This window comes from Triturus cristatus, chromosome 4_1 (genome assembly GCF_964204655.1).
Source record: "Triturus cristatus chromosome 4_1, aTriCri1.1, whole genome shotgun sequence".
Classification (NCBI taxonomy): domain Eukaryota; kingdom Metazoa; phylum Chordata; class Amphibia; order Caudata; family Salamandridae; genus Triturus; species Triturus cristatus.
This window is the reverse complement of record NC_140585.1, coordinates 750693319-751270034: the sequence shown is the minus strand read 5'-3', so window position 1 is coordinate 751270034 and position 576716 is coordinate 750693319. Positions and strand designations below refer to the sequence as shown.

Here is a 576716-nt window from a genome sequence, read left to right as displayed (position 1 = left end):
TCAACCCAATGCAGTGTGGGTTTCATGCAGGGCATAGCACGGAGTTGGCCCTGATCAAGGCCACTGAGGAGGTTAGAGCAGCGGTTGATCAGGGAGGGGTGGCTGTCCTGATCCTTCTGGATCTGTCCGCGGCCTTCGATACGGTCCATCACCTTGTGTTGATGGACCGTTTGTCGAAGGTAGGGGTGGAAGGGAGGGCCTGGCACCTCCTGAAATCTTTCTTGGCGGACAGAATCCAAACAGTTGAGATGGGGCAGGACAAATCCAAGCCGTTTACCCTCCCATGCGGGGTGCCTTAGGGATCCTCCTTGAGCCCCACGGTTTTCAATGTCTATGTCAGTCCGTTGGCGGCACTGATAAGGTCCTTCGGGCTGCAATTAACATCTTATGCAGACGACACACAAATTGTGTCCATTCAACGAGGGACCAAAGACATGATGGCCGCGAGATATCATGACTGTCTGAAAGGTATTTCAGGCTGGATGGCCTTTAATTGCCTGAAATTGAATGCAGGCAAGACCGAGGTCAATATATTTGGGAACAATCCCCACATCTGGTCTCCTGACATGTGGCCTGAGGTTATGGAATATCTACCAGCTCCCACAGACAAAGCCCAAAAATTGGGTGTGATCTTGGATCATAAACTCGATTTTGGGAACCAGGTCAGCGGTGTGGTATCTACCTGCTTCTATCTCCTTACGATATTGAGAAAAATTAAATTTCTCCTTCCAGTAGTTTCAGGACATCAGTCTCAGCCCTCATTTTGTCCCGCCTTGATTACTGCAACAGTCTGTAACTGAACTTGAAAAAAAAACTTCTGGTCAGACTACAGACAGTACAAAATGCAGCGGCGAGACTTCTAAGTGGGATACCTAGGTTTGCCTCTGCTCGAGATGGTCTCCGGCAACTGCACTGGCTACCAGTTACAAAACGATCCCAATTCATGGCACTTTGCATGGTTTTTGAGGCACTGAGTAGCAATGGCCCGGAATTTCTGACTAGCTGCTTTGAATGGTATGTTCCGGGTAGAGCGCTGCGCTCCACCGATGGAAGACTAGTAGCCATCCCCCGAATAAAGGAGGCCAGTTGGGGAGGCAAAGGTCAAGGCTATTGTGCAGCGAAAGCCTGGAACAGCTTGCCAGCGCATCTAAGGAAGGCCTCTGAGCTCCTTTCCTTCAGAAAGGGGCTGAAGACTTGGTTATTCACGGTTTAGGCACCCCTGCTTACAGTGATCAGTGTGTAGCGCCAGGACACCCATGGGTAGAAGTGCGCTTTATAAGCTTCGATAACATAATATAACATAACAACATGCTTGAAAGGAGTTTGCAGCATGTACAATGTGCATAGCAAAGCACAAGACGCAGGCCCTCATTCCCAGCTGAGGGTTACATCTTGATCCCAGTCAAACCTCTTTTGCAAAGAGGTCGAAGTTTGGTGTTGTGTGATAAAGATCTCACCTTTGATGTTTTCCTGTGACAGATTTAGGCAAGTCAACCCTGTTAAAAGAAAACCCAGGCATAAAAGCGAAGCATGCAGAATTTGTTCTTATGACCCACATCTAAGTTCAAAATTCAGAATAGGAGGCATTTCCCATATACATTAAATACCTAATTGTATTTATTGGGTGTGATAAATACCCAACTCTTTCAGCAGCGGCTCCTCCACTTAGGTGGAGGAACGTCACCCCACATGAAAAATAAAATGATAATAACATAACGAACGTTATTAGGATTTTATTTTTATAGTTCTGGCACAGTTTTGATTAAGGGACGGGGCTGGGCTGTCATCCAGCAGGGAAAGGAGTGGTATGTGTACTTAAGTTTGCATGACGATTTGGCTGGCCAAATCGTCATGTGCACTTTGCATGTTCTCCACCCAGGCTACATTACAGCCTGGGTGGAGAACTTGCCCAGGCTCCCACTGCCAGTCTGAGCACCGAGCCACGGCGCTCAAACCAATTACGATGATTGCAGCATCGTGATTGGCTAGGGGAGCCTGGGTGCTTCCTGTTTCTGCCTCATCTCAGAAAGAAGAACGGAGGAGAGCCTGCGACGGCCAGGTAAGAGCTTTTTTCTTTTTTTAAAGACCCCCCCCCCCCTGCTTGCCCCCCTCTTCCCCGACCCTCTCACCACCCCAGCCCCATAGTAGTCGCCACTATACTCTATTAATCACAACACATCAATAGTGCCTAAGCCCATGATTACCAACTGGAGGTTAAATTCCAGTCCAGGTGCGCACAGACGTTTTTCAGGGGGATTGGAATTTTGAATTATGTGATAATTATCACACTCCACAGCACTCCCTTGATAAACTGTGTAGGTGAGACATGCTGAAAATTATTGGGGTGAAAGGTTTGGATAATAGGGAAAAACGTCTGCAATTTGGTCTATTAAATATATATTCTGGTGTTGTATCTATTTTCAAAAAGAGAATATTGTAAAAACTGATATTTACCAAACCGGTTAAACACCAAAGCCTGGGGTAATCCCATTTACTGGGCCTGGTAAAGACCCTGCCCCATTGCACACAGACCTAAAGAGGAAAACCAAACATCCAAGTGTTATGAAGGGGGGCCAGTCATACAACTATTAGACTAATCACACTAACATTAACAGGCTGCAATGCACAGTATGATGGGTGCTGTACACGTAGCGAACAGTCATAATGTCAATAAACATTTTAATAAGGATAAGGCTTTACAGGCAAGGAGCACACAGAGGTTGAACAGGGATATATTTAACCCCTTGCTGATATGAGAGTATGTGAGGGGTCCATGTAGGGGTAACAATAGCATTCACTGCTGAGACGAAGAAGTGTGTGCATGGCTGAGAGTGTGAGGAGGCAAGCCCCCGCCTGGGTTGCTTACCCCGTTTCTAGACCGTGCCTGGCTGACACCGACACGAAATCCCATCAAAAGAGCATTCTAGGATAGATATGGCGATAGACAGACTTGGCTTATGTATAGGTCTTTGTTTTACTGTTGGGGGATTTGGAGGGCCTATTTTTGGAATACATACGATTCAGCTGTGAAAGGTCAGAGTGGCAGCTGCGCAGCTTTATACAGCGCCTCCGTTTTCTAACAAAGAGATCCGCGCGCTGCTGCCACACTGTCTGATTTTACAGGCCTGCCAAGACTTCTTCAGCTGCACCCAAACTTATTTTCATATTGTGAAACCAAAAAGCCTATTGTGAATACTTATCCTGAGGTCGAGCCCGAGTTGTTTCAGCCCCTTGCTCAAACCATCGAAAGGATCAAAAGGCTTTGCCAAAAGGTGACATTTTGTCACGATATAAAGTAAATAAATAACAGCCGTTTTGTGAAATCCTAGCTGTGTTGACACAGGGGACAAAAAGCCTTTGCACAACTTTTCAAGTGAAATGTCATCATCACAGAAGATAGCAACATAACAGATTTACATTTGCATTCAATCTCTGGTTGGAGCAAATCAACACTGGGCTTACTCCTAGGGTAAGATAAAAGATGCATTGCACTAAACCAGGCTTCTCCAACGAGAAGCTGCTGGTTGCTCTCTAGCTACCTGTAAGTAGTTCGCCTTTGTGCAACTCAGCCTACTAAATTAGAATCTTTTGTTTGGTTGAATTAATGTATGCATACCAAAATTAAAATGCGTGTATTTTCAGCACTCCTAAGCTCTTTGGAGAAAAATGGTTGAGATCTCAACTGCATTTCCAGTTGAATTTTCAATTCAATCATTTCCACCACTGAGTTGAGTAACAATAAACATGTTATTTCAGTGCCAAGATACACTTAAAGGTGAATGTATGCTTTAAAAATGCTTGTTATGTTATGTTATATTTAAAGCTGATATTTGGTACATAATGTGGCCTTGGGAAGACTTACTATTACATTGGTGCCAAGGATACTTCAGCTATGGACATTAGATAGAGGCAATCCAAATTGACGAAAGCCATTTTTAGGTCTTGCCTGAAATATCGTATGCAGTGTTGCTTGCAAGACATTTTGTTTACTTACACAGGGCTTAGAGGCCGCCCATTATTTACCATTGGTAGGCTTCATTGTCAGTCTACTTTCCTTGATTGTCTTTGATCAGTGTGTGCTGGCTTCACTTATTCTTCATATATTTGTCCCTCCCCAGGATCATGGCCCAAGTACTTGTGTCCTTCCACTACTCCCTTTTCAGAGCGACTTTTTTTCCATGTTTAGTCTATGGCGCTAAATGAGTGTTCATTGTTAGAAATTGGATTATCGGTTGAAGCCCCCAGTCAGGGAACAGCCACAATGTATGTCAGGGTGAACCACAAAAGTCACAAAATTAACCTTTGCTTAACCACCTGGTAGCTTGGTAAAAAGCAGTCAGGCTTAACTTAGTGGCAATGTGTAAAGTATTTATGCAGCACTCAAATAGCAATAAAATGAAAACACAACACAAGAAAAATCCCAACCCAATTTAGATAGAGTAAATGTTAATAAATAAACTAAAACAAGTGAAAATAGCTACTAAAAGCAGAAAGCACTACTCACGGTCATTTAGTCACGCTAGACTGGGGCAAAGTCACAGACTGACCGCTATGGAGAGTGGGTCGGATGCAGGGACCAGGCTAGTCCTACTGAAAAGTTTCCTTCACAAGTCTGGTGCCAAGAATTTTGTTTGCATTGAAGGAGACTGCGAGGAGGAAGGTTCCGGCACAAAGAGCAGGTTGAGTATTGCAGATGGTCATTGCTATAGCACAAAGATTTGTTCATTTCGGAAACTCCGTGCTGGCAGTCATTGCAAGCTGTTGTTGCTGTAGTACAAGGTGCAGTTTTTCCATTGCCCATCATCGTGGATGGTCACCATGAGTGCGAAGAGCACATCTCACCTTAGCTTTGAGTCGGCAGCCGTCGCGGGCAGCAGTGTTTCAGCGTGTATCGGCCACTTTGTGGTTGGAAGGAGCCCAAAGTCCAGTACTGTCACCTTTTTCTTAGGAGGAACTTTCACTGATCCCAGCCGAGGGTCCAGGAGCGGGGGGCACCTCTTGGAGATCAGAACTCACTCTGGCAGAAGACAGCAACAGGGTTCAGGCAGGTTCAGGCAGATCCAACTGAGGGTGAACAAAGCGAACACGAGGAGATGATGGACGGAGCGCTTAAACTTTTCAAACACTCACCTTCCAGTCACTGATCTGGATTGAATCCATCATTGTTCTTTAGCTCACTTTGCTAACCCAGTTCAGACACAGCTATATGTAAATCAGTCTTGACCCTGTGCCTCATGGGAACAGTCCAGCCCGAACTACCAAGCCATGTCTTCCCTGGACCGGAAACAAGCATCCTGGGTCTGGTTTTGGGCTAACAGCCATCATCAGCCAGGCTAGCTTGAATCAAGTGGCAAAATGAGCAAGGGACCCACGCCAGGGCATACCCTGCCAACTGAGGGCGAACAAAGCAAACACGAGGAGATGATGGATGGAGCGCTTAAACTTTTCAAACACTCACCCCCCAGTCACAGATCTGGGTTGAATCCATCATTGTTCTTTAGCGCTCTTTTTCTCACCCCAGTTCAGACACAACGATATGTAAATCAGTCTTGACCCTGTGCCTCATGGGAACAGTCCCGCCTCAACGGCCAAGCCATGTCTTTCCTGGACCAGAAACAAGCCGCCTGGGACCGGTTTTGGACTAACAGCCCTCATCAGCAAGGCTAGCTTGAATCCAGTGGCAGAGTGAGCAAGGGACCCACGCCAGGGCATACCCTGCCAACTGAGGGCGAACAAAGCAAACACGAGGAGATGATGGACGGAGCGCTTAAACTTTTCAAACACTCAACCCCCAGTCTGGGTTGAATCCATCATTGTTCTTTAGTGCTCTTTTTCTCACCCCAGTTCAGACACAACAATATGTAAATCAGTCTTGACCCTGTGCCTCATGGGAACAGTCCAGCCTGAATGGCCAAGCCATGTCTTTCCTGGACCAGAAACAAGCCGCCTGGGACCGGTTTTGGACTAACAGCCCTCATCAGCCAGGCTAGCTTGAATCCAGTGGCAAAGTGAGCAAGGGACCCACGTCTGGGCATACACTGCCAACTTAGGGCAAACAAAGCAAACACGAGGACATGATGGACGGAGCGTGAAACTTTTCAAACACTCACCCCCAGTCACAGATCCGGGCTGAATCCATCATCGTTCTTTAGCTCACTTTGCCACCCCAGTTCAGACACAGCTATATGTAAATCAGTCTTGACCCTGTTCCTCACGGGAACAGTTCAGTCCGAGCTGCCAAGCCATGTCTTCCCTGGACCGGAAACAATCATCCTGGGACGGGTTTCAGGCTAACAGCCCTCATCAGTCAGGCTAGCTTGAATCCCGTGGCAAAGTGAGCCAGCGACCCACGTCTGAGCATACCCTGCCAACTTAGGGCAAATAAAGTAAACACGAGGACATGATGGACGGAGCGTGAAACTTTTCAAACACTCTTCAAACACTCACCCCCAGTCACGCTGAATCCATCATCGTTCTTTAGCTCACTTTGCCACCCCAGTTCAAAAACAGCTATATGCAAGTCAGTCTTGACCCTGTGCCTCATGGGAACAGTCCAGCCCAAACTGCCAAGCCATGACTTCCCTGGACCGGAAACAAGCATCCTAGGTCCGGTTTCGGGCTAACAGCCCTCATCAGCCAGGCTAGCTTGAATCAAGTGGCAAAATGAGCAAGGGACCCACGCCTGGCCATACCTTGCCAACTGAGGGCGAACAAAGCAAATACGAGCACATGATGGACGGAGCGTTTAAACTTTTCAAACACTCACCCCCCAGTTACAGATCTGGGTTGGATCCATCATTGTTCTTTAGCTCTCATTGTCACCCCAGTTCAGACACAGTGATATGTAAATCAGTCTTGACCCTGTGCCTCATGGGAACAGTCCAGCCCGAACTGCCAGGCCATGTCTTCCCTGGACCGTAAACAAGCATCCTTGGACCGGTTTCGGGATAACAGCCCTCATCAGCTAGGCTAGCTTGAATCCAGCGGCAAAGTGAGCAAGGAACCCACGTCTGGGCATAGCCTGCCAACTAAGGGTGAATAAAGCAAAAACGAGGTGATGATAGACGGAGCACTGAAACTTTTTAAACACTCACTCCCCAGTCACAGATCTGGGTTGAATCCATCATCGTTCTTTAGCTCACTTTGCCACCCCATTTCAGACATAGCTATATGCAAATCAGTCTTGACCATGTGCCTTATGGGAACAGTCCAGCCCGAACTGTCAAGCCATGTCTTCCTTGGATCAGAATCAAGCATCCTGGGACCGGTTTGGGCAAAAATCCCTCATCAGCCAGGCAAGCTTGAATCAAGTGGCAACGTGAGCAAGAGACCCACGTCTGGCCATACCCTGCCAACTTAGGGCGAATAAAGTAAACATGAGGACATGATGGACGGAGCGCTGAAACTTTTCAAACACTCACCTCCAGTCACAGATCTGGGTTGAATCCATCATCATTCTTTAGCTCACTTTGCCTCCCCAGTTTACACAGTTATATGCAAATCAGTCTTGACCCTGTGCCTCATGGGAACAGTTCAGGCCGAACTGCCAAGCCATGTCTTACCTGGACTGTAAACAAGCCTCCTGGGACCGGTTTCGGGCTAACAGCCCTTATCATCCAGGCTAGCTTGAATCCAGTGGCAAAGTGAGGAAGGGACCCACGTCTGGGCATAACCTGCCAACTTAGGGCAATCAAAGCAAACACGAGGAGATGATAGACAGAGCGCTAAAACTTTTTAAACACTCATTCCCCAGTCACAGATCTGGGCTGAATCCATCATCGTTCTTTCTCTCACTTTGCCACCCTAGTTCAAAAACAGCTATATGTAAATCAGTCTTGACCCTGTGCCTCATGGGAACAGTTCAGGCCGAACTGCCAAGCCATGTCTTACCTGCACCGTAAACAAGCCCCCTGGGACCGGTTTCCGGCTAACAGCCCTTATCAGCCAGGCTAGCTTGAATCCAGTGGGAAAGTGAGCAAGGGACCCACGTCTGGGCAAACCCTGCCAACGTAGGGTGAACAAAGCAAACAAGAGGAGATGATAGACGGAGGGCTGTAACTTTTCAAACACTCACTCCCCTGTCACAGATCTGGGCTGAATCCATCATCGTTCTTTAGCTCACTTTGCCACCCCAGTTTAGACACAGCTATATGCAAATCAGTCTTGACCCTGTGCCTCAAGGGAACAGCCCAGCCTGAACTGCCTAGCTATGTCTTCCCTGGACCAGAAACAAGCCGCCTGGGACCGGTTTCGGACTAACAGCCCTCATAAGCCAGGCTAGCTTGAATCCAGTGGGAAACTGAGCAAGGGACCCACATCTGGGTATACCCTCCCAATGTAGGGCGAACAAAGCAAACATGAGGAGATGATAAGCGGAGTGCTGACACTTTTTAAACACTCACTCCCCTGTCACAGATCTGGGCTGAATCCATCATCGTTCTTTAGCTCACTTTGCCACCCCAGTTCAGACACAGCTATATGTATATCAGTCTTGACCCTGTGCCTCATGGGAACAGTCCAGCCCGAACTGCCAAGCCATGTCTTCCCTGGACCGGAAACAAGCATCCTGGGTCCGGTTTCGGGCTAACAGCCCTCATCAGCAAGGCAAGCTTGAATCAAGTGGCAAAATGAGCAGGGGACACTTGTCTGGGCATACTCTGCCAACTGAGGGCGAACAAAGTGAACACGAGGAGATGATGGACGGAGCGCTTAAACTTTTCAAACACCTTCCAGTCACAGATCTGGATTGAATCCATAATTGTTCTTTAGCTCTCTTTGCCACCTCAGTTCAGACACAGCTATATGGTAAATCAGTCTTGACCCTGTCCCTCATGGGAACAGTTCAGCCCGAACCGCCAAGCCATGTCTTCCCTGGACCGGAAACAAGCCTCCTGGGACTGGTGTTGGGCTAACAGCCCTTATCATCCAGGCTAGCTTGAATCCAGTGGCAAAGTGAGCAAGGGACCCACATCTGGGCATACCCTGCCAACGTAGGGCGAACAAAGCAAACACGAGGAGATGATAGATGGAGCGCTGGAACCTTTTAAACACTCACTCCCCTGTCACAGATCTGTGCTGAATCCATCATCGTTCTTTAGCTCACTTTGCCACCCCAGTTCAGACACAGCTCTATGTATATCAGTCTTGACCCTGTGCCTCATGGGAACAGTCCAGCCTGAACTGCCAAGCCATGACTTCCCTGGACCAGAAACAAGCATCCTGGGTCCGGTTTCGGGCTAACAACCCTCATCAGCCAGGTTAGCTTGAATCAAGTGGCAAAATGAGCAAGAGACCCACGTCTGGGCATGCCCTGCCAACTTAGTGCGAATAAAGCAAACACGAGTAGATGATAGACGGAGCGCTGAAACTTTTTAAACACTCACTCCCCAGTCACAGATCTGGGTTGAATCCATCATCGTTCTTTAGCTCACTTTGCCACCCCAGTTTGGACACAGATATATGCAAATCCGTCTTGAGCGTGTGCCTCATGGGAACAGTCCAGCCCGAACTGCAAAGCCATGTCTTCCCTGGACCGGAAACAAGCATCCTGGGACTGGTTTCGGGCTTACAGCTATCATCAGCCAGGCTAGCTTGAATCAAGTGGCAAACTGAGCAAGGGACCCACGTCTGGGCATACCCGGCCAACTTAGGGCGAACAAAGCAAAGACGAGGAGATGATAGACAGAGCGCTGAAACTTTTCAAACACTCACCCCCAGCCACAGATCTGGGTTGAATCCACCATCAGTCTTTAGCTCACTTTGCCACCCCAGTTCAGACACAGCGATATGTAAATCAGTCTTGACCCTGTGCCTCATGGGAAAAGTCCAGCCCGAACTGCCAAGCCATGTCTTCACTGGACCGTAAACAAGCCGCCTGGGACCAGTTTCGTGCTAACAGCCCTTATCTGCCAGGCTAGCTTGAATCCAGTGGCAAAGTGAGCAAGAGACCCATGTTTGGGCATAACCTTCCAACTTAGGGCGAACAAAGCAAACACGAGGAGATGATAGACAGAGTGCTGAAACTTTTTAAACACTCATTCCTCAGTCACTGGTCTGGGCTGAATCCATCATTGTTCTTTAGCTCTCTTTGCCACCCCAGGTCAGACACAGTGATATGTAAATCAGTCTTGACCCTGTGCCTCAAGGGAACAGCCCAGCCTGAACAGCCAAGCCATGTCTTTCCTGGACAGGAAACAAGACGCCTGGGACCGGTTTCGGGCTAAGAGCCCTCATCAGCAAGGCTAGCTTGAATCAAGTGGCAAACTGAGCAAGGGACCCACGTCTGGGCATACCCGGCCAACTTAGGGCGAACAAAGCAAAGACGAGGAGATGATAGACAGAGCGCTGAAACTTTTCAAACACTCACCCCCAGCCACAGATCTGGGTTGAATCCACCATCATTCTTTAGCTCACTTTGCCACCCCAGTTCAGACACAGCTATATGTAAATCCGTCTTGAGCGTGTGCCTCATGGGAACAGTCCAGCACGAACTGCAAAGCCATGTCTTCCCTGGACGGGAAACAAGCATCCTGGGACTGGTTTTGGACTTACAGCTATCATCAGCCAGGCTAGCTTGAATCAAGAGGCAAACTGAGCAAGGGACCCACGTCTGGGCATACCCGGCCAACTTAGGGCGAACAAAGCAAAGACGAGGAGATGATGGACGGAGCGCTTAAGCTTTTCAAACACCTTCCAGTCACAGATCTGGATTGAATCCATCATTGTTCTTTAGTTCTCTTTGCCACCCCAGTTCAGACACAGCTATATGTAAATCAGTCTTGACCCTGTGCCTCACGGGAACAGTTCAGCCCACACTGCCAACATGTCTTTCCTCGACCGTCAACAAGCATCCTGGGACCGGTTTCGGACTAACAGCCATCATCAGCCAGGCTAGCTTGAATCCAGTGGCAAAGTGAGCAAGAGACCCATGTTTGGGCATAACCTTCCAACTTAGGGCGAACAAAGCAAACACGAGGAGATGATAGACAGAGCGCTGAAACTTTTTAAACACTCATTCCTCAGTCACAGGTCTGGGCTGAATCCATCATTGTTCTTTAGCTCTCTTTGCCACCCCAGTTCAGACACAGCTATATGTAAATCCGTCTTGAGCGTGTGCCTCATGGGAACAGTCCAGCCCGAACTGCAAAGCCATGTCTTCCCTGGACGGGAAACAAGCATCCTGGGACTGGTTTTGGACTTACAGCTATCATCAGCCAGGCTAGCTTGAATCAAGAGGCAAACTGAGCAAGGGACCCACGTCTGGGCATACCCGGCAAACTTAGGGCGAACAAAGCAAAGACGAGGAGATGATGGACGGAGCGCTTAAGCTTTTCAAACACCTTCCAGTCACAGATCTGGATTGAATCCATCATTGTTCTTTAGTTCTCTTTGCCACCCCAGTTCAGACAAAGCTATATGTAAATCAGTCTTGACCCTGTGCCTCACGGGAACAGTTCAGCCCACACTGCCAACATGTCTTTCCTCGACCGTCAACAAGCATCCTGGGACCGGTTTCGGGCTAACAGCCATCATCAGCCAGGCTAGCTTGAATCCAGTGGCAAAGTGAGCAAGAGACCCATGTTTGGGCATAACCTTCCAAATTAGGGCGAACAAAGCAAACACGAGGAGATGATAGACAGAGCGCTGAAACTTTTTAAACACTCATTCCTCAGTCACAGGTCTGGGCTGAATCCATCATTGTTCTTTAGCTCTCTTTGCCACCCCAGTTCAGACACAGTGATATGTAAATCAGTCTTTACCCTGTGCCTCAAGGGAACAGCCCAGCCTGAACAGCCAAGCCATGTCTTCCCTGGACTGGAAACAAGACGCCTGGGACCGGTTTTGGGCTAACAGCCCTCATCAGCAAGGCTAGCTTGAATCAAGTGGCAAAGTGAGAAAGGGACCCACATCTGGGCATACCCGGCCAACTTAGGATGAACAAAGCAAAGACGAGGAGATGATAGACAGAGCGCTGAAACTTTTCAAACACTCACCCCCAGCCACAGATCTGGGTTTAATCCACCATCATTCTTTAGCTCACTTTGCCACCCCAGTTCAGACACATCTATATGTAAATCAGTCTTGGCCCTGTGCCTCATGGCAACAATTCAGCCCGAACTGCCAAGCCATGTCTTCCCTGGACCGTAAACAAGCATCCTGGGACAGGTTTCGGGCTAACAGCCCTCATCAGCCAGGCTAGCTTGAATTCAGTGGCAAGGTGAGCAAGGGACCCACGTCTGGGCATGCTCTACCAACTTAGTGCGAATAAAGCAAACACGAGGAGATGATAGACGGAGCGCTGAAACTTTTTAAACACTCGCTCCCCAGTCACAGATCTGGGTTGAATCCATCATCGTTCTTTAGCTCACTTTGCCACCCCAGTTCAGACACAGATATATGCAGATCAGTCTTGACCGTGTGCCTCATGAGAACAGTCCAGCCCGAACAGCAAAGCCATGTCTTCCCTGGAATGGAAACAAGCATCCTGGGACAGGTTTCGGGCTTACAGCCATCATCAGCCAGGCTAGATTGAATCAAGTGGCAAAGTGAGCAAGGGACCCGCGTCTGGGCATACCCTGCCACCTTAGGGCGAACAAAGCAAAGACGAGGAGATGATAGACGGAGCGCTGAAACTTTTTAAACACTCATTCCCCAGTCACAGATCTGGGCTGAATCCATCATTGTTCTTTAGCTCTCTTTGCCACGCTAGTTCAGACACAGTGATATGTAAATCAGTCTTGACCCTGTGCCTCAAGGGAACAGCCCAGCCTGAACAGCCAAGCCATGTCTTCCCTGGACCGGAAACAAGACGCCTGGGACCGGTTTCGGGCTAACAGCCCGCATCAGCAAGGCTAGCTTGAATCAAGTGGCAAAATGAGCAGGTGACCCTTGCCTGGGAATACCCTGCCAACTGAGGGTGAACAAAGTGAACACGAGGAGATGATGGACAGAGCGCTTAAACTTTTCAAACACCTTCCAGTCACAGATCTGGATTGAATCCATCATTGTTCTTTAGTTCTCTTTGCCACCCCAGTTCAGACACAGCTATATGTAAATCAGTCTTGACCCTGTGCCTCATGGGAACAGTTCAGCCCACACTGCCAACATGTCTTCCCTCGACCATCAACAAGCATCCTGGGACCGGTTTCAGGATAACAGCCATCATCAGCCAGGCTATCTTGAATCCAGTGGCAAAGTGAGCAAGGGAACCATGTCTGGGCATAGCCTGCCAACTTAGTGCGAATAAAGAAACACAAGGAGATGATAGACAGAGCGCTGAAACGTTTCAATACTCACCACCAGCCACAGATCTGGGTTGAATCCATCATCGTTCTTTAGCTCACTTTGCCACCCCAGTTCAGACACAGCTATATGTAAATCAGTCTTGACCCTGTGCCTCATGGGAACAATTCAGCCCGAACTGCCAAGCCATGTCTTCCCTGGACCGTAAACAAGCATCCTGGGACCGGTTTCGGGCTAACAGCCCTCATCAACCAGGCTAGCTTGAATCCAGGGGCAAGGTGAGCAAGGGACCCACGTCTGGGCATGCCCTACCAACTTAGTGCGAATAAAGCAAACATGAGGAGATGATAGACGGAGCGCTGAAACTTTTTAAACACTCGCTCCCCAGTCACAGATCTGGGTTGAATCCATCATCGTTCTTTCGCTCACTTTGCCACCCCAGTTCAGAAACAGCTATATGTAAATCAGTCTTGACCCTGTGCCTCATGGGAACAATTCAGCCCGAACTGCCAAGCCATGTCTTCCCTGGACCGTAAACAAGCATCCTGGGACCGGTTTCGGGCTAACAGCCCTCATCAGCCAGGCTAGCTTGAATTCAGTGGCAAAGTGAAGAAGGGACCCACGTCTGGGCATAACCTGCCAACTTAGGGCGAACAAAGCAAACACGAGGAGATTATAGACAGAGCGCTGAAACTTTTTAAACATTCATTCCCCAGTCACAGATCTGGGCTGAATCCATCATCGTTCTTTCGCTCACTTTGCCACCCCAGTTAAAAAACAGCTATATGTAAATCAGTCTTGACCCTGTGCCTCATGGGAACAGTTCAGGCCGAACTGCCAAGCCATGTCTTACCTGACCGTAAACAAGCCCCCTGGGACCGGTTTCGGGCTAACAGCCCTTATCAGCCAGGCTAGCTTGAATCCAGTGGGAAAGTGAGCAAGGGACCCACGTCTGGGCATACCCTGCCAACGTAGGGCGAACAAAGCAAACACGAGAAGATGACAGACGGAGCGCTGAAACTTTTTAAACACTCACTCCCCTGTCACAGATCTGGGCTGAATCCATCATCGTTCTTTAGCTCACTTTGCCACCCCAGTTCAGACACAGCTCTATGTATATCAGTCTTGACCCTGTGCCTCATGGGAACAGTCCAGACCGAACTGCCGAGCCATGTCTTCCCTGGACCGAAAACAGGCATCCTGGGTCCGGTTTCGGGCTAACAGCCCTCATCTGCCAGGCTAGCTTGAATCAAGTGGCAAAATGAGGAGGGGACCCACGCCTGGGCATACCCTGCCAACTGAGGGCGAACAAAGTGAACATGAGGAGATGATGGACTGAGCGCTTAAACTTTTCAAACACCTTCCAGTCACAGATGTGGATTGAATCCATCATTGTTCTTTAGCTCTCTTTGCCACCCCAGTTCAGACACAGCTTTATGTAAATCAGTCTTGACCCAGTGCCTCATGGGAACAGTTCAGCCCGAACTGCCAAGCCATGTCTTCCCTGGACCGTAAACAAGCATCCTGGGACCGGTTTCGGGTTAACAGCCCTCATCAGCCAGACTAGCTTGAATCCAGTGGCAAGGTGAGCAAGGGACCCACTTCTGGGCATACCCTGCCAACTTAGTGCGAATAAAGCAAACATGAGGAGATGATAGACGGAGCGCTGAAACTCTTTACACACTCACTCCTCTGTCACAGATCTGGGTTGAACCCATCATCGTTCTTTACCTCACTTTGCCACCCCAGTTCGGACACAGATATATGCAAATCAATCTTGACGTGTGCCTCATGGGAACAGTCCAACCCGAACTGCCAAGCCATGTCTTCCCTGGACTGGAAACAAGCATACTGGGACGGGTTTCTGGCTTACAGCCATCATCAGCCAGGCTAGCTTGAATCAAGTGGCAAAGTGAGCAAGGGACCCACGTCTGGGCATACCCTGCCAACTTAGGGTGAACAGAGCAAACACGAGGAAATGATAGACAGAGAGCTGAAACTTTTCAAACACTCACCCACAGTCACAGATCTGGGTTGAATCCATCATCGTTCTTTGACTAACTTTGCCACCCCAGTTCAGACACACCTAAATGCAAATCAGTCTTGACCCTGTGCCTCATGGGAACAGTCCAGCCGGAACTGCCAAGTCATATCTTCCCTAGACCAGAAACAAGCCGCCTGGGACCGGTTTCGGGCTAACAGCCCTCATCAGCCAGGCTAGCTTGAATCCAGTGGCAAAGTGAGCAAAGGACTCACGTCTGGGCATACCATGCCAACTTAGAGCGAACAAAGCAAACACAAGGAGATGTTAGACGGAGCGCTGAAACTTTTTAAACACTCATTCCCCAGTCACAGATATGGGCTGAATCCATCATCGTTCTTTCGCTCACTTTTCCACCCCAGTTCAGAAACAGCTATATGTAAATCAGTCTTGACCCTGTGCCTCATGGGAACAGTTCAGGCCGAACTGCCAAGCCATGTCTTACCTGGACCGTAAACAAGCCTCCTGGGACCGGTTTCGGGCTAACTGCCCTTATCAGCCAGGCTAGCTTTAATCCAGTGGAAAAGTGAGAAAGGGACCCACGTCTGGGCATGACCTGTCAACTTAGGGCGAACAAAGCAAACACGAGGAGATGATGGACAGAGCGCTGAAACTTTTTAAACACTCACCCCCAGTCATAGATCTGGGTTGAATCCATCATCGTTCTTTAGCTCACTTTGCCACCCCAGTTCAGACACAGCCATATGCAAATCAGTCTTGACCCTGTGCCTCATGGGAACAGTCCAGCCCGAAATGACACGCCATGTCTTCCCTGGACCAGAAACAATCATCCTGGGACGGGTTTCAGGCTAACAGCCCTCATCAGTAAGGCTAGCTTGAATCCCGTGGCAAAGTGAGCAAGGGACCCACGTCTGGGCATTGCCTGCCAACTTAGGGCGAACAAAGCAAACACGAGAAGATGATAACTAGAGTGCTGAAACTTTTCAAACACTCACTTCCCAGTCACAGACCTGGGTTGAATCCATCATCGTTCTTTAACTCACTTTTCCACCCCAGTTCCGACGCAGCTATATGCAAATCAGTGTTGACCCTGTTCCTCATGGGAACAGTCCAGCCTGAACTGTCAAGCCATGTCTTCCTTGGACCAGAATCAAGCATCCTGGCACAGGTTTGGGCAAAAAGCCCTCATCAGTCAGGCAAGGTTGAATCAAGTGGCAACGTGAGCAAGGGACCCGCATCTGGGCATAACCTGTCAACTTAGGGCGAACAAAGTAAACACGAAGACATGATGGACGGAGCTCTGAATCTTGTCAAACACACACCCCCAGTCACAGATCTGGGTTGGACCCATCATCGTTCTTTAGCTCTCTTTGCCACCCCAGTTCAGACACAGCGATATGTAAATCAGTCTTGACCCTGTGCCTCATGGGAATAGTCCAGCCCGAACTGCCAAGCCATGACTTCCCTGGACCATAAAGAAGCATCCTGGACCGGTTTCAGGCTAACAGCACTCATCAGCAAGGCTAGCTTGAATCCAGTGGCAAAGTGAGCAAGGGACCCACGTCTGGGCATACCCTGCCAACTTAGGGCGAATAAAGCAAACACGAGGAGAAGATAGACGGGGCGCTGAAACTTTTTAAACACTCACTCCCCAGTCACAGATCTGGGCTGAATCCATCATCATTCTTTCGCTCACTTTGCCACCCCAGTTCAGAAACAGCTATATGTAAATCAGTCTTGACCCTGTGCCTCATGGGAACAGTTCAGGCGGAACTGCCAAGCCATGTCTTCCCTGGACCGTAAACAAGCCTCCTGGGACCGGTTTCGGGCTAACATTCCTCATCAGTCAGGTTAGCTTGAATCCCGTGGCAAAGTGAGCAAGGGACCCACGTCTGGGCATACCATGCCAACTTAGGGCGAACAAAGCAAACACGAGGAGATGATAGCTGGAGCGCTGAAACTTTTCAAACACTCACTCCCCAGTCACAGATCTGGGTTGAATCCATCATCGTTCTTTAGCTTACTTTGCCACCCCAGTTCAGACACAGCTATATGCAAATCAGTCTTGACCGTGTGCCTCATGGGAACAGTCCAGCCCGAACTGCCAAGCCATGTCTTCCCTGGATCGGAAACAAGCATTCTGGGACCGGTTTCGGGCTTACAGCCCTCATCAGCCAGGCTAGCTTGAATCAAATGGCAAAATGAGCAAGGGACCCACGCCTGGGCATACCCTACCAAATGAGGGTGAACAAAGAAAACACGAGGAGATGATGGACAGAGCGCTTAAACTTTTCAAACACTGACCACCCAGTCACAGATCTGGATTGAATCCATCATTGTTCTTTAGCTCTCTTTGCCACCCCAGTTCAAACACAGCTATATGTAAATCAGTCTTGACCCTGTGCCTCATGGGAACAGTTCATCCCGAACTGCCAAGCCATGTCTTCCCTGGACTGGAAACAAGCCTCCTGGGACCGGTTTCGGGCTAACAGCCCTTATCAGCCAGGGTAGCTTGAATCAGGTGGCAACGTGAGCAAGGGACCTACGTCTGGGCATACCCTGCCAACTTAGGGTGAACGAAGTAAACATGAGGAGATGATGGACGGAGTGCTGACACTTTTCAAACACTCACCCCCAGTCACAGATCTGGGTTGAATCCATCATTGTTCTTTAGCTCTCATTGCTACCCCAGTTCAGACACAGCGAAATGTAAATCAGTCTTGACCCTGTGCCTCATGAGAAGAGTCCAGGCCGAACTGCCAAGCCATGTCTTCCCTGGACCTGAAACAAGCATCCTGGGCCCGGTTTCGGGCTTACAGCCCTCATCAGCCAGGCTAGCTTGAATCAAATGGCAAAATAAGCAAGGGACCCACGCATGGGCATACCCTACCAAATGAGGGCGAACAAAGAAAACACGAGGAGATGATGGACGGAGCGCTTAAACTTTTCAAACACTGACCCCCCAGTCACAGATCTGGATTGAATCCATCATTGTTCTTTAGCTCTCTTTGCCACCCCAGTTCAAACACAGCTATATGTAAATCAGTCTTGACCCTTTGCCTCATGGGAACAGTTCTTCCCGAACTGCCAAGCCATGTCTTGCCTGGACTGGAAACAAGCATCCTGGGACCGGTTTCGGGCTTTCAGCCATCATCAGCCAGGCTAGCTTGAAACCAGTGGCAAAGTGAGCAAGGGACCCACGTCTGGGCAAACCCTGCCAACTTAGGGCGAACAGAGCAAACACGAGGAGATGATAGACAGAGCAATGAAACTTTTCAAACACACCCCCAGCCACAGATCTGGGTTGAATCCATCATCGTTCTTTAGCTCACTTTGCCACCCCAGTTCAGACACAGCGATGTGTAAATCAGTCTTGACCCTGTGCCTCATGGGAACAGTCCAGCCCGAACTGCCAAGCCATGTCTTCCCTGGACCAGAAACAAGCCGCCTGGGACCGGTTTCGGGCTAACAGCCCTCATCAGCCAGGCTAGTTTGAATCCAGTGGCAAAGTGAGCAAAGGACCCACGTCTGGGCATACCCTGCCAACTTAGGGCGAACAAAGCAAACACAAGGAGATGATAGACGGAGAGCTGAAACTTTTTAAACACTCATTCCCCAGTCACAGATCTGGGCTGAATCCATCATCGTTCTTTCGCTCACTTTGCCACCCCAGTTCAGAAAAAGCTATATGTAAATCAGTCTTGATCCTGTGCCTCATGGGAGCAGTTCAGGCCGAACTGCCAAGCCATGTCTTACCTGGACCGTACATAAGCCTCCTGGGACCGGTTTCGGGCTAACAGCCCTTATCAGCCAGGCTAGCTTGAATCAAGTGGCAAAGTGAGGAAGGGACCCACGTCTGGGCATAACCTGCCAACTTAGGGCGAACAAAGCAAACACAAGGAGATGATAGACGGAGAGCTGAAACTTTTTAAACACTCATTCCCCAGTCACAGATCTGGGCTGAATCCATCATCGTTCTTTCGCTCACTTTGCCACCCCAGTTCAGAAAAAGCTATATGTAAATCAGTCTTGACCCTGTGCCTCATGGGAACAGTTCAGGCCGAACTGTCAAGTCATGCCTTAAACAAGCCCCCTGGGACCGGTTTCCGGCTAACAGCCCTTATCAGCCAGGCTTGCTTGAATCCAGTGGGAAAGTGAGCAAGGGACCCACATCTGGGCATACCCTGCCAACGTAGGGCGAACAAAGCAAACACGAGGATATGATAGACGGAGCGCTGAAACTTTTTAAACACTTACCAGTCACAGATCTGGATTGAATCCATCATTATTCTTTAGCTCTCTTTGCCACCACAGTTCAGACACAGATATATGTAAATCAGTCTTGACCCAGTGCCTCATGGGAACAGTTCAGCCCGAACTACCAAGCCATGTCTTTCCTGGACCGTAAACAAGCATCCTGGGACCGGTTTCGGGCTAACAGCCCTCATCAGCCAGGGTAGCTTGAATCCAGTGGCAAAGTGAGCAAGGGACCCACGTCTGGGCATAGCCTGCCAACTTAGTGCGAATAAAGCAAACACGAGGAGATGATAGACGGAGCGCTGAAACTTTTTACACACTCACTCCCCTGTAACAGATCTGGGTTGAATCCATCATCGTTCTTTACCTCACTTTGCCACTCCAGTTCGGACACAGATATATGTAAATCAATCTTGACCATGTGCCTCATGGGAACAGTCCAACCCGAACTGGCAAGCCATGTCTTCCCTGGACTGGAAACATGCATACTGGGACCGGTTTCGGGCTTACAGCCATCATCAGCAAGGCTAGCTTGAATCAAGTGGCAAAGTGAGCAAGGGACCCACGTCTGGGCATACCCTGCCAACGTAGGGCGAACAGAGCAAACATGAGGAGACGATAGACAGAGAGCTGAAACTTTTCAAACACTCACCCCCAGTCACAGATCTGGGTTGAATCCATCATCGCTCTTTAGCTCACTTTGCCACCCCAGTTAAGACACAGCTAAATGCAAATCAGTCTTGACCCTGTGCCTCATGGGAACAGTCCAGCCCGAACTGCCAAGCCATGACTTCCCTGGACCATAAAGAAGCATCCTGGACCGGTTTCAGGCTAACAGCCCTCAACAGCAAGGCTAGCTTGAATCCAGTGGCAAAGTGAGCAAGGGACCCACGTCTGGGCATACCCTGCCAACTTAGGGTGAATAAAGCAAACACGAGGAGATGATAGACGGGGCGCTGAAACTTTTTAAACACTCACTCCCCAGTCACAGATCTGGGCTGAATCCATCATCGTTCTTTCGCTCACTTTGCCACCCCAGTTCAGAAACAGCTATATGTAAATCAGTCTTGACCCTGTGCCTCATGGGAACAGTTCAGGTGGAACTGCCAAGCCATGTCTTCCCTGGACCGTAAACAAGCCTCCTGGGACCGGTTTCGGGCTAACAGCCCTCATCAGTCAGGCTAGCTTGAATCCCATGGCAAAGTGAGCAAGGGACCCACGTCTGGGCATACCATGCCAACTTAGGGCGAACAAAGCAAACACGAGGAGATGATAGCTCGAGCGCTGAAACTTTTCAAACACTCACTCCCCAGTCACAGATCTGGGTTGAATCCATCATCGTTCTGTAGCTTACTTTGCCACCCCAGTTCAGACACAGCTATATGCAAATCAGTCTTGACCATGTGCCTCATGGGAACAGTCCAGCCCGAACTGCCAAGCCATGAACATGGTTAGCCAAGTCATCTTCCCCACTATCTTGGAACTCCTCAACAGCTCCATACTAAAGGGCGTAGTGCCCCCAACCTGGAAACAGGCGATGGTGAGAGCACTACTCAAAAAACCTACCCTCAACCCGAATGACCCAAATAACTATCGTCCCATCTCCCTGCTACCCTGGACAGCCAAAATTTTGGAGAAACATATTAACATTCACCCCACTAAATTCCTTGAAGAGAACCGGCTACTGGATTCCACCCAGACCGGATTCCGTCCCAAACACGGCACAGAAACAGCCCTCTTAGCCGTGACGGAGGAATCCAGGAGGATCCTGGACCAAGGGGGATCAGTGGCAGTGGTCCTCCTGGACTTAAGCGCCGCGTTCGACACTGTCTGCCACAAAACCCTTCTTTGCCGGCTATCCCATCTGGGACTCGCCGGGGCCGCCCTTAACTGGCTAAGCTCCTTTTTGAGCGGAAGGACTTTCCAGGTCTTCGACGGCGACTCCTGCTCCACCAGTAGATCCCTGGATTGTGGGGTACCCCAGGGCTCCTCCCTAAGCCCCACGCTGTTCAATGTGTACATGAGACCGCTGGCTGAGGTTGTCCGCCAATATGGTATCAAAATCATTTCATATGCGGACGACACCCAGCTGGTGGTCTCCCTGGCACAGAAGAACAGCGGGCCCCCTCGGGACAACCTAGCGGCCTGCATGGAAGAGGTGAGGAAATAGATGACAGCATCCTCATTAAAATTAAACGGGGATAAAACCGAGGTCATGCTCCTCGGCCCCTCCACCCTCACTGACTTTGACCGGCTATGGCCCCCTAGTTTAGGCCCACCACCTACCCCGAAGGAGAATATCAAAAGCCTGGGAGTGTGGCTCGACAACTCACTCACTCTGAACACCCAGGCCACCAAAACTTCAGCAACTTGTTTCGGTATCATCCGGATGCTGAAGAAAATTCTGCCTCTCCTACATTTCGAAGCCCAACAGGTGGTTATTCAGGGCCTCATCCAGTCCCGGATAGACTTCAACAACGCTCTCTATCTGGGAGCCCCTGAATACGTGCTGCAAAAACTACAGCGAATCCAGAACTGTGCTGCACGTACGCTACTTAAGATACCGAGAAGAGAATCTGCCAAAACGGGAATTCGATCACTCCATTGGCTCCCGGTGAGGGAAAGAATAAAATACAAAACCCTATGCATATCCCATCAAGCATTTCACAGAGCAAACCCAGAGATCAATCATTCTCTTCTCACTCCCTACCTCCCCGGGAAACTACTGCGCTCAACTAACGCATTTCTAGCCACAGTACCTAGAATTAAGAGGTCAAGAGCAGGAGGCAGGGCCTTCACCCTCAACGCCGCCAAATTATGGAACTCACTTCCCCTATCCCTTAGATCCAATCCCAACCTCCCTTCCTTCCGCAAGGAATTAAAAACGTTCTTGTTCAGGAACTAATTCCCCACTTGTCTCCCTTAGCTAGTCCCTCAGTGAACCGGTTTTTCTACTCAGCGCTTGGACGCCTTAGGGCAGCAGTCGCGCTTTATAAATCCCCTTTCATTTCATTTCATTTCATTTCATGTCTTCCCTGGATCGGAAACAAGCATTCTGGGACCGGTTTCGGGCTTACAGCCCTCATCAGCCAGGCTAGCTTGAATCAAATGGCAAAATGAGCAAGGGACCCACGCCTGGGCATACCCTACCAAATGAGGGTGAACGAAGAAAACACGAGGAAATGATGGACGGAGCGCTTAAACTTTTCAAACACTGACCACCCAGTCACAGATCTGGATTGAATCCATCATTGTTCTTTAGCTCTCTTTGCCACCCCAGTTCAAACACAGCTATATGTAAATCAGTCTTGACCCTGTGCCTCATAGGAACAGTTCATCCCGAACTGCCAAGCCATGTCTTCCCTGGACCTGAAACAAGCATCCTGGGCCCGGTTTCGGGCTTACAGCCCTCATCAGCCATGCTAGCTTGAATCAAATGGCAAAATGAGCAAGGGACCCACGCCTGGGCATACCCTACCAAATGAGGGCGAACAAAGAAAACACGAGGAGATGATGGACGGAGCGCTTAAACTTTTCAAACACTGACCCCCCAGTCACAGATCTGGATTGAATCCATCATTGTTCTTAGCTCTCTTTGCCACCCCAGTTCAAACACAGCTATATGTAAATCAGTCTTGACGCTTTGCCTCATGGGAACAGTTCTTCCCGAACTGCCAAGCCATGTCTTGCCTGGACTGGAAACAAGCATCCTGGAACCGGTTTCGGGCTTTCAGCCATCATCAGCCAGGCTAGCTTGAAACCAGTGGCAAAGTGAGCAAAGGACCCACGTCTGGGCATACCCTGCCAACTTAGGGAGAACAAAGCAAACACAAGGAGATGATAGACGGAGAGCTGAAACTTTTTAAACACTCATTCCCCAGTCACAGATCTGGGCTGAATCCATCATCGTTCTTTAGCTCACTTTGCCACCCCAGTTCAGACACAGCGATGTGTAAATCAGTCTTGACCCTGTGCCTCATGGGAACAGTCCAGCCCAAACTGCCAAGCCATGTCTTCCCTGGACCAGAAACAAGCCGCCTGGGACCGGTTTTGGGCTAACAGCCCTCATCAGCCAGGCTAGTTTGAATCCATTGACAAAGTGAGCAAAGGACCCACGTCTGGGCATACCCTGCCAACTTAGGGAGAACAAAGCAAACACAAGGAGATGATAGACGGAGAGCTGAAACTTTTTAAACACTCATTCCCCAGTCACAGTTCTGGGCTGAATCCATCATCGTTCTTTCGCTCACTTTGCCACCCCAGTTCAGAAAAAGCTATATGTAAATCAGTCTTGACCCTGTGCCTCATGGGAGCAGTTCAGGCCGAACTGCCAAGCCATGTCTTACCTGGACCGTACACAAGCCTCCTGGGACCGGTTTCGGGCTAACAGCCCTTATCAGCCAGGCTAGCTTGAATCAAGTGGCAAAGTGAGGAAGGGACCCACGTCTGGGCATAACCTGCCAACTTAGGGCGAACAAAGCAAACACGAGGAGATGATAGACAGAGTGCTGAAACTTTTTAAACACTCATTCCCCAGTCACAGATCTGGGCTGAATCCATCATCGTTCTTTCGCTCACTTTGCCACCCCAGTTCAATAACAGCTATATGTAAATCAGTCTTGACCCTGTGCCTCATGGGAACAGTTCAGGCCGAACTGTCAAGTCATGCCTTAAACAAGCCCCCTGGGACCGGTTTCCGGCTAACAGCCCTTATCAGCCAGGCTTGCTTGAATCCAGTGGGAAAGTGAGCAAGGGACCCACGTCTGGGCATACCCTGCCAACGTAGGGCGAACAAAGCAAACACGAGGATATGATAGACGGAGCGCTATAACTTTGTAAACACTTACCAGTCACAGATCTGGATTGAATCCATCATCATTCTTTAGCTCTCTTTGCCACCACAGTTCAGACACAGATATATGTAAATCAGTCTTGACCCAGTGCCTCATGGGAACAGTTCAGCCCGAACTGCCAAGCCATGTCTTTCCTGGACCGTAAACAAGCATCCTGGGACCGGTTTCGGGTTAACAGCCCTCATCAGCCAGGCTAGCTTGAATCCAGTGGCAAGGTGAGCAAGGGACCCACGTCTGGGCATACCCTGCCAACTTAGTGCGAATAAAGCAAACACGAGGAGATGATAGACGGAGCGCTGAAACTTTTTACACACTCACTCCCCTGTCACAGATCTGGGTTGAATCCATCATCGTTCTTTACCTCACTTTGCCACCCCAGTTCGGACACAGATATATGTAAATCAATCTTGACCATGTGCCTCATGGGAACAGTCCAACCCGAACTGGCAAGCCATGTCTTCCCTGGACTGGAAACAAGCATACTGGGACCGGTTTCGGGCTTACAGCCATCATCAGCAAGGCTAGCTTGAATCAAGTGGCAAAGTGAGCAAGGGACCCACGTCTGGGCATACCCTGCCAACGTAGGGCGAACAGAGCAAACACGAGGAGATGATAGACAGAGAGCTGAAACTTTTCAAACACTCACCCCCAGTCACAGATCTGGGTTGAATCCATCATCGCTCTTTAACTCACTTTGCCACCCCAGTTCAGACACAGCTAAGTGCAAATCAGTCTTGACCCTGTGCCTCATGGGAACAGTCCAGCCCGAACTGCCAAGTCATGTCTTTCCTGGACCAGAAACAAGCCGCCTGAGACCGGTTTCGGGCTAACAGCCTTCATCAGCCAGGCTAGCTTGAATCCAGTGGCAAAGTGAGCAAAGGACCCACGTCTGGGCATACCCTGCCAACTTAGGACGAACAAAGCAAACACAAGGAGATGTTAGACAGAGCGCTGAAACGTTTTAAACACTCATTCCCCAGTCACAGATCTGGGCTGAATCCATCATCGTTCTTTCGCTCACTTTGCCACCTCAGTTCAGAAACAGCTATATGTAAATCAGTCTTGACCCTGTGCCTCATTGGAACAGTTCAGGCCGAACTGCCAAGCCATGTCTTACCTGGACCGTAAACAAGCCTCCTGGGACCGGTTTCGGGCTAACAGCCCTTATCAGCCAGGCTAGCTTTAATCCAGTGGGAAAGTGAGCAAGGGACCCACGTCTGGGCATAACCTGTCAACTTAGGGCGAACATAGCAAACACGAGGACATGATGGACAGAGGGCTGAAACCTTTTAAACACTCACCCCCCAGTCACAGATCTGGGTTGAATCCATCATCGTTCTTTAGCTGACTTTGCCACCCCAGATCAAACACAGCCATATGCAAATCAGTCTTGACACTGTGCCTCTTGGGAACAGTCCAGCCCGAACTGACACGCCATGTCTTCCCTGGACCGGAAACAATCATCCTGGGACAGGTTTCAGGCTAACAGCCCTCATCAGTCTGGCTAGCTTGAATCCCGTGGCAATGTGAGCAAGGGACCCACGTCTCGGCATAGCCTGCCAACTTAGGCGAACAAAGCAAACACGAGGAGATGATAGCTGGAGCGCTGAATCTTTTCAAACACTCACTTCCCAGTCACAGACCTGGGTTGAATCCATCATCGTTCTTTAGCTCACTTTGCCACCCCAGTTCAGACACAGCGATATGTAAATCAGTCTTGACCCTGTGCCTCATGGGAACAGTCCGGCCGAACTGCCAAGCCATGTCTTCACTGGACCGTAAACAAGCCGCCTGGGACCAGTTTCGTGCTAACAGCCCTTATCAGCCAGGCTAGCTTGAATCCAGTGGCAAAGTGAGCAAGAGACCCATGTTTGGGCATAACCTTCCAACTTAGGGCGAACAAAGCAAACACGAGGAGATGATAGACAGAGCACTGAAACCTTTTAAACACTCATTCCTCAGTCGCAGGTCTGGGCTGAATCCATCATTGTTCTTTAGCTCTCTTTGCCACCCCAGTTCAGACACAGTGATATGTAAATCAGTCTTGACCCTGTGAATCAAGGGAACAGCCCAGCCTGAACAGCCAAGCCATGTCTTCCCTGGACTGGAAACAAGACGCCTGGGACCGGTTTCGGGCTAACAGCCCTCATCAGCAAGGCTAGCTTGAATCAAGTGGCAAAATGAGCAGGTGACCCTTGCCTGGGCATGCCCTGCCAACTGAGGGCGAACAAAGTGAGCATGAGCAGATGATGGACTGAGCGCTTAAAATTTTCAAACACCTTCCAGTCACAGATGTGGATTGAATCCATCATTGTTCTTTAGCTCTCTTTGCCACCCCAGTTCAGACACAGCTATATGTAAATCAGTCTTGACCCTGTGCCTCATGGGAACAATTCAGCCCGAACTGCCAAGCCATGTCTTCCCTGGACCGTAAACAAGCATCCTGGGACCGGTTTCGGGCTAACAGCCCTCATCAACCAGGCTAGCTTGAATCCAGGGGCAAGGTGAGCAAGGGACCCACGTCTGGGCATGCCCTACCAACTTAGTGCGAATAAAGCAAACATGAGGAGATGATAGACGGAGCGCTGAAACTTTTTAAACACTCGCTCCCCAGTCACAGATCTGGGTTGAATCCATCATCGTTCTTTCGCTCACTTTGCCACCCCAGTTCAGAAACAGCTATATGTAAATCAGTCTTGACCCTGTGCCTCATTGGAACAGTTCAGGCCGAACTGCCAAGCCATGTCTTACCTGGACCGTAAACAAGCCTCCTGGGACCGGTTTCGGGCTAACAGCCCTTATCAGCCAGGCTAGCTTTAATCCATTGGGAAAGTGAGCAAGGGACCCACGTCTGGGCATAACCTGTCAACTTAGGGCGAACATAGCAAACACGAGGACATGATGGACAGAGGGCTGAAACCTTTTAAACACTCACCCCCCAGTCACAGATCTGGGTTGAATCCATCATCGTTCTTTAGCTGACTTTGCCACCCCAGATCAAACACAGCCATATGCAAATCAGTCTTGACACTGTGCCTCTTGGGAACAGTCCAGCCCGAACTGACACGCCATGTCTTCCCTGGACCGTAAACAATCATCCTGGGACAGGTTTCAGGCTAACAGCCCTCATCAGTCTGGCTAGCTTGAATCCCGTGGCAATGTGAGCAAGGGACCCACGTCTCGGCATAGCCTGCCAACTTAGGCGAACAAAGCAAACACGAGGAGAGGATAGCTGGAGCGCTGAAACTTTTCAAATACTCACTTCCCAGTCACAGACCTGGGTTGAATCCATCATCGTTCTTTAGCTCACTTTGCCACCCCAGTTCAGACACAGCGATATGTAAATCAGTCTTGACCCTGTGCCTCATGGGAACAGTCCGGCCGAACTGCCAAGCCATGTCTTCACTGGACCGTAAACAAGCCGCCTGGGACCAGTTTCGTGCTAACAGCCCTTATCAGCCAGGCTAGCTTGAATCCAGTGGCAAAGTGAGCAAGAGACCCATGTTTGGGCATAACCTTCCAACTTAGGGCGAACAAAGCAAACACGAGGAGATGATAGACAGAGCACTGAAACCTTTTAAACACTCATTCCTCAGTCGCAGGTCTGGGCTGAATCCATCATTGTTCTTTAGCTCTCTTTGCCACCCCAGTTCAGACACAGTGATATGTAAATCAGTCTTGACCCTGTGAATCAAGGGAACAGCCCAGCCTGAACAGCCAAGCCATGTCTTCCCTGGACTGGAAACAAGCCCGAACTGCAAAGCCATGTCTTCCCTGGAACGGAAACAAGCATCCTGGGACCGGTTTCGGGCTTACAGCCATCATCAGCCAGGCTAGCTTGAATCAAGTGGCAAAGTGATCAAGGGACCCGCGTCTGGGCATACCCTGCCAACTTAGGGCGAACAAAGCAAAGACAAGGAGATGTAAATGTAAATGTAAATGTGCAGATATTTATATAGCGCAAATCACCAACTGGTCTCTAAGCGCTTGCTTAGGGAACCCGTCCTGGTATTCCCCTGTGAGATACCTCAGCAGGGCATCCACAAGGTGAAAGCCAGGCATCCCGCCACGAGGGGCCATTGTGGAGATTAAGCAAGCTATTGCCCAGAGTCGCAGAGTGTGAACCCATGAATCGAGTATGCACTGGAGCGAGAATTATCGAGTCCATGGACAATTTATGGACTCAAGACCCAGCCGAGCCGGGAATTGAACCCTGGTCCCTGGCTGACCTCTGCTTCCAGGTCTGCCTACTCTGACCAGTGAGCCACACTTCTCCAAACACTCATTCCCCAGTCACAGATCTGGGCTGAATCCATCATTGTTCTTTAGCTCTCTTTGCCACCCTAGTTTGGACACAGTGATATGTAAATCAGTCTTGACCCTGTGCCTCAAGGGAACAGCCCAGCCTGAACAGCTAAGCCATGTCTTCCCTGAACCAGAAACAAGCCTCCTGGGACCGGTTTCAGGCTAACAGCCCTTATCAGCCAGGCTTGCTTGAATCCAGAGGCAAAGTGAGGAAGGGACCCACGTCTGGGCATAACCTGACAACTTAGGGCGAACACAGCAAACATGAGGAGATGATAGACAGAGCGCTGAAACTTTTTAAACACTCATTCCCCAGTCACAGATCTGGGCTGAATCCATCATCGTTCTTTCTCTCACTTTGCCACCCCAGTTCAAAAACAGCTATATGTAAAACAGTCTTGAACATGTGCCTCATGGGAAAAGTTCAGGCCGAACTGCCAAGCCATGTCTTACCTGACCGTAAACAAGCCCCCTGGGACCGGTTTCCGGCTAACAGCCCTTATCAGCCAGGCTAGCTTGAATCCAGTGGCAAGGTGAGCAAGGGACCCACGTCTGGGCATACCCTGCCAACGTAGGGCGAACAAAGCAAACACGAGGAGATGATAGACGGAGCGCTGAAACGTTTTACACACTCACTCCCCTGTCACAGATCTGGGTTGAATCCATCATCGTTCTTTACCTCACTTTGCCACCCCAGTTCGGACACAGATATATGTAAATCAATCTTGACCATGTGCCTCATGGAAACAGTCCAACCCGAACTGCCAAGCCATGTCTTCCCTGGACTGGAAACAAGCATACTGGGAACGGTTTCAGGCTTACAGCCATCATCAGCCAGGCTAGCTTGAATCAAGTGGCAAAGTGAGCAAGGGACCCACGTCTGGGCATAACCTGCCAACTTAGGGCGAACAAAGCAAACATGAGGAGATGATAGACAGAGCGCTGAAACTTTTTAAACACTCATTCCCCAGTCACAGATCTGGGCTGAATCCATCATCGTTCTTTCGTTCACTTTGCCACCCCAGTTCAAAAACAGCTATATGTAAATCAGTCTTGACCCTGTGCCTCATGGGAACAGTTCAGGCCGAACTGCCAAGCCATGTCTTACCTGACCGTAAACAAGCCCCCTGGGACCGGTTTCCGGCTAACAGCCCTTATCAGCCAGGCTAGCTTGAATCCAGTGGGAAAGTGAGCAAGGGACCCACGTCTGGGCATACCCTGCCAACGTAGGGCGAACAAGGCAAACACGAGAAGATGATAGACGGAGCGCTGAAACTTTTTAAACACTCACTCCCCTGTCACAGATCTGGGCTGAATCCATCATCGTTCTTTAGCTCACTTTGCCACCCCAGTTCAGACACAGCTCTATGTATATCAGTCTTGACCCTTTGCCTCATGGGAACAGTGCAGACCGAACTGCCGAGCCATGTCTTCCCTGGACCGGAAACAGGCATCCTGGGTCCGGTTTCGGGCTAACAGCCCTCATCTGCCAGGCTAGCTTGAATCAAGTGGCAAAATGAGGAGGGGACCCACGCCTGGGCATACCCTGCCAACTGAGGGCGAACAAAGTGAACATGAGGAGATGATGGACTGAGCGCTTAAACTTTTCAAACACCTTCCAGTCACAGATCTGGATTGAATCCATCATTGTTCTTTAGCTCTCTTTGCCACCCCAGTTCAGACACAGCTTTATGTAAATCAGTCTTGACCCAGTGCCTCATGGGAACAGTCCAGCCCGAACTGCCAAGCCATGACTTCCCTGGACCATAAAGAAGCATCCTGGACCGGTTTCAGGCTAACAGCCCTCATCAGCAAGGCTAGCTTGAATCCAGTGACAAAGTGAGCATGGGACCCACGTCTGGGCATACCCTGCCAACTTAGGGCGAATAAAGCAAACACGAGGAGATAATAGACGGGGCGCTGAAACTTTTTAACCACTCACGCCCCAGTCACAGATCTGGGCTGAATCCATCATCGTTCTTTCGCTCACTTTGCCACCCCAGTTCAGAAACAGCTATATGTAAATCAGTCTTGACCCTGTGCCTCATGGGAACAGTTCAGGCGGAACTGCCAAGCCATGAATTCCCTGGACCGTAAACAAGCCTCCTGGGACCGGTTTTGGGCTAACAGCCCTCATCAGTCAGGCTAGCTTGAATCCCGTGGCAAAGTGAGCAAGGGACCCACGTCTGGGCATACCATGCCAACTTAGGGCAAACAAAGCAAACACGAGGAGATGATAGCTGGAGCGCTGAAACTTTTCAAACACTCACTCCCCAGTCAAGATCTGGGTTGAATCCATCCTCGCTCTTTAGCTTACTTTGCCACCCCAGTTCAGACACAGCTATATGCAAATCAGTCTTGACCGTGTGCCTCATGGGAACAGTCCAGCCCGAACTGCCAAGCCATGTCTTCCCTGGATCGGAAACAAGCATTCTGGGACCGGTTTCGGGCTTACAGCCCTCATCAGCCAGGCTAGCTTGAATCAAATGGCAAAATGAGCAAGGGACCCACGCCTGGGCATACCCTACCAAATGAGGGTGAACAAAGAAAACACGAGGAGATGATGGACGGAGCGCTTAAACTTTTCAAACACTGACCACCCAGTCACAGATCTGGATTGAATCCATCATTGTTCTTTAGCTCTCTTTGCCACCCCAGTTCAAACCCAGCTATATGTAAATCAGTCTTGACCCTGTGCCTCATGGGAACAGTTCATCCCGAACTGCCGAGCCATGTCTTCCCTGGACCGGAAAGAGGCATCCTGGGTCCGGTTTCGGGCTAACAGCCCTTATCAGCCAGGGTAGCTTGAATCAGGTGGCAACGTGAGCAAGGGACCTACGTCTGGGCATACCCTGCCAACTTAGGGTGAACAAAGTAAACATGAGGAGATGATGGACGGAGTGCTGAAACTTTTCAAACACTCACCCCCAGTCACAGATCTGGGTTGAATCCATCATTGTTCTTTAGCTCTCATTGCTACCCCAGTTCCGACACAGCGATATGTAAATCAGTCTTGACCCTGTGCCTCATGGGAACAGTCCAGACCGAACTGCCGAGCCATGTCTTCCCTGGACCGGAAAGAGGCATCCTGGGTCCGGTTTCGGGCTAACAGCCCTCATCTGCCAGGCTAGCTTGAATCAAGTGGCAAAATGAGGAGGGGACCCACGCCTGGGCATACCCTGCCAACTGAGGGCGAACAAAGTGAACATGAGGAGATGATGGACTGAGCGCTTAAACTTTTCAAACACCTTCCAGTCACAGATCTGGATTGAATCCATCATTGTTCTTTAGCTCTCTTTGCCACGCCAGTTCAGACACAGCTTTATGTAAAACAGTCTTGACCCAGTGCCTCATGGGAACAGTTCAGCCCGAACTGCCAAGCCATGTCTTCCCTGGACCATAAACAAGCATCCTGGGACCGGTTTCGGGTTAACAGCCCTCATCAGCCAGGCTGGCTTGAATCCAGTGGCAAGGTGAGCAAGGGACCCACGTCTGGGGATACCCTGCCAACTTAGGACGAACAAAGCAAACACAAGGAGATGTTAGACAGAGCGCTGAAACATTTTAAACACTCATTACCCAGTCACAGATCTGGGCTGAATCCATCATTGTTCTTTAGCTCTCTTTGCCACCCTAGTTCAGACACAGTGATATGTAAATCAGTCTTGACCCTGTGCCTCAAGGGAACAGCCAAGCCTGAACAGCCAAGCCATGTCTTCCCTGGACCGGAAACAAGACGCCTGGGACCGGTTTCGGGCTAAAAGCCCTCATCAGCAAGGCTGGCTAGCTTGAATCAAGTGGCAAAATGAGCAGGTGACCCTTGCCTGGGAATACCCTGCCAACTGAGGGTGAACAAAGTGAACACGAGGAGATGATGGACGGAGCGCTTAAACTTTTCAAACACCTTCCAGTCACAGATCTGGATTGAATCCATCATTGTTCTTTAGCTTTCTTTGCCACCCCAGTTCAGACACAGCTATATGTAAATCAGCCTTGACCCTGTGCCTCGTGGGAACAGTTCAGCCCAAACTGCCAACATGTCTTCCCTGGACCATCAACAAGCATCCTGGGACCGGTTTCAGGCTAACAGCCATCATCAGCCAGGCTAGCTTGAATCCAGTGGCAAAGTGAGCAAGGGACCCATGTCTGGGCATAGCCTGCCAACTTAGTGCGAATAAAGAAACACAAGGAGATGATAGACAGAGCGCTGAAACTTTTCAATACTTACCCCCAGCCACAGATCTGGGTTGAATCCATCATCGTTCTTTAGCTCAATTTGCCACCCCAGTTCAGACACAGCGATATGTAAATCAGTCTTGACCCTGTGCCTCATGGGAACAGTCCAGCCCGAACTGCCGAGCCATGTCTTCCCTGGACCGGAAAGAGGCATCCTGGGTCCGGTTTCGGGCTAACAGCCCTCATCTGCCAGGCTAGCTTGAATCAAGTGGCAAAATGAGGAGGGGACCCACGCCTGGGCATACCCTGCCAACTGAGGGCGAACAAAGTGAACATGAGGAGATGATGGACTGAGCGCTTAAACTTTTCAAACACCTTCCAGTCACAGATCTGGATTGAATCCATCATTGTTCTTTAGCTCTCTTTGCCACGCCAGTTCAGACACAGCTTTATGTAAAACAGTCTTGACCCAGTGCCTCATGGGAACAGTTCAGCCCGAACTGCCAAGCCATGTCTTCCCTGGACCATAAACAAGCATCCTGGGACCGGTTTCGGGTTAACAGCCCTCATCAGCCAGGCTGGCTTGAATCCAGTGGCAAGGTGAGCAAGGGACCCACGTCTGGGGATACCCTGCCAACTTAGGACGAACAAAGCAAACACAAGGAGATGTTAGACAGAGCGCTGAAACATTTTAAACACTCATTACCCAGTCACAGATCTGGGCTGAATCCATCATTGTTCTTTAGCTCTCTTTGCCACCCTAGTTCAGACACAGTGATATGTAAATCAGTCTTGACCCTGTGCCTCAAGGGAACAGCCCAGCCTGAACAGCCAAGCCATGTCTTCCCTGGACCGGAAACAAGACGCCTGGGACCGGTTTCGGGCTAAAAGCCCTCATCAGCAAGGCTGGCTAGCTTGAATCAAGTGGCAAAATGAGCAGGTGACCCTTGCCTGGGAATACCCTGCCAACTGAGGGTGAACAAAGTGAACACGAGGAGATGATGGACGGAGCGCTTAAACTTTTCAAACACCTTCCAGTCACAGATCTGGATTGAATCCATCATTGTTCTTTAGCTTTCTTTGCCACCCCAGTTCAGACACAGCTATATGTAAATCAGCCTTGACCCTGTGCCTCGTGGGAACAGTTCAGCCCAAACTGCCAACATGTCTTCCCTGGACCATCAACAAGCATCCTGGGACCGGTTTCAGGCTAACAGCCATCATCAGCCAGGCTAGCTTGAATCCAGTGGCAAAGTGAGCAAGGGACCCATGTCTGGGCATAGCCTGCCAACTTAGTGCGAATAAAGAAACACAAGGAGATGATAGACAGAGCGCTGAAACTTTTCAATACTTACCCCCAGCCACAGATCTGGGTTGAATCCATCATCGTTCTTTAGCTCAATTTGTCACCCCAGTTCAGACACAGCGATATGTAAATCAGTCTTGACCCTGTGCCTCATGGGAACAGTCCAGCCCGAACTGCCAAGCCATGTCTTCCCTGGACCAGAAACAAGCCTCCTGGGACCGATTTCGGGCTAACAGCCCTTATCAGCCAGGCTAGCTTGAATCCAGTGGCAAAGTGAGGAAGGGACCCACGTCTGGCCATAACCTGCCAACTTAGGGCGAACAAAGCAAACATGAGGAGATGATAGACAGAGCGCTGAAACTTTTTAAACACTCATTCCCCAGTCACAGATCTGGGCTGAATCCATCATCGTTCTTTCGTTCACTTTGCCACCCCAGTTCAAAAACAGCTATATGTAAATCAGTCTTGACCCTGTGCCTCATGGGAACAGTTCAGGCCGAACTGCCAAGCCATGTCTTACCTGACCGTAAACAATCCCCCTGGGACCGGTTTCCGGCTAACAGCCCTTATCAGCCAGGCTAGCTTGAATCCAGTGGGAAAGTGAGCAAGGGACCCACGTCTGGGCATACCCTGCCAACGTAGGGCGAACAAAGCAAACACGAGAAGATGATAGACGGAGCGCTGAAACTTTTTAAACACTCACTCCCCTGTCACAGATCTGGGCTGAATCCATCATCGTTCTTTAGCTCACTTTGCCACCCCAGTTCAGACACAGCTCTATGTATATCAGTCTTGACCCTTTGCCTCATGGGAACAGTGCAGACCGAACTGCCGAGCCATGTCTTCCCTGGACCGGAAACAGGCATCCTGGGTCCGGTTTCGGGCTAACAGCCCTCATCTGCCAGGCTAGCTTGAATCAAGTGGCAAAATGAGGAGGGGACCCACGCCTGGGCATACCCTGCCAACTGAGGGCGAACAAACTGAACATGAGGAGATGATGGACTGAGCGCTTAAACTTTTCAAACACCTTCCAGTCACAGATCTGGATTGAATCCATCATTGTTCTTTAGCTCTCTTTGCCACCCCAGTTCAGACACAGCTTTATGTAAATCAGTCTTGACCCAGTGCCTCATGGGAACAGTCCAGCCCGAACTGCCAAGCCATGACTTCCCTGGACCATAAAGAAGCATCCTGGACCGGTTTCAGGCTAACAGCCCTCATCAGCAAGGCTAGCTTGAATCCAGTGACAAAGTGAGCATGGGACCCACGTCTGGGCATACCCTGCCAACTTAGGGCGAATAAAGCAAACACGAGGAGATAATAGACGGGGCGCTGAAACTTTTTAAACACTCACTCCCCAGTCACAGATCTGGGTTGAATCCATCATCGTTCTTTAGCTCACTTTGCCACCCCAGTTTGGACACAGATATATGCAAATCCGTCTTGACCGTGTGCCTCATGGGAACAGTCCAGCCCGAACTGCAAAGCCATGTCTTCCCTGGACCGGAAACAAGCATCCTGGGACTGGTTTCGGGCTTACAGCTATCATCAGCCAGGCTAGCTTGAATCAAGTGGCAAACTGAGCAAGGGACCCACGTCTGGGCATACCCTGCCAACTTAGGGCGAATAAAGCAAACACGAGGAGATAATAGACGGGGCGCTGAAACTTTTTAACCACTCACTCCCCAGTCACAGATCTGGGCTGAATCCATCATCGTTCTTTCGCTCACTTTGCCACCCCAGTTCAGAAACAGCTATATGTAAATCAGTCTTGACCCTGTGCCTCATGGGAACAGTTCAGGCGGAACTGCCAAGCCATGAATTCCCTGGACCGTAAACAAGCCTCCTGGGACCGGTTTCGGGCTAACAGCCCTCATCAGTCAGGCTAGCTTGAATCCCGTGGCAAAGTGAGCAAGGGACCCACGTCTGGGCATACCATGCCAACTTAGGGCAAACAAAGCAAACACGAGGAGATGATAGCTGGAGCGCTGAAACTTTTCAAATACTCACTCCCCAGTCAAGATCTGGGTTGAATCCATCATCGTTCTTTAGCTTACTTTGCCACCCCAGTTCAGACACAGCTATATGCAAATCAGTCTTGACCGTGTGCCTCATGGGAACAGTCCAGCCCGAACTGCCAAGCCATGTCTTCCCTGGATCGGAAACAAGCATTCTGGGACCGGTTTCGGGCTTACAGCCCTCATCAGCCAGGCTAGCTTGAATCAAATGGCAAAATGAGCAAGGGACCCACGCCTGGGCATACCCTACCAAATGAGGGTGAACAAAGAAAACACGAGGAGGTGATGGACGGAGCGCTTAAACTTTTCAAACACTGACCACCCAGTCACAGATCTGGATTGAATCCATCATTGTTCTTTAGCTCTCTTTGCCACCCCAGTTCAAACCCAGCTATATGTAAATCAGTCTTGACCCTGTGCCTCATGGGAACAGTTCATCCCGAACTGCCGAGCCATGTCTTCCCTGGACCGGAAAGAGGCATCCTGGGTCCGGTTTCGGGCTAACAGCCCTTATCAGCCAGGGTAGCTTGAATCAGGTGGCAACGTGAGCAAGGGACCTACGTCTGGGCATACCCTGCCAACTTAGGGTGAACAAAGTAAACATGAGGAGATGATGGACGGAGTGCTGAAACTTTTCAAACACTCACCCCCAGTCACAGATCTGGGTTGAATCCATCATTGTTCTTTAGCTCTCATTGCTACCCCAGTTCCGACACAGCGATATGTAAATCAGTCTTGACCCTGTGCCTCATGGGAACAGTCCAGACCGAACTGCCGAGCCATGTCTTCCCTGGACCGGAAAGAGGCATCCTGGGTCCGGTTTCGGGCTAACAGCCCTCATCTGCCAGGCTAGCTTGCATCAAGTGGCAAAATGAGGAGGGGACCCACGCCTGGGCATACCCTGCCAACTGAGGGCGAACAAAGTGAACATGAGGAGATGATGGACTGAGCGCTTAAACTTTTCAAACACCTTCCAGTCACAGATCTGGATTGAATCCATCATTGTTCTTTAGCTCTCTTTGCCACCCCAGTTCAGACACAGCTTTATGTAAATCAGTCTTGACCCAGTGCCTCATGGGAACAGTTCAGCCCGAACTGCCAAGCCATGTCTTCCCTGGACCATAAACAAGCATCCTGGGACCGGTTTCGGGTTAACAGCCCTCATCAGCCAGGCTGGCTTGAATCCAGTGGCAAGGTGAGCAAGGGACCCACGTCTGGGCATACCCTGCCAACTTAGGGCGAATAAAGCAAACACGAGGAGATAATAGACGGGGCGCTGAAACTTTTTAACCACTCACTCCCCAGTCACAGATCTGGGCTGAAACCATCATCGTTCTTTCGCTCACTTTGCCACCCCAGTTCGGACACAGATATATGCAAATCAATCTTGACCGTGTGCCTCATGGGAACAGTCCAACCCGAACTGCCAAGCCATGTCTTCCCTGGACTGGAAACAAGCATACTGGGACCGGTTTCTGGCTTACAGCCATCATCAGCCAGGCTAGCTTGAATCAAGTGGCAAAGTGAGCAAGGGACCCACGTCTGGGCATACCCTGCCAACTTAGGGCGAATAAAGCAAACACGAGGAGATAATAGACGGGGCGCTGAAACTTTTTAACCACTCACTCCCCAGTCACAGATCTGGGCTGAAACCATCCTCGTTCTTTCGCTCACTTTGCCACCCCAGTTCAGAAACAGCTATATGTAAATCAGTCTTGACCCTGTGCCTCATGGGAACAGTTCAGGCGGAACTGCCAAGCCATGTCTTCCCTGGACCGTAAACAAGCCTCCTGGGACCGGTTTCGGGCTAACAGCCCTCATCAGTCAGGCTAGCTTGAATCCCGTGGCAAAGTGAGCAAGGGACCCACGTCTGGGCATACCATGCCAACGTAGGGCGAACAAAGCAAAAACGCGGAGATGATAGACGGAGCACTGAAACTTTCTAAACACTTACCAGTCACAGATCTGGATTGAATCCATCATCATTCTTTAGCTTACTTTGCCACCCCAGTTCAGACACAGATATATGTAAATCAGTCTTGACACAGTGCCTCATGGGAACAGTCCAACCCGAACTGCCAAGCCATGTCTTCCCTGGACTGGAAACAAGCATACTGGGACCGGTTTCGGGCTAACAGCCATCATCAGCCAGGCTAGCTTGAATCCAGTGGCAAAGTGAGCAAGGGACCCATGTCTGGGCATAGCCTGCCAACTTAGTGCGAATAAAGAAACACAAGGAGATGATAGACAGAGCGCTGAATATTTTCAATACTCAGCCCCAGCCACAGATCTGGGTTGAATCCATCATCGTTCTTTAGCTCACTTAGCCACCCCAGTTCAGACACAGCGATATGTAAATCAGTCTTGACCCTGTGCCTCATGGGAACAGTTCAGGCCGAACTGCCAAGCCATGTCTTACCTGGACCGTAAACAAGCCTCCTGGGACCGGTTTCGGGCTAACAGCCCTTATCAGCCAGGCTAGCTTGAATCCAGTGGGACAATGTGAGCAAGGGACCCTCGTCTGGGCATAACCTGTCAACTTAGGGTGAACAAAGCAAACACGAGGACATGATGGACGGAGCGCTGAAACCTTTTAAACACTCACCCCCAGTCACAGATCTGGGTTGAATCCATCATCGTTCTTTAGCTGACTTTGCCACCCCAGATCAAACACAGCCATATGCAAATCAGTCTTGACACTGTGCCTCTTGGGAACAGTCCAACCCGAACTGACAAGCCATGCCTTCCCTGGACCGGAAACAATCATCCTGGGACGGGTTTCAGGCTAACAGCCCTCATCAGTCTGGCTAGCTTGAATCCCGTGGCAAAGTGAGCAAGGGAACCACGTCTGGGCATAGCCTGCCAACTTAGGGCGAACAAAGCAAACACGAGGAGATGATAGCTGGAGCGCTGAAACTTTTACACACTCACTCCCCTGTCACAGATCTGGGTTGAATCCATCATCGTTCTTTACCTCACGTTGCCACCCCAGTTCAGACACAGATATGTGTAAATCAATCTTGACCGTGTGCCTCATGGGAACAGTCCAACCCGAACTGCCAAGCCATGTCTTCCCTGGACTGGAAACAAGCATACTGGGACCGGTTTCGGGCTTACAGCCATCATCAGCCAGGCTAGCTTGAATCAAGTGGCAAAGTGAGCAAGGGACCCACGTCTGGGCATACCCTGCCAACTTAGGGCGAACAGAGCAAACACGAGGAGATGATAGACAGAGAGCTGAATCTTTTCAAACACTCACCCACAGTCACAGATCTGGGTTGAATCCATCATCGTTCTTTAGCTCACTTTGCCACCCCAGTTCAGACACAGCTAAATGCAAATCAGTCTTGACCCTGTGCCTCATGGGAACAGTCCAGCCCGAACTGCCAAGTCATGTCTTCCCTGGACCAGAAACAAGCCGCCTGGGACCGGTTTCGGGCTAACAGCCTTCATCAGCCAGGCTAGCTTGAATCCAGTGGCAAAGTGAGCAAAGGACCCACGTCTGGGCATACCCTGCCAACTTACGGCGAACAAAGCAAACACAAGGAGATGTTAGACAGAGCGCTGAAACATTTTAAACACTCATTCCCCAGTCACAGATCTGGGCTGAATCCATCATCGTTCTTTCGCTCACTTTGCCACCCCAGTTCAGAAACAGCTATATGTAAATCAGTCTTGACCCTGTGCCTCATGCGAACAGTTCAGCCCGAACTGCCAAGCCATGTCTTACCTGGACCGTAAACAAGCCTCCTGGGACCGGTTTCGGGCTAACAGCCCTTATCAGCCAGGCTAGCTTTAATCCAGTGGGAAAGTGAGCAAGGGACCCACGTCTGGGCATAACCTGTCAACTTAGGGCGAACAAAGCAAACAAACACGAGGACATGATGGACAGAGCGCTAAAACTTTTTAAACACTCACCCCCCCTTCACAGATCTGGGTTGAATCCATCATCGTTCTTTAGCTGACTTTGCCACCCCAGATCAAACACAGCCATATGCAAATCAGTCTTGACACTGTGCCTCTTGGGAACAGTCCAGCCCGAACTGACACGCCATGTCTTCCCTGGACGGGAAACAATCATCCGGGGACTGGTTTCAGGCTAACAGCCCTCATCAGTCTGGCTAGCTTGAATGCCGTGGCAAAGTGAGCAAGGGACCCACGTCTGGGCATAGCCTGCCAACTTAGGGCAAACAAAGCAAACACGAGGAAATGATAGCTGGAGCGCTGAAACTTTTCAAACACTCACTTCCCAGTCACAGACCTGGGTTGAATCCATCATCGTTCTTTAACTCACTTTGCCACCCAAGTTCCGACACAGCTATATGCAAATCAGTGTTGACCCTGTGCCTCATGGGAACAGTCCAGCCTGAACTGTCAAGCCATGTCTTCCTTGGACCAGAATCAAGCATCCTGGCACAGGTTTGGGCAAAATGCCCTCATCAGTCAGGCAAGCTTGAATCAAGTGGCAACGTGAGCAGGGGACCCACGCCTGGGCATACCCTGCCAACTGAGGGCGAACAAAGCAAACACGAGGAGATGATGGACGGAGCGCTGAAACTTTTCAAACACTCACTCCCAAGTCACAGATCTGGGTTGAATCAATTATCGTTCTTTAGCTCACTATGCCTCCCCAGTTCAGACGAAGCTATATGCAAATCACTCTTGACCGTGTGCCTCATGGGAACAGTTCATCCCGAACTGCCAAGCCATGTCTTCCCTGGACTGGAAACAAGCATTCTGGGACCGGTTTCGGGCTTACAGCCCTCATCAGCCAGGCTAGCTTGAATCAGGTGGCAACGTGAGCAAGGGACCTACGTCTGGGCATACCCTGCCAACTTAGGGTGAACAAAGTAAACATGAGGAGATGATGGACGGAGTGCTGAAACTTTTCAAACACTCACCCCCAGTCACAGATCTGGGTTGGATCCATCATTGTTCTTTAGCTCTCATTGCTACCCCAGTTCAGACACAGCGATATGTAAATCAGTCTTGACCCTGTGCCTCATGGGAAGAGTTCAGGGCGAACTGCCAAGCCATGTCTTCCCTGGACCTGAAACAAGCATCCTGGTACCGGTTTCGGGCTAATAGCCCTCATCAGCCAGGCTAGCTTGAATCAAATGGCAAAATGAGCAAGGGACCCACGCCTGGGCATACCCTACCAAATGAGGGCGAACAAAGAAAACACGAGGAGATGATGGACGGAGTGCTTAAACTTTTCAAACACTGACCCCCCAGTCACAGATCTGGATTGAATCCATCATTGTTCTTTAGCTCTCTTTGCCACCCCAGTTCAAACACAGCTATATGTAAATCAGTCTTGACCCTGTGCCTCATGGGAACAGTTCTTCCCGAACTGCCAAGCCATGTCTTCCCTGGACTGGAAACAAGCCTCCTGGGACCGGTTTCGGGCTTTCAGCCATCATCAGCCAGGCTAGCTTGAATCCAGTGGCAAAGTGAGCAAGGGACCCACGTCTGGGCAAACCCTGCCAACTTAGGGCGAACAGAGCAAACACGAGGAGATGATAGACAGAGCAATGAAACTTTTCAAACACACCCCCAGCCACAGATCTGGGTTGAATCCATCATCGTTCTTTAGCTCACTTTGCCACCCCAGTTCAGACACAGCGATGTGTAAATCAGTCTTGACCCTGTGCCTCATGGGAACAGTCCAGCCCGAACTGCCAAGCCATGTCTTCCCTGGACCAGAAACAAGCCGCCTGGGACCGGTTTCGGGCTAACAGCCCTCATCAGCCAGGCTAGTTTGAATCCAGTGGCAAAGTGAGCAAAGGACCCATGTCTGGGCATAGCCTGCCAACTTAGGGCGAACAAAGCAAACACAAGGAGATGATAGACGGAGAGCTGAAACTTTTTAAACACTCAGTCACAGATCTGGGCTGAATCCGTCATCGATCTTTCGCTCACTTTGCCACCCCAGTTCAGAAAAAGCTATATGTCAATCAGTCTTGGCCCTGTGCCTCATGGGAGCAGTTCAGGCAGAACTGCCAAGCCATGTCTTACCTGGACCGTAAAGAAGCCTCCTGGGACCGGTTTCGGGCTAACAGCCCTTATCAGCCAGGCTAGCTTGAATCCAGTGGCAAAGTGAGGAAGGGACCCACGTCTGGGCATAACTTGCCAACTTAGGGCGAACAAAGCAAACACGAGGAGATGATAGCCAGAGTGCTGAAACTTTTTAAACACTCATTCCCCAGTCACAGATCTGGGCTGAATCCATCATCGTTCTTTCGCTCACTTTGCCACCCCAGTTCAATAACAGCTATATGTAAATCAGTCTTGACCCTGTGCCTCATGGGAACAGTTCAGGCCGAACTGCCAAGCCATGTCTTACCTGGACCTTAAACAAGCCCCCTGGGACCGGTTTCCGGCTAACAGCCCTTATCAGCCAGGCTAGCTTGAATCCAGTGGGAAAGTGAGCAAGGGACCCACGTCTGGGCATACCCTGCCAACGTAGGGCGAACAAAGCAAACACGAGGAGATGATAGACGGAGCGCTAAACTTTTTAAACACTTACCAGTCACAGATCTGGATTGAATCCATCATTGTTCTTTAGCTCTCTTTGCCACCCCAGTTCAGACACATATATATGTAAATCAGTCTTGACCCAGTGCCTCATGGGAACAGTTCAGCCCGAACTGCCAAGCCATGTCTTTCCTGGACCGTAAACAAGCATCCTGGGACCGGTTTCGGGTTAACAGCCCTCATCAGCCAGGCTAGCTTGAATCCAGTGGCAAGGTGAAATGAAATGAAATGAAATGAAAAGAGGAATTTAATAAAGCGCACTGCGGCCAAAGCGGCTTCCTGGCGCTGGGGGCTCAAACATGCTCACAGAGAAAACCCAAAAGGACTAGCCGGGAAAAGCCTGGGAAAAAAGAAAAGTTTTGAGGGCCTTGCGGAAGTGACGGTAGATGGGGATGGAGCGGATAGCAAGAGGAAGGCTATTCCAAAGCCGAGGGGCCAGAACCGAGAAGCGAGTGCCCCCGGTACGAGTTTTACGAAAGCGGGGAATGTGAAGCAAAGACAATGATGAGGAACGAAGAGTGCGAGCGGGGGCATGAGAGGTGATAAGGGAGTTAATGAACAGTGGGGCAGAACGATGGTGGGCCAGGAAGGCCAGGCAGGCAAGTTTAAAAGAAGATCTAAAATGTACTGGGAGCCAGTGGAGAGACCTATGGGCCGGAGTGATGTGAGAGCATTTGGGTAAGTGAAGAATAAGTCGGGCCGCCTGATTTTGGATGGCCTGAAGACGGCGGGCTTCATAGGCCGGGATGCCAACATACAGGCCATTCCCATAGTCAAGGCGGGAGATGATTAAAGCGATGACTATAGTTTTGAGAGCATCAACCGAAAAAAAACGAGAGATCTTGCGAATGATACGAAGGGAAAGGAAACATGAAGAAACAACAGAACTAATTTGTGAGTGCATAGACAGGTCTTGGCTGATCTTGATGCCCAAAGTCCGGACAGAAGAGACGGGTACCGGGGGAGGACCAAAAGAAAGAGGCCAATGAACAGGGGACCAAGGGTTGGAAGGACCACCGGTGAGGACAAGCTCCGTTTTATCCGGATTGAGCTTCAAATGATTGGAGCTCATCCACTGCGAAATAAAAACTAGAGTAGAGCAGAATTTGGGAAGGGAAAGAGAAGGGGATGAAAGATCGAAAACAAGCTGGAGGTCATCAGCGTAGTTATACACAGAAACCCCCAGCTCGAGAAGAGAAGAGACAAGAGGGCGGATATAAAGATTGAAAAGAAGAGGGGAAAGAGAAGAGCCCTGCGGCACCCCACAGGTGGCTGAACCAGGGGGAGCTGAAAATCCGGAAAGATGAACCGCTTGCGTCCTGCCTAAGAGGAAGGACGCGATCCAAGAAAGGGCAGCGCCCTGAATGCCCACTGCGCTGACACGGTCGAGAAGAATGGCATGATCGACCGTGTCAAACGCAGCGGACAGGTCGAGGAGAACCAGGGCCTGGGGGAGACTGCTATCAGCTTTCCCCTTAAGTTCATCCATGACTGCCAGCACCACGCCCTCTGTAGAGTGGCCAGGGCGGAAACCCGCCTGGTGGGAGGCCAAAAGACGATTCTCCTCGAGATAGGTGGATAAGCAAGTAGTGACGTAGCTTTCAAGGATCTTCCCAAGATAGGGAAGCAGAGAAATGGGCCTGAAATTAGATAACAAAGAGGGGTCAAGACTAGGTTTTTTAAGAATAGGAAGAACGATAGCAGATTTGAATGAGGAGGGGACAGTAGCCAAAGTAAGAGAAGCATTAAGAAGAGCAAGAGGGGGAGCAGGGCAGCTAGAAAAAAGAGTTCTAAGGATGCGAGCAGGAGCGCAGTCCGCAGGAGAACCGGACTTAACTTTGGCAAGCAGATCCAAAAAAAGCTGAGAGGAAATGGGCTGAAAGTAATTAAAAGAAGAAGAGGGTGAAGAAGAAGAGGCAGAGAGTTCAGGTTGGGGCGCAGGAGGAATGTTGGCCTTAATAGTAAGGATCTTATCAATAAAGTAATCATTGAGTGAGGAACATAAAGATTGGGAAGGAACCAAAGATGTGCAAGTGCGGCCAGAAGTGGCAAGACTATGAACTAAGGAAAAATTTTCACGCGATTTGTTGGCAGAGAAGGTAACTCTCTCAGTGAAGTATTTGGTCTTGGCCGCTAAAATAGCACTTGTGTATTCGTTCAAGAGGGTTTTATATTTGAGCCGGAGAGTGGGACAGTAATTCCGTCTCCACTGACGTTCAGAGCACCTGAGACCCAGTTTAAGAGTTTTTAGTTCACAAGTAAACCATTTGTGGGCATCATAAGGTCGAACACGCGTAACCCTCTTGAGGGGGGCGGCCTGATCACAAGAGGAGGAGAGCCAAACAGTAATGGCGTCAGCCTGATCTTCCAAGGGCAAGTTAGTGAGGTCAGGAGCGGATAGGGCCAGAGAAGATGAGAGAGAATTAAGATCAATCTGGTTCCAGCTGCGTGCCAAGATGGTTTTAGAAGGAGGAGCTTTCTCGGCAGAGCCCAGATGGATGGAGAAAGAGATCATAGAGTGATCCGACCAGACACAGGGAAGAATGGAAATGGATGAAATGTTGCAACATGAAGACCAGATTTGATCCAGAGTATGACCCTGTGTGTGAGTGGGGGCCAAAACATGAGAGGAAAAATTGAGGCACTTGAGAGTGGCAGTGAAATCTTTGGATGATGAATCCTCCCTGGGATCACCTGGCCAATAGTTAAAATCCCCGAGTAGCAGCAACGAAGAATTGTTGACTACCAGGGTGGCCAGGAGGTCCAACAGGGTGGACACAAAAAGCGGCATGGCTTGAGGGGGGCGATACAGAAGAACAACTGTAAGAGGAGAGGGTAGATTAAGGGAGCGGGCCACCAAGAAGTCTACATTAAGTATAGGGGGGTGAGCGAGGAGTTGAAATTTCAAGGAGGATCGAATTATCATGGCCACACCCCCACCTATCTTACCGTCCGGGCGATCAGCTCGGAGGGCATAATAGGTGTCAGGCAGAATAGCTAAGAGATCAGGAAGAGAGTCAGAAGAGAACCAGGTTTCTGTGAGAAATAGAAAATCTGGAGAGTCAGTGTGGAGAAGAGTGGAAAGTGCCGTATGATTTTTGGCCGCAGAGCGAGTATTGAGCAGAATAGCAGAGGCTGGAGGGAGACTAAGAGAGGAGCGGGAAGCAGGAGGAATACAGGGCAAGGGAAGGGAGGAGGTACTACCATCAGAGAGGGAACAAGGAAGAGGGCGGGCATAAATACCCAAAGCGTCTAGGTGGAGCCGTAGAGAAGGAGAAAGTGGAAAAGTAGTGGAATGAGCAGACAGTTGAGCCGAAGTATACACCATACGGGAGGCAAGGTCTATGGCCCCTGGTCCCGGCCCGTCGCGGACGGGCGCAGACGGGCTTAACTTAGGCGCAACTTCGGCGCGCCTTCGTCGCGCCCGTCCGCTGGGCCGCCGGGGCCAACTGGCCAAAATGTAGGGACACATATGGGGAGTGGCAGGGGGGGAGGGGCCAGAAAGCTGCACCGCTAGCCCAGCGCCGCGCAAGATGGATGCCTCGCCCGTCTCCGCTCCGAGCAACAGCCCGGCTGAAGGAGGCGATCAGCGGCCGGCGCTCTGGGGGGCGAGCAGGAAGCAGCAGGAGTGGCGTTGCGCAATGGACCAGAGCGCGGCTAGAGGACACCAAAGATCGTGTCACCAGGTAAGCTTAAAAGTTTAAAAATGCAGCGTTGCTCCCGGCGAAGCCTCGGGAGATCTGTAGCAGGCGTGAGACAGGGCGCGATGACCACGGGCGCCTGGAAGTACTTGTCGGGGGGGAGGGGCCAGAAAGCTGCACCGCTAGCCCAGCGCCGCCCAAGATGGATGCCTCGCCCGTCTCCGCTCCGAGCAACAGCCCGGCTGAAGGAGGCGATCAGCGGCCGGCGCTCTGGGGGGCGAGCAAGAAGCAGCAGGAGTGGCGTTGCGCAATGGACCAGAGCGCGGCTAGAGGACACCAAAGATCGTGTCACCAGGTAAGCTTAAAAGTTTAAAAATGCAGCGTTGCTCCCGGCGAAGCCTCGGGAGATCTGTAGCAGGCGTGAGCAAGGGACCCACGTCTGGGCATACCCAGCCAACTTAGTGCGAATAAAGCAAACACGAGGAGATGATAGACGGAGCGCTGAAACGTTTTACACACTCACTCCCCTGTCACAGATCTGGGTTGAATCCATCATCGTTCTTTACCTCACTTTGCCACCCCAGTTCGGACACAGATATATGTAAATCAATCTTGACCATGTGCCTCATGGGAACAGTCCAACCCGAACTGCCAAGCCATGTCTTCCCTGGACTGGAAACAAGCATACTGGCACCGGTTTCGGGCTTACAGCCATCATCAGCCAGGCTAGCTTGAATCAAGTGGCAAAGTGAGCAAGGGACCCACGTCTGGGCATACCCTGCCAACTTAGGGCGAACAGAGCAAACACGAGGAGATGATAGACAGAGAGCTGAAACTTTTGAAACACTCACCCCCAGTCACAGATCTGGGTTGAATCCATCATCGCTCTTTAGCTCACTTTGCCACCCCAGTTCAGACACAGCTAAATGCAAATCAGTCTTGACCCTGTGCCTCATGGGAACAGTCCAGCCCGAACTGCCAAGTCATGTCTTCCCAGGACCAGAAACAAGCCGCCTGGGACCGGTTTCGGGCTAACAGCCTTCATCAGCCAGGCTAGCTTGAATCCAGTGGCAAAGTGAGCAAAGGACCCACGTCTGGGCATACCCTGCCAACTTAGGACGAACAAAGCAAACACAAGGAGATGTTAGACAGAGCGCTGAAACGTTTTAAACACTCATTACCCAGTCACAGATCTGGGCTGAATCCATCATTGTTCTTTAGCTCTCTTTGCCACCCTAGTTCAGACACAGTGATATGTAAATCAGTCTTGACCCTGTGCCTCAAGGGAACAGCTCAGCCTGAACAGCCAAGCCATGTATTCCCTGGACCGGAAACAAGACGCCTGGGACTGGTTTCGGGCTAACAGCCCTCATCAGCAAGGCTAGCTTGAATCAAGTGGCAAAATGAGCAGGTGACCCTTGCCTGGGAATACCCTGCCAACTGAGGGTGAACAAAGTGAACACGAGGAGATGATGGACGGAGCGCTTAAACTTTTCAAACACCTTCCAGTCACAGATCTGGATTGAATCCATCATTGTTCTTTAGCTCTCTTTGCCACCCCAGTTCAGACACAGCTATATGTAAATCAGTCTTGACCCTCTGCCTCATGGGAACAGTTCAGCCCACACTGCCAACATGTCTTCCCTGGACCGTCAACAAGCATCCTGGGACCGGTTTCGGGCTAACAGCCATCATCAGCCAGGCTAGCTTGAATCCAGTGGCAAAGTGAGCAAGGGACCCATGTCTGGGCATAGCCTGCCAACTTAGTGCGAATAAAGAAACACAAGGAGATCATAGACAGAGCGCTGAATATTTTCAATACTCACCCCCAGCCACAGATCTGGGTTGAATCCATCATCGTTCTTTAGCTCACTTTGCCACCCCAGTTCAGACACAGCGATATGTAAATCAGTCTTGACCCTGTGCCTCATGGGAACAGTTCAGGCCGAACTGCCAAGCCATGTCTTACCTGGACCGTAAACAAGCCTCCTGGGACCGGTTTCGGGCTAACAGCCCTTATCAGCTAGGCTAGCTTTAATCCAGTGGGACAATGTGAGCAAGGGACCCACGTCTGGGCATAACCTGTCAACTTAGGGCGAACAAAGCAAACACGAGGACATGATGGACAAAGCGCTGAAACCTTTTAAACACTCACCCCCCAGTCACAGATCTGGGTTGAATCCATCATCGTTCTTTAGCTGACTTTGCCACCCCAGATCAAACACAGCCATATGCAAATCAGTCTTGACACTGTGCCTCTTGGGAACAGTCCAACTCGAACTGACACGCCATGTCTTCCCTGGACCGGAAACAATCATCCTGGGACGGGTTTCAGGCTAACAGCCCTCATCAGTCTGGCTAGCTTGAATCCCGTGGCAAAGTGAGCAAGGGACCCACGTCTGGGCATAGCCTGCCAACTTAGGGCGAACAAAGCAAACACGAGGAGATGATAGCTGGAGCGCTGAAACTTTTACACACTCACTCCCCTGTCACAGATCTGGGTTGAATCCATCATCGTTCTTTACCTCACGTTGCCACCCCAGTTCGGACACAGATATGTGTAAATCAATCTTGACTGTGTGCCTCATGGGAACAGTCCAACCCGAACTGCCAAGCCATGTCTTCCCTGGACTGGAAACAAGCATACTGGGACCGGTTTCGGGCTTACAGCCATCATCAGCCAGACTAGCTTGAATCAAGTGTCAAAGTGAGCAAGGGACCCATGTCTGGGCATACCCTGCCACCTTAGTGCGAATAAAGCAAACACGAGGAGATGATAGACAGAGCGCTGAAACTTTTTAAACACTCACTCCCCTGTCACAGATCTGGGCTGAATCCATCATCGTTCTTTAGCTCACTTTGCCACCCCAGTTCAGACACAGCTCTATGTATATCAGTTTTGACCCTGGGGCTCATGTGAACAGTCCAGCCCGAACTGCAAAGCAATGTCTTCCCTGGACCGGAAACAGGCATCCTGGGTCCGGTTTCGGGCTAACAGCCCTCATCAGCCAGGCTAGCTTGAATCAAGTGGCAAAATGAGCAGGGGACCCACGCCTGGGCATACCCTGCCAACTGAGGGCGAACAAAGTGAACATGAGGAGATGATGGACTGAGCGCTTAAACTTTTCAAACACCTACCAGTCACAGATCTGGATTGAATCCATCATTGTTCTTTAGCTCTCTTTGCCACCCCAGGTCAGACACAGATATATGTAAATCAGTCTTGACAAAGTGCCTCATGGGAACAGTTCAGCCCGAACTGCCAAGCCATGTCTTTCCTGGACCGTAAACAAGCATCCTGGGACCGGTTTCGGGTTAACAGCCCTCATCAGCCAGGCTAGCTTGAATCCAGTGGCAAGGTGAGCAAGGGACCCACGTCCGGGCATACCCTGCCAACTTAGTGCGAATAAAGCAAACACGAGGAGATGATAGACGGAGCGCTGAAACTTTTACACACTCACTCCCCTGTCACAGATCTGGGTTGAATCCATCATCGTTTTTTACCTCACGTTGCCACCCCAGTTCGGACACAGATATGTGTAAATCGGTCTTGACCGTGTGCCTCATGGGAACAGTCCAACCCGAACTGCCAAGCCATGTCTTCCCTGGACTGGAAACAAGCATATTGGGACCGGTTTCGGGCTTACAGCCATCATCAGCCAGGCTAGCTTGAATCAAGTGGCAAAGTAAGCAAGGGACCCACGTCTGGGCATACCCTGCCAACTTAGGGCGAACAGAGCAAACACGAGGAGATGATAGACAGAGAGCTGAAACTTTTCAAACACTCACCCACAGTCACAGATCTGGGTTGAATCCATCATCGTTCTTTAGCTCACTTTGCCACCCCAGTTCAGACACAGCTAAATGCAAATCAGTCTTGACCCTGTGCCTCATGGGAACAGTCCAGCCCGAACTGCCAAGTCATGTCTTCCCTGGACCAGAAACAAGCCGCCTGGGACCGGTTTCGGGCTAACAGCCTTCATCAGCCAGGCTAGCTTGAATCCAGTGGCAAAGTGAGCAAAGGACCCACGTCTGGGCATACCCTGCCAACTTACGGCGAAACAAGCAAACACAAGGAGATGTTAGACAGAGCGCTGAAATGTTTTAAACACTCATTCCCCAGTCACAGATCTGGGCTGAATCCATCATCGTTCTTTCGCTCACTTTGCCACCCCAGTTCAGAAACAGCTATATGTAAATCAGTCTTGACCCTGTGCCTCATGCGAACAGTTCAGGCCGAACTGCCAAGCCATGTCTTACCTGGACCGTAAACAAGCTTCCTGGGACCGGTTTCGGGCTAACAGCCCTTATCAGCCAGGCTAGCTTTAATCCAGTGGGAAAGTGAGCAAGGGACCCACGTCTGGGCATAACCTGTCAACTTAGGGCGAACAAAGCAAACACGAGGACATGATGGACAGAGCGCTAAAACTTTTTAAACACTCACCCCCCAGTCACAGATCTGGGTTGAATCCATCATCGTTCTTTAGCTGACTTTGCCACCCCAGATCAAACACAGCCATATGCAAATCAGTCTTGACACTGTGCCTCTTGGGAACAGTCCAGCCCGAACTGACACGCCATGTCTTCCCTGGACGGGAAACAATCATCCGGGGACGGGTTTCAGGCTAACAGCCCTCATCAGTCTGGCTAGCTTGAATGCCGTGGCAAAGTGAGCAAGGGACCCACGTCTGGGCATAGCCTGCCAACTTAGGGTGAACAAAGCAAACACGAGGAGATGATAGCTGGAGCGCTGAAACTTTTCAAACACTCACTTCCCAGTCACAGACCTGGGTTGAATCCATCATCGTTCTTTAACTCACTTTGCCACCCCAGTTCCGACGCAGCTATATGCAAATCAGTGTTGACCCTGTGCCTCATGTGAACAGTCCAGCCTGAACTGTCAAGCCATGTCTTCCTTGGACCAGAATCAAGCATCCTGGCACAGGTTTGGGCAAAAAGCCCTCATCAGTCAGGCAAGCTTGAATCAAGTGGCAACGTGAGCAGGGGACCCACGCCTGGGCATACCCTGCCAACTGAGGGCAAACAAAGTGAACATGAGGAGATGATGGACTGAGCGCTTAAACTTTTCAAACACCTACCAGTCACAGATCTGGATTGAATCCATCATTGTTCTTTAGCTCTCTTTGCCACCCCAGGTCAGACACAGATATATGTAAATCAGTCTTGACAAAGTGCCTCATGGGAACAGTTCAGCCCGAACTGCCAAGCCATGTCTTTCCTGGACCGTAAACAAGCATCCTGGGACCGGTTTCGGGTTAACAGCCCTCATCAGCCAGGCTAGCTTGAATCCAGTGGCAAGGTGAGCAAGGGACCCACGTCCGGGCATACCCTGCCAACTTAGTGCGAATAAAGCAAACACGAGGAGATGATAGACGGAGCGCTGAAACTTTTACACACTCACTCCCCTGTCACAGATCTGGGTTGAATCCATCATCGTTTTTTACCTCACGTTGCCACCCCAGTTCGGACACAGATATGTGTAAATCAATCTTGACCGTGTGCCTCATGGGAACAGTCCAACCCGAACTGCCAAGCCATGTCTTCCCTGGACTGGAAACAAGCATATTGGGACCGGTTTCGGGCTTACAGCCATCATCAGCCAGGCTAGCTTGAATCAAGTGGCAAAGTGAGCAAGGGACCCACGTCTGGGCATACCCTGCCAACTTAGGGCGAACAGAGCAAACACGAGGAGATGATAGACAGAGAGCTGAAACTTTTCAAACACTCACCCACAGTCCCAGATCTGGGTTGAATCCATCATCGTTCTTTAGCTCACTTTGCCACCCCAGTTCAGACACAGCTAAATGCAAATCAGTCTTGACCCTGTGCCTCATGGGAACAGTCCAGCCCGAACTGCCAAGTCATGTCTTCCCTGGACCAGAAACAAGCCGCCTGGGACCGGTTTCGGGCTAACAGCCTTCATCAGCCAGGCTAGCTTGAATCCAGTGGCAAAGTGAGCAAAGGACCCACGTCTGGGCATACCCTGCCAACTTACGGCGAAACAAGCAAACACAAGGAGATGTTAGACAGAGCGCTGAAATGTTTTAAACACTCATTCCCCAGTCACAGATCTGGGCTGAATCCATCATCGTTCTTTCGCTCACTTTGCCACCCCAGTTCAGAAACAGCTATATGTAAATCAGTCTTGACCCTGTGCCTCATGCGAACAGTTCAGGCCGAACTGCCAAGCCATGTCTTACCTGGACCGTAAACAAGCTTCCTGGGACCGGTTTCGGGCTAACAGCCCTTATCAGCCAGGCTAGCTTTAATCCAGTGGGAAAGTGAGCAAGGGACCCACGTCTGGGCATAACCTGTCAACTTAGGGCGAACAAAGCAAACACGAGGACATGATGGACAGAGCGCTAAAACTTTTTAAACACTCACCCCCCAGTCACAGATCTGGGTTGAATCCATCATCGTTCTTTAGCTGACTTTGCCACCCCAGATCAAACACAGCCATATGCAAATCAGTCTTGACACTGTGCCTCTTGGGAACAGTCCAGCCCGAACTGACACGCCATGTCTTCCCTGGACGGGAAACAATCATCCGGGGACGGGTTTCAGGCTAACAGCCCTCATCAGTCTGGCTAGCTTGAATGCCGTGGCAAAGTGAGCAAGGGACCCACGTCTGGGCATAGCCTGCCAACTTAGGGCGAACAAAGCAAACACGAGGAGATGATAGCTGGAGCGCTGAAACTTTTCAAACACTCACTTCCCAGTCACAGACCTGGGTTGAATCCATCATCGTTCTTTAACTCACTTTGCCACCCCAGTTCCGACGCAGCTCTATGCAAATCAGTTTTGACCCTGTGCCTCGTGTGAACAGTCCAGCCTGAACTGTCAAGCCATGTCTTCCTTGGACCAGAATCAAGCATCCTGGCACAGGTTTGGACAAAAAGCCCTCATCAGTCAGGCAAGCTTGAATCAAGTGGCAACGTGAGCAGGGGACCCACGCCTGGGCATACCCTGCCAACTGAGGGCGAACAAAGCGAACACGAGGAGATGATGGACGGAGCGCTGAAACTTTTCAAACACTCACTCCCAAGTCACAGATCTGGGTTGAATCAATTATCGTTCTTTAGCTCACTATGCCTCCCCAGTTCAGACACAGCTATATGCAAATCACTCTTGACCGTGTGCCTCATGGGAACAGTCCAGCTCGAACTGCCAAGCCATGTCTTCCCTGGATCGGAAACAAGCATTCTGGGACCGGTTTCGGGCTTACAGCCCTCATCAGCCAGGCTAGCTTGAATCAAATTGCGAAATGAGCAAGGGACCCACGTCTGGGCATAACTTGCCAACTTAGGGCGAACAAAGCAAACACGAGGAGATGATAGCCAGAGTGCTGAAACTTTTTAAACACTCATTCCCCAGTCACAGATCTGGGCTGAATCTATCATCGTTCTTTCGCTCACTTTGCCACCCCAGTTCAATAACAGCTATATGTAAATCAGTCTTGACCCTGTGCCTCATGGGAACAGTTCAGGCCGAACTGCCAAGCCATGTCTTACCTGGACCTTAAACAAGCCTCCTGGGACCGGTTTCGGGCTAATAGCCCTTATCAGCCAGGCTAGCTTGAATCACGTGGCAACGTGAGCAAGGGACCTACGTCTGGGCATACCCTGCCAACTTAGGGTGAACAAAGTAAACATGAGGAGATGATGGACGGAGTGCTGAAACTTTTCAAACACTCACCCCCAGTCACAGATCTGGGTTGGATCCATCATTGTTCTTTAGCTCTCATTGCTACCCCAGTTCAGACACAGCGATATGTAAATCAGTCTTGACCCTGTGCCTCATGGGAAGAGTCCAGGGCGAACTGCCAAGCCATGTCTTCCCTGGACCTGAAACAAGCATCCTGGGACCGGTTTCGGGCTAATAGCCCTCATCAGCCAGGCTAGCTTGAATCAAATGGCAAAATGAGCAAGGGACCCACGCCTGGGCATACCCTACCAAATGAGGGCGAACAAAGAAAACACGAGGAGATGATGGACGGAGCGCTTAAACTTTTCAAACACTGACCCCCCAGTCACAGATCTGGATTGAATCCATCATTGTTCTTTAGCTCTCTTTGCCACCCCAGTTCAAACACAGCTATATGTATATCAGTCTTGACCCTGTGCCTCATGGGAACAGTTCTTCCCGAACTGCCAAGCCATGTCTTCCCTGGACTGGAAACAAGCCTCCTGGGACAGGTTTCGGGCTTTCAGCCATCATCAGCCAGGCTAGCTTGAATCTAGTGGCAAAGTGAGCAAGGGACCCACGTCTGGGCAAACCCTGCCAACTTAGGGCGAACAGAGCAAACACGAGGAGATGATAGACAGAGCAATGAAACTTTTCAAACACACCCCCAGCCACAGATCTGGGTTGAATCCATCATCGTTCTTTAGCTCACTTTGCCACCCCAGTTCAGACACAGCGATGTGTAAATCAGTCTTGACCCTGTGCCACATGGGAACAGTCCAGCCCGAACTGCCAAGCCATGTCTTCCCTGGACCAGAAACAAGCCGCCTGGGACCGGTTTCGGGCTAACAGCCCTCATCAGCCAGGCTAGTTTGAATCCAGTGGCAAAGTGAGCAAAGGACCCACGTCTGGGCATAGCCTGCCAACTTAGGGCGAACAAAGCAAACACAAGGAGATGATAGACGGAGAGCTGAAACTTTTTAAACACTCAGTCACAGATCTGGGCAGAATCCATCATCGATCTTTCGCTCACTTTGCCACCCCAGTTCAGAAAGAGCTATATGTCAATCAGTCTTGTCCCTGTGCCTCATGGGAGCAGTTCAGGCAGAACTGCCAAGCCATGTCTTACCTGGACCGTAAACAAGCCTCCTGGGACCGGTTTCGGGCTAACAGCCCTTATCAGCCAGGCTAGCTTGAATCCAGTGGCAAAGTGAGGAAGGGACCCACGTCTGGGCATAACTTGCTAACTTAGGGCGAACAAAGCAAACACGAGGAGATGATAGCCAGAGTGCTGAAACTTTTTAAACACTCATTCCCCAGTCACAGATCTGGGCTGAATCCATCATCGTTCTTTCGCTCACTTTGCCACCCCAGTTCAATAACAGCTATATGTAAATCAGTCTTGACCCTGTGCCTCATGGGAACAGTTCAGGCCGAACTGCCAAGCCATGTCTTACCTGGACCTTAAACAAGCCCCCTGGGACCGGTTTCCGGCTAACAGCCCTTATCAGCCAGGGTAGCTTGAATCAGGTGGCAACGTGAGCAAGGGACCTACGTCTGGGCATACCCTGCCAACTTAGGGTGAACAAAGTAAACATGAGGAGATGATGGACGGAGTGCTGAAACTTTTCAAACACTCACCCCCAGTCACAGATCTGGGTTGGATCCATCATTGTTCTTTAGCTCTCATTGCTACCCCAGTTCAGACACAGCGATATGTAAATCAGTCTTGACCCTGTGCCTCATGGGAAGAGTCCAGGGCGAACTGCCAAGCCATGTCTTCCCTGGACCTGAAACAAGCATCCTGGGACCGGTTTCGGGCTAATAGCCCTCATCAGCCAGGCTAGCTTGAATCAAATGGCAAAATGAGCAAGGGACCCACGCCTGGGCATACCCTACCAAATGAGGGCGAACAAAGAAAACACGAGGAGATGATGGACGGAGCGCTTAAACTTTTCATACACTGACCCCCCAGTCACAGATCTGGATTGAATCCATCATTGTTCTTTAGCTCTCTTTGCCACCCCAGTTCAAACACAGCTACATGTAAATCAGTCTTGACCCTGTGCCTCATGGGAACAGTTCTTCCCGAACTGCCAAGCCATGTCTTCCCTGGACTGGAAACAAGCCTCCTGGGACAGGTTTCGGGCTTTCAGCCATCATCAGCCAGGCTAGCTTGAATCCAGTGGCAAAGTGAGCAAGGGACCCACGTCTGGGCAAACCCTGCCAACTTAGGGCGAACAGAGCAAACACGAGGAGATGATAGACAGAGCAATGAAACTTTTCAAACACACCCCCAGCCACAGATCTGGGTTGAATCCATCATCGTTCTTTAGCTCACTTTGCCACCCCAGTTCAGACACAGCGATGTGTAAATCAGTCTTGACCCTGTGCCTCATGGGAACAGTCCAGCCCGAACTGCCAAGCCATGTCTTCCCTGGACCAGAAACAAGCCGCCTGGGACCGGTTTCGGGCTAACAGCCCTCATCAGCCAGGCTAGTCTGAATCCAGTGGCAAAGTGAGCAAAGGACCCACGTCTGGGCATAGCCTGCCAACTTAGGGCGAACAAAGCAAACACAAGGAGATGATAGACGGAGAGCTGAAACTTTTTAAACACTCAGTCACAGATCTGGGCTGAATCCATCATCGATCTTTCGCTCACTTTGCCACCCCAGTTCAGAAAAAGCTATATGTCAATCAGTCTTGGCCCTGTGCCTCATGGGAGCAGTTCAGGCAGAACTGCCAAGCCATGTCTTACCTGGACCGTAAACAAGCCTCCTGGGACCGGTTTCGGGCTAACAGCCCTTATCAGCCAGGCTAGCTTGAATCCAGTGGCAAAGTGAGGAAGGGACCCACGTCTGGGCATAACTTGCCAACTTAGGGCGAACAAAGCAAACACGAGGAGATGATAGCCAGAGTGCTGAAACTTTTTAAACACTCATTCCCCAGTCACAGATCTGGGCTGAATCCATCATCGTTCTTTCGCTCACTTTGCCACCCCAGTTCAATAACAGCTATATGTAAATCAGTCTTGACCCTGTGCCTCATGGGAACAGTTCAGGCCGAACTGCCAAGCCATGTCTTACCTGGACCTTAAACAAGCCCCCTGGGACCGGTTTCCGGCTAACAGCCCTTATCAGCCAGGCTAGCTTGAATCCAGTGGGAAAGTGAGCAAGGGACCCACGTCTGGGCATACCTTGCCAACGTAGGGCAAACAAAGCAAACACGAGGAGATGATAGACGGAGCGCTAAACTTTTTAAACACTTACCAGTCACAGATCTGGATTGAATCCATCATTGTTCTTTAGCTCTCTTTGACACCCCAGTTCAAACACAGATATATGTAGATCAGTCTTGACCCAGTGCCTCATGGGAACAGTTCAGCCCGAACTGCCAAGCCATGTCTTTCCTGGACCGTAAACAAGCATCCTGGGACCGGTTTCGGGTTAACAGCCCTCATTAGCCAGGCTAGCTTGAATCCAGTGGCAAGGTGAGCAAGGGACCCACGTCTGGGCATACCCAGCCAACTTAGGGGGAATAAAGCAAACACGAGGAGATGATAGACGGAGCGCTGAAACGTTTTACACACTCACTCCCCTGTCACAGATCTGGGTTGAATCCATCATCGTTCTTTACCTCACTTTGCCACCCCAGTTCGGACACAGATATATGTAAATCAATCTTGACCATGTGCCTCATGGGAACAGTCCAACCCGAACTGCCAAGCCATGTCTTCCCTAGACTGGAAACAAGCATACTGGCACCGGTTTCGGGCTTACAGCCATCATCAGCCAGGCTAGCTTGAATCAAGTGGCAAAGTGAGCAAGGGACCCACGTCTGGGCATACCCTGCCAACTTAGGGCGAACAGAGCAAACACGAGGAGATGATAGTCAGAGAGCTGAAACTTTTGAAACACTCACCCCCAGTCACAGATCTGGGTTGAATCCATCATCGCTCTTTAGCTCACTTTGCCATCCCAGTTCAGACACAGCTAAATGCAAATCAGTCTTGACCCTGTGCCTCATGGGAACAGTCCAGCCCGAACTGCCAAGTCATGTCTTCCCAGGACCAGAAACAAGCCGCCTGGGACCGGTTTCGGGCTAACAGCCTTCATCAGCCAGGCTAGCTTGAATCCAGTGGCAAAGTGAGCAAAGGACCCACGTCTGGGCATACCCTGCCAACTTAGGACGAACAAAACAAACACAAGGAGATGTTAGACAGAGCGCTGAAACGTTTTAAACACTCATTACCCAGTCACAGATCTGGGCTGAATCCATCATTGTTCTTTAGCTCTCTTTGCCACCCTAGTTCAGACACAGTGATATGTAAATCAGTCTTGACCCTGTGCCTCAAGGGAACAGCCCAGCCTGAACAGCCAACCCATGTCTTCCCTGGACCGGAAACAAGACGCCTGGGACCGGTTTCGGGCTAACAGCCCTCATCAGCAAGGCTAGCTTGAATCAAGTGGCAAAATGAGCAGGTGACCCTTGCCTGGGAATACCCTGCCAACTGAGGGTGAACAAAGTGAACACGAGGAGATGATGGACGGAGCGCTTAAACTTTTCAAACACCTTCCAGTCACAGATCTGGATTGAATCCATCATTGTTCTTTAGCTCTCTTTGCCACCCCAGTTCAGACAAAGCTATATGTAAATCAGTCTTGACCCTGTGCCTCATGGGAACAGTTCAGCCCACACTGCCAACATGTCTTCCCTGGACCGTCAACAAGCATCCTGGGAACGGTTTCGGGCTAACAGCCATCATCAGCCAGGCTAGCTTGAATCCAGTGGCAAAGTGAGCAAGGGACCCATGTCTGGGCATAGCCTGCCAACTTAGTCCGAATAAAGAAACACAAGGAGATCATAGACAGAGCGCTGAATATTTTCAATACTCACCCCCAGCCACAGATCTGGGTTGAATCCATCATCGTTCTTTAGCTCACTTTGCCACCCCAGTTCAGACACAGCGATATGTAAATCAGTCTTGACCCTGTGCCTCATGGGAACAGTTCAGGCCGAACTGCCAAGCCATGTCTTACCTGGACCGTAAACAAGCCTCCTGGGACCGGTTTCGGGCTAACAGCCCTTATCAGCTAGGCTAGCTTTAATCCAGTGGGACAATGTGAGCAAGGGACCCATGTCTGGGCATAACCTGTCAACTTAGGGCGAACAAAGCAAACACGAGGACATGATGGACAGAGCGCTGAAACCTTTTAAACACTCACCCCCCAGTCACAGATCTGGGTTGAATCCATCATCGTTCTTTAGCTGACTTTGCCACCCCAGATCAAACACAGCCATATGCAAATCAGTCTTGACACTGTGCCTCTTGGGAACAGTCCAACCCGAACTGACACGCCATGTCTTCCCTGGACCGGAAACAATCATCCTGGGACGGGTTTCAGGCTAACAGCCCTCATTAGTCTGGCTAGCTTGAATCCCGTGGTAAAGTGAGCAAGGGACCCACGTCTGGGCATAGCCTGCCAACTTAGGGCGAACAAAGCAAACACGAGGAGATGATAGCTGGAGCGCTGAAACTTTTACACACTCACTCCCCTGTCACAGATCTGGGTTGAATCCATCATCGTTCTTTACCTCACGTTGCCACCCCAGTTCGGACACAGATATGTGTAAATCAATCTTGACTGTGTGCCTCATGGGAACAGTCCAACCCGAACTGCCAAGCCATGTCTTCCCTGGACTGGAAACAAGCATACTGGGACCGGTTTCGGGCTTACAGCCATCATCAGCCAGGCTAGCTTGAATCAAGTGGCAAAGTGAGCAAGGGACCCATGTCTGGGCATACCCTGCCAACTTAGTGCGAATAAAGCAAACACGAGGAGATGATAGACAGAGTGCTGAAACTTTTTAAACACTCACTCCCCTGTCACAGATCTGGGCTGAATCCATCATCGTTCTTTAGCTCACTTTGCCACCCCAGTTCAGACACAGCTCTATGTATATCAGTTTTGACCCTGGGGCTCATGTGAACAGTCCAGCCCGAACTGCAAAGCAATGTCTTCCCTGGACCGGAAACAGGCATCCTGGGTCCGGTTTCGGGCTAACAGCCTTCATCAGCCAGGCTAGCTTGTATCCAGTGGCAAAGTGAGCAAAGGACCCACGTCTGGGCATACCCTGCCAACTTACGGCGAACAAAGCAAACACAAGGAGATGTTAGACAGAGCGCTGAAACGTTTTAAACACTCATTCCCCAGTCACAGATCTGGGCTGAATCCATCATCGTTCTTTCGCTCACTTTGCCACCCCAGTTCAGAAACAGCTATATGTAAATCAGTCTTGACCCTGTGCCTCATGCGAACAGTTCAGGCCGAACTGCCAAGCCATGTCTTACCTGGACCGTAAACAAGCCTCCTGGGACCGGTTTCGGGCTAACAGCCCTTATCAGCCAGGCTAGCTTTAATCCAGTGGGAAAGTGAGCAGGGGACCCACGCCTGGGCATAGCCTGCCAACTGAGGGCGAACAAAGTGAACATGAGGAGATGATGGACGGAGCGCTTAAACTTTTCAAACACCTTCCAGTCACAGATCTGGATTGAATACATCATTGTTCTTTAGCTCTCTTTGCCACCCCAGTTCAGACACAGCTATATGTAAATCAGTCTTGACCCTGTGCCTCATGGGAACAGTTCAGCCCGAACTGCCAAGCCATGTCTTTCCTGGACCGTAAACAAGCATCCTGGGACCGGTTTCGGGTTAACAGCCTTCATCAGCCAGGCTAGCTTGTATCCAGTGGCAAAGTGAGCAAAGGACCCTCGTCTGGGCATACCCTGCCAACTTACGGCGAACAAAGCAAACACAAGGAGATGTTAGACAGAGCGCTGAAACGTTTTAAACACTCATTCCCCAGTCACAGATCTGGGCTGAATCCATCATCGTTCTTTCGCTCACTTTGCCACCCCAGTTCAGAAACAGCTATATGTAAATCAGTCTTGACCCTGTGCCTCATGGGAACAGTTCAGGCCGAACTGCCAAGCCATGTCTTACCTGGACCGTAAACAAGCCTCCTGGGACCGGTTTCGGGCTAACAGCCCTTATCAGCCAGGCTAGCTTTAATCCAGTGGGAAAGTGAGCAAGGGACCCACGTCTGGGCATAACCTGTCAACTTAGGGCGAACAAAGCAAATACGAGGACATGATGGACAGAGCGCTAAAACTTTTTAAACACTCACCCCCCAGTCACAGATCTGGGTTGAATCCATCATCGTTCTTTAGCTGACTTTGCCACCCCAGATCAAACACAGCCATATGCAAATCAGTCTTGACACTGTGCCTCTTGGGAACAGTCCAGCCCGAACTGACACGCCATGTCTTCCCTGGACCGGAAACAATCATCCGGGGACGGGTTTCAGGCTAACAGCCCTCATCAGTCTGGCTAGCTTGAATCCCGTGGCAAAGTGAGCAAGGGACCCACGTCTGGGCATAGCCTGCCAACTTAGGGCGAACAAAGCAAACACGAGGAGATGATAGCTGGAGCGCTGAAACTTTTCAAACACTCACTTCCCAGTCACAGACCTGGGTTGAATCCATCATCGTTCTTTAACTCACTTTGCCACCCCAGTTCCGACGCAGCTATATACAAATCAGTGTTGACCCTGTGCCTCATGGGAACAGTCCAGCCTGAACTGTCAAGCCATGTCTTCCTTGGACCAGAATCAAGCATCCTGGCACAGGTTTGGGCAAAAAGCTCTCATCAGTCAGGCAAGCTTGAATCAAGTGGCAACGTGAGCAGGGGACCCACGCCTGGGCATACCCTGCCAACTGAGGGCGAACAAAGCGAACACGAGGAGATGATGGACGGAGCGCTGAAACTTTTCAAACACTCACTCCCAAGTCACAGATCTGGGTTGAATCAATTATCGTTCTTTAGCTCACTATGCCTCCCCAGTTCAGACACAGCTATATGCAAATCACTCTTGACCGTGTGCCTCATGGGAACAGTCCAGCTCGAACTGCCAAGCCATGTCTTCCCTGGATCGGAAACAAGAATTCTGGGACCGGTTTCGGGCTTACAGCCCTCATCAGCCAGGCTAGCTTGAATCAAATGGCAAAATGAGCAAGGGACCCACGCCTGGGTATTCCCTACCAAATGAGGGTGAACAAAGAAAACACGAGGAGATGATGGACGGAGCGCTTAAACTTTTCAAACACTGACCACCCAGTCACAGATCTGGATTGAATCCATCATTGTTCTTTACCTCTCTTTGCCACCCCAGTTCAAACCCAGCTATATGTAAATCAGTCTTGACCCTGTGCCTCATGGGAACAGTTCATCCCGAACTGCCAAGCCATGTCTTCCCTGGACTGGAAACAAGCCTCCTGGGACCGGTTTCGGGCTAATAGCCCTTATCAGCCAGGGTAGCTTGAATCAGGTGGCAACGTGAGCAAGGGACCTACGTCTGGGCATACCCTGCAAACTTAGGGTGAACAAAGTAAACATGAGGAGATGATGGACGGAGTGCTGAAACTTTTCAAACACTCACCCCCAGTCACAGATCTGGGTTGGATCCATCATTGTTCTTTAGCTCTCATTGCTACCCCAGTTCAGACACAGCGATATGTAAATCAGTCTTGACCCTGTGCCTCATGGGAAGAGTCCAGGGCGAACTGCCAAGCCATGTCTTCCCTGGACCTGAAACAAGCATCCTGGGACCGGTTTCGGGCTAATAGCCCTCATCAGCCAGGCTAGCTTGAATCAAATGTCAAAATGAGCAAGGGACCCACGCCTGGGCATACCCTACCAAATGAGGGCGAACAAAGAAAACACGAGGAGATTATGGACGGAGCACTTAAACTTTTCAAACACTGACCCCCCAGTCACAGATCTGGATTGAATCCATCATTGTTCTTTAGCTCTCTTTGCCACCCCAGTTCAAACACAGCTATATGTAAATCAGTCTTGACCCTGTGCCTCATGGGAACAGTTCTGTAGCGATTATCCACGGAGACAGGCATGGCCGAGATTTCCCTCACGCGTATCAGGCCCTTCCAACCAAAAGAAAAGGACGGGAGCAGTGCACAACACACACACGCACTACAACTCCCATAACACCGCGGGGCAGGGCCGGGAAAAGAGCGGGAACCAGTAAAGAACCCGCCCCTATATAAGCTCCACCTCGAAACAAGGTGAGTGCTTGACAATCCGACCGGAACCTGAAGACTGCATCGAGGCTTCGTTGTGGTCTACCTTCGCCTAGGATTCCCAGAGGACCGCGGACGCTTGCCTTCCCACTAAGAGCCGCCACCGAACATTTGTCACCATTGGAACCTCAGCCTACCGCGGACGCTTGCCTTCCCGCTAGGACCAGCCGCAATTCCTGACATCGACACACACGCCCCTGCAGCAGCGCGGACGCTTTCCTTCCCGCTGGAGCTGTAGGAAGCGTGACCAAGGTATTCCGAAGGCGGACGCTTTCCTACCCGCTTCGGTGTACGTAACCATCCCAAGCTTTACTCGCTGACGCAGACTCGACTACAGCCAACGGTGACAGGTAAGGGGCGCTAAGTGCGTGCTAAACAACGCCCTTGTCAGACGCTCACATACCTGTTACTCTGCCTAGCTCCCATACAAAGCGGAGTGCACGCTGTTCATTTTCACATTGTTACGAAGCCCTCGTATTTCCAAAGTTACATTACCTTGACTCTCATCCCAGACACTTGTGGCGCTTAGCAGCCACGGGGAGGAGTGGAACCCACTACGCCATAGCGTACCCACACGACAGACTTGTGAGTAGTAGGATCCACCACTACTGATACCGTACTGTCTTGGTCATGTTCATTCCCTACAAGATACTTATGCTTATGTTTTAATTCCTCCGCAGTTACTCCCAGCCGTGTGGAATGGGAACCTTCGCCCGACACTCACATCCGCTATTCCTGATTTGCTATCTCTTCCCTGTTCCCCCACGGTGCTTCCTTCCATACCAGTGACCATCCCTGGGTGGGAGGCAGTATCAGGGCGAATAGGGAGGCCTCTCTCCGCTGCTGTCGTCCCTGCTGGCTGTTTTCACAGGTTAGTGGCTCGCCTATTTACCTTGTGCTGCTGACAACCCGACAAGTTCTTCCCGAACTGCCAAGCCATGTCTTCCCCTGGACTGGAAACAAGCATCCTGGGACCGGTTTCGGGCTTTCAGCCATCCTCAGCCAGGCTAGCTTGAATCCAGTGGCAAAGTGAGCAAGGGACCCACGTCTGGGCAAACCCTGCCAACTTAGGGCGAACAGAGCAAACACGAGGAGATGATAGACAGAGCAATGAAACTTTTCAAACACACCCCCAGCCACAGATCTGGGTTGAATCCATCATCGTTCTTTAGCTCACTTTGCCACCCCAGTTCAGACACAGCGATGTGTAAATCAGTCTTGACCCTGTGCCTCATGGGAACAGTCCAGCCCGAACTGCCAAGCCATGTCTTACCTGGACCGTAAACAAGCCTCCTGGGACTGGTTTCGGGCTAACAGCCCTTATCAGCCAGGCTAGCTTGAATCCAGTGGCAAAGTGAGGAAGGGACCTACGTCTGGGCATAACCTGCCAACTTAGGGCGAACAAAGCAAACACGAGGAGATGATAGCCAGAGTGCTGAAACTTTTTAAACACTCATTCCCCAGTCACAGATCTGGGCTGAATCCATCATCGTTCTTTCGCTCACTTTGCCACCCCAGTTCAATAACAGCTATATGTAAATCAGTCTTGACCCTGTGCCTCATGGGAACAGTTCAGGCCGAACTGCCAAGCCATGTCTTACCTGGACCTTAAACAAGCCCCTTGGGACCGGTTTCCGGCTAACAGCCCTTATCAGCCAGGCTAGCTTGAATCCAGTGGGAAAGTGAGCAAGGGACCCACGTCTGGGCATACCCTGCCAACGTAGGGCGAACAAAGCAAACACGAGGAGATGATAGACGGAGCGCTAAACTTTTTAAACACTTACCAGTCACAGATCTAGATTGATTCCATCATTGTTCTTTAGCTCTCTTTGCCACCCCAGTTCAGACACAGATATATGTAAATCAGTCTTGACCCAGTGCCTCATGGGAACAGTTCAGCCCGAACTGCCAAGCCATGTCTTTCCTGGACCGTAAACAAGCATCCTGGGACCGGTTTCAGGTTAACAGCCCTCATCAGCCAGGCTAGCTTGAATCCAGTGGCAAGGTGAGCAAGGGACCCACGTCTGGGCATACCCAGCCAACTTAGTGCGAATAAAGCAAACACGAGGAGATGATAGACGGAGCGCTGAAACGTTTTACACACTCACTCCCCTGTCACAGATCTGGGTTGAATCCATCATCGTTCTTTACCTCACTTTGCCACCCCAGTTCGGACACAGATATATGTAAATCAATCCTGGCCATGTGCCTCATGGGAACAGTCCAACCCGAACTGCCAAGCCATGTCTTCCCTGGACTGGAAACAAGCATACTGGGACCGGTTTCGGGCTTACAGCCATCATCAGCCAGGCTAGCTTGAATCAAGTGGCAAAGTGAGCAAGGGACCCACATCTGGGCATACCCTGCCAACTTAGGGCGAACAGAGCAAACACGAGGAGATGATAGACAGAGAGCTGAAACTTTTGAAACACTCACCCCCAGTCACAGATCTGGGTTGAATCCATCATCGCTCTTTAGCTCACTTTGCCACCCCAGTTCAGACACAGCTAAATGCAAATCAGTCTTGACCCTGTGCCTCATGGGAACAGTCCAGCCCGAACTGCCAAGTCATGTCTTCCCAGGACCAGAAACAAGCCGCCTGGGACCGGTTTCGGGCTAACAGCCTTCATCAGCCAGGCTAGCTTGAATCCAGTGGCAAAGTGAGCAAAGGACCCACGTCTGGGCATACCCTGCCAACTTAGGACGAACAAAGCAAACACAAGGAGATGTTAGACAGAGCGCTGAAACGTTTTAAACACTCATTACCCAGTCACAGATCTGGGCTGAATCCATCATTGTTCTTTAGCTCTCTTTGCCACCCTAGTTCAGACACAGTGATATGTAAATCAGTCTTGACCCTGTGCCTCAAGGGAACAGTCCAGCCTGAACAGCCAAGCCATGTCTTCCCTGGACCGTCAACAAGCATCCTGGGACCGGTTTCGGGCTAACAGCCATCATCAGCCAGGCTAGCTTGAATCCAGTGGCAAAGTGAGCAAGGTACCCATGTCTGGGCATAGCCTGCCAACTTAGTGCGAATAAAGAAACACAAGGAGATGATAGACAGAGCGCTGAATATTTTCAATACTCACCCCCAGCCACAGATCTGGGTTGAATCCATCATCGTTCTTTAGCTCACTTTGCCACCCCAGTTCAGACACAGCGATATGTAAATCAGTCTTGACCCTGTGCCTCATGGGAACAGTTCAGGCCGAACTGCCAAGCCATGTCTTACCTGGACCGTAAACAAGCCTCCTGGGACCGGTTTCGAGCTAACAGCCCTTATCAGCCAGGCTAGCTTTAATCCAGTGGGACAATGTGAGCAAGGGACCCACGTCTGGGCATAACCTGTCAACTTAGGGCGAACAAAGCAAACACGAGGACATGATGGACAGAGCGCTGAAACCTTTTAAACACTCACCCCCCAGTCACAGATCTGGGTTGAATCCATCATCGTTCTTTAGCTGACTTTGCCACCCCAGATCAAACACAGCCATATGCAAATCAGTCTTGACACTGTGCCTCTTGGGAACAGTCCAACCCGAACTGACACGCCATGTCTTCCCTGGACCGGAAACAATCATCCTGGGACGGGTTTCTGGCTAACAGCCCTCATCATTCTGGCTAGCTTGAATCCCGTGGCAAAGTGAGCAAGGGACCCACGTCTGGGCATAGCCTGCCAACTTAGGGCGAACAAAGCAAACACGAGGAGATGATAGCTGGAGCGCTGAAACTTTTACACACTCACTCCCCTGTCACAGATCTGGGTTGAATCCATCATCGTTCTTTACCTCACGTTGCCACCCCAGTTCGGACACAGATATGTGTAAATCAATCTTGACTGTGTGCCTCATGGGAACAGTCCAACCCGAACTGCCAAGCCATGTCTTCCCTGGACTGGAAACAAGCATACTGGGACCGGTTTCGGGCTTACAGCCATCATCAGCCAGACTAGCTTGAATCAAGTGTCAAAGTGAGCAAGGGACCCATGTCTGGGCATACCCTGCCACCTTAGTGCGAATAAAGCAAACACGAGGAGATGATAGACAGAGCGCTGAAACTTTTTAAACACTCACTCCCCTGTCACAGATCTGGGCTGAATCCATCATCGTTCTTTAGCTCACTTTGCCACCCCAGTTCAGACACAGCTCTATGTATATCAGTTTTGACCCTGGGGCTCATGTGAACAGTCCAGCCCGAACTGCAAAGCAATGTCTTCCCTGGACCGGAAACAGGCATCCTGGGTCCGGTTTCGGGCTAACAGCCCTCATCAGCCAGGCTAGCTTGAATCAAGTGGCAAAATGAGCAGGGGACCCACGCCTGGGCATACCCTGCCAACTGAGGGCGAACAAAGTGAACATGAGGAGATGATGGACTGAGCGCTTAAACTTTTCAAACACCTACCAGTCACAGATCTGGATTGAATCCATCATTGTTCTTTAGCTCTCTTTGCCACCCCAGGTCAGACACAGATATATGTAAATCAGTCTTGACAAAGTGCCTCATGGGAACAGTTCAGCCCGAACTGCCAAGCCATGTCTTTCCTGGACCGTAAACAAGCATCCTGGGACCGGTTTCGGGTTAACAGCCCTCATCAGCCAGGCTAGCTTGAATCCAGTGGCAAGGTGAGCAAGGGACCCACGTCCGGGCATACCCTGCCAACTTAGTGCGAATAAAGCAAACACGAGGAGATGATAGACGGAGCGCTGAAACTTTTACACACTCACTCCCCTGTCACAGATCTGGGTTGAATCCATCATCGTTTTTTACCTCACGTTGCCACCCCAGTTCGGACACAGATATGTGTAAATCGGTCTTGACCGTGTGCCTCATGGGAACAGTCCAACCCGAACTGCCAAGCCATGTCTTCCCTGGACTGGAAACAAGCATATTGGGACCGGTTTCGGGCTTACAGCCATCATCAGCCAGGCTAGCTTGAATCAAGTGGCAAAGTAAGCAAGGGACCCACGTCTGGGCATACCCTGCCAACTTAGGGCGAACAGAGCAAACACGAGGAGATGATAGACAGAGAGCTGAAACTTTTCAAACACTCACCCACAGTCACAGATCTGGGTTGAATCCATCATCGTTCTTTAGCTCACTTTGCCACCCCAGTTCAGACACAGCTAAATGCAAATCAGTCTTGACCCTGTGCCTCATGGGAACAGTCCAGCCCGAACTGCCAAGTCATGTCTTCCCTGGACCAGAAACAAGCCGCCTGGGACCGGTTTCGGGCTAACAGCCTTCATCAGCCAGGCTAGCTTGAATCCAGTGGCAAAGTGAGCAAAGGACCCACGTCTGGGCATACCCTGCCAACTTACGGCGAAACAAGCAAACACAAGGAGATGTTAGACAGAGCGCTGAAATGTTTTAAACACTCATTCCCCAGTCACAGATCTGGGCTGAATCCATCATCGTTCTTTCGCTCACTTTGCCACCCCAGTTCAGAAACAGCTATATGTAAATCAGTCTTGACCCTGTGCCTCATGCGAACAGTTCAGGCCGAACTGCCAAGCCATGTCTTACCTGGACCGTAAACAAGCTTCCTGGGACCGGTTTCGGGCTAACAGCCCTTATCAGCCAGGCTAGCTTTAATCCAGTGGGAAAGTGAGCAAGGGACCCACGTCTGGGCATAACCTGTCAACTTAGGGCGAACAAAGCAAACACGAGGACATGATGGACAGAGCGCTAAAACTTTTTAAACACTCACCCCCCAGTCACAGATCTGGGTTGAATCCATCATCGTTCTTTAGCTGACTTTGCCACCCCAGATCAAACACAGCCATATGCAAATCAGTCTTGACACTGTGCCTCTTGGGAACAGTCCAGCCCGAACTGACACGCCATGTCTTCCCTGGACGGGAAACAATCATCCGGGGATGGGTTTCAGGCTAACAGCCCTCATCAGTCTGGCTAGCTTGAATGCCGTGGCAAAGTGAGCAAGGGACCCACGTCTGGGCATAGCCTGCCAACTTAGGGTGAACAAAGCAAACACGAGGAGATGATAGCTGGAGCGCTGAAACTTTTCAAACACTCACTTCCCAGTCACAGACCTGGGTTGAATCCATCATCGTTCTTTAACTCACTTTGCCACCCCAGTTCCGACGCAGCTATATGCAAATCAGTGTTGACCCTGTGCCTCATGTGAACAGTCCAGCCTGAACTGTCAAGCCATGTCTTCCTTGGACCAGAATCAAGCATCCTGGCACAGGTTTGGGCAAAAAGCCCTCATCAGTCAGGCAAGCTTGAATCAAGTGGCAACGTGAGCAGGGGACCCACGCCTGGGCATACCCTGCCAACTGAGGGCAAACAAAGTGAACATGAGGAGATGATGGACTGAGCGCTTAAACTTTTCAAACACCTACCAGTCACAGATCTGGATTGAATCCATCATTGTTCTTTAGCTCTCTTTGCCACCCCAGGTCAGACACAGATATATGTAAATCAGTCTTGACAAAGTGCCTCATGGGAACAGTTCAGCCCGAACTGCCAAGCCATGTCTTTCCTGGACCGTAAACAAGCATCCTGGGACCGGTTTCGGGTTAACAGCCCTCATCAGCCAGGCTAGCTTGAATCCAGTGGCAAGGTGAGCAAGGGACCCACGTCCGGGCATACCCTGCCAACTTAGTGCGAATAAAGCAAACACGAGGAGATGATAGACGGAGCGCTGAAACTTTTACACACTCACTCCCCTGTCACAGATCTGGGTTGAATCCATCATCGTTTTTTACCTCACGTTGCCACCCCAGTTCGGACACAGATATGTGTAAATCAATCTTGACCGTGTGCCTCATGGGAACAGTCCAACCCGAACTGCCAAGCCATGTCTTCCCTGGACTGGAAACAAGCATATTGGGACCGGTTTCGGGCTTACAGCCATCATCAGCCAGGCTAGCTTGAATCAAGTGGCAAAGTGAGCAAGGGACCCACGTCTGGGCATACCCTGCCAACTTAGGGCGAACAGAGCAAACACGAGGAGATGATAGACAGAGAGCTGAAACTTTTCAAACACTCACCCACAGTCCCAGATCTGGGTTGAATCCATCATCGTTCTTTAGCTCACTTTGCCACCCCAGTTCAGACACAGCTAAATGCAAATCAGTCTTGACCCTGTGCCTCATGGGAACAGTCCAGCCCGAACTGCCAAGTCATGTCTTCCCTGGACCAGAAACAAGCCGCCTGGGACCGGTTTCGGGCTAACAGCCTTCATCAGCCAGGCTAGCTTGAATCCAGTGGCAAAGTGAGCAAAGGACCCACGTCTGGGCATACCCTGCCAACTTACGGCGAAACAAGCAAACACAAGGAGATGTTAGACAGAGCGCTGAAATGTTTTAAACACTCATTCCCCAGTCACAGATCTGGGCTGAATCCATCATCGTTCTTTCGCTCACTTTGCCACCCCAGTTCAGAAACAGCTATATGTAAATCAGTCTTGACCCTGTGCCTCATGCGAACAGTTCAGGCCGAACTGCCAAGCCATGTCTTACCTGGACCGTAAACAAGCTTCCTGGGACCGGTTTCGGGCTAACAGCCCTTATCAGCCAGGCTAGCTTTAATCCAGTGGGAAAGTGAGCAAGGGACCCACGTCTGGGCATAACCTGTCAACTTAGGGCGAACAAAGCAAACACGAGGACATGATGGACAGAGCGCTAAAACTTTTTAAACACTCACCCCCCAGTCACAGATCTGGGTTGAATCCATCATCGTTCTTTAGCTGACTTTGCCACCCCAGATCAAACACAGCCATATGCAAATCAGTCTTGACACTGTGCCTCTTGGGAACAGTCCAGCCCGAACTGACACGCCATGTCTTCCCTGGACGGGAAACAATCATCCGGGGATGGGTTTCAGGCTAACAGCCCTCATCAGTCTGGCTAGCTTGAATGCCGTGGCAAAGTGAGCAAGGGACCCACGTCTGGGCATAGCCTGCCAACTTAGGGTGAACAAAGCAAACACGAGGAGATGATAGCTGGAGCGCTGAAACTTTTCAAACACTCACTTCCCAGTCACAGACCTGGGTTGAATCCATCATCGTTCTTTAACTCACTTTGCCACCCCAGTTCCGACGCAGCTATATGCAAATCAGTGTTGACCCTGTGCCTCATGTGAACAGTCCAGCCTGAACTGTCAAGCCATGTCTTCCTTGGACCAGAATCAAGCATCCTGGCACAGGTTTGGGCAAAAAGCCCTCATCAGTCAGGCAAGCTTGAATCAAGTGGCAACGTGAGCAGGGGACCCACGCCTGGGCATACCCTGCCAACTGAGGGCAAACAAAGTGAACATGAGGAGATGATGGACTGAGCGCTTAAACTTTTCAAACACCTACCAGTCACAGATCTGGATTGAATCCATCATTGTTCTTTAGCTCTCTTTGCCACCCCAGGTCAGACACAGATATATGTAAATCAGTCTTGACAAAGTGCCTCATGGGAACAGTTCAGCCCGAACTGCCAAGCCATGTCTTTCCTGGACCGTAAACAAGCATCCTGGGACCGGTTTCGGGTTAACAGCCCTCATCAGCCAGGCTAGCTTGAATCCAGTGGCAAGGTGAGCAAGGGACCCACGTCCGGGCATACCCTGCCAACTTAGTGCGAATAAAGCAAACACGAGGAGATGATAGACGGAGCGCTGAAACTTTTACACACTCACTCCCCTGTCACAGATCTGGGTTGAATCCATCATCGTTTTTTACCTCACGTTGCCACCCCAGTTCGGACACAGATATGTGTAAATCAATCTTGACCGTGTGCCTCATGGGAACAGTCCAACCCGAACTGCCAAGCCATGTCTTCCCTGGACTGGAAACAAGCATATTGGGACCGGTTTCGGGCTTACAGCCATCATCAGCCAGGCTAGCTTGAATCAAGTGGCAAAGTGAGCAAGGGACCCACGTCTGGGCATACCCTGCCAACTTAGGGCGAACAGAGCAAACACGAGGAGATGATAGACAGAGAGCTGAAACTTTTCAAACACTCACCCACAGTCCCAGATCTGGGTTGAATCCATCATCGTTCTTTAGCTCACTTTGCCACCCCAGTTCAGACACAGCTAAATGCAAATCAGTCTTGACCCTGTGCCTCATGGGAACAGTCCAGCCCGAACTGCCCAGTCATGTCTTCCCTGGACCAGAAACAAGCCGCCTGGGACCGGTTTCGGGCTAACAGCCTTCATCAGCCAGGCTAGCTTGAATCCAGTGGCAAAGTGAGCAAAGGACCCACGTCTGGGCATACCCTGCCAACTTACGGCGAAACAAGCAAACACAAGGAGATGTTAGACAGAGCGCTGAAATGTTTTAAACACTCATTCCCCAGTCACAGATCTGGGCTGAATCCATCATCGTTCTTTCGCTCACTTTGCCACCCCAGTTCAGAAACAGCTATATGTAAATCAGTCTTGACCCTGTGCCTCATGCGAACAGTTCAGGCCGAACTGCCAAGCCATGTCTTACCTGGACCGTAAACAAGCTTCCTGGGACCGGTTTCGGGCTAACAGCCCTTATCAGCCAGGCTAGCTTTAATCCAGTGGGAAAGTGAGCAAGGGACCCACGTCTGGGCATAACCTGTCAACTTAGGGCGAACAAAGCAAACACGAGGACATGATGGACAGAGCGCTAAAACTTTTTAAACACTCACCCCCCAGTCACAGATCTGGGTTGAATCCATCATCGTTCTTTAGCTGACTTTGCCACCCCAGATCAAACACAGCCATATGCAAATCAGTCTTGACACTGTGCCTCTTGGGACCAGTCCAGCCTGAACTGTCAAGCCATGTCTTCCTTGGACCAGAATCAAGCATCCTGGCACAGGTTTGGGCAAAAAGCCCTCATCAGTCAGGCAAGCTTGAATCAAGTGGCAACGTGAGCAGGGGACCCACGCCTGGGCATACCCTGCCAACTGAGGGCGAACAAAGCGAACACGAGGAGATGATGGACGGAGCGCTGAAACTTTTCAAACACTCACTCCCAAGTCACAGATCTGGGTTGAATCAATTATCGTTCTTTAGCTCACTATGCCTCCCCAGTTCAGACACAGCTATATGCAAATCACTCTTGACCGTGTGCCTCATGGGAACAGTCCAGCTCGAACTGCCAAGCCATGTCTTCCCTGGATCGGAAACAAGCATTCTGGGACCGGTTTCGGGCTTACAGCCCTCATCAGCCAGGCTAGCTTGAATCAAATTGCGAAATGAGCAAGGGACCCACGTCTGGGCATAACTTGCCAACTTAGGGCGAACAAAGCAAACACGAGGAGATGATAGCCAGAGTGCTGAAACTTTTTAAACACTCATTCCCCAGTCACAGATCTGGGCTGAATCCATCATCGTTCTTTCGCTCACTTTGCCACCCCAGTTCAATAACAGCTATATGTAAATCAGTCTTGACCCTGTGCCTCATGGGAACAGTTCAGGCCGAACTGCCAAGCCATGTCTTACCTGGACCTTAAACAAGCCTCCTGGGACCGGTTTCGGGCTAATAGCCCTTATCAGCCAGGCTAGCTTGAATCACGTGGCAACGTGAGCAAGGGACCTACGTCTGGGCATACCCTGCCAACTTAGGGTGAACAAAGTAAACATGAGGAGATGATGGACGGAGTGCTGAAACTTTTCAAACACTCACCCCCAGTCACAGATCTGGGTTGGATCCATCATTGTTCTTTAGCTCTCATTGCTACCCCAGTTCAGACACAGCGATATGTAAATCAGTCTTGACCCTGTGCCTCATGGGAAGAGTCCAGGGCGAACTGCCAAGCCATGTCTTCCCTGGACCTGAAACAAGCATCCTGGGACCGGTTTCGGGCTAATAGCCCTCATCAGCCAGGCTAGCTTGAATCAAATGGCAAAATGAGCAAGGGACCCACGCCTGGGCATACCCTACCAAATGAGGGCGAACAAAGAAAACACGAGGAGATGATGGACGGAGCGCTTAAACTTTTCAAACACTGACCCCCCAGTCACAGATCTGGATTGAATCCATCATTGTTCTTTAGCTCTCTTTGCCACCCCAGTTCAAACACAGCTATATGTAAATCAGTCTTGACCCTGTGCCTCATGGGAACAGTTCTTCCCGAACTGCCAAGCCATGTCTTCCCTGGACTGGAAACAAGCCTCCTGGGACAGGTTTCGGGCTTTCAGCCATCATCAGCCAGGCTAGCTTGAATCTAGTGGCAAAGTGAGCAAGGGACCCACGTCTGGGCAAACCCTGCCAACTTAGGGCGAACAGAGCAAACACGAGGAGATGATAGACAGAGCAATGAAACTTTTCAAACACACCCCCAGCCACAGATCTGGGTTGAATCCATCATCGTTCTTTAGCTCACTTTGCCACCCCAGTTCAGACACAGCGATGTGTAAATCAGTCTTGACCCTGTGCCTCATGGGAACAGTCCAGCCCGAACTGCCAAGCCATGTCTTCCCTGGACCAGAAACAAGCCGCCTGGGACCGGTTTCGGGCTAACAGCCCTCATCAGCCAGGCTAGTTTGAATCCAGTGGCAAAGTGAGCAAAGGACCCACGTCTGGGCATAGCCTGCCAACTTAGGGCGAACAAAGCAAACACAAGGAGATGATAGACGGAGAGCTGAAACTTTTTAAACACTCAGTCACAGATCTGGGCAGAATCCATCATCGATCTTTCGCTCACTTTGCCACCCCAGTTCAGAAAGAGCTATATGTCAATCAGTCTTGGCCCTGTGCCTCATGGGAGCAGTTCAGGCAGAACTGCCAAGCCATGTCTTACCTGGACCGTAAACAAGCCTCCTGGGACCGGTTTCGGGCTAACAGCCCTTATCAGCCAGGCTAGCTTGAATCCAGTGGCAAAGTGAGGAAGGGACCCACGTCTGGGCATAACTTGCTAACTTAGGGCGAACAAAGCAAACACGAGGAGATGATAGCCAGAGTGCTGAAACTTTTTAAACACTCATTCCCCAGTCACAGATCTGGGCTGAATCCATCATCGTTCTTTCGCTCACTTTGCCACCCCAGTTCAATAACAGCTATATGTAAATCAGTCTTGACCCTGTGCCTCATGGGAACAGTTCAGGCCGAACTGCCAAGCCATGTCTTACCTGGACCTTAAACAAGCCCCCTGGGACCGGTTTCCGGCTAACAGCCCTTATCAGCCAGGGTAGCTTGAATCAGGTGGCAACGTGAGCAAGGGACCTACGTCTGGGCATACCCTGCCAACTTAGGGTGAACAAAGTAAACATGAGGAGATGATGGACGGAGTGCTGAAACTTTTCAAACACTCACCCCCAGTCACAGATCTGGGTTGGATCCATCATTGTTCTTTAGCTCTCATTGCTACCCCAGTTCAGACACAGCGATATGTAAATCAGTCTTGACCCTGTGCCTCATGGGAAGAGTCCAGGGCGAACTGCCAAGCCATGTCTTCCCTGGACCTGAAACAAGCATCCTGGGACCGGTTTCGGGCTAATAGCCCTCATCAGCCAGGCTAGCTTGAATCAAATGGCAAAATGAGCAAGGGACCCACGCCTGGGCATACCCTACCAAATGAGGGCGAACAAAGAAAACACGAGGAGATGATGGACGGAGCGCTTAAACTTTTCATACACTGACCCCCCAGTCACAGATCTGGATTGAATCCATCATTGTTCTTTAGCTCTCTTTGCCACCCCAGTTCAAACACAGCTACATGTAAATCAGTCTTGACCCTGTGCCTCATGGGAACAGTTCTTCCCGAACTGCCAAGCCATGTCTTCCCTGGACTGGAAACAAGCCTCCTGGGACAGGTTTCGGGCTTTCAGCCATCATCAGCCAGGCTAGCTTGAATCCAGTGGCAAAGTGAGCAAGGGACCCACGTCTGGGCAAACCCTGCCAACTTAGGGCGAACAGAGCAAACACGAGGAGATGATAGACAGAGCAATGAAACTTTTCAAACACACCCCCAGCCACAGATCTGGGTTGAATCCATCATCGTTCTTTAGCTCACTTTGCCACCCCAGTTCAGACACAGCGATGTGTAAATCAGTCTTGACCCTGTGCCTCATGGGAACAGTCCAGCCCGAACTGCCAAGCCATGTCTTCCCTGGACCAGAAACAAGCCGCCTGGGACCGGTTTCGGGCTAACAGCCCTCATCAGCCAGGCTAGTCTGAATCCAGTGGCAAAGTGAGCAAAGGACCCACGTCTGGGCATAGCCTGCCAACTTAGGGCGAACAAAGCAAACACAAGGAGATGATAGACGGAGAGCTGAAACTTTTTAAACACTCAGTCACAGATCTGGGCTGAATCCATCATCGATCTTTCGCTCACTTTGCCACCCCAGTTCAGAAAAAGCTATATGTCAATCAGTCTTGGCCCTGTGCCTCATGGGAGCAGTTCAGGCAGAACTGCCAAGCCATGTCTTACCTGGACCGTAAACAAGCCTCCTGGGACCGGTTTCGGGCTAACAGCCCTTATCAGCCAGGCTAGCTTGAATCCAGTGGCAAAGTGAGGAAGGGACCCACGTCTGGGCATAACTTGCCAACTTAGGGCGAACAAAGCAAACACGAGGAGATGATAGCCAGAGTGCTGAAACTTTTTAAACACTCATTCCCCAGTCACAGATCTGGGCTGAATCCATCATCGTTCTTTCGCTCACTTTGCCACCCCAGTTCAATAACAGCTATATGTAAATCAGTCTTGACCCTGTGCCTCATGGGAACAGTTCAGGCCGAACTGCCAAGCCATGTCTTACCTGGACCTTAAACAAGCCCCCTGGGACCGGTTTCCGGCTAACAGCCCTTATCAGCCAGGCTAGCTTGAATCCAGTGGGAAAGTGAGCAAGGGACCCACGTCTGGGCATACCTTGCCAACGTAGGGCAAACAAAGCAAACACGAGGAGATGATAGACGGAGCGCTAAACTTTTTAAACACTTACCAGTCACAGATCTGGATTGAATCCATCATTGTTCTTTAGCTCTCTTTGACACCCCAGTTCAAACACAGATATATGTAGATCAGTCTTGACCCAGTGCCTCATGGGAACAGTTCAGCCCGAACTGCCAAGCCATGTCTTTCCTGGACCGTAAACAAGCATCCTGGGACCGGTTTCGGGTTAACAGCCCTCATTAGCCAGGCTAGCTTGAATCCAGTGGCAAGGTGAGCAAGGGACCCACGTCTGGGCATACCCAGCCAACTTAGTGCGAATAAAGCAAACACGAGGAGATGATAGACGGAGCGCTGAAACGTTTTACACACTCACTCCCCTGTCACAGATCTGGGTTGAATCCATCATCGTTCTTTACCTCACTTTGCCACCCCAGTTCGGACACAGATATATGTAAATCAATCTTGACCATGTGCCTCATGGGAACAGTCCAACCCGAACTGCCAAGCCATGTCTTCCCTAGACTGGAAACAAGCATACTGGCACCGGTTTCGGGCTTACAGCCATCATCAGCCAGGCTAGCTTGAATCAAGTGGCAAAGTGAGCAAGGGACCCACGTCTGGGCATACCCTGCCAACTTAGGGCGAACAGAGCAAACACGAGGAGATGATAGACAGAGAGCTGAAACTTTTGAAACACTCACCCCCAGTCACAGATCTGGGTTGAATCCATCATCGCTCTTTAGCTCACTTTGCCATCCCAGTTCAGACACAGCTAAATGCAAATCAGTCTTGACCCTGTGCCTCATGGGAACAGTCCAGCCCGAACTGCCAAGTCATGTCTTCCCAGGACCAGAAACAAGCCGCCTGGGACCGGTTTCGGGCTAACAGCCTTCATCAGCCAGGCTAGCTTGAATCCAGTGGCAAAGTGAGCAAAGGACCCACGTCTGGGCATATCCTGCCAACTTAGGACGAACAAAACAAACACAAGGAGATGTTAGACAGAGCGCTGAAACGTTTTAAACACTCATTACCCAGTCACAGATCTGGGCTGAATCCATCATTGTTCTTTAGCTCTCTTTGCCACCCTAGTTCAGACACAGTGATATGTAAATCAGTCTTGACCCTGTGCCTCAAGGGAACAGCCCAGCCTGAACAGCCAACCCATGTCTTCCCTGGACCGGAAACAAGACGCCTGGGACCGGTTTCGGGCTAACAGCCCTCATCAGCAAGGCTAGCTTGAATCAAGTGGCAAAATGAGCAGGTGACCCTTGCCTGGGAATACCCTGCCAACTGAGGGTGAACAAAGTGAACACGAGGAGATGATGGACGGAGCGCTTAAACTTTTCAAACACCTTCCAGTCACAGATCTGGATTGAATCCATCATTGTTCTTTAGCTCTCTTTGCCACCCCAGTTCAGACAAAGCTATATGTAAATCAGTCTTGACCCTGTGCCTCATGGGAACAGTTCAGCCCACACTGCCAACATGTCTTCCCTGGACCGTCAACAAGCATCCTGGGAACGGTTTCGGGCTAACAGCCATCATCAGCCAGGCTAGCTTGAATCCAGTGGCAAAGTGAGCAAGGGACCCATGTCTGGGCATAGCCTGCCAACTTAGTCCGAATAAAGAAACACAAGGAGATCATAGACAGAGCGCTGAATATTTTCAATACTCACCCCCAGCCACAGATCTGGGTTGAATCCATCATCGTTCTTTAGCTCACTTTGCCACCCCAGTTCAGACACAGCGATATGTAAATCAGTCTTGACCCTGTGCCTCATGGGAACAGTTCAGGCCGAACTGCCAAGCCATGTCTTACCTGGACCGTAAACAAGCCTCCTGGGACCGGTTTCGGGCTAACAGCCCTTATCAGCTAGGCTAGCTTTAATCCAGTGGGACAATGTGAGCAAGGGACCCATGTCTGGGCATAACCTGTCAACTTAGGGCGAACAAAGCAAACACGAGGACATGATGGACAGAGCGCTGAAACCTTTTAAACACTCACCCCCCAGTCACAGATCTGGGTTGAATCCATCATCGTTCTTTAGCTGACTTTGCCACCCCAGATCAAACACAGCCATATGCAAATCAGTCTTGACACTGTGCCTCTTGGGAACAGTCCAACCCGAACTGACACGCCATGTCTTCCCTGGACCGGAAACAATCATCCTGGGACGGGTTTCAGGCTAACAGCCCTCATTAGTCTGGCTAGCTTGAATCCCGTAGTAAAGTGAGCAAGGGACCCACGTCTGGGCATAGCCTGCCAACTTAGGGCGAACAAAGCAAACACGAGGAGATGATAGCTGGAGCGCTGAAACTTTTACACACTCACTCCCCTGTCACAGATCTGGGTTGAATCCATCATCGTTCTTTACCTCACGTTGCCACCCCAGTTCGGACACAGATATGTGTAAATCAATCTTGACTGTGTGCCTCATGGGAACAGTCCAACCCGAACTGCCAAGCCATGTCTTCCCTGGACTGGAAACAAGCATACTGGGACCGGTTTCGGGCTTACAGCCATCATCAGCCAGGCTAGCTTGAATCAAGTGGCAAAGTGAGCAAGGGACCCATGTCTGGGCATACCCTGCCAACTTAGTGCGAATAAAGCAAACACGAGGAGATGATAGACAGAGCGCTGAAACTTTTTAAACACTCACTCCCCTGTCACAGATCTGGGCTGAATCCATCATCGTTCTTTAGCTCACTTTGCCACCCCAGTTCAGACACAGCTCTATGTATATCAGTTTTGACCCTGGGGCTCATGTGAACAGTCCAGCCCGAACTGCAAAGCAATGTCTTCCCTGGACCGGAAACAGGCATCCTGGGTCCGGTTTCGGGCTAACAGCCTTCATCAGCCAGGCTAGCTTGTATCCAGTGGCAAAGTGAGCAAAGGACCCACGTCTGGGCATACCCTGCCAACTTACGGCGAACAAAGCAAACACAAGGAGATGTTAGACAGAGCGCTGAAACGTTTTAAACACTCATTCCCCAGTCACAGATCTGGGCTGAATCCATCATCGTTCTTTCGCTCACTTTGCCACCCCAGTTCAGAAACAGCTATATGTAAATCAGTCTTGACCCTGTGCCTCATGCGAACAGTTCAGGCCGAACTGCCAAGCCATGTCTTACCTGGACCGTAAACAAGCCTCCTGGGACCGGTTTCGGGCTAACAGCCCTTATCAGCCAGGCTAGCTTTAATCCAGTGGGAAAGTGAGCAGGGGACCCACGCCTGGGCATAGCCTGCCAACTGAGGGCGAACAAAGTGAACATGAGGAGATGATGGACGGAGCGCTTAAACTTTTCAAACACCTTCCAGTCACAGATCTGGATTGAATACATCATTGTTCTTTAGCTCTCTTTGCCACCCCAGTTCAGACACAGCTATATGTAAATCAGTCTTGACCCTGTGCCTCATGGGAACAGTTCAGCCCGAACTGCCAAGCCATGTCTTTCCTGGACCGTAAACAAGCATCCTGGGACCGGTTTCGGGTTAACAGCCTTCATCAGCCAGGCTAGCTTGTATCCAGTGGCAAAGTGAGCAAAGGACCCTCGTCTGGGCATACCCTGCCAACTTACGGCGAACAAAGCAAACACAAGGAGATGTTAGACAGAGCGCTGAAACGTTTTAAACACTCATTCCCCAGTCACAGATCTGGGCTGAATCCATCATCGTTCTTTCGCTCACTTTGCCACCCCAGTTCAGAAACAGCTATATGTAAATCAGTCTTGACCCTGTGCCTCATGGGAACAGTTCAGGCCGAACTGCCAAGCCATGTCTTACCTGGACCGTAAACAAGCCTCCTGGGACCGGTTTCGGGCTAACAGCCCTTATCAGCCAGGCTAGCTTTAATCCAGTGGGAAAGTGAGCAAGGGACCCACGTCTGGGCATAACCTGTCAACTTAGGGCGAACAAAGCAAACACGAGGACATGATGGACAGGGCGCTAAAACTTTTTAAACACTCACCCCCCAGTCACAGATCTGGGTTGAATCCATCATCGTTCTTTAGCTGACTTTGCCACCCCAGATCAAACACAGCCATATGCAAATCAGTCTTGACACTGTGCCTCTTGGGAACAGTCCAGCCCGAACTGACACGCCATGTCTTCCCTGGACCGGAAACAATCATCCGGGGACGGGTTTCAGGCTAACAGCCCTCATCAGTCTGGCTAGCTTGAATCCCGTGGCAAAGTGAGCAAGGGACCCACGTCTGGGCATAGCCTGCCAACTTAGGGCGAACAAAGCAAACACGAGGAGATGATAGCTGGAGCGCTGAAACTTTTCAAACACTCACTTCCCAGTCACAGACCTGGGTTGAATCCATCATCGTTCTTTAACTCACTTTGCCACCCCAGTTCCGACGCAGCTATATACAAATCAGTGTTGACCCTGTGCCTCATGGGAACAGTCCAGCCTGAACTGTCAAGCCATGTCTTCCTTGGACCAGAATCAAGCATCCTGGCACAGGTTTGGGCAAAAAGCTCTCATCAGTCAGGCAAGCTTGAATCAAGTGGCAACGTGAGCAGGGGACCCACGCCTGGGCATACCCTGCCAACTGAGGGCGAACAAAGCGAACACGAGGAGATGATGGACGGAGCGCTGAAACTTTTCAAACACTCACTCCCAAGTCACAGATCTGGGTTGAATCAATTATCGTTCTTTAGCTCACTATGCCTCCCCAGTTCAGACACAGCTATATGCAAATCACTCTTGACCGTGTGCCTCATGGGAACAGTCCAGCTCGAACTGCCAAGCCATGTCTTCCCTGGATCGGAAACAAGAATTCTGGGACCGGTTTCGGGCTTACAGCCCTCATCAGCCAGGCTAGCTTGAATCAAATGGCAAAATGAGCAAGGGACCCACGCCTGGGTATTCCCTACCAAATGAGGGTGAACAAAGAAAACACGAGGAGATGATGGACGGAGCGCTTAAACTTTTCAAACACTGACCACCCAGTCACAGATCTGGATTGAATCCATCATTGTTCTTTACCTCTCTTTGCCACCCCAGTTCAAACCCAGCTATATGTAAATCAGTCTTGACCCTGTGCCTCATGGGAACAGTTCATCCCGAACTGCCAAGCCATGTCTTCCCTGGACTGGAAACAAGCCTCCTGGGACCGGTTTCGGGCTAATAGCCCTTATCAGCCAGGGTAGCTTGAATCAGGTGGCAACGTGAGCAAGGGACCTACGTCTGGGCATACCCTGCAAACTTAGGGTGAACAAAGTAAACATGAGGAGATGATGGACGGAGTGCTGAAACTTTTCAAACACTCACCCCCAGTCACAGATCTGGGTTGGATCCATCATTGTTCTTTAGCTCTCATTGCTACCCCAGTTCAGACACAGCGATATGTAAATCAGTCTTGACCCTGTGCCTCATGGGAAGAGTCCAGGGCGAACTGCCAAGCCATGTCTTCCCTGGACCTGAAACAAGCATCCTGGGACCGGTTTCGGGCTAATAGCCCTCATCAGCCAGGCTAGCTTGAATCAAATGTCAAAATGAGCAAGGGACCCACGCCTGGGCATACCCTACCAAATGAGGGCAAACAAAGAAAACACGAGGAGATTATGGACGGAGCGCTTAAACTTTTCAAACACTGACCCCCCAGTCACAGATCTGGATTGAATCCATCATTGTTCTTTAGCTCTCTTTGCCACCCCAGTTCAAACACAGCTATATGTAAATCAGTCTTGACCCTGTGCCTCATGGGAACAGTTCTGTAGCGATTATCCACGGAGACAGGCATGGCCGAGATTTCCCTCACGCGTATCAGGCCCTTCCAACCAAAAGAAAAGGACGGGAGCAGTGCACAACACACACACGCACTACAACTCCCATAACACCGCGGGGCAGGGCCGGGAAAAGAGCGGGAACCAGTAAAGAACCCGCCCCTATATAAGCTCCACCTCGAAACAAGGTGAGTGCTTGACAATCCGACCGGAACCTGAAGACTGCATCGAGGCTTCGTTGTGGTCTACCTTCGCCTAGGATTCCCAGAGGACCGCGGACGCTTGCCTTCCCACTAAGAGCCGCCACCGAACATTTGTCACCATTGGAACCTCAGCCTACCGCGGACGCTTGCCTTCCCGCTAGGACCAGCCGCAATTCCTGACATCGACACACACGCCCCTGCAGCAGCGCGGACGCTTTCCTTCCCGCTGGAGCTGTAGGAAGCGTGACCAAGGTATTCCGAAGGCGGACGCTTTCCTACCCGCTTCGGTGTACGTAACCATCCCAAGCTTTACTCGCTGACGCAGACTCGACTACAGCCAACGGTGACAGGTAAGGGGCGCTAAGTGCGTGCTAAACAACGCCCTTGTCAGACGCTCACATACCTGTTACTCTGCCTAGCTCCCATACAAAGCGGAGTGCACGCTGTTCATTTTCACATTGTTACGAAGCCCTCGTATTTCCAAAGTTACATTACCTTGACTCTCATCCCAGACACTTGTGGCGCTTAGCAGCCACGGGGAGGAGTGGAACCCACTACGCCATAGCGTACCCACACGACAGACTTGTGAGTAGTAGGATCCACCACTACTGATACCGTACTGTCTTGGTCATGTTCATTCCCTACAAGATACTTATGCTTATGTTTTAATTCCTCCGCAGTTACTCCCAGCCGTGTGGAATGGGAACCTTCGCCCGACACTCACATCCGCTATTCCTGATTTGCTATCTCTTCCCTGTTCCCCCACGGTGCTTCCTTCCATACCAGTGACCATCCCTGGGTGGGAGGCAGTATCAGGGCGAATAGGGAGGCCTCTCTCCGCTGCTGTCGTCCCTGCTGGCTGTTTTCACAGGTTAGTGGCTCGCCTATTTACCTTGTGCTGCTGACAACCCGACAAGTTCTTCCCGAACTGCCAAGCCATGTCTTCCCTGGACTGGAAACAAGCATCCTGGGACCGGTTTCGGGCTTTCAGCCATCCTCAGCCAGGCTAGCTTGAATCCAGTGGCAAAGTGAGCAAGGGACCCACGTCTGGGCAAACCCTGCCAACTTAGGGCGAACAGAGCAAACACGAGGAGATGATAGACAGAGCAATGAAACTTTTCAAACACACCCCCAGCCACAGATCTGGGTTGAATCCATCATCGTTCTTTAGCTCACTTTGCCACCCCAGTTCAGACACAGCGATGTGTAAATCAGTCTTGACCCTGTGCCTCATGGGAACAGTCCAGCCCGAACTGCCAAGCCATGTCTTACCTGGACCGTAAACAAGCCTCCTGGGACTGGTTTCGGGCTAACAGCCCTTATCAGCCAGGCTAGCTTGAATCCAGTGGCAAAGTGAGGAAGGGACCTACGTCTGGGCATAGCCTGCCAACTTAGGGCGAACAAAGCAAACACGAGGAGATGATAGCCAGAGTGCTGAAACTTTTTAAACACTCATTCCCCAGTCACAGATCTGGGCTGAATCCATCATCGTTCTTTCGCTCACTTTGCCACCCCAGTTCAATAACAGCTATATGTAAATCAGTCTTGACCCTGTGCCTCATGGGAACAGTTCAGGCCGAACTGCCAAGCCATGTCTTACCTGGACCTTAAACAAGCCCCTTGGGACCGGTTTCCGGCTAACAGCCCTTATCAGCCAGGCTAGCTTGAATCCAGTGGGAAAGTGAGCAAGGGACCCACGTCTGGGCATACCCTGCCAACGTAGGGCGAACAAAGCAAACACGAGGAGATGATAGACGGAGCGCTAAACTTTTTAAACACTTACCAGTCACAGATCTAGATTGATTCCATCATTGTTCTTTAGCTCTCTTTGCCACCCCAGTTCAGACACAGATATATGTAAATCAGTCTTGACCCAGTGCCTCATGGGAACAGTTCAGCCCGAACTGCCAAGCCATGTCTTTCCTGGACCGTAAACAAGCATCCTGGGACCGGTTTCAGGTTAACAGCCCTCATCAGCCAGGCTAGCTTGAATCCAGTGGCAAGGTGAGCAAGGGACCCACGTCTGGGCATACCCAGCCAACTTAGTGCGAATAAAGCAAACACGAGGAGATGATAGACGGAGCGCTGAAACGTTTTACACACTCACTCCCCTGTCACAGATCTGGGTGGAATCCATCATCGTTCTTTACCTCGCTTTGCCACCCCAGTTCGGACACAGATATATGTAAATCAATCCTGGCCATGTGCCTCATGGGAACAGTCCAACCCGAACTGCCAAGCCATGTCTTCCCTGGACTGGAAACAAGCATACTGGGACCGGTTTCGGGCTTACAGCCATCATCAGCCAGGCTAGCTTGAATCAAGTGGCAAAGTGAGCAAGGGACCCACATCTGGGCATACCCTGCCAACTTAGGGCGAACAGAGCAAACACGAGGAGATGATAGACAGAGAGCTGAAACTTTTGAAACACTCACCCCCAGTCACAGATCTGGGTTGAATCCATCATCGCTCTTTAGCTCACTTTGCCACCCCAGTTCAGACACAGCTAAATGCAAATCAGTCTTGACCCTGTGCCTCATGGGAACAGTCCAGCCCGAACTGCCAAGTCATGTCTTCCCAGGACCAGAAACAAGCCGCCTGGGACCGGTTTCGGGCTAACAGCCTTCATCAGCCAGGCTAGCTTGAATCCAGTGGCAAAGTGAGCAAAGGACCCACGTCTGGGCATACCCTGCCAACTTAGGACGAACAAAGCAAACACAAGGAGATGTTAGACAGAGCGCTGAAACGTTTTAAACACTCATTACCCAGTCACAGATCTGGGCTGAATCCATCATTGTTCTTTAGCTCTCTTTGCCACCCTAGTTCAGACACAGTGATATGTAAATCAGTCTTGACCCTGTGCCTCAAGGGAACAGTCCAGCCTGAACAGCCAAGCCATGTCTTCCCTGGACCGTCAACAAGCATCCTGGGACCGGTTTCGGGCTAACAGCCATCATCAGCCAGGCTAGCTTGAATCCAGTGGCAAAGTGAGCAAGGTACCCATGTCTGGGCATAGCCTGCCAACTTAGTACGAATAAAGAAACACAAGGAGATGATAGACAGAGCGCTGAATATTTTCAATACTCACCCCCAGCCACAGATCTGGGTTGAATCCATCATCGTTCTTTAGCTCACTTTGCCACCCCAGTTCAGACACAGCGATATGTAAATCAGTCTTGACCCTGTGCCTCATGGGAACAGTTCAGGCCGAACTGCCAAGCCATGTCTTACCTGGACCGTAAACAAGCCTCCTGGGACCGGTTTCGAGCTAACAGCCCTTATCAGCCAGGCTAGCTTTAATCCAGTGGGACAATGTGAGCAAGGGACCCACGTCTGGGCATAACCTGTCAACTTAGGGCGAACAAAGCAAACACGAGGACATGATGGACAGAGCGCTGAAACCTTTTAAACACTCACCCCCCAGTCACAGATCTGGGTTGAATCCATCATCGTTCTTTAGCTGACTTTGCCACCCCAGATCAAACACAGCCATATGCAAATCAGTCTTGACACTGTGCCTCTTGGGAACAGTCCAACCCGAACTGACACGCCATGTCTTCCCTGGACCGGAAACAATCATCCTGGGACGGGTTTCTGGCTAACAGCCCTCATCATTCTGGCTAGCTTGAATCCCGTGGCAAAGTGAGCAAGGGACCCACATCTGGGCATAGCCTGCCAACTTAGGGCGAACAAAGCAAACACGAGGAGATGATAGCTGGAGCGCTGAAACTTTTACACACTCACTCCCCTGTCACAGATCTGGGTTGAATCCATCATCGTTCTTTACCTCACGCTGCCACCCCAGTTTGGACACAGATATGTGTAAATCAATCTTGACCGTGTGCCTCATGGGAACAGTCCAACCCGAACTGCCAAGCCATGTCTTCCCTGGACTGGAAACAAGCATACTGGGACCGATTTCGGGCTTACAGCCATTATCAGCCAGGCTAGCTTGAATCAAGTGGCAAAGTGAGCAAGGGACCCATGTCTGGGCATACCCTGCCAACTTAGTGCGAATAAAGCAAGCACGAGGAGATGATAGACAGAGCGCTGAAACTTTTTAAACACTCACTCCCCTGTCACAGATCTGGGCTGAATCCATCATCGTTCTTTAGCTCACTTTGCCACCCCAGTTCAGACACAGCTCTATGTATATCAGTTTTGACCCTGGGGCTCATGTAAACAGTCCAGCCCGAACTGCAAAGCAATGTCTTCCCTGGACCGAAAACAGGCATCCTGGGTCCGGTTTCGGGCTAACAGCCCTCATCAGCCAGGCTAGCTTGAATCAAGTGGCAAAATGAGCAGGGGACCCACGTCTGGGCATACCCTGCCAACTGAGGGCGAACAAAGTGAACATGAGGAGATGATGGACTGAGCGCTTAAACTTTTCAAACACCTACCAGTCACAGATCTGGATTGAATCCATCATTGTTCTTTAGCTCTCTTTGCCACCCCAGTTCAGACACAGATATATGTAAATCAGTCTTGACCCAGTGCCTCATGGGAACAGTTCAGCCCGAACTGCCAAGCCATGTCTTTCCTGGACCGTAAACAAGCATCCTGGGACCGGTTTCGGGTTAACAGCCCTCATCAGCCAGGCTAGCTTGAATCCAGTGGCAAGGTGAGCAAGGGACCCTCGTCTGGGCATACCCTGCCAACTTAGTGCGAATAAAGCAAACACGAGGAGATGATAGACAGAGCACTGAAACTTTTACACACTCACTCCCCTGTCACAGATCTGGGTTGAATCCATCATTGTTCTTTACCTCACGTTGCCACCCCAGTTCGGACACAGATATGTGTAAAACAATCTTGACCGTGTGCCTCATGGGAACAGTCCAACCCGAACTGCCAAGCCATGTCTTCCCTGGACTGGAAACAAGCATATTGGGACCGGTTTCGGGCTTACAGCCATCATCAGCCAGGCTAGCTTGAATCAAGTGGCAAAGTGAGCAAGGGACCCACGTCTGGGCATACCCTGCCAACTTAGGGCGAACAGAGCAAACACGAGGAGATGATAGACAGAGAGCTGAAACTTTTCAAACACTCACCCCCAGTCACAGATCTGGGTTGAATCCATCATCGTTCTTTAGCTTACTTTGCCACCCCAGTTCAGACACATCTAAATGCAAATCAGTCTTGACCCTGTGCCTCATGGGAACAGTCCAGCCCAAACTCCCAAGTCATGTCTTCCCTGGACCAGAAACAAGCCGCCTGAGACCGGTTTCGGGCTAACAGCCTTCATCAGCCAGGCTAGCTTGAATCCAGTGGCAAAGTGAGCAAAGGACCCACGTCTGGGCATACCCTGCCAACTTAGGGCGAACAAAGCAAACACAAGGAGATGTTAGACAGAGCGCTGAAACGTTTTAAACACTCATTCCCCAGTCACAGATCTGGGCTGAATCCATCATCGTTCTTTCGCTCACTTTGCCACCCCAGTTCAGAAACAGCTATATGTAAATCAGTCTTGACCCTGTGCCTCATGGGAACAATTCAGGCCGAACTACCAAGCCATGTCTTACCTGGACCGTAAACAAGCCTCCTGGGACCGGTTTCGGGCTAACAGCCCTTATCAGCCAGGCTAGCTTTAATCCAGTGGGAAAGTGAGCAAGGGACCCACGTCTGGGCATAACCTGTCAACTTAGGGCGAACAAAGCAAACACGAGTACATGATGGACAGAGTGCTAAAACTTTTTAAACACTCACCCCCCAGTCACAGATCTGGGTTGAATCCATCATCGTTCTTTAGCTGACTTTGCACCCCAGATCAAACACAGCCATATGCAAATCCGTCTTGACACTGTGCCTCTTGGGAACAGTCCAGCCCGAACTGACACGCCATGTCTTCCCTGGACCGGAAACAATCATCCGGGGACGGGTTTCAGGCTAACAGCCCTCATCAGTCTGGCTAGCTTGAATCTCGTGGCAAAGTGAGCAAGGGACCCACGTCTGGGCATAGCCTGCCAACTTAGGGCGAACAAAGCACACACGAGGAGATGATAGCTGGAGCACTGAAACTTTTCAAACACTCACTTCCCAGTCACAGACCTGGGTTGAATCCATCATCGTTCTTTAACTCACTTTGCCACCGCAGTTCCGACGCAGCTATATGCAAATCAGTGTAGACCCTGTGCCTCATGGGAACAGTCCAGCCTGAACTGTCAAGCCATGTCTTCCTTGGACCAGAATCAAGCATCCTGGCACAGGTTTGGGCAAAAAGCCCTCATCAGTCAGGCAAGCTTGAATCAAGTGGCAACGTGAGCAAGGGACCCACATCTGGGCATACCCTGTCAACTTAGGGCGAACAAAGTAAACACGAGGACATGATGGACGGAGATCTGAATCTTGTCAAACACTCACCCCCAGTCACAGATCTGGGTTGAACCCATCATCGTTCTTTAGCTCTCTTTGCCACCCCAGTTCAGACACAGCGATATGTACATCAGTCTTGACCCTGTGCCTCATGGGAACAGTCCAGCCCGAACTGTCAAGCCATGTCTTCCCTGGACCATAAACAAGCATCCTGAGACCGGTTTCAGGCTAACAGCCCTCATCAGCAATGCTAGCGTGAATCCAGTGGCAAAGTGAGCAAGGGACCCACGTCTGGGCATACCCTGCCAAAGTAGGGTGAACAAAGCAAACACGAGGAGATGATAGACGGAGTGCTGAAACTTTTTAACCACTCACTCCCCTGTCACAGATCTGGGCTGAATCCATCATCGTTCTTTAGCTCGCTTTGCCACCCCAGTTCAGACACAGCTCTTTGTATATCATTCTTGACCCTGTGCCTCATGGGAACAGTCCAGCCCGAACAGCCAAGCCATGTCTTCCCTGGTCCGGAAAAAAGCATCCTGTGTCCGGTTTCGGGCTAAAAACCCTCATCAGCCAGGCTACCTTGAATCAAGTGGCAAAATGAGCAGGGGACCCACGCCTGGGCATACCCTGCCAACTGAGGGCGAACAAAGCGAACACGAGGAGATGATGGACGGAGCAGTGAAACTTTTCAAACACTCACTCCCAAGTCACAGATCTGGGTTGAATCAATTATCGTTCTTTAGCTCACTATGCCTCCCCAGTTCAGACACAGCTATATGCAAATCACTCATGACCGTGTGCCTCATGGGAACAGTCCAGCTCGAACTGCCAAGCCATATCTTCCCTGGACCGCAAACAAGCATTCTGGGACCGGTTTCGGACTTACAGCCCTCATCAGCCAGGCTAGCTTGAATCAAATGGCAAAATGAGCGAGGGACCCGCGCCTGGGCATACCCTACCAAATGAGGGCGAACAAAGAAAACACGAGGAGATGATGGACGGAGCGCTTAAACTTTCCAAACACTGACCCCCCAGTCACAGATCTCGGTTGAATCCATCATTGTTCTTTAGCTCACTTTGCCACCCCAGTTCAGACACAGATATATGTTAATCAGTCTTGACCCAGTGCCTCATGGGAACAGTTCAGCCCGAACTGCCAAGCCATGTCTTCCCTGGACCGTAAACAAGCATCCTGGGACCGGTTTCGGGTTAACAGCCCTCATCAGCCAGGCTAGCTTGAATCCAGTGGCAAGGTGAGCAAGGGACCCACGTCTGGGCAAACCCTGCCAACTTAGTGCGAATAAAGCAAACACAAGGAGATGATAGCTGGAGCGCTGAAACTTTTTACACACTCACTCCCCTGTCACAGAACTGGGTTGAATCCATCATCGTTCTTTACCTCACTTTGCCACCCCAGTTCGGACACAGATATATGTAAATCAATCTTGACCGTGTGCCTCATGGGAACAGTCCAACCCGAACTGCCAAGCCATGTCTTCCCTGGACTGGAAACAAGCATACTGGGACCGGTTTCGGGCTTACAGCCATCATCAGCCAGGCTAGCTTGAATCAAGTGGCAAAGTGAACAGGGGACCCATGTCTGGGCATACCCTGCCAACTTACGGCGAACAGAGCAAACACAAAGAGATGATAGACAGAGAGCTGAAACTTTTCAAACACTCACCCCCAGTCACAGATCTGGGTTGAATCCTTCATCGTTCTTTAGCTCACTTTACCACCCCAGTTCAGACACAGCTAAATGCAAATCAGTATTGACCCTGTGCCTCATGGGAACAGTTCAGCCCGAACTGCCAAGTCATGTCTTCCCTGGACCAGAAACAAGCCGCCTGGGACCGGTTTCGGGCTAACAGCCTTCATCAGCCAGGCTAGCTTGAATCCAGTGGCAAAGTGAGCAAAGGACCCACGTCTGGGCATACCCTGCCAACTTAGGCCGAACAAAGCAAACACAAGGAGATGTTAGACGGAGCGCTGAAACTTTTTAAACACTCATTCCCCAGTCACAGATCTGGGCTGAATCCATCATCGTTCTTTTGCTCACTTTGCCACCCCAGTTCAGACACAGATATATGTTAATCAGTCTTGACCCAGTGCCTCATGGGAACAGTTCAGCCCGAACTGCCAAGCCATGTCTTCCCTGGACCGTAAACAAGCATCCTGGGACCGGTTTCGGGTTAACAGCCCTCATCAGCCAGGCTAGCTTGAATCCAGTGGCAAGGTGAGCAAGGGACCCACGTCTGGGCAAACCCTGCCAACTTAGTGCGAATAAAGCAAACACAAGGAGATGATAGCTGGAGCGCTGAAACTTTTTACACACTCACTCCCCTGTCACAGAACTGGGTTGAATCCATCATCGTTCTTTACCTCACTTTGCCACCCCAGTTCGGACACAGATATATGTAAATCAATCTTGACCGTGTGCCTCATGGGAACAGTCCAACCCGAACTGCCAAGCCATGTCTTCCCTGGACTGAAAACAAGCTTACTGGGATCGGTTTCGGGCTTACAGCCATCATCAGCCAGGCTAGCTTGAATCAAGTGGCAAAGTGAAGAACAAGGGACCCATGTCTGGGCATACCCTGCCAACTTACGGCGAACAGAGCAAACACAAAGAGATGATAGACAGAGAGCTGAAACTTTTCAAACACTCACCCCCAGTCACAGATCTGGGTTGAATCCTTCATCGTTCTTTAGCTCACTTTACCACCCCAGTTCAGACACAGCTAAATGCAAATCAGTCTTGACCCTGTGCCTCATGGGAACAGTCCAGCCCGAACTGCCAAGTCATGTCTTCCCTGGACCAGAAACAAGCCGCCTGGGACCGGTTTCGGGCTAACAGCCTTCATCAGCCAGGCTAGCTTGAATCCAGTGGCAAAGTGAGCAAAGGACCCACGTCGGGGCATACCCTGCCAACTTAGGCCGAACAAAGCAAACACAAGGAGATGTTAGACGGAGCGCTGAAACTTTTTAAACACTCATTCCCCAGTCACAGATCTGGGCTGAATCCATCATCGTTCTTTGCTCACTTTGCCACCCCAGTTCAGAAACAGCTATATGTAAATCAGTCTTGACCCTGTGCCTCATGGGAACAGTTCAGGCCGAACTGCCAAGCCATGTCTTACCTGGACCGTAAACAAGCCCCCTGGGACCGGTTTCGGGCTAACAGCCCTTATCAGCCAGGCTAGCTTTAATCCAGTGGGAAAGTGAGCAAGGGACCCACGTCTGGTCATAACCTGTCAACTTAGGGCGAACAAAGCAAACACGAGGACATGATGGACAGAGCGCTGAAAATTTTTAAACACTCACCACCCAGTCACAGATCTGGGTTGAATCCATCACCGTTCTTTAGCTGACTTTGCCACCCCAGATCAAACACAGCCATATGCAAATCAGTCTTGACCCTGTGCCTCTTGGGAACAGTCCAGCCCGAACTGACACGCCATGTCTTCCCTGGACCGGAAACAATCATCCTGGGACGGATTTCAGGCTAACAGCCCCCATCAGTCAGGCTAGTTTGAATCCCGTGGCAAAGTGAGCAAGGGACCCACGTCTGGGCATAGCCTGCGAACTTAGGGCGAACAAAGCAAACACGAGGAGAGGATAGCTGGAGCGCTGAAACTTTTCAAACACTCACTTCCCAGTCACAGACCTGGGTTGAATCCATCATCGTTCTTTAACTCACTTTGCCACCCCAGTTCCGACGCAGCTATATGCAAATCAGTGGGACCATAAACAGGCATCCTGGGACCGGTTTCAGGCTAACAGCCCTCATCAGCAAGGCTAGCTTGAAACCAGTGGCAAAGTGAGCAAGGGACCCACGTCTGGGCATACCCTGCCAACGTAGGGTGAACAAAGCAAACACGAGGAGATGATAGATGGAGCGCTGAAACTTTTTAACCACTCACTCCCCTGTCACAGATCTGGGCTGAATCCATCATCGTTCTTTAGCTCACTTTGCCACCCCTGTTCAGACACAGCTCTATGTATATCATTCTTGACCCTGTGCCTCATGGGAACAGTCCAGCCCGAACTGCCAAGCCATGTCTTCCCTGGACCGGAAACAATCATCCTGGGACGGATTTCAGGCTAACAGCCCTCATCAGCAAGGCTAGCTTGAATCCAGTGGCAAAGTGAGCAAGGGACCCACGTGTGGGCATAGCCTGCCAACGTAGGGCGAACAAAGCAAACACGAGGAGATGATAGACGGAGCTTTGAAACTTTTTAACCACTCACTCCCCTGTCACAGATCTGGGCTGAATCCATCATCGTTCTTTAGCTCACTTTGCCACCCCAGTTCAGATACAGCTCTATGTATATCATTCTTGACCCTGTGCCTCATGGGAACAGTCCAGCCCGAACTGCCAAGCCATGTCTTCCCTGGACCGGAAACAAGCATCCTGGGTCCGGTTTCGGGCTAACAACCCTCATCAGCCAGGCTAGCTTGAATCAAGTGGCAAAATGAGCAGGGGACCCATGCCTGGGCATACCCTGCCAACTGAGGGCGAACAAAGCGCGAACAAAGCAAACACGAGGAGATGATGGACGGAGCGCTTATCCTTTTCAAACACTCACCTTCCAGTCACAGATCTGGATTGAATCCATCATTGTTCTTTAGCTCTCCTTGCCACCCCAGTTCAGACACAGCTATATGTAAATCAGTCTTGACACTGTCCCTCATGGGAACAGTTCATCCCGAACCACCAAGCCATGTCTTCCCAGGGCCGGAAACAAGCCTCCTGGGACTGGTGTCGGGCTAACAGCCCTTATCAGCCAGGCTAGCTTGAATTCAGTGGCAAAGTTAGCAAGGGACCCACGTCTGGGCATACGCTGCCAACTTAGGGCAAACAAGGCAAACACGAGGAGATGATGGACAGAGCGTTGATACTCTTTAAACACTCATCCCCCAGTCACAGATCTGGGTTGAATCCATCATTGTTCTTTAGCTCTCTTTGCCACCCCAGTTCAGACACAGCTATATGTAAATCAGTCTTGACCCTGTGCCTCATGGGAACAGTTCAGCCCGAACCGCCAAGCCATGTCTTCCTGGGAACGAAAACAAGCCTCCTGGGACCGGTGTCGGGCTAACAGCCCTTATCAGCCAGGCTAGCTTGAATCCAGTGGCAAAGTGAGCAAGGGACCCACGTCTGGGCATACCCTGCCAACTTAGGGCGAACAAGGCAAATACGAGGAGATGATGGACGGAGCGCTGATACTTTTTAAACACTCATCCCCCAGTCACAGATCTGGGTTGAATCCATCATCGTTCTTTAGCTGACTTTGCCACCCCAGTTCAAACACAGCCATATGGAAATCAGTCTTGACCCTGTGCCTCATGGGAACAGTCCAGCCCGAACTGACAAGCCATGTCTTCCCTGCACCGAAAACAAGCATCCTGGGACAGGTTTCGGGCTAACAGCCCTTATCAGCCAGGCTAGCTTGAATTCAGTGGCAAAGTGAGCAAGGGACCCACGTCTGGGCATACGCTGCCAACTTAGGGCAAACAAGGCAAACACGAGGAGATGATGGACAGAGCGTTGATACTCTTTAAACACTCATCCCCCAGTCACAGATCTGGGTTGAATCCATCATTGTTCTTTAGCTCTCTTTGCCACCCCAGTTCAGACACAGCTATATGTAAATCAGTCTTGACCCTGTGCCTCATGGGAACAGTTCAGCCCGAACCGCCAAGCCATGTTGTCTTCCCGGGAACGGAAACAAGCCTCCTAGGACCGGTGTCGGTCTAACAGCCCTTATCAGCCAGGCTAGCTTGAATCCAGTGGCAAAGTGAGCAAGGGACCCACGTCTGGGCATACCCTGCCAACTTAGGGCGAACAAGGCAAACACGAGGAGATGATGGACGGAGCGCTGATACTTTTTAAACACTCATCCCCCAGTCACAGATCTGGGTTGAATCTATCATCGTTCTTTAGCTGACTTTGCCACCCCAGTTCAAACACAGCCATATGCAAATCAGTCTTGACCCTGTGCCTCATGGGAACAGTCCAGCCCGAACTGACAAGCCATGTCTTCCCTGCACCGAAAACAAGCATCCTGGGACAGGTTTCGTGCTAACAGCCCTCATCAGTCAGGCTAGCTTGAATCCAGTGGCAAAGTGAGCAAGGGAGCCACGTCTAGGCATACCCTGCCAACTTAGGGCGAACAAAGCAAACACGAGGAGATGATAGACGGAGCGCTGAATCTTTTCAAACACTCACCCCCCAGTCACAGATCTGGGTTGAATCCATCATCGTTCTTTAGCTCACTTTGCCATCCCAGTTCAGACACAGCTATATGCAAATCAGTCTTGACCCTGTGCCTCATGGGAACAGTCCAGCCCGAACTGCCAAGTCATGTCTTCCCTGGACCAGAATCAAGCATCTTGGAACTGGTTTTGGGCGAACAGCCCTCATCAGCCAGGCAAGCTTGAATCAAGTGGCAAAGTGAGCAAATGAGTCTACGCCCTGGCGCAGTGTAAGTGGTGCAGCTATGTGCTGAGTGATATTTTACACACTCCAGTGTCTCAAACACTTATGATAACACCTTGCACTTAGCAAGTGGTAAGTGTGTGCACACACAATGCCATGCTATGTGGTGGCTAGAATATGGATACCTGGCAATGTGCAGTGCTTTCAAATTCACACAGCCTCGGTGGGGTTCACTTTTTGTAGTCGGTCTCGGTTTAATTATGAACTAGTAGGTGTACAGAACTTGGATCTGTGTATGCAAATGATTGAAGAGAAATCTTTAACAGGCTTTCTGACATCAACGTTGTCTACGTAAAAGCAAAAATAGTGAAGCCATTCCCATAGTTTTATTTTATTTTTTTGTCCTTTTTTTATTAACATTTCTTAAATGCAGCATACAGCGTACATGCAGTATATTCACATTTCTGAGGGTTCCGTTAACATTGGTATACATAAACACCTGTATCATCTTTCCACTTTTAGTGCATTTACTGCTTGGTAGAAAGTCTGCCCCATGTATACGGGATAACATAACAGACCAGCTTTGTGCCAAAATAGTGTTGTATTCCCTATTGTCTCTGCTCGTTGCCTCCTAGCCCTAAATCCCGGGGGTATGCACTTTGTCGCGGGAGGGGTCGTGTGCGTTTGGGGATGTTTGTTTCTTGTTTTGTATCCTCTGGCTTGCATTGTCTAATCAGTAGAGGTAGGGGGGTCCGGTTTGTCGACAGTCGCCTCCGGGTGTAGAAACAAATATGCGCGCAATGGGTCCCAAATATCCCTTGGTCTAGAGGCTGTGGGCAGTAATTCTGCATATATTAATGTCTGCTCCTGCCAGAGGAGGAGATCTCTGATCCAGTCCTTAAATTTATGTGCCCTCCCTCTGCCCCATTTGCGTGCTACTCTTCGCTTAGCCAGTAAGAGGCCCAGTGCTATGTATTTTCGATGTTTTGAGGGTATGTCTGCTGTGTAACCTAAGAGAGCCACTACAGGCGTTTGCATGATTTTGGTCGTGATCATGTGTCCTAGCATCTCTATAACATTCCTCCAGTATAGACTAATCTCTGCGCACTCCCATGGCAGATGCACGAAGCCTGCTTTCTCTTGTACGCACCTTTCACAAGCATCACTATCGCGTAGTTTGAACTTAAATAGCTTAGAAGAGTCCTTGGAGGTATTGATAATGAATAATTTGCAGCCGGTTATTAGCCGATATCTTGCCCGTCTGATCGCAGCAATAGCTCCATTTTCTTTCGTCAAGGGGTTCCCCTATCTCTTGCTCCCACTGCTCTCTAGCGGTCCACGCATGTGCGTGTGTTTCTTTCTGTGTGTTATGGTATATTAGGGATACTACATGAGTGGAGTTTGCATTCTGGAGGAGGCTATGCAGTGGGCTCATTGTGGGAGGGTTCGCCGCGGATAGGCAGGGGTTACAGCTTTTACACTCTGTCTTTATCTGACATACATGAATAAGTCCATCAGCTCAGGCACCCTATCTGCAAAAAACTGTTCTTTAGTGCGGAACGTGCCGCCTATGTAAAGGTCGTCCCACGTCACTGTATCCATCTTATTGAGGAGTTGGCGACATTGCAACTCCCGTGTGACCTCCAGAGCAGGGTGGCGAATCGCTGGCAGCAGCGGTGAATACAGCATTTCTATATTCAGTCACTTTGTGATTTTCCTCCATGCACTCACAGTACACTTCACAGTGGTGGAGCTCGCTTAACTCGTCATAGTTTGCGTAGCTATGAATCCAGATAGTGGGGTTAGCTGCATGTTAAATTGTTCTACTGCCAGGTGCGGTATGAAGGGGGGTGGATTGAACCAGTATGTCGCATAATGTGCTTGCGCGCTCAGATACCATTCAAATTCGGGGGCTTCAAAACCCCCCTGTGCGTATGTCAGCATCAGTGTTTCCCACTTCAGTCTGGGTTGCCTCCCACCCTATGTAAGACGTATCATCTGAGTTTTAAGGGTTTTTAAAAAGGCTGACCCCAGTGGATGAGGGATATTAATAAATAAATATAGTGACTTGGGTAAGATTACCATCTTCATTAGGGAGATTCTTCCTGCCATGGATAAGGGTAGCACTATCCATTTTCCCACCGACTCCGTGATGTGCTCCATCGCTTTCCCGTAGTTAGCACGTAGGAGCTCTGGGCCATCTCTGGTTATTGTTATTCCCAGATAACTAACTTCGCTGGGGCACCATTCTATGGGGTAGTCTAGGAGATAAGGGCGCACGGAATCAGTTAGCGGGAACATTTGAGATTCCCCCAGTTTATTTTAATCCCTGATAGCTAACCAAATGCGATAAACTCCCTCAAGATTGGATTAAGGCTAGTCTGGAGTTCTCGCACATATAGCGTAATGTCATCCGCATATAATGAAATTAGTATGTGCCGAGTGGGGTATTCCAGAGTCCATTCGCAGTGTAATTGTCTAAGACTGGCCGCTAAGGGCTCAACGGCCAAGGCGAATAACAGTGGTGACAGCGGGCACCCCTGACGAGTGCCGCTCGTGATGTCAAACCAGGGCGAGCTGGCACCATTTATTACTACCTTCACACGTGGTCGTGTATAAAGCAGCCGTATCCAGGCCAGGGAGCAATCCGGCATCCCCACCCGCTGTAATATACCGAATAGGTAGTCCCACTCCACCGAGTCAAACTCCCTGGTCGCGTCTAGGAATACCGCAACCGCCTCGAGGTCCGGGTCTATATCTTGCTTTGCGGCAAACAGATTTCATAAGTTATGAGATGTAGCGCGGCCTGGCACAAAACTTGCCTGGTCGGGCAGCACTAGCGCCTTCATGAGTAGACTCAGTCGGTTCACAATTATTTTAGCCAATATTTTCGTGTCGCAGTTCATCATAGAAAGAGACATGTATGAGTCCCACCTATCTGCTGGCTTCCCAGGTTTGAGTATTGAGATTATGGTGGCCTCTCTCGTGGTGAGCGGCAGCTCTCCTAATTCCAAGGCCTCATTGTATACCTTTTTGAGTATTGGGGCTAAGTGCTCTACAAATGTTTAAAAAAGTAGGCGGGAAGGCCATCAGGCCCAGGAGCCTTGCCCGACCAAAGCTACATTATGGCGGCCCTGATTTCGTCCAATTCGAACTCAGCAGATAAGAATTCTCTCTGCGAGTCCCCCAGCCATCCCAGGCTGACTGGCTCTAGGTATTGTTGTAGGGATATCGGCTGTTGTCATGCCGACGTGTATAGTGTGGCGTAGAAGGTCTGAAATGTTTGTCAAATATCTGATGTAGTTTTGGCACTCTTGCCCTCTGGGGTCTGTATCTCCAGTACGTAACTAGAGAATATGGGCTTTCGTATTTGCTTGTCTGGCGCTCTCCCTGGCCTTTCACCCTCCCCATAGCGGTAGGCTTTAAAATATCTCCCTCGGAATCCATACTCTCTATCTGCTTCTTCCTGATATTCTGTTATCTTGTCCCTGAGCTTGATGTATTTCTGTGAGGATGGGGAGCAGGTTATGTCAGTTTCGATTAGTTTTAGTTCTGTCTCTAGTCGGGTGAGCATTTGCCGCAGGTCTCCAAGCACCCGCCTCCCTTGGCAATGCTAATTCCTCTAACAGTTACCTTGAACACCCCCCACAACGTCGTCACACACTCAACTGATCCTAGATTTCGTTAAAAAAATTCCTGTTTTTCCTGATCCATTTCAGCTCGGAACGCCGTATCCAAGAGCATGGTGGGTTTCAGGCGCCAGTTTATGTAGGAGGTATGCGTTGTTGGTGGCGATATACTTATGAGTACAAGGGAATGGTCGGAGTTGGTGCGTGCTACGTGTTCCACCCTGGTTAACCATGTACTAAGTCCCCTAGTGACTACCCAGTAATCTAAACGCAACCAAGTCTTGTGAGCTGCAGTGTGACACGTGCCTTCTCTTCTCTCCGGGTACAAATGTCTCCAGGCATCCAGCAGACCCCAGTCCTTCATGATGTCACCCATTTGACGCTGGGATCAGGTATAGTGGTGCGGCTGTGGTTTGGACCTATCTAGTGTAGGATTAAAGGTAATATTGAAATATTTCCCCCAAAACACATGTGCAGATCCGATATCTACAATTTCCCCCCAAAATGTAGCAAAGAACATAGGGTCATCAGTGTTAGGGTCATAACAGCTGACTAGAGTCACAGAATGGGAGGCAAGCACCCTCCATGTCAGGCTAAAATGGCCCTGCGGGTCTGATAGCATGCCCGCAGGCACATATGGAGTGTTTTTATGGACTAATGTGGCCATGCCTCGTGAATAGGATGCAAAGCAGCTGTATCCTGCCCATCTGGCAGCGAACCTGTGTGGCCTCTTAGGGTCCAGATGAGTTTCCTGGAGCATCGCAATCTGGGTTGAGTGTCTATCCAGGTATGCTATTATTTGCCTGCGCTTTTGTGGTTCATCCAGCCCTCTAATATTCAAAGACAATAAGGGTATCAGAGGGGCTGTACCTGGGTTATTCATCTTATCGGAATGTCCTGTTGCGTGTTCTCTGTCTAGGAGATATGCATATGTCTCTGTCTTTCGTGCGGCGGAATGGCCTGGTGGTGTTACACAGTATGTCTGTATGCTCATGTTGCCCGCTGTAAGGGAACTCTATGATAAATATTGTGCCATGCTGCAGGGTACTTGAACAAAGACCTTTCCCTTTTCCACCTCCTCCCACATCAACACCCCAAACTTGTAGTGAAAGTCATTCCTACCCACCCTACCAAAAAGGTCAGCACTTAAGAACATTTTCAATACCAACTGAACTTCAACAACAATATGCCAGCCTATGTAAACCAGGGGTAGTAGGGGAGGGAAAGGAAGGATAGCAGTGAAGAAACGAGGAAGGGAAAATGAGGGGGAGAAGGAGCTCAGAATGTATTATTTCGGAGGGAAGGGGGAGGGTAAATGAAGGAATAGAGGGGAAAAAAGGGGGGGAGTAGACTCTGTTCCTCAGGGGGAGGAGGGGGAAACATGTAAATAATAAGGGTCAAGGGTGGACTGTCTCCTGGGGGTCTGCAACAATAGGTATAGGAAGGGGAGGTAAAGAAACTGTTGCTATGACTAGGGGCTCACCCTGTGAGGGATCGTCAGAGGGCGCGTCTGCCCACTGTCTCCTCTCTACGGCCCGGGGGTCAGAGGTAGCGGGGTGCCCTGGATTGAGGAAAACATGCTCACTGATTTCCATTAGTAATGCTAGTCAATCGTGTATATTATATTATTTGTTCTATGACCATGCAGAACTCATTCAGTTTTTGACCAGTTTAGTAAGTGACATGCTCTCATTCTTCAGCGCCGGACTCTTGTACTCACATCACATCTCTTTTTAGACACAGACAGTCATTATCAGAGAGCTGGGTGGATGATCGGGTCTGTGGATCATCAGTTTCATGGATCGGTTTCAGTTTCATCGGTTTTCGTAGGTAGTCCTCCACCTGCTGGGGATCAGTGTAGAAGTACTGTTTCCCCTGATTAGTGACTCGCAGGTGTGCAGGGTACAGCATCGCGTAATCTATATGTGCTTGCATCAGCTTCTGCTTCACCAATGCGAATTTCTTTCTGGCCTCTTGGACAGCGATAGTAAAGTCTGGGCATGGTGCAAGAGTGTGACCGTCATAGATTAAAGGTGATTTTGTCCTCGCCAGTCTCAGAGCCGTATCTCGATCTCTGTAATTAAGAAGTTTTGAAATAATAGGCCTGGCTGACGTCCCGGGGGGTTGGGCCCCAGGGATCGGTGTGCTCTCTCCACCTCCAGCTGCGCCGAGAAAGCCTCCGGGCCGAAGAGGCCACAAAGCATCTTCTCAACATATGCCTCCATTTTGCCGGTATTGGCACTCTCCGGTACTCCCAGAACGCAGATGTAGATGGGTCAGGAGCGTGCCTCGGGGTCTTTATTCTTGGCCGCTATAACCTTTAGTAGCTTGTCCATTTGTGCCAGCTGCTTGTCCTTAGAGGTCGCTGCATCCTCCAGATCTGAGATTCTGTGCTCTGTCTCTTCAATACATACGTCGTGTTTTTCTAGTTTCTGGGCCATAAAATCAAGTCGGTTGCACAGTGTCCATTTTAGATTCCATGGAGGTCAAATTGTGCTTCATGGTAACAAGAAGTGATTTAAGTTATCCTCTTCAGGTTGCGACAGTATGCTGCCCTAAGGGCAGTTGCTCAGATTCACACTGATGTCTCGGCGTCCTGCGGGTCTTGAAGGGCAGTTTCGACTGTTTTGGGTCTGTTTTGCCCATCGTTTGTAGCTGCGGCCTATCAGCGCTCTCCTGGAGAAAGCTCAGTGGATATGAAGCCCGTCGCAGGGGCACTCCAACAGTGTGCAATCCGAGGGGAGCCACCTGCATCTCTAATATCACTACCACAATGTCGCTCGTGCTCAGCGCTCTTGAAAATGACCTTGGGTAGTTATTGAATCTCTTCCGTATTGGGCCTCCTTGTGAGTGAGGGGTGGGGTTCCAGAATTATCCTCTCACCCAACACACAGTGCTGCTGTGTCAGGGGTTTGTCCTCAGCCAGTGCTTCCGCCACCGTTTTTGTGGCCTTCTGTGGTACTGAAAGGCCTCTATCTGTATGGGCAATCGTGCAAGGGTGGAGGCCTTGTGTCAGTTCTCTCGGTCTCTGGTTGGTTTCAGGGCCCGCTGAGGTCTGCATTCAGTGGCGATGCGAGCCACTATTCCTCTTCGGTGCGATCAGGCGGCACAGATATCTGATCTCCTCTGATCAGCACTCACCTCCGACAGCAGGCTCTCCTGGACCAGCAGTACTGACGGATAGGTGAGTGTAGTGGTGTCCGTGTTACAATTTTTTTGGGTCCTACGAAATCGCGTTGTGGGCTGTCCTCGTAGATAGTGACTGAATGTGGATAATCTCCAGTCACTAGCACCACAGTTATATTTTCAATCTTCATAAATATAACAGACACTGTTTCTGTATGTAGTGTTTGTTGGTTTTAGCTTTTGCTTTCTCACACTCTAGGGTGACTAGTGAACTATGTTTAGATACCAGGTGGTCACAGTGGTCCTTATATTATCATCATTATTTTTAGAGACGTTGTGTTGTCCTTGCACCTTCTACCTCTGATTGGGGGAGAAGGGTTGCTTTAGTATTAGTCCTCTGACACATAGCTCTCTTTGTTATACTCATTGGGATGGATACCGAGTACTGTTATATGTCCATTATGAAGTTTCTCATGTGGGAACCCCTTCCCTTTTATTCAAATTGATAGCTTTACATACCGAGTTGGTCTCCCACGGTCGATGTAAGTCGTTACTTCAACTACTAGATGATTGGGTGATTTCGAGTTTCTATCCATTTAGACTCACACTCTACAAATTTCAACTTTTTTGTAGAGCGGTGCTCCCTTCCTGAGCGGTTGCCAGGTAGAGGTGAGGTCCTGTACCCAGCTTTGGCGGGTAAGGTGTTGACTTTTTCTTAATTACTTTTTGTGTGGATCCTTTTCTGTGCATACTCACATTGCTGATACATATTTGTATATACCTGATGTGTGTTATTTCTCCTTCGTTACAGGTATCAGCATTTTCTGAATAAAAAGCAGACGTGATATATTACGGAAAACAATCAGAGGCATTGTACAGCTATTAAAAAGTGTGGTTCAAAAACCTGACAGAACCAGAGCTATAAATGTATTGTGTTTGTTTGTTATTGTATTGTGATTTTGATTTATATTTGACACATTTGTGTGTTATTGCAGGTTTAATGTTGTTGTGGCTTCAGTGTATGTTAATCATTGTAATTGTTATATTGAAATTTTGTGATAAAAAAGATTTTTATCTGAATAAGATTATGAAAAGATAAAAAAAAGATAAAAAAATTCAGACCAGACTGTTTAAGTCTTCTGGCCCCTGGTATGAATGTGAGTCTTGAATAAGTATCGGTATAGCCATTTTTTGTGGTTTTTCTTAGTATATTGGTCCGGTCTTACTGATTAAGGGCCAAACCCTTTCTTGTTATTACACACTGTTTGTCTGTAGCATTAGAGTTGTTTGTGGTTACATTGACTTGCTGTACAGGCAGATATTGGTGTCGAGGGGAGCATGCCGTTTTTGGGTTTGCAACAAAAGTGACAGGCAACTTCACTTGGTTTTCGCAATATTTGTTATTGTTTACGATCTTGAGTGCTTGTTTTGTAACTCGAAGATTTCATGAACTTTTACCTCGTCAAACGTGAGTAATTGTCAACTCAATGCATATTCTTTTTAAAACTGTTTGACTTTTGTCATGTTTCTTGGTACACGTTGCACGGATATTTTTTATGCAATTTGAGTTTCGTGTTCGCTATGGGTTATTTGTGTAGTGCCTTTCGGGAGATTACGTGGTGTCAGTGCAATTAGTCTCTCAAACACCTGGGCACCAATATCATGGCAATTGCCACACCAATGATAGTAATGCCCAGGTGCCTAGCTTTAAGAGGGATGTTTGGGGTGCAGCACCCCCCAAATGAAAACGTTCTTGGCATGGTTCTTGCACCCATGTGAGTACTCTTTAAATGTATGCACTTTTACTACTTTTTGGAATTCACAAACGTTGACAGTAGTAGGCATATAAAGCTGTGCCAGTCTCAGCCAAAACCAAAAGTTGATGGGATTTTTTCTTGCAAAGAGTCTAACCACTAGCAATCGCTCAGGGCAGCGCTCCTACCTATCATTTTTCACAGTTAAAATAGCTTGCTTCATTCCAGTTGTATGTGCTGGGGGTTACAGGTAATGAGTGCTGGCACTCATTTTTGGAGGAGAAAGAAGGAGGAATAGACATAGTGGCCAAGTGGGAAAAAAACTTGTTAAAGTGAGATAAAGAGATAGGAAATGTGGGGTGGTTGAAGAAAGAAGTATGAAGTAGAATCAAAGGCAAGCATTCAGCATTGCCAGAGCGGTTGCCTACAAAATCTCTGAGTCCTTCACATATGTTTTAATAAATTGAGCAATGTCATCCAGCTTGCATTTTATTCTCTCTACAGGTAATTGACAAGTATATTTTAATTTACATGTGTAATTTAATTTGGAATATGATGTTAACAGTGTTGAGATAACCTTGTTATCCTGTTTGAAGTGTAGACAGTCCATGGTACTAATGGGCAAACTAAGGCTGGTGGCAATTTAAGATACAGTTGGCCTGGGCTGGTAATAGAATGTTTGATACCAGAGCCAAAGTGGCATTTTTCCTCCACTCTTTTGCATGTCTAAGAGAAAAATGGAGCAATACTATTTGCTTTTACAACACCAAATGCAATCTGGAGCTTGGACATATGCTGCATCTGTTTCAAAGTTCACCTGTCACCAGTGAATGGTTAGTGTAGATATGAAAACATCCTGCCCATACCTATCTTACACCTCAGGTCACCACTGTCAGCTTATTTGCTCCTCAAAACATCTTGCATTAGCTAGAATGTTCTTACCACCAAGACAGGCTCGCACCCAGCCATCAAATTCTTTATCTCTGATGACATTTGTTTCCACCACTGTCAAGGCGTTGTCATGCTAGAAACGCAGCTGTTCATGATTGAGAAAATCTGCCAACACACCATATAGAACAACTCTCTCACACTTTGTAACTCTTTGGCCCGCTCAAGAAGGTCCAGACCCCTCTCATATCAACTTCAGGAATGAACATTGCCCTTCAGGCAACATCCCTGTGGCCTTTGTCACTCACGCAGGCCAGCTGCTTCACGCCAGCAGCCCAAGCCTATTTTGCTTCCTACCCACCTAGCTGCCTGTATTATCACACGTCTAATGTCACAACACTTACCAGATGAGCCAGTGCTGATTGCTATGCACGCCATTACTAGGCTAGCTTATGCTGATTGCTATACAGGCCCTTACCCGATGAGCCCATTTTGATACTATGCAGGTTCTTGCTGTCGGCAGACCATTGCATATCCGCAGTTCTCATCCTGATTCTTCTGCGGGATCCTTTATTATAGTTCTACCACTGGGACACTGTAAAAGGGCTATAATTGTGTGCATTCACTAACATGCATCCCCTCCTGAATTCCAGCCCCCCTCAACTATACCCAGCAAAGCACCCCACATATAATTAAAATTACTTCGAAGTCATACCAAACCCTGTGGTAGAGAGCTAAGCTGTCATTCAAGGCTGGGTTGACACTTTACAACTATTCAAAACAAAATGATGAATAAATAAATGTATTTGATGTCTAAAGTCACTGATGATAAATGATGCAAGACATATCTTGGCATTCCATATAGGAACCTGCAAGTGGTGTAGCTATTGAAAGTGCAGCATGTGCACTGAAACCTGGAACAGAATTTGAGGGCCCACTGCAGCACAATTATAACGTTTCTATACTATCATGCATACGTGAACAATGACCGAGTTCCATTAAAGAAATCCGTTTGGCAATCATATATGACTAATTTAGTGCCTAAAAGTCAGTAACTATCGATCAATGAAAAAATAATTTATAACAAAATCAAAAATCAGTAGGCCTTGAAATAACAGAAGAGACAGGAGACATATTTGGTCAAAGTTAAGTCTTCCCAGAACATGTATCACAAGGAATGGTGACATTTGATATCAACGGTGAATATGTAGTGCAGGCAGCACAGTTGTAAGTGAAATAGTGGGAACAGGACCATATATAGTGCAGAGTAAGAACAACCAATGGTTTCAACATAAAAAAACAACAGTGATATCAAACCATGTGTATGTTCTATTCTCTCTAAAAAGCAGCCAGACCCATATGGCATTAGTTTGACGGGGTCATCTTCAGAATGAGTAAGCTAGAAAAGTGTAAAGAGTTGCCATTCTCTTAGGAAAGAGACATAAATAGACTGTCTTTTTATAGAATTTGTAAAAAAATATTATTTTTATGAGGTGGAGCATGCCAGCCCAAAAATATCTGAGGCTTAGCAATTCGGTTCATGAGTGAACACTCAGGGTCTTATTACAATGTCGGGCAGACTTAAGTCCGATCGACACAGTCTCAGTCCTGGGACCGTCCGACCTCTGGGCTGCGGTCCCGACCGTCTAATTAGGATGCGACCGAACACTGTTTGGTCGCATTCCTACATTTCCCTAAGGGAGCATGCATTACGGCCGTAATACATTCTTCCATAGGGAAATAAGAGGTGCTGTTCATCTTTCACCCCTTGGCAGGCACCTCAAGGAGACCGCACACCAAAGGGGCCCTGCTGGGTGCCCCCAAACACGATTTCCGACATGGGGGCAGATTTACAAGAATTGGCGCTTCTCTTCATATCAGCAGAGATGCGCCAGTTAATTTGCGTCACACAAAAAAACCCTTGCGCCACCATGGATGCACCATAGCGCAAGGATTGATAGATGCGTGATGCATCTATTGGCGTAAAGGCAACGCATTGCTGGAGTCGTGTAGCAAGCACGACGCAACTCCAGCAATGATTGGGAATGCCTATTCTATTTCTATTATTCTGCGTCACTCCTTACGCCTGCTTCAAGCAGGCGTAAGGTTTTGACGCAGTGGCATCGTAAAAGTGACTCCCTGAAATCTTGTAGATTTCACTGCATCACTTTTACGAACTTTCCTATATCGGAACGCCCACCCTGCATACATTATACCTGACGTAGGTATAATGTAGCGCAGGGCTTTACAACGTGACTCATCTCGCTAGATGCGTCACGCTGTAAATATGTTGCAACGTGGCACATTGTTTACGACACAGCTGCGTCACAAAAGTGATGCAACGGCGGCGTAAAGTTGTCGCATGGGGCTTGTAAATCTGCCCCATGGTTTCCATGTCAGACAGGTAGGCATGGAAACCATGCCGGAAATAGTGCATCATAATCCCAAAGGCAGAAAGGCCCGCCCTTTGGGATTACAAACCAGTTCCGACTGGCCAAAGGGCTCATGAGCCCATCAGAAGCTAGCCGGAATGACCGGCCTGTTTAGTGTCTGACCGCCAGCATTGTAATGCGGTGGTCGGAAAGTAAACCAAGCGGCCGATTACTATGCAGCCCAGAACCTTTTCTGGCAGAATCGTAATCGGCCCCTAAATTGTAATTGTATTGTAAATTGTATTTTTATGGTACTTACTAGCCCTGACAAGGCATTGAAGCGCTTTGCGGCGAGATGCACGCTATTCCGGTACTCAAGAGACACAAACCAAAGTACTCTCCATTGATTTTCCCAGTGGAGTTTTTCTACGGCAACCTCCGGAAGAATTGTGCACAGGACTTTCATATATGTTGGTATATTGGGATTGAGGTGCAGAAATAGGTGTCAGCCGTAGCTATTGTTTGCATATTACTCTCCATTGATAGCAGACACCTTTTGATACACTATACATTTCTGCATAAGATTTATTACACACCCAACAGCTGTATAAACTAGGGTCTTTAGACAAGACTCGAAATGCAGCCGACATTCAGTTGGTAATGCCGGCTTCATACACTCGATCAGTACTAAACATGGCAGCCCGGCTCATAACAGATATTAAATGGTATGAACACATCACTCCTGCACTCAAGACCCTCAACTGGCTTCCCATCAAAGGAAGATGCAATCACAAGACTGCCTGTATCACCCACAAAGCCATTCACTCACACATCCCTGACTATTTAGATAACAAACTCACAAAAGCAAGAAGAACCAGATCACTGAGAAGCTCCAACACATTTCTTCTCGTTCCTCTCAAACTAAAAAAGAAACCAACCCAGGCTCGCTCTTTTTCTGGTAACGCTCCCAGCATAAGGAACTCTCTCCCAAGGGACCCACGATGCAACCCCTCCTTCACTGGCTTCAAAAGAGACCTGAAACACCATCTCCTCAACAAATACTAGAACACATGAGCAATTCTTGAACTCGATTCTATCAGTCTCTCTTGCTTAGATCTGACCCCTTTGAACAGTTGGCTGTTTTCTTTGTTTGTCTCTTTTGCTTAGAAGGTCGTTCTCTCTCTGTTTGTATTCTGGCACATTGCCTAATATTTTTTTTTCATGTGTATATATTATTGTTTGTATTTGAAACTAAGATTGTTGCGCGTCATATACTTAGTGACTGGGTTATTGCCTTGTTCTGATTATGTAAAGCGCTCTGGTACCTTTGGATCTAGCTTGCGCTATATAAAACCTATAAATAAATAAATACACCTAGCATGAATATGCCCAGCAATTCAAATGTGCCGCTCACTAATATTCTAGGAACTCAACCAGTCATATGGCCGATAGGGTCATTGTCATCATTGCTAGGTTAGCATGAGCTCTGCTGCCATGATGCTGCTTTTTGCGCACATTACTACATGACTATAGTTTGCGAGACTCTGTTTATGCCTTTCACATGAGAACTGTCTGCTTTGTGTGTTCTTGGTCTGTTCCTGGAGTTTAGTTTGAACACGTCGAGCAAGGTCGATAAACAATACCCCTTGTTATTCTGTTCTGGTCAGTCTCTAGCAACTAGACAAAACATGCTAATACAGTTGCGACTGCTGAAGACTTGTGCTTCGATATTATGGGAATGCATGTTTGGTTAACACACACTCGGAGGGGGACCTTTCCAGGGAGAAGAGCCATGCTGTTCGTATGATGTAGATATACCATCTAGGCACTAAGGTATGAGGTCTGCTGACAAAGCCCAGAGATCTTCTATTATACAATAATACTTCTTCTTATCAAGGGGAGGGTGGTTCGGCCGTATAGTCCTTTATCCACTGTCTATATAAGATGACCTCTTCCTTTATAATATATGGACTTGCTACAATGCTAACTGTTTTAGGTTTATGCGTTATGCTGCTGGTAGTGGATCGTATACTGCGTTATAGAGCACAATAGTTAAAATAAACATTTTACACTATAACAGTGTCTCTGTCAATTCTTATTGTGGACAAGCACGAGTGAGTGAATGAAAGGGTACGTCTTGCTACTGCGATTCCTGAGAGAGTCGGGAGTGTTGTGTTCTGAGTGTCTAATCATTAGTATCTTCGTGATTGGTTAGGAGAGAGAGTGAGACACTATAGCTAGTCGGAAGGCTTAGCCCCTAAACACCGAGGTTCCGTATTCCTGTGCATAGTTCTGTGTATGTGCAGAAACCCGGCAACACACCAAAATGACTAACACCCCTACTCAAATATCCATCCAAAGCACTGGGATACGTTAAGCCTACGCCATATTCCACATTTAAATTTTCTAAACTAGCACTGTTTCTCGCGAAGAGACAAGAAGCGATTAGCTGGGGGGGTGGAGTGGTAGAAAAACGTTTTATTCTGTTATGAAAACTAGGAACACTTGACCTCACTACAACCTCCTTCATCCAGACTAGGGTTATATGGGCACCCATACAAACTTATTTGCTATATCCACATAAATTAGTTTCACCGCAACAATCTGACTACAATGCCCAAAATGCACCGAGCCCAACAATATCATAGGTCGATGACGAGTAATCTTTTCAACAGCCACACTGGATGTGACACCTACAACAATTGACAATGTCTGCTACATTGAGGTGCCAAAGGGATGTTATCAACGTTGCACTTGGGCGATAGCTGTACAATGTCAATTATACATATTTGCAGCATTCTGTGTTTTGTATCGAAAATGGTAAATAAAGTACTAGAAAAAATACCAATTGGTGCGCCCTGAACTCGGCATGACAACTGAGAATATTAATGCAAAAAACATCTGTGATATACAACATAACGTAGGCGAAAACCCCATAGCTAAGAATGTATGTGCAATACCATTGGCATAGAGATGCCATACAGAGTAGATATGTATTTTAAAAAGGGGTTAATAAAAAAAAGGTTGCTCAAGAAACATAGTAAAAATTTGATTGAGCCCTGTGGAGAAAACCATCACATTACGCAACTGAACAAAGAAAACACAAAGAGATGATGGATGGAGCAATGAAACTTTACAGACACTCACCCCCAGTCACAGATCTGGGTTAAATCCATCATGGTTCTTTACCAACCCAGTTCAGACCCAGCTATATGCAAATCAGTCAGCGCTCCGTCCATCATCTCCTTCTGTTTGCTTTGTTCAGCCTAAGTTGGCAGGGAATGCCCAGATGTGGGTCCCTTGCTCACTTTGCCACTGGATTCAAGCTAGCCTGGCTGATGAGGGGTATTACCCCGAAACCGGTCCCAGGATGCTTGTTTCGGTTCAGGGAAGACCTGGCTTGGCAATTCGGGCTGGACTGTTCCCATGAGGCACAGGGTCAAGACTGATTTGCATTTAGCTGGGTCTGAACTGAGGTGGTGAAGTGAGCTAAAGAACATTGATGGATTTAACCCAGACTGGGAGTGAGTGTCTGAAAAGTTTCAGCGCTCTGCCGTCCATCATCTTGTGTTTGCTATAAAACAATTACTGTCTGCAATTTAGTTTTGCTATTGTTGGTGAGATTCTTGCAAGTAAAAGACTGCCTCTGCTCTGTGAGCTTCTGGCTTTGTAACACTGTGTGATATGTGCTGCCTATGTGACACCCTCTGCTTCTATGAGACACTGTGGGTAAGCAACTGTTTGTCTTTCTCAATATTTTTTCTCTGTGAGTTTCATTTTCTGATTCAGACTCTACAGGTCTGTGGGTCTGTCAGCATTTACAAGGTCCTGATTGTTATACTTGGTGTAACACTGAGGGGCATATTTATGAGAGGCATCCATATTTACAAATTGATGCATATAGCTAAATGCATCATTTGTGGTAGGTCTGCGTCAGAATTTGTCCACGCCAGAACTGGCTGTGTCACACAAAGAATAATATATTCAAGGAAGGCGTTCCCTCGTAAATTGCACTGTGAAACCGATGCTGTGTTATTTATGGTTTTGTCAATATGTGACGCATCGTCAAGCGCCGAGGAGAGCCTTAAATGCATCAAAATTCCTGTGCATCGGTAACCCAAGCTTAAGAAATGATGCATTGGCTCTGTTACATAAACACAAACCACACAAAACACACTTACAATCTCCATCATTCCATGGAGGTACTCATTTTGCAGCTGGGAGTTGGGAGAAGACCATCACCACCACCCACACCACGTACGTAGGAGAAGGGAGTGCATTTTTCGTCAGCGGGCTTTACTCATTGAGCTCAGGGAGGATAAGGTCATCACATACTACAGACTCAGGAAAGAGTCCATAATAGAACTGCTGAACCAGATAGCACCAAGGCTTCAGCCACCAACTGCCAGGCCCACCAGTATCAAGCAGATGGCTGTCCTCCGCATGCTGGCATCTGGTTCATTCTAGATCACAACTGCCAGAGTGGCTCGACTATCGCAGCCAACTTTTTCTGCCTTCCTACCCTCTGTCCTGGATGCCATCATCCTCCTAACACCCCAGGACCTCCTCTTCCCCAAGACACAACAACAGCAGATGGACACCTAGCAAGGTTTCTATGTCATTGCTGGATTCTCATATGTGCTAAGAGCCATTGATTGCACACATGTGCACCTGGTACCCCACTACCCCCCACAGAGACATCACACCTGCACTGGAACCGGATACACACATATTCTATCAACGTCCAGGCTATTGTGGACCATCAGGGTCAGGGGATGTTCACTAATGTGCTGGCAAAATACCTAGGAGTGCGCATGATGCCTACATCTTCAGGCACTGCATCATCAACAGGCGCTTCATGAATGGGCGCTATGGGAATCGCCTATTTGTTGGTAAGTAAATCTGAAGCGCATAACAGAACTAATAGCAGTAACAAATATATGACAAATTAGCCATCTCTGTATTTTGTTGACAGAGATAGGGACTTATGTATGAGGGGTGTGCCTCATACATGCTCCATGCATTATGGTACACGTGATGAACAAATTCCCAAGTCACACATGTTAAGATTCGCAGAGCCACTTTCTCTGCCAATGAATGTCGTAAAGGCATTGAGCAATGCAACATTGGGCAAAATGCAGTGGACCATCCCAGTGTGCAAGTGAGGAGTTCCATTGGCGTTCTGGGGGTGCCAACATGCAACTTCCATGGTTCATGACGCATGTCATGTATCTCATACCAGATCAACTTTGAAATGTTACAAATCAAATGGTCTCCCCAGGTGATGTATAACAAGGAAAACAACTGAAGTCATCAAGTCTCTCCTGCTACCTATGTGTGTGGGATTCTGTGGCATACATACATATACGGTCAGCACTCTCAGGCCCTTATTTTTGGGATGTTGGCATAGGGCCATGCAGCAAGTCAGCTTGCTGTACTGCCCTACTCCAAAGTGAAGGGGCAGGAATGAAGCGTATTTAAGCAATACTTTGCATTCCTGACCTTTCTCTCTGCACCGGCACTATTTGGGCTGTCTAGTGCCAATGCAGCCACCCTTATATAATGGTACAAGGGTGCCTGTGTTGTATGCCCGTGTAGTCTGAAATCTGAGGAAAGTGTGGTATAGCTTAAATACCATGCACTAATGCCCTTTCTCAGTGACGCAGTGCAGTGCAGACAGGTGACTTGCTGCACTGCGCAGTGCCACTTTACCAAATATCTGGACCACAGTATAATGTGCATATAGTGGGAACAACGCACTGCAGCTTGTAGACAATGATGTCCCACACTGTCATTCATTTACTCATCGGTCAATGGCAGTAGCGACAGAACATCAGTGAGTAGCAATGTGTCAGTTCACTCTGTGTGGATGGATAGAACTACATCAACTGGCCAGGGTAACAAATCAGTAATGAAAACCATGTGGCATAACATACAAACCAACATGAGTACAAAGGCAACACAAGAGATATGTCTGAGATCAGTGTCTCCTCCATGGCGTACCAACTATTGGTATCACTCAAAGGTTAACATGGTGAGTGGTGTGAGAACAACTACTGTGGACATGAGCAAGTGTGTCACACATGGCAGTAAAAATCTATGCTGATCAAAGTTATCGGAGCAACACAGGAAGAGGTATGTGAAAAGGCAATGTGTGGCAAGCCATGGAAGTGTAGGCCCCAGACATGTGTGAATGTCAATACTGGATAGCATTGTGACACCAACAGTAAAACTATATGAACACATATGTCTCAGCAATACTGACACTGTATGTACACACATAAACATAGCTTGACTGCCGCATTTACTGATTGAACCAATGTGATGGCTCATCTGTTCTGTGGACTAAGTAGACCAAATTAAAAGTATATGAATCCAGCATATAGAAACTTACTAAGTCTAACACAATGCAGCCAAATATGTCATACATTTGTCATTGACATAAAACATAGAATAAATTCCAACCTGGATAAGGCACCACAGTGTACTCAGGTTAACAACCCCAATATGCAATAGCAAAGTCAATGAGTTGAAAAGGAACTCATACAAGTACACAATCCCCTACAAGTTACAGTCGTATGCATACATTTAAAAAAACAGCCTAGTGTGTTGACTTTTGGACTAGACAGCTCCTTATAACAACATCAGTGTGTCCCACATAAAGATGGGCCACATTGCAATAAATATGTGTCCATCAAAGTACACCAGGACAAATTATCTGGGGGAAAAGTACAGTTGATTGCTGCCAAGAAATAGCATAACAATCCTTGTGACATGTTTGAACTGCACCAAGTGTATGCACCAAAATCACATGGTAGAGGAAGTAAACTATGAAACGGCTGTGCCCCTGTCAGGTAGGCCAGACATTAAATCTGTGTCTCAACATGGACATATGTATGTGTGAGTTTCATACATGTTGGCAGAGTCACAACCTACCTAGGGAGGACCACATAAACAAATATTTGATCAATAAACTGTCACTTCACACATGTAGTGAGTGCCCATAACATTGACTGCCTGACTATCATCATCAAAATCCTTTATTCGATATTTAGAAAATATCATAAAAGTACAATGGTACAGTTAAAAACATTACAATACAAATCATTTTATACTGACAAAAAAAGAAAAAAGGGGGGCCATTTGCATCAGAATGTTCAAAGTAACCCTCTTGGGCGTCTCAATCTTCGTGCAACTCTAATAAAATTCATAATACAAGCTAACGTCAATGGATTCCCAGCCTTTTGTAAATATAAGAGAGCAACCTTTGCATGTCTAAAATTCATTTGTTTTAAAATCCTTACTAAAAAACGACGTCTGGGCACTGAATAAAAAGGGCAAAGAAGTACAAAATGAAGGGTATCCTGCGGAGACCTATTGTCGCAGCCACAGGTACCCTTCTGCTCAACTGTGGCCGTAAAACCAAATGGGTCAGCCAAAAGATGATGTAAAAGGTTGAGCCTAAAACGGGTAATTAAAAATCTGTCTTGTGCATTATATAGCAAAGCGAGGTAGGGTTCCATACCTTCTACTGATTTAACTAGATTGAAAGTGCGAACAGTAGGCTTACTTTCTTCTGAGGCGGCTCTACGGGCAGACTCCTTTGACAGAAAAAGTTTTTTAATACGGGTTTTATCCGCAGCGGTTATTGTCGTAGGGTCAATAAAAAGATTCTTACAATCTAATCCGGACAGGACACCCTTAACGTAGCTCAGCCATGGGATATCCATCCCCTTATCTCTACCCATACAGTCACTAATTATCTGCCTACTCAGACCCGCCTCACTATTGGTCCATATTCTCAACCAGGCCATAAGTGGTCTGACTTTAATCAAGTCCTCTATGTACACCCTTCCCAACTCAGCATGTGTGATGTAGACTGACGTACTTTGTGGGATTTGTAAAATTTTCCTAAAGAATTTGTTTTCCTCAGTTTGAATTAGTTGGGGGTTCGCAAAACCCCACACTTCTGCCCCATAAATTATTTTGGGACAACAAACTGAACCATACAGATGCATGACCTGTTCAGGTGACCACCTGCCCAACCTATGTCCATAGCTCATTATAGCCCCCGTGGAGGCCACTACTGCCTGACTAACATTTCTAAATACTCATCACAGTAAGCAACTGGAGAAACATGAACGTTAGGATGTTGAAGTGTACGAAGAGACATGTGTAAACCTGTGGCCAACTGAACAAGTAACACATTTTGTGAATTACCATGAGAAATTTGTTTGTGTAATTCAGTACACATAACACACATGGACATGGATGTACCTGAAACTGTCAGATTACAACAATGCAGTACTTCAGTCAATCAGTCATGGGCTTGTTAAGCGCAACTACTCACCCGATAGGGTCTCAAGGTGCTGTGGGGGTGGGGTTGGGGGCGCAGCTCCCAGAAGATCACAGCAATTCGCCGAAGAGCCAAGTCTTGAGTGTAGGAGAGTAGGATCTGCTTCTTATGGTTACCCCCACTTTTTGCTACTGTTTCACTGTTTTTCGACTTTAGTCTGGCTGAGACCCTGCTATTCAGGACCCCAGCCTAGCTGCTTCCTCTCTAAATGGACTCCATGTACTTTAGGTACACTCCGAATTGGATTCTGGGGTACCCTTATAAGACCCTAGTATATGGTATACTATGTACCCAGGGCCTAGGTACCCCAGAGGCCTAATTGGGGGCTGCAGCATGTATTACGCCACCCGTAGGAAGGCATTCAAAATGACACAACAGGTCTGCTACTGCAGCCTGTGCAAGGTGGTGTATGCACCCCTTACTGAGATATAGGTTCCCTATATCTCTCCATATCACTGCACATATAAACCTATCAGTCACCCCTATGGCAGGCCTTATCAATCCTAAAGGCAGGGTGCTGGGTTTTATGTGAGAGGGAGCCCATGCATGAGCAGAGCCCCTCTGCAGCCTTCGGAACCGTAATTCCGGGGTTGTTTGTGATGCAGCCAGACCATATACTCTTAAGTGCATTATAACCTTGCGGTAAATGCTAACTTTGGAATGGCTGCATGGAAACATGTCGTGTTTGGTTTCAAACACCTTGGAATCATAACCTCACACCAGTAACTGGTGTGGGAGGTATGATCCTACCCTACTATAGGTAGAAATATGACAGCACTGGTATACCCGGTACCAGCTTTGCAAACCCTGGCATCACAAAATGGATGCTGCTAGTCACAGACACGAGTCTGCCCTCCTGCTGCTGGACGAAACTCCGACAGGGGAGGCCTGGACAATAGGTTTCCTTGTCACAGGGAGGTGTAACCACCTCCCAGACAGGCTTTAGTGTATTGAGTCTGGGTGGGTGCTCTCCAAAAGTGCTTTGATGTCTGCACTGGGGGCACATTTGGTGTCCCTGTGCGTAGCCCAGCTCAAACCGGTTGCAGGGGCACTCAGCCCCTGCTCTGGCGCGAAACTGGACAAAGAACATGTGTGTAGCCAACTCTCTGTCCTGACCCTCCCATAGGTGGGTCCCCAGAGCTTGTCCCACCCCTTCCTTGGGTATAAAGTAGGAACCCCTGACTACAGGACTTTAGATTTACCTGGACGAAACTCTGCTGCAGAATCCCAGAACTTCTACTATCTACACAACGTTGGATGACTGAAGAATCTCCCTTGGAGTAAAGGAGTTACTCCCCTGCAAGGCAGGCACCAAAGATGCATCTGTCCGGTTTGCATCGACGCTGCTCCCAAAGGACACCGATGATTTTGCAGCACAGGAGGTGGGTTTCCAAGCTTCCTCAAACCCGATCCGTGCTCTCAGCATACCTGAGTTCCAAAGCCCTCGTGGGGACCGTGCAACCCGAACCCCTGGACACCGCAACCATTTGCAGCAGCATATGCTTCATGGCAATCCCTGAGGCGGTGCTTTGGGCTACTTGTAGTCCAGACCCTGAGCAGTGATTCCACCGAAGATTGCTGGCCTACACTCCTCGAGTGACCCGTAGGCTGATATCTAGTGATTCCTCTCAATATCCCTTCGCGATCCCTTGTCTGTCAACTTGTGGGTCCCTGAGAAGGGTACTTTGACTTTCAACGGGCTTACCTGGTTGCTCCAGACGTACCCTGACCCTCCTTCGCTTGGGGAGTCCACAGGACCTTGCTGGTCCACACCAAAGCCATTTTTCTCTCACCGCGTGGGTTGCAGTTGCCAAGGCTTCCGAGTGGTTGTAAGAGCAAGATTGTTTTTTTTGTGTTTGTTTAGGAAAAAATGTCAGTCAGGCAACAGAACCATTTGTTCGTAGAGTTTTAAAGGTGCAATCAGGCTGTCTCTCAATCACTCTCATGGATAGAGTGATTGCACCTTTAAAAAACTACTAACAAATGGTTCTGTTGCCTGACTGGAATTTTTTCCTAAACAAACACATAAAAACAATCTTGCTCTTACAACCACTCTGCAGTTTGTTTACCTATTAGGAGGTTAGGGGTTTTCCCCTTGCCAAGAGCAAGTACCACAACGTAGTCTTTACTCAATATACGTTTAGTAAGGGATCAGTACCTTTTACCCCTTATCTTACAAAGTTGCCAAGGCCTGTTGGTCAACAATCCAGAAACTGACCCCCCAGCACTCGACATCCTTCGTGGGACAGCTCGCCTGCGAACTGTGGTCGTCGTCGACGCCTCCTGGTCCCCGTGGCAGTGGAGTCAAGCTTCACCTCTTCGCACCTGAAACACCCGACATCGGTGGGCATTCGCCTATCGTGCCCCTGGTCACTGGCAAGTGACCCAGACTCTGTCCCCTCTGCTTTCAGGTTCTTCGCATCTTCGATCCAGGCTTGGATCACCCCGGACACTTCTCCTTTTCACGGCAGCAGCACTATGCAGCAGATCGCCATTGAAATCAACGACGATTCCCAACACCATTTGACATCTATGCACCCGGCTTCCCTGGGTGAGGTAACACGAGTACGCCGGTGCTCCCATGGGTGCTGGTCCTAGAACCCTCTAAGTCTAAAAGGGTTTGCTCAAAGTCCTTATTCTTTTAAATTCCAACCACGACTTTCCCACTGAATTGTACGGGGTTTGCGGCTGTGTTCTCATACTACACACGTCCCCCGTGGGTCTCCTGTGTCACTACCTTGGGTGGTTCCTTGGGGTCCCAGCGATTCTACCTGCTCTAGGCACTGTGTCTAGTTAAGTCGTGGTTCTTATACCACTTTCTTAATATATGGTTTGGTCTCCACCTGGGACCCATTGTATATTGTGCTATTTACTGTCGTTTAATAACTGTGTTATTGTGTGCCTTGCTCTCTAACTTCATAAAGAGGTTGGTAGAGAGTGTTTAGAAATGAATACATATATTTTATATATATACCTTGTGTGGTTCTCCTTTCATTTAGTTATTCAAGAGGTTATAATCTGGTAAACCAAGGTGCTTTACACTCCTTCAAGACTTAGCCTGAAGGCTGCTCTCCATAGCTACCACTAGGATAGCTTTCAATAAAGGTTGTCTTAAACCTAATCATCAATAAGGGTTGTTTGGACTGGTGCAAGGTGCCCACTATAACTAGTGAACAGCATATACCAGGCCAACGTCTCACATTGGTGTGCAGCGGTTGGATTCAAGCTTGCTATTGCCTTACCAGAAAATCTCTTTGAGTGACTAACTGAAAACCACTATAAATCAAGTTTAGAATACAGTAAGTTCTAGTGAACTTAGAGTTGTGTGTCAAGGGCTTAGCACACCCTTTCTACAACTCAAGAGAGTTTAGTAGTTCCCACTAGGTTAGGTAGGTGCAACACCTCACTACACTAGTATGTCTTCAAGAGCAGAAGCCAGTGGCTCCTTGCTGGCTAAGTATGACCACCTCTCATTTCAGGAATTGAGAAACATGTGTGCATCTAGGAAATTGAAGACATTGAAGAACCCTAGGACTCAACGCCTCATTGAGGCCTTGCTTTTAGATGACCTCAGAAAGACCCCAGGGTCTGATGAGGCAGGCAAGTTGGGTGGGGCAGCAGAAGATGACAGGACTGGAAGGGGACACATCCAGGACCTGGACTCTTAAGCTGACCAGGAGGATCAAGAGGATTCTAACCTGGACAACCCAATCCTTCCTGGAGGAGAAGGTGAAGAAGAAGTTATTAATGGCCCTCTCTTTACTCCACCTGGAAGGGTTAACAGTTTACCAAGAAGGTCTAGATCTCCTTCTCAGGAATCTAATCATTCTGGTAAGTCTGTAGGGACCTCTGTTTCAAATAGGAACACTACCTCTCATAGGAGGGAGTCCTCTTATGACAGGAAGTGCAGACTGCTTGACTTAGAGAGAGCAAAGCTCAGAATCAAGAAAGAGCAGCTGGCCCTAGACAGGGATTCCCTGGAGCTCCAGAGAGCTTCTGTAGTGAAGACTGCTATTTATATACGTACAATGCTAAGTTAGCACAACCGCGTTAGATGTTAGAAAGCCATCTTGCCACTTTTGCTGCTTTTGCACACAACACTGTAGTTACATGTTATTAATAAAGAAATGCTTGCTCGCCTCTGCTTCACATGAGAACTGTCTGTTGTTCACATCCCTAACAGTGAGCTGCGACCTTGGTCTGAACATTGTGTAAAGAAACAGTCTGGGTCGCTAGACGGTGCATGTTGTTGGGTTCAGGTTGATCGGCCCACTATTTAGCCATAACACGCACGCAGCTGCAAATACCTGAAAGTCGAGTGCTTTTAATATTGCAGGCTGCATGCTTTAGACACATTCGGAAGAAGAGCTTTCCCAGGAGCAGAGTCTACCTGATCCTGTGATGTGATTCTACTAAGCGGATCTTTACGGTATGGGGTTCCCCATTTAAGCCTAGAGACCCTCTATTAGTATAATAATAATATTAGTTTACTAGCGAAAGGAAGGTGGCTGTCATCCACTGTCATTGTATTATGATTTCTCCTTTCATTTTCTATGGTATTGTAACTATGCTGATGGTTTTGATCTTAATCATTTGTCTGCTTATGTTAGCCAAAGTACTGCATCTTAGGACACGAGGTTTATAAAATAAACTCTTTAAACGTTACCGTGTCTCTGTTTACTCTTGTTGTGGACTGATATGAGAATAATTACGAACAAGTATTTCTGATTCCCACCATTCCTGAGAAATACACTAAGTCGCTTGTTCTGGGTTGTCTATACATTGGGACCGCCGAGATAAAACTCGGATAACGAATGGGACACTGATGCTGGTCGGATAAGGGGTTCTGGGTTCTGAGGTGAGTTTTTGGTACACCACAATTCACTGAGGTCCTGGTTTTCTGTGCATAGTTCTGTGCATAAGCAGAATCCCTGCAACATGGCGCACCTAACATTTGGTCGATTGATTTGAAACGCCTTAGTAGTGCTTATATTAGTCCACGACTCCCTCACTCTTGTTTCCGGATAACGGGAGTGACGGGTTTAACCTACCTGTTTCTCGACTAATAGGTTCTTTCAAGCTTGATCATTAAAAAGGTTTCTTCTGAACCCTAGTGCTACTGTTAAAATCGTTGTTACTCTATTGTGTGTCCTTATGGCGGTTGACATTGCTGCACATAGTCGTGCACCTCTGCGCCGTCATTTGACGACGTATGGGGTGCCGGATGATGGGATGGCTGTTATTTTTGTGGTGAGCGCTGATGCGTCCTACCCTTATGAGTTGTTTTACTCTTGGGTGACTTTTCCGGCGGTGGATGCAGACGATGATACGTTTCATTCCTTTACTCCCACGCAGCTACCTGCAGTCTATACCCCGTATAGAACACAAGAAATTCCTATTTCTGCCTGGCAGCATAACATTTGGTTTAATGGCGCCCTTCCCCATGCGGTTGCACCGGCTAGAATGGGCCCGTTGTCGATTGCAGGGGCCACATGGCCGGTGCTGGCCGGATTTACGCCTCATCAACCGCTATCTCACGGTGGCGGTGGCTGAGTTGCGAGTACTACACATTGCCCTGATTACAGTGCATAGGGCTTTGGTGCAGTACGTGTCACGCAACGTGCAGGTGGGGGCACCTGCTGTTGCGGGACAACCAACGGACCACCACGCGGTGGTTATTAGTCCTGTTATGGTTAATTCGGTGATGGGCAAGCGCCCCCAAAATAAGGATGATTTGCCTTATTGGCTTGCTGAGAAATTTGACCAACTGGAGGTGGTTTTTCCGCATACCACTCCTGTGGAGAAACACAGGATTCTCACCATTAGTTTGCCGAAAGACTTGGTCCCCGATATGGCCGATTGTGCAAACTGGGGCAAGGTCTTTGCCGCGACCTACTCGAAGTGCTTCGGCACTCCGTCTATGTCTATACTACCCTCCATCATTAAACGTGTTCAAGAGAATCACGGTGCGGAGGCTGCTGGTGAATTGGGAATGAGGCTTGTCGGGGTGTTCGATGTCGTTGTTTCCATGGTAATGGGCAACCTCAAAGGCGATGCCATGCAGTTCTAAGTGGCTAATAAGCTGGACCGTGTGGACGAACTCGATAGGCCTAAGGAGTTCGCTAAAATAATCGCGGAAGCCTATAGGACCATAGGCCGCAGTGCCTTAGGTGTTAAACCAACTGTAATAATTCCTGATATAGTACAGCAAACTAAGGTGAGCTCGTCTGGTAAAGACGAACGCCCAAATTTTCCTAAACAAAATTGGCGGCCAAAGAAACATGGGAAGCAGCAACAGATTGCCAGTTTGAGGAACATTTTCTGTATCATACATCGAACCCCTTCCAGAGACCTATTTGCCTCTGGAAGAGGTATATTGACGATGTTTTGTGCATTTGGAAAGGGAATAAGAACAACCTCCTGGAATTTTTGAATTGGCTCAACAGTCTCGACCCGTGTCTAAAATTCACTTGGACATTCAGTAATGAATGTGCGGTATATTTAGATCTTGACATTAAGGTACAGGGTAATGCCTTGAACACAATGGTTCATCAAAAGGGGCCAGATAGGAACTCACTCCTACACTATCATTCATATAATCCGAGAGCCTTACGGGACAACTTGCCGGTAGGCCAATTTTTTAGGTACAGGCGCAATTGCTCCACTGTGGAGACTTTTGCTCAACAAGCAGATGACCTCTCTAGCAAATTGATACAAAGAGCATGCCCCAAAAAAAATATTAATAGAGCGTGTAAAAGAGCACGTAATACACCACGGGAGGCGCTCTTAGAAGGGAATAAAAGAGAGACAAGTGATTGCCTTACGGTGGTTATGACTTTTGACCCTTTGGCCTCTAAGATTAGGCAACTAATGAGGAGACACTGTTCATTGCTGTCCACTGCAGATTTTAAAATGCCACAACCTAGATTTGCATTTAGGCGTGCCGCGAATTTAAAGGACAAGCTAGTGCACACGCGACCACAAGTTAAACAAAGATCTTCATCAATGCCGGCTGGACATTACCCTTGTGGTGGGTGTTCAGTCTGAAAGCTGACGGAGAAGACAAACTGTGTTAATCTTAATAGTGGTAAAAAATGGCATTTGAATACATTTTCAAATTGTAATACAACGAATGTGATTTATAGACTTACCTGTCAGTGTGGGCTACAGTACATAGGTCTAACTACCAGAAAAATAAAGGTACGGATCCAAGAGCATTTGAGTACCATCAAAGCCGGCAAACTCACCACACGCCTGGTACAACACTTGTGTGAATCCAAACATGATCTGCAAGCCCTGAAATGGGTTGTCCTGGAGAGGGTGTTGGCTAGCAATGATAGTATAGAGAAAGTGCTGGCCACCAGAGAAGCTCGTTGGATTTTTACTGAGAAGGCGGATCTACAGGCCTGAATGCTCATATTGAGTGGAATAAAGTTAGCAGATAGTAACATCACATCATTGATCCCATAGGGTATATGACCTGACGGGTGCTGATTAAAGAAAGGATTATGAGTAGCGCAGTAGTGTAAGATGAGAATTGCTAAATTCCCTCTTCAAATGAGTGTAGATTTTGTGGGAAATAAATGATTGATGTCCGTCGAGTATTTGCAGGAACTCGTTGTCTATTGTGAAGGGAGAGTCCCTTGTAATGACATAAACTGATCCAGTTCCAAATGATCTGTTTACACAGTTTTGAGGAACATGTATGTGAATCCTGTGTATTGCCTTTAAATTGTTTTGTTGTGTTGGATTATTAAACAATTGAACATCTGACTTAGAGCTTCTTGTGAGCGATAGTGGCTGTTCCAAGATGGCCGCCGCTGTCGTTGTAGATTCGAGTTAGTCCCAACACTGGCCCCTTAATATGTGAGGCGGAAGCAGGGTGGCGTGGTACAGAGAGATAACATTAGAGGCTGTGAAGCGGATTTGAATTGAGGCGGTGACGAGATACGGATCGCTCCGGTACTGGTTGCGGTGAGATTTCTTAAACTCCGGTACAAAGGTTGCGAAACGCTGTGGGGGCATTATGGTGTGCCGGGCATTGTCACGTGTAATTGCGGTGAACATTTGCGCTGCCGTAACTAGGTATGGTTGGGACAGGACGATTGAAATTACGTGATTGGGTCAGTCCCAGTCGGGTGCATGTTGAGCAATCCTGTGCTGGCTGGTGATTAAAATGGATACGTGACCAAAACACTGCCGCTGTTTGAATATAGCGGGTGTTTATTGAGATATGTAAAATGAGATTTGAGGATATGTAGTGAGTACATGCTTGTGGAAATTACTAATTAGAATATGCATTGGTACTTGATGAGAAGTTGCAAACCTCTTTTCCACAGGTGGAACACGCGCTAGTTTCAGCGCACTTCTGAAAATCGGGGAAAAGAATATTTAATACAACCCCGGTTGGTATGGTGAAGGCTGGTATGAGCACCCTCGGCCTTTACATGGTAAATACACTCATTGGAATGAATATTTGGTGTAGACGTGATTAGAAGCATAAATGGTTGGTCCATATTTTTATTGAGGATTGAATAGAAAATTGCCATTCTATTTCTCTCCTTTCCTGCTTTTTTTATATAGCCCTTCTGCAACACAAAAGTATATGTCCAGTGAGGCGAGTGATTGAAACCCTATGCCCTGATGAAATTGCCACAATAAGGATAAAATGGCAATGAAACATGTTGGCCTTCCTTACAAAGGTTAGCGACATATAGTGCTTTTATTTTGAGTGAACTCACTGGTTTGAATAAAGAGGGTGACCTATAGTGAGTCTTCAACTCAATTTTAATATTGCTCGGAACACTTGTTCTCTGCAATACACTGGGTTTTTCTTTCTCTCTTTCTGTTTATGGGGACAGCAAAGTTTCTTTTTGAATTTCTTTTCTTTGTTTGCCTACCTTTTCTTCACTGGACACTAGTTTTCTGATCCTTGTGAGTTGGCAACCAATGATGATCAAACGTGGGCATACCAGCGAGAACCAGCTGGCAGCCTTCCTGGTGTTGCATACGTGAGGTGCCTTCTCACTATTCACTTTTCACTTCTCACATCTATTTCTCTGATTACTTGTGTGAGTTGTGGTGATCTACTTTGTGTGGAAAATATTGTTAGGTAATGGAGGGCAGCGTTGCAGCTCTTTTTAACTGAAATTTAAGAGGCCCAGGACTTCACTAATTTGGACGTGTTGCCAGAGGTAGGGGGAAATAGGTATTCCCAATAGTAGTGGAGGTCCTTGAGTTCAAAAGTGATTCCTCTTGATGCCAAGCCATTATTGGTTTTGATAGAAGTAGCAACAGAAACAGGGGTCTCGTCCTGCCTCACCCGTACAGTCGTTTAGTGAACGCACATATGATCTGCGCGATCGATCTAGTATTAAGTCATCTGATAGGTTTCAGGTTTCTGAACAACGTTCTCCTCGTTCTTCACAGGAAACATCGGCTTCACAGTCCGGTGGCGGAGACCGTGGGAAAGGACGGGGTGCCCAAGGTCGTGAGCAACCCCGTCAGACTGACGGCAAAGGCAAGCAGGACGAGTTTGCACGTCAACGACCCCCGTTTCAGAAGAAGAAAGTTGCTGCGCTAACAGCGAGGTATGCCACAGATAGTGAGGACACAGCTTCAGAACCTGACATAGGCACTAACGCTGCTCGACAGCGCGGCGGAAGATACAGTAGTGCGACAAGCACTGCGTCCATATCTGGTGGCGACAGCAACTGATACGTTCATTACTGTAGAAACTGCTGACACTAGAGTGGCTCCCCCTGACAGACTGTATAATATAGTCCTTTTAATTGAAGGTGACATACAACACACGATTCAAGGGATTTTTTTGAATAATCTGACCTCTTCGTACGATATTCTATTGGCAGAGGCAGAATGGCCCCCGGCTTTCATTTTGGATGCTCCTAGAGGGGAGGAGGTGATCCTCCTGTCCTTTGCGCACACAGTGCCAAAGGACCAAGCTAAAAAGTTCACCGAGGAGTGGGCTCTGGTGCTAGCACCTGCTTTGTATCGTAATCAGGTAGGCTGGGATAAATTGTCCCCCAGCCATGAGATTCCGTTGCGGTCCACGCCCCAGCCACAACCCCAATATCCCATGCGTCGCGAAGCAAGACCTCACGTCGCGGCTATCCTTGAACAATTGGAATATCAAGGTGTTATTGAAACATGTCTGTCACCGATTAATAATCCTTTATTCACTGTGACGAAGCCTGATGGGTCGTACCGCCTGGTTTTGGATTACCGGTATTTAAACTCTCATTGCCGGACATGCGCAGTACAGAATACCCACAGTTTGGCTCTCGTCGATAGTCTTGTGAGAAAACGGTTTAAAACCACACTTGACATTTCCAACGGCTTTTACAGCCATAACCTGTCCTCTCTTAGTAGTGAATAGACAGCATTTACCTTGGGCGGCAAACAAAAACATTTCAAAAGATTACCGATGGGCTATGAGAACAGCCCTGGTGTCTTTGCCGCTCGTGTGGTCTCTCTGTTAGAGAGCATTGACCCTGATGCGTACTCGTATGTGGATGATATTTATCTCACAGATGACGAGTTGTGGCCGCATCTGTGTCGCGTTGATGGCATTATTGTTTTGTTTGCAGACTTCGGTTACAAATTCAACTTTGCGAAGTCTCACATTGCGGAATATAGTGTTGTTTTTGGGATACGAACTCAACAATGAAGGTCGAGGATTGGCTCCGCACTTCCTAGAGAAATGCGCATGCCTACGTGCTCCTACGACACTGAAGAAATTACAATCTTTGCTAGGCTTTCTGAATTTCAGTCGCACGTACATTCCTGATTATGCCCAGCGTATCAAGCCGCTTTATGCCTTGGTACAACCTACTTTTTCCAAATCATGCTGGCTGCCGGAGCATTCAGCTATATTGCAATCTTTGCACGCTGACCTTCTTGCTTCAAAATACTTACTGACGCGTGATAACCACACTAACCTGGTCATAAGAAGTGTGCCAGGTGCAGTGGGTTTCACGTACTTAACATTCAATGAGGGCGACACCGTCCACATTGCCTACAAATCACACCTGTACACTTCGGCTGAACTGTGATTTTCCACTGTCGAGAAAGTTTTGACGGCAGTGCAGATGGCGATTCTGAAAGAACGAGCGCTATCGCAAGGGAAACGCATGTTGGTGGTCACACCATATCCTGCCCTTGAGGCGGTGACCAAAGCGAGTGTACCAAATTCTAAAGCTTTGCATCCACGGTGGATACAATGGGCCACTTCCTTGACATCGCCCGACGTCACATATATCTTTGACGCAGCACTACAGACTCAGGAGTTCTTACAGTATGAATTTGTTCATCCAGCTCCTCTGTCCTTGCGCCTGCTCGAGGATTACCATTGTGTCATTTACACTGACGGTTCTGCGCAACCGGCGACTGGATCGAAGCATGCCAATTCAGCAGCCTGAGCAATTGTGGTCGGTGCTTTCATGAATGGTGAATTCCAATCTGATGTCGTGCATACGCAATCATTGGGTGATTGTACCGCACAGTTGGCGGAGCTTCGTGCTCTGGTGCTTGCACTGGAGTTTGCTGATCCTCGAGTCACTACTCGTATAGTAAGTGACTCGTTTTATTGTGTTCAATCTTACAACGACAATCTACATTTTTGGTCTCAAAGTGAATATCGTGATTCCAAAGGTAGCACAATTAAGCATAAAACGCTTTGGGTTCGAGTGGCAGAACTTAAAGAACATCTGCCTCTCGTGAATGTTATTCACACTCTTGGTCACCAACGAGTTGGTGTCCATGCTGTCGGCAACAGCCTAGCTGACGAGGCAGCAAAAACAGCAGTGGCGACATACTTAGTAGCAGCAGTTACAAGATCACAAAGTAAGATCGATGATGACATCTTGGCAGCTATTGCTGCTACAGAGAAGGGAACAAATTACCCGAGAGGTTTCCCTTCTTGTTACCATTATCGCTTAAGTCCTGATAACGTCCCGTTAGTGAGGATTAACGACGTTGGTGACAGATTGATTCCCAACGCGGACTGCAGACCATCTTTGATATTAGCGGCTCACGAGGGCATGGCGTCTGCCCATTCCGGCGTTGCAGCTACTGTATCTCTGTTACAACGTTACTGGTGGTGCGGTTTATAGAAAAAAGGTTGCGCTTATGTTCTTAATTGTGACATTTGCCAGCAGATAAAACCTTCAACTGCGGCGCGCCCACCTCAGACTCAGTTGTACATATCTAATAAACCACTAGGGTGTGTTAACTTAGATCATTGCAGTCCATTCACCTCTGATACTGCGTACAAGTACATCCTGGTTGCAGTGGATTCGTGCACACGTTTTCTGTGGGTATGGCCACAAAGGAGTGCTGATGCCCGTACTTTCATCAGGGATTTGCGTGTCTTTGTTGGAAGTTTTTCATGTGGTACCTTTCATTCTGATCAGGGCCCTGCGTTCGCCTCTAAGGGTGTACAATGAAGCCATGAGAAATTTGGGGGTCCAAGTCAAATTTTCGTCTCCCTACCGACCTGAGGGTAATAGTGTGGTGGAGCGAATGAACCGTGACTTAAAGCAATCTTTGACAGCTAGGGTTTTAGGTACTGGCCGGAACTGGCTAGCCCACTTGTATAACGTACAACGTGCACTTAATAATCTCCCTAGAAGGTCTCTGGGTGGGCGGACCCCATACATGATGCTCTTTGGCATACAAATGTTTGTCCCGGGCCTTGATAGTCTGGACATGGCGGCGTCAGCCCACCCTTTGACGTAGATGATCACTGTGCTGTATTGCAGAATCTACAAGAAGCCAGAGACAGTCTAGCGAAGGAACACGTGCCCTCCACATCTGATGCTGCACTTCAGATTCCGGTAGTCGGCTGGCTACCTCGAGTTGGTGATCTGGTCCGTGAGAAGGTGGAGAACAAGAAGGAGTTCGGCCCCTCTTATCGTGCACTAGTTCCGGTGCTTGGAGTACAGGGTACTCGTACAGTCATTTTACCTCCACTTCCTGGTCGCAAGGATAACAGGTACATCTCTATTGACAATGTCAAGCTACAGCGAGTGGCCGATTCTTCTTAGTATGACTCCAGCGGTTTCTTGCCCTGCGATGCTGTGAAATTCTGTTTTGGCCCCAGCTTCTACCACCTTGCCTGATGTTGCCGTCAAGATGCATACAGTTACTGGTCCTTTGTTGCCACCGACAGCTGGTGGTCTACCTGAAGATATTGAGTATGCTTATCCTGCGGATGTCCCGGTGCCTGTTTTACAATCCACCACAGTTAACCAGTCGCGCTACTCCTTTGACACTAATTCAATGACTTCCATTGCCCCATCAAAAGTTTCAATTTTTGCTGCCTGGTTTAAAAGACATTTTTTAATTCCCCCTTGGACTTACATTTGGCTGGTGCTCATATGTATTTTTCTGTTTATGTCCATTGGATTTGTGGTAGTGTTTTTTAGACTTATAAATGGACACTACCTGAAAGAAAGATCTACAATTAGACTAATTGATGGAACTTTGGCTCCCCACTCCTCATCACATATCATGAAAAGGGACCAGACTTTTGTGAACATTACTGCCTGGCCTGTACTGGATGGGATCGCTTGGGATGCTGTTAAATTTCAAATTCATGGTCCCACTGAAGTAATCAATGTGCCAAATGTATTTCGTGTTTCTATGGGTGATGTAGTTAAGCAAAACATCCGCTCGGATGATTGGGATGTTCAAGCCATAGAAGCACTGTTTTCTGATTTGATATATTATGCTGCGTTTGATGCTGAGGATTTGTATTTAGATACTGCTGATTATGATGAGCAGTTTTGCTATCAACATTATGACAATCATTTCCTACACAAAGCTTCTGACTTCAGTGTGTCGAATCCGGCCTCCTTTTATTTTAAGGTTGCACCTGAGTCTGCCTCTAATTTTAGACTAACACGCACTAAATTGTTGTATTCCAAGTCCTTTATGGACGAGTTGGCAATCGGAGGTTATGATCTGTGGAAAGCTACTATCGATCTAAAATCGGTTTGGGGTTCTAAACCGTGGCAGGTACAGGGAACAGAAGCTTTGCATCGTGCCTGCCTCATCCCGAACCACATGTTATTTTTGAATTCGTTAATTTTTCAGACCACCTGTTTTGGATTGGCTACTTCTAAAAAATTTAATTCTCCCACCACTCCGGGTTGGGTGCTTATCCTAATTGGGATAATCATACGGATCTGTCCCTTGCTACGTTGCAGTCATACATTTCCAACACATCCTTCAATATTTCCAAATGGAATCCAGAAGGGTGGTTAATATGGCAAACGAGCTCAGATTCCTGTCAACATCGGTTTCTGGATTTGACTCCGGGGTATACACAAGTTTGTGTAGACCCCCGTTTTGAATCTTCTCACACTGTAACTACCTACTCAGTAGGGAAGTTATGCCATCTTGGCTGCAACATTCCACCTTAGCATCTGTTAAACTTCATTTATCACAATTGAACGACAAAATAGATTTGAATGATTTTGTTAAAGGTCCTGCGGTTGGCAGGTCCAAAAGATGTGTATATGCTGTTTACAACAAAGTTTGGAAGCTATCACAGATTGAAGCTGCATCCAGATTACGAGCTATTGATCAAGCCAATATGGAGAAAGTCTGTTGTTCACATCCCTAACAGTGAGCTACGACCTTGGTCTGAACATTGTGTAAAGAAACAGTCTGGGTCACTAGACGGTGCATGTTGTTGGGTTCAGGTTGATCAGCCCACTATTTAGCCATAACACGCACGCAGCTGCAAATACCTGAAAGTCGAGTGCTTTTAATATTGCAGGCTGCATGCTTTAGACACATTCGGAAGAAGAGCTTTCCCAGGAGCAGAGTCTACCTGATCCTGTGATGTGATTCTACTAAGTGGATCTTTACGGTATGGGGTTCCCCATTTAAGCCTAGAGTCCCTCTATTAGTATAAGAATAATAATATTAGTTTACTAGCGAAAGGAAGGTGGCTGTCATCCACTGTCATTTTATTATGATTTCTCCTTTCATTTTCTATGGTATGGTAACTATGCTGATGGTTTTGATCTTAATCATTTGTCTGCTTATGTTAACCAAAGTACTGCATCTTAGGACACGAGGTTTATAAAATAAACTCTTTAAACTTTACCGTGTCTCTGTTTACTCTTGTTGTGGACTGATATGAGAATAATTACGAACAGGTATTTCTGATTCCCACCATTCCTGAGAAATACACTAAGTCGCTTGTTCTGGGTTGTCTATACATTGGGACCGCCGAGATAAAACTCGGATAACGAATGGGACACTGATGCTGGTCGGATAAGGGGTTCTGGGTTCTGAGGTGAGTTTTTGGTACACCACAATTCACTGAGGTCCTGGTTTCCTGTGCATAGTTCTGTGCATAAGCAGAATCCCTGCAACTTGGCGCACCTAACGTTTGGTCGATTGATTTGAAACGCCTTAGTAGTGCTTATATTAGTCCACGACTCCCTCACTCTTGTTTCCGGATAACGGGAGTGACGGGTTTAACCTACCTGTTTCTCGACTAATAGGTTCTTTCAAGCTTGATCATTAAAAAGGTTTCTTCTGAACCCTAGTGCTACTGTTAAAATCGTTGTTACTCTATTGTGTGTCCTTATGGCGGTTGACATTGCTGCACATAGTCGTGCACCTCTGCGCCGTCATTTGACGACGTATGGGGTGCCGGATGATGGGATGGCTGTTATTTTTGTGGTGAGCGCTGATGCGTCCTACCCTTATGAGTTGTTTTACTCTTGGGTGACTTTTCCGGCGGTGGATGCAGACAATGATACGTTTCATTCCTTTACTCCCACGCAGCTACCTGCAGTCTATACCCCGTATAGAACACAAGAAATTCCTATTTCTGCCTGGCAGCATAACATTTGGTTTAATGGCGCCCTTCCCCATGCGGTTGCACCGGCTAGAATGGGCCCGTTGTCGATTGCAGGGGCCACATGGCCGGTGCTGGCCGGATTTACGCCTCATCCCCGCTATCTCACGGTGGCGGTGGCTGAGTTGCGAGTACTACACACTGCCCTGATTACAGTGCATAGGGCTTTGGTGCAGTATGTGTCACGCAACGTGCAGGTGGGGACACCTGCTGTTGCGGGACAACCAACGGACCACCACGCGGTGGTTATTAGTCCTGTTATGGTTAATTCGGTGATGGGCAAGCGCCCCCAAAATAAGGATGATTTGCCTTATTGGCTTGCTGAGAAATTTGACCAACTGGAGGCGGTTTTTCCGCATACCACTCCTGTGGAGAAACACAGGATTCTCACCATTAGTTTGATGAAAGACTTGGTCCCCGATATGGCCGATTGTGCAAACTGGGGCAAGGTCTTTGCCGCGACCTACTCAAAGTGCTTCGGCACTCCGTCTATGTCTGTACTACCCTCCGTCATTAAACGTGTTCAAGAGAATCACGGTGCAGAGGCTGCTGTTGAATTGGGAATGAGGCTTCTTGGGGTGTTCGATGTGGTGGCTTCCATGGTAATGGGCAACCTCAAAGGCGATGCCATGCAGTTCCAAGTGGCTAATAAGCTGGACCGCGTGGACGAACTCGACAGGCCTAAGGAGTTCGCTAAAATAATCGCAGAAGCCTATAGGACCATAGGCCGCAGTGCCTTAGGTGTTAAACCAACTGTAATAATTCCTGATATAGTACAGCAAACTAAGGTGAGCTCATCTGGTAAAGACGAACGCCCAAATTTTCCTAAACAAAATTGGCGGGCAAAGAAACAGGGGAAGCAGCAACAGAAACAGGGGTCTCGTCCTGCCTCACCCGTACAGTCGTCTAGTGAACGCACATAGGATCTGCGCGATCGATCTAGTATTAAGTCACCCGATAGGTTTCAGGTTTTCTGAACAACGTTCTCCTCGTTCTTCACAGGAAACATCGGCTTCACAGTCCGGTGGCGGAGACCGTGGGAAAGGACGGGGTGCCCAAAGTCGTGAGCAACCCCGTCAGACTGACGGCAAAGGCAAGCAGGACGAGTCTGCAAGTCAACGACCCCCGTTTCAGAAGAAGAAAGTTGCTGCGCTAACAGCGAGGTATGCCACAGATAGTGCGGACGCAGCTTCAGAACCTGACATGGGCACTAACGCTGCTCGACAGCGCGGCGGAAGTTACAGTAGTGCGACAAGCACTGCGTCCATATCTGGTGGCGACAGCAACTGATACGTTCATTACTGTAGAAACTGCTGACACTAGAGTGGCTCCCCCTGACAGACTGTATAATATAGTCCTTTTAATTGAAGGTGACATACAATGCACGAATCAAGGGATTTTTTGGGATAATCTGACATCTTCGTACGATATTCTATTGGCAGAGGCAGACTGGCCCCCGGCTTTCATTTTGGATGCTCCTAGAGGGGAGGAGGTGATCCTCCCGTCCTTTGCGCACACAGTGCCAAAGGACCAAGCTAAAAAGTTTGCCGAGGAGTGGGCTCTGGTGCTAGAACCTGCTTTGTATCGTAATCAGGTAGGCTGGGATAAATTGTCCCCCAGCTATGAGATTCCGTTGCGGTCCACGCCCCAGCCACAACCCCAATATCCCATGCGTCGCAAAGCAAGACCTCACGTCGCGGCTATCCTTGAACAATTGGAATATCAAGGTGTTATTGAAACATGTGTGTCACCGATTAATAATCCTTTATTCACTGTGACGAAGCCGGATAGGTCGTACCGCCTGGTTTTGGATTACCGGCATTTAAACTCTCATTGCCGGACATGCGCAGTACAGAATACCCACAGTTCGGCTCTCGTCGATAGTCTCGTGAGAAAACGGTTTAAAACCACACTTGACATTTCCAACGGCTTTTACAGCCATAACCTGTGCTCTCTTAGTAGTGAATGGACAGCATTTACCTCGGGCGGCAAACAAAAACATTTCAAAAGATTACCGATGGGCTATAAGAACAGCCCTGGTGTCTTTGCCGCTCGTGTGGTCTCTCTGTTAGAGAGCATTGACCCTGATGCGTACTCGTATGTGGATGATATTTATCTCACAGATGACGAGTTGTGGCCGCATCTGTGTCGCGTTGATCGCATTATTGTTTTGCTTGAAGACTTCGGTTACAAATTCAACTTTGCGACGTCTCATATTGCGGAATATACAGTGTTGTTTTTGGGATACGAACTCAACAATGAAGGTCGAGGATTGGCTCCGCACTTCCTAGAGAAATGCACATGCCTACGTGCTCCTACGACACTGAAGAAATTACAATCTTTGCTGGGCTTTCTGAATTTCGGTCGCACGTACATTCCTGATTATGCCCAGCGTATCAAGCCGCTTTATGCCTTGGTACAACCTACTTTTTCCAAATCATGCTGGCTGCCGGAGCATTCAGCTATATTGCAATCTTTGCAAGCTGACCTTCTTGCTTCAAAATACTTACTGATGCGTGATAACCACACTAACCTGGTCATAAGAATTGTGCCAGGCGCAGTGGGTTTCACGTACTTAACGTTCAATGAGGGCGACACCGTCCCCATTGCCTACAAATCGCACCTGTACAGTTCGGCTGAACTGTGATTTTCCGCCGTCGAGAAAGTTTTGACGGCAGTGCAGATGGCGATTCTGAAAGAATGAGCGCTATCGCAAGGGAAACGCATGTTGGTGGTCACACCATATCCTGCCCTTGAGGCGGTGACGAAAGCGAGTGTACCAAATTCTAAAGCTTTGCATCCACGGTGGATACAATGGGCCACTTCCTTGACATCGCCCGACGTCACATATATCTTTGACGCAGCACTACAGACTCAGGAGTTCTTACAGTATGAATTCGTTCATCCAGCTCCTCTGTCCTTGCGCCTGCTCGAGGATTACCATTGTGTCATTTACACTGACGGTTCTGCGAAACCGGCGACTGGATCGAAGCATGCCTATTCAGCGGCCTGCGCAATTGTGGTCGGTGCTTTCATGAATGGTGAATTCCAATCTGATGTCGTGCATACAATGGGCCCGATTCACAGAACTAACTTAAGACAAAATCCTAAACTTACTACCATTTTGGTATTCACAGAAGGCACTTACTCATTTTGGTATTCACAGAAGGCACTTACTCATTTCGGTATTCACAGAAGTTAGGAGTCCTAACTTTAGGACTCCTAAATGCCTTCTGTGAATACCGAAAGTCTTAAAATTAGGATTTTTCTCAGTTTAGTAGTAGTATAGTTAGGACTCCTAACTTTAGGACTCCTAAATGCCTTCTGTGAATACCGAAAGTCTTAAAATTAGGATTTTTCTCAATTTAGTAGTCCTAAATCTAAACTTAGGACTACTAAATTGAGAAAAATCCTAATTTTAAGACTTTCGGTATTCACAGAAGGCATTTAGGAGTCCTAAAGTTAGGAGTCCTAACTATACTACTACTAAACTGAGAAAAATCCTAATTTTAAGACTTTCGGTATTCACAGAAGGCATTGAGGAGTCCTAAAGTTAGGAGTCCTAACTATACTACTACTAAACTGAGAAAAATCCTAATTTTAAGACTTTCGGTATTCACAGAAGGCATTTAGGAGTCCTAAAGTTAGGACTCCTAACTTCTGTGAATACCGAAATGAGTAAGTGCCTTCTGTGAATACCAAAATGAGTAAGTGCCTTCTGTGAATACCAAAATGGTGGTAAGTTTAGGATTTTGTCTTAAGTTAGTTCTGTGAATCGGGCCCGTAGTCATTGGGTGATTGTACCGCACAGTTGGCGGAGCTTCGTGCTCTGGTGCTTGCACTGGAGTTTGCTGATCCTCGAGTCACTACTCTTATAGTAAGTGACTTGTTTTATTGTGTTCAATCTTACAACGACAATCTACATTTTTGGTCTCAAAATGAATATCGTGATTCAAAATGTAGCACAATTAAGCATAAAACGCTTTGGGTTCCCTACCAGAGTGGGATGACATCCACAAATGGATAACTGCACTTGAGAGGGCCTGTAAAGTACAGAGGGTCCCTCAGGAGCAGTGGGCAGCAATCGTGTGTCTCTCCTTTGCAGACAAAGGTAGAGACAAGCTCCTCACTGTTAGAGAAGAGGGTGCTGACAATTACAAAGTCTTGAAGAGTGCACTGATTGATGGGTTTTGCCGAACCACTGAACAATATAGTTTAAAGTTCAGAGACACCCAAAAGGCACAGACTCAAGACTGGGTTGACTTTGTAGATTGTGCTACTAAGGCTTTGGAAGGCTGGTTACTTGGCAGTAAAGTGTGTGATTTTAAAGGATTGTACAATTTGATTATGAGGGAGCAGATCCTTAATAATTGTCAAAATCAGATGTTGCATCAGTACCTGGTGGACTCTGATCTGACCTCTCCCCAAGAATTGGGCCAGAAGGCAGACAAATGGGTCAGAACCCGCGTGAGGCAGAAGGTTCAGAACCAAGGTGGTGACTCCAAGAAGCAATATTCTAAGAACTCTGATAAGGGTGGGGAGATGGGTAAAGACCAGAAGTTTTCTCAAGGGCCACAAAAATCTGCATCTGGTAGGGAGTCCCAATCTAACAAAGGAAAATGCCAAAAGAAACCATGGTGTAAAATCTGTAAACAGAAAACCCATTGGACTAGTGATTGTACCAAGTCCAAAGACTCAACTCCAGCCACCATTGGCCCTAAGGCAACTGTTCCCCCCAGTGCAGCTCCAAGTGGTGGTACTCAGAATAAGGGCGTAGTAGGGTTAACCCTGGGATCTGAGATGGACTCTGGCATAGTCAGAGTTACTACTCAGGCTGTACTGATCTGTGATGGAGGCATGGATATGGCCTCCTTATTCGTCAGTCCCAGTAATCTAGGCAAATAGAGACAGCAGCCTTTGATAAATGGAAAAGAGGCTTTGGCATTCAGGGACACAGGAGCAAGTGTCACAATGGTGACAAACGATCTTGTGGCTCCTGAGCAAATCATTCTTGGGGAAATGTACCAAGTGACCAATGCTAGCAATGTCAGGACGTACCATTCCTTGGCAGTTGTTAATTTCTCCTGGGGAGGGGTAACTGGCCTTAAGAATGTTGTGGTAAGTGCAGACCTCCCTGTTGAATGCTTGCTTGGCAATGATTTAGAAACTTCAGCTTGGGCTGAAGTGGAACTTAGGACCCATGCAGAAATGTTTGGAATCCCTGCACATGTGTTTGCTATGACCAGGTCACAGGCAAAAATGTCAAAAGCTGAACAGGCCCTGGATTCTGGAAGAATGGACCAGGTGCCTCCCAAGAAAAGGAGCAGTAGGGGTAAGCCAGTGTCTTCCCCCTGACTCAGAAAGCAGATCAGTCTCTTGAGGGAGATGATCTCAGTCCTGAAGAAGGAACTGTTCCAGAATAGCTTGAACCTGACCAGGTTGAGTTCTTGGGGACAAGGGGCCCTTCCAGGGTAGATCTGAGCCAGGAGCAGCTGAGCTCTTAAACCCCTCAGAAAGCAAGCTGCTGATGAGGCTGCTGGGAATGCTCGTGGAACCCATAAGATATATTGGGATGATGGACTCCTGTACTCAGAGTGTAGAGACCCCAAGCCTGGTGCCACCAGGAGGTTGGTAATACCTCTGAGGTTCAGGGGCTTCCTATTAACACTAGCCCATGATATTCCCTTAGCAGGTCACCTGGGCCAAAACAAGACCTGGGATAGAATTGTCCCTCACTTTCATTGGCCCCACATGCCTTAAGACACCAAGGAGTTTTGTTGCTCCCGTGTCACCTGTCAAGCCAGTGGTAAGGCAGGTGGTACAACAAAGGCCCCCCTGATACCACTACCTATGGTGGGGTTCCCTTTGAGAGGTTTGGGATTGACATAGTTGGTCCCATGGATCCTCAAACAGCATCTGGGTGCAGATTCATACTGGTGGTGGTGGACCATGCCATTAGGTATCCAGAGGCTATTCCCCTTAGGATCACCACAGCACCTGTGGTGGCAAGGACCCTACTTGGAATCTTTTCCAGAGTGGGTTTCCCTAAGGAGGTAGTATCAGACAGAGATACAAACTTCATGTCTAATTACTTGACTGCTATGTGGAAGGCGTGTAGTGTGAATTACAAATTCACCACCCCTTATCACCCACAATGCAATGGGTTGGTTGAAAGGTTCAACCAAACCCTCAAGGGCATGATCAAAGGTCTCCCAGAAAAGCTAAGGCACAGATGGGACATACTTTTGCCCTGCCTTCTCTTTGCCTACAGAGGATCCACAAAAGGGGGTTGGTTACAGCCCATTTGAGCTTCTGTTTTGACATTGAGTGAGGGGTCCAATACTTCTAGTGAAGGAGGGATGGGAGTTACCTCTCAAACCCCCTAAACAGGATATTGTGGACTATGTACTTGGTCTCCGCTCCAGGATGGCTGAGTACATGAAGAAGGCAACTAAAAACCTTGAGGCTAGCTAGGAATTACAAAAGGCCTGGCATGACCATAAGGCGGTGCTGACTGTTTACCAGCTAGGGCAGAAAGTATGGGTGTTGGAGCCTTTGGCCCCAGCAGCCCTCCAAGATTAAGTGGAGTGGCCCCCATACCATAATTGAACAAAAGGGAGAAGTTACCTACTTGGTAGACCAAGTAGGTAACATACAATGCACGAATCAAGGGATTTTTTGGGATAATCTGACATCTTCGTACGATATTCTATTGGCAGAGGCAGACTGGCCCCCGGCTTTCATTTTGGATGCTCCTAGAGGGGAGGAGGTGATCCTCCCGTCCTTTGCGCACACAGTGCCAAAGGACCAAGCTAAAAAGTTTGCCGAGGAGTGGGCTCTGGTGCTAGAACCTGCTTTGTATCGTAATCAGGTAGGCTGGGATAAATTGTCCCCCAGCTATGAGATTCCGTTGCGGTCCACGCCCCAGCCACAACCCCAATATCCCATGCGTCGCAAAGCAAGACCTCACGTCGCGGCTATCCTTGAACAATTGGAATATCAAGGTGTTATTGAAACATGTGTGTCACCGATTAATAATCCTTTATTCACTGTGACGAAGCCGGATAGGTCGTACCGCCTGGTTTTGGATTACCGGCATTTAAACTCTCATTGCCGGACATGCGCAGTACAGAATACCCACAGTTCGGCTCTCGTCGATAGTCTCGTGAGAAAACGGTTTAAAACCACACTTGACATTTCCAACGGCTTTTACAGCCATAACCTGTGCTCTCTTAGTAGTGAATGGACAGCATTTACCTCGGGCGGCAAACAAAAACATTTCAAAAGATTACCGATGGGCTATAAGAACAGCCCTGGTGTCTTTGCCGCTCGTGTGGTCTCTCTGTTAGAGAGCATTGACCCTGATGCGTACTCGTATGTGGATGATATTTATCTCACAGATGACGAGTTGTGGCCGCATCTGTGTCGCGTTGATCGCATTATTGTTTTGCTTGAAGACTTCGGTTACAAATTCAACTTTGCGACGTCTCATATTGCGGAATATACAGTGTTGTTTTTGGGATACGAACTCAACAATGAAGGTCGAGGATTGGCTCCGCACTTCCTAGAGAAATGCACATGCCTACGTGCTCCTACGACACTGAAGAAATTACAATCTTTGCTGGGCTTTCTGAATTTCGGTCGCACGTACATTCCTGATTATGCCCAGCGTATCAAGCCGCTTTATGCCTTGGTACAACCTACTTTTTCCAAATCATGCTGGCTGCCGGAGCATTCAGCTATATTGCAATCTTTGCAAGCTGACCTTCTTGCTTCAAAATACTTACTGATGCGTGATAACCACACTAACCTGGTCATAAGAATTGTGCCAGGCGCAGTGGGTTTCACGTACTTAACGTTCAATGAGGGCGACACCGTCCCCATTGCCTACAAATCGCACCTGTACAGTTCGGCTGAACTGTGATTTTCCGCCGTCGAGAAAGTTTTGACGGCAGTGCAGATGGCGATTCTGAAAGAATGAGCGCTATCGCAAGGGAAACGCATGTTGGTGGTCACACCATATCCTGCCCTTGAGGCGGTGACGAAAGCGAGTGTACCAAATTCTAAAGCTTTGCATCCACGGTGGATACAATGGGCCACTTCCTTGACATCGCCCGACGTCACATATATCTTTGACGCAGCACTACAGACTCAGGAGTTCTTACAGTATGAATTCGTTCATCCAGCTCCTCTGTCCTTGCGCCTGCTCGAGGATTACCATTGTGTCATTTACACTGACGGTTCTGCGAAACCGGCGACTGGATCGAAGCATGCCTATTCAGCGGCCTGCGCAATTGTGGTCGGTGCTTTCATGAATGGTGAATTCCAATCTGATGTCGTGCATACAATGGGCCCGATTCACAGAACTAACTTAAGACAAAATCCTAAACTTACTACCATTTTGGTATTCACAGAAGGCACTTACTCATTTTGGTATTCACAGAAGGCACTTACTCATTTCGGTATTCACAGAAGTTAGGAGTCCTAACTTTAGGACTCCTAAATGCCTTCTGTGAATACCGAAAGTCTTAAAATTAGGATTTTTCTCAGTTTAGTAGTAGTATAGTTAGGACTCCTAACTTTAGGACTCCTAAATGCCTTCTGTGAATACCGAAAGTCTTAAAATTAGGATTTTTCTCAATTTAGTAGTCCTAAATCTAAACTTAGGACTACTAAATTGAGAAAAATCCTAATTTTAAGACTTTCGGTATTCACAGAAGGCATTTAGGAGTCCTAAAGTTAGGAGTCCTAACTATACTACTACTAAACTGAGAAAAATCCTAATTTTAAGACTTTCGGTATTCACAGAAGGCATTGAGGAGTCCTAAAGTTAGGAGTCCTAACTATACTACTACTAAACTGAGAAAAATCCTAATTTTAAGACTTTCGGTATTCACAGAAGGCATTTAGGAGTCCTAAAGTTAGGACTCCTAACTTCTGTGAATACCGAAATGAGTAAGTGCCTTCTGTGAATACCAAAATGAGTAAGTGCCTTCTGTGAATACCAAAATGGTGGTAAGTTTAGGATTTTGTCTTAAGTTAGTTCTGTGAATCGGGCCCGTAGTCATTGGGTGATTGTACCGCACAGTTGGCGGAGCTTCGTGCTCTGGTGCTTGCACTGGAGTTTGCTGATCCTCGAGTCACTACTCTTATAGTAAGTGACTTGTTTTATTGTGTTCAATCTTACAACGACAATCTACATTTTTGGTCTCAAAATGAATATCGTGATTCAAAATGTAGCACAATTAAGCATAAAACGCTTTGGGTTCCCTACCAGAGTGGGATGACATCCACAAATGGATAACTGCACTTGAGAGGGCCTGTAAAGTACAGAGGGTCCCTCAGGAGCAGTGGGCAGCAATCGTGTGTCTCTCCTTTGCAGACAAAGGTAGAGACAAGCTCCTCACTGTTAGAGAAGAGGGTGCTGACAATTACAAAGTCTTGAAGAGTGCACTGATTGATGGGTTTTGCCGAACCACTGAACAATATAGTTTAAAGTTCAGAGACACCCAAAAGGCACAGACTCAAGACTGGGTTGACTTTGTAGATTGTGCTACTAAGGCTTTGGAAGGCTGGTTACTTGGCAGTAAAGTGTGTGATTTTAAAGGATTGTACAATTTGATTATGAGGGAGCAGATCCTTAATAATTGTCAAAATCAGATGTTGCATCAGTACCTGGTGGACTCTGATCTGACCTCTCCCCAAGAATTGGGCCAGAAGGCAGACAAATGGGTCAGAACCCGCGTGAGGCAGAAGGTTCAGAACCAAGGTGGTGACTCCAAGAAGCAATATTCTAAGAACTCTGATAAGGGTGGGGAGATGGGTAAAGACCAGAAGTTTTCTCAAGGGCCACAAAAATCTGCATCTGGTAGGGAGTCCCAATCTAACAAAGGAAAATGCCAAAAGAAACCATGGTGTAAAATCTGTAAACAGAAAACCCATTGGACTAGTGATTGTACCAAGTCCAAAGACTCAACTCCAGCCACCATTGGCCCTAAGGCAACTGTTCCCCCCAGTGCAGCTCCAAGTGGTGGTACTCAGAATAAGGGCGTAGTAGGGTTAACCCTGGGATCTGAGATGGACTCTGGCATAGTCAGAGTTACTACTCAGGCTGTACTGATCTGTGATGGAGGCATGGATATGGCCTCCTTATTCGTCAGTCCCAGTAATCTAGGCAAATAGAGACAGCAGCCTTTGATAAATGGAAAAGAGGCTTTGGCATTCAGGGACACAGGAGCAAGTGTCACAATGGTGACAAACGATCTTGTGGCTCCTGAGCAAATCATTCTTGGGGAAATGTACCAAGTGACCAATGCTAGCAATGTCAGGACGTACCATTCCTTGGCAGTTGTTAATTTCTCCTGGGGAGGGGTAACTGGCCTTAAGAATGTTGTGGTAAGTGCAGACCTCCCTGTTGAATGCTTGCTTGGCAATGATTTAGAAACTTCAGCTTGGGCTGAAGTGGAACTTAGGACCCATGCAGAAATGTTTGGAATCCCTGCACATGTGTTTGCTATGACCAGGTCACAGGCAAAAATGTCAAAAGCTGAACAGGCCCTGGATTCTGGAAGAATGGACCAGGTGCCTCCCAAGAAAAGGAGCAGTAGGGGTAAGCCAGTGTCTTCCCCCTGACTCAGAAAGCAGATCAGTCTCTTGAGGGAGATGATCTCAGTCCTGAAGAAGGAACTGTTCCAGAATAGCTTGAACCTGACCAGGTTGAGTTCTTGGGGACAAGGGGCCCTTCCAGGGTAGATCTGAGCCAGGAGCAGCTGAGCTCTTAAACCCCTCAGAAAGCAAGCTGCTGATGAGGCTGCTGGGAATGCTCGTGGAACCCATAAGATATATTGGGATGATGGACTCCTGTACTCAGAGTGTAGAGACCCCAAGCCTGGTGCCACCAGGAGGTTGGTAATACCTCTGAGGTTCAGGGGCTTCCTATTAACACTAGCCCATGATATTCCCTTAGCAGGTCACCTGGGCCAAAACAAGACCTGGGATAGAATTGTCCCTCACTTTCATTGGCCCCACATGCCTTAAGACACCAAGGAGTTTTGTTGCTCCCGTGTCACCTGTCAAGCCAGTGGTAAGGCAGGTGGTACAACAAAGGCCCCCCTGATACCACTACCTATGGTGGGGTTCCCTTTGAGAGGTTTGGGATTGACATAGTTGGTCCCATGGATCCTCAAACAGCATCTGGGTGCAGATTCATACTGGTGGTGGTGGACCATGCCATTAGGTATCCAGAGGCTATTCCCCTTAGGATCACCACAGCACCTGTGGTGGCAAGGACCCTACTTGGAATCTTTTCCAGAGTGGGTTTCCCTAAGGAGGTAGTATCAGACAGAGATACAAACTTCATGTCTAATTACTTGACTGCTATGTGGAAGGCGTGTAGTGTGAATTACAAATTCACCACCCCTTATCACCCACAATGCAATGGGTTGGTTGAAAGGTTCAACCAAACCCTCAAGGGCATGATCAAAGGTCTCCCAGAAAAGCTAAGGCACAGATGGGACATACTTTTGCCCTGCCTTCTCTTTGCCTACAGAGGATCCACAAAAGGGGGTTGGTTACAGCCCATTTGAGCTTCTGTTTTGACATTGAGTGAGGGGTCCAATACTTCTAGTGAAGGAGGGATGGGAGTTACCTCTCAAACCCCCTAAACAGGATATTGTGGACTATGTACTTGGTCTCCGCTCCAGGATGGCTGAGTACATGAAGAAGGCAACTAAAAACCTTGAGGCTAGCTAGGAATTACAAAAGGCCTGGCATGACCATAAGGCGGTGCTGACTGTTTACCAGCTAGGGCAGAAAGTATGGGTGTTGGAGCCTTTGGCCCCAGCAGCCCTCCAAGATTAAGTGGAGTGGCCCCCATACCATAATTGAACAAAAGGGAGAAGTTACCTACTTGGTAGACCAAGTAGGTAACATACAATGCACGAATCAAGGGATTTTTTGGGATAATCTGACATCTTCGTACGATATTCTATTGGCAGAGGCAGACTGGCCCCCGGCTTTCATTTTGGATGCTCCTAGAGGGGAGGAGGTGATCCTCCCGTCCTTTGCGCACACAGTGCCAAAGGACCAAGCTAAAAAGTTTGCCGAGGAGTGGGCTCTGGTGCTAGAACCTGCTTTGTATCGTAATCAGGTAGGCTGGGATAAATTGTCCCCCAGCTATGAGATTCCGTTGCGGTCCACGCCCCAGCCACAACCCCAATATCCCATGCGTCGCAAAGCAAGACCTCACGTCGCGGCTATCCTTGAACAATTGGAATATCAAGGTGTTATTGAAACATGTGTGTCACCGATTAATAATCCTTTATTCACTGTGACGAAGCCGGATAGGTCGTACCGCCTGGTTTTGGATTACCGGCATTTAAACTCTCATTGCCGGACATGCGCAGTACAGAATACCCACAGTTCGGCTCTCGTCGATAGTCTCGTGAGAAAACGGTTTAAAACCACACTTGACATTTCCAACGGCTTTTACAGCCATAACCTGTGCTCTCTTAGTAGTGAATGGACAGCATTTACCTCGGGCGGCAAACAAAAACATTTCAAAAGATTACCGATGGGCTATAAGAACAGCCCTGGTGTCTTTGCCGCTCGTGTGGTCTCTCTGTTAGAGAGCATTGACCCTGATGCGTACTCGTATGTGGATGATATTTATCTCACAGATGACGAGTTGTGGCCGCATCTGTGTCGCGTTGATCGCATTATTGTTTTGCTTGAAGACTTCGGTTACAAATTCAACTTTGCGACGTCTCATATTGCGGAATATACAGTGTTGTTTTTGGGATACGAACTCAACAATGAAGGTCGAGGATTGGCTCCGCACTTCCTAGAGAAATGCACATGCCTACGTGCTCCTACGACACTGAAGAAATTACAATCTTTGCTGGGCTTTCTGAATTTCGGTCGCACGTACATTCCTGATTATGCCCAGCGTATCAAGCCGCTTTATGCCTTGGTACAACCTACTTTTTCCAAATCATGCTGGCTGCCGGAGCATTCAGCTATATTGCAATCTTTGCAAGCTGACCTTCTTGCTTCAAAATACTTACTGATGCGTGATAACCACACTAACCTGGTCATAAGAATTGTGCCAGGCGCAGTGGGTTTCACGTACTTAACGTTCAATGAGGGCGACACCGTCCCCATTGCCTACAAATCGCACCTGTACAGTTCGGCTGAACTGTGATTTTCCGCCGTCGAGAAAGTTTTGACGGCAGTGCAGATGGCGATTCTGAAAGAATGAGCGCTATCGCAAGGGAAACGCATGTTGGTGGTCACACCATATCCTGCCCTTGAGGCGGTGACGAAAGCGAGTGTACCAAATTCTAAAGCTTTGCATCCACGGTGGATACAATGGGCCACTTCCTTGACATCGCCCGACGTCACATATATCTTTGACGCAGCACTACAGACTCAGGAGTTCTTACAGTATGAATTCGTTCATCCAGCTCCTCTGTCCTTGCGCCTGCTCGAGGATTACCATTGTGTCATTTACACTGACGGTTCTGCGAAACCGGCGACTGGATCGAAGCATGCCTATTCAGCGGCCTGCGCAATTGTGGTCGGTGCTTTCATGAATGGTGAATTCCAATCTGATGTCGTGCATACAATGGGCCCGATTCACAGAACTAACTTAAGACAAAATCCTAAACTTACTACCATTTTGGTATTCACAGAAGGCACTTACTCATTTTGGTATTCACAGAAGGCACTTACTCATTTCGGTATTCACAGAAGTTAGGAGTCCTAACTTTAGGACTCCTAAATGCCTTCTGTGAATACCGAAAGTCTTAAAATTAGGATTTTTCTCAGTTTAGTAGTAGTATAGTTAGGACTCCTAACTTTAGGACTCCTAAATGCCTTCTGTGAATACCGAAAGTCTTAAAATTAGGATTTTTCTCAATTTAGTAGTCCTAAATCTAAACTTAGGACTACTAAATTGAGAAAAATCCTAATTTTAAGACTTTCGGTATTCACAGAAGGCATTTAGGAGTCCTAAAGTTAGGAGTCCTAACTATACTACTACTAAACTGAGAAAAATCCTAATTTTAAGACTTTCGGTATTCACAGAAGGCATTGAGGAGTCCTAAAGTTAGGAGTCCTAACTATACTACTACTAAACTGAGAAAAATCCTAATTTTAAGACTTTCGGTATTCACAGAAGGCATTTAGGAGTCCTAAAGTTAGGACTCCTAACTTCTGTGAATACCGAAATGAGTAAGTGCCTTCTGTGAATACCAAAATGAGTAAGTGCCTTCTGTGAATACCAAAATGGTGGTAAGTTTAGGATTTTGTCTTAAGTTAGTTCTGTGAATCGGGCCCGTAGTCATTGGGTGATTGTACCGCACAGTTGGCGGAGCTTCGTGCTCTGGTGCTTGCACTGGAGTTTGCTGATCCTCGAGTCACTACTCTTATAGTAAGTGACTTGTTTTATTGTGTTCAATCTTACAACGACAATCTACATTTTTGGTCTCAAAATGAATATCGTGATTCAAAATGTAGCACAATTAAGCATAAAACGCTTTGGGTTCCCTACCAGAGTGGGATGACATCCACAAATGGATAACTGCACTTGAGAGGGCCTGTAAAGTACAGAGGGTCCCTCAGGAGCAGTGGGCAGCAATCGTGTGTCTCTCCTTTGCAGACAAAGGTAGAGACAAGCTCCTCACTGTTAGAGAAGAGGGTGCTGACAATTACAAAGTCTTGAAGAGTGCACTGATTGATGGGTTTTGCCGAACCACTGAACAATATAGTTTAAAGTTCAGAGACACCCAAAAGGCACAGACTCAAGACTGGGTTGACTTTGTAGATTGTGCTACTAAGGCTTTGGAAGGCTGGTTACTTGGCAGTAAAGTGTGTGATTTTAAAGGATTGTACAATTTGATTATGAGGGAGCAGATCCTTAATAATTGTCAAAATCAGATGTTGCATCAGTACCTGGTGGACTCTGATCTGACCTCTCCCCAAGAATTGGGCCAGAAGGCAGACAAATGGGTCAGAACCCGCGTGAGGCAGAAGGTTCAGAACCAAGGTGGTGACTCCAAGAAGCAATATTCTAAGAACTCTGATAAGGGTGGGGAGATGGGTAAAGACCAGAAGTTTTCTCAAGGGCCACAAAAATCTGCATCTGGTAGGGAGTCCCAATCTAACAAAGGAAAATGCCAAAAGAAACCATGGTGTAAAATCTGTAAACAGAAAACCCATTGGACTAGTGATTGTACCAAGTCCAAAGACTCAACTCCAGCCACCATTGGCCCTAAGGCAACTGTTCCCCCCAGTGCAGCTCCAAGTGGTGGTACTCAGAATAAGGGCGTAGTAGGGTTAACCCTGGGATCTGAGATGGACTCTGGCATAGTCAGAGTTACTACTCAGGCTGTACTGATCTGTGATGGAGGCATGGATATGGCCTCCTTATTCGTCAGTCCCAGTAATCTAGGCAAATAGAGACAGCAGCCTTTGATAAATGGAAAAGAGGCTTTGGCATTCAGGGACACAGGAGCAAGTGTCACAATGGTGACAAACGATCTTGTGGCTCCTGAGCAAATCATTCTTGGGGAAATGTACCAAGTGACCAATGCTAGCAATGTCAGGACGTACCATTCCTTGGCAGTTGTTAATTTCTCCTGGGGAGGGGTAACTGGCCTTAAGAATGTTGTGGTAAGTGCAGACCTCCCTGTTGAATGCTTGCTTGGCAATGATTTAGAAACTTCAGCTTGGGCTGAAGTGGAACTTAGGACCCATGCAGAAATGTTTGGAATCCCTGCACATGTGTTTGCTATGACCAGGTCACAGGCAAAAATGTCAAAAGCTGAACAGGCCCTGGATTCTGGAAGAATGGACCAGGTGCCTCCCAAGAAAAGGAGCAGTAGGGGTAAGCCAGTGTCTTCCCCCTGACTCAGAAAGCAGATCAGTCTCTTGAGGGAGATGATCTCAGTCCTGAAGAAGGAACTGTTCCAGAATAGCTTGAACCTGACCAGGTTGAGTTCTTGGGGACAAGGGGCCCTTCCAGGGTAGATCTGAGCCAGGAGCAGCTGAGCTCTTAAACCCCTCAGAAAGCAAGCTGCTGATGAGGCTGCTGGGAATGCTCGTGGAACCCATAAGATATATTGGGATGATGGACTCCTGTACTCAGAGTGTAGAGACCCCAAGCCTGGTGCCACCAGGAGGTTGGTAATACCTCTGAGGTTCAGGGGCTTCCTATTAACACTAGCCCATGATATTCCCTTAGCAGGTCACCTGGGCCAAAACAAGACCTGGGATAGAATTGTCCCTCACTTTCATTGGCCCCACATGCCTTAAGACACCAAGGAGTTTTGTTGCTCCCGTGTCACCTGTCAAGCCAGTGGTAAGGCAGGTGGTACAACAAAGGCCCCCCTGATACCACTACCTATGGTGGGGTTCCCTTTGAGAGGTTTGGGATTGACATAGTTGGTCCCATGGATCCTCAAACAGCATCTGGGTGCAGATTCATACTGGTGGTGGTGGACCATGCCATTAGGTATCCAGAGGCTATTCCCCTTAGGATCACCACAGCACCTGTGGTGGCAAGGACCCTACTTGGAATCTTTTCCAGAGTGGGTTTCCCTAAGGAGGTAGTATCAGACAGAGATACAAACTTCATGTCTAATTACTTGACTGCTATGTGGAAGGCGTGTAGTGTGAATTACAAATTCACCACCCCTTATCACCCACAATGCAATGGGTTGGTTGAAAGGTTCAACCAAACCCTCAAGGGCATGATCAAAGGTCTCCCAGAAAAGCTAAGGCACAGATGGGACATACTTTTGCCCTGCCTTCTCTTTGCCTACAGAGGATCCACAAAAGGGGGTTGGTTACAGCCCATTTGAGCTTCTGTTTTGACATTCAGTGAGGGGTCCAATACTTCTAGTGAAGGAGGGATGGGAGTTACCTCTCAAACCCCCTAAACAGGATATTGTGGACTATGTACTTGGTCTCCGCTCCAGGATGGCTGAGTACATGAAGAAGGCAACTAAAAACCTTGAGGCTAGCTAGGAATTACAAAAGGCCTGGCATGACCATAAGGCGGTGCTGACTGTTTACCAGCTAGGGCAGAAAGTATGGGTGTTGGAGCCTTTGGCCCCAGCAGCCCTCCAAGATTAAGTGGAGTGGCCCCCATACCATAATTGAACAAAAGGGAGAAGTTACCTACTTGGTAGACCTTGGAACTCCCAGGAGTCTCCCAGGATGCTCCATGTCAATAGGCTCAAACCATATGTTGACAGGGCTGACATGGGTTTGCTCATGGCTACTGATGAGGGACAGGAGGAAGAGAGTGACCCACTCCCTGACCTGCTCTCTCAGAACCCTCTCAGAACTCTGATGATGGATCAGTAGATGGTGTAGCCTTGGCAGGCAGCCTCACTGTCCAGTTATAAACTGACTGCAGAAAAGTTCTCAGCCAGTTTAGACAAATGTTTTCACTGACTCCAAGTCAGACTACCTGGTGCACTCATGAAGTGGACACTGGGGACAGTCTGCCTGTTAAAAATAAGATTTACAGGCAACCTGACCATGTCAGGGACTGTATCAGGGCTGAAGTCCAGAAGATGTTGGAATTGGTAGTTATTGAACCCTCAGATAGCCCTTGGGCTAGTCCAGTAGTCTTAGTGCCCAAACCTCACACCAAAGATGGCGAGAGATGAGGTTTTGTGTAGACTACAGGGGTCTCAATGCAGTCACTAGGACTGATGCCCGTCCAATCCCTAGGGCAGATGAGCTGATAGACACTTTGGCCTCAGACAAGTTTCGTAGCACATTTGACCTGACAGCTGGCTACTGGCAGATCGGACTAGCTGATGATGCAAATCCAAAGACAGCATTTTCTAACCCTAGTGGGCAGTGCCACTTTGTGGTGATGCCCTTTGATTTGAAAAATGCACCTGCCACTTTTCAAAGGTTGGTGAATAAAGTCCTGACAGGCCTGGAAGCCTATAGTGCAGCATATCTAGATGATATTGCTGTATTTAGCTCCACCTGGGAGGATCACCTGGTCCACCTAAGAAATGTTTTGGAGGTCCTGCAAAAAGCAGGCCTAACTATCAAGGCCACTAAGCGCCAGCTAGGGCAGAGTCAGGTTGTGTACCTGGGCCACCATGTGGGTGGAGGCCAGGTTCAACCATTGCAGAGCAAAATCCAGACCATAATGGACTGGGTTGCTCCAACCACCCAGACTCAGGTCAGAGCTTTCTTGGGCCTGACTGGGTACTATAGAAAATTTGTCAAAGGTGATGGATCCACTATTGGGCCTCCCAGCTGTCTGCCATTAACCATGCTACGTACGCTCCTGGTTCGAACCCGGCATATGAGATGGATAAATTCCTGCTTCCCGGCGGTAACTATAACAGAGCGCTTTACTCTCGATCTGCCGGGAGGACCCTCACGGGCCCTACTAGGATTGCGGTACGTGTGTGGAAGGCGGCGAATGTAGCTGTGGGCTGGAGTGAGCGTTTAACGTGTGCTACTCCTTTTTTCGCCTCAGAGCGCTTGGGAAACCTCTGGACAACGAAAGGCTTTGAGCACTGGGATACGATCGGCATTAGCAGAGTGGGGGACCTATGGGTTAAAGGCGCGGTTAAATCCTTCGCGGCGCTTCAGAGCGAGTACGAGCTTAGTGAAAGGGAGTTCTTCCGCTATGCCCAGGTTCGGCACGCCCTACTCTCGGTCTTTGGGGAGGGGACCACGGTCCCTGTTTCTTCGCCTCTCGAGGACCGTATACTCGACGGACACGTCCCCGACAGTACTATCTCCCTGATTTATAAAAAACTAATAAATAATCCGGCTGATCTCTTGGTGCGTCTTCGGGAGGCGTGGACGGGAGATGGGGTTGAGTTGGACGACGAGGACTGGCAGTCTGCGCTGTCATCCCCTAAGGAGGTTGCCATCCCGGCCCGTCTCCGTCTGGTCCAGCTTAAGATTCTCCATCGTGTCTATGTGACGGGTCCCCGTTTGGTCACGAAGGGGTTTTCTGACGACGGGCTCTGTAAGCGTGGCTGCGGGCTCAGTGCCACCTTTCTCCACATCCTCTGGGAGTGCCGCGAGGTGGCGGAATATTGGCGCCAGGTGCATGATGTTATGAAACGAGTCACTGGGGTCGCTCTGCTGCCGGAGGTGCGCCGATGTGTTCTGAATGTGTGGGAGCCCAATGACTATAATGCGGCCCAGGCTCGGTGGGCGGCCCTTGGGAACATGATCGCAAAGAGAGATATTGCGCAGCTTTGGGGTTCCCAACGGCCTCCCACCTTGTCCGTATGGAAGGAGAACATGGACTGGTGCATGTTCAGGGAGAAGACGGTGTATGTGGCTCGTGGTAAACCGGGGGCGTGGGGTAGAATCTGGGGTCAGTGGAATGTGTATCGAGGGCCTATCTGTTCTCCCCCCCTGGTGGATACGTCTGAGGTTGCCTTGTCCCCCTGATCCTTGAGGGTTCCTTGCTTAATTTGTTCATCTGTGTGTAGATTTGGTTTTCCCGTGGCCCCCCCCCCTCCCTCTCAGACCCCCCTTTTTTATTGACCGCCCTAGGGTGGTCGGGTGTGGAGTTCCTCTGCTGTGGTTAGACGCCCCTTCAATGTTTTTCGCCTTGCTTTTTGTTAGGTCTCGTGAGCCAAAGGCTCGAAGAGACATTTTATATGTGGGTTTTTCAAAGTGCTACCCAGTCTTTTGGCTGGCCTAAACCTTGAGTGCACGAGATCACATGCACGTGCACAGCTGCTCCTCTGCTCATTGCATTCCCCCCTCCCTTCTCACCCAGCCCTTTGATGCTCTGCTCGTATCTCCCTCCTCCCTGGGCGTGAAGGGAGACAGTCAGAGCCATCCTGCTTGATTAATGGCTTTGCATTCCCATGTGTTCCCGTAGTAAACATGTTATATTTTGATTTCCCTCTACCCTGACTCAGGGTTCTTTGGGCTCAAACGTCAGCATTTCTAGAATGTAAACCTCTTGTTGGCTGCGCTCTGGCAGCTCGGACTCTCGCACCTTTAAATTACATTTTGCCAGCGTAGCTCATGTGGAATCAGATTACGAAAGCGAGACTTGGCGCTGCCTGATGTCTGTGTAAATAGAAAGAAGAGATGAGTTTCTGTCCATTGATCATTTGCACGGAAATTAAAATACCCGTTTCTGCCGAATAGTTCAGTGTCTGCCTTGACACACCAGCTCTTCCGTCTTGTTAAAGATGTGCTGTTGACGAAAGAGATGCAGGGCCTTTCAAGATCGCTTTCGTTTTGAAACAGATGTAGATTTTTTGGACTGAGCTCACATACGGGGTACCTCACGCCACCCTTGCCCCAGCAACTCGGACACTGGGGTCCCACTGCAAAAGGAAGCACTGAGACCGGGGAGAGCTTATTCCTGACATACCGACCTCACGTCTGGAACAGTAAGTTACACGAATGCAGCTAATACGTGTCTCTTACTAACAGCCCCCCCCCGTGTCTTTCCTTCAAGGGGATGCCCGTGGGTGGGGCAGCCACACCGACGAGGAACTAGCCTGGCAGCAGGGGTCACTGCCCTTCACAGGGGTTGAAATGAACAGCTGGAAACGGCGGCACGTTTGTCATCAATGCAATTCAGCGCCAGCTCTACGATGTGTGTCTGAAAAGTTGGCGCCACAGTGCACGTCTTTGTATATCATGCTCTCAAAATAATTCCGGTATTGACCTATGTTTAGCTTCATTGACGTTATCTGTCTAGTGCTTCGTACCACGATGCAAGGTGTCTAAGCGCCTTCATGAATCCTTGAGGGAGTTGGAGTGCCTCCCTTCTTTTCAAAGTTGACAGTATTTAGTGCAATTTCGTTATTATTTGCAACGACTCAAGGACGGAAATGCGTAGAAATGGCTGTAAAATTACTCTTAATGAAAAGAAACGTTGGTCGCACTATCTTTTCTACTTTTAAAGGACAGGATGAAAAAAGCCAATTAAAATATTTCTTGTACTAACCATGGTGTTTTATAATATTCCATACATTCATTTAGAAATATTGGGTCCTTTTAGCATGAGTTCGTATGTATAATGCATGCCTGTAACTGATTCGCCTCTAAGCAATTTTTAAGAATGTGCATTTTGCGTCTTAATGGAGAGCACAGGTATCGGAAGCCCTTCGCTGTAGTGACAGCTCATAGCAGCCATATAGCTATCATGTTTGGGCAACATTTGTTTTGCTCCGTGCTTCAGTTATTTAGGTGTATTCTTCTAATAAAGTAATTCTCACATAGGATTACCAGGACGACTGGCTTTAGAATGCCTACATTTACATTTTGATACATGTAATTTTGCTTTCCTAATGAAAATGCAGCAACTTAATTAGCAAACAACTGAATTTACAAATTACGGCACTGAGGAAAAAGACCCAGGATAAACACGGAAACCAAATTAAACCTACAGTCTCGGAGCACGCAAAGGGGCAGTTCATATCGGGCCTTGCTCCTTTCTATGAGGTTCTGACAGCAGCACAAACACAACACTTGGCATGTCACAAGAGCTAACACAACCAATAGTGCTGCGTTCCAAGGTCTAGGAATTATTTATTTCCACGGTGCCCCGTTATCTGTAATATTCTCTATCAAGGGTGTTGAGTTGACGGCATGAACATGAGCACGGTGTGCACCCGTCGTCAGTAGGGCAGGGTGGAGCCCTGCTGATGCCATGTGTGACCCTGGGCAGGTCAGTGAAGCGTCTGTGATTTGAGCTGTTACTTAGCTAAGCTATAAAAGAGCCCATTAGCATAACTGTTAAAATCGCTATCAGTGCTAGCACTAGCATATGTGCTTTCTTTAACATTGTCTCACCAATCCGTGAATTGCCAAAAATTCCCCGGCTGTGGTTCTTCCTACAGACTCAGAGATTGGTGTCTCGTTCCCAAGATGACTTATTTGTTTCACATTGCAAGCCATATGTATTTATGTTTAAGAAAACAAAAGGGTGGGAGTGTTTCAATAATTTAGGTCTTGATAAAAGGTGAATTATGTGGAATAAAACAGCACATTTTGTTTAGTGTATATTATCTAATAATTTCTTCTTTTTTAACAGTGCCTGGCCTAAGTGATAAAATATTATTATATTAACACATTTTTTTTGAGAGGCAATATGGTTTTATATTTAAATGTTTTATTTTGTTTACAATGGCTACATCCTTCTCTATCTTTATGTCTATACCATACTGCTCTCACCCCTATCTATTCACCATGCCTCACAATTACAGTACACAAAAATGCTCGAAAAACACAAAATTCCACCCCACATAATTCCACAGATAGCAATTCCAATACAACCCACATAATTCCAATCCAAACCAAAACACATGGGTTTGGATTGGGTGATTGGGTGAAAAACATTGTCATTTACAACGCCACTAGCTCTAACTCTCGCAAATGCGAGACCTTTTGCATTGCAAATGCTTGGTTTTTAAGCTGCATTCTTTTCCTTCCCGTTCGGACTGGTTTGACCTACTAAGTCGGTGATTAAGTATCCCCTCATGCTAACTTGTGGATCCCGGCTGTGACACAAGTCCACCTTCACCAGCCCCCCTTGGATGACTTCAAAACGTAAGTTATTGTATATTGTTTTCAGGACATTTTTTTTTACACAGTCTCTAAATTATTTATACATGTGTCCTCCTTTGGGCTGTCTTTTCTTTCAGCGTTTTGGGACATTGAGACTGCACCAGTAAAATTAAACGTGCACTAGAAATCTTTCTAAGCATCGTGGCACTTCTTTATAGCTTTTGCCTGCGCCACACATCTTCATGGTGTTTAGAAGATAAGTGTGCCAATTACGGTTTCGGAACCCGTCTTTTTCCCAAAATACCTCGCTCTCTAAAAAATGCATTTTCCCTTCTTTCTTTTTGAATTATCTTGCTATAGCACATACAACAAATAATTTTTCACTAAGGTGGTTTTTCCACACCAGCAAAAGGCGGTGGTATAATGTAGCATGTGTTCTACTGAAAATAGGCAGGCAGGGCCACCATTAATTACAAATACGTAAGACACCACATAAATCCAATCCACACCACAAAATTCCACATCAAGCCACAAAATTCAACAGCACACCACATAATTAAACTACAGTACATACCACTCCACAACCCAACCATATCACATAATTACACTTCGTGACACAATCCCACTCCGCATAATTCCAGTACACTCACAAGTCACAACCACATAATTACTATCCACATAATTCCACTGCACACTATGACACACAATTTTCACACAAATACACTGCATACCACACAATTCACCCTAAATTCCACAAATAACAATTCCAATTCAACACACATAATTCCACTACAATCCACATACATCCAATCCACTCCAAACCAAAACACATACATAAAAGCCATTGCCATTTACAATGCCAATAGCTCTAACTCTAGCAAATGCGAGACCTATTGCATTGCAAATGCTTGTTTTTCTTTACTTTTGTTGATATTTATGTAAAAAAGGGTATATCTTGACGTCCCTTATGTGCAGTCTGATCTCCTGTAATTTAGCGGAGCCCCTGTGGGCCAGTCAATGTTTTTTGAACTGCTTGATCATTTCTGAATACTAGCGGCCGGCCCAGGAGGTTGTAGGCCCGTGCTTGTACCCTTTTTCTCTGCACAATAAAAATTTTTTAACAAAAAATATTTTAAAAAAAAAAAAAAAAAAAGGTGATGGATCCATAGTGACCCCTTTGAATGACTTAACTTCTAAAAAAATGCCAAAGAAAGTTCAGTGGACAGTCAGCTGTCAAAAGGCATTTGATGACCTGAAGCAGGCCAAGTGCACTGTTCCCATGCTGCAAAGTCCTAACTACTCCAAAGAATTCATTGTTCAAACAGATGCATCTGAGTTGGGGGTAGGGGCTGTGTTATCACAATCCAATGATGAAGGTCAGGATCAGCCAGTAGCTTTTATTAGCAGAAGCCTGACCCCCAGAGAGAAACGTTAGTCAACTATTGAGAGGGAGGCCTTTGCTGTGGTTTGGGCTCTGAAGAAGTTGAGGCCATACTTATTTGGCACTCACTTCAATGTTCAGACAGACCATAAGCCCCTCTTATGGCTAAAACAGATGAAGGGTGAAAACCCCAAACTGTTAAGGTGGTCCATTTCCCTACAGGGGGTGGACTATACAGTGGAACATAGAGCTGGGAGTAACCATGCCAATGCAGATGGACTCTACAGATATTGCCACTTAGAACATGAAGACTCAACTGGTCAAGGTTAGTTTAAGTCCTTACGTTTGGGGGGGTTGTGTAGGAGAGTAAGATCTGCTTCTTATGGTTACCCCCACTTTTTGCTGATGTTTCACTGTTTTTCAACTTTAGTCTGGCTGGGACCCTGCTATTCAGGGGCCCAGCCTAGCTGCTTCCTCTCTAAATGGATTCCATGTACTTTAGGTACACTACAGATTGGATTCTGGAGTACCCTTATAAGTCCCTAGTATATGGTATACTATGTACCCAGGGCCTAGGTACCCCAGAGGCCTACCAGGGGCTGCAGCATGTATTATGCCACCCCTGGGAAGCCTTCCAATATGACACAACAGGTCTGCTACTGCAGCCTGTGTAAGGTTGTGTATGCACCCCTTACTGAGATATAGGTTCCCTATATCTCTCCATATCACTGCACATATAAACCTATCAGTCACCCCTATGGCAGACCTTATCAATCCTGAAGGCAGGGTGCTGGGTTTTATGTGAGAGGGTGCCCATGCATGAGCAGAGCCCCTCTGCAGCCTTCGAACCTTAATTCTGGGGTTGTGATGCAGCCAGACCATATACTCTTAAGTGCATTATAACCTTGCGGTAAATGCTAACTTTGGGATGGCTGCATGGAAACATATTGTGTTTGGTGTCAAACACCTTGGAATCATACCCCCACACCAGTAACTGGTTTGGGAGGTATGATTCCACCCTACTAGAGAGAGCAATATGACAGCAACGGTATACCCGGTACCAGCTTTACAAGCCCTGGCATCACAAAATGGATGCTGCCAGCCACAGACACGAGTCTGCCCTCCTGCTGCTGGACGAAACTCCGGCAGGGTAGGCCACCTCCCAGACAAGCTTTAGTGTATTGGGGCTGGGTGGGTGCACTCCAAGAGTGCTTTGATGTCTGCACTGGGGGCACATTTGGTGTCCCTGTGCATAGTCCAGCTCAAACCGGTTGTAGGGGCACTCAGCCCCTGCTCTGGTGTGAAACTGGACAAAGGACATGGGTGTAGCCACCCCTCTGTCCTGACCCTCCCATAGGTGGGTACCCAGAGTTCGTCCCACCCCTTCCTTGGGTATAAAGTAGGAACCCCAGACTACAGGACTTTAGATTTACCTGGACGAAACTCTGCTACAGAATCCCAGAACTTCTACTATCTACACAAAGTTGGATGACCGAAGAATCTCCCTTGGAGTAAAGGAGTTACTCCCCTGCAAGACAGGCACCAAAGACGCATCTGTCCGGTTTGCATCGACGCTATTCCCGAAGGACATCGATGATTTGGCAACACAGGAGGTGGGTTTCCATGCTTCCCCGAGGCCAATCAGTCCTCTCAGCAAACCTGAGATCCAAAGCCCTCGTGGGGACCGTGCAACCCAAACCCCTGGACACAGCGACCATTTGCAGCAGCATATGCTTCTTGGCAATCCCTGAGGCTGTGCTTTGGGCTACTTGTAGTCCAGACCCCGCACAGTGATTCCACCGAAGATTGCTGGCTTACACTCCTCGAGTGACCCGTGGGCTGGTATCTAGTGAATCCCCTCGAGGTCCCTTCGCGATCCCTTGTCCGTCGACTTGTGGTTCCCTGAGAAGGATACTTTGACTTTCAACGGGCTTACCTGGTTGCTGCAGACGTGCCCTGACTCTCCATCACTTGGGGAGTCCACAGGACTTTGCTGGTCCACACCGAAGCCATTTTCTCTCACCATGTGGGTTGCTGTTGCCAAGGCTTGTTGGTCTCCAATCCCAAAACTGACCCCCCAGCACTCGACTTCCTTCATGGGACAGCTCGCCTGCGGACTGTGGTCATCGTCAACGGCTCCTGGTCCCTGTGGCAGTGGAGTCAAGCTTCACGTCTTCGCACCTGAAACACCCGACATCGGTGGGCATTCGCCTATCGTGCCCCTGGTCACTGGCAAGTGACCCAGACTCTGTCCCCTCTGCTTTCAGGTTATTCACATCTTCGATCCAGGCTTGGATCACCCCGGACACTTCTCCTTTCCACAGCAGCAGCACTTTTCAGCAGATCGCCATTGAAATCAACGACGATTCCCGATACCATTTGACATCTATGCACCCGGCTTCCCTGGGTGAGGTAACACAAGTACTCCGGTGCTCCCGTGGGTGCTGGCCCTAGAACCCTCTAAGTCTAAAAGGGTTTGCTCAAAGTCCTCTCCTAAGTGTCCTTATTCTTTAGAATTCCAACCGCGACTTTCCCATTGAATTGTACGGGGCTCGCGGCTGTGTTCTCACACTACACACGTCCTCCGTGGGTCTCCTGTGTCACTACCCTGGGTGGTTCCTTGGGGTTCCAGCGATTCTACGTGCTCTAGGCACTGTGTCTAGTCAAGTTGTGGTTCTTATACCACTTTCTTAATATATGGTTTCGTCTCCCCCTACGGCCCATTCTATAGTGTGCTATTTTCTGTCGTTTAATAACTGTGTTATTGTGTGGCTTTCTCTCTAACTTCATAAAGAGGTTAGTAGAGAGTGTTTAGAAATAAATACATGTATTTTATATATATACCTTGTGTGGTCTTTTATTTAGTTATTCAAAAGGTTATAATCTGGTAAACCAAGCTGCTTTACACTCCTTCAAGACTTAACCTGAAGGCTGCTCTCCATAGCTACCACTAGGATAGCTTTCAATAAAGGTTGACTGAAACCTAATCATCAATAAGGGTTGTTTAGACTGGTGCAAGGTGCCCACTATAACTAGTGGACAGCATACACCAGGCCAACTTCTCACATTGAGGTCATTTATGAACTTGAAGAGTGTTAGCGTCTGTCGGAGGTGGAGAGGGAGGGTGTTCCATGCCTTGGCCGCAAGGAAGGAAAAGGAACAACCTCCTGTTCTTGATGTGCGGCACTGCGGCAAGGGAGAACTGGCCTGAGTGGAGGGATCTTTGGGTTGCGTGGACTAAGAGGTGGTGATTCAGGAAGGCAGGTCCGGTGTTGTGGAGGGCTTTGTGGGCGTGGGTGAAAAGCCTGAAGGTGATTGTCTTCTCGACGGGGAGCCAATGTAGTGTCCTTACCTGACAGCCCGCATTGCCCACTTCGCAGAGACTTTAGTGACCCAGCTCCTTGTACCCTACCTTTCTGCCTGTGAAATGAATTCCAACAAAGAAGATGGGGTGAAGGCTAGGAGAAGGGCCTGATTGGACGTCATCTTTGTCCTGGGATATTTGTCAAATCTAAAAAAACAAGGAGAGGATCATGAGCTGGTCCGTTAGTGTTAGATGTGCCCACCTTCGGTGTGCTGGCTCGAAGTGCGGTTAGTCTCCCACCCTCCTGCAATTAACTATGTCAGTTGTGATGTTAGTTGAGTAGTTGTTGTGACTGCTAGGTCTCTGGATGGGACGCTGGCTGTGTAGCTTGTATATGTACATCTAATGAATGAAACAAAACATGTGTGTTTACACCCAAGCTTTTTGCTCACATAACCCCCAAGATCAGTGTTCAATATTAGCCGGCGGCCAGGCGGCTTCAAAGCATGTAGGTTCAGGCCTTCTGTGTGATTCTATGATGTGCAGGGTGTTGCCTCAAGAATATTCTCGAGGCAAAGTGGTTGCCGGACGCTTGGGTGTGGTTTATATAGATAAACGATGCCCAAGATGGCCACCGAGAGTTGCAGAGGCATAAAGAGCTGTACGCAGGGGAGGTGGGGATAAGCCAGAGAGGTGGGGGTCTCGGAATCCAGTGGACCTGAGGCAACCAAAGAGCTCTGTGCGTGGAGAGCCAGATCGAGCTGCAATGCGGGGAGAGCTGTAGAAGCGTGAGTACAGCTCTGCAGGGGGGTGTGAGGAGATTTGTGCAAACGGAGATGAAAACAAGTGCGCAGGGGAGGCGGATAGAGACCGGTACAGGGGTAGGTAGGAGGAATGTTTAGCAAGGCATCCTGTGTAAAGGAGGCAGAGAGATTAAATGAGACGTGCATGGTAAGGGTGCAAACGAGCTGTCCAGGCAAAATGAGGCAGATCTGTGCACTGGGAGGTAATAAAAGGGGTATGCAGGAGAGGCGAAGGGAAGAGAGCTTTTCTGGAGGGGAAGACTGACGGTGTGTGAGGAGGCAGAGGTAGACAGTGAAAGAACCGGACAGGGGACGGAGACCTGTCCAGAGGTAGGCAGCAGGGCCGGCCTTTAGCATGGGGAGCTGGGCCCACGCCCAGGGCGCTGCCCTTCAGAGGGGTGCAGGAGTTGTCTGCATATTCTGCCTGCGACCTAGCTCCAAACTTTTAGGAAGCTGCAGGTACCCTATAATCATTTTGTTTGGTTTGCTTCTCGTGGAACCCATTAACCCTCTCCGCCTCCTATTACCCCTCCAAAGTTTTTGATACACAGATAATTAAAGAGACGTGAGAGCGCAAAATTGGGTTTCGCCTGGGGTGCTATCTCAGTAAAGGAAGGCTGTGGTAGGCAGAGACAGTCGAGCAACGCACAGACAGTGAACACTGTGCATAAAGAGACAGAGAATAACATTTACCGGGCCATAAAAGTAACCAAGAGAAAAGGTTGCCTGTGGTGAGTCATATATAAATGGCAACTGCTATCATTAGCCTTTATTACGGACTGGCCACCTGCAGTTCATGCACAATAGTGGTCGCACACATTATCGACGAGGTAAGGCCACTTTTAGATTTGGTGGTTTTAAGTGAAAGTTCAGATCAAAGACATCATTCAAAGGCAGTGTCGCTTTAAATGTGACAATATCGCCTCCATAGAGACTGGCAGTGCCTCGCGGGCCGCGGGGGCCTGGCAGCATCGCTTTGATTCCTCTGTGTGGTGCTGAATTTAGCACATCAGAGATGCTCTCATCGGCCACATGAGATGCTGCAGAGATTCCTTTCCAAAGCCCTGGGAACAGTGGGGTCAGGCGACAGATGTGAGGGCTCCTGGCCTCGGAGGCGGGGCAGGGGCTGCCTGATTGATGTCCCGGTGCCGTATATAAAGTGCACTGATTGAGCAGCCCCGGTGCTGTCACGCTGATCTGCATCTCCCCACTGTCCCTCAGGGCCGGGCCGCGAGCCACTCTCTTCTTCTGAAGGGTCACTGCTCTTTGGGAATATGCCCGAACCCACCGAGAAAACAGGTGAGCCTGTTATCGGGGACTTTCCGTTATCAGTGCACGCTCTGCCGCGCATCACTGCCTCTTGCTGGGTCTGGCTCTGTACGGTGTGTGTGTGGAGACCTCTGAGCTCGGTGTCCAGGTGTGCGGGGGCACAGGCAGGTCTTAGTTTCTTCTCTTGAGACAGGAGAGTCGGGATTGGAGGGGCTCAGGTGAGCACTGACTGGTTTTCTAGTGGTGGGGAACTTTGGGGGCTGTGGTAAAAGTGGGTCTGAAGGGTGTAGCTCTCAGGTTGTTTGGTGTACTGGTGGGTTGAGTCATTTCTGAAAGTGGATTGGTTGCAGCTGAGGTATAAGTGGTTTTAAGTCATTTTCTGTAGGTGGTAGGCTCAGTTTGGGCAACAGGTGCAAGCTTGTGCATTTGGGATACTGGTGATTTTGAGGTGTTTTCAGAAGACGGGTAGCTTGGGATATCGAAACAGGTCTACCTTGTGCTGTTTTGTGAATGTAGGTTGGTTGATGTTTTGAGTACGTTCAGTTGTATGTAGCTCAATGTATTGAACTCGCTAAGTTAGACATTTGCCCTTTCCTCCGTCCTTTCTCTTGCTGAAGATCGTTCCCCTTGAAGCTCCTACAAGTGTCACCAGAGACTATAAAATATAAAGAACACACATATAAGCACAACCACAGCCACATCCGCTAGATCCAGTGCCATGAAATGCAGTGGCATAGCATAAGTTCACATGCCATGATATACCATAACATTGCATGCATATTGCATGAAAACATTGAAAAGCATGCGCAGCATAGCATAGCTTACGTTATATGTTATTTTACATTATACCATAATGAGGCACAGTCCAACTTAACATAGAACAACGTATCATAAGGCATGACATAGTTTGGGATCTTGTAGGATAACTTAACATAGCATATCAGAGGATAAGATTGCATATTAAAACAAATACATTTGTTATTTTAAATTAAGTAGATAAAATAGCATTGCGTCATTGATGCATTAGTTTCACAATTTATTAAATCAGAGGTTGGCCCAACATATTGGAATATTTTGTTTTGTTTTTATTAAATTAGCACAGTTAATTAAAACCATTGCAATAAAATGTAATTGTAGCATTGTTACCACATTAAAAGCAAAGCGAAGCAAACCATCAAATTCATACACATATTTCTGATGAGGCAGTCTTGTAATTACTGTTGGAATCACGTTACAGGCTTCAGAAACCAAGGATAAAATGATTTGGTGCAGAGACACTAGGGCAAAGTGCAAAAATAGTCTTTGATAAGTTTTTGGGGTGGAGGAGTCGGTTGGGCAGGGGCATGGGCAGGTGAGGGAGAAAGCAGGTTGTCCAAGAGTCTCACATATTTTTCGGACATTTTGGAATATTTGCGTGCCTAATTTTACAATTGTTGTAAAAGTATGCCCTCGTAGCCCTCTAGAATTTAGTGCTTGTTTGGTGAAATATTTATCTGCATTTTTACTTACTGGTGGACATCTGTTAAATGCCCAAGTTCAGGCGTTGATCTGCTGACCAGTGGGTTACAGATTCAAATTTAGGAAAAGTTGCCTCAGCCTTTAATCCTACATGTTTTCACAAAACGGTGTACCGTTAAAGTGGGTAACATCTAACATGTATTTTTAAACAGAAAATGTGCATTTGTAAAGGCATGTTCTACTTGGGCCATCTTTGCGCTCAAAAACAGATGTTTATTGTTAACTAAATGGTACTCATTTTATTAACCTTTGAATGTCGAAATTCTGAGTGACCCCTAAGAGATTTAAAGCTGTGACCTTGATGTCAAAAATGGATTCCTGATGTGGTTGTATTAGACCAAGAGTTACTAGACCACCTGGCATCTCTTAATCGCCAGTAGACCTTACAGTTTGAGATGTGACCAGTGTAATTGATCACTAATACTTTCCTTAAACGGCAGTCATTGATACTGCTGATGGGTCTCTCCTGCCAGCCCTCCACACCCACTTACCACATGCTCCTTCTCTGGAGACAGACGCTTAGACACTTCTAAAGCGCTCAAAGTGCTGGCAGATAAAGGACTGAAGCACAAGGAGATAATGTAATCTCCACAGGACCACAGAGAAGGTCAGGCAAGAAAGCGACCCGGGTCTCCTGCTCCCACTGCCAACAACTTGCCTACTAGAATCCATCTAAGAGTGACCCAGTCTCCCTGGGGACAATTCCGTATTGTGACTCAGAATTCTCTTTATGAAATAAATGAAACATGCCAAACAACTGGGCAAAATTGTTTCATCAACTGTAATTATCTCATCATCAATTACAAATCATTGATTTCTACTCATCACAGAAAACACATTTAAGGGAAATGAATTCCTTGCATGCACTGGTGAATGATATGGAAGATCCTGAGGAAGGAACCTCTTGCAATAGACTGCATGTCACGGTGAAGGCTGGCTTTGGATGATCCTGTGCTCCTGGGCACCTTCCAGCTGTTGCAGCTTTCCATCCAGGTGTAGGATCTGATGGCTTTGGCCCTTCTATATTTGAGCGGATTGCTGAATTCCACCATTGATCCTAAATCTTTCCAACACACCGAGCCCTCTGCTATGACTGCCACAGCCAGCACTTTGTAAAGTTTAGGTTGTGTTGGTAAAGTGAGGGGAGCACCTATAGAAACTGCACCTACCTCCCTCCAAGCCGCTGACGTGCCTGATACAGTGTGTTTTTTTTAATCAATACAAAGTAAAGGAAAAACTGCAGTATGATTCAACAGCAAACCTAGGTGCAGAATCCTAATGTGGGATCAGTTCTGCAGTTCAAGGGGGATCAGCTCTCAGCTCACAGCTGTTGAATGTTTTTTTCTTCAACAATGGTTGGGGCAAGGGCTATAAACTTCAATAGTTGAATACATTTTACCCTTTATGGTAGGCAACATTTGCCCAATTCCCTCAGTTCTACTGGCTATGATTAGCTTCCCTATATAAACTATCTTGAGTTTTATCTATAAACACAGCCTGATGACGCATTGGGAAGGGGTTCTATAAAGAAATAAAGACAAATAAAAAGTCTTTTTTACTAATTCAGTTGATGCAGCCTGTTAATTTCTAGTACCAAGGCTACATTTTCATATTTCCTGAGTGCATGCGATCTGTGCTCTTGTTGCTCCTATGCTGCTGGCACACAATGCTCCATGGGCTGCATACCCATAAATAGCCGCGCCACATGCACTTATTAATACATGATCCTAATCCGGGCTATGAGAGCAAGAGCCGACACCTTTCTGAAGCATCTCGGTCCTAGGCAGCTGGTTCATGTCCTTGCTGACCGGCCTGCCATGCAGCCCAGGAGTCCCAATTAAAGAGGTGTCTCCACAGTGGTTGCAACACGCTGTGCAGGCGTATTTTGGTCATTAATTAAAATCAAATCATGGCCAGACTAAAAGACGCGAGGGAAAGAAGCTGTTTGAGGCACTCATTCCAACTGTGTCTCAGTTCTGTCTGCACTTAATGATCTTTAATCTTTCCATCAAGCAAATTATGATAGCTGACACATGTAGTTTTAGTCACTCACCAAATTCTTGTACAACAAACAGGTAATGAAACTGGGCGGTGACAAAATACGAAGTAGCTCCCATTGGAAAACAAACTTTGCAAAAGTGGAGCTCTTGAACTCCATCAAGTCCTTCAGAACATCCTGGAATCCCAGACAAGCATATGGTCAGTGTATCACTTTTACATTACTCTGTACAAGTACCGCCCGGAAACGTTCTCCATTGGTTGGTCATACCTGGACAATTCCATCACACAGCATTTAGGCATTTTCCAATTTGTTTTTATCTATGTATCTGAATAACAGCTTTCTGGAAAAATCCATGACGACTTGGCACACTTCTAACTTCATTCATCAAGACTGCTCACTGCCAGAAACGAATTCCTTGCATGCGCTGGTCAATGATATGGAAGATCCTACGGAAGGAACCTTTTGGCCCATCTTGGTATCAGAATGCCTTTTCAGTCATTCACTATGATACTGATCTATCAATGCAACTATTAACCCCAAAAGGGCCTGAAACGTCCCTTAGATATACCACCTCAGCACGGGGGATCGGACAGCTGGGGCATAAAGTAGATTTCAAAATACTGCATATCATCCACATTGCTGGTGGTCTGATTGACGTTTGCAAACAGATCTTCTAACCATGCACTAACGATCTAAAATTCCTAATTGCTAGATCCCTCTAATTGTCAAAATACGACTCCCAGGGAAGTGTGCAGCTGATGGACCAAAATGCAAATTCATTTTGAGATCACATTCCACACCTGTCAGTTTTCACCCTGCATTGGTTGCTGGAATATTGGCGGACGCCAGTAGGTAGTTATAGCTAGAACCTTGTTTCTATTCAAAAAGCGTTTTTTTTTTTACCAGTATCTTTGATAGCGATTGACGAATCTTCGCGAAATTTGCAAAACTAATGACGCACTCACTTCAGCTGCAGCGCTCAAAATTTCAGGGTGATTCGTCAAGCGAGGGCCGAAAAAAATGGGGGGTCCTAAAATGCTTTTTCTCCATGTTAATTTACATAGGAAACTTTAGACAAAGCTACATCCAGAACTGCTGAACAGAATTACACCAAATTTGGCAAAAAAAATGTAGCAGTTGGTTCAGAAATCACTCTTTTTGTTCAATGGTGTAAATCCGTTCTGTAGTTCCCGAGACATTTCAACATTTCTCAGATACACAGATATGGCCGCGGATAATCCACGAACCCTCCCGATCTCAAGCCTGCGATCTGATTGGCTGCCAACAGTTCCAATCAGCAACTGTTGGCAGCCAACCGAGTCAGAAGGAAAAAGATTAATAAACAAAAAACATTAAGAAAAGGGGACAGGGTAGAAACACCCTGACCCCCTAGGCCTGCTTAGGGGGTCTCACAGGGACCCCCATCGCCCCAAAAAAGCAAATAGACACCTCCCCGGGGCTATGTTCATTAACTGCAAGGAGCCACGCAGGAACCCCGCATCCCCTGGGACTGCCACCTCCCCGGGGATTTATTTTTTAAATGATTGCACGGGGGGCTCCTGCCCCCACACGAAGCTCCGGGGACCGCCACCTTCCCAGGATTGATTATGTTAAATACGGAGGGGCCACGCGGCCCCCTGCAGCCCCGGGAAAGGCCACCTCCTGGGCTTTATTTTTTTAAATGATTGCGTGGAGGGGGGGCTCCTGCCACCCCAATACAGCCCTGGGGACTGCCACCTCCCCGGGATTTATTATATTAAATGCGGGGGGGCCACACGCGCCCCCCGCAGCCCGCCACCTCCCCGGGGCTATATTGAAAAGATGCGTGGGGGGGCTTCAGCCCCCCATGGAGCTCCGGCGACCACCACCTCCCCAGGGCTTCAATACTGTTGAAGGGAGACCGCGCAGCTCCACTCGTAGAGTCGTAAATGGTCACGGAGACCGAAACCCCACAGGGCCGGCTCCAGCAATGTCCTGCGGTGCCCACCCCAGGGACATTGCAGTTAGCTATGGGGTGGCAGGAGCACTGCTCCCAACATCCCATAGCAAACACGTTTTCCACTTTAAACAAGTGACAGCATTTTGCTCTCACTTGTTCAAAGAGGAGCACATTGCTTTTTCCCCCCAAGGAGCTTCATGTCAGCAGCTCCCTGGGGTAAAAGGTCATGCCAACACCCGCCTCCTGCGAGAGCCGGCTGGGACCGCGGGGCCTTCAGGCTCCCCCTGTGGTCTCCGACCATCTGGCCATGCCCTGGGGGATGGGGTCCTTGGGGTCGAAATCGGCCTGGGGAGGGGGGCCGCTCGGCCACATCCCTTGAATTTTGTTTTGTTTAAGTGGCCTGGCCCTGGGGGATGGGGTCCCTGGGGCCAAAAATGACTTGAGGTACCCAGAGCTAGTCAGAGATTTGTTGGACAATCGATACGAGGAAAGAGTCCCTGGGTCCTGTATTAGGATGTTACCTCTGCATTTCTTTTATAGAAGTAGAGCTCCGCCTAAGGGTACTAGTTGGCTGGGGTCAGGGACAGTAGTTGGAAGAAGGGAGGAGGCTCACGGCTTTCAATCAAACAGATTTGCCCCCCTTTCAAGCCTATCTCCCCTGGATGAGCAAGACTGACTGACGACACCAGGCAACGGGGAGCAGGAGACAGACATAGACACCTTTAGTAATCATGTAGAATCGCCTCCCTTAATGGTACCTGATTTGGCTCAGGGGACCCCCGACCCAGATGTAGCAGTTGGTGATGTAGGCATGTTGGGTAGAGAAGCTGGATCCGGGAGACCTCATACTAATTGTTTATTGAGGGGCTCCACCCCAAGGCACTCGCCCGGTGCACTAAAAGGACAAGACTCAGACCATAACGATTTGAGGTTGATCTCCTGGAATACTGCCGGTTTGGCATCTAAAATTCATAATTCGGACTGGCTAGATTTTATTAAGAAATACCATGTTATTTGCCTCCAGGAGACATGGGAAACAAGTAACAACGCCTCATTCATTGAAGGTTACAAGCAATTCTTTGTTGCAGCCAGGAAATCAACTATGGGCCGTGCCATGGGAGGGCTAATTATGTATGTGGCATTGGCACTGAATGGGAGGTGGGTAGATCTAGAATGGGATTCAAGTTGCCTACAGGGAGTGAGACTCATAACCAAGGGTATAAAGATAATTTTTATAAATTTTTACAATGCAGGACAATCTATGCTAAATTTGGTTGAACTGGAAGAGAGGCTGACTAGTTTAAATGAATCAAGGGATGCTGGCACCCAATTAATTCTTATGGGGGATTTTAATTGCCATCAGTGCCCACACCTGAAATGGGAAGATGGGATGTGGGATGCCTGTCCCACTATTAGTGGATGGCATCCGGAACACTCCAGTGAGGGCCTGGCATTAAGTAGAATTCTCGGCAAGTTTGCTTTAACCCACACGATGGATATGATTAGGAATGGGACACCTAACTCATTGATCCCTTCCTTTAAGGGGAGAGGAAGGGATTCAATTATAGATTATTTTTTTATATCCACCGTGTTTGAAAGTAGGGTAGCCCATTTGGAGATAGTGCCAAGCGTGTTCAGTGATCATAACCCTTTGGTTTTGTCATTAGTGGACATACTTGGTACCAAGGTGGCTGTAGTATCTACTGTGGGTGAATACAGAGCCAGGGACCAGGGGAGAAGAATCAAATGGAGCAACATTGATGGCGATGAACTCACAGAGCTCTCCTCAACAATGCTGAGAATCACATCTGGAGGTGTTTAGATCCCAAGATAGAGGGGACGGACCTAATTGTAGCATTCGAAGGCACTGCTCAGCACATCGATAGTCTCTTAAGAAGTAAACCCAAGCCTAAGGGTGACTTTTGTCCCAGGTGGTTCGATAAGAACTGCTCAAAGGCCCATAGGGACCTGAAGTTGGCATTAACCAAGGTCCCTAAGGACAAAGGTGAGATAGCCGCTTGCAGGAGTAGCTACAAAAAGGCGACCAAGTCACGGAAAACAGCCCTACAAAATGAAGCATGGGTTTCTCTAAGAGAGGCTGCCGAGCTTAAAGACATGAGCAGTTTCTGGAGGGTAATAAACGCCCCTTGTTTTCAACCCCTGGATAAACCACAATTGACCTCCCATATTTTACCAGAGGCGTGGGAGGCACACTTTTCCAGATTGTATAATCGTGGGGCACCTGAGGCACAGTTATCACCAGTAAACGGTTGCCCCATTAGTGCCTGGACACCCATTATGGTGGATGAGGTTCATTTGGGCATAGAAGGCCTAGTAGTGAGGAAGGCGCCAGGGCCAGATGGGATACCCCCTGATCTATTTAAAAGCCAGATAGATCTTTGGGCCCCCATTTTAACTAGGGTTTATAACACAGCTATGGAGGTGGGTATGCCGAGATCATGGTCTACGGCCGTCATTGTGCCCACATTTAAGAAGGGTAATAAAAATGACCCTCAATGTTATCGCCCAATATCCCTAATAGATGTAACGGCGAAAGTCTTGGGAAGAGTCATTCTAAATCGTCTAATGATATGGGCTGACGAAAACAATATTATCACTGACGTACAGTATGGCTTCCGAAAAGGGCGCTCCACAACTGATCAATGCCTTAACCTTTACCACCTGGTGGCAAAGTATACTGTGGCCAGGGAGGGGACAGTTTACCTGGCATTCATGGATCTCTCAGCGGCCTTCGACTGTGTGAACAGAAGAAGGCTGTGGGAGATCCTGAGTGCCATGGGCGTGGATCCTGGATTGATCCACGCCCTGCGTATGCTTCATCAAAACACCACGGCACGGGTCAGGTATACAAATGAGGGCGACGTCACTGAGGAATTTCAGTGTAAGGGCGGGGTGAGACAAGGATGTATCCTGGCACCCTTCCTATTTACGCTTTATATCAATGGGCTAGACAAGGCGCTCGGAGCCCTGGAGGCAGATTGCCCCAGCATAGGGAAGAGAGGAATACCCGTCCTCCTTTACGCAGATGATGCGGTCCTCCTGGCGCGCACTGGCAGGAGCCTGCAGGCCCTCATTGGGGGATTTGTCAGCTTTATGGCACACCTCGATTTAGTCCCTAACCTCACAAAATCTTTCATTATGGAAGTAGGAAAAACCCCACACAAGAATTGTGTTTTCACCATAGGCACACACAAACTGGAGAAGGTGAAACATTTTAACTACTTGGGTATGGTTTTTGACAAAGACTTAAATTTTAAACCCCTTGTAAGTCATAAATGTACCCAACAACTTGGTGCCGAGGGGTCAATTATGAATTATGCACGCAGACTGGGTCGCTGGTCACCCAACGAAATTGTACATTTATATAGTCTTGTCTGCTGCGCCAAAACCCTGTATGGAAGTGAGGTGTGGGGTTTTACAAATGGGAGAAAAATTCAGATTGAGGAAGATAAGTTCTTGAGGAGACTTTTGCAAGTCCCTCAAAGCATCCCCTCTTTCATAGTCCACGAAGAGCTGGGTATCCCCTATATTAGCGATAGGGCATGCCTCAAACCCATCATCTGTTGGATTAAAATCTGGATAAACCCTGAGGCAAGCCTTAGCAGACAAATTTTGGAGGACTGTGTGAAGGGGGACAAGGGGCTGCAAATACCCTGGCTCAAATACGTAAAGGACACACTGACTAGTTTGGGCCATGCTAATCTTTTTGATGACCCCTCCATAATAGGAACGAGAGACAAAGAGGCCATAAAGGCAGACTTCTCACTATATGTAGCTAACGTTAGAGAGGAAAGGGAAGGGCGGAAATCTACCGTAAGAGAACACCAGCTTACAAAAAATTGTGCGGGGATGGAATTCTATCTGTCCAATATACATAACAGACATGACAGATTCCTGATAACAAGATTCAGATTAAATCTCCTGCACCACATTTTATCAGTTCCAGCTGGTTACACGAGTGATATTAGCAAAAAAGGGTGTTGCGGCTGCGATCAACGATCTCCGCAAGACACCATCCACTTTGTTCTCATATGTCCATTTTACGACCTTCCCAGAAAGCGGTTTCTAAAAAACATCTTGAAACGCGCGGGAATTAGACAGGCTAAAGTGGCCCTCTTGTTTCTCAAACTCTCTGCTGACCCATTTGTATTATTTAGCACTGTGCACTTTTTGCGACTGGCAGTTAGATTAAGAAATACCAGAGGAGAGGACTAACTACTAGGACTGTTACCTTGTTATTATGATTATAAAGTATCCTCTCTGCCATAGACAATCATTAATAGGCACAAGAAGGCTGCCGACAAATGAACCTTAGCACTTAATTGTCCTGCTTTTTATGATCTCGCATTTTGGGATTTTATGTATTGATGATTTTAGGGTATTATGTATATTTGATTGTGGTTTTTAACAAAAGTATGTTGACTTGATGATGTGCATCTTTTATGGTTATTTGTAAATATCCGAATAAAGATATTTGATTTGATTTGATTTGACTTGAGAATTGGTCAAGGGAAGGGAGGCCACACAGCCCCCCTTCCTAAAATAAAAAATAAAAAGGAAGCCGGCTACTCGCCGGAGGCCTCGCTCCTTTTGTCAACTACTCTGGTTGGGGGATAAAGTCCCCTTGGCTGCTGGAGGTCCTTAGGGGCCAACTACCTCTCCTGTTACCTCCAGTACGTCCCACACAGTGGGATTGCTAAGAGGTCTCCGGAGGCCACGCCCCCTTTCTCCACCACTCTCCAAACGCGCCTCCTGGTGCACTACTGGTGTTCAAGTCCACTTTACTCCTGAGGGCCAAGAAGCCCTGCTGGTACCTTCCGTACATCCTACGCAGAGGAATTCCTGAGAGCTGGTTGGAGGCCCAGCCCCCTTTCGCCACCACTCTGCAAACACGACTGCTTGTTAAAAAAACATAGAAATTCACTGAAAAAACCACAGGTTTCAGGGACGTTATAGTTAGAAATTAGTATTTAAAAAACCTTAGAAACTCACTGAAAAAAACACAGGTTGCTATAACGTCTCTGCAACCTTTGTTTTCTTCTGTGAATTTCTAAGGTTTTTTTAAATGCTAATTTCTAACTATAATGTCCCTGAAACCTGTGGTTTTTTTCAGTGAATATATATATACAGGAAGTGGCCGAAACGCGTAATGGGCAACACTCTGTATATGGAATAATAAAACTAAAATAACTGAGCACCGCAAATCAAGGAAACCGTACTTGTATGTGTGTGGAGTGCACAGAGGAATCTATCGATAGGAATCTATATATAATATAATTTTTTATATATAGATATATATATAGATAGATATATATATAGATGGATAGATAGATATATCAAAAGAATACCCTTTCAGGCATAGAGTGTTGCATAAATTATGCAAAAAAGAAGCAGAGGAATCTGGGTAGTACTCAAGTTTAGGTGGAAAGCAGCTCCTGTATGGAGCACTCTCAACACCAGTGACACTCTAGATCTGCTCACCTCAAATGTCTGCTTTTCTATCAAAATCTTTAAGCATAGGATTAGCACAGTGCCATCCACGCCGAGATAGAAAGGGACAAAGTCTTTTGCCATTTCTACAGCAAAGTCTTTAAGCATAGGACTAGCACAGTGCTGTCCATGCCGAGCTGTAAAATGACAAAAGCCATTTACCACTCCAGGCACAGTATTACAGCTTTGAATTGGTAAAATACCAACCAAGCCAACCTGAAATGAGTAAAAGCAACCCCTGACACAGTGTTTTGCTCTACTTAGAGCTCTTCAGAGAGGTATAGTTTTGTCCAGACACAAGGAAGCACCCAGTATAAGTCAAAAGAATACCCTTTCAGGGGTTGCTTTTACTCATTTCAGGTTGGCTGCAGTGATATGTGTATGCCGAGCCAGGATTTGTAACTGGCAAACCTTGGGACTGGAGTCTGTACCTCCCTCATTGGCCGATTGCTTCTACGGCCCTCGCACGACTTTCACTTAGATCATCAACCGACCACTTGACATAAGGAACGCTTGTTAAATAAGAAGTTCCTGACGCTTACTGGCTGTCATCCACCACCCTTGTCCTGAAGAAGACCCGCTATGACTAATAAATAGCGCCTTATCAGGGTCGAAACGTCGACGAAAACATGCGGTTCAGCCATTCGCAAGTCTCTTGGCTCGAATTAACAAGCAACGGTGCTGTTCGCCAGAGACATTTTCCTTCTTTATCCTGACCACCTTTAGTTTATTCTTGTTAAAATTGTAGATAATCTCACCTTGTACATATGAAATGCACTGCACATTCACTGAGCACTCAATATCACTTTATTTCATGTCACCTGTAAATTTACTCACTTTGACAGCCGTTCCATTCTTTGTAAATACTTTTGAAAGCATCCAATCTTATAAAATAATAATCTTGCAAACAACTACTAGCCAGTGTTTTTGTCTTTGTGTTCAAACTGCATTCAATACGCGTACTATTCTCTTAAAAAAGCAGTTTAATATCATTATTTGATTTTGTAAAATCTGTTTATCTGTCTATTTTTTCTTCTTGTATAAAGTAATTATTCCGACCTGACAGAACCACTGTAGCTTTCTGTATATGTACCCAGGTTCTGAGGGACACAGGGTTACCCCATTGTGGTTATACTCCTATAGTATTGAGGCATCATACTGGATGTAGCCTAAAAGCCCCTGCCTCCTCCTGCAAGTTCTCCTATAAGTGCTGTTAACACCATTTGAGGGGCTTTACATCAGAGATGAAACTACCCACAGAGTTATCAGTGAGAACTCAGACGTAAATGTGCCAGGGCAGACCTTAGGCAAGGCCAGGCTAATATTTCCTGCTCTATCAAAGGAACCATTGAAGAATGTTTGGGTGAGGTGCAAACCCAAGCAGGCACAGAGCATGCCTCTACAAGTAAAAGCACATTTGCAGTATTCCATTTCTTATTTATAAATTTGTCTGTTTAGGTTTTGGAGGAGATTTTGTTCTTAAAGATTGACACCTGCACGTGGTGCTTCTTGTAAAAGACAAAAAGACAAAGTGGCAAAATCTTGTAAAAGATATAAAATCTCTGTTCCTTTTGTGATGAAATTATAAAGCGCTCTTTCCCAAGCACCTTTCGGGATCCTCAGGAAGCCTGGCATCCTCTATCTGTGATGTGTTTGGCCGTTCAGATTAATATGATCTAAACATGATAATGTTTTTTAAAATTAGTACGGGCACAACAAATTAAAGATATAGGTTTTGTGTTTTCCCATTACTCGGTTTTAAGGCATGGAGTGCCAAAGAAGCCCTCCTTCTTTAACGGGGGTCTACAGGGAACGTACTATTTTGATGTGCGCAAAAATGTCTTTAGTTCACACACAGCTTTCTCCTCATTTATATTTTGGGTGGTTGGGTGTTGGTTTGCTTTTGGGAATGTGCCTATGATGAAATAGTGAGCAAATTGGTGAGTACTTCCCAACTGCTCCCAGGCTGTTGCTTACGGGAGGCACTTCCTAAACACATCACACTTTTTTGACTGAACACCACTTTGGGAGGTCGGACCCATTTTAACTTTTACAAAAGATACACATGGAGGGTCTTTGAATAGACATCAAACCCTGTTGCACTGAAAAGATAAAACGTGGGCCATCCCAAAAATATTTGATATTCATGTGTAATGTGCAACAAGAGCTTTGTCTGTTGATAGTATTTAGTGTGGGGTGGGGGGGTGTTGATAGTATTTAGTGGGGGGGGGGGCTTTGTTTGCCTGTTGTCCCTTCAAAGCTCCTCTTTGGTAAAATATTTTTTTAAATCCTGTATCCGTGCCAAGCCCGCCGAGTTGGGCTGGGCTGACCATGTTTGGGGAAACACGTGCCGCACTCAGTGCCTGTGAAATAATCCTCAGCATGGCATTCCGGGATGTCAGTATGTAGAATTAAATATTCACATTACGTTTACACTCTGGAACTGGTGTTCATAATCACTCACTGTCACTGTGGAACACCACAACTAAAACAGAAGGAGCGTTCAAGCAGGTCAGATGGGACTTGGAAGTACGTGGTGGCCAATGGTATCGGGAAAGTGGAGAACATCACACAGAGGATGAGAACTGCTCACCGAAACCCTTCTCTCCAGTTTAAATGTCTCGATTTTGCTTTCTTGTGAAAATAAATCAACGAACAAGGGTTGATACATACCATCGGGGTTTCCTGGCCAGGCAAGTTCACTCTCTGGCGCCCATTAAGAGGTGTTGGAGAATGGGACCCGGGGGGACCGCGGCGCGAGCCGGGTGTCCCCCTGGGAAGGTTCGCGCGATGGTACAGACCACGCAGCGAATCACGTGTTAGGTAGGGGGCGGGGCTTAGGTTTTTCACCGTTGGGAAGGTTTTAGGCGGGAAACGATCGCTGAGGCAGGGAGACGGTCGTTTTTTGTGACCCTCCCTCCCACCCTCTTTTTTCTGTATAAATAAAAAAAATAAAAAAAAAAATAAGTAAAAAAAAAAAAAAAAAAAAATATATGTATATAAAAAAAATAAAAAAAACTAATTAAAAAAAAAAAAAAACTAATAAAAATAAATATATATATATATATATAATATATATTGATGAATTTTTTGATCTTAAGTCACGTTTAGGACAGGTGACATTTTGTTTCTGTTCATGTGTTTTTCTTTCATGCGGTTTTTTGAGGGTTTGGATAGTCTGGAGCGGGCTTATCCTTCCCTCTGGGGCGGGGGGAGGGTGGAGGAAAAGCTGGACAGGTAAACCAAAATGGTCAAAAAGGAAATGATGCCATTGGGGCAGTACATGGGGTAATTTATGGTAAATTTTGGTTGGGGTATTTTTGGAATAGTTTGTGGCAAAAATGTTTGGGAAGCAATTTGATAATATTTACATTGTATCAATAAGTGGGTCTTAGTTACCTGTCCTAATAAAGTGACCTTTTTTGCTAAGTCAAAATTTGGTGTGGTCTGTCTTATTGCGCGAAGCCAATGAGGTATGACTGCACCTGGAATTGCGGAACCGTGGCTACAGTATTAACGAGGGGTGGTCCTATGCACCGTTAGGAGAATGGGCAATAACTCTAGGAATCAGGGTCTCCGCAACGTTTTGAGCACACACCAAGCACTTTTTCCCCAGATATATTCCATTAAGTTTTCACGGGCGACGTGTCAGTGAGAAAATCTGCAAGTGCAGGTTAGTTGCACAGCTCCTGAATCTTTAGCTTTTGCTGCACAACACATAATAACAATTCGGGTAGAAACTCGAGCTTCACTGAAAGGGATGCAGTTAAGGAAGGCATTCAACTTGTGATTGGGAACAGCTTAGGATGTATTGAATATGCTGCCAAATAATGGATTCATCTACATCATATTCTTATTGGATCATCATCATTTTAATACTCGAGTTTCCTTTCGAATCAGGATATACGATACAACGTGTGAAAGGGGACTACGTAGCAACATAATTTGCATTCACGCAAAAGCGTTCAACAGCCAAGCTGCAACCAAAAACGAGAAGATGATCGTTCACACCTTGCAACGAATTTGAGTGTGATGAACTGGGAGACAGACCGTATTTCATCAGTGACTGGATCGAAACAATGTCTTTGGGTGCTCTGAAAACGGACCAAACACATATTGTGCTCCTTGCGCATTTTTAAAAAATCTGAATACAAAAACTGGCACACCCCCCTCACTGCTCCCATGGTACAGCCACGCGCCCACTGGATGCTGGCTCGCGCTCAGCTGTCCACGCTCATTTGTCGTTGCTAACGTAATGTTCCATACAGCGACCCGCCCTGGAAGTCAGAAAGCCCATCAGAGCCTGTCAGTCACCTCTCGTGTGGGGGCTCTCTTGAATGCTGGCTGCATAACTCTTGGCGGCTGTCAAATGTTTGAAGCCAGACGCAGAGTTAAGCCATTTATGGGGACTCTGCTGGTTGACGTCTCTCCTCGATGGAATGACAGCTGAGGGGTTTTGCCCTCAGAGGAGGGCAGCTTGTAAATTAAAGCCTTGTTACTCCCTGTAGGCCACCGTGGTGATGGACTTCAGATTTCCCTCGAGTAAATTCTGTAAGAATTATATAGGGTTAGTAATAAAAACAGTTTAGGAAATACAGTAAAAAGTTTGCACCCAAATTGTGCCAAGATTAGACCACGAGAAACTAAGTGATATTGAGATCAAAAAAAATTAAAAATGCAAATCTGCGCAACTGGGTGAGAATATAAAATATCACTGAATGTTTGTGGTGCGCCCGTCCTCTACATATTTAAGGCTCAAAGGTTGGGCACGCAGAGAGCAATAAGTGGCAAACATGAAGGAAGAGCAAACAAATAAATGAAAATAGTTAAATTCTGTGCTTCCACCACGGGACACTGCTAAGAGAGGATATAGGTGTGTTATAAAGAATATATTCCATTGTCCAAGATGTGGACGGATGGATTTTTAATTGGGGTGATCGCCTCACTCCAGGTCAATATGGACACTTTCTTCAGTCCTGACATTTTCACATACAAATCATTGATTTCAGGTGTGTTAGTCTCATTAGTTCAAGGGAAGCAAAACAAGAATGCAACACCCAAAATGCACTAGGCTATAAGGCATAAGACCAGAACTGGAAAAAGTGTGTTTAATGTCATAGAAGGAGGTGGTATTCTACACAAGTCAAGTTAAATGTAAATGCACATATAGTAAAGACTCTCAAATATGTATTGTCAATAAGCAATCATTCACAAAAATGTACCTCACTATTAGTAGTCGCCTCAATGTACAGGGTAGAAGAAAACCTTAGAATTTTGTGTGAAAATGAAATAAACTTGCACTGTAGCCTTTGCGTATGCTGGTGTGAAAACCCAGTTCTCTTGAATTCCTTTCTGTAAAATCTTCAGTGGAAATACAAAGTATTGACTTGTTCTAGCATTTACAGACTGTGTTTTACTTGAGGAGTTGCCGTAGTGTTGATGTTCTCAGCGTTCAAGAGCATTGTCCTTCAGCGGGGATCAGTCATTTGGCAACACAACATCTTCTGGACAGCTATTCCCCTAACATAAACATGCAGATGAATTACTCCAAAACATACTTTTTGGAGACGGTCATTAATTAGGCTAGTCGCAACACGTCCAGCAGTCGGATGATTCAGGGTATGGGAGATGGACAGTTGGGGTTCTGGCCAAATTTCCAGAAGAGATCCGTTCTTGGCATATCTTGCATCGCATTCACCTGGCAGCCAAAGACAGCCATCTGTCCTGTCCAATCAGCCAGCTCTGCCAGCAGATGTTGTTGTGATCACTCACAGAGTATTTACAGCCTCGCTTAGTGAAGTGACTCGTTGACATAAATATGTTCACCTAACTAGGTGGATACAAAGTACTTCTCTGTGCCGTCTTGCTATTTCTAGGACTGTCTGATACCCTACAGACTTTTTCCTCCACTGCTAAGACATTATGTCTAAAGCAAAGGAACTCCCTACCTGTGGAAGTGCCAGTGCAGAAGTGTGTAATAATCCATACTACTGCCCGACAGTAGAAGGTACAGAAAGAAAAACTGGGTAGGAGAGTTCTTTCTCAGAGCAGACTACTGCATCCCTCCTGCCACTATGCACTAATAGAGGGCATGGCGATGTAAAGCCAAAAAAGAATGTTGTGCTGACATCAGAACACTGCAAACGGAAGCCACTGCAGGAATAAGGGTAGCCAGATAAAGGGGAATATGCTGAATAAATAATTCTGGATGCCTTATTCACCCCTAACTCAATAACTTAATGTCTGTCCGTTTCAAGCACCTGGGGAGGCCTTAGGCAGTGCAAGCAGTTGTCTTAATGAGGTAATACTAGGTGCTTTGTGAAACACCAGCAGAAGTACTGGTGAGTAGAATATAATGTACACAAAGAACGTTTCCAGTGAGTAATTGAAGCTTCAGTGGTCAGAGGTCTGCCGGCCATCTGGAGCACATGGACAGCTGTCGCTCTACAGCGAAGGACCATTGGTATTTTCTTAATGGAAGAAGAGACGGTGTTGGTACTCCCTCCTCTTGATAAGCACCAATGCTAGCAATTGCTTAAGAAAGCATGGGAACTGAAAGGGAGGGCGCAAGTGGTGCGGCAGCTGAAGTTCTTTTGGAAGTCATCAGGTCCATGCCATATGGTTGAAGTTTGTGGCAGGCACAAGGACCTGCAATTTAAAGGAACCTCAATGGGAAGCTAGAGAAGGCCTTGCACAAAGAGGATATATGTTTGTCAGTCTTCTTCTCTGACAGCAGGCAACTGAGTTTACTGTGTGAGCCAGTCAACTTTTCTTTCTGATTCTCTAGGGGTAAACTGCTTCTGCACAAGAGAATATTCACCGCTGTGATGCAACTATGTCCTTTGGCACATTTTACCATGTGAGATAGGAGGTTTGGTTATGGTCCAGTGTGGGAGAGTCATGTTTGACCACGGCACTAACATAAGGACCAGACAGCTTTTTCAGGGGCAGTATGAAGCCTTGGCTTTTGCTATGCAATCATGTGTTGTCAATGAAGGAAGGTAGACTCGGACACGACACTTGAAGAGGGCGACCATACAGGTAATGCGCTCTGAATGCAGGGAAAATGTTTTCTCTGGCTGGAAACAACTGCGTTGTTGACAATGGCTAAGGATGATCAAATAGGAATGCAGCCAGCTGCCCTCTACACGTTTGGTTGCAAGCATGGGAAGGGACGGCTCCACTAAATATTACATCATCATCTTAGAAAGCAAACTGTCCAATTGGGAAAGGGGGTATCAGATGGGAAGCTACAGAGCTGAACAGTGGGTGGTGCAATTCTGGGCAGGCGCCCCTGTGGTTCCTTCTCTCTCAGCGATAGCGTCATCTGAAAGATGCGCTCCGGGCCTTCACACATACATTTCAAGGCTGTGGATGCTTGGCCTAGTTTTCTGGGGCTGCTACCCTGGTTTCAACAAGAGCTACAGCTGTCAGTGTGACGGCATAGAGGCTCCAGTGTGAGATCACATACCCCAGATCAGCTTCACTGGGCTTTATAGATATCATTCTGGAACAGCTATCACTGTGCATATCACTGTGCACCAGATATAAAAACTCTTTCCAGCTCTTTAATCTGAACTCATTTATTGAGGAGGGAGAGGACGTCAGTCTTTGATCAATCAGTACCACGTCTGGTTGTCACCATGAGGACATGGAGAGGAGGAACTTGGCCCTTTTCTGCAGCCCCCTGAAGTCCTGCTTCCTCTAGTGCTTGGAGCTGCCAACAACACTTTGAAGGATAACATTTGCGGCAATTAAGTATTTTCTTGTGACCAGTTCCAGGTGTCATACGCGGTCACCGTACATCAAGTCCTGTGGTCTAGCCTCCTACATATGGGCAAGGGAGACTACGAGATTTTCAGGTCACAGTCTAAGGCCAGTACCCCAGAAAATATTTAAGAGCTTTCAAACATTTAGCCCTAAATGTAATCTTCTTCTGTGGGTGATTTAAATGCCACTTTCCAGCAGAACGTTCTTTCTGCGTGAGTTCAACTCTTAAGTTCACCCCAGCGTCAGTTAATAAATTCTATGTTTTTAGGAAGTTCTTTGTAAGGTACGAGAACTGGTATTTATTGCAGCCCTGGACGGATCCCTTATTTAACCTTATCACACCAGGATCTGTCTCCAATACATTCAAAGTACAACATGCCAAGAACATTTCTAGAGCATACTTACAAAACAAGATTCCATTCCATGACCCAACACCACATTCTTGCACGGGCACGAAGCTCTTTATTACTTAACTGTGATGTTTTTTCACTGACTCCTAATTCATCCGTAGCCCGACCATATCTACATCTAACAGAAGGACAGTACTACTACTATTACAGTACTACAGCTATGAATCAACTACTTCTTTCTGACAATTTCTTTCTGTATATCTGTGGTGGTACCTGCCAAATCTATCCATCCATCCATCGTTGTCTAGTTCTTATTTGTTTTAAACTATTGGCAGATTGTGCCCGATACAAGTGTTAACCAACAACAATAATAAACAATTCCTCTGTCTATCTAGTTATCTGTTTTGTTCTGCCTGTTGTCGGCCTTGGAACCTACCCATGCATCTGTTAATCCATAGATTACTTTTACTACTCAGTAGCCTGATAAACAAATGGATCCATTTTGTCCTCAATCTCTTACAGATACTGGGCCCAATATAAGTACTTTCTGGATGCAAATACTGGTTGCAATTCATGACTAGTATTTTTGCAACTCAAGTATGTTTTTTGTGAGCTAATACGGCGGTTTGCACAAAAATGATTTGGAGAAGTTCACAATGCAAACTACCTTATGAATATTCATGAGATAGGTCTCCAATTGCTACTCACTCCAATTGGAGGCCATCCCATAGATGGTGACCTGCTAGGGTCAGCAGAACACCATGTCTGTGACTGCCTCTCAATAAAGATAGCTTTTTAAAAAAAACAATGCAGCCGTTTTCTTAAAGGAAACTGGACTGCATTGAAAAAAAGTTGTCGTTTTATTAGTAGTGGTTCTCCCAGACCAATTACTACTTCCAAACAAACTTACCCCAATTTGGGAGTTTGTAATTTTTGTTATGTTCTGTTACTGGATTATGGTTGCAAAACATTGGTACATCTCATAGCAGTTCACAATTTGGAAGGGACGCCTAAAATAAGCCTCTTCCATATTGCAGATGTGTATCCATTTGCGATCCCATTTTAGGAGTTGGTAAAACTTCATAGACTCCTAAAATGGGATTGGTACATAGTAAAAACCTATTTTGAGGTCGGAAAGATACCTATTTTACAAAGCACAGTATTTGCAACTGCTAAACAGTTTTTTATACTAGGACTTCTGTTTTATGTTTGTCTCTAAAATGCAGAAAATGCTGTTCTGGATTGATTCATAATTTCATTATCTGTGAAAAAGCTCCTTAACAATAAAAACAAATATGTAGTCCTACTGGACTTCAAGAGCCCTCTCTCTTAACATCCAACTATACCCACACCAAAGAACTGCAACTCAATGTCCGACAATGGAATGTTTCAACGTCTGGAACCCACAAAATCACAGAAAGCTGCCCCAAACATAAGGTTACCATTTGACTCCTGTCATCATGTTCCTATTTCCAGGTGTCTTAGTCCTACTGATCCACTTAAAATTAACTATAAATACAACTCCCAGAATGTATTAAGTTGCTAAAGGAAAGCCAAGGACTGAAAAATGATGTCCCTGGTGACACTAAGGGCTTGATTACGAGTCTGGTGGTCCACGGACCGTCAAACTTATGGAGGCGCGGCGGTGGTGGTCTCTTGACCCCTCTATTATGATTCTGGCAGTCGGACTGCCACAGCCCGCCAGGAAACCACCATTCCCTGACGGTGTTGCGGCGGTCATGAGGCCGTAATATGCTTGGCGGGACCACTGTGGTCCTGCCAAGCCTGTTCCAGGTTTCCTCTCCGTCGGCGGTGTCATGAAGGTTCTTACTCCATGAACATTGTGGTGGGGAGGAAACAAAGAGGGTCCTACGGCTATATAAGAACACTTTGAGTATGCTCTGAAAATAGCTTGACTATCTTTGACAGAGTATCTTGAATACCATTGTGTCAGGTAATGGTGATAATTGTATTTACTGCACTGTGAAATCATAACGTCTTTGGTAGCATGGGCTAATTCCAAAACACGTTTATCATTATTGTTAATATTATTTTTCTCATTATCTTGAGAGACTCGTGTCTCAAAAGCCGAGAAATGTATTTTTTCATGTTCTTTTATTCCTTATAAACTCTATTCCTAAAATCCTCGATTTCTTCTAGGACTGCGTTTTCTGATAAAAACCAATACATAGGACCCCTAGATAATAAGCATTGCGTTCATGTGAAGGCCTTCCACTGTATGACTAAGATTAGAAAAAGATTTGGATTATGGAAACATAAAACCATCGAAACATCTCGCCAGGCCTCCAGGGGTTAGCCCATGCTCTCATCAGAATACCATGCCCCAGCGCAGCCTTTGTGCCTTCCCTGCACCTGTTCCAAAGATAAATAAAGAGGCAGACAATCCTTTTCCCCTCCTAAAATCTAAATACGCAACCAACCGAAATACAGCTATTTAAAAACATGGCGTGCTTACCCTTTGATAGGCAACGCAAGGTCTTTCTTCTTAATGGCGGTGTCTGCTTTCAGCGACCAGCGGAAGGGGCGTGGGATTATCTAAAGGCTGGACCTGTGCCTCAGACATCAGGTTAACCGGGGCTGCAAACAGATGCCAACCAAAGATGGCCGACCATTTGTTGTCATCGTGACCGCTCGTCTGGATATATTATACTCGAAATACACTGTCTCTTCTTGTTCATCGTGAAATATGGCATACACTGAAGTTAAGTACGTGGTTTCAGTGCACACTGGGAATTGTGTATCCTTCTCTGCTCCACTCTTTACCTTGTTTATCTGGACATTCTCTTTCAAATAGGTGTCTCTGAGTTTGCACATTTTTTGATGAAGCCATTTCCAGCTACTTGATAAAGTGTATTTCGGGTAGGATGCTCCGTACCCAGGTTTAGGTTTGTGTAGTGAAGTGAGGTAAAGCAATTAAGTACAGAACGCTTCTATCAACAGAAGCTCCTTCACAACTCTGATGGAAAGGTATAGGGCAATCTATAGAAGTGTGAACACGAAGACCTGGAGCAGTGATTCCAAACCTGGAACTGACAAACGCAAGCACTGACTTGAGGTAATGAAACAGAGTTTATTTCCCAATCGCTGACAGCACAACCTCTGCCTGAATATTAACAATGTAAAGTATAATTACTTTTACACTGCATACTTCTGGCAGGGCACAGCGCTTTAACAGTGTTAAATGGCTTTCGATGTGGCCCTGCCACGCCTACACTGCATAATTAAACCCCTAACTGAAGTTTGCACAGGTGTTGGTGATTCAGGCAGTTCTTCATCAAAAAAGCAATTTCGTCAGGGCTTGGCGCTGTCTTTCCCACCCACTCACTAGGAGGGAAGAGACATGTTTAGTGAGGCATCAGTATACCAATTACCCTGCTGTCCCTGCTTTCAGGTATCTCACAGAAGTCTAACTTACTGATTAAACAACAACGTTCAACTACTTGAAGACCTATACAAATTCAGATCCGCATAAGGCAGAGGGCAGCTTGCACCAAAGATTGTCCATACTGCAATTGGGGAAAGAAAAGCGGAAGCCTTATTTAGCAGAGCAGGAGTACCATCGTAAATTAGCAGTGATCCTGTCTCACCAAACTCCTGGTTCCCCTGCTCTATTTAGAGTTAGGGGAAAGCACCAAGGTTTTCCCAGTGGAAACCACACTGGCTCAGTCTCTGACCTGGTGATTTACCCATAAATGGGCCGCCTGGTAACATTGACAGTCAGGGCCAGACTGACCAAAGCGGGCACCGGGCGTTTCCCCGGTGGGCCGCTAGATTGGGGACTGGTTTTCATCCCCAGGGGGCCGTTTTTGTAACCGGGGGCCGCAATATCGGCTCCTGTAACCAAATCAGCTGAAAGCTCGGCCCTGCAGGGGGGGGGCGGGGGGGGGGGGGGCCGAGCTGTTTGCCAGGGCCGGTTTCGGTTCCCAGTCCGGCCCTGGTGACAGTCCTCCTACCCTATTCATGGCAGGGCGACCGTCACCCTTGTTCCTACCATGTCTGCCTATCGATGCATGTTTGAGTTGAGCAGGGACAATGCTCATTGGTCCTGACATGCAGGAAGATAACTACCTGCACATTGGTCCCATCTTTGCTGCGACCCCTGACATGCCGCTTGTGACCCCTGGCAAAATCCGTGGCAGGAACAGAAGCAGCTCGTCCTTATTGACATCGGTCGGGCTTCGCACACCTCATTTTTTGTCCATTTTTTATTATACTAATAGTGAATAATATTTCATTATTCGCTATTGGTTTAATAAAAAAAACGGAGCTCAAATAGCTGAAATATGACTTTCCCTGGTAGCTGAGTTAAGTAAAAAAAAATGCTTTAAGATGTATGTATATTGTGTGCGTGCTTGCAGTTTTGAGTATGTTTATGTAAGAGAGAGTGTGTGTATGTGTGAATGTGTGTGTATGTATAAGCATATGTATTTGTTAGTGAAGGTCAGGGGGCATTCAAAGTCACTTATGCAACCCCAAGCATTTTGGTGAATTGACGTCCATGGGCAGTTGAAGGGTAATAGGCAAAGAGGTCAATATAAAAGTTTCTGTTGCTATAGAAAATGTTACACTAGTGCGTTTATAGCACTTGAAAATCACGACGTCCCATAATAATAACAATGAATACCATAGTGGCCATTTATACGGTGTACACCTCACTTGGACGTGTCTCTCGGTGCTTGAAAATAAAGTATTCTAATGAGGTGGAGATGACTGTTGCAGTCAGTTTAAGTACCACATTCTCAAATGGCTCCTCCACATATTCGCATATCAGTACGGGCACAGGCTGTGTATCTTATTTACTTAAATAATAAGAGTATGCAAACTGGGTCCAAGAGGGCCTATGGTGTATACTTGGGTGTTCACATGCATAGGAGAATGGCCGATGTTTTTATATTGAGTAAAATGCAGATAGTGGAGAGTGTGAATGCTGGGTCCCTGGTGTATGCAATGTAGGAGCTATTCCTTTTTTTTTTATATATATACTGCAAATTGTACATACAGGGTAGGAGATGTCCCAGCACGTTTGAGGGACCAAGATTGTCCATATTGGGCATATAGTAAACTGTAGTAAACACACCTTTTTTTGTAGAGGGGCAGGAGCTGATTCAGAGTATGAATATCGAGGAGGAGATGCCCAGTGTGTGTTTGGTAGAAAGTGTATCTACTGAGTGAGATGTGGACTTGAGCGTGAGGTTGCCATGCATGTGCATGACATCAGGTAATAATACAGAGGATGCGTGTTGAGTGGGAGGTGTCTCGAGGTTCATGTGATAGATTCAGGGTTGTCCAGAGGGTCCAGATATTCCTGGGAGTGTATCTATTGAGTTGTCCCCTGGCATGCTGCCTCCGACTAAGATGTTGATAAGGAGCAGTTTATTCATAATCCCTATGCATTTATATCATAAATACATTTGATCAAGATGACAGCAGAAGAAAACCACTAGGTCCATTTGAAAAGACACTGTGTGACCTATGGATCAGCTATGCTTTCTGAAACACATTGTGCGCCAGCTCTGGGAATGGGCAATGATAAGTACAGCGCATTCCTTCCCTTTCCCTATGAAGCAGTGCATCTGCACTGCGCTGCGTGATACAATCGTCTGCGTGATACAATGATAAATATGCCCCTAAATGGGGTAAAGGAGTTGATTTGAAATGAGTTGAAGGAGATGGTGAAGGGTGGATTGTGAGAGTTGAGGACACCAGATACTATTTGATGGATGCAGCTCAGGGAGAAGAAATTGGATATTTTCTGCATGCATACTACACCACTGAGGACAGAAGGGTGCACATAGGAAGGAGCACTGATTTATCAGAAAGCAATCAGTGGGTGATAAACTAATAGATGGTAGTTAGTGCTTCTGAAGGAAGATATAAGGGTAAGAAGGATGACAATGAGTGGGTGAACATGGAGTGGCTGTAAGCAAAGATCTAATCTGAAAGCAAATCATTGAGGAAGGCTTCTAGTGTTGACGTTAACTGTAAGAAATGATGAAGGGCAGGCATTCAAGTCCCAATACCCATAAACCTTGTTGACCTTGCTGAAGAGTACCTGATTTGTTCACCAGAAATGGTATGGCGGTGCAAGATTCTTATAACATGGTGATCTGTTAAAATGAGGAGCACAGGGGGCAGGAGCTGAGATGGTGGAAGGAGATCTGTCAAGTCTGGGTCTCAGCCCACCAGCTCGAATGATCATATGTGAGAAAGGACATTTGTATGTTGCACTGCTGGTAACATAAAGCCAGAGTATTAGGGCAATAAACTGCAGTGTAGAGGATTGAAAGTCAAATGTTTTTGATGATGAATGCATGTTTTGTAGTTTCTGATGGATCAGGCCTGCTATTTGAGAAAAAAAGAAAACTAAATGAAGTGGCTTGCAGGGACCACAGGATAAACCGTAGCTGTGTTGGGCATCTAGGTTTAGTTGAGAAAAAATAAATCTCACTTGGGGAAAATTCTGCAGATTAATCAGTTATAATCTAACCATCTTGCACTTACTCGCTACACCCTCATATTCCAGTCCTTGCTTGCTTGGTTCACTGGATTAAAGAGTGTCGATAAAAGGGCAAGAATGGTCAATCAGAAGTCTATTGCAGGCACAATGTATGCTAAAGGTTATTAAGATGTAGATGATGGAAATAGTGAGAAGTGGAGAGAATAAAGTGTGCAGAAATATCATTATGACTTTAAAGTAAAATTTACTAAGTCCTAAACAACGGTCACAGAAATGGCGGGTGTAAGTGAATATATAGGCCTTGGTAAACAAATATGGATACAGGAGAGACACAAGGCAAATTGGTGGGCACAAAAGGGCATTGGTAGGCATAAATGTTTGTGGAAGGACACCAGTGGAACTTGTTGGTCACAGGTGTATATGAGGGGCACAGCTAGGCACACAGAAGTCGTGTTGGATACAGAAGGTCTTGGGATTACACTGATTACTTTAGATGGACACATGTAGGCGTGCAGGTTGCAGATGAATATGGGTGTACACACGAGTGAGATTGGACACATATGGGCCTTCTTGGAAACAAAGTGGCAGACATGGTCAGAGATAAGTTTGGGTGTCTCAAATGGACCTTGGTAGACACAGGGAGGAGAAGGTGGGCAAAGTTATGTGTGGATGGATACAGATAGGCATGGCAAGACAAAGATGGGTGTGTGTAGTGAACAAAGGGTCAATACGAGGTACTTACTGGATTTGAAAAACTTACTTTATAACAGTTTGTCAGGTGGGATATAATATTTGAATCAGGGGTGACAGCAAATTACGACTTAGTCCACCAAATGACAGAAGCGACAAAAAGCTAATCTCCCCTTCGTATTACGTTTGTTTGAAAGCTTATTGAAATGAGCATTTGCAGTTTCATATAAGTAAAGTGTTCTTTTTAAGAGAAAAGTAATTGCAGGAACAAAAAGTAAAAAACACCAATATTATAACTTGCTGTGCATTTTCTACTAGCTTCTGTTTTCATCAACATATTGTACAGTGTAATCACAGTGGTGACTCTATGTAGGACGTTGCTATATTAGGTAGATGGAGGAGGTTCTTTGGCACAGTGTACATTTAGGCATGTCCATAATAGTCTTATTTTGTGTGGTCCTGAAGAAGGTGGATTGAAGCACTACAACCACTGAAACATAGTGTCATACTGCCTAGCGACACCACTGTGAAAACAATGTTCAAAATATTGATTAGGAAAACCTCAGATTGTGCTCATTGAAAGAGTAGGACAGCCTGGAAGGAAGTTAAAATGGATCAGTGAATGATTGGATGAATCTGGTAATACGTCTCTGAAATATTAGACATTTCCATGAAATTCTGTCCTCTAAATATTCTGATTCTATTTTATAACGAAAATATGGTTTTTAATACATTTTTATATTAAGAACCTGTATTTCAATAAATGACAATTTACGATATATTTTATGTGAGCGTATGTGTATATATAAAGAGAGATTTGATGTTTTGTGTATTAAAATGAAAATACAAAGCAAGTCACAGTATTTGTATTTTTTTGTTTTTGCTTCTGCAATCACTTGTCCCTTACAAGATAACTTTGCTTATATGAAACTGCACATGCTCATTTCTACCAAGTTGTCAATCGAGCAGCATACGAAGCAGAGTTTATCATATTTGTTGGTACACCAGGAGCTTACACAAATACAAATCACCCTGGTTGAACTGTTTAAAAATGCATAATATTAAATATCCCTTTTGTGTAGTAGGCATCATCTACAGTTGACAGTGTGTTTTGTTGAGCAGATTTTATTTTTTAATATTTGACTTAACGGCACTGTGCCAGTGATAAACATTGATTATTTAATAAAAAGATTTTTAAGTAAACTTAAACTGCTGCAAGACGTAATATACACCCCTTGGTTTTTTCGCAGGTGGCAACACTGCCGTTGGCAGTCCAGCAGCAACGACAGGTCAAGGTGAGCGGCGATTCCTTCTGCGTGAGGAGTATGCAATTTGATGCAGATGTGTGTTGTATAAAAGGATTGAATGACATGTTGTACTGTTCATTTTACTTGTATTGTTTCCTATTGATACAGCTGTTGGCAACATTGATCTGGTTTTTTACAGACTCCAGGGCTTTAAGTGGGCCGGGTCCCACCGGTGGTGAGCACCTGCAGTTTTTTAAAGGGTGCCTCGAAATGGGTCTCTATCGGGCTCTGTTTTGTGCCCTGGCACAGGCGGTCCTGTTTTTTTCTGGACTGTAGTGACAGCAGGCACATCGATGTGCACATGCTCACACTGCTCACTTCTCACTAGTGGAGAAGTTACGGCATGACGTTGTGCCAGGTGAGCCTTGTAGGGGAAGGGAAATCCTCTAAAGAGAGTCATTTTCTCTCTGGATTTCACTTCTCTTTTTGAAACTCAGTAGCAGCAACATTGTCTTGGTGTCACCAGGACTTTAAGTGGAAGCTTTTTCAATATTATATACAAGCCATAGTTGCTGCTTATTTATCTTATGCAACTAAAAACCATTGACAAAGCCAATAGTCCTGACTAGTTGTAGGTATGGTGTTACTTGTTGTATCGTATATCTGGATGCAATGACAGAAACAGCAAAATACAAGTCGCGTGGCGCACTATTTCAAGCACAGATTTCTTAGCTTAAGTGTTTTCAGGCCACGCCCTTAAATATATTAGCCACGCCCCCTTTGGGTGACCTGCCCCCGTTTTTTCATCCCACTTAAAGCCCTGACACAGGCTAATTAGTTTAAGATCTGATTAAATATTTCCCACATGTCTGGTGTATGAAATAAAAAAGCTGTGCTGTTCTATGTAGAAGGCCATCAAGAGCGCTTGGCCCAAATGAAATTCTGATAACTGTTTTCAAACACAAGCCTACACTTTGGAGTAAACTACTAGCATAATTGTATACGCACATATTGGAGGCTAGAGAAATTCCCAAAACATGGAAAGCATCAACTGTCCAACGTCTCTAAAAAAAAAGTCCAAAGAGTGAACTGAAGAACTACCAATTAATAGCACTCCTGGATGCTGATGGCAAGATATTTGCAAAAGTTTTACAATAAAACTAAAAGAATTGGCTGAGAGTAAAACTCTAATAAAGTGCAACCAACCGGGGTTTAGATAAACTTGCTTGACACTCCATAATATGATAACACTTTATGCAATCAATTAAAAAAACAGAGAATAATAAGGATAATATCCTCTAATCTGTTTCATAGACTATATGACAGCTTATGATAAAATTGACAGATACAGGAACTGGAAAATGTATTGACCTGGGGGATTGACAACACCTTGCTACATTTTTTAATAGATTTACATAAAGGAAATTGGGTACAAGTGAAAGTAACTAAAGGTCTTGGTCTAACTTCCTACATTCAAATCGATTATGGTCTGAAACATGGATGTACAATAGCTGCCCTGCTATTTTCCCTGCATGTAGCTGATCTACCAAACTAACATGATTCCTGGCCAGGTTTTCAACCGAAATTGGAACAACAAAAAACCCTGTCATTTAGCCTATGCTGATTACCTTACTATTTTTTCCAAAATGCATGAAGGTCTTCAACATCAACTCAATTGCCTTGATCAATACAATAAAAGTAATGGCCTCAAAGTAAATCTCACCAAAACCAAAATAATACACTTTATTGGAACTTTCAAACGTTTCAAATGAACGACAAACAACTAAAATATTGAACACCTGGATTCTTACCCTCATCTAGCAGCTATTTTCCATAGATGTCTAAAGTGGGATGCACACCTACAGAACAGAGAAAACAAATGCATTGAAATCACAAAGGCATTACATTTTTTATAATGTTTACGGAGGAAGAGCCGTGGGCCAAGCAATTATTGCCATCTGTAATAAAAAATTAACTCGATCCTATTATATGGCTCTGAATTCTGGAATCAAAAAATGGTGGCACGTCTGGACTCAATTCTATTTTAAAATATCAGTCATGTGTTTCACTCAAGAAGATCAAAACCGCATTTTTGCATCAGCTGAAAATGTTGATTAACTTCCTTAAATGCTTTTGCTCTTGAATTATGTGACTGCATTACAGCAGAGAAGGCACCATTAACAAACTCATTTTCTCTGAAATTAAAGCTAATGATCAATTTACTAGAAATCAAAGTTAGAAAAAACATTGTTTCAATCATTGATAAATAGTATCTGTCTTCGTTAACTTCTTTATCAGATCTCAACAAATTTTTCTATAAACCAACTAAGGACACATTGTTTAGTAATGATTTAACATTTTCTAACGCTTACAAAAATACATACTTAGTTTAGGGCTCTCACAACCTCTACAGACGGTCATCTCTGGATTCTGATCTAAAGGTAGGCATGAAAAAAAACTATATTTGAAATTCGGACTGCTTTACATTCAACCCCTTAATCCCTGCAATCTGGCAAATGAAACTGTCGAACACATCATTTGTATTTGCCTCACATTATTCAAAACTGGTAAGCAGCTAGCATAGAAACTGTTAGAGAAGCTGTTATATTAGGATTCATAGAACAATCAAATCGCTTTATTTCATGATTAATTAAATATATAAAATTCACCTGCAATCATCTTTCTGTATCATAAGCGTAAATGGCTGTTTTTATGTTCATTGTCTATTTTAAGGCTACTAGAAAATGGGTTTAATAATGTAGCTATCTCACTCTAGTTTTAGAAATCGAATGGAGAAATTGTACGAAATGTGGGATTCTATACATTATTATCATTATTAATTAATATTATGAGCTAGCCCTTTGTTTTTAAGTTCTGCCAAATAACTGGTTACGAAATTATTTTTATCTCCTAGTTGTGGTGTTAGTTTTTATTTTTGTGGATGAGAGTTATTTTTGAATGAGTTATACAAACCTTATCAATAACAAATTGACCTATCTATATGTAGTATAAACTGTTTGTTTTCTCCCATTCATCATCAACCACCTTTTCCTGCCAGTGTTGGAATGTTGTTCATTTATACTACACATAAACACAAATATGTTGTGAAGCAAAGACATGCTGAGCAGATCATTATATTTAGAGCTTATTGTTTTCTGTATTTTTTGTTACTGGAATCGAGTGCTGTTTTCCAGTAATTTTTCAACAAATGCTTCTCAGTGTGGACTACCCTACAAAGAGATGCACAAAAAACTATACTTTCCAGTGTTTACCAAAAATGTTGCTTTTATTGCTGTGAATGATGTATGTACATTTCATTTAAATGAAGAATACCACAGGACAAGTCAGAGTGTGCAATGAATGCATGGTAAACTGAACTAAGCAGTCTTGCTGAGCATATCACAATCAGTTTAACTCAGTCACTTCTCTAAAACTCATTGATGTTTACTCTCTCTCACATTCCTAAAACCCTGCATGAAAAACTGAACTTGACTAACTGATTCCTTTCAGCTTGATTCCTCTCCTTTCTTTCTTCAGAGTTACCCTCTTCTTACATTCCATCCTCCGCATGCTTTCTATTTTTGAGTACAGCCTCTTCTCAATCTAAGCCAGTCTGCCTTAACCTCTCTAATGTAATTCTGCAATTGGCTGATACCTCATTTCATAGATCACAACCTCTCCTTAAAACCCTGTCCCCGCAACCTAACATTACCTAGTTTCCACAGTCTATCTTTCTCAACAACCAATCACCTGAAACAGCATAGCCCCTATTAATGAGCACACCTAACTTGTATTAATATAATCTGTCACAAAATAACTGGATTAAATGCATGCAATGTTTTCTTCTTAAGAGCAAATAACTAATCACAATAACAAACATTTAACCATTGGATAAACTACTAACCTTGGGTTCCGGAGTAGCGTGCTACTCGCTGTAAAGCATTTCAATGCCTCGTGATGGGTAGGAAGTGCTATATAAATACAATTACAATTCGCATGGCGAGTTGGCCTTAGCTGTAGTGGGGCTCTTACCTCTTGGCTGTTGCTGTTTTAAGGGAAGCCGGCCATTTTTACTTCTCATGGTCCACTATAGGCGTCATGTTAGGTACATTTGCGCTGTAGTCACCTGATGAGTCAGATGAGGAGTCAGATGAAGTCTCCTTATTTAAGGGGGACCACAGCTCAGATGCGCTGGACTGCAGTATGGTTAATTAAAAATACTAACCTGATTGCCCTGTTTGATTGTAATACTCTGTTGCCTGCCAATTCATTTTAATGTGTTTTTGAATGCCTTTTTGTGGGAGTTAGTTTTTGTTGAGTGCAATTCTTTTGTTTTCACCCCTGGTTTTGTTATTGGTACTGTTTTTTTGTACTGTGGCTGGATTAAAACCTTGTTTTGGGGGGAATTTCTGGTGTGTGGTAGGGGGAGTTTGGGCTTAGCACTGTTGCTGTATGGAGCTGTCAAAGTGGAGACAGCCATCTTTACTCCTCATGGTCAACTAGAGGCCCCATTTTCGGGAAGTTTGGACTCTAGTCATCCGAGGAGGAGTCAGATGAACTTTCCTTAGTTAAGGAGGACCACAGCACAGATGCACCGCTGGTGCACCCTCGGCAAGCCCATCTGCATCTGTCTGTGTCCGATCTGCAGCCAGCACTAGCCATGCTGCCTGTACAAATGCAAAAACAACAGTTGATGGACAGAATGCAGAACAATGTCATACATTCACCCCAGTACAGGGATCTGTGGGAGTACAGCCAGGCCACATCAGCTTATGTACTCAGTGAAAGAATTATTGTCCCTCAGGTCTCTAACATGGTGCCCTAGTAAGCTGAAAGTGGGCAAAGGCTTTGTTTAGGTTGCTACTTTCAATTGCCATGGGGGGTTCCCTCTTGAGAAATGTGCAGCACAGGACTTGGGTGGTAAGGTTTGGTATCATAACATATTGCCTCGGTCTGCGGAGATCTCAGCTCTGTTAATCAACGTCCATTCTCTATGCAGACATACGCTTGGTATTTTCGATCTATTAAGTAATTCTGAGCCAGGTCTTCTTTTTATGATGGAAACCTGGCTCAATGATCCAGCTGCTCCAGATATTGTGATGACGATCCCTGAAGGCTGCTCTCTGGCACACTAGGATAGAGCTCATAGGAGGGATGAGGCTGTGGCGATTGCTCATAAGTGGCAGCTACACTATTCTACCTTCCAGTTACCCTGGTTTCTAGGTGCTGAGAGTTTGGGTTCCTGTCTTTCAGTTTCTGTGGCATCCTCCCTTGCAGGTATCTTGATCTATTGCCCTTCAGGCTATGTTAGCGAGTTTATCAATTCTCTTGACTCTGTGCTAGCCCACCTCACTTTGCAATATGCAAATTTTACTCTTTTTTGGAGACTTTCACCTACAGATAGATAGTCCAACAGATAAATCAGCTACTGGTAGACAAACTAGCCAGTCTCAACTTGTGCCAGGTTGAAACTTTCCACACTCATTGAGCAGGTCATACCATTGATCTGATCTTTTGTAATTCTCTGATTTTAGTTTGAGTGGAGGCTTGAAGAAAACTTGCAACTTGCAACAGGCCAGACATGGGTGCAGGATGGCACACCGAGCATGCAACAAAATAAGAGTGAATGATTTTTCTGAGTTCTTGGCAAAGACTGTTCCAGTCCTTACTGGTGAGATTTATTTGGATGCTTACACTGTTCATAGCTGAATCCGAGCTGCCTTGGAGGGCCTAGCCCCATGTTAATTGAAGAAGGAACATAGGCACAGTGTATCCACTCCTGGTTCTCTCTCACCCTCGCCTTGGAAAGGGGTTCTCTTAAAAAACTAGAGAGAGAGTGATGCAGGGACTATTCACAGGTCAGTAGGGCCAGGTACAAAGAAGCTTTGATGTCCTATCATGCTACAATTATAATAGCGCAGGCATCTTACTTTGAATCCAAAATTAGCATTGCTTCCAATAGTCCTAGAGAAATCTTTCAGATAGACAAGTCTTTCCTGTCTCCTAAGGCTTGTGATAGGCCTATTCCCCACTCCCAGGGACTGTGTAATGGGCTTGCCTATTTCTTTGAGGATATTCAAAGGAGTCTGCTTGTTCCTGAGCAGAGTTTCCGGCTGAGAGGTTGACCAGTAAGCATAGTATCTTCTCTCAGTTTTGAACCATCTCTCTTGAGGAGTCTGAAACATCAATTCGGGATGGTAAATTTAGTTCCTCTCTGATTCCTGCCGTCCTTTTGTTTAGGCCCTGGCAGTTGAGTTGATTAATCCTGTGACATATAAGGTCTTTCGCTGTCTACCAGCAGGATGCCTGCTCTTTGAAAGCTGGCTAAAGTAATTTCCCTATTAAAAAAACCTTCTTTAAATCCTAGGGTTTTCCCAACTTTTGTCCTACCTCACTACTTTCTGCGCTCTCAAAGATGCTTGAAAAAATGGCCAATATGCAACTTTGTAATTTCTTGGAGCAGCACAAGCTGCCTCCCAGTCAGTCTGTGTTGTGTCCTCAGCACAGTACAGAGACAGTTTTACAAGAAGTATCAGATTATATTAAGCTATCCTTGGATCAAGGCAAGAATGTCCTTTTGATTTTACACGATCTTTCGTCGGCATTCAGTACTGTCCCACATGCATCCTCCTGCAATGCCTTGCTGGTATGGGGGCTGGAGACATAGTGTGGGATTGGATTCATTAATTCCTAGATTCCAGGGGTCAGTCGGTCTGTCTGGCACCCTTCTCATCAGCTGTCAAATCTCTCAAGCAGGGGGTGCCACGGGGCTCTTCTTTGAGACCTTATTCAATGTATATATGGCTCCTCTTGCCTCTTTGGTGGAATACTTTGGGTTCAAAATTGTTTCTATACTGATGACACATAGCTGCACCTCTCTTTTGAGAGTGATCTCACATCTACAGAGAAGCCTTTCAAAGCCTGCAAGCATGCTGTTTTGACTGGATGCACAGGAGTCAGCTTAAATGTTATTAGGATAAGACAGATATTTTTCTATTTGGGTTCCATCAAGCCAACTGGTGGGAGGCCGGCTGGCCTACATCTTTACCGGCTCCCAAAACTCTATCTTTAGGGCAAAGAATCTTGGAGTTAAATTTGACAGCCAACTCTCCTTTCAACCACGGGTTTTGGATGTTGTGGGAGCCTGTTTGGGTTGCTTCATGCCCTTAAGAAAGGTTTGTTCTTGTTGCCTCTTCATTCTAGGAAGATGGGGAGTCACACCTCGATTGCTTCCAGGCTTGAGTATGCTAATGCCCTCTATTAAAGGCTGTCGGAAGCCTTGCTTGATCGACTCCAAGACGTCCAGAATGCTGCTGCTCACCTAATTTTGAAACTTGTATGACTTAGCCTTATTACCCCTCATCTAAGATCTCTTCATTGGCTGCCCAAGAAGCAGATCCCGTTTAAATATTTAGCATTTGTCCATCAGTCACATTTCCTTTCATGTCCTCGGTATCTGTTGGACAGTTTCTTGTCCTATTGTCCATCAAAGGCACTGTGCTTGGTGAAGGCCTCATTGGTAGTAGTGCCGCGAGTCAGGCACATGAGGAAGGGGGATTGCTCCTTTTGTTTCTTGATGGCTAAGACCTGGATTCCCCTTGAACTTGAGCTCTGAATGAAAAATGTCCTGGTAAGCATGACAGAAAGTTTCAATTCTATTAAGGACGCGGAGGCGAGGATTATGCTGTAAGTTTCTTTATTCCTTACAGCCAGCAGTGTTCAACTTAACATTTTAAACAAAAAGTAGCACTCCCATTGTGCTCTACACAGTTCATCAACAGTCCACCAATCAGCCGCCTCCTCTATCCTCTAGGGCGTGTGCTTCCTGTGGCAACTCTTTCTTGGCTGTGGACAGTAAATCCATCAACCGTTTCACTCATTCTTAGGGTCATCTGAACCTGCAATAGATCAACAAGAACCCATAACTCTGATCTCTAGCAGAGTAAAGTTAATTCAACATTGCCAGCGACTCAGGAAGACAACCAAGAGAAAATAACTTAGATCTTAACATTCATTCATCGGAGCTAAAAGAAGCATACTTAGACCTTTACGGTAGGCTTCACCCCCGAAGGGGTATGCTCTATGACAACTCCGGGTGGGAAAGACGGGTGATCTCAAGAGCCCTGGGTGGGAATAATCCTCGCCTCCGCGTCCTCAATAGAATTGTAACTTTCCATCATGCTTACTAGGACATTTTTCATTCTATGTCAGGACCGAAGGCGAGGATTATGCTCGTTCAAAGCTTCTCCACCACTAGCGACGCCATGTCTACCACTGGTTTGAAGTAGAACCTCTTGAACATCGAGTCTGATGACCAGTCAGCTGCATTAAAAATGTCCTCTAACCTGGTTCCCAGAGAGAACGCTTTTGATGCCATGACTCTTCTTACTGAGTGGGCGCCGAACTGCAAAACATTATGCCTGCTTCTTGCATAACCCATCGGATCCCGCGTGCTATAGTTGGTGGTGTAACCGCTTTGAAGGGCTTCCGTAAGGAGATTAACAGCTGACTCTCCCCCGGAGAGCGGGTTTCCTCCGTGATCATTTCATACTCCTTAAGGCAACGGACAACACGCAATTTGGGGGAGTGGTCGAAAGCTGGGTAAGAAATCACTCTGGAGTCAGATTTTGTCCTGCGGGCAATGTGGACTGAAACTCCGTATGGGGTGTACACATGTCCTGAAATGTCCAGAGCCCTAACGTCCGATACTCTGCGGCAGGAAATTAGACACAAGAGCATGGCTAATTTTGCAGAAATCTCTTTACGGGACAAGTATCTATTAGACTGCCAGGATTGGAACAGACTGAGTACCTTATTAACATTCCAAAGAGATGAATATCTAGGTTCCAGTGGGAGTGTTAGGCGTATACCTCTCAGCAACTTACAGGCCATCGGGTGTTCTCCGACCAGGCGACCCTGGATAGGAACATGGCCCGCCGAGATCGCCGGCCTGAAGAAGTTGATTGTGTGATACGCCAACCCTTGAGATGCTAAAGATGCCAAGAAGTTCAGGATTGCTACCACTTCGCACCCTATGGGATCCTGGTCATTTCGAACACACCAACTGACCCATTGAGACCAGGCTGATCTGTAACGCTTGTGCGAGCTGTCTGCCCACGATGCACCCAGCAGCTGTTGAGCTTCTGTCGAAAGGCCTTGGACTCTCCAGCGATGCCTGAAATCCGCCATGCCACCAACGGCATTCTCCCTTGTTGGAGGAGGGGATGGGGTTGGCCTAGGGGATCCTTCAGAAGAAGAGGATCTTGGGGTAGAAGGATTGGAGAATCCCAGGAAAGTTCCAGAAGAGCTGGAAACCATACTTGAGACCTACAATACGGGCGTGATCAACACCACTGTCGCGTGCTGCCTGCGAATATGCGTTATGAGCCGCATTATCATCGCGAACGGGGGAAAGGCATAACCCGTCTTCCCGGCCCAATTCTGGAGAAAGGCATCCGTCGCGGCAGCAAGAGTGTCCGGCTTCCAGCTGTAGAATTTCGGGAGCTGGTGATCCAGTCTGGACGCGAAGAGGTCCACTGAGAACGGGCCAAACATGTGGTGTAATTTCTAGAAGACTTGTGGCTGGAGCTGCCATAAGCTCATGTCGGTCCAACTCCGGGAACACCAGTCTGCCACCACATTGGAAACTCATGGGAGGTACTCTGCCTTCGCCGAGATATTGTGTGAGAGACAGAAGTTCCATACATCCTTGGCCAGATCCGCAAGCACCTTGGACTTCGTGCCCCCTAGGTGGTTGATGTAACGGGCCGCCAAGACATTGTCCATCTTTAACAGGACACTGCAGGACACCTTGTCTTTGGTCCAGCACTGAATGGCGACGGAGCCCGCTATCAACTACAAGCAATTGATATGGAGTTGGCCTTCTGCGACAGACTACTTTCCTCCTGTAAAGGAGTCCCCGCAGCGAGCCCCTCAGCCCGACTTGCTGGCGTCCAACTCTATTATTAAGTCTGAATCGCAACCGAAAATGGCTCTGTGAGGGGACCCTGGTCTGCAGACTCGCAGGTGTCTCTCGCGTCGGTCAGAAAAAGGCGCGGGTTCCGCTACTGAACTCACCGCTCCCTCCGCCTAAAGCGGCGAGAATCAGCGAGTTCAGTCAAGCGCTCCCCCACCAGACCGACGCGCACTACACCGCAACCTGCATTCAAGGGGGGACCGCGAGCGGAGCTTAGACTTACTCCTGCGGTCCCGATTGACAACATAGGAGGTTAATTACCACAGCGGGAAGCAAAGGACGCGGCGCCGCAGCGCTGGGAATCTGGGGAGAAAAATTCAGTCAGCCTGAAAGACGACGGAAACCCGTCACAACAGTAAAACCCTGACCCCGCTAGGGAATCGTAAAGATAACCGTTAATCAGCACAATAGAACAATCAATTTCGACCTAATAAAAGGCATTTTACAAATTAGCATGGAAGAAAGGAAAAAACGACTTAACTGCTGGCTAGCAGGAAAGAAAGAGGAGTTGCCACAGGAAGCACATGCCCTAGAGGATAGAGGAGGTGGATGATTGGTGGACTGTTCATGAACTGTTTTAAGCACCATGGGAGTGCTAGTTTTTTGTTTACAATGTTAAGTTGAACACTGCTGGCTGTAAGGAATAAAGAAAGTTAAAGCATATTCCTTGCCTCCGGTCCTGACATAGAATCTTTGTTCCACAGCAGCCTTAAAACTTGGCTTTTATTGTCTTGTCAATCTTGTGCTTGTCTTCTTTTCGGTTCCACTTACAGTTATCAGTGCCTGTACACTTCTAGGAGTAGTTGTGCATATTATAAAACTCACACATTCATTAAATCATTATCAAATGTGTAACAGTGGTCACCCATGTCAACAGAGGAATGCTGAGGAACGTTTAAACTTCTAAGTTACGTCAGACAGATTTCTACCCATGAGTTCTTAAAAAATGAATTCTGCCTCTTTCAGTATAATCACATTTAGTTTGTGCAGTTAAATATCCACATATAAGGGATGCTGCTCCTCTGTGAATATTTAAAACTGTCAGGAGAGCCCCATAATACGTGTGACACGTTCAACTCATCCTGAATTTTAATTCAACATCATATTGCATTCTGTGACTTACACCGGCACAAAAACTCCCGAAGGCAAAGCACATTCTGCTAAAAGCCGAGATTGGCTGAATTTACAATGGCCTAGACTAGCCATCTGGAGAAAGACCCTATTCAAATAAACTAGCAGTTTAGGAGATAGAAACGTTGACACATTTACTATTGGAGTGCCCTAATCCACCAGAAATATATTTTCTCATATCCTGATAACAATGTTGCTATAACAAAAAATTGCCTACATTAATAGTAGTGTACTTAATTGGTTTGGCAGCCAGTGATATACTGTCTTTTTTATTTTGTTTTTATACCTCACTTATCAAGTGTGAGACAAATGGGCACTACATCTTCATCTCCCCACACATTATTGTTCCTGTAATAGTACCTGAATGTATTACATTGGTTATTTGTTTGTATTGAATATACATTTGGCTTGACTTCAGGATTGTGTTCTTTTGTTAAATGAGTCTGCATGGACTTGTGCATTTGATTTTTCATGGAATTCTTTTGTAGAGAACTACCCTCAGGTTCCTATAAAATGTTTCTTTTGTAGTTTTTGCCTTTCCGCGCACCTAAGTGAATCCCTTGTTGGTTACTGGTGAATTACCTACCCAGGTTGCTACATTAATAGTTTGCCCCTCCTAGCCCAACTTCAGTACCAAGGCCACATTGTTTGGACCACTTTCGTAAGGAAATAATGACATATTCTCTCTCATTTTAATGATCATTAGCGCCATTTTGGTTGATGGGGGTGGAAAGAAATCTGTGTTAATCAGTGGTCATCTGTTTACACATTTCAGCTTTGTTTCCCTCACTTTTGGGTTTTGCCTGTGTTTATAGGTTTAAACCTTTAACTCCAAAGCCTAAGTATTTTACAGCCTATAGTGAGTACAACTAATTGAAGAAAAATAACTAGCTTGACACTAAGAAGGTAGTTCCGTCTGTTAAAGTGCTCACTGCTAAAGTCTGTGTGTAGCATGATGGTCAGCTGTTTGTATTCTGGCACAGCTAATTTTCTGAAGGCCGATTCAGAATTTAGAGGCTTCTGCTACTTTGGTGCCATTCAGTTGAGCATGATAATTTTACCACAGCACAGAAAAAAATAAAAATAACACTCGCTTCTTTAAGCACCTTGCTTTGGTAAATCTTCCACACAGGGACCATCTCTCATGTAACAGAGTTTCGTCAGTTGGCGGTGTGCTTGTTAAAAACCTTCTCTGCGGACCTACTATGTGAGCAAAGCAAAACGATATGATTTGCCCGCTGGTCCCTATAACCAATCATGACGTCATGTGTTTTGCCGTACAAGCCTATTAGAAGTCCCCCATTGCCTATGAGGAGACACTTATATTGTGCATTGCTCATTGTGGTGTCACACCTTAATAGTAAGTAGTTTGCAATCATTGATCAGCTCACAAGCATTGTGAGTTTATTTGTGGTGCATCGATCTGCACTACATGTATCACATATTCCGATTCATATATTCATTTGAATATTCGATGCTGAGAAAAGCATGCTGGCTTTACTATTGAACATGTATGCAAATTCCCATGTTTTTTCGCATCTTAGATCACGAATCATTAGTGATTAAGCCTCAAAATTAACTGTGGGTTTCTTCTGTATGCGCACTTAGGAAAAATTTACTCAGATATAAATCAAATGCCTCTGAGTCTCTGGCAGGTTTGTATTTGATGTAGCCCTAAGAGTAGGCTGGGAGTCTGGACGGTCATCACTGTAGCGCGATGATCCTGTTGGGCTGGGCATAGTGAACGGCCTTTGCTGGAGACTCACGTTAGTGGTCACCATGGGCTGGTGATACTCTAGAGTAAAGTGCAGATCTCATGCTGGTGGTCATTGTAGCATGAAGTTTCGGGTTCATCGGAACTTAATGTTGGCTGACAGTAAGATCTTGGCGCAAACAGGCTCACTCATGGTCTCGAGAGCCAAAAACGTCAGGATTTCTCCTTTTCTTAAAGGAGGAGCTCAACCGATGCCAAACCAAGGGTCCAGGACCTGGGAGGCACCTCTTGGGGATCAGGAACTCACTCCAGCAGAGACTCGCAGAACTCAGGCAGGTCCAGTTGCAGGTCCTGACAAGTCCAATTGCAGCAAGTCAGCTGGGCAGTTGCTGAGAGGCCTCTGGAGTGTGTGCTCCTGTAACTCAGAACAGACGGTCAGTCAGTTGACCATTGGAGTCACTTCAGCCTGTGATGAAGGGTGCTGGTCCAGGCTTCCTACTTAGCGAGCAGGGCAAACCTAAAGCAGCAGGGCAGCAGGGTGTCCTTCCAATGTAGTATCCATATGTCCAGGAGTGTACTGAGGATTGGGTCTGGGGGTCCAAGTTTAATACCCGGTGCCCTCTCTGAAGTGGGAGAAGCTTCTGGAGTTTTCCCTCTACAGAGGTGTCTGGAATTTCCTGCCTCCCTGCCCTGGTCCCAGTCTGTCTGGAGATATAGAAGGCTAGTGTGAAGTCCTATGTGTGTGGGCTAGGCCAGTGCCTTTAAAGTGCAAGTGTAGTAGGTTCCAACTTCCAACCCCCTTCATGCAGCCAGAGATGGCTCATCCTGTCAACATCCAGACACTCTATTGTGATGCTGCCTTGGAGGAGTACACAAAGGCGAACTGCAAACTGCACATGTTCATTTAACTTAAAACCAGGCTGTAGGCATCAAATGGTTAGGACAAGAAAATGCCAACTTTCTGAATGTGGCAATTTCAAAATTGTGATTTAAAATCCGACTTTACCATTAAAGAGAGTTTGAAATTACAATTCCTCAGATAGCGAGCATGACTTTCCTACCTGCTCCTAATCAAATATTATCACTTATTAAATATAATAAGGTAATCCAATGTTATCCTATGGAAGAGGTAGGTCTTGCAATAGTGAAAAACGAATTTGAGAGTTTTTCACTACCAGGACATGTAAAACTTAAAAGTACATGTCCAACATTTCAAATACAATACACCCTGACCTATTGGCTGTTTAGTGCCTACCTTAGGAGTGTCTTATAAGTAATAAAAGGGAGTTTTAGGCCTAGTAAAAGGTTTATTTTGCCAGGTCGAAATAGCAGTTTAAAACTGCATACACAGGCTGCAATGGTAGGCTTGGGACAGATTTTCAAAGACTTCTTAAGTTGGTGGCACAATCAGTCCTGCAAATTCATGAGTGAGAGACGAAGAGCACCACGCACCAGCCTTAGAGTTAGATTTTCGCTTAGCGAATTTCTAATGTCACTGTTGTTTAGGATGCGGTCCCGTAAATAATGCTTACATGAGCCTGGAATTTAGTTCCTTATTAATGGCATAACTGTGGCAATCTTTGGAACTATGGTTCCCAGAACCCCACGATCAAGTAGAGGCACTTAAATTAACTTGGATTCTTGACATGAGCATTGGTTGCGTCACCAATGTTTTATGATGGTTGCTCTCATATTTTGCCTTCTGTCCTGATGATGATCTAATAAATTGATATGGTCAAAACGCGTTGAGGTTCCCTCTGGCAACTACGAGGACACATTTATTGCATCATTGATCCTGCTATATATTGGATATTCTCTGTATTATTTTTCCTCTGCCAATGTGTTTGCTTTCTGTTTACAATGTGATTTGTACCATTATATGTGTGTTATGTGTAACTTTATGAGTACCATATGTACATGTCCGTACTGCTTTTTTGATATGTTTATTATTTTATAAAAAGTTTTCCCAACAACTAAAAATCTTTTTAAACAACTTTTTGTTTATGGGTACCTTTTTGTATATTTTTCCTTATATGTATTTGCACTTTTACCTTTTCACTTTCACATTTTGATACATCACATGAATTCTCTATTGTCATAGGTGATGATAAATCTCTCTATGGGGGTTAGCTACACTTTCTTTAAATAAGTTTCTCCCTGAACCGTTGTAGCTGTCATAATGTTTATTAGCCCAAGGATCTGGTGAGTAGGGCTGCCCTTGATGCGGGTAACCAACCGGTCCATTAGTAGCATTTCATTTACTGGCCCTGGGTACCTGTAGTACCACTTTATTAGGGACTTACAAATAAATTAAATGTGCCAAGTGGGTCCATTGTGTTCAGCCAATTGAGTGTAAGGCAGTTTCACCATGTTTTAAGCAGGTGCCTGCCTCTCGTGTTGGTCAAAGTACTCGGCCCTAACCCCAGCATAGCACAGAACTTCTAAATACACAGGTACATGGTTTTGCGATGGATGGTACTTGTAGGAAAGTTTCAGACGTAAAGGCCGGGTTATCTTAGGGTGGTACCAAGCGTGGCGTCTAATCACGGCTGGCAGGAGATGAAGCTGAACTGGAAGCCGAAGGGCGTGACTGAGACTGCCGACAGTGAGTGGGCTAACCCCCGACTCGTGGATTAGAGCGCAGCTGTCATGGCCATCCCTTGCTCGAATGCCTGGGGACAGGGCGTTCCCACTTAGACAACACCGTGTGACTGAATCCAAGCCTCGCAAAATGATTTTCGGCAGAATTGGGCACAGAGGTGGACTGGCTGGGCTCTTCTTTCCTTTGTAAAATGGGCTCCTGTTTTAGCTTTCGAGTCTTGGAATGGGAGATGCGCAATAAACATCTCATTAAATTATAGCCTCGTCGCCACTGGTATCATCTGTCAGTGCTACGAGTAAAGGCATAATGTGTTCATTTGATTACTTGTTCTTAACAAAATACCGAGCCGTGCACTGGGTCATAATATTCCGAGCTGAAAGATAGGTCAACGTAATAATAGTGGCTGCTCTGCTCTTATATAGCGCGAAATACTCCTTCCAGGCCTTCTAGGGACGTTGCCACGTTTTTGACAGGAATATTTCAAGTCAGTAGACTTGATCCTCATTTTTTAAATATCAGAAGTTGACCTACCGGTAAGGCTCAATGAATTGGCGCTCTTCCCTGACACTTACAGTGATCTGAACTCCACAAGTCCGAATCATGGCACGTCAGTCCCAGCCTTCCACCCCACCAAGGTTCGGTATTAGCAACGTCTATTTACAGTGGCCACAAGCAGCAGAAGGGCTGAATGGAGCATTATGTAAAAGCAAGATAATATTATTGGGATTAAATACTGTGATCTGCAATAAGAGGGCGTTCTATGGGTATTTATTAAATGACAGCGCCAGTTGTAGGACGCAGCCCCTACAAGCATAAAGTGTGGTCTATTAAACGAGTATGTGGGGAGGCTGGAACCACGGAAGTTTGCCATCATTGGCAACAAATGTAAATTGAGCTGGTTCTGGCAAAAAGTTCCTAAGTCCTATTCTGTTGTAGAATCATTACTGTGCTTGTCTATCCTCCAGGCTCACCCCTTAGTATTGAATCAGAGTTGAAAGGCTGTGCAGATTCCAATTCAATGCCATCGTTTGAGCTGCTCTAGTCAGAAGGCACTTGCTGGGATGTTGCAGACTACGGCAGAAGCGGTGATATGCTCCTGCTGGCAGGTAATTAATACATCTACATCATATAAATCGTTCATTACCTGGAGATGCCTGGAGCTGTTGTTCTAGAGCTTACGTCGCCCATCCATCAAGGACCTTGTGGCCTGACTGGGGTGTCACAGGAAACTCTTTCCCCATGGCCTGTGTCGGGTTGGCTGGCTTTGAAGTTCTGCACAGGACAGAGAGCACAACAGCTATGGCTTCCTGGATGGTGCTGCGCACGGTGAACCTCGCCTCAACACTAGAGGATGCAGGCTCAGCTCAGTTTCTCCCAATGGATTGGGCGTGGCTTTAGGATGTCTGCAAGAGCACTGCAGATGGAAACGGATAGGGAAGTGAGACAAGCAGGTCTCGCCTTTAGAAAGAGAGTGCAAATACCTGTTTGTGAAGGGAGGCCAGAAAATATAAGTCAACCAAATGAGTGACAATAAGGCCAACCAACGGCAATCAATGAGCATGGCCTTAATCCATTGCGTTTTGGCCTGGAGGGTCAGATTTCAACTGCAGTTCTGGGGACGCGATTTCCCATAGCACCCGCCACCTCCTTTCTGCGGTCATTCATTTGTACAGTTGCATGTGTGCACAATAGGGACACCTACAGATTTCATACTCCTGTGTTTTGCTTCTTGCTGTTAGTATTGTGTGATTTGTTAAACTTTTTGAATATTGCTCTATTTGTGATCTTTTTTAATATGGCCTGTATGTAGAGCTGTTCTGGATTAAAGGATTTTATGTAATTTGTAATGAGTGCTCGCTCTGAAGCAGCTCCTGTTCCATATCAGCCCTTTATAACTAAATATGAAACAAAAGACCAGAAGTATTTGCAATGCAATAGATCTCGCATTCACGCTAGTTTGAGCTATTGGCATTGTAAATGACAATGCCTTTTATTTATGTTTTGGGTTTTAAAACATAAATAAAAGGCATTGTCATTTACAATACTAATAACTTAAACTCTCGCAAATGCAACACCTATTGCATTGCAAATGATTGTTTTTTGTTCTCTGCAAAACGCTATAATTAGGCCCAAGAATTCTCATACCGAAACCTTTCTAAAAAGGAATAGGGAAAGAAAATCATGTTGCTACATATAATAGAACAATGCTTGGAAGCAAAGAATAGCTATGTCCCCGCACCGTGTTAAGCATGCTAAATGGAAAGTCCGTCTTCAAATTAAGCACAGCAGGAATCCCATCTACTTCACCCAACTAGCGCAAATAAACCGTCTGTGGTACATGCGCTTTTAATGTGTCACCAACATAACGTACATCTATGTAGCGCTCCATATCCTTGATGAGGCCGCGAAGCGCTCCTGTTTGTATCATGTTCATTGCGCCATACTGGAGTGCTTGGTTGACAGAGTGTAGAATGAGGCATTTGAGGGTCAGAGATGTGCTTCAGACATGGGGCAGGCAAGCGACACTGCCATGAGAATGAAGTCAGTAGACAATATGAGAAACAGATTGAAACAGGCAACTTCCCATCCTGGGAGGGAGTGATCCTAATCTGGTGGTCTTTGAAGGCAGAATATGTGATCCGCAGAGCCAAGCAGGAAGTAGCGTATGTGGAATGCGTCTAGAAGCTAGAGACACTGTTTACCAGCATATATAGGAGGAGGTGTGGGCTCACAGAAATGGGGAACACATGGAGCAGGGTCTCCTATCGAGGGCCCCGCGACTACAGTGCCCCAGCGTCCTGCAAGCACCAGAGCGGGACCTACAGAAATGGAGGGCTGCATAGGGCCAGTGAGCGAGGCCCAAAGTGGGCGGGAGAGTCGGTGAGCAGCTAGAGAGCCCCTGTGGTATGGCGTAGTAGAATCAGGCCCCAGCCCAACCCCTCCCACCCCGTGTTGCCGGAGGCTCAAGGGCGCGAGGACTCAATCGCGGCTCCTTTGCGCTGGGTCAGAGGACACCAGTCACCCTGATTCGGGTGACTGCAGCAAGCAGGGGGAGAGGACATGCCATATGGTGAAAAAATCACTGCAAACACAAGACTCAGCTAGTGGACTCCACCGGCCTGCCAACAGGCCGACCCCCGCCGAAAACACCCAATCACTCCAGGCATGCCGCAGGTAATGCACTCGCTGCAAGGGAGAAATGTGATGTCTATGGTGGGCCGCAGGAGATCATTCATGGGCCAGCGAGGCACCGCGCTCTCAGGGCCCAAGGTCTGCCTGTGCTGGGCTTAGAATCCCAACCGAGTCGGCAAGGAAGGCGGGAAGTCGTCTCCACCCGCATCCGATCATTGGTTTGCAGCGACGGGACCAGGCAGCCGCAGTGCTCTGCCGAAGCTCGGGTTTTCCAGGGGGCACCGCGCAGCCCACAACTCTAAGGCTTCTGCGGCACAGCACCCTTTCCAAACTTGCTCTCAAACTGGGCCCCAGGCATCACCGGCAGTAATACAGCGCTGTGGGTGCAGGGAAGGCACCAGATGGATAGTAGTTTACACAGGGTCCTGAAGTTGCTGACGGAAGTTCCGATGAAATGCTGCTTGTCAGCCATGATGCCTGTCCACGCCCCATTGGTCAATTTAAAAAAAATAGAAAACCCAAATAGTGACGCATTAAAGAACCGCAGAGGATTCCTCAGCACTGCCTGGAAAGCGAAAGCATGCCTCCATGCACGCGTAGGGACAAAAAAATGAGCGCGCGTGTGCACAAAGATGGCGTCGGGCTGTCCACATGCACGTGCATTTTTTTGGCCCTACGCGTGCATGTTTACCATTGAGAATGGCGAGAGCAGCCATTTCTGTCCTTCGGTAAGCGCGTGCATTCAGCTTTGGCTGAATTGATCGCAAAAGGCCCTCGCATGGCGAGGCAGCGCATGCGCTGCTATCGCCAGGCGAGACCTAAAAATAACTTTAAGTATCGCTGAAGAAATCATCACGTGTGAAGTTGTCACAGATAGTACAAACAGTTTTCCCTTGCATTAGATGCTCTTCTGAGTCGGCATTTGCAACACCCCATTAATGTTTTAAGTGTTTGTTATTGAAGCAAGGCCTAGGCATGAACTAGGTCTATTTATACAAACAAGGGAAAGGGGCGCTTGTAGGTCCAGCATACAGGCCCCAAACAACTCAACGTATCAACATAGGAGTATGCAGTTCCTATAGGGGATGGATGGAATGCTGGAGGCTGGGTTGGTCAACAGCCTTGCTCTAAAGTAGAGTCAGGGTGTATCCCAATATGGGAAGTGGGGCCCTAACACACCCGATTGGGTGTTATGCTTTATCATAGGTCTTGCTCCTCGTCAGGCCGTCGCTGCAATGCCTGACAGGCACCCTATGAGGGGCTCTTTGGCAGAGATCATTTTCCCAAGCTTTATGGGTGAAGTGCGGGTGAAGGGCCTTGTGGTGTAGATGTGATAAGAAAATGTGTGGGAGGATAAAATGAGGCGAGGTAGGGCTCCAAAATTAGTTTAATCTACGAGCCCACTCGTCTCAATTAAAAACATCAGGGATGCCACCGCCGAATATAATGATCTGAGGTGTCTAGGTATGCGTAGTCGTGGTCAACATGTTTCTCGCCTGTTGTGTAAAGAATCACTTGGCAATTCGTCAGGACCTATAGTTATGTACGATCTACATAGTGGTTGGTTTGTAGAAGTGAACTAATCACTCAGTCAACCTAACAATGAGGTACCTTATTTTATCAAAGAATAGGACCAACCCGACTCGGGCTTGAATCACGCCTCATCGACTAGCAGGCAGAGGAATGAGCGTTATTGTAAAGTTAAAGTTGTGAGTTCTTCCGGAATCAGGTGCCGGGAACCTACCCCTCACTCTGTTTGGTCTGCCCGACCACACGAAGTGAGGGATAGGTTCCCGGAAGGTAGGTTGGGATTGCAAATGATAATGCCTTTTATTTATGTGTTTTGAAAACCTGTAGGTTTTAAAATACTTAAATATGAATTTGAATTTGAAGGGTTTTGTATAGCGCTCGTACACCTGGCGGTTTCTTGGCGCTCACTGGTAACAGCTACTCAATCGGTCAGAAGAGGGGGGGGACGGTAAAAGGATCAGGATGAAAAGGCTTGGGTAAAGAGAAAAGTCTTGAGATCTCTGCGGAAAAGGGGGTATTGAGTGCAGGATCTGAGGGACAGTGGGAGAGAGTTCCAAAAAGCTGGGCCCGTGGTAGCGAATTTGGAACCACCCCATTTCTTCCGTTTGAAACGGGGAACCACGAGAAGGTGGTGGGAGGAGGATCGGAGGTCTCGTGATGGAGTATAGGGTTGAATAGCTGAGTTGATGAAGGAGGGGGCGGATCCTGTCCTGGCTTTAAAGATAGTGTAGCCGAGCTTGAATAAGACGCGCTGCCGGACAGGGAGCCAATGGAGGGAAATAAGAAGAGGGGTAACATGGTGTGATTTGGAAAGGTTAAAAACCAGCCGAGCTGCCTGGTTTTGAACCAGCTGAAGGCGCCTCATGAGGTAGTCAGGCATGCCATGGTAGAGGACATTGCCATAATCTAGGCGAGATGTCACCATGGCCAGTAGAATTAGTTTGAGCGCGTCTGGGGCAAAAAATCGTGAGACTCTGCGGATAGTTCTGAGTGAGAGAAAGGCTGATGACACCACGACAGAGACTTGGGAGTGTAAGGAAAGTTGGTTATTGATTTTGAAACCAAGGGTTTTGACAGAGGATACAGGAGTGGGTGGGGGACCTAGTGATGGGGGCCAGAAGGAGGGGGACCAGGGACTGGAGCAACCACCTGTCAACACCAACTCCGTCTTATCGGGGTTGAGTTTCAGGTGGTTGAAATTCATCCAGTCCTGGATAAAGGTCATGATGGACTGAACCTTGGATATGGACTCTGGGGCAGAGGAAAGGTGAAAGATGAGCTGGAGATCATCTGCATAGTTGTACACAGAGACCTCCAGCTGCTGTAAAGCAAAAATAAGAGGGGCGATGTAGAGATTAAATAAAAGGGGGGATAGTGAGGAACCCTGGGGTACACCACACTGGATGGGTAACGATTCCGCAGAGAACTCTCCCAGACGAACCGCCTGAGTCCGACCGCTCAAGAAGGAGGACAGCCATAGTAGGGCTGTTCCTCGGATTCCCGCCGCCTCGACCCGTGAAAGTAAGATGGTATGGTCCACGGTGTCGAATGCGGCGGAAAGGTCTAAGAGGATCAGGGCCTGATGTTGATCGGTGTCCATTCCTTGTCGGAGGTTATCCAGGACTGATGTTATGACGGACTCAGTTGAGTGGGCTGGGCGGAAGCCAGCCTGTCTTGGGGCCAAGGCCCCATGACTTTCCACGAAGTCACTCAGTGTTTTGACCACGTGTCGTTCCAATACCTTTGCCAGGAAAGGCAAGAGGGAGATTGGACGAAAGTTAGCAGGGTCGGAAGGGTCTGCTCCAGGTTTTTTGAGGATCGGTACGATCACTGCCGATTTAAGTGCTGGGGTAACGACGCCCTGAGCCAGTGAGCTATTGAGGAGCGCTAAAGGAGGTGAGGGGCAGAAGGTGTAGATCTGCTTTAAGATGTAAGCAGGGCAAGGGTCCAGCGGGGAGCCGGACTTGACCAACGGAAGAATTGAGAGAAATGAGTCGGTCGATAGGGGGGGGATTGAGTCAAGATTAGCGGTGGCTGGAGGACGTCGGTGGTCAGTGAAGATCGGGGATGGGGGGGGAATTTTAATTTTAATTTTCCTGATTTTATCTAAGAAGAAGTGATTAAGGGAGTCACATAGTGATTGAGAGGGTGATGGTTTGAGTGAAGCTCTGTCGGAAAAGGCAAGGTCTTGGATGATAGAAAAGATTTCTCTCGGCCTATTCTCCGCTAGTTGGATTTTAGAGGAGAAATAGTTTTTCTTTGTGTCTAATATGGCTTTCTTGTACTGAGTGAGGAGTTCAGTATACCTGGTTTTAGCAATGGGGCAGTAGTTTCGTCTCCATTGTCGTTCGGCTTGGCGGAGAACGAGTTTTAGGTTCTTTAGATCGTCTGAGAACCAGCGGTTTGCGTCTTTAGAACGCTTGATTGCGATGCGTTTTAAAGGGGCGACAGTGTCGCACCCGGCTCGTAGCCAGTCGGTGATGGCGTCTACCTGGCCAGAAGAGGGTAGCGCAGTCAGGTCGGGGCTGGAAGAGGAAAGGAGGGTCGATAATGTTTCGATGTCGACACGATTCCATGAGCGCGCCCAGACATTCCTCGCAGGAGTGGGCTTGGCTGGTGGGACAGGGGCTAGGGATAGGGTGATCAGTGAGTGATCCGACCATGGACATGGGGAGATTGAAGGAGAACTGATCGGGCAGTCGCGTTGCCAGATTTGGTCTAGGATATGACCCAACCTGTGCGTGGGAGTATTGACGACTGATGTAAAGTTGAGCGACTGAAGAGAGTCTGAGAATTCCTTAGACGTCGCGCATTCCGCAGGGTCGGAGGGCCAGAAATTAAAATCTCCCAGTACAATGATGGAAGAATGGTTAACAACCAAAGTCGCCATTAGGTCTTGAAAACAGGGGAGGAACGTTTGAGGGGAAGACGGGGGTCGGTACACAAGGACACAAGTCAGAGGGGGAGAAAAGGAAAGGGATCGAACCACTAAACAGTCTGAGGTACCCATGGAGGGGGAGGCCAGGGGGTGGAACGTGAGCTCCTTACGTGCGATAAGGGCTACCCCTCCGCCAGGCCTGGCCGAGGGGCGGTCGGCTCGAATGGCATAATAGGTGGGGGGGAGTATCGCCAGCAGGGAGGGAAGAGAACTGTCTGAGAACCAGGTCTCAGTGAGAAATAATAAATCCGGTTGATGGGATTCCAGTAGAGTGAAAAGATCAAGCTGATGTTTTACTGCTGATCGTGTGTTTAGGTACATAGCCGTTATTACTGGAGGGGGGAGGACATCCTGAGGCGGGTTCGAGGAAGTGGTCTTTAGGGGCGTGGACGGGATGTTAGAGTGGACTGACTCGTGTACAGTTAGTAGTCCCAGGTCAGAGATACGAGCTAAGGCAGCGGCAGGTAGAGTCCACCTACCTTGCTGAGCAATGAGTTGCGAATGGGAGTATTGAATGCGGGGAGCAGGGTATGTGGCCTCGGGTCTCGGTCGGTCGCGGACGGGCGCAGACGGGCTTTCCTTAGGCGCGCCTTCGGCGCGCAAACGGCGCGCCCGCTGCGCTCGTCCGCTGCGCTTCCTGTAGAGGCACATACTTATAGGATAGTAGGTAGATGGGCGGTGGGCGTGGCCTCCGAAGGGGGCGTGGCCTATCAGTCGGCCGTGGCGCTGGCAATCGCTTTGCGCGCCGATTTTACAACAGCGGAGGATCCGCTTCTGTGTCGCATAGGCTTGGGGTAAGAGTGCAAGTATTTAAAAGCACAGAATTTACACAATAAACAATTTAAAAAATGCGAGCGCTCTCCCGGCTTTCCGCCTCAGGAGCAGCGTGTCAACAGTAAGGGACGCTCGTGATCAGCGTCGCTTTTGTTCAGTGGGCGGTGGGCGTGGCCTCCGAAGGGGGCGTGGCCTATCAGTCGGCCGTGGCGCTGGCAATCGCTTTGCGCGCCGATTTTACAACAGCGGAGGATCCGCTTCTGTGTAGCATAGGCTTGGGGTAAGAGTGCAAGTATTTAAAAGCACAGAATTTACACAATAAACAATTTAAAAAATGCGAGCGCTCTCCCGGCTTTCCGCCTCAGGAGCAGCGTGTCAACAGTAAGGGACGCTCGTGATCAGCGTCGCTTTTGTTCAGTGGGCGGTGGGCGTGGCCTCCGAAGGGGGCGTGGCCTATCAGTCGGCCGTGGCGCTGGCAATCGCTTTGCGCGCCGATTTTACAACAGCGGAGGATCCGCTTCTGTGTCGCATAGGCTTGGGGTAAGAGTGCAAGTATTTAAAAGCACAGAATTTACACAATAAACAATTTAAAAAATGCGAGCGCTCTCCCGGCTTTCCGCCTCAGGAGCAGCGTGTCAACAGTAAGGGACGCTCGTGATCAGCGTCGCTTTTGTTCAGTGGGCGGTGGGCGTGGCCTCCGAAGGGGGCGTGGCCTATCAGTCGGCCGTGGCGCTGGCAATCGCTTTGCGCGCCGATTTTACAACAGCGGAGGATCCGCTTCTGTGTCGCATAGGCTTGGGGTAAGAGTGCAAGTATTTAAAAGCACAGAATTTACACAATAAACAATTTAAAAAATGCGAGCGCTCTCCCGGCTTTCCGCCTCAGGAGCAGCATTGTTATCTACAATGGCTGAAACTCTTCGAAATGCGAGATCTATTGCATTGCACCTGCTCGGTACTGTAAGCACTGCTCCATTAGGCACTTACTTTGTGAGGGGCAATTTGGTATGGGCCGCCTTGAAGCAAGGACTCTCCCACGGCAGCAAAGCTGGATATTATTGAGGATGACAGCTTGGCTCAGCTAAGCTGCAGTGTAGTGGAGGACTCTGGTTTGGTCTGTGCTGCTGCAGCTGGGTGAGGAACCACTCCGGCAGCCAACACGATTAGTGGTTCAGTGAGCTGGCAAGTAAAGGGTTGGGGCAGGTCATGGCACAGGATAATTTTTTTGAGAATAGACAACCACCCGCTGTGTGAACTGCAGCGCGCTGCCATTGCCACAGCAGCTGAGCCAAACTAACGTTATTAATGTGTAACCACCCGCTATACTTGCTTCACAAATTAAACTACTTGTGAATGCAGTGGCCCCCATGTTGCACATATGAAAGCGGGTACTAACATATAAAGTGCACACCCGTGCATGTAAAACATATGCACATGGTGGCCCGTGGTAATAAAAAAAAAATATTTGCAATGCTACAGATCTCGCATTTTAATGCGAGGCCTATGGCATTGCAAACAAACGGCCGCATTGTCCCGGCTACTTCGAAAGTGTAAGCAAAGCATGTCATCATGCCTAACGTAGGAGAAACTTAATAAAGAAAATAGTACACGTACCTTGTAACAACCAAGTAAAGGGGCCAGTAGCCATGGGAGGTCATAAACCAAATAAAAAAATAGTGTGCTTGAACAATCCTACATGCTGAAAAGGGCAAGCCTACAAGTAATAGGGGCATGCTCCATGGGAGCGGTTGACACGAAAAAAGAGGGACATTTAACCCACATTGACCACAGACAATCAAGCCTTTGCGAAGGAAAAGTAAAGCAACAAATTTAAAGCGATAGGCGGGCTTTGAGCTCACAGAGTAGTTATAGCATGTGGTGGAGACACATCGCATGTGCTGCCTAGGCAAGGCCTAAAAAACAGAGAACTACTTCCGCCAATCAAATGTAATGTAATGTAATGTAATGTAAGGTGGCTCTTGTATAGCGCGGTCTGTCACTCCGTAAGGAGCATCCTGGCGCTGGGTGATTGGAGGTAAGGGGGAGGAGGGTCCCTAGGGTTCCTAAATACGGGAGAGACACAGCTCATCAGGGGCCGCGAATACCCAAGTCTTCAGAGCTTTCCTGAATAGTGTCTCTGTGTCCAGCCTTCGCAAGTGGAGTGGCAGTAGGTTCCAGGCTTTGAATCCTAAAACAGTCACTGTTCTACCTCCCCTAGTTTTGTATTTGAAGGTGGGTGGCTTGAGGAGGTTGGCAGCGGAGGACCTGAGCGTTCTAGTGGTGGTATAGGGAGTGAATCTCGCTGGATCCTGCCAATAAGCTATTGCAGTAGTCAAGCCAAGAGAGTATCAGGGCAACTGCAACTGATTTCCTAGCTGTGAGTGGGATTAGGTCAAAGAATCTTTTTAGAGATTTAATAAGGCGAAGCAGGTCCCTGCTACTGCCGTGGTATGTGGGAGGAAGGTGAGTGCAGTGTCAAATTTTACTCCCAAGTTTTTTGCTACCTTGACCTTGTCAGGGGGGGGTGGTGTCCCTTCTGGCCACCATTTACTAGGCTGGAATAGGACGTTTTTCCCAATAGGGAGGATTTCAGTTTTGTCCGTGTTGCATCTAAGATGATTCTCTCTCATCCAATGGATGATTGCGGTAAGGCAATGTTTGAAGTTGAGTTCGGTCATAGAGGAGTTGTTGTCAAGAGAAAGGATCAATTGGGTATCATCAGCATAGGATGTGACTTCAATGTCAAATGATCCTATCAGGTGGATGAGAGGGGTCATGTAAACATTAAACAACATTGGGCTCAGGGTTGAGCCCTGTGGAACTCCTGTTGTTATGTTACGTTCTGTTGAGAGGAAGGTCCCTAGGGCAACTGCTTGTCTTCGGTTGGTAGGTAAAGATTTGATCCAATCTAGGACGGTGCCTGATATGCCGCCACGTTCGAGTCGCTTCAGGAGGATACTGTGTGAGATGGTATCGAACAAATCGAGTAGGATCAAAACAGCTTTCTTGCCATTGTCGGCTATAGTTTTTAGTGCATCAGTTATTTCCAGTAGAGCTGATTGGGTAGAATGCTTAGGACGAAAGCCTGATTGTTGGGGGTGTAAGATGTCGTTATCCTCAATAAGTTTAGAGAGTTCTTTATGCACAAATTTTTCTGTAACTTTCCTAGCAGAGGGAGAAGGGAGATAGGCCGAAGGTTAGAAAGTACGGAGTGGTCAATGTTTTGTTTCTTCTTTAGTGGTTTCACGAGCGCGAGCTTCCACTCGTCCGGGACTATGTCTGTGCTGATAGAGGAGTTAACTATATGGTTTATGACAGGGTTGACTATATCTATTATTTTGTGAAGTATCAATGGAGGGCAAGCATCCAGGGGTGAGCCTGATTTGCATTTTCGAATGGCCTCATGGGTCTGTTCTAGTGAGACTTGCTTGAAGGACCGAATAGAGTGAGCGGGTGTAGGTTAGGATCCCGCATCCTGATCCTGGGGAATATTCAAAGGGAAGTCTTTCTGATTTTGTGATGGGGGTATCTCTTTCTGGAGCACTTTGGGGTCAGTGAAGGACTTTACGACCGAGAAGATGAGTTTTTGGTCTTGATTAGCCTCCTGGATTTTCTTTTTTTGCACATTTGATTTGCTGATGATAGAGCCTTCTGCTATTTATGTAAGCCGTTCTTTCATCAATGTTATAATATTTTCTCCATTTACGTTCATTCTGCTTGCGTGGGTGTGTTAGGCTCCGCCTCCTCACCGGAAGTCAGAGTAATCCGGAAGGCAGGCCAGCCGGATGATGGGGGTGTGTCCGCTTCCCTCCGATCGAACGGCGAAAATGCCGGCGTCGGACCGGGGAAGCGGAGATGACAAATACAATGGTGCAGGGTTGAGTGAGCAATCAGAGTGCGCGAAGTAAAAATTGGGGAAGTACTTTTTTAAAAATATGCTGGTTACTTAGTTTTCCAACCAATGAGTTCCGATCACATAAAAACAATTTCAACAATTTCAACACATGTGCAAAACAGCAAAGATGCGCATTAAAATGTCGACTCCCTCTTTGTGATTTACATTTAAAAGTAAGATAAAAAGCAATTTCAAGTCATAGTATTGAAGGATAGTAAGTCATATAAAAAAAGCGCTGGCAGTAAAATGTGCCAGGTACCTAGGAGGGCAGTGCAGCAAAAGCTAGCTGGGCGCTCCTCACGCCTTACGCTCCCAAAGATAAGATCATCTCTTGTCCAGTATGGAGGAATAGGGTGTTAATGCATGAAGGCCATTACAGACTGTACTTAGATGTTGAGACCCTGCTCTCACAATATTTTTACATTTTACACATTTACAGTTAAAAAACAAAACAATCTCTGCTTCATGTAAACATGTAAGTGGTAAGATGAATAACAGCACAGAAGGGTGGGTCGTATGTTAAGTTAGACCTCCTCTTTTGGACACAGTAGTGGAATAAAACTATTTGGAATTAAAAGATGTTACTAATGTACCTGTCACTTGGTGTGTGACTCTCCTCGCCCTGCTGTCCTAGAGCATACTTTGTGCCATGCAAGGCACAAGTCGAGGGTGCACACGGGTAGACAGCGTCTACCCACTATTTTCACAGGGTGTACGACGTCTACCTTGACAAAAAGTTGGGCACCACAGAAATATGCTGAACTTGGACCAATGTAATTTTCAGACACCGGGACAATTTCAGATGCCCTTGCATGTTGTGTGCTTTTGTTCCGAGCAGCAATGTGCAGGCGGGGAAGAGGCTCATCAGATTCCAGCTCGTCCATAACAAAACCAAAAGTTAAGGGGCCATCAGGCCTCCTTTTGTTGGAGTATCCTGGCTGAGAGCTATCAGGAGTCTCACACCTAGATGAAATGGAGGGGAAACAAGGGCTCACAGCTTGTTATCACTTCACAAGTACTTAAAAGAGGCAAACTTTTGACTTTGTTCAGTCCTGTATATAACTAGCATGACTGTGAAAATCTGGGACTGTGTGTGTGCATCCTTTTCAGAATGCTTTAATTGATAAACTGAAAAACGAGGCATTGTAATTTTGAAGAAAAATCTCCCCGTCAAGTGATCCTTGTCAGCTCTAGACATGAACGCTATGACCATTCCATTATCAATAATCATTTGATGAAGATTAGACATGCAACGACAGCCAGCTGCCCAGTTTCAACACAAAAGCAGCTCGGATAAAATTGCTTGCTGTACTGGATCTGCTGAAATGATGCACATGTGCTAAAAGTAGTGGCATGTGTAAAAAATGGGCGAGCTGAATTGCTGTCACATATGTTGAAAGCTGTCATAGCCATCACACCATAGCACTACAGGTTGTCAAAACCAGGCCCCAATCAGCAAGTAGTGACACTGCCACCTTTACACATACCTGGAGTATCTTGGCATGAATATATGATGTTACAACGCAAACAATTACAACGCATGCTTTTACAAAGCGTTTTTTACATCGCAACTAACATTACATCGCATGATTTTACAACTCATGCCATTACCACGCATTTTTAAAAACTACCAATACAATGCATTCCATTACAACGCATACCATTACAATGCATAATACTTTTAGGGCAACAGTAGGGTAAGTGTTGGATAGTGTAGGGGTAAAAATTACTATTCCCACTCCAGTGAGTGCAACAGTAGGGTAAGTGTTGGATGTTGTAGGGGTAAAAATTACTATTCCCACTTCGGTGAGTGTAACAGTAGGGAAAGTGTTGGATAGCGTAGGAGTAAAAATTACTATTACCATCTACCCTAAAACCCATACCCACCCTAAAACTAAAATCTCCATTACTTACCTTATAATGCATTGTAATGGCATGCGTTGTAATGGTATGCGTTGTAATGGCATGCATTGTAATGGCATGCAATGTAGACACAGTTGCATTGTAAAAGCAGTGCACTGTAATGACTGTGTTGTAATGGATGTTTCCCTCTTGGCTTGCATGTATAAATGTATGGATATTTTATGATGCCAACTACTACTTCACCGATGTGATAACCAAGTTCCCTATCAGTACACATGACTCTTACATATTAAAAACCTGTGCCAACAATAAACACTTTCAAAGTGGTGCGTATGAACAAGGCTTGCTAATAGGAAGGTATAACACACTTAGTCATTCAAAACCATGAATATTTGACAGTTTTTTTAAACATAAAAAACCAGGAGTCGTCCCCATCATGGATGACCAGGGTTATGCCTTGAAAACATGACTGAGCATTCCAAGTCCAAAGAACAGTGTAGACGTTGTCCATGACACAGCTACAAATGTCGGTTAAGCTGTTTTTTGTACTGCTTTGCATTGCATAACACTAGCATATCTGCTCCCTTGAAACTAGCACAGCACTGAGACATGGTTGTCTGATTTTTGTTTGTGGACATATTACTTAATATCAAATAAACATACCCACCTCTGGAGTGGATATTTCAGGCTCTGACCTGGTATGGTCATCTGATGCCTTCTTCCTTCTGGTCCCGTTGCTCAATATATATATTTTTTTTTCCAAAAACCTTTATTGAACATTAAGGCATGGTACATGTTACAGATTTCAACAAAGATAATAGCATCCAGCACATTTATAAATATGATTGACACTGTTAGATGTATTTTAATCGGTGCATCTCCCAGCCCGTTGTATCAGAAGAGAGAGGTAAAGCCAATGCGATAACGTTGTGTGGAAGTACATTTTCGAACTCTAGGGGTCAGTCTAGTCAGGGCCATTCTCTGTGATCAGTGGGTCAGTGGTGTGAGAGTTGTATGTATGTTCATCAGGGTTCTCTAAACGTTGAAGGTAAGAAATGAGAGGGCCCCATATATCAGGAGGTCTATTGTGTCACAGGCACCAGGTCCCAGAATTCCCCTGGGAGTGACTGGCAGTGGGCAGTGTCAGCCATCCAATGTTTGGTTAGCAGCGCTGGCCTGCGGCCCCAATGAGTTGCCACCCGGAAAGTACTAGTAGCATGGCAGTTAGTTTGCCGTTAGGGTCTGAAATGTCTGACATGTCCCAGCAGGTACAGGAGACTATGCGCTCCATAGTAATGTCGCCAATTGCAGAGCACACCTCCACCCAAAATCTGGAGACCTCAGGGCACAGCCACGCCAGGTGCATGAAGTCGGCAGCAGGGGATGAGCAAAGCGCACATCTGTCATTGTCTAGTAACCCCATCTTACGTAGCGAGGCGGGTGTGCGGTAAAGTTGGTGAAGATATTTGAAATGAATGAGTCGATAATTTGGGGAGAGGCGCTTGGTTTGGCTGCAACAGTATTCCCACTGCGCGGCAGAGATGCCATTATCTAAGCCAGAGTCCCATGCATTACGAGCGCGCTCCGTGTCCCTGGGGGAGGCCGTCAGTGTGAGCGCATATAATCTTATGACTAGCTTGCGCCGGGAAGCGGAGGAGTGAATACATTCAAGTGCTGCATTAGGCTGGGGAGCGAGTGGGAAGGTCGAATGAATACTTTTATATGTGGTCCTGAACTGATGGAAAGGCATTGGGTGGAGAAAGCTAGCTTGGGCACACAATGCGTAGAGCTTAAAGTCGGGCTCTCCCATTCCGCCGCAGGCCAGCGGCAATGTCAGGAGTTCATAGGCGATGCGAGGCTGGCGTCCAGCCCAAATCATTGTGATGATGGCAGAGCGTAGCTTTTTGAAAAATTGTGATGAAAGTGGGATAGGAATGTTTAAAAATAGGTATAAAAAGCTCGGGAGCACGACCATCTTAGCAATTGCAATGCGCCCGGCGAGAGAGAGGGGGAGTTTATGCCAAGTTTGTATTTTAGATTCGAGCCAGTCCATAGTCCTACCAAAGTTAGACCTCCATAGCTCCTCCACATCCCTGCTCAGGCAGATGCCCAAGTATTAAGTGGGACCCGACACCCAGATGAATGGATAGTCGGTTGGGAACGGCTTGGTAGCGTCCATGAGGGGGAAAAGAACAGATTTGTTCCAGTTGACCTGAACCCTGGAGAGGCAGCTGAAGCAGATCACTTTGCTTGTCATAGGGGCCAGGTTCTCCTGTGGGTTACGGATGTATATTGTGACATCATCAGCGTACATAGAGGTCACTAGGGCGCGAGACGAAAAGCCGAGAGATCATGGCCACGCAAAGGGAGGGGGGAAGTATGCCTGATTCTAAAGATTCATTATACATTTCAGACAGGTGTGGAACGAGAAGGGACGTGTGCTCCATATAAAACGCCGGGGTGAGCCCGTCAGAGCTGGGAGCCTTGTCACCCGGGTGACCGTCTATGACCTTGGTGATTTCTTCGGGGGTGAATGGTTCATCCAGGTATTCGTGGTGCCTGTTGCCGAGCCATAGGAGCTCAATCGAATCAAAGTACTGATCCAGGATTTGCCGGGGCGCAGGCACACCTGCTGTATATTGTTAATAATAAAAGGCGGAAATCCTGGCAATAACGTCACCCGGGGAGGTAGTTCTACCTGCTGTCTCGTCGCTAAGGGCAGTGATATAGGATGAAGCGTGTGGCTGTCGTAGCAGATTTGCAAGAGTCTTTTCAGGGCAATCGCCCTCTCCGTAGCGACGGGCGCGTGTCTCCCGGCCAAGGATGCAACCTCTCTGTCAGCTTCCTCATGGAACTCGGTAAGTTTAGCTCAGATGGAGGCTAAAGTGGCGGGACTGGGATCCTGAGAGTGTTGCAGATCTAGCGCTTTAATGTCCCTCTCAAGATGCCTCAGGGTTCCTCTGATGGACTTTAGCACCCCCGCCTGTTTAGCAATGCACTCCCCCCGGATCAAGACCTTCAAGCCTCCCAGAGCGTCGAGGGCGACTCAACAGAGCCAGTGTTGTGCTTGAAATAGTCAGTGATGGCGCCTCGAATCTCCTCACGGAACACAGAGTCTCAAAGCGAGCTGGGAGGCAGGCGCCGCAAGAGCATGCAGTGAAGGGTATGCAGGAATCGCAAACGCAGGCGCACCGCTGCGTGATCCGAAAGTGTGCGAGCCAAGCCAGGATGAAACATCGCGAGTGGTGAGCCATAAATCTATGCAGGACCAGGTGCTCCGCGAGCCAGATGAGCAGGTATCTGCTTGTGGCGCCAGATGTCTACTAGAGAGTTGTCTTTCATTATGGAGTGCAGTATAGCTGTGGCCTCAGGGTGTAAGATGCGGTCTCCCAAGCGCTCAAAAACTAGTGTGGGTCCAATGTTGACATCGCCCGCCCCCAAATCAGAGTGGGATCCCAGAGAGGTAATAATATGCCAGACGTGAGTGAAAAAACTGGAGTCGTCTACGTTGGGGCCGTATAGTGCAGCAAGTATCAGTGGTTGGTTGTAGAGGGTGCTGGCAAGGATCACATAGCGACCGTCTGTGTCAATGAAGGAGTGGGTGCTGTGCCAGGGGAGACGTTTCCGGAAAAGGATAGTGACGTCGTGTGCATAGTTGGAGTAAAAAGTGGTGTAGGATTCCCCCCAGTGACCAGAGCATAGTCTAGGAGAGGTGGCAGGGAGGAGGTGCGTCTCTTGGAGGAAGCAAACGTCCACATTGTGTCTGATGAGGTATGCATGCATGAGGCACGCTTTCCGGCCATCATTTAGGCCATCATTTAGGCCCCTTATGTTCCATGTCAAAAAGGTGGTATCAACCATGCAGCCGCCAGAGAGGAGTAGTGTTGTGACGTTTGTGACCAAAGGGCCAGTGCAAAGAACCAGTGTCTAGAGGATTGAGACAATGTAAGATGGATGCGAGCAGTAACATGCCAAGAACAGTACAAAAATAACAAAACAATTTCCCAGAAACAGGGCAACCAAAGCGGAGACCTGGACTCAAAACCCACCTCCCACTCCAATCTCCCAAATAGGTTGAACGTCAGAACCTGCCCCAACCAGGCAACCCAAACTTGAAAGGGTAAATGCAGGGTGGGAAATTATCCCTTCGGGGTGCGATGGCCCAACCAGTTACCCCTTGCCATGAAGGCATGGTGGCCGAGCGTTAAAGACCTCGGAGGGAGGCAGGTGTGAGACAGCACATACAGCCATGTGCAGGCATCTTGCAATAGGAGAAATCAGCATGACATACACAGAGTGTCTAGTGGCCCAGTGGCATTAAAATGAACACTGACAGATTTAAACATCTTCAGGAGCTGCAGAAGGAAGCAACGGCTGTCAAGGACAAGCAATAGTGTACATTAGTCATTGCAGTTAGCAGGATACACGAAGCCTGTGCCGGGTGCCAGGCGTCACTATGAACTGCGACCAGGTACCAACAAGATCAGTCATTGTCACTCAGGTGGTCACCCTCAGAGAGGACAATGGTTTCGCGAGGGAGACTTTGTTTGGCAAAGTTGAGGGCAGCCTTTGGATCGGTGAAAAATGCAGTTTTCTCCCCTGAATCGATGCGCTGCGTTGAGGGGTACAACATAGCGTAAGTGATGTGGAGCTGCTGTAAGATTCGCTTAGTGGGGAGAAAGTCTCTGCGGGCTGCCTGGACGGATAGGGTGAAGTCCGGGTAGAAATATAGGAGGTTGCCTTGATGTTTGATCTCCCCCAAATCCTGGGCCCTGCAAAGGATGGAGTCACGGTTGTTCAGCAAGCGAGCGATGATGGGCCGAGCAGTAGCCCCGGGGGATCGCGTACCAAGAGATCTGGGGGCCATTCAATAATGAAGTGGGGCCGAAGAGGTCATGCAGCAGAGATTCGAGGTAATCCTCCATCCTTCCAGTCGTGGTGGACTCCGGCAGGCCAACAGGTTGAATATTGTTCCGTCGGGAGCGCGCCTCTAAGTCCTCGTTTTTGGCGCGTATAATTTCCAGAATTTTGTCCATTTTGAAGAGCTTCTGCGCACCCTCGGCACCAGCGTCCTCTGCGTCCGAGACTCTGGATTCGAGCTGGACAATGCAGGCGTCATGAGAGCCCACCCTCTGCTTGACCTGATCCAGGCATTATGTGAGGTGGTCTATTTTGGCATCTATTGATTTTTGACTTGATTTTACCTCTGGAAGAAAGGTTTGGAGGCTGTCGTCCCGCTCCTCGGAAAGGTCGGCCTGGGTGGATTGTTCTCCAGTGTCAGGGAGTGGCTCACCGCCCTTGCCTGCCCCCCGTCTCGCGAAGTTAATCTTGGGCTGCCGTGTGTCCATTATCCCCTTGTTGAACCCGTGGTGCGGTGAGGAGGATGGGTCACCAGGTGTGCCCGCAGGCCTTCAGCAGGGCCCAAAGCCACAGGGCACAGCGGGCCAGTCCCGGGTCCAGGAGGTGCAGTGTGACAGCACTGAGCAAAGCTGGTGCAGGTCGTAGATGAACTTGGGGGGGGAAGAGGCCAGCAAGTGCAGAGCGAAGAATACCGACGGGGAGTCAATGAATGCGGGGCAGGCCAAACAGTCGCGGCCACCCATGTGCCACTACTCCGTGGGCCGCGAGTGGCGAATTCCACAGGGCAAAGCGAGGTGGGGTGAGTCCAGGCCCGTAAAGTGGCCAGCGGGTGAATTGAGGTCGGGCAGGTAGGAGGGAGTTGGCTCTAGAGACTGTCCCTCTAGCGCGGCAGGCCAAAGCAGCAGGCAGGATCCCGAAGCTGAGTTTGTCGCTGCGTGAGTCAAGATGGCCACCAGTGCAAATAATATCTGGCCCCCAGCTTAGAACAGCAGCCAGGGGAAGCAGGTCGCCATGGGAGGGCAGGAGAACAGACCAGGAAGCCAGCAGGTGGTGAGTCCGGGTCGCGCTAGGCCTCACCTGGGATGCTTGGGGCTCCGGTCCGGCGCTGCCTCAACCTCGCAACCATGGTCGTCCTCAGTTGGCTTGCGCCATGTCGCCACAAGCGGCAGCGGGTCCAGGCACACTGCAGGGTCCGGGCTCGGAGGCAAATGAGGCCGACGCCTCGTCTTCAGCTATGAGCCTAGCAGGCCGGGGCGAGGCAAGTAAATGGGCCAGGTGCAGATAAGCATCGTTGGGTTTCAAGCCAGGCCGGGCCCCTGGAAGATGAAGGCCTCCCTCTCACCTCACATCTTCGGCGCCGATGCCATCGACAGGCGGAGGGCGCCGGGCCGTCAACTTTGCGGCCGCTCAAGTAGATGGACCCCCAGGGGGGGTCGCGGCACCAGGCAGGGCAGGAGGGGGGGCAGCCAGGAAACACCCCTCGGCAGCAGCAGGAGAGGTCTAGCCGAGCGGGCCCAGTCGGCCCAGGTGGAAGATCTCCGGCAAGCGCTTGAGTGGCAAGCAGGAGAGGTCTAGCTGAGCGGGCCCAGTCGGCCCAGGTGGAAGATCTCCGGCGAGCGCTTGAGTGGCAAGCCGAAGCGTAGGAACAGCTCAGCAGAAATTATTTTTAAAGCCCCCAGGGGCTGCTATGAGGATTCACGATGCCTGCTGTCGTGGCAGGAGGCAAAGATCCTCCCTCTGATGGCGGATGGTAGCGGATTTATCAAGGCTCGGCCGGCAGAGCTCGTTCAGCCCGCAGCCATCCGGCCACTGTTGAGACCACACCACCCCCCCGTTGCTCAATGTTGACACGACTAATCACCTTGTAGATTTGCAGGCGGATTCATGTGTCTGTGTTTCCTTTACAGGCACATCTCTCGGGCATAGTCAGTTATTTCAATCTTAATTGGCTGGCAATTAATAAAACAAATCCCAAGTCGTGGTTTGTGCAAAAGCATCACAGTTAAATAAATGCGTGCTTTTTTCTTGGAAGGTGAAAAACTGGAAGTGGTGTGGGATTACTGGAATGAGGTGGAATCGTAGCAGCTGATCAGATACGGGATGGTGTGGGGTCAGTATTTGAAATCATGTGACTGATTATGTGAGCATATAGACACCAACCCAGCCTACATGGCACCAATCACTACTCGGATTTTAATGCCATTTTAAGTTGTGACATTATTAGTTTAAAGGTCTGGTCATGAGTACTGTCCCTTGTCAAGAGCCACCTTTAGCCTAGGCTCTAAACAGAGGGCACATCCCAGTGACTATGGGCCTCATTTAGAGTTTGGTGGAGAGAAAGCACCACCATGAATAATCAATGCTTCTACCATAAATCAGCAGCACTTTCACCCTTACAAACTCCCCATTCCCCACTCTATTGACAGTCGAGTGAAGCACCAGGTTTACTCCGGTGGAGACTCTGCTGTCTTCTCTCGTGTAAACCTTTGACCAAGCAGCCTGAACAAACAGGTACGGAGGTTTTAGCACATTAGCAGCATTGCAAAATGAAGCCTTGTTCACAAAACAAGTCAGAGTGCAATTAGCACACACTGGTTCAGGGCCGGCTTTAGTGCTGGTGGCGTCTGGTGCAACAATACTTTTTGGCACCCCCACACTGCATGACCCCCTCTCACTACCACCGGGTAAAAGTGCCCCTCATCTCTCCAATCATAAGTTATTGCTTAACACAGCGCCCCCCTGAGGTCAGCACCCCATCCACAGGCCAGCCAGCGCCCAGTGCAGCCACACCAGTTTCACTGCCCTAAAGCCGACCCTGTACTAGTTTGTGAACCGGAGTCAGTACTTGAGTGCTGGTTCATAGGAGAAAACTCTGTGACCCCTGTAGCTGCACACACTGGAGACCCCAGCCAAACAGGGTAATATTATGCAAATGCAAGTAAGATGCAAAGGAACCATGGCAAAGCCTTCTGTGTGCTACACTCTTTCCTTGCTACATGTTACATACTGCAGATCATGGGCTTCCAACAGATCGATCGCGAGCTATGATGTCAAAAAGGTTATTAATAGGAACTGGTCTATCCTCAACACTGAAGCACTACAATTGTCTAAACCTCTGTTTGCGAACAGACACAACAGACATTTACGAGATGCCTTAGTACACACAGGCAAAAAAATTCCAGTCACAGACAAGGAACACAAATGCAACTTTGCGCCACCTCCCACCTGTCATGGTAAGTAAACCCCCTGACCCCTGGGTCATTTGTCAGTATATTTATTCTTTTTTGCTAGTAATGTAGGGCTATCTCTCTCATGTTTTCACAGTGTGTGTCCTTTGATCCTAGCAAGCCCCCGAATTCGCTCCCATGAGGCCTGGATAATATCCATTGGCACATGTGTCCCCCACCGAAAACACTAGGAGCTAGGTGGCTTACATTCATGTATTTACTCTCCTCTTTGTGTGTAGATATGTGATGCACTGTGTGAATACACTTGGAGAATGAGATGCCTACATGATATTTTGAGCACTTGTTTTTAGAGGTACTTTAAATCACACCAGGTCACTGATCCTGGCTCATAGATGATGGTTGCTCTGAGGTTAGAGATCTAATCGTTTTAGTGTGTGTAGTGCACTGCAGAGGTTTCATTGTTTAAACTATCCCTATTCTAACACAGACATCTTTTCGTTTCTGTGTTCCTTCTCCTTTTTTAGGATTCTTGAAATGTATAATCTCCAGTTTTCAATCAACTCACCCTGTATAGAAGGGTTGGGTAACTATCTCTTGATCTTGAATGGAATGTGTGCAGGTACATAACTCCTGCTCAGTATAGGTTAGGAGAGCAAGGGTCTTAGAGGTCCTGATGAATTCCACACATCTTACGAAGCATCTGAAACATGTCGACCTAGAGTTGACACACTGGATCGGATAAAGCCTCTTTGTTTTATGTTATGTTTTTAACTATATCACAGGACCCCTCTAATTAAAGAATTGGGTTAGAGTTCCCTGGAGAAATTTTTAACATTTTCTGTCCTACCTTTTCTGTTTCTCGAGACCACTACGAATATAGAGAATATCAAAGTGCACGCTCCCGCTGCGAGGTTGAGCCCACATGGTGGTGAGTACCTCACCAAGTGATGACCCGATGATAAAGCATGCCACATGAATAGCATGTGGGTGAGGGTTCTATAATAACTCATGTCGTGTGTCTGATGAGCACTAAGGAGCAGGGTTTATTGACTGCATGTTTTAGGAGACACCCTCCCCTTTTGTTTTATGTTTTTCTTCACATCACCCTGGGCACTAAATTGTGGTAGTTTAGATTAAGGCTGAAAATAATTTTGGAGAAATTCTTAAAACAGGGGCGTTATAGTCCAGCTAGATGCATAGAGTGAGCCTAGAGATGGCATTCTTGGTCTGCTTCCATAGTGGAACTGGAATTAGATAAATTATAGTTTCAGGAGTTTCCTGAAGTGCAGGTGATCAAGTTATATTCAGAGTCGAGGCTTAAGTCTGGTCCATATTTTATTTATTTATTTATTTAAGAAGCTTGTAAAGCGCACGGCTACCTCCAGAGGGGGTGTCCCGGCGCTGTAGACTGCATACTTAGAAAGAGGGGCGAATTAAGGAATGGTGAACAGCCAGGTTTTCAATTTATTGCGAAAAAGAGACTCTGAAGGAAGAAGCCTGAGATCCAGTGGTAGACTGTTCCAAAGTTTCGCCGTCATTACGGTGAATGCTCTACCGCCCATTCTAGAGCGGCGAAAGCGAGGAACAGTAAGAAGACGAAGGTTGTTTGACCTCAGAGATCTGGTCGATTGAGAAAGCACAAGTTTCTTTCTCAAATAAACCGGGCCCGACCCATTGAGGGCCCGAAAAGCAAGAGTCAGCATCTTGAACTGAATGCGATGGGAGATGGGGAGCCAATGTAGCTTCTTACGGTAGGACGCAATCGACTGACGGTAGGGGATATTACCTATCAGCCTCGCCGCCGCATTCTGAACGATCTGGAGACGCTCAATTTGGTACAAGGGGGCACCGGCATAGAGACTATTGGCATAATCCAGATGTGACGTAATCAAGGCATGGATGACAGTTCTACGAGCATCCAAAGGAAGATAAGGAAAGATCTTTATAATCATACGCAGTTTCCCGAAACAGGCTGCCGTGACCTTATTAATTTGAGCTTTACAAGAGAGAGCGTTATCGAATTGAAAGCCCAGGTTGCGAGCTGTTTGAACTGGGATGGGAGGGGAATTAAGCACAGTCGGCCACCACAAAGAAGCAGAAGGAGTAATTTTCTGATTAAAAAATAAGACCTCCGTCTTATCAGTGTTGAGTCGGAGATGATTAGAAGTCATCCAGGAACATATATTGCCCAGACAATGGCAAAAACTGGCGAAGCTGGAGTCAGAGTGATCTCTAAAAGAAAACATAAGCTGTGTATCGTCAGCGTAAGAGATCACTCTGATCCCCCAGGACTCCACCACCTCAGCCAGGGGTGCAAGATACACGTTAAAGAATAAAGGGCTAAGTGCAGAGCCCTGAGGCACACCACATAGAAGGGGTTTACCCTCTGATTCATACGGTTTGAGAAGAACCTTCTGAGTTCGACCAGTAAGAAAGAAGGCAATCCAAGATAGAGCGGTGCCACCTAGTCCAGACTGCCTCAGACGATCCAATAAAATTTCGTGGGACACCGTATCAAAAGTGGCGGATAGGTCGAGGAGGACCAACATGGCCTCCTCACCCCTATCCACACACTCCCGGATCGTCTCGGAGACCTCTAGTAAAGCAGTCTCGGTACTAAAACCAGTTCTAAAACCTGACTGAGAGTCATGAAGAAGAGAGTTGGCTTCTAAATAATCTGCCAATTGTAACTGTACAGCCTTTTCCAGGACTTTCGCCGGATTGGGAAGGAGAGAGATGGGGCGATAATTGCAAAATTGCGCCGGGTCCGCATCCACTTTCTTCAGAATGGGAACTAACAAGGCCTCCTTCCAAACAGTCGGAACTGGCCCACGCGCAGTGAGGTATTCCAAATCGAGAGAAAAGGTCTGACCAACAAGGGGGCCAGATTACCCATGACTTTAGCAGGGACCGGGTCTAAAGGGGAACCAGACTTACACTGGGAGAGCAGATTAAGTGCAGACTCAGTAGTAAGCTCATTAAAAGCCATCAGTGATGATCTCGCAGAGTCCCCGGCACAGGAGATATGGGAGGTCAGCACAGTAGGAAAAGGAGACGTAATGTTGTCAATTTTGTCTTGAAAGTACACCGACAGACCATTACATAAAGCCTGGCTAGAAGAACTCTGAGGCACCATAGCAGGAGGTTTAACAAAGTCCTTTACAATCTTAAAGAGAGTTTTAGAAGAATTATCTGCATTCTTAATTTGTAAAGCATAAAAATCTCTCATCGTAGATTTCTTTAATTTAGAAAAAAATTTAAGGCAGACTTGTAGATAGTTTTAGCCTCTAGATCATAGGTTTGCCGCCATTTACGTTCTAGTTTCTTGCAGTGACTCTTTTCCTCACGTAGGGCAGGGGAGAACCACGGGGCAGAAGGTCGAGATCTAGCGGAAGTAGTAAGCTGAATAGGTGCGATGGCATCGATGGCAAACAATAGAGCAGAATTTAGCTGAGCCACGCTAGCGTCAACATCTTTAGACAAGGAGTCTGGTTGAAATGAGAAAAAGGGGTCTAAGGCAGTACAAGTGACTTTATGCCATTTTCTCCCATACTCCCTGCCAGGCGCCGCCGGGCCAGGTGCCGAGGGGAGAATAAGATCAAAAGGGAGAAAATAGTGGTCTGACCAGGTGAGAGGGAGGGAGGGATAAACTATAATACCAGGATGGTTAGAAAAAATTAGGTCAAGAGTATGGCCCGCTACGTGCGTCGGGCCCAGAACTAATTGGGACAGGTTTAAGCCCTGCAAGGTGTCTAGTAGTTGAGTAGCCTGGGAGCAGGCAGAGTTATCAACATCAGATTGAAATCACCAAGCACTATAAAGTACGGGTGTTTAAGGGAGAGATCCGCTATCTGATGTGTCAGTAGCATAAGGGAGGGGGCTGAGGCGTTAGGGGGATTGTACACTAAAATGCTAGCCAAAATAACAGCCGCCGAGTCTGAAATGATAAAGTACATGGCTTCAATCAGCCCAGTGTTCGTAAGTTTACTGAAGGTCAGCCGGAGATGAGATTTCAATATAATAGCAAGACCACCTCCAGTTTTACCACCCTCTCGATTAATGCCCATTAAGAGATAACCAGAGGGAATGGCTAGGTGAATATCAGGTTTGGAAGTGTCTTTTAACCAGGACTCGGTGAGAAACAGGATATCCCAGGCATGGGTGTCAAGAGATGTCCAAATCTCGCTAGCATGGCGAGGGAGAGAGCGGCAGTTGACTAAGCCAGCCCTCAGCGTCAGGGAGTGAGTGGAACACTTGGTCGGGATGGAATGAGGGAGAGCACGTTTACTCATAGGGGAGAGTACCAGATCACAATGAGGGCATGTGAAAGGACGTCCCTTCAGCTTGCACGGGGGGCAGCGGTAGGACGGCATACACGTATCCACTCTCATCTGCAAGAGCTGTTCTCTAGACCAGCAAAGAGGGCTGACATCAGAACGACAGGCAGGGGAGCTGGCCCTGGGCACGGGCCAGGCGCGGACGGGCGCAGACGGGCTTGCCTTAGGCGCGCCTTCGGCGCGCCCGCTGCGCCCGCCCGCTGCGCGGACGGGAAGTCCATCTACTTATATACATAGCGAGGAGGGTGGGAGGCGTCCAAGATCTGGACCGCTACCCTGCCTTCCCCTAAGATGGCGGCGGCTATCCTCTGCGTGCTGGCGTCAGCGTCAGAGATCGGCTGCGCCGGTGGCAATCGAGAATGGGAGCCCTTGGGGACTGACAATGCAAGCAAATGCGGTAAATTAAAACAGAACAGATTAAAATATGTACAATGACTAAAAACAAATTACCAGTCAGTCGAGCACAGAGTAAATGAGTAGAGAATAGGAGAGCGGCCCCGGTTTCCGCCTCAGGGGAAAGTAAGCACTAGGCCATAAACTCCCAAACATCAGTCTCTTAAAAGAATAGTGTCTGAACATATGAGCTCTCTTGCTCATTTTGGAGGCTAGTGCAGCTGTAGGTGATTCGTTTCTACTACACTCTATCATTTTTCATTCGCATCAGTGCTATAGACACCCTCGTTTGAAGAGTGTGTAATTTGTAGCTGTGTTTGCAGATGCTCAGACCAAGGACGTATTTATGCTTAGTTTAGCTTATTTTTTCACAAATTAGCCATTAAGTATTAATGTACTTGGCCTGAAACTTTATATAAAAGGAACATGAAAGACGATGGGCTGTATTTGGAAATTGTGCCCCTATCCCCATTTTTTAAATTCTTTATATATGAACATATATGAGCATGGATTGGCTGGTGTAGAGTGAGAGTCCATGTCACCGGTTTAATAGTTGTACTTGCTCTTTCTGGAGATGTTTATGTTAATTTACTAACTAAAAATTCTCCTTTCTGAATAGACATTTTACCCAGGCATCCCGGTATTCACGTGATACAAGCAATCAATAAACAGATTTGTTTATAGGTTTTGCATACTACTGCATGCAGCAGGTCCATCTGTGACAACACCCTAATGTTTGTTTTGTCGTGTTCAGTCACATGACACACAAGAGAACCCAGAGTGCCAGACAAAGCACTACTGAGCATGTGAGAAGTCTGTTAGAACGAACGTACATATTATCCGAATTTGTCCGAATTTAAAGGAAAGATTGGGGGATTTGCTGTTTAACTCAATGAAACAATAAAGGCATCTATGACAGATGCAGTAACAGAAAGCATGATTCATTGCAAAGCCCCATGAAGCACAGTTTATCTAAGTGCAAGTCTCACTCATTTTAGCAAAGTTTCTACATTCTCACTCATTTTGTGTGAGTTTCACTCCTTGGAGCACTTTTTCACTCTTTTATTTTGATTCTTATTCCCTGTAATGTGACCCCACTCTTTTGATGTGACTCTGAATTCTAGGAGCACAGTCTCCCTCATTTGGTGACTCTCGCTGGTATGATCTATCAAGTCCTTCATGCACAGATATACTCGTGTGGTGCATGTCTCGCCTCTTTGAGCACATTCTCACTCATTGCCAGTCTCAGTGACTCAGTTTGCTTACATTGAGTGTCGCGCCTGACAGTCATTATTGCGCCGTCCAAACCCCTCACATCTTATACTCTCTGTGCATTAACTATTATTTTAAAGTTGTATGTTAGGGTGAAATCCTGGGGGAGAGGGGAATCAGTAGAGCGCTGTCCTGTCACACCACTATTCATGGGCAATACCAGACTAGGGTGACCACGGGTCTCGTAATTTACACGAACCTTCCGTAATTTAGGCCCAGTGTCTGTAATGAAACCCGTAACGGACAGCATTTGTCAATAATTCCAAGGATCCATCAGCAAATGTGCACATAAACCAAATGCACATCAACTACCACACATGCGGAGTGGCCTGCTTGCTTCTTTTAGTCTTTATAACCTGAAGCTAGGGCGAAATGGTGTTGAGTCAGAGGTTAACTGGCCACAAGCAGTTTTATTTATTATTACTGTGTTTTTAAATCAGTGCATGAAAAGAAAGGGGTGTCTCGGGGAGATTATGTGGTGGAAAAGGTTGAAAGGGAGAAGGAAGGGCATGTATGTTATTGAAGGAGATTTCCACTAAAATTGAATATTTGATAGCTTTGTCTAGCACAGACGTGGACTCTTGGCATCAGAGAGCTGTAAATAATAAAAAGAGCAAAATATATGACCTGCACAAACAATCACTGGCAAAGCCAATAGGTCTCCCTTGGCTAAAAAAACGCAACTCAAAGAAAATGTGCTATGACACGGCAGTAGTGTCATCTTTTTAGGTGCACACACCATGCACCAAGCTCCTACAAAGTCATGCAAGTGATTTTTTTTTTTTACTTACTGATTTGGACCAGTAAATTGAAAGCAGTGCGGGTGGGGGGGGGGGGGGGATAACACGGAGGCTGGGGGTGGCTAAGAGAAGCAATGGGTGAGAGTGTATTGTGGATCAGATGGGGAAAGTGTGCAAGGACTTTATCAATATGTGCTGTCTAGTAGGCTTGCCCTAAAAAGAAGGTATTACAGTAACAAAATGACATTTTAGGTAGAGTACATTAGTAAACAAAACTTCTTTCTCTCTCTCCGCCCCCTGTATTTCTTCTTACCATGCCTCTTCCTCAGGTGTCTTTCTTTCACTCTTCTTATTCTGCTTCTCTCTTTGTATTGTGCGCCTCTCTCTCTTTGTATGGTGTGCCTCTCTTACAATTGTGCTTCTCACTGGAAAATATTGACCTGCTCCTGCACAGTGATGGGCCTTTATTAAGACACTCCCAAAAACTGCATTTTGTCCAGGTCATTTTAAAAAACAAGAGTTCACTTCCTTTAAATCTTACCTGCATCACTTTCTGTCAGAAAACAGAAAGTCCTTCACTTGACTCTCTTGCCTCCTACGGGATATCAATAGTTACCTCACATGGTTAGCCCTTCCTCCGATACTCTGGGTATTATGTGTACTTTAGAAGAAAGCCTCACAACATTTCAAATCTTGCATCTGAAAAGACATAGTATATTTGGAATAACCTGGACAAACTGTGCAACATTAAAAAAAATCTCATTCTTTTACAATAACTTTTTTTTCTTTTTTACTTTGCAGGAATTGAAGTTTCTCCAGGTTAGTACCATGCTTGTCTGTTATGTCATTTTCTTAGAGGGCGTAACTGCTCTTCTTAAAAATGTGTTAGTTCGCCACAGGGTTGTAGTGGAAAATTTGCTACTATATTGGTTCATAAAACACCATTATATTTAGCATTCCCAAGAATTGTATGGTGATATAAAACCCGTATGTTTTACATTCCCAATAATTTTATGATGATACTAAATATAAATCTTCCTTACACAATTTTATAAATGTTAATATCTGGGCTTCTCTAACAACTCCCTGTTTCATTAATCAGGTCCCTTAGATGATTAGGGGCCTGATTATGAGTTTGGCGCTTTGGGAGGTGGCCGCCACGCCACCACCCTGCTCCCACACAGCCAAACCTCACCACCGCACCCGCCAGATTATGAGTTACCTCGTGGTCTGGCGGGCGGTCCTTTGGTGCTCCCACATCGGTGCCTATTAAAGAGGCACCGCATTGGGAGCGCCACAGCCCGTTCCTGTACTGCATGGACTTTGCAGTCAATGCCGTGCAGGAAAGGGTGTGCATGCACCCCCATGCACAGGGGAACCAGGGGCCCCTTACTTTACTGACCGCCACACTTTTCATTGCAAGATCACCAGCATGAAAAGTGTGGAGGTCAGGAGAGTCATAATATACTTGGCGGTGCCGCAGGGGATCCCCAGTGGTTGCGCATTGTCCCACGGTGGTCCATCCGCCAAAGTTGTAATACGGCAGTCGGACCGCCGGTGTGGCAGCAGCCGCCACGCCACAGCGGGTTTGGCGGTCCTATGGACCGCCAAACTTGTAATTAGGCCTTAACTATTTAGTTTGCAAGTATAACTATTCAAATGTTTCATTCTGGTACATCATTACAAAGTTTCTGTTAACCAACATCGCAGAGGGCACTAGGTACAGGGCCTCTTCTCCTTGTCCACTTGGTATTAATTAAGGGGATATCAATGGGCAATGCACTTTTGAAATTACCCTTGATCAATAAACGCCACAAAATGTTTCAAGAACATACTTAATTTGGCATATTTGTATTTTGGAAAGTTTCATGTAGAACCATTGTATGGGCCCAAAGTTGTTAATGATTCAAAAATACTCTTCATATGGCTAAGCAAATTTGTTGTTTGTACTTCCTTGACCTCGCTGTGTTATGCTTGCCAGATTCATGTAGATTTATCATATGGGCCAAAAGTGATCAAGTTATTATCCTAACAAAATTATTACGTTTTGCTAGTAAATTACGTTTTGTTGTGAAGGGAGTTGTGGTGATTACAGTGAGATAAGGTGCAAGATTGCATAGTTAGTAGTTCAAAAATTAATCAGCAGAGGTAATGTATGTAAAGATGCTGAATTATCAATTTCTACTACATCATTACACAGCAGAGGTCTAAAATGCCATGGGTACATACAATTAGACCTAGTACCCCTACAGCAATAGTCTAAGCAACAGGTTATTGCTAATGTGCAAGAGCCTTGGTCTCTAATGCTTTCTTTTCTGTGCGGTGTTTGGTTGCCTTTGCCAATGGTATTCTTAGCTCACACATACCCTCTCAACGCTGTACTTCCCACACAGAGCAACACAAAGATACACAAGATGGGCCTAAGGTGGCCAAAGGTGAGTGAGCCTCCACTGCTGCCTGCAGTAGGTGGAAGTAAAAAGAGCATCACGAGAGCTGTGCTGATTGACACCTGTGCCCGGCTGTGTGCTCTTTCTACATTATGGTTTCCTTGCGATATGCTTTGGTGTCTGTAGGAACCTGCATTGGCCATCTAAGTGGTCTAGTTTGAAGCTTTTTGGCTGTCAGTTTTGTCTGCATGACTGCATAGCTTCAGGAAATATTCTTTGCCATATTTTATTTCAAAATGTGGATGCGATGATTATGTAGAATGGTAGGATTGGTAACAGAAATCTGTGAATGCGATAGCTGCTAAGACTAGCTCGTTAGCGTTAGGGTGGGTGAGTATATGCATGAAATGCAACGCTAACAGGGATGCTGGGTTAGCAAAATCAGGGTATGCTCGATCATTCAAATGAGTAAACATATCAAATCAGCTTGCATGATATACAAACCTTACCGTGAAATGGATCCTAACTTTCTAAAAAAAATAATCTGAAAATGTGTTCCTATCCATACTCTAAGACAACACATTTTTGAAATTTAAGTGCTTGAAATGGGATGGTAGAGCCTTTCGTGTCCAAGTGGCTATAAGAGAATAAACTCCCTGTAGTAATTCACAATGAACCTTGTTTGCGCAGATTCAGGAAATCCCTTAAAAACCTTATTTTTTCCACTTGCGCCGATACTTTGCTGTTGTAAACTTCACAATTAGATAGATAACTTTTTTCTATCCTGCCCAGTGGGGAGTACATTTTTTCTCTAAACATATACATTATAATAATAACACCTAGAGATGTTTAGTTTTATAAACTTGTGAACACAACTCAACTAAGATGAGCAAGGGTTTGAACAGGCCAACATGCAGGGAGCCCCTTGAACTGTTATCTAAAGAGACACACCCCTCTCTGCTCAGCCTCTACACAAGTCATTTGTAGGCAGGAGATCAATCAATGAACACTCCATCCCTTTCCATACAGTAATCGGTACTAGCTTTGGTTATCACAAAGGAGGCTCTCTCGAAAAGGTGTGTCAATGGCCAATCCAAAGTGAGCACCAAATCCTAGCCCTATTTGAGAACAGGTTCTTCCCCAAAGTGCTGGCATGGGCTTAACTAAACATAATTCCTGTATACACATCAAATAGGGGGCGGTGCTCTGATTTAACATACAAACATATTCAAAACACATACTTTACACACCTTGTAGCTGTGAAATTTAATACACGTGTAAGCCATATTGCTTCACCTCTACTACAAAATAGGTTACATGTCAAGCTTGATGCAAGCCTGATGGGCAGCTGTACTTCTCGACGTTAACCTACACATTCAGAAACTTTCTACCTCAGATAATTATTCTAGGCTGGAAAGTGGCACAGAATTAGATGAGATAGATATTGGGGTGCAGGTAATTTTTGGAGAATTTATATTTTTGTAGCTGGAGATGAATAACATTTTGTGAGCTATTGTTGCACGGCAGCATGCCAATGCCACACTGTACATGGCTCATGCACATTTCCGTTTAGAACTTTTAGAAAAGTAGCTTCAGTGGCATGTGTTGTGACCAGAATGCCGCGACATGCAGACTGCACAAAATGATACCGCTCACGTATCATTTTAGGACAAAGTCTGCCTGTATGCCGAGGCTTCAGGCGCAGTCTTTTGTCTGATGACCTGCGTTCTTCTCTCATTTAAAGGGACAACATCAACGCTCAATCACCTTTCACGGTGTATATGAATTTTTCAAATTATTTTAGGACATCATATCCATTTGGAGAGATGCAGTGCCAATTTATCAAAAAAAAATGAAATCTTTCTACACATCATTTATGGCACTGTTGGTGTATTCACTCTCAAGCGATGTAAAATAAATTATCACTCGTCCTTGAACCATGGTTATGTGATCTCATCAATACATGATGTTGTACTAAACTAAAATTTAGGAGAAAATTGGACAGTATCAGAGGTATGATCCACACCCTTCTGAAGGAAATCATAAATCTAAATATTCGTTGAAACGTCCCTTTAAATCTGGTGCAAAATAAGTTACATCACGCAGGAATGATTGAAACTTGCATAGATGGAACTTACAGGGCTTGGGAACTCGTGACCCGGAAACAAGCCTTTTGCACTGGTCTAGATATGTCATTTTTTCTCTGTGAAGTAATCTCAAAAATAGCTGGTGTGTGGTGACGCAATTCCAACTATTGCTCAAAAGTGTTAAGTGGTGACCTATTTCTCTTCTGATTCGAAACGGGTTTTGTGAAGAACAGAAAGAAATGTCTCAGTTTAAAAATATTACAATTCTCAGTGAACAGAGCGTGATTTGTGAGGTTTAAAATAAAGGCTTCATACGGTACGTTGCTTATAAAAAAAATATCCTCTGCTTTGCGAAGGAATTCAAATGGTTCCAAACCTTCGTTCTTGTGAATATGCCATGGTTGTGTTGGTTACCAATAACGGGCAAACCAAGATACAAAATGCAAGTCCTACTGGCCAACATACTTTTAGAGTGTTGTCTGTGTGTCAGCGGTTCATTGCCATAAATCCAAAGTGTCCCCGGGTAACCCAGTATGCCATAATATTGCTGTTGAAATATCGACCTGCTACAATAATGCTTCCACAAAATCTACAATTCGTATCGTCAAGGTAAGTATATATAGGTAAGTAAAGATTTCCTAGTCTTAATACACATTTACTCGACATGACTGGGTGTAGTTGGTTTTTGTATATTCCTCCCAGACAGCCATACAATAGACGAATTAGGTGTGCCTGGGTGGGCCATATCAGGCAGGATGGGAGGGCAGAGCTGGGCACTGCCCCACTTGCAAGTCAATAGGATGTGCCCTGCCTTCACACAAAGAACTTCCCACTAGCCTTTTGTGCCTGCAGACAGACTGGTACCAGGGCAGGGAGGCAGGAAATTCCAAGGACTTTTGAAAGGGGAATCTATAGAAACTTCTCCTACATCGAAGGCGGCACCAGGTGTAAAAATGTGACTCTCAGACTCACTCTTCAGATCACTTCTGGATCTATGGACGACTCAGAAGAAGGACTGCTCTGCTGCCCAGCTGCCCTGCTGCCTGGGTAAGAAGGGCTGGACCTGCACCTTAAGCCCAGGACCACCAGAGTGATCCAAGGGCTAGTTGGCTGGCTTCATGATCAGAGCCTCATGGACACAAAAGGCTCCAACCACCTTGAACTCTAACCCTAGAATGTGCCTGTTCTGAGTCCTAATCCGCCTCCCCCCAAGTGGTGCCTCCCCAGTCCTTGGCCCTTGGCAATGCGAATAAAGGTGCTCTGCCAGCCCAGCTGTGGTCCCTTTCAGAACTGACGCAGCCCAGCGCATCAGAACTGACGCAACACAACACATCCAGATGCTCCTCAGAACTGTTGCTGCAAGCTGCAACGCTCCGCATCAAAGTAAAAAGGTAAAATTTTCAGTGGGCCTACCCTCGTCCCTGTATCTGGCCCACGCTCCATTGCCGTCAGCCTGAACTTGTAACTTTGTCCTAGTACGACCAGATAGCTACAGTTGCCGCTTTGTGTCTTTAAGCACTATTTTTACCTAAATGTTTAAAGATAAGATATTTATTGACGTTCAATTAATTAAAATCATTACATCACAATTCGTAAATTTGATTTTAAAAAAGTTACATCATAACAAAATTTCATTCACGTCCCCCAACCAAATTCTGAAATTTCATTACAAAAAACACTGAAAAAAGATAATTTATGATCTACTCAATTTCTGTACCAATTGATCTCAACCAGTTTGAACCCTTTGTATTATTGCCATTGTTCTCATTTTGGCCAATCATCCTACCTGACCTCTATTGGGTGCAGTAGCACTATTAGTCAGAAAGAACAAAAGTGCTTCGTGCATAAGGTGCTTCATACGAGGAGTTTAGACTCTGGGCATGACACAATCTGCATAGTTTCATCTGATTTTGGAGTTCTCTTGGGACCTACACCCATATTGCACTCAGTCCCTCCATTTATCAAAGAGAACCAAAGTGCTCCATGCTAAAAGTCTGTACATAAGATTTTGATCCATTTGCACCACTAAAGGTTCCTACTATTGCTTTCTGATTAGTGGAAAAAGTGCAATGTACAAAGGTGCCTTGACACTCCCATGTCATAATTGGTTCCCCATTACTGTTAACACTCAGGCTGCCTCTTAGGGTTCTGCAGACTTGTTCCTCGGAATCTAAAGCTAAGTCAATTTATAATTGAAAAGAAGAATTTAGAGACTTGCTCAGCTAAGCCTTTGCCTTCCTTTTTGTAGTGAAGCAACTGCTTCTTTCATAAAATTCAAAACGACCCTGATAGCTGGCACGATTCTCCTTTTAGGCAGCAGAGAACCGCTGCCATGCAAGATCTCACATTTCAAACTGGGAATACTGGTTATAGCGAAAACAGCCTCAGGGATTTTAGACCTTCACAAATACTAATCATGTGAATTAGGGACTCCTCATCTTGGTCTCACAATCTGCATCATAATTTTTCTCCAGCCTTCTTTTGTCTATACTAATAGCACCTTAGTGGGATAAGGCCAAAGTGCAATCTCATAAGATGGTATCTGGCCTGGTTTGGAGAGGCTGGCACAGATACTCAGGAAGAACCCGGGGCGTGTAGAGATCAACTGCCCACCTACCATAGGATTTGGTCTTTAAATCCCATAGGTCGTGCTCTGTGGTTATTGTCTTTGCATTTTTCATTAATAATTTAGCTGTCAAAGCTTGGAAAAATGTTGCATATTATCTCTTCCGCATTCGGAGCACTGATAGAATTTGCCAGTAGAGATCCCCATGCCTAGCTTGCCTTCTGAATTTTCTCCCAAAGAAGGTATTTCATTGTGCTGGTCAACAAAGTTTTCAATTTTTGACAGTATGAAACAAACTTTGCTCGCCTAACCAAGTCCTTTTTTATTAGGTTGAACTCCAGTCTAATTTTGACTTGACTGGTGCAATCTGGAAGAGCAAATAGCCGTGATAACAAGCACATTGATGGTTATCTAGCAATTCAAATAGCTAGTCCTTAAACATAACTGCTCCATATGAGATTGTTGGCATTAGTTTGCATGCAACTACCATCGGCAGGGCCTTGTTTTTTTGTCAGGCCATGTTTGTTTTTTTAATCGTCCCATCATGCACGTCAGGTGCTTGGCTGTCATTTTTAGGGTGCCTAACTGTGCCTTTTTGCCACCCCTTTCATCAAGGACCGCACCTAGATATTATCACTCTTCCAATGCGTGAACCTCCAATGAACGAGGGACCTTTTTAATCCGTCGTTTTCATCTTTGATAGGTTAATAATGATGTACTTTTCTATGCAGTATCGAGCGAGGGTGTCGAGTGACCTCTGACATCCCACTTGTGTACAGTCTAATAAAACCATGTCGTTCGCATATTGTAAGATTTGTATTTTCCTCTTACAGGACGTGCCAGGAAGATCCTGGGAGAGGCAAACTTACTTTTAATGTCTGCCATGTATAGATTAAAAAGAAGGGGGTCAGAGTACAATCCTTTGTTTGTAAAAAATATATTCAGAAAAAGCACAATTTGATGCTACCTTAACCTTCACCGATGTGTTATTACACAGTGACACAACAGCCTTCAAGAGAGCAGGCGGGATTCCCCTCCCCCCTTCCCCCCCCCCCCCGCTTAGTTTAGCCCATAGCCAGATTCCTGTTATATTGTCAAACTCATTTGTAAAATCAATAATGGCCTCATTGAGTGGTCACGCTTTGGGAAGTGATGCATCATCAATTAGGGAAGTCAGAAAATTATCCTCAGTATTGCTGTTTCTCTGAAAGCAGGTTTGAAACCATGGGATCAGCTGCTTATCTTTTGCCCAAGATTCCAGATCATCATTCAATAATCTTGCATAGCACTTCCCCTCTGTATCCAACAATGCAATCATTTGATATTATGCAGGAGAAGTTTGCTTCCCTTCTTATGTATTGGTACCAGAATTGATCCCCTCCAGCTCTCCTGTACAGTGCAAGTTCAGTAACATTCTGAAAAGAGAGAAGTCAGGATAGGAGTCCAGAAAGGAGGGGCAGGTTTTAACAAAGCCGCCAGCAGGCCATTTGAGCCTGGAGTCCCTGCTGCTTTCATCTTTCTTAGCGCCTTGTCCACCTACATTTCATTAGGTTATAAGTTGTCTTTGGCGAGATCATCTAATTTTGATTTTACAGGTGTTAAACATGTTAACACTGAGGGTGCTTGGTACAATTGCTTTATGTGTGCGAACCACTGTCTTTAAAATTGCATACCCCCAGTTCGACTAATTCGATTTTTGTCATTTTGGTGTCAAATAATTTATCAATAATATATTCAAATTTACTCTGTTTTTCTGGTATTGTGTTTTCACTTTATTGCTGTTTGTGTGCTGCATATATACTTTACATATTGTCTCTAAGTGAAGCCTGACTGCTTTTGTGCCGAGATACCTGAGGGTTAAGCACAGGTTCATTTAGTGACTTTTGGTGGTTCACCCTGACGGGGATTGTGGCTGTTGCTGTTGCTGTTTCAAAACACACAACCAACAGCTCCATTTCTCACATATGCCATGACAATGCATTTATCTTCAAGATACACAGATGCGGGGGTACGATGTATGCTTACCTACACATATTTACCTTTACAATATTTTGGCAGTTGATATTCTGGCTATGATATTCTTGTGACAATATTGTTTGCTAAGTATTCAGACATACAATCAAAATCAGACAGGCCTATGGGGTGGTGAACGTAGCGGCTGCTAAACTATGGGAGAGGAAGGAGCCTTTTTCTCGAGACTTGTTCCCAGAGATATTAAGAAACGAATTGGTGTGTTTATGAACTAAAAAGTAGTCTTTGGAAGTGAAACTAAACAGATCAATGTGCTGGCTGCAAATCTAAAAAAAAAAAAAATTAGTAACGGGCTGCTGTGCAGTCAATTTTGGCTCTTAAATAGATCAATTCCTTCCAGTTTGCCAATTGAATTATAAAAAATATTTTCGTTATAAGGTAAAGGCAAATGCCGAGATACTTTTTTAGCAGGCCCCAACAGCCCAGAGGTCAAAGCTATCCATAGTCTATAAAGGATTGTCCGGCAAGGCATGCAATCTGCATGGACCGGGTAGAGGCTTTCACGCATTAGGCCCAAATAAGTAACTAGTGGCATTAGACCCAGCAGGAGGCGCTTCCATGAGTCAGTTTTGGATTTGGTGTCCTCTGTATGGACCAAAATGAAAGTCTTTGTGTAGCTGCTCAGAGGAATCAGTGAAATGAATGTTCACCAAAGAGACAAACAGCAACAAGCCATCTTAGGCAATGCCAGTCCTTCATAAAGAGGACGGTGTGCCACCACGTGTTGTGCTCGAACCTCTAGCTCATGGTTAGCAACTGTAAGCAGAAATACTCTCAACTCATCCTTTTCTTTGTCAGAACTCTGTACTAGAAGACATTTTGTGTGCTTTTTCCCCTCTCTCCACAATTTTCCCTCCTTTTCAAAATCTCCTGTCAGTGGCTTACTAATGTGCATTGATGTTTACAGTTGCTTGCCTTGGATCTTATTGTGCCGGCGGTTACATGCAGGATGTTCTGTTGCTTAGTGTCATTTGAAAATACTTGTATCAATAAATGCAAATGATCAGGCAATCACTGAACTTGCACACGCCAGGTGCTTCCTGAGCTTTCGGGTGACTGGGTCACAACTTTGAACAAACCTGTGACATGCACAGCACTGATGGTACGACTAAACACTTATAGCTTAAAGGCTTATAGCTTTCAATATGCATATAAATAAAACCTACCAGTGTTAAACTTGCACAATGTCTATTTCCTTTGTAAATAGTGTATGCATAGATGGATGTCGAATTCACTAAGACATTTTGCTGATGCCTATTGAGTGATGCACACTCTAAGAATCCAAGTGTACGTGGGGTTCGGGAGGTGCCCCTTCTCCAATGGCCGTCGATCCCTGATTCCCTTCTTCTCAAAGGGCTATGCTGCTGCCTCATATCTCCACATACGCATTCTCCAAGAGCCACAGTCTGCTTGCTACAATTGAAACTAAATTCCGCACTGTAGTAATGCGGACTCCATTGTAACTCGGCGAGCAGCAAAGAATGATGGCTGGTGTGCAACCTGTTATGGCGCCTTTTAAATAGGGGTGGGCGGAATTTGCGAAATAACTTTCGCAAATTATCGCGAAAATGTTTAAAATTATCGCAAACAAGCGGAAATATCGCGAAGATGCGGAAGTTTTTTTCCCGCATGTTCGCGAGATTTTCTGCATGGTTGCGGGTCGCCAATTTACCCATGTGGTTGCTTGCGGGCGCGGCCATCTTGTTTTGAGTTGTCTCGCGGTGCATGATCGCGAGAAGAAAGACGTGATCGCGCGACGCATGACTTCACTGCGGGCGCGAACTGTCGCGAGACAGCGCAAATGGCTAAAAACAATACAACATCTCATGGAGAACGCGACCGGATCAAGAAAACTTGTCGGCGAACGCAGGGATTCAGGTAAGTCGATCGAGCGCGCGCGAGAATGTATTACTTTACAGCGCGAGCAAGAAACAAATTATCGCCAAGCTGCGGAAACCGGAAATTTTGACATTTTCGCGCTCTCCGCGGAACGAGAAAATGTCAAATTATCGCAATTTCCGCGAACGGAACAAAATTTTCGCCCAGGCCTACTTTTAAAGCAACGAGAACAAAGGTTGGTCGGGCTTTAAGGTAGAAACGAGGTAGGAGGTTGAAAGAGGACTGTTGCTCCCAATAGCTTCTGTACCTTCTGTCTTCGTGCACGTGCCTTTGGACTGATGCTCCAGCCCTCTGCGTGTTTCTAAGTGGGCGGCTTGGCTACATAGTGCTGTGCTGCACACCCCGCTCCCTTGGAGTGTGCCGGTACCATGTGCTGAGACAGAACATCAATTGCATTGTGCGGGATATGCACATTGTGACCAGCACAGATCTGCACAAGGGCTTTGTGAAACCCCCGCAACCTCCTGTAGGCGCCCATACAGGAAAATACAAAGGTCAACTCACTATGTATTCTAGTCCATTCATTTTTTCCCAAGTACCATTGGAAATAAATATTAATAACAATATGTAATCCAACCATTATTGCGATAAGAAGTTAGAGGCAAAGATGATAGGGTGCGTTCATGTGAAATGAGGTAACATCAGTACTTCAAGTGATCATTTGCCGCTTGTGCAGTCGGGAGGTGTGGGTTACAATGATGTCTTTCTTGGAAACGATCTTGTTAAGCGGCTGTGGAATGTCAGCAGGGGCTGTCGTTCGGGATCCGTGTGAAACATCCTCCTGTCATGGGATTGACCGATATACTTTGATCACATACTTGCGAAGCGCTGTCTCAGTATGTCAAGTCGCTCTCCACTTGTGCTGAAACTTAGTCTAAACATTTGTTTGCACTCGTTCTTGAGAGCATACATTGATGACCTTTCACGCCGCCTTTCCCAGCATTCTTTGGGATCACGTATACCGTGGCGTGGGAAGGCGCGCAGTGACCGACGTGTTAGAGCATTTGCCGCTTGGCGCGCGCTCAAAGAAGGTCAAGGTTAAACGGCGAGTGTCGAGCACCCCGAGCATGATTTATTCACTGTCGTCTGTCAACAGGCAGTCTGTACGGACACATGGCCCTTCTGGATACGTTTGATGCAAGCGTAAAGTAACCATGGTAACCAGCATGTTATATTTGAAAAATTCATTACCCACCGCGCCCCGTAGTGACTCGTTGAACAGTTTGCCTCCGACAGTAACATTACTAAACAGCCTTAGTTCCGAAGTAATCACTATTGGGGGCCACTGATGCAGTTTAATTTAGTGGTACATTCATCACAATATATCTTACTCTTTTCTAACAAGAAATGTGTTTTTCAAACACAACCCAAAACTAGAATGTTTGATTGCTCACTCAAACGGATAATAAGTTACTAACAAGCATTGGCATAGCCAATAGGTCTCGCTTTTGGGACCTTATAAGTGTTTAGCCATGCAACACTTGATGTTGTTTAATCAAGGCTATTGTGCTGGATTACTAAACACTTATAATGTCCTAAAGGCGAGACCTATCGGCTATGCATTGGGGGGCCTTATAAGTGTTTAGGTAGAGCTATTGACTTTGAAAAGAACAAAAGCAAACGAGGAAGGTGCACCAGTAAAAAAAGTCCAAATCCAAGCAGGGATCCTTTAGTATTTCCTTTTTATTTTCTTCTAGTATAGAAAGATAAGAACCAGCAAACGCGTTTCATTCCACAACGGAACTTCTTCAAGGCAAAAATCGAGTCTATGGAGCAATGGAGGATGAAACCTGGGATTTTTGCCTTGAAGAAATTACAAAAAGACTGAAAACCCTCATGGTAAGCCATATCACTTTGCACTTTTTATTTCACATGTTTTTTATAACCTTGCAGAATTTAAGACTATTTGCTTTTTCTAGATATAGTGTGTTTGAAGTTTTATTCATGTAACTTTGGACTCTTGTATAGTGCATGCTGTGTACTGAGCCGCCTTTGAAAGGCTTGGATAAATTAAGATTGTCCGTCGGTGTTTATTGATAAGGACAATTAATAGCTCTGGAGCCGAGGCTGAAGGCAATGTGAGGGTTGAAATATTGACAGCACTTTTAGAGGAAAGATAATGGGTGGTTTGTGTGGTTGCGGGAGTAGGTTGTACAGAGGAGCTGAAATACGGCGCTGAAGAGCAAAGACATGATGTGTGAGGTCTGCAGAGGGAGGATTTCAAAATGATGAAAGTTGGAAGTAACAGAGGGACTGCATAGGACAGAGGTGTGAAGGGAAGAACTGGAGTTATTGAAGCACTGCAAAGACCACTACCTCCTACAAAGACCTTTGTAGTGTTGAAGTCACCTTAGTAGTGCTATGTTTAATGTGGAATTGAAACATTTTCACTCCTAATTTCAGTTCTTGTACTTTAATTCATATCCTTAATTACAGAATCCACACCTCTAGGGAAATATGCTTTGTTTCGCTTCTTTGGCCACGCCCCTTTGAGGAACTCCCGCCTTTCCGCGTTATTTAAAGCACTTCTTAAGATGTTATATAGCCTGGCAGCATGTTGTTTTTCCGTTTGTCGAACTGGCCAGGTTACCGGCCAACAGTGGTACTAGCGGTACCTGGTGTGGTTCATGGAGGTTGAGCATCATAGGTGAATGGTTTTGCAGCAACGGCATGGTTTGAGGGTTTTGTTATATCTGGGGTACAGGCAGGCTGCTACAGAGGTATAGCGTGTTCTGGTGCGCGGCAGCAGCACACAGAGGAGAAGATGTGAGAACCGAAGCCGAGGAGAAACGGCGTCCGCATAAGGGTTTTCTTTTTTAATTAAATTTAATCCCCCACCACCCTGTTTCCTGCCAGCCACCACTGCTTGGGTTGGAAAGCAGTTGGCACTGGCAAACACTGTATATGGCATGGCTGCTTTATTATACAGCCATGCGGAGAGGATATAGCTTAACTGTTAGAGCGGCCGACATTGTATTTGGGGAAACAGCGTTCGAGTCTAAGCAGGAGGCTCAATATCCTGTGATTCTGGGCAAATTAGCACGGACAGATTTAAGTAATTTGAAATCACTTGAATCTCTCTGTGGCTAAAAATGAATGTGTCCGTCTGCAATGCAGTGCAATTGGAGCTCGTATGAAGCATTTGCTGTACCTTCGGGTTGAGTTTGCGCTATATTTAAAAGAAAAAAATACAGCATAGGGCCTTTGCCCTTAATGTGTTTCTGCTGTTGGTATGCTGCTCTTTTAATCTCTTTGTCGAAGAGACCCTTCCTGTGCATTAGGCCATTTGTCACCACCACAGCATTCCTCTCATTGATTGCAGCCAGTGTCTTGGGGAGTGAAATGCCCAAGGTAATCGAGGCAGCAAGGCATGCAGGAACAACTGGATGGCAGTGTTCATGCTAAATGGCACTGCTACATTAACTTAGCCTACCTGCTATCACAGGCAGGCAGTGTCAGCCCTGCAGCACAGCACACGAGGAAGAATGAAGCGGTGGAGTCAGAGAGAGGTATATCTTCTGAATTTGTCACCTCTCTTGCTTTTCTGTGCCTGGCCTCGAGGCAGAAGAACTTGGAGTCGGAGTGTAAAAAAAAAAACAAAGATAAAAGAAATCATAAATAAATTAAGTTGTTAGTTTTTTACTACGGCTGGGGTCATTGATTGAAAAGCAGTTTAGTTTTGTGTATGGCATTCATAATGTGCCATTAGTTTGCCTTGCCCTCGGTTCACAAACTCAGTGTCGTGCCTGACAGGCACTGTACTGACAGTCTCAGTTACAATGATTTAGTTCCACGCAGGCTACCTTCACTCGAATTTTCTTAAAAACATTTTTTTTCTCGGTTGACCAGGAAAGGCACAGACACAGTGGCGTTATCGAGCCAGACCTGTAATTAAAGATTAAGAAAAATAGAATACGTTCTTGGTAGTGGTGTCAGCCCATCTTTAAATTAAGCTAGTTTCTCGTTGCTGCTTCTTTATATTATACAGATTCATTATTATCGTTCAACGTGACACGTTTCAATATGCCAGAGCTGTCGAATTTGGAGCTGGGGAACCAGGTTCGAGTCTTGGCGTCGGCTAGCTTCCTGTGATTCTAGACAAATCACTTAATCTTCCCATGCCTACTAAACATGAATGTGTCCTTGTTTGGTGTAACTTGTTCTCATGTAAAGCACCCCTATACCTTCCGGTCGAGTTCGCGCTATAAAAAAAAGCAAAGAAAAAAAAACCTGGCATACCCCCGTTTAAAAAGCTGAAGCTGCACTAAGCAGTATGAATCACACTGTAAATGCAAAAGATGAACTAAGACCTTCTGCAGACCAAACCATCCTACTGAAGATTAAAGCTGTGCCATGAAACACATTTGCATACTCCTTAGAGCTTGGGGTAAGTTTTACTTTAGATAAATACATATTTTTAACATACAAATGCGGTTAGCGGTCCGGAGCAATGGTCTTCTGTGAACCCTATGAGCTGAACAGTTATGTTGCAATGAGAACCTGGAATTGTATTCTTTTTTTCTGGGGCTCTTCTACAAATGTTACGGTCTCTGTAAACATGATCAGGGTAATTTGTGACTGCCAGCCCACTCACAAGCTGGCGCATACCACAAGGATTGCCTCAATTGGATTAAATCAGCATTACCTCATAAGTGACGAGTGTTGCAGTGGGAGTTATTGGCTGTATCGCGATCTCCAGCAGGGCATTCATGCTGCGCGAGGGCAGCCGTTCCTGCAACTTGAGAGCACAGCGCGCCGAGCGTCACGAGGGCGTCCAGGCAGCGCGAAGTAGGCTGACTCTGAGACTCACGTGCACACACAGCATCAAGAGGACGTCCAGACAATGTGAAAGTGATCGTGCGCTGCGAGTGATGCGCTTAATGAGCATGACGAGGAAAGCCAGATGGCGCCTCTGCTCGTAAGCGCGCGCCGGCACGCGTAACCGCAAGCTCTAGGCCACAGTGTTAGCATTTTCTGAAGCCCTTACTAAAAGTCTTGCCAGAGCAGCGCATGCACTGGCTCAGGCGAAACCTCAAACTCAACAACAGATTTTGCAGCACAGTGGGTGGCCATTCCCAAAGGTTGACTGGCCACATTTATGTTGCTGTTGCTATATATGGGTGTTGAACTGGTACTAATGAGGTGAAACCTTTGCCCAGACAGTATTAACATGTGCAAAAATGACAAACTAATAAAGTAACACCATCACAAAATATGTAGAATTATGTGAAATAATTTGTCTTTTCTTATAGGATAATTTAGTCTACCTGCTGCATAATCTAGTCCTCTCCTGCCTGCCCTTTCGTAAGTCTACAAAGTAGGCTGGTGTAGAGGTGCCTTGGCAAATCATGATGCTGTAATTGTGGTCCGTAAAGTCAGGGCAATGTTGTCTTCTCAAAAACTAGGGTGTGTATGGTATGTCCATACAGTGAGAGATGGATGCTTCCCAACACATACTCCTGCTTCTCTCTCTCTCTCCCCCTTCCTATATTCCTATATCCTTCCACTCCCCTTCTCTCATCTTCATTGATGTTTCTTCTTCTGTGTTCTCTAATTCGAACCTGCTCCTCTCTTTGTTTATTTTCTCAATTTCTCTTTTTCCTTCATCATCTTGGTCTCCCCCTTTCTTTCTTTGCCCAGTCATTCCATGCTTTTCTATTTTCTTTCCCTTTCCCATCACCATTCTTTACTTTTTTCTGTCCCCTTCCATTGTATCATTTGCACTTGTTCTTTTCTTCTGTTAATTTTCTCCCTCTTTCCCTTCATGTCTGTCTACATTCTCTTCCTTCCTACAGCTTTTCCAGTACCTTGTCTATATATTCACTGTTCCTCGCTCTTTCTTTGCTTCTTATCTCTCTTCTCCATCTCTCTTTACTTTGTCTGCTTTCCCTCTTTCTACCCTCTTACGAATTCCTTTGCGCGCGCTGCATCGCAAAATGCGATGCAGTGCGCGCAACGAAATTCGTTTTATTTTTTTAAATGTGTACTTACCTCCGATCATCCATATTCCGGTGTTTACATTCCCCCACCCTGCCCCTCCCGCCTCACCGCCCCACGGAACTCCCTCCACGGACCGCTACTGTCCCCTGCACTCTTAAAACATTCTGGCAGCGGCTTCCTGACAAGATAGAAGTTTTCTTAAGATTTTTTACTGGATATGACTGAAACAGTGATTTGCATATTTGACATTAAACATTTTTTTGTCTGTCTTAGCAAAATTGTCTTGACCCTCTATCCATTGTTAATGGATTGCCTGTCATGATTGTGCTTTGCATTTCCCAAGTATGCTGTGTAGACAGTGCAGGATTTCTGGGCAATAGAGTAAATGCCTGTTTACAGAAGTTCTACTGTCGTTGTTTCCTGATCGATAAGAGTAACAGGAGCATGAGACCCAATCGTAGGTAGTGTCATAGGTAAGACTATGACTTAGGTGTCTACAGTGGTTTGAAAAAGAGATACTCAGAGAAGAACTATCATCTTAAAAAGACTTTCAGACTTTCTTTCTAACTGGTCAATTCAGTGCAATGGCAGAGCGCGCCTCATCATTCCCAAGCTGTTGTTTGGCCTTCCAAAGCACCTAACTCCCTTTTTACTAAGCGAAGGGAAGTAGTGCACGGAGAGCTCAAGTAACTTGCCAATTACCCATAGTTTGGTCAAGTGCTGGTCCAAACTAGGGCCCACTAGCTCTTGTAGGTGTGCGGAGATGTGTCAGTGGGTAAAGAATGTGCCTTTATTAGGTGAGTCGGACAGACTATGTTGGCCTGTTCTTCAGTGCCTTATATACCTTCTTCCTAAAAGACATCATATTTCAAGGCTAATGTCAGGCAGTGTCAAATAGCCTCTGCTACTGTGATCTGCTGAGCTACAATAACACATAATGTGCCCTGCAATGTGGCAATATACAAAAACATGGTTGTTGCAGTCGCAACATCAAATGGCAAGATGAGGATGATCGATTATACAAGCAGGCATGCGGTCAATGTGGGTCTTGACCTTAATCAAATTCTCATCTAGCTTCAACTGTCCATTGAAGGACTATTGGTAATAGCTTGTTTTTAGAGTACCGATAACGCCACAGTGTGTGCCATTTCTAAGTGCGGTAAATAACACTTGCTACCACACACAAATTGATGGGACTCAATTTATCAAGCTGAGAGGGATCAAACACTGAACTGATCTGGCCGAGAGTCAAACTCTTGAGTAAGCTATCGGTCACAACAGATGTCAGCAGCTGAACGCGGCATCCTCTTACATTATTTCTGCCTTGCATCACATGAAAGAGGTATCTCGGACACCCAATCCTTCTACTGAGAAGCCTAGCTCCATGAACAATTCCAAGCGACCGCTGCCTGCGCTGTAAGGCACACCAACAGAAACCGGAGCTCTGTTGTTATTGGCCACACTTGCTGTTTCTCTGGAAGGTTATATGCATAATGAACGAGCCCCATTTTTAACATCACTGTTCAGTTTCCTATCTTCACATAGTAGTGTGAAGGAGAATGGCGAGCAGCAAGTCAAGCTTTAGTCATTTTTTAGAGGATCATCTCTCTTTTAGGGCCTAAGCTGTCATGAATAGAAGTTGTATTTCTTTACAGATGGTTGCCAAAAGGGTGAACTCATCCTCACCCTTTCCCAAGAAAATAGCCTTAGTTGAAGTAACACACAACATTTTAAATTCGCATTTTGTATCTTTATTTGAATGGCCTCGTAGACAGACATCCATCACTGAGACAGCTTCTGATGGTATCTTATAATTACTCAATATTTTTTGTTAACACTCAGATCTAGACTAAACAATCAATCCTGCAAAATTGAAAACTGCATTGACAAGTTGTAACTAAATATGTGGTTTGTAATACATATAAAAACGAAAAAAAGGAATCAACTTCAGGAGGGTACAACAGGAGTGTAACAGTCACTCGATATAGTTCAATATTAGTAAAGGGAGTGGTTGGGGTGTGCTTTTTTAGAGCGAAGTAGACTTTGGGGCAGGTGAGGTAGATGGCTGTGGATCTTTGAGTAGACAGAGATGCCTTTTGAGGGTTTTTTGAAGATGATCAAAAGTGGTGAATTTTAGGTTTATGGATGAAGAAGGATGTTAACAATTGAAGACTGCAAAAGGGAACTGGACCTAATGTCCTGATTTAAGGAGTTTCAGAGGGTTGGGCTTTGCACATTCAGGTACCTTCAAATATGTTTTTTGTTGCTTAAACGTTTTCTGAATGATCCGGTGTTGAGCTGGATGTGAATTTCTGACTGGCATGTAGTGGAGTGCAAGTCTGTAGATGTACCTGTAGCTTCATGAACAGTACACACAAGTACTTTGAAAGTGTTGTTGAGTTAGGCCCTTTGAGTTAATGTTTATTCCTATTCCTAATTGTCACACATATTGATGTCACTTCTCTCATTTTAAAATGAAATCTATGAGAGATAAAGATACTGACATTGCTACTGTTACTCAGAGAGGAGCACATCTATACCGGAACCAGAAAATTCCCTGGTAGAATAGTTCTTTCGAAGAGTCAGGGGCTCAGGGCAGTACCAAACAAATGCTGAAGTATAACTGTGTTTACCACATCCCTACCAGGCTGTCAGAGGTACCCCATGAGCCATCAGTTTCCTATAACCCACCTAGGGTGGCTGTCTGCCCGTGACATCAGGCTGGCAGCATCATGGTACGCAGCTCTCTTCATTTTGGCATTACTTTCCCGCGCGAGTAGTAGGTCGCTATGATATGTAATAGACAAACATACACACACTCTAGTTTCTGGTTCCCCCTGAAAGGTAGATCAGTATTCTGAATTCGAGTCTATGGATAGGATCCAGGACACAATGTGTAATTGTGAGATATGTGGAACAAAATAGATCTGTTTAGATTCACCGGGCGACTTCGGCTGCTGGAAGCAACTGAAATCTGCGGGTGAAACACAGGGGCAAAACGCGCAATAATTGGTGGAATCAAATCCAGAATGACCAATGTCACTGTATATTCCCATTTCTAAGGGGACACACATTCCCACTTGTAATACCCAAGTACCCCAACCCCTGTTGGTTTTCTTCTCAATTCAAGAAGTGATCAGCAAATCTAAGAAGCTAAAAAAGTGAAAGGGTAAGCATCGCAGGCAATGTTATGAGGAATGGGAGTTTCAGAAAAAACGTGTCTTCTGGTAAGTAAGACACTCATTTTTTCATGCTTCACCAGTAACGATTAAGAAGCCTATCCTCACATTGATATAGTAAGTAGCTTTGAGTTAAAGATCCTCAATCCAAGCTGTGTATTTAATACTATTCAAAGACACCAACTTAGTTAAGGCTATTGGCCAGTCAGTGGTAGCAGGTCCAAAATTGATGTAGTGTCAGGAGAAGTTTCTGCGCCCACTGTTGAAAACCATTGTTTAGAGTAGGACATCTCGTTCTCATTCCTTCATTGGTGGATGGCCGGGTGTTTCCACTGCAAACCGCACATGCAGGCATACACACAAACACAAACATAAGAATCATGAAAACATGATGATGGTCGCTTCAAAGTTCTTTCAGCTGAAATAGGCTTCTCTCATATGAAAATGCTTTCGAACAGTTCAAGGTAGTCTTGCGACCCTGTGCTGATACCTTTGGGGCGAAGCTCAAAACAGGCGCTGGCTTTCTGGTCTGATTAGTTAAAGATACATATCTGGCCGGTACAGAGGTAATATTTAATAAACTATAGGATTGTTTTCATCTAGTCCTCCCCATTGCCCAAACTGGATTGTCATTTCATATTTAATCTAGCAGAACGTACACTGAAATTAGCAGTGCATCCCTAAACAAAACCTTGAGTCAAGATAAATGTTTGAACTATGTTTTATTTTTGTTGAATTGCAATCATTACAGTCTTATCAATGCTCCTCATTTGGCCTAGCTATCGCGGAAGAAAAACACAGTGGTTTTAATGATGTGTGGAAATAAAGGCGTACAGCTTTTAACAGTGTCATGATATGGCAGGGCAGATGGTCATGCTCTATTCAGTGGGAATACCCGCACCTCCAGGTCTTCGGACATTCATGTAAAACCTGAGAAATAGGAATGTGCTAAGGAGCCCTGGTATTAAGGGGAAAACAGGGAGATTGGTGTGGAAACACAAGTTTCACCAGTTATCCCAATTTTCTGTACCGAAACTTGTACTTGTTTGATAATCCTACATCCAAAGATTAACAATTTCCAGGGTATTAGTAATTCCAAGGTGCAGGAACTCAGTCTCAATTGCCAGCATCATTGTAATGAAGTCCTGACAGTCTGCACAATGGCAACTGTAGAGGACACTTCTGATAGCAAGCGGGTGTAATGTGGACTAAGTGACAAGGAGAGATGCATTCACTACTCAAGCATGGCCCTATTTACCTCCCTAAGAAACTGTTCCTGTCTAAGGAATCGCCACACCCTGCATTACTGGTAAACAACCACGCTGTACAACAATCCCACGGCATATCCCCCTTACGAGCAAGCGGTGCATTAAAACTCTGCTGCTTTACATCCTTATGAATAATGTACAAGTAATAGTCATGAAATCTGACTTCCAGGTAAACAGGGTTCAGGATTGCTAGACAGGATAAAAAGATGACCCTAGGGAACAATTTTGAACACATGGAAGAGGCTGCACGATGAGCTCTGGAAGGTGGCCTGCACTGGGGTGCTTTCTTGATCAGCACATTTCAATACTCTAGCTATGTGTGGTGTGGACGTGGAATATGAGGCGTGTATTCTGTACTGGAACACTGTGTGGAGTGTGTAATCAAGCATTTGGTAACCGTCTCGTTCATTGCACGTGTGGTGCACATTTCACTTGCAGACGTAGAAGCCAGCGATATGACATCTTCCTCTGAAGGTCAGATGTGTGGTTGACCGTAATCGTTCATGTGTTATTTTTCCTCATTTGACGTTGTTGACATCTCTAACAAACCAATACCACCTGAGAAACCTCTCATCAACATCCTTGTGTTAATCACAAATCACGCCTGGTTCACATCTCCTTGTGCTTTGGATTGGATTTGACCTTCCTTCACCACGTGGGTTTCCCATTCCACCTTTTCAATGCTTTGGTTTCCTTGGTTTGGTTTGGACTGCCTATTCTGCCTGCCTCCACCTGTCACCATTTCTCAACTTTTTTTTGCAGGTCTCACTTTTCCACTGCCCTTCTGATTTTCCCTTCCACTAAAAAAGGGTATGTACGGTTTGTGTTGCGCTCACTCCATGACAAATTTCCAATTCTATGTACCTTTGTATTACAGACGAAGATGGGTCGGCTCCCAATACTGCAGCTCAAGGTATGTTATCAAACTTGATAGTTTATCATTTAGAAGTTAGTGGATCAAACTTTATAAATATCGCTCTTGTACTTCATTGATTACCTTTGCGATAGAGTACGTATGGGTTAGGAGCGGAAGGATATCTTGGCCTTCTTTCTGCAGCAGCTGCTGTATTGTGATATTTGTGGAGGTAGACAAGGGGGTTACGTTTTCAGAGTTGTATCTTCTTGTGATTGACACACTTCTGTTATGGTACCACACACAGGAGAAATGCTTCAGCTACTCTTATTTTCAATTAGAAAATACCAGTCTATAAGTGCCCAAGACATTTTTAATTCAAACTCAAAATGAAGTCCAATGTTTAACTCAAATATTCATCAACCAAAATATATTTTTACTTTACGATCTTTGTGTTACGGTTTTTGCTGCTGTTGCTTGTATTCTATTTACAATTCAGAAAAATATGCTATAGGAGTGCAACTAATTTGCATCCTTGATAAAAGCATAAAATATCACCCTTGCCTGACACTTCCTGTGATGTGATATAACAATAAAGCTAAACACTGAAAACACAGGCACCTTAAACTACAAAAATACATTTTAATTAATGAATCGGCAATTTCATGCCATTTTGTATTGTGTTGGTTCTCACATATTCATAAGACAAAAGCAGCTTGAAGTGCTGGGGAACAGTTGAACTAGAGTAGGACTTTCAAGGGATGCAACTTGCTAGGAGAGGAACCAGCTTATGGTGGGACATAGTGGACGCCGGACTGAGGTAGAGCCTAGAGGCATGGTGGAAGTGGGACAGAGGTAGTTACTGGAGAACTGATCTGGATAACTGCAGAGTGTGGGACGTACAGGGTTTAACCCATTTTTGGGTGGGATGCCTTGGCTACCATCTGGGATGCCTTGGCCAACATCTGATGGTGCATGCTGAAAGCGGCATTTGGTGTGCAGGAGTGTACTCAAACAGCAGCGAGCAAGATCTGAAGCCCGCTAAAGCTGAAACTTCTAGCGTTGGGTGCAGTGGTGCGTGCTGGTTGATATATCCAGTACTTGGGATCTACACTGAGAACAAAACATGCTTTGCCTGAACTATACCTGGGGTGGATCATGCTGGGGCACAGCCCACTAGGGTTTACGATTTTCCTGATGGGATTAGAGCTTGCTAGAATGGAGGAACCTGCTCGAGATGGCATTTTCCCTGGTGGGACTTGCTGGTAGGGGTCTGCTAGAATGTGGAACTTTGATATTAAACACCTACTTAAATAACAAGGGGAACCTTCACCATGTGACAAAATAAATAAGTTCCATGCAAACAACATGGCATGTGCAATGTTGTCACATCAGACACAGACCACAGCATCTTCTATAAGGAAAAGTGTTGACCATTTATGACTGGTAGCGCCATGGTTAAAGACTTTTTCAATACCATATGAACTTAAAATGTGTTCCTCTTTCATTCTCCTACCATCTCTACTCACGTCTGAGTGATTTGTGCCAAATATGCCTTCTGAGTTTATTGCAAACTTTACATTGCATTTTTAGAGCTGAGACATCAGTAGCTTAATTATGGTCACATATCAATAAACTCATCAACTCTCACACTGTTCTTTCTTTACAGACGGAAATGCTAAGGATAGAAAAGACCCAGGTGAGCTACCTTACTAAATGTGAACGTGAATGTATTGCAAAGATAGGGCAAAACCAAATGCTTTCTTGATCATCTTCCTTCATTTTATTTTGCCACCACTGGTACGGGGTGAAGGGGAACGGGGGGGGGGGCGTTAGTGTCAAGCACCGCTGCCGCTTTTGCTACAGGGGGCCGATATTGCAGCATTGCTTCAAAACCGTCACCCCCAGTAACAAAACTTTACCCTTCCGCCCCACCAGGAAAACTCCCAGTGCCTGCTACAGCCAGTCGGGCCCTGACCACTGGAATAGGAATGTGACGTGCCTGCATGAAACAAAGTAACAGGCTTTACGTGGCCTTCCGGGGGGCAAAAAGTCTCCAGTCGTAAAAGAACTCGAAGACATTTTGGACCTTCTGCCTCCTAATATATTACCCCTATTAGCAGGTGATTTCAACACCTCCTTTGAGCCTCTTGGCCATGATATACCACAGTTCACTGCAGAGGAGGATTCTAGCTGGGGAATCCCTGCCCTAGAGATTGCCCCTATAAAAAGGTGGACAGAGGCAGCAATCCAGCTAAAAGGTCTGTGTTTGGGCAATCACCTGAGGGCAGCAAATGGTAGAAGCGAGTCAGACAAACTTGGAATGAACACCTTTGACAATGGACGCAGGGTGAGTCGCATAGACTACCTGCTTGTCCATGTGAAGCTCTGGGTCTATCTCATTGACATGAAGGTTACTAATCGTATTGAGAGTGACCATCACCCACTTTCCGCACTGTTTGATTTGCCTTTCCCTGGCAAACAATCATCTCGACAAGTGAATCCTGAGTCTGATCAATTTCTGTCTAATAATTTGTGTTACTTAAAATGGGATAGGGTCATAGAAGATCCAACAATTGAGACTGCAATAAATAAAGAAGTAACCGATGCTTTACAACTCCTCGGAACAATGGTAGAAGACATGAGCTTTCACCAGTCTGTGGTGGAAGTACATAACAAGCTCTTTGAGGGTCTGAAGAAATATTTTGTTAAATCTACTTCTAAAAGACGCTCTAAGCACTATAATACTGCGGGTTGGTACAATTCAGATTGCAGAAAAGCCCGAGCTGAACTTGGCAGTGCCCTGAGGACGAAAGATGTACCTTTGGTAAGATCTGTCAGGTCGCATTATAGGAGGACATTGAAAGAGGCAAAAGGAATGTGGGAAAACGAAAAGTGGAAAGATCTCCTTGATGCTTACAGGTGTAAGAATAGCAAGCAATTCTGGGACATATACAAATGGGATAGGGGGGGCATACCAGAGCGTCCTCAGAACAACGTGGCTCAGAATGCGTGGGTTGATTATTTTAAACCCCATTACGCAGTTCCCAGCGATGAAGTAAATTCCGGTGTTACCTATAGCCATGTGTATTATGAAAAAGCTATATTTCTTCCAATAGACGTAGAACAGGCTCTAGACAAAGTGATCAGGGGCAAAGCTCCCGGTATGGATGGAATTCCCGCAGACGTGTTTATTGGCGATAGACACCTATGGTGTAGATATATCATGCTCCTTGCTAACGCAATCGCTCAAGGAGCCGATATCCCCGTCTCGTGGAAGGGAGCAGAAATTGTCCCTGTATTCAAAAAAGGGGACAAGTCTATTGCGGCCAACTATAGGCCAATCAGCCTAATAGATTCAATACAGAAGATTGTTGGCCGTATGTTCCTACACAAGATTCTATTATGGACAGAAGATCAGGAAATCCTAAGCCCTATGCAGGCAGGTTTTCGCCGGCGGACAAGCACGATTGATCAAATCTTCCGCTTTGTCATCCTACATTGGAAGACGGTGATTTTAGGAAAGGGCGCCTTATATGCGGTGTTTGTGGACCTAAAAGCGGCTTTCGATCTGGTCCCACAAACAAAACTTTGGCAAGTCATGAGAGAAATGGGACTTGCACCTGAACTTCTTTCTGTAGTTATTCGCTTGCATGAGGGTAATGTAGCTCGGGTCCGTTGGGGGGATGTGGGAGAGGTGACGGAAGACTTCCCGGTTGGCAGGGGAGTGAGGCAGGGGTGCGTTTTGGCGCCAACCCTGTTCTCGCTCTTTGTCAACGGGGTGGCCGACTTTCTCTCGCAGACCCCCACTGATGCACCTGTTTTGGCTGGATCACGCGTCCCCATCCTCATGTTTGCGGACGACACGTTGATCATTTCCAAGACCCCAAGTGGTTTACAAAAGGCCATTGGGTGCTTCGAAGAGTTCTGTAAAATGAGGGGATTGGTAGTTAATACCGAAAAAAATAAGTTTATGTCCTTTAATGCACACAAATCCTTCAAGGGGAGAATTCTTTTGAATGATCTGCCCCTGGAGGAGGTGACCTCTTTTACATACTTGGGTATCACATTGCAGAAGAATATGTGTTGGGACTCCCAATTGGATCGTGCCGCATTACTACACAAACAAAAATCAGGTGCTCTTTTAGCCAGATTTAAAACCTCACGTACAAAACCAATTTCACCAGCCCTTGAAGTTTATGGGACAATGGTACTGAGTACATGCCTATATGGGTCTGAGCTCTGGGGCTTTGGTAATCTGAACAATCTGACGGTGCTTGAAAATGCGTTTTTACGCAAGATCACAAGCCTCCCTGCTAGCACTCCATTGCGTCCTCTACTACTAGACTTAGGTAAAAAGCCCCTAGTACACCTTGTGAAGCTTCGTCCATTACTTTACTGGCGCCGGCTTTGGTGCACAGACGAACTTGCACATTACAAGAGCGGCTTTAGTGATATATTAAAATCTGATCTATCACACAACATACACTGGTTGCGCAGTATTAAGTTTCTTTTGGGCAGTATAGGATTGATTGATTTATGGAATGACCCACTAAACGCTAGTTTCCCTTCTAAGGACAAGCTGAAAGCTATATATTGGGAATGGGTTTTCATGGTTGAAACTACACAAGGTCTTTCCTCTCATCTAACCGGTCGTTTTCTCGATCTAAAAGTTAGTTCATCCCTTGAGAGGCACTGGGATATAATCGAGAGGTCTTCTGATCGCAAGTTGTATTTTCAGCTACGGGTGGGTACTCTACCAGTTGCTGAATTTACTTCAGGATGGGGGGTCACCAAAACAAATGTGACAAATGCTATTGATGCACAGAGGAACGTGAATCCGTAGGACACATGTTATTTTTTTGCCCTATGTATGCGGCCCCCAGGAAAACTTGGATAAAACCCGTTTGCAGAATTTTGGGTATCAGGAGCTATGTTACAGCTCTTCGTATCCTAAGCACTGATACTGCTCCTTTTATTTGCATAGCAGTGGCCAAGTTCCTAGGGTGGGCCTGGGGCATACGGTCAAAAGCCTTGAGATATGATGGTAATTCTTCGTAAACATCTGTAATTGCACTAGTTTTATTTATAGCTAACCTTAGGCTGGAAACACAAATAGCAATCCTACTAAACTGCGCTATCTTATTCTGAGAATAAATGTATTGGTTTTAAACTGATTCTTTAGCTTTCCGACGGCTGTATAGGAATTTAATTCTAGTTTAAAAAAAATTTGTAGGTAATTTATATTGTTTTTACGTTATGATTGTAATGTGCTTTTATGACTCAACTGTCGAATAAAGCTTGATTGAATTGAATTGAACAGGCTTTACAATTTGGTGATGATGTGATAAAGATCACTTTATATAAAAAGATGACTAGGCTTCAGCTTTCAAACTGAACACAGTGAATTGGCACAATGGGCTTGATGTGTAAAACATTGGTCACAAAATACTGGTCGCAAATTGTAACCAGTATTTTTGTGGCCCATATACAATTTGTTTGAATCGACCCATAAACAAATATCTCGGTTCATAAAATTCTAAAATTGTACTGGGTTGCAATTCAACCTTGCTAATCAATATTTATGAGGTTGTTTTCAAATTGTGACTCACTACAATTGGTGGTCATCACATGTCTGTGATTGCTCTTTAAATATTTGTTTTAAATGCAGCACATTTTCCTTAAAGGAAACAGAGCTTCAAACATTTTAAACTTTTCAAAACTTTGATTGTGAGTAGGCAATGAACCACTACCCGCTGGACCATTAAATACAAACCAATATTGTTTTTATTTTACACTCACAAACCGCAAAGGTTCTCGAGAGGGCCCTTTTTTACGAATGGCTTACCACCCATGTTGGGAGTTGGTAAAACTTCAATCTTTTGTGACCAGATTTCAGTTGCAAAACAGTGCTGTGTAACATAACAAATCGCTATTTGGAAGAGAGGCCCTAAACATGCCCCTTATAAATAGTTATTTATTTGGCCCTTTTTTATCCATTTTGCGATTCAGTAACCGTTACCGAATTGCAAAATGGGTTTAGTACATTCTAAAAAGTTATCTAGCAGTCACAAACCCTGTGATTTAGCAAATCACAGGGTTTGTGACTACTAAATAGCTTTGTACATCTGGCTGGATGTTGTAGCGCCTTACAGCAGGCAAGAGGTTATGGGTCGCTGCAAGATGTGAATAATTGCCTACAGGTTCCTGCAATAAGGTATAGATAAGTAGAGTGCAGCACTATGGAACCTATGGCACATACCAGCACACATACTCTAGAGCATACCAAGCACAAGAGAGTGGGGCAGAGAGGCACAGAGCTTTGGAGGCAAAGCGCTGATGAAAGGCAGCCAGAGCAGGATAGACCAAGCTAGGTTGATGTGGTCAGAGTAAATGAGGTCAGATATCGTGTTTGAGCTCTGCCGCTGGGTATTCTGTAGCATGAACTTGTGGAATCAGAAGGATGAGGACAGCAGGAGGAAGACGTTTGCAAACCTAAGTGAGAATTTGTTGAATGAGTTTAACTATAAACAGCTACAATCTCACAGAAGTGTAGATAAAGTCAGGACCAAGAGGAGGACAGAGCCAGGACACAGGCAGGGAAACTTGAGTGCCTAATCACACAGGGTCAACACTGAAAGATCCCATTCTAGTGGACCCCTGATGTGCTCTAGTTTATTATGGCTGGCACTGCGCCTCGTGCCAAGTGCAGCCTTTTGCTGGATGCTTTATCCAGGTGACACTGAAAAGGTTGATAGATACTGTATACATGGGACATCTGCCTTGTCTCTTATAAGAGAAACCTGTTGCTAATGCCTGAGTGCTTTCGCAAGTGTTCCTCTTGTGTGTGATAACATTGCTTTTTATGGTGTAATCTGATCTGATCGTTGCTTTGTTTGGGCTTCTATCTGGTCCGTTGTACAGCCCTGTCGTAAATTAGCATCCGATTTGACTGCTTGTTTGTGAGGGACATTTCTATTGCTGTTTGTCCTGTATGTGTTAAAGATTGGTATTTATGAAGTGAGGTCAGTACCATTACTAGCTGTGGAGGAGAGCAGATCCTTTGTTTGCTCATCGTGAGTAGGCGAGAATAAGCCACAAAAGAACAGGTAGGATATTGAAAGGTACATGTCCTCATTTGTAACGTCTCCCTGTACAACCACAGATCGCTGATTATGTCAAGTGATATGCCCTGCTCTGCTGCCTACTATGTCTCAGGGCTAGAAGACATGGTGGCTTGTGTCGATTCTGCTGTTGCGGTGTCGCATGCTCCAGCTATTGCCGTCCTCTCTTTTAACATCAACTTCAGTGACCTTTGGCCAAAGGTCCAATTATGTAAATCCAGCAGAGAATATTCTGAGCCAAAGTGGAAAAATCATTCAGAACTCAACACTATCTTTCTCTGAACCCCAAGTGGCTTTGGCTCTTTTTTGGAGGAGGCTGCTCAGGAGTGGCTTCTTCATCCACAACAGCACTCCAGTAGATAAGGATACCCTCTTCCCATGAGTTCCTCCCAAAGCATAGTCTTTACTAACCTCAGGTCCAGTGCCACCTGTCCTGAAATGACTGTATTCTTGTTTTCATTCCCTGGCAGCGTGGTCTCCTGGCGAGGGACAGACTGAAGAAGCTGAGAAGCGAGACAATTCCCAACTATCCACGTTATTTGTTGCAAAACCCAAAGGCGGCACCATCAATGTCGGTGAGTGTCAAATCGAAGCATGAGTGGGGCATGTGTCCTCCACATGTGTGCTCCTACCTGTAATGACTATGGCGGAACCGTGTCTCATGTGTGGCGTTATCCTGCATTCCTCATCCAAGTCCATGTTAAGAACGATATATAGCACAGATAGGCTGGTGACATTTTTTGTTATGTTTCCATCTTTCTTAAAGGGGATAATATTACCTTTGTGGCAAAAGTCGAAGCCAAAGATCTTCTTCGAAAGCCAACTGTAAAGTGGCTAAAAGGCAAATGGATGGACCTGGCAAGTAAAGCAGGAAAACACCTTCAACTAAAGGAAACATACGATCGTCTCAGCAAGGTAAACTTTAAATTACCTGGCAGTGCATGCTGTGGTGATCTGTTCTTACTTTCTCTGAATACTAACGCAGCAGTTGAACAATGATTACTTAACAAGAAGTGACAAAGTCAAGATGTCTGTGTTGGAAAGTGGGTTATTAGTAGATGTAAATATATGTCTACTGCAGGCAATAAGACCAGGGCTTAGTATAGGTCTTAGAAAATTATTCCCATGCTCAACCCTTGGTAGCTTGACTGCGAGCAGGCAGGCTAACTTCAAAGACAGGTATGTAAAGCATTTAAAAACACCAGTTCAGTAAATAATTAAGACACAACACACAATAAAATTCCAACACCAATTTTTACAAATAGGAAATATTTTTATCTTTAAAATGACAACAAAACAAAGAAATTCCAATGTAGGGAACTGGAAATATTATTTTTTAAAGATTTAGCATTCTATAGCACATAGAAACCTATTGCGTCTATTGGGAGATCTGGTCACGCTAGACTGGGACAAAGTCAAAGTTTCAGGCCGACCTCAATGGAGCCCTGTGCAGCTACCGCTCGCGGTAGGTCTCCGTCAAAGTTTTTACCTTCTGACTTAGAAACTTTTCTGGAGCTTTTCTTCCCAGGCTCACTCGAATTCTCAGCCAGTCTGGATGTAGTGAGGGTTCACCTGCTTGTCTTGCAACGAGCTCCCGGTCAAACTTGTGGAAGTCTGACCTCCAGAGCTTTGCATTGCAGTGAGACAAACCAGAGATCCAGGCTGGTTTGCGGTTGAAGGTGGAAGGTGGGAGGCTTGACTCTTGCGGTTGGTCCTGGTCACCTTTTCTATGTTCGGACAAAGATACCTTTACGGAGTTATTTCTTGCGGGGTCCCTTGATGCTCTTCACCAGGCCGGATTCGGTGAGGGTTTGCCAGCTTCAGTTTCAGCCATCTCCTGGTCAAACTCTGGTGCCGGACCTCCTGAGATTTTCAGCAGGACGAACTTGGGCGGCAGGCAGGCTTGCGGTTGTGGGTCACTGGCTTGGCTGGCTCAGTCGAGTCAGTCCACTTAAGGAGCGTTTTATCAAAGTTGCTCCAAACTTCTTCAAGCATCTGGAACTTCTTCCTGAAATTCCTTTAAGGGTCCCAAAGTGTCCAAAACTTACTCCCATGGCATGGAAGCTCCAAGAGGGTCCTTGAAAGTTTGAGACTTCAATTCCCACAATGCACTTGGACAATATCCTTACAAATCCACTGGTAGTACTCCAGGCTGGGGATTCTTAGTGGTGATGGTCCAGGTAAGCTCTTTCAACCTGTAGCTTGCAGGGAGTCCACTCTTTAGTTCTTTTGAAGCAGGTTTGATCCACCGGGTTGTAGTTCCAGATTGTGCAGCAAGTCAGAGTGCAGGGCCTGGTTGGTGCAAATCAAACTTTCAACATAGACCCTTCTTCCTAAGTTTCAAGCAGCAGATCTGAGAGGCTCTGCCCCTCTCAGATACTTATTCCAAGTTTGCAGTGTCAAGAAGGAATGCACTCCTGTGAAATGAGGTACAGGGGAACACCCCAGGGTATGACCACATCCTCCAAAATGGCACTATAGTCTCCCAGAGAGCTTAATTTCTCCATAATTCAATATGGCTGATTTTCCAGCAGAGAGAGAAGAGCTAACTAAACCAGCCCACAGGATGGCTCATCTACATAATTTCCTTCCCTTTTGCATCTGCAAATTCCTTCTCTAACCCTGCCATCTGGCTGGGGGCAGAGGGTAGAGGTGTGAATGAAACTGGTTTCTCCATAATGTTCCCTCTTTCCTTTGAAGAACATTATTTACTACCCGTCCCCCTTGCTCTGACATTCCTATGGCTGGCACATTCTCCTCACAGGAGGGCTCCCTAACCCTAGGGGTCATTTATCACCTTTTCAAGCAACCTGGCTAATCCACTAATCCATAAGAAAGTCTTATAACTTCTTGTCCATGCATTTAAGGATAAATTCCGCAATAGCATATTGTTGAATTGATCAATACCATTCTACTGAGTCCTTGAATTATATTTTTATGACACCCCTTTCTTTAGTTATTAATCAATAACTTCTTCCCATGTTAACCTGTGTGGCTGGGGAAATTGAACCAAGCAATTTCTCCCCCACTAGGGCTTATAAAACATATTTTATCAGGACCTTGCCTATATCTACAGGACCCCCACCCCTGGAACACCTAGGGGAGACTTTAGGGGTTCTAAATATGTACAAATATTGCAGATCATCACTCCACAGTGCTCCTAGCACAAAAGCCAATTTTGGGAAGCACTTCACTACAATGTGGGGAGTGAAATGTGCATTTTCACTAAACCCAGGGCATAAAAAACTAATTTCATATAAAAACCTTTTTAAAAAATCGTTGTATATGCCCTCGGTTTATTGAAATTGCACATTTCATTCTAATAAATAACTGTCCCCCACCCCTGGGACACCTAGGGGAGACCCTGGGGATATCTAATATGCCCAAACATTGTAGTTCAATAATTTTTAAGTGCCCAAACACCAGAGTCGATTTGGGCACAATTTGCATTTTAAAAGCAGTCCTAAAACACAGTGCTGCTGTTAAACTGACCTCAGGCTCCAGCAGTGCACTCATGCAAGTGCAGAAAATCTCCTGGCCTTTAAACTGCCATGCCCTATTATATGCTAGGATCTTAAAGGTAGTTTTAACCCCTACCCTATTATGTACTAGGGCCTTATTGAGGTGGTCATGCCAATAATAGGGGTACCCTAACCCATAGTGTACCCTCGTGTATTTAGGTGTTGCACCGCAGGTGATCTTCTTGGGTTCGGAGGTGAAAGGTGGCAGGTGGATCCTCTGGGTTCTAGCGGTGAGAAAGGAGGTGAGCCATCTGAGTGCATCCCCTTGGATGCTGATATGGTGGAATATTTTGATCAGTGTGTGTCGTGGGATATGATGTCGAAGGCTGCCGAGAGGTCAAGGTGGATCAAAGCTGCTGTTTCTCAGTTGAGGAGGGTTCGGATGTCATTGGTGGCTGCGATCAGGGAAGATTCGGTGCTGTGAGTCCTGCGGACGCCAGATTGAGTAGCTGGCTCTGCTCCACGTGTGTCATGAGTTTATTGCTGATGATCTTTTCCAGTACCTTCCCTAGGAATGGGAGCAGGGAGATTGGCCGTTATTTTTTGAGTTTGCAAGGGTCGGCTGGGGAATTTCTTTTAGTAGTGGTCTGACTTCAGCATGTTTCCAGGCGTTGGCAAATGTTGCAGTGGTGATAGAGGTGTTGAGTAGGGTGGTGAGTTCCTGGCCAATCCTTTGGATTTCGAGGTTGAAGATGTGGTGCGGGCATGGGTCTGTGGGAGCTCCCGAGTGAAAGGATTTCATGGGGGAGGTGGTGTTCTGGGTAGAGAGGATGTTCCAGGTGGTGAGTGTGTGGTTTGTGCCGGTAATGGTGGTGGCATATCTGTCGAGGAAGTCTGTAGGTGTGAGTTATGGTACGAAGTTTCTATATATGGTTGCGATCTTGTTATGAAAAAAAGGGTTAGGTTGTCCCACAGCTCCTGTGATGGTGTGATGTTGTTTTGTCTGGCAGCCTAGTTGTAGAATTCCTTAATGATGTTGAAAAGTTCCTTGGTGTTGTTGGCGCTGGTTTCAATGCATGCAGCAATGGCTGTCTTCTTTGTTGCCCTCAGCAGGAGGTGGAAGAGGTTGAGGGAGATCTTGAATGCTGCCTGTCAGAGGTGTCCTTGCTGGTGCCCCATCTCCTTTCCAACTGTTTGCCGTCTCGTTTAGCTGTTCTGAGTTCTTGGGTGTACCAGCTGGCCTTTTTAGAGGATTTTCTCTGGATGTTGCTCTTGATGGGGACGATGCTGTCTGCACAATTGGTGATCGAGGTGTTGACGTTTTTCACTCCCTGTTTGAGGGGGGTGGCGATAGCAGGGTTGGAGGTGTTGAGGACATTCTCCCAGCTGGTCTCTGAGATTTTATTCCGCTTCCATTTGGGGGCGTTGGTCATCTTGAGGGTGGCAGTGTGGGGGCTGGAGATGCTGAAGTGGACGATGGAGTGATCAGACCATGTGAGTTCTGTGACATGGCTGTATTTGACGAGGTTGCTGGTGGTGAAAATTGGGTCCAGCGCGTGTCCTGCGGTGTCATGGATGATCTGGGTCAATCAGCGGCTGCTCATACTGTCGAGGAGGTGGGCGGCGTCTTTGTCATTGGGGACGTTGATGTGGAAAGTTAGGTTACAGAGGAAGATGTAGTCCTTTCAGTCAAAGGTTAGCGACACAATGAAGTCTGAGATAATGTTGCAGAAGCTGAAGCATGGGCCTGGAGGTCAGTATGCGAGGGTGCCTCTGATGGTGTCTTGTCGTCCGTGTGGAGCTTGAAGTTGAGATGTTCTATGGGGTGGTGGTGTTGTCGGAGGTGGTGGTACACTGTATGGTCTCTTTCTGGAAGTTAGCTGTTCCTCCTCCCAGCTTGTTGGTGCGGTCCTGGTGAGTGATTTTATATCCGTCGGGCTTGCTGTGGCAATGGCTGGGGCAGATGTGAAGTTGAACCAGGTCTCAGTTAGGAAGACTGTGTTGGGTACGAGAGTGGCGATGAGGTCCCATAATGCTTGCACAGTAAGCGTATGTTCAGCAGGGCGCATGCGAGTTGGTGTTTTTGTTCAGAAGGTGTCTGTGGTGTGTTTGGGGTAGGACTGGTTGGTTGGCTGTTGTGTGTGCAGCGGCAGGAAGAATGGCAGTGGGTGCAGTTGAAAGGTCCTACCGTGGAGTGTGGGCCGGCACGGTGGCAGTGTTTGTTGTGGCATCTGGGGTCGATGGTGTAGGGCTCGGTGATGGTGTATCTTCGGGGGTCGGAAGGGCCTGGGGTGCGGTGAAGGCACAGACGGGCGCTGATGGGCTCGTCTTTGGTGCACCTTTGGTGCAAATTTGGCATGCCTGCTGCTCGCGCCCGGTTCACGATCATGCTGCAGTTTGCAATGGGTAGGCCCTGGGGTGGGCAGGTCTACTGGCAGGGAAGAATGGTGAGTGGGAAAACACAGTGGGAAAAACCCATGAAGTTGTGGTGTTGCTGGATCAGTCTGGAACAAGCAGGAATTGGAGGCCACAGGCAAGTGACAAGCTAGGTGTACCAGTGGCTATTGTGGCCTGCATTAAGTAGGCCCTGGGGTGCACAGAGCTTCTGTTGGCGGGAAGAACGGTGAGTGGGAAAACCCAGTCGGGAAAACCCCAGTGGGAAAATGCCGGGCAGCTGCAGTGTAACAGGATCATTCTGGAACAAGCATGTACTGGAGGCCACAGGAAAGTGGCAAGCTAGGTGCCAGAGTGAGTGAATGAGTGTGTGAATGCATGAGTAGGTGCTTGAGTGATTGAGTGGGCAAGTGTGCAAATTAGTCAGAAAATTAATATGGCACCCAGTTAGGATTAAGCCATCTCAAGATGCTTTATGTCTGATTCCTAGTTCATTATGTGTGAGTTTTTATTTCATTCTGTAAGCTTTTCTGCAGGTGTGTGTCTTTCTCCATGTGTTTGGTGCTAGTTCTTAATCATATACACCCTTAGCAACTTTTGTGACAAATCACTTGTGAGGTGCTTCTAGCCCTTCCAAATAATGGTATGATTATATTAATATTATATTTTTGTTGCGCAGACTTAGCTAACGGCACAATGGACTGCTTCAAATGTAACCAGGAACAACTAGCCAACATGGTTAGGTAAAAGTTGATTGGAACAGCAGTGTTAGGGATTAATTTAGAGATGGTCAGAGGTAGAACGTCTGCGTCCCATCTTATCTAGAGGCGGGGGAACTATTTGGTTTCTGAAAGCACAGACTCAGGAGTCTCTGCCATCTCAATCTCTTTCCAGACTCTCTAAGAGCCAGGGAGCTGCAGGCTAAATAGTGTTGGAAGGCCAGCATTTATTAGGACGGGCCTTCTGATTAGTTTGTTCCTATTCGTTACCGCCACGCAAAATCAGTCGAAATAAAGGCAAAAAGTTCAAAGCCCTGGGAGATAACTCCCAGTGTGTCAGGTATTTGTAATTTTTGGGCTTTTGGAAAACACCCCCTTTTCAGAGGCGTGTTAATTAAAATCAACCACCTATCCCTCAGCACTCAACTGTTGCTGAAGTACTGCCACCATTTCCGCTGGAGCACTTCTGTAAAGATTTCCACTAGAGCATCCGAGACCTCTACTCGACTGTTGGAGGCCCTTCCTACTTCGATTGACCCCTCAATCTTTATGGTCCATTCTAAATAGAGTTTTACGATAGTTCTGGAAGCATAGCAGGTATGAGTTGAGTCTGAGCTCCTTAGGAACACGGTTCAGGAATCCTGGTGCTCAGCAGGAGAAGCGCTTGTTCAGTGTTTTAGAATTTTCACCTTTAAGAATTTCAACAGGTAAGTGGGATTTGCTGCTAATATATTTTTCTCCTGCTTTCACGCTAAATGTGTCTATCAGATAACTGGGCAGATCGAGATTTTGAGTTTTGTGGGCTTGCTCAGCAGTTCTGGGGTCTGACGAGGCTGTTATTGTAAATTTGGAGAAGTTAGACAACATAGTTACATTTTGTTCAAAGATGAAGCTCCACAATTTTGCAAAAAACAGCCCAGCAAAGATGAAATGCCAAGATGTGACGTGTTTTTCTCATTATTTTCGGCATTGTAGGTGGTAATTCCCTGAAGTATTACAGATGGAAAAAATCGGTTTTAGTCAGCTTTGGTTTCAAGAAAATTACCTCAAATATATTTTATAAGATTTCTGTCTTTTTTATTAGCTATGTCCCTAAGATTTGCAATCCTTAAGTACAGTTTGGTATAATTATCAAATCGATAGATGGCGAACCCTTTTTCCAAGAGCATTACATCAAGCATTCCAAAGAAGAGGTTCAGAAAGACACTAAGAGACAGAAAGGGTGAGCACCATTTCACAAATGTACCTTTCATCTCCATTCTATTAGAAAGAGGATAGAGTGTAGTCTCAATGTCAGTTGTATTGAACACAGCTTATAGGTCCAGTTACAGTAAGTATGTGGATTAGCCTCCTCTGGTATACATAGAATGCCACTGAGAATTGAGCAGGTTGCTGTTTCAATGATGCATTTGAGGCAGAATTCGGGTTAGATATTACTAGGTTATTGTCTAACATTCACGTTGCACTCAAACAGCTTTTTCTATGGTATAGGAAATTACCATATTTGTGTGATGGTCCCACAATTTTTCCCCTATCTGTTTTATGGCATTAGAACTCTGTGCACTTTATCCCTGCTAAACAGGATGAAGTGCCTGTGTTCCCCATTTAAACATGTCAACATTGGCTTAAACCTGATTGCCACAATTAACTTTGCTATATGGCCAAAGTAAATGTAGTGGAAATACACCCCTGACATGGAAATGTAAACACCACCTGTGAACTGCAGTACCTATTGTGCCATCCAGTAGAGTGGCCATGAAAACTTTGCTTCAGGCCTGCCCTTTGCAGCCTGACACCAGCAGCTTGAACCTGCTGAGCAGACCCATCAAAATCACCCTTTTGTCTGGTAGGGAAACCACATTTTCAATATTAAATAAGTCACCCGTAAGCACACCTTGCTGCCCACTAGGTAGAGTTTATGATATTTAAGAGTGGAACACTAGAAATGGCATGTTCCACCAGTGATGAGGCCCAAAACAACATTGTCACTTGTTAGGTGGTAACTGGCACATAGTAAAAGTCAAAGTATAAATTATACCGTTTGATTTGTAAGGTTTGACCCGTACCAGCTACAGACTCAATTGAAAAACATCTTAATAAAAATACAATCGTATGCTGCGGTCGGATTTTTATTAAATATATGTTAAATGTAACTTTTAGAAAGTTACCTTTACCCTGCCTGAAGCTTCTAGAAGCTAAATTGCATTAGCTCTCTGGCTACTGCCCAGCCCGGCCTAATGAAGTGACAAAGAGATGTGTAAACTGCTCTCTGAGCAGGGACAATGGCCTTGTGAGGAGGTGTTTTTTCTTCCTCAGATTGGAGGACTATTTGGAGTGTTCCCAGCAACTTAACTCACTTCAAAATGGACTTCCTTGTCACAATAAAATTTTAGGTGACCCCTGGAAAGGCCTCAGACTTTGTCCCTCTAGTCACACTTGCACCAAACCCAGTGAGAGGAAAGCTACCCCAAGAACCGGTTTTGGGTGACCACAGAGGAGGGGACTTCTTATTGCCCCGATCACACCTCTAAGTGGGTACATAGGCTCTGCACAAGTGGAAGGGGTTTCCACATTCTGGATTGTGAGACTGACGGGCCCTGTGATATTGTTTGCAGTAGGACAAATAGGGACTGTTGAAAAAGTGGTAAGTGTGCCCCATGGAACTTTTACGCCATTGGTTAGGGAGTGCCCAGGATGCACCCCCACCCACTAGCGGGTGGCAAGTATAAATGTGGCTCCCCAAGGTATCATCTCCAGAACACTTACTGGACCTGCGGAAGATCAGACAAGGACTAGACCTGCTATCTGTGACCTGAGAGGAGGCCAGAATGACTGAATCTGCTCCCTCTTGTTCTCAGGACATAAAAGTGGACTCTAAGGGTCAGTTGGCCAACCTACTGTGTCCCTGCAGGGACAATTCGTGCTGCAAGAGGCCTTTTCAGTGAAGTGCCCAGCTAACCAATGGCAACTGGACCTGGTCTGAACTTTGCTGTTACCCTCTGTCTAATGTCTTGAGAGTCTCTAAGTGCCCTCCATTGAGATCAGGAGCCTTATAAGTGTACTTCTGTGGCTATTTGAGCACCTGAAGAAAGTTTGGAAACTGGAAAACCTTTCCTCTAGAGCTTCAGTGGTACCTGCCAGAAAAGTATCTCATCGGCAGATCCACAGCGTCAGATTGAATTTTAGTTTCATCCACTTCAAGGCTCCGAGCATCAATGGAAAAAATGACTTCATCCTATTTTGTGCTTTCAGCAAGAAATCCCCAAAGCACAAGCGGGACCAACCTGCTTTAAGTATCCGGCCTTAGGTTCCATGTCGGTGGCTACAAGTCCCATTTTGCATTTGGACTTAGAAGAAATGTCAATGTTTTTCTTCAAAAAAATGGCAAAGTCCTTTTTTGAAGTGGTACTTAGAAACGTTTTCATACTTGTGACTTCCAGAATTTCACCAGGACCAATCCACTTGTTGTATCAGATGAGGGCTCTATTACCGTCGGCCTCAAATCACATGTAGGCCCCAGTGTACCGCTTCCATGGGCACTTTGTGATTTTTGGTGCTATTTCTACTTAAAACTTAAACAATTCATCTCTCTGGTTCCTCCTATTCGATTTTTGTAGTTTTGGTGTCTTTTTGTTTATTAAATTTCACTCTATTTTCATTGCTTGGTATTTTGACTTTATCGCAGCTTTGGTCCTGCATAATACTTTACACACTGCCCTGAATTAAGGCTGCATGCTCCATGCTCTGTGCAAGCTACCAGGTGGTTGAACACATTAATTAAGTCATTTTCAAGGTTCAACCTAAGAAGAAGTGTTATTGTTCCTTGAGGTGGACACTCGCCCACCCTAAAATAATAAGCCACTTTCTTACATATGGTTTGACAGAGGAAGGGAATTTTGGAGACTGGTCTTCAGGCAAGACTGAAGCATTCCTTTTTCTATGGAGGAGCTGAGGATTAAGAGGTCTATGCTCTGCACGGGATTTATCAGGTGTGCTGGGATAGGGTTGTCAACATATAATGAAGGTGTGGTGGAAGCTATTGCTTGTTGTAAAGATGGAGTGTCTAGCTGTTGCAGGGGGTGCCCATGTTGGGATGCCTGTTTGTAGTACATAGTGAGGAGGAGATGACTGATAGTCTAGTTTGAGCTCCTTATATATTCTTAAAATCTTTTAGGAGAAGAAGTTGGTCAGTGGGCTAATGCAACCACTCCAGGGATTTGTGTTTGACCTCATGGGCACAGGTTTAAATCCTGATGGGTCCTCCTAGCCTTTCATCTTTTTGAGGTTGATAAAATGAATGCCATTGAATTGGGTAATAATAAACATCTATTAATTCAGCGTCAAGAGACCCAAGGTATGGGTGAACATGCACCTAAAAAGTACACATGGTATGTTAAGTAGTAAACTAAGGGAGAGGTCTTAACAATTACCTGTTTGAGGGTAGGTTGTCTGAATGAACTAGTCATCAGGACTCTGCATTGAGCTTTATACTTCATCACTGTCATTGTTCTCTTAGTGCCTCCACTTCTTCAGTCTATTATGTATGGATCACAGGCACAGGAGTAGCCTTTATATATTTAAAGACCTTCATCACTCACCATGAACTTTCATGTGCACTTCAGCACCACATAAAAATAGACTGTTAGAGTGATTGAATGAGTTCTTGGGAGGGAGAGGAAAGGGGGGGTTGACATTTTAGGGTTTGAATCCAAGCTTTGGAATCTTCGTTTCTTTTATGTTATTTATTCAGTTAAAGAGCAAAACAAATATTTGAAGTACACATCAAATAATGTTTTGAAAAGTGGATTTTGACACAGGATTTGTAGATCTTGGGCATAATACATAGATCCTGTACTACCCTTGGAGCCTGTATACTCTCCTGGGGTTTCAGAATCCAGTTCAGAAAGGGGTGGTGGGGCTGCACACATGTTCCCCATTTTCTTTATGGCCTTGCCCAAAAGTTGGGGTTTTCCAGGGTCAAAATCGACCCAGGGAGGGGGGGCCGCATGGCCCCCCTCCCATTAGAAATTGGGTAGGACCTGGGACATGGGGATGCCGGGCCGATTTTGGCCTGTTTAAAAAGGTGGAGGGCCCCCGAGGATGGGGTCCCCGGGGCTAAATTTGCCCAGTGAGTGGGGGCTGCGTGCCCCCCTTCCCTTCATAATATGGCTGGGCTCTGGGAGATGGGGACTTTGGGGCCAGAAATCAGCCAGGGGAGGTGAGCTGTGTGCCCCCTTCCCATTTACAATATGGCCGGGCCCCGGTCCCCGGGCCGAAATCGGCCTGGGGAGGGGGTTGCGAGCCCCCCTCTTTGGCTGGCTATCTTTGGGGAGTTGGCCACAGGGCCTGACTGCAGGCCAAGCCCTACGGCCAACCCCTGCTGTACATCGGCGAAGGCCGTGCTCGGCATGGGGTTCGTTGCATGCATGGGGTTGGCCACAGGGCTGAGTTGCAGGCCAGGCCTTGCGGCCAACCCCACCATGCAATTGCCAAAGGCCGTGCGCAGCGTGGGGTGTGCTGCAAGGGGGGTTTGGCTGGGGTGGCAGGGGTTTGGCCTTAGGCCATGAACGGCAGCGGTTAGATTAATGTATGGTAATTAAATATTAATTTACGTTAAAACAAACCTAGAAGTTCACAGAAAAAAACAAAGGTTACAGGGACATTATAGTTAGGAAATTAAAATGACCGTAGAAGTTCAGAAAAAAATAACTAAGGTTATAGTGATGTCATAGTTAGGTTCAATTTTACACACACAGAAACATAGAAGTTCTGCTGTTTTAGCTATACTTCTCTCATGAAATTTTAAATCTTGCCCTAAGGTAACTATAACTCATGCCCTCGACATGCAATGCTAACTAACCCACATCAGTCAAGACATCTTCTATGACATAATTGATAATATCACTGTAACATTTCCAATAAAATTATTGATGATAAAATTGTGCATGGCGGAGGCGCTAGTTAGTCCAGCAGAGTGGCAGTCCTTTCAGAAGCACAACAGTCCTTCTTCCTGGCAAAGTATCCACAGGGCCAGAGGTGTAAAGAAGTGATGGTGTCAGAGGTCCAGTACTTATACCCAGTTGTGGCTTGAGGTAAGGGAGACTTCAAAGAAGGGTCTTTGAAGTGCACAGATATCCTCCCTAGGACCAGACTTACTACATGGTCCAAACTCACTAAAGGGGGGTATGCAGCCCTTTGTGTGTGGACAGGGCACAGCCCATTCAGGTGTAATTGTGAGGCTGTGCTCAGCTCCTCCATCCCATACCCCCAAGATGGCACATCAAGACATGCCTAAGCTCCCATTGTGTGTGGCTGTCTAGGGAAATCCACAAAGCCCAGCTGTCACCCACCCCAGACATGTGATCAGACAGAGGCAGCAGGCACCAAATGGCTTAAGTATGAAAATGCCAACTTCCTAAAAGTGTCATTTTCAGAATTGCAATTTAAAATCCGACTTCACCATAAGTTGTGATTTTAAAATTGTGATTCCAGCGACAACAAGCTTGGGGGTCAAATTTCAGTCCAATTGGAAATGACACTTATAGAATGTTTTAAGGTAATCCCAATGTTATTCTATGGGAAAGATACACCTTGCAGTAGTGAAAAAGGAATTTGAGAGTCTTTCGCTGCCAGGAAATGTAAAACTTTAAATTCCTCCCTTTAAAATGCAGTGCACCTAGCTCTCTGGGTTGCCCAGGACCTACCTTAGGGGTGACTTGTGCGTATAAAAAGGGAAGGTTTAGGTCTGGCATGAGGTTTATTTTGCCACGTTGAAATTGCACACACAGGCTCTGCAATAAGTGCTGCAAGCCCACTAGTAGCATTTAATTTACAGGACCTGGGCACATGTAGTGCACTTTACTTGGGACGTATAAGTAAATTAATTATGTCAATGGGGAATGAACCAATATTACCATGTTTAAATGCGAGAGCACCAGCACTTTAGCACTGGTTAGCAGTGGCAATGTGCACAGAGTCCTAAAGCCAGCACAAACAAGGTCAGAAAAATTGGAGGAGGTAGAAAGAAAGTTAGGGGGTCTAACTTCTCCTGTTTGGGAGGATAGGGATGATACCAGTGGTCGCAGATGGTGGTCAGTGTAACAAGATGTATTTCTAAAAGGCTATCTTTGGAAGCTACAAACTGCCTTCCCGGGGAGTTCATTAGGGGTTTATGCTCCTTAGGAAGTAAGTAAAGAACCCATATACAAGTGTGATTGTTTCTTAAGAAATTATATTCATCAAGGTTTACTCATTCTATTAAATCCATAGCTGTATTATGACAATAGTTGCAGTTATGGACAAGGCACAGGAGGCGGAAGGAATCAAAGACTAATTCTCCCAGTCAGGAAAGTTCTCATGGCATCTCCTGTCTTGCCCACTAAAATCTGAGTCCCCGTATGAATGAAACAAGATGCCAGACAATAAACGGCACATGACTTGCGGCTCATAGCAAGCTTCACTAGATGCACTCAGGTGCATACAGCCGTACATCTGCATCCTAGTCACTTTCAAAAACCTCTAATTTCTGCCCCCTGTTTTTTTTTTTTTTAAATTCTTTTTATTAAACATATTCAGCATATTCAACATAGGTACAGTTCCATCAGATCAATGACAGGGAATACAGCGGCATCAAGGTATACAGACTTAGGAGGATGAGGGTTGGAAGTTATGGTGTGGGGGGACTCTCACATTCGGGATCATCTGGGGGGGCACATATATAGCCATGATATGCATTCCAGGGAGACCAGATCCTAGACCACTTTTGGGGACAGCCCCTAGCTGCATAAACTGTCTTTTCCCTCGGCATACACCAGTCGAGGTCCGTTTCGCCCCCTGGGTTTTGTCCACTTTTCTGAGTGATGGGCAAATTTGGAGGGATCTTATACATCATATAATATGTGCAGTTCTGCATCATCCTAATCCCTGACCTGTACAGATGTATGCTCTGAGTCAAGCTCTTATTCTGGTATTTCACTCTTTTTAATGACAAACCTTATTAGCAGCTCCCACAATGAAGTCCGACCTGCATCTAGACCATTGGATACTTGAAGCTAAATAAGCTTTTTTGTAAATGTTTGTTTCAGACCTTCACTTTTGAAATGCACATCATCAAAGCAAAGGAGAACTATGGTGGGAACTACAGATGTGAAGTTACATACAAGGACAAAATTGATAGCTGTTCTTTCGATCTTGATGTCATCGGTAAGTTTGATTTTAACAACCATCTTAAGGTGTTCTTGTGCTGGGGTGTGGGTAGTTTGCGTGACCTGGGTCTGCACCTCCTAGCTATTGTCATGATATGTAACAAACATCCAGTTCACATAGATATTTGACACACACAAACTAGAAAAACAGAATTCTAATTTAGATTTAAATCGGGCATTTATTTTCCAATATAAAGATATTTTAGGTCACTCTATGTGAAAGTCACTTTTTCTTGCTGTAGCTCTAGGTATATCGCTAGAGACGTGCAGTCAAGTTAGGTGAGAACTTAGTGGTGGAAAGGTGAGATGGGTTATCTTAGTCAACCTCAAAGTGGGTTGTTAAAATCATTGTGCTAGTTTCACCTTTACCTGGTAGCCATAGAGTTATGAAATGTGAGCACTCACTTTTTACCTAGTTTTTGTCAGGTGGTAGGCCTCATCGTAAGAGTGATCATTCTAAATTGCTGTCCTACTGTAAACCATTGGTACTACCGGATGTCTAGGTGGCAGCACCATGCAGTTCTCTGCAGGTTGCAATAAATTAGCTACAACTGAGCCTACCACTTACCTTGGGTTGATGGGTAGGTATTCTACATATCACATCCCAACAAATAGTGTACAACAAAATGGTTTCGTACCCTGTACATAACTCTTAAATAAGGACGGAAGCTTGCACTGCGATGCGACACGCAGAGCCTGATTCACAAAGGGCATCCGCGCTCGTGGCAGAGGCGCCGCAATCATGGGGGAGTCTCCACACGCGTGGCGGAATCTCCGCCATGAGAATTCTCATTATGGAGATTCCACCCCGGGTCACTCCATGGAAACATTTTGGGTGATTATCCAGTTCTTTCACCACTGGCTTCTTTCCCAGTGCCTCAACTAGCAGGAAAGCCACACGACCCCTAAACTTGGATGAACACAACCATATTTATACTGCATGTTGCTTACTGGAATGAATTCAGCAAAGTAGTTTGATACACTCTACATTAAAAGTACATTTGTGAGCATGGAAAGAAATGACTTTGGCCAGCCAAAGAGTGTGTAATTTGAGTGAGTCCATACATTAAGATACGTAATGACGAGTTGCTGGATGCAAGTGTTTGACTCACCGATTAAGTGGATGATTATTTTTTATCTTTGATTGGATCACTGATTGCTTAATTCTATATACTAATTAAATGCTCGTTCGATCAACTGAGTGATTTGTTGATGACTGAGTGGTCAATTGGATGACTGATATACCCTTGACTGATTGACTGGTAAATCAGTTGATATATTGATTAAGCATTTGCTTCTTTTCCTGATTGATTGGACGATTTGCGCAATCACTGGGTGATCGAGTCGTTTGCTGCTTGAGTGAACAATTGATTAGTCATAATTATGTGTACAATTTATTGATTCATTTGCTGATGTATAGATTCACAGTTTCGCTGGCAGATTAATTCATGTATTGGATGATTGAATATTCATCTAAATGAGTTGCTAATTGATAGCTGGATTACAAATCTACATGACTTCATAAACGGAAATGATGTAAATTGAAAATAGAAATGAGATTTACGTGTAAATATACTGTTATTGGCTGTAATTCTGTAGGCTTCGTGGAGGAGATAACTCGAGATATTAGGTTGTAACACATGATTGAGAAGTTCAAATTGTGATTTACCTGGCACTCAAAGACCAATGCAACGTGTATGTTTGACAATTGCATTTCCATTTGTAGCGACCCCTGAAGCAGCACCGTCTATCGACATCCGCTCTGCTTTCAAGAGAAGGTAAAATCAACAATATATCTGTGTCCATCTCATTTCAGCATCAGGAAACAGCCTCCGGCCTGTTAAGGCACACATTATACATTTACTCATGTTTGGTGCACTTGCAGTCTGCAGGTGACTCTCTGGCCATAAACATCCTTAAGGAGATACGCAAAACACCTGTAAAATATATCATAATGGCACCCCTAATTCTTGTTAGTCATTGCAGAGTGGTGGATGAGCTTGCAAACATGACAACGATTTGAGCCAATCATTTAGTAACACTTATGAAGCTCACATTCGCTGTTTTAACCTTCCCAGTCTAATGAGTTTTGTTTCCTAGTGGATTTCTTCTCTGTGTCTACCATCTACCTCGTAGATTGAGCAGCCAGAAAGTGTCCAGTGAATGACATATCTACGTCACTTTTATAGAAAGATCATCAAACCTGCTGTCCTATCATAGGGTTATACCTGCCTTAGTCTGTTTCTTCATATTGAGCAGGACTTTCTGGAGGGATAGTTAGGTGCACTAGTGTTTCCTCTACACTTGTTCATGCGGCTTCCTTTTATCTTGGCAGAATCCGTTCTACCAAGTCTGTGGTGTTGCTGTTGTTCAGGCGGCACCTAGGGTGATGACTGCCTGATGAAGGTCCGAGCGGGGACATCACATTTAGAGCTGCCCACACGCTAGTGGTATTAAAGGAGTTTGTAATCTTACTTTAATTGTAATACAAATTAACCAAATAATATACACCCAAATATAACAACATTATTTAATGTGATGCCTTCTTAATGAACACTGCACAGTGAATATGAACAGAATTAACTAGAAGGCATGTAGAATGGAAAGTTCATAAAAACAAAACTACACATCTTTCAGAGTATTCCCATAATATCATAATCAGTACCACAGGCAAAAAAGTGAAACAAAAGGGTGTTCCATATGGAAAACAAAGAAGCTTCTTCATACTTCTTGCTGCAATCTTATAGAAGTATTTGTCAATGAAGTGTATTACACCTATCTGTGTGGTGATCATGCCTCGAGCAAAGTGGGCATATTCAATAAGAATTTAAAAATGCTCTGAGCCGTGTCAAAGGAGGGCATCTTCCTAGTTCTGATGCTATCTAACACAAAGGCCTGCCACCTCTAACTACTTTACAACTGTTTTGGACATTGAGTCACTTGGGTATGGTGCTATCTGACCTGTGCTACCAGCATAGACCATAATTCGATCACCTTAGTACATTGAGTACTCTGCACAAGGATGGCCTTTGCTGAGCTTGTATACCAGATACCCTCACCTTTCTCGAAGTTAAATTAAGGTGACCAACCCATAGTCTATGTTGAAGAAGCCAAGTGTAATTTACTACATGGCCTATTGGGAAAGTGTAGCACAAGCCCACTCTGTGCTTCTCAAGGACAAGCTTCAACAAATGCTGGGTTCACAGGAGGGTCTCAAGTTCCTTCACACATCTCACTATTTATTGCAAAGCAGAGCAAAGCATATCTGGTTGAAGAGATCTGACTGCAACAAAAGAAGAAATAACCATAATTAGAGTTGTATTTTTGCATTTTTTACTATGTCCCAGAATTGAGAACCTCTACCCATATATTGAATTGTGTAGTCCTCGAACTGACAACAGCAGCATCTCAACAACATATAGTGGAGGCCTCATGAACTTCATTCACCAGGGAAGCTTCCCCGAAAATAATTCTTTTTTACAAATGATAACCAGTGAAGCGTGGAGTGGCATGATCATGTTAGATGTTAAACCTCGTCCGATAAATAAAGGAGACCGAGTGTCAAAATTTTGCCTTGGAGTGCTGGATGTTCATTTTTAAGAAGAATGTACCTATAATTGTATATATACATGTATATATATGTATATATATATACATATATATATATATATACATATATATATGTATATATATATATAACAGCAAGACAGTCTTAATACAAGCACAGAGAACAATGGGATAACTTGCAATTTACTCACGGCATACACCAAGAGATATTAGTACAGCTCCAAAAGCTCTCTGGAACATTCCCTCCAAAGACATGCCTAGTGACATCCAGCACCCTACCAACTTTATGCTTACCTAAATTTGGGTTAAAAGAAATTCTAGAATGTCAAAACAACAAGAAAGCTAACTAAAAAGACTTCAGAGGGTACCCACCAACGCCAATAACAACCAGAAACATTTCTAAAAACACTCAAGCACTCCCTAAGATCTGTTTTTACAAGTAGTAGTCCCTATAAGTGAATGTTTCTGGGCAGACAATCCTTCTTTCAAACCACATCCAGGTGCTTTCTTATAAGTACGCATAGTATAGAGCTACCGAGTCTAGAGAAGTATTGGGGAGAAGGGAATTGCTTGGAATGTTAGTGGAATGCAGAGGGTCGTAGAGTGGTGTGTTGCCATGGAAGTGTATTAGTGTGGAGGTCGCAGTTTAATAGTATCAGGTGGTAGTGCAGTCCTTAAAGTGGTTGTCTGGATCTGAGGGGTGGCAGTGTTGTGCTGGTTGGTACTATAATGCTAGGCAGTGGTAGTGTGATGATCAGAAATGGTAATGAGGGTTTGGGATGGCATTACTGAAAGGTGTTCCTTGCAGTCGTAATGGGTAATAATGTAAGTGTGGCATGCTGTTGTAACCTGTTGTGAAGTGGTAGAGCATTGGTGGGGTAGTAATTTAGTGGTATGGATGGTGGTGCAGTGAATAGATAGTTTTTATGGGTTCCAATGTGGTGCCATGGGTAGTTGTGCTAACTTTCCAGTGTATCAACAATCTTGTGGTCAGGTACACAGACTAATCATAAAATCACATTCATATTGCTTTCAGTCCATGTAATATGATCAAGGGTCTTACATGTTTGGTGGATGCACAGTCAGGGAACCATGAAATCCTAACTGCTAAGTGGGCTAAAGAGCTAAACATCTCAGTGCCAATACAACACGGACACGACAGCAGACAATGTGGCATCGGGGTGAAGTGAGTCACTATAAGCATATCATGATGCTTGTTTGTGTTACATGATAATTCTGACAGGAGAAAACGCTTGCCATAAAAAAAACTATGGCTAGGATATTACAAAAATGAAAGCATTCTTTATTGTTGTTGTCATCTTGCAAACCTATATAATATTCCGCAATATTTTAAAATATTTGGCAATATCTAGACTTGCAAAAGTACTTGCCTTTCAGATTTTTTTAAAATGACTACTTAAAAAAAATATGTTTCTGATGTTAATTTAAAACGGAAAATAAAATGTACCTTGATTATACTTTTCTCTGTTATGATTTACATGATGGTTAAGGACTAAAAGACCGGTGCATTTCAATACTTATTTTTAATAGCACGCAGACCAGCGCAAAACGTTTGTTTCTTCTGGCACAGATGTGTTAAGGTGAAATCTAAACTCGGTCTTGCAGAAACAAGCGCATTTTGCCCTGGCCGGATTTCTTGCATTTGTGTTCCAAAAGAAAAAAATGCAACACAAATGTTGGCAAATTTTTGTTATGAAAATGTGCAAAAACTTGCCACGCTAGGCCATCACACAGAGCAACACAAGCCATTGCGTTCACTGATCACAAGCACATGGATGCACTAAAACGTTCTTGTGTCAGAAATGAAATGCAAGTTTGTGTTGCTATGATATTATTAATTGTTTTTACTGTTTTTGCAATGTGTGCCTTTAGAGTCTGGAAAGAGTGATGACCTTGTCTCTCTGTATTGAAAAAAGATTTGGTCTGTTTTCTTTTTATTAACAACAGTGGTGAAGGACAAGAGGACGCAGGGGAGCTTGACTTTAGTGGTCTGCTTAAACGTAGGTGAGAAAAAACACGCAAGACGCACAGGTGGGGATTGGAAAACAGAATCAACCAGGTTCCCAACGAACGATACCTGCAGACATATGTCAATCGCCTTATTTTCATTATTCTGACCTTCATCTATTTACTTCTGTGAGTGTTGTTAAACAACTTAGCCAGAAGGCTAACATTCGCCCATTCAAGTACTGAAACATTCCTGGAAGCCAGTGTGCTTTGTAATACCTAAATCTGGTGCTTACAAGGTCCCTCCATTCACCGGCTTCTAAGTAAGCCCTGACATTAATGATAATGCCCCATTACACTCAGAGCCACAGGGTACTTTAAACTAAGTCTAACTATTGGATAGTGATCAGTAGTGAAATATGACATACACCAAAAAATATTGAAGATCATGGCCCTTGGTGCACGAACTAGTCCACAGGGGTGTTGTGGTGGTGTTGTGTTTTTTTGTTGCTTTGTTCATTGCATGCGTTCATTTGCACTGTGCATGATTGCTTGGAAAATTGATATCTGTAACCAAAATATTTCACGAGTTGACAACTTTCAACCACTTACAGGGACAGAATGTGGCTCTAGAGGGAGTTCAAATATTCCTCTTCATGGGACAACAATGTGGCCCTGCAGGAGTCTAAAATTCTCCTATACTGAGTTAAGCAATGTTCTTCTACAGGAGTTAAAATTCGGCTTGCCCTGGAAATAAAATAAATAAATGAATAAAATAAACTTGGTTGTGGGCTACTTTGTACCTCTGTCCGTGACACTAAAAATACACTTGAGAACGTCACTTTTAGTCTTTACCAAGATGAAAGTAAACTATGTTTTACATCTAGTTAGCATTGACAAAGTATGACCTTCTTAATTATGTAGTTTCATGATAACCTAGAGCCCGGTTTAGAAGCAGTCACTGTGACCTTGTATGCTGATGGTCTAGTGTTTTTCATGATTTTTAAATGTGATTGCACTTTCCCCACATAAACATTTTTTAAATATAACATCATATTATTCATCATTTGAGGGAAAATATCTTCTTCCACTCCTTTCCTTTAAAACACGTATATCTGCAGCACACAGTTTTTTTTACATCTCTATAGGATTAACTATAGTGGGGCAACTCCCTGAAACCGCCAATGTTCGATTTTTGCCAGCACTAGCATGCACCATGGACTTATAAGGGTACCTCCCCCATTAGCTTTTCTTGGTTTTCCTGAACCCTATGAGCCAACTTTCCTCCTACAATAGGCTTTGATAGCCAAATCCTTCCTCATTCCCTGTCCTAACTTACCTTTGTTTTGCAACTGGTATTCGAATACACATGCCACCTTCAATGGATGCCTGGTGTGTTATATTCCTCCAGCCCCAGAATCGCATTGCCTTGTTTACACGCAGTTCCCAATTTTTTTAATTTGTGCGCGTGGAGGGGGCATGGTTGCAGGGGGGGGGCTGCTGGAGCAGTAAATCCCCCCCCCCCCTCCCCCTCAACTCCGCTTGAATGATCATTTGGCTATCAACTTTAAATGTGTTTTAGAACTAAAATAATGTGTCTTCACCAGCATATTAGGTTTTTGAAAATACACATATTTAATTCTATCAAATACCATTTTTCATTTTGGGCAACCAAACTCAGTTTCCAGAATACAAACCTTTTCTGAAATAACATATTTGCCATTAAAATATCAGTTTTCATCTTTAGAAAACACCAATCCATAAATATCAGTACTATCATGTAAAATGCCTCACATTGACAGATTCTGCTTAAAGTGCCCAGATATTGCAATCATAGGTAATGGATGCTCACCGTAGCACCAAGGATGCCTATGTTGTGCGAATAAAGGCCACAATTTTACCAGCGCCAACGTACCAAAGCTGAAAGCCATAACATCCAGGATGCCCAACGCATATTAGTTATGGCCATTATTATGCGGGAAACAACCATCATTCTGCAAGGGGTGGCTAAAAGTAGACCAGTCATGTTCTTAATATGTCAATGATGGCAGCCGGTATGGGAAAACTACACTAAATAATACCCGTAATAGTCAAGGATGACCATTATTACACTATGGGCACTATTATGCCGTGAATGGACACAATTGCACCAAAGATAAAACCCTTATAATGCAGGCCAGCATAAACGTTTGAAGGTCCTTGACTCTAGGCGTAGCTTACAGTAAGCAACACTGTTTATGAGGTACCATGTCAGACAGACAGACACATAAATGAATGCAGATGAGGCTCTTATTTTTTCTTTACTCTGGATCCATACTCTGCTCCTTTCAGCATATTTGTGGAACTGGTGTTTTTTAATGGTGTGGCCCTTCTTAGCTACTTTAAAGGTCCTGACTGAAAACGTATTCGTCAATGTATCTAAATTTGATTAAGGATTGACATCTAACACTATTGTCCGTAAAGATTTTCACTAGCTTTTTATGCATGAGACATTGAAAATGTTCCTTACATAACATTTAAAAAATGCATAACTGCAATTAGTCACTAATACTAATACTCTGATAACAATTTTGGGGATTTACCCAATGTAACATTTGTGGTTCATTTTTGGAGTTGTCCTCTGGTCTGTTACCATGAATGATGTTAGCCTCGTGAAATAAATGATACTATTTGTTTCACATCGTCAGAGAAATTAAGCCTGAAGAAGGTCCTGAGATAGATGTTTGGGAACTTCTAAAGAATGCTCATCCAGCTGAATATGAGAAAATTGCATTCCAGTACGGCATCACTGACCTCAGGGGCATGCTTAAACGGCTGAAGCGCATGAAAAGAGAAGAAAAAAAGAGCGAAGGTACGGTACTCACAATGGATGGTATGTACATTAACTGGATTGGATCTAATGTTTCTCTTGATGTTAAGAGAAATTAAATAACGAGGTGCTTGGTTTATTGTAATTTAAATTGCATAATAAGATATAAAACATTAAAATAATGGTGGGCTGGTGGGTCCCTGGGTCCATCAAGCTATATTTACTTCTTGCAGTGGTTAAGCTAGATATTGCATCATTATGGTGGAACCTACTAAAGCCAAAGCTCATAGGATAAGCGGAACAAAGAGATTCATGGAATTTGAAGGGACAGGATATAAGAGTGGAGGGTGTATGAAAACATTTAGGGACACCTGAGATCCTTACATTACGCATTCCAACACTTGAATATTAGAATTATTCAGCTATGAGACACTGGTAGAGAGAAAAGAGGAGGAATGGGGCAAGTGTCAAAAAAGGAAAAGTGATGCATGGATTGACAAACGAGTAATCCGTATACATATAACACAAGGGAATGTGTTACTAACTGAAAGATAACATTTTATAAAACATTTTATAAACAGTATGACGCCAAGAATTGCAAATCCTGATTAGATGTTGTTAGTTTTATGTTGTAAATTGCCTTTGCAGGTTTGTAGGTAAGAATCAACCTAAAAGAAATGCAAAAAAGTCTTTGAAATTAATTTTCATGTAATCCTTCCTTCCCAAAGCATTCTCAAAGAAACTAGACCCTGCATATCAGGTTGATAAAGGATCTCGAGTGAGGTTTGTGGTTGAATTGGCTGATCCTACCATTGAACTGAAGTGGTACAAAAATGGACAGGAAATACGGCCCAGTCCAAAGTAAGTGAAATGAGTGGTTCAACTTTCAAACACCCTCCATACATGCTCTTTAATCTCGTTAACATTTGATTGCTTCTATATATTGTATTGTTCGGTGCCCGATATTATTTTATAATTTATTGTTCTATGATTGATGTCATACATGTCAACCTATTTGTTGCAAAAGGGTCAAAAGGGCCATGAACTAAGGCCAACTCACAACCATGAATTGTCTTTGAGAAACTAAGCTCAAATTCTTGTGATATTAGTGAAGGGGAATGCTCTTTATGAGAAAGAGATAATGTACAATACTGAGGATGGGTTTATAGCTATGTATCTTATGTTATAATACATTAATGTATATGCTATGTTACGCTATAGAATGTCCATTATAAGCTACTAAAAGACCACTGATAACAATAATTTGTTAACAGTGTGTGCGATCCCAAAAGGACCAACACTTCAAGACAGCAAGTCTATGGGTGTTCTTTAAAGAAACATCCTACATGTAGCTGTTTTTAACGAAGATGGCATAGATCCAGTCCTGGAGACTATCAGAAACAATTCCCTTACATCAAAAAAACAAAGTTGGAAGAATTAAGATGTATGGTTTCTGGGGTACAAAGAAATCAATGCTCGGTTTGTCTCATTAGAGATGTTGTCACATGTCACAGGTATCTTAACTGTACCTACTCCAATGTAACTCAGGTGTAAGCTGGTAACATAATCAGAACCTGGTCTTCTGTTTGCAACAATGTAGTTATATGGGGTGGATTAGCACATGATTATGTTATTTGCTCGTTCAGTTCCATATGTGCTTCCTTTGATCATGAACTATAATTTTTTTAGATCTCCAATACCTCCACAAACTTAGAACATATTTTGGGAATGTCTGGGCAGTCGGTCTGCTACCAACAACCTTGCACATTGTTCACATTCTCCTCAAAATAGCACAGGGTATAGAGATGTCCAACAGCCCTGCAACGCCACACTGTCTGCAGACAGGGCTGAAGCATCTCTACATAAATTGTGATCATCACACTGGCATGTCAGACAGCATTTGTAAAAGCAATAACAGCTCTTTCAGATGCAGGGATGTCTGAAGCAGATGTCTTCAGCGGTCACATTCCCTGGCTGACAGCTGCAGGCCTATAGTTATATCTGTTCTCTGTTCTCTGTTCTTGTCTTCATTTCTTTTGTGCAGGGCACACTATAGATGCTGCCCTTCTTGTTCAGATATGTATTTTCCCACATATACACATAGACATATGGATTATGTGTCAAAAAAGGAAGTCTCTGTCCATGCATTAGCTTCACACCTTGTGGAAAATTGCAAACCTCGCTGGAACTACTGCTGTTGTCTTCACCACCATTAGAATTATTATGCTTTCCACCTAGTGATTCTGTGAACATATACCTATGTGCATCACTGGTCCTCTCACAAATATGCAAGCGTTGGCTGTACAATCATATCCTGGGGTGATTTTACAGCCATAAAACAGTGCATAGAGCGGTATACTCTCATACAACTCTTTTTTGGGTGACCACAGTAAGGTGTGAAATTCCTGATCAGCTAACCCACCCCTACTGCGAGTGGTGATAACACAAACTGCCACTTACAGAAAGCGCTCTGTGACAAGACAGTGGAATTCCCTGTCCGTACCTTTATGCAGTTAACAAGACTTATAAAATTCAGAAATCTTTAAAAGGTTGGTTTATGATAGATTGTCTTCCCATTAACTAATGCTTTCTAATTTGTCTTTAAATTTCTAAGTTCTTGTCTGTTATATCAGTCTCTACAATGCTAAGAAGCTTCATAATTGTGCGTTACACAAATAAACTAATATAACATAAGCTAGTACTAAAATAGCTTCTTTTTTATTCACTTAATTTAAGGCAATCAGTATTTAATTAATAGGAATATCAGGCACTTTTAATTATGATTTATTGTTTACATAAAACAGTTAATTTACTATATGGATATATGATTTTTAGTTTTTTGAGTAAATGAATGGTTTAAAAAAATTGTAAATGGTTTTCTAGGATTCAGTGCTATGGGCTGATAGGAAGAGAAGCTGGGAAGGGAGAGGCAAGATGGCGACTACTTGAGCCGGTCGCACAGCAGCTCCCTGGTCACGGATTATATCTGATATGTCAGAGAAAATCTAGGCAGCATGATGGCGTGATACCGCTATAAATATAATGTTGGAGCCCGAATAAGGAGATATTTGGCGAAAAGCGGGGAAAAAAGGGGGAAAAAAAAGAAGCGAAACAAGAGTGAATGGAAACCCTGCCTTCTTACTTGCAGCTTTGCTCTGGTCCCAGCAAGTGCGGGGTCGCCATTTGCCACGCAGAACTCATTGGGGCACTGCCCTGCCTTTGGACTGCATTGACACCCAGCGGCGACGAGCGAGGAGGTTGTCTAGCGTGTCTGAAGACGCGCTCCTGTGCGGGTGCTGGCTCCTCTCCAAAGTCTGCAACATCATTGGACTCTAAGGCGGGGGAAAGAAGCAGTCCGCATGGAACTCCACAACCCGGATGAAGAAGGCGGAGGACAGGAAAAGCAAGGGCGTAGCTCCGCCTCAGCCACATGCGAGCGAGCCCTCCGTCCTGGAGCTGTTGAGAGCCGCACTAGGAGCTAAGTATGATGCGACTCAGCAGTTACAACGACAAGGAGAAGAGGGAACAGGTGAGCAAAGTCAAGGGGGCAGTGATACGGGCAGTGGTGCGATAGGGGTGGATAATGCCATGACAACTGGTAGCGGCACGAGACTTTGCTCAAGACTGTATCTGTGTTTGTATCTGCGCCCGTATCTTTACCTGAAATCAGCGAGGTAACAGCGAGAATTCAATTGCCCCCCACTGCCCCCTGCTTGCAACTGGGGCCAAGTGGTGACAATGGGTGTATGATGGAGGGGTTTGGGGTTCAATTGGAGGAAACAACATCGGAAACCACCACGCTAAACCCCCAACAGAGAAATGCCTTAACTAAGAACCATGCTGCCTCCTCGAACCATAGTGAGGAAGATATGGATTGCTTCTTTTCACTTTCAGACGGAGTCTGGTCAGGGTCAGGCTTGGGATCAGATTCGCTAGGTGACTCGAGCGACGAGGTTTCAGACAGTGATAAAAGAGATCCGACGGCCCCAATCCGTAAGGTAACAAGAAGAACAAGCTAGCTCAACCTGCATAAAAAAAGCCTAAAATGGGATCACTCAGGGGCGGAATTACTTAGAAGTCTTACAACATCCCCCCAAGGCAATAGCACATCTCCCTCAACACCCCAACCTTAGAAACTGTTCTCCAATGTATACTTTCTCATCCTAAGGAGAAGAGTCAAGATAGCAGGCGAGCACAGACAGCCATGCAGAAGATTCAAGGGACTGTTAGGAAAGTCGCAAAGTCATGCAGTATAATCAATGAGCGCCTGGCAACCCTTGAAACAAGAAAGGAAACTCTGGAGCACGACCTGGCAGACACACAAGCAAGTACTATCACACATGATGCTCAACTAACGGACATACAATGGAAGTTAGAAGACCACGAAAATCGGCAACGCCGATATAATCTGCGGGTACTTGGTGTACCAGAGGGAAAGGAAGGGTCGGATACCAGGTCATACATGTTTGATATGCTATCTAAAGCACATCCAGGTGGATGGAACTGGACTCAGGAAGTGCAGAGGGCACACGGGGTTCCATTTAATCTCAAACAACCTGTGGGAGCGGACACAAAACCCCGTGCTATTTTGGTTTACTTTGGCAATTTTCTACTGCGTCAGTCTATTTATGATAAAGCCAGGCCAACAACAAAGCGCAGTGGGGAGGATTATTTTTTCTTTGTTTAACCGGATGCCTGCCATTTCACCGTAGAGAGACAATGGCGTTTACGCCAGATGATCAAGCCAGTTTGGGGGGACAAGCCTTTTTGCTGTATCCTGCTCGCCTGTAAGTAATCAAGGGTGACCACACTCAGTTCTTCACCTCCGAGGTGAAGACTAAATTCACCTCCGAGATGAAGACTAAAGAATATCTGGAGAGCTGGGGCTCGAAATCTTAGATTGATAAATATAATAATTGGGTCACACATGAAACATTAAACTTCAAGGGGAAAGAAGACTAATCTTGACTTTAAGTTAGTATCTATTATGGGCTCCTTTTTCTTTTCCCTTATGTTTCTTCTTTTTTTTCTCTGCTGGTAAAGATTAAAATAAGGCTTTATATTTTTTTTTCTCGCCTAATGCTGCCATGTAACAAGATATATTGATCAGGGAGCAACAACCATTGCAACAGACTGAGCCCAGTCTGGATGCCTTTCAACATGGGATGGGGTGGTGGAAACCATCATGGGCACAGGGGGGGGCGGTCAGGGTGGGATGAAAGGGGAGTTAGTAGGGGTCGGGGTTTTAAGGGTGTTGGGCACAGGGTGGAGGGGAAGAAAAAGAAAAAAATTGGAGAGAGCGTAAATCAAAGGCATGGGAGTGCAAATATAAACAATCAAGAACAATCAAAGCTGAGAAAACCATATAATTTAAATGGGTAAAATCATCGTTTGCTCAATCAATGTTGGAAGCCTTAATGACAATGTAAAACGTGTTTGGGTCGCTGAATCACTAAGAACGATAAAAGTTAACATAATATGCCAACAAGAAACGCACATTCTCTGGGGAAAGCGAGACACCTTAATTGTAAAAGGCTATACCCTCGTAGCATGCTCCACTCAAACCTCGACCATTAGAGGGGTAACAATTCACGTATGGAATAGTATTGGCCCAGCTAAACGTGTCTTGGAGGATAAATGGGGGAGATGGACTATTGCATTACTGCCTATGGGATTGACAGTATGCACGATATACGGATCGAATGAGGATGATCCACAAATCTTTAATGATCTAGAAATTGAGCTAGCATTATGGCCAGGCCCACTAATAATATTTGGAGACTTGAATATACATTATGAAGCAAGCAGTGTCAGAATTCAAAAATCTCTGGGGAGAAAACCTCATGTTCATTAGGCTCTATCGGCCCTGAGGATTAGCCATGATTTGATGGATGTGTGGGAGGCAAAACACCCTACCGACCCTGGATATACTTATTTTTCAAACCCCCATAAGAAATATGCTAAATGAGATTATTTTTTGGTTTCTTCATCTCTGCTTACGGCTGTAGAAATAAAGGAATAAAGAAATTATCGAAATTGCTATCCGATCACAACCCATTAGTTATTGATCTAGTATTTCAAACCAGGGACCGTTCACAGAGTAAATGGACATTCAATAGAACGTTACTAACTAATGAGCAGTATCTGAAGTATATAAAACAATGGGTCATAAAATATTATGAGATGAACCGTTCTAGTTCATCACTATGCATAATCTGGGATAGCTTTAAGGCGGGCCTTCGGGGGGAAACAATTAGCTTTGTCTGTAAGGACAGAAAGCAAGAGAAAAAAGAAATCAAAACTTTGCTCGAAGGCTTGGCAGAATTAGAAAAACAACACACCTGTGTTATCAGGCAAAAGCAGGAGACTATGGAGCTATCGTTGCGGCAGGAAATAGTGGTTGCGAAAGCCGAAATAAACAGTTACTATAGTAAGAAAGGGGTGGCAGCTTTCCAGGCACATAAAAACGAGAGCTATGAATACGGGGAATCCGTGGGCAAGATACTGGCTCTACGGATCAAGCAGAGAGGTGGTAGGAATAATATAGCTAAAGTTAAGGGACAGGATGGTACACCCTTTACAGACATAAAAGACATCATTAAGGCTTTTTTTAAAAAGTTTTATCAAGATCTGTATCGGCAAGATTATCTTGATCCTTTTTTGTCTAATGAAACTGAAATAGCTCTGGAAAATCAACGCAGGATTAGTGAAGAAATTAAGCAAGAGTTGGAAAAAGAGATCACAATGGAAAAGATATTATTAGCCCTACACTCTATGGACCCACGAAAAGTGGCGGGTCTCGATAAAATTCCTTTGGAATTTTATAAAGCAATCCAAGAGGAAATTGCTCCATTACTTTTGGATTTGTTTCTTGGAGGACAATACAGCGGGGTTCCTCCTGAATCCTGAAAAGGAGCAGATATTGTGGTATTTTTAAAAAAAGGGAAACCTCCTGACAACCCTGCATCCTACAGACCCATATCTCTTATGAATGTGGATACTAAACTTTACTCAAAAGTTCTCGCGACTCGATTAGGGGGGATCATAGCTCATCTAGTCTCACCATGTCAACACAGCTTTATACCGGGAAGAGGAACAACAGATCACATCAGACGTGCTATAGCCCTCTTTGATATAACTGAGACAACTGCTGAGAAGATGGCTATGATCCTCCCAGATGCAGAGAAGGCATTCAATCGAGTCTCACGCCAATATCTATGGTCCACTATGGTACATATCGGGTTTGGGCCTGATTTTATAACAGCTATACAGGCAATGTATCATAGACCATAAAAGAGACTATATATAATGTCGTATTGATATCGCAAGAGGGACAAGACAGGGCTGTCCTTGCTCTCCCATACTATTTTCCCTATATATTGATATTTTTATACTGCAAATTCTTCAAGACCAGTCAATAACAGCAGTCTGTTGCAATGGCTATGAATATGCCGACGATCTTGCGGTAGAGACCACCGATCCAGAAAAAGCAATCATTCAAATTCAGAAACTGGCCAGCAATTATGGCCGTAAATCTGGCTATTTATTAAACACAGGAAAAATACAGATTGTATGCAAATCTAAAACTACCTGTAATGATCCCCAAAAACAAGATGAGGTAATCTATGTTGGGATAAAGATTAGCAGCAATGTAGACTCCATCTGGAAAATAAATATGTTGCCCATGATAAATAAGATAGGCACGGATCTACGATCTCTAGATAGACTTCATCTTTCACTTATAAGAAGATGTAACATACTCAAAATGGTTATGTTTCCCAAGGTTCCATATATGTTTAGGTCCATCCCCCTAGAAATTGAAGACCTATTTTTAAAGAAGTTGGACGGTATCTTTAGCAATTTCGTTTGGAAATATACAAAAATTCGACGTTCCCTTAAATTTTTAACACTACCGCAAGATCGAGGTGGATGGTCAGCCCCTAATCATATATTCTACTATTTTGCAACTTTTTTACAACTGATGACCCTTGTGACCTCATCAGGTAATGGATACAGAATAGAAAGACATCAGGAAGCAAATAGGGGTCTCCCCTCTATATACGAGCTGCCCATAGGCAAGGCTGCGCAGGGAGTACTTCTCCAACAGGTCGAGGCCAGCTATTATAAGAAGACGAGGTTCAAGGTGTTGATAGCAATTTGGAAAATTTGGAGCAAAATGGTAGGGATTATGCAAATACAGAAGTACAACAGATGTACACCTTTGTGGCGATCTCCCCTATTTCCCATGTCAATGTATGACAACTTGGGTAGGCAATGGGAGGAACGGGGAATCTTAAAGATTGGGGATTTATTCTTAAATGATCAGAGGTTTTCATTTATCGCGTTGCAGCAAAGGTATGGCATTACAACTGGGACGTATTTTAAATATAAACAGATCACCAGCTTTTTAAATCAAATCAACAGAGAAAAGATCTCCACAAACAGGATTCTCTTAATAGAGGCTATGTCTCAATCCCAGATAAGAATCAAAAATATCTACAAAATATTGATAGACACACTCCCTGATGATCTGGAACTAGTAGAAACCAAGTGGGCTACTAAATTAGGAGACCCTGATGTCGATCTGTGCCAGTCACTAGCATTAGCTAAGGGGACATTTCTTGCAGCTAAAAGCCCAACATTACTATACCATCTACGATCTCCACTTCACTCCCGCAAAACTCTACCAGTGGGGAAAAAGAGATGATGATAAGTTTCCTCGATGTGATCAAGGGCCTGCGGACATAACTCATATGTTTTACGGTTGTGAGAAATTGGGACCTCTTAAAAAGGGAATAGAGGAATTTTTATTAGCAGCATCAGGGAGCGCCATTAGTATAACCCCTACATTAATGCTGTTAGAATATGATGAAGAGGCACACTATGACTATCGGAAGAATAAGTTTGTCTTTATTTCACTAGCTGTGGCCCGGTTGCTTATCGCCACACAATGAAAGGATGAGGATTCACCTACATACCATGCCTGGCTTGGTCGTCTGCTGGCCATATATAATATGGAAAAGTCGTTATATAACTGTAATGGCCGAGGGGCTAGTAGAAGAGGCAGAAAAATCTGGGCTCCAATGAAGAAATGGATTACAAGGCAAAGCACGGGGAGGAATTGATTGGCTTAGGTTGAAGAATTTATGGGATCAGGTAGCATCCGATTGTTTTCCCCAACCTCTCATATCTTTTTTATTTTATTCTTCTTAAGGCCCTTTCTTCAGGTGTTTTCTCTCTTTGTATGTATTTACTGATTGCAGATTTTATCCATACTGTATATGCATATGAAATGTTGAAAAATGCGATTTTCTGTAAATATATATCAGCTAAAATTATATTTAGGTATGCTCATGAACAAATATATTGTATTTTGCATACTCTCTTCAAATAAAAAATAAAAAAAGGATTCAGGGCTAGTAAGAGTTCTTTAGGGTTCAAAAATGACTAGTGTTTAGAGGAGTAATGGCATTTGTGGGTTCAGGGATGGGTGGTAGTTGTGGGTTGTAAGGAGTTTTCAGGGATCAGTAGTGTTTAAAGGTAGGATGTGTATAATGAGGGTTAAGGGATTGATAGAATGTAGGGGTAGTAAGTGTGTTTTAGGGTTCAGGGTTTGGTAGTATTTAAGAGTAGTAAAAGGATTTTAGAGTTCAGGAATGGCTAGTGTAAAATTATATTTTATGAAATAAAAATGAACAAAAATTATAATTAAATTACATTTGTAATAGTTTTAGTATTGTAATATAAAAATCCAAAATTACATTTGTAATATTAGAATATATATATATATATACATATACACCCTCTACCAGAATAAACTCTTGTTGTACGAGAATCTGAGAGCGCGTGTTATTGGCATCATTGAAGGAATTGAATGCCGGTTTTGCACCGCCGGCGGTCATTGCGCCACCGGTCTACGGGCGGAGCTCCCAGGAGGGGCACCTGTTGTTCAAGAATATATACATATATATACATATATGCACACACACACACTTCAAGGCGATTTTTGGGTGGATGTGTACTCGGCAGCCTGGCCGAGAAGGATGCCCCACCAGGGAGTTGAACATAGGGCCAAAGAGGTTCGAACATTTATGACCTTCAGGCGCAGTTGAGTTGATGAAAGAGGAAACTGGTGATTTCATTCCAACCCACTGTGGTATTTTATTTGTTTAAAAGAAAGGACACTGAATTTGAACTGAACCCACTTGGGAAAATATTTTCGCAGGTATTGAACTACAGGGACCAGCATGCCTAACCTATGACTCACCTGAGAGGCCCACGTGGGCTGTACAAATGCATGCAGGTAATGGCGCCCAGCGAGCAGGTCAATTCGAACAGCGTCATCCTCTGACGAATGAGCCTCTGTTCTCTGAAACGCGTTAGGAATCTGTATCATCTGAGCTGAAATGCCGATTTTGACAAATAAAGGCTTTTGAAAAGCACTCAGCTTGGAAGGGCGTCCTTGCTTCAAGGCGATTTTTGTGTGGATTTTTACTCGGCAGCCTGGCCGGGAAGGATGCCCCACCAGGGAGTTCAACATGGGGCCAAAGAGGTTCGAAAATTTCTGACCATCGGCATATTTTCTTCTGCCGTTAATTGACAGGCTGCTCCGTGCCTGTTGTCGCCAGAGGCCGCCCTGCAGGGTTGGGGGCTCCCTTTGCCAGGAGCTTTCTTTTGGACTTGAAATGGGGAGCATGACCTGCTTGCCTTGATGCCTGCCAAAGGATTTACCCGGTTACTCAAGGCTGAGATGAGCAAGGGATATGAGAAGAGGTGAACCATTATCCTCTTGACTTTTCCAGGACACACAGCAACATTTAGAAATCTATTTTTAACAATGTTGTGCTCAGAAAAGAATACTGACTGTGCCAAAGGAAAGTGAAAAATGCATGTGATTCGATTTTTCTAAGAGCTTTATTTTCACAAATTGCACAGGAAATACAATTATGTTTCATTAGAAAAATACATCGCAGTTGACAAAGAATGAAATTATATCCTCCGTGCATTCTGAGACATGTATGCTTTAGATGCAAGAGTCACGTTGGGGCATGGTTTTCAAAGAAGCACATAGTCACTGTATTGACAAAGCTGCCTCACCTGTGAACAAGACTCATTGAGTGAGATCGCTGAGAGACAGTCTAGTGAAAAGTCACTTATCACGTCCAAGAATTGAAACCACACTACCAACAGTGAAAGGATTCTATCTCTGTCTCAAATGCAAGGCATTTGCCAGTAGCAGCAGGACCTTCACTTATGAAATCCCCGGTGTCAAAGAACCGAAGAAAATCAACAAACTGATGAATTGCAACAGACCATATACGGTGTACTGTTTAGTTTGTCCCTGTAAACTCTGCTATGTAGGGAGCACTATTCATCCCACAAAGGTGCAGATACTGGAGCATTTGAGAGCGTTTGTTAATCGGGATAGCTCTTACCCAGTTGTCCGACACTTTGAGCTGTATCATAACAGTAATAGGAATCTACTACAATTCTTTTGTCTGGACCATGTCCCTCGTGAAATAAGGGGTGGTAACCGGGAGTTGAGGCTTCGACGACTGGAATCTAGATATATATTAGACATGCAAACCAAAGTACCGAATGGTCTGAACAAAAGTGAAGAACTAGCAATCCACCTGTAATTATCAGTAGGATGTGGTAGGACATAGGGGTTATTTAAATGTTTGGGCGCAGGAGCTGTATGCAGAGGTATTAGGCCCATACAGGGCTAAAGCAGCAACCAAGGGAGCCCATCAAGGGCGATATGATTTTTGAATATACTTTTATGAGGAAAGTAGATGCCAACTGGAGATAAAAGGACTGTACAACTGAATATACGCAGATACAACATGAAATTTGTAATATGTTGACATCCTTTTTATGTTATCGAATAATAAAATGCTCTTCCTTATTAAGGTTATTACATGTTCCAAGATGGCGCCCAAAAAACTATTCATTACGAGCAATGTAAACCCATAGTCCATCAACTATGTCAATGAATGCTGCTGCAATGATGTTGTGATCGTGACATAAAAGTAAAGCATAACACAATGCCAGCCGACATTGACAAAGGCACTTAGTGCCGAAACGTGTCTGAGCGTTTTGCAGAGACAATAAAGCTTTGTCCTGTACCCCTCATGAGCGCTGGAATTTTTTGGAGCTGTGAGATTGTATTCCAAACTGTTCCTTCGTGGATCACGCACCCACCCGCGAGTGCGGAATTAAGGGAACACCAGAAGCTGTACATATATATATATATATATATATATATATATATATATAAGCTCCATGCTCCATACTCCACCAATGGTACCTAAACTCGCAGCGGGTGCTGTCGTGGCGTGAGGGTGGAACTCATGGAAATAGATTCTGCTCAAAAAGGGAATACGGAGCACTCACGGTGTTTGTCAGTTGCTTTTTTAATTAAATCATCAGCAGACGCGTTTCAGCAATGGTGCCTTTAACAATCCCTCGCAGTTAAAATGCAACTCATACGCAAAGTTTTCATTGTTTAAAATGCCATAATCTTTATTTCATTGGTGGTTAGATTTTAATCAACAGCAGAAAAGGACTGCAAGATCTCTTTGTTGATGTCCGTGAGAATAAACGCCATGATGGCTTAGTGTTCTTCATTGGAATCCTGAATGGCAGTCTTTGGTATTGCGTTATTAAAACCCACAGTTTAGGATTGTTTCCACAGATCATTTGCTGTTTGATAGAGGGCAGAATACCTTCGACGTATCATATTTCTGGACATCCTCGTTCTTCTACATGTAGCCCTCTGCCACTTCCACTTCTGCGCTCAGACACACCCCTCGCTTGCCACAGTACAAATAAATACCTGCAGGAGCCGTTTGTATAACGTGGTATCCTCAAGTTCAATAACTTAGCCAGAAGCGCAGGTGTCCTTCTCGATATGTATATATATATATATATATCTTACCTACTGGTGATCGCCAGTAGGTAGTTATAGTTAGGACCTAGTTTCCATAAGAAAAGCGTTTTTTGATTTGCCAAGATCTTTGGCGCCATTTGACGAATCTTCGCGAAATTTACAAAACGATTTGGCGGTCCGAGTTTGGGTTACCGGTTAACCCTAACATACAGCTCAGTCCCCTTCCAATCCGCAGGAAATACTCCGACACTCCAGTATGCTCAAAACGCTCCAGTTTTAATGACACATTGTCAGTGTCATTAAAACTGGAGCTTTTTGAACATACTGGAGTGTCGGGTATTTCCTGCGGATTGGGAGGAGACTGAGCTGTGTGTATATATATATATATATATATATATATATATATATATATATATACACACACACACACATATATGTTGCCACATGCGCTATTCAGTAGTGAACAGAGGAAAAATGTGAATGACACAATAACAGACCAATGAAAGAGGAGGGCTGACTGATGCACCTATTAGTATATTATTCATATATTTTAGTATAACAAAAAAAAGATTTGGCTTAGACCAGATCTAAAAATATCAGTAAACAGAGGATGAATCACACCATGTCAAGTTTAGCACAAGACTTTAAAACACAGGCATTTCAGGGACAGAAAACGGGTACGTAACCAGTGTCTGAAAAGGGACTGTAAATGATAGGAGAAGCACAAATACAACAATGATGCAAAAGATAGAGCTATTAAGTTCTCTAGTTCCATGCGTGAGAAGCTTATCCAGTCCAGGAATTTTCTTTCAATTCTAGCACTTGTAGTTCTAGTTTAATAATGGGTTAAGCACTACTACAGTCCCCAACATGCAACAATAAATCTAGGGACTGGAGGAGATAAACACGCTTGGAACTGGGTTAACTTCAGAGCTCTGACAAGATGACATAATAGGGCAAAATCAATGTAACACAATCTAAGGAGTAAGTCAATTAATGTAGCACAAAACACTAGATAACAGATTCTATGCAACCAAATTTTGAAAGGTGCATTTGGGGTATCATTAGATTAATTTAGCACAAGGTGATTAGATTGTATATATGCTAAGCGGATACCCAAGACTATGATTTCATTACACGACCGGAGGCTACCATTATGCAATAACCTAAGAAAATAAGAAAGAGGGCAAAATCTTCATCTTCTCACACTTCGAGGTCAAAGAGACACAAGAAATCCAAGAGAAGACATACCTCTCGACATCGTTCTTCGAAGGCCAGAGTCTCAAGGTCGCCGACTCCAGCTGAGCGACCTCGGAGAAGGGACTTTATCTCTCCTACTCCTTCTCCTCGGGTGACGCAAGTACCATCTCCGGCTGCGGCGTCGCAAGTTTCTGAGGCTTCTTCGCTTCATGAAGTATCACCGGCTCCAGCGACGTCACCGGCGCCGGGAGGGTCCTCTCCAGGCCGTGTGGCTTCACCTGTGCGGGTGCCGTCCCTGGCTCCGCAGGCTCCAGTGCGACCTCAGGTGATTCCCCCTACAGGAAGGTACGGATTCATATCCTCCCTTTCCTGCTCCTGGAGCTGACTCTTCGCATTTTCTCAATGCGATGTTTGGTTTATTAACAAGAGCCTCAACTCCATCCGGTGCGCCTTCTGGCCCCGTGGGTCCTCTGGCTTTCAACCTGGGTGTGCCTCAGTTCTATCCCCAGGCACCTTTCATGCCATTTATGCCGTCGACTCCGGCTTGGCATTTCCCGGCGCCGAGATCGTCGACCCCGGACTTCTTCTGCTGCTGAGTCTGCTCCACCTTGGATTTGGTCGACGTCAAGGTTCGATGTCGAGGCTCCTCCATCGACGCCGCTGGTGTCTTCTCCGGCGCCGCATGTGGCTCCGCCGACGCCGTTGCCTAAACAACGCTCCACGAGAGAAGCTCAGAGATTGCTTGAGGAGGAGGAGTATTTGCAAGAACAGGAGGAAGGAGAAATTGTGGACTCTGTGGATGAGTTTGAGGGCCTTCAGGAAGCTAGTGTCTTAGATAATTCTCCTGAGTATGATTTACCATCTGCAAGTGGTTGTGTTGGGCAGGACTTTGCACCTTATCATGTTGTAATTAAGAAAGCAGCTGATTTATTGGGCCTTACTCTTCCCTCTGCTGAGTTTAAGTCTAACATACTGACGGAAGCTTTGAATGCTTCTTCATCTACCTCTGAGCCCCTGCTTCCATTCACGGAGGCTTTAACAGATCCAATTCTGGAGGTGTGGCAGAAGCCTTTGTCTGCTCCGGTGGTATCCCGTTCTATTTCGAGAAGATACAAGCCTGCCCCTGGTGATCCGGCTTTTTTGTCATCACATCCGACACCAGAGAGTCTAGTTGTCCAAGCTTCTTGCTCAAAACAGTCTTCTGGTGCTTTTCCTACCATTTTGGGTGACAGGGACTCAAAAAAGACAGAGCAAGCTGCGAAGAAAGTATTTTCATCTGCAAGTATGGCTCTAAAGTCAACTAATGCGACTTGCCTTCTTGGACGATATATACATGCATTGATGGACTCAGTTGTTCAACTTGCTCCTAAGTTGCCTGAGGAGGATCGTGCCAACTTCTTGGAAGTCCTTTCGGATTCACAGGCCGCAGCACGTCAAGTGATTCAGTCTGGCATGGACACTGCTGACTCTGTGGCTCGTGTTATGGGGTCTTCTGTGGCTACAAGGAGACAGGCATGGCTCAAGTCTTCAGAGTTTTTGGCTGATGTACAGGCGACCTTGTTGGATTTGCCCTTTGATGGGTCAAGGCTCTTTGGTTCTAAGGCGGATTCAGCCTTGGAACGTTTCAAAGATAGTAGAGCCACCGCAAGATCTTTAGGCCTCCAAGTTCAGTCTAGAGGTTATGGATATAAGAGATATCGGGGCTTTGGAAGATCTGCTTCCTTTCGTGGCCGCCAACAATTTCAGCAGAGCCATCAACAGCAAAATCCCTTTTACAAATCATACAGAGGGAAGAATAAGAGAGGCCTCAGGGGTGCAAATCATCAGCAAGACTCTTCCTCTACCGCCCCTCCTGCCACCGTTGGTACATCAGGAAAGCAGTTCTAGATTCCCCATCTTAGAACATGTTGGTCCAGTTGGAGGTCGGGTGTCCCAATTTCTACAAGATTGGAGACTGATCACTTCAGATCGTTGGGTCTTGAATCTTATAGAGAATGGGTACGCCCTCCCATTTTTGGAGTTTCCTCCTCCTTACCCTCCTCGCCAGGGTGGTTGTTCAGAAGACCACTTGTTGCTTTTGCAGCAGGAGGTTCTCACTTTACTCCAAAAAGGTGCAATAGAGGTGGTTCCGGAGCAGGAAAGGGGTCAGGGTTGTTACTCCCGATATTTCCTGATCCCCAAAAAAGATGGTCGCTTGAGACCAATCTTGGACCTCAGGATTTTGAACCTTTACCTCAGACAGGAAAAGTTCAAAATGTTGACCTTGGATCAGGTTCTCCTTGCGCTGCAACAGGAAGACAGGATGGTGTCCATCGATCTGCAGGATGTGTATTTTCATCTTCCCATCCTGAAGTCGCATCGGAAGTATCTCCGGTTCACAGTGGGATCTCAACATTACCAGTTTGCAGTTCTTCCGTTCGGTCTTACTTCCACGCCTCAAGTCTTTACAAAGGTGATGGCGGTGGTAGCGGCTCATCTCAGAAGGTCAGGGGTTCCTGTTTTCCCCTACCTGGACGACTGGCTGTTGAAAGCGGAGTCTCCAGAGTTGGTTTCGCGCCACTTGCAAGTGACAACTCATCTGTTGTGCAAATTGGGTTTTTCAATAAATGTACCCAAATCTCACCTGGTGCCTTCTCAGCGCAGCCTGTTCATAGGGGCAATACTGGACACTTCTGTGTGCCGGGCATACCCACCTCCGCAGAGGATTCTCGACTTCCAGGAAATTATTCCTTTGTTTCACGATGGAGCGGTTGTTCCAGTCCTGAAGGTTCTTCGCCTGCACGGTCTGTTCGCTTCCTGCATTCTGTTGGTCAACCATGCATGATGGCACATGAGGGCACTCCAGAGGTGCCTCCGCAGGCAGTGGTATCAGCTCAATGGAGATCTCGGGGAGAACATCAGAATTTCCAGAGAAGCTGCAGCATAGATGTCTTGGTGGAGTGTGCAGGGCAACCTGTCTCAAGGAAAGCCCTTTCAGCCTCCTCCGCCGGTGGCCACAGTGATCACGAATGCCTCCACTCTAGGGTGGGGTGCTCATCAGGGGGATCTGGAGGTCAAAGGCCTTTGGTCTCCAGAGGAAAGGTTACTTCACATCAACCTTCTGGAATTGTGGGCGATACGTTTGGCACTGAAGGCTTTTCTCCCTTCCCTTCGCGGTCAGTTGTCTCAGGTCCTGACGAACAACACTACCACGATGTGATACATCAACAAACAGGGAGGTGTAGGGTCGTATCGCCTCTGTCGAGAGGCTCTGCGGCTCTGGTCCTGGGCTCAGGGCCAACGGATTTGTGTGTTTGCAAATCATCTGGCCGGTGTGCTGAATGTTCGTGCGGACAGTCACAGTCGGCGTTACTCGGCTGATCACGAGTGGCGGCTTCATCCGGAGGTGGTTCATCGCATCTTTCAGATGTGGGGATCCCCTCGGTTGGACCTGTTTGCCACTCATGAGAACGCGCACTGCCCGTTATTCTGCAGTCTCCAGTATCCGTTGCAGGGAGCTTTGGGGGATGCGTTGCAGATAGATTGGAGCTCACAACTCCTTTACGCGTTTCCTCTGATACCCTTGATTCCTCGGGTTCTGAGTAAGATTCGCCAAGACCGGGCACAAGTCATATTGATCGCTCCGGATTGGCCAAGAAGGGTGTAGTATACAGATCTTCTCCACCTCTCATCACGCCCTCCGCTCCGTCTTCCTCTCAGGGCAGACCTCCTCTCGCAGTCGCAGGGGCAAGTTCTACACCCCCACCTCCAGAGCCTGCACCTTCATGCCTGGAGATTGAATGGGGCAACCTGAGTTCTTTCTCTCTCCCGCCAGAGATAGTGGACGTTATTCTATCATTCAGGCGACACTCCACTAAGTCTGTTTACTCTTCCAGGTTGTCCAGGTTTGTTAAGTGGTGCGGATTGAGAGACATTGACCCTTTGAAGGCCCGATTGTCTAATATTTTGGAATTTTCTCTATCTTTAGCACAGCAAGGTTGTGCTGCAGCCACTGTTAAGGGCTATTTATCGGCTTTGTCAGCCTTTTTATGTTTGCCGGACCAGCCGTCTTTATTTAAGTCCCCCATTGTCATGAGGGCCTTACAAATAAGTTTCCTCCCACACCTTTCGTTATGCCTCAGTGGGATTTCAATCTCGTACTCACTTTTTTAATGGGTTCTCCGTTTGAGCCTCTTCACTCTTGCCCGTAGAGGCTTCTTTCTTTTAAAACGATTTTCTTGATTGCCATTACCTCGGCTAGGAGGGTAAGTGGGCTTCAAGCTCTTAGTTCGAAACCTCCTTTCCTGACCATTCATGCGGATAAGTTGGTTCTAAGGACCAGGGCTGCTTTCTTTCCCAAGATGGTTACCCCTTTTCATATGGGACAATCCATTACTTTACCTACCTTTTATCCTCCCCCTCACCCTTCCAAGGAGTAAGAGAGACTGCATTGGTTGGACCCTAAGAGGGCTGTCAGCTTTTATTTAGATCGGACTAGAGATCTGAGGCTGGACGATCAGCTTTTCGTGGGCTACGGTGGGAAAATGAAAGGCAAGGCAGTGCAAAAGAGGACGCTTTCCAGGTGGATTATCTTGTGCATCAAGATTTGCTACACCCTGGCCAAGAAGGAACCACCTGAAGGTATCAGAGCTCATTCCACCAGAGCTAAGTCTGCTTCTTCTGCTTTGGCTAGAGGTGTTCCTGTTCTTGATATCTGTAAGGCAGCAACTTGGGCCTCCCTCCACACCTTTGCAAAGCATTACTTCTTGGACTCTGAGGTTAGGAGGGATGGCCATTTTGCTAGCTCTGTTTTGTAGGATTTTTTGGTCTAGTCAGGTGGACACCCTCCTCCGGGTGGGGTACGGCTTTGGGAATCTATTTGAAAGGTGAGGAATCCACAGGCAAAAGTATCCATCAGAAGAACAAGTTACTTACCTTCGGTAACGCTTTTTCTGGTGGATACAATATCTGCCTGTGGATTCCTCACAGACCCACCCGCCTCCCTGTTGTCCACCTGTTTCTACCAAAAAATAATTTATTTTGATATGTCTTAATCATGTTTATACTTTAATAATGAGAGTTGCTTATTTTGTAATTATTTCTCTATACTTTTATTTATTATGCTCTTGTGAATTTATATACATATATATATATATATGGTATACTATGTTTGCATTTGAAAATGTGTTGGTCTGCCCGTTTGCCTCAGTGGCACAGAAAAATGGGTGGAACTGACGAGGTCCTTTTGTGGCTCCGATGATGTCATACGGTGCTGCGAGCGGAGCCGATCCATTGTGACGTCCTCATCGACGTGGGAAAGCTAGGAAAGAATGTTCCAGTGGAATGCTGGCGCAGGGGGTATTCGAAAGGTGAGGAATCCACAGGCAGATATTGTATCCACCAGAAAAAGCGTTACCATAGGTAAGTAACTTGTCTTTTGTTCTGGTGTTTTGATTCTAATGTTTTGCTCTAGGTTCGGATTGTCTTTAACCCCTTGCGTGCGCACGACGTCTCCCGGCCGTCGTGCATTACGGCGGGCTTGTGCGCACGAAGGCCGGGAGAAGTTGTGTTTCCGAACGCCGTTTATAAACCCGCACGCAAGGGGTTAAACCTTTTCCAGTTTATGGATGGGTTATTCTATCAGAAATTGACTTTTATTATAAAGATTCATATTGGGAATTATTGATGCTACCGTGTATTTATTGGGAATAAGGACATCTTGGTGTGTTTTTATTGGTTTAGGTAAGCTATAGCAGAGTGCACAGAGGAGGGAGAGGCATGCCTCCTGGCTTCGGATTGTGCAAGCGGATGGAGAGACCCTGCTGACTCCTGACCGCTTTTATTTGGCATACTCTGTTCCTGACCTGGTCTCTATATGGACGCGGCTTAGAGAAAACGCTCGGATTTCATGCTGTTTCCTTGGGCAGAAAGTTACAGTTTCAGTGATGCCATGATGCCTGCGCTTGAAGCGCGTTGCTAAGTAACCAGAGCTCACGCTGAGACGCGATCTCCGTCATTTAACTTTGTCGTAGTGATGAGTCAAAGGGCTCTTTCTCTCTGAGTCCTTTCACTATTTTTACAACATTTCCATGCGCAAGGCGCATTGTCTAGCAACCAGCCTTTGCCCACAGACGGCTGTTGTACAACGATTGTTTTTGCTGCAACAAGGGTTCCTTTTTTCTAATATTTAGAATTGAGCTAAATATGCACAATACCAGAGTTTGCTTATACCAGAGTTCCATCTAGTGGCAAGATTGGTTTAAAGAAACAAAGTTGCTTTCAGCTAAAAAGCTCATCAGCAAATTGTTTTGTTTCCCTTACAGCCAAAGGATGGAAAGGTCATATTCTCAGAAGGAGCCTACGAGTGAGTTGGGGAGTTCCTTAAGAAATTTGTGGAGGAGGAACTTAAGTCCTCAATTAAAGAGGCAGTAGGCACCACATTAACAAAGAGAAAGGAGGATGTCCCCTCAGAGGAATATTATTTTTCTTTCTCTGAGGCGGACTCCCCTTCTATATCTGTACCCCGAAAGAGGGTAAAGGTTTCTCAAAAAAATGAAACACTTGGAGAAGGCGCAAGACCTCGCCTGCAGCATTGGTAGCCTAAGCGCTACAATAGAGTGTGGTGCTCTCAGCAGCACAAAAGGAAAAGGCCACCTTTACGGGGCAGAAGGAAAGGTTGACCATAGCGGAATTAAAAGAGAGAGTGACCTTCATGGCACAACAGAAACACGGGAAAATGTTTATTCTCCTGAGGGGAATATGTACAACGAGGATATGGCTTTGAATGAATATATATTTGATCAACAGGAAAGCTATGACACTTTGGGTTTGGATGATGATATTGACCAAGCCTCCAGGTGAGATGTTTAATCCAACAGTGATTAAACACCCACGAAGTGGGGAGTTGTGGCCAATGGACCACGTTTCAAAATATTTAACGTTTTGGGTAAGGAAATCCTTAGAAAAGGAAACCCGCAACCTACTCCGGGCAGAGTGCCCAAGACTCTCGACAGAAAAAAAGGCTTGAAGTTCTTCTAACCCGGACCCAGATATTATTACATTTTTGTTCAAATCTGGAAAGGACCTGAGAAAAGGGTTTGAAAAATGCCTTAAACAAAGTCAAGAAAAATTGCTTGATGTTTTGGGACCCCTCACCCGCCTTTTGGATATGGCCGTCTAAGCCAAATGTAAAGATGGCAGAGTCAGTTTGGAACTCTTGAGAGGCTGGGCACATCGTGCCATCTATTTACTAGCCAATACTAACTTGAATCTTATCACTGAGAGACACAAAGCAGTGCTTTTGAGAATGAACCCAAAGTTGGCAAAATTGTCAACAAAAGAGGACGTAAAGGCCCTTTTGTTTGGTGAAAGTTTTGTCAAATCATTAGGCAAATATGTTTCAACTTTCACTGCCTTTAGTAAGGCCCAAACTAATATACACAGAGAGCTATTTTTGGACGGGCTGGCAGGGAGAACCGGCTGCCAGCCGAGCCTCAGTTAGGTCCCAATATTACAACCAAGCTACCGGAATCTATGGTACCTATGGAAGAGGCTATGGAAGGGGCTACGGCGCCAGGCCAAATTTCTATCCCCAGTGAGGAAGAGCCTCAAGGCCTCGTGGACCTCAGGTTCCCAAGGTGAATTGTCTTTGTTCTTCCTTATTAAAGGTCAGTGGAAGGTTAACATTTTTTTTACACAATTGGAAGAAATTAACTAGGGATCCTTGGGTTTTGCAAACAGTCACTGGTTTCAAGATAGACTTTTTTAGAAGAGTCAGTACAAGTGAGACAACCAAAGGAATTAAATATAGACACATAAAAGATGCTCTTAATAGACCTAGAAGTAGCACAATTAATGGAGATAGGGGCTTTGGTTCGTGTTCAGCACTTGGAAAAAACAGGACGTCTAGTGAGTATTTGTTTTCTTGTTAAAGAAAAAGGACAAAAGTTGGCATCTAGTAATAAATTGAAGGGACTTCAATTTTTATCTGGTTTACAGGCATTTCAAGATGGTGGGATTCATCACTTAAGGGACATTTTACAATCAAAAGATTGGTTAGTGAAACTAGGTCTCAAGGACGCATATTTCACAATGCCCATGGACATAGATAGAAATATCTCCGCTTCATCTAGAGAGGTGTCCTGTACCAGTTCCTATGCCTCCCATTTAGTCTGTCATCGGCTCCTTGGTGTTTGACCATGGTGCTACGTCCAGTGGTAATCTTCCTGAGGGAAAGAAGCGTCCGGTTAATAATCTATTTGAACAATATTTTGCTCATGTCCCAAAACAGAGTGGAGCTTTTAGAGCACTTGCGCCTGAATGTAGTAACATTGGAGAGACTTGAGGGCATATTTACAAGCCCATATCGCCAACACAACGTAATTTTATCTGACGCTGTGGTGGCAATAGGGGCTACGCCTTATTTCGCTTTAGTTTCTATGTGTGTTGCATTGTGCAGCACACATAGAAAGAGCAAAAGGCCATTGATTGTTTATGTGGAGGAAGGTGACCCTTCCTGCACATAAACCATCAATAAAAAAATGACGTTTTGCAACTTCTATGTGTGATGCATCAAGCAGCACACATATAAGTTTCAAAATGCCATTTCAGATTGTTTATGTGTGAGAAGAGACACCTTCCTGCACATAAACAATCTTCCCCTACAATGCAGCAAGGGTATCTACGTTGACGATAGGAAGCTAAAATTAGCGCCAGCGCAGGGGGAAATGCAGGGCTGCACCATGTCCTTGTGAATATGGTGCAGCCCTGTGTTTTGGGGGTGGTGAAGCATGGCGTTAAGCCAAGGTGGCTAATGCCGTGCTCCTCCTCTTCCTCGTAAATATGCCCCTTGGTTTCATAGTCAATGCAGAAAAGTCTGTCATGGTTCCGTCACAGAATTTGGAATTTCTAGGATTCCAGGTAGATACCCTTTTGTCACAATCTATTTTACCACAAAAGCAAGTACAAAAGATAAAGAGAGAGATGCAATTGCTTTTGTCAAAGGAAGTAATCCTTTTGAAAAATCTGGAAAGATTGTTGGGACTTTTGTCTTCTTGGATTCAAGCAATTTCTCCAGGCCCTTTGCAGTACAGTACCCTATAGTGGTTAAAAGCATCGGGTTAAGAAAAGGTCTATGGTATGGGGACACTCTTTCTCTTTCCTTAGAAGCTCATGAGGATCTGTAGTGGTGATTAAGAAATGTCGAGGCATGGACCGGCAAGACGATCCTTGGAAATGTGCCATATCAAACTCTTTAGTCAGATGCCAGCAATCAAGGCTGGGGACCACTACTGAACAGTTCAGAAACAGGCGGGAGGTGGTCGAAGGAGGAAATATTACTCCATATAAATTGTTTAGCGATGTTAGCAGCACTGAATGCCTTAAAGATTTTCAAGAAATTGTTAATGAACACTGTTACTTTACTGCGGTTAGACAACTTCACAGCTGTAACTTATATAAACTGTCTGGGTGGCCCGAGGCCAAGAGTTTTGTCTGACGTAGCAAGACAAATTTGGTATTTCTGTTGTAACAATAACATTGTGTTAAGAGCAGAATTTGTCCCAGGCATGCAGAATGTGAGAGCAGATTGGGATTCCCCATACCTCAAAGATTGCAGCAGTTGGAAATTAGATCCAGTAGTATTCCATCATATTCATAGCATTTGGGGTCTCATTCAGGTGGATTTGTCTGCGAGCAGACTAACCTTTCAGGTTCCCAATTACTACAGTTGGAGACCAGATCTAGGACCATTAGCAGTGGATGCCTTTCTGCAAGACTGGGGAACAATCGGAGGTTATGCCTTTCTGCCTTTCTCCATGATTCAGAAAGTTTTAATGAAAGTGAGAATGGAAGTTTGCAGTGTGATTCTAGTAACTCCCTTTTGGAGATCTCAGGTATGGTTCCCTTGGGTGATGGAGCTAGCAGTAGCTATTTGACGGCTGATCCCAGTATCTTTAGGTCCTCTGAAGGATCCAGAAGGAAAAGAGCACCCTTTAGTTTTAGAAGGGAAAGGGAACCTTCTTGTGTGGAAGATTTCAGGAGTTCAGGCAGATATTCAAGCCTTTTGGGAGAGGCTAGAGACCTGTTTAATGAATTGTGGGCCCCAGGAACTGGGAAAAGATACAGGGGTGTTTGGAAGAAGTGGTGTGCTTCGTGTATGGAACGGGGTTTCAATCCTGTGGAAGCTCCTATCCCAGTGGTAGCCAAATATTTGCGTCCCAATTCAATTCAGGTCTGTCCTGTAGAACAATTAATTGTTATAGATCAGATATCTCTGCTGGTCATGCTTTAATTAATAATATTGGAATTCGCAGTGATCCGCTAATAAGAAGAGTAATGAAGGGTGTGAAAATCAAGAGACCTCCTAAAACTCGTTATGAATCGCTTTGGGACGTAAATTTAATTTACAAATTATTTACTAATTGGCCATGCAAAAAGTATCTTACTTTAAAGCAGATTTATATGAAATTAACAACTCTTCTTTGTCTGATCTCTTTCAGGAGAGTCTCTGATGTTAAGGCTCTTGAAATTTCAAATAGGTTTTACTCTGTAGAGGGGGTTCATTTTGATATTTGGAAGAGAACAAAAAGAATACCTCAATCAATTTTCTATCCATTGTTCAATGATTGTGAAAAACTTTGTGTGGTGAGTTGTATAAAGGTTTATGAGAACAAGATGTTAGACCACATGGGGAAGATCAATTGTTAGTGTCTTATGTTAAACCTTATAAAGCAGTGTCTACAGCAACTTTAGCCAGGTTGGTACATTCTGTCATGCAGTGGATCTTTCAAGATTTGGTGCACATTCCTCCAGAGGGGCAATGGCTAGTAAGGTGTTCTGGTCTTGTGGTTCCTTGCCGGAAATGTTTAAAGCAGCAGATTGGTCAAATGCTAATTATTTTGCTAAGTATTGTTTAAGATCAGTGGAACATGTATGTGGTGCGGCACTTAACAGCTTTAAACATGCATAATGGTAGCCTCTGGTCTTGTAATGAAATGGCGATTCTCCAGTTAACATGCAAAGAGAATCCTGATTTCAATAAAGACAACGGACACTAACATTATCTCACTCTAACTAAAAAAATATATATAATACTTTTAAAAGGAAGAAACAAGGTATTAAAGTTATTGTGTTAAGTTTTAATTATTGGCATGGTCAGAGTTATAAGGATAGAATGATTTGTATAGGTAATTTGTAGGTATATTTTTTCCAGAGACAGTTTGCGAGCTTATCCTAATGAAGACGGATTATTATTTGTTTATTGAAGATATGGAGCTTCTTGGCTATCTCCAGAGGATGTCAAGTTATTTTCATTTCGTCACAGCCTAAAAGAGGATGGAGACTGTGTGCACTGAATGCTTATATGTTTTGAACATTCTATGGTTTATGATGTGGTAATGTTCTTTAAAGGGCTGCATGTTGAGGGGGCAGCAATAAAGGTTATTGTATAATGTTAGCCCCCATTGTCTTTAATGAAATCAATATTCTCTTTGCCTGTTAAATTGAGAATCGCCATTTCCAGCACATACTCACTATGTTCACCATAGTTTGCTGATTCCCTTTCTCCTCCACCTGACAACTGTGAGTGTTATGATACAGTGAGCAACAAGGGAGTTAGGGGTTGTTTTCCAGTATGAAGCCTGTATGGACCAAGCCACCAGATAAAAGCATCTGCACATCCTTTCCTCAATCTCTGGAGGGCTACCTTCATCTGAGCAAGGTTGTGGACTGAGGCTGTCTAAAATGTCAGATTCAGCGCAAATTATACACAATACAAAACTGAAAAACAACTCATGAAGTTCTATAAAACTGCTCTGGTTTCCCAAGGTCATCCTTCAATGTTAGTTTCCGACAGAGTCTGAAGGTAAATAGCATTGAGGACAATGGGCAGGGATAACAAAAGTGTTTCAATCAATTGAGGGTTCGAGTGAGAGATATCCAACCAGTTGCTGTACTGTGAAATTCTCTGAAGTCTTTCTGGGGCTTATTGATGTTACTGGTACTCAGTGGTAAAATATAGACCAAGAGGCAGAGGAACAGATCTGCACAATTGATGAATAGTAATGTCCTGTGGAGGAGTAATTAACAAACTTGAAAATGGAGTGGAACGAGAATGTGCATCAAGACTCAGGAAAGGGATCAGAAATGGTGCCTGGTGTAATTCCCATTCTCAGACAATGATAATTCACTGACTCTGAAATAGGCTAATGGCTCAAACACTCAGAAACAATGGGTCACTCGCAGGCTCAGAAATGGGAGGGAAGCTCACAGGCTCAGGAAATAGGGTAGCTCCCAAACCGAGAAGTAGCCTACTTTCAGGTTCAGAAATGGGCATATGCCAATGCTGAGGGACAAGGGCATATCATGATGAGGGCAAGCATATGTTGTTTTGCATATGAAGTGCTTGAATTTCAAACAAACATTTAACTCCAAATTTCTCCAAATTAATGCATGAACTTTAGAAAGCAGAAGTCTGAAACAAATGTTTGAACTTTAGACACCTTGCACAGAAAAAAAAGCGCTCTGCACATCAGGATAGAGTCCCAGTAGTTTAAATATTTAGATATAGAAACAAAGTAACAGGGGGAGCATTTTAGGAATGCCTTGTGGCCAGCTCAATCTAATTTGTAATGAGAGTGTAGGAACAGATTACTCGGTCGCAAATGCAATGTGGTATTATGCCCCCCGAATAGAGTGATATAGTTTTTCAACGAGGAAATTCAACAGGATATATTGATGAGGAATCCACCAGATCTAGGTAATACTCCTCCACTCCACCTTCCAACATCCCTGTTGTCCCTGGCCCTTCTTTGTCACTCCTTCACTGCCCACAGTGGGTTAAGAGAAAAGTGGTTGAATGTGTAGGTGTGCTTTACTGCCAAACCTGGTTAGAGAGGGACTATTCATTCTGACTACCCTGTTTCTTCTTGTCTTTCTTAACTTCCCTTACCCACTGGTGTTGCAGTGTGGTGATGTGCTTCTGTCTGCAGAAACCATACGCAGGCACGTAGATGAGGGGCAGATGGTGGCATTGGTCCTGTTGGACCTACGTGCGGCATTTGACACTGTCAGCCATCCAATACTCCTACAGCGCCTCAAGGAAGGAGGGCTGGATAATCTGGCCTTGAAGTGGCTAAGATCTTTTTTACAGGACAGAAGCTTCCAAGTTTCCCAACGACCGTACTACTCCAAGAGCATTAGGCTGGCTCAAGGGGTTTCCCAGGGCTCCATACTCAGCTCTAATCTTTTTAATCTTTATATGGCCCCTCTGGCAGACAGCATTATGAAATACGGCATTAGTGTTGTGTCATATGCAGATGACACGCAACTAGTAGTGTCTCTATCTCAATCCCACATAGAGGCAGCCACTAATTTTGCCTCCTGTCTGCAGGAGCTGGTAGTCTGGATGTCAGATAACTGTCTAAAATTGAATGGCAGTAAGACGGAAGTCCTGATTGTAGGGAAGGCTCCCTCAATATGGTCATCGAGGTGGTGGCCGCAGACTCTGGGCCCTACTCCCACCCCCAGAAACCAGGTTAAGAACTTGGGGATGTGGCTAGATTCTAAGCTTTCATTTGATCACCACACTAGGACGGTGGCCGGAAAATGTTTCGGATTAATGAAGGCCTTCGGAAGATCCTGGATGTGCGCCCCGTAGCCGGCAGGAAAACTCAAGTCCATGCGCTGGTGACTTCCCACCTGGACTATGGGAACACTCTATATCTAGGAGCCAGTGGTAAGAGTGTTCAGAGATTACAATGCATCCAGAACCCGGTGGCCCGCCTTTTTTTATGCTCCCCAGGAGAGCCTCTTCCAGGTATGCCATGGCTGCCCTGCACTGGCTCCTGGTGAGGGAAAGAATCCTCTTTAAGGCCCTGTGTGTCGGTCAGCGTATCCTGCAGGGAAAGGGACCTAGCTACTTACATAGTCTAATGTCACCTTACACTCCTACTAGGGCCCTGCGGTCCCTGGGGACGGGGCAGGTTAAAATCCCAGTAATCAAAAGAGTAAGAATGGATGGTAGGTCTTTTCGCTATCTAGCCGCTAAGTACTGGAACACCCTTCCCCAGGCGCTCCAGACGGAACAATCAGAAGACTCCTTCCAGAAAAAACTAAAAACATGGTTCTTCCAGATATAGATCCAGCACCACACTTAGATTTGCTGCTACAGAACGGTCCGAGTAGCCCGCAGCGCGGGGACACACTAGCGATGTGTAACCAGGCGCTTTACAAGCTCAAAAAAATTAAATGTAATAAAGGGGTGTATGTCAGATTACTGCTGTCAGATGCACCTTCTGACCTCAATATTGCGTTCTAAATATCATTATGAAGATATCATGGAAATGGGTGTAGATTTTTTATAATTAGCTCCAGTAGGATAATATTTTTGTAAACTATATTTCGTACATGATATTTGTGGCAGACAATATTTTGTCAAAGATATTCTGGTACAATGCCAAAGAGAGTTCCTAAAGTAAGGCCGACTGTGTATTGCTGGTGATGACATGTCAGTGGACTAGTGCACAGACAGCCCAACAACCGGCCAAAGGCACCAAAATGTATCTGAGCACACCTTGTCTAGAGACCTTCCGTTGAGCCGTAGGATCCTCACAACAGCACTCCATGACACACTCACCAGTGACACAGCAAATGTGAGTTAGAATGAAGGGTTGTCCACTGACTTCTGTTATTTCCTGAGTGCCTACCATGACCTGTGCCACAGGCCCAATGAAACTCAACGAGTTGGCAGTAGGAAGACTGACATAGGAAATGGGAGAGAGGCAACCCAATGCACCAACGTGTCCCTAAATGGCCAAAGAGCAAATAACATGTGCTTGTCACATAGGCACACTCTTCCACTTAAATGTAGAGTCAGACTATTAGTGTAGCTGACTAAAATTATTTAATATGCAGTTAATAGATACGGCGCAATCAGTATTACTACAATGACTTAAGAATCATGTTAAAATTATTAAAATAAACGATCTCATTGCGTGTAGAACCAAACTCTTCAGTATTGTACTAACTCTAAAATCTTCTCTTTTGATGTGAACAGGTATATCTTTGAACACAAAGGAAACGAAAGAATCTTATTCATCAATAACTGCAGTTTGGCAGATGATGCTGCATACCAGGTGAAGGCGGGTGATGAACAATGCTCCACAGAGCTTTTTGTGAGAGGTATGCTACCATCCCTGCTGTCAAAGCAGAACAATTCAAAACTAACACCCTGTCTTCCAAGACAACACCTGTTATTGATGCATGTCATGGTGATGAGGATGTCAGCCCACATTCCCCTTAGGACTCTAGCACACCTATTGAACAATCTGCAAGACCCTCATCGGCCTTTAGCGTTATCATCCAGTGATGATGGGTCTTGCCAGACCTAGCACTGCATCCTGAATCAGATGTGGCACCACAATAATGCTGCTGAGCAATGTGAGCCATATCTTTGGTATGCTCAGGAGTTATAACGTTCTATTTAAAAAAAATATTTGGCATTTCAGTGAGGAGGTGGCACATAGATCTGAAGATTAAGGAAAAGTTTCTGGGAGGATGTCACTTATTTATGTATTTAATTTTGGCTCTTTAAATAGCTATGACATGCCACCTTATGGCCATGTCAAGGTGCTTGAGTACATGGTTCTTATATAATGGTTAAGCTTTCCTGTTTTCAGTTTCTATTTTTGGTAAATTCTGGTGGGGTTTTTTCAGTGCTTTCAAGTGATTTCAATACCTTAAAATAACAGTGGTTATCAGTGGTTACACAATTTTGCGTCATTAAAAACAACAGAAACAGTGTTTTTCTAGTGTTTATGGAACGTTTTCCTTTTATTATTGCTTGCTTTTTACACTGATAATGTGTGGTATATAGACAGTGTACGTACAGTGTATATGAGGGCCAAATACATTTTTGCAAATCAAACCTATTGTTGTACATAAAACAATAGTTCTTCATGAGTATTTGATTATGTGCACACGCTTTTTAATTCCCATGTAAACTTTTTCTGTGAAAAGGTCCTCTCAACATTGGCACTAGAGACGGGCAACGCCAAAACAACCAGTACACAATTTACTAACTCTGGCCACTGACATAGCTTTCAATGCCAATACTGGTGCATTTGAAGATTGCGATTCTCTGGGCAGGTTCTGCAACATTTGCGTTGAACTGGGCGCTTATACCCTCAGAGTTATTGAAGAGGTCAAAAATGAAGCAGCACTTTTGAAACTACAGAGAAAATTCTATGCATCATTGCAAGCCATTTCTCATACATTGTAAAACAAAAGTTCCTGAATTACTCTTCAACATTGCTTTGTTTACCAAGTGGCAAGCCGTCTAACATGGAACATGTTGCAGTGCCAAAGTCACTAAAGGTGTCGCCCAGCCTACTCTCAAGGAGATGTTTCACATCTAAATCAATTATGCTGAACACTTGGCAGACAAGGGTGTTTTCAGACTCGTTTTTGTATTATGTCTACTACAACAGTTATGTTTTCCTGCAAAAATCTAAGAATGCAGTAGAGAGTACTTATTTTCACATCACTATCATTATGCGACCAAAGAACCTAACATTGCTTGCCTTTGGCATCCTCACTCAGCAAAAATTCTGTAAACGGTTGCCACATGGATAATATAGCATTCACAGCCCCTTGGGCTGAAAACCATCAGCGAAGTGACACAGTTGGGATGGCTCTTTCTTTGATGCCATTGAAAGCACAAAATGAGAAATATTTGTGTTTTATTTCCCGCGCATAACAAAACGGTGCACCAGAATGGACTAAAAAGTCAATAGCATTCTTCATTAACTCTGAAGATTGTAAAGATCCTTTCAGCATACCATCTAAAAAGCACTTCAGTTCAGGTATCGATTTTGACAGGTCATCACACAACATTTTCATATACGTAGCTGAATCCCAGCAAATACAAACAATATAACTCCAATCTTTGTTGAACTTGGAAAGAACCTTTTAGCAGCAGCATTCCAAGTGACACTGCATTACATGTTCCATCCTGTCATGTTTTTACCACTATCCTAGATGCTTGGTGATAGCACTCTTTTCACATGTCACTAAACCTTGCATTGAATGTTTAAAGCCTGAGGTGTTGGCAATTCACCTACCATCAATACTGACTCATTTGAAACTGGGGGCATATATATCAAGGGGGTTTACCCATTATCTGTGGGTAAATGAGATGGCACATTTTGGGAAAGACTCTTCTGAAACCAGCCATTTTACCTATCAATGAAAGAATCAAATGCAGGCAAAATATCAAACATGATTCTGATATTTCCTGATTCTCTACAGTTTATAAAATAATTAAAAAAGAAGTAAAACAAGCTTCTAAACGCTGTATCTTTAGACCAAAGACCACAAAACTGAAAAAAGCAAAAGGAAAAAGAAACAGTATTTTAGTGACATCCTAAACAACAAAACTCAAGCAGAATAATGATTGCCCAGTCTTTCTTGCTGCTAGCTTGTATAACAAAGTTACATTGTATTGGCCCCTTCAGGAAGAAATAAAATGACTCTGACTCTTCTTTTCCTTTCTTTGAATGGCATTTAGTTTGTAGTTATTCAGGTGTTTTTTCAGTGTTTATATGTTACATTGTATTGGCCCCTTCAGGAAGAAATAAAATGACTCTGACTCTCCTTTTCCTTTCTTTGAATGGCATTTAGTTTGTAGTTATGCAGGTGTTTTTTCAGTGTTTATATGTTTACACAGGTAAGGGCTATTTCCCTTTCAGTGGGGTTTTATCAGTTATTATAGGTTTAAACCCAAAACCGGACAGCCTAATAATGGTCTTTGTGTTAGTAAGACAACCTGGTTAATATACATCTCATCTTTAGAAGGGCTTCCACAGTGTGTTCAAAGGTTAGAGTTGTGACGTAGATATTTATTGGGGGCCGCGAGGTGCTAACATTTCTTTCACAGGAGGGAGGCAGCCAAAGTCCAGTTCCCCCTTCTTTGATCAAAGCACTGCTTGCCTTAGTTATAGGGGTACGCTTTATTGCAGTCCTGGTTTCAGCTAAGACACAGAGGTAGCTTCCATAATTCTCCTCTTAATTATGCGTGGAAATTAGTTTGAGACGATGTTGTGACTGAAGTGTATGGGTGTCAAGGTGTGGAAGGGATAGTTTTCTCAGCTTCCTCAATGAAGAAGTCGAGGTGCTCCCCTCACGAGGTAATGACTGGGGTCAGGTGCTCTGCCAATCCCTCTTAGTCAACAGCCTATCTGTACATTTTTTTTCAGGACATTTTTGATGATTATGTGGGTACGGTCTGTTCTCATATAGGGATTTATAGCATTCCTTAGCATTAGTGCATGCTTTTTGAGGAGACTTTGTAATGCTTTTGCCAAATTAATTGTGGTTGCTGTACTGTCTGAGCATTCCCTGTTTGGAAAGCCCCATTTGGCAAACACTTTGGGACAGTTTCTACTGGTGCTCAGGGCCTAGGCTCTAAAATGCCGATGCTCCTATCGGTCATACACGGTGCCGAAGGCTTTGCATTCGATTACTGTTCCATGAGAAGTCAGTGAAGACGGTTGGAGTGGACCTTTTCAAGGTCAGACCCAGCGAGATGCCGTAATTTACGCTTTTGTTTTTTAGGATGGGGCTGATAGATTACATTTTATTAGTCCAAAAAGTACCTTAGCAGCGCATGTGGCATTGGCCCGGAGATCATATACTACTGTGCACTATACATATGTGTGGGCAGATTCTTCCTTTCATCTGAGTCAGTTTGGGGTGAATGCGGAATCCATTGCATACAATTTATGACATACATGAAAATTATAATGACCTTCAGACATTTATTCCTGGCTCTGGCTAAGTTGTACTTTCCCTCCTTATGGCAGTGGCTCTCAGACTACTTGGGTCTTTCTGGTGTGTCACTATACGGCATAGGTCCATGACGTCTTTTCTCTTGAGATTAGCAGGACGGTTTAAGAAAAGGTGGGAGGTGCATACAGTGTAACACGTTTCCAAAAAAGGTTGGGAAAAGCTATCCCTCCACACAAACAGGATATCCATAACTGAGAGGCTAAAACTGATACTTTTCTGAGTATTACACTAGAGCTAACACCTTAGAAGCTTCATACATTTGACCCAAAGTGATCGCCTGATTGGCCTACATGTGGGACCTCCATGGATGGTTACACTTCTGTGCAATGGTTCTGGCAACGGTGGACCTGAAGTGGTAGCGAGAGGAGAGGGCTGGGCAAATAGGATTTGAAGAGGAAGATACGAGGATACAACTTTGTCCTTTGCATTCCACTCTATTATCATCCTCTGGTAGTGACCTAATTTGACAGCTTTTTGATTTGAGGCACATTGCAGCAGCATAAGGAAATGACACCAAAATTGTTTTGCATTTTTGTGTCAGTAGTGGGTATTTCTAGGGTGTTGTGCCACACAAATGGTACGGACTTTGTTTCAGGCATCAAGATGTGTTCGATGTTTGAACCTTTTATACACAGGAGGTGTTCCTTGACCTAAAAATAATCGCTCTGGATGTTCAACTGCCTGACCAATTCCTTCTCTGAGTGTTCCCTGAGTACATCTAGAATTGAAGCTGGTTTTGTTCTGTAATGTGTGCTAGTGATCACATGAAGATGTTGAACAGGAAGTTTCCTCTGGCACGTCTTATTGTACCTTATGCTTGGGCTATTGACAAACCCACGCCCCTTAGTTGGCTGTATTCTGGGGGGGAGGGGGGACATTACATGGATTATATGGATGTTCTCAAATTTTCATTAGCACTTCCAGACTTTTACTGAGGATTTTGTCAGCTATTGTGGAGTAAGCTGCCCAAATGAAGCAATGCTACTCAGTTGTTTTCCTCTTGAGACCCTAGTTCCAGCGCCAATTCCTTCAACTCCGTAAATGAAGACAACTAAAACAAACCTAATCACAACTACCAGTATCACCGACAAAAGGGGTGGAAATAGTGGGTGAAATATCAGTGCCAAGGCAAAATAAATGAAACACTGGTGATTAAAGGCCAGATCCACAGGAAGGCACCAATGGATAGGAAACACTGAGCCCAAGTGCACTATCAGATAAAGACTGACACATAAACACAAAGAAATGTAATGAATCTACGATTAATCAACCCAAAGAAGCAATATGGTCATTTGAGAGCACATTGTTAGTGTTCGTAAAGGACCCAAAACTAAAGAGTCTTCAATCATGACCAGTCCCTACAAAAGTCCAACACATTGCTTACCCCAAGCGATAACTATTTCATATTTGACAACAACACATTTGAATAATCAACCAAAATTGGAGTGCCCTTTATATTTCACCCAAAATTAAGTACCTTTCATAAACCACCCAACAGGGAATACTTTTGTATTTCCTGCCCAAAGGTTCACACCTTTTATAAATCACCCAAATGAAAATAATTTTAACTTACCAACCAAAACACAATGCCCTTTATATTCCACTCAGAAGTGAATACCTGTTAAGAACCGTGCAAATGGGAATGCTTTTAATCTCCCACTCAAAGTTTCATAGATATTTTAACCCACCCAAATGAGAACCTCTTTAATATTTCAACCAAAGGGGGAATATCTTGTATAACCAAAACAACTGGGCATGATTTTATACCTTTTTCAAGCCTCAGAAATCAAAATTGCAATACCTTGTAGATCGTGCTGCGAGTTTAGAATTTGTTCACAGCGTGCTAAATTCTAGATAGCACATTTGCCATTTTAAATAGATTTTGTAGGCTAGCGCTTTGTTGTTTTCATTGTTTGCTGAGGTGTGCAGGCCAGAGCCTAAAACTAGAAGCGGAAACTAAAGGTCCTGGACTTCGAGTGGCTTATACCCTCCTGTGACCAAAGCAAACACCTTTACAAATGGAACCCTTCGTTCACATTTGTACTCTACTGTGACTAGACTGAGCATTCAAGTAAGGTGTCTGTACTGTAGCTTTCAATTGATGTATCTTTGATTGTAGAGCCCCCGGTCCTGGTGACGAAAGAACTGGAGAACGTCAGCTCCTACTGTGGCGACAGGGTGGAGATGGAGTGTGAAGTGTCAGAAGAAGAAGCCAATGTGAAGTGGTAAGCAATTACTAATAGAGCTTTGCCACTGCTGGATAATATCCTTAGGCCAAAGATGCTCCCACATGTGCCAGTCGTTTCACTTGACAGCACACAAAAACCTTGGTTCATGGATAGAAATACAGGCATTGATGAATACAGTTAATTCTGTATATATAATAGACACACAGACACACAAGATTCATACACACATTCACATAGATCACATATATGTGCACACATACAGATATACCACCATACCTGCAGACATCCATACATACAGAGGCAACACACATAGAGACACCAACTCACTGACATGCAAAACTCTTCTTCTGAGAAGTGTCTCCTTTATTAATAGACTCAGTGAACCCACAGCATTTTCCTTTATTTCTCGCTACACCGTTCCTACCGTGGTGAAGTTGTGATGTATGTCTTCTGCAAGTTCTTTTCTCTGGGTCTCAGATATTCAGGGGCCTACTTATGAAAATGTCACACCATGCAGCACAGCAAGTCACCTTGCCGTGCTGCGCTGCACTGCCTGACATGGAAAGGGCATTAATGTGCCATATTCCTGCCTATTCGTCTGTGCTACCACCCTTTTGGCAGCATAGCGCCAGTGCAGGCAACCTTGCACCAGAATGCAGCACCCATCGAAAGAGGAACTAATGAGGAGAAATAAAGATATTTCTCCTCGTTACGCCTCTCTTGAGAAGGCGTATCTTTTTGGCCCATTCTCAGGTTTACCAGTTCTGGCAAATCTAGGGCTATGTCAAGAACCATAGGAGTTGCATCGGAACACCTTGGAATGCCTTCCCAGGGCAGAGTAAGCAGGGGCGGTTCCTTTATTAGGGTTTTGAGGCCCGACCTCAATCATCTTCTATTGTTATCTTTTTTCCATCTATAAATTTATTGTACATTTAAAATCTTTGAACCTGGTTCTGTGCGAGGGTCAGGCAGAATCAGGCATGTTGGAAAGACACAAGCGCTAGTGCACCTGTACCTGCCTTCTCAGGTTATACATGGCCTGCCTGGTATCAGCCCTGGGCCTCTCTGACTTGCAACATTGTAAGGCCACTGCCCTCAATGACGCAGTGCAGCCTCACTGATTGGAAACAGTCTGGGCGCTTTAAGTTTAAGCCCTGAGTTTTCCAAGCCTGTTTCTCAATCAGCGAGCATGCGCAGGACACTGCATCCCACCCATTTCCTAGCTCGTCACAAGGTAGGATGGGCTCATCAAGCCTTCATGGTCCCATTCGGCCCTGGAGTAGGAAAATGTTTGAGGAGAACACAAGACTGGCAAGCAGACTTTCCACGGTGAGATCTGTGGTAGGCATTCCTCATGTGAGGGTGGGGGCTGCTTGGAGCAAGGCAGTGTAAAGGAGAAGTGCAGAGTGCGGGAGAAAGTGAAAGTTTTACAGCTGTGAAGGGTTGAAGTACGGAGAGAGAAGGATGTGTTTGCGAAGAAGGGGGCTTGTATTGTATAGGATGAGAGAGAGAGGTCTGTATATGAAAGGAAAAGAGTTTAGAGGATGGAGGGGGTGAACAGACCTATGGAAGAGGGCACATGTTAAGATGATGTGTATAGCGAGAAACATCCAAGGGACGGCCAATAGGCCATCACAGTCAATGCCATCTCTGAAGACATGAGCATTTAGAGTGTTTTAATGGAATGGCATAAGTGTTAATCAGTGTAACCCTGGTACACCATATGAGTTTAACTCCTCTCTAGCATGTGTGAACTCCTGTTCCAGTGATCCCCAGATGCCATTTCAGGTGTTTCCCCGGGTGTCCCAGTGCCCTGTGATGCGCCCCTCTCATATTCTCAGAGGTGGTCTCCTAGCCTCTGAGGTATTCCCCGGGTGTCCCAAGGACCTATGATTCGTTCCCATGGTGTACCAGATGCATTCTAGGTCTTCCTCGGTGAGGTGTCTTGTTTGGCTTTACCGGGATGTCTCAGGTGCCCTGTAAGATGTTCTCCAGGTGCCATGTAAGAAATTCTCCTGGTGCCTTGTGAGGTTTTTCCTGGTTGTCCCTAAAGTGTTCCCAGCGAACCCCAGATGCTCTATGAGGTGTCATCCAAGTTTCCTGTGTGCTCACTCCAGTCCCCAAGTGTCTGAAGTTCTCCAGGTGCTCTGTGAGGTTTTCCCCAGGTGCCCTGTGAGGGTGTTCATGAGGTACCCCATGAGCTATTCCATAGCTGTCCTGGGTGCCCATTAGGTGTTCTTCAGGTGGCCCATATTTGCTGTGCATTGTTGCCCAATTGAACTGTGAGGCATTCTCCAAAAGTCTTGTGAGTTACCCCTGTGTATTGAAGGTGCCATGTGAAGTGTCTTCTAAGGGTGGGCGACAATTTCCGTTCCTCGTGGAAATTGCGAAATTTCGACATTTTCGCGTTCCGTGCGGAACACGAAAATTACGAAACTTCCGCGATCCGCGGCGGAACGGAAATATGCAGGGCAGGATTCATTCTGGCACGATGCTCCTGTCATTTTAAACCTCAACAGAAAGCACTTACAGATTTAAATAAAGCTGGTGCCCGAGTTGAAGGTCAAATTCAGTAACGCATTAATCAGCACAAAAGATTTGTGAGCACGGTGGAGGCTAGGCAGGTGTGCTTTCTCCCCATATCTACCGTCAACAATTTGCTGTAATCCTTGATGGAGGTCTGTGCATCCATGAGTTTCTCGAGCGCAATCCCCGTGACACCAGGAGGTTCTGTCTCCTCATCTGCTGCGCTGGTCGGTCTCTGACCCTCTATAAACAAGAGGCATGTGAACTGCATAGAAGCCCCGCCGTTTGGCCCCAGCCCACACACCATCAGTGTGCAACGTCTTCCCGCCCTTTCCCCACTATGATGGACAGCTCACTCGAGGGACCCCTGCGCCCATCGGCGCGGTGGCAAAGGTAACAGACACACATGGTCGCTGGAGACAACTCTTCTGGCCCTTTACGCAGCTGTAGTGTAGGAAAAGCACTATACATTTACCCACCGAGGTAGCACTTACTGATTAGCCAGTAGAAAATACTCCACTTGAGTAGAGGTATTGCACAAAACGGTGGCATCTTCTTGGATAAATATGCAGGGCAGTATTCCTTCTGGCACGATGCTCCTGTCACAAAAATTAAACCTCAACAGGAAGCACTTACAGATTTAAATAAAGCAGGTGCCCGAGTTGAAGGTCAAATTCAGTAACGCATTAATCAGCCCAAAATCTCCGTGAGCACGTGAAATTTCGCATGTTCGAAGAGATTTTTTGCTGTTTTGCAAAATTTTGCGAAAGGCAATTTCGCAAATTCTGCCCACTCTTAGTGTCTTCTGTATATCCCAGGTGCCATGTGAGGTGTTCTTTGTGTGCCCTATGAGGTATTCACCAGGTACCCTGGTTGTTGTACTCCAGGTGCGCTGTGAGGTTTTCCCCTGGTGTTTCCAGGTGTCCTCTGATGTCTTCCCTAGGTGCCGAGGCTGAGAGCTGTTCCCCCAGGGTGTCCTTTGAGGTGTTCACTGGGTGTCCTGTGAGGTGCTCCCTGACAGTGCATTAATGTGCTGAACAGGTGTCGTAGGTGTCGTAGGTGCTCTATGAGGTTTTCCCCAGGTGCCCTGGGAGTGTTTAACCAGATGTCCTGTTCCCTATGTGTCCTAGATGTATTGTTATATGTGTCCCAGGCATCCTGTGATGTCTTCCCTGGGTGCCTTGTGAAGTGTTCCCTTAGTGTCCAAGATGCATGCGAGTTATTCATCAGTTTCCTGCTTCCGTGCTTCTGAACGAGACCCTTCCCTTAGACCAGATACACATAGAGTGCAACAGCTGTATCAAAAGACCTCGCCCAGAATCAAGACACACCCAGATGCAGTGCATTTGGAAATGTTCAGTGAGAGGGCTATTGTTATATTTAGCGTGTTGTCCTTCGGTTAGTGGAAGTACTAGTTGGATCAAACAGTTTAGTCATGGGGGTTGAAAGGTTCCTCTCAGAAGTATATTTGCCCAAATGAAAAATGTCATTTTCTTAAAGCGGAAGTTCTTTGTCAGAATGCACCAAAAAATGCTCAATAGAAATACAGTCTTGTGTTTCAAACTATTATTTACATTTTGGAAAATGTAAGTCTGTGTGTAAAGTGTGTAAGAGGTTTTTTATATGCTATTAGTTTTAGGGCAGGCCAGTTCAAGTAGTCTAAACTTCTGATTTAATCTGAGTACTAGGGATGTCCCAAAGTCACCAAGTTGTCTTGGAAACAGTGCTTTGTGTCTCAGGACCAGTCCTCAGTTGGATGTTTTGCTTCAGGGCATTAGACACAGCCCTTAGTGGAATAGCACTTGTTACAACGCATGCGTTTTCTACGCATGCCATTAAAACGCAAGTCAATGCAACGACGCGTTGTTACATCACATGCCATTACAACGCAAGTCATTACAACGACTTGCTATAGGGGGGCGATGGGGTTTGGAATAGTATAATTTACTATTCCAACTCCAGTGTGTGCAACAGTAGGGAAGGTGTTGGATTGAAAATCCAACAAATGTAACACCTTCTGCCCCCTACAGCAAGTCATTGTAATGAATTGCGTTGTAATGGCATGCAATGTAATACGACTTGCGTTGTAATGGCATGCGATGTATTGCATGTGTTGTAAACGATGTTTCCCCCCTCAGAGTGTCTCAGACATCAAGACAGATTCTACGGGTGCCTCATTCTTCGTCATCAGGATGCCTCAGGCACAACTGTCATGGTGTCTTTGAAACAGTTCTTGATATCTCCTTCGGATGTCTCCATATAGAAAAAGACCTGCAGGCATCTCATGTCTTAGTCTGAGTCCTCAGGGCATCTCAGACACAAATACCACGGGCCCTCGGGTACAGTCTTTATGGTTGTCCCATTATGAGTCTTGGGGTATCTCAAACCCAGGCACCAGTGTGTTTTTGAAGCAGTTCTGGGTGGCTCAGGTACATTGTCTTCTGGATGTCTCACTCCAAAGCACAGTCCTCTGAAAGTCATATTTTGAGGCTCAAGACGAGTCATGATCAGCATTCGGTCTATCATCTTTTTGTGTTGCTATAGTCTTCCCAAGTTGGAAGGGTATTCGCAGACCAGGGGCAGCTCCTCCGTAATGGCAGAGGAGCGTCGCCCCACTCATCATAGTCAGTAACAGAAAAATAAAATGTTGATGAAACAATATCATTTCATTTTTCTGTGACTGGCTCTGAAATCTGTGCAGGGCTGGGCGGGGCCAGGCCATGACAGGTAGGTGGTGGGCACTTAGAAGTGCACATGTATGTTTGGCTGGTCGTCCTAGGCCGGCCAAATATAGATGCGCACTTTTATTTCTCCAACCCAGCTGTGTTCACAGTCAGGTTGGAGAAAAGCCACAGTCTACACAGCAGTCTACTGAGTAGCAGAGCAGGCCGCTCAGACCAATCCTGGTGCTCCTCTCCCAGCAGGAGAGCAGCACCAGGATTGGATGAGCAGCCTCTGCCTTCCCAGAGACTGCTGGGAGAGCTCTGAGGTGACCCTCGGAGGCTGCTGCGAACGGTACGTTTAAAAAATATTTTTCTCTTTCTCATCCCCCGGTCCCCCACCTTCCTGTTGTGGCAGCCGCCACTGGCAGTAAGACATTTTGAAATGGGGTTCACTGCTGTATAATAGAGAGATGGAAAGTTATATAAATATTTTGAAATCAGAAAAGAAAATATCTGCTGTTCATCTAAAATGCAAGTCCTTCTGCAGTCATGAGTCTTTTTAAATTGAAGATCCAACACAAATATCAGAATATATAACCTTGGTGACTTCTGTAGTCATGAAGGGCACTTAGTTAAAAGAAATTTGGTATACATGTGGAAAAGACAGACTGATAAAAATTGACTTCACAAAAATGGACTTTGTGTGAAGTTGATGATTATCACTGAACACATATTATCATGCCTTACATCCCCAAACATTTACACATACCACCACCTCGCAACCGAAATGCTGCATTGAAAGCCTCTGATGCCTTGTGCATAGCCCCATTCTTCTCACTGGTTTCAAGTGATATTTCTCTGAAGATCCTTTCTGTCTCATCCGTTCTCCTGCCTGCATCCTGCACTTCTACACTCACAATCTCCATTCCTTCTGCAGCTCACCCCCTTAAAGCTACTTAGGACTTGCACCACGAGATCTCATGACCTCTGTCGCAACACACAGTTAGGCACCACATTTTGGATCGCAGTGATTTAGCATTACATGTGGTAAAAATCGCCTTTGGTGCTAAACTGCACCAGGCAAGAGAAGACAAAGAAATGTAAGATTAGGTACAATCTGGGTTCCAGCATTCAATATATAACCTTTCTCAAATAAACTCTTTAGTTATTGCATTTTACATTTGTTGCTTTTGGAGTAGGGCTTACAGTGTTTAATTGTAGTTAGATTGTGTGAGGAGATGGCAGAAAATGTATTCACTTTGTCTAATAGAAAAATGAATGACCAATTAATTATTCTATTACAGGTTTAAGAATGGGGTGGAGCTTACGAACGAGCCAAGATCACGATATCGACTGAAAGTCGACGGCAAAAGACATATCCTGATCATCGACGAGGCAAACAGAGGAGACTCAGCAACATACTCTGTAATGACCACAGGAGGACAATCAGCCTCCCAGCTCCAAGTTGACCGTAAGTACATATTAAGGCTCCTTAGCTACAGGATGCTAAGGATGCGATCTACATTGTGTTACGCGGGAAGAGGTGGAAGGGTTTTGCGCCTTCTGCCATTTATCACCGGATGATATATTTTGAATGATATGCAAAAGAGAAAACCACAAAATTGCCACGGATAATAGCTAATAGAAAATAGTTGCCTTTCAACAAAATATTGTGAATTATGTAAAATGGATACTCCTAATAATATAGCACATCTAGGAGAAAATGACTTTCCATACATTAGTTATTTAATGTTTAGCTATTTTGATTGTTCTTATTGCTTGGTATGAGTGTTGTGGGAGTGTTGGGTTAGAGATCAGCGTGTTAAACTTCTCATATTTTTAGAACAAATTTGATGGGTTTCCCAAAGACTTGCATGAGTACTCGGGAACATCTGCACCAGTGACAGTTTTCCAAGAGTACTCAACTGCGTAGAATTTGCACGTGCGTAATTTACACATGGGTGAAAACTCCACGTCTGTAAAGTGGATGCACATTGAATTTTGTTTATTTCTCAGTGTGGATAATTTTTTTCTCGACTGGCGGAATTCCTTCCTAAAGCTCCATCTAATATAGAGGTCTTCCATCGATCCCTTCTGTGAAAGCACTGACTTTTGCTTTTGACTTTGCATCATTTTGTGTGTGTTTACAGAATGAAAAACACCTACAAACTGTATATGAATACACCCAAAATGTGTGGATATTCACCTACCTTCTGTAGGTAGGCCCACACTTACATGCCCCACCCCGCTCTTAATTTGAAATCGTACGTAGCTTTCCTTATTTGCAAAGGTACTTTGAGAAGGTAACACTGCATTTAATCTTACTCTATGAATCATGGTTGGTAATGTACCCTCACAACTGTCTGTTTAGTAACATCTATGTTTAACTCAGGTGCATAAAGTGGTCTGAGATCCTTCCTCATGTTTAGTGGTCTATCCTGTCTTGCACCAAGGAGCCATCTTGTCTGCAGTCATCGTACTCAATTTATTTTCCTATTTCTGCCAGTGAGACCACTGAAGATATTAACGCCGCTCACAGACATCACCGTGCTGCTGGGTAAAGAGATCAACTTAAAGTGTGAAATTTCGGAAAATGTATCCGGACGTTGGTACAGAAATGGACAGCTTATTCTGGGCAGTGACCGCATCAAATTGTATCACAAAGGAAGGTAGGTGGAATGGACTGGATGTTACACTCAGTTTCAACGTGGCAACCTAATGACATGTGTATCAACTTCAGAAGGATGAAATGGGGCTTTTGGATTAAATCCTCCGTTAAGCCCCACTCACACAAAGTCAGAAATATATTGCCTTAGGTTTATATCAATGTTTGGAGTACAATTCAGCTTTTTTTCTAATTCTCAAAGAATTTAAAAGTACTTCTGGGAGGTTGTGGCTGTCATAGAAGAAAAAGAATTCTTTATTGTGCAATTATTTAAAATCATTAGAATAAAACCAATAGTTAAATCTTGCACATCAGCAACACAGCCCATGAAAATCAGAGCCCTGAGCTGGGGATAAAGGCTATTAAAATTCTAGAGGATTGTAATAAAAATCGATCAATATGCTTATCAAGAATACATTAGTTTAAAGTGCAAGCAATAAAGTGCAAAAATGCGACTAAAGTGCAATCACTGCCCCTTGATGGATTGTGGGCGTACCTCCAAAATCCACATAATATGGCTTGATGAGACCCCAGTTAAAACACAATTGCTAAAATGTTCTTCAGGAGCTAGTCCTTAAACTAAAACAAGAGTCTTACAGGGGTATCGCCTCATGGGATTTCGATGGGATCAGACAATTTTGTTGAGAGCCATCAAAAAGGGCACGGGGCACTTTGTATCACAGCTAGTCTTTCATTGATGCTGCAGTTGGACGAGTAGAAAATTGTTGAGCTCCTCAGGAAAGTTAGACAGTCTATTGTGAGAGGCTGTCTGTTTCTCCTGTTGGCAATGCTATAACTGCTCTCATGAACTTCAGGAATCGAGCCGCCAGCTGTGAGGACTCACCTTTCATACATGTTTCGACTACTGCACAGCAGGTTCTAACGTTTAAAGCAACCCATATTGGGCGCACCCAGAAGATCCTGAGATGGAGCAGCTTTTCTCATAAACAGAGGATATGAGTTAGTAATTCTTCCTGCTTTGCACAGAATCAGCAGCGTCTGTCCTGCTCTTCCCAGATTCAGAGGCCATACCAGTATGGTTTTAATGGGATTAAGCCCAGTCGCAGTCTCAGTAGCTCCTGTTTTGGTGCTAGATTAAAAGGCAGAGAGAGGTAAGTCGCCCAACAGTCATGGGCCATGTCCTGATCCCTGGAGATAACTTTTGCTAGCTTAGTTATTAGTCTGGAGGCAATTGATATTAAAAATTGGCTGGACCAATTCTCTTGCGCCTCTAATGAATCTAGCGCGGAGCTGAAATACTTATGCCAATTAGTCCAGGGATTCTTTATAGCTTCCCAGATTATCCTTTTTAGCGTGTTTTCTTTAGCTTGTTTAGCTTTCATGCAATAGATAAAAAATGTGGCTTTGAGTGCCCAGTGCTATGAGATCAAGCAACACTCCTGTCTTATTTGAGCATGTGCCGTGCAATTCGGGAGAAAAAAAACCCTTTGATAGCACATTGATTGTGCCCTATCGAGCCAGTTTGCCATTTTTTCTCTGAAGTTGATTGCTTCATGTGTTATCGTTAGAAGTAATTTACTGCCTATCTTCCTAAGTTGTGGCCGTAGATCTGGGTTCACTAGTGACTTCCATATTTCCTGAAGGCCCATTCCAACGAGTTGGCTGCTGCTTGTTGTGAGTGGATATGTGCCAAAGTGAGGCCCCTGTAGTCCAACCACACTCCCGGATATTTATACGCTTCTGTGACTTCCACAGGACTTCCCTCAATAGACCAGGCCCCTCTTTTTTCATTTTTGATGGGATTAGCATGACTTTTGTTTTTGCAGTGTTTATCTTCAAGTTATTGTTTTGGCAGTAAGATGCTGGTGCACTAAAGAAGCATTGTAACCCAATAGGTGTCTGGTCAAGCGGTATAGTATTGTCTGCATATTGTAGCAGTTGTATTCTGGAATCTGCCTTTTTTTGGTGGAAAGGACCTTTTCATCTTTAGGGGAGTTCGCAGGTCAGCCAGATACAGATTGAATAGGAGTGGTGCAATGTGCATCCTTGTTTTAATCCTTTATCTGTCATGATTTTAGTGGTGGTGGCCCATCCTGCGCTGAATTTTATTTTAGCCCATGTGTCTGTATAAAGAGAAATAATGGCTTTCAAAAGAGTGGGGAATTCCCCAGGCATTCAGTTTTGACCAGGGCCTCATTCTGTAGACGCTTTCAAATACAATTTAAAAGTCTATGAAACCGGCGTACAGAGCCGTGGCCTTCGCTGGCATGGTTTTGTCGCTTAAGTGGGACAGACAGATGAGATTGTCCTCAATGTAGCATCCCAATTGAAAGCCTGTTTGATTCATTGGGTTTAGATTAATGCCATCTGCCCAGACTTGGAGCTCCAAATTTAAAATGTTGGCAAAGCACTTGCCTTCTGTATCCAGAAGTGCAATTAACCTGTGATTCTCTGGATGTGACTGGGAGCCCTTTTTTTGCATTGGTCCAATAGTAAGCCTCTCCATGAATCGGGATGGTTGACCCTATCAGATATTGCTGGGATAAGGGTGTCATAACCACAGCTCATCTGGCGGGGGCCCATTTATATACTGCTGCCAGGATACCACTGGGGCCTGGTGCGCCACTTGGGCGCATTGCTTCAATTGCTGTGGTAACTTAATCAAGATTTATTGTGGTCAGGTCCCGGTCGGAGTGATGTTTGTTCCTGGGGAAAGGTAGGTGATCGTGCCACAAGCCTTGTGTTCCTTTTGGAATTCCTTTTTGTCCTTCCCCTATTCCCTGTATAGGCTTATGACATATGATTACCAGTAAGTGGGTGCAATGTTGCTACCTGTCATGCGAGTCATTAGATTTAGGTTTTTATTGATACATCTCCAGAATTTCTGGTCTTTTGATTTTATTATCATAAATGATTCGGCCCATGATCTGCCTTCCTCTTCTTTTCTTTGGATGTAGAGCACCTTTCAATATTTTTGTCTTAACGTGGTAATCTGCAATCGCAACCAGTTGTTCTCCCCCTTGTTGTTTGTAGTGGTTTTGAGGATTTTACTCAATTGTTGTTTTGAGATGCGGCAAGGCTGCAGTGCGAGGTCCTGTACTGTCAACGTTGAGATCCCGGTGACAAGGGCTTGCAAAGGGAAGACAGGAGTCAGGGATGTGTTGTGCAGTCGGGTTGATGTGCCAGTTTCAAGGAGTTGCGAGGCTGCGTTGCTGAGTCCATCATCATCGTTAAGGCTGCCATCGACGAGAGATGCATGGGCCTATGCCAAGGACGCGTCACGCAGCGGCAGTTTTGAAGATGAAGCAGGCTGCAGCGGCGATGCGGCGGTTCCAATCCATGCAATAGCGGAGATGCCGCTGTTCTGCTCGGGGTTGCATTAGTTGCACAGAGGCAGGCAAAGCACCTTAAGTCCACTTCCAAGTATCCAGGACTGCAGTGGCATCACTTGGCAGGGTAGACTCACAAATGGCAGAGTACGGGTGCAGATACATGGTTGTTGGAAGCCTACAATGTCCCTGAGGCTTCCGATCAGGAGGCCAGACAACTAGCCCTTTGAGTCACTCTGGGTTCTGGGTTCAAGAGATGTAGGTCTGGTCCTTCTCACCCAGGCAAGAGGGCAGCAAGCAGCAGGTCAGGGAAGCAAGCAGCAGGTCAGTACAGCAATGCAGGAGTCCAGCAGAGTGCAGGCCAGCAGAGTGGCAGTCCTTCAGCAGCATAGCAGTCCTTCTACCTGGCAGCGTATTCACAGGTCCAGAAGTGTACTGAAGTGTTGGTGCCTGAGGTCCTTCTTTTATACACAGCTTATAGGGGCATGTCTTTGAAGTGCACGGATGCCCTGCCTTCTCTGCCCTGGCTGCAGACTAACTACAGGGGATATGCAGCCCTTTGCGTGAAACTAGGACATTGCCTATTTAGGTGTGAGACTGGGCCCAACTCCTCCCTCCCATCCTGCCAGTGATGGCCCAGCCAGTTACACCTAAGCTTCCATTGTATGTGGCTGTTTAGGAGGAAAACACAAAGCCTAACTTCTAACTACACCCAGTCATGTGACCAGAGACAGACTACAGGCACCAACTGGGAAAGACAAGAAAATGCCAACTTCCTAAAACTGGCATTTTCAGAATTGCTAATTAAAATCCAACTTCACCATAAGCTAAGATTTGAAATTGTCATTCCAGAGACATCAAACATGAACTTGTTATCCCTTCCCGTTTGGAAATTACACTTATAAAATGTAATAAGGCAATTCCAGTGTTATCCTATTGGAGAGATAGCCTTTGCAGTAGTGAAAAACTAATTTAAGAGCTTTTTACTACCAGCACAGGTAAAACTAAAAGTGTATGTCCTACTTTTTAAATACATTGCAACTTGCCCTTTCAGCTGTCCAGGGCCTACCCTAGGGGTGACATATGTACTAAAGAGGAAGGTTTGGGCCTGGCAAAAGCTTTATTTTTGTCAGATTGAAATGGCAGTTTAACACTGCACACACAGGCTGTGCAATGGCAGACCTGAGACATGTTTAAAGGGATACTTAAGTGCGTGGCACAATCAGTGTTGCAGGCCCGCTAGTAAAAACCAAAGGAAATGATGGACGGAGTGTTGAACATTGCAAGCACTCACCCCCAGTCCACTGATCTGGGTTTAATCCATCACCGTTCTTTAGCCCACTCTGCCACCCCAGTTCAGACATGGCCATATGCAAATCAGTCTGACCCTGTGCCTCATGGGAACAGTCCAGCCGGAACTACCAAGCCATGTCTTCCCTGGACCGGAAACAAGCTTCCTAGGACCGGTTTCTGGCATTTCAGCCGTCTTCAGCCAGGCTTACTTGAATCCAGTGGCAAAGTGAGCAAGGGACTCACGTCTGAGCATACCCTGCCAACTTATGGCGAACAAAGCAAAAACCAAAGGAAATGATGGACGGAGTGTTGAACATTGCAAGCACTCACCCCCAGTCAACTGATCTGGGTTTAATCCATCACCGTTCTTTAGCCCACTCTGCCACCCCAGTTCAGACATGGCCATATGCAAATCAGTCTGACCCTGTGCCTCATGGGAACAGTTCAGCCCGAACTACCAAGCCATGTTTTCCCTGGACCGGAAACAAGCTTCCTAGGACCGGTTTCTGGCATTTCAGCCGTCTTCAGCCAGGCTTACTTGAATCCAGTGGCAAAGTGAGCAAGGGACTCACGTCTGAGCATACCCTGCCAACTTATGGCGAACAAAGCAAAAACCAAAGGAAATGATGGACGGAGTGTTGAACATTGCAAGCACTCACCCCCAGTCAACTGATCTGGGTTTAATCCATCACCGTTCTTTAGCCCACTCTGCCACCCCAGTTCAGACATGGCCATATGCAAATCAGTCTGACCCTGTGCCTCATGGGAACAGTCCAGCCCGAACTACCAAGCCATGTCTTCCCTGGACCGGAAACAAGCTTACTAGGACCGGTTTCTGGCATTTCAGCCGTCTTCAGCCAGGCTTACTTGAATCCAGTGGCAAAGTGAGCAAGGGGCTCACGTCTGAGCATACCCTGCCAACTTATGGCGAACAAAGCAATAGCATAGCATAGCATTTAATCTACAGGCCATGGGTACATGTAATACCACTTTACTAGGGACTTATAAGTAAATTAAATATGCCAATTGGGGATAAGCCAGTTCAGTTCAGTTCAGTTCAAAATCTTTATTCGATTCATACAATGAATCATAAAAGCACAAAGTTAAAAAACCATAAAATACACAATTAAGATGATCCATCTATAAAACGATAATTGTAATTTGAGAATCCATCATACAGCATAAATACAAATCCGATGGCAAAATACAGTTCTACAGCTAAATTATCCATAGCGTTACCTAATCTGGAGTGAGACTCGTATGAAATTTAACATGGCACAACAAGTTTCAACAGAAGATAATGACAGCAAGTAGTCGTAGCCTTCTTTATAAGTACATGGTTGCCGCCCCTTCAGGATAGGCTTAATAAATCTAATCCTTGGTTCCTGATATAAAGAACAAAAGAGGACAACATGTATGGTACTTTGGCTAACTCTGTCATTGCAAGGACAAGGGGGTAGCCTCTCACACCAGCCCCCTTGTTTAGGAAAGGCGAAGAGAAAATGAAGGATATTTAGCCTAAACCTCGTGAAGTAAAACCGCCATTGGACATTAGTTGTAAAAGTTAAATAAAACTGATGCCGTAACTTAGGTACATAACTAGTTGGGCCTCCCAAACAAGGTGTGTCTAAAAATTTCCAATAACTTGCTTTAATTTGGGTTTTTATGTTTCCCTGGATATTTTCAAGATTTTCATAAACATAAACCAAACCTATCTTTTTCAGCATGTCACTGACATATGACAACCAGGGGATCTGCTTTGCATTATCCAGGCTCATACAGTCCAAAAGAATTTCTCTGGAGAGCTGCAGGTCATCAGATAACCATATTTTGCCCCATAATAATAGGGGCGACAGACGGATAATGTCAGTCACTTTGGTCATTCCCATTTCATTATGACAAAAGCTGTTTGATGAACCCGATGGGATCAATAATACCCGTTTTAGGAATTTATTTTCCATCACCTGTATTACTGAGGGATTTTCGGTCCCCCATACCCCTGCCCCGTAGGTGGCCACAGATAAACATTTGGATATATATAAGGTTTTAAGATGCGCAACAGGTTTTTGACCCAGCTTACCACAAAAACGGAAAAGACCTTCTATGGAGCGGGTGGCACTCTGGACTCGAGCCTTCATTAATGGGGCCCAACTTAATTTGTTGTTGAAGAGATTTCCAAGGTAATTAAAATTATCCACCTTTTCAATAGTGAAGTGATTCACCACAAATTTCCTTGATTTTGACCCTTTTGGACCACAGACCATTGCAAAAGATTTTGCAAAATTTACCTTCAGGTCAAGGTCCAGCATGAAGGTGTTAAAAGCATCTAGGCACACCTGCAAACTATTTCCAGTGAGGGTCATCAAAACAGTGTCGTCTGCATATGAGAGTATGGGAATACTCCTACCATTTACCTTTGGAAAGTCACAACAGTGGTCCAACAAATACTTCTCCAATCCGTTTGTGTATACTAGGAACAAAAAAGGCGCCAAATATGGGGATAAGCCGATATTACCATGTTTAGAGGAGTGAGCACATGCACTTTAGCACAGGTTAGCAGTGGTAAGGTATGCAGAATCCTAATACCATCAAAACATGATCAGAAAAAATGAAGAAGGAAGTCAAAATGTTGTGGAGAAGCCCACCCTAAGGCTGACACCTAGTGCCCGTCTTCTTTCATTCACTTTTGTCATCCTTGTAACTTCATTCTGCACAAATTCCTAAGATCTGGGCTTCTGAGTTTAGGGGGAAATATCAAGCCATGACTGTTGTGTTTTTTTCTCCACTCAAATGCCACCAACAAAAGCTTTCAAGAATACCCCCCACCTTTGTGCGGTGTCATGATGTTTCACATTGTCACCGGTGCAACAAAATATGTCAAGGAAGCAAATTTTCCAGAAAATTCAAACTACATGCAGCAATTAAACAGAACGAAAGTTAAATGCCTCTCTAAATGCTGACAGTGTTATAACATGTATGCGTTTATTTAATGCCTAGTTGTCAATGTTAGTAATGTCTTTCTCACTTACCTTGACTGTAGACACCTTAAAAAATGCCAGCATATATAATATGCTGATGTCTTGCGACGGCTGAATATTTTCAGGGACCAATTATTCAAATAAATGGTTGTTTTGTATTGCTTACAAACTTTCTGTCGGGGGCCAAAATTACAGTGTGGTTTGTGGCCGAGGGCCGCACCGGTAGTGGTGGGGTCAGTGGGGGCCGGGTTAGTGGGGGGGGTGGGGCTAGAGTAAAAAAAATCAAACCCGTTTCAAAACATTAGACAATACAACAATGGTGTATTTGAAAAGCAGATATAACTACAAAGAGCACATTTTGATAATACATTTTTATTAGCAGACAATAGCAATCTTAAGAGGCATTGCAATTCCATCACAGTTTCTCTCTCTCTCTCTCTCTCTCTCTCTCTCTCTCTCTCTCTGTCAGTCAGTCTCTCTCTTTCTCTCTGTTAGTCAGTCTCTCTCTCTCTCTCTCTCTCTCTCTCTGTCAGTCAGTCTCTCTCTCTCTCTGTCAGTCTCTCTCTATGTCAGTCAGTCTCTCTCTGTCAGTCAGTCTCTCTCTCTGTCAGTCTCTCTCTCTCTCTGTCAGTCTCTCTCTCTCTGTCAGTCAGTCTCTCGCTCTGTCAGCCAGTCTCTTTCTCAGTCAGTCTCTCTCTGTCAATCTCTCTGTCAGACAATCTACGTCCGTCTCTCTCAGTCAATCTCTCTCTCTGTCAGTCAGTCTCTTAGTATATCTCTCTCTCTGTCAGTCAGTCTTCCTCTATCAGTCAGTCTCTCTCAGTCAATCTCTCTCTCCGTCAGTCAGTCTTTCTCTCTCTGTCAGTCAGTCTCTCACTCTCAGTCTGTCTCTTTCTGTCAGTCAGTCTTTCTCTCTCTCTCTGTCAGTCAGCCAGCCAGTTTCTCTTTCAGTCAGTCTCTCTATCAGTCTGTTAGTTTCTCAGACAATCTCTATCTGTCAGTCAGTCTTTCTCTCTCTCTCTCTCTCTGTCAGTCTCTCTCTGTCAGTCTCTCTCTCTCTCTCTTTCTGTGTCAGTCTTTCTCTCTCTCTCTCTGTCAGTCTCTCTCTGTCAGTCTCTCTCTCTCTCTCTTTCTGTGTCAGTCTCTCTCTCAGTCAGTCAATCAGTCTCTCTGTCAGTCAATCAGTCTCTCTCTGTCAGTCAGTGTTTCTCTCTGTCAGTCAGTCTCTCTAAGTCGGTCAGTCTCTCTCTCTGTCAGTCTCTCTCTCTTTCAGTCTCTCTATCTCTCTCAGCCAGTCTCTCTTTCTCTCTCTGTCTCTCTCAGTCTGTCTCGCTCTCTGTCTCTCTCAGTCCATCTCTCTCTCTCTGTCAGTCAGTCTCTCTCTCTCTGTCAGTTAGTCTCTCACTCCCTCAGTCAGGTTCCTGCTCTCTCTCAGTCAGTCTCTCTCTCTGTCAATCTCTATCTCTGTCAGTCTCTCTGTCAGTCAGTCTCACTCTCTCTCTCAGTCTCTCTCTCTTAGTCTCTTTCAGTCAGTCTCTCTCTCTGTCTGGCTCTCTCTCTCTGTCAGTCAGTCTATCTATCTGTTAGTCTCTCTCTGTCAGTCTCTCTCTCTTTGTCAGTCAGTCAGTCTCTCTCTCTCTCTCTCTGTCAGTCAGTCTCTCTCTCTGTCAGTCTCTCTCTCTGTCAGTCAGTCTCTCTGTCAGTCTCTGTGTCAGTCTCTCTCTCAATCAGTCAGTCTCTCTCTCTGTTAGTCTCTCTCTGTCAGTCTCTCTCAGTCAGTCAGTCTCTCTCTCTCTCAGTCAGTCTCTCTCTCTGAGTCAGTCTCTCTCTCTCTCTCTCTCTCTCTCAGTCAGTCTCTCTCTGTCAGTCAGTCTCTCTCTCTCAGTCAGTCTCTCTCGGTCTGTCTCTCAGTCAGTCAGTCTCTCTCTCTAGTGTCTCCACTGTCTCTCCACTCTCTCTTGCTAGCACCCGCCCTCTCTCTCTCCCTCTCTCTATCTCTCTCTCCCTCTCTCACTGGTGCCCTCTCTCTCCCCCTCTCTTTCTCATTAGCTCCCTCTCTCTCTCTCCAACTCTCTCTCTCCACTTTCTCTCTCTCTCCCTCCACTCTCTCTCCTCTCTCTCTCTCTCTCTCTCTCTCCCCCTCTCTCTCTCCACTTTCTCTCTCTCTGAAGGGCCATGGGTACATTACCTGCAAGGTCCGTGGGCCGCCAAGGAAGACCTGCCGGGCTGCTGGCGGCCCGCAGGCTGTACCATGAGTACCACGGGTCCAGACCCTGTTGCTCTCATGTTCAGACAATGATGTCAGAATATGAACACATCTTTGAGATGCTGTTTTGAGTTATCACTGTGGTTTATGTCACCCTGTGGCTTATATCACTACCATAGCAACTCCAGTAGAACTCAGTAAAGACAATGACATCATCCTTGTCATGGCGTGCACAGAAAAGCGAGAAACAATTCATTTGTGCAGGGCCTCTGACTCTAATGGTCTAACTATCTCTCCTCACTTTAAGCAAGCACAGGCAAAGCAAATTGGTCCGGCTTTTTAGATCTGTTGTCTTAGGCGATACTGAACAGCATCAGTAACAAGCTTTGGCAAAGCCAATAGGTCTTGCCTATGCAAGAGCTATTGGCTTTGCCAATGTGTTTTAGCCATGTTGCATGCCTAAAGGTTAGTGACATTGAGGAGAAGAGTGGGATGGAGTGTTGTAGATTGGAATGGCGAAGAGTGGAGTACAGTGGAGAGGCATAGAGTGGAGCCGCACAGAGTGGCGTACAGTGGAGTGGCATAGAGTAGATTGTAGTGGCATAGAGTGCAGCAGTGTAGAGTGCAGCGGCGTACAATGCAGCAGCGTAGAATGCAGATTAGAGTGTTTCATAGTAGAGTGCAGTGGCATACAGTGGCATACAGTGGAGTGGCGCAGAGTGGAGTAGAGTGGCATAGAGTACAGGGGCATAGAGTGCAGTGATGTATAGTGGCTCAGAGTGCAGTGGGGTAGAGTGGTGCAGAGTAGAGTGGAATAGAGTGGTGCAGAGTAGAATATAGTGCCATAGAGTGCAGTAGCACAGAATGAAGTATTGTAGAGTAGAGTGACGTAGAGTTCAGTGTCGTATAATGCAGTTTTGAAGAGTAGTGTGTCGTAGAGTGCAGTGGTGTAGAGTGGTGTTGAGTAGAGTGGCAGAGAGTGCAGTGGCTTTGAGTACAGTGGTGCAGAGTAGAGGGCAGTGCAGCAGCATGGAGTGGCGTAGAGTAGAGAGGAATGGTGTAGAGTGCGTTGGCATAGAGTGTTGCAGAGCATAGTGATACAGAGTGCAGTGGGGTAAAATTCAGAGGTGTACAATGCAGCATCATAGAAGCAGTGGTGTATATTAAAGTAGTACATAGTAGAGTGCAGTGGTGCAGATTGGGGTGGTATAGAGTGCAGTGGCATAGAGTACAGTCAAGTAGAGTAGAGTGGCGTAGACTAGAGTGGCAGAGTTGAGTGGTGCAGAGTGGAGTAGCTTAGAGTGCAGCAGCACAGAATGGGGTGATGCAGAGTGCAATGATGCAGAGTAGAGTCGCATAGAGTGCATTGGCATAGAGTGCAGTAGTGCAGAGTAGAGTGGTGGAGAGTGCAGTGTTGCAGAGTAGAGTGTTGTAGAGTGCAGTGCCATAGAGTGGAGTGGCGCAGAGTGGAGTAGAGTGGCATAGAGTGCAGTGGTGTAGAGTAGATTGTTTCAGAGTAGACTGAAGTGGCGTATAATAAAGTGGTGCAAGGTAGAGTGCAGTGGTGTAGAGTATAATGGCGTAAACTGGTGTAGAGTGCAGTGGCATAGAGTGCAGTGATGCAGAATATATTAGAGTGGCATACAGTGGATTGGTGTAAAGTCAGGGGATTAGAGTTGAGTGTTACAGAGTAAATTGCATTGGTGTAGAGTGTATTGCCATAGATTTCAGTGGCATATAGTGCAGTGTTGCAGAGTGGCATAGAGTGGAGGTGTGCAGAGTAGATTAAAGTGGCCTAGGCTGGAGTAGTGTAGAGTGCAGTGGCGAAGAGTGCAGTAGTGTAGAAAAGGGGGGCGTAGTGTGCATTGGTATAGAGTAGAGAGTTATAGATTAGAATAGAGAGGTGTAGAGTAAAGTGGTGTAGCGTGCAGTGGCATAGAGTGGAGTGGTGCAGAGTTGAACAGACTACAGTGGCGCAGAGTGCTGTAAAGTGGAGTGGTGAAGAGTAGAGTGCAGTGGCATGGACTGGAATGAAATAGAGTGGAGTAGCTTAGGGTGGAGTGGGGCAGAGTGTGGTATGCATGGTGTGGTAGCATACTGCCATTACAGACAACACGTTTTCAATTGAAATGACCATTACATTTGCATTGGCATTCCGGTTGACTAACAAAACTATACAGCACACAAGCAATAATGTCTGGATATGTAACCACCTAGTGTAATAATTGATTTGTATTCCCAGTGCTAATATATTCTGAAGTACTTCCACAGTTTAGGTAAATATTATTGTGTGCAAGAACACATTTGTCCTACCCGCAGTATCCAGCAAGATTGCCACATAAATCCTCTCAATTTGAAGTAAGAGAAAGAAAACACCAGGCTCCCACAGAAGACAGAGCCTGGCATTTGACCTCGGCCTTTGAATGCACGGCCTGTTTACAGAAAGGAAAACTCGTGGAACAATACAATTGGAGTTGGTAGGAAAAGGCTTTGCTCCTTGGGATGGATGAACTCACACTGGACAGCCTAACACAAATAAAGGCAGCAAATTAAAGCCTGAGAATGTGAGTTACAAACCACAAAGTTAATAGTCAGCAATGGGCACAATGCATTCCTAGGGAAGCTTTCTTAATGGCCCTTAAGATGTCTTTAGCAAACCAGACAGCTGTGCTGTCTGGTACGCTTCGACCTAAAAAACAATGCTTTTTCCCAGTGCTGTTTAATGTCCGTAAAAATAACAAAAAGGTCTGTCTTTTAGGAGCTGTTGACTTTGCTGATACTGAACAGCATCAGTAAAAAGCATTGTTTTTTCCCGGTGCTGTTTAATATAGGTAAAAACAAAAAAGGTTCAATGGCATGGTCACTGTCGGTTGTCGTGTCATTCTGTAGGCATGCATTCTTCATTAGGCATGTATGTGCCAACAAAAAGACCGCAGGCGACATTTTCTTTTATTTTTTTACTAACCGAACAATGATGACAAGCGCCACTTAGACCGGTCTCTAGAAAAATACCTTGAAGTGTGCGAAGGAGATTTTGTGAAGGGCCGACTGCAATTTATTGCCTGGCCATTCAGCATAATATATATTTAACAAATATATATTTTTTAAACGTGGCAGAGGTGGGGGGGCAACTATGGGGCGGGTGGGGGAACGTGTTACGTGAAAACAATGGAGAGTGGGCAAGGGCACGAGAGACAGAGAGACATGGGGGCAGGAGAAGAATTACAAGACGAGGACAGCAAAATGGGGGCAGTGGACTAAGTTGTACAAACCATGTAACACACTAACCCTTGCAGATACCAGGGGAGGGAAAAAGAGGCGCGGGCGCTTGGAGACAGCTAGCCTCCAACATAACGTGTAAACACAACATTAGCTGCTCCAAGTATTGTGACTGAAACCTAGATAATGCTAGGTGAAGTGAGTGAAGGCATCTCACAAAAAGTTAAGGACTGTCCTCACACACCACCTGGTGTCATGCTTCATCATCGGCAGTCCCTGTTCTCCAAAAACTTGGTTTGATGGAGAGCGGGCCTACACCTGGAGACAGGGAGTCACTTCTAAAGCTAAGTGGGGGCACATAAAGTGAGTGAAAAAGGGCACCTTTTCTTACTTGTTTGGGGGTTGAAATACACATTCATACCGACACTCATACCCTTACTTCGTAAAGGTGCGTCTCTCACCGTAACCTGTGTGTGTTTGCTCTCCGTCCCTGATGACTACTAAGTCAAACGTGCCAGCGGGGCTTAAATACTTGCAGTTGGTAGGCGGATCGTGGTGTATTGAGCTCAGGTGTGCCCCTAATTGGAGCCAAAAGTTATCTACAAATGTGTGTGGTAAGATAAGGAGCCCTTTTTCTATTTCTATTTATCTTGACCTGATGAATGCCACGGACCACTTGGGCCAAATAGGCAGAAACATGTCGACAACACTTACCACTACGGTGATGGGGCAATAAGCTCCCCATGCTCCTCCGGTCTTGTATTTTAATATCATATAATCCCCTCCTCAGAATAAAATTCATTCTGGCGATTATACTGATTTTTAAACTCACTCACTTTATGGGCCCCCACTTAGCTTTAGAAGTGCCTCCCTGTCTCCAGGTGGTGTGTGAGGACAGTCCTTAACTTTTTGTGAGATGCCATCACTCACTTCACCTAGCATTAGCTAGGTTTCAGTCACAATACTTGGAGCAGCTTCTGTTGTGTTTACACAGCAGTGGGAGAAGCAAATGACAGTGACATAAGACATGCTGGGTGCAGAGGGGAAGTACACCGAAGAGAGAGTGAGCAGCCTAGCGAGAGAGAGAGAGCAAACACAGAGCACTTGGGGTGGTATTTTGTCGGGAGAGAAACACAAGAGGGAAAGAGCTGGAAAACAAATGCACTGTGATAGAGTGCTTAAGCAAGAAGAAAATAAATGTTCACTAAAACTGAGCAGTAGAAGGAAACAATCCTCAGCCAGTTAAGAGGATTGTTAATAGACTGTGCTCGAGGGGAGTGGCAAATACATGATGAGCAAGGAAAGCAATTTAGAAACAAGCAAATGAGAGTGACAATAAAGCCAATTAATGGTAATAAATGGGTGGGCTGTAAGCCCCTGTAAGTTCTTCGTAACCCCACAATAGGTCTTTTGTAGCTTGTGCTGTCTATTAGGCTTGACCTAAACATATCCTACTCCCTGCCTCAGGAACTAGTTAACCACAAGTCTTACATTGTGTTTAGCCCAACCTCTGCCTACCCTGCCTAATGAGAGCCTTACCGTCACAGAGGTAACATAGTGACATCAAAACTACGAGATGCCTGAAGGGTTGGCACCTCCACTCACCTTCTTAAGACACTTTGTTCCATCTAACGTGGTATGACTATCATTGCACTGAGGATTCCATAGGTCTCCCACATCTACCAGTCCCTAAGACCACTTCCCTGCCAGTGAAACCATGGGGTTTCTCTGCAATATACATGCAGTTAATTCTGTCCAGTGATCCCCACAAAAACAGCAAATATGAACTAAACGCTTGTATCTTGAGATGACTAGGATACATACTACCAATTAATCTGAGCTACTAGAGTTATGTGGCAGGAGAGGGCCAAATTAGGCGGCAGGGTTGACTAAATAATGTCGCAAGAAAAGACAAATTATGTAGTGTGTTGTGGCCCTTTTTCTGATAGTACTACTTTTTGCAATTTTTACACTTGTTAACACTGTCTGGAGATAGGTTGCACCACAGTTTAACACCCAAACATAGCAAAAAGCAACAGAAATGTGACCAGTCAATCTTTTCAGATGATGGATTATGTGGCAAATAAAACAGTGCGGAAAATGTAGTGGCACTGCCTATAATATAATGTTTAAAAAGTATTTCTGCAGAAGTGTCAAAATGGCTATGCAGACCTCATGCTGACTCCTGATAACCTTTCCAAATCTAACACAATTCACACTACACTGTTTACAATGATGAAGCTACTGAAATGTACAAACAAGTGTGCATAATTAATGTTTCACCTCTTTGGACAACATTTGGTTTTTAACCATGCTCATTTTATCTTTAAAGAATCCACAGGTTAATCATAGCAAATTCCCTGGTGGAAGATGACGGAGATTATGGATTTGTTCCAGACCTGTACTTAGTGAACATCCCTGGCAAAGTCCATGTGATAGGTAGGTGCTGATGCTGCTTCGGGTTGGCTTTAAACCACATTACGGGCTGCTGGGCTTTCCATGTTCACGTCACTGCTGAAATTAAAAAGCATCGGCAAAGCCAATAGGTCTCTGCAATCCGAGAGCTATAGGCATGGGCAGTGTTAATGCATTTGTGTATGGCGCTGGGGCTGGTTTTATTGACATAGAGGTTCTCTGCAGAAGAACAGTCCCATAGCTGGTTTTGGCCAATATGTCACCATTGAACTCCTGTACCTCCTCCCTCAATCAGGTGAGTTATTAACAATTGGCCATTCGCGGGTAGGTCCTTGGCTGCCATGGCCGATGTTTTAAATACTGCAATTAAGTTATTACATTGTCAGATGCACGAGAGAAGTCACATAAAACGACAACCGCAGCTCCACCTTCAGCATTCAATTCTCAAAACTGATTCCTACATACCTGTTCTTAAATGTACAATATCAAGAGCCAATTAAAGAATGGATCAACAAGCCTCTTTAAGCAGGCCCTTGACAACATCTAGTCTCAGTTCAGCTTGGAGCACCTCCAAGGATTATGCTTCACAGATTCCTGCATTTAAAGGACTAATGAGCAAAAGGAATATTCCAGAATCAAATTTAAACATTCTTTTTGTTAAGATCTCTCAGCTCGTGCAGGCCATGCACTTCAGACTGCAAGGTTCAAACTGTATACAACTCAAATGAACTAAAGGAACCATTCTGCATGTAAGGTTTTTAACGTCACTAAAAAGTACTAGAAACATATTGGATTTACTTAAAGTATTTAAGTGCAAATTGTGTTATTGTCATAAAGCTCACCACCTCTTCTACTCAACCTCACAACACGGTTTACATTAGAAGAATATTATTGCAAATTGTAACAGTGACATCATCTGTGTGCAACAGTATTATGGAAAGGATTTGAGGGGGGGACTGGTGCAGCCTTTTAGCACGACACAAGAGCTAAATAATATGTCTACAAAGATAAGTGAAAGTACTCATGCTTTAAAGAAGACTCCCACGTAATACCTCAGGTGATGTAAAAGACACCGGAGGAAACCAAATAAGAGTATTGCTTGCCAGACATTAGATTCCATTATGATTTAGGTGACTGGGAGTAATGCCTTTTAAATACAATTAAGTGCAATAAAATTAAAACATGGTTAATGTCATCCTTAGTTCCACAAGAGGACTGTGTAATAACAAAAGGAGCAATGCATCCGTTCGAAAAGCACAAGACGTGCAAGTTAAAAAAAAACGAAATAACTATGCATGAAAACCCAAAGTTGAGTGGCAAGTCTGACCTAGGACAGCTTGGAGAGTACCACACGAGCTTGGAGGCATGGGTGTGGGTTGTGTGAATTCAAGGCCCATTAGTAACGTCTGCAGGCAAACTCTCAAGCTAATTGTACTCTAAGCTGTCTCAGGCCTGCCCAAGGTGTGCACGGTTGAATCAGCCTGCGTGTACCTGCTTGGCGTAAGAGGCCTCACCTCACATTGCCTGTCACGCAGCCTCTAATGCTGGAGTAATGGTTTTGAAACAACATAAGGGGCAGTAATCACCCCCATAAATTGTAGTAATGAAACGTCCTTGATTAACCCATTTCTAAAACATGCACTTTACCACAGCGGCTGTAGAAAGAATAGTTTGTATCGTGGTGTTCGCTCACTCCATAAATCCAAATTCTCCAGGCCTTTCAATACCTTTATCAGTCAAGCACTTACAGAAAACATGTCAGGATAGTACAACGTATTCTGAAGATGTGTAATTATTATACCCCTCGCATCCCTGCCACTCCGTGTTGTAACATTAGTTGATAGACTGGCAATATTTGTATTAAGTGGCCTGGGCACTGTCGCATTCTGAAAGTAGCAGTTCGTCTATATGTTCACTTCAAATAATCATTGCCATGCATGTAACACACTGCAGGCAGTTCCTGTTGCAGGGCCATACAAAGACAAATCAGGTGAGCAAAAATAAAATACACAAAGCAGAAACCGACCTAGAAAAAGCTACCCACATCAAAAATGTTTTGGATAAAATGGCCTCCGTCCTTCGTATTTAAAGACAACAAGACTTACCCTGAACGTCTGTGAGTTCTTGAGAGAGCTGAACACGCAACAAAGACATACAAAGAGTGTTTGACATTTGACATCAGTCTTGGAAAGCACAGCCAATGTGATGTGATAAGAAAAAGATGTACAAGCCTTTTTACAGATGAGCTCTCAGGGAGTGAAAACAAGACTGATCGTTTGAACTGTTTTTTCAACAAAAGAAAAAGGTAGTTCATAAAACAGACGCTGAAATGGTGACCAGTGGATTGGTATAGCACTTGGTCCCAGCTCTCAGGGAGGGCTAAACACAGGAAGAGGTATGACAAATGTATGTCATGGACAAATGGGGAGAAAGAATAGTAGAGCGACGATGGGGCTGGCGAATGGGAAGCCTATGGGTGGGCTAAAGCCCACAAAGTATATAGAGCATGTCTCAAAGATACAGCACAAGTATTGTCTAGCCGAGACGTAAAAATGATGTATACCCTATAGGACAGACAACAAACTGGGTACTTCCACAGTATTATTAGGTCTAATGCATAAAATGTTATAATAAAAAGGTAGCATATATCTCCCAAAACACTGCTGTCGTTTATTTACAGACTTGCACTGATGTCGGAACATACCAGCAATAAGAAAACTGCTTTGTTACTCAATTGTAATTATTTAATACAATATGTATAATGATGTCACTACCGCTGCCACCTATTCCAACTACCTGTTGCTACAGAGTTTGAAAGCTTGCTACACCTTCCTTCATGACCTCACCAATGAATGAAGGGAGTCTGTCACTAATATTGGTGGACGCGACAGCAACACTCATGTTAGAGATTTCGTTCCATATTGGCTGAAACCTGGAACACAAAAATGGCCTTGAGGGCTTCCTACTGCCTGACCTGCAGATAGCCGACAAGATGTGCTTAGGTCAGGGGAGCTTGAGCTGCCACTGGCTGGCCTGAGCACATTCCTGGGACTTTTGTCTTGTGGTACATTAGGCCCTTGCCGAGCTGGAAACATTCCTTAATGGCTCAAATGTCAGCTCAAAGCCTAAGAACAAAGTTGTGAAAAGGAAGGAAAGGGTCAAGTTTTTGTCACTATTTCAGATGCCCGCATCCATATTAGACAAGCCCAGATGGGGGGGCTGCTTTTTTGCCGTATGTGCCTCCAAGTTGTGGAATACTCTTCCCTTGCATTTGAGATTAGAACCGGTTAAGGCTACTTTCAGGAAAACTCTTAAAACCTGGTTGTTTAGACAAAGTTATTCGTCCTAGTGCCTTAGCACCAGATTTCGCCAGGTTCTCACCCCATTTCCCCCTCTTTTAGAGGCCTTTTCGCCTTCTGCGCGGGGACGCTCCAGCTGGAGTAATCTGCGCGCTTTAGAAAACCTTTTAACATAACAGAACACCTGGGAACATAGGGTTCTAATTTAAAAGTAGGCCTTTCTACCTCTTACAAAGCTTTCACAGGCCGTACACGATTTGCAAATCTAGCCGTATTTATTGCATTCTGTGACTTACAGTTTCTATTTACAAATTTTTTTTAAACTACCAATCCCAGAATACATAGATGAATCCAGAACTAAGTGAGCTACTCACCCCTGAGCTGGGTCAAAAGGAGAGCAATGTGGTAAATAAAACGCCCACTGATTTTAGGGCATGAAATACCTCAGAGTTCTAGGACCACATAAGACACTCATCTTTTGTCCTAATAACTAAATGGTCCCAAAACACTGGCAATACTTTGTACCATTTATCTTATGTTCAGAAAGAAAAACAACTGTAACAGAACTCCCTGCTTGGCGCTAGGTGTATGATTTCTGAACACTCCATCAAATATTATAATCTCTGTAGTAATTGATGTACAACGCAGTGTTGGCCCTTATTCACTCAAGGAAAAAGTGCTCCATGCCCCTTCAGTGAGCTGTAAAATGCTGTCATCATTGAGGAGAAGAGGCCTTTGACACCTCTGGCCCCGGTCCTCACCAATGGTGAGCAATAGGCTAGAATGCTAGCAGAGGTGTTGAGCAGGGTTGAGTGGGGCTCCTTTTTTTCTCAATTAGTTGTAAGAGGGAGGACATCACAGGGCCTGCAAAAGGGATACAAATGGGAAGTGAGGAGGTGATCACACAGACACTAAAAAGTAACATTCAGCCTTAAACGTAATTCACACCGCATGGCTGGCCTATAGTCACAATTGTATTATTGCGCTGCTTTCTTAACACAGTTCTGCAAGAAGGTTGTTCTGGTGTCTTCTGTATGTTGAAATATCAACAACAGACACATTGTGCTCCCAAAATATTGTGTCCAAAATATTGAGGACCAAAATATCGAGAAGGTAAGTGCATATAAGATATGTGTAGATTTACTATTCTGAATTCCATATCTACATACCTGAAAGACATATGTATTGTCAAGGTGTATATATAAGTAAAGTGAATCTATACTTGCCTATCTGCCCTTACATTCATTATATTTTGGTCCTCCCTATTTTGGGCATGATATACTAGTAGCATGATATTCCGGAGTCGATGTTAAGGTGGAATACCCCAGAACCTTATAATCTAACTGTGCCTTGGGGGCCTATTTGTCGCAGTTGTCAGAGAGCGGATCATGAGTAAGCTCCAATAAAGTGCCTACACGCTCTCACCTGTGATCTTGTGTCTTGCGGCTTCACAGCACATACAGCCTGGCATACCGCTTTTGTCAGTCCAAGTTGTGGTTTAACCCATAGGTAGTGGTGTTTTCCATGAAAACATGTTTCCAGGCCAGAAAGCTGTGACCGTCCTCCATAAGAAAGCCCATCATAGGTAGACTGGTTTGGTGACACAAAACCCTCAGTCTATTGTGTGAAACTCCATAACCAGAGTTCTTTCGCTTGTTGGCCTTTGCATCCTGGGTCCTTGTAGTTTAGCATTTTTCCAGCATGCACATAGAACATATTGGAACAACTTGAGAGTTCTGCTGCACAATGTCTAAGTCTCTAATTATGTTATTTTATTGCATTGTAGTATTTATATAGCGCTTACTACCCTGGGTGAAATGCCCCTTTTTTGGAAGTGTTAGGAGTCAGTGTCGTGCATGTACTTAAAAGGACACCTTACTACACACATTGTGCATTGTAAACAATCTGTATCAAATGATGAAGTACATCGTATGACTAGCTTATGAACAGAGGACTATGAGCCATTTATGAAATAATTAATATTGCATCTTCCATTGCAGATCCGCCAAAAATCCACTTTGACTCTCTTAATTACCCAGACAACACTGTGGTTGTCGTAGCAGGGACCAAACTGCGCCTTGAAATCCCAATCACTGGAGAGCCAGCTCCAAAAATCATCTGGAGTAGAGGGGATAAGGTATGTCATTCAACAGGTACTTCACCATTCACCCATTCTGAAGAGAAATATTTTTACCACAAGGAAATATTTGAGGTCCTCCTTGTGGAAAGAGATGTCCTGAGCAATTCTAAGTCTTTGTACCTGGAATGCATGAGTAGGCAGAGTGTCACTGGAAACTGAATTATTATTGCAGTAAAAAACTCTCCAGAAATTATGTGAACGTTCTATTTTTTGTATATTGAAGTCTCATCTTTGAAGTAAGAATACAAAAATAAGAAGAAATATATAGATACACATTGGGACCAATCACCAAAAATTAGTAGTTATCCGCTTGCAGGTGTACATCTACCTACAAGTGTGCATTTACTTCTTTCAAGGTGTGGCTCCTGCAGGTAAGAGTGGGGGCGGGGTGGGAAAGATTCGACATACGTGGCGGATGAAACTTAAATAGTTTTTAACCGTTGCAAGGAATAAGCATGGAAAGCTGTGGGATATGCAGGTTTCACTGTATATACCTTTGAAGATCATATGACATTCCCTTCCCAGCCTGAAAATACATTTATATCAGTTCTTGGTTGGAGGAAACATCCAGAGTGGAAAGAGGAGGGAGAGGAGTTTATGAATGGCAACAGACAGCCATATTTGTGGGCTTTCAAAACTTCCAGGGCTGTGGAACACCCACTATCCCACTTCTTCAGTGGAACATGTGAGGGATGGAGATCTCTCCACGCATACATGTGCTAGTGCCCGCCAGGAATCCCTGTGCTAGTTCTTGGCAGGCATAAGTAATGTAAGTTTATGACCAAATTAACCTTTGTGAATAGGCCCAGAGTAAATTGCAAATGGCATCTATATAATCATTGGGTAACTAAGACCCTGGTGTTAGTCCTAAATGGGCACAACCTTTATTGGCACTCTTTTAAGAATTGTCATTGATAGGGCGCAGGGTGCAACTTGTGCTGTCTCCCAATTTACATTCACACTTACAACTAACTGTTATCAAAATGTAAAACAAATAGGGGAAGAGCGCATGTAAACTGAGTGCAAGTACCATTTGCATGCATTAGCCTTCATTTTTGTGCCAGGCGAAAAAGCGAGCACTAAAGATGGACTAGCCATTTAAAGCTGAGCCTGGCTTGAGTAACATGTCTTGCTATATCTTCTCAGGCCTAAAAATGAGAGGAGATTGCTTGTAGTCCCTGCCTCCTCTTTCTCATGCCACAAGTTAAAAATATACTTGTTTTAATAATCCATGTTACACATTAGACTTCACAACTTTCTAAATTAAGGTGCCCAGTGCCATCATGCTAGCTCCAAGCCATGTGACTTGAAAAACTTTCTCTCCCGGATTTTGTGTGGTGAGAGTTGTTACAACCAAAGAGCTGAAGCATGATGAAGATATGGAATATGGTTTTCCCTCACTGTATCTTTCACCTGCACCACAGTCAGGACATGAAAAACAATGACGACTGAAGCCTAGTTATTTTGATTTTGCAGCACAGACGAATGGGACTTGTAAAATAGTTCTAGTTTTACATAGCTACTACTATTTTCCGTTTTTTAGCTCTCCCTTTAATTTATCAATACACTTTTCATTGCAGTATACACTCGTTGAAAAATGAAATCATGCCAGTTTGTTGTATGAATAATTTATGTCCGCAATGCTGTCCTGTGCTTTGCCGCACTATATTATTTTCTAACAAACACATAACTTTTCAAGTAACCCATGGATAAATGAGCAATGTTCTCTTAGTATATCATATCTGGGCCCCAATACAGGTGGCATCTAAAGTAGACATTTTTCAGTGTTATGCTGTTATCATATTCATGCAGTTATTATAGAACTTAAGCGATGTCAATTATTGTGATGTCATCAGGTTTTTAGATCATGTGACATTGCATCCTAGGAAGATTCAGTGTCAAAGGCTGTAAGATATCACTTCCTGTTATGTGCTTAAAGTCAAAGGGTGCATGCTGTCAGTTTCGTTACCCATGACATTTTGGTGAATCGACATTCATGATCTGTGCCATCGAGTAACTATCAGTTGCGCATTACAGAGTGCCATTGTCTGATCAGAAACGAATACACACCACATTGTGTGGTCACAGGAGCGTGTTGTTGCCAACAGAGAACTGCCAGTTCATCCTCTAACAGAGGTGAGCATTGTCATCCAAATAGAAATATCCCAGCCACATGAAAACACTACTACAACTCTCGACTCTCAGTGGCCCAACCAGAAGGGACTTACTGAAACAATGTACATAGTGTCCCCATGAGGCAACAGTGTGATGGACTATCTGTTCACTATGATAGTAACAAATGCCATTGGGACAATCACAGGTCAGTTCTTTGATTACAGCCAAACCATCATATAGAAGATAAGACCCACAGTAGGAAGACAGTACCCAAAATATCAAGGTAACAGCTGCGTGCCTCCACCGCACAAATGAGAAAGTCATTGTAAAAAGCAATAGGAGCACACCTTTAACAATAAATATAGAACAACTCCTGAAACTCGTCCTTTTAGGAGAATAGATCATACAGGATAAAACAAGCCTTAGCAAACAACAAAATCTGTGGCGGCTCCTCCGCTAAGGCGTAGGAGCGTCGCCCCACTGAGCAGGCCAACAAGGAAAGAATAAAATCATAATAACTCATTGTTATTATCATTTTATTTTCCATCCTTGCTCAGCTGAGATGGGGCAGGGCAGGGCTGCACTGCTCACAGAACAGGGCAGGAGTGGCTTGCCCACTCCAAGTGTGCAAGACGCTTTGGCCATCCGTCTCGGGCCGGACAAACCATCATGCGCACTGAATTACAGTCTGGGTGCAGAACATACCCAGCCTCCCATTCCCGGGCTGAGATTTTTGGGGCTGCCAATGCCTTATACACTGGTACTGGAGCCGAATACTGCCACAAAATCAGCATCTCGTTTCTTGGATACAAGATAAGAAACACATCCTAAAAGTATCTTTGATTTGGACCTTTATCTGTCCTGACTCCAACAGCCCCTAAAGCCCTTGCATAGTCACACATCACCAGTCATATATGGCCTGATCACCTGTCACAAGTTAATCCTACAAAGTAACAGAAACAACTGCACATGACTAGTGAAGCAGGATGTAGAGGCAGAGCGCCTAGTGATGGGCGCAGCAGACCTTTCTCCCAACTTTATGCAGCTTCAGTCACAGACTGTGGCCTACACAAATCTGTGTTCACTACAGGCAGCCTGCAATAGCATGAGAATATTGTGTGAGCTACAAACACCACCTTGCATGTCGCGTACACATCATACAGGAAGATGTGACCAATAACCCGGAGCATCATTTCCCAACGTCAAGAAAAAAAGATGAACTGTCATCTTTTCTGCCATGATGGAGAATACACATTTTCCTCGAAACTCTGGTTTTGGCAAGTGGGATTTTCTCTTGTTTGTTTGACAGGTCTGGGAAAAAAGAGTTAATTTCAGCTGGTCTAGTCGCATGCTGATCTAGTAAGCCATTGAATTGAACCCTATATTCTAAGGACAATAGTCTGTTATTAGGTTACTAAATTATACGAATAACTTTTTTCACTTAAAAAAAATTAAACATTGGTCGGTGAAATATTAAAATAAATATTTATAAATGTTACCAACCAATACTATATTTTGAAGCTATAAATGAGGAATACGCCTGTAATCCCTGTGAAGTGAAGAAAATGAGTGCCATTGGATTGGGTAATAATAAATCATTATTAAACGCACCAAGAGACAATTCACTTTGTGGTGTGATGGATGAAATATGAATAATTTTTTACAAATCGGTTGCAACCAGCTGGATACAGGTTTGGATCCAGATAGGGATGACTCGGCCTTTCATCAATTTCAGCTAAACACGAATTATTTTACCATAAATAGTTTTAACCTACTCCGAGAATTTATGAAGTAAGCCACATCTATTTCAGGAGTAAATCTTTTTTAATTACAGGAAAATCTTTGTGAACTGGGTCTACTGAGTTTGAATTAATTGAGTAGGCGTGGTAGTAAAACCTATTGGCCTAAATGAGTCATCTTCATACTCCATCCTCCCCCGAGAGGTCATGGGTAACTAAGTTGTCATGAAGTAATCGTAAATCATAGGCAGACAATAGCTATTAGTATCTCCCCATCCCGCCAGGGCTAGTGCTGTCATGAACTTGGCAGTTTAAGGCTAACTGTGTTTAGGATTATCACCCCTTGCTCCAATATACACCATAATCGCCTTTCGGCACCTGAGGGGTCTGTCTCACCTAGGCAGGGCACAAGTCCTAAAAAAAGAAGTGGGGGGACGCTCCAAGTTAGGTGGTGTCACCGGAAGTGACCTCACAGCCGGAAGTGACGTCACGAGATGGAGTCCCCACTAATTAACAAAGGTTAGAAGGCGATGGGGGCAGGTTCAAAGGGAAAAGGAGAATGTTTACGTTGGAATTAGTCACCGTATTGACACTCAAAGGAGCGGAGAAATTAAAGATGCGCTTGTTCGGTGCGTATTTATTGCCCACAGTAAATTTGCCGGTCTCCGTCTGAAATGCATAAACACATACTGACCTTTTCTAATATACGGCCACGAGCGCCCGTCTGTCATACTGAACGGCTCCATCAACGTGAAACAACTTAAAGAGCTCTGTTCGCCCTCTCTCGACAATAGAAGGTTAGGTTTGGTGAGTGCTGAGCGCACGCGCAGGCTCGGGTACCGGCTCCATCTTTTGGCCAGGGTGGACGGCGTCCACCCGGTAAAAACCCGGTAAAATAAGTGGGGGACGCCGTCCACCCGCGTGGTACCCCGACTCGAGCCCTGCACCTAGGCCTGAGCGATGAACTCTGCTCTATTCGCTGAGTTTTCCGCACTCCACGGAACACGCGCTGAGCTGGGTTTTTTTCCATGCTCGCCAAAGCTTAGTTGGTGAGCGCGAGCGAGGAAAATCCCGGCAGTCGCGGTTGGTTGCAACTGCTCGTGTTAAGAAAACGTCAGTGTTGAAGAAGCTGCCGCTCGAGTAGAACATCTAATAGAGTGGGAGAAAGAAGCCGCGCCCTCTTGCTCTGCGCATGGTGCTGCTCCCGCTGATCTTCTAGTGTGTCACAAACACCCGGCGCTAAAAATCAGCAGTAATGGCCTGGCCTAATGCACTCCGCCGCTTGGGGAGCTCCGGGCAGCCTGGGGAGTTTTTTGGTCACTTCGCAGAGCTCATCGAACACCGCCCAGGCCTAATCTCACCCTGCTGAGCCCCGCCATTATAGAAGTCACATTATGAATAGTGCAGTAATGACCCAGGCGTACACTGCATGTGCTTGCATTTGGCACCAACCATCCGTAAGCTGGTAAGATAACAGTGGCAGTCTGATGCCGAGGGATCTGCAGATCACAGGTTCAAGTCCTGGCAGGGCTTGTGCAGGTATTTATCCTTCTGATGTCAATAAAATGAATGTCATTGCTATTATAGGTGCCTTTCCTTTAAGCTGGCATGTTTTTTGATATCCATCTTCAGTGAGTTGAGTGTCTTTCTAAAACTACAAACTATATAGTTACAAATGTTGGCATTAAAGATTATTGCTTTACCTTTGTCAGTGTTCACCTAAATTATGCTGCACAGCAGCACCTTGAGGAGGAGCGTTATTTTGTCATTTTAGTGAATTACCCCGGCACCCCGCTTTGGAAAAATATTTTGGGCCCGATTCACAAAGGTAAACTTAGACGTTTGGTCTAAACTTAGACCAAACTACTAAGTTTACAACTTTGGGAATTAGCAAAGGGCATTCAGGAGTACTATTTTTATATCCGCACTTGAGCTGTATCTCCGTCCCGAGTGCGTACCTAAAGATATTACTCGTAAATTCCCAAAGTTGTAAACTTAGACATTTGCTCTAAGTTTAGATCAAACATTTACGTATACCTTTGTGAATCAGGCCTATTATTGGTATACAGATGTGGTAATTCTTCAACCTGTAGAGAAAAAAAGTAAAAAAAGGAATCCCCCGCAGCCCTTTTTGTAAAGCGGACGAAGGGATCCCTGGGTGGGAAAAGGTATAGCGCTGTCAGTAGCTTTCCTCTCAAGCTCAGGGATTTTTCCTCCTTAGAAAAGCTGACAGTGGGGATTATTTTAGTTTTTCTAACTTTTACCATATGTGCGTCTCTGTCAGCATGTTTGTGCGTGCAAGCGTGAGAAGTGGAGTACCCACTGCCCACCATGATAAATTAGCAACATTGGACACTCACGGAATGATGGGAAAATGGTTGCTCTCGTGTAATTGTGGTAATTTTTGTCAACTTCTGGGCATAAACGAAGTGGTGTGATAGTTTTACGGTAGGATTGCAAATAATTGTAAATACAATCCTGTTCAAGCTGGTTCAGTAAAGAGAGAAACGAGCACAAACTAATGCACAAACGTAGTCAACCCTCTCTCCAACACCCACTTCAGAGACCTCTTAGCCAATGCCGTGGTTAAGAAGAGAGGTTTGGGAAGTCAGAAACTATTGCATTTGCATGTGGCTGTTCTTTGTGTTTTGTAAATGGCCGTTCTTTGTATTTATTCTGAAACGTAAGTGTTTATGGTACAACTTCATGTCATAGAACAGTCACGTTATACCTTGAATTGCAGTGGATCACAGATCTCAGTGGGCGTGTACGTGCAGAATCTCACCCAGACCATGGCCTGTTGGTTATTGATTCCGCTGAAAGGGAGGACACCGGCACCTACCGCATTATGGTTAAGAACGAGGCTGGAGAAGCTGTGGCACATATTAAAATCAAAGTTGTTGGTAAGTGAAACTTTGAACAATTCAGTGTGATTGAAAATAATTTCCGGTCCTGAATACAGCATGAAACCGTTTTAAGTGGGCAGCGTCTTGTGCCCATTTCCCTCAGTGGTTTCTGAAATGGTGCACACTGGGCAGCCGTGCTTCTTTACTCATATCCCCAAACCACTTCTCTGGGCTAGATCCATCCACTAAGGCTCTTATGACTCGTACAGTTACCAGTGCGGATTCTCCGCACTCTGGGCAAAATAGAATGCACACTCGTAACTTAACATGCCGTAAATCAGTTTAGCGAGGTATAGAAAGATAAACAGCGCTAATGAAAAGTAGGCTGTGGTTTACAAAGTTTCCAGGCTGCATTGCAGCGTTGTGATTGGCTTAGGGGACCCTGGGTGTATTTCCTGCTTCATGCAGGAACAGAAGAGGACAATGCGAAGCAAGACTGCGGTCCGCAGCAAGGTAAGTAACTTTTATTTATTTATTTTTCTATTTCCCACGGCTGACCTGTGCTACTCAGTGGCAGCCGCCACTGTTTCCAAGTCTGCTTCATCTCACCATTATACCTACACTCAGTTAAATAATAATTGGTTAACCCAATCTGTGATTTTAAAGATGGATTAGCCTGAATCGGATAAAAACCTACAACAATGTAACTCTTCTACGGCTAGATTAGTCACAATTAAGCAACAATTGTTGACATGACGAATAAACTAATGGCTGACTGATAAAGAGGAATGTGCCAACAGCTCTGAAATGTCAGGCATCGTTTAGGTTTAACTGATCTAAATGTGTACTATCGTGATGAAGACTTAATTTAAAAAAGACAAGGAACTGAAACACTGTTCACAGGTATTTTGATGTGAATCTTGAAGATTCATACAAAAACAGGTTGAGGCGTTCAGAAGAATCTCAGGGGTGGCTTCTCCATTTGAGTGGAGGAGCATCGCCACACAAGCCCTACAGCAGAAAAATAAAACTGTAGTAAAGTTAATTTATTACAGTTTTATTTTTCTGCAACTCATCCCAAACTGAGTGTCAGGATGGGGCGGGACCAGCGCTGGCTATGGGCTGCAGCAGGGAGCTGTGCGCTTTAAAATGTGCATGTCTGTTTGGCCAGCCGTCTTGGGACAGTTAGCCTGACGTGCACATCTAGACATTAGACAGCTGGGTTAGTGAAAGCGCAGGCCTCCAATGCTCTTAGGAGCGCTGGTACAGCTCTATCCAATCCTGGTGCTGCTTTCATGCTGAGAAAGCAGGGACAGGATTGGGTAGTGCAGTTTCCTGCATCTGGAACTACCTGGAAGACACCCGAGGGAGAAGGACGTTGCGCTGCGGATGTAAGTGCATTTATTTATTTAATTATTTATGTTTGTACTCCCCTTGCCTCACCACTCTCAGTTTAAGCCAGCCACCACTGGAAGACATAAATACAGATTCTGTTAACACTCAAACAAATCAGCACAGAACCGTTCACAGGTATGTCCCTTCAGTAAAGCTGCCTTCAGCAAGGTCCAAAGGCAGTGTGGCAGATGTACTTCTTGCATGTTTCATTTCCTTCTTCAGTCCCAATTTAGCAGTAAAAAACAGATCAGTTTTGAAGGTAGCAGAGTTGGCAGGAATTTAACCTTGTTAGGTGGAGTTGAATTTCAATGCTGCACCACACATCAAATGGTAAACAACCAGATATGGGGAGTGAGCACTAATGCCTGAAACGCTACACCTATTATTTGTATGTAAATATTGGATTGTTCTATGTATCTTACACAACCACAGTCCAAGAGAACTGGACAGGGAAGGGAACTTATGTGGCGGGACTGCAGGAGTATTGTCAACGACCAGTAAGGAACTGTCAACGTGTTTACACACATAGGAGGTGTTGCTTCAAGAAATGCACTTTGGTTCATTTCAGTAGCGAAAGAGCATGTCATGGATACATTGAGATGAAGTTCCAGATCCTCGGTGCATAGAAACATGCCATCTAGCCTTCTTTGTCCTTCTTTTTTGTTGTTTTTGACAAACGAGATCTCGATTCCGCTTGTCATTTACAATAGGTTACTTAGCTGTTAGGTTGATCCTCATGAAAAGGATCCAGCAGACCTTTATTTGGCTGGAAAAAGCCAGTGGAATTGTCTCAAGATAGGGTAGTCCTGTCAAGCTTCTTCAAACCCTAAATCAATTGTGCCACCTAATGGAAGAAACAATTCAAGGGGATTAGAAGGGACTCTGGATACAGGCAAGCATAATGTTGCCTCTATCAAGAAGTGAGAGGACCAGGCCTTATATAGCAGTTCTAGAAAGCATGGATTCTACAGAGCAGGTAGACTTGGGACCAGGTGTTTTTTCTGTTTCTTTACAATGCGGGTTATAGAGAGAAAGTCAGACTTAGAGGCACTGGATCTGTTAGTTAATTAATGCAGAACCGTTTCAGCGTGGCGCCCTTGAGGCTCATTCTGTTGGAAAGGGTTATGAGCAAGATGTAATGGTTGATGGTGTTGAAGGCTGCCATGAGTTTAAATAAAATGGCGAACAGGTTGCTCTAGTCAGACATCTGAAGCACTTCAGTAATCACTTGCATGGTTGCCACATAAGTGCTGCACTGTAGTCTGAAATTGGAATGCAGTATTGAACGCTAAATGTTGCTCTTGACTTTTTCCTGAACCTGGGCATGTGCTTGATTTGGTATACATACCCAGGGTGGCAAGTGAGTTATAAGTACGTAGTTGGTGAAATCATCTGGGTTCACATTGCGTTTCCTCAGAAGTGGCAGCTTCTGCACTGCTGCTGCAGCTATAGAACTATCAAGAAGTGTCTCCACACCCTAGAGCCAATGTACACAGCTACAGGTTACGGGTGTGCTTTGAAATTAGTGTGAAACTCTCCTGGAGAGATAAATGCAACCCCCTGGCAGACTTAGGGCAACATCTGGAACTATCTTCTGGGGGGCTGCTGCATTTCCTGCAATGCCCCAAACACACTTTTTGAAATGTTGCTGGTGCCCCTGCATTTCCTAGGGCACCACAGAGGAAGTATATGCAAATTTTAAACCCACACGGGGGCTTACATGGTGCTCCTCCAGCCCCGGGCTTGAATATTATATCAGTAGATTTGCTGTATCTTGAAAGATGCTTTTCTTTCTTTAATAGCAGCCGTGTGCTGACTTTTCATTCATTACAGGTGCCCTAGCCCCACACAGGACACCCACATGTCTTCTTTGTTAGGGGCCACAGGGGACCTCAATGCCCCCATGGTATCTGCTGGCTCCCCGGCACCCGGCTGTCTTACTCAGTTCAGTGCGGAGCCAGCAGTGCTTCTTTCACATGCCCGGGAAGACTGTAATGGGGACCAGGCTTTGAATACCATTTTGTGCATCCCTGTAGGACCGATATTCTTACATTTTGGATTGTTTTGCTCCTGGCAGTGACATTTAGTCACCAGGGGCATTTCCGTCAGACCTCTTGGCCTTTAAAAAGTTGTTACTTTTTGTTGGGGAGCTCGATTTTGCTGTTCCCTTTACAGACCTGTCCTCTGCCTGGGCTCCTGATGCTCTCTAAAGTTTGTGTGGCATCTTCCACAGCCCCACCACAGCCAACAGGTTAAACACCCTCCCTGCCACATTCTCCAGTCTCACAGCCTCCTGGCTACGCGCATGGAATCTATGTCAGTGGAGTCGACAACCAGTCTACAGAAAACCCAGGAAAACCCTGTCAGGGTCACCCACCAGTTCCATTTCCCCAACTGTTCATCAGGAGACATAAGGGGGACAGCTCCAGTGGCCTTGGGGAGATGCATTTTTGTCCTGGGAGCCAGCTTGTGTCAAAGCCCTTCGGTCCTTCTTATTAAGAGGGTCTGGTGGCTTCTCCTTTCAGCTAGTTAACCCAGATCTCTTGACTGGGGGAGAATGTCTGCATTGTCAGCATTCCGTCCATCCTTTGTTTGTTGTAACGCTATTCTCCTTTCAGCTGGGCATTCTTTTGCCATCGTCACTCCCAAGTCCAGTGTCTTCTCATTGCATGGGTTTTTTAGTGGGGTGAAAAGGTCTGGAAGGCAGGCACCTCTGTCCAATCCTAGGGTGCCACATCATCTCTCTACCCCTGCCTCAACCCTCCTGCACAGCAGTCTGAGACATTTAAACATGGTGAATTCAAGTGGTCCATGAAAAGATCTTTCCAGTGAGCTTCAGCTCCACCTCTGATATAGCTGCCTGAACCAAAACATCAAAGGGGAGTGCCTTCTGTGTATTGCTCTAGAGCTATGGTGTCCTATTTATTCTGTGGGTTTGGGCTTGCCCAATCCAGGTGCTGTGTGAAGAATTAATTAACGGATGCTAAGGGATTTGATCCTCCTACGGGCCAGCAGAGTAATTAACTTGGCCCAGAAATTGCCAGAGTCCTTAAATCTGATTATGTCTCAGCTAGGCAAATAGGACAGTTCTTAAAGTGCCATGAGGAGTACAGTTATCACATAAGTGACAGCAGATCTGCACCCAGTATGCATGTTTACGTTAAGATTGATACTTCACTGGACACTGTAGTCATAAGTGAGGCGAAACTGTACTTTGGTGCAGATTTCACCTATAATGTGTTAAGCACCACAAACTTTTAATCAACAGTACAGACCTACACTATGAATGCTTGGTCACAATATAAGTCCTACTCCAGGTGAGCATCAATTCTTGAAGAGTCCTTTTTACAATAGGCTACCTGTGCGCAGATACCGGGTCTGTGTAAAATGGTAGTCTCACACACACACACACACACATGCACAGACATGTGTGCTCACATGTAACCAGTCCATAGCCTCTTACCCTAGAGGTTTACCAGCAGCCACATCTTAGTTAGTACTCTCAGTCTGTTTCCACTGAATTTACAGTGAGAAAGATCCAAGTAGGGAGACTCATTCATAGCAAAAGTCCAAAGCGGGGTAGCCAAACAATGAAAAATCCAGGGGGATCAAATGGGTAGAACCCACGTTGCAACCTTATCCATATAGGTGATGCCTCTATATGACTAGGTATGTGCATGTGTGTTCTGAGTATGTGCACCTGTATAGGTGTTTTTTGCATGTGTAAAGGTCACTGCATGTTTTTTTGGGCGTTTAATATAGCGCGAACTCGACCCGAAGGTATCAGAGTGTTTTACATGAGCACCAGTTGCGTTACAGAGGGACACATTCATTTTGTAAGGCTGATTAAGGATTTGCCCAGAATCTCAGGATGTTGAGCGTCCCTGCTGAGACTCGAAACCGGTTCCCCAGCTTCGAGGTTGACCGCTCTAGCCGTTAGGCCACATCCTCTGTTGCCTGAGTGTGTATTGTTGGTAGGCATCAGAGTTTGCTGCTGATATTCTGACAAATTTCAAATATATGGACTGCTGAAACCCTTGCTGAAAAATATCATCTGCCTTTTACTTTAGGAGGTACGTAAGCGAGTTCACACAAATATAATGAAATGCTGTATCCAGGGCCTATTTTCTCCGTGAAGCACTCCTAGCCCATTCATTTATGTACTCTCCTTGTTTTCTAAGTATAAAATTGGAAATAACTTTTGCCCTTCCATCTCACTGCTGTTGGTGTCCCTCGTCCTCTGTGTCATGCACTGCTACCTTCTCTATGCAGCAGGCCCAGTGCTTGTTCTGCCTTCTCCACACATGCCAATATGTGCCCTGCAGGCAGTTTAAAACAAGCTGCACCTTCATTTGCGCTTCTGCAGCTACAGGTTAGTAAGCCCCATCAGGGCTGACTGGGAACCCAAAGCAGCACTACCAAATTTTGTAAGACCAGCCCCCGTACGGTGCAAAGAGAGTGCAGTGAGCGAGGTGGACCATTACAAAGAAGGGCTTCGAAAGATTCTCCCCCCAAGAAAACTTGGGGAAAAATGGTTCCTTCTACAATACTTTTGTCATTATATGTTCAACTGTATTAGCTTTTAAAGCACAGCAAATGATGATCTTACTGTGCACTAGGATACGACAATCTTAGTTGGGGCTCTTCAATGATTCCCTCACTATCACACTTCAACAGTACCTTTCATCTCTCTGTAACCCCTCTCTCACATGTATTTCATTTGCTTCATAGCACTTCTCATACCAGTGTAAGGTGTCGAAGCACTTTACATCATGCACACATACAGAGACAATGAATCATACATGTGTAAAACAGTGTATACAAAATATTCAAGGTGTGGATTCATGTCATCCACACTAGTTGGCATTTTTAAGAGTGCTTGGTCTGGAGATGCACAAACTCAGGATTCAAAACATAACACAGTGGTTAGAGATGACTTTAATAATAAGAATTTATTTCTACTCAAACAAACCTTTTTTAGCAACATTAGGATAATGAAAGACTGGAGAAAAACATAACTTTCTAACCTGTACCATGAAGTTTACATGCAGCTCTTGGATGGTAGTTCATAGCTCACTGGGCTAGACTACGATTATAACATATGAATGCACAGTAACAAAAGAATGTCTTTGGCAGAAGCAGTAACCCACTAAGCTATGTCCATAAAATACTGTTCTTTGATATTTATGGGTCATGATCTTTGCAGCAGGCATATTAACCCTCTGCTCTACCTCAGATGAGTCAAACCTGCCACAAGACAAAACTCTCATCTCTCACCAAAAGGTACATTAATCACCAAAGTTGTCTTGAAACTTTTATTGTTGTCCGAAAACTGCTGGATACAAACGTTATATTTGCAGTGTTTTTAAATTTGCTACAAAACTGGCCCCCCACCCTTCCAGCCTTCCAGGGAAACACTGATGTCCGTTACTGCCAGTCCGGCCTTGGGCACCATCCTAACTAGTGTAATACCTTCCCTAATTCTTGTATACATAGAAAAATTAAAGGAGGGAGGAGAACAAGAAGTGGAGGAAGAAGCTGTAGGATGTCTGATATGCACAAGTATAGTGAAGGGAGCAGTATGCATGTGTGGCAACTCCAGGCGCTGTCCTTCTACGGCAGGTATCTACAGTGCCTAATGGGTAAAACAGACTTGCACGTGACAGGTGTGCCAGCAATGTCTAACTATGAAGATCGGAGGGGCTGATGATCACCCAGAATCTGAATGCATCTCCTGGAAACAGAAAGACAAAGATATGCCCGAGAAGGTGGAAACTAGATCTCTAGGTTCAGTGGGAATCTCAATAAATCACTCTGTCATCACATATCATGGAATGAAGCTGTAAGTCTCCCTTGATTACTGGGAAATAAAAACAAGCATTTGCAATGCTTTCGGTCCCGCCTTTGGGACCTTATATGTATTTAGCTATGCAGCACATTAGCCTGGGTGCTGAAACATCTACTGTTCTTTAACATGGAGGGAAAGTAAGCACCAAACTGCGTGACATGCCGGGTTATGGGAACACATGGAGAGAAATACTGCCTTTCAGCAGGAAATGGTATAGTCCAAAGCTTTGTTTTAAATCTAAAATCAGGGCCTTCGGTGGTCATGTCACTGAAAATACAAGATTTGAAAAAAATATTATTGTCTAGGGGTGCTCGTGGAAGACAATATCTATGGACTGGAATCTAGAAAATGCTAAAGTGATTCTGGTATTTCACTAACCTCGGCTGGTCATTTTCTATCAAGAAAGTAAAATAGAGGCAGTTACCAGAAAAAAAAGAAAGTCCCTCAGCAGAAAGCAATTCTGGTATTTTACTGACCTCTGCTGGTCATTTTCTAACAAGACAGTTAAATAGAGGCAGTTGAACAGAAAAGGAAGTCCCTAAGCGGAAGTAGACAAGTCCTAGGGCTGATCTCCAGGGCCCACAAAGTACATACACATATAAGTATATACTAAAGTATATACAATAGGTCTCGAATGCTCGACCTAATCAACTGTTTTGTTCTGAAAAAAATGGCAATGCCTCTGTCAAGGTTTGCCTTCCTGGGCTCTATCCCTCATATGAAAAGAAATCTCTTCACGTACAATTAACAGGGGACAATAGGCCTTGTGTCTACTGAAGCCATTACGCCCTTTCTGACATTTTGGTGCCTATTTAATGACTGAATTATTTATTTAGCTCAATTCCACAGATTATTGCTCCACAATCAAACTAATGGGGCAATAACTGTCCATCCAAATGGGATCCATCATTACCAAAAATACCATTGAGGGATGCATGACTGTTCTTTAGTGTTGATGGTCTTATGCTGCTATCGGCAACCTTATACGCTAATTGATCACTATGATTTCTGAAGAATCCCTTTATGTATAGGATTCTGTATCATTTCTTTGACTAAAGCAATGCTGCAGCACCCTGGATAGTTTTATGTAGTACTTCACTGAAGTTGTCCATAACCTCTTACTTTCTCTCTACCACAGACATCCCTGATGCACCTATCGCACCTCTCGTTACAGAGGTGGGGGAGGACTGGTGCACAATGACCTGGGAGGCTCCAGTCTACGATGGAGGATGCCCAATACTGGGTAAGAGTGTATTCAGTGCTTTGCGGTATTAGATCTATTGCAATAGATTACCACAATCTTTTTAATAGGTATGTGTATATAGATCAGAAACGTGAGAACATGTTGCATTTAGGTAAAAAAATCCTAAGATAAACATGAAGAAAAAACATGAAGAAAAAAATGTGTCTCTTATAAAGTGATAATTAAAAGAAAATATAATTCAAGACAAAGCGCAGTGCAAAAATGGTTGAATGATCAATTTAAATGCTGATTGCATGGTACACATTCAGGATAGGTCATTAGAACAGGATGTGCCTTAAAAACTAACATCACTAAGATCTACATAGTGGGTGAGATGGCCCCAGACCAATGATGCTCAATGATTATTTTTAGCTCCAAGCTGTCTTTCTCATTCTTAATGTAAGCACTACTTAGGGGTGGGCGAAACTCGCAGAGTTTCACTCCGCAGAATTCTGCAAAGTTACCTAAAAAAAACTCTGTGAGATTCCACGGGTGGCGGAGTTCGATATGTCGTGCTGCTCATGCTGATTTTTAGCACAAGTAGCTTGACCCATGCTGTAAATTCAGCACAACTGCACCATGTGGCTCACCAGAGGGCCCTGCTTTTTTCTGCTGCTCGAGTAGAATTTCTACTCGAGCAGTAGCTTTCTCAACGCGAGCAGCAGCTTTTTCAGCGTGAGTGGTAGTGACCTGTTGCGACCTCCCATGTTGAGAAATCTCACCAAGAAGTGGTCTAGCACTCAATTTTCTTGCTCCCCAACTCAATATGGGCGAGCTGGGTGTGAGGAAAAACTTCACCACGCGGTGGTTGGTCGAGCTTTTCCAAAACTCTGTGCTCCAAGCAGAGTACAGAGTTGGGAAAGCTCCGCAAACGCCGCCAGAGAAGCAGAGTTTGCCACCCACTCCTAAGCACTAGGACTTCTTCCAGGGAGTCGCCAATTCTGACTAATCTACATAAGGCTGCTTTGGTTCTACAGTGCTCAGAGACTGTTGCAACACAATTGATGATAGTCTATATAAGTCACTCTGCAAACCTCAAATGCCCTCGAACCAATGCAGCTCACATTATCTTCAGTACATAGTATATATCCCGCCTAATAAAGTCTTTACATTGACTTGTGGTACAAGGCATCCTGGATACATCAGCAACATATTCTCTCATTACCTGTAACCCACATGCTGCAACCCAAAGGATCTCACAATCTACTGGCCAAGAACAAAACAAGGTGAAGCAGGAGATGTTTTCATACACATGCCCTGTGCCATTGGAATTTCCTCCCTGGCTACTTCAGGCTTGCAGATGCTGTTCTACAATTTCAAAACATACTGAAGAAAGGGCACTATTCAGAAATATAGGAACAATCATTTGCAATATTTACACGTAAACTTTGTAAAGTTCTGCCAATATGCAATGGAAGAAGACGTGACAACCTAACAAAGATTACTACCTTCTTTTGTCACAGAATGGGAAGTAGCACATAGCTCCAATATCTATATGGGTATTCAAATTCCATCTTTTCTCCACCTCTCTAATTAATTCTTCTAACAGTGAATTATTTTTTCCAAATTACCAGTCAATCCTTTTCATTCAAACCTGCTTAAGGTGAATCAAGGATAATCTTAGGTATTGCACCAATTCCTCCACTATCCTTCACAATCCAAATAACATATTAACATATCCACCACTCCAATTACTTTCATATTTCACTATACTAATTTACTAATCCTTTATGGGTTCCAGAGTAGCGTGCCACTCGCCGAAAAAGCGATTTGATGCCCCATTAGGGGTAGTAAGCGCTATATAAATGAAATCACAATTGGACACTACAATAAGCATTGCAAGTGTTCTACTTTTAAATATAGGCTATGTTAATTTCGAAGAGTCTACCCTTCGGTTGGGTTCAGAGGCATTGTGAACCACCTGCTTTAGCAGCTAAGGTGAGGGTGCGGTTCTTTAGGGGCCTAATTTATCTGCAACTTAACGGATAAAAACATAAATAATAACTGCTAAAAGGAAGAAAGTAAGTTAGGTTGATTAAAAAGGTAAAGAAAGATGGGCAAATGAGAAAATGGAAATCTGAGTGAATGGATGGACGAGTGAAAGAATAGTAGAATAAATGGAAACCTGAGAGGATGGATAGATGGATAAGGGGTGAATGGGTGGGTGGGTTAAAGGATGGTTGAGTAAATTGACATCTGAGAGAATGGATCGGTTGAAAGGGGTAAATGGAATTGTGAGATGATGGATGGATGGGAAAACGAATAGAGGAGGATATGGAAATCTGAGAGGATGGATAGATGGATGAGTGGGTGAAAGGATGGGAGGATGTGTGGGTAAAAGGATGGGTGGATGAATGGGCGAGAGGATGGGCAGATCGGTCAATGAAAGGAGAGCAGTGTAAATGGAATTCTGAGGGGATAGATGGATGAGTGAAACGATGGTAGAATAAATGGAAAACTAAAAGGATGGATAGATGGAAGAAAGGATGGATAAGGAGTGGGTGGATGGGTGGGTGAAAGGATTACAGAGTAAATGGACATCTAAGAAAATGGATGGACGGGTGGGTGAAAGGCAGTGGCGTAACATTAGCCCCTGCAGCCCCCATGGTGCTCCAGGGGGCCCTTTCTGGTACTGAGAGCTCCAGACTGGCCCCAGGGGGGTAGGGAGGCTCCCTGTGCTTTGCAGAGAGGCCCCCTCAAGTGTAGTTACGCCACTGGTAAAAGGATGGCAGAGTACATGGAAATCTGATGATGAATGGATGGATCAATTGGTGTGGAATTTCTAATGGCATTTCTTTATTTTCAAGGATACTTCATTGAGAGAAAGAAGAAGCAAAGTTCCAGGTGGATGAGGTTAAATTTTGACTTAATCAAAGAAACTGTATTTGAACCAAAGAAGATGATAGAAGGAGTGGCATATGAGGTCCGTGTATTTGCAGTTAATTCAATAGGAACATCCAAACCAAGTGCGCCTTCTAAGCCTTTTGTTCCCTTGGGTGAGTATGTACAATTTTTTCATTATTGCACCAATACTTTTAAATCACAAACTGTTTCTCAATATCAGCATCATTTATATATGATGTTTTAAACTCCTCTTAGAGCACATTGTATCTCTGGAAGGCCTACACTGGCCATTCATTAAAACTGTATTTGTGCTATGATAAGGACCAACCTTTTAAAGTTCTATGAGAAGTGCTGAATTTGAGCCGGTGGTTTCCGGTGCTCGACACCGTCACTTAATTGTCAACACTGGCCCTTTCGTTTTTTAAATTTTATTTAACAAATTTTATATAGCGCTGGGAAAACCGGGGGGGGGGGGATCAGAGCACTTTACAGCATTGTCAAGGGAGATTTACAGTCAATCACAATACAGAATAATTGAAGTATCGAAAGTTGCATCAATATCAATTAATCATAATACAGAATACTTGTGGTGTCGAGTGGTGGGTCATGGAGTAGATCTTGAGAGACAGACAAAATGTGAGGTATTGTTTTCAGGGTACACTAGGAGTAATTCACGGAGGTTAAGTGTTGAGTTCTTTTAATTGTCTCTTGAAGCCCGAAGGGGCGGGGGTTAGTTCTAATGACAGACTGCCACATGATGGCGCTGCTTCTCTAATTTAAAGATGAGCACAATAGTTGCGTATTAATTCCAATTTAGATTACAAATGGCCCAAGCCATTCTTATAATTTTGGGGGACTGGAATAGTTTAAATTGTCACACTTATAGGAGTATGATAGTAGTTGTGTTGGCACCATCATTGACAGCGCTAGCATGGGCAAAGGGTGGTGCAAGATATAGTGGGCTCCTGACGATGGCCCTGGCACTTATTGTTTTTAGAAATTAAGCACAGTCTATGATAATGATGGGCACTATAAACTGGAGTGTTTAGGTGCATCATGTACCTTTAGCTATATCTCTCTAAGCATTTAATCTGCTCATTTATAGTTGTAGGGCAAAATTATCAAATGGGACCTTTAGCTCTGACAGTCTTAACATTGCCTCTTTTTTATCTTTTCAGCTGTAACTAGCGCGCCTACTCTTCTAGTAGTTGATGGAGTTACTGACACCTCAGTCACAATGAAGTGGAGACCACCAGATCACATTGGAGCTGCAGGTTTAGATGGATATGTTATTGAGTATTGCTTTGAAGGAAGTAAGTATTATTATTTGTTGTACATTTTACGCATTGAAAATGTGGAACATGGGAGTACTTTTTAGGGTCTACGAAGCTAGGTCCTCTCTTTTTCTCAGAGGTAAAACATAACACAGTAATGCTCATTTCTCTGCTAACTTTTAGAACAGTGGTATGTTTCTTTAACCTTTCAGTGATATTGTGTTTAGCTGTTGCCACTGCTGGTCTGCCTTCTCCCTCCTTTGCTGAGACGAGCATGCACAATCCAGAGGTTGAACATGTAATCCCATGGCTCAGTTCTGCTCCATAATTAAGTATAGGAAGTCCTGTTTAAAGAGGTATGATAGCAGACATATGGATTTCAGCTATCCCTGTCAGGGAGGCTGTTGATTGTATTGCTCATACCATGCCCAGGTGTATCAGAGTTTGGTATATGCCTGGATGTTCATGTCTAAATCGCCCTCAACGTACGACACATTGGATAGTCGAAGGAAAGGTGGTGTTGCAAATGAATATCTCTGAAAAACGAATGGGTCGAGCAGGTTGATGAAATATGCAAATAGAACGCAAAGTTCTACGAAAAAGATACTCTTGTCTAGATTATGTACATTGTATACAAGATTGGATATAGTGGGTTGGGATCATGTAGAATAAAGGAAATTAAGCAAATTAAAACAATATTATGATTGCTCAATGCTGGACCGTTGGGGCCTTATTTAGAGTTTGGCAGACAGGTTTTACTCCGTTAGGACAAAGGACTAAAGTACTTCATAGTCCTGAGGAAGTACCGGCCTGCAAATTTAGTGATGTGCGCCAGCCCAAAAAACATCTCTTCCATTGGCAGGAACCACAGTCACGGCGGTTCCTGTCAATGCATTGAAAGTTTAACAAATGGCTCAATCAACATGACAGAGCCTTAATAAAAACTTTCAATTTTTATTTCTACTTTTCAAAAACAAAATCGAAAAGCGGGATTTTGTTTTTGAGAATAAAAAACATGCCCTCAAGCCATGGGAGGTTTTCCCCCTTGGAGTGGGGTCATTTTGCAGTTTTTACTGCTCCTTACTGCCAGGTTATACCTGGCGGTGACAGTGAAAACTTGTCAGCGAATGAACAAATGGCGAAACCTCACCGAAGTATGTCGGCAGCAGAGACAGAAGTCTCAGCCCTCATCATTCTGAAGGTCCGCACAACTATAATTGAGCCCAAATTCGTGAACTAAGAACATTTCTTAATCTTGAAGTGTTCATTAAGCATAGGGAGAACACAGACCAGTTCTGGCTCTAGCATGTCATCATATCATCAAATAACACCCGTTTTCTAAATGAGTGGACGATAACGAAGCTGCAATAGTTTGTGTGTGAAGTTGTACAAAAGAAAAGAAGAGTTAAGATAGGACATTAGTACATGGGCGGAGATCTAATGTGGTTAATTGGCTGCATTTTATAGATTGTTCTGCTTAATTGGCAGAGGACAAGTCTGTGTTTGTGACTGAGTATTCCTGAGTTGCATTGCTCGTTGTGGTGCTGCGCTGTACCCATGTTTTGCGTAGTAAGCTTGATTGCAGACCGACTACCCGTGCGATGCGAAATGCATGTGTGCATTCTCAAAAGAGCATGGCAACTCCATACACGTGGCTTGGCATGAACACGCTGTAGTTCTCTGGTGCAAACTCCATGGCCCTGCCAGTTTGTAATTTCTAAGGCATACTGACCAGTGAATGTCAACTCTGAAAAGTAACCCCTCATCTTCTTTTCATTCTTAGTAAACGGTACACTCTCACAGTCTGATTTCAATGCCCCTTTGATCGCGTTTAAAGAGATTACTCTGTATTTCGATAACAAAGTAAACGTACAGGAGAGCAGCAGTCTCACCCAGAATGTAGCTGCAGTTTATTTTCCCTATCATAGCATAAAAGCTCACACATAAAAGGCACATATCCTCCTTTCAGTCGAACTGGATCACATCATTTATCATTCCAACATGCAGTGGGGAAAATTGATTTTTCAAAGGTGCATAAAAAAAACTTGATAGCCAAACAGGGATATCCACCATGCTTGGTACCAAACTGAGGTATTCACATTGCTTGGTACCAAAAAGAGGTATTCACCATGTTTGGTAGCCAAACAGAGGTGTTTACCAACCATTGTAGTGCTCATTGTCTGAAATAAAAGGTGATTATATGTGCCCAAGGATCAAGTTCGTGGACCAGATGATCTCCGAAAAAGGGATACGCTCTGTAGTAGGACACACAAATAAGATAGGTTCCATGAACTGCAAAACAGGAGTGCTGTTGAGTAAGTAAATGGAATATTAAAGGCTTACAGTTCCCGAACAGTGGAAGGCATTAGTCTATCTGGACATAGACTGAATAGTGATGTTTAGCTGATACTTGTTTACTTCTTTTAAGTATGAGTGAGGGTTAAATGTATACATTGTCAACAGAAATCACAGCCCTTACATTTGCTTGCTTTTAGCTTGAGTTTAGTAAATATTCCTTAGAAATGAATTTATGGTTTGCAATAATTTGAAGAGTTCCTGTTCAGCGTTATAAGAAAGTGAAAGAGACTATGTACAGACACATCTAATTATTAAAGAGTTATATAAGATAACAGTAGGCCGGACCTGCTCGGCTGGATCTGGTCATGAGTTACTAATAAAAAAGGAAATTACTGTCCTTGTCGGTATGACTATCTGACTTCTACAGCAAATCTTGATTACATAATTTATATCTGACATATACTTGCCATAGGTAAAATAATTGCTAGTCATAGTCCTTAAGGTGACTTGGAAGATAGCTCTCTTCAAGAAATTGAAAGAATGACATGTAAAGCCATAGAGTTGTCAAAGTGTGGAAGATAGAAAGCTGGTTAAGAGCACCACAGAACACTCACAATCCAGCTTCTCTCATTATCAAATGTATAGACACTAATAGAATAAAAATGATACTGAACATACCCATGAGCTACTTATCCCTTTGTTACATATTAGTATAGCTTTAGCATTATTTATACCATATGACCAATAGCAATGTATTGCAATAAAATAGAGATCCTTAAGGGACGCTAACCCAAAAATGTATGCACCAGACAGCGAATGTACCTCTTGAATATGGTTGTGGTTATAAAAATACATCATAGTATAAATATTATCCCACAAAGGTCCTTGACATAAATTATGCGGAATTCCCTCAAATTCTACATTGATTTAATGCTATTAAATAGATTACCTTTTAGGGGAGAGCACACCCGGACCATCAAGCACATGTATAATTTCAGACATTATATTCCCTTATGTAACAAACTAATGCTCAACTACTGAATATATAGAAATCTGTCCATGGTCGTAAACATATAGCCCCTATTAAAAGGAACTTTTAATGTTAAATAGTGGTCCTTTTTCCTTGGTATCAAAATGTAGGTCTAGAATTTGAACAGTATTTCTTTATTTAGAATAAGAACACACTTCGCATAACTTGCCAAGCACTGTTTTATTTGAGAGTATGAAAAGAACGATGGAGGTTATGCATAAAGAATGGCGTCACTTTCCGCACAATTTGCCTTACACATCTGTTTCTAGTATCTCCATTTCCATCTGTTTGTCCCACACAAAAATGTACAAAATGCATAATCTCCTTGTACTGTGCCACTGTTCTGATCTTTAAGCAAATTCCCAAGCTACAAGCCAGTGAGGTAGGCCAAAATGATCTGTACCTAAACAAAATTATCTGAGGCTGGTCCATCTTCAGCAGGAGCAGCTGACACTCAGAAAAAGGCGAGTTTGACTGACGAGGAGTTGGATGTGTTAGTGGAGAATATCACCAAATTTGGGCCCCAGCTGTGTGGTGCCCTCTCTATGAAAACCACCAGTGGTGAGAAAAATAAAATATGGTCTGATATCCAAAACAAAGTTAATGCCGTGGGGGGCAATAACAGGTCCATTGCGGAGCTAAAGAGAGGATGGAATAAGTTAAAGAAACAGACCAAAGATAAGCTGGCCCACAACCAAAATGAGGTATTGGTGACTAACGGAGAAGCAGCACCCGGAGCCAAGGATACGATTCCGCTAGAGAAGCGCGTGGAGAATTTGTTGCAGCTTGAAAAATTGGAGGGGAGCCCTGGCATTGATGACGAATATGCCAATGATGATCTGGCAGGCGAAGGTAAACACAAAATATTCTTACATCTTTGAGTGATTCTGTGGTGAGTTGTAGAGTCAGCTACCAGTTTGCATTGGCTTCTGGTGAGTAGTAATGAAAGCAATCGTTTTAGGTAAGGTAAGTGAACTACATTTTAATTTGTTAACATTAAACAACACTACACATACCACTGATCATTTTATGCAGCAGAAATAACTACATCCATTAATTGCCATTAAAAAAAGATATAGTAATCATTGAATAATATTACCCCATTGCAGAAAGGTTTTAGCACCTGAACAAAAAATGAAGTAAAATAATTGTGAGCTCTTTACAAACAACATATACAGATTCTATTACAAAACTTTATCTAATATAGTTTACCTTAAATTAAATAGTGAAATCAAGTCTTTAAGTTTGATGAATTAAACCATGGCTTTATGTGAACTTCTTCTTATACTAGTTGAAGCAAGCATATGGGTTAACGTAATGAGAATTTGCATACCCACAGCTTCAGCGTGTGCACTAGTTGTTGATATAGAGCTCCACTCTGTTTAGGTATTAGGAGTGAGGTCTGTGAGTTGCTTATGAGAAATATGTTGTTCAGTTTCATAATCAGCAGTGCACAGTCAATTGTCACACAAAATCAATCGCTAACGTTTTTGTCAATTAATACCTGCACACCACTGATTATACCATCAGACACCGACAGTCAAAAAAAAATTGGAAGTTTTGTATGTATAAGCTGCCCACACATCTGTGTCCAATGTCTCTATTTCCATCTGTCCTACACCAAGATTACCAAAATGCATCATCTCCTTTTACTGTGCAACTGTTCTGACCTTAAAACAAATTTTAAAGTCAGGAGCAAGTGAGATTGTCCTCAAAGTTATCTATGCTTAAACAAAATTATCTGTGAATGGTTCGTCTTCAGCAGGAGGAGCTGGCACTCAGAAAAAGACAAGCTTAACCGACAAGGAGTTGGATGTGTTAGTGGAAAATATCACCAAATTTGGGCCCCAGCTGTGTGGTGCCCTCTCTATGAAAACCACCAGTGGTGAGAAAAATAAAATATGGTCTGATATCCAAAACAAAGTTAATGCTGTGGCGGGAAATAACAGGTCTATTGCTGAGCTAAAGAGAGAATGGAATAAGTTAAAGAAACAGACCAAAGATAAGCTGGCCCAAAACCAAAACGAGGTATTGGTGACTAATGGACAAGAAGCGCCAGGAACCAAGAATAAGATCCCACTAGAGAAGCGTGTGGAGAACTTGTTGCAGCTTGAAAAGTTGGAGGGAAGCCCAGTCATTGATGATGAGTATGCCAATGATGAGCTGGCTGGAGAAGGTAAACACATGATATTCTTTCATCTTTGAGTGATTTGGTGGCAAGTTGTTTTGAATTGTCCATTTTCCCTATTCTTAATGAAGATGGAGTTTTGGATGAAACAATAAGTAGCTTACTAAGCTATCCTACTTTACGTTGCTATAAGCCGCAAGGATGTTATTCAAGATAAAGGTATGTTTTAGCCATGGGCAAGGTTTATTACGGGATTCAGCACTTTAGATTATGGTGCACATTGCATGCCTTCCCTCTCGGCCGAAGTCTAATAGGCAGAGCTTAAATAGTCTTCTACTCATAGCTACAATCTCTTGTTTTCCATCTCGTCCAATTCAAAAACAGTTATTTTGTATTATTAGCTCTTAAAGTAGTATGCTCATATAGGTAGACGTCAGTCCCATTTGAGCATACCCCCTTGATAGAAATGAAGTGGCAAGAGCAATTCCTTCATGAAGAGGATAACCAAATACAGGCTGCTAATGCAGGTATGTTGATTGTGGTGCTGTAATATGTGAACACAATGCCTGGATGGATGTAGACCTCTAGCCACGTAACTATTAATGTTCAAATAGGCCAGTAGTGCAATACCTGTATCAAGCAAGTGGCCCCCGATACTGCCCGAAACTGACTGGTGTCCTCCCAGTATATCAGCTCAGTGACTATCCTATCATGATCCACCCCAATGGCTGCCTGCTCTATAGCCTGCTATGCAAAAGAGTTGGTCACTGTACCTATACAAAACTCCTGCCAACCGTGGCACGATACCGAACATGTCCTGCAAAGATTCACCTAAGGATACAGAGTTGTTCTAGGAAGCCATCCAACAATGTGCACACAGAAACCAATAAAAAAGATTTACTGACTAACCTTGATACCCGCAGTGTCTTAAAAAGGACTTAGCAATTATCTCAACACTTTTATCAAATTGTTCAGATAAGCCAATCAGGCTTCTAATGTATTTATCTATGTATTGTTACAAGGCACACACAGCCAAAGAAGTAGTCTCTAGGTGCTAGCAGCCTCATTAATAAAACAGTATCCCTTAAAATGTCACAGTGAATGTTGACAATGCATTCCAAAGTGATACAATAGCCTCTACTTGAGGGGGGAGGGTGATCTAAAGCTTAACAGATAGGCCTTCGCTGTATATTCCGAGGTAAAGAGTTCTCTATCCTTCAAACCAGCATTGCAAGTCTACAGTCTCTCTCTACGGCAGTCTCAGGGAGTGTCATGTTCTATTTTATACTTCCATGGCCTTCAATTCAATGTGGCTGTCTCAGTGAGTTTTCTGAATACTTATATTTCTTTATATCTTGGTCCACAGTGTTCCTTGTCATTTTGAGATCACCGTGTCGAAGATCTTGATTGTTAGGTGTATTCAATCACCTCTCATTTCGGTAACCATAATATTGGTCAGGAGCGCTATACACCACTGAGTTTTATGAACCTCTGGAGGTCGAACTAGACCTGCTGCTTACAAACATGTAAGTTGAAGTGTCGGTCATTTAGTCCCCAGAGTGCACATAAAGTCATCATATAGACACTCAGCTGTTGAATTGTATACCTCTGTGAAACTAAATACACTATCAGTCAGGGGGTAAACTCGTTTTCCTTGTTCAAAAGTGCGATTAACTGGGCATTGTCAGTGGTCCAGTAGCCCTTGTGCACCGATTGAGTTCATTGACTACTGCAGGGTTTAAGATTCATTTTATGAAATGGACCCATGATCACAAACCAACAGTTCCTGTTTAAAAAATACTATTGTTATATATGAGTCGTTGCAACAAAATCTAGGTAATAAACTCAATATGTGTTATTTATGAATGTCACTCTATTCAAATTTTTAAAAAACGTAAGTCTTAGGTTAAGCTATTTTGTTTGAAAGTATGAAAAGAACGATGGGGTTACATATAAAACATGGTGCTGTTTTCCTCACAAAATGCTCTAAGTATCTGTCCTCAATGTGCCCGCTTTCAACTGTTTGTGCAACACTAGACTGGCAATCTGTACTACTTGTACTGTGTCACTGTTCTGACCTTTAAAGAGATTCCGAAATGACAAACTAGTGAGGTAGGCCTCGGAATATTCTGTGCTTATACAAAAATGTCTGAGGCTGCTCCATTTTCAGCAGGAATTGCCCCCCAGCAAAAGGAGAGCTTGACTGACCAGGAGTTGGATGTTTTAGTGGAAAATATCACCACATTCGGGCCCCAGCTGTGTGGAGCCCTTTCTTTGAAAACCACCAGTGGTGAGAAAAATAAAATATGGTCTGATATCCAAAAGAACGTGAATGCCGTGGGGGGTAAAAACAGGTCCATTGCGGAACTAAAGAGAGGATGGAATAAGTTAAAGAAACAGACCAAAGATAAGATGGACCACAACCAAACACAGGTATTGATGACTGGTGAAGAAGGAGTGCCAGCTGTGAAGGAAATGACTCCCTTAGAGAAGCGTGTGGAGAATTTGTTACAGCTTGAGAAGCTGGAGGGCAGCCCGGGCATTGATGACGAGGATCTCAATGGAGAAGGTAAACATAACCTATTTTAGCCTCTTTGAGTTATTCTGTGGACAATTGTTGGTGTCAATTGATCGTTTTCATAGACTTTGGATACATGGCTTACTCCTCAATCCCATGTTTGGGGTATGGCTTCCACGTACATTGTGCGTACAGCATTACATATACAGCATACTTCTTCCAGGTAAACAAGTTATGGTTTAAGTGCAACACTGACACTTGAAATGTATAGATAATAACCTTCTAAAGTGATGAATACAGTTTCCAGTTACATTGATTTTTGTCCCAGCTTCAATTTTTTGGGTTACAGTTTTAGGTAGGAGTAACAAATTACAGATTCTCCAAACACTCCTTATGAGTTTGTTTGAAGAAAGAGACACTTGTTACAAATTCAAATTTGACTTAGATTGGTTAGAAAATCATTATTTAATATCTATTATCCAACTCTAAGTTGTACTTTAGTGTGCCATGTGCCTCAAAAATCAAAGCTATTAAAAAGAATTAAGACATGGCTTCGGTTATGTTCGACTCTGTCTTAAATCGTTTTGGTAAATTATAGAGGAAACTGGACTCATCATTACTTTGTTAAAATGCCATGTAGTTACACCAACTAATAACCATGGAGCTGACTTTGGAAACGACCAATTGGCAGCTGCAAGGTGGAACTAGAACTATAAGAAAAAGGAGTCTCTTCTGATTCCGTATTTGGGTCGTTGGTATTGCAAATAAAACCTAAGTTTTAAAAACTTTAGTATAATTGCCACTAAGGCCTGAACAATGCTAAATTACCCAAAAATGTACAATGACTGCATTTTTGTGGAATACTGATGATGCCCATTTCAGCACCGCAAACTACTTCATGAAAATTTAACTGGGAATAATGTTATCCAATCATACACAGAATAACTCAGACAGATGAATATTTCCTTTGCATGACAAGGTGGTATGCCAATATAGTCCAGGTACACTGGTGTAGCATTGTCTCAGGTAACTGGGAGGATGTTCCTATGCCAGCAGCTGTAATACTGGTGAGCCCAACTAGGCATTTCCAGTAAGAATGGGTCTGACTTGCAAAGATCAGTTCCCCAAAAGAGACCAAGAAACTACTGGGGAAATTTACCCTGTGTGTGAGAGATTGGTAAGCATGCAACTGATTGTTCTGAATTGGTGCTCGACGATTCGTGTGGGATTGTCAGAATATCGTGGGCATAAACATTGTGCTACAAAAATATCATATCTACAATATCAACTACCAAAATATTATAAAGGTAAGTATATAAAAGTATATATCAATTTACTGTTCTTAAATCTACATCTGTGTACCTTGAAGATATATATATATGTATATATATATGTTCACCAAAAATGCCACCTTTATGTGTGTGTGTGTGTGTATATATATATATATATATATATATATATATATATATATATATATATATATATATATATATATATAGTCACGGTACATAGATGTGAAGTTAAGTATACCTAGCCTAGCTATATTTATTTACCATGACAGTATTTTGGTAGTCATTATTTTTTATAAAAATATTTGTGTAGCATATTTCTCCACAATATTCCAGTACTAAACCTCTGTGTGGATTGTACCCAATTTCGTACATTTTTGTTTTGTTTGGTAATGTAAGGCATCAGGTGTGTATTTTCCAAGACTGCTTCACAATGTCAGCCTTAAACCTGTGTGCTAGTCAGACACCAGTAATTTGCAGACCCAAAACAATGTATTGAAAACAAAATGTCTGAGGCTGCTCCATCTTCACCAGGAGAAGCTGACGGGTCTGGGAAGCCTAACTTTACTGATGAGGAGCTGGAAATATTAGTGGACAATATTGCCAATTTTGGGCCTAAATTGTTTGGCACGCCCTCCACTGAAGCCAACATGGCAGAGAAAAATAAAATATGGGCTGATATACAGGCAAAACTCAATGCCGTGGGGGGCAACAACAGGTCAGTTGCGGATGTGAAAAAGGCTTGGAATGACCTAAAGAAGCGAACCAAGAAAAAGTTGGCCCACAACAAAAGTCAGACATTGGTGAAAAATGGAGAAACTCCGACTATGCAGCCACTGACTCCCATAGAAAAGCGTGTGGAGGTCGTTTTGCATGTAAAAGGCATTGATACCGAGGACTTCAAAGAGGAACCTGAAGAAGGTAAAGAAGATTTTGCAATTTGCTATTACTAATGTGTGCTACCATTACTCCTTCAAATGTCTGTCTTATGTCAAATATGTTGGAAGTAGTAGTTTCATTTGCTACAGCTAAGAATTACCTCAAGTCTGAGAATGTTTAAAAATGTAAGTTTGACAGCCAGTTATTTAAAACAATATTTAATAATACATCTAATTCTGCTGAAGCATAGAGCTGTTTGGGTTTTTTGCCAATCCCTTGCCGCTGTGCGAATCAGAGGGAGTTGTTTCGTACGATTGTGATTTGTGAATTCCAGACTAGGTAGTTTTGTTTCAGAGGTGTGATTTATCAATTCTTCAACCATTGGAAAAATATTTTCTTTGCCACAAATCTATTTTTTGTTGTTGTAAGGAAACAGGTCCCATTCCTCTTTACAAATTACTAGGGCAAACCTGTTTGTAGAATTAAGGGATGGATCATTTGTCGATCAAAATGTCAATTTTGTCTGAATTTGGCTTGTTTTGCTATTTGCCCAGACCACATTTGTCAACACTGCTCAAAAGTTAAAGAAAAGAGGATGTATTCAGTCTGTTCACATGTCCACTTTTGTGATCGATGGTTTCAACATGATCATTTTCAAAGTTAATGATCTGTTTACCTACCTCTGTGGACCAGTGTTTTTGGCATCCAATACTTGCTTTGCTTGGCAAATGGCAATGTGCCATTGATGTTACTCCTGGAGTTGGTTCAATTTATGGCAAGTGGACTTTCACATGGCCAGTTCTCCTGTCATCATGAATTTATTTTTATTATCATTGTGTAGCGCAGAAGCGGAGTCACTTGAAAACGCTTTCAAGTAAGGTTGCAGTCATAAACATTAGACAACTAACAGAAATTTGGAGATTAGAATTATCTGGTATTCATTTTAAATGCTTGTAGAATCAGCTGTGGTTTTATTCACGTCCTAAATCATAGAAGAAGGTTGGGGCATATTATCAAGCACGGCGTTAAAATTATCGCCGCTATATTGGCAGAAAACTGCCGCTAAAGCGGCGATAATGGGCTTGATAATATGCAGCAGAGAATTCCAATAGAATCCCATATTGACACCAGAACATGGGCTTCTATGGGAATTCTCAAGGGCATATTATCAAGCCCATTATCGCCGCTTTAGCGGCAGTTTTCTGCCGCTAAAACGGCAATCAGTTTAACGCCATTTCTTGATAATATGCCCCGTTGTCTTTGGTGTGGAAGGGAAAAGGACGTGAGTTTCAGAGCGTTAGCCTTTTTTGCTAAATGATCTGCACCCCCAATTTTAATACTTAATGGACTACACCATTAACAGCACCATTGTTTTTAGCAAACACGCAATCAACCGTATTTTAAATGATGCCAGACTTTGAGCTTTTTTGCAAGACTGGCATACATATGTGATAAAAAATGGATTCCATATATAGTAAAAAAATGAGTGGCAATAATTCACAAGCAAAATTTCTGTTTGTTGATGCTCGTTGTCGGCTGATTGTTATGACAACAAACTAATAACAAAACGAGCACAACAGTGTAATACATGGTATTTCAGGATGAGATAAGTGCTTTGATCAGATGCGAATCTACATTTACGCACGTTGAGTTTACATATGAAGAAGGGAACTATATGGCACTATGTGGACTTAAAGTTAAAAACAATATTGTTGTATTTTGCTTTTGGTTCAATTTACAGCACAGTTGTCAAATACATTTCCTAAAAAGCCAAAGGTTTTAAATGTAATTCTTATGGAGAGCTCAGGGATCTTCCAATAATTTTATGGTGTCCCAAGCAGGCTTAAGAGGTGTTTGTGGTGTTGCCTTTCAAAGAAAACCTTTGGAAATTATGAACAAATAAAAAAGGTTCATGGGTATTTGAGGAATCATGGATAATCTGGCGATTCAATTGACACCATATAGCAGGGCTGGCACCATAATGCCAGGGACACCCACATTATGTCAGTGAGCCCCACCTTTCCAAACCACACAATAAATATGGTAAGGACAATCTATATGCCTAGTAATGTAAATTTTCGTGTAACCTCATTAAGACATATCTGCACTCGAAATATATTGATATGCACATGTCCACTTGTTATGTGCAAGAGCGCTTGTGCATGCACACACAAAAACAAATGTACCAAACCTGCCGACCTAGTCCCACTACTACAACTATTAAGACCGGAATTTGAATGTGACTAAATACGTTTTTTTGAAGAGAAGGGTGAGCTTATTCAAAAGCAATATGGTGATCTCAAACCTTCAGCCTTTACTGAGCCATACAAATATATTGCCTCTTCCAGTACCTGCAAAAACACGAAAGATTATCAATGAAAAATTAGCTTTCTGAACAGGACACTTACCAGAAACAGTTAATAGGTTGCAACGAAAAGAACACTTAAAAACTGATCATTATTGCAGAATATCAAGACAATTCTTAATACTAGTTACTTCAGATATGACACCACAGAAATACAGGGTACTGCTCTTCAATGGATTTCTTCCCACCTTACAGTATTTCACTTCCTTCATTCATATCGCTACCATTCTCTTAAACAGCTTGTGTCCCAGAAGCAACCACCACCCTGCTCCTCTTTAACATGCACATTAGCAGCTCGTTTCCTGAACTCATTACCTCCTTCAATCTCAACCACTGTGAAAGCACAATTTCTAAAAGAGACACACAGTCAGTGCACAGTCGTGGTATAATAAAGAGCAAAGTTTATTTGCCCAGTTCGAGCGTGAACACGCAGTGGCAAACTGTCAAGAGTTCCACCTGGCTAGGGTTATATTGAGTCTTTTTTGCATGAGTAAATACATAAGAGTAAATTAGAAGAGCTAAATCATCTACTTTTAGCTTCTACATGGTCACTCTTTTCGGCCACGGGAAAGCACCAATTTTAACAGCTATGCGGCTTAGCAGTAATTCTACTACCTTCAGCTAATTAGCTTTCTTAATTTTCAATGCTCCAAGTCCCAATTAAGCTTTCCTAGGATAAAGCAGATTTTATGTGCCAGTCCTTGCATTCTTTCAGCAGTTGGACAGGGAGTGGAAACTTCTTCAGTCGAATGGGCTCACCCATGTTCTGCACCTGCATCCTGATAATTGCAAGCGAGTAATGGAAACTTTACGAGTTTCTGCCCAAACTACTAATGGAAAAGCAACACCCAAGCAGATACAGAATGAAGGGTCAGTCTTAGAATGTTTAAACAAAGTTCAAGGAATGATTCACTCATACTTCAGCATACTTATTTTAATCTCCAAGGTCCTACTGAAAGCAAAAACACTATTTCGACCAAGTTTGCATATCTGGGCTGAGCCCACGCCTAGCTTACAACTTACATTTTTCCATTAACAAGTTTCTGCCAAGCAAGCTTTTTACAAAACGCTAATAGATTACAAAAAGGCACTCTTGAAGCAGACATAAAATGGAGGACCGGTTTCAAAATGGCTGAACGACGGTTCACTTACATATGTTCTCTTTTGACTTTCACAAACTACCCTTTGAAGCTTCGTTCAAACATTACTTGTATAATTTCTCAATCAATTTCAGTTTTACACAGTTCCTCTATTACAACATTCTGAATTACAATTGCATTGGTCATGGAAATGTTAATTGGTTTGGGCCATAGGGAGGCCAGAAGAGATGAAAAACATGTGCTCATCAGAGCAGGAAAACACTGAACACAGCAGCAGATTAATAATAGCCCCGTTATCACGAATATTATCCATTTAAGAAAGGTCCATCCCCATGACCCAAACAATGAGGTAATTTAATCCCACATTGTTCGTTCAGTAAAATCACGTACATAAATCCTGATGTCATGTAAGTTTTCTATAGCCTTATAAACATTTGGGGCATTATCGGGTATGAAAGTGCAGCGTTGTGTTTGGATCCTTTGGCCTCCCTTTTTAGAGAGGAGCATGTCCAAAATCATACAATTTTGGAGTACAACTTGTTTCATTGCTACCATTTGTACTGTGATGTTCTCTAGTGCACTAGGTGGTTCATTTATTGTTGCTTCCAATATTCGACCCAAATGTTGCACACTTCTGGAATTAATAGCTACCTCCATTTGGGGTTATACCCTGCCTCCCGGGCTGAGGGATCTGTCTGGCTTACGTCCCTTCTTCGTCTTGCCAGGCTATTGTATATTCTATGTTTGTGGACATGTTCTTTGGGACAAGGCTAGATATGGGAAAACACTACTCCAAGGTAGCAAGCACCCGCCCAATTGGGGGGTAACCAAGTATAGGCTCTCAGCTCGCATATCCAAGTGGTTTCATCTCCTGCATACAAGGTTATGCTAAGCCAAGAGGCATTGGAAAGTGAAAATGCAGCATTGCATACACTATTTCCCACTAGTGTGTGTGACCTGTTTGCATGTATGCAAAGTGTTCCTTCAGTGTTAGCTGCCAACTTAAGATATGGAGTGTAAATATATTTTCCCTCTGAGTTATTCTGCTGCAAAAGGAAATCCCTAGATCTTCTGGACATAATGGTAAAATTGATCAAAGACGCATAGGCTGAGTCCTCTTCCACATCCTCAAGTGGCCTCTGTAAATTATTCTTACACCCTGGTGTAATTACATGTGTGCCATGTCTCTTATTTAGGTCAACCTGCTCTCTTCTTGGGGCCCACGTAATAACCACTGCACATATAATAACATATGAATCAGTGTATGGCAAAGGCAGATATAGGAAAGGCATTCCTTTGTCTACCGTCGCCAGCATTTTTACACATATTCAGCAGTCTCAGACATTAATTTCCCTATGATAGGCATCCATAGTCTGTATGAAGACATTCTCATGGTATTCTTTTGGATAATGGGCATGCAAGTGTGGTCCATTTTCACCATTCTCTGGGCTCTGTACAGGTGAAGAATATGTTTCATATATATAAATGGCAATAATAGCTAACACTATTACCAAAGCTAAAACAAGTAGGATGCAGAACACTTTCTTCGACATTCACCTAGTTAATTATTTATTTGCAGCAGAACGGCCTTTGTACCTGGCCTCAGGATCATAGGTGTAGACGGATCAGTGATCTTGTATTTCCCTGTTTCATTTCCCATTTTGACCTACAGCAACGGTTGCTCCAGGCCCACTAATGACCTGAGGGTGTACTACTAGGGATATACCACAACGTGTTCTGGAAAGAGCAACGCAAGTGTCACTTGATGGTAGCTGCAGTGGGTCAGGTGCTTGCAGTGGGGCAGTTCTTGGATAAATGTCATTAGCTGGAAGGTGTAGTGGGTCAGGCACTTACAGAAATTTCCCCTGCAACTATGTATATGTACATGCGGACTAAATAAACACACTTCATAATGTGTAATGCGAGCATTGGTCAGATGCTGTGTCCTTATTTTGATTAATATCAAATCAACAGAATGGGGCACATACAAATGCACTGTATGTCCCCTTATTAAGAATTCAGCTTGTTATAATACCAGGGCTGCTGCTGCAACAAATCTGAGGCAAGACAGTAATGCTTTTCAACTGTATCAACTGTGGCAGAGAAGTAAGCACATGGTCTCTTATAGTCACCCAGTTGCTGGATGAGAACCACAAGTGCACACCCTTCGGACTCATGAACAATAGGTGAAAATCTTCGGAGTAGTCAGGTAGGCCCAAAGCAGGAGATTCGCAGAAAGCTTGCCGAATGGCAAGAAAGATGTGTTCACGGTCTGATGTCCAAGCAGTTGCTCAGGTGTGTCCTAGTGGGTAAGTGCCAATAGTGGCTTTACCTATAAAGAAAAATTAGGAATCCAATGGCGGCAGTAGCCAGCCATGCCTAAGAATGTACGCACCTGTTTTTGTGTGCTTGGAGGTGGTGCGGACAAGATTTATTTTATGTGCTCTCTGTCCAATTGTCTCTGCCCTTTCGACAAGAGGTGTCCTAGATAGGAAACCACATGTTGAACAAATTGTATCCTGTCACAGGGGCGTAACACAGGCCCCCACAGCGCGGGGAGGCCCCCCGAGCTGCAGGGGACCCCCACAGCACAATACTCAGGGCCATGAGCTCCAGATTAAATCCGGAGTGGAGGCCCCTCCATGTACGTGGCAGGGGGGCCCCCTCAACTTTCGTTACACCACTGTCTTGTCAGGAGACACCATGTGCCCCCTGGCAGCTAGGAACGTCAGTACATTTACTGTATCTGTTGTGCACTGTTCTTCACTAGTGCTTGCCAATAATAAATCATCTATGTATTGTATTAAGGTGGGTGTGTAATGGCATCGGAAGGCACCCAATTCCTTCTTTAATGCCCGAATGTATATTGAAGGGTTCCCACAGTAGCCCTGAGGAGTTCTTTGAAAACAATAACTACGTCCAGGGACTGAGAAGGAAAATAAATACATGCAATCCTCGTGCACAAGTATAGAAAAGAAAGCATTCTTTAAATCTATCGTAGAAAAGTATGCCATACCAAGGCACCTGAGTAAATAGAATAGTCACTATGTTTGGGACTGCAGAGAAGCGCAGTACCACTATTTTGTTAATCTCACACAAATCAACAGTGAAGCTCCAAGAGGCAGGCTTAGTTTTATCCTCCTATTTTTTTATGAACCGGAATTATAGGGCTATCGCAGGGGCTACCAGTTATTTTCTAGACTAACCCCACATTTAACAAATCCCTTACTATGTCTTGTAGGCCTTGCAATCCTTATTGCGAAATCTCATACTGGGGTATTCTTGGCAACTATACATTCTGTTTGGCATTAATTCTAACAGGGTTGCTATGCATTCTCCCTAGATAATTTTTAGGTTTCGTCCAAACTATGTCATCAATTGCTTGTAGCAGTACCGCTGTTATTGTCTGCAATCCTGATCTAACAATGCCTATGTATTCAAACAGCTTTGGTCCACCTTCTATCTCCAAAAACTCCATTCGGAGAACATTTTATTGTTGACCTTAATTTCTTCAATAAATCAAAACTAGTAAGTTAAATGCACAGATATCAGCCATAAACAAGCATTTGCAATGCAATAGGTCTCGCATTTTTTTTAAGTTAGAGCTGTTGGCATTGAAAATGACAATGTTGTTACTTTTTATTTTTTATACCAGTGGCAATAGTGCTATTGCGAATACCAAAGTCAAAAACGTTGTCATTTTCAACGCCAACAGCTCTAACTTTAAAAAATGTGAGACCTATTGCATTGCAAATGCTTGTTTAATACTTTTTGTGACTACTGTACACAAAGTAAACCAAAATGTGCATGTGGCCATCGCTATGAGGGTTTGGCCATCACATTGCACTTTAAAATATATAACGTCCTTGCTTTGGCTGTTCGTATTTCAACAATAACGTATATTTTATGCACAGCAAACGCAGCCAGGTGCTTTGCTTCGTACTATTGCAAATACCAGATGGGAGTATACCTCGAGTCAATGAATATCATTTCATTGACTTGTAAAGGATGGAAGGCTCAGTCTAAATGTCATGGTTCACATCCACGAAGGGACCCTGCAGTCCAATTTCAGAGACGTGCGCGAGATTCTTCAAGGTTACTCGGTGGCCTATTGATGGAGTTGTGTCCCTTCCTAGAAAAACCTTAATTTGAAACCCCAATTACAGCTTCAAAGTGCCTTCATTATGACTTTTGCTGCTTGAGAGAAAGAAAGAATCAAAGAAAGAAAAATAGAAAAGAAGGAAGAAAGAACCAAAATAAATTAAATGTGAAATACGATTATGGGGTCGAAAGGAAGATCGCATGGGTGACTGAACAGGTGCAAGAAATAGATTTCTGTAAATAACAATACAGGTTTGAAACCCTCGGCTCTCATGCAGTAGAAAGAAGGAAAGGTGTTGGCCTAAAGGGTTAGATTTAGCAGCGAAGGCTCAGAAATGAAGGAAAGTAGAGAAAGTGACTCAGAGAATGCATGGGGTATATCCCTCCATGCATCAGGGGCATGTTCATTCCCCAAGCAAAGGGCACGATGGAAGGCCCCTTTCTGAACAGAAGAAGAAAAACATTTCTGAGAGGCAGAAAGCTTCTCATCACATGTATGCCCAGGGCACATGGAGCGCCCCCATTATCACTTGTAAGGGCTCAAAAATGTACACACTGGTGTTTGCCATTCATCACTCACTCTGCTCTCCTGAGGCACAGCCGGGAGTAGCGCTCTTCGCTGTATTTTCTTAAAAATTGTTTATTGTGTGTATTTTTATCTGTGTGCTCGCACTCACCCCTGGCATATCTCCTTCAGTTGGCTCGGACACCCCCCGCACAGCGTAGCTTTCGCTGCCACGGGTGAGGTGTTTGAACTGCTCTTGCCGCCATTCTGCCGCGAGCCTTAGGCCACGCCCACTCGCGCAGGCCACGCCCCCTCCGCCAGGACTGCTTTTAAAGCGCTGACTTCAAGCGCCACCCCCAGACTCACTTTGCTCTCCTGAGGCACAGCCGGGAGTAGCGCTCTTCGCTGTATTTTCTTAAAAATTGTCTATTGTGTGTATTTTTATCTGTGTGCTCGCACTCACCCCTGGCATATCTCCTTCAGTTGGCTCGGACACCCCCCGCACAGCGTAGCTTTCGCTGCCACGGGTGAGGTGTTTGAACTGCTCTTGCCGCCATTCCGCCGCGAGCCTTAGGCCACGCCCACTCGCGCAGGCCACGCCCCCTCCGCCAGGACTGCTTTTAAAGCGCTGACTTCAAGCGCCACCCCCAGACTCACTCTGCTCTCCTGAGGCACAGCCGGGAGTAGCGCTCTTCGCTGTATTTTCTTAAAAAATTGTTTATTGTGTGTATTTTTATCTGTGTGCTCGCACTCACCCCTGGCATATCTCCTTCAGTTGGCTCGGACAACCCCCGCACAGCGTAGCTTTCGCTGCCACGGGTGAGGTGTTTGAACTGCTCTTGCCGCCATTCCGCCGCGAGCCTTAGGCCACGCCCACTCGCGCAGGCCACGCCCCCTCTGCCAGGACTGCTTTTAAAGCGCTGACTTCAAGCGCCACCCCCAGACTCACTCTGCTCTCCTGAGGCACAGCCGGGAGTAGCGCTCTTCGCTGTATTTTCTTAAAAATTGTTTATTGTGTGTATTTTTATCTGTGTGCTCGCACTCACCCCTGGCATATCTCCTTCAGTTGGCTCGGACAACCCCCGCACAGCGTAGCTTTCGCTGCCACGGGTGAGGTGTTTGAACTGCTCTTGCCGCCATTCCGCCGTGAGCCTTAGGCCACGCCCACTCGCGCAGGCCACGTCCCCTCCCAACCCCCTCTTTCACTGGCATATAACATGTGTCACCCCCGGCAGCGCAGCGGACGAGCGCAGCGGGCGCGACGAAGGCGCGCCTAAGGCAAGCCCGTCTGCGCCCGTCCGCGGCCGGCAGGGGCCCGGGGCCCGTGACTCGGCCCAAATTACTTCCTATGCCCCTAGGGACCTGATTGCATTACACTCTCACTGGCCGCTAGAATTCTCCAGCCATTCAAAACTCCTCCAACTGGGGATTCTCAACGCTCGTAGTGTTTTTCCAGAGCTCAGGGCCCTTCCATCCTCCATCACCCCTGAGCACACTGCCTCCTTCCCATCCTCTATCACCCGGCCTGCCCAGTCACCTGTCAACATGGAGCTAGTAGTTGCATACCTCAACACCCGGTCTCTTATCAGCCACCAACACGACATATACCACCTCCTGGACTCAGACCGCCCCGACATCTTGTTCCTAACTGAGACCTGGTTGAATGAGGACTCCTCCCCCGACATCCTGGCGGCTATTCCTCCGGGGTATTATATTCTCCAAGCCAACCGACCTGCTGGCAAATCCGGAGGCGGCGTAGCCGCTATTATCAAATTTTCTTTCAGATTCTCCTCCCTCTCTTTACCCACCATTCCCCAGGCTGACTGCCTGGCTATTAGACTCGAATCCTCGGTGTCCCCGCTCACCTGTGTCCTGGTATACCGCCCCCCTCAACCCATGCCAAATTTCCCCTCCCTCTTTGGCGATCTTCTATCCCAGCTTACACTAAATAATTCCAAACTCCTGGTTTTAGGTGACTTTAATTACTGGCCATCTGACCCACATGAAAGCCCCCACTCTCTGGCCTTCACCGATTTATTAAGCAGCCTTAATGGCCGTCAACACGTCCACACAGCTACTCATTCTAAAGGCCACACCCTAGATCAGGTCTGGACTTACAACCTTGAAATTACATCACTCACGATTCTCCCTTGCTTCTGGTCGGACCATTCCTTAATCTCTTTCCTTCTTCTGGTCCCCCCACCGCCCTCCCGTAGTCGAGGCGCTAGCCTCCTGGCCCGTAACTGGAATAAAGCTAACCTTGACCTTTTTCTCTCCTCCCTAACATCCTCGGCTCCGCCCGGCCTGGGCCCTCTAGACTCTCAGGAAGCCGCACTCGTCGATTGGTTGGAATCTGCCAGCAACATAGTCGCCCCCCTTAAGTCTATCCGAACTAAGCGCCCCCACGACGCTCATCGCTGGTTCTCCGACAGCCTCAAATCCCTCAAACTGGGACTTCGCCAAGCTGAGCGTCGCTGGCGTCGAAGCTACGACCCCTCAGAAAAAGTCCACTTCCTTAAACTATCCGGAGAATACAAACATACAATCTCAGCTGCAAAATCTGTCTATTTCTCCACAAAAATTCTCAACTCTGAAAAAAAAAACTAAAGACATTTTTGCTATTGTGGAGGAACTTTCACACCCGGATAGAGTGACCATCAAACCCCTCCCCTCTCAGGCACTCTGCGATTCTCTTAACCAATTCTTCATTGACAAAATTAGTAAAATCAAAAACAGTATCTCCTTTAGGTCCCCAGCAATGCCCCCCCCAGAGGCCGCCCCCTTTCTCAACTCTTGCTCCTTGACACAGCTCCCTCCTATATCCGATGAAATCTTTTTCTCCCTGCTCCATAAAGTCTCATCTGGTTCCCCCACAGACTGCTGCCCCCTGGCAATTCTCCGGACCGCTTTTTCGACCTGCCCTGGCCCCCCACTGGCCCTCCTGAACAACTCTCTGTTGCTCGGCGTGGTCCCCAGCCAGTTCAAGAACGCCGAAGTGGTCCCCATATTAAAAAAACCTAACGCCGACCCCACGGTCCTGGGCAACTTCCGCCCCATTTCTCTCCTGCCTTACCTGAGCAAGGTACTCGAGACGCACGTGACCAGCGTCCTCAGCTCCTTCATCGAGGACTCCAATTTTTTAGACTCCCAGCAAGCTGGGTTTAGACCTGCCCACTCGACAGAGTCGGTTATCCTCTCTGTTATGGAGGAACTCCGTAGAGGCGCTGACTCTAACATCAGTCAAGCCCTGGTACTCTTAGATCTGTCAGCGGCCTTTGACACGGTCGATCATACCATCTTAGTCGACCGTGTCAAAGAGGCAGGCATCAGTGGGACGGCCCTTAACTGGGTTTGTTCCTTCCTCGCAGACCGCCATCAATCGGTCCGTCTCTCTCAGTTTACGGCGAACCCGACGAGAGTCACCTGCGGTGTCCCGCAGGGTTCATCCCTATCACCCCTTCTCTTTAATCTTTACCTCACCCCCCTGATCCGCTCCCTCCGCGGTAGGAATGTCACCGCATTCAACTATGCAGATGACATACAGCTCGTCTTCAATCTCGACTCCTCGGACGAAGCGGCTCAAGATTTCCAGTCCACCCTTTGTCATATCAGTAATTGGATGAGCACTCACCATCTTAAACTCAATCTCGACAAGACGGAGCTCGTTCTTGTCGGAGGCTCTTCCAACCCCTGGAATTCCACCTTCTGGCCCTCTTCCCTCGGCCCTCCCCCCCACCCTGCTGATAAAGTAAAAAGTCTCGGGGTCTACATCTCCCAAGACCTCTCAATGCAGCACCAGGTCAGTGCCATTGTGTCCTCCTGCTTCTTCCAGCTCCGGAAGATCCGGAAAATTGCCCACTTTCTTACCACTGAAGCCCTCACCTTGGTACTGCTGGCATTAGTCATCTCTCGAATTGACTACGCCAACGCCCTGTACGTTGGCATCCCACAATACCAAATCAACAGATTACAACTGATTCAGAATCAGGCAGCTCGCCTTATTTACCACCAACCGAAATATCACCACGTCCGTCCTCTCCTCAAGGCCCTCCATTGGCTTCCTATTTCGGAGCGCTGCAAGTTTAAACTTGGCTGCCTGACTCATAAATCTCTGGCAGGCACCGGTCCTTCCTTTATTTCCTCCCTCTTGCATCCTTATATCCCTTCCAGGAACCTCTGTTCCTCTCACCTTGCGCTTCTTCAGACTCCATGCTTCAAGTGCAAAAAAAACGGTGGTCTCAGATTCTCCTATTTGGCACCCTCTTTCTGGAACTCTCTACCGCTGGAACTGAGACTCTCTCCCTCTCACCCTCACTTTAGGTCCCTCCAAAAAACTTACCTTTTTCTTGGTATTTACTCATAAATTTCTCTTTCCTCGCTCTCTGCTTCTGCCTCTTGTTGAATAAAGTGAACAGCGCCAAGAAACCGTCCGGTGAATGCCGCGCTTTATAAGTAATTTTTACATTACATTTTTACATTACATTTTACATTACATCACAAAGTGCAGGAGAAAGACACACCTCACATGATAACCAGGTAACTTAATGTGAAGCACGAGCAATTAAAAGCAATTAAGCAGTTGATCAAAGTTAGATTTATGAGAATTATTCTCTTGGAAACCTATAATAAGTCAAATAAATAACTGAATCATACACAGAAAAAGTAACATTACCATCCTTGTATACAAAACAAACACGAAAATTGCAAGTCAAAGAGAGTGCCACAGAAGGTGCGTCCATTACCAAATCATGTGTCAAGTTAAACTTCATGATCAATTTCGAACCATTAAAGTCCCAATTATTAATTCGTAAAGAAAAACATACTGGTGGAATCCTTAATTAATGTGTCCGCACATGCTATGCAACAAAGAAAAGCAGGGTGCTGGGTTCATGCGATAGTAAAATTATAACTTCTAATATACCCTTCTGCTCGCTACTGCTTGTGTTATCGATATTAAGCACGTGTATCAATGGTATTGATTATCGGCCTGCGGCAAGGGAGCGCAGTCTGGGAGGGAACTGTGGTGGGGGTTGCATATGTCGACTGAAAAATAACGCACTTCTTGGTGGTCTAGCGGTCGGCTCTGCTCGCTGCCGGTCCGTTCTAGGGTGCATTGGGTGAAAATGGTGGACCTGTATGAAGGGAGTGCGATGACTTAAGCCCTCCGGGCTGTTGGGAAATGTAATTGTGGTCGGACTGGTTCGAGTTATTGATTGAGTTTGAGAGCATGGGCGTGGAAAAGTCAAGTTTAATGCCAATGTACTATAGAGGCTGTACAGAAGTCAATCACTGCACATACGTGTTGCGTCTGGGGCATAATATGAATGTGCGAATTGATGGTTAATTGCGTGTATCCGGCTACGATCATTCAGGTGGCAAAGCCAATATGAGTTCTGGAATGCTAAGTCAGAAAGGATCAAAGTGTGAATAAAAGTATAAGATGTTGTGAACCTCAGAGATGTTCACTGGTTAGTACCGGAATCATAAGATGCAGTTCTTCTGACCGTGTTTGCGATATTCCGATTGAATTGGCAGTGAGGAGTCGGAGAGGAAATGGATTGCCTTAAACACCAGGAAGTGAATATGTGTGGTGCACCGTGCTGCGTGCACTAGAATGCTGAGTGCTTTTTTAGCTGCGCAGCCCAACACACAACAACAGAGGCAAAAAGAAAACGTTTTTAAAAGTAAAACTCAAAAAATAACAAGCGTTGGCCGTGCGCGAGCGGCCGGACACGCAAAATGTGGTGGGGGAGGGGGAGAAGCGGGAGTTGTGTGTGCGCGTCCGTCATCGCGATCGCTCTGAAAGCGAAAGTGATCGCGATGACGCACACGAGTTTTCAAAGTGCTGCTGCACGATCGCATGAACGCAAGCGTTAGGCCAGCCAGCAGCACTTTGAAAATCCCACATACAAAATGTCTCTTCGAGCCTTTGGCTCAGCGAGACCTAAAAATGAATGCTTATCAGTAATGGGACCAAGTGTATATTTTAAGGGGGCTTAAATAGGGCTGCACACTAGCTTTGGTGATTGCCATAGATAGTTTATTCTTTCCTGAGAGTGGAACCTGTGGGTGAGTGGTTTTTGTAGGGAAAGAGCTGGTGGTCCCTTTATAGGTGTGCCCTCTATCTCCCCTAGTACATACGGACCCGCATTAAATGTCTCGGCGATATCTCGGGGGTCAGTGATCAATACACCATCCGGTCCCTTGATCGCGCCTACCCACCGTGCCGCTGCCTCCTTACGTTCCAGCCATGCCAGCAGTTTCCCCGTGCTTTCCCCTAACTCATACATTCTGTGTCTGGAAGCAAGGGCGCGTCGATTAGCGTCTTCGAGGAGTAGTTGTCTATAGTCTAGTCGCTTGACATTGAGCGCATGCCGGGTCTCGTGGGATGAGATTTGCGAAGCTTCGCGCTCAAGGTGAAGTATTTCTGCTTCAAGCTCGCTGACTCGACGTCTACGTTCAGCCCTATGACCCATCATCGCAGATAGCGCCCGTCCCTTAATGACTGCCCCGAAAGCGCCCCACAGCGTTATCGCCTACGCCACAGACCCAGTATTTTCTGTGAAATAATTATCGGTATCTCGCCGCAGGGAAATTCTAATGTGTCGGATTTTTAATAACCAAGGTTGGATCACAATGGGGCCCGGTTGCCTTACCCCTCGGGCTCCAAGGGTGGCCTTTACCGGGGAGTGGTCAGATATTCCCCGTGCTAAACACCCCGACTCGGTAAAATTTTGAACGTGCTGCGCCTGGGTGAACAAGTAGTCAAGCCGTGACTGACTGCCATGAACCCCCGACTGGAAAGAGTATAACGTATCTCGGGGATGCGACCACCTCCAAATGTCCACCAACCCCACCGCGTCTGTGAAATTGCGCAATTGTGAGCCCTGTGGAGCGTCTCGTCGAGTCGGGGCGCGGTCCAGGGTGCCATCCATCGTCAAGTTAAAGTCCCCGCCCATCACTAGGACTCCCTCGGGCAAGGTCATAATGAACGTCCCCACGTCCGCCAACGTCTGACGCTGCAGGCCGGGCGGGGCATACACCGAGAGCACATTGAGGACCCTCCCCTCCCAGCAACCCGAGCAGGCGACGTATATACCCTGTGGCTCGGTCCATATAGTGTGAATCACATAAGGGCAACCCTTACGTAGGAGGATCCCCACCCCCCTAGACCCCGATGTAAAACCAGAGTGTGCCACCATCCGGTATCCTTTTCTGTCCAGGGCCTTGCAGGAGTTACCAATGAGGTGAGTTTCTTGGAACAGCACCAAGTCTAAATGGTGTCTATGGATATATTGTATTACTATGCCCCGTTTCAGTTTGTCCCCAAGCCCGTTGACGTTCCAGGTCATGAGGTTAAGTCTCCGACTCAATACCATAGGACCCTGACAGGAATACACTGAAGGATACGGATTGACCCTTACATGGATGCCATTCAGTCATTGCTGTAAAAGCAGTAGTAAAGGACATTTTGGCTTGGGCGAGGACGGAGAAGATACGACCAGTAGTCTGAGGGTGAGCACCCTGTACGATCCTATGAGAAAGAATGTCATTCAGCCTTGCTGTGAAGAAACAATAACAACCCGCTCCCTCAACTATCCAACACAAACAAACCAAAAACCATACAATCCAACCCCCCACCCTGCCTCCCTGCACCACGGGACTAGAACCGCCCGCCTCCCCCAACATGCAGAGCGCCTGTCGCCCCCCCCTAAACAATTCGAGGAACCGTGTGCCGCTCCACTCCCTACATGGTAGCTAACATTAGGCAAAATCCTACCCCCCCCCGACCCGCCTACCAGCAGCTCCGAAAGTCCCCAACACATTCTGGATTACCAAAACGATGCAAACACAGCCCCCCCCGCCCCAACCCGCACACGAGCCCTGTCTACTCAGAAACTCGGTCTCCTGAATAACTATGCATTCAATGAGCAGCAGCACCATAACAGAAGCGGTCAGGCCATCAACCCTCAATCATATCCATAGATGTCCGCAGTGTCAATGTAGCATGGGATGAGTAATACCCCCCTCCCGGGACACACCCATCACACTCATCTCAACCGCGGGAGTCCCACGACATCGCCACCAGTAGCGTTGCATTGGAGTCCAGCCGATCTACCCGATCTGTACATCCTCTTACTCACAGACGGAGTCAGTGTTCCCCGGTCGGACCTCGAAACCTCAGAGTCCGAGTGCGACGAGGGCCGCCGCCGACGGCACCAGTCCTCTGCCTTATCCGCCGCCGATGGTCCATTTTTGGCCCCCTTGTCCACAGTACGCCAACCCTCCAGCCAGTCCCAAGCATCCTCTGGGCGTGTGAAGAACCACGATTTTCCCTCGGCCTCCACACGCAATTTGGCTGGGAATATCATTGCATATTTAATTTCCTTATCACGGAGAGCCCTTTTTACCTCCAGGAAGCTGCGTCTCTGTTTCTGGACTCTTTGTGTGAAATCGGGGAAAAACGTGATTTTACTGTTCTCAACCGTGAGAGGTGGGGCAGTCCTTGCAGTTTGGAGAATGGCATCCCGATCCCGGAAATTAATCACTCGGGCAAGCAGCGGCCGCGGCGGCGCCCCCGGTCTAGGGCGGCCACCCGGCACCCGGTGGCCCCTTTCAATCGAAAAACACTTGGAAAGCCCACGGGGCTGTAAGTGCTTGAGGACCAAATCCTCGACAAAGAGGTCCGCCGTCGGCTCCTCCGCGCGTTCTGGAACACCAATAATGCAGACGTTGTTACGGCGCATCCTGCCTTCATAGTCATCCAGTTGCCGGGCGAGGAGGTCGTGGGAAGCATGTAGATCTGCCACCTCCCTTTTAAGAAGGGTAGTGTCGCTAGTGGCTCACTGACTAGTGGAGAGGTGTGGCTCACTGGTTAGAGGCGGCAGACCCGTAAGCAGAGAATTGGCCAGGGACCAGGGTTCAATTCCCGACGCGGCAGGGTCGTGGACCAGGGTCAAAACGGACTCGATAATTCTCGCCTCGGTACCTACTCTAACCAGGAACACACTCGGCAACTCTGGGCATTAAGCTTGCCTCATCTCTACAACGGCCCCCCACAGACGCTGGGGATGCCTGGTTTCACCTTGGAGCTACCCAGAAAGGGACCATCTCACAGGGATAGCCAGGACAGGTCCCCCAGCGGTCTATAGCACCGGGACACCTCCTTGTGAGGTAGCTGTTCGTGCTCTACAAATATCACAAATATCAGTTAGTTCTTTGGCCACACTCTCCACTGCTCCCACCCGGTCGGCAATTTTCCTGACGTCCTCCCGGATCAGTCCCACATCCGTGGCCACCGTGTCTATTCGTGTCTCCAAGGAAGTCTTGATGGCAGTGATCGCATCCAAGAGGTCTTTGTTCGTTGGCTCCACCTTGCCATCTGTGGCCGGCGCCGCAGCTCGCTCTCCGCCCTGTTGCTGCTGCCATGCGAACCTCTCCAACTTAGCCTGCGCTGATGACTTGCTGCTCCGTCCAGACGCCATAGTCCCACCGCAGTCGGCGCTCCTCGTCTCTTGGGTGCACCCACTACTCCCCGCCGCCTGCCGTGGCCAACGCCACTCGGCCTGTCGGTTTTCGCGGATGCACCGCAGTCACGGAGAACTTCCTCCAGGGCCCAGACACCCGGCAGCGGGACCCCGATGGGGGGGGGAGGCCCCCGCTCTCCGCACCAAACAGACTCCACTCCAAAGTTCTAGCGCTTCAACCACGTCGTCTGCTCAGGAGATCAGGCGCCACTGCCGGATCGTCACCTCTCCGGAGTATCCACCGACCAACTAGCCGCCCGGGGCTCTCACTCTATTGTCTTCCGATGGCCGCCATACCGCAAAAGACGGGAGCCGAGGGCCGGTCCCGAATCGCCGCGCCCCAAGAGCACCACCACGGTGTTAGGCGGGCCCCAATAGATCCTCCCCCTCCTGGTCCTCTGAATCGCCCCAGGTCACTCAACAGTTATCTCGCCGGAGTACGAGATCCAAACCTGGGGGGGGGGGGCACCCTGCAGTCATCCGGTGCAGCCGTTTCCAATATCGGCCCCCTAGCGGCCACACAAGAGGGTCACTTCAGCCTTTCACTCCGAAGTACCGGCCGGATTCACTCCTCCGGGCCACCACCGCATCCAGCAGTGTCAGGGAAGGCCACCCATGCGCCACAAGCCCAATCTCAGCCCCGGCACCCGGCTCCACGTCTCCGCCACCACGATGTATGAGCCCCAGCTGCGGCGTCACTGTACCTCACCACTCAGCGTCAGGCCTCTCACCAGCGCACCCGCCAGGATCGGCGCTCCGGTGCGGCGCCCAGGGCTGTCCGGCGTCTCATCTGGGGACTCCGGGTGTCAAGGCACTCCTCTTCCGTCACCCTGGGTGCCAAGCCCCACGCCACCGCCGGAGAAGAAAACAGGCCGCAGCCGCGGTCTCGCGTTGTTTCTGTGCCCAGTCGGGACGCGCACTCCTAGGCCGGGTCAGCGGTCAGATCCCGGGGACCGGAGCCTCGTCCTCACATCTGCACCAAATGAGCTCAAAGTTGGACGCCGGGTCGGCTGGAGCCACGGAACCCTCCGGGACCCCTCAGGGCGCGGGTCGGGAGCGAAGGGCAGGAGAAAGCAGGATAGTTCGGGAGTGGCGCTTCAGAGCCTCGCTACTGAGCGGCCATTCCCGACGGCAGCAAGCCACGCCCCTCATTGCTTAATTTTGATTACAAAATGTTAGCAAAGATGCTGGCAACTAGGTTGCCCCTATTTATGGAGCAGATTATAGCACCAGCGCAAACTGGATTAATAAGGCACAGATCCACAGCTTTAAACTTAAAGACCTTTTTTTCTGTAGTTAACAGAATAAACCCAGCTATCCCTGCTGTAGTGGCATTTTTAGACGCCGGAAAGGCACTGTATTCCGTGGAGTGGCCCTTCTTACATGCCGGATGGGCGTCCCAAAGGGCTTTGCAGACTTGATTAAATTATTGTACACTGCACCTTCCGCCCGTATCCGATTCAACAGCATGATAACAGAACCTTTTCCCATAACTAGAGGCACCAGGCAGGGATGCCCTTTATCACCGTTACTTTTTATAATTGCAATGGACCCACTCATACGCTATTTCCAGAAGGATCACTTACATAGAGGGCTCCAGTTCACGTATGGTCCGGCACTAGTGACCTTGCATGCGGACAATGTGGTGCTGTATGTTAGAACGCCAGAGGTTAATCTCCAGCCACTGTTAGTGGAAATAGTATGATTTGGAGCCCTATTAGGCCTCCACATTAATTGGGGCAAATCTGAAGTGTTCTCACTGACTGATGTACAAGATCGCTCATGCAGAGAATTCCCCCTTCACTGGTGCGAAGCTGAGACCAAATATCTGGGAGTTCACTTGCACGGAGACAAAGAACAGGTGTTACGTCTCAACTATGGCCCAGTGTTAGACCGTCTACAAGCACAAGTGGAGCGCTGGGTCAAATTGCCGCTATCAATGGCCGGGCGGATAGGCATCATTAAAATGATGTTACTACCCCGTCTATTCTCAAACATACCCATTCCACTTACAAACGCTTTTTTCAAACAGGTCCGCACACATTTAATAAAATTGGTGTGGGGGAGCAGCCAAGAGTGAGCTGGGACAGGCTCACCCTCCATTACCATAGAGGAGGCTTTGAAGTACCAGATATGCAGTTGTACTTCCTGGTGGCGCAGTGTGGATATGCTTGTCAATGATACCACCCTGATGCACGAATACCGTATGCAAAACCTGAAAGGGACCTAGCCGACCCAACTCCATAGAATGCGCTTCAGCCCATAGGGATTACACGCGACCCGCATGACATACAAACGTTATCCACCACTTGCTGGGCATGGCAACAACTCCTCAGGAAGACTGGGGGGGGAGACATTATACTCACCAGCGCTGCCAATACTAGCTAACCCATGTTTACCTTCGACGCTGGAAGCTCTGACTAGGCGCACTCTAGTCCAACTGGAGTTAAACAACATAGGGGACTTGTTTCCTAGGGGACATATATTCTCCCGGACGGAGAACCCCCGCTTCTCGTCAGCCACATTCATGAATCAGTTTTTACTGGCCTGTATACAGAACACACTTAGGGGTGTAATTTCAACCTACCCTATAGAGCCTGAGGAGTTTGTGCTGCTCACATCATTCATTACAGATAGCAGCGGGGAGCATATTACGTCCCGGCTGTACAAGGCATGTCTCGCATTGATGCCACAACATGACACCAAAGTTAGGGACTTGTTAACCACAAAAAGCTGCTCCTAGTGTTGTGACCACTGTGAGGTTTGGGTTATATTGTGAGTGAAGGCATCTCACAAAATGTGACGGACTGGTCTCACACACCACCTGGTGTTATGCTTCATCATTGACCAGTCCTCGCCCTCTAAAACCTTGGTTTGATAGAGGGCGGGCATACACCTGATGACAGGGATGCACTTCTAAACTAAGTGGGGGCCCGTGAGGAAGTGAGTGTGATTAAAAATCATTATAGTTATCTTAATTATGTTTTTAATGTGATAGGTAACTATATGATATTAAAATCAAGAGATGGTGTGTGGGGAAGTTATTGTCCCCTAACCGTAATGTGAGAGGTCGACATGTTTCTGCCGTGTTGGCCCAGGTGGGTCCGGGGCATTCAAAATACAAAAAATGAACCCCTATTAAAAGGATAGCATCTCTATTACCACAGAAAAAATCAGAAGAAAAATGTTTTTATATAGCTTTTTCTTGCATTTTTTTATTATTATAAAAATATAGAATTATTAATCAGTTTTTTGTTTACACGTACATAATTTAAAAAAAATTATTTGTGTTTCAAAGATGTTCATTAATAGCCAGCTATTCGTCAGGCTACAATCAACGAGGCAATACAATTTACGGACAAATAAACAACCAAACATCAAAATGACAATCAGTGCAAAAAATCAAACAAAATACCATGTGAATGTTTAGACCATACAAAAAATACACCAAAGAGAAAAAGACAAGCAGACAATTTAGCCTATCAACAGGTACGCCGACGCGCGTTTCGGAGCCTTCCTTCTTCAGGGCGTTAATGGCATTTCAAAGGACAAAGAAAAATCAACTAATCACAACACATAAACAATCATTCGTAATTAACAAAAAAAGAGGAATAACTTTCTGTGCCTCGAAAATGTAATTTCTGAATATCAAAAAAAGTTCACGGTCAAATAGGCCAGAGAATATGGTAAACGCTGGGAAGTTCGGAACCTCGGTCAGTTCGACAGTATATATCCGTGAAGAGAACAATATAGAAGTTCAAGGAGCAATGAAAGCCTCAGCTCATCGGGATCAAATATGGCAGGCAGAGAAAAGGGGCCGTCTTGCTCAGGAGGAAATCGCGATAGCGCCTTGAATCAAGGTATTATTCAGCAGAAAAATAATTCTGGCGAAGATAAGCACTTTAGGAGATAAGGTCCAGTATTAACTAACAAAGAATGAAGCCGTCTTACTCTTGTGAGGATCACGGGTCAGCCATAAGTCAGGGTAATTTGGCATATATTTTAAAGGAAAAAGATCGTGTGATGCGGATCCACGGGCGGCACCTAGTCCATATCGGCAGCGACGGGTCCGGGGCATTCATCCGGAAAGCTGCCTCCTACTTCTCTTACTCAGCTGTGCCAGGAGATTAGCGACAAGACAAAGAAAGAGAATTATGGTGAAAAGTATGAAAGTTCACATAATAGAATGGTGAAAACCGTTTGAGCAGTGTTTTACTTTCTCTGCTGGATTGAGACTGCTAGTTGAGTAGGGAATTCATTCATATATATCCTGTATTTGAGTCACAATTTCAAGGGCAAAGTGTGTATGTGTCAGACCCCGTTTAGGAAGCTAGAGGGTAGACAGAGGCCACTCGGCCCAAACCATGGTGATTAAGATTTTTATTAGTGTTGTTCTCTTGTCTTAACTATTATGGCTCTACAAAATTAAAATCCTTTACACACTTGACTCTCAGGGTAGTGAGGGTGAGAAACACTGGCTTCTCATGGTTTAGTGTGGAAATGGCAAGAGGTCTGAATTCAAGAATCAACCAACAGATGCAATTAAATAATGTCCAGCGCAGGTCTTACCTTTATGAAAAAGTAATCACTATTTAATCTGCAGCAATACTAAATACTGTACAGCATAATGGGTATGGCAAAACATTTGCAGAATGTTGCTTCTAGCAGTGAGGCACTTTCACCCAATCTCTTCCCAGTAATTGCTGTTCTCCCTGCTAAATTTAAGGATTCAGCTATCCCACCATAAGCAGGCTATGGAATTAGTGAGGATTGGGTCAGGTGTAGTTTTCTAAAATAGTCTCACTATTTTTAAGTTCAATAGCTTATTGTTTCCTAGTCTTAATTCAACAGCCTCGCTAGGCTGTTGCATCTTTCTGCAACATAGTGCCTCCTTCTTCAGAGCTCGGCTCCTTGCTGCAAGGCCACAGCATGGCCAGAAGGCTTCGGAGAGGTGCGTATCCACGTTGGTGCTCAGCTCCATAGAAACAACCTACTTTGATGGCTTTGGTCTGGCGCTCAGACAAAGATTTTTGAGGACCCAGGCCGAATCTTTTCACTGCAGTATTTTTGGGTGGTGACAGCTCCTGCGCAGATCGAACTCTCCAATTGGTGATGTAGTCCTTTTGATCTATGTCAGTTTCAGCAGCACCTGATGACCACACCATGTCTGACTGCAGGGTGACATGTTCAGGCATAACTTGGTACAGTTCACTTCACAAACTACACAGAAAAGCCAGAGGGACCTTTCAAGACATGGGTCTATCTCAGCACACTATCTTTGGGTCGTCGGTTTCCTCTGGAGTTCTTGCTGAGAACACATAGGTCTCTCCTCCTGGGCAGTATCTCTTCCTGCAGGGTCTTTCTCTCTACTTTCTTCTCAGCAGTGAGGGAGGTCACTAGGCACTTCAAGCAGACCCATAGCTCCTCCAACAGAAAGTGCTTATTTCAGGTGGTGTCCCCTCACTTGGGCTTGGTGTCTGCAGATTGGCTTTGTGGTAGACCGGTTCTCAGGCAAACACCAACCCTGGTAACACAGGAGATCTTAACTTACTGTGCAGAATACTCCTTCCTTGGTGAAGAAGAACTTGTGGCTGGAACAAGGTTCATACATATTTACCAGACATTGGAAGTGGATCCACTGTCTCAGACTTCAGAACAGGGTTTTTGGTGGTTCTCTTTCAAGGGTGCTTCTCATGTTGCTCTCCATATACAACATAATATGGGTACAAAGAAGAGTGAGTTTTATGTACCTGACTGCCATCAAACTTTCTGAAGCACTAATTGGGGACAGACAAAATGGCAGTGCTGGCCTAGAAACGTCATCACCTCGATAACAGTCCCATTCTTCACCTCTACAATCTATCTACCACATGACAGTGATTAGGAAGAACTAATCAGAAGCCCCTAGCTAACAAAGTTTCAATGTCTCCATCCTCCTTGTTTCCATCCTCCTTGTCCCCAGCCTCCTTGATTCAATGCCTGGGTCTTCTAGTCACAGGAATGCAGGAAATAACCTTCCACCATCTGGGTAAGCTTTCCTTGTCCTCCATCCTGCCCCATGCTCCAACCATGGGCATCTAAAATGAATCCCACTGGCTTCAGCACTCAGACTCACCCCCACATAGTCCTACTTCATACATACTATGCTGGCACATGTGCTTGACTTACACACCAGACGTCAGTTCAAGGCTCAGTGTATCGCAAAACAGAAGAACTTTACACATGAGGGGTCTTTGAGCCATACTCTCACTAAAACAAGTAAAAAGGTACTAAGGATTCACAAAACACGGTACAATGCCACTACCACTTTATGTGCCACGCCCAGGCCAGGAATAGTAATCCATGTCTACTACGAGGGCACGCTTGATGGGCCCCTCCATCTCACCAGACAGGTCATGGACCTCACACTGTCAAGGACATTGCCGCCATGGCTAAAATATAAGTAAGGGTATCAGTTTCACATTGATTCGAGCATTCAAGCCATGGGTAAACATAAACTTACCAATGAGGGAGTATTCGTGACCCATCATGTCTTATTTTAATATTATGGACTAGAGAACTTGAGAAACATCCACTACGCCCCATTTTCATGCAAATTGAGAGACATGCTGCTAAAAAACTGAATACTGCGTAAAATAACATTGTTTCAAGAAACAAATTTAGATTCAAGCACAAAAAAATTCCCTTGATCACTATTTATTCAAATGTCATTTTGGAATTATTTGCTCGGCAGATCCCAGGGAATGTAAGTTTTCTGTTATTTTTGTGTACCCTAATTGGCATCTTGGTGGCAAGACTTGGCTGAAAGTAAGTAACAAACGTAAAGTTGTTCTGAACAGGAGCCCCAAAACATGTCTTACCCAGGGCGCCAAAAATCCTTAAGATGGCACTGATCAAAGCACTTCATGCTCTGGTAATTGGTATCAATCGCTAAATAAATTCTGAAATTAAATGCAACTCAAATATGATTTGGTGTGACAAATAGCAGACAATGTCATACTTGTGGAAAAAAGGGATGCAACCCCTTAAATGATTAAATATACACAGATGGAATAAATAAATACATATACTGGGTATTCCTGACCCTGTGCTAATAACAAATTATCACTGCTGGGGCCTTATTGAGGCCTTACTGCCTTCATTGTTCTGCCAACTGTTCATGTCCACTCTCTAATAGCTACTCCCTTCTAAGTGGTCAGCAGTTAACACCCATTGGCCTTTTCTGGGCCCATAGGCACACTGTTCTCTGAACCAGAGACCTTAACCCACTCACAATGAGTATTCTAGTTCTAGAGGTGTGAAAAGTGGCAGAACTGGTTTCTCCTCCTACTGTGCTGGAGCCTTGCTGTCTACAAGGGTCCTGGCTATGGATATGAGACGCCCAGCCTGGCATTTCCCAGTCAATGTTGAGGTGCTAAAACTGGCATTTGTTCTGCCATCTGTTCCCGTCAACTTCTAGACAGCTAACACCTGCTAAGCGGTGAGCAGTTAACACCCGTTGGGTGCCAGAGGCCATGGTCCTGTGAGCCAGATCCATTAACTCCCTCAGCTAAGGATATGTATTCCAGGTAATAGGTGTAATAAGTGGTAGAACTGTTTTTAAGCCTTTTCTGGGTCAGGCAGCTTACGATATAGTTTTACAAAGCAACTTTTCTGTTTAAGTGTTGTAATCTTCTTTTTAGAATAATGCATCAGCCCCATTGATGTACACTGATGTTCTTTGCCTTGCTACTCATCCAGTATGTGAGGTCATTAGAATACTGAGAGTGTTTGTGCTTTGATAGGAGTCAGTTGGAGCGTATGGGCTGAGCAGCAAGGAGGCTGCTCCTGGTGGGGCATTACATTGGAACATATCATCTTCCTGTAACTTGTAACTGAAGATATAACTTGAAGAATAAACCTACATCCTTTATCTGCATGACCTGACTACGTGGTATACTTCATTTTAACACTGGCGACAATTGGAAAATAAAGTCTACAAGAAGCAAAGTGAAAGGAGATGAAGACAAAGTAAACAAACTGAAGAAACTAAGAGGAAGAAATTGAAGCCTAGAGAGAAGTAGTACGCCCTAGAGGCCCCACCAGTGTCTACTACCTCAGACAGCCTGCAGTTGGAGGGCGCGTGACCTGTTTGGCTTTGAAGGCACGTTGTTAATTGTGTCTGCGTAGCCTATGATACGTGCTATTGGAGTGTAATGCATTTATTTGTGTTTATGTGACGCATCGGAGAAGAATAGACCAGCACCTAACAGTTTGCTAATTTGAACTGGTCATTGCAGTTTTACCAGGCTGTGTTTGCTGCTGGCAGCGTGAACCGGAGGTGCCACAAAGAATGAAGATAAAAGATATTTTCAAGTGCAGCACACGTTGGAACATAGGTGTGAGTTGTCTTCCGTAATTTATAATTTGGCCTTCGGGACAAGTGCAGCACGTGCTGACTATGTGTGTAAGCCTAGCGAAGTCAGGTCTTGTGATTGTTTGAATGCGCCCGGGGCCGCGCAGTGCTGGCCATCGGAGGTAATGTTCGAACCACAGCAGTGCAGGGAGTCATCAGCACGATGATAATGCAGGAAAGAATTTACGTGGCTGTGCTTCTGTTGTGGTGAGTTCGTTGCTAGGGGAGGCACATGCATGCCATTAGCAGCGTGTGCGAAGTGCAAAAGTAGTCAGAGGTGTGGGGAGGCGGTACGAGATGGAGAATTAATGAGCAAGCAATTCCAAGAGGCGCATTTTTGGAACTGCCTGTTGCTGTGGAGCCATGAGTGGCGGGAACGGCAAGCAGCAGAAGTTGTTCTACGTTCCTTGTTTGCCTGGGAGAGCGCGTGTGGGAGCATGCTCAGATGATCATGATGACACAAAGTTGTCAGGCTCTTTTGGCTGTGAATGTGTAGGAGCATTGTTGGTGGATACTCCTAGCTCAACTTTATGATACAGTGGATCAAATGCTAGAACGCCGTCTGCCTGTGCCAGCACTGTGATGTATGCTTAAGAACCAATTATGGTACACGTTGGGAATACCTTTTCCATCCAAGGTATAGAGTTGAGGAGCCAACTTCAGTTACTCATGACGTATTAAGGAGCCGACTTCTTTTACTCATGACGTGAAGCTCTGGAAGCGCATGAGGAAAATTAGAGCCAGGAACATGTGTTGCGGTTATTGACAGTGGATTAACTCGCATTCACATCGTTCAAGTAGAGGTGGTGAAAGTAGTAATAAGCCAATGTACAGCATGGAGATTTAAAGCACAATATTTGTATATCCGGCTGAGAAATTACTCACCGGAGGAAAGATCATTATGTTATTTGTTATAGTCCCATGCTTATGAATGTGGTTTACTTAGAGTAAATACACCTGGTACAGTAGGGGATGTAGTAGCGATCCCTTGTACTTATGTGAGGATGTATTGTGAGTACTTACCCCTTATCCAGTTGTTGGGTGCAAGGTTGGAGAGGGTATGCAGTCCCTGGTCTTGCCATGAGTTAAGTGGATGCAGTAGGGGGTATGTGAGCACTGATCCTGCTTGGATGCAAAAGGGTGATGAAGTGAGTTGTTACCATTCGTGGCAGTGGTATAATAGTAGAGTCATACAGAGAGGTGATGTGTTGGTGTTGTGTTCAGTATTTATTATGTTTTTGTGCTACTCCTGGTCCTGTTTGGATGTTGTAGGGAAGACCATGAGACCATGTTGGCAACCGTGTTTTGAGTATCCTGGGTTCTTAACCTCTTCTGTGCCCATGACGAGATAGTCTCGTCATGGAGCACGGTCGCGCTGTGCCCATGACGAGACTATCTCGTCATGAAACCCGCCCACTAATGTAACGCCCGGCACAGGAGGGGGAAAGGGCGTGGCACAGAAGGGGTTAAGTATTTTGACTATCCTTCTTAAGGGGTTATGGATGTGGGGGCTAGTGTGTTATGTCCAGAGTTGTAGAGTTGACCATCCTTCCTAAGGAGATTAGGATGTAGGGGTTGTGTGTTAAGCAAAATGTTTTAGGGGGTTTGGGTGTTACACCACAGAGTTATGTGCCAATCCTTCCTAAGGGATTAAGGAGGTAGGGGCAGTGTGTTAAACCCAATGTTATAGGGGGGATGGTGTTACGCCCCAGTGTTATGTGTCATTCTCCAGTATTGAACCTTTCATAGGTTCACATGCTTGTATCTTCCCCGTCGTCATGGTGGGAATCTCACGGTAAAAGAATAACCATAGCAGTAAAAGAAAAAACTGCATAGAAAACCCATAGGGAAGTATATAGTTTGTTAGCTTATCACCATTATTATGTGTTCCAAACACCAACCAATCAGCTGCCAGCCCTGAGATCATAATCCCCAGCAGAGCCACCATACCTCAGATTTCCAACCGCCGTCGTGTGAGAAGGAGTCTCCCTGAGCTCTGCTCAGTTCTTGGTTACTTGGTGAACTATTGACCTATCTACATTTTTGGATTGAGGTATTGTTATTCCTCTATTTCTTCACCATGTCTGATGGCTCTAAGAAGAGGCTTTTCAGATCTTGCAAATCTTGTGGGAAGGCCAGATTATATTCTGAGGATCCTCACAAAGAATGTTTCTATTGCCTTTACCCTAAGCACGTCCCCAAGGACTGCAAATACTGTTGCACTTTCTCGGCTAAAATCCTGAAAGACAGAAAAGCTCGCTTGTTATTATGGCTTCAGAAGAAGAAGAATGCCTCAGACTCTGAGTCTGACGAGGGATCTAAAGAACACTCCACTTCTAAACATAAGAGGGAGTTGTCTGAGGTGAAGAAACGTAAAGACAGAAAACCCTAAAGCCAAAGACTCATTATCTTCTTTGCCTCATACACCCCTCAAAAAACCTTCAGAGACGAAGGCTCCGTCGTCGGTCCCGTCGACGAAGACCAAAGTATCTTCAGTTTTGACGCCGACGAAGATGTCGACAACCTTGACGTTGACCACGTCGACGACGACAACCATCTCGACGACGACTGCATCGTCGACGTCATCTACGACGAAGATATCGTCGACGATACCGTCGACGCCGAGTTTCAAATCTTCGATGACAACAAGTTCTATCACAATAAAGAGATTTCCACCGTCGACGGGCTCGTCAACGGAAAAGAAAACAGCAGAATTTACTGCATGGACAAAGATCTCGCCACTTCCCCCTTCTAAACTGCTGGATTTACAGGAGTCAGAAGATGAAGACCGGTACGGAGTAGCTTATAGTCCCTCGCAACTCCAAATTAAAAGCCAGGAGACAAATGAGGAGGAAGTCCAGGAGGTTCAGGAAGAACTGTTGTTTAAAGATTGCCCACTTCAAGGCTCCAAAAGGTATGAATCCTTCCAGCAAGCCTACGATTATGATGAAGAAGAAGAGGATAATGTCAGGGAAGACGCAATATCTATGCCTATCTCCCGAGTCTCTGACTTAAGACATATGATTAACGACTACTATCGCCGTTTCCCAAATGCCAATACTCCTGCCTCCAACACCACAAGTGTACCACAGCAGATGGTTCAGACTCCAGTGGTTCAACCTCCACCTCAGGTGCAAACTGTGTATACCCCTAAAATAATAAAAATTAGGGATGTCTGCGGAAAGCGAGCAGGAGGAACAGCCAGAGGAAGGAGAATTACTGCAAGACGACCCTGGGGTCGATGAGTGGTATCAATATGTGATTTCTTCACCAGTACCATCGCCATCTCCGGCAAACTCATCACCAGAAGACATTGGTGGTTTTCATGACTTAATGGAGAAAGCTTCCAAAAGGTTCGAGCTTTCTTTACCGGTAAAGGAAAGTGAGTGTTTCCTATATGACTTTAAAGAAACTTCAAGAAAATCTATAAGGACAATACCAATCTTGAAGGACTGAAGATTATGAAGAATCCGGCCTCGGTTGCAGTATCAGTTCCTAGGATCGAGAAAAAGTATTGTGCCCCGAAACATCACCAGCGTGCCTGATCGGTCATCCCCGACCGGAATCAGTAGTTATGTAGGCGGCGCAGAGACGCTCCAAGAACACGGTCTCTACTTTGTCGGTTCCCCCTAACAGAGAGGGGGGAAAAGATGGATGGTGCAGGGAAGCGCTTTGCAATGTTGGCAGCGGCTTCTATCAAAGCTACTAATGCATTGGCACTTGTGGTCGAACATCGCTCCACTTTTGTCTCATCTCCCGGAAGCCAAGAAAGAAGAGGCGGCTGTAATTTTACAAGATGGAGCTAGAGCTTCTTCCGAGTCCATCGATATAGCCATGGACATATCATCTCTTGGATTCAGACAAATGGCTGGGGCTGTAGTGCTGCAAAGACAAGGGTGGCTGAAGCCTACATCTTTCAGGCCCGAAGTCCAGACAAAGATTGTGGACATGCCTTTTGATGGGGAGAACCTTTTCGGAAGACATATAGATGATGCATTGCAAGGAATAAAAGCGGACACAGACACTGCAAAAACCTTAGGTTCTCTACAACAAGGAAGATTTCAATCTTTTCGTGGAAAAGGATCAAGAGGCCAGTTTGATTAAAGATTCTCCTTTCAATCTAACAGGTATCAACCTTATCAGCAGGGATACCGTCAATACAATAACAACCAGCAATTTCGCTCCTCTAACACCTCTTATCATTAGCAGTCTAGAAGAAAGCCTGCCGCGTTGGGAAAGGCCCAGGACTCCAGTAGGAGACAGTGATGATATTCAGGTGCTGTCCACCTCGTCATGCCCCAATCAGATCCATTACATCTCTCGCTATTATCATCAGTGGCTGTCAATAACATCGGACAGATGGGTGTTGGATATTATACATCAAGGCCACACCCTGGAGTTTATACAAAAACCTCCAGTACGACCTCCCATTCACAGGAATCAAAGCCATCTCTCAGCACTCAAGGCAGAAGTCTTGGCCCTCATTGTGAAAGTAGCATTAGAGGAGGTTCCAACTCAAGTAGCGAGGGAAATGATTCTACTCGCATTTTTTCCTCATAAGGAAAAGGCAGTCCACCAAATGGAGGCAGTTACTGGATCTCGGAGGCCTGAACAAATATATCAAGAAGATTTCATTTTGTATGCTGTCGCTACAAGAGATTCTCCTAATGTTGCACAGAGGAGATTACATGGCATTGTTAGATCTCTTAGATGCCTATTTTCATATTCCGATTCAGATCAAACACAGACAGTATGTACGATTCGTGGTGGCGGGGCGCCACTACCAATTCAGGGTGTTACCCTTCGGTCTCAGATCCGCGCCGAGGGTATAGCGCCAGTCGCAGCGCACTTGAGACAACAAGACCATCAGATATATCCGTATCTGGTGACTGGCTCATAAAAGGTGCATCGTTCAAGGACACCCGACAATCCCTAGAATGCTGCATGGTGTTATTCCAAAGTTTAGGGCTGCGGATCAACATGGAAAAGCCTTCCCTAGTTCCAGCGCAGTCGCTTCAGTACCTAGGAGCCAAATTGCAAACTCAAGAAGCAAAAGCGTACCCCTCGGAGGAGCGAACGCAAAAAATAATGGAGCTGACAGCACGCTTAAAAGCAAAAAGGTTCACTTCAGTAAGAATCTTCAAATCATTGCTGGGAATGATATCATCCTGCATCCCATTAATCCCCAATTGTCGACTTTGCATGCGGCCGCTGCAAGAACTTCTCGACAAGCAATGGGTACAATCCCTAGGATCCTTCGAGGATCGAAGCACTATCAACCCTCAGATCAGAAAAGCACTGTCATGGTGGGACATCAGGAACAACCTATCAAAAGGTCTGCTTTTCGAACCCCAATCTCCAAGCTATGTCATGACGACAGACACCTCTTTACACGGATGGGGAGCACACCTTCAGGAACTGGAAATACAGGGCCATTGGACAGAGCAAGAAGCCCAATTGCACATCAACATGTTCGAGTTAAAAGCGGTGTTCCTGGGTCTGCAGGCTTTCCTACCCAGAATCCAAAACTCGCCTGTTCTAGTCAGGACAGACAGTACGACAGCAATGTTTTACTTACTGAAGCAAGGAGGCACAAACTCAAAAATCCTCTCAGCTCAAGCCCCAGAGATTTGGAACTGGATGTTACAACACAACATTTCTCTCCAGGTCCAACATGTCCCTGGAGTACACAACACGAGAGCAGACCGCCTAAGCAGAACGGCCTCAATCTGTCATGAATGGGAACTAAATCAAACTCAGCTCTTAAAGATATTCAGGTTATGGGGCACACCAACTTCGGACCTAATAGCAAATCAACACAGCAAGAAATGCAAACATTTTGCAAGTCGATTCCCTCAAGCGGGGTCGTGGGGAAATGCGCTACACATTCGTTGGATGGGGATATTGGCAAACGTGTTTCCCCTGTTCCCTCTCATACCAAGGATACTACGGAAAATGAGATTGGAACCGTGACATCTTATCCTAATAGCCCCGGCTTGGCCGAGACAGTTCTGGTACTCGGAACTCCTCCAGCTGTCAGTAAATCCCAGAGTGCAGTTTCCATTGATTCAGGATCTGATCTCCATGAGAGAAGGGCAAGTTCTTCATCCGCAGTTAACCTCTCTGAACTTGTCAGCCTGGAACATCATGAGCATGAATTTTGTTCCTTAGATATCCCTCAAGAATGCAGGGATATATTATCGAGCTCTCGAGCAATATCTACCAATAAAACTTACACAGCAAAATGGAAGAGATTTTGCCATTGGTGATCAAGATCTGCATCCTTTTCACTCTTCGTCGGAGCAGATACTACCTTACCTACTTCACCTAGCCAAAGCAGGGCTCTCCCATGCTTCAATAAAAGTACATCTTGTGGCTATATCAAGATATCGAGAACACTAAATCATCCATCGCTTTGGTCGCAGAGGATCATTAAGGAATTTCTAAAAGGACTGTTCAGAGAGTTCCCACCTATTAAGCAGCCGTCCATTCCATGGCAGCTCAATGTAGTTTTGTCACATCTCATGAAACCTCTGTTCGAACCGATTCTCAAATCTGAGTTACAGTTAGTCTCTTGAAAAGTGGCATTATTACTCGCCCTCACTTCAGCCAGAAGAGTTAGTAAGATCCAGGCGTTCTCTGTCTCGGAACCATTTCTTCAATTCAAATCAGACACGGTCATTCTCAGGACAAATCCTAAATTTATCCCCAAAGTCCCTACGGCTTTTCATCTCAACAAACCTATTGTATTGCCTCCATATTTCAATAATCCATCTTCGGCAGCAGAGAAATCGCTGCACACTTTGGACATCAGAAGATGCCTCAAATTTTATATTGACAAAACAAGATCATTTCGGAAAACAGAACAATTGCTTGTCGCCTTTGCTGGGCCTAGGAAAGGCTTAGCTCTGTCAAGATCTTCCATTTCAAGATGGATAGCCTCGGCCATCACTTTATGTCATGAGAAGGCAGGAAAGTCTTTGTGCGCCAGAGTTCGCGCTCATTCGACAAGAAAAATGGCAACGTCAACCGCATTGTTCGCGGGAGTGTCGGTCCCGGACATCTGCAGAGCGGCAACATGGACAAATGCACACACGTTTACCAGGCATTATTGTCTGAACACAGCGTGGAAAGTGGACACCGCAGTTGGACAAGCAGTTCTACGGCACCTGTTTCACTAAGGTACCTCTCATTCTATCTACTGGTATGTTTTAATTAGATTGTCTGTTATATGCATTGTCAATACTTGGTTTCATATTTCATGTTAACATGGTGACAAGCACAAAGTCGCATAACTTTGTTTTTGGGGCAGTATAACACATTATGATATTCTAGTATTAGGAAGCAGAGCCCTACACAAAGGGGTCTATCCTACAAACGCTACTTGGGTTATGCACTGCTGACTATTCTGATACAAACATGTGAATCTATGAAAGATTCAATACTGGAGAAAAAACAAGTTACTTACCTGTACACTATGGTTCTACAGTATTGATATCTTTCATAGATTCACATGCCGCCCGCCCGCCTCCCCATTTTCTCAGATAGACCACTTTTATCTCTAGATACATCCTTGGCTCACTCTATGGGCTGGTTGGAAATCTGAGGTATGGTGGCTCTGCTGGGGATTATGATCTCAGGGCTGGCAGCTGATTGCTTGGTGTTTGGACAACATAATAATGGTGATAAGCTAACAAACTATCTACTTCCCTATGGGTTTTCTATGCAGTTTTTTCTTTTACTGCTATGGTTATTCTTTTACCGTGAGACTCCCACAATGACGACGGGGAAGATACAAGCATGTGAATCTATGAAAGATATCAATACTGGAGAACCATAGTGTACAGGTAAGTAACTAGTTTTATCCTTCCAATGGACCACTGCCTACTCTTAAAAAATTTTACTGAAACGTTTTTTGTTTTTATAAAGGCAGACCATTTTCTTTTAAGGAAAACAGGCTGCGTTTAAAATAAATGAGTGTTTTATTCAAAAGCAATCATAGACATGATGATTTGCTGACCCCAGCAGGCCACCATCCCTGTTGTGACTGCGAATCATAGTGGGTCACAATCTGAAGCCTGCCTCATTAATATTCATGAGGTAGGTCGAATTGTGACCCAGTACAATTCAGTATTTTGTAAACCAACCTCATAGTATATAGTTTGATGCGTAAAATCTGTATTTTGCAACCATTGCTTTGTACATTTTACTCCTTGTCCTGAATTGGCCAGTGAAGGAATTAGAAAAATGTTATAAATAAGAGAAAGAAAGCTGTTCATGCCTCCAGACTTGGTCTTGCTCCCAACACTCGAAGTCCTTTTTGCAAAAAGACGACTTTTGCAGTGTTGTGCAGACTCTGGTACTGTCATGGACTGACCATGGCATTTCCAGCTTTCTGAGCTCCCATTTAACTTTTCTTACACTCCACCACTAGGCTAGGATGATTTGTGGAACTAAAAGGTATACCACAATTCATTTGCCCTGAAGGATCTCCACTGGTTCTCCCTGGAAGCCAGTACAATAGTCAAGTTGGCTTGTATCACCTTTAAGGTCCTGCACCACCAAGACTTGGAATACATTTGCTCATCACTCAGACTCTCTGGCGGCAATAAAAATTTGAGAAACCTTTAAATTCTAAGACTGAAATCTAAAAACTTCAGATCCCACAAGTACACTTCACATTTTCTGAAACTCACTGACAACAGAGCTGAGACATTTGGAGGACCTTCTCCAATTCTACCAAAAGCGAGACCTATACTTGTTGAAACTTTTCCTGGGCTAGTATCTGTCTTCTATTTTTTGGACTGTCCTTCCGCTCCCTCTGCCCTGTTCCACATCTCTGTAAGACTTCTCATGACTCACCCAACCACACACGCCCTAAGCTTCATTCCTTTACATTTTCTCAATACTTATAAAATCTGCCCCATTTTCGCTCTTGAACCTCATCATGTAACTCTTCCTCCGTTGCTCTGTTCCAACTTAGTATGCTTAACTGTATCTTCTGACTATCTTTTCTCTTCTTGCCCACCCCCCAAGCTTCCAAGGACTTTCCTGATCACTCAGTTCTTTCTTACATGATTTTTCTTCTACAGAGAACCTGTCTATTCTGCTGTAAATTACCCACTTCGTTTAATTCTGATCTGTGCAATATTCTCGTTTGATTTGAATATGTTAGATATCCTCAAATTGTTCACTTTTGTATACTTGATTTCTCTAAGTTGCCAGTCCTCTGTAAGGTATGCCACATATCTTCAATGTTGTTTCTCTGTACAGAATGCCAACACCACTTTGGTGAGTAGCACCTTATAAAATGCATTGTAAAGAACCCCAACAGCTTCTCTAATTATAATTCTCACGCAGATAAATCAACACACACATACACAATTAGAAACAAGTCAATTTGTTTACAAGTAAATGATGCTTAAAGACAAGCTCACACATCCCTCCGTCCACACACATAGACATCCCTACATTTATGCATGCAAACACATCTCACCATTCACCACCTCCCTACACCCTTCCTCTATTAACACTCAGGCATACACACACACTTGACGATCTGCCAAGTAAATTGGCACATGTAGATTCTGTTTTACCATCTGGAGGTACCAGACCCCGGTGTACATGCCTGGCAACCCCGCAGTCAACAGTCACTGAGAAGTATATTTTGAAGTCACTAACTCACTGACACTTTACCGTGTCACAGAATCAGTAAAGAAATGCAAGTGCAAACGGGTAGGCAAACAGACCAGAAATGGATTTCCTGGGTTGTGGGGAAAATGCGAGAGTTTTGTTGTATCTCAATGGCAAGAACCCAGTGCACAGCATAGCATGTAAAGAAATATTCAACAAGGACAGTACTTGTGTGCAGGTGAAGGGGAAAGCTCATTTTCAAATCTCAATCCATCAATTATTCCAAAACTCTAGGCACCAAGGCCCTGATTCCAGATCCGAATTCAACCCCTAGCTCATAATCAGAGCCTAAAGAAGAGGGTTTGGCATAAAAATCACGTAATTTCGTACAAATCACTATAAAGAGAATTGAGAATGGCAGACTAGCTTCATAGTATCTGTAAGTACTGTTTGGTGTTCGCGATACACACAGGAACACTGATAAATTTCCATCTGAGGAAGTGTGCTTTCCTCTCCTAATATATATCCCAAGTGTGCATTTGTGATAAGTACATAAAGCGTCTTGCTAGAGAATGGGATATAAAAATACTGGCTTCCTTGTGATTGTACTGAGCCTCCAGTCTTTAGGAAAGTGGTGCTAGTCTGTTCCAGCAGTCCTTTCTTCCAGCAAGAGAAGGTTTTTGAAGGGAATCCCATCATTGTGATTCACACGGTAAGCAGAAAAGGGCGGCTTCCTAGGACCTCTTTAAGATACTACTGGTCTTTTCACTCTAATGTTCAGTACTGTATATAAATTATATGAATCAGCACATCAATATGTTTATGTTTCCAGCTTCTTACAGGCACTCTCTTAGGGTCCGATTCTGAGGCATGTTGTGTGCCTGATAGAACTTCTGGCCTTTAAGTTGTATACTTTGTGTTGAAAGTAACATATCACTGGCACCAACACTCCCTGGTAGTACTGCAGGCCTGGTGCTGCCCAAGTGCGGAGGAGTGCGGGAAATCGTCACAGGTGCAGATGTGACCAATATTGGCAGGGATCCTGGTCGAAGCCTACTACCAGCACCACCATTTCAGCTGTTACTACCTGTTTTGGCATTATCTGCTGTAATACGTGACAGGAAGGAGTGGGCCTTCTGTGGGTGAAGTATTGCTACTTCCTTAGCATTCCATCAATACAATCAGGGTTTGTTTAGCTACTTTTAGACATAGAAACAATCCCACACAACACACCTCCCTGTTGCTCAAGAGTAGAAAGATCTCTTTCATCCTCAGTTAAACTCCACCTGTTGTGAAATGGTCCACCCTCCACCTCCATTGTCAGAAGGCTATGCTTTCCTCTACCGCTGAGGATAATACATGTTGGAAGATTCTGTTGCATCCCCTTGTTTTAAAGGTCACAATGTTGCATGCCTCTATTCCCTTTCCGCATGGCAAAGACCAAAGCCACCAGTCCCATTGCACTATATGCTTGGCGCGGATCTAACCAGGAATCTGTGTTCGCCCAAGAAACTGGGCCTGTCAGCGTTGTCTGTCTGTAAATGTCAGTGAGTTAAATATTGGATGGAAGGGATGAGGCAATAGGAGGATCTACACAATAATGTGTTGAATATGCATGAAGAATGAAGGTTACTGTGCCTAGAAAAATGTTTCTTATATTAAAGTGAGCCTATATGTGTGCTTGTATCGTTATGCATGCGGACTCAAAAAACGAGTGCACAAATAGCTTTTATTTAACTACGTGCACAGTGCAACAGCTTATTACTTGAAATGCTTGTTACATTCACAGGACTCTCAAGCGAAAAAAAGCAAAACTGCACAGCAATCGAAAAGATATAGTTACAAATCGTAAAGGGCAAAAAGTTTGAAAAAAGAGAATTTTTCCATGGTTGTGTAAAACTAATTATTTTATGAATTATTGAAATAGTTGACATGAAAAAATTACTTTGGAGTTGGCAATAACCCCAAAGCTCAATTTTTTAATCAAAGTTCCCACTCTTTTTCATTTGAATTGGGTAAGTTCTCAAACTATTGAGAAAATGGAAAAGGCATGCCTGGTATGGTGCAAAGCAAAACACAACCAAATAAGTATAGTAATTAGCTCAAACATTCTCTGTTATTATGTTTGACCTTAGGGACTCCAGTTCCACCTTTTTGAAACCATCCATACTAAATAAGCCTTAACCTTAAAGGGTTCTACATTTCCCGATAAGTTGCGTGATTAGCTCACCCAGTCCAGGATTTTTCATTCCGGTACTTGTAGTCCTGCATTTAGATTGAGGTAAACAAGAACACTGGAGTGTGAGTGCATCTCAAGTTCGGTGGCGGGAAACTTAAAATGGCTGCTTTACTCGAGAAATCCAACCCTGTTTTGTCAAGTGGTCAAGTGGTAGCATGTCTCTGGAATTTATCATTTTCTCTCTTTTTTTTTGTTTTCAGCGGAACAATGGATTGTGGCAAACCCAGAAATGACAGACAAAACAAGGTTCACAATTAATGGTTTGCCTACTGGTTCAAAGATCTTTGTGCGAGTCAAAGCTGTGAATGCCGCCGGCCCAAGTGACGCCAAGCTGCACCCACAGCCTATTTTAGTAAAGGAAGTCATAGGTAAGATAACTAGCTCTCTCTAAAGCTCGGACTCTCTTTGTATTGTTCTCTACCACGTATAGCAGATGCGGTTCAAGTGTCCCAAGCAAGTGACATTCTGGCCACAATCCAGTTCCAACTCCAGCTCAGACTTTGAGTTGCCATGGAGCAGTGGAACTGCAGAATGTTCCACTCCATGGACCTCTCTTAATACTAAGGCAAGGTCCCGTTACAACGTCGAAGACTTTGGTCAACTCAATGTGGTTTTACACCAGGACCTCCTTGCCCACCAGTATGCTCTGCGATTGTATTGTATTTCACTCTTTCTCCTTCTGCATCTCTCTTTGTCTCCCCTTCTCTCTTTCACTCTCCCTCTCTGTTACTCCTTATCTTTTCTTCTCTCTCCTCCTCAACCCCCTTTCATGCCACTTCCCTCTCCCTAGTTCACAAGGGCCTAAGTACGCAAAGGTCTTGGTCATGTTTTTGATTTCTGACCTACAAACCCATTGCAGCATCAAATGCCCATTCGTTACGATTTCCGAATCCTGCTTCATTAATGCTAATGAGGCAGGACTGCATTTCTTTGAACGCAGGGATGGAGGCCCGCAAAGGTCAGCAGACCTCCATCTCCGCGTTCAAAATCGCAAAAGTACATTATTTTTCTGATTGCTGTCTCTTAAAATGACTTGGATTGAATTCAATTATTATTAAAAAAATTATTATCAAAGCACAGGCCTTTCCTAATGCTGGCAGAGAGCTGTAAAACATAAAAATCAAGTAAGAAAACAATTACACATCAATAAAGTGCAATCAGCAATAGTACAATTCAGAAAGCAAGGGACTGTACAGCAAAAGAAACAGTCTCAAATGTTTTTCAACTCTTTTCTGAAAATTAATAGGATAGGAGCAATTTGAATAATGTAGGGGGGGGGACAATTCGCAACCATAGGTGCAGTGAGTGAAAAAGCCCAGTTGGTCATCTTATGAAGAAGCTGATAGTTGAAGCTCCTTATACAAGAGGGTTGTCTTTAACTATACCTCCATGTTGACACAGGTAAAGGACATATTACTGTCTTGAATTGTTCCATAGACCATGGAAATAATAACGGGGGCAGCCTATGAGAAGGGTGGGAAGGACGGGTAAATTGGTGATTTGATGGTTTGGTGCCTGCAGACTCCTAAGTATGATCCTGATATATCTCAAGCTGTAGTATGACAACTGATTCTTAATTTATAAATCGCAATAACATATGTTTAAACCAAAACAAAAAAAGGGTCCTTGCACATTCCAAGCCTTATATGTACGGCAGAGAAGTCGGAATTGAATGCGAGCCTTTAGTGGCAACTGGTGGCGAGCTTTGAGGAGTGGGGTCTTCACTTTTCAATGTGCCCTCATTCTAGCTGGTGGCAGAAGACAAAACAACTCTGATAAGAGCATGCTTTGTGATCCCACTTAAAAGTTCTTTACCCACATCAATGTGAGACAACACCCACGAATGGATTGCAACCCTAAAGGCCTGTGTTGGGGGAAGTGTTTCACACAGCGAAGAAGAAAGTTGGAAGTAACTCGCCCTTGCTTTTCCACAGCTGTGAGCATGCCTGAAAGCTTAAAATCAAGAAGAAACCCTAGCGAACTGACTGAATTAGTTATCGATGGTGGCAGCAGAAAGCAAGACAAATTTGATCATTTGAGGCTGCCTTTCACCATCAAGATTCGATCACCTGAAGGCAGTTCTGCAGGTGGTTGATGTAAGCCTGTGTTAATAATATTAGGATTTGTTTGGGAGTCACTTGTATACTGATAGACTGACACTCCGTGCTCAGTCAGCAAATCTCCAGGGGCTCAGATTACAGATTAAACATTGTTGATGAAAGAGTAGAAACCTGTGGCACTTTGCAGTGTACGGCCAGAGGAGAGGACCTCACAATACCCATCAGAACACATTAAGAACCAGAATCCCAGCCCAGGGCTCTTCCACTGATACCCACAGCAGAGGATAAAACTGGCCCAAATGTTGAATGGGACACCATTCCAAAGGCTGCTGAAAGATCCAGCAATATAAGAAAGTACATGGTCCTTTCATCAGATGCTTGTAGGATGTCAACCACCATCTGCAGAGCAGCTGGCTCTGTACAGTGAAGGAAACCAAATTGTGACGGATAGGTTCTCAAATATTGGCCATATTTCTATTGGTTTCTAATTTGGAGTGACACAACCTTCTAAATATTTTTATGCAAAAGGGAAAGATGGATTATGGGTCGAAACTCCTTTGTTCTATATCATCCAGGAAGGAGTTTGTTTTTAGGAGAAACAAGATAAGGCCTGTTTTCAAAGAGGATGGAAACCAGCCTTGATTTAAAGACGAATTGATTATGATACAGAAGGGTGCAAGTCCTTAGCCTGGAGTAAAGATTTTTGCTTTGGCAATGTCATAGGTATAATAGGTGAGCTTTAGAGATTCTAAAACTGAAAAAAGGTGAAGTGTTTAAATTTCACTACAAGAAGGCCATGAAGACATTGCTCGTGGAATAATTGCATAATCTGATGCAGATAACATGGTAAAGTCGATATTATTCAAGACTAAAACGATGGTATTCACAAAGTATAGGTTAAATGTGGTGCATGCATCATCAATATAAAAAAGAAGCAAAAGCCCATGGTTTAACGCATTGCTGAACAGAGCAAAATAAATGCATTTAACAATTGGGTACAGAGGCAATTAAATCTCTCTAATAGCCAGATCTTCCTCTTGTCTCTGCATTCTTTACTAAGTGTTTTTAGCTGTTCCATCACCATTCTTTGTCTACCTTCTGAATGAGACATTTGCAGTTTACCAAAGTTAGGGTATACCAAGGAAGCTATTTGGACAAATGATGCGTTTATCTGAACCAGAACAACTTCACTGACAAAATAAAGTGCTTGATCATGAAATATGTTGAGGGTAGGGTCAATATCATTTTTGGGATCTGGGAGCTCGACTGATTTGAGGATTGCTTGGAGTGTTGTATGTGAAAGATGTTAAGTTTTGAACTGGAATTTATTCAGTTTTTAGTTGTTTCATCTGACAAGTCATAAAAAAAGAATCAGTCGATGGTCTGTCCAATCCAAATTTAGTGGATCTGGAATGGAAAGAGAAGGGCGAGCTATTATGAAGCGACGTGTATTTCCCTGATTGTGTACGAGTAATGGAACAAGTTGATAGTTGCAAAAGGATTCTAAAGACTTGAAGAACTTATTCAGTAGATTAGGATGATTTAAATCTCCCAAAAATATTATAAACACAACCATAAGACAATGAGAAACCAGATTTGTTAGTCTTTAAATAAGTTACAGCAAAATGATGGATTGTGATCGAGCACATGTAAAATAAATTGTCCATCATCGCTACCATTGTGGGGACTTTGTATCCAGGAGCACTCAGGGTCCCAGAAGGCAGCCCCTGCCACGATATTCAGCTGTGTCCCGTTAAGGTGCTATATAGCGCAGTACTATGTCCCGCAGCATATGTCAATCAGCACAGCTATTGTGGGGACTTCCTATCCCAGGAGCACTCAGAGCCCCAGGAGACGGTCCCTGCCACGATCTTCAGCTGTGTCCCGTTAAGGCGTGGGTCCATTCTGCACGCATCAATACCAGGAAAGGCAGGGCTGGGCCACTCCTTTGGCTTTAGTCTTAATCACCCCTGTGATGGGTAAGACTTTCCACATACCGAAGGCCTTGGTAAGGGAAAGAGAGGCACACAGAATAGGATTAGATCGTTCCTTAGTCAACCAAAGAAGGACTGCACCCCAAGAGACCCTTGTAAGAAATCATATGCTGTTAGTATTTCTCCTTTAATGTTTGTACAACCAGCCCCCACTCATGACCCCTTGACTCAACAGACACCACCTTTTACTACAACTGCACCTGATATTGAATGTTCTAACCTATTTGCAGTCTTGGGATCTCTGAATAATGTACCTGAAGGCACTAGGCTAATAAGGGCCAAGCATAGTGAGGCCAGCGAAGACACAACTGCGCAATTAAACTTGCTAGGGGGTGAAATCCTGAGCACGCAGGACTGCATGGGTAGAATATTTAAAACGTTGAAGGAAAAACTAGATAAACTTCCGGTTCTAGTTGCAAATATAAATACCAAACTGGAAGATAGCCAGGATAAGGTTTCTCCTGAGTATCCCAAACTAACCCCCAGCCGAAGAGTAGGCGTTCCCGAGAGTAATGTAGCTCACCTTGGTAAAAGTAACTATGCTAGACCCGTAAGGGCAAGCACTGGCACGAGCATGAAAGCCCCCCTGCCTGCCTAAGAGCATGCCGTGCTTATATGGCGGGAGTCACATTCAGATGACCAACATAGGCAGAAAGATCCACTCTTCTGCAATAATCATAGAAAGGATATTGATAGAGACTACTGTGAGCCTCCCAATAAACGCCACGACATATATAGGACTAATGTCCCAAAAATCATACAAGGTACTTGGGAAATGCCTGCATCATTTGTTAATAAAGCCATTAATTGGCTGAGACATACTAGAGGCTGCAGATCTATTAGGGACGACGTATTGTATGCCACAAGATTCAAGAGTGTTGCCTCTCCAAATTATTCAATAGGGCTCAAATTGAGGAACCCCGGCCTAGGGGAAGGGCTAATTTCACTTGAATTGAGGTTTAAGCTGACCATGAAGTCCAAGATAAGACTTAACTCAACAATTCAAATGCACAATCAGATTGTAAGACCACTGAGACCCCAATACTCTTTGATTTACCACTCTTCTGGGGTCTTGGTAGATCTCTCCAAGAATGATTGACTGAATGATGCCTTGAGGGTCAATACTACTCTTCCGACCAATACTGAGAGAGATTTTGCTACCTACCTAGGTGCTTAGGCCCTAAGTTCATCATATAACAGTGAAATCGGTGAACGAAGCTTCAGTAATGATTGGAATGCCCCAAACTTCAACTAGCTCTTTGGACCATAAATTATGACATAGTGCCAGCTAAGGCAGGGAGCGAGGGTAATCAGGATGATTCCACCAGGCTGTTATCTTGGAATGTTGAAGGGGTTAGAGCAAAACTTGCAGACCAAGAGTGGGGGTCTTTATAGATCACTATCACATTACATTATGCCAGGAAACATGGGCGACTGACCCAGTTTCTAGATCCGGATTTGTTATCTTCAGTGTAAATGCAGTACGATCCCCCGCGGATAGTGCGTCAGTTGACCTACTGACTTCGTTGAGGCAGGATTTTTTCCCACAGTCAAAGTGGCCTCCTCATTAAATAGGGACTTGTTGGGTCTTGAAATACAAATAAATGCACCATCAGGAATCAAACATATTGCTATTGTTAGTATCTATATAAGATCTGCCCCCCCCCCCCCTCAAATGTCGAGTCTAATACAGTGGATCAACTCTCAGACATGCTGGGTCAATTCCATTGGAAAGCCCTCAAAATTATTGCAGGCAACTACAATACCTGTCTTACTGATGAAAAGGTGATGGGAGATCAGACGATCAACCGATATGAAATAATGCTTGGATCAAGGGTGCCCCAGGGAGGAGGGAAAAAGTCAACTAAGCGACAGCACAGCTAGAGGCTGTGGCCATAGTGCGTGAGCTGAGAATAACAAATGGCAAAGGATTAAACTCTGATGGCCCAGTCCTGCCTTTGTGTCCATTCTCTGTCCTCCAATTCGAGAGCAGTCTGTAGTATTTAAACAGATCTGTTGATGGGAGGTTTTTATCAGCAAACATTGAAACAGGAAGTGTTGCCGAAACGCTCAGCTTGCAGGAATAAACATCTTTGAAATTGACCCAGTGAGTGCCCGTCCTGCTTGTTGTAGGAGTCTTGTGTGTTTTTTATATACATATATATATATAAATATATATCTATATCTATATATATATACAGATATATATACATATATTACCTACTGGCGGTCGCCAGTAGGTAGTTATAGTTAGGACCCTGTTTCCATAGGAAAACCGCAACATTCTATTTGGAATAACTTTGGCGCCGGTCGACGAATCCTCGCGAAATTTTCAAAATAGGTGGGGCGCTACGCTCCGCTCCTACCCTGAAAGTCTCGGGGGGATTCGTCAAGTGGGGGCTGAGAAAAAAGGGGGTCCCAAAACGCGTTTTTCCCATGCATTTTTCCATAAGACCTTTAGACACAGCTACAGCCCGAACGGCTGAACAGAGTTACTTGAAATTTGGCAGAGAGGTAGTCTACAGGTCAAGGAAGTGCCTTTTGTAGATCTGGTGTAAATCTGTTCAGTAGTTTCTGAGAAAATAGCCTTTAAATCAATATATATATCTGTGGCAGCTTACGGTGCGCTTACCGTGCGCTTACCGTAAGCTTACCGTACGCGTACGGTGACGTGCGCGAGCGCGATTCTGATTGGCTGTTAGATCTTAGTAAACATTCGAATCGGTCGAAACCAGGAAGCGGCGGCCGCCATTTTCTCTCTCGCACTCTGAGGGGGAGGAAAAACAAAGGTGGAAAATATGTAAAGGAGCTTGTTAGACAGCACCTAACCACCTAGCATTGATTAAGGTGCCCCACAACACCCCCCAAGGCAAAAAAATCAATTTTATTTTTTTTCGAAAAAACGCCGATTACGCTTACCGTACGCGTACGGTAAAAATTAATTATAAAAAAAAAATATCCACACTAACCCCTCCCCCGTGTTCAAAAGTTGCCCGCAAGGCACCTTTTGTGCATGGCATATATATAAAAGGAAAAATTAATAAATTAAGTTTCTCAACGAAGCGCACAATATGTCCTCCGTGTGCGGACGATGCGCGAAGTGCATCGTGCGTACATGGCCCATCCAGCGTAACGTGGGCACGTGGTGCGTGTAGCGCACCGCGTGCCCACTGTGCGTGCACGGCACTAACTGCGTAAAGTGGGCGCGCGGTGCGCGAAGCGCACCGTGCGCGCACGGAACGAACTGCGTTAAGTGGGCGTGCACGCCACGAACGGCGTAAAGTAACTTAGCATTTAATAAACCGTACAAATTCACTGAAAAAACCATAGGTTTCACACACGTTATAGTTAGGAATTAGCATTTAAAAAACCTTGCAAATTCAGTGAAAAAACCATAGGTTTCACACACGTTATAGTTAGCTGGACATTTTACTCGTAAAAAACCATTGAAAATTCCCCCGTTATAGTTAGTGCAGGCAACTATAACTCACGCGACCGCAATCCTCTGCTGATGACATATGTGTCTTTATGAAAAAAAAATATTTGTAATATATGTATAGCTAAAATTTAATGGAAGAAGACATGGGCAAATAAGTGTCTAAATACAGTATTAGCATCAGCAGAGGATTGCGGTCGCGTGAGTTATAGTTGCCTGCACTAACTATAACGGGGGGATTTCAATGGTTTTTTACGAGTAAAATGTCCAGCTAACTATAACGTGTGTGAAACCTATGGTTTTTTCACTGAATTTGCAAGGTTTTTTAAATGCTAATTCCTAACTATAACGTGTGTGAAACCTATGGTTTTTTCAGTGAATATATATATACATATATTCTTTTTTTTTGTTTTTAAATAAACGTATGCAAATCAGGAATTTTGTCTAGTGAAAACTTAATTACACATATAAAACAATTTAAAAGCAAAGCAAAAAATGTGTTTCTTCTTTTGTATTTGTTTCAGAAGTTTCACTATGTTTATCCTGTGCCAGTACATTAATGCAATATGAATAGCCGTCAATAAGGTACAATGATGTTTTTGCATCATTTTTGCACCAGTGCAAACTTTTTGTAACATAGTCATAGACCGATGCTAAGTGCTTCTAAAACCTGTCCAGGTCTCGAAATAGAAAACATTATATTTTGCATTTGAGGAGCTTCTGTCAACGTTTCTTTGAAATAAATGTACAGGGTGTGTTTTTTGTCAAAGACACCGTCATAAGCACAGTATCACATTCAACATAACATTTATTTCTAGGACAGGTCTTCTAGATAAGTGCAGATGGGAGATGCATTGCTCATCAGGCACTTCAGCCTCATCTGTTTCAATAAATATCAAAGACAAGAAACCTGGCTCAGCAGTCTCAGTGGGATAAACAAATTGCTTCAACTCGGTGTTTGAAAATTTAACACCACCTTTATTGAAAGATACCCTCAAATGTTCACTAGGGTGGCGTCGGAAGCTCGGACCCTGAGTGTTAAATATCATGGCCAAAATGAGAGGAAAAGGGAAGTGACGCTATGGGGAAGGACTTTTAGGGTCGGAGGAAATGGGTAAGCAGGACGGCGGGTGGAGAGAATAAAGCAAACGCTCTCCAACTTAGTCATCCGTGTCTGTGTAATCATTCTGGGTCACCCACCAGACACTACACTGAGCGACGAAGGCAGTAGGATGACTGAACCACGAACAACAGTTAGCAGACGCCATACTTCTCCATGCCACGGGAAGCAATGCGCGCGGGACTGGAATTCTGTTGTCACGCCCCAGCACCCACAGCGCCCCAGCAGCCATCAGGCGTCGTGATAACAATCCTTGCACCCCAGCAGCCATTTAGTCAACAGAGTTCCAAAAACCATTGCGCCCCAGCAGCCATTACACCGAGCAACGCGTGTGGAGCCTTGATTAAGACAGCACACCCCAGCAGGCCCTGTATGCGGCAGAATGGTGAGCTCGAGCTCAGAGAGAAAATATACAAGACAGACATGCACAAAGTGCACACGTGGAGCAGGAGGAACAAATAAGGTGAACAGCACCAGAAGGCAGCCATCTTAAACTGGGCAGCAAACTAGTGGTAACCATTTTAAAACACACATGTGCACCCAACGTAGGCAGCCATTTTAGCTTTGGCTGTGAGCCATGCCTAAGTCATCACTAAAAGTTCCTCTCCCACAAAGGGAACTGGTGAGCTAGGTGACTCACAAAAGTGCCCACAAGCTGAAGGTACTGTGAGTGGACGGTAGGGTAGCACTACGGGAGAAGAGCCGACAGACCAAGACTGACACACTCTGGTGCAACAGAACCCCAGCAAGTTCAGCCCACTCAACCAAGATATTGTCATGTGACAGGAAGACAAAGTACAGCGCAGCAGTCTTTTTAAAACACTCTCCACCATTCAACATAACAAAAAAAAAAAAATGTTGTTGGCCCATTGGATAGAGACATTTAACAACTTTGTTGATGCCTTGGAAGAGGCGATGGAGTTAAGGAGACCCTAAAGATACTCCCAAAGGACATCACCATGTACCAGAAAGTGAAAGATGTGATTGCCAAGAATTTTGACCCTTCAACAAGCGTGGACTATGAGAGATACATGTTTAACAAGGCACAATAGCTGTGGGTAGAGACAATGGACGAGTTCGTAGCGCAACTAGAGACCCACTTTAAGCTCTGCAGATTCAGTGAGTTCAATGATGAGGAAGCAATAAGGCTAAGGATAATTGACATGTGCCGGTCTGAATGGTTCAGCAGACAAATGATCAGAGAGATGCACCCACTAGACAAGATGCTAGCTACAGCAAAGACAGAAGAGCGTAGTGAAAGGCAAGCTACCACCATGGAAGCATTAACCACTCCCAAAAAGAAAGTTCACGCCAAGAAAAACAGACACTACCCGTGCAAAGGCAAACAAAATGCCATATCCAATGGGCCTACACGTGTATGCTACTGTTGTGAACTGTTGTGAACTGTTTCATCCACTGAAAGAGAAATGCCCGCCATGGGACAAACCTTCAAGAGTTGTGGAAAAGAAAACTACTTGAAATTCATCTGCTGAATGCAAGGCAAGATAGATTGCCACATGAGAAGAGAAAAACCTGACAATATGCCTAGACGCTATCACAGATCAAAAGACAAGGAGAGACATCATGTAAAAGCCATCAAAACAAAATCCAGACCACAACCATCCACCTTGTTGTCCAGCCAATTGACCACATCTGCATCCAGTGACAGTAAAAATGACGACTACCTCTTAATGAGGTCCACAAAGAGCCTCCATGAACATAATAGGGGCCCAATAACTGATGTGCATGAGCATATGATTTGCATGTGGATAGGAAGCATTAGATTTGCACGTGGGCAGGAACAAAATCTCTGACATGCACAGGCAAGTTCACATTGACGCTCAAACACCATCGACGAGAGGTGGTCGCCCAAATTCTGTGTAGTAGAGATGTCGATGATGACACCAGGCGTTCTAAGCTCTGCAACAGCAACAAACCTGGGGATATGTTCATAGGTCACTCTGATGAGAAGATACACCAGGTGAAGACAAAAGGTGCTCAGTTATTAGCATCAAAGTGAAGGTCATTCGATACTGTTCTTCATCGGCACTGGGGCTTACATCAACCTAATGTGCATAGAAAAATTCAAAGAACTCACACTGCCACCAGAGCTGAAATGAACAGACATTCAGATATATACATGGGCCCCATCAATGCTGCTATGTAGCACAGGGTCATTCAAAGCAACACTCTGGCACAAGAAAACAGTTGTTGTTGAAGCCATCCTACACATGCTGCAATGGAAAACAGTAGGGCATACCTCACCAGTTTCACTAAGGCAGTAGAAATGTAACCGATCTCCATCAACTACTACATTGAGACCAGACAAAGGGTGATTCAGAAATTCTCGACACTATTTAGAGGGCTAGGGAAATCGAAGGATGTCTGCGTCAAGCTGCATATCAACAGAGAGGTCCAACCAGTTGCACAAGGACACACATGAGTAGTATTTCACCTTCAAGCCGCAGTCGAAAAAGAGATCAGGAATCGTTAATATCAAGATGTCATTTAAACGTCCAAGGGCCCGAACCCATTTCTCACCCATAGTAGTAGTGCCACAATAAGACACAGAAGGAGACGTGCAGATTTATGTCAATGTGCGACCAGCCGAACAAAGCAATAGAGTGTGAGCGACACCTTAGCCCTCATATCTCAGACATGAATGCGCAACAAAATGGGGCAAGAATCTTCTCCAAGCTCGACCTAAACAATGACTACCACCAAGAAAAACTCAACAAAGGACGCTGCTACCCAGCCATGTTTCCCACGCACTTTGGACTATTCTGGTACAAATGGCTAACCTTCAGCATATTCTCAGTGGCAGAATTCTTTCAGGAGCTCATTTGACAAATCATCCAACCGGTACTGAACGTTTTCAACTACCAACAACATACTTGTATTCAGGGCCACGGGAAAGGTACATGACACAGCGCTGCACAGCTACTTGTTGAGGCAGACCTCACACTCAATGAAGGAAAATGTGAGTTCCGTAAGACAAAAAGGAGGTTTCTTGGACAAATAAATTTGGGCAGGAATGACTCCGCACCCAGAGAAAGTCAAAGCCCTTACGGACACCAAAGCACCACATGATGTCAGCACACTGATATAATTCCTAGGCATGGAAAGGTACCTTTCCAGATACATAAAAGACTATGTGACCATTAGTGCACAACTCCAGCACCACACAAAGCTGAACGTGTACTTCATATGGTCACACAAGTACACATAAAGTCTCCAAAGCATCAATACTGAAAATAAAGCGGCAACCGCAATGGACTCCTTTGAACCAAAGTTGAACACAAAAAAGGCTGTGGGCGCCAGCCTGGTTTGTCTGGGGCGGCCATATTAGCAAAGCACACAGACCGCATAGGAGCTCAATGGCAGGTGGTGGCATGATGCCAAGAGAAGCCTCTCAGACTCTGAGAGATCATATTCACAGCCAGAACAGGAGAGCCTGACAGTGGTATGGGCTTGTGAACACTTTCACATGTTCCCGTAAGGCAAAAGGTTCGCCGTCTTAACCAATCACCAATCCCTACTGACAATCTTCGGCAATCCAAGGTGAAAATGCACTGAGGGTCGAAAGATGAGGAATACACTTGCAAGAATATGACCACATAATCATCCACAACCCGGGAGATGAGCAAAACCCAGCTAACTACTTCTTGTGACTCCCACTACAGTTAACAAAACTAAACCCATCTGTCGTAAAGGAATACCTACAATTTATTGTCAACAACAGCATACCCACAATGTTATCAATCCCACAAGTAGTCACAGTGACTTAAAAAGACATGGACCTCATGCTTGTCAAACACTTAATCAAGACACATAAGTGGAGACACACCAAGGACTGAGGAGGGGACTCCAAGAAAATCCGAGTGTTCCAAAATGTTAAGAAAGAGCTGACCATAACAGAAGGACTCATCTTGAGGGGATCCCACATCGTTCTCCCCAACAGCCTGAAAAAGCAAGCTATAGCACTTGCACATGAGGGACACATCGAACCAACTGCCACATAAAGAGTTCTGCGGGAATGACTATGGTTCCCAAAGCTGCGGACATGTCACACGTGCACGTGCCTCTCCACAGAAGTAAAACCACTACCCATGACCATGTTAGCACTACCAGTGAAAGCGTAGGACGTAGTAGTAATTGACTTCTCTGGGCCACTGCCTTCAGACAAGCACCTCCTAATACTAGTGGAAGAACACTCCTGATTTCAGCTAGTCAAATGATCTTTTCAAATGGTTCCACTAAAAAGATTTGTGCACTAGGTGACATCTTCCTGACATGGGGACTTCCGCAGACCCTCAAATCGGACAATGGACTGCCCTTTTCCGGCAGAGGGTTCAAAGACTTTTTAACCCAGCTGGCCATTAAGGATACCAAAATAACACAACTGTGGCCCTAAGCCAAAGGAATAGCAGAATGATTCATGGGAACCCTGAAGAGAACCATGCAGTGAATCCCCGGAGAAGGCACACCATTTGAAAAGGTACTGCGTGCATGACAAAACACCCTGCACTCGACAACAGGGAAAGCCAAGCCACTCTCATGTTTAGTTGTTCCATTCAGACCAAACTCCCACAATGCACAGAGACACGCCACACAGACACCACCAAGCTTAAAACCACAGACAAAGAGCTAAAGGAGAAAATGAAGAAATACGCAGACGCCAGACAGCGGTCACAGGAGACAACTCTTGCCAAAGGGGACTGGGTGGTTGTCAGGCAACAGCAAAAGAGAAAGACAGACACCCCATATGTCACTGAATTACTGAAAGGGACAGAGTGAAAGGGAACATGGTCACACCAACTCGACTTGGGAAGTCCATCACAAGAAATGTGTCATATTTCAAGCCAGACACCAGGTCACCCTCAGAAGAAACGACAGAGGACCAGGAGAACATCGTCAACAAGAGTGATGAAGACCAGCCTGCGGCTCAATTTGGGAGGACTTCACGCTTTGGCCACCAAATAACCTGGCGGCCAAGGCTGATCGACAAATATAAGAGAAGGAAGACAGAACAGGTTCAAGTCTAACACGAGAGGGAGTGTGACCCTGAGGTCATGGCCGGACGTGAGGGGAACTGGGAAGTGACACTATGAGGAAGGACTTTGGGGGCAGGGAAGATATGGGTAAGGAGGAATGCAGATGTCATAATTCTGTGTCACCCAGCAGAAACTACAACTATAACATGAACATAAGTGTGTTCTACTGTAGTTTATGCAAACTATTATTGAATCGTTTGTATAAACAGTGGCACAGTTTCTCTGATAGTTTGCTTTGAGTATTTCTGCTAAGGGCATCAGGTGCATTATTTAGCTGGGCTGTTCTAAATGTAAAGAAAAAATCTGATATTGGCAAAGTTAGACAAAACGAGAGAGGGAGGACGGAGGTAGGAGAGACAGAGAGAGAGAGATCAAATAGTCCCTCCCTTGTTGTACTGTTGACATCAGCAGTGGGAGAATACATTATTCAATCATAATACTGTGAGATTGGAGATCAAAATGCTCCTAGTTGAGACAAACATAAGAATAGGGATGGAAGCCATTGAATCAGGAGCAGGAAGCAAAACAGACAAAAAAGTGATTCAATCATCGTTAAGGGAGAACCTCAAAGCCACTCAAAGTATGTGTAATGTGGTGGAGACTGTAGGTCTGCTGTCTGTAGCTGAGACCTACAAAATGGAGTAGAATCACTAAAGAAAATTTAACAATCATTGTAAATAAGGGCAACCCACCCTCTTGTTTTATAATGATCGATCAGTATGAGTAAAACATAAGTAATTATTCATCTTTTAGAGGGAGAAAATCACCTTTCTATAAAACAGAAAGTCAAAATTATGCAAAGTCAATAAATCCCTGCTCTCTGACGCATGGATCGGTGCACTTTAACAATTTTAAAAAAGTACTGTTAAACATGGATTCAGAAATAGTTCCTTTGGGCAGAAAGTGAGTACATAGGACTTAAATTAAGTCCTATGTAGGTCCACGTAGTCTTGTAATTACGTTGTTGTGGGATGCATCGATCCACAAAACTGGGATTCGCTATGTGTGGATTTGCACACATATAGAGAGAAAAGGAAAAAAGAGTTGGCCTCAGCTTAGCCTCCTGTCAGTCTTCACAGCCCAAACCTGTCCCAGCAGACCGCTCAATGCCTCTGCATGCTCCGAGGGGGCACTGGGAGGAGCATGCAGGCACAGGTGTCATACTCAAAGTGGAATCTATTCATCAAGAACTTACACTCTGTGAATTGATCTTATCAGCTTTGACAGATCAGTATCTCGCCAACCATTGATACATTCAATTGTGATTTGAAAAGAGGATGGAGATATACCCTTTTACAACTCCTCCATTTTCCGAATTATAACAAACTGCATTTTCAACTGCATTTTAGGCTCCCAAAGCTTCGATATTGCAAATTCTACAGTACAATAGGGCTTTTTTTCTGTACCACTTCATCACCAAGTGCTTTCCAGCACAGACAGTACCAGGTTCTATTATTAAAGGAGAAAGCTCAAGTACAAACCCAGCAAGAGTTGCCAGGTATATTGGATTTATGTTATACTTTCTTTTAACAGAGTAGTAGAGCAACAACAGTGTGTGGGGTTTTGTGGCGCAGGCAGGCATCCATCTCTGGCCCTGCCATCTATTCGCCTCAGCTATTGCAGCCACTCATTGGCGGGTTACACCTGTCCAATGGAGAGAAGGTGGCTATGCTGCTGTTCATTCAATTTCCAGTTCAGCCAATGGAGAAAACCCAACAAACCTATAGACAGGTATACACTGGGGTCATTCTTGCTCAAAGAACTCTGGGTCGAAGGTGTTTCTTTGGAGAGGCCGCTGAAGAATAGGGTATTGTGTCATAAATAATAAAAATGTTCTTTTGGTGGGCCATCTAGGCAACAAGTCGTAATGTTTCCTTCAGGAATGGATATCATTGGTTTAGGGCCCACAGTTAAAGTTCATCCCAACATATTTAAGTTTTGTAGTAGGGCTCCCAGCAATCATTACTAGAACCGCATAGAACCCAATGGCACGGGATAAAAAACACTCCTCAGTTGGAGATGTTGTGCCTATTTAATTTGAACAAACGTCTTAGTGAACTGATCCTTGCATCACAGCCATGTCTGTCTCGTCAGTCACCACAGGAGGATAGCAGACCTACCTGCCTGCCTGCTTTGGCCCTTGAACTGGAAAGCACTAGATTCTTAAAGTTCTAGGGTGACTCATTTCAGGTCACAATATCTGGCAGCATGTACGTTCTCTCCCACCCTTTAATGCCAAGGATAGCCAGTGCGCTGTTGTGGCTCTGTACCTCTACCTGCAGTACAGAAGCTCACAGAGATTCATTCTCTTCATAAGAGCCTTCTTATTTGAGACCCTGGATAATTGAAGAGCGTACGATTGACTGACTGTGTATATGTGCGCACATGTGAATGTACGCAGGTGCAGTGGCGGCTCCTCCACAATGGCAGAGGAGCGTCGCCTCACAGCTTGGCTCAGAGCCAGCAAATGTAAATTAAAACGATGTTCTTGCATCGTTTTAATTTACATTTGCCTGGTTCGTAGCCAGAAGTGTTGGGAGGGGCGCAGCCGAGGCTACATACACTCCACTCCCTAGGTGCGCATATGTGTTTTGGCCGGCCATATCAGGCCGACCAAAACATACATGTGCACTTAGGTGTTCTCCAGCCCAGCTGCATTGAGCAGCCGTGCTGAAGAAACCCAAAAGACTCCCTGGGATTAGACAGGGAGTCTGACCCAGAGGCTGCTGAGACCAGCAGGCCGGAAGAGGAGAGGCGGCGCGAAGAGACGCAACGCTGGAGCCGCAAAAGGTATGTTTTTTAAAAATATTGTATTGCCCCTCCCGCGCTACCACACCCGCCTCACCACCCTTCATTTATGGCGGCCGCTCCTGCGCATGTGTGAACACAAATTGACTGCATCTCATGCCTGATGTCCAGTTACTCAAGACAAACACTGACCTGGGATTAAATTGATAGTTTGCTTCCTATCCAGCTTTTCAATCTGCTTTGCTAAGTGATTTGAATTCCATAAGAATATTTTAGAGTAGGGCGTAGGTTCTTCAATAACCCAAATTATATTATCTATAATGTCATGCAAGAGGGGGAATCCTGCATTACCCAGAGTAAAGCCTATCTCTAAAAGGACCACACGTGGGCCTGAGAGCAAGCACCGAAAAATAAGCAGTAGCCAGAAAAAACTTCAACTTGAGTTTTAAAATAAAATCGTAAACTTAATTATGTTGGGAAAATTATTCCCACATACCTTATGTCTGTATAGAATAGTGTGGCATTTTCAATTACACTTGTGTAAGATACTTATTTTTTAAATGTGTAAAAATAGAGATTTCTCCGTATCCAGGCAAGGAAAAAATGCACGTTGGTAATACTTACTCTAGACTTGTGGATCACCCTTCCAGCATATAAATTTACAATTCTTGTTTATTACCCTGTAGCGATAGGCATTTTGAGATACCCCATAAACGTTAGTGATCTGTGCAAAGGAAGGAAACATTTGATGTGTATGCATTCTTTATGATTGATTGGTTTCAAGACATTGTAAATTTTGCTATTATGCCATTCAAGACATTGTAAATTGGCTTTTGTCTAACATGAGTGCTCTCTCTTTTAGAACCCCCAAAGATCCGTCTTCCCCGCCATTTGAAACAAACCTATATCCGAAAAGTTGGAGAAGTTGTGAATCTCGTCATACCTTTTGCGGTAAATAATGGTGGTGATGGTTTTCAGTATTTGGCAGTGTCAGTGTACAGCGCCTTTCTGAGTTACGAAAGATAGAGAGATATCTAATTCCATAAACATAAATTTGCAATACTTCCATACTCCTAGCTTCGCCAAAAACACTTCAAGGCTAATTGGATGCATGGCCATGTAGAAACAAATGTTTATTTGTTGTAAAATAGGATGAACTGCAAATATAATTCAACCTAACAACATTAAGGAGAGTGAGAGGAATATAAGGTTCATACTGTGTATCTTCCCTTCTTATTGTATGGAGACAAAAAGGTATAGTGAACCTAGATCTGTAAATGATCATGGGAATTGCACATATTCATGGAATATCACTTCTTCAGATGGTAAACCCTTACCCACCGATGGTGGCATGCATCATCAACAGGGTTCCCGCCTGCAGTAAAGGTTATCACCTTCCCAGAATTATCTCCACAGTACAGACAGCTTTTTTTCCTTGAAAGAGTGTTTTTGTGATCAAAGTACTGGGATCCTCTCGATGTAGTATATATAAAACTATCTAATGGTACACCTAATGATGGTACCAATAATAAGAATAACAAGCATTTACAATGCAATGGTCTCGGCATTGTTAAAGTTAGAGCTATTGGCATTGCTCATGACATTATTTTTGTTTATGGTTTTTTTTGTAAAACATTTAAAGAAACGGCATTGTTATTTACAACGTCAATAGCTTAATCACTCTCAAATGCAAGACGTATTGCATTTGCACCCACACAGAGCCACACACAAAGCCACCCACCCACACAGAGCCACACACAAAGCCACCCACACACACAGAGCCACCGACAGAGCCACTCACAGAGCAACCCCCCCACACACACACGCAGTAGCCCACTGACCTATTTACATTATGTGGTTTTCCGCGACTGTATAACATCGGCACAGCAGGCTTTGTAATCTGAATATTTCTTGATTAAAGAATACTCAAAACAAATGAACCTCAATATAGATCTCACTATAAAGTGCAAGTGACTATTTTACAGAAACATAATTGTCATAAAACAATGGCCAGCAAAAGATTTTTAACCAATCCCACAGTTCTGGCCTGAGGTTTCTAAGGCTAAAAAGAAGCATTTAATTACATTTAGCAGCATCTACAGGATAACAAAGACCCATGCAAGTGAGCCCTAGATATTGAAACTGCTTCAATAGTATATAAAGTTCTGTGATCTAAGAGGATAAAGTGCTAGGTATGGTACGGGACTGATGATGCAATACAACTTTAGCTCTGCTATTGATGATTGCCTTGGTGCATTTCTAAAGACATACCGGCCTGCCCTTCATTCTAATTATTTCTCAACAATGGCGCACCTGGAGAAGCAAGGATGCAGCCTCTCTATGGTGTTGCTTCCCAGGATTCCTCCGGGCACCTGCTGACGTGTACAGATTCAGGGCTTGTGGATTGGATAGAGGAGATTTGGTTGCTGTGGCGCGGAGAGTGTGATAACTGCTGCGTGGGGCGCTGGGTGGGGGCAGGTTGGGATCGGAGGTTCAGAACGGACATCGTGAAGTGGTGTGAAGTCGAGGCATAGGGGACAGACAGTGAGACAGCGTGGGGGGTGTGCAGTGTGAGGAGGCTTGGAGAGCGGCTGCGAGGAGCATGGGCACGTAGATAGGCAGTGCACGAGCGTGGGAGCTAGGAGCACTCGGGCAGACCATGTCACGACTGGAAGATTATTCACATGCAGTGTTAGGAGCCGCAATGTTATTTGGCTTCAAGCCTTCAGACCGCAAACGCCATCAATTTCGTGCGACCAGGGCCCAAGCGCCATGAAGCCAATGTGTTTAAAGAGGGCACTACACTCTATTTGTTTATTCATACCGTCTCAAGCTCGATAGTAAGCATGGCTGTCTAAATAGAGTAAATCTTCAAAAGTGGTATGTCGCAAAAGGGTCTACCCCCACCCAAGTATGAACCAACTTACTTTCAGATGGGCGACACCGTGGGGCTCAGCAGCTGTAGCTTCGCCACTCTAGCTCTTTTCAAAAACATCCAATCCCGCCCGAAGGCGCGCGCGCTGCCTCATGAGAAGGCTGCTAGGGCGAGCACTCTAAAGGCGGGGCCTATGTCGTACAGATCCTCGGTTGCTATGTGCACCGTCATGTTTCACTATAGTCGTAGCCACACGTGAGGTAGAAAAAGAAGTCCAACTTACCAAACGATGTGGAAACAAATTGAGCATCCAGAACACGAATGAACCCAACGTAATCTAATCATCAAACTTTGCTTATGACATTATGTGCCAGCTACGGTGTTATAATATCTTTATTATGCGGGGGTTTGTATGAAGAACACATTCGGTAAAAGTGGTGGGAATTTTCGCACCACTGAATGGAATGGTATATTGTAAACCGACCTATTCATAAATGCCAATTGACCCGAATCCGACGGGAAACTCTCTGTTTTAAAGCCAAAAGCTGCTTTATTTTATCCTACTGAAAATGTCCAAGCAGCGGCTTTGGTGCACTAGCTATATGGGGCGAGGGGGGTGTACAGAAGTCTAGTTGGACAGTACTTAGAATCTGATGAGCATCATGTCCTCCATCTCGTGCAGCAATCCTTTCAATTCAATTGTTTTTACCTTGGCAAAGATCAGTAAGTGGGATGCAAAAAGCGGGAGAGGGGGGCTTAAAGGGGCGTGGCCTGTATAATTAGGAGAGCGGCTTAAATGTAAACTAAATTCCTTTAGAGTGCCACCCTACTCACACATTTACACAGAATCGCAAGTGCAACTGGCATATGTGATCACTGCTCTGTGCGCTCCACAGAGAGGCCAAGGACTGGATGCCCATGTGTTATGAACACCTTTTGGCCGACTGACAGACACTGAGAAACTCGCGCTGCCTTCACCCTTAACTCAAATATGGGACCTATCTTCACCTAGATGCGACTCAATTCAAAGCAGGCACTATACAAGAGTAATACGCTGCCTGAAAAAAATACCGTAACACATCCTGGAACTAAAGCTCTTGGGGGAAAGAAGATATGTAAGGCATGCGAAATATAAACAGCAATGTCTTGCATTACCCTAACTTATTTACACTAGTTGTTCAGAAATCGATCTGAGTTTTTGCCTGTAAAGTTAAGGATATGAATACAGTCCCCGAAATTGACCCATTTCAATGTCCGCTTATAAATACTTCCAGGTCCGAGACCAGGCCCACTTAAAGCCCTGCGTTGGCATGTTTTTACCCCTCTTTGTAGAAACGCCGAACGCCATTAATACATACATTTCCAAAAGATTTTTTTGTGTGTTTAGGACGAGGCACAGAGGGGCCGTGAGAGGAAGTTAGACCGAGGAACCGCGCAAAAAAAGGTTTCTTACATCACCCGGGAAACATTGAGGTAGACATTTCCAGAACAGGCGCGTGACAGAGGAGAAATGCAAAACATAAAAATGCAAAAAAAGCAATAATCACGATGACCCTTTTAGTGCACCGAGTCCAGTTTATTCGTGCAGCTGTTTCGCTGACCTCCGCGTCACCCCATCAAGATAATTTTCAAATCGGCCCACAGCGAACACAAGCCAAGAAGCTGTCCCCAGCCCGCTCTCTGGAGGGATCCGCGACCTGCTCCGGACATGAGGCAGAGATTAACAGGAAGCGACGCGTGGGCCTGAGGCGGCACCGTAAATCAGGGTGCTAATAACCCCACACCAGGAATGACACAACCGGTGTGAAGGGCATACCCCAGTCATATTACAGATCCTTCCCCCGCCTCTAGGCGCATCCCTGGCCCCACTGCTCCTCTGTCCTCCCAGGCCCCGCTGGCTGAAGTTTACCGTCTTCATCTTGAATACCCAAACGTATACAAGCCGCCGCCTCCGTGATGATGCTAGGGTAGAAAACCTCCGACTCGGCCGATTACGACCATCTCTCCAATCCCAGCCGATCCCCAGGGGCATAATATCATTAAACAGAAAATACGCAGATATTTAGGCAGTGACATTCTGGGTTTCTACCGGGATGTAGGTTTCGCAACAGAAGAGTAACCCGAAAACTGCCATGGGCCTAAACAAGCACACCACCGCCTTTCTCCGAGGCGAAGCAGAAATGCCTCGGAGAAAGGCAGCGGCGTTTCCGGATTCGGGGGCGTGTTTTTCTGTTCTCTCCTCTTGCCATTGGCTGGAGGAGATAATTAGAAAAGTTGCAAAAAACACGCCCCCGAATCCGAAAAGGACGGGGCCTGTTCGGAGTGACAGACCTCTTCTCCAATGGCTGGCCAGCATTCAAGAGGCCAGCCAATGGAGAAGAGGGGAGAAGAGGGGCGGGTTCAAGCCCCTCTTCTCCAAGTCATTATATCTCGCGAGCGAGACTGCGCAAGCGCAGCCTTCGCTAGCCGAGACCTAAAAACCGACAATTTTAGGAAATAATACCCATATTTGTTGGTCAACATGCTTTGGCCATAAGTGATGGCAAAAGTGTATAAATGGTCTCGATCAGGCCCTAGGATACCATCCACTTCTCTGTTCTATTAGTGTAAAGAACAGCCACGGCTGCTGCAGGTAAGAGCAGTGGGGCGGTGGGGCCAGGTGAGGGGGGATTTTGAGAGACTACCACGTGGGAAAATTAAATAAAACATTAATTTTCCTTCATGGTCGTCTCTCGAAATCCCCCCTCACCTGGCCCTATCGTCCTTACCTGCAGGGGCAGCAGCTGGTAAAGAGTGATTACTGGTCTACATACTGGTATACCGAAGTAGAAATATTAAAAAACGCACATTTATAAAAGGTGTACTCGAGGTCCACTTTACAGCATTCTATTAACACCCTATTTCATGGAACACTGCCCCATTGAGGGAGAATGGAGGTGCTTCTCTGTGGACAAACAGACATCAAGAGTAGGCACCCGTGGCGGGAGGGACTTTGGAACCTAACTTAACCCAGCTTTTTGAACCCGATGCAGTGCAAGACATTTTTGAGTCAATGAACATGTTGGCTTTCTGAGTTAAATAGTTTTGAGAACACTAGCAGCACAGGGCAACGTGTGTTCTGAATTGGGAGAAGCAGTGTTAAAGTGATGGAGAACTGTGAGTATGCCTCTTCTGTGGCTGCCAGGTGTTGAATAGTTGACTCTAGGCATGTGCATAGTTTAAAAATGCAGGAACCTAGTAAGCTGGTGGTGTTGTATTCCTTAAAGTTAATTTGAAGATATATTGATTCCATATTCCTGTCTGCTCTGTTACTGTTACACACCAACTTACATTGAATCCTAGAGATGATTAGTAGCCAATGTAGGTTGACTAGAGTTAATGTGTGATTAGTCAGTTTGAAAACGTATACATTGTACCACGCAAGTATATTGTCTATATTTATATCAATAAAGAGTATTAAAGCCCAGAATAATTAAACAATGCAAGAACTGAAATTGTGGCTGGGTTTGCAAGCCCAGAGTGAAAAAAATAAACGTCAAGAGTTTCATTGAGTTGTTTCAGGTAGTGTTTTACTCTGTAGCAAAATTAAATCCCAAAACCATCCCAGCAACCATTTCAAGTTGTATGACCCCAGAGAGCCAGTATCAGGTGCTGTATCTGTCATCACATGATCCACATGGCTCAAGCAGTCACTTCCATTAAGTCCACTGCTTGCCATTTTGGATTGCTGACCTTTGGCGGCTTTGCCATTCTTATCTTATGACCAGCACGGCTATGTTTCTATGTTGTGAGACTGTGTGACTGGCCGCCTTCCATTCTGTTGAAAGATACCACCAGCAAGTCAATGTCAAAACCTGATCTGAGCCTTGATATAAAATAAATAAGGCTCTCCCGGATTCCCATTAACACTAAACTTGCAGGTTCACGTTTTGCTGCAAAGCATGTGATGCATCAGGTGAAAGTCGCTCCATGAACCCAAGGTGTATTTCCTGTTGTGGAGTAGACCCTGGTAGCCCTTTAGCGCAAAGAGCCAAGGGCCACGTGCAACAAAATTGTAAATTGTGAATACCTAATTGCGAATTCCTGAGAATCGCAATTAGGTAATCGCAATTTACAATGTTTGAAACTCAAAGAGTTTCAGATAGCGATTTCTTGATGTTGGCAAATCACTCTACCTCATTAATATTAATGAGGTAGATTGCAATTTGCGACCCCCTAGGAATCGCAAACATCACTGGGATGGTGGCCTGCTGAAGTCAGTCAGCAGGCCCACCATGTCCGTGATTGCTTTTAAATAACGCAATCTTTTTTTTTTGTTGTAAAGCAGACCGAGATGCTTTACAAAAAGTAAAATGAAATATTTTATTTTCATATTTTAAGAGTAGGCAGTGATCCGTGCCTGCTCTTAAACAAGCATTGGCATAGCCAATAGGTCTTGCCTTTGGGACCTTATAAGTGTTTAGCCATGCAACAGTTCATGTTGTTGCACCAAGGATATTGTGCTGCATAACTAAATACTTATAAGGGCCCAAAAGCGAGACCTATTGGAGTGAAGTCAGAATTCAAGCTTCTCCTATGTCATGGGTGCTTGCAAACATTTTCACAGGGGCCAGGAAGTTTGGTCTGTGGTATGAGTGATGGCTGCACTAATGCCAGCAGTGTGGTAGTCTAGGGTGATACTGGGGAGTAGTGTAAGGTGGGTGTAGGGGGAGTGAAATATTTACATCGAGTGGCTGAATTGAATTACACAATGTAGAACCAGGAAACCTGTCTTCCTCACTTGACCAAATTGTGGGATCCTAGGCATTATCACATAAGAGGACCTAAAAATACAAGACTTCTGGATGTGCGTTGTACACAACCTTCCCCTGTGTTTGATGTAATACATTATAAAACCGTTCATGTATTGTAGCAACGTGGGATGCTCAAGGGTGCACATAACTAGTTAGCCTCTTTGTTCAATATTGGTATGGTGATGGGGGTGGAGAAATTCATGTCTCAAAATTATCACTTTAAAAAAAATACTTCCGTTTGCACTGATTATCTGATTTATTGACGCTCTCCATGTTAATGAAAAACTCTTTTTGAATTTGAAAGACACTTTATCATATCTGTTTTACACGTTTGAGGTCTTTAAAAGTGAACGTGTTCCTAAAGTTAAACTGCGAGAGGACACTAGTTAATTCATTTCTTTAGCTGCAAGTAACCTAAAAACAAATGCTTGCTGTTTATTTAACATCTTTTTAATGTCCGTGTCGCGTGGAGTAAACTGCAGCCCGGTGCTGCTGCCTGGGGGACGCATGTAAATCTCAAGCGAGTATCACTATCCTAGGGTAACACTACAGGCAGGCTTTTGGGGAAATACCCCCATGAAGCATGTGTTCCTGAAAACACGGCATATACAAGGCGAAGTGTAGAAAACTGAGGGTATAACTGCATAAGTATTAATAGCCCCAAGGGCCCACGTACCTGTGGACGGGTTTCAGAACTGAAACCTCATCTCGCTGCTGGATGCTCAAGGCAGGCTCGCGGCACCGGAGGCAACAAGAGCGAGATAGGAAAGTAAAGCGCCATGAAGCCAGCCTTCTACTGGGGTCATCGCTCCCTCAGACGCGTTCTCCTGGAGTGACGTCGTCTTATTCCTGGTTCTTCACGGAATAGTAATCACAATCCGAAATCAGTTTCTTGTGTGACGTCACAGCCAAGAGGAAGACTGTCCTCATCCATTTATGATGTAACTCTGTCCTCCAGTTCCCACCGGATGTAAAAACCAGTGAGGAATCTCTGCTCTCAGTGACATCACTGCCTAGTGACCGATATAGACTAGAGAGAATGGGAAGGAGGTGATTTTTTGAATATATGTTTATGTATTTACTGTGTGGTTGTGTATTGCAATGAGTTTAACACTACGGGTTTAACACTCAAGCAATAAAGATGATGCACTTACCTAGATTCCACACAACCATACCTGGAGCGACAGGCTGCCGTCAACGGGACTCTACTGTGAATGGAAGATCCGGATTTTACAAATAACAAGCCATCGACACTCGCACCCAGACCCTGACCTACTTCAGGAGACACTGCTGCACAACCACGGCCACATCTGACGCACTCCAAAACAAGTGTGCAACTGCACTGCAACTGTAAATTATATTGTGGCAAATGCCAGAGTCCCAGCGACCCTCAGCAGAGTGTCCCAAGGCCTGGAATAACGAAATAAAAACAGAGCTAATAAAAGCAGGCACAAGGGCGGCATGCGGGTCACTTAAAAAGTGAGCAAGCGCTCAAAGACAAGCGCGGCGCGGCACACTTCAGTTAGCCTGTTTTGCCGTAACCCCGATAATTTTGCGTGTTTAATTAGTAAGGAACTGGAATTACCTCGTTAATTGTGTTAAAGTCGTATCTTTCTTCTGCAAAGCTATCCGAATCAAACAATGGCGGATGCTGGTTCTGGCGTGAGGGGAGAAAGCCTGGTGCTGCCTTTGTTCAGTGCAGCCTGCATGAAGTTCTTTTATGCGCGCGGACACTGCGCCATTGTCCTGCGAGCCTGAACAAATGTCAAGAGATAAGAAATGCAGAAGGCAGATGGCGGCTGCGCGCGTGCACACGAGCGTGCACACAAGCTTCAGGCCAGGAAAAGCTTGTGGGTAGCACTTTGAAAAACCCCTTACTAAAAGTCGAGCAGCAGCGCATGCGCTGCTCTGGGCTCAACCTAAAAACGCTGTAACAATCATTCACAAAGGGGAAGGGATCCCTTGGGGATGCCTTCCCATTTGCAAATGGGTTACCACCTACTTAAAGTAGGTGGTAAAATGTGAATGTTTTGCTACCGCATTTCGGTCACAAAACATTCCTACATACCGATGCAATTCGGTATTGTGAAGGGACGCCCTAAACATGCCCCTTCCTAATAGCGAATCGCAAACCCATTTTGCGATTCAGTAACAGGTTATCGAATCGCAAAATAGGGTTTGCTGCATCTGAAACTGCGAAAAGTGTATCAGCCTGTTTGGGAAGGCAAAAATGCTCGATGCATGTGCCCCCAAATGTTTAATTCACCTCGGGCCTAATCATTTCTGTCTACTCTATAGACAAGAAGAGGGTGCAGAAAAATGGTCCACAAACACGTGTACAACAGTGTGGGTGTATGTTTGTCTTTCTAAGTGTGTGTGCCTGTGTGTGTATATCACTGTCTTTCTCGGTGCGTGTGTCTGTCTTTCTCAGTGTGTGTATCAGTCTTTCTCAGTGTGTGTGGGGGTGTGTCTTTCTCAGAATGTGTCTGTCTTTTTCAGTGTGTGAGTGTGTGTGTGTCTGTCTTTCTCAGAGTGTGTGTGATTGTGTGTCTGTGTGTATCTATCTGTCTCTCAGTGTGTGTGTGTGTATCTATCTTCCTCAGTGTGTGAGGGTGTCTATCAGTCTCAGGGGGGGTGTTTTTCTAGCCTTGGACCACTTTCCACGCTCGCAATGTCGATAGCAAGCATTATAGGTGGATAAGTCTGATAGGCGAGTTATATTCGTTTTTACCACATCTTCTTAAGAAGTAGCATCATTTATTGTACAATTTACTTTTCAGGGGAAACCAAGACCAAAAGTATCCTGGAAAAAGAATGGCGCGCACATAGACAAAAATCAGATCAACATCCGGAACAGTGAATATGACACAATTCTATTTATTCGTAAGGCGGAGAGGGACCATTCTGGTAAATACGACTTGAAAGTGAAAGTGGAAAACCTGCAAGACAAGGCTTCAATCTTCATTCAAATAGTTGGTATGTTGGACCGCGCTGATGCCTTTTCTGTTCTCAGAATCCTAGAGTCTATCCTGGACACACGAGCCCGACAACACTCATTACTATAGTAATACGACTGATAATAAACAACAAAATACTGCCAAGGCGCTAATATTTTAAAATGTAAATGTTTTTTAAGGTACCAAAACAGTTTTTTGTGTTTCTCCAAGGTTCAAATACAGAGGGACAATGGCCGTGGGTGTGAAATGTGTAGATCTATAGACTGCAAAGTGTTTTGTACTTATTGGTGGGCAGAAATATGTTTTCCAGTCCACTGCAGTTCAAGGGCCGGACGCTAATGTGGCTGCTGGATAGAATCAAGAGTGATTGAAAAAAAGACATTTTTAAAGAAATGCAAGATTATTATTCTTATCATTATTATTCCCTGCAGGATTGTGGAGTCAAGGCTGCTGATGAATTTGGGCTTTCGGTGGTTCGATGTGCCCCAGTTATTTCAACTACAGCAAAACACTATAGGACTTAAAACAAATGAATAATCTAGAAAGCACCGATTCTTTTTTTTCTATACGGAATCAACGTGTAATTATTTCGTAACAATAGGTTTTATATAAAATGATTTAGATTGGTGCCAACGGGCTGAACAGGCGGTATATCAGAGTAGGGGATGCCCACACAAATGGGAAAGATATGGGGGGGGCTGGGGGGGTTACAGAACCGGACAGTTCCCAGTTTAATAATGGGCTACAGGCATGTTAGAGATTAATGTTGAATGATTGCGACCTAGGCCAGACTGGTTGGGCGGGTGGGCTAGTGGTAGGGTTAATTGTGGTGATATTTTGTACCCATACATGCCAAACTCACTCTATGTATACTGTAATGTTTTCTGAAGCATTTGTGTTTTGTTTTGTTTTTGGGTTAGTAAAAAGAACACATAGGCTGTGATATTTAGTATTAACATCTTGGTGCTCATTAGCCAGGGATCTCCTTGACCTTGGAGCAATCATGTCTGTATGTCACATAATAATAACAAATGGCAAAGCCAATAGGCCTTGCTTTAATGTGCCAACACATCTAAACAAAAGAATTCACAAACGCTGTTTCAATGTTTTGCATGCACAAATGTGGTTTATCACATTAAAGCCAGCCGTACTGGCTTTGCCAATGCTGGGACAAAGGTATCAAACAAGATTAGTTTTCTACAGAGCATATATGGGTGACAAAGAAGTAAAAGGAGTAACTGTGTGGTGACTGAATGTATTTTTCAGATGTAAAATTGTCTCTCCTGCATTCTAATGGAAGCTCTCCCAGTAAGGAGCATTGGTGCACCAAACAACTAAGACCCTGAGATGAGATGGAATTAGAGATGGAAGTCAAAACCCAGTTTGTGTGTTTTTTAATGAATTGGTAGCAGTAGGTCATGCAGACAGCTGCGGTACCTAATCAGACCTAAAAAGGAAAAAATGCTAGACAAATCCGATGTGAGCCTCTGAGGACTTTCAAGCAGCTTTTTGTGTCTTGTGGTCTAAACTTGACTGGTAGACCAGTCAAGCTGAGTACAATGTATAGCCAGATAGATTAGGCAGCTTCTTGCAAATACCCTAGTAACCACCGGCTTGAAAGGATTATTGGCAAGTATCAGAGTGGATACTTCTGCCTGCCTACTTCGGATATATTAGACTTTCGGTTTTCAGCTCCTACAGTGCAACACTAGGCATAATGGCTGGCGTGGCAGGGCTAACAATCAGAGCACATGCTCCATAATCCATACAGTAATTCAAGAATTATGGGTGATCCATTGCTACAGTATAATACTGAATGAAACCACCTGCTACATACATGACATTAGTTTCCCGTAACGCCTCTCCATTATACATACTGAGATTGATTTTCATTCTTTATTGTTATTTGTAGAAAATTTGGAGATACTCTGATGAGGCAACAAAAGCTTTTAACCTGGGTAGATTGTTGTATGCTGTAAACAGAGTATTACATGGGTCTCCTAAACTACCACAATACCATCCCTTTTAATATCTTGCCCACTAAAGTAGACAATCAAAATTGAGAAGCCCAGTTACAAAGTCATGTATCTCACTATAGCAATGACTTAACCCACAATCAGATTTTGTTTTTGGTTTACAGACCGTCCCGGGCCACCCCAATCAGTAACGATTGAAGAGGTGTGGGGTGAAAATGTTGCCTTAGAATGGAAACCTCCCACAGACAATGGAAATGCCAACATTACAGGATACACTGTGCAGAAAGCAGACAAGAAGACAATGGTACGTCACACAAGCAGATTAAATGTAGAAAGCCTTGTGGTGTTTGTCAATATTTTATGCGATGTGTCAATACGATAACAGTAGAGACAGCTTTATAACAACATTTACAGTCCTAAGAGTCCTGTAAACTAAAATCAATGATACAAAAATTTGTTCCCTGAGGTGAGATCAAGTTGAACCACTCTGATATATAATATCCTTCGTATCTAAGAGTAATCTGTTGTTTCGTGAATTAATCTGTATCGATTTCAAAATGTGTCTTTCTGCTAATGAAAGATATTTGAATGTAGGTCCCCTTTGCATTTCTGCCTATGGTCATCTGCCAAGTTCATGTTCTCGTAGGTGTTGTGTAGATAGGAATGAGGGAAGGGGTTGTGGCAAAAAAAAAGGGCGCCACGAAAGAGGCTTCAACCACTTATGTTATCTTGGGATATCATAGAGAAGGAGGAAAAATGCCACGATGGTACTTCACAGACATTGCAGATGTAGTACTAGTGCTGCGCTAAGGTTGGCATAAGAGATGTACAGCAGGACACAAAGCACAGGAATACATAAGAAGTGTCACATAACATCTGTGTGTAGGTAATTCTGCGCAGTACCGGGTCACTGAGTCTGGGGCAAGCAAGCAAAAGCTAGGGTTAGACTAACCGAGAAACACAAGTGTTTAGAAGCATGCTAACATTTAGTGCAATAGCAAAACTTAATCTCTAAGTTCTCTTTAATTCCTCACCCCACCCCCAGCTCATTTATTGAGTGTGTGGTGCATATTGATTGCATGAATGTCAATAGGGCTAACCAGGGGTGGCAGCTGGTATTCCTAGCTTGCTCCTTCCTTCCACTAGCAATTAGGGGAATCGGTGTTTATGCCTGGTTGATTCATTATTTCCTAATACACTTATAGACAGCTAAAGAAATTGCAATGGTTTGTTAAATGGTATCTTGCTATACAGTGAATACAATTTGCTGCCAAATTTTCGAATGGTGTGCTATTGTGTTGGCTTCCAGACAGGAACAAATCTATCAATATTGCAGCAGATAGAGTGGACCTGGGGCCCCAGGGTGTGCAGGACCCACTGCACTCGCATTATTGACATTTGTTTGCTACCAGACAGGAAGAAAGAGTGCCCATTTTCTTTGCTTGCATTGGGGTCTAAGGCACCCATGTTGCACAAGTGCTTGCAGAGCCTAATAATAAGATTTCCTGCTTACTAAACTTTTATAGCGAGAAGCCCTTCAGGAAGGATGTCCTTCCAAACGCGTAGTCTTATGAGTACAGAAAGAATGCAAATATCGCTTTCATTTGCACTTCACTTGCTAGAGACATGACAATCATTTAATGAGTAGGTTAAGGCAAATGGGGTCTATTCATCCTGTCATTACAATCTCTGAGGTTCCCTTTGTACAAAATGTGGCGACAAAAAGAATAGAATAAGTCCTTTCATCCCATGGCAACATCACAGTATAAACTGAGAATAAAAGGGCTAATCTACTGCCCTGTTGGAGTATGGATTCTTTCAAACATAGATTGCAATTCAAAATAGTAACTAACTTCTTCGTTTTTTCTAGGAATGGTTTACGGTCATGGAGCACTACTCCCGGACGTGTGCGACTATTTCTGAACTTGTCATAGGAAATGAATACTATTTCCGAGTTTTCTCTGAAAACATGTGCGGCCTGAGTGAGACTGCAACAAAGACAGAAAACAGTGCTCTGATTGAGAAGGAAGGTTGGTTATTGTTTAGCATATATATTTACAAGTATGTATTTAGGAGCCATGAAGATTCACCATTTGTCAAGAACTATAAGTAGGGCCTAAATGTAACTAGGGTTACGCTGTCCTACAAGCCAACCAACATATACCTCATGGTTTCTTTTAGTATCATGTTGTTTCCCTACACTATTGCAAAAAGGATATCCCTCTTTGTCTACATACTACTACTCACTATAAAATAAAACAAGCTAGTATCAGAATCACGTTTCAATCACTTTATTCAAAGTATTTCCAGCTACAGTGAAATATCAATGCACTATTAAGACTCCAACACAGAATTCAAAAATCTGTGCTGTGCATGTTACTGTGTGCTTCATTTGAAGTTTGGCAGAAAGTGTACTCCATCACAAATGTGACACTCAGCCGTCCTCTCTATGGCTTCGGCAGCCAGTTTTCTGACAATGGTGCCCTTGTGGCTCTGTGGTCAAAAAAACTCACTCCAATGTTTCAACAGGGTTTGGGCTATCGGAGTAAGGGCATTATACTATTCGTCTTATTTAGAGCACATGATCTGATGTCCCTTTTTCTGTCCGTCACCGTCAGTCTCTCTGATGGTCATGGACAGAAAAAAATTAATAATAAAGTTCAAACAAAAAGGTTTGGTGTGCGGCACCTAAAAGATGGTGGCTGTGCACCAAACTTTCTAAGCCTTTAGAGGAGTCGCTATGATGGCAGCTTCTATGAACGTACAGAGATCACTGCTGGATAATGGGTGTTCTCCAAATATGGCTGTCCTCTGAACATAAGGGTGGTAGACCTAATGTCCTCTAACACCCTGACAGACCGAGATAAAAATACCAATGTATACATCAGGCCCTTAATGAATGCTAAAACTTCTTTAGCCCCCATCCTGACAGGTGTGATTCCAACCATCCTTCCAGAATATATATTGACCATGCTTCCTTCTGCCTCTGCAACCTTTTTCTTCCATATAGAAGAGCGCTGTGACACTGAATATGCTGTAGGTAGGAACAGTCAGAAAGTGTTAATGTGGGACTTTTGACGGTAGTTAAAAAGAGACCCAATGCTGCCTTGGATGTTGAGCCAACCATAGGGCAAAGCCAGGAAAGGGGAAATTAACTACAGGTTACTTACTAAAATGCTTCTTCTACTCATAGTCGTTCAGCCTTCTGGCTTAATATGAAGGAGGTTGCCCATCCCTGCCATGATATGGGCTCAAAGTAGTTTGCCATCTCAACTGGAAAGCCCAGAAGTATGTGCACGCCCACGTACTTACAAGCTCCACTCTAGCACACATATGCATAACCTGCTTGAGCTGCTTCTCTCTGATCACCATATGTATTGATAATAAACAATACAGAGCAAAATGATATTTGAGGGTTCTGTAAAAGAACAGGATTCAATGACTGATCTCCAGAGTTACAGCAGTATGAAACACGAATGTAGTTAAGCTCTGCACAAAGAAGCCTTATCACTGCAATCAAAGCTCTCTTCAAGAAAAATGCCATCAATAAAGTGACTAATAGAAGTTCTCAGTCTCTTCAAAGTTGTCAATCACTGCTTCAGCCTACACACCATCAATCACTTTTTCACCAAGAAGATGAACAGCATAGATGAATAGCATAGAACTCCACTCCACTCTTCCTCCAATTCCTCTTTGTGCCACCACCATCCTTTAAATTCCTCTTATACACTGAATCAACATCCTCAACCTATTCAAGGCCACTGCTCTTGAAGATAAAAATAAACTATCCCCTTAGAGAGAAATGGGCCGCTGATGGGCTGGAGATAGACGATGAAGAATGGCTCTGCGCTCTGGCCTCTCCCCGGGAGGTCGCAATATCAGCCCGGCTGCGACTTATCCAACTTAAGATCCTTCACAGGGTGTATATCTCCTGCACTAGGCTACACACGATGGGGAGGGCTGACTCAGTACTCTGCAGGAAGGGGTGTGGGGGCACGGGTACATTCTTCCATATGGTGTGGGATTGCCCTAAGATTCAGCGTTACTGGAGAAGGGTGGTGCTGTGTATGGAGGAGGTTTGGGAGGTGGAGATTCGCCCGGAGGCCAAGAGGTGCCTCCTCAATATATGGGAACCTACGGACCTGTCACCGAAAGGGAGGCTCTGGGTGACGCTCGGACAAATGGTGGCGAAGAGGAACATAGCCAGGCTCTGGGGCAGTCCTCTCCCACCCAAAGTGTCGGATTGGCACAGAGACATGGACTGGTGTATGCTGCAGGAAAAGACTGTATATATAACGAGAGGATGCCCCCGGAAGTGGAGGGAAGTGTGGTCCAACTGGAACGATTTCAGGGGGGGCATATGCGAGCCTCCTCCCGAGGGGCGGGAAGGCGCAGAGGATCTTTAAACTCTAACGCTGGGGTGGCTCCGGGTGCTAATGGATGGGGTGCGATAGTCATATCAATAGTAGATAGGCGACTTATGATGCTACGTGATGACCTGGTTTGTTTGTGGGGTGGGGGGGAGGGGGGCAATACGGCTGTTGGGCGCTATTCACCAGTTTGGCAATAGTTTTATTTTAGGATCGAATATAAGAAAAAAAGGAGTCCTGCATTATCCTCCTTTACACTGTGATACACTCACAACGTTCCAACGCCGCCGTACCCCCGGGTTGACGGCACTGGGCTGTGTGCTTAATAACGAACTGCAACGTACATCCTCCGCGGCCGGCCCGAAGGGTTGTAGGCTGTAAGCTGTGTATTGTGTGAGTTTGCAATAAAGGTCTTGTTTAAAAAAAAAAATAAATAAAAAAAAAAAAATAAACTATCATCCATAGTGAACTCTGTTCATGGTGATGCCCTCACACCTTCTCATCAACATCCTCAAAGTCTCCCTAAACCAAGAACCTTTCACATTCAAGCTCAAAACATTACCATTCCTTCAACTGATGAAAGACTCTACCCTGCACCCAGATGGCATTACCAGCTATCATCCCATCACCCACATATCTTAATTGAGATAGCATTCTCTACGTAGCTACAGGGTTAACCAACAAGAATAGCCTTTCATAGCACTACCAGTTCAGTTTCAGAGCAAATTTCATGTCAGAAACAATTACTCTACATTTAATCCAGTCCTCATCGAGAATAGCAATCATTGGCAAAACCAACAGTTCTGGTTTAATGTACTAACATATGCAAGACCCGTTTATGAAACGAAATCCAGTGAGTCAAATAAAGTGAGAATGGCAATAAAACATGAATTATTTAGTCCAAGACAGACAGAAAAGTAGGACTATATAGAAGAGTCAATTGCCACTCAACCTTCATTTGACACAAGAAGCCAAAACAAGATTTTATTGAAAGCAAGAGAGACTTCAATATAGAGAACCTTTTATTTCCAAAGTAAAAGAAACCATCAGGCGACACTATCGAGAAGCTACCAGGAGTGAAGGGCTGGCAGAGGGAAAAAGTAGGACACATAGGGGAAGGAATGAGCGGTGGGTGGGGAAATAGAGGGCTGGGAGGCAGAGAAAGAGGAAGATACACATGAAAGAGGAAAGACGATGGGGTGTCATGGAGTAAACAACAGAAGATGGGGGATTGAGGTGCACACAGCAGCAGTAGAGAGACAGTGACAGGTAAGATGGGAGGTAGATACCAGAGGGGATAGCAGGAAGGGCAAGACAAGTGCGGGAAAGGGAGAGGCAGTGGGAGCCAGCAGGCGCTAACGCAACAAGGCAATTGGAAGGGGCAGGAACGAGCATTGAGAAGTGCAGTATCAGTGATTGCCATGCGAGGTCCTGCACTAACTGCTGCTTCTTTCTTTACACTTGTAAATTTGACTCCTGTATTTCAGAGGGTGGGGACGTGAAAGTCTAGAGTCTAGACTTTGTAGTAACTTTACACTTGGATTTTGGGAATAGCCCAAAGTAGTAAAGTCACTGCAAAGCGTAATAGTAAACTTACACAGGTAAATTACTCACAAGTGTAAGTTAACTTTTCGAATAGTCCTCGGAGTATTTTGTTTTTTGATTAGTACAAGCCCGTTCAGTAGTAGAGTTTTCCATTTAAATGCAGTGACATACATGTCAGAACTGGAAAAAAGAGGTCCTTACACACATGTATAGGAGTGAAGTGTAAGATTCTTTAAGGGGTTATCCTACGCGGTTTTTTAAGCAATGTGAGAGAGGCAGATCATGGTGAAGTTTAACATGATTCAGCTATGTTTTTAAACAGAATTTCACTGAATGTCCAGCCTGGGGCCTGGCCGCTTTCCAATTGCAGATGCCTTTCTCATGTAGGGAATGCAAGCAGTCAAATGAGACTCCCACAGTAGATACTCAGGAGGGAGGCCCTGTTTACAGTACTGTTCCCAATCCCCAAGAGTGGGCCGGGAGACGCTGTTGCTGTGTGCAAACCATTACCAGCCAGCACCCCATCATCTTGGAAAAGTACCTTTCCTTTCTAAGATCATCACAAGTTTTGTGAGAATTAAATGCCTAACTGAAGTATGTGGTAGACAAGTATTCCAAATCAGTTTTATAAATGCAGGTCATATTTAGAAAGTTTTTTTAACATATGTATGTCTTATAGGCTTCTCACAAATAACATTATTTTCTTGAAACATAAGACCTGATAACTATAATAGAAAATGTATACACATCTCTAGACTCCACTACAAGTAACCTTTAATTTCTTATTTGACATGTGCTGCTTTTATTGGGAAAAATCCTTTCCAAAATGGCAGTCACACTAAAGCAAAAGTAGATGATGCCTGATAACTAGTTTATGTCCTTTTTCCAGTCAACAACGTAAAACAAAAAACAGACACATGGATGATAGGGGGCAAAAAGGGTCTGAAAAACGCAACCAGGATCAGGCAGAGGGAGATATAAAATAGTTCCTCAGACATTGCAATGCTTGCTCCCCATTGGTGGTGGAATGGTCCACTCAGATAACATTAGATTATTGCGCAATAATCCCCTGGGCTGAGCTAAAATGTGAGTGACAAAGTCTCAAGCCAACTGACTGAAAGAGGCTGACCTAAAAAACAAGCCAGGGTTAAAGTAGGCATACCCAAAGCCTACTGTATGTATATTAGAAAACAGGCATTTTAAGCAGCTGCTATGTCAGACTCAAAACCCATGCTTAAAAATGACCCCCGTTTCGTGATCCTGCTTGACCTCTTGCAGCTGCTAACACAGTATTTGACCATCGATAAAGCAATGTTCCACACCCCAGAAACACATATGGGTTTATCTGACTCTACATTGATTCATCCTTTGTCTCTCAGAACGCTATAAGCACATCCAGATGTTTACCTCAAATTCAAGTAACACCTCATGCTGCTGAATTTCCCAATGACCCATTTTCTCCATCATCATCTACAAACTTACAAGGAACTGTTAGCTCCCAACTGACTTATACAAACATGAACCAGTATACCGACAACAGGAAACTCTTCCTCAGAATCTCCTCAGCTCATGACTGATCTAAAACTACATTTCCAGGCACCTGCTTACAGCTCAGCTATTCAAAGCCACAATTCCCCATGTTTGCTAACAGCAGCAAGAAGCCAAAGATTCAAGGTTGTCTAACCAAAATGAACCTAGATTGCTTCAGCGCACTACCAACGCATAATCACTCTGATTTGCTCAGGTGACCTCCCTGACAAATTAGTGCCTCTGTAAGGCATGCTCCACTCTATGGCCCATTTCAAGAATTTCAAACACATAATTTTAACAGAGGAACACATTGTGTTGGCTACACCATGACTCCCCTCCAGGTCCAAATGATTTTTAAGACCTTCTGAATTTCCTGAGGTTATCAGAAACAACAGCCCTGCATGCATGGTCTAGAGCAGGGGTACTCACAAACTTTCTCTCAGGGGCCAAATTTACAGTGTGGTTTGTGGCCGAGGGCTGCACCCGTGGGGGCGGGGGCAGTGGGGGAGAGGGCGGGGCTAGAGCAAAAAAAAAAACTGTGACCATGAGGTTGAACACAGGCCCCTGCAGCAGACGCCTTCGTCCACTGAGCCACCAGACCCGGCATTCACACATATCTATCTATCTATCTATCTATCTATCTATCTATCTATCTATCTATCTATCTATCTATCTATCTATCTATCTATCTATCTATCTATCTATCTATCTATCTATCTCTGTCTCCCTCCCTCCCTCTATCACTCTCCCTCTATCACTCTCCCTCTCTCTCTCTATCTATTTCTCTCTCTCTCTCTCTCTCTCTCCCTCCCTCAGTCTCTGTCTCCCTCTGTCTCACTCACTCTGTCTCCCTCCCTCTCTGTCTCAGTCCCTCCCTCCATCCCTCCCTCTCTGTCTCCCTCCCTCTCTGTCTCCCTCCCTCTCTGTCGCCCTCCCTCTCTCTGTCTCCCTCCCTCTCTCTGTCTCCCTCCCTCTCTCTGTCTCCCTCCCTCTCTCTGTCTCCCTCCCTCTCTCCGTCTCCCTCCCTCTCTCTGTCTCCCTCCCTCTCTCTGTCTCCCTCCCTCTCTCTCTCCCTCCCTCTCTCTGTCTGCCTCCCTCCCTCCCTCACTTTGTTTGTCTCCCTCTCCCTCTCTCTCTGTCTCCCTCTCTCCCTCCCTCTGTCTCCCTCCCTCTCCCTGTCTCTCTTCCTCTCCCTGTCTCTCTCCCTCCCTCTGTCTCCCTCCCTCTCCCTGTCTCTCTTCCTCTCCCTGTCTCTCTTCCTCTCCCTGTCTCTCTTCCTCTATCTCTCTCTCTTCCTCTCCCTGTCTCTCTTCCTCTATCTCTCTCTCTCTCTCTCCCTCTGCCTTACTCACTGTGTTTGTCTCCCTCCCTCTCAGTCTCCCTCCCTCCCCCTGTCTCCCTCCTTCCCTCTCTCTCCCTCCCTCTCTGTCTCCCTCCCTCTCTCTCCCTCCCTCCCTCGCCCTCTATCTCTCTCCTTCCCTCTCCCTGTCTCCCTCCCTCTCTCTATCTCTCTCCCTCTCTCTCAATCAGTTTGTCTCCCTTTCTCTCTGTCTCCGTCCCTCTCTGTCTCCCTCCCTCTCCATCTGTTCTCCCTCTGCCCCCCTCCCTCCCTCTGTCTCCCTCCCTCTCCCAACTTGTCTGTCTCTCTCTCTCGCTGTCTCTCCCTCCCTGTCTCCTGCTCTGTCTTCCCCCTCTCCCTCTTTCCCTCCCTCTGTCGCACTCTGTCTTCCTCCGCTTTAAACTCACCTGCTGCTCTCACTAGCTGCTGCCCGCAAATCCCCCCCCCCCCTGTCCGTCACCTCACCCGGCGCTGAGTCAGGTTCCCTGGAACGCAAACAGCCGCCGCACCCAAGTACAGGTCTTTTATAGGCCAAGTCACTTGTTAATGAGGCTTTGTTGTATTTAATCTCTTCTTAGCGCCCCTGCAGCTCCACTCATTCAGAGGGGAGATGCAGGGGCGCTAAGAAGAGGTGAAATACAACAAAGCCTCATTAACAAGTGACTTGGCTTTTAAAAGTCCCTGCAGCGCAAGGGAACCCAACCCTTCGGGAGGCCCCCATTCAACCCAAGGCATATGAATATATGCGAGATAGTGTAGACTCATGGGTCCCTTATCACATTCTTCCGGGGATCCATAATTTTGCTTTATGCCACTGGGTATTCACTGTCAGTGGACATTGACACAACAGGAGGTAGGGCACTTCCAGGCTGGAGATGAAGATATTTAAAAAATGCCAGAAGGAAAGGTATGTGGTCCGTAAGTGCCAACACAGCCTATCACTTGTTACAGCTTCGATGTGCCTTTGTACACAAATGCTAGATTTGACACAAGATGCTCACACAACCTAATACCAGGTTTGAGACACATACAGCATAATATGGCTGCTGGTACCAAGTTGGGTATCACCAGACTAACATAAAATTATTTGGTCTTCACTGAGGTACTGCCTCAAATGTGAGAGAAATGTCATGTTTGGCTTTCAACTGACTGGGCAGAAATGCTGAAAATCAAGACAAAGGATGGTCCAAAGCTCTAGCATTGTCAGCATCTTAAGAGTGTCTCCATGCCTAGCGTTAGTTAATTTTGTGGACACAGGCACAGATGGCTTGGACTTTTGAACACCATACTGCTCTATACACAATTGGCGATCAGGATTTCATGACTTCACATCATCAAAAGCTACTGGCCTCTTACTGCCTCTTCTAAAACAGGGTTGCCTCAGTTCAGGAGTGACCGATTTCCCAGAGGTAGGTATTTTTTGCCCTGCCATGGCATGATTGAAAAAATGACCAGATATTACCAGCCTCATATTTTCTGTGTTCTCTATGGTGGTATTGACTGCTTCCTTCACTTTTAACCCCGCTGGTAATCTTACCAGGGTGGCAAGCTTTTTTCCCCACCTGCACTTTTTGCAAAACTAATATCAATCCTATAAGTAGTCCACGTGATGGCCCAGCAAAACCACCAGCTGCTCCTACAGCTCTTGCCCAGTTACCACTAACCCCAACTACCCTGGGTGTTTCTCTTAAAAAATACAGCCTTTGAGCATTGTATCAAACAGGTCGCACTCTCTCACACATGCCGTTCTTGGACACAGCAAACACAAGATGATGGAGGGAGCGCTGAAACTTTTCAGACACTCATCCCCAGTCACAGATCTGGGTTGAATCCATCCTCATTCTTAAGCTCACTTCGCCACCTTAGTTCAGACCCAGCTATATGCAAATTAGTCTTGACCCTGTGCCTCATGGGAACAGTCCAGCCCGAACTGCCAAGCCAGGTCTTCCCTGACCCAGAAACAAGCATCCTGGGACCAGTTTCTGGGTAACACCCTATATCAGCCAGGCTAGCTTGAATCCAGTGGCAAAGTGAGCAAGGGACCCACATCTGGGCATACCCTGCCAACTTAGGGCGGACAAAGAAAACACAAGGAGATGATCGACGGAGCGCTGAAACTTTTCAGACACTCACCCCAATCACAGATCTGGGTTGAATCAATCATCATTCTTTAGCTCACTTCGCCACCTCAGTTCAGACCCAGCTATATGCAAATCAGTCTTGACCCTGTACCTCAAGGGAACAGTCCAGCCCGAACTACCAAGCAGGTCTTCCCTGAACCGGAAAAAAGCATCCTGGGACCGGTTTCTGGGTAACACCCTTCATCAGCCAGGCTAGCTTGATTCCAATGGCAAAGTGGCAAGAGACCCACGTCTGGGCATACCCTCCCAACTTAGGACGGACAAAGCAAACACAAGGAGATGATGAACGGAGCGCTGCAACTTTTCAGACACTCACCCCCCAACCACAGATCTGGTTTGAATCCATCATCATTCTTTAGCTCACTTCACCACCTCAGTTCAAACCCAGCTATATGCAAATCAGTCTTAACCCTGTGCCTCATGGGAACAGTCCAGCCCGAACTGGCAAGCCAGGTCTTCCCTAAACTGGAAACAAGCATCCTGGGACCGGTTTCTGGGTAACATCCTTCATCAGCCAGGCTAACTTGAATCCATTGGCAAAGTGAGCAAGGGACCCATGTCTGGGCATACCCTGCCAATTTAGGGCAGACAAAGCAAACACAAGGAGATGATGGACGGAGCACTGAAACTTTTCAGACACTCACCCCAGTCACAGATCTGGGTTGAATCCATCATCATTCTTTAGCTCACTTCACCACCTCAGTTCAGACCCAGCTATATGCAAATCAGTCTTGACCCTGTGCCTCATGGGAACAATTTTTATTATGAAAGACAACTCCTAAAAAGTGTTTCACGTTTTTAATTTGGGATTTTCCAGAATAAGGACTCAAACTATATTGCCTACCAGTATCGATGACGTCACTCCTACACTACACCTTGTAGTCCTGTCTGATGTAACATTTCCTGTACACTGATTTACACACATATGATTGTCTCTGTGCAATGTGTGAGTGTGGTGTAAGTGCACTGACACCTTACACTGGTATGAGTGGTGCTATAAAACTAAATGAATCTGAGAGACAGTGGTTATGGAGTCTTGAGAGGCACTGTTAAAGGGTGCTTGTGAGGGAATCCGTGGCAGAGGTGGTCATGGCGGGGGCGCCAACAGACATTGTCGCACAGGGCGCCACCAGCTCTAAAGCCGGCCCTGATAGTATGTTTGTTAATATATAACTACATCTGTTAGTTAGTGTAAGTAGTTCATAGTTGTGAATCTACGTGATCAGTATATCAAATAATTAATTTAAAATAATGCATTACTGAGAAACATTTAACAATCAACCGGACATTGCGATCAAGATGGTTTTCATGCTGCTCCTGAATGACACTTCAAGGATCTTTTTTTTCTCTTTCTAGGCAAAGCCTACAAATGCCCAGATTACAAAGACTTTGATTTCACTGAACCACCGGTGTTCACTCAGCCTTTGATTCACACAGCTGCTATTGCGGGCTACAACGCAACGTTGAACTGCAGCGTTCGAGGAAATCCAAAGGTACTGTATGGGAAGTCCAGTCAAAAATAACATTTGTGGCGATGCATCGCTTCCCAAGTAACATTCTGTAGTTACCCAAGTCAGTGTACTTGGCCACCAGTCTTCTTTAATTTGGTATAACTGAATACAGTATCTTTTCTCTGCCAAAAACTCCCCCGCGTTCTTCCACATGGATTGTTAAATGCGGAACTAGCCATTGAATTTGATCTCTTCAGAGTCCCCTGAATTATTCTGCTGTACACGGATGTCTCTTTTAATAAAATAAACTTGAATCCTTCTATTGCAGTTTTGCATTATGCCACCGGCTTGCACCCCGGAGATCGGGTCTCATGCCGCACGCAGTTCACCAAACCTCCTGTGCTCGCCACTGTTTCAGATACAGAAAAAGCAAGACATACAAAGGCCCTAAAAGCATCCTCTGCTTCTATCGATTTCTGTCATATCGTTGCTAACACTGTTTTAAAAGGAGGGAGCACTTCTGTTTGTAATGATAAAGTCCCACAGAAGAAGAAGCAGACCACAGCCTCACTACTCCTATAAAGCAGTGGCATAACAAAACCTCAGAGGTCCCCCCTGCAGGGAAAGGTGAGGGGTCCCCATTACCCATTCCCTGAGTGCCTTGATGCTTCTGAGTGTTTTATTTGTTTGCAGCTGGTCATCTCAGGGAGCCCCCTTTCATGGTGAATGGTGTGGGGGCCCCACTGCAACGAGGTCTGCGGGGGGCCTCCTTTACACCCCTGATATAGAAACCGAATATACACTGACGGACCCTGGTCAATTAGAGACCAATCTCCAGTCTTCCCTGCAGGTCAAATGTGCTGGAAAAGGCCATCACATCTCACTCCCATTACACTGTTAGGTCACCAGATAACTAACTCACCACAAGTTGATTTGATGTCCCCTGGAAATCAGAGAATAAAGGAATCTCCTCTCAAAAGCAATAGAAGCATCAAACAATGAGGTGCCATCTATCCAGTGGCCCATTCACTAAACTTTTTTCTGAGCATAAATGTTAGACCTAGAAATGTAGAGTGGGTCATGCTTAAGTTGAGTTAAAGATATTTTCTCACAGAAAAAAAGGTTTGTGATTAATGCTCCAAGTTCAAGGATATGACAGGACAGCGCTTATGTTATGCCCTTTATTCTTTCAGCAGTACACTTATCAGATCAGCCTGTCATATTTCCTCTCCAACACTGGCTGTATCACATGTAGGGTACTGAATCTCTGCTTGAATACATATCTTCACCAGCTAACATTATCAGTGAGAACCAACTAGTTTTCCATATATATGTTTAAGAATCCCATATATTCCTGAAACTCAAAGGGAGAACTGGTAGTTGCCAAGAAAGTTTGCGAACTCACTGGGTAGCATTTAGGCCTGTATTCAACAAAACTTTCTTTGTTTTGTTTTTTTAGGTTAAGAAAGTAAGTTTATTGAACAAACAAGTGATACAGTACAATATAATACGAGGGGAGCAAGGAAACAAAAAGAAAGAAAAAGAGAAAGAAAAAGGGGGAACATAAAAATTTAAAGTATCAAATAAGCATATCTAGGATGGAATGAAAAAGCGGAAAAATATCATTATCACTATACAACAATGCATTGCAATTAACAGCCATATAGCAACATAGTATTAGGCGAAATATAACAACGTATTATATAATTTTAATATCTAAGATGTGGAATGTCATGGAGGTCGGGCAACTTCTTGTTGAGCAGGAGATAAAGAAAAAGAACGTTTAGCACTGGAATCAATAAATGATGTAACAGGTGACCAAATATTGTGGCATTTCAAGGCTAGATGAATGGGATGAATACATGCTGTTTCTAATCGGTGATGATAACACACTGCGTACCACCAAGCTTGGAAGGATACATTCGTAAAATCATTCCAATTTTTAGTGATCTGATGAAAGACAATCGCCAACAATAAGTCGACAATTTTTGTATTAGAAGTATGATCCTCCCAGATAGGAGATAAACTACCCAAAAATATCTGCGTGATAGAAAAAGGAAAGTTAGAATTGAAGATAGAGTTAATTTGAGTCCAAACAGATGTCCCAAAGTTGTGTATGTATGGACAAGTAAAAAGCAAGTGTTTTAAATCAGCTAGTGGAGAGGAGCAGGACCAACAGGTGTCTGGTATTGTGACATGTCGCTTATGTAGAACAACTGGGTGTAACAAAAGTCTGTTGTAGATAAAGAATAACGTTTGAGTGATATTTGCTGCACGGGAAGTTTTCCTAATTTTGGACCATATTTTGTTCCATAGAGAAGTTGGCCAATCAACCCCAAGATCCTCTTCCCAAGAAAGTTAAACTTTAGACTTTGCTCTAATGAACTGCGAGGATCGTATGTGAATATAAATATTAGAAGCTTTAGGACAGGATAATAGAAAGGCACACAAACTATTGACCGGAGGAGTTTTCGGATTAATTAGGATTTGAGTATATGCATTCAAAAGAGCTTGTGATGGTAAATTATATTTGCATTGAAAGGAAGGAGGTAAGTTAAAAAGTTGACTAGCATCAGAAAAGGACAAGATCTTACTATGAGAAAATAGTTGGTGTGTCCAAATTAAGCCTTTATTTCTCCAAGATTTCCAGTAAAAAGGTTTTCCAACAATTAAAATGGATGTGTTGTGCCATAAAGAAGAGTTAAAGAAGGAGTCCAGATCGGTGGGAGATGGGGATGGAGAAAAACCCAGAAGTTTACAAGTGTACTTGAGAATAGGAGTGGAAAAAGATGGTGGTCTACGGGTAAATGAGAAAAATTCCTTAAAAGAAAAGGGGGAAAAGAAGGAACGTTTGAGTATAACTCACAGAGGACAATCCAATGAAGAGTCAGAAAGCCATCTGGAAGCTTGGCGAAGTAGGAAGGATCTATGATAAGTGGGGAAATCTGAATAATTAACCCCAGCTTCTACTTTAGGTTTTATTAATCGCAGCAAGGACATGCAAGTTGATTTTTTGTTCCATAGAAAGGATAATATAGAGTTAATCTTTGATAAGAATTTTAAAGGAATCGGGACAGGGATATTAGAAATGGTGAATAAAATTAATGGAGCTAGCATCATTTTAATAGTATGTAGACGACCCCACCATGAAAGATATAAAGGGTGCCATTTAGTGGTCAGAGAGGTAATTTTATCTAAACATTTCTCCATGCAAAGAGATACCGTTGTCGAAATCGACGGGGTACAGTAAAGGCCCAAATATTTAATATGGCGTGTGTTCCAAGCAAAGTTGGAGGAGCTAAAATCATCCTTGAATGTATATTTGGTTAGAGGTAAGATTTCACACTTATCTCGATTGAGCTTATAACCAGAGACAGAGGCAAATAATTCTACTTCCTGTAAGAAGGCAGGAAAAGAAGATTGAGGTTCGGAAAGAAATAATAAGATGTCCTCAGCATAAGATGCTAACTTAAATTGGGTGTCTTTAGTTACAAATCCTTTTATATAAGCATTTTGACGAATCCTGGACAAAAAAGGTTCCAGGGCTAGATTAAAGAGGAACGGGGATAATAGACAACCCTGACGTACCCCCATTTTTAGTTCAAAATAGGGAGATTAAGTACCATTCACAAAAACTGCTGCTCGTGGATTGGAATATAAGATAGAAATCAGAGAAATGATTTTGGGGCCAAAACCGAACCATTTCAATGTGTGACAGAGGTACGACCAATTTACTCGATCGAACGCCTTCTCGGCATCCAATGCTATTGCAGCTAATGAGTGAGGTAAGTGTGAGGCTTTTGATAAAATATCAAAGAACAATCGGGCATTGCCAGAAATGAGATGGCATTTAACAAAACCAGATTATTCTGCTCCTATCAATTGGGGGCGGAAGGATTCAAGACGAAAAGCTAGGGCATTAGAAAACATTTTATAATCAATATTTACAAGAGAGATGGGTCTGTAGTTCCTACAATATTTCAAATCTCTCCCATCTTTAGGTATTAAACATAGAGCTTCCAAAAAGGATCCTGAAGATTCTCCTGACTGTGTGAAAAGATTAAGAAGATTAACTAGTTTAGGAAGAAGAATAGGAGCAAAGTGATTAAAAAATTCAACTGTAAACCCGTCAGGTCCCAGGGTTTTGTCCTTCTTAAGTGATTGTAAGGCAACAAGAAGCTCTCGTTGGGATAAATCAACTTCTAAGGGGGTAAAGTCTATTTGAGGATTATAAGATTTATGGACACCTGAGAGAAATTGTGTGATATCGGATTCTAAGGGTGTAATCTCAGGAGAGTATAATGGTTTGTAAAAGAGAAGGAATTCATTAAGTATTTCTGGATCTTTATTGCGCAATGTGTTATGTTCATCGTAAATAGCATCAATATCAAACTTATTATGCTTAATTTTTAAGTAATTTGCAAAAATGTTTTCTGGCCTTATTTTGACCACCAGAGAACTTTGCGCTTGATTTCAGCAGATATAATGCGGCATTATCTGTAGATTCCTTGTTAAATTGAAATTTTGCCTTGATAAGTTGAGAAAGACAATTTTGGGATTTGGAGGAGAAATAGGAATGTTCCAGCTTCTTCATCTTAGCCAAAAGATCACTGGTGACCTTACGGGCATTTTTATGGTTTTGGAGACAAAACCAATGGTCAAGTCTCTGGCAGCTGCTTTGAGTGCGTCCCAGATTACGGAAAAATGAAGACTATCAGTTTGGTTTATAGAAAAATATTCATTAAAAAAGGAAACAAAAGAGGAGTGGAAATTTGGATCTAAAAGAAGTGAATTATTAAATCGCCATCTTCTTGGTAAATTAGACTTTGAAACTATGTCCAATTGATTGGAAATGGGAGCATGATCTGAGATCAGAATAGAGCCAATTTCAGCACTTCTTAGGGTTTGGGATAAGTTATGAGATATAAAAAAATAATCTAATCTAGATTGAGTTTGGTGGGCTGGGGAGAAAAACGTAAATTCTCTAGTAGTGGGATTACAAATTCTCCATGCATTTACAAGTTTATAATGTAGAATGGTCTGAATGAATAGTTTATAAGCTTTATGAGGTTTAAAAGATACCAGTGAGCTTCGATCTATGAAGGGATCCATCACTTGGTTGCAATCACCAGCGAGGATAAAATTATCATCAATAGATGAGGAAATTTGCTGAGACAAAGAAGACCAAAACAAAGGGTCTCCGTTAGTGGGAGCATAAACATTGAACAAAGATAACGGAACACCACCAACTTGCAATGTAGTATATAACCATCTGCCATCTTCATCAGACTGTTGAGAAAGCAAATTAATATTTAATGATTTATGACAGAGAGTAATAACTCCATTACGCTTACCATCACCTGGAGAGAAAAAGACATTCCCAACCCAACCTTTCTTCAACTTCAAAGACTCTATAGCATTCAAATGTGATTCCTGCAAACATCCAATGTCCGCTCCCAATTTGGATAAATGCGTTAACACACGTTGTCTTTTAATTGGAGAATTCAGACCTCTGACATTCCATGATATAATTTTCAAAGACATAAAAACGACAATAACTGAGCAAAGAAAAGAAAGCCCACAATGACCTTCGAATCATAAAAGGTAAGATCTGTAACATTCCAACCATAAAAGCATAAAAAATATAGTCATAAAGAAAAATTGAGAACAGTAGATATAAAAGTGAGCTTGAGATAAGAAACCAAGAAGAGTAGGAGGTAATGGACTTAGATAGAAAAGTGAAAGACAATAAGAAGAAAAAAGGAAAAAGAAGTACAAGAAAAAAGGAGGAAGATCAAGAAAGTAAGAAAAACAATATAAAAGGAGAACCAAGGAAAGTAGATATACATGGAAGAACATAATGATAAACCCACAGAGGGAGGAAAAGAAAGAAAAAAGAAGTGAAAAAAGAAGAAGTAATGCAAGGATAGAAAACGAGAAAAAAGGAAGAAGGAGGGGAAAAAAAGACTGACAATGAGAAAGATACAACATACCTAATTTAAGTTACATCACAAAGGAGTGGGGGGAGGTGAAGCCACGAGGAACTAATGGTGTGTCCACACTCAACGAAACAAGGACGAGAACAAACCACAGCAACTCAAATAAGGTGAGGGTATATAATGAGGGCGTACATCAAGGGACCTGCAGGGAAGAAGGGAACCTGGTCCCTTAGAAACAAAGCTATCAAAGAACAATATGTTTCATGCTACTAGAAGGCACTTATACATAGTAAGAAAACTTGAACCTGTTGGGGAAAATGTGAATCCCATGCAATGAAAAAATGTAAATTGCTTCAGTACAGTGAGAAGGTAAAATGGAAATCGTGTTTGTGCCTGGGCCCAGCGGATAGAAAGTATGTGAGCCACCAGTTTCTAGGAGGAGTTGATATGGAGTTAGCGAGCTGTGCAGTACAACTCTGGAGAATGAAACGCAGCTATAGGAGGTGGAGCTGGTCACAGCACCGAGACAGCCCTGCTCAGTGTTACAGAGGACCTCCGTACCATCCTTGACAGCGGCGGAACGGCAGCACTGGTCCTATTGGACCTCAGTGCTGCCTTCGATACGGTGTCGCACGAGGTCCTTCTGACGAGACTGGAGGAAATTGGTATTACAGGGACAGCTTTAGGATGGTTTAGAGACTTTCTTTCCAACAGGTCTTTCAGAGTCTCCACCCCCCCTTACATCTCGAAGGAGCATAACATCGGACAGGGAGTGCCGCAGGGTTCTTCCCTGAGCCCTACCCTGTTCAATGTCTATGTCCGCCCTCTTGCAGAGGTGGCTAGAAGGAGCGGACTAGCATTGGTATCCTACGCTGACGATACCCAGCTGGTGGTGGCTCTTAATGACAACAGTGGTCTGGAGGCTCATCGCTTTAAACAGACACTCACTGACATCACCAACTGGATGACGGCGAATTTTCTCCAACTTAACGCGGGGAAAACAGAGATACTGCTCCTGGGGAAAAATACCGCGTCCTGGGGAGATAGCTGGTGGCCTGATGTCTTGGGCCAACCTCCTAAGCCTAAGGAATGTGTTAAAAATCTGGGAGTCTGGGTGGACTCGGCACTGAGGTTCACGCACCATACTAAAGAGGTGGCGGCCACCTGCTTCGGCATTCTACGTAACCTCAGACCTATTTTGAGGTTCTTCGACTGCCGCACCCGCCAGTTAATTGTTCAGGCGACCATCCTTTCAAGACTGGATTATGCCAGTTCTCTTTTATTAGGGGCGAACCTTGCCGAAACCTCCAGACTACAGAGAGTCCAGAATGCGGCTGCCAGGGCGCTGGTAGGTCTCCCTCGCCACTCCTCGGCGACCGGAGCCTTGAAAAAATTACACTGGCTCCCGGTGGGTAAAAGGATCCAGTTTAAGGCACTGTGTTTAGCCTTTAAAATCCTTAAAACCGCCTCTCCCCCAATGTTGTGCCCCCTCTTGTCAGAGTATACTCCTAGGAGGTCGCTTCGCTCAGAGGGACAACATCTCGCGATCATCCCTCGCACCAGACTGGCCAGAGTAGGCGGCCGATCCTTTAGCTTCTTAGCTGCAAAGTTATGGAATAGTCTTCCGGAATCTATCCGTGGCATGCAGGACCTTTTGGCCTTCAGAAAGGCTATCAAAACTCACCTTTTTTAATAATTGCTTCCATTTCTTTGCGCCTCTTTCTCTCTGCAATTGGTCTTTTCGCAGCGCCGGGACGCCCCTTGGCTGGGGCAGCCGTGCGCTATATAAATTACCATAACATTAACATTAACGATTGCACACCACACCAAACTCTGTGCAGCACAAAGCACCTAATCATAAAAATGGTTTAATCTGCTGAAAAAATTTAACCGTATTTGCATGACATAATCCCCTTCCATTTTCATACATGCTATGTAAACATTTGATCATTACGTGCACAATTACAAACTGCTTTAAATGTTATGTTTTGAACTTAAAACTGAGAGTCACATACACACCTATAATCAAATTCATTTTCATCAGTATACTATGAGCTTTCACAAAATGTGTTGACATGGCGGTGTAAGACAGGACGGGATCGATCACATATTTATTCTCAGATTACTAATTCATTTGTAGATAGCGTTATGCGATATCTGGCAGAAAATGGTTTCAGTTTTGTGATCTGCTGAACGACGAACTCCCTTTTCCCTATTGTTAAGTCTTGTCACCCATTTGTATGCATTTTAGACCCTTGTTTGTGAACTAGTCATATAACGTAGAGTGTAAGCTTTGTATTGCCTACAATACCACCGTTTTAATTTCAAATATAAAATGGAAGAAAATGAATTACTGGCAAAAACAGGATTTCCTTGTTATCTGTGGCAGCTTCTCTAATGTACTGTGTCCCAAATGTCTTCAAAATCTTTCAATTGTGCTAAAGCATGTAGACACAACTGGCCCTCAAGAAAACATCTATGGCGGTAATAAAACAGGGGATGACCACGCAATGCTTTTATTTCCACAGCCACAAATTATTTGGATGAAGAACAGAATAATAATAAAGAACGACCCGAGGTACAGAATGTTTAGTAACCAGTGCGTGTGTACACTGGAGATCCGCAAACCGAACCCATACGATGGAGGAACTTACACATGCAAAGCTGTGAATGAGCTGGGGGAGGCAGAGGTGGACTGCAAATTAGACGTAAAAGGTATGCCTTTGATCTGCTTTTTAAAGTTATTCATACAAGTGGTGATTCATTTATAGTGGAGGCTGAAAAACTCAATAAGCAAGTAAACGTTTTCAGATTTGTTTTACAATATAGGTTTCGAAATTGGTATCAAAGCTCTTTTGGGGTCTAGGCTCTTTTGGGGTCAGTGGGTGAATGATCTAACATACTGTCATAAAGGTAATTGCCATTTGTCTGAAAGCCATTTGTGATAACTCTGAATGACCAGATCACCACTGCACAAGAGTTCAATGGTTCATGTTGAATGAAGTCTCAGGCACCAACATCTCGAGGTCATCAATGGTCCATGTAAATCAACCACACACTTGATTTTAACAACACATTTTACTTTAAAAGCTTCATCTTGTAATTGACTGAACATGAAGCCAAAATCCTGAGAAACGATCTCTTTCGGAAAAGGAAAGCAACAGTTATAGGCTTTGCTTTCTCAGCAAAGTTACACAGAACATAATCCCCCAAGGATCAGGCTGAAAGTAATACATTTTCCAACTGAAGAATTGTTAAATTCTCTACTTGTATTAAAAGTCCCCTTTCAGCAAGAACCAAATAAGGCTCTGGGAAATGTTTGCACAGAGACAGTAACGCGTTTTCAAACAAAGCTACTGTTTGATGTCATAAAAGAGAAATCACTTTGAGGCAACAAACCTCACCACATAGAATGGCTTTTCAGACCACTCGCTCTCTATTTCAATTGGGGCTACATTTTGTCTCACAACAGCAAAGGGTGGACAAGACTAAAGGCCTAATTACGAGTTTGGCAGTCCATTCGACTGCCAAACTTGCCGTGGCGTGGCTGGAACCACCGCATTACGAGTGCTGCGGTCCCAATGGCACAACTGCATGGGATCTGTGATCCCTTGGTAGTGGCACTATGGTCTGGGCAGCAACATGCTGGTAGTGCCGCTGTGGCACCACCAAGCATATTACGAGTTTCCAGACCACCACATTTTTCAAGGCGGTAAGGCTGTCATCCACAGTGTAGCGGTCAGGAAACTAAGGGGGCTCTACCAGGCTCCCTGTTGCCCTTGTGCATGATGGTGCATGCAGGAAGGGCACATATTGTGCCCCGCTGTCTGTATGCACCCATGTTCCTGCATGGCATGGACCGCAGCAGTCCATGCTGTGCAGGAACTTGCTTTGGCGTCCCACGGCAATGCCGTGCTAAGGCTAACATATGCACCTTAGCACAGCATGGGCCTGCTAAAACACCGCCTGCCAGACTAGGAGAAAATTCCAAATCTGGCGGGTGGATGGGCGGTGGTCGAGTTTGGTGGTGTGAAAGCGGGATGTTGGCATGGCCGCCCGCTCCCACACCACCAAACTCGTATCCAGGCCCTAAATCACAGAGCATACAGAAAATCTTCAAGAGATCACAAGAATAGAGGGCACAGTGGCAATGGGGTCAGACACAAATTACTGGAAAGAACGATTAATGAAACACACAATGGGAGAGTGAGAGATAAACAACAATATACAGGGAATGATAGAGAACTATAGAAAGATATTAGAGAAGGTCAGGAGATAAAGATGCATTCTGGAGGACAGTGGGACAATAACAAATATAGTGGGCCGTGGAAGGAAGCAAATAAATCTTCTGGAGAGACTGGCTCCAGAAGCATACTAGGGGTTAAGTGGGTAGATTCAAAAGCACACAAGGCCACTGTACTAAAAACTAAGATAATCATGGAAGAAAGTGCATGAGAATGGTTGATGCTGAAGTGGTGGGAGATACTGAGTACACAGAGAGGGGGTTAAAGTATGAAATCATGCTTATGGGATGGTGTGAACAGCTAACAAGGCACGTGTGGGCGAATACAGGATGAAGCATGAGTAATCATTTCTCCTTCTCCTGCTGCATGTTTTGGCCAGTGCTCAGGTAGGGCGAACATCAGTATTCCACACAACAGCTATGCAGTCAAAACAGTAATTTCCTAGGATGAAGAGAGCAAATATTCCTTTTCCACATTCAAAATAAACACATCAACCACTGTCAACGTCTCGGTAGGCACAGAGGTATTTTTCTTTTAGATTACCATAAGGCATTGACAGAAGCCTTCTGAAAACACTATTAAGTAGTCTTTATGCTGCACAACATGCAGCCCTGACAGTAATTTTGGAAGTAAAAATGCTAAACTATGTACTAAATGCCAGAAAAGAGTTGTGCCTGGCTCTTCTTAACAAATATGGTATGTTTCAAAGTTGCCTTTTCAAAATGTTCTCAGGGCTAACAATACAATTTCAACAGCATTGCGTGCTTTGTGGTTCTGTTTTTGCACAAATACATTTTGTGAACGCATACTGCTGCTACTGTAGTGCAGTGGCAAAGCTGGTCCCAAGAAACGGAGGTACAAAGACAGAATCCATAAGACTTTTTTATCCACAACATAGTTTAAATTGATTTTGGCAAGAAAGGAGAATAAACTATAGAGGTGCCCCATTTGTGAGGACTGAACTGATGGACAGGAGGAAAGCAGACCAAAACCTGAACCACAAATGATGTGTTAAACTGTGTCATGTATTTACCGGAGGACCCACAATCACAAGTTCAGACCGCAAATGCACATACCGGATCTCCCCCGGCAGCTCACTCATAATGTTGATTGTTAGTAACACCACGCATCACGCCCCACTAGACGGCCAGATGTTGGAGCTAGACCGACCGCATTTTCCCACTCATCTTTAACAGCACACAGATGTATCGATTAGTGAGACACATAACACCCTGACACCCCACCTGAAGTTTGTACCCAGAAAATTCCATGAACGTTTCCCCAGTTTTTATGCCCCGGTTCTATATGGCAACCACTTAGCCTTAGATCCTAATGTTGACAAGATATCTATTGGACGAACTACATTATGGATAGCGCTGTACCACGATGTGAGATGCGAAACATGCAATCCAACTGAATGTATTCTAACGCATTTTGTTATTGTAAACTATAAATGCCAATAAAAATATGTTTTTAAAAAAACTGTCATGTATTTGACGCTGAAGGAGTCTTATAATTTAACCAGTAAAAGGAGTTTTTCTCTACTGAGTAAGTTGTACAGCTGAGGCATTGCGTTTAAAGGTGTTCCTAAAACAGGTGGAACCAAAAACATCCCACTCTCCTACAAATAAATTACTGAATAATAAATCAATTTGGACAAAATTACCATTTTTGAATGCTTCTGAAGAGGAGTCTAGGTAAAAAAAAAATTGTGGCTTAGGGATCACAGTCCTCAATATGCCTATTCACAAAAATGTCTTATAAACGTGGATCCTAAACCGACTGAGGCTTAAATCAAACTTCTCCATTTCCTCATAAGAGGGAATGTGGGCCAAAAGAAATCCCCAACCCCTCCTGTGCTGTTGCAACATCTATTTTGTAAATACATTCTACAATTAAAGAAACCACACAAAGTTGTTTTCCAAGTGGCTATTTTACTGGGCATTGATGATAAACAGCCTAGATATAGAGTGTGTTTTAGCATGACCAAGCATGACCAGGATATCCCTTGAATTGACAGAATTACATTACTATTTGCCTCTAGGATTTAGATCTGGTAAGCTTTGATACTCGATGGCAATAAAGGTTAAAAAAAACATGCCAATAATAATTAGGAGCACCAGACCCCCTTTTCTTAAATACGCAGAAACATTGAGCACAGAAAGTTTGACCTCAAATCGTTATATGACAATCAAGTGATGATCATCCTTCAAACCATTTGTAAACCGCAACATTGAGAGGAATGTCTCGTAGTAACAGTCCCAAGAAGATTCCACACCGATTCACTTGACACAGGGTTCAAGGGGTAGGAGCCACATATCTGAATGAGAGAAATACCCAAACGTACACATCAAAATTTGATACCAAATTAATTCAGGTGAGAGTCTGCAACAAAGGTTTTTCTAGACGTTTAATGTACTTGGTTTAAGCTTGAACTTCTCTTAAAAATTGTACTTTCTTAAAAGAATGCAACTAGGTTTTGCTTATAGGCTGCACTCTGTCAAACTCTGCATATCATCAAGCATAATTGTAAGTGGGGGCTGTGCAGACACAATTGTTAGCCAGAATTGTTATCCTCCTTATTGACCTGCAGTCACCCTAAACAGCTCTGGTTCTCAGCAGGCGCACTACCCATCCTTCTTTAAGGGCTGGCAGACATGCGCCCCTCCCCCCCATCCCCTTCCCTACTCAGACAGAGAATGCCAGTCCACTTTTAACCTGCGCTACAACAACAACAAACCAACCCCAAAATTGTGTGTAAAACATGTTAACTAAACAAAGGAATCCAAAGTTGACATTTTGCAGGAATGATCTGGGTTAATATTAAGGAACGGTACAGAATTCTATGTTTACCTTTTGGTTACTTCAGAGTGTACAGAAGACAGAAAAATACAGCTTGATGATAAGGGGAGAGGTTAGAGTCCAACTGGATATTGTAAGTGACTGCGCCTGATATTCTTAGATTGTGACCCATTCTTTTTGTTGACATCATGGAAAGGTAAGTGTGATCAGGCAACCTTGGTAGTTCACTGAAACTGGGAATCCGATCTTTCTCTGTACCAGTGTCTTTGCTCTGGAAAACCTCCAATGTGTCAATCTTGTTGACAGCAGTTTGTATCCTTCAGGGAAAGAACTGCTGTATAAGATTCTGCTACTGCGTTTCACCACATCAATCAACTTCATATTATAACCTAACATAGAGTAAACTTAGCCTCTGGAAAAGTTCTAATTCGAGACAAATAGAGAACTCCCTGAGAAAAGTTGATTTTATTTTGCTTGCAAACAAAAATAACCTCTAGACTCTTCTTTTTTACAATCATAAAGTCATCTGTACTTTGCTTTTATCCCGCCTAAACAATGGACCTTACTGCTTGCTTATACACGATGAATATAGCTTTGTTTGTCTCTGTATCCATGTCATAGTTTATTTTAAAACTACATTTCATAATCAAAGTTCCTCTGCACAAACGGATTGGTTCCAGATCGCTGCAGCCATGTTTCAACAGCCAATCACATCGATTTTGTGCATATTAATACAGCTTTTACTTATTAATGACAATGTTGAAGTGCCACTCTCTCCCGCCTTTTACCTCTCATCAGCTTTCATTTCCTTTACATGTGACATAACTAAGAATTTTAAAAAATCATTTTACCTTCGTTGTGATCATCCAATGAGTGCACTACTTATGTATTAGCAATTAAATGCTCACTACTTCTTTTTCTCTCTCTCCCTTAGTTGCACAATAAGGATTTATGAGTGTATATTGTCATCCAAGGTAAGCTTTCATATGGTTCTGGCATATGAAGCTTATGTCTGTATATATAAGCCATACATACCTTGTATGCATAGTATGGCAGAATTTTCATTATGTAATCTAATGAAAATTTATTTTTTATTTTAATGACTAACTCAAACTAACTTGTTTCAGTTCATATTTAAGTGTCCGTAAACTAACTTTTAATACTTAATATTTAAGAGTTCTACTATTTGTCCTATGCTGCACTCTTGCAAGTGTTGTAGTTTTTAGTTCTCAACACTGCAAATGTTGCAGACGAGTGCAATAGAGCATAGGTACTCGCTGACCAGCCCCGAGAAGCCCTCGAAGTAAGATTTCAGTACCACCACCTAAAATATGCAAATAACCTCCCATTGCGATCCACTGCGTGCAATGAATATTAATTGTGTTCAAATGAGCTCAGCCCTCGAGTATTGTCAGCAAGTACCAATGCAGCGGAATCATGTGGTTAAAACCTTGGCTGTAAGCGACACAGATCTCTTCGCACATAGCCAAGAGGTCCTCACTCCCACTGCTTGATATCACTGAACTGCCGACTATTGTCCCAAAGCCAAGAAAAGCATGTTGTTCAACAGAGCTCTTGCAAAGCATGTCTTCATATATGAACTGTGCACAACCATGTATGTAGCAATCTATGTAATAACCCCGCGGAATACATTGTTATGAAGAAGCAATTAGAAAATAATTATCTTCCTTAAAAGTTTTCAAGTAGAAACATATGACGCATTGGCTTCGCTAAAAGGGAACAATTTTCTTGCAGATTTTTTTAGTGCATACATTTCTAGTACATGCAGAGCCCTGCCCTTTTTTGTGACTATCGCATGGCACTTAGAAGTGAAAAAGGACGTTTGCAGCTTAGTTGTGATATTTATTTAAAACAATTGTTTTGTACTACGGAGGTAAAGCTTAGCAAATTGCTACACCTATAACTTATTTTCCACCTACTTTTTTTGCACACCAAACTGTTTCTAAAGATGGAAAATACAGGGGAACAACCTTTACAACGCAACTTTTACAACGCACTACCTTTACAACGCATTTTTTACAACGCATAATCCATTACAACGCATGACATTACAACGCATGACACTACAACGCATTTTTAAAAACTACCTTTACAACGCATTCCATTACAACGCATACTACCATTACAACGCATACCATTACAACGCATAATATTACACTACACTATCCAACACTTACCCTACTGTTGCACCCCCTGGAGTTAGAATAGTAATTTTTACCCCTATACTATCTAACACTTACCCTACTGTTGCACCCCCTGCAGTTAGAATAGTAATTTTTACCCCTATACTATCCAACACTTACCCTACTGTTGCACCCCCTGGAGTTAGAAAAGTAACTTTTACCCCTATACTATCCAACACTTACCCTACTGTTGCACCCCCTGGAGTTAGAATAGTAATTTTTACCCCTATACTATCCAACACTTACCCTACTGTTGCACCCCCTGGAGTTAGAATAGTAATTTTTACCCCTATACTATCCAACACTTACCCTACTGTTGCACCCCCTGGAGTTAGAATAGTAATTTTTACCCCTATACTATCCAACACTTACCCTACTGTTGCACCCCCTGGAGTTAGAATAGTAATTTTTACCCCTATACTATCCAACACTTACCCTACTGTTGCACCCCCTGGAGTTAGAATAGTAATTTTTACCCCTATACTATCCAACACTTACCCTACTGTTGCACCCCCTGGAGTTAGAATAGTAATTTTTACCCCTATACTATCCAACACTTACCCTACTGTCGCACCCCCTGGAGTTAGAATAGTAATTTCTACCCCTATACTATCCAACACTTACCCTACTGTTGCACCCCCTGGAGTTAGAAAAGTAACTTTTACCCCTATACTATCCAACACTTACCCTACTGTTGCACCCCCTGGAGTTAGAATAGTAATTTTTACCCCTATACTATCCAACACTTACCCTACTGTTGCACCCCCTGGAATTAGAATAGTAATTTTTACCCCTATACTATCCAACACTTACCCTACTGTTGCACCCCCAGGAGTTAGAATAGTAATTTTTACCCCTATACTATCCAACACTTACCCTACTGTTGCACCCCCTGGAGTTAGAATAGTAATTTTTACCCCTATACTATCCAACACTTACCCTACTGTTGCACCCCCTGGAGTTAGAATAGTAATTTTTACCCCTATACTATCCAACACTTACCCTACTGTTGCACCCCCTGGAGTTAGAAAAGTAACTTTTACCCCTATACTATCTAATACTTACCTTAAATGTAATTTAATAATATGCGTTGTAATGGTATGCGTTGTAAAGGTAGTATGCGTTGTAATGGAAATGCGTTGTAAAGGTATTTTTTAAAAATGCGTTGTAGTGTCATGCGTTGTAATGTCATGCGTTGTAATGGATTATGCGTTGTAAAAAATGCGTTTTAAGTGCATGCGTTGTAAAAGTGTGCGTTGTAACGTCATACATCCGAAAATAAATGTTACCCAACTCAACATTACTTCTATGACCGAATTCGAAAAAATGAAAGTTTGAATTACCTCTTTAAGCAATGCAGAAGGATTCTACAGGATGGTCATTAGCCCATTGACCTATCTGATCAGATGGAAACATACGTACCTGCATATAGACCACAATAATTCTACCTAGTGCGTACTACATGCATTTCACCCCCAACATGAATAGAGGGTAAGAGAACAGCATTTTGGAAACAAAAGTATTTTTTTTCATTGATTTCAGAAGCTTGGTTCGAAGTTTACATCAGGGCTCCGGTGCCCTTTAAATCCAGACTCCCATAAAGTACAACCTGGGCTTCAAAGCACTGTAGAACACGGCCAACAAAACATTAATCACCCAGCAAATCCATGCACTACTCTGTTGCCTCCATGCTGGAGCCAGAATGTTTTGACAAGCCCCCTAACCGGCTCTCCAACACACTTAAGCACGTCACCCACTAAAATTCCCTTTTTGCTAATGATTATAAATCTATGTCAGAACCCAGAATTAAAAGAAATTCACTGCTGGAGGTAAACCCTTCTCCTACGAAGAGGAAGTGACTGTGACAGGAACTACTTAGAGACCACCCTCATCAACTTCAAGTCTGTTCTTTCTCTCCCACCTTCTGCCTTTGTGCTTTTATGATACCATCTTGTTATCAGGTTTCTCCCTCACTGCTCATATAACCCCATGGTCTACACTGCTATGGAATTTACGCTAAAACTTAGAGGTGCTGTGGTCAAATCAATGCTTCACATGCTTAAGCACTTTCTGATGAAGGCAAGCTAGTTAAGTGAAAACTGCAACAACAAAAAACCTTCAAAGCCTTTAAGCACCCACCATTTGTTGTGAAAGAGTACCTCTCAAATATTTGATATTAACACTATCTTCAGCAAGGAAGAAGTAGGTCTCGAAACAACGGTGGATTACAGGTTGCTTGGTTTTCTGACCAGTAGTCTATTCCCATGACCCAGAGTTACTAACACCAAGGGAATTTTAAAAAGGGCTGTATGAATTTTCATCACTGGCTAATATGATAAGACTGTTATTTTGTTAATTTCTGGTTCAGGGAACATATATTTGGCATGATTTGGTGAAATGAAATAATTTTGGTAATTCCTATAGGGAACAGAAATACTCCAGATTACAAGATTTTGTGGAGTCTACAGGAATTGGTGTTTCTGCACTGATACCTAGATTTTTTTGTTGCTGGTATTTCACCTGGAAATTTCGGTTCCTTACAGCTCAAGTCTCTGGATGAAATACTTCGGCTCCATTTAATTACTGTAGAATTTGTAATCCCAAATTGACCAAATTGATGTAAACACTTGTATTGGTAAATAGGAAAAATCTAAGCCTTTCAATTTCATTTTTAGTTGTTTATTAAGGAAGCAAGGCAGACATTCTACAAAGTAAACCAAATAAGGCTGCAGCAATTCTTAAATCAAGATAAAAAAGGTGTGCTGCCAGGGTTGGCTTTAGGGCAGTGCGACTGATGCGGCTGCACTGGGCGCTGACCTGGAGAGGAGGCGCTGGGTTTAGCTATAATTTACGATTTAGAAACACCTTTAACAGAGCTCCTAATGTTCCTGCTATAGAGAGGGATCAGAGTTTTGTTAAGGGGCAGTTTTGACTCGCCATAAAGTGGCTTAGTATGCCTGTTGCAAAGAACAGATCTGTGTTTTATGTGGATAGCTGAGTGGATTATTGCCTTTGTCACTGAGATCCTTTTGTTATGCAGTTCATAAGATACAACCCTAATATAGAACAGTGACTGTTACGAACTGTCATCAAAGAACTGCATGCAAACTGCATTAAATAGGTAGGATGCTATGTTTTCCCCACAGTCATTCATTATCTAGTCCTAAAGGAGTTGAAAAGCGTTCGTTTAGGTAGATATACATTCTTATTGATAAAGCCAGCCTTTACCAGTGCTTTAAAACAAATTAAATGTATGTTAGAGAGGGGCTATGGAGAGATGAGAGGCTCTTTTGCCTGGTGGTCGTGAGGGAATCCGAGAAGGCGGTCATAGGGGGAGGGGGGAGCCAAAAATGATTGTCACACTGGGCGCCACCAGTTCTTAAGCCAGCCCTGTGTGCAGCATCTCTCAGTATTGCTATTCTAAAACATATATCCTTATGATTGTGCTAGCACCATTACACTCAGAGAACACTATAAGTAACAGAAAGTAAACTTATTTTGCTATGATGGTGATAGACTGAAGTCTTACAAGCCATAACAGAGAATGCCCTTACATATTGGCTAAATCCAACCGAAAGTGACATACTCTAGAACATTTAGGCTAGAGACACACCACAGTATCAGAATAGGAGATAAATTAAAAAGGAAGTACATTAAAAAAAGGGCTGCATGAATTTTCATCACTGGCTAATAGGATAAGACTCGTATTTTGTTAAAGAAAACACGAAGGTAATGAAATTCTAATTATATCAACATGTCCCTGTATATGCAGCAAATACAGAGTCCGAAATATCGAGTTACACAAATGTCAAATTTTTAATATTGTGATACATAATTATCGCGCTGCAGAAATATTGTTTATAAAAATATACATTTTTAAAGTAAGTAATATCGCTGTCAAAAATATGTGTTGTCAATATAGTTTACAATAATATAGTTGTAAAAAATATCCTTTTTTAATTCTCTTTATGTATTTAATTTGTTTTAATTGTGTATGCTATAAATTGTATAATTGTTACTGTTTTTAAATATAGGTTGTAGTTTTTAGTTATTTATAATTTTAATTGTAATTTATAGTGGTGTAGCAGGTTGTGAGGTTTGTAGGGGTAAAGGGTGGGAAGTTAATTATATGTAATCAATAATTAATGTTTAATTAATATTAAGGCTACCTGTTTTCCGTTTTTACTGAGTTTCACAGATAAATACAGACAGAAAACATTTATTTTCTTGTCTGTATTTATTTTTAAATGTGGATAAAAACGGAAATTGGGTTGCTTTTTGAGTAATTCTAAATACTGTCTGCCATGATTGTCAGGCTAATAGCTGTGTGGATTGATAGGTAAGGTAAAGAATTGAATTTTAGTAAAGAGGCTTTAACAGCAGTAGATATGCACAAGGTTGATACTGAAATGTGCATATTTTCTTCTAAGCACATTGATTGATCTTCTGTGAGTGTTTACAGCATTGAAACCTGATAGGCATTCAAGCATGAGTGTATATTTACCGGTTAAATAAATGTGGAAATATACTAATTTTAGCTTAATTTTTCCATAAAACCCAAAATAAATATGGCTAGATGCAGATAGAATTAGCAAAAAATAAAAATGGATAATTACAGACGGAAATGTCAAAAAAATAAATACCCTAATTAATATTAATATTGTTCAACTGATAATCAACTATGAAATTGTGTAATTAATACATTTTCCAGGTTTGTTTTGGTGCGGGTTGTTTAGTTTGTAGGGCTAAAGGGTGTGGAGTTAATTATAATTCATCATTAATTATTGATTTATTAAGTGTTTAATTGATAATTATGTAAATTATGTAATTATATTTTTCAAGATATATTTTAGGTGTGGGATGTTGAGTTTGTAGGGTAAAGGGTGGGAAGTTAATGAGGTACAACTAATTCATAATTAATTATTAATGTATTGCTAAATATTTATTTTATAATTGATAATCAATTACGTAAATTGTCTAATTATTATATTTTTAAAGTTATATTTTAGCTGTGGGTTGTTGTGTTTGTAGGGGTAAAGGTAGGAGGTTAATTTAGTAATAATTTAATGATAATTAATTCTTAGTTTACTTTTAATTATTTAATTAAGTATAATTAATTGATAATTCATTAAAGATGTATTGTGAAGTATTTAATTGATAAATATGTAAATTATGCAATTATCCTATTTTTCAAGTTGCATTTTAGGTGTTGGTTGTTTAGTTTGTAGGGTAATAGGGTGGGAAGTTAAGTAATAATTACTAATGAATTATTCGTTTTTATTCAAATATTTAATTTATTGATAAATATGTAAATTAATTCATAATTACATTTTTTTTTGTATGTTATATATTAGTTGTGTTTTGTTGTGTTTGTAAGAGAATAGGGCGGGAAGTCATTTAAGTAATAATACATTAATCATTCATTATTTATTTATCAATAATTGTTTATTTATTACTTAATATGTCAATTGTGGTGTACTTTTTTATTTCAATTATATTTTAATTGTTGCCTGTTATGTTTGTGGGACTATAGTGTGCCATTGAATTAAATTATTAATATGTGTTTTAATTGCTAATAATTAATAAATGTTTTAGTAATGATGTAATTTGTTTAATTCTTTTTTAAATTTATCCAGATAATTTTCACTTTAAGATTTTTATGTTTTTGGTTCATTAATAGAGTTGTTAAAATATGTTATTTGTTTGAAGAGAACTACTTTCTCTCCACTGCTGCACAGAGTGGAGTGGGAATAGTAAATTGTACCCCTTCGGTGTCCAACACTTTCCCTACTGTTGCAGACTGGAGTGGGAATAGATAATTTTACCCCTCCTGAGTCCAATGCTTTCCCTACTACTGCACAGAACTGGAGTGGGAATAGTAAATGTTATCCCTCCGGTGTCCGTTTTCCCTACTGTTGCACAGACTGTAATGGGATTAGAAAGTTTTACCCCTCCGGTGTCCAACGCTTTCCCTACTGTTGCACAGATTGGAGTTGGAACAGTAAATCTTACCCCTCTGGTGTGTACAATGCTTTCCTTAATGTTGCATAGACTGGAGTGGAAATAGAATGTTTTACTTCTTCAGTGTCGGAGTGGGGATAGTAAGTTTTACCCCCTCCCCATTGTCCAACGCTTTCCCTACTGTTGCACAGACTGGAGTGGAAATAGTACATTTTACCCCTCTATTGACCAATGCTTTCCCTACTGTTGCCCAGACTGGAGTAGGAATAGTAAATGTTACCCCTCCGGTGTCCAGCGCTTTCCCAACTGTTGCACAGACTGGAGTGGAAATTGTAAATTTTACCCCTTCGGAGTCCAGTGCTTTCCCTACTGTTGCACAGACTGGAGTGGGAATAGTAACTTTTACCCCTCCAGTGTCCAGCGCCTTCCATACTGTTGTACTGACTGGAGCTGGATTGGTACATTTTATCCCTCCGGAGTCCAACGCTTTTACTACTTTTGTATACATTGCAGTAGAAATAGTATATATATTTTTCACAGATGTTACTACTATTTTCATATTGTTTAAATATATGTAATATTATTATGTGTTTATTTAATTTTATTATATTTTATCATATTTGTATCTACATATATATATATTTTTTTATTTAATACTTTTCGGTAAATGCATTTTTTTATTTGTTAATTATTTTATGTATATATATATGCATATGTATATATAGATATATATATACACACACACACATTTTATATTTGTACATTTGAAAAAAAAAAGTAATATAATGTAAAATAGTTCTTTAATAATAGTGTTATGTTTTATGTATATATATATATATATATATATATAAACAAGTATTTGTGTGTAGGCTTATGTAAGTATATATTAATATATAGTAGTAAATGGAACTTAAATGTATGTATATTATATTATAGTAATGTACTATATTTAAATATTTTAAATTTACTATTTTAACCTATATTTTTCTATTAATAATTTTGAATTAATGATATTAGAGTGACATTATATTTGTTTTCTCGATAGTTTTGTACATATATATATATATATATATATATATATATATTACCTACTGGCGGTCGCCAGTAGGTAGTTATAGTTAGGACCCCTTTTCCATAGGAAATCCGCAACATTCTATTTTGAATAACTTTGGCGCCGGTCGACGAATCCTCGCGAATTTCTCAAAATAGGTGGGGCGCTACGCTCCGCTCCTACCCTGAAAGTCTCGGGGGGATTCGTCAAGCGGGGGCTGAGATAAAAGGGGGGTCCCAAAACGCGTTTTTCCCATGCATTTTTCCATAGGACCTTTAGACAGGGCTACAGCCCGAACGGCTGAACAGAATTACTAGAAATTTGGCAGAGAGGTAGTCCTCAGGTCAAGGAAGTGCCTTTTGTAGGTTTGGTGTAAATCTGTTCAGTAGATTCTGAGAAAATAGCCTTTAAATCAATATATATATCTGAGCCAGCTTACGGTACGCTTACCGTAAGCTTACCGTACGCGTACGGTGGCGTGCGCGAGCGCGATTCTGATTGGCTGTTACATCTAAGTAAACATTCGAATCGGTCGAAACCAGGAAGCGGCGGCCGCCATTTTCTCTCTCGCACTCTGAGGGGGGGGCTGTAAATAAAGGCAAAAAACATATAAAGGGGCTGTTTAGACAGCGCCCATGCACATAGCCATGTTAGTTGAGTCCTCAAAGGCCAAAAACGGTAAATTTTTATTTTTTGAAAATTTCGCCGATTACGCTTACCGTAAGCGTACGGTGCGCTTACGGTAAAAATGTTAATAAAAAAAAAAAACACTCTCTGTGCATGGCATATTATTGTCATCACTTACAAATTAAATTTAACAGATTACCTATCACAAGGAAGCGCATAATATGTCCTCCATGTGCGCACGGTGCGTAACGTGGGCACGCGGTGCGCGTAGCGCACTGCGTGCCCACCTTGCGTGTACGGCACTAACTGCGTAAAGTGGGCGCGCGGTGCGCGAAGCGCACCGCGTGCTCACCGTGCGCGCACGGTGCGCGAAGTGCACCGTGCGCGCACGGAACGAACTGCGTTAAGTGGGCGTGCACGCCACGAATGGCGTAAAGTAACTTAGCATTTAAAAAACCGTACAAATTCACTGAAAAAACCATAGGTTTCACACACGTTATAGTTAGGAATTAGCAGTTAAAAAACCTTGCAAATTCACTGAAAAAACCATAGGTTTCAGACATGTTATAGTTAGCGGAAATTTTACTGATAAAAAACCAATGAAATTCCCCCGTTATAGTTAGTGCAGGCAACTATAACTCACGCGACCGCAATCTTCTGCTGATGACATATGTGTCTTTATGAAAAAAAAATATTTCTAATATATGTATAGCTAAAAATTTATGGAAGAAGACATGGGCAAATAAGTGTCTAAATACAGTATTAGCATCAGCAGAAGATTGCGGTCGCGTGAGTTATAGTTGCCTGCACTAACTATAACGGGGGAATTTCATTGGTTTTTTATCAGTAAAATTTCCGCTAACTATAACATGTCTGAAACCTATGGTTTTTTCAGTGAATATATATATATATATATATATATATATATATATATATATATATATATATATATATATATATATATATATATATATATATATAAAATCTATATTTTTTGTGATCGGTATTTTTAACATTACATTTATGTATCATGATATTTGTGTTCTCGATATTATGTCACTGATCCCATGTCCTGATTTGCAGTACTATTAGACAATAGAAAACCTTCAGTATCTTTGTGAGATCATGATGTGTTCCTTCATCATTATGACTTATGTAATAGTGTGCATGCTACAGTGAGATAATACTTTTTTTTTCTTTTCAGTTTTAAACACCTTTATTGTGTATTTCAACAAGAAAAAGATATACAACTCAGCATATCGCCTACAACTACCATCGGGCCGGCAATGCAATATTTCAGATATACACACCCTACTGCATCACAGGTGGGGGAGAGGGGTTACACAGCAAGCCGCCTACAACCCAATCGGGCCGGCCGCGTTTGTGGAGTCGTCAGGCTAAACGGATGATAGCATTTGTATAAGTATTTCAGCTATACACACAATTGGTCAACCGGACCGTAACCATCCCAAAAAACTAAGACAAAAAAAAAACAGTGCCACTAATACCGCTGTGATCTAAAAGGAGCATGGTTAGGGTGATAAGGCCTCCTAGTCTATACAGACAGAAGTGTTGCCGCACCCTCCTCCATCAGTCAGTGTGTGGGACGTGACGACCTCAGCAATGCATGTGACAAGAAGACAACGATTCTTCAATGGTGGGTTTCCGTGTCAGTGTCATTGGAATGCTCCAATAAGTAGGTTTGCAAGGGGCCCCAGAAATCAGTGGGACGCGATGAGGGAGGATGGAGATCTGCGTAGGTATTAAGTTGCTTTTGGCAATAAAGAAGGTCCTGAATCCAGTCCTTAAACTTTGGGGCTCTACCCCTGCCCCATTTGCAAGCAATTCTTCTTTTAGCAAGGAGCAGAGCAAGAGAGGTGTATTTATTACCAGGATGTCCTGCCATCCCGGGAGGGGTAAGAGCGGGGAATACAGTAGTGTGCAGCGAGTCGCTTTAGCAAGACCATGCCAGACGTTAACCCTGGACTGTGGTGGTTACAAGGCTACGTGGTGTCCTGGCAATACTTAGATATGCCGTACTCGGCATAGGGGCCATGTAACCATCTTCTATGGCCAAATGGGGCATGAAAGGGGGAGGCTTCATCCAGTAGACAGCATGCTGTGCCTGCGCACAGCTAAAGTACAGCTCCACATCTGGGACTGAAAAACCTCCTGCACATCTTAACCTAGCCTGCTTCCCCCCCCATATAAGACGTATTAACTGAGTTCTGATCGCTGAGAAGAAATGACGACTGGGAGCATATGGGATATTTACGAAGAGATACAGAAGTTTGGGTAAGATAACCATTTTGATCAATGCTGCTCTGTCTGCCATTGACAAGGGCAGCGCTATCCAACAAGCTATTTTATCAGTGAAGGAATCTAAGGCTCGCCCATAGTTGTCTTGCATGATCTCTTCCCGAGTGCGAGAGATAATTATCCCCAAATATGTGAGAGTGGTATCACACCATCTAAGGGGGAAGTCCGACTGGAATTTAGAAGTGGAAGACGTAAGGGGAAAAATTTGGGATTTTAATGTTTACTCCTGACATCTGCCCAAACAAGATGAAGAGCCACAATATGGGATTCAGGCTTTGAGCCGGCCGACGCAGATATAACGTGATGTCGTCCGCGTATAACGAAACAAGGATCTGTCTCTCTGGGTAAATGAACGCATACTCGCGATGATGCTGCCGTATCTTTGTGGCAAGGGGCTCAATAGCCAAGGCAAATAATAGGGGAGAAAGCGGACACCCCTGTCTGGTGCCTCTGGCCAGCGAAAAAGGGGACGATCGCATTCAATTGATCATCACTGTAGCACATAGCCCAGTGTATAGCATATTAATCCAGGCGAGAAATTGGGATGGAAAGCCCATGCGCACCAGCACATATGACAGGTAGTCCCACTCCAGCGAGTCACATGCCTTCGTGGCATCAAGAAATACGGCAGCCGCATCCTCCTCAGGATCTACGTCATGAAGCAGGGCGAACAAAGTGGGCAGGTTATGGGCCGTATCTAGTCGGAACAAACCCCGACTGATCCAGGAAGACCAACCTCGGCATAAGAGGGCTTATACGGTTAGCAACTAGTTTGGCCAGGATTTTGGCATCGACATTAATAAGGGATACGGGCCTGTATGAATCTAATTGCGTGGGCGGTTTACCCAATTTAGGTAAAGAGATTATGAGTGCCTCGCGCATTGATCGAGGCAAAATACCCGTTTCTCGGGCTTCCTCGAACACATGCCTCAAGATCGGGATAAGGAGGTGCTGGTATAACTTGTAAAACTAGGCCGGTAAGCCGTCCGGCCCTGGGGCTTAACCCGACTGTAATTGCATAATGGCCGAGATTATCTCCTCATCCTCATGATGTGCTAAGAGGTATTCCCTCTGGCCATCGCCCAGCCATGCGATCGCAGTATCCTCAAAAAAGGTATCAAAATCTACCGGGGCCTTGCGCTGCGTGGAATACAAAGTTTTATAATACCTTTTAAATACCCCAAGTATTTCTGAGGGATTTTTATGCGTGAGGCCGTCCTCGTCAGTAATTTCTGAAACAGTATTAGCGAAGCGAGGAGGTCGGATAGAGGATGCCAATGCCCGACCTGGGCGTTCTCCCTCCCCGTAACATCGAGCTTTATGGTATTTACCTGTGAATTTGCATTCCCGCTCAGCTGTGTCTTGATATTCTGTGAGCAATGTACGTAGGTGCGCTTGCAGCGGTGGAGAATGCGCATTCTGAAGAGCTAGTTCCACATTCCGAATATCCGTTTCTAACTGTTGAATTCTATTTCGAATGTCTTTCAAGACTCCCCCACTCTTCGCAAGGCATAGCCCGCAAACTGTCGCCTTGAAGGCCTCCCAGAGAGTAGAGTAGTGGGAGACCGAGCCGGTGTTGCGGGTGAAAAAATCCGATATTTCCTGTTCTAGCTCAGCCTTAAACACAGGGTCCAAAAGGCGACTGCGGATTAAGGCACCACGAAAGAAATGGAGACTCCGCCAGTGGTGGGGTAAGAGTTAACAACACAAGAGAATGGTCTGAATGTGTACGGGGCATATACGAGGCGCTTGAAGCCCATATGTCCAATTCCCTATCCACCGGCCAGTAATCAATGCGCGACCAAGAGGCATGAGCCGAGGAGTAGCAAGAGCCCTGGCAAGATAATGGATTACGGGTCCTCCATGGGTCTATAAGGGCATGTTCCTCAATAATGTGTTTAAGGGCTAGTTGCGCGGCTGTATAGTGCTGCGGTTGCGGATGCGACCTATCCAGGTGTGGATTAAGGGTTACATTGAAGTCGCCCCCCCCATATTAGATGTGTGGTGCCCACGTCCTGAATTTTCCCCATAAAACCCAAAAAAACTCCGGGCTATCCACGTTTGGACCGTAGCATGAGACCAAGGTAACAGACTGACCGAATAGTCGTCCCCATAGAATATTATATCGGCCTTGCGAATCAGCATGGGACCCTATGGGGATGTATGGTAGCGTATGCCTGACCAGTAGTGCCCCGAACATATGACGAATAACACGAGAAACCACGATGGCTCGCCCAGTGCTTGGCAAAAGAGGGAGTTGGGTTGGGGGATAGGTGCGTTTCTTGCAACATAGCACAGTGCACGTTGTGGCGGTCAAGATATGCAAGTATGTGACGACACTTCCGGGGATTGTTTAACCCTTGCACGTTCCAAGTTAAAAAATTATACTTGAGTGGTCCGGAGCTAGACTCCACTTTCAGATCACAGGCAGTGCGCCGTTGGCGCCTATCAAGAAGTGTGGAAAATGTGCACTTGATTGGAGTGATGGGACATAAAGCATTAGGCATAGACTACGAAGTTGAACTGCTATATACATGCGATGGCCACAACTTCAGTGTCATAACAGGGTCATGCGATCGCCGGCCAGGGTTCGCTTAAGATCGCAAATCCTAACAGTTTCAGAGGCTGCTTCAATATCCGTATCAGGGTCGATTACAGTTTGCTGTGGAGAATGCTATTCAACATCGGACGCCCTCCATTTTCCCTTTCAGGCCGCCCTGGAGACAAACCGCTTGCCGGTGAGCGAGGCAGCATCTTAATGAAATCCTGAGCATGCTGTGGGTTGGTAAAGAAGTGTTGACGTCCTTGAGCCGTGACCTTCAGACGAGCGGGGAATAACATAGCATATGGGATGTTAAGTTTCTGAAGCTTCTTCTCAACGGGAAGAAATTTGCGCCTCTGCTCCTGCACCGTCAAAAGTGAAGTTGGGGTATAAGGAGATGTCCATACCCTCGTGCTGTAAACGTCCTTTCTCCCTAGACAATCGAAGCGCAGTGTCTCTATCGCGGTAATTAAACATTTTGGCGATGATAGGGCGCGGTGGGGTCCCGGGGGAGGGCGACTCGCCAGCGACCGATGCGCCCTTTCCACTACGAGGACTGTTGAAAATACCTCTCTGCCAAAGAGTGTTACCAGCAGTCGTAACACATATTCTTCCAGCTTTCCTGTGGCAGTAGTCTCTGGCACAACAAGAATTCGGAGGTTGTTCCTCATCGACCGCGATTCCAGCTCCTCGTTCTTTGCAGCGATCACTTTCAATACTTCATCCAACTCTGATGTGCGGCTGGTGGTGGCAATGCACTTCCACGTCCGAAATTTGCCTTTTCGCTTCATTTAGCCGGTCGTCGTGCTTGTCCACCCTGTGTGTGAGGCCATCCAATCTAGCCGTCATGGAATCCATTTTGGATTCTATAGAAGTCAAGCTCGACTGCATCACCAGCAGCAGCTCCTTCAAATCAGCGGTGGACGGGGCAGGGGTCTCGGTGGGGTCATCCTCTGGGTCTGATTGCATTCGGGGAGTTTTTCGAGTGTCAAAAGTAAGCTTGGATTGCTTTCCGTCTGGCTTCCCCATGGCGAACTGAATGGGGGGACCCACAAACCGAAGTGAGGCCGGGAGCTCCGAGCTATCCACAATGAGGGTATCAGTGTAGCGTAGGACAATCCGAAGGGCTCACAGATATTATTGCGGTGGCCTAGGGAGCCAAGTAGGGCGTCCTGTCAGCCCTGAGGGGGGAGGGACTTCGAAGCCAATAATCCAGGATAAGCAGGCCAGCCCAAGTCTCCCGACTGTCCTCGACGTCCAGCAGTAGAACACAGGGTGGCGAGGCCCAGCCGATCCCACGATGTCCAAGGCATACAGCCGCCCCCCCCCCTCTTCCAGCTGAGCCGGACGATCAGTACAGGATCGGAGCAAACTGAGGCCGTGAGTGCTACACCAATATATGTGAAATCGCAGTAGCAGCTGGGGACTCCTGCAGGCCCGGGGGGTCCCTGTAATACTTTCGAGCGCTCGGCGCCGCGGCGGAGGCAAAGGTACTCTATAGCGGCCTAAGGCCTCTCCGGCTGTCACAAAGCAGGGAGCCATCCAACCGCTGCGCCGGCCCGCTACACCAGATGGCGCCGCGGGGGAGCCTTAAGAGTCCGATCCGGCTCCCGCTCAACGACGGCCCCAGAAATGGCCCGCCACCTCAGAGGCCCTCCCAATCATGCAGTACACAGGTAATGGGGCACTTACCCCAGGTCCGAGCTCCGCCACCTCCAAAGTCCCCAGCTCCTGCAGGCCGGTCCGCACCGACCGCCGAGCGCCCTGCCGCGCGGCCGCTCGCAGAGACCCGGGAAATCAGGCGACGATCATCCCAGCAGCTTACATTCAGCGTGGGGGGCCACCAGCAAGGGCGTTCACCTCCGGGTGTACAATGATGACGCCTTTTGCCCTCCGCGATCGCCGGTGGCACCGTACCACGTCTTCAGCCCGGCCCAGCCTCCAGGCAGTCTCCGCCTCCGCAACCCCCCAGAGGGCCGCTGGACACCAGGCCACTGGCGGCCGCTAGTCCGGACAGGCCCCGAGGCCACGGGCCCCCGCGATGCTCAAGGTGGCGGCGTCTCAGCAGCAGGCAACAGCGGGGCCCCCCGCCCGAGTGCTGTCAGCTTCTCCCGCCCTCAGATTGGGGAACGCGGTCTCGCAGGCCGATGGTCCAACGCTCAGGCTTACAGGAACAAACATCGACAGGAAGGGCAGTGTTCATCACTCGGCTTCACCAACAGCGTCAGGGCTGTATTTTAGAAGTTATGTGTGCCAGGATGGCAGGATATAGTAAGGATTGTTACCCGAACAGCAAGAGCCTCACGCAAGTGCGGCCATCTTGCTTGGCGCCCTCTAGCGCCCTGCAGTGAGATAATGAACGTAAAATGGCAATATTGTGCAATACAAATGAATAAGAATACATAAAGTAATAGTAATTTGTTAAAAACACAGAGATCCTTGCTAAAAATCAATGCTTCCTACTGAGAATATTGTTCCAGTTATCAATTTGCCTCTTCTAAATTCTTAAAGAGGCAGGGCACTAGACATAAAGTAAAACATCTATTCTCAAAGAGAAGATCTGTCTACAACATTAACCAATAATTTTTCCTAGAGATCAAGTGCCCAATAGTAATGTGGATGAGAATTACAGAAATATTAAATTAAAAATGGATAATTCATTAAGTGAATTCTTATCAACAGTCCAGACCTCAAAGCAGATAATGACAGATGCCTGTTTGAATCTCTTTGGTCATCGACTTTTGGTGCAGCCAGACTTTTGCCAGGATTGACGCTTGGACACCTTAATGCTCAGTAGAGCAATGTAATCAGGGTCCCTCCAGTTCTGTAACACAGCAGTGCCATATCTTCCTATGGTGCAGTACAATCATTACTATCTTAGGTAAATTATATAGTATATTATAAAGCACAAGGCCAGTAAGTGCTAACAAAATATTGTTTAGCATAAACAGAACCATTGAGTTGCTTTGTTTGATTACTCAGTGTCACTCAGTGTGTCTCCTCAACTTAACTTTTTTCTTTCACCTATCTGAATAGGTGAAATAATAAAATAGGCTATTTTTTAGGTAGTGACGGATGATAAAATTATTTTTACATTCCCTAATGTCCGTATTTTCACTTCCCTAAATATTGTACCTCCAGGAGATGTTATCCAGTTGCTCACAAACAGCTGGCAGATTAATCATTGCCATTGACCTGTTTGTTTCGTTTTTATTTTCCTAGCCTCTTTTTACAGCCTATTATTGGTTGCCCTGTTTTCTTTTTTTAAATGCATTGTTTACATCCTTTCACGCTCTCAAACTGTGTTAACAGAGGTCTGCTGTAACAAAAGAAAGCCCAAGCTTACAAGGTGATTCAGCCAAAGTCATTCTAGTACAATCTCAGAAAGAATTATTGCTTTTTTCAAAACATAACATTTACCCCATTGAAGTAGAATTTAGTTTGCTAAAATCAGCAGACTATGGTCAGTTAATTATGTGGCAAGTCTATAGCCCCTCACCTTTGCCAGGGATGCAGATTGCATATTTCTAATTGGCCTGTACATAATCTGGGACCAGGGGTGTAGGTTAGTCCGTGAGATTCGGGGGTGGGGGGTTGAATCTCTAATTTTCCAACAAAAAAGCAGTGGGCTCAGGATAAATAAGTGAGATGACTAAGGTTATAGTGAAAGTGTTCCCACGAGGAGCAGGGTCAGTACTGATTTGCTTTTGGCAGTCTTCTGAGGCTGATTTAGACTTTGGGGGATTATATGCAGTTGCAGCGGAGTACCTGTCCACCAAACTTAAGGTCCACATGCCTTATTTTGAGTTGGGTGGATCACCAGTTGTATGCTGATAGAGTCAAATTTACTTTGTCAGTTTAAAATTTCCTCTGACGGCCCGATAGAGTAAATTCAGAAGTGAAATGTCCTCTGATGGCCCGACAGAGTAAGTGACATCAGAAGTGAGTCATTCTCTTGATTTAGAGTGGACATTACATGGCTTTTTTTCACTGTCCATCACTGCTAGGCTATAGCAGTAAAAAAAGAAAATGTACCCCACATCTTTAGTTTTTTTTCATTTTTTGGGGAGTTTGTTTTTGAAAAATAAAAGACTTTGGAAAAGTTTGACAGCCAGCTGTCATGTTTGACAGAGCCATCCTTAAAACCTTTCCTACAGTGACAGGAACCACCACGATACTACTTTCTGCCAATGTATATAGATCTCTGCGGGCCGACAGACATCTCTAAATTTAGATGGCAGAGTAAAGGGCGGGATAACAGATATAAAGTCCTCCGCCATCCTGCCTGACTTTACTCCATCTGCTAAATCAGGCTTTTCTGTCTAGTGGCACAGTGGGCGAAAAACAATGGTACAGAATGATACCCTGAGGGATTGCCACTGGTTAGACTATGTGCAATCATTCGTCCCATCGCCTTTTGGGTGCAGTATTGAGAGTAGTATGCCTGGAAACCTGAGACTGCACAGGTTTCCATGCCTACTACTGCCAATGTTTGTGAATTCGAAAAAGTAGTACATTTGCATTCATTCAAGGAATACTGCTATGGTTGCAGAATTGCTAAGTTTTTTCTTAAACTTGTCACTATGTATATTTAAGTCCTGGCCCAAAAAATAACAAGATAAAACCTCTTAGTGAGATTAGGACAATCAGAAAAACCAACAAAGAAATAGCAGAACCAACCTAGGGTTCTCACCCCCAAATACCAAGACAAGAATAGATGTATTTGGAGGTGTCACACCCCAAAAAGAGAGAAGCTGCCCCTCTGTATGACAGTTTTGCCAAAATTACCTAGATGGCAGAAGCGCACAGCCTGGAACTGAACCTTTTTATAACATTCCAAATATTTTGCATTTGTGGTTATTACGTATTTTTTTTACTGTTAATTTACCCAAAATGATAACGATGCAAGAGTGTATAAAACGGATTACAATAACGAATACAGATGTTTAAAAAGTAAAACACAGCTCCTGGTATACAAAGTCGACAAGTCGAGAAAAGTGTGACAAATTCCAAAGATGTCACTATTGACCGAGCCAGGAATTTAAGGCGTAAATTATGAAGGGATTGTTTTCTATTTTGTGCATATGGAAAAATGCAATATTACCTATGGTCCCTAGAATATTAGAAGAATGAGGCTGTAAACTATCACTAGAGAAACCAAACATAATGGTTTAGTAACTTTCTTCGTCATTCTTTCCTGTAGGCGGGCTATCTTTCTTTGGATTGCTGATGCAAGGCGTGCCGCCTCCCGTGATTGATTCTTACATGCGAGATCTGAAAGCAAGCGCCCCCGAGAGGATGTGAGCTGTCACTGCTGCTTTGGAAACCAGTAGCCGAGTACTGCAAAGTTTACGCCCTTGAAATCGCAGAACAAAAACTGTGTGGTCCTTGTATTCCCCCCTCTGTTGCTGAAAACACAATTTTGGCATGAATTGTTTGAGTTGAAATGAAACAATAAATGGCAGCAAACCAACAAGGCATAATGTTCAACAATGTTTTCTGTTTGAGATAGTGTTTTTCAAAATAAAGAATAACTGTGGAGGAAGCATGACAGTTTGTATGAACTGTTCTAGATGCACTTTTTAGGGAGTTAATGCACGCTACTAAAGAAGTGGCAAACGAGCAGTGCCTTAAACAAGTACCTGTTTTTATAATGATTTGTATTTATGAGTTGTTGAACAGGTGAATATGGTACAATGTGCTACTGACTATTTGATACACAAAATATTGTATTTAACCATTGGGAAAGCAGTTCGACTAAGCGTTTACCATGTCAGAGTTCATGAAGTTGGAAGTCAAACATGTTTTACGTGATGTACAATAAAACAATGTGTTCAAAAGCTGCCAAAATTATGTAGTGATTTACCTGCATTTTCTGATCCATGCTTCAACACATTTATGAGCGCACCCATGGTCTGTTATGTGTGTATTCTAGACCCCAACACTGATTCACAGATGACCGGAAAAGAGGATCCGAAACTCGCCCACCATCCAAAGATGGCCCTTCCAATAAATTTGTTAGTATCTAGAATGACCAGTTCCTCTCACTGTTGCAATGTATGCCCAAGTATTCAACTTCACTTATTTGCAGTTTCCACTTGCTGCTCTGAAAGACTTTTTATTGGGTTACCACCATTCTCAGAGAACAATTCTGGAAATGTTTTCATGTTTTAAAATTCTGTAATGTCCAGGAAATTATACTTAACTAAGAATGTAAGTAAAAGCATTTACATTAATTTTCGTCTAGTTGAAAAAGCATAATATCAGCGTACAAAGAACTTGCAATGGGCTTAAAGCCCACCCTCTGATTACCTTTGGTTGAGTTTATTGTCACTCTGATTTGCTTGCTTTTTATTCAGTGGCTAACCTTGTCCATGTTCAGGTTGTTCCTCCCTTGGGGCATATCGTCTTTACTTGTGTCCTCCACTGCTCATTTTCAAAGAACTACTGTTTTGTTTTCCCGAAGCACTTCATGAGTGCGCATGCTTTCCACTTGTCTCCCTTGTGTACTTCTCTCCCCGCGGTCCATTTTGTCTTTCATCTGTGTTTTTCCCTCCCCATGTTCTGTGTTGCTCTGTGTGTGCTTTTTTCCCTCCCATGTGCTCTTTGTTGCTCTTTCTCGCTTGTGTCCTTCTCCCCATCCCGTGTTGCTCTCCATCCTGTACTGCTTATCCCTTCCCCCAGCCACTACTATTGCTTCCCAGCCTCACCCACTCCACTGATGTCCCCACCTCTGCAGTCCTATTTTTTTTAATCATATAAAAAATCTTTTATACTTGAAAAACAAAAGGTTAGAAAATAAAAAAGAGTCACTTACATTATTTTAGTGAGCCAATAGGTCTCAAAGTGAGGCTTGTTGGTTTTGCCATTGCTTGCTAATATGTCTTTTCTGTCTCTGCTCAATTTAATTATCGGTCAGTGATGCTGTTTGGAGCTCTAGATAACTTTTAAAGTGGTTTATTCTCGGATTTGTTATGGGAAAAAAATAGCTTACAGTGATTTTCCTAGTTTTTAACCTGGCCTGAACTTTAAAATGTTGGTCATGCAAATACAAACTGGTCAATTGGCCAATCTACTTATAGGAAATATATGATCTGCCAGCGATCATAACTCTACACTCACCTTCTTAGGCCTCTGCCTTTTTTCTGCTCAATGTCAAAGATTTCAACAAGTAATGTATAGAATTCTCATCCCTTGCCAAAAAGGAACACATTTTCAGCATAAATCAGATAAGATTGTAGGACCTCATTATGCATCAGGCAATCAGCATAGGCGGACTGTAGCTTTTGCTCAAAGTCATTAATAAAAATGCTAAATAAAACTGGGGTGAGGACACCCACTCGCTGACATTGTCAGGGTAGTATTTGTGAGCATTGAATCTGGGTAACCTGTACACCTATTTTGAAGACTGCATCTCTTAGGCCCAAGTTATGTGTTTCTATCCTACCTATGAGCTCTGCCAACTTTCTCAGTCATGTGTGTGCACCAATGTGGGGGGCGTGGCCTGTAAGCCACTCATGGCGGACGCGTGAGCCTGCTGCTCCGTGCTGGCCCTTCACATATCTTGTCCGAAACATGACCCAGCTTACGCTGTCCTACATCGGAATATCGGCAATGAAGGGGGAACGGCTTGGCGAACCGGACCACTGGGGAAAGCTACAGGATACTGCTGAGGTACTCGGACGACACAGCGCTCTGAGTCGCAAGATGGTGGCCCAGATGAGTGGGCTGTAAACCCAGGCCCTTCACCCCTGGGCGCATGGAAACGAGGCCTCCTGAGGCCCGCTGCAACAGGGAGGACACGAGCTGGGTGCCAGTGACCTGCACCCCCACCAGCACTCCAGCCTGTGGTGGAAGGGGCGAGATCCCGATGATCGCTGCAGGGCTTGAAGCAAGCGGAAAACAAATGACTGCAGGATGGGCCTGCCCACGGAAGTGCGACGGTGGAGAGAGCACGGCCTGTGCTGCAGGAGTGGCTGGACGGAAGACGGATTTGATTCCTGCCCGATCAGGGGAGAGGCTTGCACTGCCCTGGGGGCCCGCTTAGACTCCTGCAAAGAATTATAATCCAGATTGCGACCCAGTGAGGATCCCTAGCCTGCAGCAGTGCGGAGGGGCCGAAGTGGGGGACATTCACAGATCCAGGAGGCGAATGCAGGAGGTACACTCCGGGGGCAAAATATCTGATCACAGGCCCTCGCATCGACGCCTCACCAAAGGGGTGAAGAGATAGAGGACTGAGTGGAAGATTGAGGGCCCAGCTGCGCTCAGTAAAGATAGCAGAAAAGACCAGGGACAACGCTGACGCCCCGGCGGGACCCAACATATAGAGGCAAGATCTGAACCTGTTTGACACCATGGGGGGCCCGGGAGGAGCCTACTATCTGAGTTTGCTGGGAGCCAGGCTTAACGCGACAGACCCAGATCTCAGTGGCGACTTGGGGCCTGCTCGCGTACACCCTCTCTGGCGATAGCATACAGCGCAGCACCTACACCACCCTCTCTGTGAACACACAATACCCCGGTAAGACAACAAAGGCCCACCACAGTAGCAGAAAAGTACCCTGTACATAGGCGGGTTACGCATCTCCCTCTTCGAATCGCTGACCGGTACTGTCCCAGACAGCCTCGTGTAGGCCCCTGACACCCCGCGTTCAAAGGAGAATGGGGAAAGCCAAAGCGAAGACAACAGGAGCTCCCCAAACCAGGGAGAAGAAACCGTGGACCTTCAACAGGCCCCAATGAATCACTGGCAATGATGGACCCGGTGCAACAGCAACTGACCAAAATCATGGACGCAATTGCAGACACCAAAGCTACCTTACACCAGGATATCAGCACTGTATCAGTGGGATTGGGAATGCTCCGAGCCGAGCACCACAAGTTAGCAGAAAGAGTGAAAACATCAGAGGCCTTGATTACGGAACTTCAACCCACCCAACAGAAATTGACTCGACATGTCACCGAGCTCACCGAGTGGGTCAACACTGTGGAGTGCAGGGCCGAAGATGTGGAAGGGCGAAATTAAAAAAACAATGTAAGGATAGTTGGCATAGCAGAGGGAACAGAAGGCAACAATATGATCACCTTCCATGGACCCTGGCTCCGCACGGTTGTGGCACCTGAAGGTCTCACCACATTCTACACGCTCGAGAGAGCACATAGGGTCCCCGTCCCACCGGCCCTAGGCCACCCGCCGTTTCCAGTGGTAGCAAAACTTCTCCATTATAAAGACAGAGATGTCCTCCTGCAGAAAGCACACACTAATGGCCCGTTCATGGTGGGTAACAGCAGGGTCTCCATCTTCCCTGACTACATGGCTGAAGTACAGAGACGACATGCCTCATACATTGAGATCAAGAGGGCACTGCGGGAAGAGAACTTGCAGTACTCCCTGATGTTTCCCGCCAGGCTCTGCATAATGCTGGACAGGAAGACACATTTCTGTGAAAACCCGGGGGCAGCCTGGGAATGGTTCGAATCTTACAAATCTGGAGATAAACTCGGGGATGCCGACACTGAGAATCAACCCAGTGCAACAAGGTCAGGAAAGACAGCACAAACTAGAATGAAACAGAAATCGGCTAAAAGACGCAGCCCATCCCAGACAGAGAAGGAGAGAGCTACCGGCCTGCAGGCTGTAGCTGACATCATGAGACTTACTGATCCTGGCTCTGGATCGACTAAGGGGGCTTGGGATTCAGACTCCGACAGTTCACAAGCGGACAGTATTACTTTTGTTACCCCAAGAATGGCCGACGACCTATAACTAAACTGAGTCTCTTCAAGGGTAGTCTCATACTGGGACATTGAAGAATGCCCTGCCAAGTTTATTATCAAATAGACTGGAGACATTGGACACATGGGCCATCGTGAGTTGCACTAAGCACGGGAACATCACAATGCAGACAATTATCCATATGCTGTGGCCTACCCCCTCTGGAAGGCCTCATCCGGCTATGGAAGAGGCCTCCCGACGCCCAAGATGGGTTGCTAACAGTTTGGATGGCTGGTCATTTCCAGTCTCCTCTGAGGAAGAGGGAGTTTTGGTTCGTGGGGGTTTTAATTGTTCCACTTTTGTTCTTTTTGCTGAAGGGGTCCTGGCTCACTACTTCCTGGATGGGGTGCAGGGATGTTCCGGGGGGAGGAGGGGTGGCAGAACTAACTACCTAGACTCTTGAAAATTACCTCTAAGCAGCACAAATTGAACATATTGGCATGGAACATTAGGGGAATGGGTTCAGCCGTTTAACGCCACAACGTGCACAGATACTTGCGCGGGAGAGAAGTGTAGATTGCACTCCTTCAGGAAACACATCTCACTTGCGGCGAAGCAGAGAAATTACGTAGGAGATGGAGAGTGCAGATATTCACGACTTCCTACTCTGCCTATGCAATAGGTGCAATGATCTGGGTAAGGTGCGGCATACCATTTGAACCCCTGCACACACTCCTAGATAAAGAAGGTAGATACGTACTGTTGAAGGGTAGGCTCTTGGGCAAGACACCACGTTGGGTAGTGTACATGCCCCCAATCATAACCAAGTGCTATTTCTCCAGAATCTTTTGGCCCCTCTGACTGAGGTGTTCACTTCCAATATATTGCTGGGGGGCGACTTTAATTGTGTCACTGACATTACCCTGGATCGCTTATATCCCCCATTGCCGAGCGCCCAAGCCCACCACACAACAGCGGGATTCCGGGATTGGAGGAGTCACTGGGGGCTGGAAGATATTTGGAGAATGCAACATGCAGGAGATCGAGACTACTCATATTACTCTCCCTTGCACCAATTACACACCAGGCTAGACTTATTTTTGAGTACACCCCGCCTGGGTTGTTCAGTAAGGCACACAGAATATCTGGGGCGCACATTCTCAGATCACAGCACCCTTCTGCTGGCACTTCAATCTGTGGGGTCACGTCCACCGATTCCACTATGGTGGCTAAATCCACTGACACTAGAGGATACCTGCTTCAAAGAAACTGTAGGCCCAGCCATAGACACTTATTTTGACATCAATACACGTATGGCATCCACAACACTAGTAGAATGGAAAGCGTTCAAAGTAGTGATGAGGGGGCATTGCTAGGCGCAAACTATTGGGTCCCAGAGAAAACTCCACCTGGAGCTGGAAACATTAGAGGGTACCTTACATACACTGGACAATGAACAGGGTACCAGACGACGAGCTAGATACAATGAAAAAAAACACGCGCACATTACCCTCAGGCCCTTGACTGGTTGAGGTGCCACGATTACAGGGGTTACCTTACTATGGTGCAAGAAGAATAGGGGAGGCCTGGTAGATTATTGGCACGGCTAGTTAGGCCAGAGACACGTGGATCTCCGATTACACAAGTCCGATCTACTGCGGGAGACCCAAATTATGTACCCGAGCCCATTAAAGCTTTATTTTGTGACTATTATACAGCCCTTTATATAGGGCTCAACCCCTGATATCCCATGAGACCCAGAGGGAATTCCTGGAGATGTGTTACACCCCAGGTCACTTGATAGGCAGGTGGGTGGGCCGGTGACAAAACATGAGATCCGGTTGGCGATTAAAAGCATGGCCACAGGGAAGACTCCGAGACCTGACGGCCTACTGACCGAATTCTACTCAACTTACGCCTCAAAACTTGCCCTGCAATTGGAGAGATTACACACTGAATCCCTAAAGCTTGGACACCTCCCTGAATGTACTAGTGGTTCTGAAAGAAACACGTAGTGATAGATTCCTTACCTTAGAATTACCCCCAGGCGTCAGACTGGATCCAGAAAGTTTTCGTCAGCAGTACTCCTGTGCGTCGGTAGGCGTCGTCGTGTGGCTCCGTGTGCGTCGTTGGCATTGTCGGCGCCGAGATGACGTCGCTGGAGCTACTTAGACGCGCCCACGCACGCTGACGTCAGTTCTTTCTTTTTCCGCGACAGCAAGCGCAGATCCGGGAAGAGCAAGTACCCTCAGTCACTTTTTGACTGAGTTTTTTTCGAGGCCTTTTGTGTCAATTTCTTCGAGTCGTAGGGATGCCCGGCGACCACTACTCCAATTCGTGCCCCAACTGCCGAGCCATGGAGGCGAAGACTTTGTGGGAGTGGTCCCAAAAAGTTGCTGGAAGTCCGGCAATCGGCTCCGCGCCGCTCAAGGTCCCGGTCTCGTGGGAGGGCGAGGGACCGGTCGCGGAGCCGTCACCATCGTTCCTCTGGATCTAAGTCTTCGCACTCGGGGTCAGGTAAGTCAAAGCATTCCAAAAAGAAGTTTGAAGAAACGTTGTCGCTCCTTGACTTCCTCTTACCCATTGCACAACGCGGCTGAGGGTGCAGGTGGTGCCACCCCCGTGGACCCGGCGGAGCATGCGATGTCGCCGCCGGCCTACCCACCCTTTCCGGGTCCGTTGGCGATGCCTGTCAGGTACAAGAGTTTCTTGCTGCCATGGCCCGACTCTTTGGACCATCTTGCCCTGCCGGTGCAAATACGGACCCCGTGGGCCCGACCGGGGGTCCTATCTTTCCATCGCCGGTGGCTCCGGCCCCGGCACCGCAGGACCCTCGGGATCTGGGATCGGACCCTGGTTGACGCCGGTTGACCTTGTAACACCTCCACCGACGTCGACCCCACTGGCACCACCTCCAACGTCGCCCGCTCCTCGGGACGACGTCGTCCCCAGTTTCAGCCCTGAACCGGACACGGTGCCGGATCGGCGCCATTCGATGCCGATCCCGACCCCGATGGGGCCCTTTTTCCCCTATGTCTGTCCTCCTTATTTTCAGCTTGTTTCACAGACTTCGGAGGAAGGGGAGGACTGGGAGGGGTCTGAGGACCCTCTCACACAACAGTGCGATTAGGATCCGGACTGGGTAGAGGATTTGGGAGATGCCAGTGATCTTGACACCTCACCTGACCTTAGCATGCTGTCTCCTCCTACCGTGGCTACGGAGGAGGGAGCCAGTTACGCAGTGGTAGTACGTAGGGCAGCTGAGGCCCTCCACCTCGAACTCCCTACGGTGGCCATCAGAACTAACCTCCTGACAGAAGTGCTTCAGCCGGCGGCAACCTCTTCGGAGCCCTTGCTGCCTTTTAATGACGCACTTTCTGAAGTCCTTTTGGGCACTTGGTCCAGGCCCAACACAGGGGCTCCTGTGGACAGGAAAGTGGTGTGCCGCCATCGCCTAGCTCTGGGCGGGCCCCTCTTTCTCTCCCAACACCCCACTCCCGAGAGCTTGGTTGTCCAAGCCTCTGCTTCCTAGAGCGCCTTCCCTTCCACACCCCCGGATAGGGAATCCAAGAAGCTGGAGCAGCTTGGCAAAAAGCTGTTTTCTTCTGCTAGCTTAGGGCTGCAGTCGGTGAACACCACATGCCTCTTGGGCTGCTATCCCCACTCTCTGTGGGATACGGTTGCGCAGGTGCTGCCCAACTGTCCGGAGGAGGCACGGACAGTACTCTCCAAGCTATTGCAGCTGGGAGAGACGCAGCAAAGTTTACTATTCGTTGTGAGCTTGATACTGCTGACTCATTCGGCAGGGCGATTTCCACAACGGTGGCGCTTTGGCGCCGTGCCTGGCTCTCGACAACTGGCTTCTCAGGGCATGTCCAGAACACTTTGATGGACATGCCCTTTGATGGCCTTCGCCTTTTTGGCAATAAGGCGGATAGTGCGTTGGAGCGTTTTAAGGACTCGCAGGCTACGGCCAAGTCCTTGGGCCTGTCGGCCACTCGCCCTCCTCCGCCTTCCTCTCTTTTCATGGCTACGGAAGGGGTGCCCCAACACATTTGTTCCAGAGCCACAGGCCTGCACAGCAACATCCTCAGCGCGGCCGCGGACGTGGGAACCATCGAGGCGGTTCTGGGGGCCAGCGGGCGGGTCAGTCCACCTCCAGCCCCGCAGCATCTACTGCAAAGCCTTCCTAGTCCGACCTTTCAGGCCCATCAAACGTCAGTGGGCGACAGGATTCGCCATCATCTCTCCCACTGGCGCAACATCACCTCGGACAAGGGGATGTTTGCAAATTGTCCGAAGGGGCAATATCCTCCCCTTCTAGACCTCTCCTCCAGCCATGCCACCACAGTGCCACCACATCTCGGGGGACCATCTTGCGCTTCTTCAACAGGAAGTCACGGCCCTCTTTGCCAAGGGGGCCATTGAGCACATTCCTGGGCCAGAAGTAGGTTGTGGTTGTTAGTACCACTACTGTCTGGTCCCCAAGAAGGACACAGGCCTGCGTCCTATCTTAAACCTCCGGAACGTCAATCGCTTCCTCCAGAAGGAGAAGTTCAAGATGCTCACACTTGCTCAGGTCTTGTCTGCCCTAGACCCGCAAGACTGGATGGTAGAGTTGGACTGGCAGGACGCTTACTTTCATATCCCCGTCCTGCCGACCCACCGGCGTTACCTGCGGTTCACGGTAGGCCACGAGCACTTTCAGTTTACCGTTCTCCCCTTTGGCCTTACCAGCGCCCTTTGGGTGTTCATGAAAGTGATGGCGGTGGTCGCAGCTCATCTGCGCCGATCAGGGTTTCCAGTCTTCCCCTATCTCGACGACTGGTTGTTGAAGGCGGGCTCGCCCCAGGCAATCGTCTCCCACCTCCAGACTACGGCCGACCTCCTGCATTTGCTGGGGTTCTCCATCAACGTGGTGAAGTCACCCCTGATTCCCTTTCAGGAGCTCCTCTTCATCAGAGCGGTTCTGGACTCGGCGCAGTTTCGGGTTTATCCTCCCGAGCAGCGAGTCCGGGATATTCAGGCGATGATTCCGATCTTTTAGCCTCTATCCCAGGTTTCGATCAGGATAACCCTCCGGCTACTGGGTCTGATGGCCTCCTGCATCCTGTTAGTGGATCATGCCAGATGGCATATGTGGGCTCTGCAGTGGGACCTGAAGTTCCAGTGGGCACAGCATCAGGGCAACCTGTCCGATAACGTCCAGATCTCAGAGGGCACTGCACGACAATTGCAGTGGTGGCTCACAAATCGCGATTGGGTCAATGGCAGATCCCTCTCCCTTCCCCAACCAGAGTGAGTAAGCTCCAGGTTCTTTCTTCTAAACTTCCTTTTTTCTCTGTCCATCAGGACAAAGTGGTTCTAAGGACTCGTCCATCTTTTCTGCCGAAGGTTGTCACTGCCTTTCATATCGGGCAGACCATCACTTTGCCCATCTTCTTTCCACCTCCGCATCCCTCAAAAGAGGAAGAGAGGCTCCACCGTCTGGTCCCAAAATGTGCACTCTCATTCTACTTGAACCGCACACAACAGTTCCAGGTGGATGACCTGCTCTTTCTTGGCTACATGGGCGCCAAGAAAGGTCGGGCCGTGCACAAGTGGACCATCTCTTGGTGGGTCGTTCTGTGCATAAAGGCTTGTTATTCTTTGGCTAAAAAGGAGCCTCCGGTGGGGCTGCACGCCCATTCTACCAGGGCGACAGCAGCCACTACTGCTTTGGGACGGGGAGTTCCCTTGCATGACATCTGTCAGGCAGCTATGTGGGCCTCGCTGCACACGTTTACCAAGCATTACTGCCTGGACAGCCAAGTCTGGAGAGACGGCTTCTTTGGCCGTTCTGTTCTCCAGGGCTTTCTGGTGTGATCTTGGTTCGCAGACCCACCACCGGGGTTGGTATTGCTGGGGTATCTATTCTAAGGTAAGGAATCTATCACTACGTGTTTCTTTCAGATGCACAAGTTACTTACCTTCGGTAACAATATATCTGTAAGAAACATTAGTAGTGATAGATTCCTTACCGCCCCACCCATCCTCCCCGTTCTGCGAACTGATTTCTAGGGTTAAGGTCATTCCTTTCATGGCCCTAGTTTCATGGCACCAGTGGTCAGTTTTTTACATGGCTCTGCGTTCCTGGCGTGGAAAGTCATGTACAGAACTGAGGTCAGTACACGTGGGCGCGTCTAAGTAGCTCCAGCGACGTCATCTCGGCACCAACGACGCACGTGGAGCCGCACGACGACGCCTACCGACGCGCAGGGGTACTGCTGACGAAAACTTTCCGTATCCAGTCTGATGCCTGGGGGTAATTCTAAGGTAAGGAATCTATCACTACTAATGTTTCTTACAGATATATCGTTACCGAAGGTAAGTAACTTGTGCTTCCTCTTCTGAAGAAGCCCACAGACGAGGCGAAGGTTACAGATTTCCAACCGCTTTCCATGCTTAGCATGGATTTTAAAATTCTTAGCAAGGTCCTAGTGCTTTACATATTGCTCCCTATGCTGGACCCAGTTCACATAGACCAGAACAGATTTATCTCAGCCCAGAGCACTTCATTCAATCTGCGCAGAATGTAATCAGTGTTGTATCACCCTGACACTCGACAATTGCCAAGAGCAACCCGTTTGTCAATAGACCTTGAAAAGGCTTTTGATACAGTGCGGTGGGATTATTAATTCACAACTATGAAACACATGACCCTGGGTAAGGGCTTGGTAAGATGGGTGAAGCTACTTTATATACACCCCACGGCCAGGGTAAAGATGGGCAAGACCGTGTCCACACAACATGGGATCGTCCAAGGTACGCGACAGGGTTGTCCACTGCCGCCCCTCCAGTTTACACTGACGATGGAGCCTCTGGCAGTGTTATTTAGACAGGGCGGTGAGGTACTCAGCATAATGTTAGGGGGGAATACACATTATTTCCTTGTTCGCTGATGATTTGTTGATTTATCTTAACGACGCAACTGTGGGAACCAAGACGCCGATAGACCTAATGGGGCAGTTTGAGCTATTGTCTGGACTTAAAGTTAACCTCACCAAGACTTATCTCTTCCCTGCGTCAGCTGATATGACCCGCCCCTGTACCTCATGGAAGACATTAACTGGGCTCCCTCAACCTATCTAATCCTTGGGGATCCAGGTTTTCCATTCGCTAGATGACGTCCGCGAGGTTAACCTCAGAAAGGCTCTCAGATCCCTGAGATCAAGCGTCCCCTTCTGGTGTTCTCTCCAACTACTGATTATGGACCGGGTCTCCCTTTCTAAAATGGTTATGTTGCCACACCTGTTTTACTAACCTTCCCATCACAATTCCCGCCTCATGGTTTAGACAATTGGACTCTGCTGTGAGACCTAATATGGGAGAAGGGAAGACGGAGGGTGGCCTTAGCGACTTTACAGTGCCCAACTACCGAGGGGGGCCTTGGGTTACCAAACTTCGAACTTTATTTTCTGGACTTCCAGCTGCAGTGGCTGGCACAATGGTTGGCGGGCACAGGCCCACAGGGGACCGACCTAACTGATCTTGGGTCCCGTACTGATCTACTATTGGCCAAAATGCTGGACTCTGCAGTGACCATCCCCCATTTATCTCTGTTACAAGCCGCAGCTTTACGCTGCTGGTAATGTAGTCTGTTCAAGGTGGGAGAAACCTCTTTATACACTCCATTCTTACCCCTGGGGGGCCTCCCACGTGGTAACCCGAGGACAACATTAACCCCAATATTAATGAAGGCCTGGACCGCAGTCGGTGGGAGACTGTTACCAGCACTCAATGCAAGCCTCCTTTGGGGATCTGCTTGAGGGTTATGGCTTACAACCAGGCCAGTTCCTAACTTACTAAATCATGTGTGTGGCCAGGAGGAATCCAAGACAACGCAGTAATAAACTCAGCTCTCACGTTGGGCACTGCAAGGCACCAGGTAAACTGGTTTCTTCACTTCCCAACTGGAACTGGCCTGTACACCCCTGACGAAACTGCATAATCGCTGGGAGATCATCTTAGATACATATTTTGCAGATCCAGAGTGGGCCAGAATTCTAGCCTACTCTAAAAAAGCCTCACGCAACACTAGACTGAAGTACATACAATTTAACTACACCCACATGACCTACATGACACCTCACTTTTCGGATTGCTTACGGAGGCAAGACACGCAAATGCCAGAGATGTGACTACGATGATGCAGATTTCGGACATATGTTCTGGGACTGCGTCCAACTCTGCAGGTTTTGGGAGGAAGTTTTGAGGCTCTCGAGTGCGGCAGTGGTACGCATATTGGAACCCACGGTTGGGGTGTGCTTTCTGGGACTTTTCCCCCGACCACCAAAACAGAAGGTGGGAAACAGATTCCTAGACATTGCTTAGCTAGGAGACGAATAGCGATGACTTGGAAACCTGTGACTGGACCTGCAATTGACGCTTGGAAGCGAGATGTGACTTGCTGGGCAGTTCTGCAAAGAGAAGAAATGAGGGGGCTGAGACAACACCCTATTGCAGGGCACTGGAGAGAGATCCTAGAGACTTGGGGAAATCCAGACCAAGACCTGAGTGAAGGAGAGAGGAACAACAATAATACTTAGACATGCAACGAACAAGGTTAGGAGGGGGAACAAAAAAGCGACCAAAACTGGGAAGTCACAAATAGAGATCGCCAATATATTCTGAATGCAGCGCACTGAAAGGAAAAGATAATGATTGGGTACTGTCGCTACATACCACCCACCTCCTCCCAGCACCTATAGTATATAATCAGAGGGCAGCAACGGTCCGACACCTGACGAAAGGGGGCTGCATTCCTTCCCACTTTTATGACCACTGTCTCTATGCATTGTGCACTGGAAATCGTGTACTCCTATGGTGGCCACTGAATCTTGGTGTCAAAGACTGGCCACAGAGAAGGTCTGCTGAAATGGCTTCTTGATTGCCTGAGAAAACAGTGGCTCCAGGCAGTAGCCACAGTATTACCCTTCACTTAACAGTATGCATCAGTGATGTTAAGTGTCTCCTTCACAGAGTTACAAATAGGAGAGAAAAAAACCCACAAAGGGTGAAAATCCTCCTTGGCGGCTCTTAACTGCATATGAAGATTATTATAGAGATGAACAGCAGGATATGAAGCTTCCCCTGACATTAGGAAGGAGGAAGAGCGCTGCGATATATATCCATCACATGTGCCTCCTTATATATGACTTCAACAGGAACTGACATTACAGGGAAGCCCTTGTTCCATCTTGGATTGGTAATCTCAGATAGGCTTTCCTGGATATACCACTATGTTGGAAAGGGCAGAATAGAAGCTTTGTCCATGCCTTCTTCCTGAAAGTCATTGCACTAGAGGGGAATACAAAGAATTCCAAGTATAGCATACTTTGTCCTTCCTTGTACTCCGCTGCTGCACTTCCTGCCTAACAGTCCAGACAACTCATGGAACACCCCTCCAGGTGATCACAAGCATGGAAATTCGAGTGCGCGTTGTGAGGCATGGGGCACCCAAATATACGCTGAGTACAGTGCTCAGTAACACCCCACCCTGCCACTCAACGAGCATTACAGTAACTTCTGGTAAGGTCTTAACAAGCTCTGTATTCTTGGTATGGATGTAACAGTATGCACCCTTCTGAAACTCCATGTCTGCAGAATGTTGTTGAAAGTCACTGAAAGAAATTATGAATTAGCAAGGAAAAATGGACAGTGAAAGTATTTTTGCAATAATGCACAACGGGTGGATGACCTTGCCAGTCAGTGATAAATTAGAGAGGAGCTTGGGGGCGTGGCTTGGCAGCCGACGGGCATGGACGCGTGAGCGACGAGCTCCGCATCCAGCCCAGCGTAGAGCAGAATGTGATACAGAAATCGGAGACAGATTCTGACCTTGTAGCCAGTGTAGGTGGGGGCCGATGAGAGGAGCAGAACAGGGCACTGCTTAGAAGGCTTCTCTGACATCGCATCTGTGTAATGCCTGCAGCTGGAGAGCCTTGGGGCCAGGAGTAGGAAAAACAAAAAAAAGATGGCTGGCAGCCCAGGCTCAGGCCGCGCTGAGGGGCTATTTTTAACTTCTCTGATAAGACAGGGCAGCTGAGAAATGTAAGTCGAGAAAGATTCCCTTGTTCTATTCTGTGCAAAACAAGTGCCCCGAGGAAATGTCTATGGAGAAGATTTGTTTTATTTTTTAGCAATTGTTATATTGCTTCTGGTCAGAAAGTAAAATGTTGCTCTTGCTTGGAATTTTAAGGGCTATGTGCCTATATAAAAACGATTTTCAAATTCAGACATTTTTGAATTGTGGCCACAAGCTGCCACCAGTTGCATTGGATAAATGATCCAGTGGTTACGGGTCTGTGAGGAAAGATGTGAGATGCATCTTCGACTAGGACATGAGGGTACATTGTGTACAAAGAAGCATAGCACATTTTTATAAAAAAAAAAAAAAAAAAAAAAAAAAAAAGAGACAGGTTCGTGTGTTCGTCATTTTTTGATTATTGTTACTGATCCTGTGTGTCAGACTTGACGCGGTCATCATTGGGATGACCCACTGCCAGATGGGGTTGTATAGGGCAGGTAAATAAGTTATTGATTATAAGCCTGACAAATTAAGCAGGCCAGAATGTTCGCATCTGAGCTGTAGGTACTGTAATTGCGCATCGCTGCTCATTTATATATGTTAGTGTAATTATCCATGCTTTCTGTGCCCGGTATACTGATGGCTTGGCACAATTACTAAATTTCACAGACATGATATTACCATTATCATGCTGTCAAAATAGCAGACAACACGTTATCAGTGTATGTCTAATTGGTGTTGGAGATGAATGAAACAAAAGAAAAAGGCTATGCAAGACTAAAATATTTTTCACATAACTGCCTTTCTCTTATAGACAGGCAGCCTCGGTCATATGTTTCCAGATTGGACATTAAGGAACAATTATGATCTGTGCATTCGCATTTTAACTCTTGAAAGGCCTGTTTTAAATAAGGACTGCCACCACAGAGGGACATATGAGGCCCGGTATTTAGGGTAATGAGAAAATATCTGACAGGATTTCCTTTTTAAAGTTTGCTTTAGTAAGCTCATTCTTGTGAGTGGTGGCCCCAAAAGTTGACTTGTTTTTGAATTAGGCTATTTATTGTATAGGTGGAAATTATTGCACATTGACTGATTTCTTTAGCAGATAAATTATTAATTATCAACATTAACAACTGTTCTTAAAATTGGTTTTCCGAATATTTAGGTAATTTAGCATTCCTATTAGGGCCTCCTAGCATTAATATTGACTTCAGGTTGGTGTAGGTTCATGTAATAGGGACATTTGCATATGAGATGTCATTTGGCTAGCTTATGAGCTAACACAATGAGGTTTGTACATTAATTTGAAGGATTTCTCGCCGTTTCACATACGCTGTGTATCTCCTATAATTTTGCTTACGCCCAGTAGCTACACACAGGGATTAATAGTATTGTCAAGACACAGGGTGGCCCCTGAGGAGGTTCGCTTCCCGCTAGCCCCTTAAGAAATTAAGCCCCTTAGAAATTAGCCCCCTTAGAAATTAAGCCAAGGAAATAGGTATGGTGTTTTCCCCTTTTTCTCATGTTTTATTGTGATCTTTCAGGGGAATTAGTCCAAGCCCCTAATACAGCTTCTACTAAAGTCCTCCCTTGGACACAAGAACACACTGTGGCATTTGAAGAATTAAAGAGAGCTTTATGTCAAGCACCAGTTTTAGCAAACCCTGATTACAACAAATCGTTTATGTTTTTGTGACAGAGCGGGATGGAACAGCACTATCTGTCCTAACACAAGATCATGCAGGAAAACACGAGCCCTGTGCTTATTTTTCTAGTACATTAGACCCAGTAGCACAGGCTGTGCCTGCGTGCCAAAAATCAGTTGCAGCAATGGCCTTAGCCATAAGACAAAGTGACTCGATAGTGCTGGGCCACCCTCTGACAGTACAAGTACCACACGCAGTAGAGGTTCTCTTGAACCGGACACAAACACAACACCTGACTGTAGCTAGACTGACGGATTATGAGCTGACGTTATTTCAACCACACATAGAGATCAGACGATGCAACATACTGAATCCTGCTACCCTTTTGCCCTCCAGTACAGAAAGCGTTTCACCACACAACTGTGTTGAAGTAATACATACCGTGACTAAACCAAGACAAGACTTGACAGATGTTGCACTCCCAGACCCCGAGCTAACACTATATGTTGACGGCTCATGCATGAGGACAGGGGCGGGAGAATTAGTGGCAGCATATGCAGTGACTGCTGATACTGTAATAATAGAGACTAAAAGAATAGACATATTGTCAGCACAAGCAGCAGAGCTCATCGCCCTGACACAAGCGTGCATAAGAGCTAAGCACCTGAGAGTAAACATTTACACCGATTTTGTGGAGAGAAAGAGGTTTCTTGACCTCTCATGGGGCCAAGATACAGCATGGCCCCCTTATTCAAGCCCTACTGGAAGCAATACATTTACCAACAGCCATAGCTATCCTAAAATGTAAAGCACATACTAGAGCCACAGATACCATTTCCCAAGGCAATGATCTGGCAGACCGAACTGCTAAACAGACAGCTCAGACCCCACTAGACATGACAAAATCACAGATACTATCACTGTCCAAAGCCATGACAGTTAGGGATCCTTCCAGGGATGTACAAGACATTCAGACACATGCTACTGTAGACGAATTAAAGAAATGATCGGAACAAGGAGGGGTACTGACTGATCAAGGTTGGATGACAAAGGGCAAATCCACATGGTTTCTTCCTGATACCATGGTACAAGTGATTATAAATACCGCACATAGTCCTGCACACTTAGGAGAGAAAGCAATGATAGATAGCTTACAGAATATATGGTTCAACAAGCACCTGCGTGCAGCAGCGAAACAAAAGGTCAGAACATGTATGATCTGTTGCCAATTCAATGCAGGTAAAGGCATTCCGATGGAACAAGGTGGATTCCATCCACCTGACCACCCTTTTGAAGTGCTCCAAATGGATTATATCCAAATAAACAGATGTAGAGGTTACAAATATGTCCTGGTACTAATGAAGCAGGTGTCCCTTCTGTTAGGGTATACCTGGAAATTCCATTGTGTGCGACATCCTGAAGCAGCAGGCCTTGTAGAAAGACATAATCAGACATTAAAAATTTGCGCAGACAAAGGTATAGACTGGATGGTAGCCCTGCCGGTTGCCCTCTTTTACATGCGAATGGTAGCTCATTCTAGAACAGGCTTATCTCCCTATGAAGTGGTCTTTGGTAGACCACCAAAATATGTGGGCACTACAATGCCTAAAAGATTACTTATGTTGACAGTAACATGCTGACAGATTACCTGGCTTCCTTGATGTCTGCACTACTCTCTTGTTGTTCGCAGGTTGCTGCCGCCTTCCCTGACAACACCCAGGTCAAAGAATACTCCATCGCTCCTGGATGACAGGCGCCACAGTTAGTGCTCTGGACCACGGGGACGGCCGTTAAAGTCAAAGTGCACCTTCACCACTCTTTTACAAAGAAAAAAAAACTTTGAACTTGGATTTTGAACAACATTTTCTAGAGGAGAATGCCCAGAAGTTTCCACAAAGCTAAACCTTGATTCAAAAAGTCAGAACCCGTTTGATCAATTAAGTCCACTAGGTGGTGAAGCGGTTGAACATGTATTCTGGCTCGCATAAGATCTTGGACAATAACATAAAGCAAAAATAAGAGAGTTAGATAAGAAGCAAATAGATGTATAGTGACTGTAATTTTTCAATATCTTAAGAGCATCACGATAATATGTATCAGCTTAATACTACATGCTATTTTTCCTCCTATTGCCTCACTCTTATACTCCTCCACTAATGATACCATAAAGCACACCATAAAGCACACATTTAGTGATCTGCCATCCTATGAGCTATCATATCGACTTGCCTTACGCAACAATACCTTTATTCAGATGCTGCACCATTCACATCAGACTAGCAATGCTACAGACTGCTGGGTCTGTGGCCGACTCCCCCCCTATCAGAACTATAAGGGAGTTTTGCCCCTTTATTCTCTATCCGTTCACACACAATGGCTCCTGTGGAGCATGGTTTAGTTTGATTAATTCCCTAGATTCGAATTCCGCAGTTTATCAAGACAACTGGGTATGGGGAAACCTGAATTTAGTTTTTGCTTAAAGTCTGCTACCCTAACAAGGAGGGACTTCCCAAAAGAACAGGAACTGATCTAAGAAATGAAGTATATGGATTAGGTAATTTTACACTTAACCTCATGATCCTGAACGTTGAATCTGAAGCTACACCAATCTTGCCCGCCATGTCCGTATTCCCAGTAAAAGAGGAATTATGTATAAGAAAGAATGGCTCCATACACATGGGCCATAGTAAATGCACCACTGTAATAAAATTCAGTGATCAAGGCAAGTCTACATTTAGAGCTTCTCGTCATTCCTACTTTATATGTGGCCAGACCGCATATATACGCTTACCTCTAGATTGGGATGGTACCTGTTACATAGCATTCCTCCTACCACCTGTTTTCCTAACTCCTCCTGATTCTCATAGAAATACTCATTTAGTACACAATATACAGCAGAGAGATCTCCCAATTGTCAATTACACTGAAACAGCATGGGAAAAAATACACAGATTTCAATAAAGGTTTCTTTCCCTATATAGGTACAGTTACCAATAGTAAGCTGATACGTAGATTAACCAGAACCCTTGAAGCAGTAGTGAACGAAACTATTTCCGCCTTAGGCAATTTAACAGAAGAGCAGTCTGCTATGCGGATTGTTGTGCTTCAAAATAGTCTTGTCCTTGACGTTATCCTGGCCGATAGGGGCGGAGCTTGTAGGGTCATCGGATCAAGCTATTGCATTTTTCATACCAGAAAATTCGCCATCTGTATATAAAGCCATAACTCGCCTTCATAAGATTGTAAGCCAGATACACCAGAATCCAGGCACCTGGACTTGGTCCGGTTGGTTTTGGAGTGTATTATCCACCTTTGGATGGAGGGTCCTATCCTTCCTAGGTATTGGCCTTCTCATACTATTCAGTTGCTGTCTATGCCTGCAATGTGGACCAGCGATTTGTGGTCTGTGTGCCACATCGTGTATTCCACATCAAGGTTTTCGCTCAAGATCCCGGAAGAAGAAAGAAGAAGAAATGATGCTCCATGAGCAAATCGATGGATTAATGAAGATTGATGTTTCTTGACGGGCAAGTAGGGGACAAGGAGGGAATGTGGAAATGTGGATTTCCCTGATCAGTTATGTCCCCTATCTTGGACCCCAACGGTTCTATGTGCATGTTACAAATACATGTATGTTCCCTTCAGTTCCAGTTTCGAAGACGCAAACACATGTGCGTCCACCGTTAACATGTCCTCTGTCAGATCCGCCATGAATGGGCTGGATATTCGATTCCTAAGTATGAAAGGCCACCGACTTTATATGGCTAAGTTACTCCATTTTTACAGTTCAGGCAAGTAGGCCCGATTCTGTCCTCAAAGCCTTTCCCTGCTCTCTGCCTCTGACAGCTTCAGCTTGAGCTCGCATCTGTGACCATGAACTCTGTCTCATTCTCTGCGCGGCCCACGAAGCCTGACATCAGCCTATTCTCTGCCAAGAGCTGTATTTCACCTTCGAATTATCTGCTTCCCCCTCAGCCGATGCATTCCTGCCTAGTAGCTTAAGTAAACATTCCTCCAGTTACCAAGCAAAAGGCCCGGTTTCTCTGCCCTCATGCAAGTAATTCATAGCCCTGTCACCATGGAATATTCCCATCCCCTCGCATTCAGTGTAGACACTTAGACGCTTGTACACACACACACAGTCAGTATAGAATAGATTCTGTCTGAGAGCCCTTCCCTTGTGGATAACACAGTTCTTTAAACATAGGATATTAGATATGATTTGGGATTAGGTTGACATAACCCCAGACTTTTGTCTCCACATGTAGAGCTAAATGTCAAGTCCCTTTCACCCTCTAGTTGCACGTCTATCACACGTCATGCTGCTGCGCGCGCATCTCTGCCAAGTATTTCTGCTGACATTGCGAAATCATCTCCAGGTATCCACCCACACATGACAATTTACCCCTTATCATCAAGTGGACGCCCACATGGACGCCCACCTTCACGCCTACTTACACGCCCACATGCTCTTATCTCATTCTCTCTTGCTCTCTTGCTTACGTACAATTGAGAAATGTATATATACTGTACTCTGTGAATAATGTTTTGAGAATATTGAGAATACTTTTCAGCCCCGTCCAGATCCTTTTTGGTGATGGAGATATTCTCCCTTTGACTCGAGTTATTGGAATAAAGCCCTTTATGTATCTGATACCACAGACTCAGCCTCTTGCTTTATGCATGATCCTATTGATAATATTTAAAAGTCTGAGAGCGTGATATTTTATTTACCACAGATCCTGTAACGAGTGTCCCCCCGGCGGTTTGACGCTCCCGGAGGGCTCCCCCTGTCACCTCGGGGCCCTTGGAGCAGTCGGACGGGGTGGATCGCGGCGCAGAGGGCTGCCGCGGCGACAGAAAAGCGGCGGAGGCGGGCGGCCGCCGGACATCTTGGGCGGCCTCTGAGAGGACGGGAAGCAGCGGTCCACGGTGCTGGAGGAGCGGGCCGGAAGTGAGGCTGCGTCGGCCGCGGGCACCGGAAGTGCCGGCCTGGTCCTGCTGATCGGAGGGTGGCTACAGAGATCGCCCTCCATGCGGAGCCCGGGGCTGGGATGCCCGCAATAGAGTGACCTAGCGGCGGTGGCGGAGCTGCAGGGAAGCGGCGACACGGCGGACAGCACTGGGCTTGTGTCGGTAGAGGAGGGCCTGGACCTGGAGCGCCTGCAGTGAGACGCCACGTGTTTCGTGGGCCAACGAGGTGGGTGACCGGCGCAGCGACCCCTTGGAGGTGGCGGCTTGACTGGCCACAGGTGGCGGACGTGAGGACCTGGCCTCCGGGTGGTGCGACAGTCCCGGCGTCCCTCGGAGGACAACGGAGAGGGTCGGACGAGGCCCCCGGACACAGCAGCTCTAGAGAAGGCTAGAGGCCCCCCCCGTCGAGGCGCCCGGTGAGAAGCAGGAGGGCGCTGGTTCCCTTGTGGACCGAAGGCACGGTGGAGCAGGCCCCTGAGGCCGGTGAGGGGGCGCACTGCCCGCAGATCTGGTGAGCGGGCCTGGAGGCCGTTTGGGGAGGGCCTCCCTGACGCACCGCCTGGCCGGTAGAATGGGCAAGCCGCGACTCAAGCCGGGAGGGAATCCGGTGGAATCGGCGGGGGACCCTACCGATGGCTGCAAGGGTGGCACTGGCGCCGACTCTGCGGCGGGCCTACAGCAGCGACAGCTCGACCAAATCTTACAGGCCATAGCGGACACAAAAACGGCGCTGCAAAATGATATCGCCCAGGTATCCTCGGACCTGGGACTGCTCCGGGCGGACCACAGGAAGTTGGTGGACAGGGTCAAGACCACGGAGGACAGGATGGACCTGGTGGAGCCAGCGCAGAAGGTATTGGAGGATCAGACAGCGGATCTCCTGCGGCGGGTGGTGACCCTGGAAAAGAGGGCCGAGGACGCTGAAGGGCGCAACCGCCGCAATAACATTCGCGTAGTCGGGCTGCCGGAAAAGATCGAAGGAGGCGATATGCTAACCTACCTGGAGACCTGGCTGCAAGAGGTGGTGGCGCCCGAGGGACTTACGCGGTTCTTTACTTTGGAGAGGGCGCATAGGGTTCCGGCCCGTCCCCCGGACCCGGGCCGGCCGCCCCGACCGGTGGTGGCCCGCCTGCTGCATTACAAGGACCGGGACATTATCCTTCATAGGGCCAGAACTTCGGGACCCTACCAGGTGGAGAACGCTCGGGTCTCTATTTACCCGGATTACCCCATGGAGGTTCAGCGCAGACGTACCTCATTCCTGGCGGTGAAGAGAGCACTGCGGGAAGAGGGGCTGCAATACTCTTTGTTGTTCCCGGCCCGTCTCCGAGTGGTGATGGATGGGGCGGCTTCCTTCTTCACTGACCCCGCGGCAGCCTGGAGTTGGCTGGAGTCGGCCAGGCCCCGAGCGGCGGCGCATGCTGCTGGGGAGGGGCCGCAGGGTACCCCAACGAAGGCCCGTCGCAACAGACGCAACAGGATGAGGACAGCGGGGGCCCGATCACCGGGTGCATCCCAGACGGCCCTGGAGAGGCGAGCTGCGCTGCGGGCGGTCTCTGTGATTTCCGGGGCAACGGCCTCCCAGCCCAGCGAGGATTCGGGCTCTAGGAAGGGCACGGAGGACTCCCATTCGGACGGCGCTATCGACGAAGCGGAGGTGCTGCCAGATGTTACCCCGGGGACGGCGGATGGACTGTTGGACGCTTGAAGGTTTGGGGAGTGCTCGGGCCATGAACTGAGGGACTTGGGCAGGGAGGACTGGGTACGTGTGGAGAGGGACGTTGATTCGGGCTTGATGGGGCTAAGGGAGAGCCGGGTACCAGGTGGTGTCCATGGATGGAGGTTCTGGAGAGTCTTGGGGGCCCCGGGGGTGGGGGAGCCTGCGGGGGGTGGACCGCTGGGGGTGATTGACATTGACGGAGAATGGGCATGGATGCTTTGGGGAGGACTGCCGTCAAACCCGTCAGGCGTAGAGCCACCACCTCAACCTCACGAACATAGTGAGACTCTGGTGGCTACCAGAGTATTTGGTTTCTGTTTGGGGGAATATTTGGATGGGTGACTGTGGTTTAGAGCCTGTTCTGGGGAGGGGTGGGGAATCGGGGAGTTGGGGTGTTTTAGGGTTTCAGGGGGTTGTCAGTGTGCCTTGGAGGGGTGGGAAGGGAGGGTTGGTTCGACGATGGGATGGGGACCCCCCCTGAATTGAGAATTGTGACTTGGAATGTGAGGGGGCTCACCTCTATGGTGAAGAGACATAAAATCCATGCCTACTTAGTGCGGAGAGGGGTTCAGGTAGCCTTCCTTCAAGAGACCCACTTGGATAGAGAGGAGGGGAAGGCATTGCAGAGGCGCTGGCGGGGTCAATTGTACTACACCACCTTTTCGAGGTTTGCCCGGGGGGCTCTGATCTGGGTGAGAGCGGGTGTCCCTTTCCAACCCCTGATGACATTGGTAGACCCAGAGGGCAGGTTCGTAGCAGTGCAGGGGCGGCTGGATGGAAGGGACTTGAGCATGTGTAGTGTATATGCCCCTAATATGGACCAGGCGGCGTTTTTCTCCAGGCTGTCGGGGCAGCTAGCGGCGTATTTGACGGGGCCGGTGGTGCTGGGAGGGGACTTTAATTCGGTGACGGATGTGGAGTTGGATAGGTCCCACCCTCCCCTGGCACAGTCGGCGGTGCGTCGGGTGGCCAATACTCGCCGTAGCTGGCAGGACACCTGGGGTCTGGTAGACACTTGGCGTACTCATCACCCGCTGGACAGGGATTACTCCTTCTATTCTGCCCCCCATGAGCTGTATGTCAGATTAGATGGTATACTGTGTTCTCCGGACGTCCACTCGCTGATGCGACATAGTGAATATTTAGCGAAGACTCTATCGGACCATAACCCCTGTATGGGGGTGCTGCAGTGGTCCAGGCAGCGGCAAGTTATTCCCACGTGGCGTCTTAACCCTCTGCTTCTGGAGGACCCGGTCTTCCGGGCTGAGGTTAGTGACTGCTTAACACAATATTTCGAGCGAAACTCGGGTACGACGGCAAGCCGGGCGACGGAATGGGACGCACTCAAGGCGGTTGTTCGGGGGGTTTGTATCTCGTCCACAACCGGAGTAAGGAAGTCGCTATTGAAGGAGGTAGATGGGGCGGAGGCTCTGCTGCGGGCGGCGGAACGGGCGCATCAGACGGGAGGCGGGGAGTTGGCTGCGGTTGCTGAGGCGCGTGAGGGTGTGGCGGTGCAGGTGGAGAAGCTCCGCTGCTTTGACCATAAAAGCTACCTAATGCGAGCGCACGCGGAGCGCGATAAGGTGGGATCCCTTTTGGCGTGGTTGGCGAACCCGGCGGCCCGGGGGGAACCGATACTTTCCCTGGCCGAAGCGGGGGGTGCCCCGGTTTACTCCCAGAAGGGGATAAATCAGCAGTTTGCCGGATATTACGCTGGGCTATACGATAGCACCATGGAGGGGGAGCCTGAGGGCCTAGCGAACTTCTTGCTGGAGGCCCGCCTACCTCAACTGGACCCGGAGATTGGGAAAGAACTTGGCGGTGCCATATCGCTGGGCGAAATTCGCGCGGCGATTAGACACATGGCACGTCGGAAAACCCCTGGGGCAGATGGGTTGCCTGTCGAGTTCTATGCGGCGTTTCCGGATCTGTTGGCCCCGCAGCTGCAGGCCCTCTACAGCGAAGCCTGGCGACGTGGGTGCTTACCCGCCTCTGCTCGGGAGGCGATTGTGATACCCTTATTAAAGCCCGGAGGGAAGGCCGACGCGCGCACGGCGTATCGGCCGCTCTCCATGTTGACGGTGGACTATAAGATATTGAGTAAGGTACTGGCGTCGCGCCTTTTGGGTCATATGGCCGCCTTAATCCACCCGGATCAGGCGGGCTTTATTCCTCGACACAGCACTGCCACTTCCGTGCGCAGGTTAATGCGAGTGATGGAACTGGACCGGGAGGTCTTCCCGGAGGCCTGCACGCTGTCGGTCGACATAGAAAAGGCCTTCGATAGTGTGGAATGGCCTTATTTGTATCGAGTGTTGCGGGAGTTCGGCTTGGGGGAGGACTTTGTGCGCTGGACCACGTTGCTTTATAGCGAGGCTACGGCCCGAGTGAAGACGGGGGTCACTATATCGGCCTCCTACCATGTCCGGAGGGGGACGAGACAGGGGTGTTCCCTCTCCCCCCTGCTGTTTGCGCTGGCCATTGAACCATTGGCGGCTCATGCCCGACGAGGGGGTGCGTATGTAGGGGTTTCCTTGCGGGAGGATACGCATTATATCTCCCTCTATGCGGACGATCTGCTGATGTTCTTGGCAGATGCGGCGGGTGCACTGGAGGGAGCGGTTGCCCTTTTGGAGGTGTTTGGTCGGCTGTCTGGGCTTAAAGTCAACTGGCGTAAAACATGTTTGTTCCCGTTGTCGCGAGGGGGACAGCCCCCGCAGGCGTTGGGTCATATCCGCTGGGAAGGCAGCTGTCTCCGTTATCTGGGGGTTAACATTTACCATACCCAGGCTGATTTGCTGGAAGGGAATGTGGGTAGAGCGCTTCGAGGCCTAAGGAGTAGTATGGGGTTTTGGAAAACGCTCCCGCTCTCGTGTGCTGGGAGGGTGGCGCTGCTGAAAATGGTGGCGCTGCCGCGGCTCCTTTACTATTTTCGCACCCTTCCAATATGGATCCCGGCGTCGTTCTTTGCGACGCTGCGGGTATTAACTACGAGCTTCATTTGGGGTTCGGGAAGGCGTCGAGTGGCGCTGACCACCTTGCGGCGGCCACGGGCGGAGGGGGGCCTGGCGGCTCCGGATTTCGAATGGTACTATCTGGCGGCCCAGCTTCAGTGGCTCACGCAGGCGGGGGCCAGGGAGTACAGGGGCCCGGAAGGCCCCCAGGGCAGACTAATCCCGCGCCACGTGCTGGCCTTTATAGTCCTCCACCAGAGGTTGGACCTCGCCCAGCTCACCATGGAGGAACGTACCCTCCGGTTATGCTGGAACAGATGCCAAAGAAGGGCTGCCATAGTTCACCCCTATGCCCCGGAGATCCCCCTGGGGATGTGTACGGCGTTCCCGCATGGAGGAGATTGGTCGGGATTAGCGGTCTGGGAGGAACTGGGGGTACAGATGGTGGGGGACTTATTTAGAGAGGGAGTACTGCTGCCTTTCCAAGACTTGCAGGACTCTTATGGGCTTCCGCGGGGGGACTTCCTGCTTCATGCGGCCTTGGTGGCGAGCCTCCAGAGGCATTGGAACGTGGGGCTGTCGGAGCCCCCGACTGCCGCGGGTTGCCAATATGTAGTGATGGCGGCGGGGACGGCTAAGGCCATTACATGCCTTTATCGCCGGCTATCGACGGAGAGCCTTCTCCCCTTGGGCGCCTTGAGGGAAAAGTGGGAGGCGGACCTAGGGAAAGAGATCCCTGAGTCTACATGGTCCACACTGGTGCGGAGGGCATGGAAGGGGACGAGGAATGCCAGGTTCCAGTTATTCACGTTACACAGAGCATACCTGACACCGGCCAAGATACTGCAATATTTCGGGGGAGTGCACTCTCAGTGCCCGCGGTGCGGGGTGGACGGTGCAGACTTTCGACACATGTTTTGGTCCTGTAGGCAGTTGGGTGACTACTGGGACGCGGTGGTAGATTGCTTGAACCAGGTCACGGATCGCTCCATTGCTCCGGAGATGGGGACCTGCTTGCTGCTTTGGTTCCCCCACACTCGTCGCACGAAGGTCACTAGCAAATTTTATGATCTAGGGCTGATAATGGCCAAGAGGGAATTGACTCTGCACTGGAAATCCCGGGGGGGACCCAACTTCCTGCGCTGGAGATCAGCACTGGCGCGTTGGGCGGGGGCTGAGGGCACGCTCAGGGTGCAACTGGCCCTCCGGCGAGATGACGAAAAAGCGCTAGCGACGGCCCGGGCATGGGAAGCGTTGGTGGTAGAGCTCCAGGGGTTGCTGTCCGAGTCGGGGGAGGAGGGGAGTGGGGCTGATGGGGAAGTGGTAGTGGGGAGCGGGGAGTAGTCGAGGCGAGACGGCGGGCCCTGACCGCCTACACTTTGGGCTGGGCTAGCGGGAGGGTCCTGTTGGTTTAGGGAGAGGCTGGGCCCCTGTATTGCATTGACCAGGGGGAGGGGACACATCGAGAGTGGGACCGGGGTAGAAGATGGGGGCACACTGACAGAGGGAGGGGGAGGGGGGGGAAGGGACCGGGTGGGAAGGTTGAGCGGAGATGCTGGTATATGTGGGGCATTTCCTGAATGGGCGGGGATTGAGAGTTGATTGTTGTATTGATGTGTTGGAAAACAATAAAAAAATGTTTCAACAAAAAAAACAAAAACATTAGAGAGGAGCTTGAAATATTTAAAAAATCATAAATTTCCTTCCTGGCCTTCATGCTTTGGCTGTTGTTAAACCAAAACTGGTGGGGATTCAGATGAAGGAAAATGTGCTTCAATTCAGTACAATGCCATCACAACCAGCACCCAACTTATCTTGTAGATTAGCTCACCCACAATCTTTGGTGTTTCTCTGCACACCCACTGCCAAGACACCATTAGAGTGCAAACTAAGACGTGTAAAAAGGAAAAAAGAAGACAACAGGACTTTTCCATCAATGCACCCAGGATCTGGAACAACGTCCTCATTATACATCAGGACTGTCCCAGTGCTGCTCCAATTTGGGAAAGAGTTAAAGACTTACTTCTTGAAAGATCATTGCATTAACCATCCACAACAGAGCTTCCTTTCGTATTACTCATTGATGTTATCTTGCTCTATGACCATATCCAGCATTCTACTTCTCTTTCTAGGTTCACACTATCGAAATACCATTTTTATGCATACATAGAGATGAGCTGTGTGCAAGATAGGATAAATCTTCCGCACACAAGTCAATTTTAGTGAAAGGGCCACAGGATTGCTCTGATGAGTTATCACAAATGGGCCAAATAATCAGGGTCAACAATTAAATTACAAGGAATGAGCAGGTACAAAATAGAAAGATAGGAGCAAAAACAAAAAGAAAATGAATTTCATTTGTCAGCATAGTGCTTCACCTTGACCTAAGGATTGGGTCAATTTAAGTAACAAGTTGTCTACTTTTCTGAAAGTGATCCAAACATTCAGTACGTCCTGGAACCAAACAATGTGAAGAGAAGAAGAAAAACATTTAACTGAAAACCTTCCACACAAAAGAAAGTTAAACACATTAGTGGCACTGCGGATTGCATTAGTATAAGAACATTCTGCAATTGAAAAAATAAGATGTCTATCTTGGGTTGCATTACACATCACAGATATTTCTCTAGACATTGGCTGGTTTGCTCTGTCTGTCCCTTTAACTGTTGATGAACACCAGAAGAAAAAGTTTGTTCAACCCCCAATACCTTAAATAAGGCTCTCTAAAAATGAGAGAGATAGTGAGTACCTCTACCAGATCCAATAGTATGAGATAAGTAAAAAAAATAGCAGTCAGAAAACATTGGGCCATCTATTGGTAACTAAGACAAAGGTAGAAAATGAGCAATCTTTCAATAATATGTCTCCAGCAACCATTCTCTCACAATATCCTTCACAGGGTGAACATTCCATTATAAACTCTACAGACATTGTATACCAAGGTTTTGGAGCCACCGATAATGTCTGTAAAGAGTAAAATATCTAACAATGTATTGAATGAACACTGACCATAACCTGGGTAAGCAAAAACATAGTATTTAACAGTTGTCCCGCAAAACAATTGTAATACTACTTCCAGTGTATTCATAACTCCTCTATGGCCTGAAATTGTGAGTCATGAAAGATTCTCACCAGATCCAACAACCGTTCTTTAGTTGGCACAAACCTATTTTGCTAGCTAACATATAATACACTTAGTCGAACTAAAAGTATGTGTATTTGAACTACTAATGCTCTTGGATCCATCTGTTCGTGATCAATAAACTATTCCAACCATAAGTGGAGATGCAATCACAGGTTGATCATAAGTGACTGATGTAACTGTATAACGATGAGATAATGAATTAGCTAAGAGATTCTTTGACTAAGTAATGTAATTAACAGTGAAATCACACAGTGACTGATATTCCTGCATTGAAGAGCAGACACTGCAAATTTCTATCATTAGTTTGAATTTCATATTTTCTCTTGTGCCTTTTAAAATATGTCTACATTCAGTACAGGTAATTTTCATGACTAAAGGTTCTCTCTCAAGAATTGAGCAGTTTCAATCTGACTCAGATAAGATATGAGACATAGAAGAGATAGAGCGTTTGTCACTGTCATCATCTTGCTCCTGTCAGCAAAAGTGATCCACTTTTTCTTTCTGATGAATCTACTTTGATGATAAACCTTCTTGAAGTATAGGGATGTTTGAATGTACAAACAGCCTTTTCTGCTTGATCATTCCAATAAAATCCTTTCATCGAGTTTCTTCACATGAGATTAGTAGTTATTTCTGCAAAGTTATGAATAAATTGACACTAGAAATGTGCGAATCCCAGGAAACCTTGTGTCTTCTTTAAATTATATGTAATTTTTATTGTATAAGTTAATAAAAACCTTTACAATAAGGAATCGCTCAAGGTGAAAGTTCATAAAAATAAACTACAGTTTCATCATTTATGCACACAACAATAAAAGAGCTATGGGACAGTTTGGCTTAGCCCAGCGTTTCCTGTTCAGCTGGCTTGTGCCTTGCTCCGGCGAAGTGTCTATTCATCAGATAAGCTTTGGGCGGTCCTTAGTCCCAAACATGTAATATAAAAACATGAATTAAATAGAGCCTATGAGTTACATTTGTATTTAAAAATAGCAAAATTAGTAGTATCGTATATCAGACTTGTGGTCAATTTTTATAATAGGGATGCTACAGGTCCGTGGCCTCTCAATTGCCCAATAGTTTACCAAAAATTATTTTCAATGTAGTAAAAGGAAAGCTTTTTGTGTCAGGTGTTTCCCCAGTAAAAGAATGCCAATTCCAGGGGATGGTGAGCCCTTGATCGAAGCTGTTTATGGTGCGCCAGATCTCTTCATTTTCTCCTCTTCTGCCCCCATGAATTGTACGAACCGGCATGCCAGCTGTATATCTCCTCCTCCTAAGCAAGCCTTCACTGCTTGCCTGCAGGTTCTTATCCTCTTGATATTAAAGATTGATTTAAAAAACAAACGTCGTTCTGGATCCAGTCCGCGGCAGATGCATAGTAGATGCGTGATGCTCTCTTCTGTTTCCCAACAAAGACAGCGCTTACTTATTTCTGTGAATCGCTCCCATGGTGGAAGGTGCGGCAGGACAGGAAGAATTCCCAATGGAAACCGGAGATATTTCTCTTTTAATCTCCTGCTGAAGCCAGCGCACAGATAATTTTGCGAGTCAGGGTTTGTATAACTCTGCAGCACGCACCAACCATGAGACCTTCCCCTGAGTGTTTCTTTGTCCTCTAGTACTGACAGCCTTTTTACTGTCTAACTTACCAAAGACTTGAAACTGTTCTGCGTTCCCGGGGTTGCCCAGAGCTCCTTCAGGCCTAGGCGATTTATGGATGCGGTCAGGTAATTTCTTGGGGTGCAGGCTTTGCTTGAGTTTATCTTTTTCCATAGATGGAAATTCAGAGAGCTCTCATCTGAGCTTCTGATCCTGAACCAGCATTTCACATAAGTGGCGTTTCGAGCTATTTTTTGCGACTGTAGACCAAACTCCAGCCTGATTTTTGGGGGAGGGACATAATTTGGTAGGCTGAAGATCAATCAATCAATCAATCAATCAATCAACAAATCTTTATTCGATTGTTACATCATGAAAGATACAATACAAAAAAGAGAGTATAAATAAAACACGAATACGACAAAATCCTCCAAATGGGACCAGCCCAAGAGGTAATGCTAAAACCATGTAAAAAGTAAAAATCTTTCATTGTCTAGTAAGAAAAATAAAAAGAGGACTAGGTATAACAGAGCTAGATGAATCTAGAGTTCTAAAGCTAATAGCGATGAGGGATTGTTCCTAATAACCTGGACCCTAAGTATGGCCCAAGACCAACTGAGAAACTTGGCTAGAGCAACAACTATGTCCTCTCGAGTATTAGTTCTCAGAAGACGCATAGCCGTTTTATGTGATCTGGTACCTAAATTAGAACAGATCGGCTTAAGCCAGATCTTCCTAGGGAGAGCAAAAGCTGGGCATACAAACAAAACGTGAGCAGTAGACTCGACCTGAGTTAAGCAGAAAGGGCAGAAACAATCTGTTCCGCCCTTCCACTTATAACTAAAGGAATTGAGCGGGAGAGACCCCACTCTAAACTGGTGGTATAGTTTACGGTCTCCTGTTTTGGAAATGAAATTCCAGTAGGGTTCAAAGCTACCTAAAAGTTTATGATCCAAAAAGAGACCGGATAGTGAGCTGTTGTTCGTATCAGACCACAGTTTTCTTATCCTGAAATCCCATTATAAGGTTTTAAACTCTAGCTTGCTAGGAAACTGATTGCCCCTAGGATCCACCCATAAATGACTCAGCCCCATTTCCGTCAAGCCCTTTTTGATGTTTTGAAGCCAAGCAATTCTCTTTTGCGTGTCGAGATTCTTAATGTACCAAATTGCATTGGCATACGACAACAACTCGGGGGTGGTCCACAGTCTTCTCCAGTAGGAGAGAGGTCTATACTCGGCTTCCTCATTTAGTGCCCTGCACCCCAAGTCTAACAATAAGGGCAGTATGGGGGTAGATTGTGGGAGGGACGTGAGTGAACGCAATAACTTGCTTTGTGCTTTAACTAGAGGCGATAGGTTATCAAAGCCCCAGATCTCCGCTCCATATATTATTGATGCTCTAACTTTCCCCTTGTGTAGAGCAATTGCGGGTCCTACCGATTTTGTAAAGGAAGCTCTGAATTCTTTTAGAATAGCTCCAGCAAGCTGATTATGTTTCAGGACATATAAGTCTATCTGTGGCTTCCAAGATAACTTCCGATTCATTGTAATGCCCAAATATGGGAAAGTATCAGTCTGTTCTAAAAGGGTGCCATCCAGTGACACTTGGCTCTTGATTTTTTTATGTTTATGCATCACCATATACTTAGTCTTTTCAACGTTGATTACCAAGTCGTGATCATTGCAAAACACCATGAAGCGATCCAGGGCCTTCTGCAGACCAGATTGAGTTTTTGATAAAATCAGCGTATCGTCTGCAGACATAAGAAGCGGGACCCTGGAACCATCTACGGTAGGGGCGTCGGTTGGGTAATTTGTATAGTAGGATATAACCCTGTTTATGTAAAGGGAGAACAGGGTGGGAGCTAAAACGCATCCCTGCCTGACACCTCTGTTTACAGGGAATTTGTCAGTTGTTTCGCCCTGTTGACCCCATCGTACTTGGGCAAAATTCGAAGTATGGAGTCTAATTATAAAGAGTAAGAGAGGGGTCGGCATGCCGGCTTCCTTAAGGGAATCCCAAAGTTTGTTACGGGGGACTAAGTCGAAAGCAGATTTTAAGTCGACAAATGCTGCATACAGAGTTCCCCCGGATAAAATGACCGTACGCCAGTAAATCATAATAAATCTAAAAACCTGATCAATGGTGCTTACATGTGACCTAAAGCCTGCTTGGTAATCAGATAGCACCCTGGACTCATCTAACCAGTCGTGAACCCTCATTAATATAGTCCGGGCAACTATTTTTTGAAGTGAGTCAATTAAACTGATAGGTCTGTAATTGCCAGGACAAGAACGATCCCCTTTTTTAAAAATTGGAACGATTTCAGCGCCTAACCAAGAGGCAGGTAAAGGTGCGCCCCGAGCTATAGAATTAATCAGAATACAAATATACCTAGCCCAATTTGTTCTATCACGTTTAAAAAGATCCGACGGAATACAATCCAGACCTGGTGCCCTACCTACTGGTGCCGAATCTATTGAAGCCTCAATTTCCGATAAACCAAAAGTTAAAACCTCCGAAGTTGCAGATTCACTATAACCAGATACATGGCTGGGTGGGGAAGTGAACTGAGCTTGATAATGGGAAACCCATTTATCAGGAGGGACATTATTATGTGGGGTGGCAACTTCCACTCCACTGCCCCATTTAATTAAATGCGAAAATGAGTCCAGTTCTTCTCATAGGTGGCCTTCGTCAGGTCCTCCCATCTGTCTAAATCAAACCGTTTTTTTGCTTTAAGGAGAGCCTTCTTGTACTCAACCCTTACGGTTTTGATTAAAACAATATCCTTGGACTTAATGGCCATCGAGAGCCGATTAAAGGCTGCAGAGCACTCTTTATCGTACCATTTAGCAGCCTTCCGTACAAAAGATTTATTTCTCTGTTTTTTCCCAGTTAATAAGAGCTTCAACTTAGCAAAGAGAATCTCGTGTTCGCTCATTATGCTTGGAAGAGATTCATCTAAGGGGTTAAGGGCTGAAAGTTTAAGTAGAGTTTCCTCAATTAGCATACCAAATTTGCTTAGGATGCTGTCGTTGCCTGATATACAAGCCCACTTCAAACGACGAGAATCGTTTGATACTACCAGATCACCAATTAGCGTCTCACGCTCAGAGTTGTTATACGCTAAAATCGTTGAGGCCAGCCTCATTGATAAGGGATCGTGGTCACTTTCTGGTCTGGGAATGACCATCATGTCCAATACCGTGGGCCATAAATCCAGGCTAACAAGGATGTAATCTATCCTACAGCCACTCCTCCCATTCGAGAAAGTGTGGCTACCATTCAGATCTGAAGAGGTTCTACCATTCAAAGCCCTAAGGCCCCGCCCCAGGGAGAAACCTTTTAGTTGAAGGGCCGCCTCACTCCACTTTTTAATGGGAGGAAGAGATAAAGGTGGAATACCCCAAGTTGAGTCCTCTTCCGCAGTTAGGCTGCCATCTTCGTAGCCCAGGGGCTCAAAGGTGCAGTTAAAATCACCCACTATCACCAAGGATTTGGAGTGAATTAAATCATCACACAGGGAGTCCAAATGCTGTATAGTAGGTGATTGTCTGCCCCCCACTTGACCTCGTGAATAAATGTTGATCAAGGTAAACAGCACTAGGCCATCCCTCAAAATTTTTAAAGCCAAAATGTCTCCACTATTCGTTGGAATTTCTCTGATTTGAAAGGATGAGTGCTGCCTAACCCAGATCAATAATCCACCACTAGGACGTCCCAGCCTTTTAGAGGTTGCTGCTTTGGCAAAAGCCAGATAGCCCGGGCGGTGGATAGTGGTCGTTGACCAAGTCTCTTGGAGTGCAACAAAATCATGGCTATCTACCAGATCCGACCATTCAATAGAACAAAGTTTAGAAGATAGCCCAGCAACATTCCAAGACATCAGGACAAGAGGGTTTGAGCCTAGGGGCATCTCACAAGAGACCAAATGGTCTATAATAGAAGGAGTCGGTAGCACACATGGGGAGTCCCGGCCTAGGGCTAATGGCTGGACTGCCAAGAGGGGTGAGGAATAATTTGGTCCTTTGACGCACTCCTCTATATGGTCCCTACATGGCGAATTAATAATTGGCGGTCAATCACAGGCTTCTAGGTCGGATAGTGGGGCAAACCTATTTTGTACAAGAGTCTCTCCAAATCTACGGTCACACCTCGAGGTAACTCTAAGAAACCCGGATTCGTTAGGAGGGTGACATGGAAAAGATGGACAAAAATTCTGGTCATAAAAAAACCCCAGGGGTAAAACTAGTATTGAGTCTGCCTTAAGCCTGGAGGCTCCACCCAAGATGTTAAGTATCAATCTGGGAGAATAGACATTATCAAAGTTAATTGTCACACAGTCACCTTTCAAGTCCTTGTAACGGGGACCAACCCATGTGCTACGTCTAGCTATAATCATGTGGTTAAGAATGTCCTCGTTCCAGTAACCTGCTCCCTTTAGTTTAGTACTAAGCCAGTGTCTTGTTTTGTACAGCAGTTGCCCCGTAGATTCAGGGCGTCTACTCTGACTTTGGGGAACATTACTCAAAATGACCACTAAGGGAGCCGCTTCCGGCGGTAAATGGAGAGAGTCCCTACTCAGCCTTTGTCCTTGCAAGGTCTTATCCATCTTTGTATCGAGCTGGAGTGAGAGGCTTGGCCTGTTTCGGTTTTTACTGGTAATGTCAGTACTACTAGCACGAGGGAGACCATTTGGCTTACCAACTGGGGTCAAAATATGCTTTTGAGAGGAAGGTAGAGATGTTTGGGCAAATTCTCCTGAAGTGTTAGCCAAATCGACCGAAGTCCCAAGCTGGGGCAACAGCTTATGGGTTGGAGAGGAGGACTTGGCAACACCCAACCCTGTAGGATTAAAATCCCCAGTAGGTTGGCTTGGAGGATAGACTGTAGGCTGAGATGGAAGGAGGGTGTCAAACCTAGTATCTATTGGATTTGAAGGGGGCAGTAAAAAAGGAGATTGGCTTTCAAAGGCAGGGAGATCCTTATTTGTAAGTTTACCTAGTGTGAGGAGTTTAGATACATTTTCCTCAATTTTTTGTAACCTATAGGTAATAGGAGTTATTAAAGTAGACATAAGGTTCTCTAACCTGCGCCACATAACCTCACCGCCTAGAAGACTAAAATCCGCATTATCTGTTGGGTTAGAAGGAATAGTTGAAAGAGTAGAGGGGGCTGACTCAATGACCTGGCCAGAGATCGCCGACTTCGCTTGAATGTTTAGTCTCGGCAATTTGGCAGGACGGGGTCTTTGTGACTCACCCACTGTTGGAGAACCCACTCCCACACTAGAAGGGGTGGTGGTGGTCTTCCGGACACACTGTGGTAGCTTGGCTCGAGTGGTCAGGAATCAGGCTCCGTGCTAAGCATACGACATACCCAAACAATAACCATGCGTGCATCCGTTCCAAAAACGACTCTACACCGTAAAAATTATGAAAATAACTTTCTTTATCTGCTTTTTCTCTTAGTTGCTGATTGGAGAAAATAAATAACAATCACAATATACAAACTTTTTAGAAAGTGCAGGACAAATAAATACTGGCTTAATGATTCAATAAATAGGGGTGATCATAAATACTGAAGGCATAAATAAAAGTGCAATACAGACAGGCAATTAAATATTCTGAGGCAATAAATACTGTAACCAATAAATATTGTGCATCAATAAATACTGTGGACCAATAAATACAGTGGAACAATAAATAGGTTAAATACAATAAATACAGTGCCCCTAATAAATACTCAAAAGCTGACAGTGACACTCATGGATTCAGATCACTTTTGAATTCCTAAGGGCTGATTTGGCCCAGGCACAGCTTGTGGGGATGTGGAAGGCTTGGGGGTGTCTACTCCCTGGCTTGGTCAAGGCTGAGGCCTAAACTGAGGTAGATAAAGGGGGAAAATACCAGAGACCTGGCTCTCTCTCTCCACACAACTTCTCTAGATTAGTCCCAGTTCACCCCTGGCACAGTCAGGTTGGTTCCAGCACCTCCCTAGCCCCTTAGTGCAGTCTCTCAGGTCTCCACAGGGCCTTAGGCGCCCTCTACTCCACTTACTGCCCTTTTTCTGATGCTCCGACGCCGCTGGAGTCGTGTCGATGCCGTGAGGCGGTTCCAGCTCGATGTCGGCGGCCTCGGCACAATGTCAGTTCTTTGACGACGCCGGCAGGCGGATCCGGTCTCGATGTCAGCGGCCTCGGTTCGATCTCGACCTCCGATTCGATGGCGTCGGGCAGTCTTACTCGATGTCGACTTCGGGCGGCTCCGGTCCGATGGCGACCTCGGCTTCGATGACGTCGGCCGGCCTTGCCTCGATGTCGACTTCCGGCGGCTCCGGAGTGCGATCCTCACTCCCGACCTCCGGTGCTCCTCACAGGTTTCCGGCGACTCCGGAGTGCGACCTCCACTCCCGACCTCCGGCACGATTCTCACAGGTTCCGGCGACTCCGGAGTGCGATCCTCACTCCCGACCTCCGTTACCCTTCACCTCGGTCTCCGACGACTCCGGAGGGCGGACTTCACTCCTCCGATGACGCCGCTCACTCGACCTCGGGTGACTTCCTCCTCGACCTCTGGTATTCCTCACGACCTCTGACGGCGCCCTCTCTCGACCTCTGGCGGCTCCGGGTACGACGTCTGCTTTTCCAGTCAGCGCCGCTTCTCCACCTCGGGCCCCAGGTCTTAGGCTACTCGACGTCGGACTTCAGGGAAACCAGCTTCCAGGTCAGGATCTTGCTGTTCTCTTGTTTCCAAGGCCTGTTCCTGCTGTCCAGGTCCTCAGGATGGTTTTTCTGACTTCTTCCCACACAGGGCTCTAGGCTGGGCTCCGTCAGTAGGGACTAGTATCAAGGGTGGGTTTATGGACCCCACTCCAGGCACAAGTTTCCACCCCTGCTGCTTCACTCCTTCCTCCTTCAAGTTTGTGCTGCTCACTCTTCACCAGTCAGGTGCCAACTGCCAGCTCCAACTGCCAACTCTCTCTCTTAACTCCCCAACATTCTAAACCGCCTCCAACTGTCACAGGGTTCTGGAATGTTCTGGAAGGTGCTGGTAGGTTCCAGTGGATGCTGGTGATGTCACAGGTGGCCACCATTTTGTGCTTCAGGCCCTCAGACAGAAGTTTCAGGGGTAGCTAAAATGGCTCCCTGAATCTGCAGCAACACGAAAAAGTCTGGTGGTTCCCAAAAAGGAAAAATTCAAACAGGGTTTGAGGCAAAAGTGGGACAAAATAAATAATGATGAGGAGGGACCACCCAAAGGGCTGACAGGTCTAACACGCGTCCCCCCCAGCTGAAAGTGGGGAGAGCTACCCAACCCCTTGGGAGTTCTCATCACTAAGGCGGAAATACCTTGAGAGACCGTCTGCATTGGCGTGGTCCACTCCAGGCCGATGTTCCACCTGAAAGTCCATTCCCTGTAGGGAAATAGACCACCTCAACAACTTGGGATTCTCCCCCTTCATTTGCATCAGCCAACGAAGGGGTCTGTGGTCGGTCTGAACCAGGAAGTGCGAGCCAAACAAGTATGGCCGCAACTTCTTCAGAGCCCATACCACTGCAAAGGCTTCACGCTCTATTGCACTCCACTTCTGTTCCCTGGGAAGTAGTCTCCGGGATAGGAAGACCACGGGTTGATCCAGACCCTCTTCGTTGAGCTGCGATAACACTGCCCCAATGCCATGTTCTGATGCATCTGTCTGGACAATGAACTCCTTGGAAAAGTCTGGGGCCCTTAAGACCGGGGCCTCGCACATGGCTTTCTTCAATATCTCAAAGGCTTGCTGACAAGCCTCCGTCCAGACTACCCGTCGAGGTTGTTTCTTGGACGTGAGCTCCGTGAGGGGGGTTACGATGGTACCGTACCCCTTCACGAAGCGGCGGTAGTATCCCGTGAGGCCCAAAAATGCTCGGACCTCAGTCTGTGTCTTGGGGGGTTCCCAGGCCATGATGGCCTCGATCTTCGCCTGGAGGGGCTGCACCGCTCCCCTACCCACCAAGTGTCCAAGGTACACTACCGACCCCTGCCCGATCTGGCACTTGCTGGCCTTGATCGTCAATCCAGCTTGTCTCAGGGCCTGGAGAACAGCTTGCAGGTGACGCAAGTGATCCTCCCAGCTGTTACTGAAGACGGCTATGTCATCCAGATAAGCAGCAGAGAAACTCTCCATTCCGGTGAGGATCTGGTTTACCAGGCGCTGAAACGTGGCAGGTGCGTTCTTGAGCCCAAAGGGCATCACACAGAACTGGTAGTGGCCATTGGGCGTGGAGAAGGCTGACCTTTCCCTTGCTCCATCAGTCAAAGAGATCTGCCAGTACCCTGAAGTAAGGTCAAAGGTACTTAGATATTGGGCAGCTCCCAGCCGGTCAATCAATTCATCCGCCCTAGGGATCGGATGAGCATCAGTTTTGGTCACTGAATTCAGTCCCCGATAGTCCACACAGAACCTCAGTTCTGGTTGGGCACCCGGTGGTGCAGCTTTTGGTACTAACACCACCGGACTGGACCAGGGGCTGCTAGAAGGTTCGATCACTCCTAGCTCCAGCATCTTAGTGACTTCACTATGAATGCTGGCCTTCACCTTGTCTGACATCCGGTAGATCTTGGACTTCACAGGTGGGCTGTCTCCTGTGTCCACGTCATGGACGCACAGGTGAGTCCTACCCGGGACAAGGGAGAACAACGAAGAGTACTGCCCCAGGACCTGGCGACAGTCCTCCTGCTGTTCAGGAGTTAGAGATGGGGAGAGAATCACTCCCTCCACCGACCCATCCTTCTCTTGAGACGCAAACAGATCAGGGAGAGGCTCGCTTTCCACGTCCTCTCCTCCGTCAGTCACCATCATCAAGATGACTTCGGGCCTCTCGTGGTGGGGTTTGAGGCGGTTGGCATGTAGCACCCGCAGGGGCTGACGAGGGGTCTTCAGGTCCACCAAGTAGGTAGCCTTACCCTTCTTCTCCAACACCTCAAAGGGTCCTGACCAGCGATCCTGGAGGGCACTAAGCTCTCCTGGTTCGATCACCCACACCTTCTGGCCAGGCTCCAACTCCACCGGGTGAGCATTGTGGTCATACCACGCCTTCATCACTGCTTGGCTGGCTTCCAAGTTGTCAGAAGCTTGCTTCCACAACTTAGCCATTTGGCTCCGGAAGGCCAGCATGTAGCTCACCACATCCTGGGGAAGCTTTCTGGGAGTTCTTTCCCATCCGTCTCTCACCAGGTTGAGAGGTCCACGTACAGGGTGCCCATACAGAAGCTCGAAGGGGCTGAAGCCCACTCCCTTCTGTGGCACTTCCCTGTAGGAAAAAAGTAAGCAGGGTAGGAGGACGTCCCATTTCCTCCGCAGGCTTTCAGGCAGACTTCTGATCATGCCCTTCAAGGTTTTATTAAACCTCTCCACCAGACCATTTGTCTGGGGGTGGTAAGGAGTGGTGAACCGGTATGTCACTCCACACTCCTTCCACATCGCCCGCATTTACGCTGACATGAAGTTGGTCCCCCTGTCGGACACAACTTCCTTGGGAAAACCCACTCGGGTAAAGATTCCCATCAGGGCCCTTGCCACAACAGGTGCTGTTATGGTCCTCAGAGGTATTGCCTCTGGGTACCGTGTGGCATGATCCACCAGAACCAGGATAAACCTGTGACCAGCTGTAGTTGGTGGATCTAACGGACCCACAATGTCGATGCCCACCCTTTCAAAGGGGGTGCTAACGACAGGAAGTGGTTCCAGGGGAGCTTTCAGCTTCACCCCTGTTTTCCCACTGGCTTGGCAAGACACACATGTCCGGCAGTAGGTATCGGACGACACTTTCATCTGAGGCCAATAAAAGTGTGGGACAAGACGGGCGAAGGTCTTGTCTTGCCCCAGGTGTCCTGCCAATGGTATCTCGTGAGCCAACTCCAGAAGGAAGGCTCGATAACGTTGAGGAACTACCAAGGCTCGTGACGATCCATGTAGGGGTGCCTTGGGTTCACTGTAGAGGAGGCCATCCTCCCAGTAAACACTGTAGTTCCCTTCAACGTTCCCTGCTGCCTGGGCTTCGGCCTGTCGCCTCAGCCCCTCAAGGGTAGGGCACTCCCTCTGGCCCTGGCAGAATTCCTCCCTGGACAGGCCTCCCTCCACGTGCCACTCGGCCGGGATGGGTAGGTCCTCCAGGTTGGTAACGTCCCCCACCGCAGACTCCTGGTCCACCACCTCCGGTGGCCTATCCGTCCTACGGGGTGGGGACGCCGAGGCAGGCTCCTCCTGTCCTCGGTTCTTCCCTTGACTGGCAGCTGGCTGGGCCTTTGTTCCAGGCTCCAGCCGAAATGAACTCCCTCTTCGGGTAGTCGCGGACCTTGTGCTAACACAGGCCCAGTCAGGTGTACCCAGCATCTCGGTGTGAGTCCGGTATTCCACCACCTTCCAAGCGTTGTGCTCCATGTCATTCCCCAGCAGACAATCGACTGGCACGGCAGGGCTTACGGCAACTCGAAGTGAACCTGCAACCCCCCCCCATTCAAAGGGAACCTCGGCCACGGGATAGTGGCCTGTTCTGCCGTCAGCCATCGCGGCTGGGTGGAGTACATCGGGAATCACCTGCTCTGGAGACACCAGTTGGCTACGCACCATAGTCATACTGGCTCCTGTGTCTCTCAGAGCCTCCCCTCTTTGGCCGTTGATGGTGACCCACTGCCCATACTTTGCGGTATTTGCGGGCACCTGGATCTTAGGAACCATCTCCCGTTCTCCCAGGGACACTAAAGTGACACCCGCCCACTCCCTTCCCTTAGTTAAGGGCATCTCCTCCCCGAGCACTACACTAGCTACTCCGGGGTCTTTCCTCCAGTGGGAGGGGGTGGTCGTTTCAAGCACTTCGGATCTCCTTTATAGTGTCCAACGCCACCGCACTCATAGCAATGGACAACCCTTGGCTGCTGACTCTGGCCAGGATTAGGGTTTCTGGGCGGGTTAGCCTTAGGGGTGAATCCTGTTCCCTTCCCTTGGAAGTTATTTTGGGGGCCTTTGGAGAACTCCTTTTTCTTTTCCCCTCCCTCTTTCTTCTGGGGGGCGCCCTGTCCGGCCTTTTGAGTATCCCCTCCAGTCCCCCTTGTGGACACCCGGGTACTAGCCCAAATGTCCGCCTCCTCAGCAAGCTTCCGGGGACTGGTCAGCTTGCTATCCACCAGGTGTTGCCGCAGTTCAGGGAAACATTTCTCGAGCAGGTGTTCCTTCAGTACCAGGTCAAACAACCCCTCGTAGTTCCTCACTTCACTGCCCTGAATCCAACCTTCCAGTGCCTTCTTTGCATAGTCCAGGAAGTCCACCCAATTCTGTGTGCCCAGTTTGTGACTACCCCTGAACTTCTGTCTGTACTTTTCGGGTGTTAGTCCAAACTTCCTTATGAGCGCCAGTTTCATGGTGGGGTAGTGGGTCTGCTCATCCTCCTCGAGGGCCAATAATGCATCCCTACCAGCTGGAGGCATGTACTTGTACAATCCCCCTCCCCAGTACTTCTCTGGAACCCCATGGGCCCTCAACGAGACCTCATAGGCCGCTAGCCACTTGGCGATATCGTCGCCCACTCCATAGCTAGCTACTATGTCCTTTGGCAGGTATGGTTTAGGTTCCCTGGTGATCTCTTGGGTTTGGCTGCCACCATTAGGAACAGGTTGTGCCCCGATTCTCAAGATCTGAAGATCTATTTCTTTCAGTCGTAATTCATGGGCCATCCTCTGCTCCTCCTTCTCCTTCTCCAGCCTTGCTAAGTCCCATGTGAGCTGTCTTTTCTCCCTCCGGTCTGTTAACTCCACTTCAGACAAGCCACCGCTAGAGGCACTGCTGCCCTTCCTAGAAATGGTTCTGGGCCCCGCTGACAGGTTCCCCACCTCAGGTTGGTACATCTCAGCCCCCTCGGTATCAGGCTCTCTATCCCTGTCCTCCTCCTCAGCCTTGCTTTCTCGGCGTGCCTCCCCCCAAGCCCTTAAGCTGGTTTGGAGTGCACCCTTCTTTGCTCCTGGGGGACAGTACACCCCCTCTCGCTGGCAAAACTCCCTGAGTTGGGCCACAGTGTACGTGTCTAGATTTTCTAGTACAAACTCCATCTCGCCCACTCAGGTTAGAGGACAGGTTTTGTGCAGTAACTATGCAGGGGGGTACCTTTAATAATACCTCCTCCCACCACCAGAGTAAATTTGAAAAAAACAAAAACCCACAATTAGGAAGGCCGCTTTGAGAAAACTCCCGGTGTAGGCCTATGGACTACCCACAGTTATTGTTGAGTATACGTAGGCACAGCTCAATCCCACCACTGAACACCAATTTATGTTGGAGAACCCACTCCCACACTAGAAGGGGTGGTGGTGGTCTTCCGGACACACTGTGGTAGCTTGGCTCGAGTGGTCAGGAATCAGGCTCCGTGCTAAGCATACGACATACCCAAACAATAACCATGCGTGCATCCGTTCCAAAAACGACTCTACACCGTAAAAATTATGAAAATAACTTTCTTTATCTGCTTTTTCTCTTAGTTGCTGATTGGAGAAAATAAATAACAATCACAATATACAAACTTTTTAGAAAGTGCAGGACAAATAAATACTGGCTTAATGATTCAATAAATAGGGGTGATCATAAATACTGAAGGCATAAATAAAAGTGCAATACAGACAGGCAATTAAATATTCTGAGGCAATAAATACTGTAACCAATAAATATTGTGCATCAATAAATACTGTGGACCAATAAATACAGTGGAACAATAAATAGGTTAAATACAATAAATACAGTGCCCCTAATAAATACTCAAAAGCTGACAGTGACACTCATGGATTCAGATCACTTTTGAATTCCTAAGGGCTGATTTGGCCCAGGCACAGCTTGTGGGGATGTGGAAGGCTTGGGGGTGTCTACTCCCTGGCTTGGTCAAGGCTGAGGCCTAAACTGAGGTAGATAAAGGGGGAAAATACCAGAGACCTGGCTCTCTCTCTCCACACAACTTCTCTAGATTAGTCCCAGTTCACCCCTGGCACAGTCAGGTTGGTTCCAGCACCTCCCTAGCCCCTTAGTGCAGTCTCTCAGGTCTCCACAGGGCCTTAGGCGCCCTCTACTCCACTTACTGCCCTTTTTCTGATGCTCCGACGCCGCTGGAGTCGTGTCGATGCCGTGAGGCGGTTCCAGCTCGATGTCGGCGGCCTCGGCACAATGTCAGTTCTTTGACGACGCCGGCAGGCGGATCCGGTCTCGATGTCAGCGGCCTCGGTTCGATCTCGACCTCCGATTCGATGGCGTCGGGCAGTCTTACTCGATGTCGACTTCGGGCGGCTCCGGTCCGATGGCGACCTCGGCTTCGATGACGTCGGCCGGCCTTGCCTCGATGTCGACTTCCGGCGGCTCCGGAGTGCGATCCTCACTCCCGACCTCCAGTGCTCCTCACAGGTTTCCGGCGACTCCGGAGTGCGACCTCCACTCCCGACCTCCGGCACGATTCTCACAGGTTCCGGCGACTCCGGAGTGCGATCCTCACTCCCGACCTCCGTTACCCTTCACCTCGGTCTCCGACGACTCCGGAGGGTGGACTTCACTCCTCCGATGACGCCGCTCACTCGACCTCGGGTGACTTCCTCCTCGACCTCTGGTATTCCTCACGACCTCTGACGGCGCCCTCTCTCGACCTCTGGCGGCTCCGGGTACGACGTCTGCTTTTCCAGTCAGCGCCGCTTCTCCACCTCGGGCCCCAGGTCTAAGGCTACTCGACGTCGGACTTCAGGGAAACCAGCTTCCAGGTCAGGATCTTGCTGTTCTCTTGTTTCCAAGGCCTGTTCCTGCTGTCCAGGTCCTCAGGATGGTTTTTCTGACTTCTTCCCACACAGGGCTCTAGGCTGGGCTCCGTCAGTAGGGACTAGTATCAAGGGTGGGTTTATGGACCCCACTCCAGGCACAAGTTTCCACCCCTGCTGCTTCACTCCTTCCTCCTTCAAGTTTGTGCTGCTCACTCTTCACCAGTCAGGTGCCAACTGCCAGCTCCAACTGCCAACTCTCTCTCTTAACTCCCCAACATTCTAAACCGCCTCCAACTGTCACAGGGTTCTGGAATGTTCTGGAAGGTGCTGGTAGGTTCCAGTGGATGCTGGTGATGTCACAGGTGGCCACCATTTTGTGCTTCAGGCCCTCAGACAGAAGTTTCAGGGGTAGCTAAAATGGCTCCCTGAATCTGCAGCAACACGAAAAAGTCTGGTGGTTCCCAAAAAGGAAAAATTCAAACAGGGTTTGAGGCAAAAGTGGGACAAAATAAATAATGATGAGGAGGGACCACCCAAAGGGCTGACAGGTCTAACACCCCCCCTTTTCCTTTTAGTGGAGGAATCAGTCGTAACAATGGTAGGTTTGTGCCTATTTTCCACAGCAGCTCTAGTTGTTGCTCTTTTCCCTTTACTGCGTGCGGCTACATGCACAGGTGAAGGAGCAGTAACAGAATTAACAAGTTCACTACCAGAGCTGGAAGGTTGGGGGGACAGAGGATCCATAAACCTCGTCTGCAAAACCGTAGGAGCAGGTTGGATGGGTGAGTGAACTGTGGCTAGCGGGCCCAAGGAAGATCTTTTACTTGCCATGGGTTCCAGTGAGAGATGATGCTCTGTAATGGCAATCTCTTTCTCCAAGACAGAAGCCGCTCTAGTGATGAATTGGTCCAAAGTGCCCATTACTCCAGCCCCTGTGGCAGTTTTTTTGTTTTCCCTCCTACTCATTTTAAAAAAAGGCCACAACTGAGTAACAAACAGAGTACAGAGTACAAAATAGGCAGAATTAAGAATGCATAACTTCCCACAAAAGGAGAAGGAAACAAGAGGAAAAAACAGCGACCTATGTAAAAACAATACAATAAGAATGGCCCAGTCCGATTTTCTGTAACCCACAGTCGGATGTCCACTTTTTTACTACGTGACCTATGCCACAGGATGAAAGTGTATAACCAGATCCAGGTCAGTCGATTAGCACAAGTCCAAAGAGGGCTGCGAAGGCTGCTAACAGACAAGTGAGATTAAGTTGTAAACAGACTCCAGTACCCAGCAAGGACTGACAGTCAAATCCCAGATCCACACGACCACACCACAGCACTTACGGTTCGAAGGTCCAACAGCATATGTTAGGGGGGTTGCCCAGCCCAGCCTCCTCCAGACCCCGACGGGCAAGGACGGGCCCGCCCTTGGCCCGGGCTTCGCACGGGCGCTGCCCGCGCGCGTCCCGCGCCGCGGGGCGCTCGAGAGGCTTAAATGCAGCCCGGGCGCTGCGATGACGTCAGCAGTGAGCGCCCGGGGCTAAGCACTCTGGGAGTTGGAGTTTCCAGGAGCCGTTCCCCTCACGACAATAATGACGGCGATGTCAGTGGTGCAAGGAGCAAGCAGGTAAGCCCGTGGGTCGAGCCGTTCTCCTCACGGCGAGCTCGAGGGTAGAAGTATTTTCACCGGGTCAAGAAGAGCATCCCACGCCGCGGGGCGCTCGAGAGGCTTAAATGCAGCCCGGGCGCTGCGATGACGTCAGCAGTGAGCGCCCGGGGCTAAGCACTCTGGGAGTTGGAGTTTCCAGGAGCCGTTCCCCTCACGGCAATAATGACGGCGATGTCAGTGGTGCAAGGAGCAAGCAGGTAAGCCCGTGGGTCGAGCCGTTCTCCTCACGGCGAGCTCGAGGGTAGAAGTATTTTCACCGGGTCAAGAAGAGCATCCCGCGCCGCGGGGCGCTCGAGAGGCTTAAATGCAGCCCGGGCGCTGCGATGACGTCAGCAGTGAGCGCCCGGGGCTAAGCACTCTGGGAGTTGGAGTTTCCAGGAGCCGTTCCCCTCACGGCAATAATGACGGCGATGTCAGTGGTGCAAGGAGCAAGCAGGTAAGCCCGTGGGTCGAGCCGTTCTCCTCACGGCGAGCTCGAGGGTAGAAGTATTTTCACCGGGTCAAGAAGAGCATCCCGCGCCGCGGGGCGCTCGAGAGGCTTAAATGCAGCCCGGGCGCTGCGATGACGTCAGCAGTGAGCGCCCGGGGCTAAGCACTCTGGGAGTTGGAGTTTCCAGGAGCCGTTCCCCTCACGGCAATAATGACGGCGATGTCAGTGGTGCAAGGAGCAAGCAGGTAAGCCCGTGGGTCGAGCCGTTCTCCTCACGGCGAGCTCGAGGGTAGAAGTATTTTCACCGGGTCAAGAAGAGCATCCCGCGCCGCGGGGCGCTTGAGAGGCTTAAATGCAGCCCGGGCGCTGCGATGACGTCAGCAGTGAGCGCCCGGGGCTAAGCACTCTGGGAGTTGGAGTTTCCAGGAGCCGTTCCCCTCACGGCAATAATGACGGCGATGTCAGTGGTGCAAGGAGCAAGCAGGTAAGCCCGTGGGTCGAGCCGTTCTCCTCACGGCGAGCTCGAGGGTAGAAGTATTTTCACCGGGTCAAGAAGAGCATCCCCCTGAAGATTATTCTTGCTGATCTCAACACAGTTTGTTCCAAAGTATCCTCATCTTTTCCCCTGAGGCACTCGCTCCCGTAAGTGATAGCTGGGATTAACTTTGCTTGTAGAACTTGTAGTAAGGGGTTAAAGCTTGGCCCAGCAGTTTTAAGTTTCAGAGATTTTAGAGCTACTGCAATGGAGTTTCCTCTCCGTTTTATGGCTTCTTTTTGTGGTTTAAAAGTACCTTTCTCGTCAAGTATCACCCCTAGGTACTTGTATTCCGCCACGACTTCCATGGGTGCACCTGCCAGGTTCCAGTGAAACCCGGTTGAGTTAGTTTTTGGGTTAAAGCGCATAACCTTTGACTTATCTAGGTTGATGGTTAGACCGCTAGATGCTGCGTGATTGATAGTTGTATTTAGCAGGTGCTGAAGCCCAATTGGAGTTCGGCTAATTAGCACGACGTCGTCAGCGTACATTAGGTTAGAGAGTGACAGCACCCCTAGCCTGGGTGCATGTGAGATACTGTTGTTTAATTCTGAAGAAAGGTCCTTTAAATTATAAGGTGAGGGCAAGGTAAAAATATCTGAAAATTTCTTAGGAGGTATCGAAATGCCAGAAGCATTCAATCTAAATCCACTATGTTCTACTTATTCTTACTCAAACTCAAACTTTGCAGGCATACAATGCCAATGATATAGCCGAGGTCTTGACAGTACCAAGCTCACGTCCTTGATGTTCAGCAAACATCGTTGCAGGCAACAAAGTATTGTCCAAATAGGGCAAACATGTTAAGGACATCAAAAAATATTGAATCAATACATTTTTGAAAAAGGCAGAAGCATTTCATACATCAAAATACAAGATATTCAAAAAGTCCAAATGGGGTGCGAAAAGCCCTTTGCAACTAATAGCCTATCTTTATTCATAACATATGGTAAGCTTCTTGTAAATCCAGTTTTGTAAAGCTAAGGTTTCAGTGAGAGTAAGCAGAGGTCGAGTGGACTTCTGCCAACTTTCATTGAACCTTGTTAAATTTATATATATTTTTTTAACATAGACCCATTTTCATTAAGGAAAACGGGCTGCACTTAAAAAAACCTTTATTTAATAACAGTCGCAGACATGGTGGTCTGCTGACCCTAGCAAGCAACCATCTCTGGGATTGTGGTCAGTCACAGGGATTCGCAAATGGCAACCTGCCTAATGAATATTAATTAGCATGTCATTCTTCGACCCTCTGTATCTTCTGAACCAAACTATTTGTACATAGGTCTGTTAAAAAACATAAGATTACAATTGCAAAAAGCTGGTGCTCAATTTGTGACCACATTTTGCAGACGTAATCGTTACATCATGCCCTACATCCAAAGGAAATAATGGCACCAGGTTTGACTGGTAAAGTGTAATCAGATCTTTAAGAGAGGGAAGTAAGCAAATCATAGGCTTAGAAAAAACACTAGAAAATGCGCATGGTAATACGGTGGCACTGTTGAGAGATTAACCACTATTAAATTCGATGTATAATCATAAATATCATCACTGAAGCTACCAATGGGCCTGACAAAACTGTGATAACAGAGATGTTGGTCAACTGGACCAAACAATATACTAATTATGCCTCTTTAACCACCAGATTAAAAAAATGACTGCATAATGAGGAGAGGCTAATATGTCAAAACATAACACTTGAGGATTAAGTATTATTTTCAAATTAAACTAGCGATGGAAAAGAGGCTTTACACAATGGACCACATATTGTTTTTGCAAGCTAGCAACTGTTTTAGAAGTCTTAAGTCTCATAGGAATATTATTCTTAGTGGCCCATTCTTTATCAATAAACATTACACAGACAGTGCCAGGCAGTGCTATTCAACTACGCAAAAGTATTAACAGTCTTTACTTCTTCTGTTCTTAAGGCAACTGTTTGAGGGACCAAATGGTTATCAGGAGTATTCATAGATGATCCAGTATAAGGAAGACAAAGCAGTCCTGACTTTTTCTCTTTCTCTGAAGATGGTTCAGTTCTTCCTCCATTCTTTTGAGTAAGGTTCATATATTCAGCATTACTATAATACAGACACAGCTCAGCACTTTGCCAGTGTTCTATTTCATTTTAATTTAAAGGTCCCCTGACAGCCCTAACTTGCATTAGTTCTTCTTGGGGCAATAGTTCCACTGCAACCTCTGAACAAGCATCTTAAAAAGGGCACATGATAAGACTTACCCGCATTTCCAGCCTGAAACTCTTAGCATCAGTTAGTTATGAAAGTCTCGACCAACAGCTACTTCAAATACCTCAATGTATATATTTTTATTTCATTTTTTAATTTTTAATTTGGAAGCAATACAGGTCAAGTGGGAACTTCCTTTCCAAAATCACCTTGGCAATCTTATAGCTCTTAACTGAGATGTAGGTCAAAGTAGAGATGACTTGCAAGGTACCTAACATCAGGAAGTAGAAAGAGCCAAGCAAGGAGAATCCAGAAGAAATATAGTAGACTTTCCGACTTCAACGATAAACAATTAGGGACGAAAATCGTAGCAAAGGGGTGATGAACATGATGATAAATAAGGGAACACATCCATCATTTATAGATGCCTCCTTACAGATAATTTAACCAGGAATAGACATCTCAGTAAAAACCCCTTTTTTCGTATTGGACTGGGAATCTGATCTAGGTCAACATCTTAAAAAAGGGCACATGATAAGACTTACCCGCATTTCCATCCTGAAACTCTTAGCATCAGTTAGTTATATGAAAAAAAGCCCAAAGTTGATATACTTTGTACTAGGTTGTACTTGACTACTCCGCTTCCATCCTTCCTGCCCAATGTTCCATACAAGTCATGGAACACTCCTCTGTATGACAGTAAGCACAGAAATACCAGTACAGTCTGTGTAGTGAAAGCACCCAAGTAAATGCTAAGTGCGTTCAACCACAAGCCACCTGGCCATGCAAGGAGTGTGCTGCCTGCATACCTGTAACTTACTGTAAACTTTTAACACCCTCAGAATTCTTGGTACATTTGTAACACTGAGTAGCCAGTTGCGACCACTCCATCAGAGGAACTCGTTTCAACCTTGACATATGGGTAACCTTAACATCTGTTGTTCTCATTTCGAAGAAAGATTAGTTAACCTCATCAGACCATCACATTATGATCGGAAAACATCTGTCAAGACTACTGGTTGTTGGTAAACCCATACTTACTTGACTAATTGGTGTCAGTAACTTCATTAATCATGCAGTTCCATTTTGTTGTTTCTCATATGACTTATGGCTAGCACACAAAGGCTACCAAATTGAGAACCTGTTCAGGTCAGGATGCTTATGCATAATCTGGGTCTTCCACTGTCCGATGTACGGGCAACTTTTTCCAGAAGCTATGTTTTCACCTCACACTATGTAGTAGACAGGTTCTCCTTCGAGAGTCTGCCACCTTCTCAGGAGAAAATGGCGAAAGTCATAAAAAACCTCCATGATGGACAAAGTCTTCAAAGGAATGAAGAAAACCAGGAATCAGAACCCAGTAGTGGAATTAATTAGGAGCAGAGAATCAGGATCAGTAAGTGAACGGAGTATGGAAGCAAAAGAACACTTTGTTGCAACTCAACCTCCAATCAGATCGAAGCCTTTATATAGGAAAGGAAGAGGATAAGGAAATGACATTAAAATATCAAATGACACACAACACAGAGGATTGGGAAAATCAGGAATTAACCTAGGAAGAACAGCCATGATAGAAAGTTTAAAAAAAAAGAGAGCGAAACCCTGAAGTGTGAAGCAGCTTTAAATGGGGGCTGTGAATCCTCAGAGAGGTGACTGCGATTTTGGAGCAGGAGGAGCAAGCAGCAGCAGCTATGAGCCCGGAAGCATGAGGGAAGGTGGCCCACTAGTAAGTGAATCTTACAGACGTAGGCTTCATGTGGCATCTACTGAGGCTTGAGATCCACAGGACCGTGCAAAGTACCGCAGTTCTTGGGTGTGCAGTGGGTGGAGATACCAGAACTGCAACAGAAGCGTATACCCAATGATATGCTAGGCCAAGGTATTAAAATAGGCATCACTTGCCATGTTCTAATCTATCCCAAATCAAAGAGGTTCAAGCATTTTGATTAGAATTTCAAATACCACACCATAAAGCTTTTATTATGGACCACTAATAAGGTTTCTCTGCAATACTACTACCTTTATGGCTTCATCAGCCAGCCAATTACCTGCAACGTGAATTTCTACATGTTGGTGGCTCAATGTTTGGATAACATGAGCCCATGGAAAACTTGCTTTAAGATTGGACACCTTTCCCCAAAGCAGCTTGTGCTTGTTAGTATACCCTTTACAGTCTCTGAATACATTCTGTCTCTAATAGTGTAACTACTGGACACAATAATACAAATCACACACTATAAGTGTGGGGAATTCTGGATCTGTATTTACTAATGGAGAATTAGACCTTTCAGCTCAGCCAGTTGCGCAGTGCTTCACACACTATAAGTGTGGGGAATTCTGGATCTGTATTTACTAATGGAGAATTAGACCTTTCAGCTCAGCCAGTTGCGCAGTGCTTACCTAGTGGCTGCGTAAATATTTTCATAGGTTGGAAGATTCCATCCTTTATCTTACGGCTACACAAGCAGTGGAGTATTGATGTTCCGTTCCAACTGCGGGCTGGGCAGAACGATCAGTGTAAACTATGAAGTCATACTGATCTAGAGGCACTATTACACTGGGCACAGGGTATTCTTGTTCATATTGTAGGTATGCTTGTGTTTGTAATGTAGAATCGTAGACATAGTCTACATCTGTTGCTGTTATTGAGTCAGCCCACTGTATTCATCTGGGATACAAGGTTTTTGCTTTCGGGATGTTGGCCTTTGTGACAGCCTTTAAGGCTGGAATGGGAATCATGACAATGATGCGCTATCCCTGAGATAATAGTCTTTCTTTCACTACAACTGTCTGTACTGACATCAGTATATTTTCAGTTGGCGCAAAATGCATCTCTGCATTGGAATGTAAATGCAATTTTTATGCAATGGGTACTGTGTCACTGTCGTTGAAAATGACATGTGTCTGAGAAGTCTGGAAGTATTCATTCATAGAATGGTTTTACCTGTTGTACATAATCTGGTATGAATGTCCTACCAAAATGTAGAAAGCCTGAAAATGATTGTAGCTTTTTTCATTGTGTTGGGTGGGTGTAAAAGTGCACATTTCTCTAGGAAACACAGAGCTAATCTCTTGCCTTCATTTGGTAGCTTGCATCCCAAGAACAGGAACAAGACACTGAGAAAAGCAATTTTTGATTTCTGAAAAATTAATCTGTAGCCTATTTGAGCAAATGCTAATACAATGCAATCTAGTTAGGACAGGTGTGTTTCTAAGTCATAATCTATAAGGTATATGTCATCAACATAGGACAATGCTTCCTGGTCAAAACAATTTAACACCCTGTTACACGTGCAGAGAACAAGCATGGACAGTTCTTATACCCCTGTGGAGACAACAGAATTGTTTTGTGACCCCAGCGTGGTAAATAAGGTTAAAAACCTGCTTTCAGGCACTATATTTTGGCAGAAAAAGACATTTATTATTATTATTTGTTAATTCATGTATGGCACATAGCTACCTGTAAGGTTTCCCAGCACTAGAGGACATGGTCAGTAACCTGTATGTAAGGCCTAGAATAGCCACGTTTTTAGCTGTTTGCTGAACCGGTTGCAGTTTCCGATTGATTCTGGAAGTGTGTTCCACATTTTTGGACCGATTAAAGATGATATCCAACCTCCTAATCAGGAGCGTCTAAATATGGGTGCTGAGAAAATGGACTGACTACTGGAGCACAGTGTCTGAGAGGGACGATAATGCACAAGCAGTTTTTGTAAAAATTCCGGGCCAGCGGGGGTCTTGATTTTATACATGAAGCAGAGGGCCTTGAAGTTGATTTGAAACGTCTAATGTCATTTTGTATTTTTTGCACACAATGGTAATTATTAGTGCTACACTTATGCGTTTTGTAATGCATATATGTGCAAAGGGGACTAATTATTGTCTGTAGTCTATGAATAAATGGTAGGAATTATCTGGTTTTGCTACCAGAAACAAAACACTGTTCATTAGTGAAGTACAAGGCTCAATTATGCACTGATACTCAAGTTGTGTTAGAATTTCTCACATTGCATGTTTAGCGCTCATGTTTTATGGGGTATTGTGGTTGTGCCTGCAGGCTGGGCCTTATGGGTATTATATGGTAAGGTGAATCTTCATCCCAAACCACATGGTTGTGATATAATGCCGGGGCTTGTGCAAGGGCCCACACCTTGGCGTACGCATTTTTAACTGATTCTGGAACAAGAACAGAGAAAGCTGGTACTGTCACCCCTTTCCTTAGTGGGACGTTTCAAAAAAACTCAAGTGGCCAATATTTTTCAGCCAAGAGAATATCATAGCCAAATGTTAAGTTCTCCTAGGAGAGAAATGTATTAGTATGGGGTATATCACCCTCAATTTGGAGTTGCAAGTTATATAATTTGCCGAGAGGACTAACTCTCTGATCTGGAGTTTTCACCTGAACAAACTAATTACATGCTTTCGCCACCAGAAACTCTTGAAGATTCTGGTTAACTATTGTGACTTCTGCCAAGATGTCTAGCAGAGTCAGAGCCCACTCCTTGTTCAGAAGCAGAGTCCTCAATATTTGTGGCATATTTAAGTGCAATGCTAGCCAACTTTTTCTTCTTAAATGGAGGCTTTTGTTGGGGAGTTTCTCTTCCCTTTTTATGTTGAGCGTTGTGAGTCCTCCTTCAGTTTCATGTACTCCTCCAACCCGCACTCTGATCGTCCTCCTCTCTCCGATAATTTTTCAGAAGACTCCTGAGAGGAATGAGAAGGACGTGTAACAGTATATTAATACCTATCGGGTTGTTTAATTGTTTCACGGTTGCACAGATTGTAGCGCTTTTCAGAGGACTCCAGTGGAGGAGATCCACCCTGTGGTTGAACTTTTCCTTTATGTTTCTTATTATCTCAGCATTTTTTAGAAGATTCTGCTACCTGTTTTCAGTTATCCTTTTCAGAATTACCTCTAAATTGCAGTTTACTAGGTCTGCTCACCAAATTATCTCAGCCTATATTATGCATGAGTGTATAGATTGCAGCAAATACTGCGCCCCATGAGGGACACTCATCTAACGTGGGAACCATCACTAAAGGTAGGCACATAGTAAGAATTCTGTGTTTATCTTGAGGTCTCGTAGGGGGAAACACTGCTTCAAGCTGATTCATTTTTTGTGCAATCCAGAACGGAATCTCTGACCTAGATTGTTGGTATGGTTTCTACTGATTCAGCAAGACTGTGCGTTTGGGCAACATAAGCGTCAAAACTATGGGAGAATGAGTCCACCTATACCATCAGAATACACTGACCTAGTTCCTGGCTAGCTCACAGTGTGCCATCTGGACCTCTAAATCTTACAAGGTGCCTGCAACCTAAGAACATAACGACACAGATTCCCCCAAGTAAATCATGGAAACAGATATATCCTTTTGTAAGGTATCTCAGAAATTCCCAAGGGGAGACACGAGGAATTAACAAATTGGCATTAAAACAATTATTGAAGCAATTGGATTGTTGTGCAAAATATGTATGCTGCAATTATGAGTAGAATAAAGCACAACATAGTAACCAGCATTAGGAGAATATTGGAAAAGATGAACAATTCAACCATTGTGCATTTACATTGATTATATAAATGCATATAATTGCACTCCTACCTAGTACTGCCTAGCCTAAAGAGCATAGGGTGGATGTTATCCTGCCAGATACCTTAGAGTGATCTAACTCCTCATTTATCTGCATGTATGGGTCATCTGGTAGACAGTCTTGGTGTAGGGCAGGCCACTGTCCCTCTCAGGATAGTGATGGGATTCACCTGGGCTAGTATTCAAGCATGTGGTGACTGCAGCAATCCATCGAAATGGTTGTCTGTCTTAACAAAGGCTGGGTGCAGTTTATATAATAAAACTGAACCCCTTCGCACTGTGCCAGAGTGCTCGTCTGGTTGTCATGCTGATTCTACCCACCCAGAGCTGTCGCGGAACAGACAACAACAAACAAGGCCAATTTGCACAGTGTACCCAGTCATTGGACAGAATGTTCTACGGTACAGTAATGTGCCTACGAGGAAATGTAATTGTAACCACACCTTTTCTGAGTACACTATCTCACATGGGCATGAAAGCAAATGTGTGTTAGAAGTCACAGTTTAAAAAAATGTCAACTTTAAACGTGAACACTTAAAATGGAAGTATTTGTGCACAGGGCCTACTAACTTCATGGTAAATGGTTAGTCGACATCATGTTTTTTATTTTTGTAAAACCCGAGTTAATGGTTCAAGACATTTATGTCTGCTTTCCTTAATCATTGTGCCTCTTATTTCATGGGGCAAAACCTTCCCTGTATGTATTAACGAAAATATCAATCCCACAATGTTCATCATACATCTTTCACTGTAATAAGCTCTAAATGCAAGGCAACTGTTATAACCTGACATCTTTTAACAGTAGCTGTGACTTCCTTAAAGCCTCTGTCATGCTTTAAAACATCATCTTAGCCCAAGCTGCTTTTCCTAGTCTACTTGCAACCTGTTTCACTGGCAAACTGCCTCAGTCAAGTCAGTGTACCAATTCATTATCCATTCAACCATACAAGCCAATAGGCTTGATGCAGGTGGAAAACTCAAGATTTTGAAGCCAAAAATTGCTTTGTTTTGGCCATCTCACATCTGAAATTGCCTCTTCTTCAATAGAAGTCAATGAAGAAATACATTCTCCCGATTCTTTTTTAAATCGCCCTCACCTCTCTTCTAAAATGTTGGCATGTACGGTTCAACACCTTCAAAGGCCCCTCCAGGAATTGATGCCTTACTAAACAAATTCTGCACAGTCTTATTGAGTCGGCCAACCTCCAATCCTCCCTTTACCTTGCTTGAACCATCTACACAAGATGTCACGCCCCAAACTCTCACCAGTATGCAACACCACTTCCCGCTTTGTGTCAGGGCATATTTAATTGAAAATCAATTTTTGTAGAAGCTCAGCTCTGTCAGATCTTCAAAGACGACTTTACATCCATAAAGTAATTCTTTGGAACATACAGCCATTCATTCACGAAGAGAGTGTTCAAAGTTTATCCTCCTCATTGATCAATGCAATAGCTCTCTGGGGATAACGAATCACCAAGACCTCTGTTTCACTGTTATCAGCCCTACAAAGTGGCAATTCATCATAATCCAGTGGTTCACACAACATATAAATCAGTACTCCCATCTATCTACAATATCATTTACAGAAACACAAGCAATGACTGGGGTGCTGGGTATCCCCTAAATATCCTTGGACAGTGACAGCTGCAAGCAGGTCGAGGGCCTAGCCACTTTTTCATGTGAGTTGAATGACTTGGTTCAACACTTGAAATTGGTTTCTAATTGGTGCTATGTGCTGGAGACCTCAATTTTTGGGTAGATAGTGCCTCAAACTCTTGGGTGTAAAGGTACAAGAATCCCTAAGTTTCACCTAAAACACATAATAACTGATAGTTGCCACCTTTCGCAGACTCACTTTGTTGCTTTCCATGACACCACCTTCACCATCTGTAAAAACCAGCCACTCGCCTGGATGAACCACAACTTCATACTCTTTAACATGGTCAATGAACGCTCTACAGTGAAATTCACCACTTGTTTCAAGAACCTCTGTGAATGTGACAGTGCAGCATACACCCAGGCTTCTCCTACCATTGTCCCCCTATAAGACCGTTCCTTTGCAATCCTTGACTTAGATTCTGTATGCTGCAGCTCTGTAAAAAATAAACAAAATCAAACCAAGCAAAGTAGAAACTAATAAACATTTCAATGAAAGTCTGCATGATTTGAAGCCCAATAGAAGAGCAATAGAAAGATGCTGGAGGAAGTCTAAAACACTAATCTCATTGTCTGTCGCATAGATACCAGGGTTGCAGGGTAGTAGGTTCTTGGCAGAGTTAACCCTTTCCTACACTAGTCATAATTTAAACATTTCTCAAAGCCAAAGTAGATTTTCCTGCACTCATATTGCAAGTCCGCTGATAGGTTCTCTGCATAGCTTTTGGTGCAAAGTGCTTACATGCCCAATATTTAGATCTACTGGCAGTGGTGTTCAACCAAAGTGAACCACCTTTTATCTTGAAGTAATACTGCCCTATGCCCATAACTAATGGTTGGTTGCAGATGACTTTGGTTGCAGATGCCTGACAGCCGTGGAGTACAGTTCCATGTCCCTGTAACCTGGGATTTGGAGGCTGCCTACTGGCTTTGCCTAGTAGTTTATTTCCATTCTGTTACGACTAGCACCCTTTATGTCTCCTACCAAAAGTGAGCTAGAGAAAGGGAGATATTGAGTGAGAGTGAAAGTACACATGTGTGTGAGGAGAGAGAGTCGTAAGTTCCCATCGTATATGTGTATCCCCAGGAAAGTGGATTGCTATGTTAGACAAATTATACCTCCGTCAATATCCTCAAGCTGCTCATTCCTTGACCGCTTCCTGGGTTAGAGGAATAACTGTCTGGATCAGCTAAGCTAACCTACAATGAAGCAGGGAATGTTTATTTGTATTCACCTAAATGGTTCAAGCCAGTTTATAGAAGCGCTAGAAAAGAAGTGCTTTAACAAATATTGTAGTCAAGCTACGGCTTAAGGGAGAGGGTTATCTGGCACTATCCTCCCCATTTAAAAAGAGCTAGAACCCCAGCAACAGCCACTGATGGACACCCTGGAAGAAATATAAATTGATTGCTAGCATTATGGGATGCCTGTACTCACCATGGAGTCAGGATGATTGTGATTATTATAGGATATTTGTTACCACAGACCTGTGCTGGACCTAAAGGAAGTGATTGGTGGCCTCCAACAACAGAAGTTCTGCAAACAAATTCAAAGACTGTTTGACCTAGACGTACGGTGGCACTGAGAGCTAGAATTTCAGTTCCCATGTAACTCAACAAATCTTCTACTGCAGCACAGAAAAAAAGGATTGGATGAGGAACCTCAAAAATGGTTGATGCTCTGTTGAAGTTAGGCTCAGACTACAAGATTGAGGAATAAAAGCCTGTTATTGCTATCACCTTAAGGGAAAGAAGGGAGGCTGCATGTTGGGAACCTGTCTGCACACAACTGAAGAGCCTCTTGACTCAGCTTCTCTAAAATACAGCTGGGGGGTGTGGCTACGAGGGCGACCTGAGCGGACGCAGGGTCTGATTGCTCCATCGGGGGCAGGTCACCTCTAAGTATGATCGCTCCCCTTCCCACCCAGGGGCTACGGCTGTGCATCAGAGCAATTCCCAGGAAAGAGGGCGGCGCTGCTCCAAAGTGGTCGGGAGCAGAGTAGAGTGCGCACCTCCCTCAGCCCGCGACACCCGCTACTGGACGCTGGCCAGCTCGATGGCCGGGAGTGGCCCCCTTGTGGTAGGGCCGGATACGCTGACGCAGGGGATTGCAGGTCTTGGCTGCGGGGCCTGGACGGGCTGGGCCCTCCGACCGCAGCTGCCTGATTTTTGCCGGCGGCCATCTTGGGAAGCGCCCGCCTCCTTCAGAGAAGTTCACGGCTGCAGGTAAGACAGTGTTGGCTGGTCTTTGGCAGGAGCTGCGCAGGGAGTGCCCGACTCCCTGGGAAGGAGGCACCCAGTCTTGGACTGCAGGTGCCTGCCTGCACATGCTTAGGAGGCTCCCATGTGAGTTGGCCCGTGAAAGGAACGCCGATCGCCCACAGGAGGTAGGAGAAGGAGGCCGTGTGAGAGGTCAACCAGTCGACCTCCAGTGTTTAGCTGCCCCTCCCTTGGGTCTCCCATATGTCGGAGCAGGACCCCGGGAGTGGGAGTTGCTGTATGCAGAGGCCTTTCGCTCGGGGGGGATGGGGTGTGGCCCCTTGCTTGGACTGCTCGCCTCCTTGCTTAGTCGGTGCACAAGTGGGGGGGCGGTGGAGGGCCCCACTGAAGAGACCTTCTAGGGGTGTGGCGGGGCCCAGAGCTCGCCCCAACAAACTACGGCAGGGAGTCTGTGAAACGTGGGCCTGGGTCAACACAGCCTGGACTGACCTGGCCCCAAGGATACTGAGGCATCCTCCTGACTGCAGTCTTACTGTTAAAGTCCACCTGGGTATGGTTAGCGCAACGTGCCCCCCCTTCTTTTTTATTTTTCCTGCCTGGGCCCACCCATACAGGAGACCTGGGCTGACAGGCCCGGTTCGCGTTCTCCTGGCCTCCGCCAAAGGAAAAAAACATTCTAAATGTCTGCAACACGCTCCTGAAGTCCTCCGGCAACAAGCAAGTGTAGAAGATGTATACGGTGAGCCGAAACCAGGAGTAGGCACAGAGAGAACAGGTGACCCTGTGACTCTGGAATTCCTGGAGTCGCTGTTTGCCTCCCTCCGTGAAGACCTGCAGATGGTGAAGAAGGACTTGGCCTTAGAGCTGAGAGAAGCTCAACGAGATATTGATGAAGTCGGAGAGCGGGTGGCGGCCCTAGAAGACGACAACACTGCGGAATGGAGAAATCAATAACTTACAACAAGAAATTATCATGCTCCAGGAGCAGCAGATTGACCTCCAGGCCCACGCAGAGGACTTGGAGAACAGGTCTAGGAGAAATAACATTCGTATAAGAGGGGCCCCAACCGCCGCAAAAGGCTCAGATCTTGAAGAGTACGTACAGTCCCTGTTCCGCATGTTCCTGGGCGAGTAGAAGGAGAAGCACATAAAACAGGACAGATGCCATTGCGTGGGCCCGCCGCAAGTTGCTCCTCAGCCTCCAGCGAACATACTGGTATGCGTGCATGACTTTAAAACTAAGGAGGCTATTTTACAAACGGCCTGAGGTGCTCAGCAGTTTCAATTCTGGGGTCACTCCCTACAGCTTTTCCAGGATCTAGCCGCTATCACTCTACAAAAGCGAAAGGACTTTGGCCGTGCGACAAATCATTTGTGGAAAATGGGCACCCCCTACTCTTGGGGGCACCTTTTCTGTCTTATCTTTTGTCTAGACGGCGAAACCTTTCAGATCCATTCCCTAACGGAAGCCTGCAAAGTGCTCAACCTGGACCTCTCGGATCAGGATGTGACCCAGGCCTCCACTCGAGACGCCACTCGTGGAGGAAACATATGCAGGGTGCGACACGCGTCAGCTCCCGGTGGTCATCTCCCAGACAAGGACACTATCGCCAGGGAAAGGTCAGCAGTGATTCGCTCCCTCATTGGCAACGGAACTGATAAAGAGGACTCTTCTACCTAGAGCTGCCCTATTGTTCTCCAATGTGCAGGATGGTGTATTACAGGCAGGTGCGGAGGCGGGAGACTCGCGCATACTTGATTGTGAATTCGCCATGTCAGGTTCCCCTACCTATATGTTCCATAATGCAATGGACTAGATCCTACTGTTCTTTTTCCACCAGTATCTTGTTTGTTTGTTACTGTTGGGGTTGGAGGTGGGTTTCCAGGGACTTGCTTCCATTCCGTTATCACACATACACATGCTTTGGCAAGGGGCACGAATCTCATCCCACTCCACTCACCATTACCCTGGGCCCTCCCCATTAGCTAGGAGCTTTGCAGGTGTTGAATCTAGCAGACTCCCTCCTTTCTGCCACCATGGAGATTAAGTTGGTAAACCTCAATGTGCTGGGCCTGATTAACCCTACTAAGAAAGCAGCTGTCCTTTCCCTACTGGAGGGCTTACAAGGAGACATTTGATGCATACTAGAAACACATCTGCTCCCCAAGGACACACACAGAATGCACCCCAAATGCTTCCCACTGCAGTTTTGGTCATCATCAGGGGTTAAGAAAACAGGGGGTAGCCATTCTCCTCACTAGACACTTCACAGGCACTGTACATGGCACATTAAAGGGCGTCTTCTCGCCCTCTGCTTACAAGTGGGCCCGTTTCACTTTACACTGGCATCTATTTATGCCCTGAATAACCATCAATAATCCTTTCTAACAGACTCACTAGCTAGGGTACTTTGATCACTGGATGTCATGGTTGTAGTAGGGGTTGACCTCAATATTGTGATGCATCCCGAGCTTGATAGGTCAGGAAGCAGATCTGGACAAACTGGGGCGCTTTCACCCGAAGGTCTGGCGCGGTTAGCGGGTGCGGACTTCGCGTCGTCTGGCGCGCTTACAACCCTCACGGCAGGGACTACACCTTCTACTCAGCTGCCCATAAAACCTATGCCCGGCTCGATCACCTTTTGGTCTCGCCCAGAGCATGGGACCGGCAGATGGCGATCCCTATTGAGCCCCGCACACACTCCGATCTTGCGCACATCACAGTCACCCTCCAGACGCCACCGTCTAAAACCCCAACACCAAGCTGGCACCTCCTTGGGAATCCATGCTACACTCTCCGGCCACGGTGCAGACATTGCGGGAAGTCCCTCGAGACTTTCTAGCACACAACGATTCTGGCTCCACTGCGCTTACGTCAGTCTGGGAGGTCCTGAAATTAGTGATGCGAGGGGAATTCATTGCCCGAGCAGCGAACGAAAATCGAGCATGTGGGGATAAGAGGCAGGAATTAGAAAAGAGGGTCTTAGAATTAGAAGCTATTCATAAACGCACAGGGGCGCCCCGGGTCTGGAGAGACCTGGAGAGGGAGCGTTTCCAATTGAAGCGCTTGGATTTAGACAGGGCCGAGTATGCCATTTTACGCCTCAATCACAAATTCTACATAGGGGGCGACAGGGCAGGCCGCTTGCAAGCACATCGCCTGCGCAGCAAGCAGCATGCGAACGCTGTGAAGTCTACTGCGACCAGGGACGGGACTGAGGTGAGGGACGCTACAGTATTGCTGGGGCCTTTCAGACGTTCTACGCGAAGGTGTACGACATAGAGACCGTTACCCCTACGAACCCAAGGGCCTACCTCAGCGGTGCTGCGGTGCCCCCGCCCTCCCTCTGAGGCAGAGACACTGGACACACCTACCCATATCGAGGAGGTGATAGCGGCTATTGCCTGACAGAAGTGTGTAAAGTCCCCCGGTCCAGACGGCTTAGCGTGGCGTTTTACAAGACCTTCTGCCCGGAGTTAGTTCCTCTACTCACGAGGCTCTTCAACTCCTTTGCTGACACAAGCACCTTGTCGGATTCCATGCTCAAGGCCTCCTTTACAGTCATACACAAGCAGGGGAAGGGCCCCGTCACTGCAGCGCCTACCGGCCCATTTCACTTATAAACATCGACGCGAAGCTGTGTGCGAGTATCTTAGCCCACCGTCTCAGTACTCTCAAGCCGGGGCTTATCGATCCGGACCAAGCCATATTTATCCCTGCACACCACAGTGACAACACAAAAACATTTGTCACCTCATTGACAAACTGCGCTGCTCCCGGACGAGAGCGTTATTGCTAGCGATTGACGTCGAAAGGCATTCCACCAAGTGCATTGGACCTACTAGTTCAAAACCCTGCGGTGATTTGGCTTCGGCGACAGGTATAGGTGCTGGACACTGAGCTCATACAGCACCTCCCGCACATCAGTCAGAGTAAATGGTGTTTGCTCTAACGGGTTCCCTATCTACCGGGGCACGCCTCAGGGCAGTCCTCTCTCCCCTCTCCTTTTCGCACTTCATATGGAGCCGTTGGCACAAAGGCTGAGGGACAACCCCATAGCGACGGGCAAACAATTTGGTGCAGACCACCATTTGTTTAGTCTGTACGCAGATGATGTGATTTTCTCGTTGACAAAGCCTTTAACCTCCCTTCCTGCTATCATCACAGAATTACAGGAGTTTGGCGTCCTCTCAGGGTTCGGCGTGAACACTCCAAAGTCCCATATACTAAATATCATAGTGGCTCCGGATACCGCGTAGTCACTGTATGACTTTCAGTGGGTCACAGAAGGTCTACCCAATCTCAGACTAGCCCTCTCACAAAGCCTCCCCAAAACGGCAGCAGCAAACTATGCTTTGCTGATCTCCCAGACCCGTAAGGGCTTGGCACATTGGCAACGGCTCCCTCTCTTGTGGCTTGGCTGCATCGCGGCTGTAAAAATGACAATTCTCCCACGCGAGCTCTACGTGTTTCAGACGCTTCCTCTCGCTCCGCCGCCCGGGTCAATCCGTGTGCTACAGAAGGACACTGAACACTTCATCTGGGGTGGTAAGAAGCCCAGATTACAGTGACAACTCTTGTACCGCACTAAAAAAGGTGGGTGTCTGGCTGTTCCCAATCTATTAAAATACTATCAAGCGGCCCATCTCAGATATTTTGTAGAGTGAAATCGCCAGCTTACTGAGAAACATTGGGTATTCATGGATAAGACAGTGGCGGGAACCCATATTTGGGGAGCTGCTTGGCTCTCTCGCCGACATAGAGCTTGGGGTCTCTACTCTTCCCCTGTTACAAACCCTACTTTTAAAGTATGGGACTGAGTGGCAATTACAGCAGGCCTAACCTTGTTCCCTTCTCCTACGACGCCTCTATTTTCTAATCCGGACTTCCCCCTTGGTCTGAAGTGAAGTTCCTTTCGCCGATGGACGGAGGAAGGGTTCAAACGCATGGGCTGACTCTTCGATCATGAAGGACCAATTAAAACTCAAGGCCGAGTATTCCTTGCACGAATCTGACCGATTTGCCTATGCGCAACTACGGCACTGGGTGTCGAGCCCTGAAGTATTGCCCAGGACCAGTCGTCAGATGACCCAATTTGAAAATTGGTTGCTTCTCAAGACGGACGACAAGAGAGTTATCTCTGAGATATATGCCCATCTGACCATGGAGGAACATTCTCGGACAAAGAATGGGAGGACATTTTCTTTAGATCACACCACACGGCACATAGCATGGGACACACCAAAACGGCCTACAAATCATGTCATACTGGTACTTTACTCCAGATCGACTATGGAGGTGGGAGGAGAACTATTCAGGGGACTGTTGGTGGGGGTGCGGTAGCTCCGGGACCTTGCTCCACCTTCTCCGGCACTGCCCAAAAGTAGGCCGATTCTGGGACCAGGTCCTGGATGACATAGACTCTGCTTTCTGCACCTCAGTACCCCATTTCCTGGCATACACTATCTTAGGGCTCCTGAACCCCCTGGTCTTCCCACTCCGTTCTATAAGAGGGAGACAGATTGCTATGGCATTGAACGCGGCACAACAAGCGATTCTGTCAGCTTGGGGTACTGCTGGCTTCATCAACAGTGGCTCCTGCTCGGCATGGAGCGCTAATCCCTGGCCATTTCTTCTGACAGCTCCACCTATGCCACGCTATGACCCCCTTCATCTCTATTCTCGCCTCAGAGTTCAGGGAGCTCACATGCCCAACATATCTACGTATTCTATGGCTGCTACCAGATTCTCCTGAGCAAAGCGACTCTTAGGAGACCCTCGAGGCCCAGGATGGGGTCCCCCTCCTTGGGGACTTATCACCAAAAACACGCACCCTGCCACACAAGGCACTGCATGGAAGGAAGTGGGTGGGGGATGGGTAGAGTGGGAGGGTGGACATCTCCCCTTTTTATAAGTTTGGTTGACTTGTTAATTTCCCTAGGTTTGAAACATTCCTCGTGCTATAGCATTATCTTATGATACCGCCATGAACGGAATTAGTTGACTCTCGGCCGGTCCACCTGGGTTGTAGACAGCTTGCTGTGTTGCTGTTGCTTTGAGATGGCATATACTTTCAGTGTGGCCGGCCGATCTTGGGTTGTAGGCGACATGCTGTGTTTAAACATATAATGAGGATAGCAGTAAAGAGATTTGATCCTAAAATACAGCTGTGAGGGCCTGTTGTCTGCAGAGACTATCATAACTGAGATGGCAGTGCTATTCCTAAGACCAAACTCGGAAGACCAGACTGCAAACAAGATACTCTTTCCCTTTGCTGTCTGCGTCTGTGCAATGAGAGAAAGAACCCTGTTGCAAGGCATTGTCTTCAAGGTGAGAATGAAAGACCTGAGAATCCATTGCTGTGTTTTTGATTCCTTCCCTTGTAACCACCAACAGTTTCTGGTATCAGAAACTCGGAGTGCCTTATGGGAAGGCCCACATGTTTTTCCCACACCCAGGACAAGCCAAATGTTAATATCCGATTGCCCCAGCACTTCTGACCAGAACTGCCCCTTTGAGTCGTTGCTCCCTCAGCGTGACTAGCACACTCCAAAACCAGCATCTGACTTCTAACTGTAAAGGATCTATCATATAGCATTGGTGTCCCTCTGCACCAACCAGGACACGTAAGTATTATAACAAAGCTTTCAAAACGTGCTGATCTTCCAAAAGAGTGAACCAGACATGCAACACCTTTGCTGAATTTATACACCAAAACATGTGCTCCATGTGCCCCATTAGAACACCTGTGTTGAGTAAAAGAGTTGTTAACACATAGAATAAGTAAGTCTGCCCCTCGATTTGAATGGTATTGAGTTTAACTGCTGTGTTATTGTATTTAAAATAAGATACCTAAGAAAGGTCACATTCCCTTTCCTAAGTGATAAAATTGACTTAATAATACATTTATTGTGCATTAATTAACTGTTTTTAGTAACGCATGTCTGTTTGAGCTCAGTGCCTCCTGAAAGACAAACATTAAGGAGATGCTACCCTTCGGTGAGCTTGCAGTAGTATTTGCTTCCTGAAGTTCTATGGTCAACAAGTACCAATTGTTACAAGTATTGCTCAGCTGTTCCTGAGCTCCTCTGGCTGGGTGAACTGACCTGTCATGTGACTTACATCTACACACATAAGCTTACCTAGAGAATTATATCGCTCATACTGGAAGGTTATCAAATGAAACAATCTACATATTTTTTCTACAACACCATCCACTTAGGTAGAACCCATTTCCTGCAACTTTGAAACAACCGAACAGTGAACTGATGCTACTCGTCAATATTAAGCCACTACGACCTTCCACTACCTCTAATACACTCACTCACTTAGCGCTACACCCACCGTAAGCCTCTCTCTCTCTTTCAGCTTTGAGGTCTCACAAAAATATTCATCATCAACAGAATAAAAGTGTTCAAAACCTCTTCTCTTTTGTTTGACATCTGCAATTTATTTACTGCTTATTTATTTACTGCTTATTTACTGCTCTCAGGCAGGTCGCTCCACACGCCGCACAGCACCGCCAGTGTGTCTGCGCCCTCCAAGTCCAGTGCTGCCGCTGCCAGACGTTAGAGGCCAGTGGTAGGCCGTAGGTCCTGTGCCTGTTGTGCCTGTATCTGTGCCTTGCTGTATTTTTTCCTCCTTACTGTGTTGTATTGTGACCCACTCTGTGCTTTTTATTCTGCTTCATTCGTTTCTGTGCCTTGCTGTATTTTTTGCCTCCTTACTGTGTTCTATTGCACCCCATTCTGTGCTTTTTATTCTGTTTCATTCATTTTCTTCCCTCGTTATTCGTCTCGTTCTACCGTGCCTTCCCGCCCGTTTTTCCAGCCACTGTGTCCCCTGCGGACCCGCCCCCCTGCCAGCCCATTCACCGTCCCGCCTCCCAGCTTCTACTCTCTCCCACCTCCCTTTATATGGCGGCTGCTGCGCGGCCGCGCACAGCGGGTGCGACGCTGGCGTGCCTGAGGGAAGCCCGTCTGCGCCCGTCCGTCGCGAACGCCACAACGCCCGACACCGCTACAATGCCAGCACCCTCCATGCACTCAACACCGGACGATCACACACCTGCTTCCTGGTCGCCCCGAAGCGCACCCAAGGACCCTTTTCCTGACGGAACTGCAGCTTCACCAGCACCCGACCTGCCAACCCGCCCACCGGGAAAGAACCCAAGCACCTCAGATGCCTTTTCTCAACACCCACTCCGCACGCAAACATGCTGTTGAACTCTGGGACCTACTCGACTCAACCTCCCCAGACATCGCCTTCCTGACGGAGACCTGGCAGGACCCCTCCTCGGCATACGACATCGCCATAGCCATCCCGGAAGGCTACAAGATCACCCACAGGGACCGCACCAACGGATTAGGAGGAGGAATCGCCATTGTATACAGGAACATTCTCAGAGTCTCGACCAACACCGATGACACCCTCGGCACCACCGAACACCTGCACTTCCAGATCCACACCGACCCCAACACCACCCTCAGAGGAACCCTCATTTACAGACCCCCCTGGACCCCGACCACAGTTCAGCAACTCCATCGCCGACCTCATCAGCACACACACCCTCGCCTCCACCGACTACATCCTCCTCGGGGACCTGAACTTCCACCTCGAGAACAACAACGACACCAACTCCACCACCCTGATCGCCAACCTCGCCAACCTCGGACTCAGACAACTCGTCACAACACCCACCCACTCTGCCGGCCACACGCTTGACCCCATCTTCTCCACAAGCCCCCACGTCGCCTTCAACCACACCACCAAACTCCACTGGACTGACCATCGCTGCATCCACTTCACCTTGCGGAAACCCACCACGCACCACCGCCCCCAACAGATGCCTTGCCGCTACTGGAGCAAAGTCACCGAAGACCAGCTAACCACCACCATCGCCCGGAGCCCACCCGCCAACCCCACCGGCCCCGACACCGCCACCCACAACCTCAGACAGTGGATCGACGACTGCGCCAACACCCTCGCCCTGCTCAAGAAACCCTCCAACAGCCACACCAGCAAGAAAGCCAGCTGGTTCAGACCTCCAGGCCCCCAAGCAAACCTGCTGAAAGCGAGAGAAGAACTGGCACCGTGAACAAACACCGGACAGCTACGCAGCCCACAAGAACCCCACTCGCAGACACCATCACCTCATCAGATCCGCCAAAAGGGCCTCCTTCAAAGACTGCCTAGACAACAGCGCACACAACAGCAGAGAGCTCTTCAACATCGTGAAGGAACTCTCCAACCCCAGCTCCAACACCAACGACATCCCACCTTCGCAAGACCTGTGCGACTCGCTGGCCACCTTCTTCCATTGCAAGATCGCAGACATCCACGACAGCTTCAACGCCATGACCACTCCGACAACCACTGAGACCTCTGCCCCCACGACCACCATCCGCACCAACCGCCTGCTCTCCTGGACCAACATAAACGACGACAACACCATCAAGATCATGAACACCATCCACTCCGGATCTCTATCAGACCCATGCCGACACCACATCTTCAACAAAGCCAGCACCGCCATCGCACCCCATCTCCGGAAAACCATCAACATCTCCTTCGAGACAGCAACCTTGCCGGAGAGATGGAAGCATGCGGAGATCAACGCCCTACTCAAGAAACCCAAGGCGGACCCCAAGGACCTCAAGAACTTCCGGCCCATCTCCCTGCTCCCGTTCCTGGCGAAGGTCATCGAGAAGACCGTCAACAAACAACTGACCTGCTACCTCGAGGAGAACAGCATCGTGGACCCGTCCCAGTCCGGGTTCCGCAGCAACCACAGCACCGAAACTGCCCTCATCGCCGCCACCGATGACATCAGGACTCTGCTAGACAACGGAGAAACCGCGGCCCTCATCCTCCTGGACCTGTCAGCCGCCTTCGACACGGTCTGCCACCTCCACGACGCCGGGATCCAAGAGAAGGCCCTGGACTGGACCACCTCCTTCCTCTCCGGCAGAACACAGAGCGTCCATCTCCCCCCCCCCACTCCGAAGCCACCGAGATCATCTGCGGCGTACCCCAGGGCTCAGCCCAATGCTGTTCAACATCTACATGGTACCGCTCGCCCACGTCACCCGACTGCACAACCTCAACATCATCTCTTACGCTGATGACACCCAGCTGATCCTCTCCCTCACCAAGGACCCCCACATCGCCAAAACCAACCTACATGAAGGAATGAAGGCTGTCGCCGAATGGATGAGGAACAGCCGACTGAAGCTGAACTCAGACAAGACGATGGTCCTTGGCCTGGGACGACTCCTGGTGGCCGACCGCACTGGGGACAGCTCCAACACCTACCAACCAAGCACGCAACCTAGGGGTCATCCTCGACTCCACCCTCTCCATGACTAAGCAGGTCAACGCCGTCTCTTCCTCCTGCTTCAACACCGGACCAGCGTACCTCAACAGACAACTCAGCTTCTACACCCCCACCCGCCAGCTCCACTCCGCCGCCCTCGCCCTCGCCACAGTCCCTCGCATCCGAAGAGCGACCTCCGGCGGCAGATCGTTCTCCCACCTCGCCGCCAAGACCTGGAACACCCTCCCCATCCACCTACGGCAGACCCAAGACCTGCTGACCTTCAGAAGACTCCTCAAGACCTGGCTCTTTAAGCAGTAGCAGCATTCCCCCCCCCCCACACCCCTTCAGCACCTTGAGACCCTCACGGGTAAGTAGTGCACTTTACAAATGCTATGATTGATTGATTGATTGATTTATTGGTGATCAAGTTAAGCCTATCCTCAATTACCACGTTTTTACATACCTCATTATTTCACCCCTTAGTCACGGCAAACTCGACCACTGGCAATCACCTTGCTACTCCAAAAGCCCAATGTGGATCCCAAAACACTCCAGAACAATGATCACATTGTGTGACTCACCTGCTTGACAAAATCACTTGAAACCATCATTAACCAGAAGGATTTCAACCACAAGGAAACATGCTCTCTCCTTAGTGACAACTGTTAGGGCTTCCAAAAGCACCAAAGCACAAAAAAATGTCCTTATGAATTGAGGGAAGAGCTACTCACTGACACAGATTATGGACTTGCGTGTTCCCTAATCTTGTTAGAGCTTGCCAAGGCTTGCAATACGGTTAATCATGGCATACTCTTACACTGTCTCAAGGAACAGATGAGCAGTGAAGATCCAGCCTTACAATTTCTACCTTGACTACACTGAATAGGGGAAATAGGAACCTTAATGTCTGCAACTAGGAATTACCCATGCCAGGCAGCTCGTGGATCTACCTTATCACTAACCTTCAATGTCTTCCTAGCCCTGCTAGCCACATTCTACAGTTTTACATTTGCCACAACATGTAAGCTAATGAAACACAGCTTCATCGCAAGCAACAAGAGGCTGCAGGGGATCTTCAATTGGTGTGTGCTTACTCATTCCCATTTAGGGCCAGATCAAATCTGAAACAAATTGCTTAAAGAAACCCAAGATGGGGAATCACTTTCTATGCCACGGCACAATCCCCCAAACAGTTCAAATGGCCAGAATTCTAGATCTTCCTCCTACCACAAATAACCCCTTTGACTCAGACCTGTCCACTGGACCACAAGTCAACACTGTGAATAGGTCAGACTTCTTGCATGTAAGAAAACTTAAAAGTCTCCTAATTCGCATGAAGATAACTTATGGATAAGTTCCACTAGGAGGAAACATCAACAGTATACTTATGGCCATCAAATTATTATTGGACTAATTAGTAAATTTCCTTTGCGCTGTTGTCATCATTGCTGCTTGTTATTGCTACTGGACTAAAACCAGGGGGCATATCAGCAAGGCGAGGCGATAATTATCGCTAAGCGCATTTAGCGCTAGGATAATTATCGCCGGCTATCGCTGGATTCTATCGCGGAGATAGCGTGCTATCAGCAACGCTTATCTCCAAAGTGATAGAAATCCATGCGTTAGCTAGAAAACAGTGTGATTGTGGCTGGAAATCCAGCGATAATCGCAGTGCGACCGGCGATACATTGCTGATAGGGCAAGGTGGATTTAGCCATGCAATCCACCTCCCATTGGATTACATGGCTAAATCAGAAGAAAAGCAGGCGTAAGGAAAGTCGTGATAACCACGGTTAGCGCGACTTTTCTTATCGCTCTGCTTGTTAGCGTAAAGCTTGATAATTGGAGAAATGTCGGTTAGCGACATTTCTCCAGTTACTTTGAGGAGGAACGCCCACTTTGCATCTCATTAGAGATGCGAAGCTGGGCGTTCCGGAAACAGGCGCTAAGGGATGGATTCACGCGTTAGCGTGTCCATGCTGATAGGGCGATAAAATTATCGCCGCTTTTCGTCCGAAAACGGACACTAAAGCGGCGATAATTCTATTGCCTCGCCTTGCTGATATGTCCCCAATTCCTTTCAAAACCGCTCCTGCACCATTGTCTTTTATCTGTTCTGCACTGAGCACTACATCACCTGTACTGTTCTGCTACATCACCTGTTTTCCATCATTGCTCGAACTGTTTTCAATACACTCGCTTATATATGTTGGATAACTATGTCATCTCTGTCCTTTAATACTCAAACTGCAAGACGTCTTGACTTTGTGCGCTACTGACACGGAATTCTCTACTAAACCAACATCCTATTTCCTAAACTGCACATACATAGGGGCCACCATTGTTGCTTTGCTTATCCTAATACTCCAACAACAGTCCTCTTCTGCTTGTCTGGTGGCATGTCAATTCATCAATAGTCATTTTCCATTCCCACTACACACCAGTATCCCATTTCTGTTTCTTTCTATTGCAGGTCATTGCTCAGCTGTATGGCCATGAGACGGTGTCCAACCTATCAAATCTCCAGGGAGAATAAAAAAATCTGATCCGGGTGAAGGGACAATTTAACTAATGGCAAGAGATCCTTTCATGAATTAATTAGTAAAACTATTCTTCTGAAAATGTGTGTATTCATTTTAGCCTGCAGAAAACAACAATGAAAAGTGTACACAACTTAACAAACATAAGCAAATAGTTAAGCTATAAAGACGAAGCGCAGCAGAGTGCCAACAGATTACAATTACTTGATGCAGCAGTGCTAATTTTACCGGGGCACTCTGACACAGATGCCCAAGAAAAAGGCTATTCCGAAGAGAAAACTCCTGGCCTGCCTATTAACAGAAAAATACAAGAAATTCTCCCAAATGCTTTTTCCTAATCTGGTATTATGCAGCTGATTTATCTGAAGATAGTAGCGTGCAACAAATATTTACATCAAAATGTAAACAAGCAAAGGCAATGGGTCCGGTTTATAAGTGAAAGTACCTCTTTACACAGGACCTCATAACATAAACTAAGTGGGGAGTAGGATGATGTTGACAGTCTCGGTGTGTGAAGTAAGCGTCCTGAGGCGGAAGCCGGGACTTTTAGAACTTTTTAGTATTGTTTGACAACTTACAGCAAATTGTTTAATTTCACTGGTATTTCTAATACAGCTCACATGTGTTTGTTTTTATCTTTTTAAATACCGCACTCTTTGTTCTGGGCACTCGATCCCCCGTTTGGAGGCGCTCCGCTCCCGAGGGTACCGCCATTTTGGGTTGGGAGCCGGCCGAGCAGTGCAGTGCTCCGCCCCTCCCGCCCTTCCTCCTTTAAAACGTAGCGCTTCCCGCCGGAGACTGACTTGACAGTCTCGGTGTGTGAAGTAAGCGTCCTGAGGCGGAAGCCGGGACTTTTAGAACTTTTTAGTATTGTTTGACAACTTACAGCAAATTGTTTAATTTCACTGGTATTTCTAATACAGCTCACATGTGTTTGTTTTTATCTTTTTAAATACCGCACTCTTTGTTCTGGGCACTCGATCCCCCGTTTGGAGGCGCTCCGCTCCCGAGGGTACCGCCATTTTGGGTTGGGAGCCGGCCGAGCAGTGCAGTGCTCCGCCCCTCCCGCCCTTCCTCCTTTAAAACGTAGCGCTTCCCGCCGGAGACTGACTTGACAGTCTCGGTGTGTGAAGTAAGCGTCCTGAGGCGGAAGCCGGGACTTTTAGAACTTTTTAGTATTGTTTGACAACTTACAGCAAATTGTTTAATTTCACTGGTATTTCTAATACAGCTCACATGTGTTTGTTTTTATCTTTTTAAATACCGCACTCTTTGTTCTGGGCACTCGATCCCCCGTTTGGAGGCGCTCCGCTCCCGAGGGTACCGCCATTTTGGGTTGGGAGCCGGCCGAGCAGTGCAGTGCTCCGCCCCTCCCGCCCTTCCTCCTTTAAAACGTAGCGCTTCCCGCCGGAGACTGACTTGACAGTCTCGGTGTGTGAAGTAAGCGTCCTGAGGCGGAAGCCGGGACTTTTAGAACTTTTTAGTATTGTTTGACAACTTACAGCAAATTGTTTAATTTCACTGGTATTTCTAATACAGCTCACATGTGTTTGTTTTTATCTTTTTAAATACCGCACTCTTTGTTCTGGGCACTCGATCCCCCGTTTGGAGGCGCTCCGCTCCCGAGGGTACCGCCATTTTGGGTTGGGAGCCGGCCGAGCAGTGCAGTGCTCCGCCCCTCCCGCCCTTCCTCCTTTAAAACGTAGCGCTTCCCGCCGGAGACTGACTTGACAGTCTCGGTGTGTGAAGTAAGCGTCCTGAGGCGGAAGCCGGGACTTTTAGAAGTTTTTAGTATTGTTTGACAACTTACAGCAAATTGTTTAATTTCACTGGTATTTCTAATACAGCTCACATGTGTTTGTTTTTATCTTTTTAAATACCGCACTCTTTGTTCTGGGCACTCGATCCCCCGTTTGGAGGCGCTCCGCTCCCGAGGGTACCGCCATTTTGGGTTGGGAGCCGGCCGAGCAGTGCAGTGCTCCGCCCCTCCCGCCCTTCCTCCTTTATATGGCCCCCCTCACGAGGAAGCGCAGCGGACGAGCGCAGCGGGCGCGCCGAAGGCTCGCCAAAGGCGAGCCCGTCTGCGCCCGTCCGCGCCGGACCCGCGCCCAGGGCCAGTCCCCCTGCTGCTCCCATGCCTCACTCCCTACCCAGGTTCGTTTACAACACAAACGACCTGCTAGCACTAAACATCATATCTCCCGGTAAGGACTGTCTCATTTGGGAACCTGGGACCAATCACCCTCCCACACCCTCCCACTGCCCCAAGTGCTCGTCGCATCTGCTCAAACCTCTTTGGCTACCAATCACGCAATTAAGAGACCAGTTCACCTGTCCGATAACCAACCACCCCCTGACCAAATGCCTTCTCCTTAATACAAGGTCTCTAGTCAAGCATAGCTTAGAAGTCGCCGATTATATTCAGGACGCAGGCATAAAAATTGCCTTCATCACGGAAGCCTGGACCGATGCAGCATCAGGTCCAGATATAGTCAAAGCCACCCCACAGGACTTCATCTGCTATACCCAAAATAGGGACAAAAGGAGAGGGGGTGGCCTAGCCATCATATATCATAAAGACATCAGAGGCTCCTTTCAACCTGGTCCCCCTGACCTAGTTGAATCTCTGCTATTCAACTTTACCCTCTCTAACCACCAGTCCTTCATAGGATGCCTTGTTTATAGGCCCCCAGGCGAGAAAACTAGATTTCTAGCAGCCTTGAGCAAACTACTAGAAGCCGTAGCCTGCTCCCAAAGATTCACTCTTCTGGGTGATTTTAACTTCCATTTGGAAAGCAAAACATCCCCCGACACCCAGGAACTTATCGATCTTTTGACTGGGATTGACATGCCACAGTTAGTAATGGATCCTACCCATAGAGCAGGACACACTCTGGATGGGATCTTTTCCAATCAGCTTAATTTGAAAGTCTCCTCGGTCCTACCAGTGTTCTGGTCTGACCATTCAGCAATCCACTTTTCTATTCCTCTCACTATTTACGAAAAACCAGTCAACAAGAGAAACACCCCGAAACCAGCACGAAAATGGAAGAATATCACTGGGGACTCGCTAGGTAATACACTTAACACCACATTACCCCCCCCCCTCCAAACAATGTGGAGGAAGCAGCTAAGATCTATACCACCTGGCTGGACCGGGCTTGTTTACTCTTAGCCCCCCCTAAAATCATCTATACCACTCGGGCCAAGCCTTCCGCTCCATGGGTCACAGATCAAATAAGGGAACATAAAATAAGGTGCAAAAAACTTGAAAAAATCTGGCGCATGCACTATAGAGCATCCGACAAAAAAATACTCAATTCGGAACAAAGGCGTTACAAGGAATCCATCCTGCTAGCGAAAAAAGCCTTTCTCACGAGACAGATAGAAGATGCAACCAACACCCCTAAAGAACTCTTCCTTACGGTCGCTTCCTTAGCAAACCCCAAACCTATGGAAATCCCAGCTAGCCTCTCACTTTGCGAAAGCTTGGCGACCTTCTTTCGGGAAAAGGTGGAAAACATCTTCCTTCCCTTAGATAGTATAGTGATGACCTCTTCACCGAGGGAGGCCCTTGAATCTGTCAGACCTGAACCCACGCTTCTATATTTCCCGCCCATCACGGAAAAAGAAGTGATAAGTCGCCTACAAAAAATTAAATCAGGCTCCCCTCATGATCCCTGCCCCACAACAATTACTAAACTTGCACCAGTCGCAATTGCTAGGGCTCTTACTCCCCTCTTCAATCTGATGCTGGAGATAGGGGAATATCCCTCTAATTGGAAGCAAGCTTCCATCTTACCCTTGCTAAAAAAACCCAATCTTGACATCACGGAGATGAACAATTATCGCCCGATTGCCAGACTCCCACTCCCGGCCAAAATAATAGAAGGTTACCTGAACACACATCTTAGTGCCTTCCTTAAATCGGCGGATGTACTTGACTCTTCCCAACACGGCTTCCGAGAAGGGCACAGTACGGAATCCGCCCTGATCAAATCTATGGAAGATATCAGGCAGGTGATGGATACAGGGGGCAGAGCAGCTCTGATCCTATTAGACCTCTCGGCAGCCTTCGATACGGTCCACCATAAGCTTCTGGTGGACCGGTTGAGGGCCTGTGGAATTCAGGGGAAGGCTTTAAAAATTTTACAAGCATTCCTGTCTGACAGATCTCAGACAGTGGCGCTGGGCGGCCACGAATCTCACTCCTTTGTGCTTCCTTGCGGAGTTCCCCAGGGGTCTTCGTTGAGCCCAACCCTTTTTAATGTATATGTGTCCTCCCTCGCCCCGGTGATTCGTTCATTCGGCTTTCAACTTACGGCGTACGCCGATGATACACAGATCGTGGTGTCCCTCCTTCCCGGAAATACAGAAAATACCGCTGACAGATTCAGAAATTGCATGCTTGAAGTTGGCCGCTGGATGGCACAAAGTTGCCTTAAGCTGAACTCCTCAAAAACCGAGGTTCTGCTCTTTGGTGACAGAGACAACTTTTGGTCCCCGAGATGGTGGCCTGACGAACTGGGACCTCTCCCAGACCCGGTGGACAAAGTGAAAAATCTCGGTATTCTGGTGGATACCTCCCTGACCTTTAAAGCCCAGGTGAATGCTCTTTCCTCCTCCCTCCATTTCATACTCAAAACCATCAGGAAAATACTACCTTATCTTGAGAAGAAACACAGGAAAACAATAGTTACGGGTCTAGTGCTTTCTCGCCTAGACTACTGTAACAGCCTGATGTTAAACGCCCAGCAGAGCGTATTAAGTAAACTCCAGCTTCTGCAAAATGCAGCCGCTCGTCTTATCACTGACACACCCAAATTTGCCTCAGTTTCTCAGGAGCTGGGTAAGCTTCATTGGTTGCCGGTCCGTAAAAAGAATCATTTTCAAGGCAGTCTGTATGGTCTTCAAGGCCCTCCACGATTCGGGACCTCGGCACTTGAAATCCCTTTTTCGCTGGCACAAACCAGCAAGAACTCTGAGGTCAGGACAACTGGCGCTGGTCACGGTCCCCAGAATTAAAAAAGCTCGCTGGGGAGGCAGGAGTTTCTCTCTTGGGGCCGCAGAGGCCTGGAATAAACTTCCCCTTGCGCTTAGACAAATCCAGAATCTGATGGCATTTAGAAAAGCTCTAAAAACATGGCTCTTCACTCAGTAAGCACGCTTCAACATACCAGTCTATCTTTCTAGCGCCAGGACACCTCCGGGTATCAGAGCGCTCTACAAATGTGCAAAATAAATAAATAAATAAGATGATGTGCAACATAAGGAGGTGTCCACTTCCTCCTACTGCCACAACTCCCTTATTAAACCACTAATCTGGAGGCCATTTCAGAAACCATCATCAAATGGCTACGTATATATATCCCTAAGCAACACTGCCTAGATGTGCTATAGTATGATACATACTAGTCCATATTTATAAGTAGCCATAAAATATGCACACGGCAAATTCCTGGGCTTCAGAGCATCACAGGCTCAACTAGAAAGTAGAAGAAAGTGACATGAGCAACATGCCAGCAGCTCGGCCTGATGGTACACCATGAAAGCTGCAGTAGAATGGGTCAGCTGGAAGACAGAAAGGAGGGGGGACTGGCACACGTGAAAAAGCACCGGGTGTACTGGCCACCGAGTATCCTAGAGCAGGGAGCTGCCCTGGGCAAGCAGGCTAGTAGTTTTTCACCACACCTCACGAAAGTGGAAGAATCAGCAGACTTTGTTGCCTTCGGCACCTTCAAAACATCCCAATTGTGCTCGTCTACACAAGCTTAATTCAAACTTCGTCTACCACTAGTTGATGCTGCTGGGAGAGGGTTGGTAGTTGGTTCCCTCGAAGGTAACCACAATTTCTAGTGGTTCGCGGTTTCCAGCTCCCTTAGGGAGTGACTCTGTTAATCTGACAAACACTGGAAAGCGAAAAACATATTTAGGGCGCTCTAACAGGGGTTGGGATTTCTGAGGGGACATTAAGGAGGTAAAGACGTGTGCTTGGATTAATGTTCTCTGGCTGCTGCCACATACAGGAGGGCGCACTCATTTTTCTGGGATCCCACCACCTCCATCCAATAATCACGTTACATGTTCACTAATCCAGGCATTATATAGCTTGCCTGTGAGTGCTGTCCATGTACACTGCAAGCTTTTGGTATGGCATTTTCGTCTTGCATTGAGAAACCAGGCGACGTATGAGGCATGGCTGTTCTAAGTATTGAGATCATGTTACATATATCACAAGTTTCGCTATACATTAACACGGTCATTGTTTGACTACTGAATGAATTGGAGTGCATGAATCAGTATTGAAGCCCACAATGCAGGTTTTTACTAAAATGAGAAACTACATTTTCCACAATATTAAAAGGTTATGTGTATACCCTGTTCCCCTCCCTTCCCCTTCCCTTCTTTCTTTCTTTAATAAACTCAAACTTAAAAAAAAAAGGTTATGTGGGCTCAAGTGTCACCTTTCTTGTCTAGTGCTCACAATTTACAACTACAGAAGGGGGGGTTTCCATTCTTTGCAACGCTTTACACTACATTATAGCAAAAGATCCGCCTCCTGGTAAAAATGTCCTTGTATTAGGTGCATGCAAAAGGAACCGAAAGATACGATACAGCCCCTTCCCTATGCGTCCTAAAACTGAACTGTGGCATAGTTCAGCAGATACAGGAGATCAGCATGAGCACCTCTTTCTAGTTTCATAGACAACCATGTACTAACAAATCTTGGCACAGCCAATAGGTCTTGCGTTGGCCGTCAAACCTTTGGCAATTTTAATTTTACTTTTGTTTGTCATGGTTTTTGGTAAAATTGTATGGCAAGGTCCGGACCCCTTATCAATCTAAATAAAAACATTGGCTAAAGGCAAAAATGTTGTTTTGGTCTAAAAAAGCACACATTTCCATAGTACTCCCTTGCACTGAATGGAACTACTTTGTGTGTTGATGTGCTCCTTGTGAAACAGAAGCAAGGTGTAACTCATAGTGAAGTCAGCCAATGGCCAAAGAGGGCTGACACATTGCCCTTTGATGCATGCTGGAATGGGTAGAAGAAAAATGTGTATGACTGACTACCTCTATAGGTAACAATGTTATACAGATAACTTTAGTAAAATAAAAAAAGATCTGGGCTAACAGACTTAAAAAGGCCAATCAGTTTGGCATTGCCTGCCAGACTCTTGCCTTTGCGAAAGAAGGAGAGATAAGAAAGAATGAAAAAGGAAGGCAAGCATGAAAGACAGAATAAAAGAAACAAACAAACAAAAGAAAGAGGTAGGCAAGAAAGAAAAAAGAAAGAAGGAACAAAGTGTAAACAGAGAAAAGAAGGAAAGAAGGGGACAAAGAAAAAAGGAAAAAAGAGGAAGGCAGTCAGATAAACAAAGGCCTCTTCAAAAGGAATTTGCAACAGAATTAACGGGAGACGGGAACTGATAAAGCTGGAATGAGCCCTGTGCTTTCATCTGGTAGAAATCATCCTATCACATCAGGCTATTGAAACAAAGGCAACACTAAAGTAATAATAAAGTAAAAACAAAAACACTGGCTTTGAAGGGAACTACATTGTGTGCGGATGTTCGCCTTCTGTAAGGGCTAAATGGAGCCACTCAAAGTTAAGTTAGCCAGCATCTGAAGTAGGCTGCCCCATGCTGTATGCTGTAGCGGGTGGAAGCAAAATGTGAATGAAAGATGATGAAGAGAGGTGGCTTAAAGCACCTTAATGTTTGTATAGATAGAATTTTCGTAAAATCAAAAGGTTTTGGCTAACGTCATACCTCAAAAGTTATATAAGACACTGGAAACTAAGGCAAGGTAGATGGACTGGTTGCTGGAAGGACAGTGAAAGACAAGATTCTGATTGCAAGACTAATGACGTAAGAGTAAGCGTGGGGGCTTTACCAGGCTGGCAAAATATTCTAATAATTATGCTATCTATATATCAGCTAAATATAATTTAGGTGGGGAAATAAACTAATTGGTTAGGATGTGTGATAAAATAAGATTGACTGCATTTAGCATTCACCCTATTCTCCATTGTATTCGCTAAGGAATAGACAACAATACTGAATGTTCTTACTATATTTTTGTGTGTGCTGATTTCAGAGTTCAAGGTGGACCATATGACCTGCAAACTAAATACTGTGTGGCAGGTTTGTCTGACTCCTAACTACAGATGAACTCAAGTGGTAGGGGTGATACTCCCCTGCCAATTTTCTCCTACTCCCAAAAAGTCATAGTCTCAAGTGTGGCTAAGGAAGTGTGCTGGGTGTGATCCTAATAATTATGGAACATAATTAAGAACTAAAGAACAACGTCTCAACCGGTAATCATTTAGGGGGTGCAAGTACTAGGACAGTACCAATCACTCAGGGAAGGGAAAGAAGGGAGACCACAGAATGTTTCATTAGGAAATACATTCTTTGTTGTATGTAGTTATAGCAGCTTATGGGAAAGTAACCAAAACAATTGTGCACTGAATGTGCTAGTGATAGTTAACGGTGCAGTGACACAAAGGGGTGAAAAAACAGTGTGAACGGCGCAGGGATTATATACAGAAATAATGGTCAATGAAACGATAAAGATCATATACACTGAGGGTTTCTTTGTTAAGGCTGTTTAAGTAGACCTCAATGATGCCAAGTATACGCTGAATAGTCGACAGTGTTTCGACCTGTTCAATTCCAGGTCATCATCAGGACAGAGTTACTTTATTCAAAGTAGTGCTGTACAATGGCTGTTGGGCGTGGCGCTTCATTCACTTGCTTGCTGTGTCCCACACAAATTCTTCAAGCAGCTTGCGTCCTCGGAATTACTCCACACGTTCGGGTCCGATTGACCAGGACCCCGTCAAACCCGCCACATGCACTGTTAAACCCACATGGAACGCTGGCTACGCTGATGACCCAGGGCCACGGCAATCTGATTTTCTATCTTGATTCTGCCGCATCCATAACCCGATCTCCCGGTGGACCGCTGGCCACGCTACCAAAGTGACGGGTAATTCGCCAAGGACCGATACCCCCTGTGAAATTATTTCCTCCCCTCCCGTGGATAGCCCTGTACTTCCATTGTACAGTACTACTTTGAATAAAGTAACTCTGTCCTGATGATGATCGGATTTGAACAGGTCAAAACGCCGTCGACTATTCAGCGTATACTTGGCATCATTGTGGTATACTTAAACAGCCTTAATGAAGAAACCCTCATTGTATATAATCTTTACTGTTTCATTGACCACTATTTCTGTATATAATCCCTGTGCTGTTCACGCTGTTTTTTCACCCCTTTGTGTCACTGCGCCATTCACAATCACTAGCACATTCAATGCACAATTGTGTGTCTTGGTTACTTTCCCATAAACTGTATTGTAGTGCTGATATAACTATATGCAACAAATAATTATTTCCTAATGAAACATTCTGTGGGCTTTCTTCTTTCCCTTCCCTGAGTGATTGTTACTCTCCTAGTACTTGCTCCCCCTAAATGATTATCGGTTGAGACGTTGTTCTTTATTTACAAACTGCACCTGGGTCTCAGCTGGGTTAACGGGTCTACTCCTGTTCTTCGACTCCTAATAATTATGGGGCATGTGAAACAGGGGTAAGAGAGACACCTAGTTGAGGACTTTTTGGGGTCAACTGGCCATCTGTACTTTGTGATCTGGATTAGGTTGCTGGTCCAGATTGAGTGGTTGTGTACTACTACTGGATTATTTTTGATTACGTTTCCACTTGAAATCTATGGTGTTGAATACCAGTTCTGTTTATGGAGCATAAAGACTGTTTGCTGTGTTTCTGTTAAGGGTACTGGGTTATATTTGTGGTGTTTGATGCCACATTTCTGACTTTAAGCAAACCTTCAGTGCATAGTTTGTTTTTGCACTGCTGAAGTTTAGTGTTACACCCCCTAGCCTGCCCCATCTCCTGCTTCGCAATCGCTCACAGAGTCATGCCCACTTTATTTGCCACTGCCAACTCATTTCATCAGTGTCAAGGACTGGATGTCTTTGTGTCTATATCTGGCAACAGTATAGCCCTAGGCGGTGCAGGAAATTCCAACATTAAATGTCCTTGCTAGGCAACCTGCACTTTCACCTAAGTGACCACATCATACTAGTCTCCAAGCACATCAATGGCTACCCATAGCCAAATACCATGTCTTCAAGGCATTTTGCCTTCTTCACAGGGTCTTTTCTCACAAAGAACATATAAATAAAAGGACAAAGAAACTCATAGAACAGAACTCTCCACACAAGGCTTGTACCTCAGTTGACTGTCCTTAACTACAAGACGAATTACACCAGTGAAAGAAGCTTCTCCATAGAGACAGCAAAATTAGTATTCTCTCCTAGCAAAGTTAACAAACATCAAAGGTCATCTGTAATTCAGGAAAACATTAAAAACCTGCCTCAGGGGAGTGGCCGGGTAGGCAATGGAGTGAGAAGAGCTGCTCTCGATTCTCATCCTTGCGGGGCCCATCGTGCGACTACTCACTGCCGAGAGGCACCTTCCAGGGGTACTCGGTAGCATCCTACATTCGGTAGGACCGACTGAAGATTTCTGGGGAGCGAGAGGCAGTGCTCGGAGCGGCAAAAGATTTAAGAAAGGAGGCAACGCGTGGCGGGCTCCATCTTGTTCTTGGAGAACGCTGCACCTCCGACACTCTGTGCCGTGGACGAGAGCCGGGCCCCATGAGGGGTGCGGAATCCCGACCGAGGTCCCGGAGGCATCCGCCTCAGTGCTATGCCACAACTGAGTGCAGCGGACATTGCGGACCTGCACACTGCAGGGCTGCTTGGATGGTGCCCCCCGTCTTCATTATGAACGCTGTCATCTTTGCTGGGGATGGCTGGGGGGCCCGGAGCCTGTCTAGAGCTGGCTGGCTGAGGCGGTGAGGAGCTGTCGCCCACCTCTCCGTGGGACCTGTCTCGCCATTACAGAGCAGAGGCCTACGAGGCCGGAGGCCTGCCTGGTGGAGGAGGGGCCTGGGCTTGTCTTTCCCAGTTGCAGGGAGACTCCGGGCCTCGACCGCCTGCATCACCCTGGCAATCAAGTTCATCCACACGCTGGGTGGGTCCGCCACTGAGGCGGCAAGTGTAGGGTCCATCTCACTGCCTCCTGGAGGGGGACCTGACTCATATCCACCGGCAAGAGCGGCCCTGCGACTGGGGCAGACAGAGAGGGAAGATTTGGAGCCAGTGTGCACGGGCTACCCTTTGAAGCGCATACACCTAACCCCACCGTACACTCAAACTGCCGGCGGGGGATGGACGGACACTGGGTCCCAAATCCTCTACGGCAAAGTAAGCATGGCTGTAGTGACTGGGGGCAGGCACTCGCGCTGCTGGGCACATACACCAAGGAGGGTGGCAAAAACAGTAACGGCACGGACACTCTGTTGTATAGTGGGCCAAAGACCCCGAGCGGTCGTGCGCCCCTTTATTTATCCCTTCGGGCGCGCCCGCCTTCCGGGTGCGTGGATGCGTGTACTGCATCCGTGCACGTGCCGGGTGGCTCCGTCATTACATCCCTCCAATCTTTCAGATACAACAACTTCTGCCACGGAATCGTTCAGTTCTTGTGAACACACCACGCAAAGTCTTTTAGTCTCTGGCTCGGGTCGGATTCGGCCGGAGACCATACTTCTGGCTCCGGGAGATTTCGTTGGGTCCGGACCCTCCGGCCTCGCCCTCCGGGGAGGACACAGCCTCTTCTTGGCTACTGGCGGTTCCGTCAGTCCGTGCCCCTGTCCTCGGTTGCGGTAGTGTTTCTGCCAGGTGGCTCCCTTGTACACTCGTGGGGGCTAGGTTTTCACGATCTTCTAGCTCTTCCACAGGTTGGTCCGCTTCCCCCAGGTCCATGGGGACTTTCTTGAACCAGGATGTGTTTCTGGTGACTACCCGGGTTCCTCTCATGGCTGACACCATGGTGCCGTGTACGTTGACCACTTCCCACACTTCTGGTTCAAACGGGGTGCGATACTTCCAACTCAGATGTCGATCCTTTATGATGACTCTGTCTCCGACTTTGATATCCATGGGCTGAGCCCTTCGAGCCTGGCTGGCTTTCTCGTTGGAGGTCTGTCTCCTGCGCTGTGTCGCATCTTGGTCCAACGGCGTTGGGTGCAATGAGAGACTCGCCGGTATTCTGTCTCTTGGGGCATTTCGAAACAGGAGGTGGGCCGGTGCGCACCGAGTGGTACAGTGTGAGGTCTGGCGGTATGCACTGAGGAATTGCGATAGGCATTGTTCCGCATCTTCTCCTTTGTCCACCCCGATCCTCAGGGCCCGGTTCATCGTCCGCATGAACCGCTCCACCTCACCGTTCGCCTGGGGCCACTGCGGGGTGATCTTCTGGTGCCGGATGCCTCGGGAGGACAGATAGTCTTGGAAGTCTCTCCCTTGGAAGGGTGGGCCATTGTCGGACCGGACCTCTTCCGGCAGACCCATCATGGCGAATGTGCGGTCCAGCGCTGCCATCACCTGGCTGAACGCCGTGGAGGTCACCACCTCGACCACGGGGAATTTGGAATGCGAGTCCATCAGCACCAACGTGTGCCGTCCGTCCGGGAATGATCCGAAATCGATGCTCACTTTGGACCAGGGCTCCGGACAGGGGTCTTCGGTGATTACCGGATGCGGCACCGGTTCTCCCCCGGTGATGTTGCATGAATGGCAGTTGCGAACGACTTCCTCCACCATAGCGTCCATCCCTGGGAACCACACCTTACTCCTTAGCCTGGCCTTAGTTTTGGAGGCGCCCTGGTGTCCTTGGTGCGCTAGACGGACCACCTCTCCTTGTAGGCTTCGCGGGATCACGAGGGCGACGCCTCTTAGGACCACCCCTTGGGGCCCTTCGCTAAGTTCACTCTGTGCCCTCCAGACCTGTTGCCGGAACAGCTGTTCTTCTGCTGTGAGGGCTTGGACCCCGTCTAGAAAGTTGCGCCAGTTCCGATTCATCAGCGTGTGTTTTACCTTGACGAGGCACTCATCCGTTTCTGTGGCTCTGCCAATGTCTTTGAGCGTGAGTGCCACCGGGCACGCTTCTTGGGAGACCATTCGGACCAGTTCTTCCGTGTTGTCTTCATCCGACGGATCTGGAGTTGGCTGGGACGTGCCAGGGTGCCACGACAGGAAGTCAGCTGGATTGTTGGTCCCCGGTCTGAACATCACTTCGAACCGGTATGTTTGCAGCTGCACCGCCCACCTCTCAATCCGCGGTGGGGCAAGTCGGACGGTGCCGGTGAAGAGCGGGACAAGGGGCTTGTGGTCTGTGATCACCCGAAACTCATGCCCGTACAGGTACAGGTGGAAGTGCTGGCACGCCCACTTGATGGCTAGCGCCTCCCGTTCTATCTGCGCATACCGCATCTCCATAGCAGTCAACGCCCGGCTGGCGTATGCGGTGGGAACCCACTCCCGCACCTCGGTTTCCTGCATCAGGACTGCTCCTAGCCTAACAGGGCTGGCACCCACCACCACCTCCGTTCGTCGATTCGGGCGGAAGTACGCCATGACCCGGTCATCAACGAGGGCGTTCTTGACAGCCTGAAACGCCAGATCTTCTTTGGCCGACCAGGCCCATGGTTGGCCTTTTTTTGTGAGGACGCGGAGAGGTTCCGATAGGGATGCGAGATTGGGGATGAACCGACCACAGTATGTGGCCATCCCTAGGAAGCTTCTGACTTCCGTGGCTGACGTGGGCCTCGGGGCTGACCGGATGGCCTCGGCTTTCTTCGGGTCAACCCTCAGCCCTTCTCTCGAGAAGATGTAGCCGAAGAAATCCACAGATTCCTGATAGAAAGAGCACTTAGATTCGTGCATGGTGAGACCATTGTCCGCCAGTCGCTGTAGGGTGTCCAGGAGGTGCTTGTGGTGTTCCTCCAGTGTTTTCGAGTACACGAGGATGTCGTCACTCAAGTTTATGACTCCTTGTAGTTCCGAAAGCGTTTCCCTTATCACATTTTGAAACACCTCTGCGGCTGACGAGACGCCGAAACTCAGTCTTTTGTAACGACGTAACCCAACATGGGTGGAGAATGTTGTTATGTTTCGGCTATCCGGGTGGAGCTCCAGCTGGTGGTATCCCGCGTTGAGGTCTAGCTTGGTAAACCACTTGGCGCCGTTGAGGTCCGCTACGATGTCGTCCATCGTGGGCGTGAGGTGATGCTCTCGCTTTACGGCCTTGTTCGGGAGGCGCATGTCGACACACAAGCGAATGGCGCCCGGCTGCTTGGGTTTCGGGGCCACGACGAGGGGTGACACCCATGGAGTGGGGCCCGACACTTTTTCGATCACCCCCAAGTCCTCCAGCTTTCTCAGCTCTTCTTCCACTTGTGGTCGCAGGTGGAACGGCACCCACCGATGTCTGAGCGCCATGGGTCGAACCGTGGGGTCCACGTGTAGCTTGAACAGCTTCCCTCGCAGGCATCCTAGGCCGTGAAATAGCATGGGG

At 45.9% G+C, this 576716-nt stretch overlaps 1 protein-coding gene across 33 annotated transcripts; it reads left to right on the top strand.

Moving 5' to 3' along the window:
• The first annotated feature begins 160943 nt into the window (after nucleotides 1-160943).
• On the top strand, nucleotides 160944-491373 carry MYBPC1 (myosin binding protein C1). Of its 33 annotated transcripts, XM_085653278.1 has the most exons (36): nucleotides 160944-161059; nucleotides 188538-188582; nucleotides 233680-233697; nucleotides 235272-235313; nucleotides 254674-254709; nucleotides 255113-255148; nucleotides 256758-256787; nucleotides 262683-262787; nucleotides 262979-263127; nucleotides 276871-276988; nucleotides 278717-278768; nucleotides 282526-282582; nucleotides 285213-285376; nucleotides 286063-286195; nucleotides 314461-314585; nucleotides 320371-320476; nucleotides 326934-327100; nucleotides 328136-328298; nucleotides 343613-343719; nucleotides 348995-349131; nucleotides 355732-355891; nucleotides 364216-364320; nucleotides 367128-367316; nucleotides 368343-368477; nucleotides 372205-372618; nucleotides 373529-373942; nucleotides 376065-376463; nucleotides 378236-378622; nucleotides 416646-416813; nucleotides 433720-433808; nucleotides 443306-443501; nucleotides 445623-445762; nucleotides 447329-447488; nucleotides 457740-457876; nucleotides 466302-466488; nucleotides 490727-491373. In XM_085653278.1, the coding sequence occupies exons 1-36, from the start codon at nucleotides 161035-161037 to the stop codon at nucleotides 490825-490827; spliced, it is 5196 nt and encodes a 1731-aa protein (XP_085509404.1). In that variant the 5' UTR covers nucleotides 160944-161034; the 3' UTR covers nucleotides 490828-491373. The 33 variants fall into 33 exon arrangements, with proteins under 33 accessions (XP_085509404.1, XP_085509407.1, XP_085509406.1 ...); XM_085653281.1 differs by lacking the exon at nucleotides 235272-235313; XM_085653280.1 differs by lacking the exon at nucleotides 254674-254709.
• The last annotated feature ends 85343 nt before the right edge of the window (nucleotides 491374-576716 follow it).

What these genes read in the sequence shown, in the direction of transcription:
- MYBPC1 (XM_085653278.1), top strand. Translation starts at nt 161,035, where the DNA reads ATGCCCGAACCCACCGAGAAAACAG. An exon ending in ATCTCGTCATACCTTTTGCG is followed by an intron (nt 433,809 to 443,305) that starts GTAAATAATGGT and finishes TTTACTTTTCAG; the next exon opens with GGGAAACCAAGACCAAAAGT. An exon ending in GCGTTCGAGGAAATCCAAAG is followed by an intron (nt 457,877 to 466,301) that starts GTACTGTATGGG and finishes TTATTTCCACAG; the next exon opens with CCACAAATTATTTGGATGAA.